This window comes from Mesoplodon mirus (assembly GCF_964341445.2).
Source record: "Mesoplodon mirus genome assembly, chromosome: 20".
NCBI classification, from domain to species: Eukaryota; Metazoa; Chordata; class Mammalia; order Artiodactyla; family Ziphiidae; genus Mesoplodon; species Mesoplodon mirus.
The window spans coordinates 24,040,780-24,530,280 of NC_138996.1; the positions used below are offsets into that span (position 1 = coordinate 24,040,780).

General features: G+C 40.5%; 5 protein-coding genes and 2 long non-coding RNA genes across 28 annotated transcripts; 3 read left to right on the forward strand and 4 right to left on the reverse strand.

Moving 5' to 3' along the window:
* Positions 1-3,906: 3,906 nt before the first annotated feature.
* Positions 3,907-51,449, forward strand: PDGFRL (platelet derived growth factor receptor like). The gene is made up of 6 exons (XM_082608679.1): positions 3,907-4,462; positions 13,469-13,766; positions 39,242-39,393; positions 43,616-43,909; positions 49,173-49,312; positions 50,798-51,449. Exons 1-6 carry the CDS (start codon positions 4,408-4,410, stop codon positions 50,984-50,986), a joined length of 1,128 nt encoding a protein of 375 aa, XP_082464805.1. The 5' UTR covers positions 3,907-4,407; the 3' UTR covers positions 50,987-51,449.
* A 2,445-nt stretch (positions 51,450-53,894) lies between these two features.
* MTUS1 (microtubule associated scaffold protein 1) lies at positions 53,895-157,588 on the reverse strand. Its single transcript, XM_082608644.1, is given in 15 exon segments — positions 53,895-54,276; positions 54,278-54,481; positions 55,025-55,122; positions 57,709-57,825; positions 60,769-60,864; positions 61,019-61,092; positions 62,579-62,684; positions 64,101-64,315; positions 81,265-81,331; positions 90,334-90,548; positions 115,267-115,305; positions 117,621-117,755; positions 126,560-126,721; positions 149,688-149,880; positions 154,899-157,588. Coding segments are annotated over 15 exon segments (3,870 nt in total). The 5' UTR covers positions 156,996-157,588; the 3' UTR covers positions 53,895-54,224.
* On the forward strand, positions 54,489-57,702 carry LOC309795842. Its single transcript, XR_014292376.1, has 3 exons — positions 54,489-54,703; positions 55,190-55,327; positions 55,623-57,702. It is a non-coding gene; the product is annotated as an uncharacterized lncRNA (long non-coding RNA).
* LOC309795971 (uncharacterized protein) lies at positions 157,073-280,551 on the reverse strand (the record flags this gene model as incomplete). Its single annotated transcript, XM_082608796.1, has 3 exons — positions 157,073-157,150; positions 279,019-279,804; positions 280,533-280,551. 3 exons carry the CDS (start codon positions 280,549-280,551, stop codon positions 157,110-157,112), a joined length of 846 nt encoding a protein of 281 aa, XP_082464922.1. The 3' UTR covers positions 157,073-157,109.
* A 16,193-nt stretch (positions 280,552-296,744) lies between these two features.
* FGL1 (fibrinogen like 1) lies at positions 296,745-357,602 on the reverse strand. The gene is made up of 9 exons (XM_082608661.1): positions 357,506-357,602; positions 346,532-346,611; positions 344,189-344,369; positions 332,122-332,281; positions 331,782-331,879; positions 328,362-328,450; positions 328,005-328,192; positions 321,075-324,261; positions 296,745-296,869 (listed from the first exon to the last, which is right to left on the reverse strand). Exons 2-8 carry the CDS (start codon positions 346,592-346,594, stop codon positions 324,102-324,104), a joined length of 939 nt encoding a protein of 312 aa, XP_082464787.1. The 5' UTR covers positions 346,595-346,611; positions 357,506-357,602; the 3' UTR covers positions 296,745-296,869; positions 321,075-324,101.
* A 24,204-nt stretch (positions 357,603-381,806) lies between these two features.
* LOC309795862 lies at positions 381,807-383,245 on the reverse strand. 2 transcript variants are annotated; one of them, XR_014292380.1, is made up of 2 exons: positions 382,846-383,245; positions 381,807-382,153 (listed from the first exon to the last, which is right to left on the reverse strand). It is a non-coding gene; the product is annotated as an uncharacterized lncRNA (long non-coding RNA). The 2 variants fall into 2 exon arrangements; XR_014292381.1 differs by having other exon boundaries at positions 382,667-383,245.
* A 580-nt stretch (positions 383,246-383,825) lies between these two features.
* PCM1 (pericentriolar material 1) lies at positions 383,826-474,346 on the forward strand. Of its 21 annotated transcripts, none has more exons than XM_082608525.1 (41): positions 383,826-384,153; positions 395,844-395,961; positions 397,988-398,233; positions 399,615-399,884; positions 400,544-400,714; positions 400,900-401,016; positions 407,490-407,667; positions 407,831-407,920; positions 411,309-411,418; positions 413,635-413,851; positions 416,781-416,982; positions 417,922-418,095; positions 418,666-418,823; positions 418,940-419,175; positions 423,174-423,328; positions 423,473-423,602; positions 424,916-425,056; positions 425,591-425,781; positions 427,131-427,334; positions 429,153-429,372; positions 429,462-429,607; positions 430,137-430,324; positions 433,116-433,287; positions 435,351-435,709; positions 443,117-443,281; positions 445,566-445,622; positions 447,812-447,984; positions 448,336-448,467; positions 452,029-452,149; positions 453,646-453,804; positions 454,516-454,655; positions 459,549-459,683; positions 462,045-462,242; positions 463,830-463,889; positions 464,146-464,281; positions 464,586-464,746; positions 467,286-467,361; positions 467,900-468,156; positions 470,434-470,526; positions 470,618-470,732; positions 472,333-474,346. In XM_082608525.1, exons 2-41 carry the CDS (start codon positions 395,866-395,868, stop codon positions 472,356-472,358), a joined length of 6,375 nt encoding a protein of 2,124 aa, XP_082464651.1. In that variant the 5' UTR covers positions 383,826-384,153; positions 395,844-395,865; the 3' UTR covers positions 472,359-474,346. The 21 variants fall into 21 exon arrangements, with proteins under 21 accessions (XP_082464651.1, XP_082464662.1, XP_082464669.1 ...); XM_082608536.1 differs by having other exon boundaries at positions 418,943-419,175; XM_082608543.1 differs by having other exon boundaries at positions 399,714-399,884.
* Positions 474,347-489,501: the final 15,155 nt, after the last annotated feature.

Here is a 489,501-nt window from a genome sequence, read left to right on the forward strand (position 1 = left end):
TCTGCTGTACAGCAAAGTGGTTCAGTTATATATATATGTACATCCTTTTTTATATTCTTTTCTATTATGGTGTATCCCAGGATACTGAATATAGTTCCCTGTGTTATACAGTAGTTTATCCATCCTATATGTAATAGTTTGCACCTGCTAATCCCAAACTCCCGCTCCATCCCTCTCCCACCCCCCTCCCCCTTGGCAACCACAAGTCTGTTCTCTATGTCCGTGAGGGACTTCAACATTTAAATCTGGGGGGAAGTGGGGGGACACAACTCAGACCATAACACAGACCTAGGATAAGTTTAAACATGCAAATTTAGCTAAAATATATGTGACAGAAGTTTGGGAAAATACAATTCCAAAATTATTTTCTATATACCAGTTAACCAATTTGAAAATGTAATGGGGGAAAATTTCATTCATAATAGCAAAACAAATACATAAGCAAGTAAAAATAAGAACAAAGTTTAACAATTAACAAGTAAAACTTACATGGAAAAAATATATGTGTTTATAACTATATAAGTGCTTAACTATGTAACTACACACACACGTCTATACACATACACACACACACATAGGTAGCCCAAATTTAGCTAAAGTGTATTTGACACAAAATACACTTAAGAATGCAGGCTTGGGATTACAGAATTTCAAAATTGTTGTCCTAATACCAGCATTCACCAATTATAGAATATAATGGGGACATAAAAATAGACTTGAACAAATGGAAATATATATAACTTTATGACACATTCTGGGATAGGAAGACTTAATATTGTAAATATGACCATTCTTCCCCCAAATATAAATTAGATGCAATCATAATCAAAACACAAAGTTTTTATGGAGGTTAACAAAGTGATTTCAGACTTCATCTGGAAGAGAAAATGTACAAGCATAATTAACATAAGATCAATGAGGGGGGCACCCCTTGCCCAAACAAATAACAAAACATACTATAAATCGGTATCAGTTAATGCAGTGTGGTGTTTCTATAGGTATAGATAAAAAGATCAATAGAATAAAATAGAACTGAAACAGACCCATGTACATGTGTAATTTAATACACACTAAAAGTCAATTCAGAAAGATGGGAAAAGAACCAATCATTTAACAAATGATAATGTGACACTGATCATCTAATTGGAAACATAAGCATAAAATTAGATTTGTAATTTGTGATACCCAAACCAAAAAATGATAGATGGATTTAAAGACTAAACAGACCAACAAAACTATAAAAGTTTTAGATGAAAATATAAAACACGTAATTTGCTGATTTGTGGCAGAGAAGGTCCATCTAAGGGGATATAAAACCCAGATGCCATGAAAAAGATTACTGAAAAGTGTAATTGCTAAACATTTGTTGTATTTCTTAAAGAAAGGCACCATTAGCAAAACTAAAACACAAGCAAAGGATTAGAAGAAAATGTCTGCAGTATGTATAACACCCAAGAGCTTATTATCCAGAACATATTAAGATTCTACTATAGTAAGGTAATAAGAAAAATAAGTCAATTTTCAAATACAAATGGCTGATAAAAACATAAGATGCCCAACCTCAACAGTAATAAAAGGAATAGGAATTGAAATAGCATAATGAGATCCCCCCTCCCAGGTTGTAAAAATTGAATAGATTAGTCACGTCCAGGACTGGTGGGCGGGAAGAAATGCGTAGGCTCATGGGCTCCCAAAGAAAGTAGAATTGGCTATAAATAGGAACAGCTTTGTTGAATTGGCAGCATTAATCAAAATTGCTAAATATCATGGCCTTTGGCTGAATAATTTCATTTTTATCTATGTATATGTGTTATAGAAATACTCATGGGCATAAAGCTATTTGGATAAGGACAGTTATTGCAGCATTTTTTTGTAAAGGAGTTTTTTAAAACAACCAAACTATCTATAAACAGGAGCATAATTTAAACTATGGTGCATCATTACCATGAAATACTTTATAGCTAGAAGCGTGGGGGACATGAAAGGGTATGTTTATTATTTTTATCATTTCCTGTCCTATATGTTCTGTGGTGGTTTAAACTATTTTTAATGGATTAATTACTTTTGAAAAAAAAGTTCTTTTTGAAATAAAAGAAAACACAGGTGGAGTAGCTAAGTGCAACCCTCATTAATGTCAACTCTCTTCATATGTGGTGCATTTTGGTCTCTCTCTCTCTAGTAAACAACCAGCAGAGGCTTGTGGGAAAGAGCTGCTGAAGGATTCTGGGCTCTCCTTGTGTCCGAGGCTCCCAAGGATTCGAAATGTTCACGCCAGCCTGCATTCAGCTTTTAAGGATTCATTACAATTTTAGCTGTTTTCTTTGCACGGCTACTTCTACGGCAGCCACCTACTCCTCCCGACTCCTTCAAAGGGTGGAACAGAGTGTGTGTTCCCCCTCTCCGTGGAATGGGTTGCAATTCCGTCCATCTGGTTGTTTTGCCATCTTAGCTCTCTGTTATCAAGCCTATCAGGTAAGTCACAAAGTACTTGCCTCCAGTCTTGGGAGTTTCTGAGGAGTGACTTTATGGTCAGGAGGGCCCTGTTGGAAAGCTTTCACTTCTAGTGATTTCAACAGCTCATTTTAACCGGTAGAGTGAGGGTTCGACCCAGAGACAGGGGTGTCAGACAAAACCTGGATTAAGACTTCGTACCAGTTTGCCTTTGGGCCGCCTCATCCATAAAATGGGGCCGAAACTAACCACACAGCCTCCCTTGTTGTTGATACAAGGAACAAGAAATGCATGTTGAGGGTTTTATGCTCTGTGTGGAACACGGTAAGTTCCTAATTAATGAGTATTACTTTCCAGAAACTGGTGGTAGAATGCAAAATTTAATAAAACGGATTTTTTGCCCTTGAACTCAGGAGAGGCAGGAGAAAGAAGCACAACCAGATTCACCGCTAAGTCCTGCATTTTGTTGCAGCTGCTACCATGAAGTATTTGTACTAGGGAAGCACTTAGCCCAGCCTAGAGCAGGTGAGGTCTGAGCTGAGCCTTGTAGGATGAGCTCGGCCAGGGGTTGGGGGTGGCGAGAGGGCAGGCAGGTGGTGGAAGGAGGAAGGGGACTCGGCGGCAGAGGGGGCAGCGGGAGCCGTGGAGCCCCGCGGGCGCTGGGCCGAGGGCGCTGGGAGCGTGCTGTTGGCGTGACGGGCAGGACCGGGGAGCAGGCGGCGGAGCTGTAGGTGCCTCCACCCCCCAGCCCCGGGGCCCGAGAACTCTGTAGCAGGAGCCTTGCTGGAGAGCCTTTGAAGGGTTTTTAGTCGGGTTAGAGTTTTTTGGGAGTCGCATTTGAAGATCAGTCTAACAGCTGGAGAAAGAATGGATTGAGGTGCAAGAAGGGGGGGCAGGGAGACCCACCAGGAGGCTGTGGCCCCTTGCTGATGACGGACGGTAACATCGTGAGCCGGGGCGGGGAGGGAGGGAGGATGGCAAAGTGCGGCGGCCTTGACGCAGAGCCGGCAGGGAGAGCCCGCAGCACGTGGGGGCGTGTGGAGTGAGGGACAGGAGGTGGAGACGGAACCCCAGGCCCCAGCACAAAAGGGAACGCCAAGGTGTCAATTTATCGGCGTCCGGAGGGGCCCCTGAGGCTCTTGTTTGGATCTGTTTTCTGGCACAGTCCCTCCTGAACGCTTAAATTGAGTCGTATGTAGGGCAATGGGACTTCGGAATAAAAGAGGAAGGAGACATGTCTCCAAAACCTCCGCCAGGCACCGGGGAAGGAGCTGGCCTGCCGTGGGCCCCTCTGAAGGCAGAGCAGCGTCCCCACTGAAGCCCCAGGGCTCTCACGTCTCAGCTGCAAAACAGACGCCGTGTCCAGCTGGTACAGGGCTCGGTGCAGAGCCGGGACAACCGAGGGCAGTGGTCTTGTTAGTGAGAGCCAGTGAGAGACCTGCTGGGAATGCAGAGAAATACTTAGGGGGCGCTTTTTACAGAGCATTATGGCTGCACTTGAGCTGGTGGGGAGAGCGCTGGTGACATTTTGGACAGCTACGGTTAAATGTGACCCGCTCAGTACCTGCAGGATTGCGCGGGGCCTGCTTGAAGTTGGTAAATTTCGTGAAACGCCGAGCGTTGGGGGAACTCGATGAGTGGCTGCTGTAATTGACATTTCACCCTCAGCCCTCGCCTTCGGCGCCGGGAAAAAGCGCAGAGCTTCACGGCTCCGCCAGGGGGCAGGAGAGGTTACATTACACAGAGAATTTAAAAAAAAAAAAAAAAAGAAAGAAAATCCCCAAACTTTCCCCCCAGATCTGTTCCTCTTCATGAAACCGAATCCTCCAGCTGCGGCGTCCCAGGCGCCCGCCCCTCGCCCGCCGCCTCCCCTGGCGCCCCTGCCCTCGCCCTGCGCTTTCCGCGCGCCTCGGACCTGCCGTCCCCCGCACCTCTGCCCCACCCCTCGCCCTGAAGATGAAGGTCTGGCTGCTGCTGGGTCTTCTGCTGGCGCATGAAGCGCTGGAGGACGGTGAGTTACTCTGCGTGGGGGGCTACCCGGCTTGTGCCCTGACTTGATCCCGGACTGCCCCCCTCCCCACCCCACCAGCCCTCGTCGTCCTCCAGGTCTTCTTCTAACTTTAGACCTTCCGAGGCCCAGCCCTGGAGCCTCTCCCTACTCCGTGCACCTGCCCCCCCCCCTCAGGAGGGTCTCCTTATCTCCCTCTCTCCACCTCCCCTCGGAGCCCCTGGGACGGTGGCAGCTGCTCTGACCCTTAGGATCCCCACCAGAAGCGCTCCTGCGCTCCTGGAAAGCTCTCGGCAGCCGGCAAATGGAACAACCCCAGGCAGCCCCTGGTCCAGCCCCCAGTGTCAACGTGTCTGTCTGGGAGCGGCGGATCGTTTCCACCTCCGCGCGGCGTTCGCCCCGGGTCTCTGCTCGTGAGGGCGGGTGCCACCTAAACTGAGCTTTTTGCAAAATTCGAAGAGTCCTCCTCCCCCACCTGCAGTCCTAGATTCCTTTCATAAACCAGCGTGGGCTTGAATCCTGCGAGATGTGCCTAAGTCTTAGACCAGATATTTCTGGGTATCAGACCTCCAAACGACTCAAAAACCCACAGCTGTTACACTTCTTATCTTATTGGAGGAGAGAAGATGAAGGACATGGTTTTATGTGAACCATATGGGGGCCCTTGTGCCGCTGAACTTTTTTGAATGTGTGCCTGTCCTGGGCCCACCCTGTTGTGTAGACTCACAACCACAGGGCCAGACTTTATTGTGTGTGTGTGTGTTTCTACGTCTACTATCTATATTTCTGTTGGCATTTAATTGGTTGGCTCCATTATTTTTCGATTGGTGTTATTCATGCAGTATATTTTGTATCTGTTACATCCTGGTATCCTGAAATCTCCCTTGGAATTCTGCTCTGCAGTCACTATTTTTGCTGGTTTTGGTTGAAAAGCAGCTTTTGCTGTTATGCAACCTCCCGCTGGGGCCAGCTCACCCTGGCTCACATCTTTTATCCACTACTCAGTCCTGACCAGTTCCTTTCTTTCCCATGAAACTAGAAGCATTGGCCAGAAAAAGACCACATTCTGGTTTGCAAAGTCCAAAATGGTTGTGGGACTTGAAGGTGAATGTGAGGCTCCTTAAGCCTAGAGCCTTGCTGGATAAAGTGTAGGCAGTGCTTATCCTGGGGAGGGGTGGGGAGGAACAGGTCCTCTTTGCCTAGAGAGCAGTTGGCGTGAGTTCACGGTGTAAAATACAATATTAAATTGCTCCTGGCAGGTCCTCGTATGTGATCGCTGAAGTGATAGAAATGTAGTATTTGGTATCACTTTTTGAATAGAGCAAGAGACGGTCAGACAAAATAATTTCAAGTGGCCCATTCTCTTGGTTACACAGTTCACCCAAGATGCCTGCCGCAGGGGCTCAGGAGGCAGCCTCAGCCTCTGCCTCCTGAATCTCTCCCAGCTAATGTGTGCCCAGACCATGATTACAAACAGCTGCCTGAATCAATTAGCATCTGTTTGTCAAATGTAATTTATACAAACAGTATAGATTTATGAGACAGAGAAAGTTGAACACAGACTGAATATTTTATAAGAAATAACTGATAAATTTTAGATGTGATAATAGCACTATGGCTTTATTTTTAAAAGTAAAATATAGAGTATAAACTATTTGTGAATAAAATATTGAACACATAATTAGAAAAGTAAATCTTCAGTAAAGTATATAAGTTTTTCTAAACCTATTAAGAATGTTTTCTCGGGTTTGAGTTATCACGTGGCTGGCTGGGACCAGGAACTGAGAGTGACTTAGTTGGGGTGCCCTTCCAGTGCCAGCCCCTGATAACAAGTCAGAATATGGTGCATTCCTGGTCATCCCGAAGCACAAACACCAGACACAGGCCCATGACTCAACTTCTCCCACTGCCTTTCACTCTTTCTGCTCACTCCTAGGAGAGGCTTTCTAATAGTAAAAGAATTCCCTGTAAGCATATGCTGGGTGTACATCTGCTCTAACCCAGCAAAGTTTGCCTGGCTTCATTCTAAAATGCTTTAAATTTTTAGAAGTAATGTTATTTCTTCTCATGAAGAGTGGGAGTTGGAAGGGCATGCCACTCTTGTGGCATGAAAGTGAGGCATGAAAACAGTTAATAAAAGGCCCAAGATGCCACTTAGAGCCAGACGTGGCTCACGGCACCTGATTTTCAGCATTTTTATGGAATACATGCCACTGTGTTTGTTGATACGGTGCTGCTATTTTTACATAAAAGAGTACAACATCACAGGTCCTTACCAGCTTTTGTTATCTACATATTTTTACCCAGTGTTGGGAGCAAATGACGAAGTATAAATATTGATTTGTTACTGCTGTTTTGTCAATCTCACGCCAGACCCTTGATCAATACTAATTTGATCTTCAGTCTAACGTGGGCTTATTTTCGGTCCTGTGAAGGTTCCCTTTCTGGGGAAACTAAAGAGATTCATTATGATGGGAGGGCAAAACAGCCTGATCTCTAAGAAGGTAAGGGGAGTGACACTGAAACTGAGTCCTAACCAGGACTCGGTATCATTATTGTGACTCAATTTATTCCTTGGAAAAAGGATAAAAATTAGTTCAGAAAACCTTATAATGAAAAAATTGTAAAAACTCTCATTGTTCACAAGTGCAAATAATGTTTTGAAGCATTTAGGATCTTGGTCTGTGTGTTTGACATACAAAATCATCTCTGATTCTTAGAGCTGAAAAAGAGAAAAGTTTAGGGGCAACAGAGAGACCGGGCAGTGTGCCAGCCAGAGCAGTGAGAGAAGTTCTGAGGATTGATGGCTGCCCCCGTACAAGGTTGTAAAGCCCTGCCCTTGCGGTGCTCGTAGTCTAATGGAGAGGGCAGGTAACAAACAAGTAAAGATAACATTTCAGGAACTGATAAGCGGTGTGAAAAATCAATAATCAGGATGTATTAGTTTCCTAGACCTGCTGTAACCAAGCACAAACTAAGATACTACAGGTTCTTAGTTCTCACACAGTTCTGGCGGATAGAAGTCAAATCAAGGTGTCAGCAGGGCCATGCTGCTGCTGAGACCCTGGGCCGAATCCTTCCTTGCCTCTTTCTAGCTTTGGCTGGCGGCCGGCGATTCTCAGTGTTCCTTGGTTTACAGCTGTATCTCCTCAATCTCTGCCTCTGTTGTCACTTGGCCATCTTCTCCCTCTGTGTGTGTCTTCATCTGGCATTTTCCTCTGTGTGTGGGTCTCTGTATAAGGACACCAGCTTATTGGATTAGAGCCCATCCTAATGACCTCATCTTATTTTAAAATTTTTATTGGAGTATAGTGTTTCTACTGCACAGCAGAGTGAATCAGCTATACATGGACATATATCCCCCCTTTTTTGGATTTTCTTCCCATTTACGTCACCACAGAACATTGAGTAGAGTTCCCTGTGCTATACAGTAGGTTCTCGTTAGTTATCTATTTTATACATAGTATCAATAGTGTATATATGTCAATCCCAATCTCCCAATTCATCCCACCCCCCTTTCCCCCTTGGTATCCATACCTAATGACCTCATCTGAACTTGATTATGTCTACAAAGATCCTATTTCCAGATAGGTTACATTCACCAGTTGCAGGGGTTAGGACTTCAATGTATCTTTTTGGAGACACAGCTGAACCTATAAGATAGGATAAGAGCATGGAGAGGGCTGCCGAGGGCAGTGTGCGTGGGGTTTGGATAAGAGGGTCAGAGGCCAGCTGAGAGGGAGGAAGCAGGTGCTGCTTGTCTGAAAGAAGAGCCACGAAGCCAAGGGCATGAGCCTCAAGGTGTCCTGGTGGTCACTGTGGCTGAAGGAGCGTGAGAACTGAGACGGGAGTTGGCAATGCCCTGTCGGGTGTGGGAAGACTTAGGCTTTATTCTAAATTAGATGAAAGTCACTGGAGGGTCTGCAGCGGAGAAGTGCCCATGGTCTAACTTATATTTTCAAAGGTAGGCGTGCTTAGGTAGAAGCCAGGAGCCTGCATAGGGGGCTCTTTCCATAGTCTAGGGGAGGATTGTGGTTGCAGTGGGTGTAGGGGGTAGAGCCTGGGTTCGGGGTCTATTTTGAGGGCGAAGCCAAGAGGGTTTGCTGCTGGATTGGATGTGGCTTTGGAAAGAAAGAAGAGAATCCTGTGCGACTCAGAGGTTTATGTTCTGAGCAACTGGGTGAATAGAGTTGCCATTTGCCGATAAAGGGACACCGGGGAAGGAGCTGATTTGAAAGGGCATCTAGAGTTCAGTGTGGACACGTCCAGTTTGAGATGCCCACTAGCCTTCCAAGTGGCAGTGCTGAGTAAGCGACAGAATATTCAGATCTGGATTAGAGGCAAAGTGAGGACAGGAACAAGGCAGCTCTCAGCATATAAATGCTGTTAGTGCCAAGGGGACTGGTGAGGCCACTTAGAGACTGAGGAGTTGCAAGGATTCAGCCCTTTGGACTCAGGCAGGAAAGGAAGATGAGGAAGGCTGCCAAACGGACCTAGAGCCAAGACAGTGCCATGTCCTGGAAGCCAAGCGAATAAAGTGTTTCAAGAGAGAGTGGTCATTTTGCAGTATATATAAATATGGGATCGTTATGTTGTTCACCTGAAACTAATATGTTAGTTGAGCTATATGGGATCGTTATGTTGTTCACCTGAAACTAATATGTTAGTTGAGCTGTCAATTACATCTCAAAAAAAAAAGTGTGATGAGCTGTGTTCTGATGGATGCTTAAAAAAAAAAAAAAGTATCAATCTAAGGTCTTTATCCTGAAATAGAAGTATCTAATCTTAGAAGTTGCTCTCATAAGAAAATGATACTTTAAGCAATGATATTGAGGGTATTTTGGAGTGGGGTTCCAGCGGGGGTAGGGAAAAGAGGCTCTCATCCTGCTACGTTTTTACCTCCCTACTGTCTGCTTTCTCAACTTCTCATATTTGTTCTTGGAAAAGTATATGTGTTCCTATGGGGTGTTTCATGAGGAATGGAAAAACGAGAGTGGGGTGTCCCAGTCTATACAACTGCTTAGGGGAAGCCCTGAGCTACCCAGCACATTTATAGTGCGGATATTTAGATGCTGCTCTCAGGTCAGATCTTTCCGCTTAACTGCCCATGGAGAGAAAAAAGCGAACAGCTTCAGGTCTTTGATGTGAATGCCTGTGTTTCCAGGGAATCCTCATCTAAGCAGCTGTCAGTGATTCTTCTAATGAATTTATTTTCTCCTCCCACACAGTCTGATAGAATTAGAGAGGTTAATAGTCAGGTCAGCTTTATTGAATAAGCTTTGATTGCAATCAATCCTCAGCTGATGCTGAAGAATTACAGCCCTTTGCCCTAGGTACTTCTGGTTGTGAAGCATTTACCCATTCATTTTGGAGATGTTTTTTGACCCGCATCTCTTCACTTGGGGATTGTAATGTATGCCTTGGAAAAGCATCTCCAGCCCTTCCAGGAAGGTTGTGCCCTCGTCCCAGGCATCAAGTTCTGTTTGACTTGGAACTCCTTGTCAAAGCCTGTGACCTACCAAACAAAGAAACCACTTAGATAATGGTGCTGTGCCTGAGATTCATGCAGATAAAGTGAAAATGCTGATCTTGAGTGAATTGAAAGCAACAAGACGAACCAGAAGAGACTATAGATCTGGTTTTTCACTGCCGCCTTAGTAACCTTGGGTGAGCTACTTGGCATCTGTGGTCTCAATTTTTCACCTGTAAATTAGGAAAAATAATGAGCTGCTTTACCTCCATCACAAGTTTATCATGGAGATCACCCTGAGACATTACGAGACAACCACAAAACAAGCAGCACCTCGCTCACGCTTACTTACTGTGGGTCAGACACTGGTCTCAGCGTTTTAAACATATTAACTCGTTTAATCCCCACAGCAATCCATGAGATAGTCATTATTACCATATAATTCTCAATCTACAGATGAGGAAAGTAAGAGGGAGGGTAACTTCCCAAGGTCACACAGTAAGTCAACAATGACTTCAGGACCTAAAGTCTGTAATGACATTTAATGGTGTGTGAATTTTGTCATTTATTTCTCTAAAATATACTGTGCCATAATCTCAAAAATGCAATGGTAATGGACTTTCACTTTTGTATATCTACATTGTAAATTCTTATACTTTTTTAGGCCTTTGGAAAATAACTAATTTACTTAGTTAGCCTGAAGAGTCATTCTTTGAAAAAGATAGACATGGGATTTGGGAGTCGCTCAGTCCTAGGACTTGTCCGTGGGACCACTGGTCCGGCTCTTTGGACTGTGTGTCGTCACTGTCAAACCATGGACCAGTTCCACGGTCAAGCAGCTGGACTGACTGATGGGCCTATTTGGTCAAAAGGTCAAATGATTTTTCAGGGATGAGAACACCTGTTTGAAGGCATAATATCCATAACTAGTTAATCGAATATTGCTGGGTAGCATCAGCACACGGGATCTGAGAGCTTAGAATCAGGGAAACTGCATGGGCTGCCTAAATTCCCTAGGATTTACAGACAGTTGTTGTCATTTCCAATAGCTTGAATTCCTGTTCATGAGGAAGAAAAAACACCAAATTTAGACATCAATCCAGAGGTCCATGACTCTCACAGGCATAGTTTGACCGAAATGCTTGCAGGGCACAGATGACTCAGACAGCATCATGGTAGGCTTTTAATTTCTGCCTTAAGAAAAAGACAGTGACTTTTACCTATTGTAACAGTGAGGCTTATGCTTCACAATTGGTGTTGCTGGATTAGAATATTTCTGTGGGTCTAATATGTTCCCAACGATTGCAGTGCTTTTCCTTCTGGGAGGTTGCAGAAATGTGTGCATGGGCACCCCGCCCACCCCCATCTGTCATTAGGACCCTGGGCATAAATAAACCAAATGTGCAGGGTCTGGGGAAGTCTTGACAAACGGCAGGTATTGGGACTCGCCTTGGAGACTAGGGCTCAAGGGCACAGTCCTGCTCCCTGGAAGGACTGAGAAAGCTCAGCAGGGCCCATGACCCAGAGGAACCAGAGTAGAGGAAGGATGGGAGATAAGAAGAGACTCAGACCCAGGGAAAGGAGAGGTCACAGATGGACCTGGAGTCATGGAAAGGCTCGCGGGGCTCAGGCGCGACGCAGCCACACCCAAAGGAAGGCCGCGTGCCAAGGACTTGCTGTTGATACTGAGCTCACAGTGGGGTTGGTTCCAGAGTCTGGGCAGGGCTGAACCAAGAGTGGAGGCCAAATGGCTCCTGTTTCAAAGGGCAACACTCAAAAGAAGCCAAGTTCATCATTACACAGTTGAGTCCACGTCAGCTGAGTTTTGGGTACAAATCATCAGACGGTGGCTCCATGAAACGCTCACCAACTGCACACACACCATGTGAACAGCCCAGATCAAGACAGAGCGGTCCTGGCAGCCCCTCTCCTGTCCCCTCCTGGTCATCCCCAGCCCTCGTAGGAAAACCACTGCCTGCCTCCTCACCTCAGAGAGTCAGACCTGAAGTTTCTAAAAAATCAAGTTTCTAACATTTATAAACCAGGAAACCTGCATTTCTGCCATCCTGTGAGAAATCAGATCCTGTAACCCTGGACACTCTCCCTCCAGGCAGCTGTCCCTTTGGGAGGGCGTGGCCTCTCCAGGCCCACCTGGCTCACCTCAATTTGTCACCAGTCTGGTCTGCTGGTGTGAGAGCTTGCAACACTTGCCTTTTTCTGTCTCTTGATCCCAATTTCAGTGTCTCTGTACTCTTGACCACCCGAGCCCTTTATACACCAAGGTAACATTAGATAAATAAATACGAACATCAAAGAGGGAAAAATTTTTTCTCCTGATTTATCACATTTCCCCATTTTATACAAATGCCCTGTAATTCCCTCAACTGGTCAAGATTTGTGTAGTTATCTATTCAAAATATCTACAGGCTGTTGATCCTCGTGTAGTGAAATGGGGGTGAGGAGACCTGAGTTTTACTTTCACATCCTGTCACTAGCCAGCTTTGTGCAGTCTAACTTTTAAGGCCTCCTTTATTATTTTCTAAAATGTATAACATGAGGACCTTAAATGATCTCTCAGGATCTTGTAAGTTTGGACGTTTTATAATTCTGTGGGCTTATAGCAAGGTCACTTTGGAGCTGATGCAGACAGTGGAGCAAGTGAATTGCCAAGTCTCCTCCTCTTTGCTGGGTGGACACAGCATACGGCCATGCGGGCTGGGTGGACAGCTGAGATTTCTGGAAGCCAGAGGTATTCCAAGGGCAGGGCAGCATTGTCTGTAGAGAAGGGAAAAACAGCAGTAAGAAAATGGACTTAAAGGTCATCAGTTCTTACCACCATTTGCCAGCAATTCTCAACGATGTTGGTGATAAAATACTCCTCCCCCCAATGTATTTTGTTGGCTAAATTCTAAACCTTTGCTAAAGTTACCACTGAGTTTTAATAATGTGTATGTATGCTTTAAATGAACACAGGGTTAGTACTTATTTCTTACTAAGCCATGGATGTTGTCCACCCTGACACACACAGGCGCCACAGTACGTACTCATTTGGGAGAAAGTTTGTGATGGTTTGAAATCTTCTGAGTGTGCTTGCAGGGTAGTCTGTCTCCACTCCCTGGAGACTACATATTCCTGGGTTTAAACAATTGGTTCAAAATAAACAACGACAGCACTGAGATGGCAAGGACCAGAAACAGACCTTGAGAGGCTTCAGGTCCACCATTCTGGGTACCACCTTAGAGCTGGTGAGACTGAGTGTGAACCACAAGAAAAAGTTGTTTTGTTTGGGAAGTGTGAATGTCAGTTCATACGTGCAATATTTTGCTGAGTTTGAACAAAATCTTGGAAGCTGAAATTGATTCCCTTTCAGTTACTAATTGGTTTAAAGCTAAAGAATGAACCAAGAAAATAATGATTATTCCTGAAAGTAACTTTGACATAGGAGGAGAGGGATATGAAAAACGATCTGTTTCAGGGGTTGAAGACTCTGGGTATGTTAACCACCAAAGTCTGTTGTTCTCTCCTCATGTTTGTACCAGTTACTGGTCAACATCCTCCCAAGAACAAGCATCCAAAGGAGCCCGGAGAGAACAGAATCAAGCCTACCAACAAAAAGGTGAAACCCAAAATTCCTAAAATAAAGGACAGAGACTCCGCTGATTCAACACCAAAGACAAAGTCTATAATGATGCAAATGATAAATAAAGGTCGCTTTCAGAAACCCGCTGCAACCCTGAGTCTGATGGCAGGGCAAACTCTAGAGCTTCGATGTAAAGGGAATAAAATCAGATGGAGCTATCCTGCCTACCTTGACACCTTTAAGGACACCCGCCTCAGGTAAGCCTTTTCTTTTACTTGTATTGGGTCAAGGATTTGGTTTCATACCCTTGCTTAATATCACATTGTGTCTGACATCTACCATTTTACTTTAGCAGATTATAAAAATGGAAGCTCATTGAGCAAAAGCCATTGGTTTTATTGCTTCACCCAGTTAAAAAAAATTATTGCAAATCCTACCAACATTGTTTAAACAGTGAACTGTTAAAGGGAGCTGTATGACAGATAATTAAAACTGTGATGTATAGAGGTAGAGATTTAAGAATTCATACTGTAAAAAATAATGGACTCAATGCTTTGTCATTTTTTAAGTAATTGTAATGAAAACTGACTAATGGGAGATTCCTATGAGCAACTTGACCAGAGGTGAATTGCTTTTGACCTTTTCAACTTCTTCTGATTTATTTTTACTTTTCCAAGTATATGGCTTTTATATTCAGAGGCATCCGTTGGTAAGGACGCTAAAGATTTCTCATGTTTGAATGAGTACCTTCAGGAAAAGTGGTTAAGATGATGATTATGAAAACTGTGCAAGGCAAGAATGCAGAGCATGTTTTAGAGGGTGCCAGAAAGGGCCTATGGCGTTAGGGGGTGTTTTCCTGCGTATCTTTGGGGAAGCCCCCTAAACTCCCTCCCTCCCTCAGTTTCGTCTGGCAAAGAATGAAGGGGATTGGTCTATGTGCTTCCTAAGTTTCTTTCTAGACCTTTCTTCATATGAAAGGTCAGGATATTCTTCATATGATTCAGGATAGAGAAACAGAGGAGATCGTCTGTTTGGGATGATTGGAATGGGGAGAAGAAAGAATGTGGATCTCAGGCATCCATCCCAAATGCTGCATGTTCAAAAGAGGTTCATATTTCCACACTCCACCTCCTTGGATCTTCATCTCCCTCAAGGACACCACCATCCACTCAGCTGCTCAGCCTGAAAACCGGGGAGCATCCTTGCCTTCTTCCTCTCTCCTTCACTCCCCACATCCAATCAGTCACCAAGTTCAGTCACTTCAATTTCCCTTCCTTCCTTCCATTTTTATTGAAGTAGAGTTGATGTTCAATGTTGTGCCAGTCTCTGCTGTACAGCAAATTGACTCAGTTATACACATAGAGACATTCTTTTTAAAAATTCTTTTCCATTATGGTTTATCCCAAGAGATTGGATATAGTTTCCCGTGCTCTACAGTAGGACCTTGTTGTTTATCCATTCTAAACGTAATAGTTTGCGCCTACCAACCCCAAACTCCCAGTCCATCCCTCTCTCTCCCCCCTCCCTGTTGGCAACCCTAAGTCTGATCTCTATGTCTGTGAGTCTGTTTGTTTTGTAGGTAGGTTCATTTGTGCCATAGTTTAGATTCCACATATAAGTAATATCATATGGTATTTGTCTTTCTCTTTCTGACTTTTCACTTAGTATGATGATCTCTAGTTGCATCCATGTTGCTGCAAATGGCATTATTTCATTTTTTTATGGCTGAGTAGTATTCCATTGTATGTATGTACCACATCTTCTTTATCCAGTCATCTGTCGATGAGCATTGAGGTTGTTTCCATGTTTTGACTATTGTGAATAGTGCTGCTACCAACATAGGGGTGCGTGTATCTTTTTGAATTGTAGTTTTGTCCAGGTGCATGCCCTGGAGTGGGATTGCTGGATCATATGGTAATTCTATTTTTAGTTTTCTGGGGAACCTCCATAGTGGCTGTATCAATTTACATTCCCACCAACAGTGTAGGAGGGTTCCCTTTTCTCCACGCATCCTCCAACGTTTGTTATCTGTAGACTTTTTAATTAATGCCGTTCTGACCGGTGTGAGGTGATACCCCATTGTAGTTTTTTTTTTAAACATCTTTATTGGAGTATAATTGCTTTACAATGGTGTTGTTAGTTTCTGCTTTATAACAAAGTGAATCAGCTGTACATATACACATATCCCCATATCTCCTCCCTATCCCACCCCTCTAGGTGGTCACAAAGCACTGAGCTGATCTCCCTGTGCTATGTGTCTGCTTCCCACTAGCTATCTATTTTACATTTGGTAGTATATATAAGTTCATGCCCATTGTAGTTTTGATTTGCATTTCCCTGACAATTGGTGATGTTGAGCATCTTTTCATGTGCCTACTGGCCATCTGTATGTCTTCTTTGGAGAAATGTCTACTGTCTTCTGCCCATTTTTCAATTGGGTTGTTTGGTTTTTTTGCTGTTGAGTTGTGTGACCTGCTTGTATATTCTGGAGATTAAGCCCTTGTCAGTCACATAATTTGCAAAGATTTTCTCCCATTCCATAGGTTGGCTTTTCTTTTTTTTTTTTTTTATGATTTCCTTTGCTGTGCAAAAGCTTATAAGTTTGATTAGGTCCCATTTGTTTATTTTTCTTTTTATTTCTGTTACCTTGGGAGTCTGACCTAAGAGAACATTTGTACAATTTATATCAGAGAATGTTTTGCCTATGCTCTCTTCTAGGAGTTTTATGGTGTCATCTTATGTTTAAGTGTTTATGCCATTTTGAGTTTATTTTTCTGAATGGTGTGAAGGTGTGTTCTAACTTAATTGATATACATGCAGCTGTCCAACTTTCCCAGCACCACTTGCTGAAGAGACTATCTTTTTCCCATTTTATACTCTTGCCTCCTTTGCTGAAGATTAACTAACCATATGTGTGTGGGTTTTTTTCTGGGCTGTCTGTTCTTTTCCATTGATCTCTATGTCTGTTTTTGTACCAATACTACACTGTTTTGATTACTGTAGCTTTGTAGTATTGTCTGAAGTCTGGGAGACTTATGCCTCCTGCTTTGTTTTTTCCCTTAGGATTGTTTTGTCAATTCTGGATCTCTTATGGTTCCATATAAATGTTTGGATTATTCTAGTTCTGTGAAAAATGCATGGATAATTTGATGGGGATCACATTAAATCTGTAGATTGCTTTGGGTAGTATTGCTATTTTAACAATATCAATTCTTCCAATCCAAGAGAATGGGATATCTTTCCATTTCTTTGAATCCTCTTTAATTTCCTTTATTAATGTCTTATAGTTCTCAGTGTATAAGTCTTTCTCCTCCTTGGTCAGGTTTATTCCTAGGTATTTTATTTTTTTGTGTGTGTGATTTTAAAAGGTATTGTTTTTTTTACATTCCCTTTCTGATATTTCATAGTTAGTGTAAAGAAATGCAACCAGGGGCTTCCCTGGTGGTGCAGTGGTTGAGAGTCTGCCTGCCATTGCAGGGGACACGGGTTCAAGCCCTGGTCTGGGAAGATCCCACATGCCGCGGAGCAACTAGGCCCGTGAGCCACAACTACTGAGCCTGCGCGTCTGGAGCCTGTGCTCCACAACAAGAGAGGCCGCGATAGTGAGAGGCCTGTGCACCGCGATGAAGAGTGGTCCCCGCTTGCCACAACTAGGGGAAGCCCTCGCACAGAAACGAAGACCCAGCACAGCAAAAATAAATTAAAAAAAAAAAAAAAGAAATGCAACCAGTTTCCGAATGTTAATCTTGTATCCTGATACTTTGCTGAATTCATTTATTAGGTCTAGCAGTTTTTGTGTGGAGTCCTTAGGGTTTTCTGTGTATAGTATCATGTCATCTGCATATGGTGACAGTTTTACCTCTTCCCTTGCAAGTTGGATAGCTTTTATTTCTTTTTCTTGTCTGATTGCTGTGTTGAATAGAAGTGGTGAGAGTGGACATCCTTGTCTTGTTCCAGATTTTAGCAGGAAGGCTTGCAGCTTTTCACTATTGAGTATTATATTGGCTGTGGGTTTGTCATAAAGGGCTTTTATTATGTTGAGGTATCTTCCCTCTATATCCACTTTGGTGAGAGATTTTTTTTTTTTATTAAGAATAGATGTTGGGGCTTCCCTGGTGGCGCAGTGGTTGAGAGTCCACCTGCCGATGTAGGGGACACGGGTTCGTGCCCCGGTCCGGGAAGATCCCACATGCCGCGGAGTGGCTCGGCCCATGAGCCATGGCTGCTGAGCCTGCGCGTCCGGAGCCTGTGCTCCACAACGGGAGAAGCCACAACAGTGAGAGGCCCATGTACCGCAAAAAAAAAAAAAAAAAAAAAAAAGAATAGATGTTGAATTTTGTCAAATGGTTTTTCTTCATCTATTGAGACAATCATGTGGTTTTTGACTTTTCTTTTGTTAATATGGTGTATTACATCGATTGTGTATGTTGAACCATCCTTGTGAACTTGGGATGAACCCCACTTGGTTGTGATGTATGATCTTTTCTATGTGTTGTTGGATTTGATTTGCTAATATTTTGTTGAGAATTTTTGCATCTATATTCATCAAAGATATGGACCTGTAATTTTCTTTTTTGGTGGTATCTTTATCTGGTTTTGGTATCAGGGTGATGATGGCTTCATAAAATGTCTTTGGGAGTGTTCCATCCTCTTCAGTCTTTTGGAAGAGTTTGAGAAGAATTGGGATAAGTTATTTGTATTTTTTTTTGTATTTTTTGTAGAATTCACCTGTGAAGCCATCTAGTCCTGGACTTTTGTATGTAGGGAGTTTTTTTTTTATTATTATTACACATTCCAGTTCACTTACAGTGATTGCTTTGTTCAAATTATCTATTTCTTCTTGATTAAATTTTGGTGGGCTGTATATTTCTAGGAAGTTGTCTATTTCTTCTAGGTTGTCAAATTTGTTGGCATATAATTGTTCGTAGTATTCTCTTAAGGTTTTTTGTATTTCTGCAGTATCAGTTGAGATTTCTCCTTTTTCATTTCTGATTTTGTTTATTTGGGTTCTCTCTTTTTTCTTCTTGGTGAGCCTGGCCAGAGGTTTGTCAATTTTGTTTATTATCCTTTCAAAAAACCAGCTCTTGTTTTTGATTTTTTTCTATTGTTTTTTTAATCTCTATTTTATTTCCTCCCTACTCTTTATTATTTCTTTCCTTCTGCTGACTTTAGGTTTTGTTTGTTCTTTTTCTAACTCTTTTAAGTGGTAGGTTAGGTTGTTTATTTGAGATTTTTCTTGTTTTTTGAAGGCCTGTATCACTGTGAACTTCCCTCTAAGAACTGCTTTTACTGCATCCATAGATTTTTTTTAAGATTTATTTTATTATTTATTTAATTTATTTTTGGCTGTGCTGGGTCTTAGTTGTGGCACGTGAGAGCTTTCACTGAGGTTTGAGGGCTCTTTCGTTGCAGCATGTGGGCTTCTCTCTAGTTGTGGCATGCAGGTTTTTCTCTTCTCTAGTTGTGGCCAGCAGGCTCCAGGGCATGTGGGCTCTGTAGTTGTGGCATGCAGGTTCCAGAGTGCATGGGCTCTGTAGTTTGCAGCATGTGGGCTCTCTAGTTGAGGCACATGAGCTCAGTAGTTGTGGCACGTGGGATCTTAGTTCCCTGACCAGGGATCGAACCTGCGTCCCCTACACTGTAAGGCGGATTCTTTATCACTGGACCACCAGGGAAGTCCCATGTCTCAAGGTATTTTTTAATTTCCTTTTTGATTTCCTTGTTGACCCATTGGTTTTTTAGTAGCATGTTGTTTAGCCTCCAGGTAATCGTTTTTTTCTCATTTATTTTCCTGTTGTTGATTTCTAGTTTCATGCCATTGTGGTCAGAGAAGATACTTGAAATACTTCAACTTTCTTAAGAGCCATAAACCTGTCCTTTTTCCATCACTGGTGTTGTTATGCCAGTCCCAGGCACGTTACCCCTCATCACCACCAGTACTGCAGTAACCACACCCAGGCTTGCCCTCCTTCATCCTCCTCAATGAAGCTAGAGTGACGCTTTAAAAAATGCAGGTCTGATTGTGTCAATCCCCTGCTTAACACTCAGTGGGTCTCCATTGGTAAGGAAGTTCAACATCCTCACGCGACTCTTTGAGACTCTCCCTGATCACCCCTGGTGTCTAGATTAGTGTGTCTGCTTTCATTGGCCTGGGTTCCTGTGACATGGTCAAATGCACCAAGCTCTTGGAGGCTTTAAACTTGCTGCTTTCATGGTCTAGACCATTCTGGGCCCGTCTTCACCTGGCTGACTTCAGCCTCAGGGTCACTTTCTCTGGGAAGCTCGTGTCAGGCCTCCCTAGATTTGCATCCTCATGGCCCCTGGTGCATCCTTTTTTGAGCACTCTACATACTTGTAACTCCTTTTTTTTTTTTTTTAATCTATTTTTCACCAGGACTTAGCTGAATGCTTCACATTTAGCTTTATCTACTGAATAACTGAATAACAATCTTCCCCTTCTTGCTCACACATACCTTGGAGGATAAATAATATATGCGTATAAAAAATATCTCTTTGTCTATCTAAACTCTTGTATTAAGTCCTCTTTCACGTTTTATTCTGAAGATACCCTTCTGGCTTCATGTGATGTGACAGTGTATAGTTTTTTTCTGAAGGGTTATTGGGTTGGTTAAGGAGTGGAAGGTGAGAGAATATGATAGTTTTTCCCATTTTCATCTCCATATTTGACGTGTGTACGTGTATACATGTGTGTAGCTATTGCTTGGAACAAATCTGGCAAGATTTACTACTGTTATCCTTTTACATGACTTAATTTACCAAAGTTAAATTTACACACTTTTTTTAAAAATGAGAATTGAGCTGATTTAAATTATTCTGAAGTTAGTCTTTGACTTACACAAACTATCCTAAACCTAGATGATTTAGCCCTTGAATATTTCATATTTTCTAGGAGTATTTTCAAAGTTATATTAGCCAAAATCTGTTTGAAAATATCTGAAGGACTCGAAGTAAATATGAATCTGAATCGAAGAGAAATATCCTGGAGGTAAAAAAAACAGTTTTGACTTAGCATTAAATAGAATTCATTTCAAAGCACAGTTAGGGCTTTATAAGAAAGTAAAGACAGATGTGGGCCCAAGGACTTTATGGAAAAATGTGAAAAAACATCTAGTCATAACTCTATATCAAACAACAACCACAAAAATCACAATTTCTTTGACACCAGAGATTCGACTAATTGGTTCTTGACATCTTTCCCGGAACGTGGTGCCTTTGGATAGAGAGGTATTCATCCTGTGTTTTCTTTTCCCATGGAATGAGTTCTTTCCAGTGTGCTGATGGGGTTGTGAAAGCCTGGTCCTGTTAACCAATCTGGGTAGCTTTCTGGAACTAAGTTCGTATGCTACCACGTTTGTCCACATGTAATCTTCTGACCAGAAGAGGGAGCATGTTATGGAACAGAGAGGTTAGGCTGAGGCACAGCTAGGTTGGAATCCTAACCTGCAAAGTAGGTCTTTGATGAATAATTACCCTCAAACCCAGTTTCCTTGTCTGGACTATGGAAATGGTATCATCTTTGGTAAATGCTGTCTGGCCAATGGTAAATGTTCAATAGATTGAACTTAATTGTTACTAGGCAATGCATATTTCTCAAGTACAATAATCCAAGTGACCTTTGGCGACAGTTCATTCTGACCAGGACTCACATAAATCAGGGAATTGTGGACAGCCAACATGGCTTCTGATATAGAGGATCCAAGAAGGTTTGCACCTCCCTTTCCCACTTGCATTTAATTGAGCAAAATTCTTTGAAATCTGGGCCTGTGTTCCTCTTCTCCCACGAAAGCATAAGCCCGTTGAGGTAAATTCCACATCTGATGGGTTCATCAGATTCCTAGCACCTAGAACAGTGCTGGACGTACACCAGAAATCAGGTGTTTGGTTTCCCCAGGGGCTTAGTGAGCATGACAGAGGTCAGTTTCCAGTCATGCTGGAACATTAAGATTGTTACACTTAGTGCCGATGTGTGTGTCCTGTATGTGTGCACTGTCCTGGGTAGGTAACGACAAAGCATGAATATATTTTATATTGAGGATGCCAGGCCACTGGGATCCAGCCCGGCTACCTCAGGGCATTTGTTGAATGTTGAATTCAGGAGTCATTAGTCAGTTTCCTCCCTCTACCTTCTCCGTTTTTATCCACCCTGCCCCCTCTGTCTTTGCTTCTCTCTTTATCCTAGAATCCAGAACCTGTCATGTCTACTAAACTCTGAGTGCGTCCTAAGTAAGTTATTTTGCCCTCTGTTTTTCCTTCACTCCCACTTGGAAACTTCCAACCCCAGACAAACCTGTTCACCTCCCTTCCCTTGTCGGCACGTGGACCCTGAGCACAGCTGGAGGAAACTGCACAGCTGGCCCGACGGGCACCGTGAGTTTGTGGTCACCTCGTACATGCCTGGCGAAGCTGAATCTGTTTCTCTAGTGAGCTCGTGTTTTCTCTCTTCCTAAACCTCTGATCTTCTCCATCTCTCACTTCCAGCTAGTGCAGTTCTCATGCAATTCACTGAGAAATTGGAGCCCTAGAATTGCCTTAATGTCCTCACCACATTTCCTCCTTCCCTGCACTTACAGTTATAGTGGGGGAAGGCTCTCTCTTGACGAAGGCCAAAGCTGCATCTGTGCCCTGGATCTCATCCTTATAAGCCTTCCAGGAGCCTGAAGACCTCCGTCATTGCCTCCTTGTTCTGAGTCTTCAACCCCGCTTCTCGAAGAGTTCCTTTCCCTAAGTCTCCAGATGGAGAAGGCCCGCCTTGGCCCTCACGTACCCTCTGGCCGCCCACCTCTCTCTTCTTACCTTCCCAGCCAAACCTGCTGGAGGGGCCTCTCTCTACACAACTGTCTCTACTTTCTTCTGCTGTTCACTCTTCAACCACTCCACCAGACTCCTGCGGAGGACTCCACGTGCATTTTATCACCAAGGTCAAGGTCGCTCAATCCAGAGTTCTCCTTTCAACCCCCCTGTGGCTGGCCCACCAGGTCCAACCAGCAGAAGAGAACGCCCTCCTCTTGGCCTCCTCAATGCCATATTCTGCCCATTTTCTTTCACGTCATGGGCCCCTCCTTGGGGTTTCCTTCACCGGCTCTGCATGCTCTATTCTTCCAGACATTCGAGGTTGGTGCTGTGCCTCTTCTCACCACGTGCTGCCGGATCCCCGCATTTATCATAGATTAGATTACATGTTTTCTTCTGAGCTCTGGGTCCCCAACTGCCTGCTCACCTGCCTGGATGTTTCCTGAGCCTTTCTTGAAACATAACCACCTATAACTGAGCTCCTGATCTTTCTCCACACCTGGTCATCTTCCTGTGTCCTTCAGTTCCGTGAACAGCATGAATTCCATCCGGTTGCCCTTGACCAGAGGCCTAGGAGTCACCTTGGACTCTTCCCTTTTACTTCCACATCCGACCAATTTCTGTGCCCTAATGATGCTACTGTTTCATTATTTCCGGAATCTCCCCACTTTTTCCCACCACAGCAGCATCACCCCCAAGTCTCTCACTTACAGCAAGAATCACCCAACTTGCCTTTGTGTACCCAGTCTTGAACTTGACCTCAGTCTTACACATAGCAGTCAGATCTTTCACAGAAGCACATCTGGCCACGTTGCTTTCCTACTCCAAGCCCTTCAGGAGAGCGATTCTGTTGCTCTTAGAATAAAGATGAAACTCCTAACACGGCCCGCAAGCCGGTGCATAAGCTGACCCCTGCTTTTCCCTCTGCTTCCTTCCCCTTTCACTTCACACTCTCGTTGTCCACACTCCAGGCTCCATGGACTTTTTCTGATCCCCAGTTGTGCAAACTCCTTCCTCCCTGGGTCCTTGGCCCATTTGGGTCCTTCTGCCTCTAATGCACACACTGGATTAGCTGCTCACCAGCCTTCAGATCCAGGCCTGTCACTTCCTCAGGGAGCCTTCCTTGCTCTCAGCCCCTGCCACTAGGCCCCAGTTACACATCCTCACTGGAGCCCTTATCACCGGTGGTGGAGTTACCATTTCCCTGACCATTTGATTTACGTTTGTGTCCCTTGCGAGGCTGTAAACTTGGCAAAGGCCGTGTCTGTTTTTTTGCTGGTGCTTCCCTAGCAGCCAGTTCAGGGCCTGGCACCCTGTAACTCCTCCTCGAGTATTTCAGTGAGAGAATGGTGTGCGGACCCTGAGCGTAGAGGGGGTGTCAAGTCAGGCCCCTGTGATCGCGAGACCTGCGACTCTGGGAACAAGCTCCGAACTTAAGAGCCGAAAGGGACCTTAGCGGTTATCATGCTTAAGCCTCTCTTAGTAACAAATGAGGAAACGGACAAAGATGATAGACGGCTGGTCCAGAGCAACAAAGTGGTGGGTGGCAGTGTGAGTCTGAACCCCGGCCTCTCGGTTCCCGACGTTGAACTGCTGCCCTGCTCAAGTGCGCCAAGGCACGTCTGGTGGTGGTAGGCACGTAGACCGAAGGACCCTCTTGGTTTAATGAAGTAGTAGCTTCAGAGAAGATAGATTTGTCGTCTACTTTTCTTTTTCTTCCTCCCTCCCTCTCTTCCTTTTTTAGCTCTTTGGATACTAGACTAACACGTCTGATGTACAAAGTTAAGCTTCAAAACAGAAATGAAAAGGATACACTTTTTCAGAGTGGTGCATGGATTTCTTGCTGGGATAGCTTCAAATGGAAAGTGATTGAAATTTCACATTGATTTAGGATACCTTTTTGGATATCAGAATGTTAAAACATTACACTGGGCTATTTAGAAAGGAGAACTCTGTCAGAGAACCATAAACCACGCCTCATCCTAAGAGGTGGACTTTGATCACCCCAGAGGATGGATGTGTGTTCCTCTGGGTCTCCTATTCTGCAATGATTCCTTAGGATTGGCAAACCCAGGTCACTGGAAGGTCCACTAGATGGCAGCTTTGAGCTGCGCTACAATTGTCTTCCTTTCACCAGTAAAAGAAACATCTCAAATGTGGACAGCTTGGTTAACATAATTGCCCACTTCGTGCTTTCACACAAGTTCTTTTATCCTTTTAGGCAACTCCGCAGTCACAGTTTCAAGTTATATCTTAAACAATAAAGAATTCAATTTTCCAACAAACAACTATAAAGAGGGGTGGGCATTTGTAATTATATACCCACACCGGGATAAATGCATTGACAGCTCTAAGTCCATCTGAGTTGGAGGAACGTGCTGAAGATTCTGTATTTCCAGGTGCTGAAACTGAGTCAGATTTTAATTCCTGAGTCAGTCCATCCCCATCACATAGATCTCCACTCTCTTTTGAGGTCAGAAACAGCAAAGTTTTTTTGGGACAGTAGTTGTTACCATTTTGCTCTGTTTTCTGACTCTCTTGCCTCACCTCTTCCTGCTCTCCTGCTTTTCATCCATCCTCCCACCTCTGTCCTCACTTCATTAATTCTGTTCCTCTCCTCCAACAATTTTTTTTTTTTTGCATCTATGATGTTCAAGGTCCTGTGCTAGGTAGAAGCTGGAGATATGATAAGTGAGCAAGATAGATACAACCGCTATACCCACAGAGTTTTTACTTCTATGAGAAGACAGACTATTAAATAAGCAATTTTAATATGCAGCTGTGTGAGCACCTTGCTAGCAGAAGTACAGGATCCAGGAGGAAAAAACTCAGGCTGATAGGTGAGAGCTGAGTTAACGAGGTAACGAAAGGGCTAGGAAAGGAATATCAGAAAGTTCCAGAAGGAGGGGCCAGCACAAGGAGCTTCCTCTAGCTGAGAAAGAGTACAGCCCCTGGAGCACTGAGGGTGTGCACTGGGGAAACAGGGTAGAAGAAAGGAGGTGAGCAAGGAGAGAGGATGCTGGAAGGAGTCTGGCCAGGGAGGACCTTGTCAGCCATACCGAGGAATTTAGAGTGAAATCTAAGGGCACTTGTGAGCCGTTGACTTAAAGCCTTTATAAATGACACACTTAGAAAGTACAGAGGGCTATACTGCACAGTGTGAGGGCTACTACTCTGTCCTCACAGTCTTTAGGAAAAGACAGCATCGCTTCCCAGCCTCAGGTGGACCCAATCTCCCTCCAAACACCCTGTATCTGTTTCCCACAAACTGGGGTCTACAGACATATCCTTGGACCTAACATTTTTTCACCATATATATGTATTTTTTCATTTTTGCTTTCATTTTGTTGATAGCATTAAAAAACATTCATAGAAGAATGTTCTGGACTATATGATCAAACCTCTGGTTGAGCGATCAACACCATCCATTTCCATCTTCTCTGGAAACATTTTGCTTCTTCAGTCTCAGCAAAACACACACGCAGTTTAGAGCAGGGGAGTTCTTGGCACAACATTGAGCCAAGGGAGAAAAGAAGAAGCAACTTAGGGGCCTGGATGATGGCTGAAGTATAAATCAGTGCTGGGTAAGAACAGGAGGGCACTGGAGATTTAAGCTAGACAGTTAACCATGTCATAGCAGTGAAGACAAGCTGGCTGATGTGCTCATAAAGGAAGCCCGGGCTACTCTCTGGAAAATCAGGTCCAGGCATCGTCTTTCAGGATGTTTCTGTGGTGTCTGGTCGGATGTTAGCAGTTTTCAATCAAGAACTGGAAGTTCGGAGGAGTGGATGAAGTACAGGAGATCTCTTTGATGGCTGGTTCCTCTGAAAACAATAAATAGCTTCTAGAGAGAAGGGAGGGCATCTGGGTGTTCATTTGGCCGCAGTTGGCAATGGTTTATCCACCCACAGACAACACAAAGGGAGGGTGGGCCGAGGAAGCAGACAGTGGGCTCCGGGCCAGTCTAATCCTGCCTCCGGGAGGGGTGGTCTGGGGGCATTTCAAAAGAAAAAGAGAACGATGTTAGGAAGTGTTTGTAAACAGAAAAATCCCACTGTCAGGAAAGAATCTGCACAGACTTTGGTAAATATTGTCCTTCGTACTCTGGTGCTATACTAAGGAAGAGGTCTTTATTTTTTTCCTTCAATTTATTTTATTTTAGTTTGTTTTTTGCCTTCAATTTATTTAATTTTATTATTCTACATTTGCCAAACATAATTTGATGTTTATGTTTGGTAAACACAGACTCTACCATTTTAACCATTTTTAAGTGTACAGTTCAGTGGCAGTGTGTATATTCATATTGTTGTGCAGGTGTCTTTTTAATTCAAACTCACTTTCCTTCAAAGCTCCTTTCACTTCATTTTCTGAGCAGGACAAACAAAGACGATGAGGTTCCATGAAAATCTTGGCATCCTCCCTTTGCTTTCCTACTTACCTGGAGGTGCCCTTTGGGTCCAGTTTGCTGTGGGAGATTGAAAGTCTACCGCTTCAGCCAAACCCTGATATTTACCTTCAGATGGATGTCTAACCCCAGAAAACAGTCGGGTTCAAAATAAATGACTTATCCTGCCCTGAAGGTAGAGCCCTCTCTTCCCAGACTCAGTGGCACCAGCGCCAGGCACAGCAACGTCTCCCCAGAGATGGATTGGTGGGCGTGGCAGGATGCAAGACGTGTCCAGGTGTACTAGATGTTCCGACAGTGTTCAGGTTGCAGAAAAACACGACCTGTTCCATTCAGACATGAGTGGTGGGAAGGGGACCAATAATAGAACCAGCCTCGTAGCTGTCAGGATAGAATAAGGTCATGCAAGTAAAGCACTGGCACACGCATGAAGCCATCTCAATATAGGCGAGTTATTTTTATTCACAAGATTGTACCCAAAGGAGGTAAGTCACAAGAAAACAGCCAGGTTTTCAGGAAGTCTGGTTTTAAAAATTGTTTCAGACGTGTATTTCAATCTCATACAAACTCTAGACATCCATGATGCCATGGCGTGCGTACTCATATCCAGACGCATGGTCCTGTCATACTCCAGCTGTCCTCAGTCTACGAGTCATCAAGGTGGGGAAATGGGTTGAAGTGCATTATTCAGTTTGGGGGGGGAATGTTTTCTGATCTTATTTTAAAAGACACCAAAACATTCGATTTCTTGAGCATTCTGGTTAAGTCCAGGTTTGATTATCCCAGGTGTGCTGCACTGCATTAAAATACAGTACGATGATCATAAAGTCAAGTTAATGCATCAGACCGAAAACACTCCAGGAATACCACAAATTATATGTGATGGTAATTTTGGAGACTGTTGCAAAATGCAACGTTGTTTACAGTATACCATGAAGTGATTGCATGTATCTTACGAGTGAAACCCTGCCTTAAGAAATGTGTATAGATGTGAGTGAGGTTTAGGATTTAATGCGCAAACGTGAAAATGGAAGTTGTCGTAGCATGATAATTTTCTGCCAAGTATCTAAATAGGCAAAATGTAAATAAAACCATTTTGTGAGGTATGTCAGAGGAGGAAGCAAGCAAAGAGGAATAAAGGCTAAGATATGGGAAGTTTTATGTCCCCTGGTATACAGCTGTAGAGAATGGTACTTTATAAGGAAAAGAAAAAAAACAGCAAAACTGAGATGTCAGAGCTTGGCCTCTAGTCTCTGGGCTTGGCTGCCTTAGCAGAGACATCCACCCACAGAGGCAGGCGTGAAGTTGCTGCCCTTGGGAATCTGCCCGGTACATCCCACGTTCCCGACCTGTTTCCTCTGCCCTGGGGCCTCAGGATCATGCTGTCTCCTCTTGTTTGGTGCTTTAGTGATCAGATCCTCTGTTCAGACTGCCTTTTGTACTGGATCCTAATTTTGCCCTGAACTCTGCCTTTCAGAGCACGTGCTACGTACTGCCCGGCTCCTAACCCCACCCACTGCTTAGCGCTCAGCTTCAATCCGGTGGCCCACCTGCCGCGGAGGGGCGATCACACAGCGCAAGCTCACCCTTCCCTGTAACAACCCTGCTCTTCTTTACGAACTTGACTTAGTCACTAGGACAGGGCAGGGGTGTTGGACCCTGGGTACCAACCAAAGTTGATACAAGAGAGAACGTGATCTCATGAACTTAGTTTACAGAGGGGGCTCACAGAATGGCTCATGATGTGGCATCGGCTGGTGGGCGTCCTGGAGGAAGAGGTTGAGGACAGGAAGTATCCATATAAAAGCAGAAGGGGTGACTGCAGGGTGTGTCACAGCTTGAGATTAATAGGCGGAGTTATAGAGAGACTAATTTATACATAAAGACAGTCCACTAAGTCAGGAAGGTATATGTGAGAAGAAAACCAGAAGTGGCCCTGACCACAAGCAGCTTATGAACTCGTGGAATAAATGACATACATCCCAGACACAGTTACAGCCTGTGGTCAGGTGTGAGTGTGCAGGGACCAAGGGACTAGGTTAGACCCCCTCCAGAGGCTAGGGGCTTTCTCAAGTTTGCACAGCTTTTAGTGAAAGTAAATTAGACTTGAACTTAATTCCCAAGGCCCCTCTAGTCTCTACACCAAGGAAGCTGTCTATTTCTTACGTTTCTGATGTTTGCTCAGAAGATATGCCATCCGAGTGGCCTCAGGATGAGTGGGCGCCTTGAATACATTGTTAAGGTGGGAGATTTGGTGCATCACTCTCTGGGCTGTGAATCCACCGTGCCAGGTACGAATGGGGTCGGCGCACAGCCTCTGCATTCACTATTATAACTTGGCCACAATACACTCATTGTGGCCAAATGCCAGCCCATTAGTAACCCACAGCTTGTTTTTCCTAACAAGGGTGGTGGAGGCTTGCTCCATTGTCTCCTGTCACTCCTCTTCCTGGGCCTATTCTTCCCTGAAGGCGTGGCCATGAGCATTCAGCTCAGCAGACCTGGAAGATCTTTTTTTCATGTGACCTCCTGCCAAAAAAGTGCTGATGGGCTTATTCTACACAGTGAAATTAGAATGACCAGAAATGTAATCATGGAAGTTGTTAACATAAATAACCCCTATACACAGAATCCTATGGGGGCCAGCTTTAAAATTTGACCTCACCAAAATTACATGACAACAATGCTTTAGTTGTTATTTCTATGAGTTTCTCTACATGGAGCACGCACACCTGCTAAGTTATCTCTTGCCATCACCGCACACTTCCTCTGCGTCACTCGTTTGGTCAGGATTTCGTTAGGTGTTTGAAATAATAGACACATGCTTCCTTTCCAGTGCACAGTGGGAAGCATGGCAGATTCTTTTCCAGGACTTCTCAAGGATTCCATTCCCAGCTCTGACTACTGGCTCTGTGACCTTGGGTGAGTCACCGGATCTCTGTGAAATGAGGGATTCAACCAGATGATCTCTAAGGTCTCTTCTGGTTCCAAAATGACCCTGGAACTTGTACTTAATCTAACGTGAGTTAGATGATATGGGGGCCAAGGAGTTAAGACCCTTGGACAAGAATTCAACCCATGTGAATTCTATTCTATTCTGCACATGGTCACCTGTGACTGCTGTCTGAATCCCATGATGCCATGTAGAAGGCTGTGAGTGACACAGGCAACTGTGAGACATGTTCCTGATTCCTGCTTAAGAAGGATCATTTCACTAGAGAAATATAATAGGAAGTTGAAAAGGATACATACTAAGCAGTATGTGTGTGTGTGTGTGTGTGTATACACACACATCTAGTGATAAAGGGATCAAGTGCAGAGTGTGAGAAGAAGCTTAGATCAGTGTGTACTAGGGCAACCTCAATAGCACCTAAAATTTGTGAGCACTTATTCTGTGCCAGCATCTTTCCAGGATCTTGTACATTTATTAACTAACTTAATTCTCAGAACAACCCTAGAAGGTAAGGACGATTAATCTCCCTGCCTCAGATGAGGAAACTGAGCACAGTAAAGTTAAGTAACTTGTTCATGGTCACAGAGCCAATACGTAGTGGAAGCAGGATGGAACCAAGGAAATCTGACTCAGTGCATGCTCCTAACCACCATTTTACAAATACCACCAACCATAAAGTTCTTCCCAAGAATAGAACTTGAAAGAATAATGAGGTTTAGGTCAGATGGAAAAAGAAGAGAGCCTTTCAGAGGTAAAGAGATGGCTGGAGGGCTGGGATGGAAACGAACGGATGTGTCTGGGTGGGTGAGGAGTTGGGCTGGATGGAGAGGAGGGTCCACGATGGAGGTGTTGGGAGAGCACAGGAGCCTTGGATTCCAGGCAAAGACGGTGGCATTCGATTCTGTGCACACTGGGAGCTGCTTGTGTTGTAAAGCTGGAGGAGATAATAAAGTGGTTCTCAGGAAAGTACTCTGATGGTTTTGTAGAGCATCTGAAGCATTCTTCTAGAAGGATCGATTTATAGGCTCATAGAACGTAAGGAATGGAAGAGAGACGTAGAGTCGATGTTGACATCAAGATCTAGATAAAACTGGAAGATTCCCCACTTACAGTGTTGACAGTGTCTTGAGATTTTCAGTGACCTCTTCCTTTTTTTTTTTTTAACTGATCCATGGGGTGTCTAACATTCTAAATTAAATGAGCATGTATTACTTTGTCATAAGAGAAGGAAAACTGTAAGAAAAGCAAAACTAGTTAAACTGCCTAAAAAACTGCAGAATGGATGCTCTGCAAATGTATAATCAGGGATGGCTCAGTGGTACTTTAAAAATCTGGAGGCGAGTCTTATATTGTGTTGCCTTATAACATGTGGCTATGCACATTATTCTAGGCGGCTGGACAGGGTTTTCTGTTTGGTTAACCTCTGGTGTATCAGGCCTGGTGTGGGCTTGTGGTGTCAAAGGGATATCCATGCCTTGTTTTCTTAAGATCTGGAAATCTCTGAAGGAGGAAGAGGAACTTTTCCTTTGTAAAGAAGCCAGATGGGTTGGCAAGAGAGGCAAAAAGGAGAGGTGCTGCCAGCAGGCTGGAAGAGGTGGGGTGAGAAGAGAAAGGGAACATTCCAGTACAGCGGTCGGAGTGGGGTGGGTGTGCAGGAAAGGACCTGGAGAATGAGAGAGAGGCTGGCAGGGCTTGAGGGACATCATGAATGTGAGCTGTGGACCAGTTGAAAAATGCCTACTATAACTTCTTCTTAAATAGCACAGAGGAATCTGGCATAAGTCATTGTAATAGAAAAGACCCAAGTCACATTTCATATATATTCACATAAGCTGTTATTGGGATAGAAATACTGTAGTTATATTGCCAGGGTTTTGAGTAGGTCCTTGGATAGTATTCAAATATGCAGATAGATAGATGTATTTCAGCTTAATTTCTGATGTTGGAACTATATTCACTTTGAAGTTCCTCAGTTTACATATTTGGCTCTCTACTAGTTCCGCATACATATTTCTTTTCATCTTTTTTTTTGGTCATAAACTGTGGAGCTTTGATATATTTTACCCAGGATTTGTACTCTGTTGATGTGGCTCCATTCCCAGCATATGGTGGAGCAATTATTTTCTGACACATTCTTAAAAGGAGCCTTAGAGTAAACACAGGCCCTGTACACACACTTGAAACATGACAAGCAAATACTCACTAATCTTTATCTCCCTTGATGCTTGGCACTGTTCCCTGTATGTAGTAGAAGCTAATAAATAATTTATGATTCCGAAATGAATGTTATTTGAATAAGGAGGATATTTGATTACATCTTTTTTGTTTTTGAAGCCATCTTTATTTTTTTAACATCTTTATTGGAGTATAATTTCTTTACAATGGTGTGTTAGGTTCTGCTTTATAACAAAGTGAATCAGCTATACATATATCCCCATATCTCCTTCCTGTTGTGTTTTCCTCCCACCCTCCCTATCCCACCCCTCTAGGTGGTAACAAAGCACTGAGCTGATCTCCCTGTGCTATGCGGCTGCTTCCCACTAGCTATCTATTTTACATTTGGTAGTGTATATATGTCCATGCCACTCTCTCACTTCGTCCCAGCTTACCCTTCCTCCTCCCCGTATCCTCAAGTCCATTCTCTAGTAGGTCTGCATCTTTATTCCCATCTTGCCCCTAGGTTCTTCTGACCATTTTTTCCCTTTCTTTTTTTAGATTCCATATATATGTGTTAGCATATGGTATTTGTTTTTCTCTTTCTGACCTACTTCACTCTGTATGACAGTCTCTAGGTTTGATTACATCTTTTCACCTTCCTCCTTACCTTTCTGTTTTATGCAATGAAGTCATCACAGAGTCTCCCAAGGCAGAATATCTAGGATCATATAGTTGGGTGGCCCTAGGAAAGTTATTTAAATTGACCTTCAACTACTCCTCCTGGGACTCCAACACTGACTTGGGAAAGTTACCTAACCTCAGTTTGCTCACCTACTGACAATGGGTATAATAATAGTACCACATAGCACAGGGATATCAGATCGGTGCTTTGTGACCCCCTGGAGCGGTGGGATAGGGAGGGTGGGAGGGAGGGAGATGCAAGAGGGAAGGGATATGGGAACAGATGTATATGTATAACGGATTCACTTTGTTATAAAGCAGAAACTAACATATCATTGTGAGGCAATTATACTCCAATAAAGTTGTAAAAAATAAAATAAAAGAATAGCACCTAATTCTCAGGACTGTTCTGAGGATGAAATCAGTCCAAATGTGCAAAGGGCTTAAAACAGTACTTACCATGTGTTAAGCACTACTTAGGTTTTAATTATGAGTCATAGTTTCATCATCACCGTCCCATGGGATTGAGAAAGAGTGATGTGTACCTTGGGTGCTGTCAGTTATAACGGTAATAACTGGTTGTTTGGCTGCCCTTGTTTCCTTCAACCACTTGCTGAATGGCTAATTGTCCATTTAAATAGAAAATGGGGTATCATGAATAATACTGAGCTAATTTAATCAGATCTTCCAGGTATGAGGAGTTTTTTTGGGGGGTGTGTGTGTGACAAGATTTAACAAGATTTACAAGCTAGATAGAGGCACCTGTTTCTCAGTCAAAATTCCTTCCGTTCATTTCATTTCGGTAGGATGGAAATCCATGTCCTCTTCATTTACAAACATTCGTAACCCGAGTCTTATGACACTAGGTTAGAAGCTCTGCCACGTAGAGTTGGGAGACTTTGGATAAGGTACTTTGTAGGTTTCAGTGTCTTCATCATAAGAGGGGGAAACTAGTACCCCCATCCCAATGTGGTCGTGGGGCCCGTCACAGTAACAGCGTCTAAACTATATCGAGCTCTTACTCTGTGCCAGGCTCTGATCTAAGTCTTGAGGGAACTGGAAGAGCTGAGCCTAATGCCCTCCATGTGGTAGGTGTTACTGTTGTTACCAGGAGTCTGTAGGTGTAGCCTGACTGGAAGGCGTGAGCTCTAGATAAGGAGTCTGAAGGTCATGGTGGAGCTGGGATTTGAATCCTATCAGTGTGGCTCCAAAGTCCATGATCTTATACCTCATGTGACTGCTATGCCTGTCACCCCAGTCCTCTGGCCACCTGCCTTCCAGCCCAACTCTCTTTGTTATGAATTGAACCTGCCTTGGTCTCCTTTCAGGGATCTCCTTCCCTGGAAACACACCCTCTGTTTGGTGCATGTTGAAACTCTCTGTCTTGAAGCTTGTCCTGCTCACCCTCCTTGGAATGCCCAGGGCACTTTGCATGAAGGAACTTGAGAGCAGGGGACTCTTCAGACATCACTGTGTCCCTGCCTCTCTCCTCCGATACTCCCATTTCATTTGCACTAATTGACTATTTATGGAACCAATGAACTGATTATCTTGGAACCCAGGGCTCACCTCCCATGCTTCTCTTATAGAGTCTGGGGGAAGGACAGGAGTGTGGATGACCCCACCATTGTCACCTGGTCACTTCCCCCTGACTTTGGGAGCCATCAGTCCCCTCCTCTGTGCCATCCCATGACATGGTCCCCTCTAGAAAAGAGTAGCCTGGGCTACATACACGAAGTTTCCAGCCTCCACCGATGGGGACGGACGCTGTGTATGTAAAGGCCAGGGTAGCCCATTGGAAGACACACATACACACAACTCTAAATTTTGGACAAATACTCTTTGAAACCTGGACTTGTCCATCAGAGTTCACTGTGGGTCAGGTCTGGAAGTGCTGGTTTGCAATAAAAAGGTCTGGGGTGAGCTGATGTGCTGGGGTGTTCAGAGCTGCCTCCAATTAATGTAAATTCTGCTTAACTTTACTTTTTTGGGGGGCAGTTTGTTGCAGCACCTCTTATTTTTTTTCAGAGTGATTCTCTAGTTTTTTTTAATTTATTGAAGTATAGTTGATTTACAATGTTGTGTTAATTTCTTCTGTATAGCAAGGTGACTCAGTCGTACATATATATACATATTCTTTATCATATTCTTTTCCATTATGGTTTATTCCAGGATATTGAATCTAGTTCCCTGTGCTGTACAGTAGGACCTTGTTGTTTATCCATTCTATGTGTAATAGTTTGCATCTGCTCATCCCAAACTCCCAATCCTTCCCTCCCCTACCCACCCCCCCTTGGCAACCACAAGTCTGTCCTCTAAGTCTGTGAGTCTGTTTTTGTTGCAGCACCTTTTTTTTTCAAAGCTCCACTCAAACTTCACATCTTGCACTTCTTCCATCCCCAGGGATCTGTGAAGTAGTTACAGGAGGAGGGAGGGTCTACGGTTGAAGCATCTTGGGACCGGGCTCTGCAGGGCTCAGGGAATCCTCGTCTTCACCTCCTGGTGGAGACTCTACCCCCAGAGGCCTGAGGTCACATCCCAACCCCTTGGGTAGCCTGCTGCTTGGACTATGTGAGCCCATTCGTAGAAATGGACATTTTAAATCCAGGCATTTAAACTGTAATCCTGCTAAATAATTTCTTTCCTGTTTTACATTGTTTGCAGAGACGAGGGGGTGGAAAAATCCAGAAATGGTTTCCAGTGCATTTCCTTCCTTCCACCCCCAATGCTGCTAAAGATACAGCGTGGTGGTAGGGTTAGCCCCAAGTGCCACATTTTTACGTGTGCAGTTTCTTTCCCGGTAGGAATGGCATCTTACAATTTCTGTCACTCCTGTGCTAGTACATGCTGGGCCCACAGAAGGTGCTCAATACATTTATTGATCACTTACTGATTTTGTACCCTGGGGTCTGAGCTCTATAGGGAATGTGGCCGGATGTTATGTTCCACCTGGGAAGACTTTCACCTCCATTTTCTGTCCACCTTTTCATCTTTTATCTGCTGATACGAAGCTCCATCCTCACAACTGAAATCACTATTTTGGTGGCCAAAGACTTTCATTCTGCCAGATGAAGTGTGTGTGTCATGAATCTCTCTGAAAGGCATTAACCATCAATTTCTTGAATCTTTTTTTTTTTTTTTTTTTTTTTTTTTGGTATGCCGGCCTCTCAGTGTGGTGGCCTCTCCCGATGCGGAGCACAGGCTCCGGACGCGCAGGCTCAGCGGCCATGACTCACGGGCCCAGCCGCTCCGCGGCATGTGGGATCTTCCCGGACCGGGGCACGAACCCGCGTCCCCTGCATCGGCAGGCGGACTCTCAACCACTGCGCCACCAGGGAAGCCCTGGAATCTTTCTCCTTGATGATCCCCTTTCCTGATTCTTCTTTCATTGCTGATTCTACTTTTCCTACTCGGCCCCTGATTTGGTTCTAGATTTTGTCCCCAGCCTTCTCTTTCTTCTCCACACTTTTCCTTGTTGAGTTCATTCATTCCTCTAGCTCCTGCTCGTACCCACTGTAGACGATTCCCCCAAATACAAATCTAGAGCTGTTTTACCTCCTCTGTGCCCGGCCTGTATCTCCAATGACACCACACGACACCCACACTTACCTGACCCATGTTTTATCACAAATTCCAAATCTCCAGTAGTGAATCTATTATTCGGTCGCCCCCGTCTCCTTTCTCTTCTCAGCTGTTCCATCTCAGTCAGTTAAAATCTCATTCTTTCCATAGCATGGAAATACAGGTCAAGTGCTCATTCTTCATGTGTCTTTCTTCCACCTCTTATACCCAGTCGGTTGTAACTCTTCCCCAAGAAAGCAAGCCTTGTATTCACTTCCATTCCCCCACCCAACACCCAGCCTGGCCCCAGTGCTTGCTCTTCACCCCAGTAACGGCCTCTCCCTCTTCCTCCTCCTCCCCCCGCCTCTCCCATGCCTGTTCTCCCCACTCGTACCCTAGCTGAGTGGGCCCAGCGCTTCCCACCTCCCAAACCGAGGGCGGTCCCTGCTGCCTGGTGAGTGAAACGTGTACCCCTCTCGCTGTTCTCAACCACATGCCCTGTGACTCCAACCCCCTCCCTCCATCTCCTTCTGTAATTAATGGATTAAATCCCCCAATCAGCACTGAGTGCCTTCTACCCACCATGCACTGGGGACACGGCAGTGAAATGAGCAGAGCAGGTCCCTCCCAGCCCCCTGGGGCTGTGTTCTCGGAGCCAGCAAGCTCGCTGTCCCTCCGCGCCTGCTGTCCCTCCACCTCCACCTCGAGTCCAGCTTGTCCTGACGCCGCCTCTAGGCTGCCTGAAACCTCTTCCACCCGCAGTGGTGAATCCCTTCTCAGAATTCCTACTGCTCTTGCTCTGAGCAGCGCTTTAGTTACACTCTGATCTTTGCATGGATATTAGTTTTAGCTCCCCAGCTGGATTTGTAATATCCTTGAGGGCTACTGGTTTGTTTGTTTGTTTGTTTGTTTTTGCGGTACACGGGCCTCTCACCGTTGTGGCCTCTCCAGTTGCGGAGCACAGGCTCCCGACGCGCAGGCTCAGCGGCCATGGCTCACAAGCACAGCCGCTCCGCGGCATGTGGGATCCTCCAGGACCGGGGCACGAACCCGTGTCCCCTGCATCGGCAGGCGGACTCTCAACCACTGCGCCACCAGGGAAGCTCTGTTTGTTTGTTTTTAATAAATTTATTTATTTTTGGCTGCGTTGGGTCTTCGTTGCTGCGCGCGGGCTTTCTCTAGTTGCAGCGAGCAGGGGCTACTCTTCGTTGAAGTGCGCGGGCTTCTCATTGCGGTGGCTTCTCTTGTTGCGGAGCACAGGCTCTAGGAGCGTGGGCTTCAGTAGTTGTGGCTCGTGGGCTCAGTAGTTGTGGCTCGTGGGCTCTAGAGCGCGGGCTCAGTAGTTGTGGCGCACGGGCTTTGTTGCTCCACGGCATGTGCCATCTGCCTGAACCAGGGCTCGAACCCACGTCACCTGCACTGGCAGGCGGATTCTTAACCACAGCGCCACCAGGGAAGTCCTGGGCTACTGGTTTTTATTTGCGGTGCTAGCCATCCCCAATGCTGGGTGTGCATATTCACAATAACTACTACTAACCTGCAGTTATATGTAATTAAGATATAATTAGGAAAATACAGTGAACCAGGCATGACATGAAGTACTTTGTATGCATTTTATCATCTAATGAATGTGTATTGGGTACATACTTAATTGAGTTAAGGAAGACAGTTTTGTTCAGCTGTTCTCCAGCTGTGGGTCTCAGGGGAGTCCCTTCTGCTCTCTGACGCTCAGTTTCCTCATGTGCAAAATTGGGAACTGGATTCCTGCTTTTTAAGGTTCTTCCCAGTTCCAACACTGATGTTCAACTTCATTTCAGTCTCCTTGTTTCTAGAGAAACTTTATACTGTGCACAGATTTGTTGCTTAGGGAATATAAAACAAATAGGGCACTATTCATGCCCCCAAAGTTTTCACCATCCATTGTAATAACAGGAAGCCAGAGGTATCGGAGGGGTGAGAGGGCAGAACCAGTTACATCACTGGGAGAAAGCAGGGGGATTTCTGACTTGGTCCTAATTAGAAGCTTCCTGAAGGAGGAGAGATTTCCGTTCAGTTGAAAGGAGACAGTTGAGGGAGTGGGAGTACAGAGCATCTCCCGGCAGAACGGGTGGGCAAAGCAGCTATTCAGCAGAGACCAGAACAGGCTGTGTTGAAGACCAACCAGCGAGACATTCTGCTGTGTGCTAAATTTAAAGTGGTGACCGCGCTGATGTTACTGCGCCCTATCACAGGAGAATCTTGCCTACATCAGAAAAGTATGTGGATCCCAGAGGGGGTTTGAGATGCATCCTCAGGTTGAAACCATTTATTTTGGCATCCTCACATGCCAAGGCCACGGTCGGGGAGGGCATCCATCCCAAGGATGACACATCTGGGTTCCTAACATAATATAATACAATTAATTACTATGACAATCGGCTAATATTAGTGTTTAATAATAATAAATATTTATCTCTCCTCATTTCAAAAAGGACCTGAAGGGGTTTGCAAATATATTCACATGCAGCAAGATAAAAATACAAGAGATTAAAAAATGAGAAATTAAAAGAAGAAATAATAGTGTGAGGCCACAGGAGAAGTGCCCAAAAGCTCTAAATACTTGACCAGAGGTGGGCACATGATAGGGGCTCCGCATCTCAGCAACCAGTGCATTTTTTCCTGAAAGGGAAGTTTTTATTTTTAGTAACGTAGCACCTCAAAGATTCCAAGCTTGTATTCAGAGCCTTATTCTTATTGATCAAAGAGGTTTTGCATCCTGGATAGTGCTGTGTGCTTTCATTTCTGTTGACTGCTATTTAAATAAACCCATGAGAAACAAAAGCTGAAAGCAAGACGCCTGCCCAAGGCTTTGTGGCTGAACTTGTGTGGCTGCGTTGCAATGCACCAGTGATTTTGCTTAAGGAAACCCCAGTCCTGAGGTTGAAGAGAATGTCTTCTCCTTAGAAAACGTGACTTCCTTCTAGGAAAGGCCTTTCTCTCTGCCTACCCCATCTACCCCCCACAACACACTTTTCCCCAAATACACTCTTTTATTAGTCAGTACCATCTGAGAAAGGGCACTCTGCCTGGAGCCGCTGGGGCTTTATCTGCGAGGATGATGGAGCAGGGAGAGATGGGCGCGAGGCCCCAGCCCCACCGCCACCTGGCTTTGCTCTTGTTAACAGTGTGAAGCAGCATGAGCGCTACGGCCAGCTGACCCTGGTCAACTCCACCGCGGCCGACACGGGTGAATTCAGCTGCTGGGGGCAGCGCTGCAACGGTTACATCTGCAGGAGGGACGAGGCCAAAACGGGCTCCACCTACATCATTTTTACAGGTAAAAGGTTGGCTGCGTTAGTGGAACTCTTCAGACCTCTGGACTTAGTCCATATTAAAGGTTCCCACTGTCTGCTGATTATCAAATAAGTACAATCAGAGCGCTCACTGTTTGCCAGGCTCTGGGCTCAATGCTTTACATCAATTATTTCATGTAAGTCTCACAAGAACCCTTCAGGGTCAGTACTCATATCATTTTTTTTTTTCCAATGGGAAAGTTGAGGTTTAGAGAGATTAAGTTAAGTCCTTCAGGTCAGACTGCAAGTAAGTGGCTGAACCAGGATTTGCACCCAGAACTGTCTGGTTCCAGAGTCTGTACCGCATTGTCCAATATTGTAGCCACTAGACATGTGTGACTTTACATGTAAATGGGGATTAGTTAAAATTAAAGCTGAAAACTCAGTTGCTCGGTGGCACTTGCCATGCTTCAAGTTCTCCACTGGCACATGTGGCTGTAGCTGTCCTAATGGATGGCGGGGATAGAGGACCACCCGTCATCGCAGAAAGCTCTATTGCACAGCGTTGCTGTAGACGTTGGGTCACTGTGTTCTCAGAATCTCTGATGAGCTCCTTTCTGGAAGCTCCATAGTCATAGGATGCCTGGCTAAAGGCCTCCGCGCGTTTGTCTTTGTGAGTACTATGAGCTGAGGTTTGGGGGCAGTGTTCCCAACGGCTGCAGCCTGTGTGGCTCCAATCCTGATGCCTGAATCCAAGTGAGGTGCCTGAAAATAGGCAAATCTTCTCCCCTGTAGGGTCAGATCTGGGTTTGCCAGGTGGAACTTGCACTTGGAGCAACGGGCCCTGGAGAGTAGCTTGCCGGCCTCCTTCCTCTGCTGAGATCTCTAAATTCTAAAGTTTGGAGGAAGACGTTCTCCAACAAGGCTCAGAGGTCAGGAACAGCTTTCTGGAATCTTTCAAATGCTATGCCCTAGCGCTGCTGTTGTCCAAGGCATTTCAGGTGAAGCCGGGAGGCTCTCTTAGTGTCTGGGCAGGGGCTGCCACAGTGACTTAGGTCAGCTCAGATGACCTTAGGCTCTGGCCATTAATGAATGCTCTAGCAAAGTCTCATACATTCTCCGCTCCTACCCAGAGAGCTCCCCTCTGGCAAGCAGATACACGAGCAGCGTGCTCTGCAATCCTGGGAACACAGGCCTCTCCTGTCATGTCCACAATACCATGAGGAAGTAAGTAGAAACTAGTCAGGTATCTGTTTTAGAAATAATAATGCTGATGCTGAGACGCAACGGGGCAAGGTGATTTGTTCCACGTTCCGTGACTTCACGTGGCGGAGTAAAGAGTCAAACCCCGTTTCTCTGACCCAGGATCCAGTGTTCTTCCTGCCTTAACCCACTTTTAAGACAAGGTGATGGACAGATTGACAGGCACACACGAGCAGGCATAAATGGTGTTGTCAGAGTTGCTGACAGTTGTTCACGGGCCATCGCTTCTGAGCCTCACTCTGGAATGTGCCACCCAGAAGTGCCCCTGTGCCCTTAGCGTGATACGACACCAGGAAGCAGCAGTGGAAAAGGCAACTAATGAAGACCAGCAGAGCCTGCTGTTCTGGACAAGAACTGACACCGTATTTCAAATTGCAGAATGAAAATTCTTTGCCGCGACCGGCACTGTCATGTCTTCCCCAGATAGTGGTTTTGGGAGCTGAGGTTTTGAACTGAAGACCTCCCTCGAGCAGACCGTCTCACTAGGGTCATAGGTTCTCTGAGTTCTGGAGGTAGATCCTCTTAACTTACGGAAGCCCTTTTGTGCATCAAAGGAAGGCTGAAAGAAATCAATATTTATTTCAACCTTCAAGAAACCTGGATCAGGGACGTGACCTAAAGCGTTGTGTCGTTTTCTTATTCCTCAGCACCAGGGGTCCCGCTGGATTTTTGGGATAAGGTTTAGCGATGTGTCTTTTCAGCCATTGGGTGGGTTTGGAAAACCAAGATGGGCTGTTTTGGAGGCTATTGGCTCTGGAGTCTTTCAGAACATATGCTTCCCTACCACCCACACAGAGAAACGTCTGGCATTCATTATGTTTTTATGTTTCCTATGGTTTGATTGCAAACACTGTGAAGCTTCTTTTGACTGTGGTTAATTTGTGCAATTTTTGATTAAGCAACTGCCCCATGTTATATTTAATCTGCATCCAGGAGGCTCTCAGAGGGTTTTCCCCCCTCTGTAACTTTATATTGAAGTATAATGTATAGAAAGGGAAATACACAAATCATGACTCTACAGCTCAGTGGATGATCCTCAAGGGAACTGTACATATGTAACCACTACCCAGATCAAGGAGGAGGACATTGCCAGCAGTAGGGCTTCTTCATCGTAAAAGGCATAGGATCCAGTTTACAAATGTAGTAAAACCACATTAACAAGCACTTTACCAAATGTGGAGTTTGTTATAATTTGGATTTTAGCTTATAGCCTATTAACTAAGTTTTCTGAGTGGGGGGCATATGTGATCTATAATTTTAAATATAAACTTGAACATACTTTTTTTTGGTAGATGGAATCTACTGATGGCAAATATTTTTTTATTTTAAAGGAAATTCAGTATTATTATTTTTCAAGTTACAATAATCAAATGCATTAATAAAATATTTTATGTAGTACATGCTCACTAAATGTCAAGTGATGAATAAATGAAAATTTGACAGGTTTAATTTATAGATAATAATTTGTTGACTCATTCATATATTCTTCCTGCAGCCTTGCTTACTCCATTCACTTGGCAAATATGTATTTTTTTTCTGTTTGTTAAAGCAACTGGTGTGGTCACTTCTTTCAAAGCATGGATTATAGTACAGGAAGTAAGACCTCATTTTTGTGTTCTGAAGTTCAGATTGTTCACGTCTTCTACTGGCTTTGCTCGTTGGTTCAGATTCCTCCATAAAACCTTAAAACAAAAGTTGTTTCTGAATCTGACAACCATACATTCCTTAAATACATTTGCTAAAAAGAGATCTTTAATACTGTCTGCTCCAGATTCTCCTCTTTACAGATGGGGATGTTGAAGCACAGAGAGATGAAGTGACACATTCAAGGCCACACAGACTTATTCTGTGTGAACACAGGGGTGTTAGGTACGACGTTGATCAAGGTGCCCTCACCTAAGCCTGAAGGTCAGTTTATCATGAAGTGGCACAAGTCACCCAGACTGATGGAAAGTCTTGCAAAGATGGAGACTCCGTAAGCTGTGATTCCACGTTACAGAAGCTGGCTCTCAGAGCCAAAGAACTCTTGGCCCGTGAAGACATTTGCTATTGTGTCCAGGAATTCTGTCCCCAACCTAAAAAACAAAAAAATCATACAACTGGGGCACAAAGGCTAGTGAAGAGAGCCAAGAATAATTGTTTCGGGAATATTGTAGGAAAACATGGGAGACAATTGAATAAATGTTGAGGTGTGATTCAGTTCAAAGATTTCTCTTAGATATTAGCGTAATCTCTCACAGAATGATCCAGAAAACAAAGTATTTAATGTGCCGCACCCAATACAAAAAACAAACCCCCTCAAACCCAATCCAGAGTCCCTTGACTGTCCTGAGAAACATATGGATAAACCAGTCCTCATTTCTGTAAGATAAAAATGCCATCATCTAGAGCTTAAAGAACATGCAGCGTGATTTCAAAGGGAACAGGAGAAGTGTAAGCAAATGGCTGAAGGTCCCCAGCCCAGTGGCAGCCAAGCAGAGCCCAGAACCTGAGACCAGTGGGTTCCTCATCTGTCCCTGCTTGATTCCCTTTCCATTTGACCTTGCCAGGAACGAGTCTCTGGGCTGTGAGGACACCAGCACCCTCACTGGGCCCATCTCAGAGAGGCTCTGCTGAGCCAGGAAATTCCTCCCAACAGGCAGATACTAAGCAAGGGCTGTGGGGCCGACTTCTCTAGACACACAGCAGATTGTTCATAGGTGTTAAAGCTGCTCAACAAGGAAATCGGCCTCCTTCCCTGCTTCCTCAGTGGGACAATCCAATGGGCCTGATTTGGGCTTGAACTAACACCTATTTTGTTTCCTTTAAGAAGATGGGAAGTAACATCCTTCTTCCAGAAAAGGAAAAGCATTTTTAAAAATAGCCTTTTCAATTCATAAGGACTCCATTATCCGAGTATATTGTCAATCCACCCTCATCTTTGTGCCCTGAATATAAGAATCCCTTTAAGTGCTCTTACCTTGTTTCTCCAGAATAAATGAGGCTGTGTCTTTCCCTTTGCAGAGAAAGGAGAACTCTTTGTACCTTCTCCCAGTTACTTTGATGTCGTCTACTTGAACCCGGACAGACAGGCTGTGGTTCCTTGTCGAGTGACTGTCCTGTCGGCCAAAGTCACGCTCCACAGGGAGTTCCCGGCCAAGGAGATCCAGGCCGACGGAACAGACATCGTTTACGACATGAAGAGAGGCTTTGTGTATCTGCAACCGCACTCTGACCACCAGGGGGTGGTCTACTGCAAGGCGGAGGCCGGGGGCAAGTCTCAGATCTCTGTCAAGTACCAGCTGCTCTATGCAGAAGGTAAGCCCGCTCCCCGCCAGGGCCGAGACGGGAGTCACTTCCAGCTGGTCAGCATCAGGTTCTGCTGTTCCCAATTATGGAGGGAAATCAGGCACAGAATGCTGTTCTTAAAGGCCCCTCTGCAGCACCGCCATTTCTAGAACGTTCTACCTCCTTGCCCGTGACCCCAACACAACTCCCTCCCGACTCCCTTCTCTTCACGTCCTGGCAACATTCACTCTGGTCCTGCCTCCGTGTGATTGATCATGGGGATCCCAGATCCCCATGTCATCCTGCCGTGTTCTCCAGCCTTGAGCTTCGGGCACACGGTCAGCCAGTGAGCAGCTCTCCTACTGCAGCAGCACACGTCACCTCCCCTCCCTTGACAAGCGGTTCTCTCGGGCCTCCCTCCCCCGACTTGCAGGAGAGAAAGCACCCTCCCCAGCCCTGTGGGGGAGGAGAGGAGGGGGTCCCTCTTCCTGCACTCTGGTCCCTCACTGATGACTGTCCTCCCTCCGAGGAACTCTGACATGAGCCTGGTGAGGGGTCTGTGGTGGGGGGTGGAGGGGTCCTGCTTGGGGACCCTGTGATGGGATGAGTGGCCCCAGAGCTAGCTGCTCTCTGAGATGAGAACTTAGGCTCCTTCATGCCCCTTGTTCTCAGCCGTGAGACTTATTCACAAGGCCAGTCTCCAACATTCTGCTACCAAATAACCCTCTCAGCCCTCCATTAGCCACCCTCCGCTGCAGCCATCTCTCTCCGCCATCACAGCCAAACTCCCTGAAAGAGCCCTCCCGGTCCCCTCCCCCATGCTCCTCAGCTTTCTCCCCTAAGCTCCACCAAAGCAGCCTTGGCTAAAGGCCCTCCCAGGCCATTAAGTCCAGCAGACAAGTTTCTGTCCCCGTCCTTCTAGATTCTACTTTGCCTACATGAAACCCTCTCTCCCCTGGTCCCATTTTTTTTCCTGCTTTCCCCACAGCCTTCTCATTCTGCTTTGCCAGCTCTTTAATTTTTTAAAAAAAATTTTATTGGAGTATAGTTGATTTACAGTGTTGTATTAGCTTTAGGTGTACAGCAAGATGAATTAGTTATACATATACATATATCCACTCTTTTTAAGATTCTTTTCCCATATAGGCCATTACAGTCTTGAGTAGAGTTCCCTGTGCTATACAGTAGATCCTTATTAGTTATCTGTTTTATATATAGTAGTGTGTATATCTCAATCCCAATCTCCCAATTTATCCCTCCCCCTGCTTTCTCCCCTGGTAACCATGGGTTTGTTTTTTACATCTATGATTCTATTTCTGTTTTGTAAATAAGTTCATTTGTACCGAGTTTTTAGATTCCACATATAAGCGATATCATATGATATTTGTCTTTCTGTGTCTGACTTACTTCACTCAGTATGACAATCTCTAGTTCGATCCATGTTGCTGTAAATGGCATTACTTCATTCTTTTTAATGGCTGAGTAATATTCCATTATATATATATATGTATCACATCTCTTTATCCATTCTTCTGTCAATGGACACTTATGTTGCTTCCATGTCTTGGCTATTGTAAATAGTGCTGCAATGAACATCGGGGTGTGTGTATCTTTTTGAATTACGGTTTTCTCTGGATATGTGCCCAGAAGTGCAATTGCTGGGTCATACAGTAGGTCTATAGTTTTTTAAGGAACCTCCATACTGTTCTCCATAGTGGTTGTACCAACTTACATTCCCACCAACAGTGTAGGAGGGTTTCCATTTCTCCACACCCTCTCCAGCATTTATTGTTTGTAGATTTTTTGATGATGGCCATTCTGACTGGTGTGAGGTTGATACCTCATGGTAGTTTTGATTTGCATTTCTCTGATAATTAGTGATGTTGAGCATCTTTTTATGTGCTTTTTGGCCATCAGAATGTCTTCTTTGGAGAAATGTCTACTTAGATCTTCTGACCATTTTTTGATTGGGTTCTTTGTTTTTTGATATTGAGCTGCATGAGCTGTTTGTATATTTTGGAGATTAATCCCTTATTGGTCGATTCATTTACAAATATTTTCTCCCATTCTGTGGGTTTTTCATTTGGTTTATGGTTTCCTTTGCTGTGCAAAAGCTTTTAAGTTTCATTAGGTCCCATTTATTTATTTTTGTTTTTATTTTTATTACTCTAGGAGGTGAATCAGAAAAGATCTTGCTGTGATTTATGTGAGAGAGTGTTCTGCCTGTGCTCTCTTCTAAGAGTTATATAGTATCTGGCCTTACATTTAAGTCTTTAATCCATTTTGAGTTTATTTTTGTGTACAGTGTTAGGGAGTGGTCTAATTTTACTCTCTTACACGTAACTGTCCAGTTTTCCCAGCACCACTTATTGAAGAGACTGTCTTTTCTCCATTGTGTATTCTTGCCTCCTTTGTCATAGATTAGGTTACCATAGGTGCTTGGGTTTATCTCTGGACCTTCTATCCTGTTCCATTGATCTATATTTCTGTTTTTTGTGCCAGTACCATATTGTTTTGATTACTGTAGCTTTGTATAGTCTGAAGTCAGGGAGCCTGATTCCTCCAGCTCCATTTTTCTTTCTCAAGATTGCTTTGGCTTTTTGGGGTCTTTTGTGTTTCCATGCAAACTGTAAAATTTTTTTTGTTGTAATTCTGTGAAAAATGCCATTGGTAACTTGATAGGGATTGCACTGAATCTGTAGATTGCTTTGGGTAGTATAGTCATTTTGACAATGACATGGTATATCTCTCCATCTGTTTGTGTCATCTTTGATTTCTTTCATCAGCATCTTACAGTTTTTTTTTTTTTTTTTTTTTTTGCGGTACGTGGGCCTCTCACTGTTGTGGCCTCTCCCGTTGTGGAGCACAGGCTCCGGATGCGCAGGCTCAGCGGCCATGGCTCATGGGCCCAGCCGCTCCATGACATGTGGGATCCTCCCGGACCGGGGCACGAACCCACGTGCCCTGCATTGACAGGCAGACTCTCAACCACTGCACCACCAGGGAAGCCCCAATCTTACAGTTTTTTTGAGTACAGGTCTTTGGCCTCCTTAGGTAGGTTTATTCCTAGGTATTTTATTCTTTTTGATGTGATGGTAAATGGGATTGTTTCCTTAATTTCTCTTTCTGATCTTTCATTGTTAGTATATAGGAAAGCAAGAGATTTCTGTGTATTAAATTTTGTACCCTGGAACTTTACCAGATTCACTGATGAGCTCTAGTAGTTTTCTGGCAGCGTCTTTAGGATTTTCTGCATATAGTATCATGTCATCTGAGAACAGTGATAGTTTTACTTCTTCTTTTCCAATTTGGATTCCTTTTATTTCTTTTTCTTCTCTGATTGCCATGGCTAGCACTTCCAAAACTATGCTGAATAAATGTGGCAAGAGTGGACATCCTTCTCTTGTACCTGATCTTAGAGGAAATGCTTTCAGCTTTTCACTGTTGAGAATGATGTTAGGTGTGGGTTTGTCATATATGGCCTTTATTATGTTAAGTTCCCTCTATGCCCACTTTCTGGAGAGTTTATCATAAATGGGTGTTGAATTTTACCAAAAGCTTTTTCTGCATCTGTTGAGATGATCATATGGTTTTTACTCTTCAGTTTGTTAATGTGGTGTATCATATCACATTGATTGCTTTGCATATATTGAAGAATCCTCACATCCCTGGGATAAATCCCACTTGATCATGGTGTATGATCCTCTTAATGTGTTGTTGGGTTCTGTTTGCTAGTATTGTGTTGAGAATTTTTGCATCTATGTTCATCAGTGATATTGGCCTGTAATTTTCTTTTTTTGTGGTATCTTTGTCTGGTTTTGGTACCAGGGTGATGGTGGCCTCATAGAATGAGCTGGCTCTCCCAGGTTTTAAATGTTGGAGTTCCCCAAGGCACCTTCTTTGTCTGTCCTCATCCTCTTCCTGGATGATCTCAACCATAGCCATGCTCTGCTGCGTATCAATTCACTAATCACTCCCAGGGGATTGTATGTGGCCCAGATCTGGGAGTGCCAGCTTCATGTATCCAATTCTCTCCCTAACATCTGTGCTGAGATGCTTCACAGGCCCTTCCCTGGACTCTGGGCCTTCCTCCCAGGTCTGGTTCTCCAGCTTTCCTCCTCCCAGTGATGGCACTGCAGTTCCAGGGTGCAGGAGCCCCAAACACTTCCGGCCCTTCCCAGTTCTTTTGACTTATTCCATCAAATCTCCCAAATTCTGCTGTTTCTCTCCATCCTACTGCAAAGAGTTCAACTATCATCATCTCTTCCTTGGGCCCATATGAATACCTTTCCAACTGCTCTCTTCCGTGCCCATGCTTTCTCCATCTTCCACACTGTAGCTGATTTTAGCTCCAGTTAAAACCATTCAGTGGGTTTCTGCTTTTCCTAGAACCAAAGTCAGAATCTTCCACGTGGCCTGAAAGGTCTTCTTGCATGGCCGGCCTATGCCCTCTCCCAGGCTTCCCCCACCTCCCCTCCGGGCCTGTCTGCTGGTGCCTCCCCTTTTTCCTTCAGATTTTAGTTCAAACGTCCCTTAAGGAAGGCTTTCCTGCTTCTCAGACCATCCTGAACCTCCCCAGCACTCTGGGCTTCTTCAAGTTCTTCCCACAACTCAGGTTCTAAACCAACCACACAGTGACCTGCTGAGTGTCTGCCTCTCCCACTAGAATAGAGGCCCCGGGGCTCAGAGACCACGTCTGTCTGGTTCGGGGCCATAGCCTCCACTCCCAGCACGTTGCCTTGCTCAAGGCTGCTGTCAGACTTACTCGAGTGGACTGAGCCTAATGAAGAATTTTGTCTCTGAAATGCTGTGAAGTAGAAACATCACACGCCCTTCCTACAAATGTCTCTCCCTTTGGTAGATTCAGACTCTCTCCTCTACTTCCTGAGGCCGCACACCTGTCCACCTTCACCCATCAGTGGCTCTCCCTCCAGGCTGCCTTCTCTTCCTTCTGCTTGCTCTGCCCCCAGTCCCCTTCTTCTCCCTCTACCTTTTTATTCCCTTCACGTGAGCTGCTGGCAGACCTTCTGGGCTCTTCTCCTCATTACAAGTGTAATGCCTGGACCTGGGGACTTCTGAATGACCATCCCATCCTGGACCACCACGGTAGAGAAAGAGGAGGTGTCAGAGGAAACCAGAAGTGGTGGAGAGGGTAGGCCCGATGCTAGGTGGGGAGCTGAAGAAAGACAGGAATGTTCCATACCTGCCCAAAGAAGAGAACACGTCTGTTGGTTTGTCTCTGCCATGGCCCATGGATTTCACCTCACATCCCCTGTTCCCTGCTCACTTCCAGTTCCCAGTGGTCCTCCGTCAACAACCATCTCAGCATCTGCAAACAAAGTGAAGGGTGGGGATGACATCAGCGTCCTCTGCACGGTCCTCGGGGAGCCGGATGTGGAGGTGGAATTCAGGTGGATCTACCCAGGGCAGAAGGTAAGCATACCCCGGCCTCAGCCAGCTGCCTTACTTGTTTTGTTCCCTACCCACCCCCAACTCACTGATATGGACTATAACTTAAAGACGTATGAGAGACGTGTGCAGCTACGGTAGGGCTAAGGCTCGCTTGTTTCCTCCTAAGATGTTTCAGTATATTTACAAATGGCTTTTATGAATGGACAGGAAAAAAGTGACTGGGTTCCATTAGGCAATTCAGTCAATGTACTCTCTTCATGTTCTTTTTCTTCATGACCCTTAAGGAAGGGGACGGGGCATGAACAGGAAAGGAGGCCTCCTTCCTTCACCTGCAACCTCAACCTTCAATCTTAATTCTGGGTCGACTGGAGGCCAATCTAACCTCCTTCTGGAATCCTTCAGTATCCTCTCCTATAAAAGCTGGGCCCCAGGGCAACGAGCTCTAAGTAGACAACCACCAAGTTGGCATATAAATCCAGGCCTTCAAAGAGGCGCTGTGAGGCCGAGATCATTTTAAAATAGACTTCCCATAAAATCAACTCCAGCACATGTAGCCTCTGGGCCTGTTCTGCTCACAAAAGGAAACAGCTTTGCTACCAACATGGAGTAATCCCTGCCAGAAGAGATTTGGCCTCCTAAAATGTACTCACTCGGTAGCCAATACACTTCTGGTTTAAGGGCTGTGATTGGTGGAAAATAACTCCCCCTGGAGAATGGTACTTTTCTAGTACTAGGTACTTGTTTTTAAAAAGTGTTGTTCCATTTAGAAGACATTAATAATTTTCATTAGAGGTGGAGTTTTTTTTTTACTTTGCTAATTATTAGCAGAAAGGGTATTAATTTAGTAATACTATAAAATTACAATTATGTTAAACTAATCCAGAAAACACTACTTATCACCAAAGTTGGAAGAAGCATCTCAAAAGTGACCATCTCACTTTCTAGAAATACGAAGTTAAGTCACCTAGGGTATCACGTTATCCATCCTCGGTACAACTTCTCTCCCACTGTAGTCCTGTGGCACATTTGACTAATCTGACGTCTCCCTCTCCCTCTCCCAGTCTGAACAATTAGGGGCTCGTATTCATTTATACGGTGAGTGCTTCGGGCTTCTTTTTGACTTTAAGTTCTGTGAATAAGAACCACTGAGCGAAGGGGTGAACGTGGGGAGTGTCAACAGGAGAGCGGTGGAAAATTTTATCTGTATTCTTATGCCTCATACCAGTCCCACATTCTTGGAGTTCCAAAAGAATAAAATTTATATTAAGTAGAAACATTGATGAAAAGGGCAGAAAGAGAAAGCCAAACAGCATAATGAAATTCAAGACTGCTTGGAAAAAATGCAGCCTAAACTGACTAGACAGTGTTGAACTGCGCATACCAAATAGTCTTTTAGGAGCATGTGTTTTGCACTTTGAAAGGGATACTCAACAGCGGAGGATGAATGTGAGCTGTTTACAGCAGCTTGTGGTTTGCGCTTCAGCCCGGGTGGGTGTCGTTCAACAGGATGAAAGGCCCGTGACGATTCAAGACAGTTGGCGGCTGATCCACAGAGGACTGGGCCACACCACGAGGCTCTCCCAGAGCATCCTGATCGTTGAAGATTTTGAGATGGTTGACGCAGGTTATTACATTTGCACCGCTCAGAATCTCCGAGGACAGACCTCAGTAGCTACCACTGTGGAGCTTTCCTGACTTGGAAGATGAAGTATAAATGAATTGATGGAAAGCCCACTTGTGTACACAACCAGCTCCAGGGTTCTTTTGACCAGTGCTTTGCCAGAGGCTGATGTCAAGCGCCAAACCCCAGGCCCTGCCTTGTGAGTCAGACCCAGACTTCCAAACTAAAAGGAAGTCACCGGTCTAATTATAGAAGTGTTAATTCTAACAGAAAGCATGTATTCTGACTGCTGACCTACGTATATGGGTTTCTAGTGTTTATACTAAGCAGGCATATATGTAAACAACTTTATATAATCATTTCTATTAAACGAGCAAGTTTTTGTAAAAAACAAAAAATGGGCTAAGTGCTCGTTTTTTAAGTTGGCTTGAAGTACATCCAGAAGGATTTTTTGGGCAGCAATGTCTGAGTCAATACCAAATATTCTCTTTGATATAACCACAAAATATGAGAATCTAAAAACGGAGTAATATATAGTTCAACTATACATGAACTATTTATTGTATGATATGAAGGTATCAAAAAATATGTAAACTTTTTAACCGCTGCACTCAAAAGTACTAGTTCTAGATTAGACATTCTATAAGAACCACAGCATGTGTTTTTAAAAGTTTAACTTTTTTTTTTTTTTTTTTTTTTTTTGCTGTACGCGGGCCTCTCACTGTTGTGGCCTCTCCCGTTGCGGAGCACAGGCTCCGGACGCACAGGCTCAGTGGCCATGGCTCACGGGCCCAGCCGCTCCGCGGCATATGGGATCCTCCCAGACCGGGGCACGAACCCGTATCCCCTGCATCGGCAGGCGGACTCTCAACCACTGCGCCACCAGGGAGGCCCAAAAGTTTAACTTTTGATATAAAATAGATGCACAGATCAAGGAAGATTCAACTTCGTTTGGGTTTTTTTTTTTTTTTACCATCTTCGAAAATATTTAGACTGTAGCTGTTCCAATTTTCTTACCTTATACAGCAGAATTTATTATTAAAACCAGTAAAAATTTATTTCTCAAATACACATAGCTTTGAATTTAGAAAAGAAAAGCTCTAAGTCTAGCTCTGTGAGCCAAATTTCAGCCCATGACCAATTTTGTGGTTGCACTGGAAATTCCTGGGAAATAGGCTAAGGAGACACGATGTCAATTCCTATGCTGCTATAAACTGGGTAACACTTTGGAGGGTGAAGTATGTCAGAGGATGCAATTCTTCTATTGAATATTCCAGCATTATTTATTTGATCAAAGTAAAATACTTTCCATCACTACAAACTGAGCACAACTAGCTGTTTACACATCCGTATTTTTATGATGTGTCAACATTTTGCATCCTAAGTGATAACGTTTGGTTTGAAGATAATTTTACAGTTCTGTGTTTTGTTTCCTATCTTCTCTCCTGTTGTCTCCCATTCTCTGAAGACATTTTATATTAACTGTGTAAGGATCATTTCCCCAGACACCTAAATGGCATGGAGCACAGCAGGGAACAGCATGAGATTTACCATGTGCAGGGAATGGATGGCAAACCCAACTTTGGCTAAGGACATTGAGAACAACTTGGAAAGGTGAGCAGAGAGATTCCAGGAGGTGGCAGTGAACCTACGTTCCCATTTATCAGAAACAAACATGGAAGGTTACACACATAATCAATGGTTGGAGGTTAAAAACTTCAGACACAATCACTAGTAAAACAAAAACAAAACATGCATCATGAATATCAATCTGCTTTGTAGTGTATATGTAAATGTCAACTCAAAGGTCCACCTCTAGTAGCCTGAATCTGTTCTTACTATAGCGCTTATTTGTACAGCCATCGAAAATCAGTAATGCTGATTAGTAAATACTGACAGCACCAGCTTGATACATGCAGGGAGACAGAAAAAAGCCAGTTCTTCCTTCCACCTCCCCCGAAGTCTTAGAAGTGGGGGAGGTAATAAGTGAAGGTTTGAAAAGAAATGGAAATGCAAATTGGAGAAGAACGGTACAAGCCACATTCTTCTCTCATTAGCTGGCCATTCTGCTACCCTCCCAAGGACAGGACTCCTCAAAGGTACGTGGAAGTTTAGCATTATCTCCAGAGACTGTTTTGTTCTATTATCAAGGTGCTCCTGTTCATCCATAAGCACGGAGTCCTATCTTTCTTAGTTCTGCTAGCCAATGACTCTTTTTCATTCTTTAATCTCTCTAGGATTTCCCAAAATTTATACTATCGGATCCAGGCCTTGGTTTATTTGGAAAGTGGTTCAGCACCTTGAAGATGAGCTGGCTCTGGAAAAGCATATTCCTTGTCCCAGAGAAAAAGTAGGAAGGAGGTAGAAGGTTTGCTTTTGTGGCTCTGGATGGGGGAGAAAGGAGAGGGGGGGGAATGGGGATAGTGAGAGAGAAGCAGCCAGTTGAAATCACTGAGGATAGCTCAGATCAAGACAAAAATAAGGCAGAAAGCAATCCACTGGTACTGCCCTTTCTTTATACATTTTTTAAAGCAAAGTTAGGGGTCTACATTTTTTCATAGCCTGAGAAAATGGATTGTAGTATTTTACGTCCACATGGGTAAGCTTAAAAAATCTAGCTAGTTTCAACTGACATGGCTGAACACTGAAAGGCTGCCAACAAGTTACTCCAAAAGGATGCAAAGCATGAACAGACGTGGGCAAGTCAGAGCTCTTTCTGTCTCTCCCTCTCCCCCGACCATGGCAAAGGGCTGAGCGGGGTTGGTGGTAAAGAATTCTAGTTCTAGCAACTACTGCTCTTTCTTCTATGGCTTTTGCAGAGATGCATACATTGACTATTATTTGATTAGCACATCTCCAGACAGACTCAGCAAAGGAGGCAGCATGAGACACGTGACACTCGGTTACATCCACTTCATCCACACATCCCCAGTCAGACCAAAACGTAAATCACAAGAAGGTGTCTGTGGTGAAGAACGTTACAAAGGTTATATAAATCTTTATCTTAACAGGCCCCTGAGAGTTTTCCCCTTTATGCGTAGGTGAAAAAGGCAACGAACAAGATCTTCTCGTTCCGTAAGTGCTTTGTGCAACAGCGTCCATGTAGATCCATTTGACAGCATCGTTTAGGGAGGAGTCTCCTGGACCGAGTCGGAAGCCTTCCTCCAGAGTTCTGGTCTTGTCTGGAAGGGGCCGGTTCGGGCCATGACTTTCCAGTTCTAGGGCAGGCTGTGCAAAGGTGGCTCCAGCCCCCACCCCCCACCCTCCACCCCTCCCACCCCACCCCCCCACCCCCCCACGATTGTGGGTGGGTCAGTGCTGCAGAAACGCAGTCTGTCTCCGGCTCCGAGGAAGGTCATCTGGGTGAGATGCTGGGGCTGGGGAAGGAACCGGAGTTCCGTGGCGACTGGAAGGGGATGGCAGGTGACGTGGGGGACCTCTTGGGGCTGCACAGGTCCCCGTTGTGCAGCTTCCACAGCAGCTCCTCATTCTCCATGGAGAGGCGCTTGTTGACTTTGGACTCCTTCTCCAGAGACTCCTGCAAGACGGCCTGCTCCGTGGAAAGTTGCCTGAAAGACAAAAAAAACCCCAGAAATCCTGTGACTCTGAATTGCTTTTTTCTTTTTTTAAAGGTTGAAAAAAAATCTTACTATTTTAAATTTGAGAGCCCCAAATGATCTCTTTGGAATAAAAGGAGCTACTGTGCGTGGGTACTGGCCTGGCAGAGAAACCCGGGAAGTGTGACCTAGAGCCAAAGAAAAAGCTGCACTTTGGGGCAATTTCATAGTAGGGTGAGTGACGCTCCCACAGCCATGCTGCATGTCTTAAGACCCTCGTACGTGTGGGGCTGTTTCCTGTTTGGTCTTGTGGTGGTCTTTCTCTGAAAGGGAAGGGAAGGCTTGCCCGCTGGGGACTCCGCCTTTGGTCCAGGCCACTGTGGTAAAGACACTAAATGCTACAATTGCATGTTTCCAGACAGAAATCAGAACCTCATGAACTTCCTGCTTCTGTTGCATTTCCAGGAGGGGCGTGAGTGGAGTGTGGTGAGAAAGTAACACTCGATGTTTGAGGAAGGGAGGAGCTTGGGGAAAATAGGACAGTTTTCTTTTTACCTTGAAATTGCCATGTGCTTGTCCATCCGAGCTTTTAATTCTTCATTCTCCTGCTGGAATCGCTTCAGTTTGTCCACCAGTGCTGTGTTGTTGTCCACCTTGGTGTCAACAAGAGTACCAACATTTATACATTAAAAATTACATAAAGCCCCTTATTTCCCTAAGGTACCTTCCTGACACCAGCACACACTGGAGAGATTTAATTCGGGAAAGTTTAACAGTATGTTGACTGTCTCTACACTGACGCACTGCAAAAAGAATCTACTGCGGCAAAACAGAGCACGTGGATATTACTTTTTAAAGGTATGCCAGGTCACTTGAAAATGGACCAACCCAGGGGGTTAGTGATGTGTTCAAGTTCACATTGTTTTAGAATTCCCAAGAATTGGTGCCCTGCCTTTGGCAACCCTTGGGGGCTGTGCTTCTTTCAGTTTCAAGGTGATAAACACTGGCTGCCTAGTGGCTGTTTTCTTTATCAGAGGCACTACAGCTTCTTATGGTAAATTCTGAAAGAAAAAAAAAATCCCACATTTGATGAAAATTCAGTTCGTGGCAATGTTTATATGACTCTAATCATGGTCTCCCGGTTACTCTTCAGCATTTACCTCCGTGTGGTCACATAAAGCGATCCCCAAAGCTCTATAGAGCCTTAAAATAAACAAGTGACACTACAGAAAGCATTCCTCTTTAGTTGAACTGAAGATACGTTTGTTTGCCTATGGATTGCCCAGACTAAACTTTCAAGGAAAACAAACTGATCAGTTGAGAGACTGAAGGATAAAAGCCCAGAAGACATTGAATCAGTTAACACGATGAATTGCCAGTTACATCCCTGCTTACTTTCTAAAGGTAAGATTTTATTACTTGCTCCGAGGCGACATCACAGCTCTGTCAGAATTCATTCTAAGTCCCTGTCACTGCTGCCCGTGACTAAGCTACTCTCACTCTGGCTCTTAGTTTGCAGTCCTACTGTTCTTAACATCTTATTTTCCAGAAAAAGCTTAGGACAAGCCAACCAAGTGAAATATCCAAAAAAAAAAAAAAAAAAAAAAAAATGTGACTAGCGTGTAAGAAAAAGGGGGCATTGGAATTTCCAGGCAGTATAAAGGAATTCAAGATAAAAACATGAGGTGGGAAAATCTGGAATTAAAGACTGTGGGTAGGAATTAGCCTTAAAATATTAATCTCATCCAATTCCTCATTTTACTGGAGAGGAAACTAGCCCTGGAATTTCGCTCTTAGAGCTAATTATCAGCAGAGCTAGTTTTTACACTGAGAAAGCCTCCTTGCTTTCTAAGTGTCTTATTTTCAATAAAGGTCTGGAGCTTACAAATAAGGTAACAGTGAGTTTACCTGTCATCGTATTAACCCCTTCTTCTGCATATACACCATGCCATACTGACTAATCTCTTGGGCATGGCAAGGGACAGAAATACTTGTGGATCAACAAAGATCAAGACATATGAGTAACTTTACAGCGGAGTCTGTTCTTACTGCACATGATGATGGTTTGAAGAGTTTTGATGTATGCATGGCATATGGGGCAAGCAATTATTAACAGGATTATCTGAGTCATTGTTGATGGCCACAGTGGCAGTTATGAGACCTGATACAACACAATGACCTTTGGCAGGAACTGGTGTATATACGAGGTTGGGCCCATTGATAGACCATGAGTTCTTTCCTTCCTTTACAAAAACAAAACTTCCTCGTCATTCCAAGTGCCCATCTATCCACATGGGGGCTTAGCTCTTACCTCCCTTGATAGGCAATTGTCTCTAGAAGAAAACCAAACACCAAAAACCAAACAGACTAATGATGAGTGACTTCCATGCTCCCTACTGTCCAGGGCTGGTTTGGGTTTGAACTGAGGTATTTACTCAACACTGAGTTGCCCATAATTAGGGGGAGAAGGGACAAAGCAGTGCGAGGGGCCCGGCACAGTCCAAAGTGGTGTACAAAGTACAGCACTGGCTGAGAACACCTGTGCTGCCGCGGCAAACCCTGCAGGCTTGGCTAGACTCCTGGGTCTTAGCAGTCGTGTTCCAGGGCTGGACCAAGGCTCATGCAGCACGGGGCTTGCTGCTCACACACGCAGTCCTGGATGGACTCATCACAGGCTAACATCTGCTAACGTCAGTTCTGTCCTAGAGGCTGTGAACTAAACTTTATTCATATTTTGCATAGTGCTGGCTACTTGTACAACCAGATTAATTTTATAAAAGGGCGATTCTTTTATCACAGTCTAATTCACACGAAGCAAGATGAAGAATTTAGATAGCAAGGTTCAATTGCTCTGATGGAATTAATTTATGTACTCAACAGGTTTGAGCAAAAGAAACCCACCCAGAGGTGGTGGTATATTAAAGGACAGCTTTTACATTATTTAAAAATTCTTCTTATGCAGGTGGATATTCCCAGACCACTGAAACGGGAGACACTTGCGTGTTGTCATTTTTCTAAACACTGAATGCTACCTTTTACATGTTCCTTGAAAAAAATGTTCTAGAAGGTAGCAATGAATAAGCCTTAAGCTGACATGGAAAAGAAAATTTAACCTCTTCTACCTCTCCTATGTTTCCTATCTTTAAATAGCAATGAAGACAATTCCACAGGTCTAGTTCAGAGGCCAGTTCCTGTGCCTCAGATATTTTACCCCGTTTAAGGTTCTGAATGAAATGTACCAGTTTCTCCATTTTCATTAACTTGATGTCCTGTTGGTGCAGCTTCTCATTCTTGATCTCTAAAACAGCTTTCAGGCTTTCTAACTCTTGCTCCAGATACATAATCTGAGGGTTTTTCTGGAAAACACACAGCGGGATATGGCTGTGACTGATCATTTAACACAATCTCATGGTTCAAACTCTTAATATAAAGACATTTGATTAGATTTAGAAATTAAACAAGTAGCAAGAGACATCAACCTTCTTACGGCAGCTTCAAAGAAAGGTGAAAAGAAGGGTTAAGACATCTTTAACTTCAAAGTCTTTGGTCTTATAAAACATTTCACATTTGAAAACAAACATTTCACTCACATGTCAGTAACTTAATATGGAAAAAATATTGGTAGCACCAAATATTTTATTGGAAGTAAGATAAAAACCACAGCTTACAATACAAAACAAAACTCTGGCTAGAGAGTACACAATTCCAAGTCCTGGCCAGGTGTTTTGGGGGGAGAAAGGGCACAGTAATTCTCTGTATCCAAAGTCAGTAACTCATGAGGAATGAACGGGCAGTGTGTTTATTGGGCTCTCTGGAAAACAAGAGGAATGGCAATCACGTTCTGAGTCTTTTGGACGTTCGCTATGACGGGACTAGGTTGGCCTGGCCATACTTCTAGAGCAGGATTAACACCCCATCATTTTGTGACACCCGAACACCTACATGGCACAGAGCACGTGCACTACGAAAATTCTATGCAAGATAAACACTACGTAAGGGGAGCTCATCCTCTGAGAGCACGAGACCAGGGTGGGTTCCCCAACTCCTTGTTTTAATTATTGAAATTCAAGTGAACCTTCCAAAATGCACGACACAAGTTAAAGGCACACAATCTATTGATCTGGTGTTCAGCGAGGGAATTTCTCAGACAAGAGTCAGTGGTGTCGATCATCAAAACTAGCCTCCTGGACAGTGGTTAACGCTCTGGAGCAACCCTTAGGGAGAATCAGGGAAGGTGCCCGTGGGGATCACTTAAACCCCTCACTTCGCAGAAGGAGACAGAATTGCACAGCTCAAGCGACCTACCTGCTCAGGGCCCGAAAGTGCTGGGGTGGGGACCAACCCCCGATCCTCAACTCCAGGGCTCTTCCAGAAACTTCCTATGTTTCATATACTGTTACATTTTTCCATATGATTTTTTTAAACCATAAAGAGAGCAAATCCCATCTTGCTGATTTTTAAAGTTAGAGTGCATGCAGCCTTGCTCCCGCTGCACCTTTTTCTACTTCTCTACCCACCTGGCCCTTTCTCCCTCACTCTCATACACGCTCTTTTCCCACAACCTGGGCAGGCTTAGGTGGGGTAAGGCATGAGAGAGTCCTGCTTTCCTCAACCTGTTTCCCTTGTGAACTTTTTCAGGAGCTGCTGCAGGATCAGGAAGCTCTTTAAAAGCGTTCCCTGAACCACTCATAAGATTTACACCCTGCGTGTGACGTCTACAGATTTGTTTTGCAATCGAATTTTTCTAGGAATCTTCTAGAATAAATAGCTTTGAAATTTCATTGAATAGGACCTCATCCAATTGCATTCAAATGTCTAGAGGGTCTCTCAATGACATATCAGCAGAAGAGCTCACTGAGGAACCCAGGTACTTCGAGAGTTGCAACAGGTCTTAAATGGCACAAAAGCTCTGCTTCTGCAGCCCCAGGCAAAAAATACATGGAATGAAAAGACAGAAGCAGCAGCACCCCCCCCAAAAAAAGTTGGGGGGATGCAGAGGAGTAAGGATACAAGTTGCAAGAGAAAGTTGAGTTTACCAGAGAAATTTGTAGTTTTCAAAAGTGAGGACTGGACTTCCCTGATGGTGCACTGGTTAAGAATCCACCTTCCAATGCAGAGGACACGGGTTCAATCCCTGGTCCAGGAAGATCCCACATGCCGCGGAGCAACTAAGCCCATGAGCCACAACTACTGAGCCTGCATGCCACAACTATTGAAGCCTGTGCGCCTAGAGCCCGTGCTCCGCAACAAGAGACACTACCGCAATGAGAAGGCCGCGCACAGCAAGGAAGAGTAGCCCCCGCTCGCCACAACTAGAGAAAGCCCCGCACACAGCAACGAAGACCCAACACAGCCATCCATAAATAAACAACTTTTTAAAAAGTGAGGATTATCCATACAATGAAATATTGTTCAGCCATCAAAAGGAATGAAATGTCTGTACCTGCTACAATATGCACGAACCTTGAGAACATAAGCTGAGGGAAAGAAGCTGACGCAAAAAGCTGCATATAGCACAATTTCATGTCAATGAAATCTCTAGAACAGGTACATGGATAGAAACAGAAAGGAGACTGGTGATCCCGTAGGGTTAGGGAGTTTGGGGGGGAAATGGGGAATGACTGCTAAAGGGTGCAGGGTGTCTTTTGGGGGGTGGGTGATAAAAGCGTTCTGTAATTAGATCCTGGTGACCAAGGTATAACTTGTGAACCGCTGAATTGTATATTTTAGAAGGGTGAATATCGTGGTATGTAAATTATATCTCAATATAGCAAGTTAATTAAAAAATGAAGTCTTTACATAAAACCCTGACCCTAATTGATAGTTTTCCTGTCTTCCTATAGGTATTAGCTTAGATCACTTGCAATATATTGGATTTCAGCTGTTATGTCAGTTTTTTGTGTGTGTGCGTGTGGTACACGGGCCTCTCACTGTTATGGCCTCTCCCGTTGCGGAGCACAGGTTCCAGACTCACAGGCTCAGTGGCCATGGCTCACAGGCCCAGCCGCTCCGTGACATGTGGGATCCTCCCGGACCGGGGCACGAACCCGCGTCCCCTGCATCAGCAGGCAGACTCTCAACCACTGCGCCACCAGGGAAGCCCCTATGTCAGTTTTTAGAATTAAAAAGAAAGACACCAGTAACCAAAGCAGCCACTTTATACAGTTTAAAAATCATACTGCAAGATATGAAAAAGATTCCAAACCCATACTATTTCTCTAGCTGCTGAACACTTAACTGACTCTGACAGCTAAGCAGAAGAAAAATTCATTAGTGATGGGGGAGCATACACAACTTACTAAATTTGCTTTCTCTCTTGACACTCTTTTTTGTTCTTCTGATTTCAACTTTTCATTTAAAGTGTCATTTTCACTCTTCAAACCACTGATTTGTTTCTAAAACACAAACAGTGAAATGTGGAACATAAGTAAACAAGCAGGCACCAGAAACATTGCAAATGTGCACAGAAAGGTACCCAAACCACACAAGCCTCAAGAATGATGATGGGGAGGTGGGCAGGAGGGGTGGTGGTGATTGAGATTTACCTACCTCTAGCGATTCCTGTTTCTTGTAAAGCAAATCCTCAAGTGATTTCTTTTCCATTTCATGGCTTTTCTTGATCTCTGGAAGTGGTATTTTTTTGAGTCAATAACATCCTACGAGATCACTGTATACTACAGTCATTATAGCACCCGGATGCCACAGCAGATTATGAGGCACTGCGCCTAGGTTACTTTATATTCCTATGGCACTCGTGTACAAATTAAACTACTTGTGCTCAAATTAGCCCATGAGGTGAGTAGGGCAGATAATTCCCATGTTATGAATGAGAACATGGAGGCCCAGAGAGGCCAAAAGACCTCAGGGAACACAGAGCACGCCTGCGGGGAATGGGGACGGGGCCGGTCAAACACCGGCCTTCAGACTCCTGGTCAGGAGGCCCCGTGCTCTGTTCCAATTGCCCTTCACGAACCAAACAGAAGTCTCAAACCCATCTCCAGCAGGAAGGAAGACAAACAATGTTTACCCAACATCCACCCTGGGCCAGCCACCTTTACATGTTCTCATCTCTGGCCCCACACAACAAGTCTGTTTTTCTGATGAGAAGGCCCTTGACAAAGTTCACAGGGTCAGTTCTCACCACGTGTCCATATGTTTCTCTGTAGATGCAATGGGTTCGGTGTAACAACTTCAGCTACACGGGCACTTATCTTCTGTAAAAAAATGGCTTCTATTCTTTTCCTTTTATTTCAACCCTTCCAATCATGGTGAAATAATAAAACACATCTTTACTGTTGTGGCCTCTCCCGTTGCGGAGCACAGGCTCCGGATGCGCAGGCTCAGTGGCCATGGCTCACGGGCCCAGCCGCTCCACGGCATGTGGGATTCTTCCCGGACCGGGGCACGAACCCATGTCCCCTGCATTGGCAGGCAGATTCTCAACCACTGTGCCACCAGGGAAGCCCCTAAAACACATCCTTTTATTCAACAAATGCCATCTCCATTTCACAGCAGTGCTGGTATGCAGAAGTGCCTGGCATGGATCCTTCACCATGGTCAGGATATAAACTGACACTTTCAACTTCCCAGGATCTGAAGTGGTCAAGCACAACTATTACCAAAGGGGCCTTAAAGTTCCTTAAAAGTTCATTCTATTTCCTAAAAGGGGGACTTCCCTGGGGACTTCCCACAACTACTGGGCCCACGTGCCACAACTACTGAGCCCATGCACCTAGAGCCCGTGCTCTGCAACAAGAGAGGCCACCGCAGTGAAAAGCCTGCACACTGCAACAAAGAGTAGCCCCTGCTCGCCGCAACTAGAGAAAGCCCAGCAGCAATGAAGACCCAACAAAGCCAAAAAATAAATTAAAAAAACCCCAAAACTATATTTCCTAAAAGCCTGGCATTTAAAACAAACTATTATTTGCATCCTTAGGGGAAAGGGGATCTCCTCACAATGAACAATGCAAAAAGAAACCAAAAAACACTCCAAACGGAATACCACAGGGTATTCTCTAGAGGGGAAAGTTATGAATCATTTCCGTTTTAAAACATATCACGCTGTTCCACTAGCTCTTATTCTATTTCAATAGAAAAAAGCATTCTTGCCTGAAAGGGAGGTTTCATAGGCCTTCTTTAGCAAGTCTACTTTCTCTGAGTGGCTTGCTTCAATTTCCAACTTTGAGGTTTCATGGGCAGCACTTAAGTTGTCAAACTATAAGGAAAAAAACAAAACAACAGTTTACCAATAAAAAGTCCTAAGGTGAATAATAAGCAGCAGCATTAGGAAATCTGACACATGAGCTTGCATTCAAGTCTAAGGCCTACCAGACACATGTAAAGAACAACCCAACTGGGGTTTGCCAGTCCCTGTGCTCCAGTCCACTCTGCCTCAGGAACACAACACGCAGCTCTCCAGGGTCCATGGATGGAAAGGGCTGAGTCCACCATACGGAACGAGGATACGTCCCATGGTGACAGGACCGTATAAGCTCTACACCTGTCATGTTGGCCTCTATATTCTCGGTCCCTGGCACATGCCTGGCATATACTTGGCACTGTGTAAATATCAGCTAAATGAAAAACTGATTTTAAGTGGGAACAAGGAAATTAAAGAGAGGTTTAGGACATACCATTAAGTGAAAAATACAAGTTATTAAACAAGAGCCATTTTAAAAAAGAAGAAGAAATGCAAGCCAATGTTTTAGCAGCACCAGAATGTTTGCAAAGGGATTATTTCTAGGTAGTAGGATAAAGGGATGTTTTATTTTTTTAAAATATATCCAAAAAGAAACAAAAACGCTAATTTGAAAAGATACATGCACCCCAATGTTCATAGCATTATTTATAATTATCAACATATGGGAGCAAACTAAATGTCCATCAACAGATGAATGCATAAAGAAAATGTGATCCACTATATATATATATATATATATATATATATATATGGACCACTACTCAGCCATAAAAAAGAATGACATTTTCCATTTGCAGCAAAATGGATAGACTTGGAGAGCCATTATCCTAAGTGAAATAAGACAGAGAAAGACAAATACTGTATGATATCACTTGTACGTGGAATTTAAAAAATACAACAAACTAGTGAACAGAAAAGAAGGAGACTCACAGATATAGAGAACAAACTAGTGGTTACCAGTGTGGAGAGGGAAGGGGGAGGGGCAAGATAGGGGTGGAGGAGCAAGAGGTACAAACTATTAGGTATAAAACAAGCTACAAGGATATTGTACAACATGGGGAGCACAGCCAATATTTTATAATAACTATAAATAGAGTTATAATCTTTAAAAATTGTGAATATCACTATATCGTACACCTGTAACATATAATCTTGTACAGCTATACTTCAATTAAAAATTTTTTTCTAAAGGGTTGTTTTAAATTTTATCTTTTCTTTTTTTCTTCTGATCTTTCGCTCAACGTATGTACATTGCTTTGATCATAAAAAATTTAATTTAAAAAACTTTTCATTTATTTAAAATCTAAAGAAGTTCATCAAGGGATGTCCAACAAAGAGAAGGTCATCAAAGGAAGGCCATCATCAGACAACAGTTAGAATTCAAATTAATAGCCATGGCCAAGCACATGCTCAGGTTCTGAAAGCACAGACCTGCTCCTGTAACTGAGTTTTGTACTTCTCTGCTTCTTCGATGTAGATATTCTGAAGCTTTTCACACTCCCCGGTGTAAAATTCTTTAAGCCGATTCTCCAGCTCTGTTAGATCAGTCTGGTGCTGCTGGTTTAGCTTCTGGACAAATCCTTCATAAGCTATTTGCAACTCATTCCTGGCTTTTTCTAACTTCTCACAGGTGGTTGAAGCAGTGACTGAAAAGAGATGGAAAAAGAAAAGGGAAAATTACACTTAACCTGCTAAATGTCCTAAATTCATAACATTCACACACAGATGTGATGACTCTGGAAGCATAAACACAGCGCTCTCAGAGTACTCGATTCTCTCAGGACCAGATTTTCAAACATAATAGTATAGAAGGGAACGATAAAAGGGAATGAGAGGAAGTGGTCTCTGGCAGCAAAACGTCAACTGTCTATCATGCAGTAAGAGAAGTCCTTGAGCACAGCCAGGTTCCCAAGTGAAGTGCACCCTTTCATATGGTGACCAATCAGTGCAGGGGCTGTAACGAGAGGAGACTCTGATTGGCCGAGGCATCTCTAAGGCAGGCCAGGCACTAGAGGAGGCAGCTGAGATGTAGGAGCAGGTAAGACCAGAGAGAAGCAATAAATAGACTTTAAGCTTGTATGCAGTTGGAGCCAATTTAAACTCGTTACTTCAAACATACAGTAATAAAAACAAAATACTAGAATATATTGAACACAAATCACCAGAACATAAAAACTTTAGGAAAAATACATTGAGAAGCTACAATACAATGTAAATATACTGAAAGGTTAACATTTTTAAAAGGCAAAGTAATTTGATAAACATAAAATCAGAGCATCCTAACTCTTCACTACCACTACCAAAAACAGAAGTACTAACAATACCTTGCAGAACTTGCACATAAACACATACCCACACAGACTATAATAAATCCTGAAAGAAATGGGAGAATATATATGCAAATGAAGCAACCAACAAGGGATTAATCTCTAAAATATACAAACAGCTCATGCAGCTCAATATCAAAAGTACCCAAATAACCCAATCAAAAAATGGGCAGAAGGGGACTTCCCTGGTGGCGCAGTGGTTAAGAATCTGCCTGCCAATGCAGGGGACACGGGTTTGAGCCCTGGTCCGGGAAGATCCCACATGCCGTGGAACAACTAAGCCCGTGTGCCACAACTACTGAAGCTCGCACGCCTACAGCCCGTGCTCTACAACAAGAAAAGCCACTGCAATGAGAAGCCCATGCACTGCAACGAAGAATGCCCCCCACTTGCTAGATCTAAATAGACATTTCTCCAAAGAAGACATACAGATGGCCAGTAGGCACATGAAGATGCTCAACACCACTAATTATTAGAGAAATGCGAATCAAAACTACAATGAGGTATCACCTCACACTGGTCAGAATGGCCATCATTAAAAAGCCTACAAACAATAAATGCTGGAGAGGGTGTGGAGAAAAGGGAACCCTCCTACACTGTTGGTGGAATGTAAATTGGTACAGCCACTACTGGATAACAGTATGGAGGTGCCTTAAAAAACTAGATATAGGACTTCCCTAGTGTCGCAGTGGTTAAGAATCTGCCTGCCAATGCAGGGGACACGGGTTTGAGCCCTGGTCCGGGAAGATCCCACATGCCTTGGAGCAACTAAGCCCGTGAGCCACAACTACTGAGCCTGTGTGCTGCAACTACTGAAGCCCATGTGCCTAGAGCCCAGGCTCTGCAACAAAAGAAGCCACTGCAATGAGAAGCACGTGTAGCGCAACAAAGAGTAGCCCCCGCTCACCGCAACTAGAGAAAGCCCGTGTGCAGCAACGAAGACCCAAGGCAGCCAAAAATAAAATAAATAAATAAATAAATAAATAAATAAATAAAAACTAAATATAGAACTGCCGTATGACCCAGTAATCCCACTCCTGGGCATATACCTGGAGAAAACCACCATTCAAAAAGATACATGCACCCCAATGTTCATTGCAGCACTATTTACCATAGCCAAGACATGGAAGCAACCTAAGTGTCCATCAACAGAGGAATGGATAAAGAAGATGTGGTACATATATACAATGGAATATTACTCAGCCATAAAAAAGAATGACATAATGCCATCTGCAGCAACATGGATGGACCTAGAGATTGTCATACTGAGTGAAGTAAGACACAGAAAGATAAATATCATATGATATCGCTTATATGTGGAATGTAAAAAAAAAAAAGGGTACAAATGAACTTACAAAACAGAAGTAGAGTCACAGATGTAGAAAACAAATCTATGGTTATCGGGATGGTGGGGGAGGGATAAACTGGGAGATTGGGACTGACATATACACACTACTATATATAAAATAGGTAACTAATAAGAACCTGCTGGATAGCACAGGGGACTCTACTCAATACTCTGGAATGGCCTACATGGGAAAGGAATCTAAAAAAGAGTGGATATATGTATATATATATAACTGATTCACTTTGCTGTACACCGGAAACTAACACAACATTGTAAATCAACTATATGCCAATAAAATTTTTTTAAAAATCCTGAAAGAGCTCTATCATTTCTTGGGAAGCCTGACTTTGGACTTTTGCAGGCTTCCTGTACTGATGTTAGATATGGGGGAAAGGCGTGCTACTCTGTAAGGAGGATGCATGTTCTCAGCACCCCGGAGCGCCCATGGACTCATGCAAAATGGGTACTGGTAAGTCTGCTTATGATAAAGGAATCCTTATGTCTCTTTTGGTAAGGAATATGTACTTCTGGAGTAGTGGAAGGAAAACGATTGTTTTAGGGAGGACAAGAGGAGAGTTTAGATCAATGATTATTCTGACCTAAGGAGTGGGAAATTGGCTGGCTCCTGGGGTGAATTTCGGGCAATGATGTAACTTGTTTTCTTGGGAATATGCCACATGGCAGTAGAAATACCAGCCCATACTTGTCCCATATCAGTATGCCTTCAGAAGCAAAATAAGTCATATTGAAATAATGACAAGCATAGTGTCTGCTAAAGAGAACCCTTAAAATTCAAATAAACCCACAAATGTTTACTGAACTAACAGTAAAGGCAAAAACAAAGCAAGAACTACTATCCTGATATCGAGGGTAAAAACTGTATTCCACGATGAGCAACGGGGAGCCTGCACAGTGCACCTTGGGAACTAGAACATTCCCAAGGCAGACAAGTTGGAGAGAAGACTCAACAAGGCAGATGCGGGCCAGATTATAGAGATCATCAACAGCACCGACAACTCAGGCCTTTGGGACTCTGTTTGGGAAGTTATTTTTTTCTTTAAAAGAATTTATTAAAAGATGATGGCCATGCTGCTTGCTACAGAATGCCCTCCTCAGATCACTACTTATTTATCAAAGGAGGAAAAAGTGATTCACGAAGGCAAATGTTAGCCAAAGAAGGAAACGTATTCGCTTCCACCGCCTTTCCAAAATAATACAAATAAAATGATAGGGCCACAAGCCTCCTTGTGTGAATTCCATGTTACAGCTCTATATGAAAGAAGACAGTAGAAAACTATTTGCGAGCAGTCAATAAAGGCATCAGAATAGCTTTTCTAGTCAGAGAAATCTTGATTTCACACAGCCTTCTGACTTAATTCCCTCAGGATTTCAGATAACAGCAAAGTAAAAAACAAAACAAAAAATTCTATCTCATCTGAATGCTCATATCTGAGATAAAATGTCTAAGTGAACCAAAAACTAGAAGAGCTTCCGTGGAGAAGTTAGCAGTATGCTACACCTGCCGGATTTCAACACATCTGCTTGTAATCAAAGACTGTCAGTCTGAATGTGTAACTGTATAACTTTAAAATCAAAAAGGATAGATGGAAGTCCTCTCACACTGGCGGCCAGACAGAGTGTTTCCTCTTTTTTTTTTTTTTTTTTTTTTAAAGAAGCTTAAATAGTGTTTGATTTTCTTGGCCACTGTGCAGAGAGGTAATGGGAGGACAGGAGGGAAGGAAGGGTACAGGGAAAAAAAATGGGTCGGACGGGGCAGCGGTGGTTACTGCTGTTAGGACAACAGTCCCAAGGCAGGCCCGGCCCCAGGTGGTGACATCAGCCTGCAGCTGTGCAGGAACAGCTGGGCTGAAGTGATCCCTCACACAAATGGCTCTACTTTGAGCTAACGGGCCTGGGCTCCTGGGGAGGCACTTATCTGGCATAAAGACTCATGAAATACTTTTCTAAAGGACACACATGTCAACGCTGTATCAAGGGTTCTCAGCACCCCTGATGGCTGGACACACTCGTGGGGAGAGTCGGGGACGCCAGCCTGGGGTTTCAGTCCTGGCCTTTTCCTTGTACTTATTTCAATTTAGGAGCGATTTCTATGCCACCTGGGCTCTTACTTCTGTTCTCAGTTTTGTCTCTTCCTTGCTTATTCGCCAGAATTCCATTCACTCTCAGTCAATTAATCAAACACCCAAGACAGCCAAAATCAAACATGAATCTTTCAGAATTCGGACCAAGCAAGGAGTTTTCGCACAGTGTTAGGCGATCCTGTTTTCATGAAGTTAGCGCACGGATGCAAAATCCACAAAGTAGTCCTTTTGTCCTTGCTGTTTTAATCATTCTATTAGGCAATTTTTAAAAGCATGTCTGTGACAAAGGACACCAAAGAGACCGCTGCCTGCAGAAAAACTGATGGATTATCATTTTTGTGCCCATATTGGGAAAATGCAGAAGCCCTCTCCAGCAATCTATTAATTAAAATGAGAGACAGAGTTTTCAGAATTAAGAAGCAAAAGAAAGAAACCAACTCATTTAGAAGATCAGCCCTGGGCTTCCCTGGTGGTGCAGTGGTTGAGAGTCTGCCTGCCGATGCAGGGGACACGGGTTCGTGCCCCGGTCTGGGAAGATCCCACATGCCGCGGAGCGGCTGGGCCCGTGAGCCATGGCCGCTATGCCTGCGCGTCCGGAGCCTGTGCTCCACAACAGGAGAGGCCACAACAGTGAGAGGCCCGTGTACCGCAAAAAAAAAAAAAAAAAAAAAGATCAGCCCTAAAACATAAGGCCACGTTACAAGCTGGAAGTTGACATTTCAACCTGAGATGAACCAGGCCTTAGAAGAATTCGAGGCCAAGGACAGAACAGGAAAAACAGAGAGACGCTCCCCTGACAGTTTAAAACATGGATAACTAAGCAAGGAAAAAATATTTCACAAGTGGTGAAATGCTTGAAATTTTTCCTTTTCGATTATTTGGATGACATCTTCAGAAGGCCCAATGCCAGAATCAAATATAACCTTGAGAAGAGAAGTGGCTTCGTCCTGGGTCCTTTAGCACTTTTCCCCAGGACTGAAGTACAGCCATTACCTCATTGGTCCTGGTGGCCTTTCCTAAGAGGAAGAGGTCAGATTTTTATTATTTCCATCTCATGGAGACCGATTCCCCTTTGGTGACTGATAAATGTACTGTTTACAATGAAAAACATTACACAACCATGGCCCTAAATTGTTAGTATTCTTTTGAAATGATACACGGCTTTCTTAATTTTTATATCTGAGTAGCAGGTTTCGTCATGAGACAACTAGAAATACTTTAATTCTCGGGAACATAAATGTCTTAACAGAACAGAGCTAAACACTTAGGTTCAAATCTCAGCCACACCACTTACCTGCTATGTGATTTGAGCAAATGACTTAAGCTTTCTAAGCCTGAACTTCCTTATTTTTAAAGTGGCGTTAATACTAGTGCCTTCCCTGCAGGATTAAATAAAATATATGTGAAGCACTTGGCCGGGGCCTGACCAGAGTTAAGTATGCGACAAATGTGACTGTCATTATTGCTAGCTTTGACAAAATGACTCAAATGTGTCTGAAGAGTCCACAAAGACATGCTTGGTGGGGAGGGGTGTCCATGACACAATGTGACAGTTACAAAGATGCACTGCTCGTCTAGTATTCAAAGAAGGTAAACACACACACACACACACACGAGGATAGGGGACACATCCACCCCAAAGCTTCACTTTCTAATACTACTGTTCTTGGCATTATATGCAATAGAATTTCTCCAACTTTTAGGTAATTTTATCTAAATTGGACATAAAATATGGAAGAGAAAAAAGAATTTTATCTAAATTGGACATAATTTTATCTAAATTGGACATAAAATATGGAAGAGAAAAAAGAAGAAGAAAACTAGGGAGGTAAGGTTACTCAGAAGATCATGCAAAGTTTCACGATGCCATACAAGAGTTCATGACAGAAAGAAGAGACAAACAGGAAAGCAAGATGACTTCATTCCCCAGCTGTACACCCACACTCTCCCTAGATGCTTCCAGCAGGCCTGCTGTGAGTGCCAGCCCTTCCTTGAGCAGGGTTCCCTTCTCTGCACCATCCAGGAGGGCAATGAGGTAGATGTCCGGTCCAGCCTCTCCTGCCTCCTCTGGGTCTCTCTCAGCCTCTCTCTCCGGGCACCTCACCTGCTTTTATTTCTGGGCACCCCTCCATCCCTTTCTTTAACAGCACACACTTCTCAGGGCAGACATGCTTTTTAAAAAACAACTTATAGGGCCTCCCTGGTGGCGCAGTGGTTGGGGGTCCGCCTGCCGATGCAGGGGATACGGGTTCGTGCCCCGGTCTGGGAGGATCCCATATGCCGCGGAGCGGCTGGACCCGTGAGCCATGGCCGCTGAGCCTGCACGTCCGGAGCCTGTGCTCCGCAACGGGAGAGGCCACAACAGTGAGAGGCCCGCGTACCGCAAAAAAAAAATAAAAAAAATAAAAAATAAAAAAATAAAAAACAACTTATAATTGTGGAATAATTTTATTAGATTGATAGAAAAGGTACAAAGAGACGGTACCAAGAGCTCCCGTATACCCTTCACCTAGGTTCCCCAGATGTTACCATCTTATGTAAAGCCAGGACATTTGTCAATACGAAGGTTTTAACGTTGAAGCAATACTATGAACTCTACTACAGACTTTATTCCAATTTCCCCAGTTTTTCTACTAATGCCCCCCCCTTTTTAAGAATAAACTTTTTTAGAATATTTTTAGATTTTCATAAAACTCGTAAGGATAGAATAGTTCCCGGATACCTCTCTCCCAGTTTCCCCTAATGCTGATATCATATATTATGACAGGACATTTGTCGAAACTAAGAAATAATTTTACTGGCACACTAATATTAACTAAACTCCAAGCTTTGTCCTTTCTTTCTGTTCTAGGCTCCAGCCCAAGATAGCCACTTGCATTTACTCATCACATTTCCCTCATCTGCTCTGATCTGTGAATGTGTCTTTCCTTGCTTTTCATCATCTTGACAATTTTGAAGTCAGGCATTTTACAGAATGTCCCTCAATTTGGGTTTGTCTGATATTTTCTCTGCATACTCCTCTGACCCAGAAATTCCACTATTAAGAATATATGTGTGGGACATACTCCCACACATATAAAATGAGGGACATACGAAGCTATTCACTAGAGCATTTTTTGTAAGAACAAAACATTACAAACAACTGAATGTCCACCATGAAGAAACTGGTTAAATTAATTACGGTATATCTATATAATGGAATAGTTTCCAAAAAATAATTTTACAGCTATTTGAAAAAATATTGAGGAAGTTCTCTGTGTATTGATCTTTAAGAAATGCTAAGCAGAAAACAAGGTGCAGAACAGCATGTATAATACTCTACCACCTGTGTATAAAAGGAAGGGGAAACAAATATCTATCTTACGTTACTTCTCCCGTACCCCAACCCCAGAACCATAAATGGCGACATAACCTTCTATCATAGTAGCACGATTATTTCATAGTATTATTCTCTGAAGGGAAATCTGCTCGTGACACACTTCCAGGGCAGGTGACCATGTTGGTAACTCTCTTAAACTGGGGTCTAATCTGCTTCAAATTGGAGATAATATACCTGAACAAAGTAACCAAGAAGCCCTTTTTAAAAAGTAAAATGCTACTTTGTGGAGAGGCTGGTGCCCAGAGAACAACAGAAGGGCAGGGACCTAGACTATCAACGACAAGCAGTTCCAACTTCTGCAGATCCGTTTCCTGATACGCCAGGTAGGACTAAATACCACCTGCCCTGCTAGCCTTACGGTTGGGTGAGGATAAGGTGGAAGAGCGCTCTATTTTGTGCAGTGACTCTTCACAGACTGTCTGTGGGATGGTCATCTCCTCATAAAAGCCCCAGGTTTTGCTCCCCAAAGGTCCTGCTTTTTCACAAGACCACAAAATTTGGCAGACATGTGAGAGACACAACGGTCTCTTTCTGAATTTCGAAATTAGCTATAAATAGCTTTCAGATTGCTCTTGGGCATTATATGAATTGACAAGAACTGATTTCAAAAGCCTTCCACGAATCACAACTTACTAGGAATTTACTTTCACAAACCAACTGCAACGTCAAATCCATTCTCCGATAAATAATACCACCTTCCCTTTAAAACTCAGTTCAGACTTTACAAAGTGCTCTCGTATTTATTATTCCATGTAATAGAATACAGTCATGTCTTGAGTTAATAACATAGGTATTATCTTAAATCTCACTTTACTAGACTATAGAGGGGACGGACGTGGCAGAACCGGGTCTAGAACTCAATCCGCTCAGCCCTTCTCAGTGCAGGTTCTATAGTACAGAACACGGAACAACCTGATCCAAGAGGCTGTTTTCTCAACTTGAGATGCATTAAGAGAGAAGTTCATGCAGTCATACAATGGGCACCTCAGAATAACAGGGCTTAATTATCTTGTGCAAGCTAGAGAGACTGCAAAGTGAGGCAGGTAAGAAAATGATCTTTTTTCTCCCTACACTGATCAGTCCTGATGAAATCTTATTCACACGCGGGATGACGGTCTGGCCCAGTCACAGATCTTAGTACATAGGTGCCGGCTGGGCCTCCACGGAGCCCTGGGTTCTCCCTGCCAATAAAAGTCTGCAAAGGCTTTGCTGGTTTTCAGCTTAGTCACTGGCCAACAGCATGCTGCACAACAGATGCTCTCATAGTCACAACAGCAAACGTCCCATGGACCAATCAAAACACTTAGGCTGGAAAGTGGATCTGAGTCAAAAGCCTGGCTGAATAACCCGGCATAAATGTTCTAAGCTTCAGGCCTGAGGAAAGTAAGTTCAGACTTTAAGGAAATCACATTTCAATCAAAAGAATAAATTTAATATTAATGAACAGGTGAGTCTGACACTATTCTGTGTCCCCTCCCTGATGATTCATGTTTAGGGGGCAAGGTTCAAAAGGGCAGGTCAAAGTTACCGGTAGGCAGGGACTTCCCTGGTGGTGCAGTGGTTAAGACTCCATGCTCCCAATGTAGGGGGCCCCGGTTTGATCCATCCAGGAACTAGATCCCACACGCATGCCGCCAAGAGTTTGCATGCCACAACTAAGGAGCCGGCGAGCTGCAACTAAGGAGCCGGTGAGCCACAACTAAGGAGCCCTAGAGCTGCGGCTAAGACCTGATGCAACCAAATTAATTAATTAATTTTAAAAAGCCACCTGGAATTTAAAAAAAAAACAAAACAAACAACAAAAAAACCCAAAGTTACTGGTATGCATATGATTCGGAAGCCTATGTACAAGAATGGACTCAGTTCAGTTAGAGCTATTTGTTTTTTTTTTTTTTTTTTGCTGTATGCAGGCCTCTCACTGTTGTGGCCTCTCCCGTTGCAGAGCACAGGCTCTGGATGCGCAGGCTCAGCGGCCATGGCTCATGGGCCCAGCCACTCCGCGGCATGTGGGATCTTCCCGGACCGGGGCACGAACCCGCGTCCCCTGCATCGGCAGGCGGACTCTCTACCACTGCGCCACCAGGGAAGCCCAGAGCTATTTGGTTTTATTCTCTTACTCTGCTCACTTAAGTCTTACATACACATATTTTTTACATTAAACGAACAACATTCTGGACAGCTAGTGTGCTGTCAAAGTGTGGCCCAGGGAGCACCTGCATCAGAGTCACCTGGATGATCATTATAAGTGGACGCCTCCATCCCAAGCCACCCGAGTCAGAACCGGGAATCTGCAGTTTTAATCTGGCCTATTTTATTACATAGTGAAGTTTGAGAACCACCATTCTAGACAAATTACATTAAATCAGGAAAAACCGAACATATCAAAACTGGACAAGGACAAGTGAGGGAAAAGACCAGGACAAGGAAGAAGACTCAATAGGCTTTCAGAATAGACACACTTGGTGATATTGTGCATCTGTACAGGTGAAAGAACCTAACCTTTCACTTATAGAGACAGCCAGCCAAAGTCTAAATTTAGGACAGACAGACAAGGATAGAAAAAGAACAAGCCAAGTTTAAGACGGAATCAACTCCATCTTCAATCAACTCAGTGAGATAAAGAATTGTTTTGGCATATGGTTGGTTTTCATTACATATTAATAGATTTTTCATTAAAGCCCACTTCAAAAATCACTTCTGGAATTCTGCAACTCAAAAGTGGCTTAACTGTAAAGAGTTTTAAAATTACTCTAAATATACAACCTTGTTAAACCATAACTGTACACAAACCTAGTGAAAGAATGAACACATTCCATAAAGGTGTGAAGGGAGGTTAGTTCACAGACACAGTCAAGTGTTGATTAGACAACGTGTACACTGCTTTAGGCAGAGACAAGTCACTTTTTCCTGGTACATAATAACAAGATATTTTAACCTAATAATACTTCTTGAACTCTTGACTTGAATAAGAAGATCCCCAGAGTAGTTATCAATGCAAACTAGTGTTTATATCACATGATTTCCCCATCTTTCCAACAGTTTCACCATGGTTTCTTTTTTTGTAATTAACAGGAGTTTGGTGGTCTAGCCATCCTAGGTTTTTATCCAGGTGTTTTGCTTTTCTAGCCTATTGACCTTAAGAAAGTTACATAACTTTTAAGCCTCAATTCATTCTTCCCTCCCTCCCTCCCTCCCTTCCTATACAGTGCAAACCTATACAATGCAAACCAGTAGACTTAGAGATGAACACTGATGTCAGCAAAGAGTAGGCACTCAATAAATGTCGCTGCCATACCCATCATCTTTACATACAGAGGGCAAAATCGACTAGTCTTCTGAACCATTACTATGGGAATTCCAGGAATTTTTAGTGAATAAAGGGTTAAAATCTCATTTGTATCATGACATAGGAACAATCAGGACAAATGTATAAAAAGATGTGAGTTAGCTATTAATTCTGATGGCTAGAAAATAATTGTGAAATACAAACTACCTTTTTCTTCATTAATTTAGATGAAAAAATGTGATTCCAATGATTAAGATCAATAAAAAAATACAGTAGGAACCCTAAAAGATCATAATTATGGCTCTCCATTACACCAACATGACCATAGAAAGAATCAGCATGACACATTTATTCCATATCTCAGAGGTAAAATGTTTGCTGTGGATTATGTAAACATTAAATTGAACTGTAATTTATTTTGAGGGCTGACATTTTCAAAATGACCTAATTAACTGGGATTGTCAGGCATAATGTAAAATGTCTTCAAGAGAATTATAGCTCATCTTACTTTATTACTTATTTTTAACAGTTTATAGGAAAATATCTGTGTACAGAAACCATCAAGTATAAGCATATTATAAGGATAAAACCAACTTCCCTAGCTACCATTCTCAGCAGTAAAATCATTCATTCTCTGAAGTACTAAGCATCAGAAGTACTAACTGCCAGGCCCAAGGTACTAGCTGGTAGAGCTATAAAGATGAAGGACATACTGGCCTTGCCCTTGAAGTGCTCACAGCTCTGCACTGTGAAAAGAGGTCTATAAACAAATGCCTATAAGAGCAAGGTACTTGAAGGGTATAGTAGAAGGTGCAGTTCACTTGTCTGAAGGATTTGGGTGAAACTGAATTGAAGACAAGGTATTCTAGCTAAGACTTTAAAAATAAGTAATGAGAAGAAGAAGGAGTTTGAGAGGCAAAAATAGAAAGATAGTGGGAAGAGGAGAGAGCCTTTCAAACAGAGAGGAGGCACAAACAAGGCATGAATGAGCCTTTGCCTGCAACCTTGGGAGGGAAGAGGAAGGTGTGCAGAGAGGGGAATGAGGGTCAGACACCATGAAGCTACACCGGAAGGTTACAGACACATCACACACGGTGACTTTAGTATGCTTGGACTTCTTCCCAAAGCCAAAATGGAGTCACTTATGTTTGTTAAAGATGTCCAGTAGAGACTTATTACAAGTATAGTCCTGGTAGCACTTGGAGAAGAGAGGAGCGGGCCTGGAGGCAAGGTGACCACTGGGATATACTGCAGGTGAGAAATTACAGGACTTACATTAGTACAGAAGCAGCCAGAATGCTGAAGAGAGATGGATCTGGGCGACACTTAGAACACAGACTGGTATCATGTGGAGGATGGAGGAAGAGGGTTATGACCTTAATTGGCAGCCTGGGTGGTAAGTGAATAATAATCCAGTGCAGAAGGTGATGAACAGACTTTGAGGAATAGGTCTGAATGAGGAGACACTGCAGAGTATTCCGAAAGCAAGGGGCTGGGGAGTCAGGAAGGTCTGATTACACTGGACTGGCTCATCTACAGGCAGCTCTTCACTGGGAAAAAAGTATTTACAGCTTGGGAAGGAGGGGACTAGAGAAATAAATCTGTGAGTCGTCACCCTATGGGTTGTAGTTGAAACCATGGGAATGGGTAAGAAGAACAGCCGACGATGAAAGCCTTACGATGACATTATTTAAGGGGTAAGTGAAATTATGCTACATCCACTCAAAAGGCATTACCATGATCATTAAACACAAGCGTATGAAGACCATGAGGCAAAATGGGAAAGTGCCTGACATAAGTTTAAAAATCAGAGTATCTACAATAACATGGAAGGATCTCAAAAACATTATGTGTGAAAGAAGCCAGACACAAAGAGCATTTATCGTGTGTTTCCATTTACATGAAACTCTATTGCAGAATGGACAAAACTAACCTCGAATGATAAAAATAAGGTCAGTGTTTGCTTCTAGGGGAAGTGGGTCTACTGGAAACGTAACCCAAAGGTGTAGATTACATGAGTGTGTGTGTTTGTCAAACTGATGGAACAATTAGCATCCCGCTGCATGTAAATTATACGTTAATAATAATAATAATAATAATAATAATAATAAAAGAGTGCAAAGTGGTATACATTCATATAAACAAAGGAATATGCCAAAATATGGAGCTATGGGCTATTTACCCCTCACTCTACAATTTTCGTTAATTTTCACACATTGTTCTTAAATAAAAAGAAACTTTAGGGAATTCCCTGGCAGTCCAGTGGTTAGGACCCCATGTTTTCACTGCCAGGGGCCCAGGTTCAATTCCTGGTGGGGGAACTAAGATCCCACAAGCCATGTGGTGCAGCCAAAAAAAGAGAGAAAAGAAACTTTAAAACCTAAAATGCCCATAAATATTTATCAATTACCCATGAAAATGGAAAGCATATATATATTTTTCTCATAGGAAGCAGGAATGGATCTCTGCAATTAAGGAGTTTACTGTCTGGGGACTTCTCTGGTGGTGCAGTGGTTAAGAATCCGCCTGCCAATGTAGGGGACACGGGTTCGAGCCCTGGTCCGGGAAGATCCCACATGCCGCGGAGCAACTAAGCCCGTGTGCCACAACTACTGAGCCTGCACTCTAGAGCCTGTGAGCCACAACTACTGAGCCCATGTGTCACAGCTACTGAAGCCTGTGTGCCTAGAGCCCGTGCTCCGCAACTAGAGAAGCCACCGCAATGAGAAGCCCGCGCACCACAGCGAAGAGTAGCCCCCGCTCGTCGCAATTAGCGAAGGCCCGTGCGCAGCAACAAAGACCCCCTCCCCCCAAAAAAAAGAGTTTACTGTCTGAAGACAATAGGAAAACACAAGATATAGTATATACACAAATGCAAAATATCAAGGGCTCTCTGGAGCAAAGGGAGCCTCCTGCTTTGGTTCTGAGGAGACTGAGAGGGGGTTTTCAAAGAGTTTTTTGCAGAAGCAAATGGTATGTTGTTCCACAAAGCAGGCATGGCTCAGATGCAGATACACACAGGCTGTGCTGGAGGTAATAAGCTGGGTTAACCTGGGAGCAGAGGGCACCTGTCAGGAAACAAGTGAGACCACAGTGGGCAAGTCAGTCAGGGGAGGAGATATCGGAGGCAGTGAGGTCTGAAGATCAAAAGTGCAGACTTGGGCTTCCCTGGTGGCGCAGTGGTTGAGAGTCTGCCTGCTGATGCAGGGGACGTGGGTTCGTGCCCTGGTCCGGGAGGATCCCACATGCCGCGGAGCGGCTGGGCCCGTGAGCCATGGCCGCTGAGCCTGCGCGTCCGGAGCCTGTGCTCCGCAACAGGAGAGGCCGCAGCGGTGAGAGGCCCAAGGTCAAAGTGCAGACGTGACTTGGGCTTCAGTGCCCCCGAGCTTACGAGTTGTCCTTTATTCTTTGCAGTTCTTAGCAGTTGGGAACCTTGCCTCGATTTTCATAGAGGAGGTAAAGAAAAACTACTCAGTGGGAAAGCGACACCAATGATGCCCCATTATGTCAGAGGGGAAAGGTGGGTACTTTGATGGCATTGATGGTGGCGGCTCCCTTTTCTTGAGTTGCCTGTGATGGACCAGTCACTTCACATGCACTATCATCTTATTCAAACTCCAAAACAATCCAGCAAAACGCATATTAACTTCCTATCACCAGTGAGCAAACTGTGCGCAAAGAAGTCAGGTAACTTCTAACCAGGAGCGGATGGACAAACACCCAGACGGTGGACTCCGCACCCCAAGCGCTTCTAACGTATCAGGAAGGGATCCATCTCATCTCACCTTTCCATTTGTACGTGAAGAGCAAACATAACCTGTCCTAAGGCATTTCTAATAATATTTAGTCGAATTACTATTCCCTTCTGCAGCAGAGTCTCTGCCCTCGCAAAATAGCAAATGCAGTTACCACACAGCTGTCACCTGCATGCATCTTAACAACTACTATTTAATAGCAGTTAATACTTGGTGGTAGACGCTTTGCAACAAGTTACCTCGTGTAATCCTCGTGGCCACCCTTGAGGCAGACACTACCGCCATTTTACAAAGAATGAAGTTGGGACAGGAGGCGTGTGCTCTGTGCCCCCTGCCCGAGGTCACCCAGCGCCACAGATCTGAACCTGGAGAGTATGACCACACAGTCTAACCGCTTTGAACCACTGCCTCAGATTCTAAAACTGGGCTGTAAACTCTGCGGTGTGAACGTATTCCTATTGCAGCTCATGCACAATCAACGAAACCGGCAGCTTTGAGAACGCTCTTCCTGGACTGTTCCATCAGAAGAAGGCTTCTCTCCCTTCCCCTCATGGAACCAAAAATCTTCCCCCAAATGCTCTACGCTGTTACATGAACAATTCGATCTGATTCACCAGCAGTAATGCCACACTTCCTGAGAGTGTGGCCTTGGGTGACCGGATGATATGGACGGGCCAAACGCTGCATCCTGACACTCCCAGAGCAGCAGTAAAGCCACACCGGGGCACGGCTCCTTATCACAGATGGGAAGGTGAGAGTGCGTGCAAATGGCTACAGCTATTTCCTGTCGGGCTAAGTAACTAACGGGAGGTAATGAGTCCCTGGGTCCCATTGAGGTCACTGAATCGCGTTATCCACTGAAAGGTGGAAAGAGGATTCCCCCATTCAAACGGACTGAATGAGAACAGTGTTCCCTTGGCACGTCTGCCTCGTCTTGGGGGGAGGCTGAAACGTGAACCCCCAGGGAGGCTCCTCTCCACCTCTACCGGGTTAGAGCGAACCCTGAAACACACAAAAAAAGACCTCTCTCCTGATCTGCTAACCCTATATCCATTACATTACTTAAGGCGCAGACAAAAGCAAGTTAAGTTGGTCATCCGGGTAATCAAAAGGACACCAGTCACGTTCAGTAACCTGGCAGAGAGCCTTAAACATCCCCGGGAGCCAGGCTGTTTCTTATCTGTGGTTTCCTTGAACTGTTTTCCTAGAACTCTCAAGTCTTTGGGGTCCTGAAGTTCCATCTGTCCTACAATTACTCTTCCCAAAAAAAGTCCTTCCTGAGATCAGGAGAAAATGATGCCCAGGGCGAGGTATCAGGGTGAGTCAGGAGTCTGGCATTGCCCTGCATCGGGGGGTGAACAAAGAAGAGGAATATAGACGGAAGTCTTCACCCCACGTTCACGGCTACTTGATCTTTGCCCGGGCATGGTAGGGGACGGGGACTTAAGAGGGTTCAAGTCCAGCGAATTATACTGACAGTATTTCAACTCTGGTGTTGTCCAAAGAAAAACGAGCAGTTTCTCCTGGAACTAGACGAACATAATTTTCAACTCTGGCTGTTGCCTTTGCATTATTTATACACGTACCTACACAGGCTTTCAGCACACACAGAAAACCGCAAAGGGCAAGGAAGGCAGCCTTTCAATGAACTGCTCCAGACCTGGCTGAAGCTACAGCAGGAAGCTGACTGTCTAGGGCCATGGTGCCTACAGCGCATGGGGCTCCCGAGGAAGTCAGCTCACTCCAACACGCAGGCTGAGGTAGGAAAGGCAGCACTGTCTCTGCTGCACCAACCCAGGGCTCTTCCAGGAAAGACAAGAACTAGAAGAGAGTTCGGCCTGGGAACAGCAGCCCTGGGGGGTGAGTGCCACAGGCAGGGGAGACACCTGGCTTCCTGTGGAGCTGGGTCCTTCTCACTGCCAGTCCAGCTGGAAGCTTAGCACAGAGTGTGCCTTCCAATGCTATACCCACTACACACAGAGCACCCAAGGAAGTGCAATATATTTACTGCTACTGGAGAGGGAATTTCCTCACCGCTCTTTCATATGAAAGACGGTTCTGGAAAGAAAAAAACCTGACGGAATTATCTAACAGGAATCCACACAATTACAAAAAGCATTCCGTCCCCCTCTTCAGGAAAAGAAATGTTTTGGTCATCAGAAACTCCGCTGGGCTTAGTCAGATCAGTGCCCAGAATTCTGTGAACTTGAGGTCAAACTGCCAAGATTCAACAGCAACGTCGATGGTCAGTGTTTGCACAGATACTGGAGCGAGTGGCTAACACTGCCAGCATGCAGGTCCAGACACCACGCAGAGAGGAAAACCAACTGTGACAATTTTCCCCTCCACCCGAAAAACTTGGAAGAAGGAAAAAAAAGAAAGAAAAAAAAGCTCTTACCTAGCTCTCCCCGGAGGTTAACAAGTTCTTGAGATAGGGTTTTGTGTTGTTTCAGGGCTTCCTCCTGCTGTGGAAAACACACATCAAGTTACTCATGTTTTCAAGAGGGTCCCTTTCAGTAAAGCACACATTTGTTATCACCAGGAAAATGAGACTCAGAATTGAGAAGCCAAGATATGCATCATTTAGGCTAACAGTTTGTGTTGTTAAAAAACACAGATGTCCCTTCCTTGTTAAGGAAATTCACATTTCAAAAATCTGTATTTTCTCAGGTCCTTGTGCAATATTCATTTGAGGCACTGAATGGCCCGTTTAAAAATATTTACTTTGAGCCATGCTTCCCTGCTGATCCCAGAACCCTTCAGCTAAGGTGTACTTAAGACATAATGCATTCTCCTCCTCCAAGGGCAATAAAGGCCTAATCAGTCTACGATAAACATCTAATGTTCTAAACACATGCACTTATATGAACTTTACCCTATATCTGCAAATAGAAAAGTTTCCTTAGGAGGCCAATCCTTTACTTCTAAAAGGAAGACACACAAGTCTCTTACATAGCCACAGCGAAAAAAATAATCCTTTAAAAACAAAATGAAATTAATTTTACTCAGCTACACGTTATTTTCTAAGGATGATAATATGTTGGAGCAGCGATCATTCTGAGGAGATGTTAGAGAAATGAATCAAAGAAAACCAGGCAGCTGTTTCAGAATCAGAAAAGCAATTATCAATCTCGCCAAGGAGAACCATTTCTAAGTTACCAGCAACTCATCCGCAAGCGCACAGACACACATGCTTGTACAAACACAGCAATTAGATACAGTTTCTTACGAGGCAGTTTCCCTCCCACCAGCGTGTAAGGAAGGAAAAGACAGAATGCAAAGCTCTCTGGAAATGCCCTCCCCGGGAGGGATCGCCCCGGACAGAGCTTCCCACTGCAGCTGGGTCGCAGCGCTGCGGACGGAGATCATGAGACCGGCCTTTGCAGGCGAGAGTGGCTTGTCACTCAAAGCGTTTCCCCCTCCCGCCAGACCACCTCTGCCTTCGCCCCTGGCGTTCTTCCAGAAAAGCACTATAAACAAATACTAATTACCCTCGTTGCTGCACACGGAGAATAGAGGCACACTTTGCTGCCCGAGCAGCCCATTTTCCAGCTTCTGTCTCCAAGCCCCCCCTCCCGTCCCCGCGCAGGTGGCCACGCCACCCACCAGTCCGGTCGGTCTACACTCAAAGCTCCGCCAGGAGGAGCGCCATTGGTCTTCCGTTGGCCTCACTTCGCATCCTGCAGGTTAGCGTGTGCCTGGGACGCCTCTCTCCTCACAGGAGCTGAGGCTGCAGCTTCTGCCTTTGGCACAGGCTGCCTGCGACTGCTTAAAGCCACAGCCCTTCATTTATGAAAAACGAGAGCCAGCGCTTAGACTGATCGATCGCCACTTACTTTCAAATATCAGCTGGTACAGGGGAAAGAAAAACCGGCCGCCTCCGCGTAGATAATGGAGTTATTTTTAGACTTGTGAACCTTTTAATTCCCCTCTCTAATTAGGGGTCATTAGATGAGCATACTTGCTACTAGAAAAAGGACATTTATTCTCCAAAACCTGTGTGCTAAGTGAGTTATGGACGAGGTGAGGAACGGTGAACGTGTGTGTTGTGACGTTGTGACGTAGGAGTTCACATGACATTATAAAATGAATGATGTTTTCCAGAAAAATTCATTTGAATGCTTACGACATGGTTCCCTGGCATTTTAAGAAGTGTGACCTGCTGAATTGAGAGTTGGAGATCAGATATATGTTACGGTTTTTACCTTTTACTTTGTAATAGTCTCTCACGGAAGAGCTAGGGAAGTTAACGATACACCAGCGCTGTCCTGGACAGTTACCAGTGACTGGAATTTAAGGGACACTTTCTCAATGAGTACAGTTTGGCCCCAATGATATTCTAAATGCCTGATTTTTAAAACGTAGTATTAGGTTGTTCTGAAATCACAAATCAGTCAGTCCATTTTTTAAAAAGTGAACAAGCAATGAGTTTTCTAAAGTATCAGCAAGTTTAGTCACTCGAGTGACAGGAGACCCAGAAGACTTTTGCTAGATACACGCAAGCAGTCCTGTAACACATTCGGTGACCTTGCTTAAAATTCACTCTTTTCTTAGAGCTAAATCCTTAATAGAAGGAAAAGCTGGCAAGAAGTTAAATCACTTTTCAAATTTACGGAAATCCTTAAATATGGAAAATTGAAAAGTTAAGTTGGTGTAAAGTTTCCAGGAGTGATTCTGTGAACTTTTACAGCCTATCACAAGTATCTACAAGGCAGTCTTTTTGCTTATTAAAGGGACTTTGTGGACAAGCAATTTCAGTACAGTTGAAATCCAAGGTTGGTTGAATCCCTGATGTGGAACCTGGGATGTGGGCATGGAGGACCAACTGTACTCCGTCACTTTATATGAGGGCCTTGAGCATCCACGGATTCTGGTACCTGCTGTTGGGCTGGGGGGGCGTCCTGGAATCAGTCCCCACAGGTACCAAGGGCCGACTGTACGCATGGGGACACTGCCCCCAGCTCCACTGCACTCAGCCTTCCTCAGTGCCCAGAAGCCATCGATGTCTTCCAACCTCTGTCCATCCCAGTGGCAGCCACAGGAAAACCATGGGATCCTTTTGGACTCTTCCTTGTCTAATGGGTTGTGCCACAGTCGGTCAGTTCTCCCCTGCTAATGTGTCTTGAATCCACTGCACTTTTTCTGTTAGTGATGCCTCCACCCTAGTCCTCATCCTCGCCAACCCCATTCCTGAACTATGGAAAGCCTCCCTCCACACTATTTTGCAGAGGATTGGTAGGTTTTTATCCCATATTCTGGGTACAAACAAATGCCCTTGCTCAGCAAGAGTCTTCCATTGAGTGCATAAAACATAAACTTCCATGCACCTCAATCATCCAGCCCCTGTTTAGACTCCCTACTCCTCTTCTGTCCAAGTCATGCTTGTCATGCATGTCCCACCTCCACAAGCTGGAAGGCCTGGTCTTCTGTACCTGACCCATTCTATAAGCCTTCAGGGAATACTAACTGTCAATCATAGATACTACTCCCTTCCCCCACACACCTAGACAGGACATTTATCCTTCTGAATTGGTTGGCAATTTATTACTCAGTACCAACTTACCAAGTACCATTCCAGATGCTGGGGGAAATATGGAAAAAATTTAAGACATGGTTCCTGCTTCAAGAAGCTTGAAACCTAGGTAGAACTAAGACATCCAGGCCCAATAACTCAAGGCAGATGACCTCATCTGAGGGGAAGCAGTACAGGACAATGGAAAAACCAAGGGCTTTAAATAGGGCTTTAAAAAACCAAGGGCTTTAAATTTCACATAGGATTTAAAAATCCTATGTGAAATGCTGACCACAGTGCCCATATCCTAATAGGCACATACTCAGTGTTACTTTCTACCTGACTCTCCTGGTAGCTTGCCCTTTAAGATCTTTACCCTTTCTTTGTAGATGACAAAATGCATTTGTCACTTAGATACTGACTGCCTGTTTCTTTTTGTTTAGCTGCTCCTATATCAGTGTTTCTGTCTTAGATGATAAACTCTTTATGGTCCAGATAACAAGTTTATTTAATTTTCTTTGTATTGTAACATGCAGAGTTCCACACAATGCGAAGAAAAGAAAAAAAAAAAAAGAGGGAGGTGGGAATCTGGTTGGGAAAAATGCTTTTGTACTCATACATTAAATATATAAAGTGCTCCAAGAAAAAAATGGACTCACCATAATTTAATTAGGAGTCCCTGGGACACAGGCACTTAGTCTCCGGCTGTCATCCCATCACTGAGCCTCAATTTGCTAGCTTGGGAGAGTGTCAAAAGCACAGGGGATTTTGCAGGGAAGAGCCACGTCGCATGGCTCAGATGTATGCTCTCTCTGATCTTCTCCATCCCCACTACCACACGATGAATCGTGTCCACTTTTTTTTTGGTCTGAGACATTTTTATCCATAGACTGCTAGTGTCATTCAAAATTCATCTTTGTTCAGGTGCTACTTTAGGTTAGGTTCCACTAGCAAAAACAGAATTGGAGGCACACTGAATAACTGGTCAGAGGTTGGGTTGAGGTACCCAGAAACTCTCATGAAGAAATTGGGATCACTACCATCAACACTGTCTGGCACTTGGTTTGCCTGCACAGAACACTGTACAACCATGCAAGGATAAACCAAGAATCAGAACTAAAACTAACAACAGTGTGTCCTCTGAGAAATAGGAAGTGTGGTATTGGTTTCCAGATTCATGAGACATGCATTAGAACTTCTGCTCTGTAATGAATGATGTCTACCACTAAAGTGGTAAAGTTGTAGGGTTTTTTTATTTTTTGTTTGTTTTTTTTTGCGGTATGCGGGCCTCTCACTGTTGTGGCCTCTCCCGTCGCAGAGCACAGGCTCCGGACGCGCAGGTTCAGCGGCCATGGCTCACGGGCCCAGCCGCTCCACGGCATGTGGGATCTTCCCGGACCGGGGCACGAACCCGTGTCCCCTGCATCAGCAGGCAGACTCTCAACCACTGCGCCACCAGGGAAGCCCAAGTTGTAGTTATTAAATAGACTTGCAACAAAAGGATAAGTGACAGTTCCAGGATTCTCTATAATCAACGATTTTTACCTGTAATTTAATGCTCTGAAACGGTTTAGGAAAAATGAGCAATAACGAGATATATATGTATATATAGATCAGTATAGATCTACAATCTATATCTACATATCTATATATCAATCACTTCTATAACGGGTATGAGAGAACCAAAGGGTTAAGTAAAAATTTTGAAAAAATTGCTTAACTTTTCCTTGGTCATATCTTTCCTTTCCAACTGTTTTTTAACAGTTCCCCGTACACATTAGGCCATCAGTAAATATTTGCTGATTGATTATAAAGAGCTAGAAAAGAGCAAAGAACATTTACATAAAGACTTTATATGTTCATCTTACATCTGGGATTCCGTCCTCTTTATTGATCCATTTGTTCATTGAGATACACACTGCGTATCTATTATGTACAAGGCACTGCCATAGCACCTGGGGTGGCTTCCTAAGAAAGCACCAGAAACAGATCCAGCTCTCAGTGAGCTGTCTTAAAAAGTAAAAACAACTTCGAAATGGTTACCTACTAGGTAGAGAGTGACAGAGAAATATAAGTGCTCCTAGAATACAGAGAGAAGATAAAACATAGAGCTAGAAGGACCAGGAAAGTCTTCATAAAAGAGGGTGTTTTTGAGCTGAATTTTAAGAAATTCAACAGAATCACAGTTACATGGGCATTAGGATCCAAACTGGGTGTAAGATGAAATTCACATGCGATACAAGAAACCATGAAACTCATTAAGAGTCTGCCCTGCAGTGGACTGAAGCATCTCTCAGTGTGCCCGACCCAGTGAAATATTTTCTCTAGTGTTGGACCAAATCTTTCTCCAATTGATCACCTGATAAAATGTTTGGTTTGTGTTTAGGGGCCAAGTCGTATGGAAGGAAAGTATCTTTAAACACTAGGACCACATGCAGCGTGGAAGGGTCATGCCACATGGGGTACCAAGGGACTGAGAATACAGCTGAAGCAAGACTCCTTTGTCCACCTCACATCCACTCCTGGGCCTTTGCTCACTGACAGGCATGGAAGGCAGGACGGTCTCATCTATTTAATTTGCATTTTTAACTTGGGCGGTTTGTATAATGAATCCAAGTCAATTAAATCCAGGTAGTAATGCGATGCTAATATAAGAAAGATCTGAACACGTAGGTACTAGGGAGAAGGGTGGTAGCCCAATAATGGTATTTGAGCAAAAGATGAAAAAGTACAGGAAGTTTACAGGGGATTCTGAGTTCATAGTGTCCTAGACCTGGGTTCAAGTCCTGGTCCTCCTCTTATCAGCCATCTGATGATAAGATAGTCAAGTACTTAACAGCTCTATGCCTCAATTTTCTTATTTTGTAAACTCCAACTTGCGTTTTGGAGAGGATTTTATTAAGTAAGAATGTCTGGTACTTGGTAAATATTCAACAAATGTTAAAGCCCTCTTGCTTCTCCTTTACCTTCCTGATTATACAGCTGGAGCATACCGGCAGTGAGGGGAAGGTTAAAGGGGCAGTTGGTGCCAGATTACAGAGAGTCTTATATTCCAAGTTACACACCAGAGTCATCCAAGAGAAATATAATGTGAGCCATGTATGTAATTTTAATTTCCAAGTAGCCACATTTTTTAAAGATTAAATTAATTTGACTATATATATATATATATATATATATATATTTTTTTTTTTTTTTTTTTTTTTTTTTTTTGCGGTACGCGGGCCTCTCACTGTCGTGGCCTCTCCTGTTGCGGAGCACAGGCTCTGGATGCGCAGGCTCAGCGGTCATGGCTCACGGGCCCAGCCGCTCCACGGCATGTGGGATCTTCCCGGACCGGGGCACGAACCCATGTCCCCTGCATCGGCAGGCAGACTCTCAACCACTGCGCCACCAGGGAAACCCCAACAATATATTTTATTTAACCCAGTATGTCCAAATTATCATTTCAACATACAGTCAATAGAAAAGTTATTAATGAGATATTTCACATCCTTTTTTCATACCGTCTTCAAAATCTGTGTGTATTCTACACTTACCACATATCTCAGTTCAGCCTAGCTACACTTCAAATGCTCAATAGCTTCCTAAGGCTAGTGGCTACCATACTGGGCAAATCGGCTGTGGACAATGGAGAACCACTGAAGGTAATCAGTAGAGTGAAATGCTTTGGGATGCAGTGATTGGGATGGATTACAGAGGAGAAAAGTGCAAGCCTCAAGACTGGTTAAGAAGTTATTAACATAATCCAGGAGACAGTTATCCAGGGCTTGAACAAGGCTGGCATCAGTAGAGATAGAAAAGAGGAGATGAGGAAGGGGAGAAACACTGTGGGATGAGAACTCACCAAACTTGACTGCTTTCATGTGGGAGATAAAGGAGAGAAAAGAGTTGAACATGGGGTTGTTAGGCTAGAGATAGTAAAATAAATAATTGGTTTATCACTAAATAGACAAACTAATTGTTCCCTACATTTGACGTTATGTAGTTTCCAATTTAGCTTACTTGGTTACATAAACCAACTCTCAAAATTCCTTTCTTATATAATAAAGAAAAGCAAAAATACTGTATGCTACTGTAATTTAAAAACTAGGTAGGGACTTCCCTGGTGGCGCAGTGGTTGAGAGTCCGCCTGCCGATGCAGGGGACACGGGTTCGTGCCCCGGTCCGGGAAGATCCCACATGCCGTGGAGCGGCTAGGCCCGTGAGCCACAGCCGCTGAGCCTGCGCGTCCGGAGCCTGTGCTCCGCGACGGGAGAGGCCACAACAGTGAGAGGCCCGCATACCGCAAAAACAAAAACAAAACAAAACAAAAAACTAGGTAAATGTCTGCATCTCCCCCTCAAAAAAGTTCATTCGAACAAAGCTGTAAAATGTTCACCAAATACTGATTTAAACTGTCTGCTAGCTTAGCAGCTCGTCAAAGGCACAGACCAAGTCTCATTCACCTGCATCTCCCTTTGCCCCAGACGGCAACCACATCAGAGCAGCCTCTGTAAGAACTGAGTATAGGTTTGTTGGATTGAACTGAACTACAGAACAAGCAGATTGAACAGTATTCTTCTTGAGATGTCAGGTATCCTCATCGTTAAAACAGTGATTTAAAAATATCTAGAGAGCTCAAGCTACATTCTCAACCCAGTATTTCCCCTTAAATAATTATACTTTTTGTTGCTATGCCAGTAGCATACGTTCATGGAAACTTGGTTTTCTCAATGAATTTTAACTAATTCCTGAATGAACATCCTTGTAGAGTATCAGGGAAGAGTAAGTAAGCAAAGAAAATCTGTTTCATGTTTGTTGTACCACAAACTACTATAGGAACAGATGGAAATTCTGAAGACTCCCTAGACCACTACTGGGAGTTATCTCAGAAGTGTTCTTTGGGCTTCCCTGGTGGCGCAGTGGTTGGGAGTCCACCTGCCGATGCAGGGGACACGGGTTCGTGCCCCGGTCCGGGAGGATCCCACATGCCGCGGAGCGGCTGGGCCCGTGAGCCATGGCCGCTGAGCCTGCGCGTCCGGAGCCTGTGCTCCGCAACGGGAGAGGCCACAACAGTGAGAGGCCCGCGTACTGCAAAAAAAAAAAAAAAGTGTTCTTTGACCCATAAATATAATCAACCTCATTTTTCAAAGCATTAAGTTCAGTGTGATATGGAAAACTACATATAGTTAGATAAAAAATTAAGTGAAAAAAAAGTTAATGCTGTGAAATAAAATTCATATTTTATGGCAAGAAAACTTTAAACATAAAAAAATTTTCTCTGCCCTTTGGCCTCCTCTCTCCCTTCTACTGTGCATTGTGTATCTGCATTATACATGGACCAGACCTCCCCCATCAGGAGAAATACCTGCTCAACCATAAAGAGCAACACTCCCCCAGCACCAAGCCAACTCCTTAAAGATAACATTCCCTCTAGACTTGTAAGGGGTCACATGACCAACCACTTTGTACTTGCAGATCTGGATTGTGTAAACTGTCAATAATGTTTCGCCCTCTGTCTCAAAAAACGTATACATAACTGTGCCTTGACTTCTAAGGGGTGGAGCAATTCTCAGAGCTTTCTGAGATGCTGTTCCCAGGTTAAAATCCTCAATTTGGCTCAAATAAAATTTTGCATTTCTTTCTTAGATCGACTGATTAATTTTTTTTAATTGGCAATGCTAATATAGTCTAGAGGTATACAGAAGTTTAAGAGGCAATTACGTTTTCACTGTTTTTGGTCTAACAGACCCCAGAGGAGAAAGAGAAGTACTAAGAAACGTTTCAATCCCAGATTTCTAGAGAGTGACTCAGGTATCCAGTGAGTTGACAAAAGCATAATTGGGTGAATTATATATGATCTTACCAATCATTAACTTAAAGATATTCACAAGACAGGAGCATGAGCATTGCCCATCCCCCCGCCTGCCCCTACCTTAGTGAGAAGGCTGTTTAGAGGGTACACATCCTTACCTCAGACAGTAGGTGCTGAATCACAACTGTTAATGCTTCGAACTTGGTATTACCATGGGAAAGAAGCTCCTTGAGCTGCAGGATAAATCCACTTTGGTTTTCACATTTTGTTTTATACTGAGCCAACTCAAGTGTTTTTTCTGAGGAGAGCACATCTGGAGATGTCTGTGTCTGGATACATAAACTTCTGGGACTCTTCTGTCTGCACTTTTCAACTGCAAAAGGAATGAATATAGGTAGGAAAATATGTGACTTTAATTTTTTATAACTACCACCATCTGGCTTCACAAACAACTAGAGAAGCCACAGAAATGCACTTAAGTTATGTTTACATAAGGAAAGCATATGGATGAGAACAGGGATTAATCAAGTATCAAGATTTCTGGAACTCAGAAACACAGACGATGGCTTTAATTCTGACATAAGTTATATATGGGGCAGAGAATTAGGGGCCTGAAACAAACAGATTTACCAATCCAGAAGCATGAAAATTGCGTGCAAAATAACGTTGATTTCATAGTTTCTAGTTTTCCAGGTAAATTGGTACAGAAATCTGTCTGTGACAAAAACCCTGACTGTCCATTCTGATCACACAGGCTGAAAAACAACACACGAATGATTGGACTTTAAATGCCTTTCCCTCTTCTTATACGTTTCTTACTAACTTCCTGTCCTCTCCCTGCTGATGGCCTGGTCCTTACAAAGATTTATACTCTAAATGAATCACTTCCTAATTCCCGATAAATCACCACATATACATTGAAAATCTACTCATATTTAACACCTGATCTTTAAATTCATTGCTAAGAGTATTATACTCTTTAAAAATTTTTTAAATTTTATATTAGAGTTAATTTACAATGTTGTGTCAGTTTCAGGTGCACAGCAAAGTGATTCAGTAAGAGTATTAATACTCTTGACTACACTCTTCCGTTTTCTATCAAATACAAGCTTTGTTGTTTCTTTTCCCCCTTCAAGTGGTAATATGGCTTCAAAAAATTTTATTTTAAAGCACACGCTAGTACTCCAAATCCATTTAAGATGCCATGCTAAGTGATTTCTCACTTTCTGTCATGGTGCCCTGGGAATTACTCTATTTCACATAAAAAAACAGTTCAATTTTGGAACCATTCCAAATGTCTCAGTCACTTTAAATGTCAAACAGAATTGGAAAAACAGGAAACAAGCTGCTTAGCTTCTTAAAATAAATAGGCTGAATAACCAAAACAAATCTAAATCTAGGGGAAAAAAAGACAAGAAACTAAAAAAATAAATGTTTCCTTATTCTCAAAGTCATTCCCTGTGGTATCCACATTCTATGGTGACAAACAAACCTAAGACAATTTTATAAACAGTAATTATTTTCTCCAGTTTTTTAGACGGAAGAAAACAGCGATTTCTTGAAGGAAAACGAAACCTCAGTATTCATGTTCCAAGAAACAATGGCAAAATACACTCAGTATATTCTTTAAGTTAAAAAAACAAACAAACAAAACAGGAAAAGGGCTCTCATTTTCTATGGTAGGTTCCCATGGTTAAACAACTCAATATTTGTATTAATACTTGATAATTCTCAGTTCTAAAATGACTAAAATATTTATTGTGTTTTAAAAATACTTAAAGAGAAGGGAAAGCAGGCATTAGTTTTTGTTAGGAATCATTATTCACTGCTTAGCAATAATTGCCACTTCCAAAGCAGACAGAGACATAACCAATTTCACAGTCGTAACATTAAAGTCCTGAAAGGAGAACTTTATAGAGTCACGTACGGATGAAAAATAATCTAAATATTTTACAATTTATCCAAATATCTGAGATTAGTATTCCTCTATGTCATTTTCTAAAATTTAAAATGTTCCCAAGGACTTCCCCTGGTGGTCCAGTGGTCAAGACTCTGCGCTTCCACTGCAGAGGGCGCGGGTTCGATCTCCGATCAGGGAATTAAGATCCCACATGCCGCACAGCGCGGCCAAAAAATAAAATAAACAAATAAACAAATAAAATGTTCCCAGGGATTATATTTGTCCTATAACATATAATAATTCTACTGTTTTACTGTTTATAGTGTTTTCTCACTTCCCCTCTCTGTGGTCCTCCCAGTAACCCCCCATAAGGAAGGTGAAGTTCCGGGATGTGATGGGCCTAGCCTGGGCACAGACAGCTTCTACAGGACAGACCCCAAGTCAGAACCTAGGCTTCTGTTCCCACCCATTCTGGAAAGTAGAGATGGGTGGGGATGTAATATATTACATAATTAAAAATTAACATTTATGCAATAATCTTAACAAAATGTTACTTTAATTCATCCAAGCACATTATCTGCTAACCATTCATTTCAATAATGAATATTATTGGATATTTACAGATAAATTTTTACGGGTAAATACCTACCAATATTTACGGATAAATACCTACCTTTTATATAGTGTTTTATATGATTTTATACAAACAGAAGAGCAAAAAACATCTCTTAACTCTTTGACCATCTAGAATTTCCTGCAACATATGTAGATAAGGTTCACTTTCCTGACCGATATCGCTGCTATATGTCCTACCAATACTGACTGAAATATGTATTCATTTATTATTCATTGCTCTGAAGTTACCATTTCTTGAATCCTTAAAAACCTTTCCATTCTCTTCCTAGAATTTCTATGTTAATCAATTTTATTATTTACCACAATATCAGTTTTTAAACTGTTAGGTTATAATTATTTACAAAATCTGAGAAATTAATCTTTTGTTTTGTTTTTTGTTTTTTTGCGGTATGCGGGCCTCCCACCGCTGTGGCCTCTCCTGCCGCGGAGCACAGGCCCCAGACGCACAGGCCCAGCGGCCATGGCTCACGGGCCCAGCCGCTCCGCGGCATGGGGGATCCTCCCGGACCGGGGCACGAACCCGTGTCCCCTGCATTGGCAGGCAGACTCTCAACCACTGTGCCACCAGGGAAGCCCGAAATGAATATTTTATATTAACATTTCTGGAGAAAACATTAAGTTTCTTGCCTACTTAGTGTCTCAGATGAATTTTAGTATTAACTAGTCATGTTCTAATAAGTTATTTCTAAGGAAATATATTAAATTAAATGTAAGTTAACTCATTAAGCATTGTTTTTTACACTCACATTCAGAATACAGGTATTCTTTTTGTAACACCAAAATTTTTTTCCTTCAAATTATCTCTTATGCCAAAGTCGGGCAGCAGCTAAGTATTTATGTTTGGTTCCTTTATAAACTAAAACATTTTTACTGGATTATCCAGACTTTTTTTTTTTGCGGTACGCAGGCCTCTCACTGTTGTGGCCTCTCCCGTTGTGGAGCATAGGCTCCGGATGCGCAGGCTCAGCGGCCATGGCTCACGGGCCCAGCCGCTCCACGGCATGTGGGATCTTCCCGGACCGGGCACGAACCTGTGTCCCCTGCATTGGCAGGCGGACTCTCAACCACTGCGCCACCAGGGAAGCCCTATCCAGACTTTTTGAATTTACAAGTCTACGGAAATTATTTGCTTAGTAATATTGTTTGGCTAAACTCCTTGATTATATGTATATAATATACCTTCCTTTATCTGTTTTTCTTATTGAATGGTTAATTCCACCTCTAGCGTTATTTTAAAGATAAGTCTCTCTATCCTTTCTTGGTTTAAAGATATTAACTCTAGTGTTTCTCCATGGACATAAAGTCGATTTTAAAATAATATATTTACATAATGTTAAGAATCTGTCAATACTTTTTGAAAAAGTGTATAAAAATTGTAAAAAATAAGTGTTGAATTAGTCCTCTGAAACCATTATGACGGTTTTTATTTTACTTCAATAAATTTAGTAAAGGCTCTTCTTATGCAATTGTGGCTTCAAATTCCTGAGACAAACTTTTTTTTTTACCATCTGAAATGTAATTTGACATGTTTTTATTGTGGTATAACTGACATATAACATTATATTAGTTTCAGGTGTGCAACATGATTCACTATTTGTATATACTGCGAAATGAGCACAATAAGTCTAGTTAACATCTGTCACCATACACAGTTACAAAATTTTATTCTTGTGATGAGAACAAGATATACTCTCTTAGCTACTTTGAAATATGCAATACAGAATTACCAGCTTTAGTCACCATGCTGTACATTACATCCCCATGACTTATTTATTTTATAACTAGAAGTTTGTACCTTTTGACCCCCTCCCATTTCATGCCTTGTCCCCCAGGCCCAACCAACACTTAGTTTTTTCAAATCTGTCAGTGCAACAGTGTAAGCTACTCCCCAGTTAGCTGCTGAGAATTCAGATGGCTTAGATCCACAAGTGAGTTAGTACCTATACATTTCCTTTATTACATTTTGGTTGCTTTAGCTTTTGGTAACAAAATGGCATTTGTGCTTATAAAAGTCCTATTCTCCACATTTTGTAACTGTTAACTGTGTCAAGGCATATCTATTTTTTGAAAGTTTAGAAAATTCTCTAGGACCTAATACTATATTAGGAACGCTGCTAAGATCACTCGAGAATGAACTTAAGCAGTTTTTTGCTAAGGTACACCCTGGAAAACATCAACTGTCCAAGTGTGATTGCATTCCAATCATGCATGTCTCCTGGTTCTTAGCTGCTTTCTCATTTGTGCTTTGACTGGTTACTGTTTCACCATCATTTGCGGTTAAGTGTTAGGGTGTGAACTCCATCTAACTAGAGAAGTAGGGGAGACAAAGCTATTGCTTCAGGAAAACTCAAGCTGTCAAGAAGACTCAAGATGGTACCAACTTCTTTTTCTCTCAGGCTTTCTTAATAGCTGGAGAATTAGAATTTCAAGAGTGGGGAATCTCACACATCAATATCAGTTCCTAAGTGTCCAGCCATGGAAACCCCAAACACCACACCTAGAACTCAAACACCACTCTGCCTCAGGAAGTAATAGAAATCAGCAGAAATCATCACGTACATCGCGATGCAGTTTTCAATGCTACCCACGAAGAATCTCATTCAAACATTTAAAACAATTCTGATGATGTCTGTCTGCATAGTGTCATATACCCAAATTGATGTTTGAGAACATAAAATTTGGTGATAAGCCTTCTCTAACACACCCTCACACAAACTGTTGGACTCACAGCTGGTAAGCAAGAATTTATTCTATCATGAATCCTACACAAGAGTAAAATAACACCTATAGAAGGGGTTTCATTGCAAACTTGTTTGCAAAGAAAAGATAAAAAAAACCCCAAATGTCCATAAGTAGAGGTCTGGTTAAATAAATGTATGGTACATTTATATAGTGAAATGTCACAGCTGTAACAGAACTAGGAAGCTCTCTGTGGTAAATAAAAAACATAGTGAAGAACAATGTAGATGATGTGCCCCCATTGTGTCAAGATGATGGGAATATAAATGCATTTTTTTGCTTATAAATTCATAACAAAACTATTGTATAATACATATGAAAGTACTAACAATGTTTACCTTTTCAGAGAAGGAAATAAGAACCAGATAGATATAGGTGTTCTAATGCATTTTAAAATATTTTTTAACCACAGGGTAAATACATTACCTATTCAAAATTAAAACGTAACATTTTTTAAAGATGGTTACAATGAATTCTGAGATTCAATCTTTAACACTTAACCATCAAGCAAACATACGTCAATCCATGTTTCTTCCATGGGGAATCTGGACAGAAGTCTAAATAACACAGCTTCTGTTGAATGTGAATTCTTAAAATAGATTTAGATGTCTTCAAATTTCAACCTAAGAGCAAATAAGCAAACAGACTGCACTCTACCTAGAGCTGGAAAAGCACACTGTGACCTCAATCTTCTGCTCCACATACTGTGCTCCCTGAGGACAAAATTGTACCACATGGTAGCTGACAACCACATGGTAGCTGATGACCACATGGTAGCTGATGACCCAGTTTGAGCATCTTTCCCTTCATCCTCACTCCTGGCCCAACGGAAGAACAGAGATGATGCAAAAATCTCCAGTGATGTTCAAAGCCCTAATGCTCATACATAGAGGACCTCATAATGCCAAAAAAGCAAGTTTCCCTTAAATTCTACAAAATTCATTATTTATAGGAAATTAGCTTAATATGAACCAAACTTTTCCCTTGTGTTCCATTTATTAACATGTTACTGTTTTGATAATGCAGCTGTATTTAAAACTATTAAATATTTTGCTTATTATACCTATTAACAGCCTGTCTAATTTCAAAGAATCAACTTACTCAGAAACCTTAAAATTAAATGTTAACTTCTGCATAGATTCGGATGCGCGTTGACTGGATAATTACCACTGCCATGTCTGGTCTGACCTTCCTGAGGTTCATCCCAATGAAACTGAAACCTCCATCAGGAAAATAAAAGTCCTGAATCCAAGACATTTGTTCACTTGAAAAATAGCTGGATAACACTGTTTACTGTCTTTGTTCTTTCTACTCAGAAACCTCAATTTAATAAAATTTAAAACTCGCCTAATGAAGTTATTTATCATCCTCTTAAAGAAAATAGTTGGGGAAAGAAGAATAAGCCCATGTTTCAGGCTCAAGTCACTCAGGCATATAGATCCCCACCTCAAGGCTAAACACAATTTTTGTGGAAGAGACTTAACAATTCAGACAGGGACTAACCTATTAGCTGCTGAGGACACATCCATCCTAAGGCAAAACCAGCCACTTTAATATTCGGAAATCCGATGGCTTTCCGAATATTAAAATCAAGTAAGAGACAAGACTTACTAGGAGAGCTTGCCTTAACTTGAATGAAACACAAAACTATACGTAGCATTCAGTAACCAATGTTTGCCTAGTGTGTTATGTGCCTATTGACTTATTATTCATTCACTCGCCAAATATTTATCAAAATCTACCATGTGGCTTTGCTGTGGGGCAGGTGGACCAGGCTCGTGTCTTGGGGGTGGTGGAAGCACGTAGAAGAAGGTGGTGGGGCTTCCCTGGTGGCGCAGTGGTTGAGAGTCCGCCTGCCAATGCAGGGGACATGGGTTCGTGCCCCGGTCCAGAAGGATCCCACATGCCGTGGAGTGGCTGGGCCCGTGAGCCATGGCCACTGAGCCTGCGCATCCAGAGCCTGTGCTCCACGACGGGAGAGGCTACAACAGTGAGGGGCCCGCGTACCGCAAAAAAAAAAAAAAAAAAAAAAAGAAGGTGGTATTTTACAAGGATGCATGAAGACACCTTGTTTCTATGGTATTAATCTCTTCCTGTTCGACTCGCACATATTCACCTATCTGTGAAGGGGACAGTCATTGGCTGTTATATGCTTTCTACTACATACTGCCTTGAAAACTAATGCTTGTGGGTTAATAAAATGTAAGTAATGAGCTAATGGGCTCTACCACCAGCCTGGACAGACAACTGATTCCCGTCTTTCTGCCTTAATCTGCACCTACACACCTAAAACCCTTCCTAGGGACACATCTTTACACAAGTTCTTCCCATCCGTGTTTCCTCAGGATTTGATGGGTATTTATGGGTGTTTACCCCGGGATATTCCATGACAAGAAAGCCTTAAACGTGAACTACCAGGAAATATGTGTTCTGATAAGTGGGAGTATCCAGTTATGAAACGATCACCCACATGACCACTGTACACTCAGTAAACGTCTGTTGGATGTGCTTCTAACACATTGGTTCTTGTTCTTAAGGAACTTTTTTCATGCAGCAGAGACAGAAACTTGCCATCACCAATGGCCATATGATGTGATAATTAGGTAACAGAATTATGTACACAGTGGGGTGAGAGTACAGGTGGAGAAACACCTAGATCTGGGGCTGTCAAGAAAGGGTTCTAGGGCTTCCCTGGTGGCGCAGTGGTTGAGAGTCCGCCTGCCGATGCAGGGGACACGGGTTCGTGCCCCGGTCCAGGAAGATCCCACGTGCCGCGGAGCGGCTGGGCCCGTGAGCCATGGCCGCTGAGCCTGCGCGTCCGGAGCCTGTGCTCCGCAACGGGAGAGGCCACAACAGTGAGAGGCCCGCGTACCACAAAATAAATAAATAAATTTAAAAAATATAAATAAATAAATAAATACATAAAAAAGAAAGGGTTCTAGAGACAGAGTTTGGATGGACATTTGCGTGTTTGGCAGACAGATAAACAGAAGAGGCCAGAAAACACCAAGGCATAGAGGTATGGGAGGCCCTGGAGGTCCTGGTATTCAGTGCTGACAGCAAAGCTCTCCTGAAATTAAAGTAAGATGACGTGGCTGGAAGCATAAACAGAGGCAAGACATGTGTGCTGTACAAGGTTTTCTCTCTCTCGTAGGAGACACAGAATGGTGCCAAGCAGGGGTCTGGAGACACAGTGAAAGAAGATCTGAGCTGGTGAGGAGAGTGGTCAGGAGGGAGGCCCAGGGAGGGGAACTGGTGGTCAGGGCAGTGAGAGCAGGCAGGAAATGATGAATGTGTTTATGAGGCAGAACAGGAAGACTTCTGGACCAGTTGGATCAAGAGGAATCCAGGATAAGTCACAGTTTCCAGCTTAGAGACAGCACACAGAGGAGGAGATGCGCACGTGGGAATTCAGAGAGGGCAGAGGGAGGGGGCGTGGGGCGTGGGACCCGGTGCGGAAGTGCACCGACATTCTCTAACACTCTGCGCCTTATTCTCCAAAGAGGCTCTATTCCAGCCTCACCTGCTCCATCACGCTTTCCAGACTGAATCGTCTGCAGGGACATTTTCCTGGGGAGCAAATCAGCTCTTTATTTCCCATTGTCCTGAATGCAGCCCCCAGCACAAGCCTATTAACACACTTTCCCAGCTTGATCAATTGAACTACGCACCCACAGAAATCTAGACAATCTTACCAAGATCTTTTTCTGAATTATTATTCAGTGTTGTATGAAAGGAGAAAGCACTCCCCCTGACAAGGATGGAAGAGGCCCTCAGGCCTGACAACAGGCACACAGTTAAGGCACTGAGAACTACTTCACGGCATCCAACCATCATTTTAAACAAACAAACGAACATGTTCGTGTTATCAATTATTAGCTTAAATTTATATAAACCTTTCCAGGGTTCCTTTCATTATGTGTTTGCTCTAGAAAAGTTAATAGTCATAATTAGGAGCCACATATAATATTTTTCTTTTTCTGGGTAGGTATGGCACTTGCTGACTATGGAACATTTCAAGCTCAGCAAAGCACAGTGTTTAGACTGTTAACATTACCCAAGCTAATTCTTTTGGCTGGGGAGGGGTGCTGTAGGACACCTATTAAAATTTTACAGTATTGTATTTTTGGAAGTGCTGCAATGATTTGTATTATATATAAAGTGGTTTTACTGTCTTAATTTCAAAAGCAGATTACAGAAGAGAAGGCATATTCATATTAAATACACCTATTTCAGGATAACTATTGCTTAGACAATTTTTCCTGCAAAACAATCCAAAATTGACCATAGACATTTTCCATGTGGCTGGCAGGGAATAAAGCAGATCTCTCATGTTCTTAAAATGGACTACTAACTGTAAAGAAAAGTTAATAGAAATTCATTACATTCAGAAATACTTTTAAGAAGGTATCACATCCGCCAATTTGTTGGCTTTCTAAATAATCTAAAAGTCCACCTTAATGTGCTAAAAGTTTATGGATTTGTGGGACTTCCCTAGTGGCACAATGGTTAAGAATCCGCCTGCCAATGCAGGGGACATGGGTTTGAGCCCTAGTCCAGGAAGATGCCACATGCTGCGGTCCACAACTAAGCCCGTGCGCCACAACTACTGAGCCTGCGCTCTAGAGACCAAGAGCCACAACTACTGAGTCCATGCACCCCAACTACTGAAGCCCTCACGCCTAGAGCCCATGCTCCGCAACAAGAGAAGCCACCACAATGAGAAGCCCGCGTACTGCAACGAAGAGTAGCCCCTGCTCACCACAACTAGAGAAAGCCCACGTGCAGCAATGAAGACCCAATGCAGCCAAAGATAAATAAATTAATTAAAAGAAAAAGATTAGAGTAAAAAAGATAGTTTATGGATTTGTTTCAGGACTAAAAGAGCATACTATAAAAATTTGCAAGTAATGCAATTTCATGCCTGTATCATTAAAAATTCTGCAGATGTCAAATGAGAATATTTTTACTTTAATCATCTAACAAGCAAAACTTTCATTATTTTAGTAGAGAAAAAATCTGAATTTTTATTTCAACTTAAAATAGGAAAAAGTAGCTTTTGTTATACTTGTTCACACTGTATATGAACAAATTGGGTAGGCCTTTTCTCAGAGCACAAGGAAAGGGATAAAATCTATACCCACCGGGGTTTCCCTGGTGGCGCAGTGGTTAAGAATCCGTCTGCCAATGCAGGAGACACAGATTCGAGCCCTGGTCCGGGAAGATCCCACATGCTTCAGAGCAAATAAGCCCGTGTGCCACAACTACCGAGCCTGCACTCTCTAGCCCACGAGCCACAACTACTGAGCCCACGAGCCACAACTACTGAAGCCCGCGCGCCTAGAGCTCATGCTCCGCAACAAGAGAAGCCACCGCAATGAGAAGCCCGCGTACTGCAATGAAGAGTAGCCTCCTCTCGCCACAACTAGAGAAAGCCCACGCGCAGCAACAAAGACCCAATGCAGCCAAAAATTAAAAAAAAAAAAAAAAAAAATATATATATATATTCCCACCCAGTTCACTGATGTGACTGAGGTGCTGTTTCACAAGACAGCAGCCCTGGAACTGGCTTTTTCCCCTTTGTTATTAAGCAAGTTACCTAAAATATTAAATGCTGGCCTTCATGTGGACTTTCATATTTTTGTTTTTGTCTTAACGATCATTTTGAATTAACCAATTTAATAGGTACCTAAAAAGATGCCTGGCATCACAAAGCCAAGAAGTGGTTTTGATTTCAGTGATGATGACATACACCAAGACGTCCCTTTTAATTTACCACATGGAAGAACACAGTGCCAAGAATAACATTCTGTCACCACTAGGAACCAACTCCAAAACAAAAACAAAAAGTCTACAAGGCCCTTCTTGCAGTATCTACTTCAAGCACATGTACCATTTTAGAATTTTAAAAACTATTTCTTCTGGACTTTTCCACCATGAGCTAGCCAGCTCAGGGGATGTCACCATTGTGCCAGCGAGGCCAGGCCCTGTGGGTCAGTGCTCCACAGCCACAGGTGGTGCCCCTAACCATCACAGCCGTGTGCAATCACATGCTCTTTGTCAAGCAGGGCCCCCAGCAAAGCAGCATGGCTGAAATAAGGCATGTGAAGACAAAAGACCTGGGGGAGGGGGGAGTCCCCAAAATGCACCAAAGCGGGTCAAAAATGTCCTTATTGCAAATTTAAGACAATAGACTATCCTTAATAGACAGTAGAAACAAAAATTAGAAAAGCTGGGCTTCCCTGGTGGCACAGTGGTTGAGAGGGACACGGGTTCGTGCCCCGGTCTGGGAAGATCCCACATGCCGCAGAGCGGCTGGGCCCGTGAGCCATGGCCGCTGAGCCTGCGTGTCTGGAGCCTGTGCTCCGCAGCGGGAGAGGCCACAACAGTGAGAGGCCTGCGTACCGCAAAAATAAAAAAAATTAGAATAGCCAATTAAAACATTCAACATTAGGAATTTCCATAACACAAACAATAAATAAAAAAAGAATGCCATTCTCAAAACATTAACCAGTTAAGGAAAAGCAATTTGAATGAGAGATGCCTAAAACTCAGGCCACCAGGGAACAATAGGTAAAAGCCTAGTCTCTCACCCCAAAGAAGGCTCTATTAGTCTTAATTTCCCCCAGAGCTATATAATTGATGCCTTTTATAAAGGACCCTCATGTACTAAAATAATCCAAAGTATTACTGTATCACCTAAGCCAAAAACAGAAAAGTGATGTTCAATTTTATACACATTTAAAACCACACCTGTTGTCTTTTTACCTAAGATAACAGTAATATGCATATACTATTAATAAAATACTATTTTTAGCTCTAGAACATGCTTTAGAGCTAATAAAAAGTATCGTAATCTATATTATTTCATGTATAGGGTGATTCTCTACTATCCAAAGCTCAGTTAACCCGAATATTTCAGTGGTTCTAATAAAATAAGCATTTACTATATATGTTTTACTCGCCTTATTCCTCCATTTTCTCCTCATGAAAAACACTGCTATACTTCCCATCCTAAATGCAACTCCAGGCTATAATGTATGGTTTATTTTCCATGTTTGTGTGAAAACAGACACTACATTAAAACACAATTTAGCACAGTAAGACTAGCTATCTGAAACTTGTGAGATTAAGATACACTTTCTCTTTCAACATCTAACTTTTAAAGACTTATCAAAAATATTATCCATTGTGAGTGAAAATTCATTTAACACATAACTGTTCTCTTAAATAGACTGCTACAACTAGGAAAGGGCACATTTTAATGTCATAGCAAAGCTGAAGCTGTAAGACTGCCATAGCTACATGAGCTCAGTATCAACATTTTTAGCATAATGCCATTCACAACAGCAGTTCTTAGTAAACGTTTATCAATGTGGCAAGAGCCCAGAGAAACTTTCAAGACTGCTTTCAAGGAAGCTAAAAAGAAGAATGTGGATTCACAGTGAGATAACAAAGGGCTGGTGGAAGGCCACATCTCTCATCTGTTGTTCTTGAATTTGGTCCTTTTGATGTCTTTTGCATTCTACAAATGAGTGAATATTTTTAAACTTTTTACCAAAAAATTCTAATATATATAGTTTTTTATGAAAGCTTTCTAAAATGCTTTCGCTGGCTTCTATATTTTGCAATGTGAGAAGCACAAGAGAAATTAAGGTTTATTTAGCATCACCTTCATGCATGACTAGGATCCCCACCATAAATGCACTGCTAATATTTATCTTTTGTTAACACATTTTAAATATATAAAAACCACATAAGGTTGAGAACATTCTTTCTCAGTATAAGCATTATTTTGTAACTAAAAATTAATTCAAGAGATCAAAATCAAATATTAACCTCTAGGTCCAAACAACAAAAATGACTTGAAAGTGTTTAATTGACACATTTACAAAATAGGTAATCATTACCAAAAAACATTCATATCATAAAAGAGAAGAAACAATGAGGTCAGTTGCAAGATTCAACTTGTTAACTGATATACTTCCCTTATTTATAAGCTGTCTGTATTAGCTTTTGAGAAATAACTGTTTTGCCTTCTCTGTGGCAGTCTCTATACTAGGGCTCTAATCCCTCTTATATCTGTATGTACTACAGCCATTGGAGAAATCAAACACTCAATTTCCCAGCTTCCCTTGAAGGTAGAAACAGCCATGTGACTGAGATTTAGCCAATGAGATGTAAGCACCACCCCTTCCCTGGGTCTTGTTTTTCCTGCCTGCAGCAGGCATTGTGAGATCATGAGGCAACAATCATGAGGAAAGCCTCTGAACATCAGAGCTGCTGCTTTCTAAGAGACAAGCTCCTCCTTGGTTAAACTATCTTAAACTGCAGCTAAAAGCAGTTCTACTTGACAGTCTGAAAAATGAATACCAAACATAAGCACGTAACTTGATGACTTTCATTCTAATTAAAGAAACTTATTTGCATTCTGCCTCACTCTTACCAAATATCTAGGCAAAATGGTTCTCTTTAGCGCAGCTTCAAGTAAATGAAAATATTTTGTTCTATTAATAATACTTCTCCTGCCTTTCCTCAAAATATATGTACATACACCCCTCTCCTTTGCTAGAGTAATTGCTTTTAATCTTACTAGCTCAGCAAAAAGAATTCTCTCTTAGTGCAGTGAATTGCCTTCACTTGAATCAATGAGAATATTAACTCAGGCTCAAAATGGCACTTTTCATAATAATTAATACAAGTATCTCATCTCCAGCTTCATAGAAAACCTGAATTCCAATAAACCTGGAGGCAAGGAATAGTTCTACGTGGAAGATTCTTTTCCCTCCACTGACTCATAACATTGAAACTAATAGGTTTCAAAATATGAGGCAGAATTCTGAACTAGACCGAACTGAAAGCTTTGGTAAGTCAGTGAGATCACTTCTGGACTTCTTAGAAGATGTAACACTCTTCTGATGCTGAGATCTTCATTCATGCCTGACATCCTGCTACGTTACCCAAAACCCTGACAAATTCACTCTCTTTCCTTGCCCTTATTTACAGAGGAAATCACATCCTGGACGGGACAACACACTTTGTCAATATACTACAGCGCACAGTGTCCTGTGCAAGGGCCGGTCAAAGGGCCTGTTCTGTCTGGCTCCATATAACCACCATCCTATTGCTGGCACCTCTCTCTCCACATTCTATGCTCGGACATACTAAAATTCTTTCATTTCCTTAAAGGAGCCAAACTCTCCCTCACCTCCAGGCTTTCACATGCTGTCTTCTCTGCCTCGAACACTTTTTGTTTCTTGGCTAGTTCCTCCTATCCCGGGGTCCCAGCTTAAATGGCGCTTCTGGAGGACCTGGATTAAAGTCAGCCTCACCTGCTGGGCGTTGCCTGTGCACCCAGTCCATGCCCTACCACGACGGCCTCGTGTTCTCTGCCTGTCTCCCTGGTAAACTGTGGGCTGCGTAGGGGAGCTCCCTGGTGGTCTTGGGTTAGGATTAGGCACTATCACTGTTGTGGCCCAGGTTCAATCCCTGGTTGGGGAACTATGACCCCACCAGCTATGTGGTATGGCCAAAATCTAAACATTGTGGGCTGTGTGAAGGCAGGAGGCCACGTGTGACTCAGTCCTGGCTACATTTTCAGCATCTAGCACTGCACCTGCCACACAGTACATGTCTAATACATATTTGTTTATGAAATGAATGACTTAATCCTGCAATGTGAAAGACAGTTTGGAAGCAAGGGAAAGACTGGTTAGTGGCAAAGACCAAAAATATAAAATCCTCCAAAAAGTCCTGAAGTATTAGATTGGGTGATATGCAACTGTCAATATTTGACCATTTTCTACCTCTAAGAAGAGCATTTTCAAATTCTTCAATCTAAAAATAAAGCCTGAACTACAGTAGGCAGAGGGTAAAAACAACAGTGATTTCAAAGGATAGAGTCTTAGATTCTTGCAACCAATTAATTGTGGATCAATGAAGAAGAACAATGATTCAAAGGGTACTGAGGTGTGAGAACAGAATAGGGGGCAAACAGTGGTGTCGTGAAGAGAAAGAAATCAGGAGTATTCACTGAGTTTGGGAAATAAGGAGAGAATTAGTTTAGATAAGAATTTTCAGTAACACATCCAGGGTTTTTTCACCTGTAGCCAGAAAATTCACAGAACTTGAGGTTGAAGAGACCTCGGAAATCATCTCATCTGATTCCTTCATTTTGTAGCCTTGTTTGGTAATGTGATTAAGGTCAATGACTTGGTTACTACTAGCAGAACCAAGGCTACAGTCCCGGGCTCTTGGTATCCAGGCCAACTCCACTGCCACTGCAGCCACCAACACCACTTCTTTTATTAAGAATACAAACACAAGCTACAGCTCACAGCCCATGTGGATAAGAAGAAATGCGATGACTTCAATATCTATTTTTTGTGTGTGTGTGTGGTACGCGGACCTCTCACTGTTGTGGCCTCTCCCATTGCGGAGCACAGGCTCCGGACGCGCAGGCCTAGCGGCCATGGCTCACGGGCCCAGCCGTTCCGTGGCATGTTGGATCCTCCCAGACCGGGGCATGAACCCGTGTCCCCTCCATCAGCAGGCGGACTCTCAACCACTGCGCCACCAGGGAAGCCCTTCAATATCTATTTTATTGGAAGATTTCTCAAACCCTCAAGTTATGTAATATGGATAAGCTCACAAAAGATTCTTACTGGGCTAAGTAGAATTATATTCTTCACATAATTTTAAAATGCTTCCCACACACACAAAACTCTTTTTTCCATCACTGCTATTCACTAGATGTAACAGAATTACAGCAAAATTCACAGCTGGAAAAACCAAAAAAAACCCCCAAAATTCTTAACAGAGGTCCCAGGTTTTAGTCCCATGCCTGCCACTGACTGTGTGCCCTTGGGCAAGTTAATTCACTTCTCTGGGCCTCCGACTTCCTGGTGTAAAATCAAGTGAACTAGAGCACCACTAAGTACACTCTAGCTCTAAAAATTACAACTGCAATCAAATGAATGCTTCAAAATATTTTAATGTAAATTTAAAAAATAAAGAGTACCCAAAATATCACTATTAGTTAGTCAAACTCTGGTAATAAAAGCCTTGTGCCTTTTGCTTCAGTTGCTTTGGAAAGCTATCTGCTCCACAAAAAATGGTACAAACAACCTAAAATGTTCACTGATGGAAGACTGGTTAAATAAACCATGGCCCATCCAACAATGGGATGTTACAAGACTACTAAAAAGAATGTGGTAGATAAGTGTGTTAACCTGAAAATCGAAGATATATTAATGTCTAAAAGTAAGCTATAGAAGAGTATATATGGTAAGCTTCCATTTCTGTAAAACAAAAAGGCATATTAAAAAACCTGCATAGGCTTATATATGACTAGAAAATTACTGGAAGAATAAACAAGCACCCATGAGAGTGGAAGGGTGCAGGGCCTGGGTAAGACAGAGGCTCACTTCAAATTATACAACCTTCTGTACTGTTTGATTCTCTTTTTAATTTGGAGTATGGATTGATTTTTTTTTTCTTAAGTTAAAATTAAAAGCCATGACAAAATGCTGGATAACTTTGTATGAATATTTTAAAGTGCTGTGGGTCAAGAACCACCAGAGGCTTCTCCATTATTCCACTTAAACAAAACTTACGTGTCTTGCAAGATTTTTTAAATTCTTATTAATGGAAAACAAATATATGAATATAAAATCTAACTGAATGTGTTACGGGTTTTGATTAAAACATAGAAATATAATTTTTAAAGTCAAAAAAGTTAAAAGCCATTTGGAGTTATTTTAGATTACACAAATTATTGCAAATATAGGGCACCCTTTTATTTTTATTTTTCACCTTTTTATTCTTTAAGGTTGAAAAAGCGACAGTGGCATTTAGGCTGGGAGAGACAGAGACACTTTTTCCCTCCTGACTTACCCCATTTACCTTCAGCTGTCAGCTCAAATCGAGAGGGAAAGGCTGGCAGACTCCAGTGACAGGTCAAGGGGAGTTATGAAACATGAGGAAGAGTCATCCCACAGAGCAGGGAGATACCCCTGGGCAAACTAAAAGCAGTCAGCTGAAAAAAATCACTGGGGACAGAGATGGAAAACAAGACCCAGAAGGGCTGGCATTCACAGGAAACAATAAATCATCTATTTACATACTCATGATTCTAGCACAGATACCACGAACCAGCCCGAATTCAAGATAATAGCACTCCAGTTTTTATAGCGTAAAATCAACTTAATTTACCACAGTTGCAATTATATCTAAACAAGAGGTCGCCACAGTAGGCAAATGAATCCTCTAAAAGTGGACACACAGGTTTACATGTGCCTAAAATATACCTTACATTTAGTTCCATCGCAGGCACAGAAAATAAAAAGCAGATACAAGCATTAAAGATCAGAGGCAGTCTTTTGTGACTGCAAACGTTTCCACCATGAAGCTTGGAAAACTTAATTTGTGGTTCATTTCCTACCTCTCCACAGCCATTACGATGTTTTATTTCAGAAATGTTTAGAACGTGGAAATCTTTTAGCATACCAAACCAGCCTAGTCCAATCTCAGTGAGGAACTACGTAACGAAAACCTACAGAAACCTTCTCATTTCATCCTCTTCTTTAAAGGAAAGAGAACTGTTTGTCTTAATTTACCTGTGTCCTATTTCCAAAATCATGTGAAGTAAAATGTAATTGAACAGGTGTTGATTTTTCCAGATTCGGCTGGTGTCAGAGCAAAGAGCTAGGAGCACCCAGGCAACAGTTCTGCTTTCAACAAACACACCAAGCACACATCAGCTTGCAGACAGTAAAAGTACCCTACACATGTGTTGAAACATAAGAGAAAACCGCTTATTTTTACAAATTACGCCTCGTTCTCTCATTAGAGCTTTCTTTCGCTAGTTATCTATCCCCTTAGAAAATTTCTGATAAACACCTGCAAGTTAATCAAGATGCCCCCCGTGTAACGGTAAAGAGAGATCTGCGCAAGACCAACCTGTGTGGAAAATGACAGTGCTTTTCCTAAACCCTGAAGGGAGGCGAAGATTTCGAAGCAATCCTTTGGCAGTGAGTTGAACGTGAATGGTGGACAAGGAGAACTTGGGAGATAACAACATGTCTTCAGAGCAGGTGGAAAGATTTCACAGAAGACCCAGCTCCGTGGATTCTCACATACTGTCTTTTTAAACTCAGCACGCTTCTTCGAGGCCAAGAAATACAGCGAGAGAAAACATGCCTACATGCCAGACGTCACTCCACCGTACGTGCACAAAAGAAAAACCCCAGAGCTATCCAAGTGCTCCTGGCTTCCGTTTCTGCTCCCAGATGTTGCCCAAACAACGCTCTGCCTCTGAATAAAATCTCCTCCTGGCAGACCCAGCAGTCAGCAGCCTCTGAATGACATCACACCAAACATGCTTATGGGGTTGTTATGGTTTTCATCAGAGATGGTGAAGGGGAGGAGGAAGTGGGTGGTCTTAGGCGCTTTATATAACAACCAATAATGTCACAGGTTCTGTAATGAGTTGGAGGAGCCTTAAGGGGAAGTAACTACTTCGAGGAGTGCCTAATATTTATTTAGTAATTATAAAAAATTAAGACTTCATTAAAGTAATCTGTTCTGATTTTTTAAGTTGTAATTATATTCATGCCCAGTAGCACTAGGCATTTTTTTCAGATATTTTACATGTAAACCTATATATAAACCTGATACCCCGGACAAAAAAATTTTTAATGGCTTCAAGCAATAAATGTTCTCAATTACAATTTTAAATAAAATTCCTACTACAACACCTGGAACTAACATAGTGTTGTAGGTCAATTATACTTCAAAAAATGTTTTTACTATAATATACTAATGACGGATTGATAAAAGGTTAAAATTCAACTCTAACACTCATATTCTGAGGATTTCACTAATAGCCAGCAATAAAGGGTTAATGCAATTTCTCTACCAGATGTAACATAATAGTTCCAGAGGAATAAAAATTAGTGAGTATTCTAAGGACTCCACTTATTGCTTGACTAATTGCATTTATAGAAAATCAGGTGACCTCTCAAGATAGTAATGTTTTGAGACTAGGAACATCAGGAAGGTGTGATTATTGTTTATCAGTAAGAACTGAGATCTGGTAAATGTTTGAGTAGAGTCCTTTGTTAAAGCACATTAAAATACGGTGGCAAAAAAACCAAAAGAGGTTGAAAAGATAAAGGCATGGACATAAGAAAACTGCACCTGCAAAATGCTCACTTAAGTAAAGCTAATATTATTAAACCAGGAAGAGTCCAACTCTTTTAATTTTAAAAAGCACAAGAAAACAATGTGTGAAAAGTGATCGATGTGTGTTTCCAAGATTTCCAAGACTCAGTAACAGAAATGAATGTAGTTAACTGTTAACCATAAATGACTATTAAATGCTATGAGAATGTGCAGGAAGCAGTTACTCTCCAAGAAATTCTGTAGAGCATTTAGGGTGTGAAGAGGGAAGGAGACAGGCAGGAGAGGAAATTTTGAGTAATTCCTTCTCCCTTTTCACTCGCCCCACAGCCTGCCACTTCAGAGGTTGTCGAGAGACCAACCCAACAACCTGCCAGGGGTTAGCTGTGGGAAAATTACAGCCTGTTCCTGCACAGACAAGGCGTCTTGTAAACACTGCACCCACGGCCAGGCAAGCACAAATAATCAAGGAACTAAAGTCTAGAAAAGCTACATTTAGGTGCCTTTTCACTCTATCACAATTGGTTATTATTAAACCGCAACCTTTTTTCTGGATTCCGCAAATTAATTTGCCATAAAGCACCTCTCCTCCCCGCCCGCACCAAGAAAAGAAAAAAAGCTTGTAAAAACTAAGATAAACACAACGCTGTAAAACAACTATACCCCCATAAAAAGTTTTTAAAAAACTAAGATAAAAATCAGCATTAAAGGGCTTCCCTGGTGGCGCAGTGGTTGAGAGTCCGCCTGCCGATGCAGGGGACACGGGTTCGTGCCCTGGTCCGGGAAGATCCCACATGCCACGGAGCGGCTGGGCCCGTGAGCCATGGCCGCTGAGCCTGTGCGTCCGGAGCCTGTGCTCCGCAACGGGAGAGACCACAACAGTGAGAGGCCCGCGCACCGCCAAAAAAACCCCAAAATCAGCATTAAAATTATAAACAGAAGACTGAACACTGATATTATTAAAGATAGGACAACACCCCCTATAGGATGTTTTCTGTTTTGTTAAGTTTTTTTGTTTGTTTAGTTTTGTTACTTAAGTAACAGTAAACTCTAACGTATCCTGGTTAAAGGGGAAATCCTTTAGCCTAACTACCCAAAAGAAGAAATTAGCAACATGCCACCAACTCTTCATACTCATTAGAAAGTTTACTTGAACTACCCTAAGCTACACCACACAGAGTTAACAGTAATGTGCTAACGATCTTTGTAAACAGCACAGCAAGGCTCCCTGCTTCTCCCTGTGAGTGACCCTGCGTGGTCCTGTGTGGCTGTGGCCTGCAGTGTCTCCCATCCTCTGGGGAACTCTTCCTTCAAAGGCAAAAAACAAAGAAAAAACCCCAAAAAAACAGCACAGCAAGGAACTACAAGAATAAAGAGAAGCAGTGCCAGGAAAAGTCAAAAGTCAGAGGAGTAGTTCTTGTTTGTACAGCAAAGTGCACGCACACACACACACACACACACGGAAAAAGATGTTTGAGATGAAAGACTAAGAACAGCTCAAGCTGGGTTTCCATTCTTTCCCAAACACAGTCTGCCCCCTGGTGGCAGTTGAGCACAAGTGCACCAAAGCAAAAGGGGCCTTGACAGCTAACTCATACAATATACTACATACCAAGCACACTCCTAAACGCTTTATATGTATGCACTCTTTTAAATAATCGAATAAGCAATTATTGTATAGTTCCAATTACTTTTATAATATATATACTTCAGGGGCTTGGGGAGGCACAGATTTTAAAACTGGCTCAAAACGTTTCCTTGATTACTTATTTGATCAGCCGTTACCACTTGTGCGCACACTGTAGTTTCTTTAGTTATACTAAATATAGAAGTACCCAAATTTAAGAAAGTGTCATCTTTGTTATTATACAAAGTCTTAATTTGAATTAAGAGAACATAAGGATCACCAAGGACAGTAAGGAAAAATTTAAGGAACTTTTGGTACCTAAGATAGAAAAATGTAATTACAGTTATTAAAAATTAGGAATAAGATGAATTTTTATGAAGTACAGCAAAGCCTGTGTTAGGATGTCAAGTGGGAAAACAAAGCCATGATTTAAATTTGTATGTGTATTAGGATGTCAACTTTAAACAAAAAGAATAACAAATACTGGAGCAAGTATACCAAAATATCAGCAATACTGTGGGAGTTGGGGTAGGCATGATATTTAATTCCCTTGCTTTATGTTTCTGTATTTTCCCAATTTTTTTAAAACAGAGATCACAGAGTCATAAAAAAAAAGTTTTTAAAAAGTTTAAGTGACAGAATACCTTTCTTTTTTTTCTTTTTTTTTTTTTTTTGCGGTATGCGGGCCTCTCACTGTTGTGGCCTCTCCCGTTGCGGAGCACAGGCTCCGGATGCGCAGGCCCAGCGGCCATGGCTCACGGGCCCAGCCGCTCCGCGGCATATGGGATCCTCCCAGACCGGGGCACGAACCCGTATCCCCTGCATCGGCAGGCGGACTCTCAACCACTGCGCCACCAGGGAGGCCCCAGAATACCTTTCTTAAAAGCACATGATATGGACTGAGTTTCTATTAATGACACAAACAAAAACAATGAATAAATAATTGTATAAGGTCTTTGGTAAGGCTTAAAAAACTAAAGGTATCTTATGGATGATATAAGTGTTTAGCAGGTCAATGTGCTATATCACGGTAGGTTCCAACAAGAATCACAGATCCCATTGCAGTCTGTGTAGGAATATGTGCATTTCATTAGTGACTGGACTTTAGAAAACAGTGATGTTATGATTCTAGCATATGCTGTGCAGGGTTGCTTAGATGCTAGGAAATACATCCAACTAGGACAGATTTATTTGTTGTTGTTAATGATCATCAAGAATCTGGAGATTAATACTTAAACCAGGGATTCAAGCATCTCTATCCAACCAATCTTCCCCAGAACTCCAACATGAAGTATCAGTCTTAACGTTTACCTCCTTCCTCTGCCTAACACAACACTAACTGCCACATTTTCTTCATTTTTATGCATCATAATTTTTAAGTTCAAATCTCTATTCCAATGGTAGAAACTTCAACTCAAGAGTCCAATTTTTCCGGGCTTCCCTGGTGGCGCAGTGGTTGAGAGTCCGCCTGCCGATGCAGGGGACACGGGTTCGTGCCCCGGTCCCGGAAGATCCCACATTCTGCGGAGCGGCTGGGCCCGTGAGCCATGGCCGCTGAGCCTGTGCGTCCGGAGCCTGTGCTCCGCAACGGGAGAGGCCACGACAGTGAGAGGCCCGCGTACCGCAAAAAAAAAAAAAAAAAAAAAAGAGTCCAATTTTTCCATAATGTCCTCTTCCTTAGTAGGGAAAAGAATGTCTAAGATATATTGTGAATAACTGTCCAAAAATTCCCATAAAACAATTAGAAAAAATTTCAACCTCCACCCACCCTTAAGATTATAAGTTTTTCAAGATCAGTGGCACTGCCTTTTATTTCTTTGGTCTCCCAAAATAAGAGCAGTAATGTTTTATCCATGTACAATGTTTGTTTTTAAAAACTAAGAAAAAAACATGTTCAATGTATAATTTTTTGAAAAATAAAAGTTAAATCAGGGGTTTCCTTGGTGGCACAGTGGTTAAGAATCCGCCTGCCAGTGCAGGGGACACAGGTTCGATCCCTGGCCTGGAAGATCCCACATGTCGCAGAGCAACTAAGCCCGTGCGCCACAACTATTGAGCCTGTACTCTAGAGCCCGCAAGCCACAACTACCGAGCCCGTGTGCCACAACTACTGAAACCCACATGCCTAGAGCCCGTGCTCTGCTACAAGAGAAGCCACCGCAATGAGAAGCCTGTGTAGCACAACAAAGAGTAGCCCCCGCTCGCCGCAACTAGAGAAAGCCCATACACAGCAACGAGGACCCAACACAGCCAAAAATAAAAACAAATTAAAAAATTATTTTTAAAAAAGTTAAATTACCTGTACATCACCGTGCTCTGTAACCAGTTTTCTTAAACTTAAAAATTTCACATTTATCTTTCCATGGCATTAAATAATCCTCTATGTTGTTATTTTAATGGCTTCAAAAATATCCTTAAAATGTCAGTGAACATAAACAACACCTGTTGTTTAAGCCATTCATACTGTTTCCAATTTTCCCCCTTCTAAACATTTCTGAAAAGCAATAAATAAGTCAATCAACTATTTTCCTAGAATCAATTCTGATAAGTGGAATTCCAGGGTAGAAGCCTTTTGCTCTATGTCACCAACGTGCCTCTGTCCAGAAAGGCTGTAGTAATTTATTCCCCTTCAGTAGCACGTATGAGGCACCTGGTCCCCACGCATTCACCAATAGTGGGTATTACTCTTAAAAATAGACAAGAACTGACAGCACATTATTTTAAGTGACGTTCGTAAACTTTTTTCATGTTTCTTAGTCCCTCATATTTCTTTTCTTGTGTCTGATTTTTTCTTTTCCCACCTTTTAATGAAGTGTAGTTGATTTGCAATGTTATGTTAGTTTCAAGTGTACAAAACATGATTTCATATTTTATAAACTCCATTTTAAATTATTATAAAATATTGGCTATACTCCCTGTGCTGTACGTTAATTACATCCTTGTATCTTATTTTATACCTAAGAGTTTGTACCTCTTACTGACTCCCCTTCTACGATATTGTCCCTCTTCCCTGTCCTCTCCCCACTGGTAACCACTAGTTTGTTATCTGTGAGTCTGTTTCTGTTTTGTTATATTCATTCATTCTACCTTTTAGATTCCACAGTATTTGTCTTGTTTTGATTCGATACAAGCATAACCTCATTTTACTGCACTTCATAGATATTGTATTTTTACAAACTGAAGGTTGTGGCAACCTTGCGTTGAGCAAGACTATTGGCACCATTTTTCCAACAGCATTTGGTCACTTCATGCGTCTCTGTCACATTTTGGTAATTCTTGCAGTATTTCAAACGTTTTCATTATTATTATATTTGTTATGGTGATTGGTGATCTTTGATGTTACTACTGTAATTAATTTTGTTTTGTATTTTTAAATTAAGGTATGTACCTTTTTTAGACATAATGCTACTATTGCACAGTTAATAGACTACACTATAGTGTAAACATAACTTTTTTTTTTTTTTTTTTGCGGTACGCGGGCCTCTCACTGTTGTGGCCTCTCCCGTTGCGGAGCACAGGCTCCGGACGCACAGGCTCAGCGGCCATGGCTCACGGGCCCAGCCGCTCCACGGCATGTGGGATCTTCCCGGACCGGGGCACGAACCCGTGTCCCCTGCATCGGCAGGCAGACTCTCAACCACTGCACCACCAGGGAAGCCCAAAATAGCCTATTTCTTGTAACAACAAAAAAAAGTACATTCTCTACATCTCCACATTTTAAATATTAAATATGCTCCACATTTGAAAAAAAATCATTATTTAAAAAACAAATTATCTGTGATTAATAAAATGTCCTTCTGCATCAGATGGCTTGGCAATTGTGCTCACCAAGTTTTAACCCCATGCTGATCAAGGTCATAAGCAGTTATGTTTATGCCACAAACCTGAAATTATATTTATAAGCATACTAGTGAAAAAATCACTGCAAATACACTTGAATACTTGTAATGATAATATAACTTTACAAAAAGATTCTTTTTCTCCATCCATATTTAAGGTGTCACTTACCCACATTGAAAGCTGTATATAGACCTTTTCTTGAAGGACCTAAAATAGAAATATTTATGTTTTATAGAAAATATCATACAAAAATAAACCATTTAAAAACTAAGTTTTTTTTTTCCAAAAACAATCCATTAACACCGAAATTTTAGGTTCCAGATGGGAAATTCCACTGAGATCTAATCAACTTTATCGAGTTTATACTTAGAATATCTAAGGATAAAATATTCCAAATAACATCAAAATACTAGTTTAAGGGTGATATTATTCATTGTCAAAATTAAACATGCTAGGACAAACTACAGTATTTTTTCAGTTCAAGAACTGCTGAAATTCAAATTTTAACAGTACTAAATTTATACATGTATTACACACTTTATGCTATTCCACTGCTGATAGAGCAAAAAGGCCCAGACTACAAAACACAGCTACTAGGGTGTGATTTCTAAAATTGCCAAGTATTAAATCCAGTTCTCTTGCTATTCAGCTATGAAGGAAAACATACTTAAGCTTTTCCTCCAAACTGATACAATATAAAATACAACCCGGGGAATTCTTTCACAATATATATGTGTATTAAATCAAATATAATTTTAATTGTCAATTATACATCAATACAGCTGAAAAATAAATTCAACCAGGAGTGGTAACAGGTACAGAGCTACAAAGGTAAGTCACTAGAAGACTATGAACACATCTTCCTGATGTGACAGTCATTTCTAGGGCAAGTCACCTGCAGATTATTTAGTTAGAACAGCTGCCACATTCTGTGGAATTTTACAGAGATGACTATCTCTTAAAATATGTGGCTGTTATAAATGGACAGCATTGATTCCCAGTCAAGTAAAACCTCTGTGATACAAAAGCTTACAAATTCAATGGCAAGATATTTTAGAATACTGAGGTTCTCTGTTGTGCAAACGTATCAGAGAAATCATGCCGTTCTAACTCTCTGAAAGTTATCTTAGAATTAAAGTTCGACATTTCTTTCCAGTTACAGGTGTATGTGTAGATTACAGGGCTTTATCATCATCAATAAAAACCATAGATTCATATACTGATGTCATCCCACCGAGGGGTAATTTGATGCATCAGAAATTTGTTTAAAACCCTGGAAGATGAGAACCTGCTGGTACCCAGAAGAACCTTTTTGCCAATATCTATGCCTATTCTCTCTTGAATTCAGTAGAAAAGAAAGTGTTGATAAACATTCACTAGGTAATTAACCTCAAGTTACCACGTGATCCTTTACATACATATGTAGCACACACACACATGTTGAGAAGGACACAGAGCAACAGACACACACTGCTTTGAGAGACTAACACATTTCTGGAAAGTTATTCAGTAATATGATAACAATTTCACAAAGATTCACACAGTTTAACCCAGTGGTTCCTCTTTTAGGAATACCCCTTGGAAGTAACTAGAACCTGAAGCAATGAACAGTATTCACATTCAGAGATGTTCATCTCAGCATCACGTGCCATAGTGAAAAGACAGAAATTGTCCAGGAACCAGGGAATTGGAAAACAGGAGACTATTTCATAGCCATTTAAAATGAAGACACTCTCATGATATACTATTAAATTAATAAAAAGCAAGACACAAGAGAATGTACATAGTATGCCCTGAGTTTTCTTGAAACAAAAACAAAGCTATTATATATGCAGAGGGAAAGAAAAGGAGGAAAGGCAACAGTATTCATGGTTGACGGGATGAAGGAGGATGCTGTACGTTTCTGTGCTTTTTAAACCCTCTAATATAAATATGCATCACATATTACAGCTCAAGCTTCTCATTCACAATTATTCTTTCAGTTAAGCAATCTTTCAATTCACTAAGCAACAACTGCTAATGTGCTTCAGCTCCACTGTGATAAAGCTGCATGAAAACATTCCATATGAAGTATATACCACATATGTTGTAAACTTGAAAGTTAACCTTCATAGCTGTAGCAGTCACGAAGTGAGCGATACAGAGAAGAAAACATAAAGAACACGGGGGTGGGGTGCGGGGGGACGTGGTTGGACCAAAAGTGTGAAGTAAACCATGCATTTCTATCTCATTATTCTAGATCACCACCTTCGCATAATTTAACTCTAGAAGTTTCATTTATTTTCACCTTATACCTTTGCTCTATCTGCTGATTTATATGTATCAAGTTTTAGCTATAGAACCTACAGACTCTCAGAACAAGAATAGCTCCATCAGTGTAAAAATGTATTATGTCTTTATTCACCAGACTTTTTGTAAATAAATATTCAATATACCATGAACCTAAATGCCAAAATTTAACCTCCTATAAGCCAAGGACTTAAAAAGCCTTGCCTTCCTCTTCTCCACAGTGAGGTCCATACCTTTTGGAGGAGTTTTTAGTAAGTGCGCGTGAGCTTGGGGTACCGAATGCTTCAAATATAAGGATCCTGAGGAACCATTTTGAAATGCTGGTTTTGGAGGTTTTTCCTCATATTTGATGGCAACCTTATTACCAGCTGGAATAAAACAGAAAAGTACATTTTATTTTACAGATAAACACAGTATGAGTCTTCCATGACCTATCTTTCCTCTTTAAATCAACAAGTGCTCACTAAGCACCTACCACGTGCCAGTCGTTACTGTATGTTGGGAATACAAAGATGGATCATAGGTAGTTCCTGTCCTCAGGGATGCAGGGTGAACGGTAACCAGGGTGACCTTACATCTTGGCACAGCCCAAGTTTATGCCTCTTTTCCAGGGCAGCTGTCATCCCAGATAAAAGTTGGGAGATATTTTGGTATCCTTGGGGGTCCTGGAACCAATCCCCTGTGGATACCAAGGGACGACTATAATGTACAAGCTCCTTGGTAGCTGCAAAGATGAGATCTGGTTCTGATCCTTCTCTGCCACTGCAAGAAGCTGCAACTCCAACATCTGCCCTAGAACAAAGGCACCTAAGCCTTAAAGCTAAAATATAAAAGGGAATTCCACCTAAATAATAAAAAGCATCTTTTATATTACACGTAAACCTTTCCTCTCTCACTCACACAGGAATCAGCTCTGGGGTGCGGGGGGGAAAGGTTTCCAGGCACTAAAAGAATTGAAGAAAGGACTTCTGGAGAAAGTTTGAGGCACTAGCTAATTGTGCTTAGGTTGTGGTATATCTGAGTCCACGACAGTTAACTAGGCAAAGGGGGCTCCCACAGAAGCAGACCTATATTATTTCCTGGGAAAAGGTCAGAGTGAAGGTGAGCAAATACTATATTTTAGGTATAATATGTCAACGGGTCCTGGAAAGGGCATCTGCTATTTTGCTAGTCTCTGATTTTGCTTCTCTTTCTTCACTGGGACTCTAAAGACAATCCTAGCATATCAAAAGACAGTGACACTTTGAAATAAAGAACACAGCTTTAAAAAAATAGTGATAATTTGTAACTTGTTGATTTTCTACCAGAAAGACAATTTGAAACCACGGAGAAACATTTAGACAAAGCCTCCAGTAGATGTCTTGCTTTTGTTTCTTCTTTTGTCCAATAATGACTGAAGCCCTAGGCATCAAAAAACTCAATATCTTTCAGTTGCATAAGACAAGTATGTAGACTATATAAACCTATATATGTTTATATAGGTTCTTTGTAAACTGTGAGTTTCCTCTTCACATTTATGGCTTCTCATTGGATTAAAAAAAAATAACCCAATTCTTCTACTGTATCCTTAAGATTTGTATGGGACAGGGGAAAGGCAGAGGGAAAAGAAAGAGCAGGGCCTGTGTCCTGCGCTCTGAATTCAAAATGAGAATGCATTTTCACATTATATTTTTGCTAAAGGTGTATCGGGTCCATAACAAGGTCCTATGAAATAGGACTGGTACAGTTGAGAGGATTCCATATTAGGAATTTAACCAGCATCACCATCACTTATTGTACTGATTTCGGCTGAGGGTATCTACATTTTAAAATCTCCTAAGGGTCAAAAACCTTAAAGGAAAGGCTTGAAAAGACAAAAATAGTACCCGCGTGTAAAGATAACAACATACAAAGCTGTTTCAAATTTTATTAAGTGGTAACAAAAAAGGAGGGTGAGAAGAGCAGCGGCAGTGATCTAATTAAAGATTTAAAAAATCGGTATTTCCTTATCATTCTCAACTTCTCCTTTTAGTTCTCCATAATTGAGGAATCTTTGAAAAAGTACAGTGTCCAGAAGCTTAGCTCCTACAAGGAATTTTAACAGCACTGCTTGGCTCTTCCTAAGAGATTACCATGTTATACACAACACTCAAGAGTGTAAACACAGCACTTTGCCCTTTTCTCTCCATAACTCAGGAGGAAAAAATCCTAACAAAAATACTTTGGAAGTTTTATGGTTCTCTATTCCCAGAAAAGGTAACCTTTTTATCTATCTCCCCTTGCTAACCACACAAACCACTAGTATGTTTATGTCACCATATACTTACTGGGCCAGAGGGAAATCTGGAGGTTCATTCATTCACTACCTGGTTTCCAGGCTTAATTTCCCCTCCACCAACCCAGATTGGATTTTTTAATATTTTTTTTCTAAATAATCTTCAACACCCAATTCTAACCATCCAATTCCATTCTAATAATCAACACTTATAATCACAAATTTCTTTATTACCAACCTCGATCCCTTTCTTCACCTCACATTTCTAGAAAGGGGTGAGCTGTCAACATTATTTACAAATATTTATAAATCTGAAGACAGCTAGAAATTTTTCTCTAGGCTAAACTGTCCCAACTCCTACAACAGTGCTTACAGATGTCACATTTAAACCTTGTAAAGACATGCTGTCATTCTCCCCTGACCTACGTCAAGTCCCCCTACAGGGAGCCACCTCTTCGTTCTTCCTGTGCACAGATAACACTTCCAATGTTAGGCCAAATCAACACAGAGCCTTCCCTCCTCCTGACAAGTTTCTGTCGACTTCCCATCCTTCTTTCCAATTCCCTCTTTCCCCAGAACCTGGAAACTTGGTTTCTCCCAAGTTGACAGGGAGCTAATGTAAATGATAAATACTTAAGATACTACTACTATAAAATTCAACATGACTTTTCAAAGGATGGATGGGAAATGATTTCAGAGTCTTAAAGAAAGGGAACCAAAATGTCATAGAGCAGGTTTTTTAGATTTTCATGTAAAATGGTAGTGGGTTTCGATCAACATTTCAACTTATGCTAAATCAAAATCCAAGAAAGGAAGTAAATGATGTTATTAGTCTCAACCATGTATTATAACCATCTGGGAACTTCACTGGTGGTGCAGAGGTTAAGAATCTGCCTGCCAAGGCAGGGGACACAGGTTCAAGCCCTGGTCTGGGAAGATCCCACATGCTGCGGAGCAGCTAAGCCCGTGCGCCACAACTACTGAGCCTGCGCTCTAGGGCCCGCAAGTCACAACTACTGAGCCCGTGTGCCTAGAGCCTGGGCTCCACAACAAGAGAAGCCACTGCAATGAGAAGCCCGCACACCGCAACAAAGAGTAGCCCCTGCTCGCCGCAACTAGAGAAAAGTCCGTGCGCAGCAACTAAGACACAACGTAGCCAAATAACAATCTTGATTTGAGTCTTACTTTTTTTAACATATTTTAAAAATTATACTCAGCAGCAAATAAGTCACCTACATAGATTTTGAAAAACTGAACTGAGTTTAATTTACAGACCTATTATGAATCTGTATGATCCTAAATCCTTGCTTTTCATTTCTAAGCTTTAAACACAAAGACCTTCAGTTTCCAAAGGACTCCGTGAAAGGATTTCTCGCTAAGGCAAAAGCCACATTTCTCACGAGGCACAGTATTCCTGTCTTGTTGGCTCTGTCACACTCAGAACAGAGGTGCTGTCCTGGACACAAATTGTCTCGCTGCCACCCTTCTAGCACCAATTTGTTACACGTGAGGGTCAAAATCCGTATTTCAAGGATAAAATGAGTTTGACCCAGGGTACAAACACACACACACATTTACATTTATATGTGACATATGTATACATATATATACACACATATGCACACACACACTCTCTCTCTGATCATCTACTATACACATTCCCCCCTTCATTTCTTCCCCACTTTACTAATTGTGGAGACACAGTGTGCTGAGCAGCACACAGTTTTATGACCAACACTTCCACATCCTTCGGTTTTCTAAAGGCTCTCCTCTAGGCTGACCCCAACTTGAAGGATGTACTTTACTACGAGGCGTGATGCCCTTAAAGTATTTCTCCTGCCCTCTATTTCAGTTCCTAATGGGGCAGCCGGTTGGGTATCCTGACGATATCTAAATGTTCTCTCTTCTAGAATTATTATATGCAAATGATAAACTGTGGCACAAGCTCCAATATAATAAGAGAAGCACATTAGTTTCAAGGAATGGAATGGAATGGAACCTATAATATGTGAGTTCTGGTCCTGACTGGGCCACTGCCTAGCTGTGCTGAATCACTTCACCTCTCTAGGTATGAGAGGGTTTGAACACCAAGTGTGGAAACAGACAATGCATACGGTGTCACGGGGTCCCCACTCACTGATTATGGTGCTCGGTTCCACTGAGGCCAAACACACACTCGGAATTCTCCTAAACCCAGTGGTTCAGGAGGTACAACCACTCCATGATGGCTGGTGTGTACAATCAAAATGTGAAATCCCACAAGTGGTTGCCCGTGTCTCAGCCAATTCTAACATACAGTTTTTTTGTTTTTTGTTTGTTTTTTTTTGTTTTTTTCTGAGGTACGCGGGCCTCTCACTGTTGTGGCCTCTCCCGTTGTGGAGCACAGGCTCCGGACACGCAGACTCAGCGGCCATGGCTCACGGGCCCAGCCGCTCCGCGGCATGTGGGATCTTCCTGGACCGGGGCACGAACCCGCGTCCCCTGCATCGGCAGGCGGACTCTCAACCACTGCGCCACCAGGGAAGCCCCTAACATACAGTTTTAAAACTGCCCCCATGCTGACCACACCCTTGGTCCTAGCTGCCTCGATTAAGCCAGAATAATAGGTGCTCTGGAATCCTTCTTTTTCATTTCCCCGTGGTCAAAATGTGGTTCAAGTGAAATGATAGATGACTGAGTCTACAGAGAAAATGAAGAGAGATGCTCAGAGCAGCCCAAGCAGGAGAAAAGATTTTCCTGTTAGAGAAAGGTTTCTCATTGTTCCAGACTTTTATTTGCAAACTAACATTTCACACTACACTCTAGCACTTAGTTAGCACTGGTTTTTGTTTTGTTTAACAAATTTGTATATACACACACAGAGCCAACATTCTGCTCATTTCCTGAACTTTCCGTGAATCAGCTTAACACTCCCCACTGTGCCAGATCATCTGCCACCTGGCTTAAAATCAAATCACTACTTAAGTCTAAGCTTTCAAATTCCAAAAGCAAAATTACCCAACCTTGTAATAATAAGAGTGTCTCAAATATATCCTAGAAAAACATTAAAAGAATGAAAACGAAATTAATATCAGTCTGCATAATAGTATTTTCTCATTAAATAGTCCATTCAGACGTGCGTAAGTAATGAGCATGTTTTGCAACATGGGGTCAGAGTATGTACCGCCTGTCTTTCACCCCTTCCTCACCCCCCGCAGGCCTCACTAGTCAAGCACCCATTTTTGCTCTAAACCTGGAAGCAGCCAGAAAACCTTTCAACACTGTTCTCCAGGTGATTCTCACCAACGGACCAGTGTTGACAGGCGACACAATACCTACTTGCCATCCTGCAATGAGGATAGGACTGAAGGTGAATAAGACTAATCCTTCTATCACCTGGATCCCTTTGACTCACAACACCCTCCTTCCAAACCGTTAGCCACCAACTTAAAATGAAGGTGGTCAGAAACCTCTGCTGCTGCAAGGATTTTGAAGATGATCTAAGCCTCCCTGCCTGTTCATCAGGTGAGAACACTGAGGCTAAGAGAGTGTAAGATTGTCCAACTTCAGTGACTCAGTAAGACTGACTAGCACTGAGTCCGAGTTGAACACCCTTTTCTATTGTATCACGCGGCTGATGCCAGGGCTGGCCGTGAAGGTGAGGGAAGAGAAAGCTCCGTTTCTTCAGTTAACCTCCGCCTGTTCTATCTCTCAGACAGTGCAAGGAGCTCTGGTGTGCATCCTTTTGTCTCCCCTCACCCGCTGTCTCTCAAAAATAAATGTGCTTAGGTTTTTGTGGCCAAACTGGTAGAAGTAGGAAGCGCTTGGACTTCATATTCGCTAATACGGCAAAATTACCAGCTCTCCTGAGACCTGCATCTACACTCACACAAAGGTCCTCAAACCTTCAACTCTTTTCAAGACATACACATACACACACACACACACACACAAAACATTTTTATCCAATGATCTTAAAAACTGGAACTTAGCTATCTGAGTCTGGAAGAGCTTACAACAATTAACCTCTAAAAATGAGCATATCTGATATAGAAACGACTGTGCAATGTTTCAGGTTAATATTAAAAAAAATCAATACTGTAACCTTAAACTTTTCTATGCTGAAAAGAACACACACAAAGAACCTGCTGAAACCCCCAAATAAGAAAGATTTATTGTCTCATATTGATTCAGTCACTTTAAAACTTGGCCATGTTACTTCTACAGCATCCCTAAGCACGGAGGACCAGATGCTAATTTTACAACAGCACTCTGCAGCCTCAAAAGCGACTGCGCCCACGGCAACGCATCACAAAGAAAGAAATGGACAAAGCAAGAAAGCACGCTGTGAAATCGTTCAAAGGCTTAACCCAGTATGAATTTAAAACACTGGTCAAAAGATTAAGTTATTTCCCAACATGACCCATCATTATCAGAAATAGGAAAACTGCAGCTCAAAATGACTTTTTTCATGTTGTAAGGTAATCTTTAAAAAGTGCACATTTTAAATATGTTTAGTTATAATATGAGTAAAATAAAATGTGATGTTTTCATTTTAATTCTGGGAAAGCATTCTTCTATCCTCGTACGACGATTAGGTGCACACACAAAAACAACCAGTTATTTCATCAAAAATGAGACCATTAACTAGTCTTATAAAATAATTTCATGTGCAACGAACTTCGACAACGCTGCTGAATTATATTTAGTCCGAGTCTCAAAACACATAAAATACACAATAAACTGGTAGACAGAATCATTCACAACTTAAATATAAACATGCCCAAGAAATACAATTAACAAATTACAAGTTATAAAGATAGCAATCAAGAGATGCTAAATCAATTTATTGAATAAAATTTAAACATGCTTACAAAGAAAGAATCAAACCAGAAATCGTCGACCTACTTCTTTTCCCAGTAAACGTGGCTAACAAAGGAACTATACAAAGGCTGTAGGATCCCAGAACCAGCAGTGTCAATAAGGTAGCATCATAGTGCCTCTCTGAGCCAGTCGGTGGGGTGAGTGTAGAATTGATAAATATTTTCGAAGAAGTATCCGTTTCTGTACAACTGCGAAATCCTCCTGGTATAGTCATTTAAAAGGATCAAAGCAAGCTTAGGCAGGAAAAACTGCAGCCATGTTCACTCTCCTATCCCTCATGCTTGCTCTTAGTGAATTAGAATGGAGAAGGAAAAAAATCTGTAAGCTCCAAGGCACTACTCGGAACAGATTAAACCAGCTAGCAAATCCAACTAAGAAAGAGACATGGATTTGAATGCTTCATCTGCAACAGAGACACACAGCCCCTAGACAGGCTCTGTGGGTCCACGGGAAGCCCCTTTGTTAAAAGACAAAAAGGAATGGACAAAAGCATTTGACACCCTCCTTAGGAGTGTCAGACACGGTCCTGAATGGGGCCACCGCAACATGGCCGTCGGCAGGGACGCTGGGCAGTGGCTCCACGGGACGTGCCCCCTGCCAGGGCCACGAGCGCCAGCGCTACACAACCCTCCAGCCCCCGAGAGCACCTTGGTGCTTCCCTCTTGGCAGAATGTTTTCAAAACTTCCCATTACAAACAGGGAACACTGCAAGTGAAATGACCTTAAAAGAATACACATGTGAATTACCTTTTCAAATCATCAGGAATCAATGGATACATGCAAACCCTTCTGATCTTATGCCACAACTTCAAAATTCAAATCATAAGCAGATAACAGTCCCGTTTAATTTCAAGTAACAAATTTCAGTGCTCCTAAAGGTCCAGTATACAACTACTGACTCTCATAGGAGACCAGCTCCTGCTAAGTGCCCCCTCGGAAACATGCCCATTAATTTGGTCATTAATTCAGTGCCTTACCCTCCACAAACACATTCTCAATTCTGTCACATACTGGCTGAGTGCCCTTGGACCAGCGACAACCTCTCTGGGCCTCAATGACCTTGCATATAGAATGAGGGTAACAGAAGTTATTTGAGAGGAAGCGAAAGAAAGAATGTATGGTAACCCTACACGGTGCTCCACATCCAGAAGTTTCATAACCATGACTCCACTTTGTCCCTGTCCCCTCACCGGAAAGAAGACACCGATCCTCCCCTTCAAGCAGAGAGAACTCCCCTCCTCCCACCACTCCCTTATATCTTGTTTTATCTGATATTCTAGTTATCCACGTAAATATCTTCTTTCTCAACTACCCTTGAGGGACCATTTCTTTGATATCTCATATCCTTCACAGCATCCACAGTGGTGCCTGTACACAGCAGGCACTCCAAAATTGTTCAAATTAGTTAACCCATAAATTTTGTGAAAGAAATTAAAAGGGAAATGAGCAAATAAACACTAAGGCCAAATACATCTTTTGAACAAAAGGGATAACTCAATTCACTCATTTTATACACAGCAAACTGAATTCACACGAACTGAAAACCCCCAAAATATACTCCGTTTAAATTACTTACAACTAGGCTTGAAGTTATAATATACTACTCTTAATACACTGAATCTAGCATCCAAAGTTTGATTAGAAAAAACACACCTACAAAATATAGCCGCTTACAAAATAAATGAAACTGAAGTTATCTTTTTTTCTGATTTCCAGTTGGATTCCAATAGCCCCTAGATTGCTTCCTTTCCTTAAACAAGCCAAAAAACCCCACCATCTTCAAATTATACACTTTAGAATCCTTCATGCAAAAAAATACCAGGTGCCTTCAACAGATAAATATTTCTGTGTTTCATAGCACATTCATCAAAAAAGAATGTCGTTGAAAGAATTTGTTTTTCCTGCTAATCTTTTAGAGCAATGCCAAGGGAGAAGCAAGATGCGTATTTTCCCCTAAATCACAGAACCAAAAACTCTGATAACTTGTAGCGCATAAGATTTCTCTAACAACTACAGTTTCAACAAGCCCCAAAGTCTGACATAAGACTGACTTACAGTTATTGTTGTAAGTGCTCAGATCAGTGTGGGTGCTGGCAACAGAGGAGGTGCTTCCTGTCCTCCGCAGCGCAGAGCTTTTCAGAGGTGCTTTGGATTTAGGAAGTGGTCTACACAAATTCACCCAAGACGGCTGTGCAGTTTTCAAGGATGCAGGTTTTCCTTGGGGGTTAAAAAAAAAAAAAAAAAGTTTCCACTGCTATTCATTCCAAAAGCTTTAAGCTTGTAAACCTGAACTCCTATATGAACAAGTGAGTCAAAACGTAAAATGAATATTCAGAATCCTGCAGGAGGGGTTCCCGTAATCCTGAAGTAATTAACTCACGTCTTCTGTGACACAGAGACCAGAAGAGCCATTTGAGACAGAAGCTTTTAGCAAAGTTGAAATCAAGGAATAAACAAACTGACATGACTTCCCCCCATAGCATTGATTAGAAAGGAAACACATTAGTGCATTCACACACTAAGCTACCATATAAAACATAGGTGAAAATTAAAAAACAACCAAAACAGGAAGGAAGAAAAAGTCAATTTGAGAAAAACAATTTTAAAATGCCTGATGCCTAACAGCAGGGGGTGCTATATTATTAGCATCTTTTTCATCTTACCTTTTCACCTTTACTCTTTATTTGCCAAACTTAAATGGTCCTCACTCAAACTCCTAACTCTTGCTTGCAGCAAAAGTGTTTCCACTTATCAGCAAAATATGTATGGACGCGTCCCCTTCCCTGGCATCTTTGAAGCCGCACCATTCTGATGCTCACGCCTGAACGTGGGCATTTCGCAAGTCCATGCCTTTGCTCCAACTTTCTTCATATCCATCTCTCCAGGAGAGTCTATTTTATCTACTTTACTCTAACCATTGTCTTATATGGATGAATCCCAAATTCTCACCTGCAGCTCTGTCTTCCTGCATCCCAATGCCACTCACATTTTCCATTTCTTGTTGAACATTTCCAACTCGGACAATTAGACAACCTCCTACCTACTTATGCTAACCATAATTAAATTTTCCTTTTTCCCAGCCCCAAAACATTGGAGTCATCTTTCTTCCCCCATCAGAGTCTCATTTAATCTAACGTTAAGTTTCTCAATGCTACCTGCATCGTATAACTGAAGAATACCAAGAGTTGAAAAGGACCTTACCTGCAAATGACAGTGTCACATATTACTAATGGCACCCTAAGGGAGTAAATTAGGTTTTCCAAAAAGTAATGCTCACTGCTTTGTCCCAGTTATTTCACTTATAAAAATCTCATCTTAATAGAGAAAAAGAGCTGAAGTGCCTTAGGCCTGGCATCTCAAGCTCTCCTCTCTGCAGCCTCACCCTGTACTGAATCTTGTACTTCAGTGTGAGCCCTGCTCCAATCACCCGTTTTCTCTTTTTCTCCCTGACACCAGGATGTGTTATTCCAATTCACAAGGCACATCCTTTTTCTTTTCTTTTTTAAAAAAAAATTTATTTATTTAATTGATTTATTTTTGGCTGCGTTGGGTCTTGGTTGCTGTGTGCAGGCTTTCTCTAGTTGCGGTGAGGGAGGGCTACGCTTCGTTGCGGTGCGCGGGCTTCTCATTGCAGTGGCATCTCTTGTTGCAGAGCATGGGCTCTAGGCTCCCGGGCTCAGTAGTTGTGGCACGTGGGCTCAGTCGTTGTGGCTCACGGGCTCTAGAACACAGGCTCAGTCGTTGTGGTGCACGGGCTTAGTTGCTCCGTGGCATGTGGGATCTTCCCGGACCAGGGCTGGCACCCTCATCCCCTGCATTGGCAGGCGGATTCCTAACCACTGCGTCACCAGGGAAGCCCACATCATTTCTTTTCAAAGAGGTGTTCCTCCCCTCAATTCAAATGCTACAAATCCTTATTCACTCTCTTACACGTGGACTGAATAACTGTATTAGACCCCAAAGTTCTTTCCTTCCATCCTTTCCAGCTCCATCGTGTTGATCTCCTGAATGTGAAAACTAAGGTCATGACCCAGTCTATAATCTGTGATTCCCCATTATCTGCAGGATGACATTATTTTTAAGCCTCTTAATTAATATTTAATTTTAAAGACATAAAAGGCACTCCTAGGGTTGGTTGATTCCTACCCAATTCTTCCCCCTTATGCTTCGCCATGCCCCTACCTCTCTGTGCGTGTACACACACACACACACACACACACACACACACACACACCTTCTTTTTATTTTTCCAGGATGTTTCACTCTATTCTTCTGCTCTGCCCAACCCTGTGAATGCAATGGCCTTCTTTCCCTCCTGTCCTCAAACTCTGCCCAGTGAATACAAAGTGAGTTGATGATTGTCTTTTAAATCCTTGCTGGTCACCCCAGGTTTACTGAATCACAGTCTCCCTTTTAACAAGATCCCCTGGTAATTTAAATACACATTAAGTCTGAGAATTACAGTTGAGAATCCCAACCTCTTTGTAAAGCCTTTCCTTCCAGGACATTCCCTGCTGAGTGCCATGGACCACACCTTCTTTTATGCTCAGACCCATACTTCCTTCTGTCACAATACGCCTCTCAGACTAGTCTCTACAGCCTCTGAGAACAGGAAAAGAACCTGATTCAATTCCGTTCCTGAGGACCTAGCAAAGTGTCTAGCCTGGTGTAAGATTTAATGTTTGCTGAATGAATTAGTTTTTCTTTTGAGGCCAAAAGTAGGATGGGGGAAATAAGGAGAGGTTGGAAAAGGGTATAGACTGTCAGCTCTCAGATGCATAAGGTCTGAGGATAATGTAAGACATGGTAACTAGAGGTGATACACAGCGTTATCACTGTATTGAAATTTGCTATAAGAGTAGAACTTAAATGTTCTTACATACACGTGATAAATATGTGAGGTGATAATGTGTTTATTAACTAGATGGTGTATATCCTTTCACAATGTATATGTAAATAAATCAAATTATCTTACAATTGTCAATTATACCTCAATGAAACCAAAAAATATACACAGAATTATAATAACAATAATAGAGCTATTTAAAAAATTTTAAAGGCCAAGAGTGAAGGACAAATTCTGATAATGTTTTGTCTCATCATCTACACTGAAGCATTCAACACTTAACCAATTTTTACAAGCTTATTTGTCCTTTGTTAATAGACTCTTCTCTATCAATTAAAGGGAGCCATTTTTCTTTACATTCCTTATAATAATTAGCAAATAACCAATAAATAACCAATATTCAAGTAACCATTTGATTTTTTAATTTATATTTGGCCACTGGTTTTACCTGCTCTTGGAGGGATAAACAGAGTTTTAGAATTTAAATTTACCAAATTGCTGCTCCTTTGGCAAAAACATTCTGATGAGTCGTCATCATTGGAAACGATGAGCAAGGCTGGGCAAGGGACGGATGAAAATTTCTGTGTCAGAGCCACAAGGCAGCCAAGGCTCAGTACGTTTGGAAACTTAACTTGTTTTCAGAAAGGGATATCTCACAGCTTTGTTTCTGAAAGCATCGTAGGTTTACAGACATTTCTCAGTGTGCCTAGAATTCCTACACACCTGTACCCTCTCTGATTCCAGCACACAGCCTGGCACCGGAAGCAAGCTTACCCCAAGCCCAATTATCATTCCCCTGAACTGGCCCCTCCCATTTTCACAAGTCTCACTGTCACCCCCATCCAGCCCCACCCCTTCCATCTAATGGCAATTTGTGTCCCAGCCAAATCCTCCCTGTTCTACCGTCCCTCTTGACGAGCGGTCACTGAGGGCACAGAATGATGCCTACTTCACCAAAGGATTAGTCCTGTGAAATGGAGAAGAATCCTAACAGGGTATTACTATTACCATCCCCCGTTTACAGATGAGCAACCTACTTAAGTGGTTAAACGGCTTATTTAGGTCGCACACCTATAACCAGTGACAGGAGGGCCTAGAATGCAGGCAACTTGCCACCTGCCCACTGTTCCCTCTGTTGTGCCGTGGACAGACATACCAGGCTTGGGGGCCAGCCTGAACCCCTCTTGCTAGGAAGGTGCTCCTGTAGTGAATGCTAAAACTGTGGGACCACAACAAAGGTACTTAGCTGCTTCACCAACGGTCCTAATGTTTAACTTCGTAGCAGAGTTGACCTAAAGTACCTGTGACTGGACTTTATATAAAGAAGCAGTAAAACATACACATCATAGGCAGTATTAAAAGTAAGACATTGCAACCCTGGGCTGAGCATCTCTGAGAAACCTAAACACAAAATTCTTCAACAGTGAAATCAATACAGGACTGCTCTTACAAGTTCTGAAGAGATGACATTTACCAGTTTACTTCACACCATGTAACTTATCCCAGATGTGAATCATAACCGTTTAAGATCTACCTGCAGAGACAGTATGGACCATAGTGGTTTATTTTAAGCTCATGCTGTTAGCATCACCCTACCTATAGACAACACATTTGTTCTGATTCTATAATTATAACCATCTTTTGTCCAGGGAAAAATCGGGCAAGAATAACATCTTCACTTTGCCTTATATAGTAACACAGAGATTCTACTGGATTTGAAGCATAGCTTCACGCAACAATTTACTCGGAAAACCACCTTGGAAAATCCGATTAAATGCACTGTTATTCAACAACAAAAAATCATTAAGGAACACCTTATAAAACTGAAAATCCATAAGAAAGATTCAGTGAAAAAAAAGGACAATGTTAATATTACCCTATCTCTTTAAGTTTATACTTATCTATATACTGAAAAATTCCAGAAGGATATAGCAAATTTTGTATGGGCCCCTTATAGGATAGAGCACAGTGGGACATGGGGGAAAAGAAGAGGAAAGGGACAGAAAGGGGGAATTTTCCCTTCTTACTTTATATACTTACATATCACTCCATGTGAATTTTTTTTAACGATAAGCCTATTTTTATAATAAAAACTAAAAAAATATTATTAGTCAATGTGGTCAAACATTTAATCCGATAAAAGATACTCAAGACAAAACAGATTAAAAAACTAAAAGCAGATAAATTGGATCAATAATTAAAGTAAGTAGATTCTAATATTCTTATTCCTCTGCATCTGTAAACATTAGGTATTCTTTAATTATTTTAATTTTACTAAGAAAGAGAAAAAAGAAGTCAATGCCTTCAATTGATACTTTTATATGGCCATGATGAAAAGTCACTTGACTGCTGGAAAATTCTTCATGATACCATCATGGTATGTTTCCTTGGACTGGAAATTAAAGCCAAAGAATGAACTCCTGAACGGCACCTCCTTTGTTCTGACACTTACATTAAATGACGCATTCTCCAGGAGGAAGCTCCCAGAGCCTTCCTAGGAAAGGAGTGTAAGAACTTTAGACCCTAACTGTTGGGGGAGGGGTGTGGTGGGAGGATGGAGAGGGAGGGGCACTGAAGCTTCCTGAGCACCTGTATCAGAACTTGATCATGTAGCAGCAGTATGAACAGCTGACCAAAGGGAAGAGTTTAAAATCAGGGGAACAGGACTTCCCTGGTGGTGCAGTGGTTAAAAATCCACCTGCCAATGCAGGGGACATGGGTTCAGTCCCTGGTCTGGGAAGATCCCATGTGCCGCAGAGCAACTAAGCCCATGAGCCACAACTACTGAGCCTGAGCTCCAGAGTCTGTGAGCCTCAACCACTAAGCCCACGTGCCACAACTACTACAAGCCCGCAAACCTAGAGCCCATGCTCTGCAACAAGAGAACACACAGCAATGAGAAGCCCGCGCACCACAATGAAGAGGAGCCCCGGGGCTTCCCTGGTGGTGCAGTGGTTGAGAATCTGCCTGCTAAAGGGGCACAGGTTCGAGCCCTGGTCTGGGAAGATCCCACATGCCACGGAGCAACTAGGCCCGTGAGCCACAACTACTGAGCCTGCGCGTCTGGAGCCTTTGCTCCGCAACAAGAGAGGCCGCGATAGTGAGAGGCCCACGCACCGCGATGAAGAGTGGCCCCCCGCTTGCCACAACTAGAGAAAGCCCTCACACAGAAACGAAGACCCAACACAGCAAAAATTAATTAATTAATAAACTCCTACCCCCAACATCTTAAAAAAAAAAAAAAAAAAGAGTAGCTCCGCTCGCCACAACTAAAGAAGGCCCACACGCAGCAATGAGGACCCAACGCAGCCAAAGATACATAAATAAAATAAATAAACTTATTAAAAACAAAATCAGGGGAACACTTAGGAGGCTACTGCACCTGTGGCGATGGGGCTTTTAACTAGACAATGAAAAGGAGGTTACTGAGGTCAGTCTGAATAAATAAGCTACATATTAATATATGCAATTTAAAATATAAATTATTATATAAAATGTAACAAATATTCTTAAGAAGGCAAGTGCCATTAACTACTAGAGCCAGGAAGAGAAAATGCCAAATAAACAACATAGATAGTTAAAATACAAAAAATAAGAATATGTTTAAAGCTATTGGGTTGGCCAAAAGGTTTCATTCAGTTTTTTCCATAAGATGGCTCTAGTATCACTTAGTTGTCTTTAACTTCATTCAAGACTATTTCGTTAGATTGTATGTGACAACTGTCATATCAGCATGCATTTAAAAAAAATCAAAATTGGTAAATTTTTGTGTAGCCATTTTAATACTGAAGATGGAAGAAAAAAAGCAACATTTTCAGCATATTATGCTTTATTATTTCAACAAAAGTAAAAATGCAACCAAAACGCAAAAAAAAAAGATTTGTGCAGTGTATGGAGAAGGCGCTGTGACTGACTGAATGTGTCAAAAGTGGTTTGCAAAGTTTCGTGCTAGAGATTTCTCGCTGGACAATGCTCCACGGTCAGGTAGGCCAGTTGAAGTTGATAGTGATCAAATCAAGACATTCATTGAGAACAATCAACGTTATAACACACGGGAGATTGCCAACATACTCAAAATATCCAAATCAAGTGCTGAAAATCATTTGCACCAGCTTGGTTATATTAACTGCTTTGATGTTTGGGTTCCACATAAGTAAGCGAAAAATACCTTCTTGACCATATTTCCGCAGGTGAGTCTCTACTTAAACGTAACAAAAATGTTCCGTTTTTAAAACAAATTGTGGGGCCTCCCTGGTGGCACAGTGGTTAAGAATCCACCTGCCAATGCAGGGGACACGGGTTCAATCCCTGGTCTGGGAAGATCCCACATGCTGCGGAGCAACTAAGCCCGTGAGCCACAACTACTGAGCCCGTGAGCCACAACTACTGAAACCCGTGCGCCTAGAGCCCAGGCTCCGCAACAAGAGAAGCCACCGCGATGAGAAGCCCGCGCACCGCAACGAAGAGTAGCCCCCGCTCGCTGCAACTAGAGAAAGCCGGCGCACAGCAACGAAGACCCAACACAGCCAAAAATAAATAAATAAATTTTAAAAATAAATTAATTTATTTATTTTAAAAGTAAATAAAACAAATTGTGACAAGTGATGAAAAGTGGATACTGTGCAATAATGTGGAATGGAAGAGATCGTGGAGCAAGTGAAATAAACTACCACCAACCACACCAAAGGCCGGTCTTCATCCAAAGAAGGTGATATTGTGTATACGGTGGGATTGGAAGGGAGTCCTCTATTATGAGCTCCTTCTGAAAACCAAATGATTAATTCCAACAAGTACGGCTCCCAGTTAGACCAACTGAAAGCAGCACTCGATGAAAAGCATCCCGAATTAGTCAACAGGAAATGCATAATCTTCCATGAGGATAATGCAAGACTGCATGTTTCTTTTATGACCAGGCAAAAACTGTTACAACTTGGAAAGTTCCGATTCATTTGCTGTATTCATCAGACATTGCATCTTCGGATTTCCATCTATTTAGGTCTTTACAAAATTCTTTTAATGGAAAAATTTTCAATTCCCTGGAAGACCATGAAAGGCACCTAGGACAGTTCTTTGCTCAAAAAGATAAAAAGTTTGGAGAAGATGGAATTATGAAGTTGCCTGAAAAATGGCAGAAGGTAGTGGAACAAAAGGGTTAATACATCGTTCAATAAAGTTCTTGGTGAAAACGAAAAATGTGTCTTTTATTTTTACTTAAAAACCGAAAAGGCACTTTTTGGCTAACCCAATATAACTCTTTAAATACAGCTATATAGAGGAAGTGACCTTTGGAGTAAGTATCTATGGTAACTACGAATTATTATTATGAAACGAAAGTAAAGCTACCCAAAGGGATAAAAAAAATCAACAATAAGTTATGGGAGAAATAAATCACACACATGTGAAACTGTGGCTGCAGATTCACTCTCAACATGGAAGGACCAAATTCTCTCGTTAACGCTAATGTAGATGTTTAAAATTTTTGCTTCAATGGTAGAGTACTGTTGTCTAAAAATTATTTAAACAGACCTGATAAGCTGCTTACAAAATAAGTACTGTGCAACAATCGACAGCTTTCTGATGGACCAGGAAAAAAAAGGAAAAAGATCCTTTGCTTTAGCAACAAAAAGTAGTTGCACACACAGACATGCACACACACTACTTCTATGAAAAATGTATCAAATAGTGCTAGTATGATGATAAATTACAAAAGTGGGGGCATAAAAGATTGAATAAGTGGGACATACATGTTTATTCTTCCCTGAATTAACATATTAATTGATTACTATTCTTATCTAAATCATATGTGATTATTTTTAAAGGGGAAATTGGGAGAGTTTTTTAAAAAAACAATTTAAACTAGTCTAGAATAAGTAAGAAGAGTCAAAAAATTTTAGTACATAAAAATGAGGATTATAACTCAACACCAAGAGCAACAACAAAAAATGATTTAAAAATGGGCAAAGGGGCTTCCCTGGCAGTCTAGTGGTTAAGACTTCGCCTTCCAATGCAGGGGGTGTGGGTTCGATCCCTGGTCAGGGAGCTAAGATCCCACATGCCTCAGGGCCAAAAAGCCAAAACATAAAACAGAAGCAATATTGTAACAAATTCAATAAAGACTTAAAAAAAAAAATGGGCACAGGACCTGAATAGAACTTTCTCCAAAGAAGATATACAATGGCCAAGAAGCAAATGGACAATTGCTCAACATCATTAGTCATTAGGGAAATGCAAATCAAAATCACATTAAGATACCACTTCACATCTATTAGGATGGCTATTATAAAAACAAGACAGAAAATAATTAAGTGCCAGCAAGAACGTGAAGAAATTAGAACACTGTGCATTGGTGCGAGAATAGTAAAATGGTGTAGCTGCTGTGGACAATGGTATGTTGGGCTCCTCAAAAAATTAAAAATAGAACTACCTTATGATCCAGCAATTCAACTTCTGGGTATTCAGCCAAAAAAACTGAAAGCAGGATCTTCAAGAGATACCTGAATACCAGGTTCACAGCAACATTATTCATAATAGCCAAAGGGTGGAAGCAATCGAAGTGCCCATCAGTAGATGCCTGGATAAACAAAACGTGGCATATACATACCATGAAATATTTATTCAGCCTTTAAAAAAGAAGGAAATTCTGACACAGGCTACAACATAGATGGACCTAAAGACATTATGCTAAGTGAAATAAGCCGGTCACAAAAGGACAAATATTGTATGATTCCTCTTATATAGGTTACCTACAGTGGTCAATTTCATAGAAGCAGAAGAATAGAATGGTGGTTGCCAGGACTTGAGGGAAGGGGGCAGTAAGGAGTCAGTGTTCAGTGGACAGTTTCAGGTGGAGAAGATGAAAAGTTCTGGATACGGGATGCTGGTATGGGCTGTACAACAATGGGAATGGACTTCTTACCACTGAACTGTACGCTTAAGTTGTGAAAAGAGTATATTTTATGTAATAAATATTTTACTACATTTTTTTAAAGTTTAAGAAGTTAGAAGGAGTTTGTGCTACTAGTTATAGTATATTATAAAATAGTAAAACAGTCTATTAATGGTAAAAAATTATACTGACAGATTAATAAACTGGTACATCAATCTCAGAAATACAAAAATTCAGAATAAGATAGTGGAGATATTTCAAATCAGTGAAGACATTTATTTGTGATAAGATATTTGGATTTCTAAAAAATTAAAACGTGAGAAGCAGCACGGTGTAGCGGTTAAAAGTCAACAATCCACAGCCAGACTGCCTAGGTTTAAACCCAGCCCTGCCAACACACAGGCTGGGGGCAGCCTTCTTTTTTTTTTTTTTAAAGGATTCTATTTATTCTTTTTTTTTTTTTTAAACATCTTTATTGGAGTATAATTGCTTTACAATGGTGTGTTAGTTTCTGCTTTATAACAAAGTGAATCAGCTATATATATATATACATATATCCCCATATCCCCTCCCTCTTGCATCTCCCTCCCTCCCACCCTCCCTATCCCTAGGTGGTCACAAAGCACTGAGCTGATCTCCCTGTGCTATGTGGCTGCTTCCCACTAGCTATCTATTGTACATTTGGTAGTGTATATATGTCCATGCCACTCTCTCACTTCATCTCAGCTTACCCTTCCCCCTCCCCACGTCCTCAAGTCCATTCTCTAGTAGGTCTGTGTCTTTATTCCTGTCTTGCCCCTAGGTTCTTCATGCCCATTTTTTTTTTGTCCTCGTATGTAAGAATGGGGGTGATTATAGTGGTACTTACATCATAGGTGCATGTGAGAGTTAAATGAGGGTATTTTTAAATGCTTAGAACAGCACCTGGCACATAGTAAGTGACATATAAATATTAGCTACTTGGGGGCTTCCCTGGTGGTGCAGTGGTTGAGAGTCCGCCTGCCGATGCAGGGGACATGGGTTCGTGCCCCGGTCCGGGAAGATCCCACATGCCGCAGAGCGGCTGGGCCCGTGAGCCATGGCCGCTGAGCCTGCGCATCCGGAGCCTGTGCTCCGCAATAGGAGAGGCCACAGCAGTGAGAGGCCCGCGTACCGAAAAAAAAAAAAAAAAAAAAAAAAAAAAATTAGCTACTAGTTCTCATCATACACCAAGAAGATATTAAAATTGGATTAAAAAGGAAACTAAAAGCATACAAATTAAGCATATTAAATACAGATCAATCTTCTCTTTTAGTAGAGGTTTTGTGAAGCATAAAAATATAGGAAAACTTAAAAGATGTATATGACTATAAAAATGGAAAAAATTTTAAATCACTGTATACAAAATAAAAAGTCATACAGTAAAACACAGGACAAAGGACAACAGATATCAAATCAATAATGAAGAATCATATACCCCAACAGTATAAGTAAGCAAAAGCTCTAAACAAGAATAAATTAAAACGGTCAATACAATTTCTTTTCAATTTAACCTTATCGTGGCTCACATCTTTCCTGGCTCCCCAACTGTCACTTCTAACCCCCATTTCCTTTGCTCACATCCTATAGAAGGGTTTAAAAAGCCAAATACTTGTGGTCCTAACCTTTCTTCAGATTAGGAGTGTGATCCGGTTTGTGCCAATAAGACTTAAAGATAAGGGTGCCAGAGGGTAAGGTGCTGGGTAAGACTTGCCCTCCCTGATAAAGGTAGGCAAGCATGTCAGGAGAAAGGTCCTTTGCTCCCAGCCTCTGCACACAGCAGCAGGGGGACTTAGCACTTGGAACTCTTGGTGACCATACTTTAACTGAAAAGTCACAGACAAAAGCAGGACGAGTGCTGAGGCAGGACGAGTGGAAGGACAGAAAGATGACATTGAACCACCAACCCAGGAACTGCCCACCTCTAGCTTCCTGTTAAGTAAACGCACAGCCTTCTGGTTTAAAACAATCTGTGTTGTACACATGCTCCTGTCCACAGCATTTGGTGCAGTTGACTCCTCCTCTCTCCTTAAAAGGCTTTCTTTACTTGGCCTCCAGGACACCACTCTCCACTGACTTCCCTCCTACCTTCCTGGCTGCTCCTTCTTGGTCTCCTTTGTGATTCCTCCTCCACTCTCTAGCCCTTCAAAGCTGAAGAGGACCCCAGAGGTACTTCAGAGACTCCATGCAATTCCCCAAAGGTGCCCTTGACCTGTTCTCTTTCTATACTTCTTCTCTGGGCAATCTCATCCAGTCTAGTGGCTTTACATACCAGCTAACTATTGCTGAATCCCCACCTGATCTCCCTCGAGCAGACTTCTCCTGGGCGCTCTAGACTTGTAAATCCGACTTTCTACTCTATACCTTCATGTACGTACCCATTATTTTTCTCAACGTGATGTCGGTACAACTGAGATCCCAATACCCACCTCCCAACATCCGTGTCTCCATCATCCTTCCCCATCTCAGTTCACGGCAGCAGCATCCTGCCACGGCTCACACCAAAATGTTGAGGGTTATCTCTGATTCCTCTCTTTTACTCTCAATCCTCATGCCAACAGCAAATCCTGCTGTCTTCATTTTCAACACGTATATCTAAACCTGGCCCCCTCTCATCGCCCCACCCAACCCTTCCACAACCCTATGGAGCCACAGCCTCCTGCCATGATGAGAGCCATGCTTCCTCATGGATGTTTCTGCTGAGCCTCTCACTCCCACTCAGCATATTCTCTACACAGCTGTAACACTGCTTCTGTTAAAATTAAAGTCACTGTGGTTAAGAGCCAAAGTCCTTATGATTTTCAAGGCTATACGTAATCTGGCTCTCCACCACCTGTCACACCTCGTCTCCTATTTCACTTTTCCTTACTTCATTCCTTGCTACTCCTAAGAGCTGTCAGTCAAGCTCCACCTCAGGGTCTTTCCACTTGCTCCTCCCTCTGACTGGTGTGATTTTCTTCCAGATGTTCACACAGCTGGCTCCCCGCAGGCCTTTACTCAAAAGCTACCTCTCGGGGCTTCCCTGGTGGCACAGTGGTTGGGAGCCCGCCTGCCGATGCAGGGGACATGGGTTCGTGCCCTGGTCCGGGAGGATCCCACATGCCGCGGAGCAGCTGGGCCTGTGAGCCATGGCTGCTGAGCCTGCGCGTCAGAGCCTGTGCTCCACAACGGGAGGGGCCGCAACAGTGAGAGGCCTGCGTACCGCAAAATATATATATATATATATATAAAGAAATAAGAACTCTTAGGAATTAAAAAATACGATAGCAGGAATTAAAAAAAAAAAAGCTACCTCTCTCTCTCTTTCCCATGCCCATACACCCCAACATGTCACATCCCCCATTCTGCGTTAGTATTTTTTCTCTCTTTAGTACTGTACACTGTCAAACATCCTTTGTACTTTATTTACTTATGAATAGCCTGTCTCTCCCAGCAGAATGTAACTTCACAGAGGGCACGTTTTGATCTTGCGTTCACTTCTGTACCTCAGCACGGTGACCCTTATATCTACATTTATCCAACAAATATTTGAGTGCCAAGCATATTCCAATTAAAATAAGATACCATTTTGCACTTTCCTAAACAGTGAATATTTGGCAAGGGTGTTAGAAATGTCAACACGGGGAATATAGCCAATATTTTATAAAAACTATAAATGGAGTATAACCTTTAAAAATGGTGAATCATTATATTATATACCTGTAACTTATATAATATTGTACAGCAACTATACTTCAATAAAAAAAAGAAATTAAAAAAGTACACGTTGGCTAGGGTGTTGGGAAACATGCTTATATATTCGGAGTGGGAGCACAGACTTGCACGCTATTTTTGAAGAGCAACTTGGCAACGTGTATCAAAAGTCTTAAAAATGCTCACACCCTCTGATTCCACCTAAAGGAATGTATCTCAGTAACTTACCTGACCAGAGTAAGTACTGATATACAAAGTTCTTCAGTGTAGAGTTAACATACTGAAAAACACTGGAAACAACCTAATGTTCAAACAAGTCTGAAGAAATAAATCACAGCACATTGAGATGATGACTACAGTCCTTTTAAACCATATTTTTAAAGAATGTTTAAAAATTTAAGAATCCAGGAAAATAGGCACCACACCTTTTAAAATGAAAAAGAAAATTCAATCAACTAAGGAAGTGCCTATTGACTGTTAGGCATGGGGTTTTTAAAACAGTAGGAACTCTGTCCCCATTAGAAATACATAAGCATAGGGCTTCCCTGGTGGCACAGTTGTTGAGAGTCCGCCTGCCAATGCAGGGGACATGGGTTCGTGCCCCGGTCCAGGAAGATCCCACATGCCGTGGAGCGGCTGGGCCCGTGAGCCTTGGCCGCTGAGCCTGCACGTCCGGAGAGGCCACAACAGTGAGAGGCCTGCGTACCGCACAAAAAAAAAAAAAAAAGAAAAAAGAAATACGTAAGCATATGTGCATGAGAATATGTAAAAAGAAAAGGCACTGAATAGCTATAAATTGTGAAGTTAGAGACTACTGGGCATTGATGAGATTAAGGATGTTCTCTCCCCCCCCACTTCCCACTTCTAAAGTGCTATACTTTTTTTTTTGTTTTTCTTTTCGCGGTACGCGGGCATCTCACTGCTGCGGCCTCTCCCGTTGTGGAGCACAGGCTCCGGACGCGCAGGCTCAGCGGCCATGGCTCACGGGCCCAGCCGCTCCGCGGCATGTGGGATCTTCCTGGACCGGGGCACGAACCTGTGTCCCCTGCATTGGCAGGAGGACTCTCAACCACTGCGCCACCAGGGAAGCCCAGTGTTATACTTTTTAAATAGCCTGCTGGGAAGGGGACATTGGAAACCTGATGTGACATTCAAATTAACTGGTTAAATTCAAGGTAAGAGCGGGGCTGAGTAAGGTTCACCTTGCTTGGGACAATGCCTCCCACATCCCTTTCTTGACACGGACAGACCGGGCTCTGTCAGAGCCTCTTCTCTTTGCTGACTGCCTGCACACCCATGCATCACGTCCTAATTGCCCACCTGCCCTCCTCCGTATGTCCATACATTCTGTACTGACTGTCCTCAATCTTTATATTCCATACTCTGAACCCCAACTGTGCCTTCATTTCTACTTCCTAGTGTACCAGCCAAGTCCTGAAAAACACCTCAATCCATATGTATTCTTCTTATTTTTAGTTCTGGGGTTTCAGTGTCAAAAATTGAACAGCAGAGAGCATCAATACTCAACCAAGACTGGCCCTTCTGTAATATAAAGGTATACCTCTATTATATTACAGAATTACCTATATTATTATCCCAAGGAAGAATTTCAACAAAATTTGATATTTGTAATCGTACCCTCTTCTGAAATCCTACAGCTCTTTTTTTATAGTACTATAAGGACAGATGTAATGAGGGAGGAACTTGCCTTTGCCCATCTTGGCTGGTACCTTGAGGCCACGAATCATGTCTTACTTATCCCACGATTCCTCAGGCTCTGGAGTGTGGCTTGCACAGTTTACACTTTCAGTCTGCTAAGGGAACAAATTACCTTCCAAAATGCAGAATTTCAGTAGTATATATTCACATTTATATATTGCAAAATGTGTCTTTAGTCACATTCGTGAGTTAGCTAAGGCAATATTATATCAGCAGGGTACAAGAAACTGTACTCTGCATAACCATCACCATTTGCTTAGATTTGAGAGTAAACTCAAAAGATAAAGTCACAGCAGTACAGGTGAGTCATAAGAGAAACACAGCAAGTCTCTCTTAAGAGGGCAGTAATTTGGCAGAGAAAGAAGAACATCCCACAAAACAAGGTTCTCATGATGACTCGAATTACACAGAAGCACAGTGTTCATGGTGATACTGTCAGTACCTGTTTCTGCAAGTATGTTCACAAGGTGTCTGCTGCTTCAGGTAGAGATTAAACAAAAATAACGTCCTGAGTCACGGGCCTGGGAACATGTGTCCCGCAACTAAGGGTGTAGTAAGTCAAAGGCTTAGACAGGTTGCATCCTTTCCCAGGTACCACGAAGATGAGCAAGGTTCTTCACATGTTCATCGGCAAATGTACTGACCTGGTCGTGAGTGAGCTCACCTGGCACTCACCCTGAAAACTCCTAATATGAACCGAGGTGGGCACCTGGGGAGCCTCCTGTCTCATTAGAAGCCAAGGTTCATGAGCAGAGCTACTTTGAACAACGAGGTCATTGAGACTCAAAACTGAATCCTGTCTTCAGTTTATTTCCCTTTCTAAGGCTACAAAAATAAATCAATAAAATCTGCACAAACTCCCCTGAAAGAAATCACCTAACCCCATAAAAATGAGCCAGAAAATCTGAAAGAGGAAGCTGTCCATTCTCCACAGGTGCTAGTCTGAACCTGCACTCTTACCTCCCACTATTTAATCTCCAGATGGGTTTGTATCCACATCCTCTGCACCCCCGTCTCTATTTCAAAGACTACCTTGCCTGTGCCCTGGACACACCTGGATGCTCCCATCGCCTGGCTGTCCCTCATCCCCGTCCTTGATCTCTTTACCAGCTCTTTTCCCACAGGCTTCCTCACCCTCCACATGTTTTTACAGTCTTAAGCCTCAAACATGCACACACGCCTTTGAGGTGCTTTCTCAAGTCTTTAGTCTCTTCAAGTTCAACATGCCCCAAACTAACCCATCATTCTCTTTCTGACAATTTCTTCTTGCTGCTCTAGTCCCTGTTTCACCCCATGGCCACCCAGACAAGAAAGCTGAGGAGACACTTGGGACTGTTCACCACCACTGAAGCTGACCGGAGCCCTGTCCTCCAAAACATTTTTAATATTTTCACTCTGATTTCTTTTTTACTGTTTTAAAAATATTTATTTATTTATTTGGGTGCGTCGGGTCTTAGTTGCAGCAGGCGGGCTCCATAGTTGCGGCTCACCAGCTCTTTAGTCGTGGCATGCTAACTCTTAGTGGCGGCATGCATGTGGGATCTAGTTCCCAGACCAGGGATCGAACCTGGGCCCCCTGAACTGGGAGCGCAGAGTCTTAACCACTGTGCCACCAGGGAAGTCCCTCACTCTGCTTTCTATTACCAAATGCTGGTGTAACTCTTACAAGTTTGTGCCTAAACTATTAGAACTAATCTGCCGCGACCTTCCTTGGGGTTCACCCATCACTTACCCCAAGACACAGCCTACTCAAGGCATGTTGACCCTGCCTTCCACCATGTTCCCCAAACACTCCAGGTCTTTCATAAGGCTACATTTGCACCCCAGGGAAAGCCAGCAACCTTCCATGCCTGGCAAACCCCTATGGGCACATTCCAAGGCCAGTTCAATGTCACCACCCTTCTCCAGCCTTCCCTTGGGCTGAGTTACTGGTGTTCCCTTTACTGTGGACACATAGTACTTCATACAAGTTTCCATTCAAATCAAGCCAGACAACATTTTACACCTGTTGTGTAAGAGGTACACTGTGCTGAGAGCTGGAAAATATAAAAATAACTAAGACCTGGGCTCTGTCCTTATGGATATCTTCCAGATATGGAAGGAAATAATTATAGCACAGTGTAATAAATGCAAAGTATCACAGAGAACAGGACAGTTCAGCTGGGGTTTGAAGAATGAAGAGGTTGCCCTCAAATGGTTTTCTGAAACCACCCGCCTTCCACCTCACCCTCCAACTAGCGCGTGCGTTAAAATGACCTATAAATCACGTTTATGTTCTCAGGATCTAGTAAGCTGCCCAGCACACAGCAGGCGCTCAAAGCGCTTCTTGAATGGACAAATAAGACAGACTGCTCCGCTTATGAGTCATTCCATATCTGGAACAGTCTTCTCAGAATTACTTGCCAAGTGAGCAGAATTGTGTGGAATGCCTGCAAAATGATCAAGAATTCACAGTGACAATGTAAGTGAGGAAGAAGAGAGAAGATGCTTGTCTTCCAGGTGCCTCTAAGACCCTCCCTGGTTGGCCTCATGCCCAGTCCCTGGCCGCCCCGCACTTGCTCTTCCCTCCACCTGATAGTCAAATACCGCCCTCCTTCACCTCCTCCATGTGTTTGCTCAAATATCACCCTGTTTAAAGATCTAACTCCCTTCCCTGCTTTGTTTTTCTCCTTAGCACTTACCTTACACACTAAACATTTTGTCCTCGTGTTTGATTTTCCGACCAGAATTTAAGCTCCACAAGGGCAAGAATTTGTCTCTTTTGTGCACCTCTTCATGTCCAGCACTTAGAACAGTTCCCAGCACAAGCAGGCACTCAACAGATCCTTGTTAAGTGATGAAGTGAGTGTGTCAGAACTACCGCGTGTACGCAACGGACAGAGGTCAGAAGCATAGAGCCTGGGACCAGGCTGTCGGGTCTGTTCCCTGTCTCCACCAATTATTAACTTTGTAACTTTGGGCAAGTTGCTTAAACTTTCAAAACCTCAAAATCCTCATCTGTAGAATGGGAATAATCACAGTACGTATACTTCATGAGTTGTGAGAATTATACACTCAGAAAGCTTAGAACAGCTTTCATTAGCATTCAAAACACCTTACTAGTATTACTTTTCTTATGGCAAGAAACATTGAGATACATTCTTTAAAACATGGTTTAGGGGCCTCCCTGGTGGCGCAGTGGTTGAGAGTCCGCCTGCCGATGCAGGGGATACGGGTTCGTGCCCCGGTCCGGGAAGATCCCACATGCCGCGGAGCGGCTGGGCCCGTGAGCCATGGCCGCTGGGCCTGCGCGTCCGGAGCCTGTGCTCCGCAACGGGAGAGGCCACAACAGTGAGAGGCCCGCATACCGCAAAAAGAAAAAAAAAAAAAAAAAAAAACATGGTTTAACTACATACAAATACAGAAACATCTATAAGCAACACACTAAAGTTGGCTTTTAGAAATAGTTATTAGATGATCATTTCTGGGTTTTAATAATTAACTTCTGCAAGCGTGAATACATTCTCATAATTTCGCTTGCTATCTCTCAAACTCTTGCCTAGAAAGGCCAAAATGATACAAAAGTAAATTGAAATGATTTTAAAGTCAATCTAACACTAAAGGAACAAGAAATCAGTTTACAAAAACAGCTGAGCAGGAAAGAAGAGAAACCTATAAGGGTAGGCAAGTCATTACAGCTTTGGGATGCTTATTTTACTAACCCACAATAAAATGAATTAACACGAAGGTTTACCCTTTTGAAATGGTCTTCAGTTTTCTTCTAGAGAAACATCTCTTTCATGAGGCCTTTCTTCAGGCTCTGCTATGATCAGATGGGCCCCTGAACATTCTTTTCCTCCCAATCCTAAAGCGCTTAAGGGCCTTTTCCACACCCCTTACAGATCCCTTTGTGCTGCTCTTTGGTTGCTGCAGGAACATGCATTCACCCTCCCCAGGCAGTTTAAAGGAGCCCCAGGGCGGGGGTGGGGTGGGGTGGGGTGGGGTGTATATTTTGTTCTATTTCCGTAATCCTACCTGGCTCAGGCTGGTCACTGGTAGGTCAATTCCATGTGTGTATGAAGGAACACACATATTTATAATCTAAAACCTGGTAAGAACTGGTATTACCTCTGAAAGAGGGTGGGAGGCGCTCTCTGAAGGTGCCTGACTGGATCTCAAAGTATTTCCTAAGCAGTTATTTATTCAGCAGCATTAATCTGCAATGACCATGTAAAATCATTTACATCGTGGTAAACTGATATCTAATGTTAAGTCAAGAGCTCAGGAGACGCAAGAGGGAGGGGATATGGGGACATATGTATATGTATAACTGATTCACTTTGTTATAAAGCAGAAACTAACACACCATTGTTAAGCAATTATACTCCAATAAAGATGTATTAAAAAAAAAAAAGAGCTCGACAAGAGAAATGCCACAGTTTCTGAAGTATCCAGCTGAGCATAAGAATTTGAATTTTTCCAAAACTCACGGTCAGACTGAAAGTGTTTCTTTAGACTAATAACGTGAAGGTTACGAGCATGGACTCCAGAGGCCTGTTACCTGGTCTGAATGTACTACCTCTGCCACTTCCCAGCTGCATAACCTTGACAAATTATTTAACCTCACTGTGATGGCTTCCTCTTCTACAAAATGCAGATAAGCCTCACAGAACTCTTATGAGGATTAAATGAATTTATAGGTGAAATGGTAAAAACAAAGCCTGGTAAGCATTTAATAAGTGTGAGCTTCTGTCACTGGCATTATAATTATTATTAGAAATAGTTTTCCTTGCTTATCTCATCTTATTTAATTAAGTGGTTGAAACACATACATATTCCAAAGAAACAAAGTTAGTTTAGATCTGGTTTGTTATAATCACTTACAATCTGGTTTCAGATAAACTTCCACATTTTTTGGGGGGGGGGGTACGAGGGCCTCTCACTGTTGTGGCCTCTCCCATTGTGGAGCACAGGCTCCGGACGCGCAGGCTCAGTGGCCATGGCTCACGGGCCCAGCCGCTCCGCGGCATGTGGGATCCTCCCGGACCGGGGCACAAACCCGTGTCCCCTGCATTGGCAGACGGACTCTCAACCACTGCGCCACCAGGGAAGCCCCAAACTTCCAGATTTTTTAAGTTACTTTTTTATTTCCAGTTTTAATGAGATGATTGACATACATCACTGTGTGAGTTTAAGGTGTACAGCATAATGATTTGACTTAACGTGTATTGTGAAGTGGATTACCGCAGTAAGTTTAGTTAACATCCATCACCTCATTTAGATGCAGTTAGAAAACTTTTTTCCCCCTCATAATGAGATTTGCTCTTAGGACCTACTCTCTTAACAACTTTTCTATATATTACACAGCAGAGGTAACTACAGTCGTTATGTTGTACACTAGAACTGCCAGACTTTGACAAGTGAAATGGAAAAGTGCCCTTGGGTTTAATTACAATTCTTTCTCATATTCATTTCAAAGCTTCAAGAAAATGGCAATGTCAACTCCAGGTCTGGTTTTCTACTTAGTTCTCTGAAAGGATTTATTGAAAACCCCAAGTTGGCTGGAACATTTCTGCTGGTTACCTTTCAGGAGACGAACTCTGTGTGAGCACAGAGGATATCCATTTGGTTTCAATTTTCTAAGACACAGACACTTCATCGTACAGTAAATGGCCATATGCGCTCAATGATCCAAACGCGCATTGTTTTTGCTTCTTGATTTTCTGTTCTACTTTTAACTCTGTGACGCTTAAGTTTCCTGTTCTCCACGACAAAACACCTCTCAATCTATTGTGAGCGTCCAAACAAGTTAGCTGCTATTAATATTTTAGAAACATAACACAGCATAATCAAGTTAGGCTTCCAACCATTAAAATAAAAACCTCAAATACAAATCTACAAAATTTCTGGTTACACTGATTTTTTTCCCCATTTATACATGGAAAATCACCAGGTAAGCGATAATTTAGTTTTTAACTTGGGTTGAAAACTCTGAATGCATAGCTTAGTTATTAAGCTTATTGACACAGGTTAATAAAAGCTCAATAAATTTCCTGTCTTTTCATTAAGATGAAGCAGACCCAGTTTTCCCTCTTTAAGGCATGGCATTATGTAGCATACAGTAAAGGGACTTCAAAACTGTGTCACTCCTTGGTGGCATCATCTACATAAAAGAATCCCATCATTTATAATACATCCTGGGTACTGGCCTAATTTCTTAAAAGTGTGCGCTTCAGGTTTTCTGGGATTCGAGCACCATGTGGTCCAGAGACTCACACTAGCAGCAGCCACTGCTCAGAAAATTAGGTGAGCTCCAAACTGCCCCTAGAAAGATAAGGACTGCAAAAGCTGATGGAGCCTGACATTCTCCAACCCTCCTACTTCACAGAAGCTCAGGGAGCGGAAACGACTAGCTCATGCAGCTCCCTGGGGCCATGGCAGTGCTAGAACGCAGCGCTTCTAACAACAGGCCAGGATGCCAGCGGCCAGGGCCCTCTGGGCCGCCAAGCCACGGGTGCTGCTGACACCCGAGTAGGAAGGGGCTCCCTGTCACCTGGAAAATCCATAAGCCTTGTATGGCAGCGACAGCAAGAACCAAAGCTTTGATCTCACTTATGCCCCAACTCCCCAAACTGTGGCAACATCCAAAATAAGGATTGTTGCTTCTCCCGATGTCTTTAGTGCCTCTTCTGTTTTCCTCCCAAAGGATGAACACTCTGAGCTGACAAATTCCTCCTTCCCACTCAGTTCCTCTGGGGATGGAAATGGAAATGCGTACAAACCCCTCTTCCGCCAGCCATACCTCTTCCTGGGTTTGCTCCCCAGGACCCTCAAGACCTTGGTGCACAAGGCCTGATTTATTTAGGCCTGAACCTAAGTAAATCACCCTTAAAACACGTCTGCATGTTATAAGCTTCTCACACGACAGCTTCATAACAGGATTGGACAATAAAACCTAAAAATACTAAGGTGTAGACAGGTAAAGAGATCCCCTGAGGATTTAGTTGGTTTTGTTAGTTTCTGCAAAATGTTCTCACATGTGTGAACACATAAGTCTTGAGGCACTTTTTTTTTTTCCCCAGACCATTCAACAGCAGTCACTATTTTTATAAGGGAACTTACTTCTAAATCTATCTGACATGCCTTTCATTTGCTCAATGTTGTACCTGCTCACATGAGGGGTATTCCCTGCAGAGTGTTCTTGGTCAACTGGAGCGGCCAGCAGGCTTTCTGTCTTAGTCCCTATGAAAAGGGCTGCCTTTCCCATTTCCTGTTCTTATTTTAACACAGAGAAATGCAAACCTTTGCCAATTTAGGAAGACACTTAACAGCTACTTTGGAAGCTCTCAAATTTTATAAATGGAACATGACTTTACTACTTCTACCACACAAACCAACATAAATCAAAGTCCGTATTAGAAACGTTTAACTTCTTAGTCACCCTCACATCCCTGAAGATTTTATAATACATCTTTCCGTAAAATTCAAGAAAAACACTAGTCTCTTCATACGTGATGAGGGCACATTATGAAACTAGTATACCACACCAGTGTTATTAAGCAGTTAACCAATTGTAAAACATTTAAAAGTGAAATGACAGACATTACATGACATTTCTAAAAATCTTATATGTTCTGGTATAATGTTACAAGTCATAATTCTAGTTATTACTTTAAAATGTATATCTCAGAACTAAAAGAAAGAAAAAGGTGAGATGACTCGTATATAACCAGCGCCCAATTGTGTGTGTGTGTGTGTGTGTGTGTGTATGCATGCTTCTGAATAGCTTTTACGTTGCTTTATGCACATCTCTCTCTCCCCAACTCGCCTTTACGTTACTCAAGGAGCACGGCTGTGTCTTAGACTTCTTTTTAGTCTTCCCTGTGCAAGATGCTGGTCCACAAAAGGCTACATGCTTTAGTGACACAATGCATTAGAGCTCTATAACCAAAACCTGTCTCTCTGCTGCCTGATAGGACTAATTTTACATTCAAATAATTCATAAGCTGCTATAAAACACAACTGAATGATTTTATGCTTACCAGAACTGGACACACGCCTTATCCTCTGGGGAGATATGGCTTGATCAGAGTTGAGATTTCTACTGTCACTCCGCCTCAAACAGGAAACAGAAGGTCCCATTTTGGCTTTCGGACCAGGTGTTTTCCTCAAAACGGAGCAGTTGGGCTTGGCTAGACTCCTACATGAGATGGTTGCAGTTTTTGAGGCATGACCCTGTGGAAAAAATCATGAAGGTTTCAGTCCAGATCATACCTTCCCCATACCACCTCCTGGTGGGGTTAGGTATGCAGAAAAACACAATTTCTGTCTAAGCAGATATGCCAGATGGACATTTAGTTTTCATTTTTACTATAAAGACATTTAAACTCTTCATAGTTTACTCTTTGATTCGTCATGATCTGCCTTTTGTCCCCATCAGGGAAACTGTTCCCAAGGTGACTGATGCCACAAGTTAAATTCAAGCTACAGCTTTCAGTCCTTTTCCTAGAGGCCCTCTACATGGTCTGCGACGCCGATGACTCCATCGTCTTTCTCTGGTTTCTCCCATAGAGCTCTCTGCTGGTTTCCCTTCTATCTGTCTGGTTATTCCATTTCTGGGTCCTGCTCTTCCATACCTTCAAAGGCTGGTCATCACAAGGGTCCTCACCATAAGCTTTCTCACCATATACTCTCCCCACGTGATCCTGTCCGCTCTTCCCACTGCCACCTAAACACCGCTGTATCCCAAGTCCTCACGCCCAAGCCAACACTCTCTCCCGAGTTCCCCATGTATTCAGTTTCTTTCTTCCTCTGCTTCACTTAGCATCCGTCAGGCACCTCGACCTAACAACGTTGACAATAATATTATTGTTTTTATATTATTGTTATATTATAATAATATAATTATAAATATTTTATTATTATTATATATTATTTTTACTGATCAACCTACAGACCTTACAGAATGAAAAATAAGTTTGAAATGTACGTATCAATTCATTTAATCCTAATAACCCTACAAGGTTGATACTTTCATCATACTGCATTTCACAGCAGAAGAACAGGAAGCAGTTTCTAAAAATCAGATTAATTTTACCCGTTCATCTCAAAACTTAGCTCTTCCCATATTCACCACCATGTGCCCAGGCACCCCACTTACACAATGAAAGCTATTTCTAGGGGCTTCCTTTCTTACCTCCTAAGCCCCTCTGGATGTCATTCTCACCCTTCTCCCTCAGCCTTAGTACAGGCTGCGTCATTTCTGGGACGCCTGGAACCATATCCAATTCACCTCCCGGTCCCCTGCTAAGGAGATCTCTCTCAAGTCCAAACTGGGCTAGGAGGCTTCCCTCCGCCTCCCAGATAAAGTCGACTCTTCCAAATAAGGCCTTTTGGATGCGGCCGCCCTGCCACCCTCTTCAGCTTGGTCCTTACTGTTCATGGTTCTGCACCCCCAGCTCCCATGATACTCACTACCCTGCGTCCCCTAAATGAGAATGTTTCTTCATCTTCGTACATGTTATTCCTTCCACCCAAAACACCCTTCCATTCATCCTTGATCTTTAAGCTTCAGCTAGTGACTAACATGCTCTCACCCCTAGAAGCCTTCCTTTCCTTGACAACTCTCCCCATCGCCACCACCCTACTCTGCCGTGAGCAGGACAGGGAGTCTCTACACACTCCCAACTGAGGACCTAACAGTCCCTTTTTGTTTACCTTCTAATACTACCCACTGTACTAGGCACTAGGTTTGGCCAGGGGCTGTGTCTTTCCTTCTCTAAATCCCAGCCATCACCGTCATATAGAGCACAAAGTAGGCACCCAATAAAGACTCTCATTCTACATGTAGGAAATGAGAGCCTGAGATTTGCTCAAAGAACAAAGTTCAACACCATAAGCTATCATTTGTATTCTCCCATTAAAGAAAAATTGAGCCTCACAGAGACTAAGTAACTTGCCTGGGGGCATTTTGCCAATGAATGGATGGAGCTACAATGTGAAACCACATCAAACTCCAAAATCGATGCTCTTAACCTATACGTTGACTATTCCCCACCAGGACCATTCTTTCTTTGCTTAATAAGTCATAAGTGCAGGACTTCCCTGGTGGCACAGTGGTTAAGAATCCGCCTGCCAATGCAGGGGACACGGGTTTGAGCCCTGGTCCGGGAAGATCCCACGTGCCGCGGAGAGACTAAGCCCGTGCACCACAACTACTGAGCCTGTTCTCTAGAGCCCACAAGCCACAACTACTGAGCCCACATGCCACAACTACTGAGGACCGTGTGCCTAGAGCCCGTGCTCTACAACAAGAGAAGCCACCACAAGGAGAAGCCCGTGCACCGCAACGAAGAGTAGCCCCGGCTCTCTGCAACTAGAGAAAAGCCCACGTGCAGCAACGAAGACCCAATGTAGCCATAAATAAATAAATAAATATATTAAAAAGTCATAAGTGGATAATTTCCCTTAGAGATATGTAAAGCCCCATGTTGATGACATACACTAGGTGGATTAAAAACTAAATTAAATAGGGCAATATCCTAAGGGAACACTGGAAAGCAACATAAAATTGGCCAAAAAAAGCAGGCAATGGACACAAAGATCTTCTCCCTCTACCATAAAACTGGCTAAGGTAATTCCCCAGAAAAACCTTTAAAAAAGTAAACCAAACTTTTAACCAACTTACAAAGTGAATCTTTAACAAATTAGATTTGTTCTGCCTTTAAGAACCGACATTCCATAGAATTTTGAAAGCCTGCAGTGTGTGGAACAGAAAGGGCCAGGATTCAAGTCAGGGGACCTGAGTTTGAATCTCAGTTTTACAACTTACCAGCTATGTGTGTGTGTTAAGTAACCACTTATGAAGCTTTAAACTGTAGCTAACAAATTTCCTGTTGTTACTGGCAAGAGTAAATGACAGTGTATAAAGCACCTGAACATTTCTGAGAAAATTAAATGACATAATATACATAAAGCACCTGAGCAAAGGGTTTGGCCCAGAGCAGTCATCAAAAAAAATATCAATTTCTTTCCATTTAGATAATTCACCATCCCTTTTATCTAACATACTAACACCAATATATAACCTCTATAATGGGGAGCTATACTCAACCTGCATCAAATTAAAGTCAAATTCCTTTTCCAACAGAAGCTTTCTGAAGTTTCAGGTAAACCCCGACCAAACAGCTGGAAGGTTGCAGGCAACCTAAGGATTCAGTGAACTCAAGGCCTAATTTGTCTCAAGACCAACAGAGCACATTGAAAATGCACATTTATCCAGCACTGTCTCATCACAGAACCGGGGCAGATTCAGAGCCTTTGGGTGCTGCTGAAATGACAAAGAAACATAGGGGTTTGCCTACAACACGATGCAAAGGCTCACTCATTCAACTCTCTACAATAAATACAATGCCTGTGGCCAGGGACGGTTTGCTGGGCCCCTTCCCCATGATACACGGAAATGTGTTAAGAGGTGAATAGCGATATTAGAGGGAATTGCACATGAAACATTATCATGGGGAAAAATGAGTTTTTAATACTCATCAACAAGTAAAAGTGTCAGTATTGAAAATATGGAAATCCTAACTGCAAGGTTCCTAAGGTGAAAAGTGCTTCTTCTCCAGTACTGGGATCCACTTCAATGGGATGATTCTATCACCTTACTTCAGCATCACACCATAAGCCTGAAAGACAGGCTTTCATTCCGCACATGGGAAATAGAAAGCTAAGCCTTACTCCCAATGCATATATCAGAAAAACTTTTAATTTCAAAATTACACAACCAATTTATATGCAAGGCAAATGTTATTTAAAGAAACTTTATGCTAGGTTTTCTGGCAGTTGGAGATCAGTGCACAATAAAAAGTCTCCCATAAATCAAGGAGGAATAAATGTATTATTTTCATGTATATGTATCTATAAACACCAAACTAAGAATGTTGCTTAGAATTACCAGAGGTTGTCATTTAATTTAACAACGTATCTAATTAAAAACTGTATAAAATGAGTTTCCTAAGTCTGACTTCAAAAGGACTTAAAAATAAAAATCTGAGTTTTGAAATAACGGACAGTCTCAGTAGCTTAGACATCACTGCGGTGGGCCATTCTTCCTAAAAGGAAGATTTACTATAAACGCCAAAGCAACTCTAAACTGAACTAGCTCAAGAATAACTTCCTAAAAGGACCTAACAATTCCCTATGCACCCTCAAAACACTTAAAACAGCCCTTTAACACTTCACCGAACTACACGTGTCACTCCTCTCAGACATGAGACCTCCACACAGATGACTCCCGTCTGCCTTCCTACCCTGGCACCGACCTCCACTCCTGGCCCAGAGGACAGACGCCCAGGAAAAGCCTATGTGGGGCTAGAGATGCATGCAAGTCCCCACTGCCAAAACAGCACTGAGAATGAACACACAAAGCCCAGAGCAGCCTCCCAAATGCTTCCAGCACTCAGAAAGCTAGTTTCTTCATGCTAGAGTCAAAACTATATCCATGCTGAAAAAAAAAAATCTTTGAACTGCATGTGAATTCTTGTTTAAATGGAACCCCCAAACATCTGCCAGGTACTGTATGAAACATACTACCTTTTCACTATACATGAATAAAATGGGTTTTATTTTAGTACCAGGAATCAATACATTAGGACTGCAAGAGACCTCAGACATCTAGCCCAATCCTTTCACCTCTGCGTCTCAAAAGGTTACTTGCCCAGAGTCACCTTAGCTAATCAGAGGCAGAATTCAGAATCCTCCTGTTCACAGGACAGGGCTCCACCACCTGGGGCAGCTTCCTCAACAGGAGACCAGGAATTATTTTTACGTTGATACTGTTTACCAGCACTGCCTAGCCATTTCTCAAATGTGGCCCAATACATTTGTAAGTTCATAAACAAAACGTTTATTTTTTCATAGATATAAAATATAATCAGATACTTAACTTCAAATAACTAATTACGCTAAAATATTAAAGTAACCTGTTCTTTCAGCTTACTATTAAAAGGAATGTTGATACTCAATACAAAATACTGGACTTGAGGTGTTTTTTTCCTCAATATGCAGGTAACCAATTAACATTCTAAAATGTACTGACAGACAAGACAAAGAATTACTGAGTAACACAGCAATACCTGAAAGCAAATCTGCACACCTAGTTCAGCAATATTATTGACTATTAGTGGATAAGCAATTGCTAATACATCTCTCCGTTTCCACCACCATTTCCTGAAGCAGGCAAAAATTTCACTTACCAAAAACAGAGAACCATAGTCAAAGGTCTCATTCATAATTTCCTTTTTTAGCTCTTGTTTTGCCGTCGGTGTCCCATTTTCTTTTTCACCTTTTTTTTCAGGGCTAATCCTATCGATGTTGGAAGTATAGGACATTTGCAAACATTCTGTGCTTTCCATTTTAACAGGGAGTTCACCTTTGATCTCCTGAAAAACTGCAGCCACGGACGCAGTTTCACATGCTGAATTGGAAGAACTTGCTTTGTCAACATCTTCCTGATTCGATTTCATGGCAGATGTTGTTCTTAGAACTTTGTGTGAAGCATTTTTAGAATGAGTTGTAACATGCACAGCCTGGCTCGTAATGAGTTTATTAAATTGCTGCTTATGTGTCTTGTTATTTAGGATTTCTGCTTTTGTGTCTGCATTTAAGTCAGATGTTGGTGTTTTTCTCAAAGCTGTCGACGGTCTTGAGGAAGACACTGATGAGGGTGATGAGGCCCCAGTTAACTGAGGTCGGGGTGCAGCCTTTGATAGAGCAGGGTCCTTGGACTGTAGCACTGGTCTGGATACAACTTTTGCTTTGACATTCTTGAAGTTTGGTCTCGGGTAACTTATAATTTCAGTTTTTCTAACTTTGCTGCCTAGGGGGCTATTCGTTTTGGTGGTTGATTTTCCTAGATTAGGTTTAGACATGTTCATCGGTGCCCCCTTCAAATTTGGTAAACGTCTAAGCTCTCGATTACTCTTCTGCACTTTACTCCATTTCTCCGTCCCTTCAATAGGTGAGATAGAAAAGGTTGCGTTGGTGGGTTCTAGGACTGGCGTGGACATGCAAACTATGTTATTTGTACTAATGACCATATCATCTGCATCCCAAGTCAGTTCAAATGATGAAGCCACCTTTTGTCCTGGCGGGCTATTCGGTATCAATTCTATGGTATGATTTCGGGTTCCCAAATCCTTTTCATTAGAGGCAACTGGTGTGTCTTTAGCCACAGTGACTTGATGTTCTGCGTCCAGCACTTGGGTTTTGCTTTTATCAAAAGCTGGCACCAGTAAAGGGCATTCATCATCTATAAGACAATTGGACACTGTTTCTCTTACATTCTGGCCCATTTCCTTTTGCTCATAAGAGCTCTGTGAATGTCTCTCACTATTTGGTTCATCTTTAGATGAACAAAAGAACTCTTGTAATACAGACCCACTGGGAACATCCATGCCATCAGAAACTGGTGTTAGAGCTTGTATCTCCTTTTCTCCACCTAGTCTTTGCTGTGCCCCATCTGGGTACTCACTGGTGACCTTTCCCGAAGAACAGTGACAGTGATTTTCAGTATCTGGAAGAACCAAATCAGTTTGCATCACCATGTCAGAAAATGCTGTGTAAGTTGTGTCTTGGGCCTGTGACACTGTAGCTTGAGGGTTTTCAAAGCTGTCTCTATCATAACTCATTTCTCTCACATATATCTTATCAGAATGGGAAGATGGAGGAATGCAACAGGATGAAGATGTATTTCTACTTCTCATGCTGGTTGGCTGCAGGCTTGCAGTGGTAGGCAAAGACTGACTCTTTCCGGTGGTGTCATGTGTTATGAAGGTACAGTTAATAGTATCCACTTTCATGTCAAATGTCTGGTTTAGCGCCAAGGCAGTAGGGTTTTCTGTACAGTTCAAATCATCATCGTTAGGATTCCACACAAAAGGCAGAGATGTCTCAACGCTCTGGTCCTGAAATGATTCTAGGGAATGACAACTGTGATGCAAATCTTTGGGTTCCTCTGTATTTACAACATGTGCAAGAGACAGACATGTGGAATCCTTGTGCATATCTAACATCTCCTTACTAAAAAAATCACTTGAAGACTTTTGGTGTTCAAGTACTTCAACACACTGAGGGTTTAAAGAAATAGTTTCTCCAAAGACCACAGCAGAGTTGGTTTCATAATCAACCACCATGTCATCTGGGTTGGCAGAATTCCAACTCACATTATTGGTTGAAGAGTTTTGGGTACACGGTGATTTTTGGTTGTATACATATGTGTTTCCATTTTTATCACCGATAAATAAGGACTGCAGTTCATCTTCTGTCTTGTCATCTGAATTATCATCATTCATCCTGAAATATTAACTTTAAACCTCTGACATTTTATTTCTTCTTTAAAACCTTTTAAATGAGAGGGAAGGAAAATGTGTCCATCTCCTAAGTTTTTCAGCACAGCTGAAAGTTTCTTAGTCTAAGATGTCTTGAACTTGAAATGATTTGTTGTTCCCTGGAAGAAATAAAATGTTTCACTCAAGTAAATATTAGAAAATTAACAAGTCATCACTTGATTAATTTCAATTGCTTTCTTTTTACATTTAAAGAACCTACAACTGGTGGTGGGAAGAGAGCCTGAAGGGGTTAGTGCACCACGGCTAGCCCGGAGGGAGTCCCGGAAAAAGACTGGAGCTGCCGAAGAGGCAAGAGACTTTTTCTTCCCTCTTTGTTTCCTGGTGCACAAGGAGAGGGAATTAAGAGCGCTGCTTAAAGGAGCTCCAGAGACGGGCGCGAGCCGCGGCTAAAGGCGCGGACCCCGGAGACGGGCATGGGATGCTGGGGCTGCTGCTGCCGCCGCCACGAGGCCTGTGTGCGAGCGCAAGTCACTGTCCATGCCCCCCTTCCGGGGAGCCTGTGCAGCCCGCCACTGCCGGGGTCCCGGGATCCAGGGATGGCTTCCCCGGGAAATCGCACGGAGCGCCTCGGGCTGGTGCAACATCACGCCGGCCGCTGCCGCCGCAAGCTCGGCCCGCACTCCGTGCCCCTCCCTCCCCCACGGCCTGAGTGAGCCAGAGCCCCTGAATCAGCGGCTCCTTTAACCCCGTCCTGTCTGAGCGAAGAACAGACGCCCTCCGGCGACCCACATGCAGAGGCGGGGCCAAAAACAAAGCTGAGATCCAGGAGCTGTGAGAACAAAGAAGAGAAAGGGAAATCTCTCTGTGCAGCCTCAGAAGCAGCGGATTAAAGCTCCACAATCAACTTGATGTACCCTGCATCTGTGGAATACATGAATAGACAACGAATCATCCCAAATTGAGGAGCCAGGAGTCAGTGCTGTGCCTCTGAGGTGGGAGAGCCAACTTCAGGACACCGGTCCACAAGAAACCTCCCAGCTCCACATAATATCAAACGGTGAAAATCTTCCAGAGATCTCCATCTCAACACCAGCACCCAGCTTCACTCAACGACCAGCAAGCTACAGTGCTGGACACCCTATGCCAAACAACTAGCAAGACTGGAACACAACGCCACCCATTAGCAGAGAGGCTGCCTAAAATCATAAAAAGGCCACAGGCACCCCAAAACACACCACCAGACGTGGACCTGTCCACCAGAAAGACAAGATCGAGCCTCAACCACCAGAACACAGGCACTAGTCCCCCCCACCAGGAAGCCTACACAACCTACTGAAACACCCTCAGCCACTGGGGACAGACACCAAAAACAACGGGAACTACGGATCTGCAGCCTGCAAAAAGGAGACCCCAAACACAGTAAGATAAGCAAAATGAGAAGACAGAAAAACACACAGCAGGTGAAGGAGCAAGATAAAAACCTACCAGACCTAACAAATGAAGAGGTAATAGGCAGTCTACCTGAAAAAGAATTCAGAATAATGATAGTAAAGATGATCCAAGATTCTATTTCCAAGATCCAAAATCTTGGAAATAGAATAGACAAAATGCAAGAAACAGTTAACAAGGACCTAGAAGAACTACAGATGAATCAAGCATCGATTATAAACACAACAAATGAAATGAAAAATACTCTAGATGGGATCAATAGCAGAATAACTGAGGCAGAAGAACGGATAAGTGAGGTGGAAGATAAAATAGTGGAAATAACTGCTGCAGAGCAGAATAAAGAAAAAAGAATGAAAAGAACAGAGGACAGTCTCAGAGACCTCTGAGACAACATTAAACACACCAACATTCGAATTATAGGGGTTCCAGAAGAAGAAGAGAAAAAGAAAGGGACTGAGAAAATATTTGAAGAGATTATAGTTGAAAACTTCCCTAATATGGGAAAGGAAATAGTTAATCAAGTCCAGGAGGCACAGAGAGTCCCATACAGAATAAATCCAAGGAGAAATACACCAAGACACATATTAATCAAACTGTCAAAAATTAAACTCAAAGAAATCATATTAAAAGCAGCAAGAGAAAAACAACAAATAACACACAAGGGAATCCCCATCAGGTTAACAGCTGATCTCTCATCAGAAACTCTACAAGCTAGAAGGGAGTGACAGGACATATTTAAAGTGATGAAGGAGAAAAACCTGCAACCAAGATTACTCTACCCAGCAAGGATCTCATTCAGATTTGATGGAGAAATTAAAACATTTACAGACAAGCAAAAGCTGAGAGAGTTCAGCACCACCAAACCAGCTTTACAACAAATGCTAAAGGAACTTCTCTAGGCAAGAAACACAACAGAAGGAAAAGACCTACAATAATGAACCCAAAACAATTAAGGAAATGGGAATAGGAACATACATATCAATAATTACCTTAAATGTAAATGGACTAAATGCTCCCACCAAAAGACACAGATTGGCTGAATGGATACAAAAACAAGACCCATATATATGCTGTCTACAAGAGACCCAATTCAGACCTAGAGACACATACAGATTGAAAGTAAGGGGATGGAAAAAGATATTCCATGCAAATGGAAATCAAAAGAAAGCTGGAGTAGCAATTCTTACATCAGACAAAATAGACTTTAAAATAAAGACTATTAGAAGAGACAAAGAAGGACACTACATAATGATCAAGGGATCGATCCAAGAAGAAGATATAACAATTGTAAATATTTATGCACCCAACATAGGAGCATCTCAATACATAAGGCAAATACTAACAGCCATAAAAGGGGAAATCGAGAGTAACACTCTCATAGTAGGGGACTTTAACACCCCACGTTCACCAATGGACAGATCACCCAAAATGAAAATAAATAAGGAAACACAAGCTTTAAATGATACATTAAACAAGATAGACTTAATTGATATTTATAGGACATTCCATCCAAAAACAACAGAATACACATTTTTCTCAAGTGCTCATGGAACATTCTCCAGGATACATCATATCTTGGGTCACAAATCAAGCCTTGGTAAATTTAAGAAAATTGAAATTGTATCAAGTATCTTTTCCGACCACAATGCTATGAGACTAGACATCAATTAAAGGAAAAGATCTGTAAAAAATACAAACACATGGAGGCTAAACAATACACTGCTCAATAATGAAGTGATCACTGAAGAAATCAAAGAGGAAATCAAAAAATACCTAGAAACAAATGACAATGGAGACACGACGACCCAAAACCTATGGGACGCAGCAAAAGCAGTTCTAAGGGGGAAGCTTATAGCAATACAATCCCACCTTAAGAAACAGGAAACATCTCAAGTAAACAACCTGACCCTGCACCTAAAGCAATTAGAGAAAGAAGAACAAAAAACCCCCAAAGCTAGCAGAAGGAAAGAAATCATAAAGAACAGATCAGAAATAAATGAAAAAGAAATGAAGGAAACGATAGCAAAGATCAATAAAACTAAAAGCTGGTTCTTTGAGAAGATAAACAAAATTGATAAACCATTAGCGAGACTCATCAAGAAAAAAAGGGAGAAGACTCAAATCAATAGAATTAGAAATGAAAAAGGAGAAGTAACAACTGACACTGCAGAAATACAAAAGATCATGAGAGATTACTATAAGCAACTCTATGCCAATAAAATGGACAACCTGGAAGAAATGGACAAATTCTTAGAAATGCACAACCTGCCAAGACTGACTCAGGAAGAAATAGAAAATATGAATAGACCAATCACAAGCACTGAAATTGAAACTGTGATTAAAAATCTTCCATCAAACAAAAGCCCAGGACCAGATGGCTTCACAGGTGAATTCTATCAAACATTTAGAGAAGAGCTAACACCTATCCTTCTCAAACTCTTACAAAATATAGCAGAGGGAGGAACACTCCCAAACTCATTCTACGAGGCCACCATCACCTTGATACCAAAACCAGACAAGGATGTCACAAAGAAAGAAAACTACAGGCCAATATCACTGATGAATATAGATGCAAAAATCCTCAACAAAATACTAGCAAACAGAATCCAACAGCACATTAAAAGGATCATACACCATGATCAAGTGGGGTTTATTCCAGGAATGCAAGGATTCTTCAATATATGCAAATCAATCAATGTGATACACCATATTAACAAGTTGAAGGAGAAAAACCACATGATCATCTCAATAGATGCAGAGAAAGCTTTCGACAAAATTCAACACCCATTTATGATAAAAACCCTGCAGAAAGTAGGCATAGAGGGAACTTTCCTCAACATAATAAAGGCCATATATGACAAACCCACAGCCAACATCGTCCTCAATGGTGAAAAACTGAAACCATTTCCACTAAGATCAGGAACAAGACAAGGCTGCCCACTCTCACCACTCTTATTCAACTTAGTTTTGGAAGTTTTAGCCACAGCAATCAGAGAAGAAAAGGAAATAAAAGGAATCCAAATCGGAAAAGAAGAAGTAAAGCTGTCACTGTTTGCAGATGACATGATACTATACATAGAGAATCCTAAAGATGCTACCAGAAAACTACTAGAGCTAATCAATGAATTCGGTAAAGTAGCAGGATACAAAATTAATGCACAGAAATCTCTTGCATTCCTGTACACTAATGATGAAAAATCTGAAAGTGAAATCAAGAAAACACTCCCATTTACCACTGCAACAAAAAGAATAAAATATCTAGGAATAAACGTACCTAAGGAGACAAAAGACCTGTATGCAGAAAATTATAAGACACTGATGAAAGAAATTAAAGATGATACAAATAGATGGAGAGATATACCATGTTCCTGGATTGGGAGAATCAATATTGTGAAAATGACTCTACTACCCAAAGCAATCTACAGATTCAATGCAATCCCTATCAAACTACCACTGGCATTTTTCACAGAACTAGAACAAAATATTGCACAATTTGTTTGGAAAAACAAAAGACCCTGAATAGCGAAAGCAATCTTGAGAACGAAAAACAGAGCTGGAGGAATCAGGCTCCCTGACTTCAGACTATACTACAAAGCTACAGTAATCAAGACACTGTGGTACTGGCACAAAAACAGAAAGATAGATCGATGGAACAGGATAGAAAGCCCAGAGATAAACCCACGCACATATGGTCAAATTATCTTTGATAAAGGAGGCAGGAATGTACAGTGGAGAAAGGTCAGCCTCTTCAATAAGTGGTGCTGGGAAAACTGGACAGGGACATGTTAAAGTATGAGATTAGATCATTCCCTAACACCATACACAAAAATAAGCTCAAAATGGATTAAAGACCTAAATGTAAGGCCAGAAACTATCAAACTCTTAGAGGAAAACATAGGCAGAACACTCTATGACATAAATCACAGCAAGATCCTTTTGGACGCACCTCCTAGAGAAATGGAAATAAAAACAAAGATAAACAAATGGGACCTAATGAAACCTCAAAGCTTTTGCACAGCAAAGGAAACCATAAACAAGACCAAAAGACAACCCTCAGAATGGAAGAAAATATTTGCAAATGAAGCAACTGACAAAGGATTAATCTCCAAAATTTATAAGCAGCTCATGCAGCTCAATAGCAAAAAAAACAAACAACCCAATCCAAAAATGGGCAGAAGACTTAAATAGGCATTTCTCCGAAGAAGATATACAGACTGCCAACAAACACATGAAAGAATGCTCAACATCATTAATCATCAGAGAAATGCAAATCAAAACTACAATGAGATATCATCTCACACCAGTCAGAATGGCCATCATCAAAAAATCTAGAAACAATAAATGCTGGAGAGGTTGTGGAGAAAAGGGAACCCTCTTGCACTGCTGGTGGGAATGTGAATTGGTACAGCTGCTATGGAGAACAGTATGGAGGTTCCTTAAAAAACTAAAAATAGAACTACCATACGACCCAGCAATCCCACTACTAGGCATATACCCTGAGAAAACCATAATTCAAAAAGAGACATGTACCAAAATGTTCATTGCAGCTCTATTCACAATAGCCCGGAGATGGAAACAACCTAAGTGTCCATCGTCGGATGAATGGATAAAGAAGACGTGGCACATATATACAATGGAATATTACTCAGCCATAAAAAGAAACGAAACTGAGCTATTTGTAATGAGGTGGATAGACCTAGAGTCTGTCATACAGAGTGAAGTAAGTCAGAAAGAGAAAGACAAATACCGTATGCTAACACATATATATTGAATTTAAGAAAAAAAAAATGTCATGAAGAACCTAGGGGTAAAACAGGAATAAGGACACAGACCTACTTGAGAATGGACTTGAGGATATGGGGAGGGGGAGGGGTAGGCTGTGACAAAGCAAGAGAGTGGCATGGACATATATACAGTACCAAACGAAAGGTAGATAGATAGTGGTAAGGAGCCGCATAGCACAGGGAGATCAGCTCGGTGCTTGGTGACCACCTGGAGGGGTGGGATAGGGAGGATGGGAGGGAGGGAGACGCAAGAGGGAAGGGATGTGGGAACAGATGTATATGTATGACTGATTCACTTTGTTATAAAGCAGAAACTAATAAAAAATAAAAAATAATAAAGGGGCGCGGCATGGCGTCGGGTGCAGGGCACGGCGCAGGGCACCCGGCGGGCAGCGTCAACGCCCGGCGGGATGACAGGTGAAGGCACCACGCGCTCCCGCCCAGGCCCAGACATGCCGGTCCTTGTGAGGCAGAAACTTGAGAGGGAGCTGTCCTCTCCCTGAAGCCTCGCGGTGGAACAGCTGTCTGACCCGTTCAAAGGGAAGGATGAAATCTCTGTGCAGGCACGCCACGTGAATGGAAGAGGCCTGTCACTGTGAGTCTGGCTTTTAGTCACCTGGTGTCTTCCTCAGGGTGACACGACCCGGAGACGATGAACTTCAGTGGCTGAGATAGATTATCAGCCTGCAGGATTGCTAGGAAACACCAGAAGTATCAGTGAAGAATATGTGAAATGGCTCAAGGGCTACTGGGAAGCATTTTTCTATGGCTTGACGGTAAAACTCCTAGAACCAGTTCCTGTCTCTGCAACGAGGTGCTCCTTTAGAATCAATGATAACACGCAGAACCTACAGATTCATGCAGGGCAGATCCTGAAGTGCTTAAAAAAGAAGAAACCCGAAGATGCTTTTTGTGTTGTGGGAATAACAATGATCGATCTTTACCCAAGAGACTCCTGGAATTTTGTCTTTGGACAGGCCTCTTTGACACATGGTATTCCTTTTTGACATTGTTGGTAGACACTTCCTCTACTTGAGACTATCTGAAGATTTTGAAAGCGGGAATAATTCCAACCAATTACAATTTTGATACTTAAGACTGTATAGTATTTCTGCTGCGGCATCCTGCCATAAAGGGAAGGATGCTGTTGATAGACCCCTTTGATCTGGGTTTCTCCACAGGTTGGCCGTTCAGTGCCTGTGTGACCTTGAAGCTAATAATACCTATTTCACAGTGTCATTTTGAGATAATTTACATAAGACTGCTGATCCGTAAAAAGTGTGTTCATATGCCTGGCACATATATAGGCATTCAGCACAACAGGTGGTAAGTGTAGATAATTCAGTGGCAAGGTGAATTAAATAAGGATATTTGAATTGTTATTAAGGTAAGCGAAAATCTTGCTAATTGTTTTTCAGCTCTTTTAGTAGTCTTGCACAGATGAGGTAGCTGTAGACTTATTTACAAGTGTGCTTCATACCCAGTGTCTCAGGACACTTTGTTATCTTATTTATGGTCAATTTCAGTCTTTGACTTGAAGTAAAATAAACGGACTCATTGTGGAAAAAAAAAAAACAGTAGAGGCTTCCACATCAGTAGGTATTTTCTACATCTTCCTATTACATGCAATGTCTAACACAATAATTTGAACTTAACACAGCTAGACTTGCTATCCCATATGCTAATTATGAAATAAAAGAATTTGTTTCAAGTCACATTTCTCTGAAGCCATAAACAACTTTAATTTTACTCCTTATTTATGTCAATATATGGAATACCAGTTGTTTAATACAATTATAACTTACAGCTTTAAATCACAGAATCATGTCAGTCATCTTGAAGTTTTTCAGAACTCACTAATCACTACCATAGTTCAGCTCTCGAGGCTTTAAAACCCAAAATACTACCTAATCTTCAATGTACTGTAAAACAAAAAGACACATGCACAATACCTAAACTACAAATTTTATTCTGAAGTCAAAAACAAAGCAGTGGAACAAAAAGTCACCTGCATGGGGCTTCCCTGGTGGCGCAGTGGTTGGGAGTCCGCCTGCCGATGCAGGGGACACGGGTTCGTGCCCCGATCCCGGAGGATCCCACGTGCCGCGGAGCGGCTGGGCCCGCGAGCCATGGCCGCGGAGCCTGTGTCCGGAGCCTGTGCTCCGCAACGGGAGAGGCCACAGCAGTGAGAGGCCCGCGTACAGCAAAAAAAAAAAAAAAAAAGTCACCTGCATGTGTTACTAGTATATCCATAAAGCTCTACCTACTGTTAAAACCATTCAAGGTGGCTAATAATTTTACCCCTAAGCCTCATCATATTACTTTTTTTCACAATCCAGGGTTCAAGTCCTAAATTAGCTCCTGCAACCTACCTTTTGACAAACTCAGCTTCCTCAAGCACTGAGCTTAGTAAAGTACATCGTACACCTAGGAACAAAGTACTGGTACAAGCAAACCTAGCCACTGGTTTCCTAAGAGCATAATGATGTCCAGCGAAGCCATTTAAGTAGGGGGAAATCTAGAGTTGGTTTAATGAATTTATAAATGAAGGCTATGGACGTTCCACAACACAGCTGAACTGTAAATAATTTACAAAGCAAGTACAAATCAACTGGCTGCTCCTGAAAAAATGCAGATTGAGTCAGTAGGTCATGGGTGGGGCCTGAGGTTCTGCATTTCTGTCCAGCTCCCTGGTGATGCTGAAGCTTTTGGTCCATGGACCAACCCTGGAGTAGCAAGGATGTAGCAGAGAGCTCTGAGAAAACACTGCCCACCTAGCCAACCACATCCACACAATAACTGTACTCGCAGAGCTAGTTACCCTCACATCCAACTTTATAATATGTTCTCTAACTGGAAACAGACGTCCCTTACTTTGGAACCCTTAATGTATGCTTTTGCACCTTCCTCTCAGAGAGCTAATACTCCCTCTATGGAAAATAACTGAACATTTTTTATAGTCATGGAAAATGTGGCTTCTAAATCCTACTTGAGTTCATTCCTTCCGTGTGGAGGGAGTGCAGTGACTAACATTCCTGCCCTCTTCGGTCCTTTTCCTCACTCCATCCACAAGCAAGAAAGTGACTTAAATGGATTCTGTCAATTCAGGAAGAACTAGCTGGGCAAGGACTAGGATAAGGTGAGGGTACCCTTTGCCTTGGGCACTAAAGGTAAGACAGTCTCAGTAACAGTCCTCCTGGAGCCTGAGGCAAGGGAAACGTCAGCAATACTGACCCTGTCTCTCTTTTAAATTTTTGAGATTTTATTCATCATGGATTTTTTTTACATGAATTCTGATCTTTAAAAATAGTGACCGAGATCAACAACATTGAACGCACTAAGGTTTTGCTGGCCTCACTCTCTTCACCCTAGTCCCAGACCCGCTGCCCACAGAGAACACAAGCTCTCTTCTGTTCCCCACCCCTACCAGGAACAGGCCCTGTCCCTACAGTGGAAAGGGGACAGGGAGGGTGGGAGAGGCCTGCCCTGTTATCTGCACCATAGTGACCCGTGGGGAAGTGTCTCTCAAACGCAGTTCTGTTCCTCAAACTCACTTGCATCTGTAACCGATCTATAATGACAGATGAAATTCTATAATTATAGTCTGTCATTATAATTCATCTATCATCATCTATCCACCTGACTCTGTTTCTTATTTCTCAAATGGTTCATAACCAGAGAGGGGAGGAAGGCAAGAATAATACCCAAGAATCAACAGCCAATCCTGACCACGTGTTGGCCACACTCTGGAACAAAGTCCAGGAGGCCAGGCTCCTGAGAGCCAGACATTTACCTTCAGTTGCTGAATGGGGGTGGGGGGGGAAACCACAGAATCCCCCAGGAAGAGCTACCGTTGCCGTGGCAACCCAAGGACGCTCCTGGGGCTTTGGACTGCGGCTCTGCGCCAACCAGTGCAGGAGAACGTGCCTACTGTAACTGCCAGCTCTGCCACTGGGAAGAGCAGTCCCTGAAACAAGGTAGTCTTTTCTGGGCCCTCTCAAAGCTCTAACTATGTTACCCTAGGCAACAAACCATGAGAAACAAACAAGGGGTAAAGTGTGCAGGAACAAAACACACGTGGGGTAACTGGGGCTTCTCCCGTGGCCAAGGTGGACGTGCTCAGGTTCAAGGCATCGGCCAGAGGTTCTATCGCACTCTCAGCCTGTATCCCGTAACCCAGCTCACGTTTTCAGCTGGGATGTTGGTTTTAAAATAACACAGACTGGGCGAGAGGCTTTAAGCCTAAGACCATACATTCTTTTGAGCTGAGTGAGAAACTCCAGCTCACAGCAGCACTGTCCAGTCTCCATGAAGGGGACTGCCCAGGTCTGCAACCTGAGGAAAACAAGGCCTGGGACGCACATCTGAAACAAAGCCGCTTGAGTCTCGGCACCAGGGAAGGCTGTTAGCAGGCCGCCTCCCTGTGCAAGGCGCACAGCCGTACCTGAAACCACCCCTGGCAGGCGTGCGCAGAAAGCAGAGGCTTCCGAGGGCACAGCGAGGCAGCGGCGGGCCGACCAGCAGCTCGGGTGAGGCTCAACGACAACCGCAGGGCAGAGAGTCGCGACCGGCCCCTCCGGACACTGGTGGTCTACGGAAGTCAGGTAGGGCTTTAGAATGGCAAAGCAGAAGGTTCCTGTGTGTTCCTGTGTTCTTAGAATGTTTCCAGCTTTCAACTGTTAACAGCAGATCTGGTAGGTAATGCGAGACAAATTAGCCCGAATTCCACTCTCTATTCAAAGACTGGGGAGGGGTGGAAAGTGGATGCGGTGAGCTGGAATCCACGAGGCTTGTCCACAGTCTCGAGTCACACCACCACCCCCAACACAAAGTGTTTCCAGTTAGCACTGGATTGGATAATTAAATACCAGGGGTAAGTCTTCCCTAAGACTCAGCCTTCTTAGATTTCAGTAAATCCAGAGAAAGGGGCCGTACAAATAGCTCTACGGCACAAACGTGAAAATGACTGCTTGTAAGAGAGGGAAAGGTGTGTCCTAGACGCGGCCTCCTGCTGCAGCACGATGACCTTCGGAAACACCAAAAACTGTTTTAGAAACTACTGCTCAGATATAACATGCCCTGCATTACTATTTCAGGGTTAGGGGATTGGGCTGTTTTCAAAACGTGGTAGTTTGGGAAGAGTGGGGAAAAGAGGGAACAAGATAGTTCTGGGCCCACCGGTGTGCTCTTCACACACTGGCTGCTGAATCAGCACAATTTTGCATCATGACACCTCTTCCTGTGAAGCGGCCCAGACTGTGGCCGCCGAGAGAACATGAACTCCGCCAAGGTTTCAAGATCACTCTAGCCTGACAGGACCAGACTAAGACACCAGTAAGGATGCTTATGGAAATTTAATTCTGGCCTTTTCACTCGAAGTCTGCAGAAAAGTCAGCTCCAGAAGGGCAGGACTTTTTCCCCCCTCTGGTCTGCTTTATTTCCCAACATATCCCCAACACTTGGAAGAGTACACAGAGTGGTTTTTTTAATAAACAGCTGTTGAATCAATGAATGTATGAAAGGGCCAAGAGAATTTGATTTTGGACTTTAACTTCTTTAACATATTTGGATCTTAACTTGCAAGGTTAGGCAGTCCTACAATTTTCCCCTGGGAACATGACAGTGGTAGAGGTTTATGTTCATATTTAGGCATCACTATGTTATTGGCAACTTAACTTTGTCATTGGATCTCATTGTACTTTGTGGGACAACATGGCTGTATATCATCTGAGATCACAGTGAGGAAAGTAAAATTAAGCCCTGGGCACAGAGTGGCCAGAGTTGCTATAATTAACTCACCTGTCAGAGCCTTCAAACTGTCACCTGCCCAGAGGTGCTAGAAAAGTACCCAAAGGGACAGTGCTTTCACTGGGGGGCAGCCCCTTGAAGGTATGAGCGAGGCACTGGTTAACCACGGGCTAAATTCTAAGTTCAATGTGTTAAGAGAACCAGAAGCAGGGATGCCGGGGGTGAAGCTGCTTGCCGTCCCTGATGTCTCCTTTCATGCAGGAGCTCCATTACTCTATCCTTCTTGGCTTCAATCTGACCCTTTACTTTCATCCTGCCCCGAGGACCATATCTGTCTAGGGAAATGGGGAAGAGCAGACAGGGCAGGCTTGGCTGACCTCTGCCCACTGTCTTCTGAGAGTGCATCGGCCTGCGGGGAGCATACGACCCCACACTTTAGGAGCAGCCCGGCCATGACTAGGAGAACTGAACTCTGGGGCGGGCTGTTAGGAGCCCTCTTTGTCTCTCACCCTGGAAAGCGGCCTCCCAGGAGCCTTTAACAGGGATGATTTGATAGCTCAAAGGCCAGTTATCCTACTGTCATACTTCTCCATTGGTCCAAAACCCAGATCAAGAACAGGGGTGTTACTTATTGGACACTTCAGGGAATATTACATCGTTTTATTTTTCTTTAATTCCTAGCTTAAATCTGACTTCTAGAAGTCCACTTTTTACAACTGTGGTAAAATATGCGTAAGATTTATCATTCTTAAATGTACAGTTATATGACACTAAGTAGACTCACAGAACTGTGCAAACATCACCACCATCCCTCTCCAGAATTTTTTCATCTTTCCCAACCGAAACTCTGCATCCATTAAACACTAACTCCCCGTTCTCCTCTCCCACCCCTGGCAACCACGGTTCTACTCTCTGTCTCTATGAATTTGGCTACTCTAGGGACCTCATATAAGAGGAATCATACAGTATTTGTCTGTTTGTGTCTGCCTTATTTCACTTAGCACAATGTCTTCAGGATTCATCCCTGTTACAGCATGTGTCAAAATTCCCTTCCTTTTTAAGGCTGAATAATATTCCATTGTACTTATAGGCCACATTTTATTTATCCAGGCATCCACTGATGGACACTTGGGTGGCTTCCACCCTTTGGCTACTGTGGACAATGTTGCTATGAACATGTGTACAGATATCTCTTCTTTGAGACCCTGCTTGCAGTTCTATTGGGTATATACCAAGTGGAATTGCTGCATCATACGGTAACCCTATGTTTCATTTTTTTGAGGAATTAGAAAATCATTTTCCACAACATCTGTACCATTTCACATGCTCATCAGCAATGCACAGACTTCCGATTTACATCTTCAATGCTTGTTACTTGTATTCTTTTTTTAAAAATATATAATAGCCAACCTATTGGGTGTGAAGTGATATAGTGGCTTTGAAGTGCACTGCATTTGCCTCATGACTCGTAATTTTGAGCATCTTTTCACATGCATATTGGTCATTTGTATATCTTCCTTAGAGAAATGTCTATTCAAGTCCTTTGTCCATGTTTTAATTGGTATTTTTGATATTGCTGTTGTTGAGTTAGTCCATTTTTTAAAAATCATATGATTTAGGAGAATATTTTCTACTTCTCTGGGAAGCATGACTGACTTAGTATGCTGGAGCAGGTACATTTTTAAACTCCTGTTACAGGATGAACCGTGTGTCTCAAAAAGATATGCTGAAGTCCTCACGCCCAGTACTTATGAATGGGCTTTATTCGGAAATAGGGTGTTCACAAATGTAATCAAGTAAAGGTTAAAGTCATTAAGGTGGGCCTTAATTCAACATGACTAGTGTCCTTATAAGAGAAGGAACAGGCAGAGAAAGAGAAATGCCATGTAAAGACACAGGGAGACCCAGGGAGACCCAGGGAGAAGACAGCCATGTGAGTGGCCATGTGAAAAAAGAGGCAGAGACTGAAGTCATGCTGAATGAACAAGCAGGGCTACCCAAAGCTAGGAAGAGGCAAGGAAGCATCCTCCCACCAAAGCTTCAGAGCAAGCATGGCCCTGCGGACACCTTGAATTCGGATTTCTAGCATTCAGAACCATGAGAATAAATGTCTGTTTTTTTAAGCCAACCAGTTTGTGTCGCTTTGCTACAGACTAGTACAACTCCCTTCTAGAAAATCAGTGCAGCGTTCAAGTCCTCTTACAGATTGGTTGTTTGCAGTTCAGAACACAGTTTCCATTATTAAGAAAACACACACATAAACAATGATTCGGTACCCAGGCAGCCTATCGATGACATTGTAACCCATAATGGAGCATGAGTGTTGCCCAATAGTTCTGCTGTTTGCCCCAGAATTATGGGAAATGCAGCCAGCATTGCACACGGCGCCCTAAATATGAGCAACACATATCCTTTGCCATAGCCACAGGATACAGGTATAGAGAAGAACTATACCTTCTCTCTTCTCTTTAACGGGCAGTGGAGACACCCATCCAAAGAAAGTGATTTCGTGCTCTCTGTTGCCCAGATGGTGTCAGGGTCTCTATCCTTGCTGTCCTCCCCCATGCCTGCAACCCAGGTGAACAGCCAGTGACAAGAAAGGTTAGATTCCCTCCAGATATTTCTCTCCCTACTTGTAAAGGCAGCAAAAGTTTAAACAGTCCTTCATTTCAAGGATGAGTAGTAGTGAAGAAAAAAAAATTATTTGACGTAAAGATCTTGGTTTTAATCCAAAAGTATCCTTACCTTGAGGTGAAGCCTACCCAGGTAGCAGCTAACAGTTCAAATGCTTAGCACTATTAGAAACAATGGAAAGAGGAAATTCCCTGGCGGTCCACTGGTTAGGACTCTGCGATTCCACTGCAGGGGGCACGGGTTCAATCCCTGGTCGGGGACTGAGATCCCGTAAGCAGTGCAGGATGGCCAAACAAAAAAAAAAAGTGGAAAGAGATTTACCTTTTTATTATAAATATGATGGTAGCTTGAAAACTTAAACACTACAGGGGTAAAGACCATGGAGCATAAGGACCTGCTCTATACCCCCCAGGACGGGGCCAGTTTTGCTACAAATATAAACAACCCAGAGTGTCAGTCAATGGTTTAACACAAATGTCCAGGGTGTTGGAAGGGAGCTCTGCTCATATCCACTGTCAGCCAGGGATCGAGGCTTCATCTCAGGAAAAACTTCCACAACCACCAGACACTGGGAAAGGACCACTGCAAAGTGGCCACTCACTCTTAAAGCTCCTGCCTTCCCTTCCACTCACATTTCACCAAAGCAGACCACAGGACAACCCTCAACCTCAGGACAGCTGGGAAGTACCACCTTACCATTTGCCCAGGAGTGGGACAAATGGAAACACTTGTGCAAAGCATTAAGGTAGGACCTTCATTAACATCAGCCATGAGTTCCTCTACCCAAATTATTCCATTTCAGCCAAGATGAGTGATTCACAGCTCTCGGGGAAGACAAAGGAAGAAAAGATGAGAAGTGAGGGAGGGAGGGCCTCTGTCTGTCACCAATATCTGATGGTTCTCAAAACATAAAGTGGTTTTAATAACCAGCAACTGGCAGAGATGGGCTGCTCATGAAACCCATTTCCTTTTTCTTTCTGGCACACAGACGGTATTGCCCTACCTCTCTTGCAGGGAAATGCCATGTATTCTAGTCAACAGAATGTGAGCAGACACTATATGGACCACTTCTAAGCCTGGATCCTGTGGGATCCTTCATGTCCTCTTCCATACATGGCTTGTGCAGATGAACAAAGGAAGCCACATGCTGAAATGTGTTAAAGATGGTGGGACCACAGGATGGAAGAAGCCTGCATCCCTAAATCACTGCTGGGAGGATTACTGTCCACCCAATCAAATACCCATTCTGGACTTCAAGTGGGCAAGAATTAAATTAGAATTATATTTGAACCTGACTGTTTTTAAGGTTTTATTTGGGGGAGAGGGGGTGGGTAGCAAATTACATTCTTAAATAATACTGTAACTGCTTGGAAAGAAGGGAGTAATCATGAAGAACTGTTATCATTTGAGTCATCTTTTGTCAAAACAAGAAAATGTTATAATCAGCACTTGCCGAATATGAAAAAACCGTATGATCCACAAATTGTTGGGGACACAAATAGGGTAGCTGATTCCATTTGCCCTGTCTTCTCACCCATTGATAATGTTCAGACATCCAAGCTAATAGCATCTAACGATAGCCAGGAAAAAAGGTAATTACTGGGCTTCCCTGGTGGCACAGTGGTAGAGAGTCCCCCTGCCGATGCAGGGGACATGGGTTCGTGCCCCAGTCTGGGAGGATCCCACATGCCATGGAGCGGCTGGGCCCGTGAGCTATGGCCGCTGAGCCTGTGCGTCTGAAGCCTGTGCTCTGCAACGCGAAAGGCCACAGCAGTGACAGGCCCGCGCACCGCAAAAAAAAAAAAAAAAAAAAAAGTAATTTCTGTGTACTTGCATTTGATGGAAGAAAATTATACCCATCAAAAAATAGTTTACATATGTTCCCATATCCCCTCCCTTTTGCGTCTCCCTCCATATATGTATATGTATAACTGATTAAATTTGTTATAAAGCAAAAAATAAAAAAAAAATAAAAAAAATAAAAAAATTGGTTTACAGGGCTTCCCTGGTGGCGCAGTGGTTGAGAATCTGCCTGCTAATGCAGGGGACATGGGTTCGAGCCCTGGTCTGGGAAGATGCCACATGCCGTGGAGTCATTAGGCCCATGAGCCACAGCTACTGAGCCTGCGCGTCTGGAGCCTGTGCTCCACAACAAGAGAGGCCGCGATAGTGAGAGGACCGCGCACCGCGATGAAGCGTGGCCCCCGCTTGTCACAACTAGAGAAAGCTCTTGCACAGAAATGAAGACTCAACACAGCCATAAATAAATAAATAAATAAATAAATAAATAAAAGCCAAGCATTTGAGGCCCTTTAAAAAATAATAATAATAAGGCAAAAAAAAGGAATAAAAGATATACAGATTGGGAAGGAAGATATAAAACTTTGTTTTTCAGATAGCATGACTATTTGGAGAAAATCAGAAAGAACCAACAATAACAACAACAAAAAACAAAACAAACAAACAAAAATAGTTTACACTAATGCACGTCCCTGTTGTTTTCTTCCTTAAATCCTACTGCGTTTGCTTCTTCCAAGAAGCCTTCAGGGTTAATCTAGTACAAGGGTTGGCAAACTACTTTTGTCAAGGGCCAAATAGTGTGTTGGGCATTACAGTCCATACACTCTCTGGTGCATTTATTCAACTCAGTTGCTGTAGAACAAAAGAAGCCACAGACAATATATAAGTGAATAAGCGTGGCCACATCCCAAAAAAAAAACCTCACAAAAACAGGGAGAGGTCAGGTTTGGCCTTCAAGCTGCATTGTGCTGACCCTGAACGAGTCCATTCTCAAATGCTCAGCACTAGCTGTCATTTGCCATATACCCTCATTTTAAAAATCTATTTCTTTTGATTTCATTTTTATTTCTTGACTCAGCAAGGTTACCTATTACAAGGACAGTATAGTCTGAACTCTCTGGGTACAATCAGTTAATATTTATCTTGATAAAAACATTCACAAAATCAGGCACCACAGGGCTCCTAAATTACCTAATGACTAACATAAGAAAACATCACCAAAAACTGCCTCCTGGTTTTCACAAATCTTATCAATTTTGAAATAAATTATCACATGATAAAGTTATCCTAGAGTATAAATTAAGAGATCTTCGTGCTAGCATTAGTTTACCTTTGTGAAAAAAATTAAAAATCTAATTAATTGTGACTTTAGAGACATTTTAAGACTAGTTGACACTGGGTGCCCATTTAGTGAATTTTTGACAAGTTCAAGTTTGACATAGCTGTCAAAGACAATAAATCTGAAAGCACATTCTATTAGCCAAAACAAATCCTATCAGTATCAATGCAATTTTAAGGACAAGATCAGAAATCTGGGAATTAAATGTCCACAGAGTACCACCACCGTCCTTGATTAGACTCTGAAGAAATGGGAAAATGTATCAATCCCACCCATCCCAAAGACCACATACTGGTCGCACCCCTTCCCTGGGTCTCTCCCTGCTGCTCCAGCCTTTCCTGGGCTCCTGTGTCTATAACTACTAGTTACAGTAGGTGCTTTCCCACGATTCACCCTGCCCTTCTCCCCTGCCCGCAGAACCCTCAGTTTGTACTGATGTCCACCTTGTCCCATATAACTTAGGAAAAGATGCCATCCCAGCTCAGGGGCAAATTCTGACAGGTCTAAGCCAGTCATAGAGGCCCTGATTTTCCACGGAATCTAAGAACATCAATAGGTGACCTGGGTCCTTAGGATTTATTGTGTTTGCATGCTAACTAGGCTAGATTTACCGTGGAGATCATTTTGAAATGTACAAGAAAACTGAATCACTATGTTGTGTAACAGGAACGAACATAGTCATAGAAGAAAATGAGAGCAACAAAAATTCACTATTATGTGACACTTTAATCACAAACCTCAATATCTGAAGGCAGAAACGACTTACTAGAGCACAGAGAGGTCAAACAAGGTTTCAGAGAACATACTGCAGGGTGCAGGACAGGACAGGCTGCAGAAGCCCAGAGTGACCCAGGAATTAGACAAACAACAGAAGGGGGGGGCTCGTAATTCTCTATAAGGATCCACTAAACACCTCCTTCCCCCAGGTACCTACCTGTACCCTATACATTTAGACAACTATCCCGACTCTGCAAACAGCCATATAATCTTAGAAGAAACTGGTGACACACTCCAAATTTAGAGCTAGCAGACCCAGAATCGGCTGCGGGTGAGGCATGCGGGTGCAAACAGTGAAATTCTTCCAACTGAGCAGTGGGACTACCAGCCCACTTCCCGTGCTCAGCTTCATGGAAGCTTATAATCACCAGGCTTAGAGGCCCCATGCAAACGACGATAGGCTCTTTCTTTGCAGAATCATAGTCCAGAGACAAGACCTACAGAAACTGACACTAGAGGTCTCACATTATCATGCCACCCACTGGGGGGTAAACCCTACCCCCAACACAGAGTTTCCTTAGATTTTTAGATGCTCAACCTTAAAAAGGAAGCCAAGCATCAACCCAACATTTCAGGACATTCTCTGATGTGAAAGAAAAACAAGGGCTTCCCTGGTGGCGCAGTGGTTGAGAGTCCGCCTGCCGATGCAGGGGACACGGGTTCGTGCCCCGGTCCGGGAGGATCCCACATGCTGCGGAACGGCTGGGCCCGTGAGCCATGGCCACTGAGCCTGTGCATCCAGAGCCTGTGCTCCGCAACGGGAGAGGCCACAACAGTGAGAGGCCCGCGTACCGCAAAAAAAAAAAAAAAAAAAATTCTCACAGGAAATTGAGGCAATGCAGGCAAGAGAAGAAAAGTTAGAAAATCAGTAATTAATAGCTTGAAATATAAACCATACTCATGCAAAAAATGTGATATTTAAAAAAATATAAGCAGGATATAAGAATGCTCAGAAATTAATGTGAAAGCCATAATTAAAATTTTTAGAAGAAAAAGTTCAAGAAACTAGCTCAGAAATTTAAGCAAAAGACACACGCACAAAAGTTAAAAAGGATTTTTTTAAAAAAATTAAGGATTCATCCAGGCGATTCAGTATTCAACTTATTGTGTTATCAGAAAGGGAAAAGAAAAAATTTTGTAATAAAATATAATCAAAGAAATAATACAAGTTCTGCTGACAGACTAAAGCCTCGAGACTCAAGAGGTACATTGTTTGTTCTACACAGTAAATGAACAAGATTTGACCACTGTAGGTCACTGGCGGTTTAGGAAAGCTAGACTATAGTGACGAATAGCAGCCAATATGAACTGACTTTCTAATCTTGGTATTTACTGTCAACCAGGTATCATGGTTCTGTTCTGAAGAAATACAATATCCATGAGGAAACAGATGACATTCTGTAAGCTAGAAATTTGTAAATTAAGAGTAGATCTCATTTTTCTATTTTGCAATCTTTTCTCTGTATTCAAACGTACTTCAGTGACCTAAATACAATGAGGAGAATAGGAACGATGGAAGAACTGAGAGGATCAGTATCTTTGCTAACAGTGCTCTGGACTTCCAGCCATGCATCCTGAAACCAGCTTTTACCAGGAGCAAGAAGAAAGGCTGCAGTGTTTATGTCAACAGCACGCAGGCACACGCATACAAGAGATTCTGATCCCAAAGTAAGTGCTATAGGAGTTGTATGCTGGTAGAAAATTTAAATTAGTCTCTTTTTCCCCACCATAGCTCTTTAGGTAATAAAGAAATCGCTGAAGTAACAGATTTTGGCTAGCACCTTAATAAAAGTTTTTATGAAACACATATTATATTTTTAATCCTCGGGTATAAAACAGGTTAGAGCTAAATGTTTAAATCAGGAAGTCCATTTGTTCATTTTTTAGAGTTACCTGGGGGGCGTGTAATTTCACAAAGCATGAAATATGCTACACCTTTATGTTTCCATAAGGCCAATACTCATTTATGAGATCCTGGTATAAGCAGATAGGAGCACTGCAAACAGAAGCATTTAACATAAATCATAGAAGTTATTTGCCTGGATAAAGAGAGTCATTAAATTCAATTGACGGTGCTTTACTTCCTGAGCTCCCTCTTTCAAAGTATACAAAATATGATTTTAAAAAAAACTGAAAAAAAGTAAAGAAAATGGTTCATATGTCAAAGCACCTCAAGTTATTTTTTAAATAAATGTATAATTGGATAATTTACACCACCAGTTCCATGTCCTTCTATGTTTAGGTTGTTTCTAGATTTATTTATTATTAAATATTATTTATTTATAATTAAATATTATTTATTTATAAACAGCACTGCACTAAATATCTTTGCAATCTTTGACTACCTCTGACTGTTGCCTTTGGAAAAACTTCCCGGAAATAAAAGCATTACTGAGTCAAATGATGATTTTTGAAGGCTCTTAAAATAGTTTGTCAAATCATTAATAGAATAAAAAGGCAGGATTATTAACAATGTATATATTAATAAACGTACATAACCTGAGTTTTCTTTTAAAGCTTGTGCATTTTGTTCAGCGTTGTCTCCCAAGAAATTTCCCAAGCTACTGTAATACAAAAACATTTCTAAGAACTGGGAAATTCCACTAAAGTTAGGGTTAAATGTTTTATATTTATAAGTCAGTAGATTGGGACTTCCCTGGTGGTCCAGTTAAGAATCTGCCTTCCAATGCAGGGGATGCAGGTTCGACCCCTGGTCCGGGAACTAAGATCCCACATGCCACGGGGCAAACTAAGCCCGCTCACCACAACTAAAGAGCCTGTGTGCTGCAACTAAGACCCGATGCAGCCAAATAAATAAAAATAAATATTAAAAAAATTTTTTTAATAATTCAGTAGATTACAAAGAGTAATAGGAAAGTAAAGAAACCATCAGCCTTCACATGACTGCTTAGCACACTTGGGTTTATAATTTTTTTTAATTCACACATCCAAGAAAAAAAAAATCCCAAACTCAGTGAGCAAAGCTATCAACAACGACAACAAAATACCACAGGGAGTTCCCTAGAAGTCCAGTGGTTAGGACTTGGCGCTTTCACTGCCGGGCCCCAGGGTTCAATCCCTGGTCCAGGTCCTCAGATCCTGCTGGCCACGCAGCTCGGCCAAAAAAAAAAAAAAAAAACCCACCAAAAAAATGTATTCTGAAGAAATACTTACGGAGAATTTTGGTATGAAATAAATTTACTGAAGTCTTTTCTACTTTTGTAGATAAGAGTAAAGAATTAGCGGTACAGAGATTTGGATACCAAACAAATTCTGAAGTTAAGCTTATCAGTTCCAGGATTAGTTGGAAGATCAACCTCAACATTCACTAAGGAAAAAAGACAGCTTCAAGTCTCCATCTCATCACTACAGACAAAGCCATGGACAGGAAAGGGATGACCAGGCTTCCCTCAGGAATTTTGTCAAAAAAATTAAAACTTAGCCTTGTTGTCTTATGGCCAATCTCACTCCTTTCCTGACATAAGAACTAAATTTCTACCACGTGCTGGACTCATATTCTTTGACTTAATCTCACCTGACCCATGACACGAGGTCTTTATATTTCTACGATGACAATGTAATTTGTAAAGCCTTCAAAGTTACTATCTTGGGAACGTTTTTTACGAAAGCAAAATCAAAGATGTTTAAAAAAGAGGAAAGGTTGGACTAAATCATTCTCACCCAAAGGGTTAATTTCTCAAGTTGTCGTTCAGTAGCATTATCTATCAGAACAAAGTAGAATGATTAAATTTCCTTTTTAAGAGAGCCAATTGGGAAAATCAAGAGATCTTTTTCAGAGAACAATTTGTACGAGAGAGAACCATTTCCCTACTTATTAAGATGTGGGAATATGAGAGGGTAGATCTTCTTGAACAAAAGGATTAGCAGAATATGTATTTCTATAATGACCTGTACGGTTAAACGTGGATAGATATGTACGAAAAGAAATGGTCAAGGAAAAGCAGCACTAGAGCAAGATTGGAGCTATTTCAACACCCTCGGGGCAAAAGAAGGTTAGTTTCTAAATCGTAGCTTAAGAAGAATGATTGTTCTTCTTAAGTAAAAATCCATTCTCCTATAATTGAGCACATGAACATTGCCATTAATACGGAAAGACATTTTAGAGATCCAATTCAAATGTCCTCATTTTACAAATAAGGAAACCACTTCTAAGAAATGAACTCCATGGCTGGACCAAATTAGTCGCTAACGGCAGCTTACTGTTAGATTATACAATAGTTACGTGCCTTATTTGTCAACTGAACTATAAACCCAGTAGAGGGTGCGCAAAGGGGCGGGGCACGGCGTCGGGCGCAGGGCACGGCGCAGGGCACCCGGCGGGATGACGGGTGAAGGCACCACGCGCTCCCGCCCAGGCCCAGACATGCCGGTCCTTGTGAGGCAGAAACTTGAGAGGGAGCCGTCCTCTCCCTGAAGCCTCGCGGTGGAACAGCTGTCTGACCCGTTCAAAGGGAAGGATGAAATCTCTGTGCAGGCACGCCATGTGAATGGAAGAGGCCTGTCACTGTGAGTCTGGCTCTTAGTCACCTGGTGTCTTCCTCAGGGTGACACGACCCGGAGACGATGAACTTCAGTGGCTGAGATAGATTATCAGCCTGCAGGATTGCTAGGAAACACCAGAAGTATCAGTGAAGAATATGTGAAATGGCTCAAGGGCTACTGGGAAGCATTTTTCTATGGCTTGACGGTAAAACTCCTAGAACCAGTTCCTGTCTCTGCAACGAGGTGCTCCTTTAGAATCAATGATAACACGCAGAACCTATAGATTCATGCAGGGCAGATCCTGAAGTGCTTAAAAAAGAAGAAACCCGAAGATGCTTTTTGTGTTGTGGGAATAACAATGATCGATCTTTACCCAAGAGACTCCTGGAATTTTGTCTTTGGACAGGCCTCTTTGACACATGGTATTCCTTTTTGACATTGTTGGTAGACACTTCCTCAACTTGAGACTATCTGAAGATTTTGAAAGCGGGAAACATTCCAACCAATTACAATTTTGATACTTAAGACTGTATAGTATTTCTGCTGCGGCATCCTGCCATAAAGGGAAGGATGCTGTTGATAGACCCCTTTGATCTGGGTTTCTCCACAGGTTGGCCGTTCAGTGCCTGTGTGACCTTGAAGCTAATAATACCTATTTCACAGTGTCATTTTGAGATAATTTACATAAGAGTGCTGATCCGTAAAAAGTGTGTTCATATGCCTGGCACATATATAGGCATTCAGCACAACAGGTGGTAAGTGTAGATAATTCAGTGGCAAGGTGAATTAAATAAGGATATTTGAATTGTCGTTAAGGTAAGCGAAAATCTTGCTAATTGTTTTTCAGCTCTTTTAGTAGTCTTGCACAGATGAGGTAGCTGTAGACTGATTTACAAGTGTGCTTCATACCCAGTGTCTCAGGACACTTTGTTATCTTATTTATGGTCAATTTCAGTCTTTGACTTGAAGTAAAATAAACGGACTCATTGTGGAAAAAAAAAAAACAGTAGAGGCTTCCACATCAGTAGGTATTTTCTACATCTTCCTATTACATGCAATGTCTAACACAATAATTTGAACTTAACACAGCTAGACTTGCTATCCCATATGCTAATTATGAAATAAAAGAATTTGTTTCAAGTCACATTTCTCTGAAGCCATAAACAACTTTAATTTTACTCCTTATTTATGTCAATATATGGCATACCAGTTGTTTAATACAATTATAACTTACAGCTTTAAATCACAGAATCATGTCAGTCGTCTTGAAGTTTTTCAGAACTCACTAATCACTACCATAGTTCAGCTCTCGAGGCTTTAAAACCCAAAATACTACCTAATCTTCAATGGACTGTAAAACAAAAAGACACATGCACAATACCTAAACTACAAATTTTATTCTGAAGTCAAAAACAAAGCAGTGGAACAAAAAGTCACCTGCATGGGGCTTCCCTGGTGGCGCAGTGGTTGGGAGTCCGCCTGCCGATGCAGGGGACACGGGTTCGTGCCCCGATCCCGGAGGATCCCACGTGCCGCGGAGCGGCTGGGCCCGCGAGCCATGGCCGCGGAGCCTGTGTCTGGAGCCTGTGCTCCGCAACGGGAGAGGCCACAGCAGTGAGAGGCCCGCGAACAGCAAAAAAAAAAAAAAAAAAAAAGTCACCTGCATGTGTTACTAGTATATCCATAAAGCTCTACCTACTGTTAAAACCATTCAAGGTGGCTAATAATTTTACCCCTAAGCCTCATCATATTACTTTTTTTCACAATCCAGGGTTCAAGTCCTAAATTAGCTCCTGCAACCTACCTTTTGACAAACTCAGCTTCCTCAAGCACTGAGCTTAGTAAAGTACATCGTACACCTAGGAACAAAGTACTGGTACAAGCAAACCTAGCCACTGGTTTCCTAAGAGCATAATGATGTCCAGCGAAGCCATTTAAGTAGGGGGAAATCTAGAGTTGGTTTAATGAATTTATAAATGAAGGCTATGGACGTTCCACAACACAGTTGAACTGTAAATAATTTACAAAGCAAGTACAAATCAACTGGCTGCTCCTGAAAAAATGCAGATTGAGTCAGTAGGTCATGGGTGGGGCCTGAGGTTCTGCATTTCTGTCCAGCTCCCTGGTGATGCTGAAGCTTTTGGTCCATGGACCAACCCTGGAGTAGCAAGGATGTAGCAGAGAGCTCTGAGAAAACACTGCCCACCTAGCCAACCACATCCACACAATAACTGTACTCGCAGAGCTAGTTACCCTCACATCCAACTTTATAATATGTTCTCTAACTGGAAACAGACGTCCCTTACTTTGGAACCCTTAATGTATGCTTTTGCACCTTCCTCTCAGAGAGCTAATACTCCCTCTATGGAAAATAACTGAACATTTTTTATAGTCATGGAAAATGTGGCTTCTAAATCCTACTTGAGTTCATTCCTTCCGTGTGGAGGGAGTGCAGTGACTAACATTCCTGCCCTCTTCGGTCCTTTTCCTCACTCCATCCACAAGCAAGAAAGTGACTTAAATGGATTCTGTCAATTCAGGAAGAACTAGCTGGGCAAGGACTAGGATAAGGTGAGGGTACCCTTTGCCTTGGGCACTAAAGGTAAGACAGTCTCAGTAACAGTCCTCCTGGAGCCTGAGGCAAGGGAAACGTCAGCAATACTGACCCTGTCTCTCTTTTAAATTTTTGAGATTTTATTCATCATGGATTTTTTTTACATGAATTCTGATCTTTAAAAATAGTGACCGAGATCAACAACATTGAACGCACTAAGGTTTTGCTGGCCTCACTCTCTTCACCCTAGTCCCAGACCCGCTGCCCACAGAGAACACAAGCTCTCTTCTGTTCCCCACCCCTACCAGGAACAGGCCCTGTCCCTACAGTGGAAAGGGGACAGGGAGGGTGGGAGAGGCCTGCCCTGTTATCTGCACCATAGTGACCCGTGGGGAAGTGTCTCTCAAACGCAGTTCTGTTCCTCAAACTCACTTGCATCTGTAACCGATCTATAATGACAGATGAAATTCTATAATTATAGTCTGTCATTATAATTCATCTATCATCATCTATCCACCTGACTCTGTTTCTTATTTCTCAAATGGTTCATAACCAGAGAGGGGAGGAAGGCAAGAATAATACCCAAGAATCAACAGCCAATCCTGACCACGTGTTGGCCACACTCTGGAACAAAGTCCAGGAGGCCAGGCTCCTGAGAGCCAGACATTTACCTTCAGTTGCTGAATGGGGGTGGGGGGGGAAACCACAGAATCCCCCAGGAAGAGCTACCGTTGCCGTGGCAACCCAAGGACGCTCCTGGGGCTTTGGACTGCGGCTCTGCGCCAACCAGTGCAGGAGAACGTGCCTACTGTAACTGCCAGCTCTGCCACTGGGAAGAGCAGTCCCTGAAACAAGGTAGTCTTTTCTGGGCCCTCTCAAAGCTCTAACTATGTTACCCTAGGCAACAAACCATGAGAAACAAACAAGGGGTAAAGTGTGCAGGAACAAAACACACGTGGGGTAACTGGGGCTTCTCCCGTGGCCAAGGTGGACGTGCTCAGGTTCAAGGCATCGGCCAGAGGTTCTATCGCACTCTCAGCCTGTATCCCGTAACCCAGCTCACGTTTTCAGCTGGGATGTTGGTTTTAAAATAACACAGACTGGGCGAGAGGCTTTAAGCCTAAGACCATACATTCTTTTGAGCTGAGTGAGAAACTCCAGCTCACAGCAGCACTGTCCAGTCTCCATGAAGGGGACTGCCCAGGTCTGCAACCTGAGGAAAACAAGGCCTGGGACGCACATCTGAAACAAAGCCGCTTGAGTCTCGGCACCAGGGAAGGCTGTTAGCAGGCCGCCTCCCTGTGCAAGGCGCACAGCCGTACCTGAAACCACCCCTGGCAGGCGTGCGCAGAAAGCAGAGGCTTCCGAGGGCACAGCGAGGCAGCGGCGGGCCGACCAGCAGCTCGGGTGAGGCTCAACGACAACCGCAGGGCAGAGAGTCGCGACCGGCCCCTCCGGACACTGGTGGTCTACGGAAGTCAGGTAGGGCTTTAGAATGGCAAAGCAGAAGGTTCCTGTGTGTTCCTGTGTTCTTAGAATGTTTCCAGCTTTCAACTGTTAACGGCAGATCTGGTAGGTAATGCGAGACAAATTAGCCCGAATTCCACTCTCTATTCAAAGACTGGGGAGGGGTGGAAAGTGGATGCGGTGAGCTGGAATCCACGAGGCTTGTCCACAGTCTCGAGTCACACCACCACCCCCAACACAAAGTGTTTCCAGTTAGCACTGGATTGGATAATTAAATACCAGGGGTAAGTCTTCCCTAAGACTCAGCCTTCTTAGATTTCAGTAAATCCAGAGAAAGGGGCCGTACAAATAGCTCTACGGCACAAACGTGAAAATGACTGCTTGTAAGAGAGGGAAAGGTGTGTCCTAGACGCGGCCTCCTGCTGCAGCACGATGACCTTCGGAAACACCAAAAACTGTTTTAGAAACTACTGCTCAGATATAACATGCCCTGCATTACTATTTCAGGGTTAGGGGATTGGGCTGTTTTCAAAACGTGGTAGTTTGGGAAGAGTGGGGAAAAAAGGGAACAAGATAGTTCTGGGCCCACCGGTGTGCTCTTCACACACTGGCTGCTGAATCAGCACAATTTTGCATCATGACACCTCTTCCTGTGAAGCGGCCCAGACTGTGGCCGCCGAGAGAACATGAACTCCGCCAAGGTTTCAAGATCACTCTAGCCTGACAGGACCAGACTAAGACACCAGTAAGGATGCTTATGGAAATTTAATTCTGGCCTTTTCACTCGAAGTCTGCAGAAAAGTCAGCTCCAGAAGGGCAGGACTTTTTCCCCCCTCTGGTCTGCTTTATTTCCCAACATATCCCCAACACTTGGAAGAGTACACAGAGTGGTTTTTTTAATAAACAGTTGTTGAATCAATGAATGTATGAAAGGGCCAAGAGAATTTGATTTTGGACTTTAACTTCTTTAACATATTTGGATCTTAACTTGCAAGGTTAGGCAGTCCTACAATTTTCCCCTGGGAACATGACAGTGGTAGAGGTTTATGTTCATATTTAGGCATCACTATGTTATTGGCAACTTAACTTTGTCATTGGATCTCATTGTACTTTGTGGGACAACATGGCTGTATATCATCTAAGATCACAATGAGGAAAGTAAAATTAAGCCCTGGGCACAGAGTGGCCAGAGTTGCTATAATTAACTCACCTGTCAGAGCCTTCAAACTGTCACCTGCCCAGAGGTGCTAGAAAAGTACCCAAAGGGACAGTGCTTTCACTGGGGGGCAGCCCCTTGAAGGTATGAGCGAGGCACTGGTTAACCACGGGCTAACTTCTAAGTTCAATGTGTTAAGAGAACCAGAAGCAGGGATGCCGGGGGTGAAGCTGCTTGCCGTCCCTGATGTCTCCTTTCATGCGGGAGCTCCATTAGTCTATCCTTCTTGGCTTCAATCTGACCCTTTACTTTCATCCTGCCCCGAGGACCATATCTGTCTAGGGAAATGGGGAAGAGCAGACAGGGCAGGCTTGGCTGACCTCTGCCCACTGTCTTCTGAGAGTGCATCGGCCTGCGGGGAGCATACGACCCCACACTTTAGGAGCAACCCGGGATGACTAGGATAACCGAATTCTGGGGCGGGCTGTTAGGAGCCCTCTTTGTCTCTCACCCTGGAAAGCGGCCTCCCAGGAGCCTTTAACGGGGATGATTTGATAGCTCAAAGGCCAGTTATCTTACTGTCATACTTCTCCATTGGTCCAAAACCCAGATCAAGAACAGGGGTGTTACTTATTGGACACTTCAGTGAATATTACATCGTTTTATTTTTCTTTAATGCCTAGCTTAAATCTGACTTCTAGAAGTCCACTTTTTACAACTGTGGTAAAATATGCGTAACATTTATCATTCTTAATTGTACAGTTATATGACATTAAGTAGACTCACAGAACTGTGCAAACATCACCACCATCCCTCTCCAGAATTTTTTCATCTTTCCCAACCGAAACTCTGCATCCATTAAACACTAACTCCCCGTTCTCCTCTCCCACCCCTGGCAACCACGGTTCTACTCTCTGTCTCTATGAATTTGGCTACTCTAGGGACCTCATATAAGAGGAATCATACAGTATTTGTCTGTTTGTGTCTGCCTTATTTCACTTAGCACAATGTCTTCAGGATTCATCCCTGTTACAGCATGTGTCAAAATTCCCTTCCTTTTTAAGGCTGAATAATATTCCATTGTACTTATAGGCCACATTTTATTTATCCAGGCATCCACTGATGGACACTTGGGTGGCTTCCACCCTTTGGCTACTGTGGACAATGTTGCTATGAACATGTGTACAGATATCTCTTCTTTGAGACCCTGCTTGCAGTTCTATTGGGTATATACCAAGTGGAATTGCTGCATCATACGGTCACCCTATGTTTCATTTTTTTGAGGAATTAGAAAATCATTTTCCACAACATCTGTACCATTTCACATGCTCATCAGCAATGCACAGACTTCCGATTTACATCTTCAATGCTTGTTACTTGTATTCTTTTTTTTAAAATATATAATAGCCATCCTATTGGGTGTGAAGTGATATAGTGGCTTTGAAGTGCACTGCATTTGCCTCATGACTCGTAATTTTGAGCACCTTTTCACATGCATATTGGTCATTTGTATATCTTCCTTAGAGAAATGTCTATTCAAGTCCTTTGTCCATGTTTTAATTGGTATTTTTGATATTGCTGTTGTTGAGTTAGTCCATTTTTTAAAAATCATATGATTTAGGAGAATATTTTCTACTTCTCTGGGAAGCATGACTGACTTAGTATGCTGGAGCAGGTACATTTTTAAACTCCTGTTACAGGATGAACCGTGTGTCTCAAAAAGATATGTTGAAGTCCTCACGCCCAGTACTTATGAATGGGCTTTATTCGGAAATAGGGTGTTCACAAATGTAATCAAGTAAAGGTTAAAGTCATTAAGGTGGGCCTTAATTCAACATGACTAGTGTCCTTATAAGAGAAGGAACAGGCAGAGAAAGAGAAATGCCATGTAAAGACACAGGGAGACCCAGGGAGACCCAGGGAGAAGACAGCCATGTGAGTGGCCATGTGAAAAAAGAGGCAGAGACTGAAGTCATGCTGAATGAACAAGCAGGGCTACCCAAAGCTAGGAAGAGGCAAGGAAGCATCCTCCCACCAAAGCTTCAGAGCAAGCATGGCCCTGCGGACACCTTGAATTCGGATTTCTAGCATTCAGAACCATGAGAATAAATGTCTGTTTTTTTAAGCCAACCAGTTTGTGTCGCTTTGCTACAGACTAGTACAACTCCCTTCTAGAAAATCAGTGCAGCGTTCAAGTCCTCTTACAGATTGGTTGTTTGCAGTTCAGAACACAGTTTCCATTATTAAGAAAACACACACATAAACAATGATTCGGTACCCAGGCAGCCTATCGATGACATTGTAACCCATAATGGAGCATGAGTGTTGCCCAATAGTTCTGCTGTTTGCCCCAGAATTATGGGAAATGCAGCCAGCATTGCACACGGCGCCCTAAATATGAGCAACACATATCCTTTGCCATAGCCACAGGATACAGGTATAGAGAAGAACTATACCTTCTCTCTTCTCTTTAACGGGCAGTGGAGACACCCATCCAAAGAAAGTGATTTCGTGCTCTCTGTTGCCCAGATGGTGTCAGGGTCTCTATCCTTGCTGTCCTCCCCCATGCCTGCAACCCAGGTGAACAGCCAGTGACAAGAAAGGTTAGATTCCCTCCAGATATTTCTCTCCCTACTTGTAAAGGCAGCAAAAGTTTAAACAGTCCTTCATTTCAAGGATGAGTAGTAGTGAAGAAAAAAAATTATTTGACGTAAAGATCTTGGTTTTAATCCAAAAGTATCCTTACCTTGAGGTGAAGCCTACCCAGGTAGCAGCTAACAGTTCAAATGCTTAGCACTATTAGAAACAATGGAAAGAGGAAATTCCCTGGCGGTCCACTGGTTAGGACTCTGCGATTCCACTGCAGGGGGCACGGGTTCAATCCCTGGTCGGGGACTGAGATCCCGTAAGCAGTGCAGGATGGCCAAACAAAAAAAAAAAGTGGAAAGAGATTTACCTTTTTTTTTTTTTTTTTTCTTTTTGTGGTATGCGGGCCTCTCACTGTTGTGGCCTCTCCCGTTGCGGAGCACAGGCTCCGGACGCGCAGGCCCAGCGGCCATGGCTCACGGGCCCAGCCGCTCCGCGGCATATGGGATCCTCCCAGACCGGGGCACGAACCCGCATCCCCTGCATCGGCAGGCGGACTCTCAACCACTGCGCCACCAGGGAGGCCCGAGATTTACCTTTTTATTATAAATATGATGGTAGCTTGAAAACTTAAACACTACAGGGGTAAAGACCATGGAGCATAAGGACCTGCTCTATACCCCCCAGGACGGGGCCAGTTTTGCTACAAATATAAACAACCCAGAGTGTCAGTCAATGGTTTAACACAAATGTCCAGGGTGTTGGAAGGGAGCTCTGCTCATATCCACTGTCAGCCAGGGATCGAGGCTTCATCTCAGGAAAAACTTCCACAACCACCAGACACTGGGAAAGGACCACTGCAAAGTGGCCACTCACTCTTAAAGCTCCTGCCTTCCCTTCCACTCACATTTCACCAAAGCAGACCACAGGACAACCCTCAACCTCAGGACAGCTGGGAAGTACCACCTTACCATTTGCCCAGGAGTGGGACAAATGGAAACACTTGTGCAAAGCATTAAGGTAGGACCTTCATTAACATCAGCCATGAGTTCCTCTACCCAAATTATTCCATTTCAGCCAAGATGAGTGATTCACAGCTCTCGGGGAAGACAAAGGAAGAAAAGATGAGAAGTGAGGGAGGGAGGGCCTCTGTCTGTCACCAATATCTGATGGTTCTCAAAACATAAAGTGGTTTTAATAACCAGCAACTGGCAGAGATGGGCTGCTCATGAAACCCATTTCCTTTTTCTTTCTGGCACACAGACGGTATTGCCCTACCTCTCTTGCAGGGAAATGCCATGTATTCTAGTCAACAGAATGTGAGCAGACACTATATGGACCACTTCTAAGCCTGGATCCTGTGGGATCCTTCATGTCCTCTTCCATACATGGCTTGTGCAGATGAACAAAGGAAGCCACATGCTGAAATGTGTTAAAGATGGTGGGACCACAGGATGGAAGAAGCCTGCATCCCTAAATCACTGCTGGGAGGATTACTGTCCACCCAATCAAATACCCATTCTGGACTTCAAGTGGGCAAGAATTAAATTAGAATTATATTTGAACCTGACTGTTTTTAAGGTTTTATTTGGGGGAGAGGGGGTGGGTAGCAAATTACATTCTTAAATAATACTGTAGCTGCTTGGAAAGAAGGGAGTAATCATGAAGAACTGTTATCATTTGAGTCATCTTTTGTCAAAACAAGAAAATGTTATAATCAGCACTTGCCGAATATGAAAAAACCGTATGATCCACAAATTGTTGGGGACACAAATAGGGTAGCTGATTCCATTTGCCCTGTCTTCTCACCCATTGATAATGTTCAGACATCCAAGCTAATAGCATCTAACGATAGCCAGGAAAAAAGGTAATTACTGGGCTTCCCTGGTGGCACAGTGGTAGAGAGTCCCCCTGCCGATGCAGGGGACATGGGTTCGTGCCCCAGTCTGGGAGGATCCCACATGCCATGGAGCGGCTGGGCCCGTGAGCTATGGCCGCTGAGCCTGTGCGTCTGAAGCCTGTGCTCTGCAACGCGAAAGGCCACAGCAGTGACAGGCCCGCGCACCGCAAAAAAAAAAAAAAAAAAAAAAGTAATTTCTGTGTACTTGCATTTGATGGAAGAAAATTATACCCATCAAAAAATAGTTTACATATGTTCCCATATCCCCTCCCTTTTGCGTCTCCCTCCATATATGTATATGTATAACTGATTAAATTTGTTATAAAGCAAAAAATAAAAAAAAAATAAAAAAAATAAAAAAATTGGTTTACAGGGCTTCCCTGGTGGCGCAGTGGTTGAGAATCTGCCTGCTAATGCAGGGGACATGGGTTCGAGCCCTGGTCTGGGAAGATGCCACATGCCGTGGAGTCATTAGGCCCATGAGCCACAGCTACTGAGCCTGCGCGTCTGGAGCCTGTGCTCCACAACAAGAGAGGCCGCGATAGTGAGAGGACCGCGCACCGCGATGAAGCGTGGCCCCCGCTTGTCACAACTAGAGAAAGCTCTTGCACAGAAATGAAGACTCAACACAGCCATAAATAAATAAATAAATAAATAAATAAATAAAAGCCAAGCATTTGAGGCCCTTTAAAAAATAATAATAATAAGGCAAAAAAAAGGAATAAAAGATATACAGATTGGGAAGGAAGATATAAAACTTTGTTTTTCAGATAGCATGACTATTTGGAGAAAATCAGAAAGAACCAACAATAACAACAACAAAAAACAAAACAAACAAACAAAAATAGTTTACACTAATGCACGTCCCTGTTGTTTTCTTCCTTAAATCCTACTGCGTTTGCTTCTTCCAAGAAGCCTTCAGGGTTAATCTAGTACAAGGGTTGGCAAACTACTTTTGTCAAGGGCCAAATAGTGTGTTGGGCATTACAGTCCATACACTCTCTGGTGCATTTATTCAACTCAGTTGCTGTAGAACAAAAGAAGCCACAGACAATATATAAGTGAATAAGCGTGGCCACATCCCAAAAAAAAAACCTCACAAAAACAGGGAGAGGTCAGGTTTGGCCTTCAAGCTGCATTGTGCTGACCCTGAACGAGTCCATTCTCAAATGCTCAGCACTAGCTGTCATTTGCCATATACCCTCATTTTAAAAATCTATTTCTTTTGATTTCATTTTTATTTCTTGACTCAGCAAGGTTACCTATTACAAGGACAGTATAGTCTGAACTCTCTGGGTACAATCAGTTAATATTTATCTTGATAAAAACATTCACAAAATCAGGCACCACAGGGCTCCTAAATTACCTAATGACTAACATAAGAAAACATCACCAAAAACTGCCTCCTGGTTTTCACAAATCTTATCAATTTTGAAATAAATTATCACATGATAAAGTTATCCTAGAGTATAAATTAAGAGATCTTCGTGCTAGCATTAGTTTACCTTTGTGAAAAAAATTAAAAATCTAATTAATTGTGACTTTAGAGACATTTTAAGACTAGTTGACACTGGGTGCCCATTTAGTGAATTTTTGACAAGTTCAAGTTTGACATAGCTGTCAAAGACAATAAATCTGAAAGCACATTCTATTAGCCAAAACAAATCCTATCAGTATCAATGCAATTTTAAGGACAAGATCAGAAATCTGGGAATTAAATGTCCACAGAGTACCACCACCGTCCTTGATTAGACTCTGAAGAAATGGGAAAATGTATCAATCCCACCCATCCCAAAGACCACATACTGGTCGCACCCCTTCCCTGGGTCTCTCCCTGCTGCTCCAGCCTTTCCTGGGCTCCTGTGTCTATAACTACTAGTTACAGTAGGTGCTTTCCCACGATTCACCCTGCCCTTCTCCCCTGCCCGCAGAACCCTCAGTTTGTACTGATGTCCACCTTGTCCCATATAACTTAGGAAAAGATGCCATCCCAGCTCAGGGGCAAATTCTGACAGGTCTAAGCCAGTCATAGAGGCCCTGATTTTCCACGGAATCTAAGAACATCAATAGGTGACCTGGGTCCTTAGGATTTATTGTGTTTGCATGCTAACTAGGCTAGATTTACCGTGGAGATCATTTTGAAATGTACAAGAAAACTGAATCACTATGTTGTGTAACAGGAACGAACATAGTCATAGAAGAAAATGAGAGCAACAAAAATTCACTATTATGTGACACTTTAATCACAAACCTCAATATCTGAAGGCAGAAACGACTTACTAGAGCACAGAGAGGTCAAACAAGGTTTCAGAGAACATACTGCAGGGTGCAGGACAGGACAGGCTGCAGAAGCCCAGAGTGACCCAGGAATTAGACAAACAACAGAAGGGGGGGGCTCGTAATTCTCTATAAGGATCCACTAAACACCTCCTTCCCCCAGGTACCTACCTGTACCCTATACATTTAGACAACTATCCCGACTCTGCAAACAGCCATATAATCTTAGAAGAAACTGGTGACACACTCCAAATTTAGAGCTAGCAGACCCAGAATCGGCTGCGGGTGAGGCATGCGGGTGCAAACAGTGAAATTCTTCCAACTGAGCAGTGGGACTACCAGCCCACTTCCCGTGCTCAGCTTCATGGAAGCTTATAATCACCAGGCTTAGAGGCCCCATGCAAACGACGATAGGCTCTTTCTTTGCAGAATCATAGTCCAGAGACAAGACCTACAGAAACTGACACTAGAGGTCTCACATTATCATGCCACCCACTGGGGGGTAAACCCTACCCCCAACACAGAGTTTCCTTAGATTTTTAGATGCTCAACCTTAAAAAGGAAGCCAAGCATCAACCCAACATTTCAGGACATTCTCTGATGTGAAAGAAAAACAAGGGCTTCCCTGGTGGCGCAGTGGTTGAGAGTCCGCCTGCCGATGCAGGGGACACGGGTTCGTGCCCCGGTCCGGGAGGATCCCACATGCTGCGGAACGGCTGGGCCCGTGAGCCATGGCCACTGAGCCTGTGCATCCAGAGCCTGTGCTCCGCAACGGGAGAGGCCACAACAGTGAGAGGCCCGCGTACCGCAAAAAAAAAAAAAAAAAAAATTCTCACAGGAAATTGAGGCAATGCAGGCAAGAGAAGAAAAGTTAGAAAATCAGTAATTAATAGCTTGAAATATAAACCATACTCATGCAAAAAATGTGATATTTAAAAAAATATAAGCAGGATATAAGAATGCTCAGAAATTAATGTGAAAGCCATAATTAAAATTTTTAGAAGAAAAAGTTCAAGAAACTAGCTCAGAAATTTAAGCAAAAGACACACGCACAAAAGTTAAAAAGGATTTTTTAAAAAAAATTAAGGATTCATCCAGGCGATTCAGTATTCAACTTATTGTGTTATCAGAAAGGGAAAAGAAAAAATTTTGTAATAAAATATAATCAAAGAAATAATACAAGTTCTGCTGACAGACTAAAGCCTCGAGACTCAAGAGGTACATTGTTTGTTCTACACAGTAAATGAACAAGATTTGACCACTGTAGGTCACTGGCGGTTTAGGAAAGCTAGACTATAGTGACGAATAGCAGCCAATATGAACTGACTTTCTAATCTTGGTATTTACTGTCAACCAGGTATCATGGTTCTGTTCTGAAGAAATACAATATCCATGAGGAAACAGATGACATTCTGTAAGCTAGAAATTTGTAAATTAAGAGTAGATCTCATTTTTCTATTTTGCAATCTTTTCTCTGTATTCAAACGTACTTCAGTGACCTAAATACAATGAGGAGAATAGGAACGATGGAAGAACTGAGAGGATCAGTATCTTTGCTAACAGTGCTCTGGACTTCCAGCCATGCATCCTGAAACCAGCTTTTACCAGGAGCAAGAAGAAAGGCTGCAGTGTTTATGTCAACAGCACGCAGGCACACGCATACAAGAGATTCTGATCCCAAAGTAAGTGCTATAGGAGTTGTATGCTGGTAGAAAATTTAAATTAGTCTCTTTTTCCCCACCATAGCTCTTTAGGTAATAAAGAAATCGCTGAAGTAACAGATTTTGGCTAGCACCTTAATAAAAGTTTTTATGAAACACATATTATATTTTTAATCCTCGGGTATAAAACAGGTTAGAGCTAAATGTTTAAATCAGGAAGTCCATTTGTTCATTTTTTAGAGTTACCTGGGGGGCGTGTAATTTCACAAAGCATGAAATATGCTACACCTTTATGTTTCCATAAGGCCAATACTCATTTATGAGATCCTGGTATAAGCAGATAGGAGCACTGCAAACAGAAGCATTTAACATAAATCATAGAAGTTATTTGCCTGGATAAAGAGAGTCATTAAATTCAATTGACGGTGCTTTACTTCCTGAGCTCCCTCTTTCAAAGTATACAAAATATGATTTTAAAAAAAACTGAAAAAAAGTAAAGAAAATGGTTCATATGTCAAAGCACCTCAAGTTATTTTTTAAATAAATGTATAATTGGATAATTTACACCACCAGTTCCATGTCCTTCTATGTTTAGGTTGTTTCTAGATTTATTTATTATTAAATATTATTTATTTATAATTAAATATTATTTATTTATAAACAGCACTGCACTAAATATCTTTGCAATCTTTGACTACCTCTGACTGTTGCCTTTGGAAAAACTTCCCGGAAATAAAAGCATTACTGAGTCAAATGATGATTTTTGAAGGCTCTTAAAATAGTTTGTCAAATCATTAATAGAATAAAAAGGCAGGATTATTAACAATGTATATATTAATAAACGTACATAACCTGAGTTTTCTTTTAAAGCTTGTGCATTTTGTTCAGCGTTGTCTCCCAAGAAATTTCCCAAGCTACTGTAATACAAAAACATTTCTAAGAACTGGGAAATTCCACTAAAGTTAGGGTTAAATGTTTTATATTTATAAGTCAGTAGATTGGGACTTCCCTGGTGGTCCAGTTAAGAATCTGCCTTCCAATGCAGGGGATGCAGGTTCGACCCCTGGTCCGGGAACTAAGATCCCACATGCCACGGGGCAAACTAAGCCCGCTCACCACAACTAAAGAGCCTGTGTGCTGCAACTAAGACCCGATGCAGCCAAATAAATAAAAATAAATATTAAAAAAATTTTTTTAATAATTCAGTAGATTACAAAGAGTAATAGGAAAGTAAAGAAACCATCAGCCTTCACATGACTGCTTAGCACACTTGGGTTTATAATTTTTTTTAATTCACACATCCAAGAAAAAAAAAATCCCAAACTCAGTGAGCAAAGCTATCAACAACGACAACAAAATACCACAGGGAGTTCCCTAGAAGTCCAGTGGTTAGGACTTGGCGCTTTCACTGCCGGGCCCCAGGGTTCAATCCCTGGTCCAGGTCCTCAGATCCTGCTGGCCACGCAGCTCGGCCAAAAAAAAAAAAAAAAAACCCACCAAAAAAATGTATTCTGAAGAAATACTTACGGAGAATTTTGGTATGAAATAAATTTACTGAAGTCTTTTCTACTTTTGTAGATAAGAGTAAAGAATTAGCGGTACAGAGATTTGGATACCAAACAAATTCTGAAGTTAAGCTTATCAGTTCCAGGATTAGTTGGAAGATCAACCTCAACATTCACTAAGGAAAAAAGACAGCTTCAAGTCTCCATCTCATCACTACAGACAAAGCCATGGACAGGAAAGGGATGACCAGGCTTCCCTCAGGAATTTTGTCAAAAAAATTAAAACTTAGCCTTGTTGTCTTATGGCCAATCTCACTCCTTTCCTGACATAAGAACTAAATTTCTACCACGTGCTGGACTCATATTCTTTGACTTAATCTCACCTGACCCATGACACGAGGTCTTTATATTTCTACGATGACAATGTAATTTGTAAAGCCTTCAAAGTTACTATCTTGGGAACGTTTTTTACGAAAGCAAAATCAAAGATGTTTAAAAAAGAGGAAAGGTTGGACTAAATCATTCTCACCCAAAGGGTTAATTTCTCAAGTTGTCGTTCAGTAGCATTATCTATCAGAACAAAGTAGAATGATTAAATTTCCTTTTTAAGAGAGCCAATTGGGAAAATCAAGAGATCTTTTTCAGAGAACAATTTGTACGAGAGAGAACCATTTCCCTACTTATTAAGATGTGGGAATATGAGAGGGTAGATCTTCTTGAACAAAAGGATTAGCAGAATATGTATTTCTATAATGACCTGTACGGTTAAACGTGGATAGATATGTACGAAAAGAAATGGTCAAGGAAAAGCAGCACTAGAGCAAGATTGGAGCTATTTCAACACCCTCGGGGCAAAAGAAGGTTAGTTTCTAAATCGTAGCTTAAGAAGAATGATTGTTCTTCTTAAGTAAAAATCCATTCTCCTATAATTGAGCACATGAACATTGCCATTAATACGGAAAGACATTTTAGAGATCCAATTCAAATGTCCTCATTTTACAAATAAGGAAACCACTTCTAAGAAATGAACTCCATGGCTGGACCAAATTAGTCGCTAACGGCAGCTTACTGTTAGATTATACAATAGTTACGTGCCTTATTTGTCAACTGAACTATAAACCCAGTAGAGGGTGCGCAAAGGGGCGGGGCACGGCGTCGGGCGCAGGGCACGGCGCAGGGCACCCGGCGGGATGACGGGTGAAGGCACCACGCGCTCCCGCCCAGGCCCAGACATGCCGGTCCTTGTGAGGCAGAAACTTGAGAGGGAGCCGTCCTCTCCCTGAAGCCTCGCGGTGGAACAGCTGTCTGACCCGTTCAAAGGGAAGGATGAAATCTCTGTGCAGGCACGCCATGTGAATGGAAGAGGCCTGTCACTGTGAGTCTGGCTCTTAGTCACCTGGTGTCTTCCTCAGGGTGACACGACCCGGAGACGATGAACTTCAGTGGCTGAGATAGATTATCAGCCTGCAGGATTGCTAGGAAACACCAGAAGTATCAGTGAAGAATATGTGAAATGGCTCAAGGGCTACTGGGAAGCATTTTTCTATGGCTTGACGGTAAAACTCCTAGAACCAGTTCCTGTCTCTGCAACGAGGTGCTCCTTTAGAATCAATGATAACACGCAGAACCTATAGATTCATGCAGGGCAGATCCTGAAGTGCTTAAAAAAGAAGAAACCCGAAGATGCTTTTTGTGTTGTGGGAATAACAATGATCGATCTTTACCCAAGAGACTCCTGGAATTTTGTCTTTGGACAGGCCTCTTTGACACATGGTATTCCTTTTTGACATTGTTGGTAGACACTTCCTCAACTTGAGACTATCTGAAGATTTTGAAAGCGGGAAACATTCCAACCAATTACAATTTTGATACTTAAGACTGTATAGTATTTCTGCTGCGGCATCCTGCCATAAAGGGAAGGATGCTGTTGATAGACCCCTTTGATCTGGGTTTCTCCACAGGTTGGCCGTTCAGTGCCTGTGTGACCTTGAAGCTAATAATACCTATTTCACAGTGTCATTTTGAGATAATTTACATAAGAGTGCTGATCCGTAAAAAGTGTGTTCATATGCCTGGCACATATATAGGCATTCAGCACAACAGGTGGTAAGTGTAGATAATTCAGTGGCAAGGTGAATTAAATAAGGATATTTGAATTGTCGTTAAGGTAAGCGAAAATCTTGCTAATTGTTTTTCAGCTCTTTTAGTAGTCTTGCACAGATGAGGTAGCTGTAGACTGATTTACAAGTGTGCTTCATACCCAGTGTCTCAGGACACTTTGTTATCTTATTTATGGTCAATTTCAGTCTTTGACTTGAAGTAAAATAAACGGACTCATTGTGGAAAAAAAAAAAACAGTAGAGGCTTCCACATCAGTAGGTATTTTCTACATCTTCCTATTACATGCAATGTCTAACACAATAATTTGAACTTAACACAGCTAGACTTGCTATCCCATATGCTAATTATGAAATAAAAGAATTTGTTTCAAGTCACATTTCTCTGAAGCCGTAAACAACTTTAATTTTACTCCTTATTTATGTCAATATATGGCATACCAGTTGTTTAATACAATTATAACTTACAGCTTTAAATCACAGAATCATGTCAGTCGTCTTGAAGTTTTTCAGAACTCACTAATCACTACCATAGTTCAGCTCTCGAGGCTTTAAAACCCAAAATACTACCTAATCTTCAATGGACTGTAAAACAAAAAGACACATGCACAATACCTAAACTACAAATTTTATTCTGAAGTCAAAAACAAAGCAGTGGAACAAAAAGTCACCTGCATGGGGCTTCCCTGGTGGCGCAGTGGTTGGGAGTCCGCCTGCCGATGCAGGGGACACGGGTTCGTGCCCCGATCCCGGAGGATCCCACGTGCCGCGGAGCGGCTGGGCCCGCGAGCCATGGCCGCGGAGCCTGTGTCTGGAGCCTGTGCTCCGCAACGGGAGAGGCCACAGCAGTGAGAGGCCCGCGAACAGCAAAAAAAAAAAAAAAAAAAAAGTCACCTGCATGTGTTACTAGTATATCCATAAAGCTCTACCTACTGTTAAAACCATTCAAGGTGGCTAATAATTTTACCCCTAAGCCTCATCATATTACTTTTTTTCACAATCCAGGGTTCAAGTCCTAAATTAGCTCCTGCAACCTACCTTTTGACAAACTCAGCTTCCTCAAGCACTGAGCTTAGTAAAGTACATCGTACACCTAGGAACAAAGTACTGGTACAAGCAAACCTAGCCACTGGTTTCCTAAGAGCATAATGATGTCCAGCGAAGCCATTTAAGTAGGGGGAAATCTAGAGTTGGTTTAATGAATTTATAAATGAAGGCTATGGACGTTCCACAACACAGTTGAACTGTAAATAATTTACAAAGCAAGTACAAATCAACTGGCTGCTCCTGAAAAAATGCAGATTGAGTCAGTAGGTCATGGGTGGGGCCTGAGGTTCTGCATTTCTGTCCAGCTCCCTGGTGATGCTGAAGCTTTTGGTCCATGGACCAACCCTGGAGTAGCAAGGATGTAGCAGAGAGCTCTGAGAAAACACTGCCCACCTAGCCAACCACATCCACACAATAACTGTACTCGCAGAGCTAGTTACCCTCACATCCAACTTTATAATATGTTCTCTAACTGGAAACAGACGTCCCTTACTTTGGAACCCTTAATGTATGCTTTTGCACCTTCCTCTCAGAGAGCTAATACTCCCTCTATGGAAAATAACTGAACATTTTTTATAGTCATGGAAAATGTGGCTTCTAAATCCTACTTGAGTTCATTCCTTCCGTGTGGAGGGAGTGCAGTGACTAACATTCCTGCCCTCTTCGGTCCTTTTCCTCACTCCATCCACAAGCAAGAAAGTGACTTAAATGGATTCTGTCAATTCAGGAAGAACTAGCTGGGCAAGGACTAGGATAAGGTGAGGGTACCCTTTGCCTTGGGCACTAAAGGTAAGACAGTCTCAGTAACAGTCCTCCTGGAGCCTGAGGCAAGGGAAACGTCAGCAATACTGACCCTGTCTCTCTTTTAAATTTTTGAGATTTTATTCATCATGGATTTTTTTTACATGAATTCTGATCTTTAAAAATAGTGACCGAGATCAACAACATTGAACGCACTAAGGTTTTGCTGGCCTCACTCTCTTCACCCTAGTCCCAGACCCGCTGCCCACAGAGAACACAAGCTCTCTTCTGTTCCCCACCCCTACCAGGAACAGGCCCTGTCCCTACAGTGGAAAGGGGACAGGAAGGGTGGGAGAGGCCTGCCCTGTTATCTGCACCATAGTGACCCGTGGGGAAGTGTCTCTCAAACGCAGTTCTGTTCCTCAAACTCACTTGCATCTGTAACCGATCTATAATGACAGATGAAATTCTATAATTATAGTCTGTCATTATAATTCATCTATCATCATCTATCCACCTGACTCTGTTTCTTATTTCTCAAATGGTTCATAACCAGAGAGGGGAGGAAGGCAAGAATAATACCCAAGAATCAACAGCCAATCCTGACCACGTGTTGGCCACACTCTGGAACAAAGTCCAGGAGGCCAGGCTCCTGAGAGCCAGACATTTACCTTCAGTTGCTGAATGGGGGTGGGGGGGGAAACCACAGAATCCCCCAGGAAGAGCTACCGTTGCCGTGGCAACCCAAGGACGCTCCTGGGGCTTTGGACTGCGGCTCTGCGCCAACCAGTGCAGGAGAACGTGCCTACTGTAACTGCCAGCTCTGCCACTGGGAAGAGCAGTCCCTGAAACAAGGTAGTCTTTTCTGGGCCCTCTCAAAGCTCTAACTATGTTACCCTAGGCAACAAACCATGAGAAACAAACAAGGGGTAAAGTGTGCAGGAACAAAACACACGTGGGGTAACTGGGGCTTCTCCCGTGGCCAAGGTGGACGTGCTCAGGTTCAAGGCATCGGCCAGAGGTTCTATCGCACTCTCAGCCTGTATCCCGTAACCCAGCTCACGTTTTCAGCTGGGATGTTGGTTTTAAAATAACACAGACTGGGCGAGAGGCTTTAAGCCTAAGACCATACATTCTTTTGAGCTGAGTGAGAAACTCCAGCTCACAGCAGCACTGTCCAGTCTCCATGAAGGGGACTGCCCAGGTCTGCAACCTGAGGAAAACAAGGCCTGGGACGCACATCTGAAACAAAGCCGCTTGAGTCTCGGCACCAGGGAAGGCTGTTAGCAGGCCGCCTCCCTGTGCAAGGCGCACAGCCGTACCTGAAACCACCCCTGGCAGGCGTGCGCAGAAAGCAGAGGCTTCCGAGGGCACAGCGAGGCAGCGGCGGGCCGACCAGCAGCTCGGGTGAGGCTCAACGACAACCGCAGGGCAGAGAGTCGCGACCGGCCCCTCCGGACACTGGTGGTCTACGGAAGTCAGGTAGGGCTTTAGAATGGCAAAGCAGAAGGTTCCTGTGTGTTCCTGTGTTCTTAGAATGTTTCCAGCTTTCAACTGTTAACGGCAGATCTGGTAGGTAATGCGAGACAAATTAGCCCGAATTCCACTCTCTATTCAAAGACTGGGGAGGGGTGGAAAGTGGATGCGGTGAGCTGGAATCCACGAGGCTTGTCCACAGTCTCGAGTCACACCACCACCCCCAACACAAAGTGTTTCCAGTTAGCACTGGATTGGATAATTAAATACCAGGGGTAAGTCTTCCCTAAGACTCAGCCTTCTTAGATTTCAGTAAATCCAGAGAAAGGGGCCGTACAAATAGCTCTACGGCACAAACGTGAAAATGACTGCTTGTAAGAGAGGGAAAGGTGTGTCCTAGACGCGGCCTCCTGCTGCAGCACGATGACCTTCGGAAACACCAAAAACTGTTTTAGAAACTGCTGCTCAGATATAACATGCCCTGCATTACTATTTCAGGGTTAGGGGATTGGGCTGTTTTCAAAACGTGGTAGTTTGGGAAGAGTGGGGAAAAAAGGGAACAAGATAGTTCTGGGCCCACCGGTGTGCTCTTCACACACTGGCTGCTGAATCAGCACAATTTTGCATCATGACACCTCTTCCTGTGAAGCGGCCCAGACTGTGGCCGCCGAGAGAACATGAACTCCGCCAAGGTTTCAAGATCACTCTAGCCTGACAGGACCAGACTAAGACACCAGTAAGGATGCTTATGGAAATTTAATTCTGGCCTTTTCACTCGAAGTCTGCAGAAAAGTCAGCTCCAGAAGGGCAGGACTTTTTCCCCCCTCTGGTCTGCTTTATTTCCCAACATATCCCCAACACTTGGAAGAGTACACAGAGTGGTTTTTTTAATAAACAGTTGTTGAATCAATGAATGTATGAAAGGGCCAAGAGAATTTGATTTTGGACTTTAACTTCTTTAACATATTTGGATCTTAACTTGCAAGGTTAGGCAGTCCTACAATTTTCCCCTGGGAACATGACAGTGGTAGAGGTTTATGTTCATATTTAGGCATCACTATGTTATTGGCAACTTAACTTTGTCATTGGATCTCATTGTACTTTGTGGGACAACATGGCTGTATATCATCTAAGATCACAATGAGGAAAGTAAAATTAAGCCCTGGGCACAGAGTGGCCAGAGTTGCTATAATTAACTCACCTGTCAGAGCCTTCAAACTGTCACCTGCCCAGAGGTGCTAGAAAAGTACCCAAAGGGACAGTGCTTTCACTGGGGGGCAGCCCCTTGAAGGTATGAGCGAGGCACTGGTTAACCACGGGCTAACTTCTAAGTTCAATGTGTTAAGAGAACCAGAAGCAGGGATGCCGGGGGTGAAGCTGCTTGCCGTCCCTGATGTCTCCTTTCATGCGGGAGCTCCATTAGTCTATCCTTCTTGGCTTCAATCTGACCCTTTACTTTCATCCTGCCCCGAGGACCATATCTGTCTAGGGAAATGGGGAAGAGCAGACAGGGCAGGCTTGGCTGACCTCTGCCCACTGTCTTCTGAGAGTGCATCGGCCTGCGGGGAGCATACGACCCCACACTTTAGGAGCAACCCGGGATGACTAGGATAACCGAATTCTGGGGCGGGCTGTTAGGAGCCCTCTTTGTCTCTCACCCTGGAAAGCGGCCTCCCAGGAGCCTTTAACGGGGATGATTTGATAGCTCAAAGGCCAGTTATCTTACTGTCATACTTCTCCATTGGTCCAAAACCCAGATCAAGAACAGGGGTGTTACTTATTGGACACTTCAGTGAATATTACATCGTTTTATTTTTCTTTAATGCCTAGCTTAAATCTGACTTCTAGAAGTCCACTTTTTACAACTGTGGTAAAATATGCGTAACATTTATCATTCTTAATTGTACAGTTATATGACATTAAGTAGACTCACAGAACTGTGCAAACATCACCACCATCCCTCTCCAGAATTTTTTCATCTTTCCCAACCGAAACTCTGCATCCATTAAACACTAACTCCCCGTTCTCCTCTCCCACCCCTGGCAACCACGGTTCTACTCTCTGTCTCTATGAATTTGGCTACTCTAGGGACCTCATATAAGAGGAATCATACAGTATTTGTCTGTTTGTGTCTGCCTTATTTCACTTAGCACAATGTCTTCAGGATTCATCCCTGTTACAGCATGTGTCAAAATTCCCTTCCTTTTTAAGGCTGAATAATATTCCATTGTACTTATAGGCCACATTTTATTTATCCAGGCATCCACTGATGGACACTTGGGTGGCTTCCACCCTTTGGCTACTGTGGACAATGTTGCTATGAACATGTGTACAGATATCTCTTCTTTGAGACCCTGCTTGCAGTTCTATTGGGTATATACCAAGTGGAATTGCTGCATCATACGGTCACCCTATGTTTCATTTTTTTGAGGAATTAGAAAATCATTTTCCACAACATCTGTACCATTTCACATGCTCATCAGCAATGCACAGACTTCCGATTTACATCTTCAATGCTTGTTACTTGTATTCTTTTTTTTAAAATATATAATAGCCATCCTATTGGGTGTGAAGTGATATAGTGGCTTTGAAGTGCACTGCATTTGCCTCATGACTCGTAATTTTGAGCACCTTTTCACATGCATATTGGTCATTTGTATATCTTCCTTAGAGAAATGTCTATTCAAGTCCTTTGTCCATGTTTTAATTGGTATTTTTGATATTGCTGTTGTTGAGTTAGTCCATTTTTTAAAAATCATATGATTTAGGAGAATATTTTCTACTTCTCTGGGAAGCATGACTGACTTAGTATGCTGGAGCAGGTACATTTTTAAACTCCTGTTACAGGATGAACCGTGTGTCTCAAAAAGATATGTTGAAGTCCTCACGCCCAGTACTTATGAATGGGCTTTATTCGGAAATAGGGTGTTCACAAATGTAATCAAGTAAAGGTTAAAGTCATTAAGGTGGGCCTTAATTCAACATGACTAGTGTCCTTATAAGAGAAGGAACAGGCAGAGAAAGAGAAATGCCATGTAAAGACACAGGGAGACCCAGGGAGACCCAGGGAGAAGACAGCCATGTGAGTGGCCATGTGAAAAAAGAGGCAGAGACTGAAGTCATGCTGAATGAACAAGCAGGGCTACCCAAAGCTAGGAAGAGGCAAGGAAGCATCCTCCCACCAAAGCTTCAGAGCAAGCATGGCCCTGCGGACACCTTGAATTCGGATTTCTAGCATTCAGAACCATGAGAATAAATGTCTGTTTTTTTAAGCCAACCAGTTTGTGTCGCTTTGCTACAGACTAGTACAACTCCCTTCTAGAAAATCAGTGCAGCGTTCAAGTCCTCTTACAGATTGGTTGTTTGCAGTTCAGAACACAGTTTCCATTATTAAGAAAACACACACATAAACAATGATTCGGTACCCAGGCAGCCTATCGATGACATTGTAACCCATAATGGAGCATGAGTGTTGCCCAATAGTTCTGCTGTTTGCCCCAGAATTATGGGAAATGCAGCCAGCATTGCACACGGCGCCCTAAATATGAGCAACACATATCCTTTGCCATAGCCACAGGATACAGGTATAGAGAAGAACTATACCTTCTCTCTTCTCTTTAACGGGCAGTGGAGACACCCATCCAAAGAAAGTGATTTCGTGCTCTCTGTTGCCCAGATGGTGTCAGGGTCTCTATCCTTGCTGTCCTCCCCCATGCCTGCAACCCAGGTGAACAGCCAGTGACAAGAAAGGTTAGATTCCCTCCAGATATTTCTCTCCCTACTTGTAAAGGCAGCAAAAGTTTAAACAGTCCTTCATTTCAAGGATGAGTAGTAGTGAAGAAAAAAAATTATTTGACGTAAAGATCTTGGTTTTAATCCAAAAGTATCCTTACCTTGAGGTGAAGCCTACCCAGGTAGCAGCTAACAGTTCAAATGCTTAGCACTATTAGAAACAATGGAAAGAGGAAATTCCCTGGCGGTCCACTGGTTAGGACTCTGCGATTCCACTGCAGGGGGCACGGGTTCAATCCCTGGTCGGGGACTGAGATCCCGTAAGCAGTGCAGGATGGCCAAACAAAAAAAAAAAGTGGAAAGAGATTTACCTTTTTATTATAAATATGATGGTAGCTTGAAAACTTAAACACTACAGGGGTAAAGACCATGGAGCATAAGGACCTGCTCTATACCCCCCAGGACGGGGCCAGTTTTGCTACAAATATAAACAACCCAGAGTGTCAGTCAATGGTTTAACACAAATGTCCAGGGTGTTGGAAGGGAGCTCTGCTCATATCCACTGTCAGCCAGGGATCGAGGCTTCATCTCAGGAAAAACTTCCACAACCACCAGACACTGGGAAAGGACCACTGCAAAGTGGCCACTCACTCTTAAAGCTCCTGCCTTCCCTTCCACTCACATTTCACCAAAGCAGACCACAGGACAACCCTCAACCTCAGGACAGCTGGGAAGTACCACCTTACCATTTGCCCAGGAGTGGGACAAATGGAAACACTTGTGCAAAGCATTAAGGTAGGACCTTCATTAACATCAGCCATGAGTTCCTCTACCCAAATTATTCCATTTCAGCCAAGATGAGTGATTCACAGCTCTCGGGGAAGACAAAGGAAGAAAAGATGAGAAGTGAGGGAGGGAGGGCCTCTGTCTGTCACCAATATCTGATGGTTCTCAAAACATAAAGTGGTTTTAATAACCAGCAACTGGCAGAGATGGGCTGCTCATGAAACCCATTTCCTTTTTCTTTCTGGCACACAGACGGTATTGCCCTACCTCTCTTGCAGGGAAATGCCATGTATTCTAGTCAACAGAATGTGAGCAGACACTATATGGACCACTTCTAAGCCTGGATCCTGTGGGATCCTTCATGTCCTCTTCCATACATGGCTTGTGCAGATGAACAAAGGAAGCCACATGCTGAAATGTGTTAAAGATGGTGGGACCACAGGATGGAAGAAGCCTGCATCCCTAAATCACTGCTGGGAGGATTACTGTCCACCCAATCAAATACCCATTCTGGACTTCAAGTGGGCAAGAATTAAATTAGAATTATATTTGAACCTGACTGTTTTTAAGGTTTTATTTGGGGGAGAGGGGGTGGGTAGCAAATTACATTCTTAAATAATACTGTAACTGCTTGGAAAGAAGGGAGTAATCATGAAGAACTGTTATCATTTGAGTCATCTTTTGTCAAAACAAGAAAATGTTATAATCAGCACTTGCCGAATATGAAAAAACCGTATGATCCACAAATTGTTGGGGACACAAATAGGGTAGCTGATTCCATTTGCCCTGTCTTCTCACCCATTGATAATGTTCAGACATCCAAGCTAATAGCATCTAACGATAGCCAGGAAAAAAGGTAATTACTGGGCTTCCCTGGTGGCACAGTGGTAGAGAGTCCCCCTGCCGATGCAGGGGACATGGGTTCGTGCCCCAGTCTGGGAGGATCCCACATGCCATGGAGCGGCTGGGCCCGTGAGCTATGGCCGCTGAGCCTGTGCGTCTGAAGCCTGTGCTCTGCAACGCGAAAGGCCACAGCAGTGACAGGCCCGCGCACCGCAAAAAAAAAAAAAAAAAAAAAAGTAATTTCTGTGTACTTGCATTTGATGGAAGAAAATTATACCCATCAAAAAATAGTTTACATATGTTCCCATATCCCCTCCCTTTTGCGTCTCCCTCCATATATGTATATGTATAACTGATTAAATTTGTTATAAAGCAAAAAATAAAAAAAATAAAAAAATTGGTTTACAGGGCTTCCCTGGTGGCGCAGTGGTTGAGAATCTGCCTGCTAATGCAGGGGACATGGGTTCGAGCCCTGGTCTGGGAAGATGCCACATGCCGTGGAGTCATTAGGCCCATGAGCCACAGCTACTGAGCCTGCGCGTCTGGAGCCTGTGCTCCACAACAAGAGAGGCCGCGATAGTGAGAGGACCGCGCACCGCGATGAAGCGTGGCCCCCGCTTGTCACAACTAGAGAAAGCTCTTGCACAGAAATGAAGACTCAACACAGCCAAAAATAAATAAATAAATAAATAAATAAATAAATAAATAAATAAATAAATAAATAAAAGCCAAGCATTTGAGGCCCTTTAAAAAATAATAATAATAAGGCAAAAAAAAAGGAATAAAAGATATACAGATTGGGAAGGAAGATATAAAACTTTGTTTTTCAGATAGCATGACTATTTGGAGAAAATCAGAAAGAACCAACAATAACAACAACAAAAAACAAAACAAACAAACAAAAATAGTTTACACTAATGCACGTCCCTGTTGTTTTCTTCCTTAAATCCTACTGCGTTTGCTTCTTCCAAGAAGCCTTCAGGGTTAATCTAGTACAAGGGTTGGCAAACTACTTTTGTCAAGGGCCAAATAGTGTGTTGGGCATTACAGTCCATACACTCTCTGGTGCATTTATTCAACTCAGTTGCTGTAGAACAAAAGAAGCCACAGACAATATATAAGTGAATAAGCGTGGCCACATCCCAAAAAAAAAACCTCACAAAAACAGGGAGAGGTCAGGTTTGGCCTTCAAGCTGCATTGTGCTGACCCTGAACGAGTCCATTCTCAAATGCTCAGCACTAGCTGTCATTTGCCATATACCCTCATTTTAAAAATCTATTTCTTTTGATTTCATTTTTATTTCTTGACTCAGCAAGGTTACCTATTACAAGGACAGTATAGTCTGAACTCTCTGGGTACAATCAGTTAATATTTATCTTGATAAAAACATTCACAAAATCAGGCACCACAGGGCTCCTAAATTACCTAATGACTAACATAAGAAAACATCACCAAAAACTGCCTCCTGGTTTTCACAAATCTTATCAATTTTGAAATAAATTATCACATGATAAAGTTATCCTAGAGTATAAATTAAGAGATCTTCGTGCTAGCATTAGTTTACCTTTGTGAAAAAAATTAAAAATCTAATTAATTGTGACTTTAGAGACATTTTAAGACTAGTTGACACTGGGTGCCCATTTAGTGAATTTTTGACAAGTTCAAGTTTGACATAGCTGTCAAAGACAATAAATCTGAAAGCACATTCTATTAGCCAAAACAAATCCTATCAGTATCAATGCAATTTTAAGGACAAGATCAGAAATCTGGGAATTAAATGTCCACAGAGTACCACCACCGTCCTTGATTAGACTCTGAAGAAATGGGAAAATGTATCAATCCCACCCATCCCAAAGACCACATACTGGTCGCACCCCTTCCCTGGGTCTCTCCCTGCTGCTCCAGCCTTTCCTGGGCTCCTGTGTCTATAACTACTAGTTACAGTAGGTGCTTTCCCACGATTCACCCTGCCCTTCTCCCCTGCCCGCAGAACCCTCAGTTTGTACTGATGTCCACCTTGTCCCATATAACTTAGGAAAAGATGCCATCCCAGCTCAGGGGCAAATTCTGACAGGTCTAAGCCAGTCATAGAGGCCCTGATTTTCCACGGAATCTAAGAACATCAATAGGTGACCTGGGTCCTTAGGATTTATTGTGTTTGCATGCTAACTAGGCTAGATTTACCGTGGAGATCATTTTGAAATGTACAAGAAAACTGAATCACTATGTTGTGTAACAGGAACGAACATAGTCATAGAAGAAAATGAGAGCAACAAAAATTCACTATTATGTGACACTTTAATCACAAACCTCAATATCTGAAGGCAGAAACGACTTACTAGAGCACAGAGAGGTCAAACAAGGTTTCAGAGAACATACTGCAGGGTGCAGGACAGGACAGGCTGCAGAAGCCCAGAGTGACCCAGGAATTAGACAAACAACAGAAGGGGGGGGCTCGTAATTCTCTATAAGGATCCACTAAACACCTCCTTCCCCCAGGTACCTACCTGTACCCTATACATTTAGACAACTATCCCGACTCTGCAAACAGCCATATAATCTTAGAAGAAACTGGTGACACACTCCAAATTTAGAGCTAGCAGACCCAGAATCGGCTGCGGGTGAGGCATGCGGGTGCAAACAGTGAAATTCTTCCAACTGAGCAGTGGGACTACCAGCCCACTTCCCGTGCTCAGCTTCATGGAAGCTTATAATCACCAGGCTTAGAGGCCCCATGCAAACGACGATAGGCTCTTTCTTTGCAGAATCATAGTCCAGAGACAAGACCTACAGAAACTGACACTAGAGGTCTCACATTATCATGCCACCCACTGGGGGGTAAACCCTACCCCCAACACAGAGTTTCCTTAGATTTTTAGATGCTCAACCTTAAAAAGGAAGCCAAGCATCAACCCAACATTTCAGGACATTCTCTGATGTGAAAGAAAAACAAGGGCTTCCCTGGTGGCGCAGTGGTTGAGAGTCCGCCTGCCGATGCAGGGGACACGGGTTCGTGCCCCGGTCCGGGAGGATCCCACATGCTGCGGAACGGCTGGGCCCGTGAGCCATGGCCACTGAGCCTGTGCATCCAGAGCCTGTGCTCCGCAACGGGAGAGGCCACAACAGTGAGAGGCCCGCGTACCGCAAAAAAAAAAAAAAAAAAAATTCTCACAGGAAATTGAGGCAATGCAGGCAAGAGAAGAAAAGTTAGAAAATCAGTAATTAATAGCTTGAAATATAAACCATACTCATGCAAAAAATGTGATATTTAAAAAAATATAAGCAGGATATAAGAATGCTCAGAAATTAATGTGAAAGCCATAATTAAAATTTTTAGAAGAAAAAGTTCAAGAAACTAGCTCAGAAATTTAAGCAAAAGACACACGCACAAAAGTTAAAAAGGATTTTTTTAAAAAAATTAAGGATTCATCCAGGCGATTCAGTATTCAACTTATTGTGTTATCAGAAAGGGAAAAGAAAAAATTTTGTAATAAAATATAATCAAAGAAATAATACAAGTTCTGCTGACAGACTAAAGCCTCGAGACTCAAGAGGTACATTGTTTGTTCTACACAGTAAATGAACAAGATTTGACCACTGTAGGTCACTGGCGGTTTAGGAAAGCTAGACTATAGTGACGAATAGCAGCCAATATGAACTGACTTTCTAATCTTGGTATTTACTGTCAACCAGGTATCATGGTTCTGTTCTGAAGAAATACAATATCCATGAGGAAACAGATGACATTCTGTAAGCTAGAAATTTGTAAATTAAGAGTAGATCTCATTTTTCTATTTTGCAATCTTTTCTCTGTATTCAAACGTACTTCAGTGACCTAAATACAATGAGGAGAATAGGAACGATGGAAGAACTGAGAGGATCAGTATCTTTGCTAACAGTGCTCTGGACTTCCAGCCATGCATCCTGAAACCAGCTTTTACCAGGAGCAAGAAGAAAGGCTGCAGTGTTTATGTCAACAGCACGCAGGCACACGCATACAAGAGATTCTGATCCCAAAGTAAGTGCTATAGGAGTTGTATGCTGGTAGAAAATTTAAATTAGTCTCTTTTTCCCCACCATAGCTCTTTAGGTAATAAAGAAATCGCTGAAGTAACAGATTTTGGCTAGCACCTTAATAAAAGTTTTTATGAAACACATATTATATTTTTAATCCTCGGGTATAAAACAGGTTAGAGCTAAATGTTTAAATCAGGAAGTCCATTTGTTCATTTTTTAGAGTTACCTGGGGGGCGTGTAATTTCACAAAGCATGAAATATGCTACACCTTTATGTTTCCATAAGGCCAATACTCATTTATGAGATCCTGGTATAAGCAGATAGGAGCACTGCAAACAGAAGCATTTAACATAAATCATAGAAGTTATTTGCCTGGATAAAGAGAGTCATTAAATTCAATTGACGGTGCTTTACTTCCTGAGCTCCCTCTTTCAAAGTATACAAAATATGATTTTAAAAAAAACTGAAAAAAAGTAAAGAAAATGGTTCATATGTCAAAGCACCTCAAGTTATTTTTTAAATAAATGTATAATTGGATAATTTACACCACCAGTTCCATGTCCTTCTATGTTTAGGTTGTTTCTAGATTTATTTATTATTAAATATTATTTATTTATAATTAAATATTATTTATTTATAAACAGCACTGCACTAAATATCTTTGCAATCTTTGACTACCTCTGACTGTTGCCTTTGGAAAAACTTCCTGGAAATAAAAGCATTACTGAGTCAAATGATGATTTTTGAAGGCTCTTAAAATAGTTTGTCAAATCATTAATAGAATAAAAAGGCAGGATTATTAACAATGTATATATTAATAAACGTACATAACCTGAGTTTTCTTTTAAAGCTTGTGCATTTTGTTCAGCGTTGTCTCCCAAGAAATTTCCCAAGCTACTGTAATACAAAAACATTTCTAAGAACTGGGAAATTCCACTAAAGTTAGGGTTAAATGTTTTATATTTATAAGTCAGTAGATTGGGACTTCCCTGGTGGTCCAGTTAAGAATCTGCCTTCCAATGCAGGGGATGCAGGTTCGACCCCTGGTCCGGGAACTAAGATCCCACATGCCACGGGGCAAACTAAGCCCGCTCACCACAACTAAAGAGCCTGTGTGCTGCAACTAAGACCCGATGCAGCCAAATAAATAAAAATAAATATTAAAAAAATTTTTTTAATAATTCAGTAGATTACAAAGAGTAATAGGAAAGTAAAGAAACCATCAGCCTTCACATGACTGCTTAGCACACTTGGGTTTATAATTTTTTTTAATTCACACATCCAAGAAAAAAAAAATCCCAAACTCAGTGAGCAAAGCTATCAACAACGACAACAAAATACCACAGGGAGTTCCCTAGAAGTCCAGTGGTTAGGACTTGGCGCTTTCACTGCCGGGCCCCAGGGTTCAATCCCTGGTCCAGGTCCTCAGATCCTGCTGGCCACGCAGCTCGGCCAAAAAAAAAAAAAAAAAACCCACCAAAAAAATGTATTCTGAAGAAATACTTACGGAGAATTTTGGTATGAAATAAATTTACTGAAGTCTTTTCTACTTTTGTAGATAAGAGTAAAGAATTAGCGGTACAGAGATTTGGATACCAAACAAATTCTGAAGTTAAGCTTATCAGTTCCAGGATTAGTTGGAAGATCAACCTCAACATTCACTAAGGAAAAAAGACAGCTTCAAGTCTCCATCTCATCACTACAGACAAAGCCATGGACAGGAAAGGGATGACCAGGCTTCCCTCAGGAATTTTGTCAAAAAAATTAAAACTTAGCCTTGTTGTCTTATGGCCAATCTCACTCCTTTCCTGACATAAGAACTAAATTTCTACCACGTGCTGGACTCATATTCTTTGACTTAATCTCACCTGACCCATGACACGAGGTCTTTATATTTCTACGATGACAATGTAATTTGTAAAGCCTTCAAAGTTACTATCTTGGGAACGTTTTTTACGAAAGCAAAATCAAAGATGTTTAAAAAAGAGGAAAGGTTGGACTAAATCATTCTCACCCAAAGGGTTAATTTCTCAAGTTGTCGTTCAGTAGCATTATCTATCAGAACAAAGTAGAATGATTAAATTTCCTTTTTAAGAGAGCCAATTGGGAAAATCAAGAGATCTTTTTCAGAGAACAATTTGTACGAGAGAGAACCATTTCCCTACTTATTAAGATGTGGGAATATGAGAGGGTAGATCTTCTTGAACAAAAGGATTAGCAGAATATGTATTTCTATAATGACCTGTAAGGTTAAACGTGGATAGATATGTACGAAAAGAAATGGTCAAGGAAAAGCAGCACTAGAGCAAGATTGGAGCTATTTCAACACCCTCGGGGCAAAAGAAGGTTAGTTTCTAAATCGTAGCTTAAGAAGAATGATTGTTCTTCTTAAGTAAAAATCCATTCTCCTATAATTGAACACATGAACATTGCCATTAATACGGAAAGACATTTTAGAGATCCAATTCAAATGTCCTCATTTTACAAATAAGGAAACCACTTCTAAGAAATGAACTCCATGGCTGGACCAAATTAGTCGCTAACGGCAGCTTACTGTTAGATTATACAATAGTTACGTGCCTTATTTGTCAACTGAACTATAAACCCAGTAGAGGGTGCGCAAAGGGGCGGGGCACGGCGTCGGGCGCAGGGCACGGCGCAGGGCACCCGGCGGGCGGCGTCAACGCCCGGCGGGATGACGGGTGAAGGCACCACGCGCTCCCGCCCAGGCCCAGACATGCCGGTCCTTGTGAGGCAGAAACTTGAGAGGGAGCCGTCCTCTCCCTGAAGCCTCGCGGTGGAACAGCTGTCTGACCCGTTCAAAGGGAAGGATGAAATCTCTGTGCAGGCACGCCATGTGAATGGAAGAGGCCTGTCACTGTGAGTCTGGCTCTTAGTCACCTGGTGTCTTCCTCAGGGTGACACGACCCGGAGACGATGAACTTCAGTGGCTGAGATAGATTATCAGCCTGCAGGATTGCTAGGAAACACCAGAAGTATCAGTGAAGAATATGTGAAATGGCTCAAGGGCTACTGGGAAGCATTTTTCTATGGCTTGACGGTAAAACTCCTAGAACCAGTTCCTGTCTCTGCAACGAGGTGCTCCTTTAGAATCAATGATAACACGCAGAACCTATAGATTCATGCAGGGCAGATCCTGAAGTGCTTAAAAAAGAAGAAACCCGAAGATGCTTTTTGTGTTGTGGGAATAACAATGATCGATCTTTACCCAAGAGACTCCTGGAATTTTGTCTTTGGACAGGCCTCTTTGACACATGGTATTCCTTTTTGACATTGTTGGTAGACACTTCCTCAACTTGAGACTATCTGAAGATTTTGAAAGCGGGAAACATTCCAACCAATTACAATTTTGATACTTAAGACTGTATAGTATTTCTGCTGCGGCATCCTGCCATAAAGGGAAGGATGCTGTTGATAGACCCCTTTGATCTGGGTTTCTCCACAGGTTGGCCGTTCAGTGCCTGTGTGACCTTGAAGCTAATAATACCTATTTCACAGTGTCATTTTGAGATAATTTACATAAGAGTGCTGATCCGTAAAAAGTGTGTTCATATGCCTGGCACATATATAGGCATTCAGCACAACAGGTGGTAAGTGTAGATAATTCAGTGGCAAGGTGAATTAAATAAGGATATTTGAATTGTCGTTAAGGTAAGCGAAAATCTTGCTAATTGTTTTTCAGCTCTTTTAGTAGTCTTGCACAGATGAGGTAGCTGTAGACTGATTTACAAGTGTGCTTCATACCCAGTGTCTCAGGACACTTTGTTATCTTATTTATGGTCAATTTCAGTCTTTGACTTGAAGTAAAATAAACGGACTCATTGTGGAAAAAAAAAAAAACAGTAGAGGCTTCCACATCAGTAGGTATTTTCTACATCTTCCTATTACATGCAATGTCTAACACAATAATTTGAACTTAACACAGCTAGACTTGCTATCCCATATGCTAATTATGAAATAAAAGAATTTGTTTCAAGTCACATTTCTCTGAAGCCATAAACAACTTTAATTTTACTCCTTATTTATGTCAATATATGGAATACCAGTTGTTTAATACAATTATAACTTACAGCTTTAAATCACAGAATCATGTCAGTCGTCTTGAAGTTTTTCAGAACTCACTAATCACTACCATAGTTCAGCTCTCGAGGCTTTAAAACCCAAAATACTACCTAATCTTCAATGGACTGTAAAACAAAAAGACACATGCACAATACCTAAACTACAAATTTTATTCTGAAGTCAAAAACAAAGCAGTGGAACAAAAAGTCACCTGCATGGGGCTTCCCTGGTGGCGCAGTGGTTGGGAGTCCGCCTGCCGATGCAGGGGACACGGGTTCGTGCCCCGATCCCGGAGGATCCCACGTGCCGCGGAGCGGCTGGGCCCGCGAGCCATGGCCGCGGAGCCTGTGTCTGGAGCCTGTGCTCCGCAACGGGAGAGGCCACAGCAGTGAGAGGCCCGCGTACAGCAAAAAAAAAAAAAAAAAAAAAGTCACCTGCATGTGTTACTAGTATATCCATAAAGCTCTACCTACTGTTAAAACCATTCAAGGTGGCTAATAATTTTACCCCTAAGCCTCATCATATTACTTTTTTTCACAATCCAGGGTTCAAGTCCTAAATTAGCTCCTGCAACCTACCTTTTGACAAACTCAGCTTCCTCAAGCACTGAGCTTAGTAAAGTACATCGTACACCTAGGAACAAAGTACTGGTACAAGCAAACCTAGCCACTGGTTTCCTAAGAGCATAATGATGTCCAGCGAAGCCATTTAAGTAGGGGGAAATCTAGAGTTGGTTTAATGAATTTATAAATGAAGGCTATGGACGTTCCACAACACAGTTGAATTGTAAATAATTTACAAAGCAAGTACAAATCAACTGGCTGCTCCTGAAAAAATGCAGATTGAGTCAGTAGGTCATGGGTGGGGCCTGAGGTTCTGCATTTCTGTCCAGCTCCCTGGTGATGCTGAAGCTTTTGGTCCATGGACCATCCCTGGAGTAGCAAGGATGTAGCAGAGAGCTCTGAGAAAACACTGCCCACCTAGCCAACCACATCCACACAATAACTGTACTCGCAGAGCTAGTTACCCTCACATCCAACTTTATAATATGTTCTCTAACTGGAAACAGACGTCCCTTACTTTGGAACCCTTAATGTATGCTTTTGCACCTTCCTCTCAGAGAGCTAATACTCCCTCTATGGAAAATAACTGAACATTTTTTATAGTCATGGAAAATGTGGCTTCTAAATCCTACTTGAGTTCATTCCTTCCGTGTGGAGGGAGTGCAGTGACTAACATTCCTGCCCTCTTCGGTCCTTTTCCTCACTCCATCCACAAGCAAGAAAGTGACTTAAATGGATTCTGTCAATTCAGGAAGAACTAGCTGGGCAAGGACTAGGATAAGGTGAGGGTACCCTTTGCCTTGGGCACTAAAGGTAAGACAGTCTCAGTAACAGTCCTCCTGGAGCCTGAGGCAAGGGAAACGTCAGCAATACTGACCCTGTCTCTCTTTTAAATTTTTGAGATTTTATTCATCATGGATTTTTTTTACATGAATTCTGATCTTTAAAAATAGTGACCGAGATCAACAACATTGAACGCACTAAGGTTTTGCTGGCCTCACTCTCTTCACCCTAGTCCCAGACCCGCTGCCCACAGAGAACACAAGCTCTCTTCTGTTCCCCACCCCTACCAGGAACAGGCCCTGTCCCTACAGTGGAAAGGGGACAGGGAGGGTGGGAGAGGCCTGCCCTGTTATCTGCACCATAGTGACCCGTGGGGAAGTGTCTCTCAAACGCAGTTCTGTTCCTCAAACTCACTTGCATCTGTAACCGATCTATAATGACAGATGAAATTCTATAATTATAGTCTGTCATTATAATTCATCTATCATCATCTATCCACCTGACTCTGTTTCTTATTTCTCAAATGGTTCATAACCAGAGAGGGGAGGAAGGCAAGAATAATACCCAAGAATCAACAGCCAATCCTGACCACGTGTTGGCCACACTCTGGAACAAAGTCCAGGAGGCCAGGCTCCTGAGAGCCAGACATTTACCTTCAGTTGCTGAATGGGGGTGGGGGGGGAAACCACAGAATCCCCCAGGAAGAGCTACCGTTGCCGTGGCAACCCAAGGACGCTCCTGGGGCTTTGGACTGCGGCTCTGCGCCAACCAGTGCAGGAGAACGTGCCTACTGTAACTGCCAGCTCTGCCACTGGGAAGAGCAGTCCCTGAAACAAGGTAGTCTTTTCTGGGCCCTCTCAAAGCTCTAACTATGTTACCCTAGGCAACAAACCATGAGAAACAAACAAGGGGTAAAGTGTGCAGGAACAAAACACACGTGGGGTAACTGGGGCTTCTCCCGTGGCCAAGGTGGACGTGCTCAGGTTCAAGGCATCGGCCAGAGGTTCTATCGCACTCTCAGCCTGTATCCCGTAACCCAGCTCACGTTTTCAGCTGGGATGTTGGTTTTAAAATAACACAGACTGGGCGAGAGGCTTTAAGCCTAAGACCATACATTCTTTTGAGCTGAGTGAGAAACTCCAGCTCACAGCAGCACTGTCCAGTCTCCATGAAGGGGACTGCCCAGGTCTGCAACCTGAGGAAAACAAGGCCTGGGACGCACATCTGAAACAAAGCCGCTTGAGTCTCGGCACCAGGGAAGGCTGTTAGCAGGCCGCCTCCCTGTGCAAGGCGCACAGCCGTACCTGAAACCACCCCTGGCAGGCGTGCGCAGAAAGCAGAGGCTTCCGAGGGCACAGCGAGGCAGCGGCGGGCCGACCAGCAGCTCGGGTGAGGCTCAACGACAACCGCAGGGCAGAGAGTCGCGACCGGCCCCTCCGGACACTGGTGGTCTACGGAAGTCAGGTAGGGCTTTAGAATGGCAAAGCAGAAGGTTCCTGTGTGTTCCTGTGTTCTTAGAATGTTTCCAGCTTTCAACTGTTAACGGCAGATCTGGTAGGTAATGCGAGACAAATTAGCCCGAATTCCACTCTCTATTCAAAGACTGGGGAGGGGTGGAAAGTGGATGCGGTGAGCTGGAATCCACGAGGCTTGTCCACAGTCTCGAGTCACACCACCACCCCCAACACAAAGTGTTTCCAGTTAGCACTGGATTGGATAATTAAATACCAGGGGTAAGTCTTCCCTAAGACTCAGCCTTCTTAGATTTCAGTAAATCCAGAGAAAGGGGCCGTACAAATAGCTCTACGGCACAAACGTGAAAATGACTGCTTGTAAGAGAGGGAAAGGTGTGTCCTAGACGCGGCCTCCTGCTGCAGCACGATGACCTTCGGAAACACCAAAAACTGTTTTAGAAACTGCTGCTCAGATATAACATGCCCTGCATTACTATTTCAGGGTTAGGGGATTGGGCTGTTTTCAAAACGTGGTAGTTTGGGAAGAGTGGGGAAAAAAGGGAACAAGATAGTTCTGGGCCCACCGGTGTGCTCTTCACACACTGGCTGCTGAATCAGCACAATTTTGCATCATGACACCTCTTCCTGTGAAGCGGCCCAGACTGTGGCCGCCGAGAGAACATGAACTCCGCCAAGGTTTCAAGATCACTCTAGCCTGACAGGACCAGACTAAGACACCAGTAAGGATGCTTATGGAAATTTAATTCTGGCCTTTTCACTCGAAGTCTGCAGAAAAGTCAGCTCCAGAAGGGCAGGACTTTTTCCCCCCTCTGGTCTGCTTTATTTCCCAACATATCCCCAACACTTGGAAGAGTACACAGAGTGGTTTTTTTAATAAACAGTTGTTGAATCAATGAATGTATGAAAGGGCCAAGAGAATTTGATTTTGGACTTTAACTTCTTTAACATATTTGGATCTTAACTTGCAAGGTTAGGCAGTCCTACAATTTTCCCCTGGGAACATGACAGTGGTAGAGGTTTATGTTCATATTTAGGCATCACTATGTTATTGGCAACTTAACTTTGTCATTGGATCTCATTGTACTTTGTGGGACAACATGGCTGTATATCATCTAAGATCACAATGAGGAAAGTAAAATTAAGCCCTGGGCACAGAGTGGCCAGAGTTGCTATAATTAACTCACCTGTCAGAGCCTTCAAACTGTCACCTGCCCAGAGGTGCTAGAAAAGTACCCAAAGGGACAGTGCTTTCACTGGGGGGCAGCCCCTTGAAGGTATGAGCGAGGCACTGGTTAACCACGGGCTAACTTCTAAGTTCAATGTGTTAAGAGAACCAGAAGCAGGGATGCCGGGGGTGAAGCTGCTTGCCGTCCCTGATGTCTCCTTTCATGCGGGAGCTCCATTAGTCTATCCTTCTTGGCTTCAATCTGACCCTTTACTTTCATCCTGCCCCGAGGACCATATCTGTCTAGGGAAATGGGGAAGAGCAGACAGGGCAGGCTTGGCTGACCTCTGCCCACTGTCTTCTGAGAGTGCATCGGCCTGCGGGGAGCATACGACCCCACACTTTAGGAGCAACCCGGGATGACTAGGATAACCGAATTCTGGGGCGGGCTGTTAGGAGCCCTCTTTGTCTCTCACCCTGGAAAGCGGCCTCCCAGGAGCCTTTAACGGGGATGATTTGATAGCTCAAAGGCCAGTTATCTTACTGTCATACTTCTCCATTGGTCCAAAACCCAGATCAAGAACAGGGGTGTTACTTATTGGACACTTCAGTGAATATTACATCGTTTTATTTTTCTTTAATGCCTAGCTTAAATCTGACTTCTAGAAGTCCACTTTTTACAACTGTGGTAAAATATGCGTAACATTTATCATTCTTAATTGTACAGTTATATGACATTAAGTAGACTCACAGAACTGTGCAAACATCACCACCATCCCTCTCCAGAATTTTTTCATCTTTCCCAACCGAAACTCTGCATCCATTAAACACTAACTCCCCGTTCTCCTCTCCCACCCCTGGCAACCACGGTTCTACTCTCTGTCTCTATGAATTTGGCTACTCTAGGGACCTCATATAAGAGGAATCATACAGTATTTGTCTGTTTGTGTCTGCCTTATTTCACTTAGCACAATGTCTTCAGGATTCATCCCTGTTACAGCATGTGTCAAAATTCCCTTCCTTTTTAAGGCTGAATAATATTCCATTGTACTTATAGGCCACATTTTATTTATCCAGGCATCCACTGATGGACACTTGGGTGGCTTCCACCCTTTGGCTACTGTGGACAATGTTGCTATGAACATGTGTACAGATATCTCTTCTTTGAGACCCTGCTTGCAGTTCTATTGGGTATATACCAAGTGGAATTGCTGCATCATACGGTCACCCTATGTTTCATTTTTTTGAGGAATTAGAAAATCATTTTCCACAACATCTGTACCATTTCACATGCTCATCAGCAATGCACAGACTTCCGATTTACATCTTCAATGCTTGTTACTTGTATTCTTTTTTTTAAAATATATAATAGCCATCCTATTGGGTGTGAAGTGATATAGTGGCTTTGAAGTGCACTGCATTTGCCTCATGACTCGTAATTTTGAGCACCTTTTCACATGCATATTGGTCATTTGTATATCTTCCTTAGAGAAATGTCTATTCAAGTCCTTTGTCCATGTTTTAATTGGTATTTTTGATATTGCTGTTGTTGAGTTAGTCCATTTTTTAAAAATCATATGATTTAGGAGAATATTTTCTACTTCTCTGGGAAGCATGACTGACTTAGTATGCTGGAGCAGGTACATTTTTAAACTCCTGTTACAGGATGAACCGTGTGTCTCAAAAAGATATGTTGAAGTCCTCACGCCCAGTACTTATGAATGGGCTTTATTCGGAAATAGGGTGTTCACAAATGTAATCAAGTAAAGGTTAAAGTCATTAAGGTGGGCCTTAATTCAACATGACTAGTGTCCTTATAAGAGAAGGAACAGGCAGAGAAAGAGAAATGCCATGTAAAGACACAGGGAGACCCAGGGAGACCCAGGGAGAAGACAGCCATGTGAGTGGCCATGTGAAAAAAGAGGCAGAGACTGAAGTCATGCTGAATGAACAAGCAGGGCTACCCAAAGCTAGGAAGAGGCAAGGAAGCATCCTCCCACCAAAGCTTCAGAGCAAGCATGGCCCTGCGGACACCTTGAATTCGGATTTCTAGCATTCAGAACCATGAGAATAAATGTCTGTTTTTTTAAGCCAACCAGTTTGTGTCGCTTTGCTACAGACTAGTACAACTCCCTTCTAGAAAATCAGTGCAGCGTTCAAGTCCTCTTACAGATTGGTTGTTTGCAGTTCAGAACACAGTTTCCATTATTAAGAAAACACACACATAAACAATGATTCGGTACCCAGGCAGCCTATCGATGACATTGTAACCCATAATGGAGCATGAGTGTTGCCCAATAGTTCTGCTGTTTGCCCCAGAATTATGGGAAATGCAGCCAGCATTGCACACGGGGCCCTAAATATGAGCAACACATATCCTTTGCCATAGCCACAGGATACAGGTATAGAGAAGAACTATACCTTCTCTCTTCTCTTTAACGGGCAGTGGAGACACTAAGGACTCTTCACCCATCCAAAGAAAGTGATTTCGTGCTCTCTGTTGCCCAGATGGTGTCAGGGTCTCTATCCTTGCTGTCCTCCCCCATGCCTGCACCCCAGGTGAACAGCCAGTGACAAGAAAGATTAGATTCCCTCCAGATATTTCTCTCCCTACTTGTAAAGGCAGCAAAAGTTTAAACAGTCCTTCATTTCAAGGATGAGTAGTAGTGAAGAAAAAAAATTATTTGAGGTAAAGATCTTGGTTTTAATCCAAAAGTATCTTTACCTTGAGGTGAAGCCTACCCAGGTAGCAGCTAACAGTTCAAATGCTTAGCACTATTAGAAACAATGGAAAGAGGAAATTCCCTGGCAGTCAAGTGGTTAGGACTCTGCGATTCCACTGCAGGGGACACGGGTTCAATCCCTGGTCGGGGACTGAGATCCCGTAAGCAGTGCAGGATGGCCAAACCAAAAAAAAAAAGTGGAAAGAGATTTACCTTTTTATTATAAATATGATGGTAGCTTGAAAACTTAAACACTACAGGGGTAAAGACCATGGAGCATAAGGACCTGCTCTATACCCCCCAGGACGGGGCCGGTTTTGCTAAAAAATAAACAACCAGTGTGTCAGTCAATGGTTTAACACAAATGTCCAGGGTGTTGGAAGGGAGCTCTGCTCATATCCACTGTCAGCCAGGGATCGAGGCTTCATCTCAGGAAAAACTTCCACAATCACCAGACACTGGGAAAGGACCACCGCAAAGTGGCCACTCACTCTTAAAGCTCCTGCCTTCCCTTCCACTCACATTTCACCAAAGCAGACCACAGGACAACCCTCAACCTCAGGACAGCTGGGAAGTACCACCTTACCATTTGCCCAGGAGTGGGACAAATGGAAACACTTGTGCAAAGCATTAAGGTAGGACCTTCATTAACATCAGCCATGAGTTCCTCTACCCAAATTATTCCATTTCAGCCAAGATGAGTGATTCACAGCTCTCGGGGAAGACAAAGGAAGAAAAGATGAGAAGTGAGGGAGGGAGGGCCTCTGTCTCTCACCAATATCTGATGGTTCTCAAAACATAAAGTGGTTTTAATAACCAGCAACTGGCAGAGATGGGCTGCTCATGAAACCCATTTCCTTTTTCTTTCTGGCACACAGTCAGACGGTATTGCCCTACCTCTCTTGCAGGGAAATGCCATGTATTCTAGTCAACAGAATGTGAGCAGACACTATATGGACCACTTCTAAGCCTGGATCCTGTGGGATCCTTCATGTCCTCTTCCATACATGGCTTGTGCAGATGAACAAAGGAAGCCACATGCTGAAATGTGTTAAAGATGGTGGGACCACAGGATGGAAGAAGCCTGCATCCCTAAATCACTGCTGGGAGGATTACTGTCCACCCAATCAAATACCCATTCTGGACTTCAAGTGGGCAAGAATTAAATTAGAATTATATTTGAACCTGACTGTTTTTAAGGTTTTATTTGGGGGAGAGGGGGTGGGTAGCAAATTACATTCTTAAATAATACTGTAGCTGCTTGGAAAGAAGGGAGTAATCATGAAGAACTGTTATCATTTGAGTCATCTTTTGTCAAAACAAGAAAATGTTATAATCAGCACTTGCCGAATATGAAAAAACCGTATGATCCACAAATTGTTGGGGACACAAATAGGGTAGCTGATTCCATTTGCCCTGTCTTCTCACCCATTGATAATGTTCAGACATCCAAGCTAATAGCATCTAACGATAGCCAGGAAAAAAGGTAATTACTGGGCTTCCCTGGTGGCACAGTGGTAGAGAGTCCCCCTGCCGATGCAGGGGACATGGGTTCGTGCCCCAGTCTGGGAGGATCCCACATGCCATGGAGCGGCTGGGCCCGTGAGCTATGGCCGCTGAGCCTGTGCGTCTGAAGCCTGTGCTCTGCAACGGGAAAGGCCACAGCAGTGACAGGCCCGCGCACCGCAAAAAAAAAAAAAAAAAAAAAGTAATTTCTGTGTACTTGCATTTGATGGAAGAAAATTATACCCATCAAAAAATAGTTTACATATGTTCCCATATCCCCTCCCTTTTGCGTCTCCCTCCATATATGTATATGTATAACTGATTAAATTTGTTATAAAAAAAAAATAAAAAAAAATAAAAAAAATAAAAAAATTGGTTTACAGGGCTTCCCTGGTGGCGCAGTGGTTGAGAATCTGCCTGCTAATGCAGGGGACATGGGTTCGAGCCCTGGTCTGGGAAGATGCCACATGCCGTGGAATCATTAGGCCCATGAGCCACAGCTACTGAGCCTGCGCGTCTGGAGCCTGTGCTCCACAACAAGAGAGGCCGCGATAGTGAGAGGACCGCGCACCGCGATGAAGCGTGGCCCCCGCTTGCCACAACTAGAGAAAGCCCTTGCACAGAAATGAAGACTCAACACAGCCAAAAATAAATAAATAAATAAATAAATAAATAAATAAAAGCCAAGCATTTGAAGCCATTTAAAAAATAATAATAATAAGGCAAAAAAAAGGAATAAAAGATATACAGATTGGGAAGGAAGATATAAAACTTTGTTTTTCAGATAGCATGACTATTTGGAGAAAATCAGAAAGAACCAACAATAACAACAAAAAACAAAACAAACAAACAAAAATACTTTACACTAATGCACGTCCCTGTTGTTTTCTTCCTTAAATCCTACTGCGTTTGCTTCTTCCAAGAAGTCTTCAGGGTTAATCTAGTACAAGGGTTGGCAAACTACTTTTGTCAAGGGCCAAATAGTGTGTTGGGCATTACAGTCCATACACTCTCTGGTGCATTTATTCAACTCAGTTGCTGTAGAACAAAAGAAGCCACAGACAATATATAAGTGAATAAGCGTGGCCACATCCCCCAAAAAAACCTCACAAAAACAGGGAGAGGTCAGATTTGGCCTTCAAGCTGCATTGTGCTGACCCTGAACGAGTCCATTCTCAAATGCTCAGCACTAGCTGTCATTTGCCATATACCCTCATTTTAAAAATCTATTTCTTTTGATTTCATTTTTATTTCTTGACTCAGCAAGGTTACCTATTACAAGGACAGTATAGTCTGAACTCTCTGGGTACAATCAGTTAATATTTATCTTGATAAAAACATTCACAAAATCAGGCACCACAGGGCTCCTAAATTACCTAATGACTAACATAAGAAAACATCACCAAAAACTGCCTCCTGGTTTTCACAAATCTTATCAATTTTGAAATAAATTATCACATGATAAAGTTATCCTAGAGTATAAATTAAGAGATCTTCATGCTAGCATTAGTTTACCTTTGTGAAAAAAATTAAAAATCTAATTAATTGTGACTTCAGAGACATTTTAAGACTAGTTGACACTGGGTGCCCATTTAGTGAATTTTTGACAAGTTCAAGTTTGACATAGCTGTCAAAGACAATAAATCTGAAAGCACATTCTATTAGCCAAAACAAATCCTATCAGTATCAATGCAATTTTAAGGACAAGATCAGAAATCTGGGAATTAAATGTCCACAGAGTACCACCACCGTCCTTGATTAGACTCTGAAGAAATGGGAAAATGTATCAATCCCACCCATCCCAAAGACCACATACTGGTCGCACCCCTTCCCTGGGTCTCTCCCTGCTGCTCCAGCCTTTCCTGGGCTCCTGTGTCTATAACTACTAGTTACAGTAGGTGCTTTCCCACGATTCACCCTGCCCTTCTCCCCTGCCCGCAGAACCCTCAGTTTGTACTGATGTCCACCTTGTCCCATATAACTTAGGAAAAGATGCCATCCCAGCTCAGGGGCAAATTCTGACAGGTCTAAGCCAGTCACAGAGGCCCTGATTTTCCACGGAATCTAAGAACATCAATAGGTGACCTGGGTCCTTAGGATTTATTGTGTTTGCATGCTAACTAGGCTAGATTTACCGTGGAGATCATTTTGAAATGTACAAGAAAACTGAATCACTATGTTGTGTAACAGGAACGAACATAGTCATAGAAGAAAATGAGAGCAACAAAAATTCACTATTATGTGACACTTTAATCACAAACCTCAATATCTGAAGGCAGAAACGACTTACTAGAGCACAGAGAGGTCAAACAAGGTTTCAGAGAACATACTGCAGGGTGCAGGACAGGCTGCAGAAGCCCAGAGTGACCCAGGAATTAGACAAACAACAGAATGGCGGGGGGGCTCATAATTCTCTATAAGGATCCACTAAACACCTCCTTCCCCCAGGTACCTACCTGTACCCTATACATTTAGACAACTATCCCGACTCTGCAAACAGCCATATAATCTTAGAAGAAACTGGTGACACACTCCAAATTTAGAGCTAGCAGACCCAGAATCGGCTGCGGGTGAGGCATGCGGGTGCAAACAGTGAAATTCTTCCAACTGAGCGGTGGGACTACCAGCCCACTTCCCGTGCTCAGCTGCATGGAAGCTTATAATCACCAGGCTTAGAGGCCCCATGCAAACGATGATAGGATCTTTCTTTGCAGAATCATAGTCCAGAGACAAGACGTACAGAAACTGACACTAGAGGTCTCACATTATCATGCCACCCACTGGGGGGTAAACCCTACCCCCAACACAGAGTTTCCTTAGATTTTTAGATGCTCAACCTTAAAAAGGAAGCCAAGCATCAACCCAACATTTGAGGACATTCTCTGATGTGAAAGAAAAACAAGGGCTTCCCTGGTGGCGCAGTGGTTGAGAGTCCGCCTGCCGATGCAGGGGACACGGGTTCGTGCCCCGGTCCGGGAGGATCCCACATGCTGCGGAACGGCTGGGCCCGTGAGCCATGGCCACTGAGCCTGTGCATCCAGAGCCTGTGCTCCGCAACGGGAGAGGCCACAACAGTGAGAGGCCCGCGTAGCGCAAAAAAAAAAAAAAAAAAAAATTCTCAGAGGAAATTGAGGCAATGCAGGCAAGAGAAGAAAAGTTAGAAAATCAGTAATTAATAGCTTGAAATATAAATCATACTCATGCAAAAAATGTGATATTTAAAAAAATATAAGCAGGATATAAGAATGCTCAGAAATTAATGTGAAAGCCATAATTAAAATTTTTAGAAGAAAAAGTTCAAGAAACTAGCTCAGAAATTTAAGCAAAAGACACACGCACAAAAGTGAAAAAGGATTTTTTTTTAAAAATTAAGGATTCATCCAGGCGATTCAGTATTCAACTTATTGTGTTATCAGAAAGGGAAAGGAAAAAATTTTGTAATAAAATATAATCAAAGAAATACAAGTTCTGCTGACAGACTAAAGCCTCGAGACTGAAGAGGTACATTGTTTGTTCTACACAGTAAATGAACAAGATTTGACCACTGTAGGTCACTGGAGGTTTAGGAAAGCTAGACTATAGTGACGAATAGCAGCCAATATGAACTGACTTTCTAATCTTGGTATTTACTGTCAACCAGGTATCATGGTTCTGTTCTGAAGAAATACAATATCCATGAGGAAACAAATGACATTCTGTAAGCTAGAAATTTGTAAATTAAGAGTAGATCTCATTTTTCTATTTTGCAATCTTTTCTCTGTATTCAAACGTACTTCAGTGACCTAAATACAATGAGGAGAATAGGAACGATGGAAGAACTGAGAGGATCAGTATCTTTGCTAACAGTGCTCTGGACTTCCAGCCATGCATCCTGAAACCAGCTTTTACCAGGAGCAAGAAGAAAGGCTGCAGGGTTTATGTCAACAGCACGCAGGCACACGCATACAAGAGATTCTGATCCCAAAGTAAGTGCTATAGGAGTTGTATGCTGGTAGAAAATTTAAATTAGTCTCTTTTTCCCCACCATAGCTCTTTAGGTAATAAAGAAATCGCTGAAATAACAGATTTTGGCTAGCACCTTAATAAAAGTTTTTATGAAACACATATTATATTTTTAATCCTCGGGTATAAAACAGGTTAGAGCTAAATGTTTAAATCAGGAAGTCCATTTGTTCATTTTTTAGAGTTACCTGGGGGGCGTATAATTTCACAAAGCATGAAATATGCTACACCTTTATGTTTCCATAAGGCCAATACTCATTTATGAGATCCTGGTATAAGCAGATAGGAGCACTGCAAACAGAAGCATTTAACATAAATCATAGAAGTTATTTGCCTGGATAAAGAGAGTCATTAAATTCAATTGACGGTGCTTTACTTCCTGAGCTCCCTCTTTCAAAGTATACAAAATATGATTTTAAAAAAACTGAAAAAAAATAAAGAAAATGGTTCATATGTCAAAGCACCTCAAGTTATTTTTTAAATAAATGTATAATTGGATAATTTACACCACCAGTTCCATGTCCTTCTATGTTTAGGTTGTTTCTAGATTTATTTATTATTAAATATTATTTATTTATAATTAAATATTATTTATTTATAAACAGCACTGCACTAAATATCTTTGCAATCTTTGACTACCTCTGACTGTTGCCTTTGGAAAAACTTCCCGGAAATAAAAGCATTACTGAGTCAAATGATGATTTTTGAAGGCTCTTAAAATAGTTTGTCAAATCATTAATAGAATAAAAAGGCAGGATTATTAACAATGTATATATTAATAAACGTACATAACCTGAGTTTTCTTTTAAAGCTTGTGCATTTTGTTCAGCGTTGTCTCCCAAGAAATTTCCCAAGCTACTGTAATACAAAAACATTTCTAAGAACTGGGAAATTCCACTAAAGTTAGGGTTAAATGTTTTATATTTATAAGTCAGTAGATTGGGACTTCCCTGGTGGTCCAGTTAAGAATCTGCCTTCCAATGCAGGGGATGCAGGTTCGACCCCTGGTCCGGGAACTAAGATCCCACATGCCACGGGGCAAACTAAGCCCGCTCACCACAACTAAAGAGCCTGTGTGCTGCAACTAAGACCCGATGCAGCCAAATAAATAAAAATAAATATTTAAAAAATTTTTTTAATAATTCAGTAGATTACAAAGAGTAATAGGAAAGTAAAGAAACCATCAGCCTTCACATGACTGCTTAGCACACTTGGGTTTATAATTTTTTTTAATTCACACATCCAAGAAAAAAAAAATCCCAAACTCAGTGAGCAAAGCTATCAACAACGACAACAAAATACCACAGGGAGTTCCCTAGAAGTCCAGTGGTTAGGACTTGGCGCTTTCACTGCCGGGCCCCAGGGTTCAATCCCTGGTCCAGGTCCTCAGATCCTGCTGGCCACGCAGCTCGGCCAAAAAAAAAAAAAAAACCCCACCAAAAAAATGTATTCTGAAGAAATACTTAAGGAGAATTTTGGTATGAAATAAATTTACTGAAGTCTTTTCTACTTTTGTAGATAAGAGTAAAGAATTAGCGGTACAGAGATTTGGATACCAAACAAATTCTGAAGTTAAGCTTATCAGTTCCAGGATTAGTTGGAAGATCAACCTCAACATTCACTAAGGAAAAAAGACAGCTTCAAGTCTCCATCTCATCACTACAGACAAAGCCATGGACAGGAAAGGGATGACCAGGCTTCCCTCAGGAATTCTGTCAAAAAAATTAAAACTTAGCCTTGTTGTCTTATGGCCAATCTCACTCCTTTCCTGATATAAGAACTAAATTTCTACCACGTGCTGGACTCATATTCTTTGACTTAATCTCACCTGACCCATGACACGAGGTCTTTATATTTCTACGATGACAATGTAATTTGTAAAGCCTTCAAAGTTACTATCTTGGGAACGTTTTTTACGAAAGCAAAATCAAAGATGTTTAAAAAAGAGGAAAGGTTGGACTAAATCATTCTCACCCAAAGGGTTAATTTCTCAAGTTGTCGTTCAGTAGCATTATCTATCAGAACAAAGTAGAATGATTAAATTTCCTTTTTAAGAGAGCCAATTGGGAAAATCAAGAGATCTTTTTCAGAGAACAATTTGTACGAGAGAGAACCATTTCCCTACTTATTAAGATGTGGGAATATGAGAGGGTAGATCTTCTTGAACAAAAGGATTAGCAGAATATGTATTTCTATAATGACCTGTAAGGTTAAACGTGGATAGATATGTACGAAAAGAAATGGTCAAGGAAAAGCAGCACTAGAGCAAGATTGGAGCTATTTCAACACCCTCGGGGCAAAAGAAGGTTAGTTTCTAAATCGTAGCTTAAGAAGAATGATTGTTCTTCTTAAGTAAAAATCCATTCTCCTATAATTGAACACATGAACATTGCCATTAATACGGAAAGACATTTTAGAGATCCAATTCAAATGTCCTCATTTTACAAATAAGGAAACCACTTCTAAGAAATGAACTCCATGGCTGGACCAAATTAGTCGCTAACGGCAGCTTACTGTTAGATTATACAATAGTTACGTGCCTTATTTGTCAACTGAACTATAAACCCAGTAGAGGGTGCGCAAAGGGGCGGGGCACGGCGTCGGGCGCAGGGCACGGCGCAGGGCACCCGGCGGGCGGCGTCAACGCCCGGCGGGATGACGGGTGAAGGCACCACGCGCTCCCGCCCAGGCCCAGACATGCCGGTCCTTGTGAGGCAGAAACTTGAGAGGGAGCCGTCCTCTCCCTGAAGCCTCGCGGTGGAACAGCTGTCTGACCCGTTCAAAGGGAAGGATGAAATCTCTGTGCAGGCACGCCACGTGAATGGAAGAGGCCTGTCACTGTGAGTCTGGCTCTTAGTCACCTGGTGTCTTCCTCAGGGTGACACGACCCGGAGACGATGAACTTCAGTGGCTGAGATAGATTATCAGCCTGCAGGATTGCTAGGAAACACCAGAAGTATCAGTGAAGAATATGTGAAATGGCTCAAGGGCTACTGGGAAGCATTTTTCTATGGCTTGACGGTAAAACTCCTAGAACCAGTTCCTGTCTCTGCAACGAGGTGCTCCTTTAGAATCAATGATAACACGCAGAACCTACAGATTCATGCAGGGCAGATCCTGAAGTGCTTAAAAAAGAAGAAACCCGAAGATGCTTTTTGTGTTGTGGGAATAACAATGATCGATCTTTACCCAAGAGACTCCTGGAATTTTGTCTTTGGACAGGCCTCTTTGACACATGGTATTCCTTTTTGACATTGTTGGTAGACACTTCCTCTACTTGAGACTATCTGAAGATTTTGAAAGCGGGAATAATTCCAACCAATTACAATTTTGATACTTAAGACTGTATAGTATTTCTGCTGCGGCATCCTGCCATAAAGGGAAGGATGCTGTTGATAGACCCCTTTGATCTGGGTTTCTCCACAGGTTGGCCGTTCAGTGCCTGTGTGACCTTGAAGCTAATAATACCTATTTCACAGTGTCATTTTGAGATAATTTACATAAGAGTGCTGATCCGTAAAAAGTGTGTTCATATGCCTGGCACATATATAGGCATTCAGCACAACAGGTGGTAAGTGTAGATAATTCAGTGGCAAGGTGAATTAAATAAGGATATTTGAATTGTCGTTAAGGTAAGCGAAAATCTTGCTAATTGTTTTTCAGCTCTTTTAGTAGTCTTGCACAGATGAGGTAGCTGTAGACTGACTTACAAGTGTGCTTCATACCCAGTGTCTCAGGACACTTTGTTATCTTATTTATGGTCAATTTCAGTCTTTGACTTGAAGTAAAATAAACGGACTCATTGTGGAAAAAAAAAAAACAGTAGAGGCTTCCACATCAGTAGGTATTTTCTACATCTTCCTATTACATGCAATGTCTAACACAATAATTTGAACTTAACACAGCTAGACTTGCTATCCCATATGCTAATTATGAAATAAAAGAATTTGTTTCAAGTCACATTTCTCTGAAGCCATAAACAACTTTAATTTTACTCCTTATTTATGTCAATATATGGAATACCAGTTGTTTAATACAATTATAACTTACAGCTTTAAATCACAGAATCATGTCAGTCGTCTTGAAGTTTTTCAGAACTCACTAATCACTACCATAGTTCAGCTCTCGAGGCTTTAAAACCCAAAATACTACCTAATCTTCAATGGACTGTAAAACAAAAAGACACATGCACAATACCTAAACTACAAATTTTATTCTGAAGTCAAAAACAAAGCAGTGGAACAAAAAGTCACCTGCATGGGGCTTCCCTGGTGGCGCAGTGGTTGGGAGTCCGCCTGCCGATGCAGGGGACACGGGTTCGTGCCCCGATCCCGGAGGATCCCACGTGCCGCGGAGCGGCTGGGCCCGCGAGCCATGGCCGCGGAGCCTGTGTCCGGAGCCTGTGCTCCGCAACGGGAGAGGCCACAGCAGTGAGAGGCCCGCGTACAGCAAAAAAAAAAAAAAAAAAAGTCACCTGCATGTGTTACTAGTATATCCATAAAGCTCTACCTACTGTTAAAACCATTCAAGGTGGCTAATAATTTTACCCCTAAGCCTCATCATATTACTTTTTTTCACAATCCAGGGTTCAAGTCCTAAATTAGCTCCTGCAACCTACCTTTTGACAAACTCAGCTTCCTCAAGCACTGAGCTTAGTAAAGTACATCGTACACCTAGGAACAAAGTACTGGTACAAGCAAACCTAGCCACTGGTTTCCTAAGAGCATAATGATGTCCAGCGAAGCCATTTAAGTAGGGGGAAATCTAGAGTTGGTTTAATGAATTTATAAATGAAGGCTATGGACGTTCCACAACACAGCTGAACTGTAAATAATTTACAAAGCAAGTACAAATCAACTGGCTGCTCCTGAAAAAATGCAGATTGAGTCAGTAGGTCATGGGTGGGGCCTGAGGTTCTGCATTTCTGTCCAGCTCCCTGGTGATGCTGAAGCTTTTGGTCCATGGACCATCCCTGGAGTAGCAAGGATGTAGCAGAGAGCTCTGAGAAAACACTGCCCACCTAGCCAACCACATCCACACAATAACTGTACTCGCAGAGCTAGTTACCCTCACATCCAACTTTATAATATGTTCTCTAACTGGAAACAGACGTCCCTTACTTTGGAACCCTTAATGTATGCTTTTGCACCTTCCTCTCAGAGAGCTAATACTCCCTCTATGGAAAATAACTGAACATTTTTTATAGTCATGGAAAATGTGCCTTCTAAATCCTACTTGAGTTCATTCCTTCCGTGTGGAGGGAGTGCAGTGACTAACATTCCTGCCCTCTTCGGTCCTTTTCCTCACTCCATCCACAAGCAAGAAAGTGACTTAAATGGATTCTGTCAATTCAGGAAGAACTAGCTGGGCAAGGACTAGGATAAGGTGAGGGTACCCTTTGCCTTGGGCACTAAAGGTAAGACAGTCTCAGTAACAGTCCTCCTGGAGCCTGAGGCAAGGGAAACGTCAGCAATACTGACCCTGTCTCTCTTTTAAATTTTTGAGATTTTATTCATCATGGATTTTTTTTACATGAATTCTGATCTTTAAAAATAGTGACCGAGATCAACAACATTGAACGCACTAAGGTTTTGCTGGCCTCACTCTCTTCACCCTAGTCCCAGACCCGCTGCCCACAGAGAACACAAGCTCTCTTCTGTTCCCCACCCCTACCAGGAACAGGCCCTGTCCCTACAGTGGAAAGGGGACAGGGAGGGTGGGAGAGGCCTGCCCTGTTATCTGCACCATAGTGACCCGTGGGGAAGTGTCTCTCAAACGCAGTTCTGTTCCTCAAACTCACTTGCATCTGTAACCGATCTATAATGACAGATGAAATTCTATAATTATAGTCTGTCATTATAATTCATCTATCATCATCTATCCACCTGACTCTGTTTCTTATTTCTCAAATGGTTCATAACCAGAGAGGGGAGGAAGGCAAGAATAATACCCAAGAATCAACAGCCAATCCTGACCACGTGTTGGCCACACTCTGGAACAAAGTCCAGGAGGCCAGGCTCCTGAGAGCCAGACATTTACCTTCAGTTGCTGAATGGGGGTGGGGGGGGGGAACCACAGAATCCCCCAGGAAGAGCTACCGTTGCCGTGGCAACCCAAGGACGCTCCTGGGGCTTTGGACTGCGGCTCTGCGCCAACCAGTGCAGGAGAACGTGCCTACTGTAACTGCCAGCTCTGCCACTGGGAAGAGCAGTCCCTGAAACAAGGTAGTCTTTTCTGGGCCCTCTCAAAGCTCTAACTATGTTACCCTAGGCAACAAACCATGAGAAACAAACAAGGGGTAAAGTGTGCAGGAACAAAACACACGTGGGGTAACTGGGGCTTCTCCCGTGGCCAAGGTGGACGTGCTCAGGTTCAAGGCATCGGCCAGAGGTTCTATCGCACTCTCAGCCTGTATCCCGTAACCCAGCTCACTTTTTCAGCTGGGATGTCGGTTTTAAAATAACACAGACTGGGCGAGAGGCTTTAAGCCTAAGACCATACATTCTTTTGAGCTGAGTGAGAAACTCCAGCTCACAGCAGCACTGTCCAGTCTCCATGAAGGGGACTGCCCAGGTCTGCAACCTGAGGAAAACAAGGCCTGGGACGCACATCTGAAACAAAGCCGCTTGAGTCTCGGCACCAGGGAAGGCTGTTAGCAGGCCGCCTCCCTGTGCAAGGCGCACAGCCGTACCTGAAACCACCCCTGGCAGGCGTGCGCAGAAAGCAGAGGCTTCCGAGGGCACAGCGAGGCAGCGGCGGGCCGACCAGCAGCTTGGGTGAGGCTCAACGACAACCGCAGGGCAGAGAGTCGCGACCGGCCCCTCCGGACACTGGTGGTCTACGGAAGTCAGGTAGGGCTTTAGAATGGCAAAGCAGAAGGTTCCTGTGTGTTCCTGTGTTCTTAGAATGTTTCCAGCTTTCAACTGTTAACGGCAGATCTGGTAGGTAATGCGAGACAAATTAGCCCGAATTCCACTCTCTATTCAAAGACTGGGGAGGGGTGGAAAGTGGATGCGGTGAGCTGGAATCCACGAGGCTTGTCCACAGTCTCGAGTCACACCACCACCCCCAACACAAAGTGTTTCCAGTTAGCACTGGATTGGATAATTAAATACCAGGGGTAAGTCTTCCCTAAGACTCAGCCTTCTTAGATTTCAGTAAATCCAGAGAAAGGGGCCGTACAAATAGCTCTACGGCACAAACGTGAAAATGACTGCTTGTAAGAGAGGGAAAGGTGTGTCCTAGACGCGGCCTCCTGCTGCAGCACGATGACCTTCGGAAACACCAAAAACTGTTTTAGAAACTACTGCTCAGATATAACATGCCCTGCATTACTATTTCAGGGTTAGGGGATTGGGCTGTTTTCAAAACGTGGTAGTTTGGGAAGAGTGGGGAAAAGAGGGAACAAGATAGTTCTGGGCCCACCGGTGTGCTCTTCACACACTGGCTGCTGAATCAGCACAATTTTGCATCATGACACTTCTTCCTGTGAAGCGGCCCAGACTGTGGCCGCCGAGAGAACATGAACTCCGCCAAGGTTTCAAGATCACTCTAGCCTGACAGGACCAGACTAAGACACCAGTAAGGATGCTTATGGAAATTTAATTCTGGCCTTTTCACTCGAAGTCTGCAGAAAAGTCAGCTCCAGAAGGGCAGGACTTTTTCCCCCCTCTGGTCTGCTTTATTTCCCAACATATCCCCAACACTTGGAAGAGTACACAGAGTGGTTTTTTTAATAAACAGCGGTTGAATTTATGAATGTATGAAAGGGCCAAGAGAATTTGATTTTGGACTTTAACTTCTTTAACATATTTGGATCTTAACTTGCAAGGTTAGGCAGTCCTACAATTTTCCCCTGGGAACATGACAGTGGTAGAGGTTTATGTTCATATTTAGGCATCACTATGTTATTGGCAACTTAACTTTGTCATTGGATCTCATTGTACTTTGTGGGACAACATGGCTGTATATCATCTGAGATCACAGTGAGGAAAGTAAAATTAAGCCCTGGGCACAGAGTGGCCGGAGTTGATATAATTAACTCACCTGTCAGAGCCTTCAAACTGTCACCTGCCCAGAGGTGCTAGAAAAGTACCCAAAGGGACAGTGCTTTCACTGGGGGGCAGCCCCTTGAAGGTATGAGCGAGGCACTGGTTAACCACGGGCTAACTTCTAAGTTCAATGTGTTAAGAGAACCAGAAGCAGGGATGCCGGGGGTGAAGCTGCTTGCCGTCCCTGATGTCTCCTTTCATGCGGGAGCTCCATTACTCTATCCTTCTTGGCTTCAATCTGACCCTTTACTTTCATCCTGCCCCGAGGACCATATCTGTCTAGGGAAATGGGGAAGAGCAGACAGGGCAGGCTTGGCTGACCTCTGCCCACTGTCTTCTGAGAGTGCATCGGCCTGCGGGGAGCACACGACCCCACACTTTAGGAGCAACCCGGGATGACTAGGATAACCGAATTCTGGGGGGGGCTGTTAGGAGCCCTCTTTGTCTCTCACCCTGGAAAGCGGCCTCCCAGGAGCCTTTAACGGGGATGATTTGATAGCTCAAAGGCCAGTTATCCTACTGTCATACTTCTCCATTGGTCCAAAACCCAGATCAAGAACAGGGGTGTTACTTATTGGACACTTCAGGGAATATTACATCGTTTTATTTTTCTTTAATTCCTAGCTTAAATCTGACTTCTAGAAGTCCACTTTTTACAACTGTGGTAAAATATGCGTAAGGTTTATCATTCTTAAATGTACAGTTATATGACACTAAGTAGACTCACAGAACTGTGCAAACATCACCACCATCCCTCTCCAGAATTTTTTCTTCTTTCCCAACCGAAACTCTGCATCCATTAAACACTAACTCCCCGTTCTCCTCTCCCACCCCTGGCAACCACGGTTCTACTCTCTGTCTCTATGAATTTGGCTACTCTAGGGACCTCATATAAGAGGAATCATACAGTATTTGTCTGTTTGTGTCTGCCTTATTTCACTTAGCACAATGTCTTCAGGATTCATCCCTGTTACAGCATGTGTCAAAATTCCCTTCCTTTTTAAGGCTGAATAATATTCCATTGTACTTATAGGCCACATTTTATTTATCCAGGCATCCACTGATGGACACTTGGGTGGCTTCCACCCTTTGGCTACTGTGGACAATGTTGCTATGAACATGTGTACAGATATCTCTTCTTTGAGACCCTGCTTGCAGTTCTATTGGGTATATACGAAGTGGAATTGCTGCATCATACGGTCACCCTATGTTTCATTTTTTTGAGGAATTAGAAAATCATTTTCCACAACATCTGTACCATTTCACATGCTCATCAGCAATGCACAGACTTCCGATTTACATCTTCAATGCTTGTTACTTGTATTCTTTTTTTAAAAATATATAATAGCCATCCTATTGGGTGTGAAGTGATATAGTGGCTTTGAAGTGCACTGCATTTGCCTCATGACTCGTAATTTTGAGCACCTTTTCACATGCATATTGGTCATTTGTATATCTTCCTTAGAGAAATGTCTATTCAAGTCCTTTGTCCATGTTTTAATTGGTATTTTTGATATTGCTGTTGATGAGTTAGTCCACTTTTTAAAAATCATATGATTTAGGAGAATATTTTCTACTTCTCTGGGAAGCATGACTGACTTAGTATGCTGGAGCAGGTACATTTTTAAACTCCTGTTACAGGATGAACCGTGTGTCTCAAAAAGATATGTTGAAGTCCTCACGCCCAGTACTTATGAATGGGCTTTATTCGGAAATAGGGTCTTCACAAATGTAATCAAGTAAAGGTTAAAGTCATTAAGGTGGGCCTTAATTCAACATGACTAGTGTCCTTATAAGAGAAGGAACAGGCAGAGAAAGAGAAATGCCATGTAAAGACACAGGGAGACCCAGGGAGACCCAGGGAGAAGACAGCCATGTGAGTGGCCATGTGAAAAAAGAGGCAGAGACTGAAGTCATGCTGAATGAACAAGCAGGGCTACCCAGAGCTAGGAAGAGGCAAGGAAGCATCCTCCCACCAAAGCTTCAGAGCAAGCACGGCCCTGCGGACACCTTGAATTCGGATTTCTAGCATTCAGAACCATGAGAATAAATGTCTGTTTTATTAAGCCAACCAGTTTGTGTCGCTTTGCTACAGACTAGTACAACTCCCTTCTAGAAAATCAGTGCAGTGTTCAAGTCCTCTTACAGATTGGTTGTTTGCAGTTCAGAACACAGTTTCCATTATTAAGAAAACACACACATAAACAATGATTCGGTACCCAGGCAGCCTATCGATGACATTGTAACCCAAAATGGAGCATGAGTGTTGCCCAATAGTTCTGCTGTTTGCCCCAGAATTATGGGAAATGCAGCCAGCATTGCACACGGCGCCCTAAATATGAGCAACACATATCCTTTGCCATAGCCACAGGATACAGGTATAGAGAAGAACTATACCTTCTCTCTTCTCTTTAACGGGCAGTGGAGACACCCATCCAAAGAAAGTGATTTCGTGCTCTCTGTTGCCCAGATGGTGTCAGGGTCTCTATCCTTGCTGTCCTCCCCCATGCCTGCAACCCAGGTGAACAGCCAGTGACAAGAAAGGTTAGATTCCCTCCAGATATTTCTCTCCCTACTTGTAAAGGCAGCAAAAGTTTAAACAGTCCTTCATTTCAAGGATGAGTAGTAGTGAAGAAAAAAAAATTATTTGAGGTAAAGACCTTAGTTTTAATCCAAAAGTATCTTTACCTTGAGGTGAAGCCTATCCAGGTAGCAGCTAACAGTTCAAATGCTTAGCACTATTAGAAACAATGGAAAGAGGAAATTCCCTGGCGGTCCACTGGTTAGGACTCTGCAATTCCACTGCAGGGGGCACGGGTTCAATCCCTGGTCGGGGGCTAAGATCCCGGAAGCAGTGCAGGATGGCCAAAAAAAAAAAAAAAAGTGGAAAGAGATTTACCTTTTTATTATAAATATGATGGTAGCTTGAAAACTTAAACACTACAGGGGTAAAGACCATGGAGCATAAGGACGTGCTCTATACCCGTCAGGACGGGGCCAGTTTTGCTACAAAAATAAACAACCCAGAGTGTCAGTCAATGGTTTAACACAAATGTCCAGGGTGTTGGAAGGGAGCTCTGCTCATATCCACCGTCAGCCAGGGATCGAGGCTTCATCTCAGGAAAAACTTCCACAACCACCAGACACTGGGAAAGGACCACCGCAAAGTGGCCACTCACTCTTAAAGCTCCTGCTTTCCCTTCCACTCACATTTCACCAAAGCAGACCACAGGACAACCCTCAACCTCAGGACAGCTGGGAAGTACCACCTTACCATTTGCCCAGGAGTGGGACAAATGGAAACACTTGTGCAAAGCATTAAGGTAGGACCTTCATTAACATCAGCCATGAGTTCCTCTACCCAAATTATTCCATTTCAGCCAAGATGAGTGATTCACAGCTCTCGGGGAAGACAAAGGAAGAAAAGATGAGAAGTGAGGGAGGGAGGGCCTCTGTCTGTCACCAATATCTGATGGTTCTCAAAACATAAAGTGGTTTTAATAACCAGCAACTGGCAGAGATGGGCTGCTCATGAAACCCATTTCCTTTTTCTTTCTGGCACACAGTCAGACGGTATTGCCCTACCTCTCTTGCAGGGAAATGCCATGTATTCTAGTCAACAGAATGTGAGCAGACACTATATGGACCACTTCTAAGCCTGGATCCTGTGGGATCCTTCATGTCCTCTTCCATACATGGCTTGTGCAGATGAACAAAGGAAGCCACATGCTGAAATGTGTTAAAGATGGTGGGACCACAGGATGGAAGAAGCCTGCATCCCTAAATCACTGCTGGGAGGATTACTGTCCACCCAATCAAATGCCCATTCTGGACTTCAAGTGGGTAAGAATTAAATTAGAATTATATTTGAACCTGACTGTTTTTAAGGTTTTATTTGGGGGAGAGGGGGTGGGTAGCAAATTACATTCTTAAATAATACTGTAACTGCTTGGAAAGAAGGGAGTAATCATGAAGAACTGTTATCATTTTAGTCATCTTTTGTCAAAACAAGAAAATGTTATAATCAGCACTTGCCGAATATGAAAAAACCGTATGATCCACAAATTGTTGGGGACACAAATAGGGTAGCTGATTCCATTTGCCCTGTCTTCTCACCCATTGATAATGTTCAGACATCCAAGCTAATAGCATCTAACGATAGCCAGGAAAAAAGGTAATTACTGGGCTTCCCTGGTGGCACAGTGGTAGAGAGTCCCCCTGCCAATGCAGGGGACATGGGTTCGTGCCCCAGTCTGGGAGGATCCCACATGCCATGGAGCGGCTGGGCCCGTGAGCTATGGCCGCTGAGCCTGTGCGTCTGAAGCCTGTGCTCTGCAACGGGAAAGGCCACAGCAGTGACAGGCCCGCGCACCGCAAAAAAAAAAAAAAAAAAAAAGGTAATTTCTGTGTACTTGCATTTGATGGAAGAAAATTATACCCATCAAAAAATAGTTTACATATGTTCCCATATCCCCTCCCTTTTGCGTCTCCCTCCATATATGTATATGTATAACTGATTAAATTTGTTATAAAGCAAAAAATAAAAAAAAATAAAATAAATAAAAAAATTGGTTTACAGGGCTTCCCTGGTGGCGCAGTGGTTGAGAATCTGCCTGCTAATGCAGGGGACATGGGTTCGAGCCCTGGTCTGGGAAGATGCCACATGCCGTGGAGTCATTAGGCCCATGAGCCACAGCTACTGAGCCTGCGCGTCTGGAGCCTGTGCTCCACAACAAGATAGGCCGTGACAGTGAGAGGACCGCGCAGCGCGATGAAGCGTGGCCCCCGCTTGCCACAAGTAGAGAAAGCCCTTGCACAGAAATGAAGACTCAACACAGCCAAAAATAAATAAATAAATAAATAAATAAATAAATAAAAGCCAAGCATTTGAAGCCCTTTAAAAAATAATAATAATAAGGCAAAAAAAAGGAATAAAAGATATACAGATTGGGAAGGAAGATATAAAACTTTGTTTTTCAGATAGCATGACTATTTGGAGAAAATCAGAAAGAACCAACAATAACAACAAAAAACAAAACAAACAAACAAAAATACTTTACACTAATGCACGTCCCTGTTGTTTTCTTCCTTAAATCCTACTGCGTTTGCTTCTTCCAAGAAGTCTTCAGGGTTAATCTAGTACAAGGGTTGGCAAACTACTTTTGTCAAGGGCCAAATAGTGTGTTGGGCATTACAGTCCATACACTCTCTGGTGCATTTATTCAACTCAGTTGCTGTAGAACAAAAGAAGCCACAGACAATATATAAGTGAATAAGCGTGGCCACATCCCAAAAAAAAACCTCACAAAAACAGGGAGAGGTCAGATTTGGCCTTCAAGCTGCATTGTGCTGACCCTGAACGAGTCCATTCTCAAATGCTCAGCACTAGCTGTCATTTGCCATATACCCTCATTTTAAAAATCTATTTCTTTTGATTTCATTTTTATTTCTTGACTCAGCAAGGTTACCTATTACAAGGACAGTATAGTCTGAACTCTCTGGGTACAATCAGTTAATATTTATCTTGATAAAAACATTCACAAAATCAGGTACCACAGGGCTCCTAAATTACCTAATGAGAAACATAAGAAAATATCACAAAAAAGTGCCTCCTGCTTTTCACAAATCTTATAATTTTCATATAAATTATCCATGATAAAGTTATCCTAGCGTATAAATTAAGAGGTCTTCATGCTAGCATTGGTTTACCTTTGTGAAAAAAATTAAAAATCTAATTAATTGTGACTTTAGAGACATTTTAAGACTAGTTGACACTGGGTGCCCATTTAGTGAATTTTTGACAAGTTCAAGTTTGACATAGCTGCAAAGATAATAAATCTGAAAGCACATTCTATTAGCCAAAACAAGTCCTATCAGTATCAATGCATTTTTAAAGACAAGATCAGAAATCTGGGAATTAAATGTCCACAGAGTACCACCACCGTCCTTGATTAGACTCTGAAGAAATGGGAAAATGTATCAATCCCACCCATCCCAAAGGCCACATACTAGTCGCATCCCTTCCCTGGGTCTCTCCCTGCTGCTCCAGCCTTTCCTGGGCTCCTGTGTCTATAACTACTAGTTACAGTAGGTGCTTACCCACGATTCACCCTGCCCTTCTCCCCTGCCCGCAGAACCCTCAGTTTGTACTGATGTCCACCTTGCCCCATATAACTTAGGAAAAGATGCCATCCCAGCTCAGGGGCAAATTCTGACAGGTCTAAGCCAGTCATAGAGGCCCTGATTTTCCGGAATCTAAGAACATCAATAGGTGACCCGGGTCCTTAGGATTTATTGTGTTTGCATAGTAACTAGACTTACCGTGGTGATCATTTTGAAATGTACAGGAAAACTGAATCACTATGTTGTGTAACAGGAACTAACATAGTCATAGAAGAAAATGAGAACAACAATAAAAATTTACTATTATGTGACACTAATCACAAACCTCAATATCTGAAGGCAGAAACGACTTACTAGAGCACAGAGAGGTCAAACAAGGTTTCAGAGAACATACCGCAGGATGCAGGACAGGACAGGCTGCAGAAGCCCAGAGTGACCCAGGAATTAGACAAACAACAGAATGGCGGGGGGGCTCGTAATTCTTTATAAGGATCCACTAAACATCTCCTTTCCCCAGGTACCTACCTGTACCCTATACATTTAGACAACTATCCCGACTCTGCAAACAGCCATATAATCTTAGAAGAAACTGGTGACACACTCCAAATTTAGAGCTAGCAGACCCAGAATCGGCTGCGGGTGAGGCATGCGGGTGCAAACAGTGAAATTCTTCCAATTGAGCGGTGGGACTACCAGCCCACTTCCCGTGCTCAGCTCCATGGAAGCTTATAATCACCAGGCTTAGAGGCCCCATGCAAACTATGATAGGATCTTTCTTTGCAGAAACCAAGTCCAGAGACAAGACCTACAAGACCTACAAAGACCAGAGACAAGAGGTCTCACATTATCATGCCACCCACTGGGGGGTAAGCCCTACCCCCAACACAGAGTTTCCTTAGATTTTTAGATGCTCAACCTTAAAAAGGAAGCCAAGCATCAACCCAATATTTGAGGACATTCTCTAATATAAAAGAAAAACAAATAAGAAAAAAAATTATCAGAGGAAATTGAGGCAATGCAGGCAAGAAAAGTTAGAAAATCAGTAATTAATAGCTTGAAATATATATCATACTCATGCAAAAAATGGGATACTTAAAAAAATATAAGCAGGATATAAGAATGCTCAGAAATTAATGTTAAAGCCATAATTAAAATTTTTAGAAGAAAAAGTTCAAAAAACTACCTCAAAATTTAAGCAAAAGACACACACACAACAGTGAAAAAGGATTTTTTTTAAAATTAAGGATTCATCCAGGCGATTCAGTATTCAACTCATAGCATTATCAGAAAGGGAAAAGAAAAAATTTTGTAATAAAATATAATCAAAGAAATAATACAAGTTCTGCTGACAGACTAAAGCCTCGAGACTCAAGAGGTACATTGTTTGTTCTACACAGTAAATGAACAAGATTTGACCACTGTAGGTCACTGATGGTTTAGGAAAGCTAGATTATAGCGACGAATAGCAGCCGATATACAACTGTTACACACAAAGACCTGTTCTCAGCGATTTACATGGCTTCTCGTACAATCCACAAACTAGCATTCAGAGGCATAAAGCACTATTATCCTCATTTCACACACGAAGAAACTGAGGCACAGAGAGTTAAAAAACTTGCTGTGCTCATGTAGTTAGAAGGTAGCAGCGCTAAGCAGTCCGGTGTCGTGCTCACCTTTTCACTCCTACGCTAAAAAAAGGACTTACAAAAGACCAAGTATCAGAATGACAGACTTTACTATATTAATACTGGGAGCTAGAAGACAAGTGAAGCGGTATCTTCAAACTTCTGAGAGAAATTTTCAAACTGGAATTCCAATCCTGCCAAACCGTGAATCAAACATGAGTGGGGGTAAAGGGGTCCTTAGGCACGGAAAGCGCCACACTTACCTCTCCTACATGCTTTCTTGGGAATCTATGAACACTGCCAATGTGAGGAAAGAAACCAAGGAGGATTATTATCTAGGAAACAGAGAATCCAGTAGGAGAAAAGAGAAAGGAATCCCCAGAAATGCCTGGGTGACGGCTGTGTCCGACACCTGGATGGCAGCACGAAGTTAGAAGTCCAACAGGGATGTCTCCAGGAAAACACACGGAGCTCATCAACATTGGGAAGTTTTAACCAACTGAAAAACTGAACTGAGAGCAATCTGAGAGTGCTTTTGAAGGATGTGAGCTGTTTCTGCCAGATATTAAAAAAAACAAAAGTAAACAGAAAAAAATAGTTGTACAAGGAAGAAACATCATCATAACACACCACTCGGATCACAGAGATATTATTCAGTCATTCTTTGATTTAAAAGATGGAAGTAAATAAAAGAAATAGTAAAGAGGGAAGCAACGTGATTGCCTCTGAGAACAGAGTGGGCTGTTCTTTCATATAATCCTTTTAGCATCACTTATCTTCTTAAACTCTGAACATATGATAAAAATTAAGGAATTATGTAAAAGGATTACTTTGAACCTTTTCTATTTATCTTGTTTTCTCCTTCCATTAAGAAGCCTCTTATCAAATGAGGCTGTTGTCTTAGTTCCTTTTAAAACCCTCAACAGCTTAGCTCTTCTGAGGCTGAGCCTTGGGAGAAGCCAGTAAGACTACAGACAGGCTTCACAAAGAAACACAAACTTGAGCTGCAAGGGGCCTTTTCCTGAACCTAAAACTAGTGACTTATTCAGCTGCTGCTCTATCCTGGTAGCGACCCTGCTCACTTTAAGCCAGTATTCATGCTTCAACATTTTCCTGCTAACACCAGCCACTGTGAAGGATACCTATGGACCATCCAGGTCAAATGTCAAATTCTGCTCTAATTACATGTCAAAGCTAAGAGGCTGTCTTGTAAAATACATGCTTGTATCAGAAACATTAAAATGTGAAAACGTGTGTCTTACAAATGATGAAATACTGTAATTTATTAAAGCAAAGCTCAACACTTCAAAGTCACTGACTCTCAGGGTTAGAAGAGACCTCAAAAGAGATCTATGGAATCTTAACACTAATCCGACAATCGTAGCAGACTGTAATCAACCAAATCCCTGCCCCTCCAGAGAAAGTACCATGGTTCTTGGCAGTTCCTACCTCCCCTGTCTAAACACTCCCTGTCCAGAGCCATAAAGTATATGATAGTATCTGGGATTCAAACTCTAGCCACAGGAGACAGAAAACCTCAGATAAGTGGCAAAAGACAAGTTTATTTCTGTCTCGTGCAAATGTCTGGGTTGTTCAGGGTTAAGGGACCCAGCTGTCAGGGACCTGGGCTCCACCTTTCTCGTTCCTTTGCTGTGCACGACCTCAACCCAAAATGGCATTATCTGTGTTTCCTTGAACAGGGCAGAAGGGTCAAGAGGCAACAAAGATGGAAGCTACCTCCATATAACATAACGCACCACACTGATGCCTGATCACACAGCCACACCTGCCTACAAGGCAGGCTGGGACATGGACACCAATACGGGCTACCCACACCTGACTAAAAATCCTACAAACATAGAAGAGGGGAGAAGTAGAGAGTCAGGGACAAAGAGCCATCTCTGCCACACTTAACCACAGACCCAATGCCCTACTCCACAGAGCACTGAATAGGTTTGTACTTAGACCTCCATGTTTTCTAGAATCCAGGAGGCCTTAAACTCAGGTCCTTTCGGAAAGTACGTTGCTAGACTCAGGGGAGAAGATCTTGGAGAGAGACGGTCCCTTCACCGTTATGACATAGATGTGATGGTTCTGACAACTATGGAGGTGGGCTTGTAGACCTTAAGGAAAGTTTGTGGATCACTTTGAAGTATTCTGATATAACTGAAAATTTTAGTTTCTTTTCATAAAGATGGTCTATCAAGCGAACTTTCGGTCTGGTTTTGCTTTTCAATGAATCAAACCCCTTGAATGGTCCACTTCTTAATTGTGATTCATGGCAGTCGTACTTTTGGATCTTGGACTGAAATCTGTATTCAATCAAAAGTTGTAGACTACTAAAATCACACAATGAATAAAATTAGGGATACTACTTGAAATATGCATTTCCTGTCTACCATGTGCTGGGCACAGTTAGGTTCCAGGGCTGCTATAGACTGGATTAGGGGAGCCTGTGTAGGATATGAGACATAACAATGAGGTAAATGCCTTCCTAGAGAAAAGATCAATATACAACAGAAGTAATGAACAGACCACAGTTGAGAGAGAGATGCGTTTGCCTAGCAAAGTCAGGAGAAAATATCAAGTAGAAATGGAAAGATAGGCAATGCAGCCAGAAGGAATCCCACTGGCTCTAAAGTGTGAAGGGATTGGAATGACTAGAAAGAGTAAGAAGCTGAAAGTCACCGAGGACGGGGTAAAGGGCAGCCTCCGGGTATGCTCAGGGTTTGGATTCTATTCTGGGAACAGTGCAAGTCTGCCAAAGCTGTTAAGAGGATACTAACATACTGGTTTGGCTGGAGTGTGGAAGATGTCCCAGTGAGGAAAGACAGACAGCAGGAAATTATCAGGATGGATCTGAACTAACACAGCGGTGTCAAGATGGAAAGGAGACAAAAACTCAGATGAAGCTTTAAAAGTTCATCTCTCTGTTTTCTGCACCGAACAACAGAGAGCTTGGCGCACAATACGTGCCCAACACGTGACTCTAGAAATAAACGTTATTTTAAAAGGCTACTTCATTTATATTAATATTTTAAGGTGGAAGCTACAGCAAACAGTATAAAGCTGCACAAATAATCACATACAGTGTAGCTATGAAAAAAGATCTAAGCTTCTAGTATAAAGTATAAGAGTTTTATAATATTCTTTCTCTTTTCTCTTTAAATAAACTAATATATGAGTTTAGGATGCTTATTCTGGGTGCAATAAGTGCTAAAAGGCTTTTTAACCATTCCAAGCAACAAATAAAGGAGAGATTCAAAGAATGAATAAAAGATCTAAGTTAAAATGAATAATATTAAGCATAGAGCCATACTGTTTAATCACCCAAGGAAAAGTAATTCACTTCTTTCTTTAAAAACACCCCAACTTTAGAGTTTTTAAGTGAAAATACTACTCAACAATAAATGCTATCAGAGAAGCTTTGTTCATGCCATGAGAAAACAATTAAAACGATCTCAACAAAAATATATCACCTCTATTCCCCACCCATGCCCAAAACCACATGAGGTTTGTATTTAAGACCCTGTATTTCACTGATTAGAATATGTTTACAGGAATAATCTAGTATTCCCAAGTGTCCTAAAAGAAGACCCCTCAAATAACCCGTTACAAGACTATCAGCAGGTAACAGCAGTGGTGGACAGATGGCATCCCAAAGTACACAAAACTGACGTAAAACACACCAGAAAAATAAAAGAAGCATCATAAGGAAAAAACCATTTTTACACTAATAAAGACTAAACAATTAACTGATATTCTGTTTGAGCCTCGTGGTTAAATAATTTTAAACCTATGGTCACATCTAAATGAGAATTGACATTTGAAAACTGACTTATTCTATACTTATTATTATAACAGTACAGTCAGCCCTCCATATCTGTGGGTTCTAAATCCATGGAGTCAATCAACAGCAGATAAAAAATATTGGAAAAAATTCCAGAAAGTTCCAAAAAAGCAAAACTTGAATGTGCTGCACACCAGCAACTTTTTATATAGCATTAATATTCTATTTACAACTATTTACATAGCATTTACATTGTATTAGGTATTATACATAATCTAGAGGTGATGTGAAGTATATGGGAGCATGTGCATAGGTTATACACAAATACTACACCATTTTACATAAGGGACTTGAGCATCCATGGATTTTGATATCTGCAGGGTCCTGAAACCAATCCCCCATGGATATGGAGGGACCATGGCATAGTTAGTCTTTAGAAAAAAATCACACTTGCAATTAAAAGCCTTTCAGGGGGGCAGAGAGAGTGAAGCCCTGGCTGATTAGAATAAGGACACCACCACTGAGGAAGAAGTTGCTAGAAGATGCGACACAAAGCCCGTTAACAACCTCCTGAACTGCAAGAATTCGGATCCCTGGACTTTATTCCAAAAATATACCTTTATTCCAAGACCTTCTGGCTTAAGAATTTCCTAAAGCCTCAAAAACAGCATGTGGAAGACCCCACACGCTCACAAACTCTTAAAACCTCATTCCTGAAAGCTTAGTAATTCCACTAAGTAAAATGTTTTCCTTTTACAAATAACTATGTTTCAGGACATCCTATATATATACATATATATATATATATTCTTTAAACATATCATAAAACAGCATAAATAACGAAGTTGTGTTCCCACAATTCTCCTATCTTGTCACTAAGAAAGTGTGAAAGTCAAATTGCCAGGTTAAACATGCTCAGAGCATTTTAAATCATAAATATTCCAGTAGTTCTAGCTTTCTTCCACCCCTTTCTTCCTCCCTCCCACCCTTCTTTGTTTACACACACATGGGCTCAGAGCTATAACCAGAATCACAATGCAAAGTTGACTAAATAACCAAGGAGCTAGGCACTTCAGATGATAATGTTTATATATGGAATCATTTCCTACCATATTCTATGCTATTGTAGGTGTAGAAAAACCATAAAATGACCCATGTGTGATAATATAGAAAATTCACAATATATAAAATTATATACATTATATAAAAAACTGACTAGGCAACACGTGAAATTTTTACTTAACTTAAAAGCAAAACACGGTACCACATTGATCTCTTTTCCTCTCTAAAAAGTGGTCAGAGTATATTCACATTTGTTCATAATAATCTTTTCATTTTCACACATTCTAGAATTTATCCTGAAGTAGGAGTACTTTAATACAATAAATATCACAAATATAAGGAGATGAAAACGTGTATACGACTTAAAAAGCAGCTTTTTTTAAAAGTACCACTTCTAAAACATAATTAACTCTAGCATTTTTGCTTAATACCCCAAATCAACTATGTCAAGGTAACTTACCTACATTTCTCAGAAATCAAAATCAACAGCTATCAATATAAGCAAGTGATGTCTTATTCAAGTTATTTGTCAAAAACAAACAAACAAACAAAAACATACTTGGTTGTGCCTTAGGGACTGTCTTCTTCATACAGCAATGCAGAGACTACAACCAGACTAAAAGAAATCCAAACACCAGACCGTACAATGAATCCTCTCAAGAGACCATGGTTATTCAAAGACCAGCTCGGCCTTGCAGCAATAATACGGCTAAGTGTAATGACTTTATTTTTTTCCAAAGTAAAGAATTTCCCTTGGACTCTCTGCCAACAAAATATCGAGGATCTTTCTAAGTCTTACAGATGGAAAACTTGTGTGTTTCTTAGTTATACTGTACATCACTTACAGTAAGACTAAAAACAAAACAAAACTGAAATGTTCTGTAAAGTAAGCAACTTCCTGGTCTATCCAGACCATCTCTGAAAACAGGAGTTACTTTCACTTGTCAGATTAAATCAGCATTCACCGTTGCTGGGTGACTGCTTCTGGATTAAAGAAACCAGAATATTCCAGTGACTTGGATAAAAAATTTTGAAGGAAAGATGGTAGGTAAGCATCTATACCACAATAGGAAAACTAAGATTTAAGGTATAATCTTTAGTAACCTATCTACAATTTTACTTCTCATTTCCTATACTAATAAATTGTTAGGCATTTCATATCCTTTAAACTTAAAGTGAATATTCAGAAATTCTCAACTTAGTAACATTTGTGTAAGAGAAAGTTCTAGAAAGATAAGTACCATACCATTAAATAGTTCATTACCATCCCCTTAGGTGGGGCAGGGGGTGTAAAAGAGATCTCCACATTATACATTTGTGTTATACATTTCTTTTATTATTTAAATATTTATAATTACTTTTGGAATCTTATTTAAATACCAAAATATTCAATATTAAAGACATATTTATGCTCCAATGGAATAAAACACATTCTTTACAGACTGTATATTTTAAAATTAATTAATTTATTTATTTTTAGCTGCGTTGGGTCTTCGTTGCTGTGCGTGGTCTTTCTCTAGTTGTGGCGAGCGGGCTTCTCCATTGTGGTGGCTTCTCTTGTTGCGGACCATGGGCTCTAGGCTCATGGGCTTCAGTAGTTGTGGCACGTGGGCTCAGTAGTGTGGCCTGAGGGCTCTAGAGCACAGACTCAGTAGTTGTGGCACACGGGCTTAGCTGTTCCCTGGCATGTGGGATCTTCCCAGACCAGGGATTAAACCCGTCCCCTGCATTGGCAGGTGGATTCTTAACCTCTACGTCGCCAGGGAAGCCCCAGACTACTTCTTTGATCAAGATTTTTTTCATAGAAACTTAAATTAAAAGATTTGGAGGTCACTTATTCAGAATCCTGGGAGAGCATATCTGCTCTTTTCAACATGAATAACCAGTGTCATTAAAGCTGTTATAGATCTTCCTTGACTTATGATGGAGTTACGTCCTAATAGACCCATCATAAGTTGAAAAGAGCGTAAGTTGAAAATTCACTTAATACACCCAACCTACCAAACATCATAGTTTACCTTGCCTACCTTAAACTGCTCAGAACACCTCCGTTAGCCTACAGTTGAGCAAAATCATCTAACACAAAACCTAGCTTATAATAAAGTGATATCTCACGTAAATGATCGAATACTGTACTGAAAGTGAAAAACAGAATGGTTGTCTGGACACAGAAAGGCTGTGAGTGTACCGGTTGTTTACCCTTGTGATCACGTGGCTGATGGGAGGTGGGGCTGCCACTGCCCTGCATCATGAGAGAGCAGCGCATCCTGAGGAAAAGTTCAAACTTCAAAATACGGTTTCAGGCTTCCCTGGTGGTGCAGTGGTTGAGAGTCCGCCTGCCGATGCAGGGGACACGGGTTCGTGCCCCGGTCCGGGAAGATCCCACATGCTGCGGAGCGGCTGGGCCCGTGAGCCATGGCCACTGAGCCTGCGCGTCTGGAGCCTGTGCTCCGCAGCGGGAGAGGCCACAACTGTGAGAGGCCCGCGTACCGCAAAAAAAAAAAAAACACCGTTTCTACTGAAAGCATAACACTTTATTGCACCATCAAGTCGAACCACTGTAAGTCAAGGAACATCTGCACTTTACAAAACAGTCAATGTAGTCCCTAAATAAATGTCTTTCAAATTCCAACAACAGACCGTCCAATTCAGACAACTGAAACACTTTCCAAGAAGTCTGTAGCAGGCCGTCTACACATGAAGTCAAACACTACAACGGATGAACTTCTCTTGAAATAAAACACTACTCTTATTAACAAAGATAATTTTACTATTCTCCTGTAAACAGGGCCCATTCACGGAAGAGGGGCTGACTAACACTAATGATTGGCTCAAGTATCCGAGTTCACTGAATCCAATCTACTTATTCTATATGTAAGAAGACTGTGGTCTAGAGAGAATAAGTTATGGCTTCTAGCGGTGTCTCTATTGCGTGACTTTAGGAGTCACCATTCACACCATATTCTGTGAAAAAGAAACCCTAGGGGTACCAGTTACATTAAAGATGATGGTAATGGAGCCACAAGAATCATGCAAGGAGGCAGCCCTGACGACTTCCAAGTTCATACAACTATTTAGAGACAAAATCAAGATTAGATACTCTTGGGACTTCCCTGGTGGCGCAATGGTGAAGACTCTGCCCTCCCAATGCAGGGGGCTGGGTTCGATCACTGGTCAGGGAACTAGATCCCACATGCCTGCTGCAACTAAGAGTTCGCATGCCACAACTAAGGAGCTGGTGAGCCGCAACTAAGGAGCCCTCCCGCTGCAACTAAGACCTGGTGCAACCAAATAAATAAGTAAATATTTAAAAAAACGATTAGATACTCTTATCTCTAGACCCTTTGGCTCACCACCATACTGCCTCATAAAAGTATGGGCAGCGGGGTGGCGAGGCAGGAGGAAAATTTAATGGTGTATTTAGGATAAAACCCTATCCTAAATTTTAATCCTCTTTAACACTATGCATTTAACCACCTTAGGGGAAATAGCATGAGTACCACAAACTAATCCTGCATTAAGAACATCAAACACACTTCAAAGAAAAAAAAAGCCTGCAGAAACTAGACACCAGCCTAAAGAATAAAACAATTTTTAAAAAATATTAAAGATGGTCTACACCAGTGTAACGTATTAAATAAATAGTCTGTGTCCTAAAGCTACAGGTAAAAGAGTAAATATTTCACTTCATTATCCAAACCTGAATCCCTATCATTCTGTCTCCCAGTGACTACAAAGAGGAGATGAATAGAGAGTCTTAATTACGACTGTCATGCACATCTGCTAAAACAAAATTATCTGGTCCTGCTCCCTAGTACAAGAGGCCAGCTTCATCTGTACTGATGTCATACCAAGGAAGTACTTTCGGCTACAACCACTGATGCCAATTAAGATAAGAAAACCAGTACATTTAGTACTGTTCTCAAAACAGATTAAATTTTTTTACAAAGAGAAACAGGCCAAAAACTAAACACCGTACATTCAACCTGTTTTGTAATCCAGTGTCACTCAATGATAAAGATCTAGGCCCTAAGTAAAAACATTTCAGATCATTATTTACCGAATAACCAGAGTAGTTCTTCCAATTTCTGAAACTACACAACTACCTGTGATGCAGCACAAAGAAACAGAGGGATAAGAGGTATGGAGAAATGAAATGGACACAGGTCTATGAAAAAGTAGTGGCTTAGGAACTTGTGAAGATTATATAAAAGATTATTTAATCCATATAAGAGAATCAATCAAAAAGAGATTAAACCTCCCAAGATATGTTCCTAAGAAAGAGAAAACTACCTACTAGAAACTAAATCATCCTGTCAGTTTCCAAGCATGTGCAACAAACATGCAACATAATTTTCCCTCCTTTCCCCTACTTGATTTGAAAATTTTACTTAGGCTGAGAACTAGTTCTTTTTACTTTCTCAGACACCAGTAAGGCTCTAAGAGGAATAAAGGTATACAGTTATAGGGGAACAAAATTTGCCACCCCAAAATATCTCTTCGGCATGCAGATTGTTTCAAGCTGAAAACAATCAAAGCCCTTTTAAGACTCAGGAAGAGACTTTGACCTTCCCCCCCCACCGACTGTCTAAAGAATGTAGATAGAGGACCTGTTCCAGGAAGGGAGCATCACCATAGATAACCTAGTATGAACCACAGGGAGGAACATAGGAAAGTCTGCTTGTAAAATTCCTCTCTGTGTCCCACTGTCTCTACAGGCCCAGCAAACATTTATTTACCAGACATTCACTTTTCCATCTTCATGTCAATTGCCTTCCTCCCCTTTGAGGTCCCAAACCATTACTCCCAACATCCTTTTTGTCTTTAGCTGAAGATGGTGTTTAAGGTGAGGATTTCAGCTATTTTGGTGAGTTACTCAGTTTTCCTGGGTCCCTCCCATTCATACATGTTATTAAACTTCTGTGTGCTTTTCTCCTGTTAATCTGTCTCATGTCAATTTAATTCTTAGAACAGCCAGAAGAATGTAGAAGCGTAGAAGAAAATTTATTCCTTCTTGCAAATTATACAGAAAGACTAGAAATCAGATCCCAAGGGAAAAAATAATGAATCAAACATCACTGGAAATTAATGTCTCTGAGTCAAACTTTTAAAACATTTTCTGATGCCTCAGACCACTAAACTCAACTGTGGCAGTGGGGAAGAGACTGCAAGAGCCATGCCAGCACACGGTCAGTAGAGACAGAGATGCTCTGGAGTTGCTGGAAGCCATTCAGAAAGTCCAGGGTGGCCTCTGTGCACAAAGGAGACTTAGGATAAGATGCTGCACTTTGATGTAGTATCAAAACCCAGCAGGTGAGACTTCCCTGGTGGCACAGTGGTTAAGAATCCACCTGCCAATACAGGGGACATGGGTTTGAGCCCTGGTCTGGGAATATCCCACATGCCGTGGAGCAACTAAGCCCGTGCACCACAACTACTGAGCCTGCGCTCTAGAGCCTGCGAGTAGCAACTACTGAGCCCACGTGCTGCACCTACTGAAGCCTACATGTCTAGAGCCCGTGCTCAGCAACAAGAGAAGCCACCTCAATGAGAAGCCCATGTACCACAACGAAGAGTAGCCCCCGCTCACCGCAACTACAGAAAGCCCACACACAGCAACGAGGACCCAACGCAGCCAAAAATAAATAAATTAATTAATTAAGGAGCAGAAAATTTAATTCAAAGTGTAATGCCACGTGAGCAAAGGACTTGGAAGAGGCATATCTCCAAAGAAGATATGCAAATGACTAATGAAAAGATGCTTAACATTATTAGTCTTTGGGGAAACACAAATCAAAACCATGAGATATCACATCGTACCCACTGGCATGGCCATAATCAAAATGTTGGCAAGGATGTGAAGAAATTAGAACCCCCTTGCACTGCTTGGGGGTATGTAAAATGCTGCAACGGTTGTGGAAAACAGTTTGATGGTTCTTCAAAAAGTTAAACACAGAATTATCTTGCGTTCCACCCCTAGGCATATACTCAGAAGGACCAAAAGCAGAGACTTGAACAGAGATTTGTACACCCTTATTCACATCAGTATTATTCATAGTAACCAAAAGGTGGAAGCAACCCAAGGATCCATCAATAGATAAATAGATAAACTAAATGTGGTAGATAAATACAATGGAATATTATCAGGCTGTAAAAAGAAATGAAATTTTAATAGTGCTACAAACAGACGGACCTTGAAAACATGCTATATGAAAAAAACAGACAGAAAAGGACAAATATGTATGATTCCTCTTACATGAGGTACGTAGAGTAGGCAAATTCATAGAGACAGAAGGTAGAGAGAGGTTACCAGGGGCTGGTGAAAAAATTGAATGGGAAATTAGTCCTTAATGACTTCCAAGTTTCTGTTTGGGATAATGAATTCTGAAACTAGAGTGTGGTGGTGGTTACACAATATTGTGAATGTACTTTGTGCCAACGAATTGTATACTTAAGAACGGTTAAAATGGTAAATTGTTATGTATATTTTACCACAATAATTTAAAAAAAAAAAAAAAGACAAGACCACAAACTAGAAGAACTAGAACTAACGGCTTAATTTCACTGCTATCTCAACTTTCCCAACCTACAGAACAGGAGAAAAATACTATACCACGTATCTTAGAGCATTGGGCTGTCTCATGAACATCTGAGATCTCAAATGTTCAATCCACAATGGAAAGGGTCTACACTACAGCACCATACGGACCACTGTGGCACCACACAGCTACCAGATAGCAGCTCTTATGAGCTAGACAGTCACATAGAAAGAATCCATTTGTACATATGAACAGACACCCGTAAGTGTGCAAGTTTTGTTGTTAAAATCTTCATTTAGGGCTTCCCTGGTGGCGCAGTGGTTGAGAGTCCGCCTGCCGATGCAGGGGACACGGGTTCGTGTCCCGGTCCGGGAAGATCCCACATGCCGCGGAGCGGCTGGGCCCGTGAGCCATGGCCGCTGAGCCTGTGCGTCCGGAGCCTGTGCTCCGCAACAGGAGAGGCCACAACAGTGAGAGGTCCGCGTGTCGCAAAAACAAAAACAAAAATCTTCATTTAAATTCTCACTCTATCAACATAAGAGTCATAAAAGAGATAACATGATTTCAGAGAAGAGTAAAATTATGATAGCAATTAGGGCACGTTTGCTGACAAAGATCTTTAGACGAGGTTACTTGAGATTAGCAGGCAGTCGGATGAGCACCTGGACCCATGGCCAGTACACGGGGCTGGTCGCTGGAGAGCCTGGGTGGGGACCCCAGGAGAAGCAGCATGGCCAGCCTAGGGGGCTCTAGCCAGGGCCTCAAGCTCAAAGTGAGCACAAGACACACAGCCCAACACCGATCACACAGCTTAGGAACAGGCTTCTAGGCAGGCATTTCGGAGTCCAATCAAGGTGCTTAGCTTCTTACTGAGCCTCCAAACCATTCAGCATCACTGTTTTTTGTGGGTGTTTTTGTTTTGGTTTGGTTTTGCCAGCCCCATGAAGCTTGTGGGATCTTAGTTCCCCTACCAGGGATGGAACCCGGGCCCATGGCAGTGAAAGCGTGGATTCTTAACCACTGGGCCACCAGGGAATACCCAGCACCACTGTTGATATCATTTCTAGACCGAGGCTGACACCACTACCGTTACGTGAACACTCCCATTCAAGGCCCACTTCATAAGAAACTCCTTCTCTAGGGTTAAACAAATCTCAACTTGATTTCACGGTTCAGAGAATAAGCGCTTCCGATAAATTACTCGTATTTTACAAATGTCTCAGGCACAATGCTTACATAAAGTAAGCATTCAATAAAGGTTGACTGTAAATCAGATTTTGTTAGCTATCCATTACACATCTCTCACAGGTAATGGATCAAAACTAAGAAGTGGTAAACAACTATTTTTAATATCTAAACACAAATACAAAACAATAGATACATAAAATAACCCCCAACTAATCCCCTCGTCTTTTAAGACCTAATTGTTGTTGCTCTTTTGGAAAGCAACTTCAACAGTCATCAAAATGACTTGTATGTAATCTTATGTGAAATGGAAAATTTTGAGGGTGGGCTCAGGTCACAACAATCCCCTTTCTCTGCCAACAGCCCCTTTACTCCTGAGGTGGCTCCATTAGATGAACTAGCCCTGGTGTAGACACCTACATCAAACGAGGTCAGATTCTCTCTTCCGAACAAGCACTTGGATTTGAAAGAGACAGTCAGGCAGAGTGTGTCCATGGAATTCCCTAGAACTGAAAATCCTATCAAAATCCAAGCCCTGCAGAGGTAACCCCCTTCTTCCACGCGCCCAGAAGTGGAGGCAGCAAGTGTCTCCAGAAAGAGGCAGCTACCAATGTCCCAAGAGAAGCAGAAGTGAAAACAATGAGGCGAAATGACTGACCTGACTTCGTTCCTAACAACCTCCTTGACACTTGGGTTCTGAGCAATTTTCCATACCCTTATAACACCTATCTGGTTTTTGCCCCAGTTTGCTTGGATTGATTTCTATCACTACTAAATTAAGAGTCTTAAGTAAACTGTGGCCAAGAATTTGTCACAGGAGAGACTTGAGGCTTTTTGGCATATTTTCTACAACTGTCTTAGAAAACAATCTAAATGTGACCAACAAGGGACTGATTAGAAGATTACAGTAGAGTAACAATGAAATAAAACCATATAAAACTATGCATACAAAACAACTAGGAAAAATGTTTGTGTTTTATGATTATAATCATGAAAAATATATAGTAGAAGAACATGAGAAAATGAATACATTAGATGTGAAAGGGGATACAGGGCTATGGGCTGTTGATGCTGGTTTAATATTCTGTCTGTGTTATTAATTAAAACCAGGAAGAAAAATCTAATAATTTCTCAAAACTAGAAGTAAACACAAATGTCCATCACTAGTGGATGAATAAAAATTTTGCAGTACATCCAGTGTAATGAAATAGCACTCAGCAATAAAAAGGTAAACCACTGATTCAAACAATAGAAAGGGGACTTCCCTGGTGGCACAGTGGTTAAGAATCCGCCTGCTAATGCAGGGGACATGGGTTCGAACCCTGGTCCGGGAAGATCCCACATGCCATGGAGCAACTAAGCCCATGCACCACAACTACTGAGCATGCGCTCCAGAGCCTGCGAGCCACAACACAACTACTGAAGCAACAAGAGAAGCCACTGCAATGAGAAGCCCATGCACCGCAATGAAGAGTAGCCCCCTCTCGCCGCAACTAGAGAAAGCCCGAGCGCAGCAACGAAGACCCAACGCAGCCAAAAATAATCAATTAATTTAAAAAATAACAAATAATAGAAAGGTATCTCAAACACATATGCTAAATGGAAAGATGCCAGACCCAAAAGGTATATAAATCCATTTATATACCACCTGGAAGGCAAAACCATGAGGACAGGACTGAGGTCAGTGTTTGCCTGAGAGTAAGGGGAAAGCACTGAAAGGGGTATAAGGAAACTTTGGGGGATAATGGAAATTTCTATTTTTTTTAAATTGTGGTTGGTGGTTATACAACTCTATGTTTATCCCAATTCAATAGACTACATACTAAAAAAGGCAAAGTATGCTGTATATAAATTATACCTCCGTAAGTCTAACTTTAAAATAAAGAAGACGCTGAGCTTGGAAACCAAAGCTATGGAGGCACCTCTAAGAGATCTGTTTTCTAGACGACATTCACTCGTCCAATTTGTCGGGTGCCTGCTGTACACCAAACATGCTGCTAGGTGCTACTACAGGGTGAACAAAATAGACAAAAAAATAAATAACACAACTGTTCAAACAGAAATTGTAGTTAATGAAGAAAGGCAGGGCCTTCTGGTTGCTATTACAGGAGTGGGGTGGGCGGAGGGTGTCTCTGAGCAAGTCACATGTGCAGCTGAGACCTGAAAAGTTTTATAAGTACCAGGCAAGGAGGCGAGGAAGAGAAAGGTTTTACATGCAGTGTTTTATCAGCAGTCAACAGCAACTCAACTGTTTAAATATATCAAGTGTGGTTATATTTTAATGTGATGCGGAATGGGGCCTCTGAAGTAAGAGCCCAGACAAACCAAGGTCTTAAAACAGCACTAGGGGCAGTGGCCAGATATAAAGAAGTGTTTTTGGACCTTAGGGGCCCTCAAAGAGCATTACGGTTCCTCCATCCACTGTCAATATTTCAAAAATGATTAACAGAATGTATACATGTCTCTGAAATGAGGTTGCCTAAGGGTAACTAAATCTCACATTCTGGTGCTTTAAAGAAATCTGTTGTGCTTGTTTTTACCTTTGGCTGAATTCTACCATGGTTTCCTCAAGCTTATCAAAGATTCTAAATGACGGTTACACACACACACACTTACCAAAAAGTGAACACACACACTTACCAAAAAGTGAACAAAAGTGTTCTCTGGTAAACAAAATTCTTCACCCACTCTACAGGGTTCAAGTCCAAGACACCTTCTTCACATGGCTTCAAAGGCACGACTCTATCTTTATCCTCTGAAACTCACAGGCTGCTTCTTGGCAAGTGCCTCTGCTGGATTTTTCTCTGACCAACCTTCCAATGTTGGGAGTAAGGCGGGGCTCAGCCGCTTAACCTCTTCTCTTCCTAGCGCGTGGTTTTATTACAAGTACATTCTGTGGGAATAACAACTCCCACGAGCATATCTCTAGCCCTGATCTTTCCCTAAAGCTCCAGGTTTTAATGCCTAACTGTCCAGTCAACACCTACATTTGCTTGTCTAATAGGTATCTCACACTTCCTGCATCTAAAAGAGAACTCTGGGCTTCTAGACACCCCCAGTTTCCTTCTTGCCCCAGTGTTCCTTGTTCTCCCTGAAAGCAAATACCTCTACCACTAGGGACCCAAGGTGATCATGCCGAAAACCCAGTTGTCAGCCTTCATTCCTCTCTTTCCCTCTTACCCCAACAGCCACTCCTAAATAGGGGCTACCTTCAAAATACTTCCCAAACACAGCCATGTCGCACCTTCACCATGACCCCAGGTCCAAGCCACTACTGTCTCTCTCCTAAAGAACTAACTGAGCAAATCATTAGCCTCTTGTCTCCTTACAATATATTCTCCACACAGCGACCAGAATGATCCTTCTGAATTTGTGAGCTCATGCAAATCCCCTCCCAAAGCCCTCTATGGTCTCTCATCACACTTATGAGAAAAAACAGACCCACTGATCTAGAACACCAATTAGCAACAGATTAGCCTTTGTGCTAAAGGTGACAAGAAATATCTTCAAAGGCAAGGGAGTCCTCGCTGTGGCCCCCAAATCAGATGATATTACTTATACTTAATAGTCAACTCTAAGATACAGTGGAAGAATCCTTGAAAATAAACGACCATCCATTCCTAAATCAATAGGTATGTGTTCAAACAAAATACTTTCCAACACTCAGACCTCCACAATTACCTGAAGGCTGGGAGGGAAAAGGGTGTTCTTGGCCTTCTGACCACTGATTAAGTTCTAAAGTGATCTGGTTTCACCTTAAATAACAAAAAAAAAAGTCTCTAAAATAAATATGAAGTTTTGAATATGTTATACCCAAACAAAAACAGCTACCTTTCTGAAAAGATTCTTTTGTGTCTCACTTTGAGACTGAAGTTTCTTCAAGCCCACGTGACTTCAACAAAAAACGTGCACCATATGTATCCAAAAGAGTTATGAGTAAGTGTGCTAAATAATCCTTCCAGAAAATTCAATTTAAAATGTATAGGTCTTTGTTTAAATGACCTGTTGTCTGCAAGTTTTCAAACAATGCTTCGCTTTGTGCTCCCAGGCAGTATAGGAAACAAGGCACGTTACTGTTTCCATTCCTCAAACATACTGTGACTAACGTTAAATACAAACTATTTTCTTGCAAATTAGAAACATCTAGAAATACATCTCACCAAGCCCAGCCTCATAAAAAGAATAACCTCCAATATTTACTTTTATTTTTTCTGGGGTTTTAAAAAAGTCAATCACTAAAACGGTTACCTCCCCGGACACAAGCCAGGAAGAGAACACTCCTCTCCCCTACACTTTTCACACTTGTCTTCAGACACACAGTCTCCCCACTTGACTGCCTCCTTTCCGGGTCATCTTCTGGCAGCAGGAAGGCAGCAGTGGCTCTGTGCCATCAGGCCCTCCTCCTAAACTGTGACTATTTTTAGGCCAGCAGCCCCTCTCTGATTCGGAACTTGGCCCTAGATCATCATGTCCTTAGAGAGAAACTCTTCAGAAGCCAGGCAAGTCTCAGTAGGATTAGCTACACTACTCTGCTAACACAGCAAGAATCTCTTAAGGGCTGCAAAGGCGAATGTCCTCCAAGGATAGCAGGGTAATGACCTTTATAGTGCAACCCCCCACACACACACACACTGCCCTCAGTTGGCCTGACCAAGGCTATGCTCCCATTCCAAACATGCAACCTGTAGTGCCCATGATTTCATCAGGGTTAAAAAAAAAAAAAAGGCTGAAAGATTTCCTACTCTTGTGAGAATGTTAACCCATGTGCCAGGAAATTTTAAACAACTCAGTGATGAGGTTTTTTTCCCTGAAGTATCATGTCCAGCAGCAACCTTGAGATTTCAGATTTGTATAACAGCCTTGGGAAGAGGTAGGTATTGATAAAAATATTCAAAGAAAATTTTAGTCACCTTTCAAAAAAAGAATAGCATACCAAGACAGCATAGTAAGTTAAATATCCCCTTGTGCTATTTATAAAAATAACCATATACTATAACTTCTGTAATTGGAACAGGCCTACCAGAAACACTAAATATATCTGGTGTTAAAAGTCTGCACCATCTATTGCTACACCTCTATAAAAGACAGCTATGGTAACATGATGTCAAGTTAAATGTTTGGTTTTTCCATCTCACTGCTAAAATGAAGCATAAGAACCTCAAATTAGGTTGGAATGTTTTAACAACTGAAATTTCATGGGAGAACATACAAAAAAAATAGGGAAAAATACATTTATGTATTTCACCTTGTACCTCTCCTTCAACGACGTCACGCCATAACAAAATTTATCTCTTTCATTCATCCCCAACTTGGATGTTATAAAGAATTGTACATGTTTTCTGAACCCACAAGTTTACAGTGTCAAATACTTGCTCCCCAGACTTCTACTGACAACATTAAATGGAGACCTCATGAAAACGTTAAGAACAACACACAGGCTCTAGTATTTGAGAAAAAGACAGGTAGGCGTGACCCAGAGCTGCAGATCCAAGGAATAAAGAAGTTTCACTCACTGGTCCTGGCTGTAGCATTTAGCATCTTAGGGCTTCCCTGGTGGCGCAGTGGTTGAGAGTCCGCCTGCCGATGCAGGGGACACGGGTTTGTGCCCCGGTCCGGGAAGATCCCACATGCCGCAGAGCAGCTCGGCCCGTGAGCCATGGCCGCTGAGCCTGTGCGTCTGGAGCCTGTGCTCCGCAACGGGAGAGGCCACAACAGTGAGAGGCCCGCGTACCGCAAAAAAAAAAAAAAGCATCTTATTGGGGTCTCCAGCCCTGAAGGTGAGTATCCCTCTGTCAGGTATCCTCCCCTCCATGTACCCCGAGTTCCAGGACAGCTAAATATGGAAATGTGCCAGGAGAACAAAGGAATACAACATGGACCTCAGGAAGTGAGAAACCCAGCCACGCCTCCTCCTTTACCCCATAAGCAGGACAAAAGGTCATTGCTCCAAAACTGGCTACTTTTTGCGTTTCTCAAATAGGGGTGCAGGAAGAATGAGCCTATGGGATCTTAGACTCTATCCTCCAGAGACTTGGAGGAATGGACAGTGAAATTAAAAAAGAAAAAGACTTCTAATATGCAGATTGTTGTGCTATAGAAGAATTTGGAAATTCACAAGCTGGGCTCTGTTTAGCTTTGTATTTCTAAAGTGAACGTGTTTAATGCCAAGTTTTTGGCTCCGTGAAAATGGTCCAAATCTGGCTCCCAATCGAATGACAGCCTGACTGTGACAGCCTTTAAAACCATTGGTACATGAAAGTCAATTGAGACAGAAACCTCTAAATAATTACCCTCAGCAATAAATTCTCAGCAGAAATAATTCAATAATAAGACTCCAGCCTCAATGCCAACCTGCAGCCCAGCTGTGGTCAACAAATTCCAAACTGACTGAGGCCAGGACCACTGCTTCCCTTTACACAGACCTGTGGCCCTGATGGCAAAGACAGGCCGGCTTGGAGTTTACAAGCAGAGATGGATGCAATGAAGATTTGTTCTTAGAAACAGGAAAGGACTGCTTCACAAAATAATTTGTGAAATTCAATAGCCCAGTTTTATTTTTTTAAGTGAAGAATTCCAGTATCCACTCATGCCTTTCTCCGCATGGCTGTAACCCCTGTACAAAATATTTTAATCAGAATATATAAAATAACACCATTCTTTTGGGATACTAACTTCCTAGCTTAGCTGTTATAAGCAAGAGGGCAGTGTGGTTTAACTTAATCCATATTTACAGCTGAGAATAACTCTGTTCCCCACCAACATACAAATGTAAGATGTTTTAGTTAGCCATCTAAACCTTACCAATTTCTTTAGAATTATTCTCCTAATTCTAGACACTTTCAAGGCATGAAATAATCCTTATGTGATTTTTATTATATTCAAAGCTTCCAATTAGCTACAAAAAACAAAAACAAAAAACCCCATACAAGAGCACTAGAACAGTCCCAAGGAGCTAAGTGAGGGTCAGTTACTTCACACACCACCCAGCCTGTTTCCCCATCCCTGCTATAAAGTGCCCTTTTACTAAAAGAGCTGTCATTCATTCAACAGAATTCATTACTCACCTACCACGTGCCAGCAGCTGTGCTAGGGACACAATGGTGAAGACAGTCCCTGTTTTCAAAGAGCCTGTAGTTCAGTTAAGGCAAGAAAGTAAAATAATTACGAAAACTGCAAAAGTAGAAGTGACAGGGACTTCCCTAGTGGCGCGACGGCTAAGACTCGCGCTCCCAATGCAGGGGGCTCAGGTTCGATCCCTGGTCAGAGAACTAGATCCCACATGCATGCCGCAACTAAGAGTTGCATACCACAACTAAGGAGCCCATGTGCCGCAACTAAGGAGCCCTCAAGCCACAATTAAAACCCGGCGCAACCAAAAAAATAAATTAATTAAATAAATATTAAAAAAAAAAAAGTAGAAGTGACACAGCCTAAGGGAACCCAGAGGATGGACCCCACTGCTGTGGATCTGGAGGGCATGATTAAGCATAGCTCCCTGGAGAAGATGAAGCTTGGGCTGAAGATGAGCAACAGGCCAATGAGTGCTTCTCAGCCTTTCGGATTTTATGGACAAGTAAAATTTCCCCTCCAAAAATCTAGAGAGACAACCTGGGGAAGCCAGCTTTTAATTTTGTCACTAAAGATACTTCAGACAAAATAACTTTTTACTATTACCAACACATTATAAAAAGACATTTTAACAAAGAAATGAAGGGAGTACATAATTGCAGAGTAAAGAACATTCTTTCGGTTTAGATGATATAAATTAGCTTGATGAAAATCTTAGTACATTGCATTTCTTTTCCACTTCAGTATATCATGGTAGACATTTTGTCACCAAGCACACCTGGTTCGTAAAATCTCACAAGGAACCTCTGAGTCAGGCGAAAAGGACAGTGAGGAAGAGGAGGGTGGGCAGAGTAGGAAGGATGCCGGCTGGGCTACAGGGAGCTATTCCCCACTCTCCAGGAAGATCGAAGAGGAGGACCAGAAAGATCCACACAAAAGGAAGTGCTGAGACGGCCAGTGGATCAGAAAGGCTTTGGACACCTCACGGAAGGGTCAGCATATGCTCCACCCCTCCACTGGAAGCCAAAACAGAGACCAAGAAGCCAGCACACAAAAAAGCCCCATGGGATACACATGGACAGAGGCATCTAAAGACCAACCATGATGAGCTGTCTCTGCAGAGGCCAAGAGCTTGAAAGGAAGCACCTGGACCAGACAACCCTCACCCGTTGCTGTGATGTTATGATGCTCTAACGCTCCTCCAGGACTAAGAACCATCCCAGGAGTGGGTGTACTGGGGAGGGAGGAAAACAATCCTTTAGAGAACAGCCTTGAAGAGGATGTCTGAACTGACCAAATTTAAATCCTGAAGTTAAGGGCTATGTTTAATCACTGGCATTTAAACACATGATGGGAATGGCTCATCTTCAGCAATATGGAAGCACGCACCAGAGAATGTGTTCAGGCCAGAACACATCCCGCAGTTCTTCGGATTACTTAGGGATTCACCCACGTCAAACCAACGCGTACCATTTTGTACCAAGGGTATACTTTTCAGAAAGAAAATCAAAATAGAATTCTCTTTAAAGACTCTTTCCAAATAAAATGACAAGTATTGTGGAGTGAGGCTGACCTAATAGCTGAAAAACTGTCTGAGGTTTTTTAATGTCAGAAAGACGTGAGACAGAAAATGCTGTGTAAACACAGTATTCATGGCACCGAGAAACTGACAAGTGGGAACTGCCTCTCCCTGACACACTGTCAAGTCCTACTTGTCCGCCCACAGTCAGCCAGTGTGTGAGGCCAGCGTGGGGGAGCAGGCAGCTACCTCTTCCGCGGATAAGGACAAGGACAGGAGCGTGTAGCACTTGGAAGTCCTCCAAGTGTTCTCACAGCCACCCTCTCAGCTGACAGCCCAGTGGGACACACAGGTCCCGTGACAGTCACCTCCTTCCCATCCCTCCGCCCCTCTGGATGTTAAACCTGATGTTGCCAGACATTCAGTACCTTGCCCAAGAAACAGAGTTAATAAATAGCAATGGCTATTAAACTCGGTTCAAATGTGTACTCTTGATCTCTTTCCGAACTCGCCTTTTCACAGAAATAGAATCAACTAACATTTGGTAGCTCTATACAGCTACAGACCCACAGCTGCCTAGACACGGAGGGCAGGCATTACTCATGGACAGTTCCCACATTTACTTGGTAACTGGGTTACCCACCTTGATCAAGCCAAAAATAATCTTGGCCTCATTTCCCTCATCTGTAAAAACTAATATAACAGTAACATTCCATCCCATAGGATTAAGAGTTACATGAAGTTTTTGGAAACTTTCTAAGTCACACACAATTGTTAGCTGCTGTTATAATGGCAACAACCTTGGAAAGCAAGCGTTATTATAATCCTCACTTTACGGATGACCAAAGCTTAGCAACTTGTTCGCATGGTTGAAAGCACTTTCTGGGAGTGATGGACATGTTCTATACCTCGATTACTGTGTTGGTTCCACAGGTGCATATTTGTCAAAACTCATCATTGTGCGCTTAAGCTAAGCATATTTCAGGTTACTTAATTTTACTTCAATTAAAAAAATTTTTTTTCACAGATCACATGGCTAATAAACAGCACTATATATTCCAGAACACATCCATTAATTCAGGTTGGAACATAAAGATGTTTTTCCTGGTTCTTGTTCTACAATCCACTTTCCAACTAATCCTTCCTACTCAACTGAAAACCTGAATGCTGACTACGTCCACTACCATCTTTGTCTGATCTCATGGACATCAAACCTGCTCTACTTATGCAGCTACATGTAAAAAACAAAAAAATGGAATTAGAACATTCTTTAACACCATACACAAAAATAAACTCAAAATGGATTAAAGACCTAAATGTAAGACCGGATACTATAAAACTCTTAGAGGAAAACATAGGCAGAACACTCTCTGACATAAATTGCAGCAAGACCTTTTTTGATCCACTCCCTAGAGAAATGGAAATAAAAACAAAAATAAGCAAATGGGGCCTAATTAAACTCAAAAGCTTTTGCACAGCAAAGGAAACCATAAACAAAATGAAAAGACCAGCCACAGATTGGAAGAAAATATTTGCAAACAATGAGATTGACAAGGGATTAGTCTCCAAAATTTATAAACATCTCATGCAGCTCAATATCAAAAAAGCAAACAACCCAATCAAAAAATGGGCAGAAGACCTAAAAAGACATTTCTCCAAAGAAGACATACAGATGGCCAAGAGGCACGTGAGAAGATATTCAACATCACTAATTATTAGAGAAATGCAAATCAAAACTATAATGAGATATTACCTCACACCAGTCAGAATGGCTGTCATCAAAAAATCTACGAATGCCAGAGAGGGTGTGGAGAAAAGGGAACCCTCCTACACTGTTGGTGGGAATGTAAACTGATCCAGCCACTATGGGGAACAGTATGGAGGTTCCTTAAAAATCTAAAAATAGAGCTACCATATGATCCAGCAATCCCACTCTTGGCATATGTCCAGAGAAAGAGAAAAACATGGTTTGAAAGGATACATGCACCCCAATGTTCACTGCAGCACTGTTTACAATAGCCAAGACATGGAAGCAACCTAGTCTGTTGACAGATGAATGGATAAAGAAGATATGGTATACAATGGAATACTACTCAGCCATTAAAAAGAATGAAATAATATCATTTGCAGCAACATGGATGGACCTGGAGATCATCATACTAAGTGAAGTAAGTCGGACAGAGAAAGACAAATATCATATGATATCACTCATATGCAGAATCTAAAAAAAAAAAGATACAAATGACTTTACAAAACAGAAACAGATTCAGACTTAGAGAATGAACTTATGGTTACCAGGGGGGAATGGTGGAGGGAGGGATAGATTGGGAGTTTGGGATTGACATGTACTCACTGCTATATTTAAAATAAAATGCCTTTCCGTGAGGGTGCGGGGAGAGATGTTTTTCCTGGTTCTTGTTCTATAATCTACATTCCAACTAACCCTTCCTACCCAACTGAAACCTTGAAGGCTGACTACACCCACTACCATCTTTGATCTTATGGACATCAAACCTGCTCTACTTATGGAGATTTTTACATTTTACTGTAACATATTCACCTTGACCCTCCTAGAGGAGTAAGTCTCTGGCCATGACCCTATAGGGCACTATAGCTTCAGACCTAAACAGTCACCTTGAAAAGCAGGTCAGCAGGACCATGTACCAGGTGCTTATAACCAAACCAACAGACCCCCAAGAATCTAAAATATTCTCTCTCAGTCTAAGTCAGCATTTCTTCAACATTTTTTGGGTCAATTAAATATAAAGCACTCTTCTAAGTATTCCTGATAAGGGAGGTGAACAAAATTAAATTCTTACTTCTGTGGATCTTACATCACGGTGTAGATAATTTTCAGAATCCCATCAAAAAGTAAGCCTTTTCATGAAAATCAGTAAAAAGAATGAGTTAAAACAATACGTCAAAGTTTCAGGATAGTACTGAGCCAACACAAAAGGGACTGTCTCTGTGAAAGTAAAATAACTAAAACCTAACCACCATTTACACATGGTGCCTATCAAAGGCCACTGTCAAGCTTTGTACAACTGGGCTAAAGAAATGATTTGATACAAAAACTGTGCATCCTTTTCATTTCTGAATTATGTACAGCTACTTAAAGAAATTACCCAAAAAATAGCCCAGGCTGTTAGAGGGACATAAGGATAGACCAGGTGTGCAGGGTAGAGTTCAAAGCTAAAGTAAAATCTTTTCCTGAAAGTGTTAAATGATCATGAACAGGGACATGTTTAGACTCTTTCAGACACTTGCCATATCCCTTCAAAGTCCACTTGGCAAAAAGGAAATAATTTTCCATTTGAATTCACTCCAAGACCAATTGAAAAATGTCACTGTGTGTGTACGTGTCATTATGTGTGGGTGCAGTTACACAAGTCAACACCTCACATTTTATCTCGCAACCTTCGTTAAACATCGACTTCCTGTAGCCTTTACTTGAGAATGATTATCTGTGTTGGGCTTTCCACTGGCAAATATGAGCGCCTAAACAGAAGGTCAATGTATGTGCACATGTAACTCACAGGGGCAGCCCAAGGAAGAGTCAACTTCCCTGAAGGGGCCTCCTTTCCAAGTCCTCACAGCAGACATTCCTTAGAAGTCACTTTGGTAATAAGAACTGTTGGCTAGAAACCATGGTTGATACCCAAGGCGTAACTGTGGTTTTATGGGACATTCTCTTCCCAGTTCTGGTTAACAACAGGCCTCACTTCCTAGTTAAATTTCTACCTGGGATTAATTCCATCTGCCCAAGAATTACCTGCCTCTATGTAGCTTAAAATAAGGAAATAGGATTTAAAACTTCCACAAGAAAAAAAAATGTTTCAGAAAAACAAATATTAGTCGCTATTCAACATGCATGACTCTGCATTACTATCTGTAAAATGGGTATACTTTACAATGTATTGTATAATCAAATGATTCAGATGATCGTTCAAAGGAATCTAATCAGGTTCTTTTTGAAAAAGCGGTCTGAAAACTATAAATTCTTATAGAAATGTAATATACTGTTGTAATGATCTGTAACTGTCAATTTTCCATTTCTGCTACTAATCATAACGGCTTACAAGATTTAATGTTCTGTTTTATGTTCTGGGGCTAGAAAATGGAAAAACAACAAACCATAATTCTAAGCTATGTCATCTGAAATTTTACATTTCCAAACTACCACATGCCTTTGATCCCACTGCAGCAGCAATGTGAAGAAAATCCTAGCAACAGTGATTTATTACTTCTTATGGCATTAGAAGGAGTCAAGTAACAGTATCATATTTGGAGTGGGGAATGGACCAGGAGGGAAGATCTGGGTCCTAGTCCTGGTTCCATAACTTACTCATCATAATACAAAACATTTATCCAAAGAGTTCTGTTCCTCAATTTCCTTATGTATAAAACAGAGCTCTCACAACCTGCCCTGTTTACCTCATAGGGTTGATGTGATAACTGAATGAAAACATCCTTAATGTCGTACTTAAAGTTACTTTCCAAAAACATATGGTGTTGTTTTATTTCACTTTGTCCAAAAGATGAAAATTCAGCATTACCTCAATAATTATATATATTAATGGTAACATTTTAAAACCAAAACTCTTAAACATGAATGTTGTTGGACTAAGTTACAGGTTAAAAATTAGAACAGAAGATGGCAGTCCTTTAAAATCCACAAGAGCTTTACTGGTTCAAAGTGATGATTCAATTCTGAGTGCTTTTAGAATGTGCTGACAGCAAACTGGCAACATAATTTACAGACTTTAGCAAAGATGAAAGTATCTACTTTAATTTAAAAAAATACAGCTCAAATATTAAAAAAAAAAAAACCCAGCAACTCCACTAAACACAAACTTCCAAGAAAACCAAGAGGTAACAAAGGTGGAGTTGAAGAATAAATAATGAATAATCTCAACTGGTACTGGTATAAACCAATTCTTGTTAAGGAAGAGGGAAAGTTATCAGGCTCCTGTTCCTGGAATTTAATTCCCTACAGAGAGCACCAGAGGATCCAAGCAACACCCCCAAAATTGAGTGGAGAAAATTAATGAAACTTCCTATCCATGAATTAGAAGAGGTTTAAAGTAAGAAATAAAGGGAAATTATTAGCATTTGTACCTTTCATATATTGGGCACTGCGGTAGAATAACTCCAGGAGACAGGTATTATCTCCACTGTCCTGAGGAGGCAGCTGGGTGCAAAGGCATTGAATTAACTTATCCAAAGCCTCGAAGCTAACACTGAAGAGCTCAGACACGAACTCTATTTGGTCTAACTTCAAAGTCTGTGCGCTCTCTAGTACATTCTTGTGCCAAATGTTCTGGATACCAGTAACATTTTTTCCAGTTCTATAACACAGTCTGCCCCCAAGGTTTCATAATGGACATCAGGGTGAGCAAAATCTACCTCAAGGTTGAAATACCTCTATTTGTTTTATTATTCCAATTTTAATAAAAACAAGAGCAAGCAGAGACAAAAAAACAATAACCAGCCCTGGAGGCTTCCACATATACCATATAAGTAGAAAACAATTTTTATTTGATTATGTACCTATACGGTTATAAATTTTAAATATTCAGCGTAACAAGATGTAACCAACATTTTCTAACATAATAGTCACAACTAAGAGAAAAAATAGTCACATCTGCAATATAAAATCATTTAAAGTTTTTTTTATAAAAAGAGAAATGCAGGATTTTTCCTATCTCCATTCCCTTTTCATTGACTGGACCCATTCTTCTTATACTGGCATTCAAATGAATTAGTAAATCACTCTGCATAGTTGTCATTTAATATTTCCATAAAGCCACATCAGAAATTTTTAAGCGTTAAACACAAAATTCAATACCTGAGAGCACTACATCAAATTCAATAACCAGCGATTCTAGTGAATCATCAAAAAGTTCTACAGAAACGAAAAACTACTCTGAAACAAATCTTATTAAAGGTATTAAGAGAAACAATCCCAGACTGAAAATTCATCTAAATCCCTCTTTAAAATGTAAATACATATTTCCCCAGACAAGAAACAGCCCAAGTCTCTATTCACGAGAAACTGTCAACATGTGACTGTCTGCCTAAATGCAGAATGGAATTAAATGATCACAAGTGGAATTAATTCTGTACAAGTATTTGCACATGGGTATGCCAGATGTTCTGAGAATGGCACTTCATAATAAAACAGAATTATAACTCCAAAGGAATAGGAGCCTCATGCCTTCCAGCTCTATGGGACCCTAACTCCTAACGGTACAGTCTTCCAGAGGGACATGAAGTGACAGGCTGAGCTGCTTGCTGAGTGTATCACAGTGGATGGAGGGGAGAGGCACCAGGAGAGGACAAGGAGGAAAGTCGAGAAAAGCAGTGAGGAAATTAATATCTCAGGCTTAAAAGACCTCTAGTAGCTGTGACTAACTGAAGAAAGAATTCCAAACTTCCATGCCATCAGAGCTCAGAGCTCTAGATGATTTATTCCAGGCTACATCTGGTACAAATAATTATTCAAAGTACAATCTTACCCAGCATCATAAGGTTTAGACCCTATCCTCAAGAAGCTCATAAGAAGTAATAAAAAGATGTGGGAAAAAGTCACTAAAAAGCTTCTCCAGAGAAAGTAAGTGAAACCACAGACTGTAGTGCTAAGTATCTTTTGGTGAGAAGGAAAAGAATAGGAGTGATTAAGGATCAGAAGTCTTTAGATAACCAAAAATGTCAAAAAAACTTTATGTCTACCAAAATTTGGTCAATGTAGTAAGCAGAATTTCCAATGTATGACACAATGGTAACGACTCAAGAGAATATGTCTAGTAACCTGGACACACTAACTGTCCAAAACTGCCCTTTTCCCAATGGCGGAGGCTTCTCTGGCTGACTCCTCTGAGAACTGGAGCAGTTTTCCTTTTTTTTCCCCCGTATCTACCCTGCACAGTCTTTGGCCCGTAGAAAGTGCTCAAATCGTGGTTTGAGGCGGATGAAAATCAAACTTAAGATTCCAACAGCAAGGATTGTTACTCATGCCTTTCATTCATCACTTAACATAAAAACATAATCCTAACTGTACACTATAAGTGGCCTGGTTCTACATATAGGGTCTAGATTGAAGACCCAACAAAACAAGCGCATTTTTCTTGGTAAATAAAAAAATTTACCCTTTGTAACCCATTTCTCCCATCTTTCTTACTCTCTCACCACCAAGACATCTGAAATCCTCATTTGAATGATAGGCTGTTAGGTTAGTAGAAGTGTGCAAACATGGTTCAACTCTATAATCTGCCCAGGAATAAGATGACTATAGTGTAGCAGTTTACTGTTCAAGAAAAAAGACTTATTATAGCACAGGGAGGTTTAACTGGTAGCTCTTCTGGTAAATACAACTCAATCAACTTGACACAGACGTTGGGAAAAGGGGGTGAGTCCACGTGTGGATGTCATACCTTAGACTGCTTATATCTATACTGGCTTCTATTTTTGTTCCATGAAGCTAGCCAAGGGAACTATGTTTTTAAAAGATGCAGTTTCAACTTGATATCATTAATTGTTACTAACCATCAAGACAATCTACAAGATAATATAAAAGGGAATTTCTCATGTGTCACTGAACACTGCTGAACACATTATATGACCTGCTTATCTGAAATAAGATAAAGAAATATTGACTTTTCCTTCAGAATTGTGCTGTACGTAAATAATGCCCAAGTTAAATATTACCAAGTTTCCAATGCAGAAAAAGCATAGAAGATGAGTTAGCAACCAACAGTCAAATGTGAACATTGCCATAAACCTTAGTTAAGCGATATGTTTATTCACACAAGAATATATTTTTTCACCTCTCCTTCCTACTCTTTTGATAAGTGTGACTCTCTCCCTGAGGGGTTCCTTCCTCGGTGCCAACTAGGACACAAAATGTCCTGAAATGTTTTGGTTAACTGCAGAAGATCAGGGTAATTATGAATGATTCGCCCTCAAACTAAACACTGATTTTCTTTTCTTTGCATTGAACTTAAATATAAATTGACAAGGCACGAATTAAAAGAACGATAAGGTAATTTAATGGCTTTAAAACCCTCTCTCCATGGCACCTTACCTAGAAGACCGATTCGTTCCCAGCTGTTTTCTTCCTAGTCTCGGCGCTTCCTTTTGCTGTGTGCACACAGTAGGGGGCTGGCCAGGCCTGCCCTTCAGCTCAGCACAGCTCTTACTGAAACTGAAATCAGTACAGTTTCAAACGAAATGACAATACCTGGAAGAAATTTCCTCGCGACCACTCTGCCTTTTCCAGCTAGCTTGAGAAACTTATGACCCACTCTTCATCTTCCTTCACTGCTCAAGAAGAATCTATTCAACCCTACTAAAGAAGTAAACGTTTCCTTAAAAGAAACTTTAACTGCCTTTAAAACTATCTATAGTTTTACAACTTCAAAATGAAATAAAATTTTAGGTTAGACTACAGGTAGGATGTGTGGTTTTTCTTTTACTCATGTAAGTCATGTGTACACAAAAACATTTATTAATTTAGATCTGGGCCTACTGGCAAGACCTAAATACAGTTTATCTTTAAGTAAATACATTTTTACTTCTCTTCAGTATGGGACTTAAACACAAGGCTAAGGAAAACCTACTAGCTTTAATGAACAAACAAGGTTGTTTGGGAATCAGATTTGTATGCAAATATGTACTTCTAAAATGCTTGAGGGGCCTCCCTGGTGGCGCAGTGGTTGAGAGTCCGCCTGCCGATGCAGGGGATACGGGTTCGTGCCCCGGTCTGGGAGGATCCCATATGCCGCGGAGCGGCTGGGCCCGTGAGCCATGGCCGCTGGGCCTGCGCATCCGGAGCCTGTGCTCCGCAACGGGGGAGGCCACAGCAGTGAGAGGCCCGCATACCGCAAAAAAAAAAAAAAAAAAAAATAAAATGCTTGAAAGCTATTTACCTAAGTGAAATATCGCTAGGTTCAACCTTGTTTACACTCTAAATTTGTGGAGCGAACTATTTTTTCCTTGATTGTGTAAAAGTCAGACATCAGGGCAATCACAAATGGCAAGTTTACTTACGGTATATGAAAATGAAGTTTTATTGTATCTATCTACACAGTAAAGATTAGTCCCCAAATCTGTCATCCCCAAAATGGAAACGTCTTTTTCATCTGGAGCCAAGTGAACAAGAAAAAGTCATGCATTAATATCATGAATAACCACCCACATAGAAGAGTAATAACTGCTGATTTCAAAGAATGCTGAAGTCATTTTAAAAAGGAAACATCCCTAGCAGTCCAGTGGTTAGGTCTCCCACTTCCACTGCAGGGGACACGGATTTGATCCCTGGTCGGGGAACTAAGATCTCGAATGCTGCATGATGTGGCCAAAAAAAAAAAAAAACACGAAACTACCATTAGGGCTATCTTTTATAAAACTTGTTTAGAAGTAAATTGTTAGAAGTTGGCAAACTCAGTTCCTAGTTACATTGGACTGTCCCAAGCCAAGTCTGGAGAACCCTGATCAAAGCAGGCTTTTCTGAACCACATTTCAGGCTGGCTAATGTCATACCAAACCATTTAATCCTTCTTTTCCTGCAGGGCAGGATCACTCATTCTTGGTCACTCTTTATCTCCTGTGGTGGCCACAAGCCACTGCTGCCCAAGTACCTGCCAGCTAAGTGGTGATGGTCACTTCCTCCTAGGTTCACCTACCTCCAGAGAGTCTGGGCCCATTTCTAAGTACCTCCAAACACACACCACATACCAACCTCATCCTCACAGCTCATATTTGGGCCTATGGCTTATTGTTAGGCTCGAAAAGATGGGGAGTGAAAGGCAGGAACTCAGGCTCCTACGGAGAGAGCACTCTTAGTGAGGTCTTTAAACATCCTCAGGGTATATTTAAGCTTCCATCGTATGGAAAGATAACCCAAGTTTGAGAAATCTGGAAGGCTTTTTTTTTTTCCCCCTTCAAACCAATAGTTTATGAGTAGTGTTAAAAATTAATTTGGAAAACATTTTAAATTACATATACATCTTATCAGACATCAAGAAAAGACTCATACTGGTTCCTTAAAAAACTAAAAATAGAATTACCATATGACCCAGCAATCCCACTACTGGGCATATACCCTGAGAAAAGCATAATTCAAAAAGACACATGCACCCCAATGTTCATTGCAGCACTCTTTACAATAGCCAGGTCATGGAAGCAACCTAAATGCCCATCGACACATGAATGGATAAAGAAGATGTGGTACATATATACAACAGAATACTACTCAACCATAAAAAGGCACGAAATTGGGTCATTTGTAGAGACATGGATGGATCTAGAGACGGATCTAGAGACTATCATACAGAGTGAAGTAAGCCAGAAAGAGGAAAACAAATATCGTATATTAACGCATATATGTGGAACCTAGAAAAATGGTAAAGATGAACTGGTTTGCAGGGCAGAAATAGAGACACAGATGTAGAGAATAAACGTATGGACACCAAGAGGGGAAAGTGGGGGGGTGGGATGAATTGAGAGATTGGGATTGACGTGTATACAGTAATATGTATAAAATGGATAACTAATAAGAACCTGCTGTATAAAAAAATAAATAAAATAAAATTTAAAAATTAAAAAAAAAAAAAGAAAAGAACTACCATACAGGGCTTCCCTGGTGGCACAGTGGTTAAGAAACTGCCTGCCAACACAGGGGACACGGGTTCAAGCCCTGGTCCGGGAGGATTCCACATGCTGCGGAGCAACTAAGCCCGTGCGGCACAACTACTGAGCCTGTGCTCTAGAGCCCGCAAGCCACAACTACTGAGGCCCATGCGCCTGGAGACCGTGCTCTGTGACAAGAGAAGCCACTGCAACAAGAAGCCCGTGCACTGAAAACAAGAGTGGCCCCCGCTCACCGCAACTAGAGAAAGCCTGTGCGCGGCAACAAAGACCCAACGCAGCCAAAAATAAATAAATAAAATAAACAAGTTTATTAAAAAAAAAGAACCACCATATGACCCAGCAGTCCCACTACTGGGCATACACCCTGAGAAAACCATCATTCAAAAAGAGTCATGTACCACAATGCTCACTGCAGCTCTATTTACAATAGCCAGGACATGGAAGCAACCTAAGTGTCCATCAACAGATGAATGGATAAAGAAGATGTGGCACATATATACAATGGAATATTACTCAGCCATAAAAAGAAACAAAATTGAGTTATTTGTAGTGAGGTGGATGGACCTAGAGTCTGTCATACAGAGTGAAGTAAGTCAGAAAGAGAAAAACAAATACTGTATGTTAATACATATATACGGAATCTAAGAAAAAAAAGGGTCTGAAGAACCTAGGGGCAGGACGGGAATAAAGACGCAGATATAGAGAATGGACCTGAGGACACAGGGAGGGGGAAGGGTAAGCTGGGACGAAGAGAGTGGCATGGACATATATACACTACCAAACGTAAAATAGGTAGTGGGAAGCAGCCGCATAGCACAGGGAGATCAGCTCAGTGCTTTGTGACCACTTAGAGGGGTGGGATAGGGAGAGTGGAGGGAGACGCAAGAGGGAGGGGATATGGGGATATAGGTATAGGTATAGCTGATTCACTTTGTTATACAGCAGAAACTAACACACCATTGTAAAGCAATTATACTGCAATAAAGATGTTTTAAAAAAATAGAGATGAGGATGGGTAAGAAAAAGAAAACGAAAGGTGTAGGAGTAACTCTGGTTACTTAAGAATATAGTTATCCTGTGTATAAATACAGATAGTGAGTCTTTTGGTATCACTGGTTTGAATCAGCTGAAGACTGTTTTCTTCTTTTTCTTGAATGTCTATGTTGTGGTTGTTCAAAGGGGGGGGACATGTGGAATAAATAGTCATAATTCACAAGAAAAGAAAAGAAAAGAAAAAAGACTCATATCAACAATTCAGTATGGGGCTTCCCTGCTGGAGCAGTGGTTACTGCTAGAAAAATGGTACAGATGAACCGGTTTGCAGGGCAGAAGTTGAGACACAGATGTAGAGAACAAACGTATGGATACCAACGGGGGGAAAGCCGTGGTGGGGTGGGGATGGTGGTGTGCTGAATTGGGCAATTGGGATTGACATGTATACACTGATGTGCATAAAATTGATGACTAATAAGAACCTGCAGTATAAAAAAAACAAACAACTAATACTAAACTTTCTTTGGGTTATTTGTATGGAAATATGTTAATATAAATGCTTCAGACATTACATGAAATTTCTAAAAATCTTATATGTTCTGGTATAATGTTATAAGTCATAATTCTAGTTATTACTTTAAAATGTATATCTCAGAAATAACTAAATTTCCTTGTCAACTGCATTATTATGAACTTTCATCAAAACTTTAACCCTGGTCATTTTTAAGTCTTTTGTCATCTACAGACAGTTCTGGGTGTACTCTGATGCTTTTGCAAAAATGCTCCTATAAAAGGGTTTCATCTTCAAGGAATTCATGGAAAAGACTCTGACAAGTACAGGTTTCTGGTAACTAACTATACTGCTGAACTGAATAAACATTTTCAGAACTCTAACAGCAAACTGATGAATTCATAAAAGTGCTAACAAAAGATCAAGATGAAAAAAAATTAATTACATGGGACTGAGTGAACTGATGAGGATGATTATAAGTTTTGTGACTTTCTGTTTGAATAAAAAAAAAATCCCACAAGGACTCAGAGGCAAAAAATATACAAATCAATTTTCACTGCAAAGTAAAGGAGCTGTTACAGTGGAGGATTACTGGACTGAATTATGACATAGTAAGAGTGTGTTTCGTGTTTGGTAATTGCAATCATTGCTGCTTTTGTTGTGGTCATCCATTTACAATGCTTGGTGTCAGTTTACTTATCTCTTGTAAAAATAAAATACAGTGTGTGTGTGGCGGGGGGGAGAATCCGCCTGCCAATGCAGGGGACACGGGTTTGAGCCCTGGTCCAGGAAGATCCCACATGCCACGGAGCAACTAAGCCCGTGTGCCACAACTACTGAGCCTGCGCTCTAGAGCCTGTGAGCCACAACTACTGAGCTCGCGTGCTGCAACTACTGAAGCTGGTGCGCCTAGAGCCCATGCTGCCCCAAGAGAAGCCCCCGCAATGAGAAGCCCACATACCTCAACAAAGAGCAGCCCCGGCTAGCCGCAACTAGAGAAAGCCTGCACACAGCAACGAAGACCCAACGCAGCCAAAAAATAAAAAATAAAATAAATTTTTTAAAAAGTGTTAACATTTTTAAAAAAACAATTCACTATGAAACTACAATAATAAATAAAAAAAGAAGAATTGTGACAAGATAATACTATAAATGAACTACTGAAGATAAATGGATTGTGAGCCCAGTTTACATAATCACAGAACAGATCTGAAAGCTCATTCCCTGGGATTTAAAACTTTCTTCTCAGATTTCAAAGAATGCTGTTCCTAATGTTACATATCACGCACAACTATCTCTCATCAACAGAGCAATCTGTTTTGCAACAGTCTCTACTCCAAGACATGGAGATTCTCCTAATGGATTTGAAAAAAAATCTGATTCAGAATTCTGGAGAATTCTCGTAAAAGTTATCTTGTGCCACTGTCATACATCATTCTTGGGCTATGATTCAGAAGAGTTAAAATTTTTGTTTGAGAAAGTCAACAGATTTGGCTACATTAAAGTACAGAACTTCTATAAGTCAAAACTACTATAAACATGTGCTAAGTGTTTGTCTTTGTAAGACAAAGACAAAATTGGGGGGGGGAATATCTGCACGACGAAAAGCTAAAGTTTACTATCAAAGGCTCTTATGAATTACTAGAAAAATACTAGTATCTCCAGGAGAAAAACTGGGCACTACATTCAATTAAAAGGGAATAAAAATGGAAAATAACTAGAGATTTTTTATATTCAACATCATTTGGGATCAAAGAAATGAAATTTAAATATTGAAATAGCACTGTTCACCTATAAGGCTGGCAATGATTATTTTTCCTTTGCAGGATGAGTCTCCATATTAACAAAAATACAGTAACACAAGTACTCTCATAGAGTGGGAATTGGTGGGAACAAACTTTGGTAAAACATTTTTTTTTTTAGAAAGCAGTGGTCACTCTGTATCGATAGATCTTTGAGCCATCAACTGTATACCACAGGACTCCATCCTAAGGAAATATAGGCGATATATAAAGTTTTATAAAGGATATTTGTTGCATCAGTATATATTTAATAATAGTAATTGGAAATAAATGAAAAGTTCCGCTATAAGGAAATGGTTAAATAAATTGTTACATCTATACAGTGTAGTATTATGTAGCCACTAATATTATGTAGAACTGTAATGACATGGGAAGTTTCTCATGATATGTTAAGCAGAAAAGAAAACAATCATGCAACAGTATTAACTACAGTTATAGTTTTATATAAACTATATATTGTAATAAGTAAATCTGCTATAGGTTAGCAAGTATAAAGAAAATACTGTGGGACTTCCCTGGTGGCGCAGTGGTTAAGAATCCACCTGCCAATGTAGGGCACACCAGTTCGAGCCCTGGTCCAGGAAGATCCCACATGCCGCGGGGCAACTAAGCCTGTGCGCCACAACTACTGAGCCTGTGCTCTAGAGCCTAACTTTCCTTAGGGAATTTTGTACTTGAGGGGAGAAAAAAAAAATCAATAAAAGCACTTTATACATTGTAAAGCACTATACAAACAGGACATCATTGGTTCAATTTAAATTGCCCATCATTTCCTGCCCTAATTATCCCTGAAAAATAGGTTTGCCTACAGAATTGCAATTCCAACTATGCAATTCCTTTCAGGGTTAACCACACACTGTTATCTGAGTGCATCTAAACTCCCTAAGGAGGTCATAGGTTCCCAGGAAGGAGCTACTCTCATTTTTTTAAATTTCCCTGCCTCCTAGATGGTCTGCCTCTTTCCCTCCACGCTCACCCTCCAGCCCAAGGGCTCAAGGTTTAACGTGAAGATGGTTGAATTCCTATCACCTGGCAAAACACAAATGCTTTCATCTCCCCTGTTTCGCCTAAGACTTTATTCAAACAAAGAAAACAAAATACACTGGATTTCTTAGTACACTGACTATTTGAAACAAATAGTAGTTAATGAGGCATGTGAAACTTTTGCAGGCTAAATGAAGAATTAATCTCTCCATTCTTACTCCAAAATAAATTAATCCAAGTCAGAATCAATAAATAACTTAGTAGAAAAGAGTTTATGTCTGAAAAAAAAAGGACAAAGAGATTTATTTAAGGTAGGTAAACACCTAAGTCCACTAATTACTGTAGTCAATCAGGTGACCTTAGTTAAGAGTGCATTTTTCTAAAGAGCTAGAAAAGCACATGTGAACCGCAGTAAGTAGTAAGACACAGGCGAGAGGACCTTGGGAATTACAGCAACCTCATTAATGCCATCTTTTCAGCTCTGATTGCTTATGCTGAGGATGGGCCCAAGCGAACCGCCCAGCAGGAAGGCTGAGTACCAGGCCCAGGGGGGTCCGGACGAGCCCAGGCGGGCCAAGTGTCTGGTGGGCGGCTTCCGGCTGCGGGCTTGTCAGTCTGCGTAACTAACTCTAAAGTAAACGCCTTCGGTCGCTTTCAAGGTGACAGCTACGTGATCCGCATCCGTCCCTTCCGCACGAGCTGCGCTGCCCGCCCCCCACCCCCCACCCCGTGAGACCAGCCCTCCGCAGCCTCCCATCTTTCCCCCAACTTTGGCACCCAAGGTCCCAGAATACCCGCCCCCTCCCTCGGAGCCAGTCCGGTACCCTGTGACGGTCGCGTTCAGAGGGTTCACTCTCCACCCTCGCCCGAGATACCCACTGCGCACCGGCTGGGAAGCGGCAATCGACGCAACTCCGCACTTACCCGCAGCGCCTCGAGCCAACCCCGAGCCCCCGGGGAGCCGGGAGACCAGCACTCCGAGCCCGGACGCCCTTTGGACCCTCGGCGGAGTCGCGCCAGGCCCACCCGGGAGGCCCGGGTGCCACCAGTGCCCAGCGGGCAGCGCCTGCACCTGGGGACCCACGGCTTGTCGCCAACTCCCGCCCCCGCCCCCGCCCCCGCCCGCCGCTGCAACTACCAGGCGGGAACCCGGAGTCCGGGGCGCCCCAGCCTCCCCGCCTCTCCGGCCGCCGGGGGTGGAGCCAAGGGCTGGGAGCTCGGGAAACTTGTAAATAGCAAAACTCGGCCCCCTTTGCCCTCCTCGCCCGCCGCCGCCCCTTCCAGGCGGCCCCAGCCTGCGCCTCGCAGCTGGAGACAAAGGCCAGGCGGCAGCCAAGGGCGCTGCGCCCCAAGAAACTTGAAAGACGCGTGGCTCTGTACCTCGAGACACCGGCCCTGAAGGCTCCCGCCGCGCTCCGCTCCGCTCGGCTGGGCTCCGCTCCGCAGGTAGGCGGGCCTGGCCCGCCGCCAGCTCCCTCCCTTCTCTCGCGCTCTCGGGTCCCAATCCCGGAGCCGCGCGCGCTCCCGGGCTAAGTGCCGGCCCGCCCCACGCCGGCGGCGTCTGTTCCTGGCCGCGATGCACCTGTTGCCACGCGCGACGCGGCGCCCCGGGCTGCTGCCTACGCACCTGGTAGAAGCGCAGGTCGGAGACCACACAGGCCCGAGACCTCACAGGTCCGAAACCACGCAGGTCCCCGCGGGCGACCGGGGCTCAGCCGTGCCCGGAGCTGGGGCCCCAAACGTGGCCTGCTGCCGAGTGGATCTTGCCTCCTACTCCCCCTCTTGCCACCTGTGTTTTCCGTGCCAGGTTCCTGGCTTCCCGCTAGCCGTGGGGCAGGGCCGCGAGGGAGGGACGGGGTGGGGATAGGGAGTGGGAAGGTGGCAGAATTTTCTGGGCGGAGATTTGCAAGGAACCAGCAGTGATTGTGTCTTCAGAGTGTCCGACTCCCGCTCTGTATTATCTTCGTGCTTCTAAGAGGTTTACCAGCAAACACCTATTAAAGGTTAAATACATGAGCTCCAGCTGTTAGATCTTCGAATAAAAAGTGCAAAGGAGACTAGAACACCAGGGGCAGAAACGAGGCCCGACACACTTTTCTCTAAACACAAATTACGTCCTTTTTGCTAAACGGAACAAATTTCAACCATAGCTGTCTATTAGGCCCATAAAACATTTTCATCTATCGGCATATTTTTAATACAAAGCTTTTCCAAAGGGGCTAGTCCACCAACGAGGGATGTAACATTATTGAACCATTAAATGTCGGGCAACTTGAGTCGAAATTTTTTTTTAAACGTTTAATTACCTGGTTTGGATTTGCCAAAAGATTTTTAAGAGAAGTAAGTTTTTTTCTGAGAATTAAGCTGAGGATACTGTAATTGACAAAGTTTTCTATACTATCAATATCAGATCAACTAACAGATGTATTGCCATTTACTGTTATAAAGCCTTTTCATGTGCACAGTGTTCCATTAGTTCTTCAGCAAGATCCAGTGGTATATAGGTCAGATTATTACCTCCATTTGTCAAGTGAGGAAATGGAGGCTCAGAAAGGTGAAGCGATTTGCTCAAGGTCACACAGCTAGTGAGGGGCAATCACAAACCCAGCTAACCTAACTCCTAATCTTTTTATTCTATTACATGATGACAGTCCTTTGTGATTATTTTTAAAGAGGTACAGCATTAAACACCGTTGAATGGTTCTCTCTTATGCAAAAGCACCAAAAAACAAAGCAAAATAAAACAAAGCACTAACATTGTTTCTGCAAGTCACCAGGCAAATATGCTAATTAGCAACACCTCCTCCCTAAGCAGAATACTCCAGTGTTAAACATACCATTTAATCTTTATAACCCTCATGTGAGCCAGGTGACTTGGTCCAACCCCCCACAGTTCTATTGTGTGGCTTAATTATATCTATAAATATAGAACCTGTTTTACTTCATTTTTCCATGGTATAGATTGAAGGGAAAAAACAAAACAAAACAAAACCTTCTCCTAAGTATTTAGAATCAGCTTTTGGGGCCATTGGGGAATCTGAAACTTAGCTTCTAATTGCATCCACATAAAAACAGAAGTTACCTTCTAGGGACATCATCTGGGACTCTGTCAAGGCAAATATGCTTGAAATGGCGCCTGCTGACTTTATTTTCCATCTTGGTTCTGGGCATGTTGCCATGTTCTTGATCTCTGAACTCTAATGTTGACCTGCTACAGACTCCAGGAACAATACTAAGGGAGATAATAACCCCACATAACTTTGTGGTCCTTTGTCCTAAAAAAAAAAAAAAAAAAAAAAAAAAAAGTTAGCATTTTTTTTCTCCATTAGAAAACTGCAAATTAAAACTATACTGAGAAACCATTTTTTCACTGCTCAGATTGACAAAGATTAGAAAGTTTAATAACCACTGTGTGTTGGCAGAAGTGTGGAGAAACAAGCAGTCACAATGCAGATTATGAATGTAAATTAGAATGATCTCCATCAAGGGCAACTCACAATACCTCACAAAATCAAAGGCACATATCCTTTGAGCCAGGAAGTCTACCTATAAGAATTTATCTTACAACACACATGAGAAATGGCAGGTGTATATAATCTTGTCCATTTCAGCATTTTTAATATCAAAAGATTTTTTAAAGTACATTCATTAATAAAAGACTGGTAAATTATGATATAGCCAGAAAATGACATCCTATGAAGGCTTAAAAAAAAAGAATGAGAAAGCTCTTTGAACTTTCATGAAATGATCTCCAAGATACATTATGTGCACAAATTTTTAAATGCAAAACAATTATGTAATAGTATGTTATTTTCTATTAAAAAGGGGAAACTGTATACAGTTGTTTGTTTGTAGAAGCATAATATGTCTCTGAAAAGATAGACCAGAAACTGATAAGATTGGTTGCTTCTTGGGAAGGGAGCTAGACAACTGGAAGGCAGGGTTTGAAGATAAACTGAACTAGATATAATTTTGTATTTTTTGAATTTTGAACCATGTAAATAATAGTACCCATTCTAAAACTTAAAATTTTTCACCACCTCAAGTTTTGCCATCAGGAATGGCTCATATTCCCTCCCTACTAATTTCACTTATAGATAAAATAATTGATCAAATTTCTCATGCATTAATGGGGGAAAAAAGCAAAATGCTCAATAGATGCTTTCAAACTATTCTCTAGTTTATCTAAAAAGGAAAACTTTAGTACATAAAATTCTAACATGCTGTGATTATGGTGAAAATGATGAGTTAGGAAATACCTTAGAATTTTATTAACGTTGATGTCTCCCTGGGGTAGAGCTTCCAGCTAATTTTCCCAAAGTTACATTCAATCAGAAATGGAAAAAGGATTCCAGCCTTAATTCCCAAGAGGGAAACTCTAGTACCATTGATTTGAGTAGGGAGGAAGTAATTCCATGGGAATTCCATGGAGTCATTTATTTTATTCCCAAACTTGATCTCTTTTTAAAAATTTGGTATTAATAAATTAATACCAAATTTTTATATATATTTATAAGTAAATATAAATTATTTACTTATACCACCACTTCATTGAACAAGGGATTTGAACAACTCACAAAGACAGGCACAGTAAAATTTTTAAATAAATATTTATAAGTATAAAATAGAATCCAAGGAAAAGCACACAAGTAAGAGTAAATGTGCCACTGAGTAACAAATTAAACCAGTGAGCTTCTTGGTAGCCAAGTATCCCAGCCAGTTATATAATCACCATTTTTCAAAAGGGACTGATTGTTCCTCAGTGGAAGCAAAGCTTTTCCTAGCACTGAATTCAAAGAAAAAATTTTCTCACTCATGTTTCCAATCAAGACTACTGAATGGAAAACAACAATATATTGTTGATAATACTGTAAGGAACTTTATATGGTTATTTTTTATAGTGATTTTGAATAAAACCCAAAGTATAATAAAACTCAACTTAAAGGTATTTACCCAATCAGGGACTAGGCCAATGTCAATCAAACCTTATAACAGCCTAGTGCGATCAAGGATTGACTGTAAATAGATGTGCATGGATAGCAGTTCCTTCATATATGCTTCAGAAAATCAAATACGCTTACGGTCAAATTCTAACATCTCCACACATCCCTCACCTCAGAGATAGACATAGTTGCTTTATACAACATTCCAGAAATTTTCTAGTTGGCTACTTGATAAAGAATTAATAGAAGTGATAGAGACCTAGAATGCTGGAATTCTGTGATACTGTAGATGACTTTCTTCCTATTTTTGTTAAGAGAAATATGTACATTACAAATTGCCACATGACTTTTGTTACTTGTATCCCAAGATGATGACACATGCATGGTGTCAAATATGGTACAAATATGTACGCTGACCAGCTGTAGCGGTGACTGCACAACAAGAAAACAGCATCAAAGCAGTGAATGGTCTTGATTTATTTACAAATAATTCTTGGGTTCCTAATTATCCATTTTTCTTCTTAATGGACTTGGAGATTCAAGTGGACTCTTCTCTCAATGTTCCAGAAGGGTGACTCTCAGAGTAGGGTTGTTCTTGGGTAGAAGTCTGCAGATTAATAAGTTAAGTATCTCAAGAAAGGAAAGAGTTTCTTGTTAAGTCCAGAGCAGTAGCAATAATAAGGAAATATAGCTTTCTCTTATCAAAATGACGTGAGAACATCCGAGAAATTTTCCATCCTGCCATAACATGGAAGGCATCTTCAACGGTCCTTTTATTCCATTTATAGACTCTGTAGAAGGAATCATTCTTATAGCATGATGCTCAAATTATTTTAGTTCACACACAAACAAGTTCTTCTGTAATTCTGCTTCTGACCACGTCATGTTAGGAAGAAATTAAAAAATATATAGCACCATCAGTTTGTTATGAAACCACTTTGAAAATGTTTACTTTGACTGCTTAAAATGTCATGACTAAAGAAACTACTGTTCTTCATAACCCGCTCTTGACAGTCATAACTGTGTCACACTTGGACTTGGTTAGCCTTTGCTCTGATCTGACAGTCTTCCCTTAAAAAGTGGATGTATTTTCAATTTCAAAGTATTTACTGCTTCATGACAAATATAATAACAAGTGTGTAGCTCTGAAGTCTCATATCTTTGAGTCTATCACAGTCTACTTGGACCTTTTGAATTTACTTTTAATTTATGCTTCTGGCCTTATGCTCTTGGCCAAATGCAAACCCTTAGAGAGCTGGGGGCAGCCTTCCAACTCACCTCTGTTTCCCTTGGGCCTTTCTAATTGATCAGTGATCATCTAAAAAGAGTGCAAAGGGTACAAACCGTGGAGCTCAACGGGTTCAATGTTGCTTCATTGTGACCGATACCCTGTGTCCAGGCCTCATCTACTGATTGATTTTTGGTTCAATTCTTTTGCACCTTTTGCTCTTGATTCAGAGTTCCTGATCCATACCTGACACTGAGATCTCCCTCCTTGCAAATGATATGCAGTCAAGTGGGCCTAGTGCTCTAAGTTCTAACAAATGTTTGAAAATCATAATGATGTAGGAAGAGCCCTATACTAAATGAACAACAGACATTAGCCCTCATGCTGTTACATAAGCATTCCTCAAAATATAATCACCTTTCTAAACATAGGCTGGCAATTCAGGAAACAGCCACTGGAAATATTTTTTTTTTTTTTTTTTTTTTTTGTTTTTGTTTTTGTTTTTGTTTTTGCGGTATGCGGGCCTCTCACTGTTGTGGCCTCCCCCGTTGCGGAGCACAGGCTCCGGATGCGCAGGCCCAGCGGCCATGGCTCACGGGCCCAGCCGCTCCGCGGCATATGGGATCCTCCCAGACCGGGGCACGAACCCGTATCCCCTGCATCGGCAGGCGGACTCTCAACCACTGCGCCACCAGGGAGGCCCCTGGAAATATTATCATAATTATTTTATGCATACAGTGAGTAGCACTAGCATTATGTGGGCCTAAGTCACATTGCCCTGTGCCAACACTGTCAAGTCAGCACCTGGTTAGTTACCAGAAAGGAAGACAATCTTAACTTTGGGTTTCTAGAACATTGAGAAGTCAGGTTGATAATCCAGGGTGGTAATATAACACCACCAAAGATTTATCTATTTTGGATAAGTATACTTCGGATCTCTTTTTGAGTACCTACAAAATTACGGTTAATTTCCCCTAATTTACAATCCAATTATCATATATATATGTATATATATATATATATATATATATATACATATATATATATGTATACACACATATATATATGTGTGTTTGTTATTTGTTGTTTAACCCAGGGAAAAAAATTTTTATTGTCTGCAAATCTTAAATAGGAGAATAAATCTACTACAAACAACAAAAATTCCGTTGGGACTTCCATGGCTGTTCAGTGATTAAGACTGTGCTTCCACTGCAGGGAACACTGGTTCAATCCCTGGTCAGGGAACTGAGCTCCCACACACCATGCAGCATGGACAAAAAATAAAAATACCACTATCCCTCCAAAACCAAGGACAAAACTGAACTTAGTTTTGACACCTAGATATGTTTTAATTGATTTGACCTGTTGAGATCTGTGTCTCTTCTATAAAATTAGTTGGGAGGACAAAATATAGGATATTATTATTCGTGTACTTATGATTTTTGTGTGAGCTCATGTTTGGAATTGCTGATATCACTCATTTCCCTTCCCACTGGCCTGTGAACTTGAGGCTAAGGAAAGACTTACCTTCCCCAACACCATTCCTTGTTTAAATGATGTTTATTTTATACTGAGTATGCATGCCTAACATTTATTTATTTATAAATTATATATAGCATTAGAGTACTGATATATACACAATAAGCTACACACAAAAATAGAAAAGGATAAGATTTAAAAATAGACAAGATAGATCCCAGTCTGAAAAGATGTCCTTACATATACAATAAAGAAATCAAAATGTTTTCTTTCAAAAAAAAATAGACAGATAGCTAGATAAAACTTCTCATGTTTTCTTTCCATACCCCACCAAATACCCTCTGGTGCCAAGAAACAATCCCATTCCGTTTAATGGTCTTTAGTGTGGAGGAATTTTCCATTGCTGACAAGTTAAAAGGCAAAACTAAGTGCCACTTTTAGTGTAAATACCCAGGGTTGCCTCTTTTAACAGTTTGGCATTCTAGGTAAACTCCAACAGGTTTCCATTAAATTGAATGTACCTGGAAGAAACCCTTTAAATATGAATTTAACTAGTTCAAAGCTTGTATCCAGAAAGATACGGGTGAATTTGTTTAACCTTCTCCAATGTATTTTTTCCAACAAAAGCAATTTAATTCTCAGCAAACACTGACTGGGTGTCTTACAAATTTAACTCAATTCTTCGATAGCATCAGATCCCACAGTTTAAGGGTTCAGTCTCACAAGACTTCCCCACTTCAGATGCCAGACTCAAGTCCAGGTTGTTATCTGTGCTTCTGACCAACTGCCTATAAACTGGAGATTCCCATGACTCCCTCCTTGGGTTTGATTAATTTGCTAGAGAGGTTCCCAGAACTTAGAAAAACACTGACTTACATTTATCAGTTTATTATAAAGGATATTGTAAGGAACAGGAAGAATAGCCAGATGAAAAGGTACATAGAGTGCGGTCCAGAAGGATCCAGAGCACAGGAATTTCTGCCCCCTTGGAAGCGGGATGCACCACCCTCCCAGAACCTGGATGCATTCACCAACCTTATGAATGACAGAAGGTATTTCTATCTGAGAAATTCCAAGAATTTTAAGGAGCTTTGTGCCAGGATCCAGATCAAAGACCTAATACAATTCTTATTACACCACAGTCTAATTGTAAAATATAACAGACACAGAAAACCACATGAAACAAATTCATAACAATACATTTTATAAAATACACATAATTTAAACCCGACCTCGGTCGAGAAATAAATGGAGGGGGACGGGGAGTGGGAATTGGATGAAGGTAATTAAAAGGTACAAATTTCCAGTTATAAGATAAATAAATACTAGGGATGTAATGTCCAACATGATAAATATAATTAACACTGCTGTACATTATATATGAATATTAAGAGAGTGAATCCTGAGTTCTCAACACAAGGAAAAATAATTTTTTTCTTTTATTTTGTATCTAAATGAGAAGGTGGATGTTCACTAACTTATTGTGATAATCATTTCATAATATATGTAAGTCAAGTCATTATGTGTAAATACATCTTCAACTTACACAGTGCTGTATGTAATTATATCTCAATAAAACTGGAAGGAAAAAAATATTAGGTTTTAGATTGTTGCCAAAAAAAAAAATGGAAAGAAATAGAATATTGCCAAGCATCCAACCTAATCATGACCCCTCCTTCAGCCCTAATGGTAAACACATTTTGATTTTTACGATAATCACTTCCTTGCATTTCTTTGTAGTTTTATCATCTATTTTTCTATTCCGAAACAATAAAGTTTAGTTTTGCTTGTTCTTTTAAATACTTATTTTAATCTGCATGTTCTCTCTCTCTCTCTCCCTCCCGCTCCCCCATTCTCTTTGCAATATATTTGCTGAAGAAATGGGATCATTTGACTTGTACAATTCCCCACTGTCTGGATTTTGCTGATGCACCCCTGTTCCTTTGTTCTATCTCCAGGTTGTTGGGCCTACAGGCTTCATCAGGTTCAGGTTTGATCATGGTTGAGGGAAGAATACCTCATTGATGGTACTGTGTTCTTTCACCAGGAGGCATAAAATGACTGGTTGACTCACTTTTTGTGATGTTAGCAGCCATGGATGCTCAAAGCCTTCATCCATTAATTCATTAGAGGTTGCAAAAACAAATGATATTCTAATTCAATCGTTCCAGCCTCACATATTGGCTGGAATATTTCTACAAAAAGAAACATAATTCTCCACTAATATTTCATTATCCAGTGAAATAGGTCATATAGGAAAAATGGGGGAAAATACTCAGTTCTTTCCCTATATTTACCACCTTTAATAAAACAACGAGTTATTTCCCTGGAATCCTACAAAGGTAACCATATAGGTCTCTGGTTTTGTTTTCATTATAAACTCTTATGTTTCAGTCCATTACAGTTATTATAAAATTTTCTCATCTTTGGCCTTTGCGAGCATCTTAAAGTTAGCTGAGACCTTGTCACATGATATTAGAAACCTTTGAGAACTTCCTTGCTATGTGATAAGACAATAATTTCCAGGATTATCTTGTATATTTCCGAGCCCACACTTGGAATTAGTCATTTCTCTAAGAAGCTGGTCTCTCTTAGTGGTAAGGGGTATTCCTAGATCATAATCTGGGTGCTGAGGAAGTTCATTGATGCTGGGTTAATCACTATTTCTAGGACAGAGCTAGGCAATATTCTATACATATAGCTGTTATCTATTGTCTCTATCTATACCTAGACCAAATATAAATTTTCCACACTGAGAATCCTGATTTACAAGGACAAAGGAGATGATAGAACTAGAATGTTACATAATTATTTATTTACTTAATCACACAGTATACACACAGCACACAATGGCCCCAGAACAAAATATCATTAACACCAACTCCAATAAGATTACTGCAAACAGCTAAAATTTCTTTCTCAAATTTTGAATTTTATTTTATTTACTTTTTTATACAGTAGGTTATTATTAGTCATCAATTTTATACACATCAGTGTCTACATGTCAATCCCAATCGCCCAATTCATCACACCACCATCCCCACCCCCACGTGGCTTTCCCTCCTTGGTGTCCATACGTTTGTTCTCTACATCTGTGTCTCAACTTCTGCCCTGCAAACCGGTTCATCTGTACCATTTTTCTAGGTTCCACATACATGTGTTAATATACGAAATTTGTTTTTCTCTTTCTGACTTACTTCACTCTGTATGACAGTCTCTAGATCCATTCACATCTCAGCAAATAACGCAGTTTCGTTCATTTTTATGGCTGAGTAATATTCCATTGTATATATGTGCCACATCTTCTTTATCCATTCATCTGTCAGTGGGCATTTAGGTTGCTTCCATGACCTGGCTATTGTAAATAGTGCTGCAATGAACATTGGGGTGCATGTGTCTTTTTGAATTATGGTTTTCTCTGGGTATATGCCCAGTAGTGGGATTGCTGGACCATATGGTAATTCTACTTTTAGTTTTTTAAGGAACCTCCATACTGTTCTCCATAGTGGCTGTATCAATTTACATTCCCACCAACAGTGCAAGAAGGTTCCCTTTTCTCCACACCCACTCCAGCGTTTGTTGTTTGTAGATTTTCTGATGATGCCCATTCTAACTGGTGTGAGGTAATACCTCGCTGTAGTTTTGACTTGCATTTCTCTAATAATTAGTGATGTTGAGCAGCTTTTCATGTGCTTCTTGGCCATCTGTCTGTCTTCTTTGGAAAAATGTCTATTTAGGTCTTCTGTCCATTTTTGGATTGGGTTGTTTTTTTCTTTAATATTGAGCTGCATGAGCTGTTTATATATTTTGGAGATTAATCCTTTGTCAGTTGATTCATTTGCAAATATTTTCTCCCATTCTGAGGGTTGTCTTTTCGTCTTGTTTATGGTTTCCTTTGCTGTGCAAAAGCTTTTAAGTTTCATTAGGTCCATTTCTTTATTTTTGTTTTTATTTCCATTACTCTAGGAGGTGGATCAAAAAAGATCTTGTTGTGATTTATGTCAAAGAGTGTTCTTCCTATGTTTTCCTCTAAGAGTTTTATAGTGTCTGGTCTTACATTTAGCTCTCTAATCCATTTTGAGTTTATTTTTGTGTTTGGTGTTACGGAGTGTTCTAATTTCATTCTTTTACATGTAGCTGTCCAGTTTTCCCAGCACCACTTATTGAAGAGACTGTCATTTCTCCATTGTATATCCTTGCCTCCTTTGTCATAGATTAGTTGACCATATGTGCATGGGTTTATCTCTGGGCTTTCTATCTTGTTCCATTGATCTATATTTCTGTTTTTGTGCCAGTACTATATTGTCTTGATTACTGTAGCTTTGTAGTATAGTCTGAAGTCAGGGAGTCTAATTCCTCCAGCTCCGTTTTTTTCCCTCAAAACTGCTTTGGCTATTCGGGGTCTTTTGTGTCTCCATTCAAATTTTAAGATTTTTTGTTCTAGTTCCATAAAAAATGCCATTGGTAATTTGATACGGATTGCATTGAATCTGTAGATTGCTTTGGGTAGTTTGGTCATTTTCACAATATTGATTCTTCCAATCCAAGAACATGGTATATCTCTCCATCTGTTGGTATTATCTTTAATTTCTTTCATCAGTGTCTTATAGTTTTCTGCATACAGGTCTTTTGTCTCCCAAGGTAGGTTTATTCCTAGGTATTTTATTCTCTTTGTTGCAATGGCAAATGGGAGTATTTCCTTAATCTCTCTTTCACATTTTTCATCATTAGTGTATAGGAATGCAAGAGATTTCTGTGCATTGATTTTGTATCCTGCAACTTTACCAAATTCATTGATTAGCTCTAGTAGTTTTCTGGTGGCATTGTTAGGATTCTCTATGTATAGTATCATGTCATCTGCAAACAGTGACAGTTTTACTAATTCTTTTCCAATTTGTATTCCTTTTATTTCTTTTTCTTCTCTGATTGCCATGGCTAGGACTTCCAAAACTATGTTGAATAATAGTGGTGAGAGTGGATATCCTTGTCTCATTCCTGATCTTAGAGGAAATGCTTTCAGTTTTTCACCATTGAGAATGATGTTTGCTGTGGTTTGTCGTATACGGCCTCTATATGTTGAGGTAAGTTCCCTCTCTGCCCACTTTCTGGAGAGTTTTTATCATAAATTGGTGTTGAATTTTGTCAAGAGCTTTTTCTGCATCTATTGAGATGATCATATGGTTTTTATTCCTCAATTTGTTAATATGGTGTATCACATTGATTGATTTGCATGTATTGAAGAATCCTTGCATCCCTGGGGTAAATCCCACTTGATCATGGTGTATGGTCCTTTTAATGTGTTGTTGGATTCTGTTTGCTAGTATTTTGTTGAGGATTTTTGCATCTATATTCATCAGTGATATTGGTCTGTAATTTTCTTTTTTTATAGTATCTTTGACTGGTTTTGGTATCAGGGTGATGGTGGCCTCATACAATGAGTTTGGGAGTGTTCCTTCCTCTGCAATTTTTTGGAAGAGTTTGAGAAGGATGGGTGTTAGCTCTTCTCTAAATGTTTGATAGAATTCACCTGTGAAGCCATCTGGTCCTGGACTTTTGTTTCTTGGAAGATTTTTAATCACAGTTTCAATTTCATTACTTGTGATTGGTCTGTTCATATTTTCTATTTCTTCCCAGTTCAGTCTTGGAAGGTTATGCCTTTCTAAGAATTTGTCCATTTCTTCCAGGTTGTCCATTTTACTGGCATAGAGTTGCTTGTAGTAGTCTCTTAGGATGCTCTGTATTTCTGCGGTGTCCATTGTAACTTCTCCTTTTTCATTTCTAATTTTATTGATTTGAGTCCTCTCCCTCTTTTTCTTGATGAGTCTGGCTAATGGTTTATCAATTTTGTTTATCTTCTCAAAGAACCAGCTTTTAGTTTTATTGATCTTTGCTATTGTTTTCTTTGTTTCTATTTCATTTATTTCTGCTCTGATCTTTATGATTTCTTTCCTTCTGCTAACTTTGGGTTTTGTTTGTTCTTCTTTCTCTAGTTCCTTTAGGTGTAAGGTTAGATTGTTTGAGATTTTTCTTGTTTCTTGAGGTAGGCTTATATAGCTATAAACTTCCCTCTTAGAACTGTTTTTGCTGCATCCCATAGGTTTTGGATCGTCGTGTTTTCATTGTCATTTGTCTCTAGGTATTTTTAAATTTCCTCTTTGATTTCTTCAGTGATCTCTTGGTTATTTAGTAACGTATTGTTTAGCCTCCATGTGTTTGTGTTTTTTACATTTTTTCCCTGTAATTCATTTCTAATCTCATAGCATTGTGGTCAGAAAAAATGCTTGATATGATTTCAATTTTCTTAAATTTACTGAGGCTTGATTTGTGACCCAAGATGTGATCTATCCTGGAGAATGTTCTGTGCGCACTTGAGAAGAAAGTGTAATCTGCTGTTTCTGGATGGAATGTCCTATAAATATCAATTAAATCTATCTGGTCTGTTGTGTCATTTAAAGCTTCTGTTTCCTTATTTATTTTCATTTTGGATGATCTGCTCATTGGTGTAAGTGAGGAGTTAAAGTCCCCCACTATTATTGTGTTACTGTCAATTTCCTCTTTTATAGCTGTTAGCAGTTGCCTTATGTATTGAGGTGCTCCTATGTTGGGTGCATATATATTTATAATTGTTATATCTTCTTCTTGGATTGATCCCTTGATCATTATGTAGTGTCCTTCCTTGTCTCTTGTAACATTCTTTATTTTAAAGTCTATTTTATCTGATATGAGTATTGATACTCCAGCTTTCTTTTGATTTCCATTTGCGTGGAATATCTTTTTCCATCCCCTCACTTTCAGTCTGTATGTGTCCCCACGTCTGAAGTGGGTCTCTTGTAGACAGCATATAGATGGGTCTTGTTTTTGTACCCATTCAGCAAGCCTGTGTCTTTTGTCACGTTTAAGGCAATTATCGATATGTATGTTCCTATGACCATTTTCTTAATTGTTTTGTGTTTGTTTTTGTAGGTCCTTTTCTTCTCTTGTGTTTCCCACTTAGAGAAGTTCCTTTAGCATTTGTTGTAGAGCTGGTTTGGTGGTGCTGAATTCTCTTAGCTTTTGCTTGTCTGTGAAGCTTTTGATTTCCCCATCGAATCTGAATGAGATCCTTGCCGGGTAGAGTAATCTTGGTTGTACGTTCTTCCCTTTCATCACTTTAAGTATATCATGCCAATCCCTTCTGGCTTGTAGAGTTTCTGCTGAGAAATCAGCTGTTAACCTTATGGGAGTTCCCTTCTATGTTATTTGGTGTTTTTCCCTAGCTGCTTTCAATAATTTTTCTTTGTCTTTAATTTTGGCCAATTTGATTACTATGTGTCTCGGTGTGTTTCTCCTTGGGTTTATCCTGTATGGGACTCACTGCGCTTCTTGGACTTGGGTGGCTATTTCCTTTCCCATGTTAGGGAAGTTTTCGACTATAATCTCTTCAAATATTTTCTCTGGCCCTTTCTCTGTCTCTTCTCCTTCTGGGACCCCTATAATGTGAATGCTGTTGTGTTTAATGTTGTCCCAGAAGTCTCTTAGGCTGTCTTCATTTCTTTTCATTCTTTTTTCTTTATTCTGTTCCGCAGCAGTGAATTCCACCGTTCTGTCTTCCAGGTCACTTATCCATTCTTCTGCCTCAGTTATTCTGCTATTGATTCCTTCTAGTGTAGTTTTCATTTCAGTTATTGTCTTGTTCATCTCTGTTTGTTTGTTCTTTAATTCTTCTAGATCTTTGTTAAACATTTCCTGCATCTTCTCGATCTTTGCCTCCATTCTTTTTCCAGGGTCCTGGATCATCTTCACTATCATTATTCTGAATTCTTTTTCTGAAAAGTTGCCTATCTCCACTTCATTTAGTTGTTTTTCTGGGGTTTTATGTTGTTCCTTCATCTGGTACATAGTCCTCTGCCTTTTCATCTTGTGTATCTTTCTGTAAATGTTGTTTTTGTTCCACAGGCTGCAGGATTGTATTTCTTCTTGCTTCTGCTGTCCGCCCTCTGGTGGATAAGGCTATCTAAGAGGCTTGTGTAAGTTTCCTGATGGGAGGGACTGGTGGTGGGTAGAGCTGACTGTTGCTCTGGTGGGCAGAGCTCAGTAAAACTTTAATCCACTTGACTGCTGATGGGTGGGGCTGGGTTCCCTCCCTGTTGGTTCTTTGGCCTGAGGCAACCCAACACTGCAGCCTACCTGGGCTCTTGGGTGGGACCAATGACAGACTCCGGGAGGGCTCACGCCAAGGAGCACCCCCCAGAACCTCCGCCGCCAGTGTCCTTGTCCCCACGGTGAGCCACAGCCACACCCTGCCTCCGCAGGAGACCCTCCAACACTAGCAGGTAGGTCTGGTTCAGTCTCCCCTGGGGTCACTGCTCCTTCCCCTGGGTCCCCATGCACACACTACTTTGTGTGTGCTCTCCAAGAGTGGAGTCTCTGTTTGCCCCAGTCCTGTTGAAGTCCTGCAATCAAATCCCACTAGCCTTCAAAGTCTGATTCTCTAGGAATTCCTCCTCCCGTTGCCGGACCCCCAGGTTGGGAAGCCTGATATGGGGCTCAGAACCTTCACTCCAGCGGGTGGACTTCTGTGGTATAAGTGTTCTCCAGTCTGTGAGTCACCTACCCAGCAGTTATGGGGTTTGATTTTACTGTGATTGCACCCCTCCTACCATCTCATTGTGGCTTCTCCTTTGTCTTTGGATGTGGGGTATGCTTTCTGGTGAACTCCAGTGCCCTCCTGTCGACGATTGTCCAGCAGCTAGCCGTGACTCTGGCATTCTCACAAGAGGGAGTGAGAGCACGTCCTTCTACTCCACCATCTTGGTTCCTTCTAAAATTTTTTTTGTATTTGTTATCCCCACTATCTTTTCATGTTTAATAGCTATATTTTATCTACATTGTCAAGTGTATTGCCATTGCAGATTGTAGCCTCACACATCCTTATTTAGTCTTATTTGTGCTAGCGTAAGTACAAATACACATATACATACAAATATATGCATATGTGTATGTGTGTATTTAATGCTTAGCCCAGTCCATGTGCCAATGTCTCTTGTCATTATGGTTGTCTGAAGCTGGTTCTCAAATAGATTCCTTAGGAAGTCCTCCTGGGAACAACATTCCCTGAGTTTTGCACCATAGTGATAACATTTTGTATACAGCTGTTATGCTTAAGAGCCCTTGATTCACATATGATTATTTTGAATATCTTAAGTATGTTATACCATTTGGTTCTGTCTAAATTACTGCTGTCAAAAAGTTTGATGACAAATCTGATTTTTTTTCTTTATAAGTGGACTTTTTGCCTGGATGCCCAAAAGAATATTGTTCTTTTTTTTCTTTTCTTCTTTGCCATGCCACGCAGCATGTGGGATCCTAGTTCACCAACCAGGGATTGAACCCGTGCCCCTTGCATTGGAAGCGTGGAGTCTTAACCACTGGACTTCCAGGGAAGTCCATAAGAATACTGTTCTTTAAAATCTAGTAATTTTACTATAATATGTATTGATTTTGCCAGTTCTGGGTCAATTTTTACAGGTATATAGTCTAACTTTTCAATATTTAGTTTCAAATATATATATTTTTAAATTTAAGAAAGTGTCCTTGATCATGTTTTCTTGTAGTTATTCTGTCCCTTGCTTTGGTTTTCTTCTTTAGGGACTCCCATTAAACATTTGTTATAGCTTCTTTGCCCATTTCTAAATTTGTGTCTTTCAAATTCTTTCAGTATCTTTCCTTCAATTCTTTTTTTTCTTGTAATGTTTTTCTCTTTCATCTTCTATTTTTCTTAATTCACATCTCTTGTGTTTACTAATTCTTTTTTAATTAATTTATTTATTTGGCTGCATTAGTTCTTAGTTGTGGCACGCAGGATCTTTCATTGTGGCACACGGGCTCTTCATTGCAGCATGTGGGTTTCTCTAGTTGTGGTGCACAGGCTTCTCTCTAGTTGCAGCACGTGAGCTCTAGAGCGTGTAGGCTCAGTAGTTGTGGCACGCAGGCTTAGTTTCCCTGTAGAATGTGGGATCTTAGTTCCCCAACCAAGGATCGAACTCACATCCCCTACATTGGAAGGCGGATTCTTAACCACTGGACCACCAGGGAAGTCCCGTTTGTGTTTACTAATTCTTCAGTTACTTTTAGCTTAGTCTTCATTTCTGAATTGATTTTGTTTCCATTTCTAACTTTTTCCTGAGTTTTATCACCTCATTTCTGAGGTTTTCTAGTTCTCATTTTTGTTATTGTCCCATATCTTGTACAATGTCTTTTTATTATTCTTTAATTTAAAAACTATTTAAAATTTTTTATATTCTTCCACTTTTATTGGGCTATAATTGACATACAGCACTGTATAAGTTTAAGGTGGACAGCATAAAGACTTAAGTTACATACATCATGAAATGATTACCACAATAAGTTTAGTGAACATGCATAATCTTATACAGATACAAAATTAAAGAAATTGAAAAAACATCTATTTTTCCTTGTGATGAGAACTCTTAGGTGTTACTCTCTTAACAACTGTCTTATATAACATACAGCAGTGTTAATTATATTTATCATGTTGCACGTACATGTATTTATTAAATAAGATAAATGTATTTTTCTTGTAAGCAGAATTTTATAACTTTTGACCCCCTTCATCTAATTCCCACTCTCACTAACCCCCGCCTCTGGTAACCACAAATCTGATCTTTTTCTTCTGTGAGTTTATGTGTTTGTTTGTTTTTGAAGTATCTTGTATGATTTCTTTAATGTTTTTAGCTCATACTGAAAAAGTAGGTAATGGTTTTATCTTTTTGGTAGGTAGGCATTTTTGTTATTGTCTGTAGGGATGTTATTCAGTTTCATATTTTCTTTTTTCTTACAGTGATTTTATATGGAATTTAACCTTGATACTTTTTTTTCTCATTTTATGTTTTCCTGAACTTTTAGAAGGAAGCAAGGATTTGAGATAGCTTTTCCAATTTCATAGTTCTATTACTCTCTTTTTTGTTGTTTTGTGTAATGTTTAAAAATACAGCATCTTACCTTCTGAGATCTTTTAGCTGTTCTCCTTCCTCACTTATTGGACTCTCTCTTTTCTTTGTCTCTATTGTCCCTGTTATACTCAGCATTATTTTCCCAGAAGTTTCTCTTCTGTGCTGTGCTTGTCCTGGAGTGGAAATTTGTCTGATTATTTTTGAACATTCATTGAGCCCCTCCAGACACTTTGTACAACCCTGCCATCAGCGTGGGCAAAATTTCTTCCAGTTTTAGCTATGATTCTCAAAATGAACCAGCAAGCTTTCTAGTAAGCATTTTTTGGCTGTTTTGAGACTCTCAGATCTATGAATGCCTCACTGTTTCCCTCTGCTTTTACTGTACAGCTGCAGATACCACCCAGTTCCTGTGGCTGTACCTTTCCTCAAATACTCATATCTTGGGGTTCATGCAAATACCTTATCACCTATAACAAACCTGTTATAGGTGCTATCCATGGGTTTTGATTTTGCTATCCATGGTCTGCTGTTTTTATGGGGAGATTGATGACCCTCCATCTTGCAGATACAATGACTATCAAATAGAAGCTCTTGGTCACCACAAACCCTGTATGGTGGACACTTCTTGACAGCACAGAGAATGAAATATTCAGACAGGTTGGCAGAAGACCCTGTGGATGCTAAAAGCGATCCATAGAGAAATCAAAGGGAAAGAGTAGAAGGCAACTAGCTTTTACTTGAAGTCTACTATGTGCCAGGCATTTTGCTAATAGTTTCCACATCTGTTGTTTCCATTTGCTTTAATCTAATCATCACCACGATCTTCTGAATTAGAATTTAAACCCAGGTCTTCATAAGCCCCATGTTCATTTCAGTTGTAATTATGAGAAATGTAATCTCTGTGAAGGAATAGGAATTGATTAAAATGCGACAGTAGAGATAGCTACTTCAGCATGAGAGAACCTTGGAGGATCCTCTTGTTTTAGTCAAAACTGTGTTGTTTGGCTCGAATCTTGAAGTAAGTTTATGAAAATCTTTTAAATGCAAATGATGACATAACTGAAATTAAAAAGCATAGGAAAAATATGTTTACTAAGATGTAAAAGGAGTGGATTTAATAACAGAGATGCTACTATCAAAACAGGCAATTCAGAAAATATAGGAGTGTTGGCACAGCACTGTAAACCAACTATACTTCAATAAAAAATTTAAAAAGAAAATATAGAAACATACACTTGAGAAGTTACTGGTTAAACAGCAGTAAAATGGTAGCTTTATAGGTAGCATGGATTCAAGAATTTCTTGGTTAAAATTCTGAGTCATTAAGGTTAATTATGATTATAAAAATAATACCAAACCTTGATTGTGTGCCATACACTGTTATAGGCATTTTATAGTTTACATATGTTATTTAATTACTCACAGCAACCCTATTAAGTAGGTATTATTTTACCCATTTTATAAATGAAAAATTGAAACCCAGTTTGGTTAGAAATACGCCCAGTGTCACACAGCTAATAAATAATAGGATTAGGATGGAAACCCAGGTCAATCTGACCTCCAAGCACCAAAAAACTGTACTTTATAACTCTTTATAATTCTCCATTAAATTTACTTTTGTGCTCCAACCCCAGATCTATAGCTCAAAAATAATACACAATTTAAAACTAAAGGTAAGTTTTGAATGAAAGAATCAGGAATAATTTTATAATCTGTTGTTAAAGATATCTTAGTGAGGAAACACTAGAGTCAGGTCACACCTTAGTCAATTCACTTAAAAAACAGAAACATAATGAGGTAATTCTGCTACCACATCACTAAATAGATAGTGTAAACAAATATACATTTGCATATTGCATGGCTGCATGCTTAAAATTTCAATGGAGTCAAATAAAAATTAGTTATTATACACAACTAGAAAACAGAATTCATCATATCAACAAATGCATTAGATACCTGGAAGTAATTTAATTGAAACATGTTTTTTTATGCTTAAATCCTAATGGGAAAAAAATTAAAAACATAACTAAAGAATTGGGCCATGTGTTTTTTCAGAGAGACTAAATAAAGACATCAATAATTTTATTTTAATATATAGATTTATTGCAGTAAAAGTGAAATTCCTGAGAGAACTAGTAGTGAAAAATAAATGAATGACAGTATCAACATTTTCACAGGTAATAAGGGGGGATTCAGCCCAGCAGATTTGGAAAACTGAACTCACTGCCACAGTGATCAAAATCATATGGTATTAAGTTAATGTAGTTTGAAATATGAACCTGACCTATAACAGAGACAAAACAAATATTGGGCAAGGGATAACCTCTTAATACATTGTCTTTCAAATAGTTGGCTAACAAGTTGGAAAGAATCAACTTAGATAAACGCATGAGACCCAAACACTACAATAAATTCCAGCTGTATCAAAGAGTAAAAGAATTTTTTAAAAACTGAAGAGTAGCTTATTTAGCCCAGATGTGGAGAGAACATGTACTTCTAATCACTGGAAAAATGAAGGTTGTTACCAGGAACAAAATAGGTTAATTAAATATGCTTTTAAAACTTTTAATTTCATGTAACAAAATATAAAATTAAAGTATTATAAGAGAAAATTTCTAATATAGAATAGATATGTTATAAACATAATCTGATTATAGATTTCTCCCAAAAATATATGAGGAAATAAATGATTATGTAAGTCAATAACTACTTTCCACTTGATAAATGGTCAAAAAGTATACAGTCAAGAAAACGTAGACTAAATCATGTTTTTTAAAAAAAATCACAGTTGTATTAAAAGTGAAAAAGAAAAGGCAAATCCAGCCAACTTCATGTCTCCCTCACAGACATATTAAACTGGAAGAAATTTAAAAATTGTAAAACCCTATCTTGACTAGTCTCTGGGGAGAGGCAGAAGGTATACTTTATACATTAATGGTAGAAATGCATGGTAAAATGGTTAGATCTTTCTGGAGGATAATCTGTAACATGCTATTTGACCCATTATGCATTCTTTCTCTTCGAGAGAGGAAAACTAACTTACATTGAAATTGTCAGAGCGGCATGACCTACAATAGCATTACCTAAAATAGGGAAAATTAGCATCAGTTCAAATGCCCCAAAATATTTAAATAAGTAAGTAAACCGCGATATACTGTCATATGCAAATTAAAATGACAAGTGGAGGATGTAATAGTAAATACATTTACATGAAATAAAGTAAAATAAAACAACTTGAACCCATGATTATATTACAAAATTATATAGAAATGTATGAATATAATTGATCTAGATCAGAAAAGGACTTTGACTGATATAAATGGCACAAGACGGTTCATTAGACTTCTTTTTTTTTTTAAAGAAAATGCAATTATAATAATGATGTGTAACATTTGTAGAATACTTGCTATGTGCTAGGCATTGTTCTAAGTATTTTCCCATGTAATAATTTTATTTGATCTTTGCAACAACCCTAGGTGCTTGGTACTGTTTTTAAGTTACATTTTATGGATGAAGAATTTGAGACACAGAGTAGTCAAATAATTTACTCTAGGTTATACAGTTTGCTTAGTTGTTCCAAAATGACAGTGTCTTAAGAAGAGTTTAGATGACTTCTATTAGCTGATTGCTTTAACTTGCCCCCAAATTTTGGGCCTTCCATCTCTTGTCAATAACCCCATTCATTAAGAACTGAAGGGCTTCTCTGGTGGCACAGTGGTTGAGAGTCCGCCTGCCGATGCAGGGGACATGGGTTCGTGCCCCGGTCCGGGAAGATCCCACATGCCGCAGAGCGGCTAGGCCCATGTGCTATGGCCGCTAAGCCTGCGCGTCTGGAGCCTATGCTCCACAACGGGAGAGGCCACAACAGTGAGAGGCCTGCATACCGCAAAAAAAAAAAAAAAAAAAAAAAAAAAAAGAACTGAAGATCTCAAGACTATCCCAGTAAGTCGAAACAATGAATTTTTGAATATAGAACTGGAAAGGAGAAAATAGAACCATATCCAAAAAGAGTTTATTTAGGGAGGTAAAAATAAAAATTATATAGTAAACATATTCTGGGATTCAAAAGAGAGACTTTTCTTTTTTTTTTTTTCTTTTTGCGGTATGCGGGCCTCTCACTGTTGTGGCCTCTCCCGTTGCGGAGCACAGGCTCCGGACGCGCAGGCCCAGCGGCCATGGCTCACGGGCCCAGCCGCTCCGCGGCATATGGGATCCTCCCAGACCGGGGCACGAACCCGCATCCCCTGCATCGGCAGGCGGACTCTCAACCACTGCGCCACCAGGGAGGCCCAAGAGAGACTTTTCTATAACCACCTCCCCACCACACACACACACACACACACACACACACACACACACACACACAGTCATCTCCCTCTTCATTCTCTGACTCAATAACTTGCACAGACACACCCAATGGACCCCAACAATTCTAAGGCTTTGAGAAAATCAAGTGGCTCCCTCTCAGGAAAAGTTTAGTACCTCCAGCAGAAAAAGCCTCATGGAATAAAAGGACTGCCCATTTCATCTCTCTGGAAATGGACTAACAAATCCATTGCTTTAAAAGGGGGACATTTTCCCAATTAGTTTGATTTCAAACCTTCTTGTAGGTTGACTCTTCCCAGGTAAGCCTGACCTGTGAGACATCTTTGTTGCTGCTGGATGGAATTATTCCTTATCTTTGAGAGACCAAGGTGAACTGGAAACTAAGAGATCTTTGGAATGGCTTTTTAAAAACATAGTAGACTGTTGATATGCCTTCTGTCTTATCAGGTAAAAATGCTAAGCCAAGGAAAAGAAATAGGTAAATTCAATCTTAAGTTCATGGACCCATTGTAGATAATTAGAAGGATGAATTATCTGTATGCATGTGGTAAAGCTCTGTGGACCATGAAAGTAGGATTTATAACAGACTCATGACTAGTATTTCAGGACAACAGCCATAAAGCAAAGACTTAAAAGTTTCATCATTAGACTAATTGTAATTCACTTGATCCTCCAGTGTAACAATATCCTTCTATGCAAGCCATTATTCCTTCCATTCAGCATATTGGTTTGTCTATCATTAAATATTCATTTTCTACAGCACTTTTTGGAAGGCTAACAAAGCAGTCACTTTACTGTTTTGTATTGATTCCTGCCTGGGTTGTCCTTAGGAAAAGCTTTCAGTAGGTTCAATAGTTTTGAAAGATATTTAGGCTTACTCTGTGATTGGCAAATATATTTCTTTCTTCTTACTTCAAAAATGGAATCTGAGAACTTAGATCTTTATTTTTTCATCTTGTCTATACTCTCATTATTAATGATACTGAACTGTAAATGAACTCTGTCTACTTACGAAAATATTAAAATAGGAAACAGGACCAATTTGCATGCTTCCAGACATGATTTCAATTGTTTTAAAAGGAAGTTATGCAAACAGTGAAGAATGGAGCCTTCAGAGAGCCCTGAAGTTAAAGGCTTCAGGTATATTTTTTACTTCTTTGGGGAAGAACTAAATAGTTTTATTTAATTGAGAAGGCCCTTTATCAAGATCTACTTAAAACTGGTTTAAACCTGAGCTTGTGATTTATAGAATCCTTCCAAGCAGCCTCAGTGCCTTTTTACAGGATACTTATCACATATTTATCCAGGTTCTTATGAGACCCCTCTTTGGTTTGAGTGTACAATGTCTTATCTTCTATAAAGTGGATTTAAATAAAATAGTTTTATTTTATGTTCATTATATATTTGATGTGGTAAATATTTAAGACGGGCCAATTATAATGGAAAAAAATACATGGATACATATAATAGTTATTTTCTTTTTTTTCCCCAGCTTTATTGAGATATAATTGATATAATGTTTGTAACTTTAAGGTGTGTCATTTGCTTTTTATTATAGCTAATCCAAAGATATTTACTAAATGGATGTTATGTTCTCTTTGTGCTTTAGCATGTGCTGATACTCTAAAATATCCACTGTACAAAGTATAAAACAAAGTATAAAATGTAGTTTCTGACCTAAAATATAAAATTATAGTAATCAAGATGTATAATACTGGCAACAGAATAGACACGTAGATCAATGGAACAGACTAAAGAGCAGAAATAGGCCAACACCTATGTGTTTATTTCATTTTGGGCAAAGATGCCAACTCACAGAAATAGAAGAAACAATCCTAAAATTTCTATGGAACCACAAAAGACCTGGAAAAACAAAAGCAATCCTAAGATAAAACAGCAAAGCTGGAGTTATCACACTTCTAGATTTCAAACAAAGGTAACAAAGGTACCAAAGCAATTCAATGAGGAAACAAAAGTCTTTAATAAATTATGCTGGAAAACTGGATATTCATGTGGAAACAAAAGAAATGTGACCTCTACCTCATTAATTCAAGATAAATCATAGACCTAAATGTAAAGGCTAAAACTCTAGAGAGTCTAAAGGAAAAATATCAGTATATTGTCAAAACCTGGGAAAAAGGCAAAGATTTCTTAGATAGAACGGAGAGAGAGAAACAACCATAGAAGAAAAAAAATTGATAAACTTCCTCAAAATTAAAAAACTTCTCATCAAAAATCACTTAAGAAAGTGAATAGGAAATCACAGACTGGAAAATGGACTTGTACCCAGAATGAAAAAATAACTGCTATAACCCAATAATAAAAGATACCAATCCAAGAAGAAAAGGTGATAAAAAACTTTGAGACACATGGCAAAAGAAGCTTTATGAACATCCAATAAGCATACAATAAACAACTCAGTATTATTAGTCAACAGGGAAATGCAAATTAAAACTACAATGAGGGAATTCCCTGGAAGTCCAGTGATTAGGACTCAGTGCTCTCACTGCTGTGGGCCCAGTTCAATCCCTGGTCAGGGAACTAAGATCCTGCAAGCCGTGCAGCAAAAAAAAAAAAAAAAAAAAAAAAAACCATGATGAGATACTACTCCATACCCAACTAGAATGGCTAAAATGAAAAATACTGAAAATACCAAATATTGGCCAAGATGTGGAAGAAATGAAACTCCCATACATTGCGGCAATTTCTTATAAAGTTAAACATACATCTACCTTATGACTCAGAAATTCTACTCCTAAATATTTACCAAAGAGGGAAGAAAATATACATCTACAAAAAGGCATGAGAATATTCACAGGCATCAAAAACTGAAAATAACCCCAATGCTCATTAACAGATGAATGGAAAAGCAAATTGTGCTATATTCAAACAGTGGGAAATTATCCAGAAGGAAAGAACTACTGATACTTCCCATACCAGGGATGAATCTCAGACATTATGCTGAGTGAAAGAAAGAAGGTAGACGCCAAGTATGAGTCCACACTGATATATATGAAAGAAAAAAAAGACTGGGTTTGTCTGAGGTTTCTTTCTAGTTCAGTTCTGCATGCTTGTGAGACACATGGCACAAAGTACATCAAAAAGTACATCTCAGGGCATCAAATCAGGAGTACTTTGATGTCAGTTTATGTCAGTGTTGGTGATGATCATTTTGAACACCTGCTTAGGGTTATGTATAGGAGGTTTCTCCACAGTCAAGTTATTTTTTTTTTGCCTCTTAAATGAATAAGAAAGTTGTGGGGAGAAACTTGGAGACTCTGTAAGTATCCTTTTCTCACCTCACTTTCATTCACAGCATGATGATTTTCTAATTCCACCATTCCCTCAATATTTATTAGTTGGCACAGTAGAAAGCATTTCCTTTTTCTCTTTCTTCAGTCTGAGGGATATTCTACACAATAATTAATCTGCACTCTTCAGAAGTGTCAAAGACTGGGAAGATAAAGAAAGGCTGAGGAACTTCACAGGAAAGAAGTCTAAAAAGATATGACACCTAAATGCAATGAGTGTTACTGGATTGGATCCTTGACTGGGAGAAAAAAATAGCGATAATAAGATATTTGGGGGACAATTGTCAACATTTGAATATGGATTTGGGGGTTAGATAATTTTATAAAAGTTTAATTGTTTTTTGAAATTAATACTGTGGTTATGCAAGAAAATATCCGTATTCTTAGGAAATATACATGAGTATTTGGGGTAAAGAGAAAAAAATGTCTCCAACTCTTTCAAATTTTTCAGAAATCTAGTGTGTGTGTGTGTGTGTGTGTGTGTGTGTGTGTGTGTAGAGAGAGAGAGCATGTGTGTAAATGGTGCAAAGTGTAACTGGTGAATGTGGGTAAAGGATTACAGAAGTTTCTTGTATTATTCTTGCCACTATTCTATAAGTTTGGAATTAGATCAAAATAAAACATTATGCAAAAAGTGGTCATCTAAATTTATGTAACCCTTGGGCCCAGGTATCTTGGTCTTAGAGCTGGAACATAGGCAAGACTTCACAAAAGCTATAACTAAGATTTAAAAGGCAGGGACTTGTAACTTGAAAGAGAGGAAGACTAATTACTGTACTGCAGGCCTCAAAAGGGAAATTTGTAACATAGATTACTAAGGTTTTATAAATGTATATACTCACTTTAATACCTATAATCTTTATTCAGCATTTTTATTCACCATATCAATCTCCTCTTTATGTTAGCAGAAGAACATACAGCTTTGAATTATTTGAAATGCAAACTTTCTTCTTTGATTTCATCATTCTATTGATTGTATTAGTTTTCTGGTGCTGCTATAACAAATTATCACAAACTGAAGGGCTTAAAACAACACAAATTTATTCTCTAACAGTCTGAAGGGCAGAAGTGCAAAATAAGTCTTAAGGAGCTAAAGTCAATGTGTCAGCGGGGCTGGTTCCATCTGGAGGCTCCAGGAGAGATTCCTTTCCATGCCTGCATTCCTCGTGTCCTTGCCCCATCACTCTAATCTCAGTGGCATGGACTTCCCTTCTACTGAAGTTCAATGTTCCTCTGCCTCCTTCTTGTAAGGACTCTTGCAGTTGCATTTAGGGCCTATTGGGATAATTCAAGGTAATTTCCTCATCCCCAAATCCTTACCTCAATCACATCTGCAAAGTTTCTTCCTATATAAGGTAAATTCATATGTTCTGAGGATTACAACATGGACATCTTGGGGGGCCATTATTAAACCTAAAACATTGATTAACTATTCCATCTCTGTCCACCACAAGACTAAATGAAATACTTGGAATTTTAATAATTTAGGAATTTAATTTGGGAATATTTATATAATTTAGGAATAATTTGGAATTATAATAATTTAGGCCTATGCTTTTACTCTTAATGTGAAATACTTTATTTCTTATAAATTAGAATCTTTAAGAAAATTGTCAAAGCTAAATTTATAATGATCACTTTTATAATATTAATCTTATTTTTTCCATTAATTCAGTTCTCTCTACACTTAAGATTATAAAGAGTAGTTTATCATGAAAAATAATAAACATGAACCCATTTTAGAAGATAGCATATCTTATTCTAATATGTTCTTCTAGACTCACCAAGATGGTGGCTGGTTTATACGGGTTACACATATTGAATATTAACTTAACAACTCTCTCCTCTCCTCACCCCCACTTGCATACAAACTTTATAAGGCCAGTGGCCTTATGTGTTTTGCTCATTGTTTTAGCCCTGGTGTTTGCACAATTAGTAGCAAATGCTGAATCAATATTGACTGAATTAATGTGTGATTTCAGGCAATTTGCTAAGCCTCTCCAGGCCTTAACTGGCATTGCAATTTATGCTTCTCAACTTTTTCAATAGATAGCACCAAGTGCAGAAGAGAAAAAAAAAAAATTACCCCTAGAAGTTTGGGGTAGCCTGAAGCATCCAATTATAATTCTGATATATCTCTGAAGATTCTTTGAAGTTTTGAAACAAAGCAGGACCCTGAGGGGCCCTCCCAGGTACAAAAGCCCTTCCATGTCCCCCACTTCTTGTTTGTAGAAAGAGGCTTTAGTTTCCTAGGCCTTCCCTGAGTTCCAAAGAACAGACTCAAACAGTTATTAATTAGGGAAGTGAGGAAATGCAGAAACGAAGGAAAAGTAGTTAAGCAAGAAAAGTAATGTTAGCTTAAACAATAGTCAGCAGGTAAAACAGAGTTCTAGTCCCTCCTCAAGGGATAATACATAACAATATGACACTTATCTTTGACTTATTCTGCAGAAACTAAGACCACACCCCCTCCAGGTGGCGAATGGTGACTACATGCTGACAACAAGCACGTAGACCCCAGACTGGTTAGAACCAAAAGGTTGATGATTAAGATTCCTGAAACACCACCTTGTTGCCTCACCAGAAACCAATCAGAAGAAAGTCCATGAGCTGCAACCCGTCACTCCAAATGTTGCCTTTTAAAAACCCTCCCATAAAAGCCATTGCCAGGACTTCCCTGGCAGTCCAGTGGTTGAGATTCCACACTTCCACTGCAGGGTGCACAGGTCTGATCCCTGGTTGGGGAACTAGGACCCTGCATGCTGTGTGGTGTGGCCAAAAAACATATATCATATATATATAAATATATATTAAAAAATATATATTTATATATATTTATATATTTATATCTATATGCCATGAAGGAGTTTGGGTTTTCTGAGCATGAGCAGCCCATTCTCCTTGCTTGGTGGCCTGCAAATAAGTGCTGTACTTTCCTTTGCCACAATCTGGTGTTGGTAGATTGCCTTTGTTGTGCAGCAGGCAAGCAAACCCAAGTTTGGTTTGATAGTTTCATGTTTCATCCTTTTTTTTTTTTTTGGCCGCACGGCCTGTGGGATCAGGGATCGAACCCATGCCCCCTGTATTGGAAACATGGAGTCTTAACCACTGGATCACCAGGGAAGTCCCTCATGTTTCATCTTAAAAACTTGTTTCATGTTTCATCTTAAAAACTTTTTTCATGTTTCACTTAAAACATGTTTAAATTTTACAATCTACACCATTATATATCAGCACTTATCTAAAACTAAAGTAATTTTTATCTCAACTCTTCTAATGAAGATGAATGGCACTGTACCTATTACCTGCTGGGCTGTACAAACCTCAAACCTTTTGAGAAACACAAGTACCCATTTAAAAAAAAAAAAAATATATATATATATATATATATATATTTATTTATTTATTTATTTTTGCAGTATGCAGGCCTCTCACTGCTGTGGCCTCTCCTGTTGGGGAGCACAGGCTCCGGATGCGCAGGCTCAGCGGCCATGTCTCACGGCCCAGCCGCTCCACGGCATGTGGGATCTTCCCAGACCAGGGCACGAACCTGTGTCCCCTGCATCGGCAGGTGGACTCTCAACCACTGCGCCACCAGGGAAGCCCCCTATCTATTTATTTTTATTTAGTTGCGTCAGGTCTTAGTTGTGGAAGCCGGGCTCCTTAGTTGCAGCATGTGGGCTCTTTTAGTGGTGGCAGGCAGCAGGTGGACTCCTTAGTTGTGGTTCAGGGGCTCCTTAGTTGTGGCAGGCAGGCTCCTTAGTTGAGGCATGCATTTGGGCTCTAGTTCCTTGACCAAGGGTCAAACCTGGGCCCTGGGCTTCCCTGGTGGCACAGTGGTTGAGAGTCCACCTGCCGATGCAGGGGACACGGGTTCATGCCCCAGTCCGGGAAGATCCCACATGCCGCGGAGCGGCTGGCCCATGAGCTGTGGCAGCTGAATTTGCGCTTCCGGAGCCTGTGCTCCGCAATAGGAGACACCACAACAGTGAGAGGCCCACGTACCGAAAACAAACAAACAAACAAAAAAAACCTGGGCCCTTGGCATTGCGAGTGCAGAATCTTAACCACTGTGCCACCAGGGAAGTTCCAAGAGACACAAGCACTGATTAAGTGATCTATAAGGCTCCCTTTTTGCTCAAAGTTTTATGATTCTCTAATTGTAACTCATCAAACAACTAATATTTACTGAGTTCCTTTCCTGTTCAAGTCACAGGGAGACAATACAAGAAACAGATAAACCATCTGCTTTTAAGGAGGTTAGGCTGTCATAACAAGTCATACACATGTAAAAAGATAACATTAGGAGGTAATAAAGAGTGAGTGCCAAGTGAGTGGAGAAGCTTGTTAGTACAGAATAGTTCAGAAGAAGGATTAAGCCCTCTAAGCCTCAATTTCCTCATTTGTAACACGCGGTAATGATGTTCACACCTTTTATCTCAGATGGTGGTTGTAAAGTTCAAGAAGATAAAATATGCCCACTTACAAATAAGAAATAGCATCATTAAGATATCAGGGCAGGGGACTTCCCTAGTGGCGCAGTGGTTAAGAATCTGCCTGCCAATGCAGGGGACACAGGTTTGAGCCCTGGTACGGGAAGATCTCCCATGCCACGGAGCAACGAAGTCCGTGCGTCACAACTACTGAGCCTGCACTCTAGAGCCTGTGAGCCACAACTACCTAGGCTGCACGCCACAGCTACTGAAGCCCACACGCCTAGAGCCCATGCTCCGCAACAAGAGAAGACACTGCAATGAGAAGCCTGTGCACCGCAACAAAGAGTAGCCCCCTGCTCGCCGCACCTAGATAAAGCCCGCATGCAGCAACGAAGACACAGTGCAGCCAAAAAAAAAAAAAAAGAAGATAAATAAATAAATAAATTTATTTTTAAAAAAAGAGTTCAGGGCATCTCAGTGGCATGGTGAAACCTTGATATATGGGTTGCAAACAAGTCAAAAGGCTAGCATGGGTAATGGCCTTCATGAGGTCATGGAAGGAGAAATACACCACAAAGATACAGGCAACTAAAAACAACATAATCTATTGAGCTGAAAGCTCAGTTAAGGGAGATATCTCTGAAAAAAAGCAGAATATTGCAGGCCATGAATTCTAAGTTAGGGAATTTAGAATCACTCCTGTAAAACTTTATTTTAAAAAGATAAGCCCCTTAGTATAATTTGGTTCATATTTTGAGACAGCTGGGAATGTTTTGGCACAGACCAAAGGGCTATTTTAAATGTTTCAACTCCTTTAAAGAATATTAAAAGGAGAATTGAAGAAACCAGATAATTGTTTGCAGAGATCAAGTGTCAGGATTGCAATATTGCTAAAAGAATAAAGAAGGAGAATATGGCTGTGTCTTTCAGCCGAAAGTGAGCTGACATCACGCCAAGTGTGGCAGAACAGAATAGAAGTAAATTCAAAAAGGAGTTTCAATATAACTCCTGATGGGAGGCTAAAAGCAAGTGGCCTCCAGGACAATTTGGAATACATTTCAGCATTATTGAATGAATAACACATGGTTCAAATCTTAATCTGAAAACCCAATCAGCTACAGGTGATGAAACCTTAACACTTGTAGAAGGCTGAGCTTTGGGGGCATGATGTAAGTGAAACAGTACCTGGTGATGATGATAAGTCTATTTGGTCAATTAAATGGGGTATTTGAAAATCAAGTAAAAAGAAAAAACTTTGTTAGTACACAGCATTAGAATTTTTTAAATGGAAGCATTTAAATGCAAAACAAATCCCTACTTTAAGAAATTTCTATAAAGCATACCTTCTTTTGCAAAACTTGGAAGAGGCCACAAAACTTAATGTTGGAGTCATATCCATTGAGTACATTTGAACAGTGAGTAGGGTGTGCCACATTTTGTATAGAAAAAAAGTGAAAAAAGAATACACCTATTTGCTGGTATATGTATAAAATAACCCTGGAAGGATACGAAACAAACTGTTAATCTTGCTTTGCCTCCAGGACACAGGAGTAAAGGGGAGAAATTTCTTTGTATGCCGTTTTGCGTTAAAAAAATTTTTTTTTGCTATCTAATTTTTTTTTTTTAATTTCCTTTTGGCTGTGTTGGGTCTTTGCTGTGCGCAGGCCTTCTCTAGTTGCAGCGAGCGGGGGTGCTGCTCTTTGTTGCGGTGCGCAGGCTTCTCATTGTGATGGCTTCTCTTGTTGCTGAGCCCGGGCTCAAGGCACGTGGGCTTTAGCAGTTGCAGCACATGGATTCAGCAGCTGCGGCACGCGGGCCCTAGAACGCAGGCTCAGTAGTTGTAGCACACAGGCTTAGTTGCTCCGCGGCATGTGGGATCCTCCCAGATCAGGGATCGAACCTGTGTCCCCTGCATTGGCAGGTGGATTCCCAGCCACAGCCCCACCAGGGAAGTCTCTGTGTTTTAAAGATTTGATTCATGTTCATTATGTAGCCCAATAAGCAGACAGACAAACAAACAAATTGAATGACTGCAAATAAAATGGTTATCTTTGACATGGTTTCTGGAGATTTGATGTTCAACATATTAATAAATAAATCAACTTACATCATATAGTCAGACAGGTAAGACAGTAACCCTTCTGCAGCATATTTTCCCCAAACTTTAGCATGCATTGGAATACCTTTGCTAAATATGGAATTGATGGTAATATTACACTTTACCCATGGCATTGTATGCAGTGCCTCAGTGGAACATTTGGGAGAGAATATTGAATAACTAACATGCAATGAATATGCCTTCTGTTGAGTAATGGTTGCCTCTGATTGCTTTGAATTTGTGAGTCAGAATCCGGAGGAGGAGGGAGTGGAAACATTCTCTCCCTTTTCTCCCACACGGCGCCCCTTACTGACCACAAATTCTTGGCTTTGACTCTTATTAGGGGTTTTCTGTCAGATTTTATGGTTTTCCACATTCTAAAATACAAGTTGTATAAATAAATGACACATGCTTCAGGCCCACAGATGCCTTTAGATGTTTTTGAGATTCCCTGTGGGCTAGTTCTCCACCTTCCTTCATAATGTAACACAGATTGGGCGTTTGGACTTGAATTAGCAGGCAACAACTGGATCTTTACTCTGGACTTTCATTTGCCCATTGCTGCAGTGGCTCTGGGTGGGGTTTGATTAGGATACAGCCCACAGGATTTCAGTTAACAAACTCTTAAAAATTGCATGAAAGGTCCCATCTACCAAAGTCAAAATTTTGTGATGTCTCTATGAGTACTGACAGTACATTGGTGTATCATGTGCTTCATTCTGTGAAGTTAACCTGTAACATATCAAAGGCAACTGGTTAAGATAAGACTCAGTCAGCTCCTACCCTCAGGTTCAAGGATACATCCTGCCAGGTAGGCAGAAGCCAGAAGCTGAAGTTTCTGCATAACAGCGTGGATTAAGGCATAATAAAGAATATTTGTAACCTCTTCCCCCACTCAACTCTATCAAATTAGGGGGAGAGAAATTTCTAGGATCCAGAGAAAGAACTGAGCATTAGGTAATCTTGGCCTATAGCATCGGGTGCAGATGAATGCTTCCATGGTGGAACATCATTTTGAAATTGTAAATATTCTTCCACTGCTCGCCTCCATCAACCAGGTGAAAGACAGTATTTTCTAATTGCTCTGAGCCTAATTGCTCCTTCATCCTGCCCGAGTTTGAGCTTTGATACAGAAACAACGATTGAAAAGACATGCTTTCTTCCCTTTGTCCCTGTAGATGGTTGCAAAGGGGATCCTTTCCAGCTTTTATCATTGGGGGGTTAGGTCAGATCCACAGGCGCAAATGCCGTGTGGCTAAAAGACATTCAAAAGTCAGTTTGTTAAAATGATTTCTAACGAGGAGAATTAAAAATGTATTAAGAAAATATTTCCATTTTTCCTAATTTTATTTATTTGTTTGTTTGTTTGTTTATTTATGGCTGTGTTGCATCTTTGTTGCTGCGTGTGGGCTTTCTCTAGTTGTGGTGAGCAGGGGCTACTCTTCATTGCAGTGTGCCGGCTTCTCATTGCGGTGGCTTCTTTTCCTGCAGAGCATGGGCTCTAGGTATGTGGCCTTCAGTAGTTGTGGCTCACGGGCTCTAGAGCTCAGGCTCAATAGTTGTGGCGCATGGGTTTATGTGGCATCATCCCGGACCACGGCTCAAACCCGTGTTCCCTGCATTGGCAGGTGGATTCCCAACCACTGCGCCACCAGGGAAGTCGCCATTTTTCCTAATTTTAAATTAAAAATTCATGTATAATGGTTACTTAACCTTTTTTAAAAAGTAGAATTTAGAGAATTGAACTTGTTAGTTCATTTTTCTTTAGTTTTCTTTACACACGGACTTCTTTCCTCTATGACTCATTTCTTTCTCCTGAGCTTAGACACATAGGTGTTAGGTGTTAAGAGTGTGAATTCTAGAGCTGGGGCGCTTGGGTTCAAATCCCAGCTCAATGCCTGCTAGCTGTGTGATCTTAGGCATTATTACTCAACCTCTTTGTGTCTATGTCTCTTCATTCATCAAAAGGGAATAATTTTTATAAAGCCTAGCTCAGAAGGCTGTTGAGAGGATTGATAAGCAGAGATGAAGCACCAAGAACAGCAACTGGCACTTGCTTAAACACCACGTTAAGTGTCAGCTTTACTCCCGTTCTTGCTGAGGGATTTTCATGGACCTTTTGCCTGATGATTTGCGTCTTCCTGATGCTTCTTCTCTCCTAGTCTTAACTCTAGCCTTCACTCTACATTAACACGGTGACTTCATTTGTTTGTTTATTTCTTGGTGTAGATTTCCCCCAGTGGTTTTGAATCATAAGATTCCCCGGGTGGTAGAGAATGACCTTTATTATTAACTACCAAGAGCTTGGTATAAATGTAAAGACTGTCACTTGCTAAGTGATTCATTTATTACCCACTACTGTCATGCACTGGTCATAAGACAATGGAAAGGCACAGATTAAAAGAACACTCATCTACTTTAATTGTTATGTTTTGGAAATAATGTCTAACATTACAACCACAACTCCAAATCATAAAACTTAAGATTTGGGAGAGACCAAAAAGATCACTCAGTTTACTACCCAGCTGATGCTTGTGTGCATTCGCAATATTCTCCACAAAAATTCCAGCTTCAATTAAATCCTGTGATGATAATCTTATCAACTCAAGAGGCAGCTTATATTATCTTTTAGGTAGCTTTGAATCTTGGGAGATCCTTCCTAACTTTAGTCAAAATTAGCATACTTGCATTTATTTATTTTACTCTTGAGTTCTTAGGGAATAAATATAATACATATTTCCATAAAAATATTTCAGATATTTGCTGACTGTTCACATGTTTCTCCTGGGGTTCTCTCTGGGTATTCCCTGTTGAGCTAAATATTACTAATTTTGTTCATTGTAGACAGTCTTTTCTGCTGAACTTATAGTTTCTTAATATCCTTTTAACATTGGTCCCAAATTGAACCCAATATTCCGTATATACCTGGGTAAGTCCAAAGTAGTTATTACCTATATTCACTATTCTACATTCTAGATGTTATACTTCTACTAATGGATCCCAAGATCATATTAGCTTAATTTTGGTAGCTACATCACTCTTGTGAATAATATTGTATTAATTCTGTCCAACTGACTGTCCCAATACAGATCTAATTAGCAACTCATTCTTTGGAGATTCCATAGCATTTTCTATAGGCTTCTATTATAAGACACAGTGCAAAGGTATTCTAATTATTTTATTGTGTTTTGATATTAATTTCTTCTAATTATTTTATTGTGTTCTTGCATTTGACTATGAACTCCACATAGGTGAATTTTTCAACATTTTGTTGTAGTGACTAATAACTTATCTGTTACTTAAAACATGTTTATTGAATAAATGTTGCATAATCCCTTTGGAGTGCTTTTTAAAGGTAACTGTAGTTAACAAAGATCATTGTACCATAAAGTCACATGAAAATTTTGATAGAAGAGGTCCACAGAGATTAATAAACCCATCTCCTTTCCTAGAGGCCTGCAGACCAAACCATCTAGATGAAGAGTTATATAACCTAAATCTAATGAACACCAGGAAAAGGGATTATTAAACCTAATAGCTTAGCCAAGTGTATGCCCTATCTATGCCTCCAACTGTACAATCATTGGAAACATCATGTAAGATATGAACGGGTTACCATGCAGTCAGCACCCACCATGACAAAGTAATCAGCTTTAGAAGACTGAAGCCATGAGCAAACCTGTTCCAAGGAAACCTGATGCTGGAAAATTCCAGTGAATTCTGCTGCCTTGGCAGTTACATGACATCCAACGGCCTGGACCAAGAGAACTTATTTAGAGAACAGCATGCCTTTCAGGAGATCGCAATGACTCTGACCTTAAACTAAACATAGGAGCCTGGAAGATTAGGGTTCTATTTCTGCTGTTTGGGTTTTTTTTTTTTTTTTTTTTTTTTGCGGTACGTGGGCCTCTCACTGCCGTGGCCTCTCCCGTTGCGGAGCACAGGTTCCGGACGCGCAGGCTCAGCGGCCATGGCTCACAGGCCTAGCCGCTCCGCAGCATGTGGGATCTTCCCGGACTGGGGCACGAACCCATGTCCCCTGCATCGGCAGGCGGACTCTCAACCACTGCGCCATCAGGGAAGCCCTGTTTGGGTTTTAATATGTCCTTCGTATCCTTCCTTATTTGGTCTTTGGTCAATACACATTCTTTGGTAACAGCTGCTATACTGAACACAGAGGAACAGCTACCCCAAGACTGTAAATTCTATTGGATTTTGCAAACTTGATATACAATTTCCAGATTAGCATTGATAGTAATGCTTCCAAGTGATAATTAATAGAAAATGATGAAACAAGTTCTCCCGACAGTGAGGCCCTGCATGCACTGAGGCAATGGGGAACGCTAAAAAAGTAGGTGTCCATGTCTTTGAGGTGATTCAGGGTGCATCCAGTCACAGCTCCCTTCCTTTCTGTCCAGAAATTCCCATCATAAAAGTTACACCCCAAATAAATAAAGCTGTTGTTTGATTACTGAAGGGCCTTTCCATTACCTGAGAAGAAGGGAAGATATTCTAGCCCTTCTTTATTAGCATCTTAGGAGGTATTGGTGAAGCAACACCTGAGAAGATGTAAGTGATAACATACGTGAGGGACAGTCAGTTCCCAGGGACTGAGTCCGTCCCCAGGCCCATGCACAGAGCCTCTCTGAAGACCCTGAGCAGCCTAAGGCAGAGAACGCGGCGCAGCAGCGGTGAGATGTGAAGGCCTCAGCCAACCGACGTCTAGGGAGTTCGCTGGGCTGCTTCCTTAGGGAGGAAGGACTAAAGACAGGAGAGGAGAAAGCCTGGATTCACCTAGGATTTGATCTGCAAAGAAAACTGTCTCTGGTGGCATCCTTTGCCACCGTCACTTTGCAGGGTAAGCAAGCTGCACCCTGGGAAGCCCGCCTGGGAAGCCGCAGGAGCAGACCTGCAACACTGCCTGTGAGCACTTAGGCAGGGAGTCACTCTGTTAGATCCCACTCTGTGTAGGCAGGGAGGCGAGGCTTACGTTGCGGGCGATTCTGCATTCAGTGTTCACGGTGCCTTACCGACAGAACCCAGAGCACAGCCACCCGGTGAAGGGCCTCAGGTCTGGTACACCATTCCCGCCAAGTTCATAAACACCAGAGCTAGGAAAAGCTAACAAGAGCGTCTCCATACCCCACCACTGTTTCAATTAACCGCTTCACAAAATTCCCTCCTATGTTTTCTTTCTGTTACTTTAGGAAATTTAAACAAAATATTTTTCAGGTAAAGTATTTATTGCAAAATATTTAAGTTTTTATACTTTAAAGCATTCTCTGGCCCAGAAAGCATTCTGTCCTGAGGACGTGTCACATCTTAGAATGGAAGGCTCTGTTTTGGTGGGGTTTATTTATGGATATAGGGGGGAAAAAAAAAGGGGTAACTGAAACTGGTCAAATAGACTACCCCACATTAAAAAAAAAATTTTTTTTTTTGGTTCTGGGCTTATGTCCAGAATGGAAAAGTTTTAGTCTCTAAATAGACTCTTTCAGGAAGTTTTGGATGATGGTGAAGGATGGTATAAAGAGAAGTGTGACACCCTGTGTCCTTGATGAATATTTTCTTATGCAAAAACTACAGTGACCATTGGGCTCCAGGGATCAGTCTTTCATTAAATTATGAAATGAGGAAAGAGACAGCTGTCACTCATGCGCCTTGGCTGGTAGTCTGGTCCAGGCTTGCTGACTGAAGGAATGAGTGTGGAGCGCTCACCAGCTGTCTAAGCATCCTGGCTGGGGGCATCCGATCCTCCAGGGGTCCCTGAAGGATTTGGGGAGTACACCTGATAGCCCTCTGCATGCTGTAATCATCACTGAGGTGCTGCTTTCTTGCAGACTATAGATCTGAACTTTTCACATAAACTTTTATCACATTGGGGTTCAACATGGAAGACTGTCCTTGAACTAAAACTAAGATGTCAAACAGCTCAGCTTCTCTGAATGAGAAGAGTGTTGAGGAGTGACACCAAGGATCTTTAAACTTTGGGGTGAATCAGGTTTATGCACCTTGTTAAAAAGTGAGTGGCCCAGGCTGACAGCTTGATATTAAAAATAGCCTTGAAAGTACAACACATGGTTCTTCCAAACTCCCAGTTCCTCTGAGTTACACATCCTACTACATGCTGACTCATACACAAACAAGATGCACATGTTCTTTGAACCTAGGCTTCCAAGATCCCTATTTAGAAAAATTTCTTAATCATATTCACCAAATTACTTACATATTCTGAGAGTTTTCAGAACCATTCTTTTTCTGGTGCTACTGGTCTCTGAGGCAACATGGAACTCCATTTAGGATTTCATTTTAATTGGACATTATTTTGCATAATCTTTTTTTTTTAAGTGTGTGATTTCCTGCCTCTTCAACATGAGTGAATACATGAGGATATAAGACTCTTTCAAACCACAACTATTAGAATACGACAAAAGTTGCAAGGGAATGATGATTTTCCACCCATGAGCTACTTAGTGTTGTTTCAGATTTAACTTTCTCATAACTAGGGAAACGTAAGTTATTTTTAATCTTTTAAAAAAAAACTGATGATGAAAAAGCTGGTATCTCTAGAAGACCTTCTTTGAAGAGTATGGGATTTCTAAGAATCTCAATTAGTTAGTTGGTCACCAGAAAAGAACAGAGAAGCCTTTATAACTAGCTGATTTTTCTGAGGTTTCATTTTACATTTCAAGAGCTCTGTGTTCCAATATCACTCAACTGAAAAGAGATAGAGTAGGTATAATTAAAGGACAAGAGTGAAAGAGACGAAACAGCTGGCATGTGTTAGCCACCTTTAAGAGCTCCCAAACTACCTGTTATTCCGAAGAATTATGACGTGCACAATAATTCCTAAGGGTTTAATCATTCCTTCTGGGAGAGAAGCCACAGCAGAAACGAGAGAGTGAGCTAGTATCCAACAAATGGGTATCTGTTTAGCACCCTGAAGAAAAAAAAATCAAATTACTCTTAAATCTAAACTGCGTAAGGTCGTCTTCCAATGAACTAAAAAACCTAGGACTTCCAAAATATACTCCTGGCCTCATTCCAATTGCTATATGACCTTGGAGAAACCTCTTTTGAAGTTTTCTGTGTCTGTAAAACCTGGGTAATAGTACTATCTGTCCCAGATGGTTGGAATTGTATGAATTAATTAGTTCAAGCTGGAAAGGTCTTTGGTAATGCTAAGTGCTGAATATTGTTATGTTAGAGGTGCAGGCGGAGGCAATGTTACATAGCACATCTATAATTAGAAAGGCCTAGAAACTGCAAACGGTGCCCATGCCCCGGGAGTGGAGACAATACCCTGTGTCAAGTCGGCTTGTTATGAGAGAACGCCTAATTCACTCTTTTATCCTCTTGCAAAGGTTGCAGCTTGTCATGAACTTGCCCACCATAGAGTATGGTTTTTACTGGGTATATAGGCTTTTGAAGGCACTGTTCTAAGTGAAGTGCTGATATTCATTGGAACACAGGGTACAGTTTTGGGATTACAATGCTTGTTAATTCATTTGAGTCGAGGGAGTAACAAAGTCCTTCCCCAGAAATACCCGTCCTCTGCACAAATGCAGAAAATTTCTTCATCTGAAAAAATGAAGAGGTCTAAACCTTCTTTTAGAGATGATAAGCATTCTTTTTTTCCAAACAAACAAAAAAACCCCATAACATATAGCAGTGTTATGTGGAACCCAAATACATAAAATAGATAAAAACAGCTGTGTTGAATGAAAAAAAAAGGAAAACTTCCTGTTCCCTACAGGGACCCTGAGGCACGTTATCAAAATTAAAGCCTCCCCCGAGCCCATTTTAGACACCGTTGGACCAGATGGTCTGTAAACCAGGTTTCATTCTTTAATTTTTTAGTTTTTATTTTATTTTTTGACCACACTGCATGGCATGCAGGATCTTGGTTCCCTGACCAGGGATTGAACCCACGCCCCCTGCAGTGGAAGCACGGAATCTTAACCACTGGACCGCCAGGGAAGTCCCTAATTTTTTAGTATTTTAAATTCCAGTAATATGAAGAACCTGGATTGCGGGGCTTGTACAGCTTGTCCAGAGAAAATACAGCTTATCCAGAGTCATAATTCATTTTATCTGCTACTTTGTCTGGAAAACCTTCTCTGACCATCTCTCTTCTCACACCTTCAACTCTTGGTGAAGGTCACACAGCACTCCAATTCACCATTATCACATTCCTTTTTTATCTTCCTCATCTTCAATAGCACCACCACTGTCATCGTAGTAAATATTTATGGAGCACTTAGTATGTGCCAAGCACAGCATATCTCATTTAATCCTCACAGCACTACTCTAGGGTAACTATATTATTATTCATATTTTAGAGATGAGAACACTCAGCACAGAGATGTAAAGTAATTTGTCAGAGAAAAAAAGGCAAAGATAAAATTTAAACCTCAGTTAGACTGCAACCTTCTTGGGCAATAGCTAAACATTAAACCATCTTGTTTATCGCTTGGAGCAGATTAACTGCCTATATGTTGACTTGTCTTTCTCCCCAACTAATTTCGTGTTGACCAAACAATAGATTATAGGCTGTAAGGAAGGATCTTGATTTTATGATTTGCATCCTTTCTGAAACTGTAGATCTTGGGCAAATTTGTGAAGTTGGTACTTTCAGGGACACCTCCCCACCCGCCTTTTGTTAAAAATACCATTTGTCTTTTGGTGGAAACCTCTTCTGCAATGATGTCAGGTATTTAGCATTCTTGCATTTCCTTTATACTTCCGTTTTATTAAAAAAAAGGTGGGGGGGCTTCCCTGGTGGCGCAGTGGTTGGGAGTCCGCCTGCCGATGCAGGGGACAGGGGTTTGTGTCCCGGTCCAGGAAGATCCCACATGCCGCGGAGCGGCTGGGCCCATGAGCCATGGCCGCTGGGCCTGCGTGTCTGGAGCCTGTGCTCCGCAACGGGAGAGGCCACAACAGTGAGAGGTCCACGTACCGCAAAAAAAAAAGGTGGGGGGGCAGGGGCTCAAGTTTCTTTGCCATAATGTAATCACCTGATAATAAATTAAAAGCATATTTGCATTTTAAAAAGTGGTAAAATCGAATAAACCACTCTCTAATGGTAAAATTTTAGAGGAATTTGTTTATACTGGGGTCTTCCTCATGTTTTGACTTCGGGTAAACCAGTCCAATTTCCCTCTCACGTCTAAACTCAAATGACCTATCTATTCTAACTGCTTTTATTTCCTGCCCTCTGGCTATTCTCCCCACTATGTCCATTGAAATAGGCTTAAGGACACAAATAACATCATCACTAAATCCAAAGGTTTTTCATTAGAACTCTTTCTCTTCCACCTTTTTATGGCATTAAAATTCTTTTTCATTCCTTCTGCGTTGAAAAACTATTACACTGAGATTTATGTAACACTATACTTGTTTAGCTCCCCTCACACTTCTCTATAAAATCATTTTTTCCTCCTTTAAAAGCTTTTCTTCTTTTGATCTCCTAATCGCATGAGGTCTTCATGCTACTACTTGAGCAAATAATACCCATATAAAATTGCCACTGGTCCCCCATTATTTATACCTTCCCAAAGTATGATCTGTGGAACACTGTTCCCAGAAGACTGCATTAAAAAAAAAAAGTTCAGTTACCTATGAAACAGACCCACAGACATAGAGAACAGACTTGTGGTTGCCAAGGGGGAGGGTGGGATGGGGGAGGGAAGGATTGGGAGTTGGGGATGAGCAGAGGCAAACAATTACACATAGAATGGATAAACAACAAGGTCCTACTGTACAGCACAGGGAACTAGATTCAATATCCTGGAATAAACCATAATGGAAAAGAATATGAAAAAGAATATATATGCATGACTGAATCACTTTGCTGTGCAGCAGAAATTAACACAACATTGTAAATCAACTATACTTCAATAAAATAAATTTAAAAAAATTCAGGAACCATGACAAACACTTTTCTTGCCTGTACATTCTAGCAACTATAAAATTAAATATTCTCTTTCACGATCTTACTTCCAGATAGAATAACTACATGACAGAATTCTGGCCAATAAGGCATAAAGTGAAGTCTATTGACCCTTCGCCCTTCGTCCTGCTTTCAAATGGACTCAAAGTAGAAACTGCAGTAGAAAACGTGTGATTTTGAAGGAGGGCAAAGTGAGTTGCAGAGATATCAGCTTCCACACGGCAGAGCGCTGAACCAAGGCCAGCAACCTCTTACCTCCTGAGTTCTTGTTATATAAGATGAACAAATCCCCATTTGTCTGGACTTCCATAATAAGTGATGTACATCTTGCAGCTGAACACACTCCTAACCGGATCTAAAAGTGCAAAAGTGGTTCACCCTTTATCTGCAGAGAACACATTCAAAGATCCTCAGTGGATGCCTAAAACCGTGGACAGTACTGAATGCTATATATACTTTTTTTCCTATATATACATACCAATGATAAAGTTTAATTTATAAATCAGGCATAGTAAGAGATTAATAATAATAAAATAATAATACACTGTAATAAAAGTTATGAGTGTGGTCTCTTTCTCTCTCTCCCACAATATTTTATTGTACAAACTTAATGCCTTTTCCATCTTAACTAAGCACTTTCCATGCTCTGTGGCTGTAATTTTTGCAGTTTGAGGTGCAACAGCAAAACCAGCACAAATTTCTTTTTTATCACAGTTTCACAGAAAGGAGATTCGGTCTTACCGTAGATCTTAGCAATCCCAGCATATGATTTCTTTTCTTTCCTCATTGAGAATTTTCACTTTTTCACTTAAATGAAGCACTTTACAGCTCCTCTCTGGCACATCCGAATCGATAGCATCACTACTTTTGCGCTTGGGGGCCACTATGAAGTAAAGCAAGGTCCCTTGAACATAAGCATTGCGTTACCCAGACAGTTGATCAGGTACTGAAGCGGCTACTAAGTAACAGGTGGGAAACTCCAGACAAAGGGAAGATTTACGTCCGCGTGGGATGGAGCAGATGCAGGCAAGATTTCATCACGCTGCTCAGAAGTTGCATAATTTAAAACGTAAATAGTTTATTTCTGAAATTTTCTATTCGAAATTTTCAGACCATGGTTGACCGTGGGTAACTGAAACCTTGGAAAGGGAAACTGCAGGTAAGCGGGGGTGGGGGTGGGGGGGGACTACTCTATGTTCCTTTTGGAACTTCACAATGCATGTAAGCATATTAAAGGACCTGAGAAAGACTCAAGAGAAGAAATCTGTTGAATTTTGTGTCTTCTCCTAGACTCATTTGATCAAGGAGCCCTTTCCTCCTGTATTAACTATTACTATTCCACAGAACTACCGCTGCCTACACTCATTTTTCCAAGTGGGATCCCTAGACCAGATTCCTAAATCTGCATCACCTGAAAACTTGTTAAACAACTAGAACCTGAGGCCCCACCCCAGAACCACTTTAACTAGATGCCCAGGTGATTGGTATGACATTAAAGTTTGAGAAGCCTGCTTTGGGAAGCACTGTTCAGAGGATAAAGTATCAGTACAACTAACCTTAACATCTTTTTTGTTTGTTTGTTTTGTTTTGTTTTGGCGGCCTGGGAGGCATGTGGGATCTTAGTTTCCCGACCAGGGCTCGAACCCACGGCCCCTGCAGTGGAAGCGTGGAGTCTTAGCCACTGGACCACTAGGGAAGTCCCAACCTTAACATCTTTATGTGACCCATTATTTCAAGACATCTGTTATTATTGCCCCTTAATGCCAACTTCACTAATAATTACGGCTAGTTCTTATTGACTGCTTACTTTGTGCAAGGCATTATTCTAAGTACTTTACTTGTGTAATCCTCAACCCAACCCTATGAGGCAGGTACTATTATAATCTTCATCTTACAGATGAGATTACTGAAGTTCAGAGAAGTTAAGTAGCCTACCCAAGGTCACACAGCTATTAGGTGGCAGAATCCTTGGTTTAAGGATGTAAGGATCACTAAATCATATTGCCTCTCTAGCCTTTTTTTGTTTCCATGCACTTTCTTGCTTTGTGTACTTTACATAAGGATTTCTCTCTGCCTGCAATGATTTCCCACATAACACCTAGTTAAAAGATATCAGTTCAGGGCTTCCCTGGTGGCACAGTGGTTGAGAGTCCGCCTGCTGATGCAGGGGACACGGGTTCGTGCCCCGGTCTGGGAAGATCCCACATGCCGCGGAGCAGCTGGGCCCGTGAGCCATGGCCGCTGAGCCTGCGCGTCGGGAGCCTGTGCTCTGCAACGGGAGAGGCCACAACAGTGAGAGGCCCGTGTACCACAAAAAAAAAAAAAAAAAAAAGATATCAGCTCAAAAAGTTAGTTCTTCTGGGAAACTTCTCTGACCCCCCTTCCCCAAGCCAGGTCAGGTTCCCTGCTATACATCCCCCAGGCACATATTTTTTCTTCATACTTATCAGCTTTTAGAATTATTTATATTTTTGTGATTGTATGGTTAGTGTATGTTTTTATCCAAAAAATGAGCTTCACGTGAGTTTGAAGTGCGTCTTCTGTGTCTGACACATCCCAGAAGTTGCAGTGTGAGTGCAAAACATTTGATTCAGCATGTGAAGACTTGGATTTGAGTCCTTGTTCCCCTACTTATTAGCTTTGTAACTTTGAGCAATAACAGCCTCTCAGATCCTCAAATTCTCAGCTCTTTTAAATGGGAATAATAATACCTCACAGGATTGGTATAAGAATTAAAATGAGGCTTCTGAAAGAAGTGTGTAATCTACATAAACATCCTAAAAATACGAGAAAGTGTTTTATAGTGATTAAGATCCTGGGTTGTATTTAAAGTTCTAGCTTTGCAGTCAGAGACCTGAGTTCATTCTCAATTCATAATATTTATTATCCACGCAGTTGATTTGGCAATCCATTATTTGCTGGATTTTTTTCATGTATTTTTAAAACTGCATTCATATGTAATTTATTATAAATTTATGCTGTGTTATCTCCCAAGTCATGTATATACTCTATGCTTTTTATTTTTTGTTCAGCAATAATCTCTTCTCTTATTGTAGTCCTTTGCACATAGGAATTCAATTAAATAGTAACATAATCTACATTTATTTGGTGAATATCACATATTTGCTGTACTGAAAGTACATTAAGTAATAAAGGCAAGTAAGAATGGAAAGTAGTGCACATAACAATTGCCATCATTATACATGTGAAGGTTCAGATTTGCTATTTTTCAAATCACTTAAACCAAGATGAACTGCAGAAATGAAAGCCCAGCAGGGACAATTAAACAATATTTGGAATAAAATCATTTGGCCTAATTTTCATAACCACAGATTTCAAGGAATACCACCATCCGTGCCAGGTGTGCCAGACTATCCCATTGTCTGTTTTAGCCCTGTAGGGGCCCGTGTGATATAAACCATTCAGGTTTGCAGAGTGACACCTAGTGGGAGGAAACATAAACACAAAACAATCAGACTAGAAAAATACCCTTTGAAACCATTTTATTTTGCTAGCAAATGATTAAAAACATTGTAATTATGAATTCTGCCTTTTTTTTTTTTTTTTTTTGCCACGCCGAGCGGCTTGTGGGATCTTAGTTCCCCATCCAGGGATTGAACCCACGCCCTTGGCAGTGAGAGTGTGGAGTCCTAACCACTGGACCACCAGGGAACTCCCTCTGCCATTTTTAGATAAGGGAGTATTTAGATAAGCCAAGTGATTCTACAACATGAGTTTTTTAAACTGGTGGATTTTAGTACCATAACAACTCTCAGGATAAAACCTAGGCCACTTATAGAGTACTGATAAAGAAGGAGCTCTGTTCTTAATAGAAAAGGAAGGAAGGAAGGAAGGAAGGAAGGAAGGGAGGGAGGGAGGGAGAAAACAAGCAAGCAAAAACATGACCTTGTAAGCCTGAGCCTTAGCAAGAGCAGTATGGGTTAACAAAGCAAGGCGTGCCCGCTGCTCTATTTGCCAGCTCCCCTGTATACTTTACACTTACAGTGTTCATCCATCTGCTGCCAAGACTTAGCTTTCGAAATTCAAATTCCCTTCCTCCCTCTTAAAAAGCACCAGTATATCAATTATTTTAAGCTCAAGGATAAGAAAACAAAACCTAAACCACCATTTAAAAATTTCCCAGCCATCAGACAATAATCATTTGTCTTAGATGCTGAGTTAACTTTTTACATTTATTGCCCCAACCTAGATAAGTTGGTTAGGTTATCACAAATTTTTAAATGTCCCCCTTCCTCCTTTGGAATCGGTAAATTTTGTTCCTGATATGGATAAACTGAGGATAGGTGATAATTTTCTGTGTACTGTTATGCAATTAGTTACTGTATATTTATTGATATAACCAATGAAAAGATATCAGACATTAGGACATAAGGAGAACATTCACAAGGGATAGTTCTTAAAGTCTTTGGAAAGCACCTAAATTACTGAATCAAAGAAAGCATATAATTTACCCATAAACGCTGAGTGGCTGGCTTGAATCCCTTACCCGCCTTGTAATTCTCTCCTGCTGACCGTTCTGACAGTCCTCCTAACTTAAACTGATGTAACTAATCAAAACCATGTATGCTAAATCTGCAAGTGTTAAGAGCCTACTGTGTTTTAAAAACTGCATTGGAAAGTAACGTCAAAAGACAAAATACTCTAAATTGAGCCTCCAGAACATATATTTGGCATATTTCTGTCTTCCTAGAGACATCTACTACATGTACTTTTTAATTTGGTCTGTGATTTGAATGCTATTAGGAAACTGGCTCTGGTCAACACAGGAAACCTTAGGAATTCTAAGACCAATTTTCCAGCATCTTCCAGGTTCTAGAACAGCCTGGACTTGAAGTTAGATTGGGGCTTCCTTGGTGAAGAAGTAGCTGTGAGCACACACATGAGATGCTACACCAGAAAAGCAGAGAAAACGTCAACATTCAGTGATTAGTTTGCTATGCAGAGAAGGAATGCCTTGTAAGTGGAATATACTTATGAAGTGCCAAGATTTCATGTAAATTGGAAGAACTATGGGACAGGAAAAAAAAAGAGTAAGGAGGAAGAGGATGATGGAGTTAAACCACAGAAGTAGCAGGTATGGGAGAAGTAGCACTGAGCTCCTGGAACAATTGACTTTTTCTCCAGCTTTTCTGTTTTTCCAGCCTTATCATCTCCTTTGACTCCAAGGATAATGCAGGCTCCTTGGGTGGCTCCAGCTACTGAATTGCCTTTCTTTGTCTTTCCTGAACCCCTATCTTTAAAGTCAAGTAAATCGTTTATTAGCCCCTGTTAATCTGTGTGCCAGCTGTCGTTCAACTGGGTAGGTACTTATAGTTTTGATCTCCTGCTAACATTAACAATGTGGTTGTTATTTCCGTGTTGGAATTCTGTTCCAAATCAAACATTAAGGGATGCTTACAACTTTGTGAATTATAGATGTTTTACATAATGCTGATAATTCTTACATAAGGCTAACTTAGAATAATGGGAAGAAAAAGGAGGATGAAGAGAAGCTGATAAAGACGGTTTTAAGAGAACAAGAAAGCTGCTAGGGAAAAAGATTAACACCACCTTCAACCTGTTAAACAGGAAAGATCACTTCGTTTCTCTGTCTCCTCTCACTGCTGTGTGTGTTCCACTTCCCTTACAAAATGACCAAAAATTAAATGGACTCAAACTTTGAAAAAAGCAAAATCCAGATAAAATAGTGTTTTTACAACTATTTAGATTCAGCTTGACACTCCACACTATATATAACAAGCTGTACCTCCCTAGAATCTACAACTCTAAAATCAGCACATCACAGTAACACGTGATGTTCATGATGACTATTCTCATGATTGTAGGGAAAATAGACATATGTCTGGTATACCTCCACTTAATAAAATAGAGGATGCTTAATGTTTTAAAAGTGTTTACATAATCAAAAAAATGTTAACATTTGGATTATGGAATTTAAATGATTATTCCTCAATTACATGGAAAACACGGCACGCCAGAAATACTCACTCACTAAAGATTCTGTAATGCAAAGTTATTTTGAGGGGGCCCCTGTCTTCTAAATAGAAAAGATGTTCAAAGCTCATGTACTGCCTAAGAGTCTGAGCACATCTGCTTTGCAGACATAGCAGGCTTATCAGGTTATTTTTAAGGAAGACTGTTTGAATTTTTCCATTCCTGCCTTAACTTTGTGATTACAACAAAGGGTACTGTCTGGATATCATCGTGGGTGGAGAACAGTTACAGGAATAAGGCATATCTAGCTTAGAGAAGAGAAAACATTGAGGAATACAATAAATATCTTCTTATCCGGCACCCAAAGATATTATGTTGAAAAAGAATACAATTACTCTGTAGCTACTGAGAAAAAAAACTGGCAAAGTAATAAGAAGGAAGATTTCAGGCAAACAAAAGGAAAATGAAGAAAAACTGATTTAGTACAATCAAAAATGGAATAAGTTTGCTGATAAAGTAACACTGAAGTATTCAATGAGAAGGTGGAATTAGGTTTCAGGAATGTTGTAGAGGAAATTTATGCATTGGAAGGAGCTTGGATTCAATGATTTAATAAAAGTCACAGTAAATGAAAAGTAGTATTACACAGAAAAAATTACAATAACATGGCCATTTGGTATAATACGAGAAGGTGGAGAGCTACTTGGTTATTAGAACGTCGAAAATGTTCTCTATTTCTTTGTGTCAATTTGTGACCCACTCCTTATGATAACTCACCCATGATTCAGTTTGCAAAGAATCTTTGTAAAAGCAGTAATTTGATTTATTTCTATGATATATCTTTCAAGCTTTACTAATGTACACAATGAACAAATCCTTAAAGCTACTTCATCACTTAAGAATTCTTATAGGGCTTCCCTGGTGGCACAGTGGTTGAGAGTCTGCCTGCTGATGCTAGGGGACATGGGTTCGTGCCCCGGTCTGGGAAGATCCCACATGCCACAGAGCGGCTGGGCCCGTGAGCCATGGCCGCTGAGCCTGCATGTCCGGAGCCTGTGCTCCGCAACGGGAGAGGCCCGCGTACCGCAAAAAAAAAGAATTCTTATAAAGGTGTTTATTTAATAATACCAGTATCACAAAGAAGACCAACATTACCTCATATATTATAATTAATGCCCACCAGTGAGCAATCATCAATGCCACTACAATTATGTTTATAAAATGTCAAACCTGTTAAACCACCAGCCAGACTGATCTTCTTTGGCACAGTTCCCTTCGTAGTTGTCGTTATCTCTGTCCCATGTGCTGAATTTCATTCTTTGGTGACTGGCCCACCATTGCACTTCAGGATGAAAATTCGCTGCAAGGGAGTCTCCAGCTGTTCCAGAATATTCCCCAATATGCAAATCATAGGAATTCTAAAGGAAAAGAGGTGACTTCCATGATCAGTTGTTACTATTTTAACAGGCTTATTTAATAAATAAATGATTAGGTTCTATTGCATGTTTTTGTTTCCCCTGACTTCAGGTTTATATTGTATGTTTTACATGTTAATTCATGATGTTAGTTATTTGAAAATGTTAGTACCTTTTCATCTCCAACTTTGAAATTTCTATATTGTGCATAACGGCTATTTTTTTCAAAATCTGCAAGGTTGATTTTTAATGTGTAGTCTCCTGAAAAAAAAAAAGAAATCGTAGTTGTTTTTTTTTTAATTTGTGACATGACACTGATTTACTGAGGCTTAAAAATAATTTGCGGCTCTATTTTACTTAGACTATTTCCTTCTGCCATGAGTCAGTTTTCAAAGAATAAGCAGTGACTCCATTGTATTTATAACGTGAATGTTTTAATGTGTATTTTACTTGAAAAAAATTAGGGACGCAAAATTAAAGGTAGAACATTTCTACTGCATCTATCACAGGTAAAAGCCAGTGTAATTCACTTGGCAAAGAACAACAGAAAGCAAGTCATTTTTTAGTAAGTAGATTAAGAAATCTAACCATGAAAGAAGTTTTAAGACGTTTAAACATTTATCCTCTTTTTTCTTACTTTTGGTAAGAATGTTGATCTTAAATATAAATAATGACTGAAATAGTTGATATCATCAAGTAATCATCTTTTCTTCATTGTCCCATCATCTGCAAATAACAAAGACTATTCTTTTTTCAGAAACAAAACTATTGTCAGAAACATAAAAAGTTATAAATCAAACTAACTGTTAGATAATAACTATATTCAATCCTCCTACTTTGATAAATAAACTTTCACAGTGACCTGTAAGATCAGGTTTGAATTTAGTCTTGGCTGCCTCCCAGTTCCGGGCCAGAACATGGAGACACGTCATGCAGGCCTGGTCTGTGGTCTACTTCCCTTCTCTTCCACCTCTGTCTCCATCACACACAGCAAGGGGCTTTGCCCACACGCATGGGCGTTCCAGGCTGCACACCCACACTCTTTTTACACCAAAATGAAAGCTCTTTCTTTACCTCCCCTCAGACTTAGGGGTGCACACACCAGCTGTATAATTGTCCCACAGTGGGGACAGATGAAGAAGAGGCATGAGCAGGTCCTGGAGACAAGTTCAAGGCTTCTTGGGCAGGGAATGCTGGATCCCCATCACTGGAGCGAGTCTAGGAGGCACTCTGGCCCCACAAATTCCTTGTTCCATGGAGCTCTCTAAAGTGGGGTTTCAAGGAAGAGGCCACTTTCATCTGATCAAAACGTACTAAATGTTATGCGAGCTAAGACTGCAAAGGGGACAAGAGCAGTAACACAGGCTAAGTCAAGACTCCTAAAAAAAAAGTGCTTTGTATTATAGAAGAGATTCAGACTTTTAGGTAACCATCTAAATATCTCTTTGGTCAATGAGTAAATAAAAGTTCAATTACAGACCATTTCTAAATTAACTTTTTTTTTTTTTTTTTTTTGCTGTACGCGGGCCTCTCACTGCTGTGGCCTCTCCCGTTGCGGAGCACAGGCTCCAGACACGCAGCCCCAGCGGCCATGGCTCACGGGCCCAGCCGCTCCACGGCATGTGGGATCTTCCCAGACCGGGGCACGAACCCATGTCTCCTGCATCGGCAGGCGGACTCTCAACCACTGCGCCACCAGGGAAGCCCTAAATTAACTTTTTATTGCAAACACTTCAGCCAAAATTTGTATAATGGGGATAAAGCTATTTTCAGAGGCAACTCCTTAGCCTTAAAGGCTCTCATAATTAAGAAATGCAAGGTCAAAGGCACTGTTTTTCCTTGGGATGATGTGATATGCAGTTGTGATGCCTGGAACTGATCAATACATTTTTGCTACCATGAGAGTAGCCAGCCTGAAACACCAATCAAAACCTGAAGGGGAAGCAGATGTGTTGGCAAAGCGCATCTGGGCAAATAAACACTTAATAATAATTTGAAAAATAATAACTTTGAAATTTGTATGTTTAGAAGGAGCCAAAGGTTACTTCTTGGGGTTTTCATAGTTTCAACAAGAAATCAGATGCATATTAATGTGTGAAAGAAACAGAAGCTGGGATGATAAATGTTATATATCTATCATAAAACACTTGAAAGTAGGATAATAAATACATTGAAATTTAGAGAGCACTGATCACAAGAAGAATATACAAAGAAAGCATTAGACATCTAGGATTATCCATCCTCTCTGAGTTACTATTCTGATGTCTCAAAGATCTCTATAATTATAATCATACTATTATGAATATAGAAACACCAATCACTTTCCTTAACTTATTTGAAAAAAATAAACCCTTGCCCTTACATTTAGTGCATTGCCAGTGTGATTTAGCATGTTTTCTTGAGCAATACAGTTGCCTTTTATGAAACATTAGGAATCAGATTGGAGTGGAACTGACTACAATCTGAGATAGCAACTAAGGTAAGGAAGGTAAAGGATTGGAGCAAAAGAACATGGGAAAGAGAAGCTTGGAAAACGTATTATTAAACTCGTGATATTTTAGACAAATATTGAACTCTAGTTAAAGATATCCATGCAAAAGCTATATAGGGGGAATTTTACAGATGTACACAATTTACTTTGAAATATGTCCAAAAAAATGGATTGATGGATGGATAGATATGGGATTAAAACGTTAATGTAAAATCTAGGTGGTAGGTTGAAACTTTTTCCAGTTTTGCTGTGTCTTGGAAATTTTTCAAAATAAAATTTGGAAATGGAATGGGAACAAAAATATTCAGTATATTGTGGTATTTGATTCCAAAAAACTGCCATAATTCCTCAATTCTTCACCCTTCCCTTTGCAATGAGACTTTGTAACTCCTCCCATTAAGTCTATTTCCTTTCCCCTTACACCTGAGTTGGTCCTGTGACTTGCTGTCACCAATAGAAGGCAGTGAAAGTGACTGTGTGCCACTTCTGAGTCTGGGTCTCAAGAAAGTTATGTGCTTCCACTGTCTCTCTTGGAACTCTGCCTCTGCTTCAAGAGCAAGTCCAGACTAGCCAGCTGGAAGATGAGAGACCAAATGGAGTGAACTGAAGCATTCTATCCAAGGCTAGCCTAGAACAGCCAGCCTCCAGCTGACCAGGAAGTTAATCACCAACCCATGAGCAAGCTGAGCCAAGATTAGCAGAGCCCAGCCCTGATCAGCAAAGCCACCCAGCCAACCTGTAGATCTGTGAGAAATAAGAAGCAGTTGTTGTTTTAAGCCACTAAATTTATGTCTTGTTTCACAGTCTTATTGTGCCAGCAGATAACTGATACAATTTGAGGCGCTCAAGGCATTTAAAAAGAATGATTATAACATTAGCTTTCCTTCCAAGAAACAGAACAAAAATATATGAGAAATCTCCCTCCCATAACCCAGGTGCAAGCAGCCACATTTTACAAAGGGAATTATTGCCCAAAAGCGATCATTGCCATCTGCAAATCATAGCAGTTACTGAATTAGTTCTATTGCCTATGATTTAGTGAAAAACATTTGTGTTCTTTTTATTGTATTTCAGATGAAGTTGATATTAGGCAAACCTTACCTTGTGTAGTCAATAAGTGAAGATTTCTATTACCCAGCCAATATTCGCCATTTTTTTGGACAAAATTTCCAAAGCCATTTTCATAGTCATTCCAGTCTCTAAAAAATTAAAGTGAAAGCTGACTTTAGCAAAATCCAAATGGACCTTTGCAGTACCCAAGGTGTGCACCTCCACCCCTACCCCCAATATTTTCTTGATTAGCTAATGTATTTTATTATTATTAAGAGAGAATGAAATTCTGTCTAATTAATACACTTCAGGATATAATAAAAAAGGCTTAACTTATTGTAAACCTCACATTTCCTACTCCACATAAATCCTTATGTCATAATTAACACACCTGTTAAAGTTCTCACTGCCATCAGATCGTCTCTGAATTACAGTCCATCCTCCTCCATCGGACATGTCACAATAAACAGAGAATTCTGCTGGGCTCTGGAGAGGTTTGATTTGGTAAAATCCACTCTGCTTATACCCATCATTGAAAATCTCTGAACAATCTGTTTGGAAAACAAGGTAATGTAGTATTGGTTATCTGTCTTTTTTTTTTAAAGGGAGCCTCTGAATGAGATTACTCAATACTAATGGAGACAGATAAACACATGATGTAGATAAGCAGCTGTTTAAAACTGAACCTTGGGCCTCCCTGGTGGCGCAGTGGTTGAGAGTCCGCCTGCCGATGCAGGGGATACGGGTTCGTGCCCCGGTCTGGGAGGATCCCATATGCCGCGGAGCGGCTGGGCCCGTGAGCCATGGCCGCTGAGCCTGTGCGTCCGGAGCCTGTGCTCCGCAACGGGAGAGGCCACAAAAAAAAAAAAACTGAACCTTGTACCTCTTCCAGTGGCTATTAGGAAATTCTTATTTCTTTTCCTAGTATTTAATTAGGAAAAGAATTTAATAAATTCTTTTCCTAATTAAAAGTATAAATTAAAAGTACTTAATTTATCTGCCTTCTTGATATGATCATGGAAAAAATAAAACAGTGAAATATGTATCTAGTTTTTCATTTCTGATTCTTGTAGGAAACAAAAGTATATGTTTCAGTTAAGCACAGTATATTTAAGTGAAACTTATAGCTTTGTCAGACAGAACAGAGGAAATTTTCTCTCCTGTGACACTAAAATGAAAGTAGAAATATAACACCAAACAAATAATTTAATATAGATTATCTTGACTTAGAGCATTATAAATCATTCTGAACATCTGGAAGTGAACTCAAAATAGTAATCTTCTGGTTAGATTCTTATAACCTCCCAGTCTCACCAGATTTTTTACTAACCCACTGAAATTTATAACAGTCCATGCATTCTTAGATGTTTTTGCTGAAAACTGCAAGATTCTACTTTTGTCCCCACAGTCCCCTTTGCTATGGTATTTCTTTGACCCCTGATGCAAACATAGCTACCAGTTTGTCACCAAAAGGTAATATCTGTTTCTTAAACCACTTGAGCGTGGGATAAATTAACATCTATTGGGTCTTATCTAGGCTGATCTGTACTGACTTCGAGAATATGGCAAGTATGGACTCACTGTTGTTTAGACGCCCAGGAAGCTATGTTTTAGGGTAGTTAAATCCGTGGCCACTGTAAAGAGATAGTTTCAAGGATACCCAGTCACAGACTTTTGAATAAAAATACTATAATTTAACGTCACAAACTTTCAAATTTTACCCGTATCATTTTATTTCCTTCCTGTTGTATAAAAAACATTTTCTACAATTCTGTAACTATGTATGGCAATGGATGTTCACTAGACTTACCGTGGTGATTATTTCACAATACTTACAAATATCAAATCCTTATGTCATACACCAGAAACTAATATAATGTTTTATGTTCAATTGTACCCAATAAAAAATTTCTCTTCCTGATTGGATAATTCCATTTTTTAGCATATTTTAAGTTCTTTCTTCACTTTCATTGTTTTGATGCCAAATTGTCTACAACAATTTTGTTACAAATAAAATATACTCCACATTAAATAGATTGAATAGCCAATAGGAATCAGAAGAGAAATGAAAATAAAGAACCTTCATCACTTTCTAAAAACCCTTATCAGGTTGAGACCAATCATATACTACTGCTTTGGTGAAATGTTCATTTTTCTAATGATTTAGGCTTTATTCATATATTTATTTTTGAGATTCAGAAGCCCAAGTGTTCTTTATACATGCTGGATTATTTTTAAAAAATCCTGTTTTGGCAATTAAACAAGCAGAAAAAAATGGGAAAATGATTATCTAAAATTAGTTCAATGTTATTCAAAAGCTTACATCTGTGATCAAGTATATCACACAACATTTTTCATTAAAGTAAGCAGATTTTAACGTTGTTAGGAAAGGAGCTCTTTGCTTACATTTAATTACCTACCAAAGAGCTGAATAGTAAAGACTCACAAGTTCCAGACTATTTTCCAAGCAAATATGAAAATGATTAGCTATAACATTTGCCTCTGGAAAACTCTGTGACTATGGAGTTTTCAGCCAACATTTTCTATTTGTTTTTATTTTATGCCAACTCTGAGTTTAAGTTTTTAAAATTTTTTTCTTCTTCCCAGAGGAAAATGCCAAACACAACTTAAGATCCAGAGGAAGGATTTCAACTGAAAAAACAAAAACAAAACCTCAACAAATAAATAAACATCAAAAAAAGTGCCAGCAGCTCAACTGCTTATAGCAAATAAGTTAAGGAGCCTGCCTGGGGGAAATGTGACTTACACTGTGATAGAAAGTTCAAGCAATGTAGTGTTTAAAATATTAGCTAAATATTTAAAACTATGATTTGCAAAATGTTTCGACCTACTCAACGCCCCCAAGAATAGGCAGGAGAAGGGCAGGAGGAGGGCTAAAGAGCTCTGTGTTCATGGGAGTTTAAAAAAAAAGAATTTTTGGATACTTACATAATGCTAGAGTGAGGCCAAGGATACCTGCCCTCTGTTTGATAAACACTGTGTTAAACTGGGTGAGGTGAACACTTTCTCCGATCATGCAGAAAGCAAGCCATTTTGGAAGGCTGAATGTTGAAGCTTCAAAAAGTGACATGACAGCCTGCCAAATGAGCTTTTTCCTCTTGTCCCAGAATGGTGGCTGAGCCCAAAGCTGAGAATCAAAGGCACTAAGTACCCCACATACTAAACTCAAAGAAAGGCCAGCATGAACTCAGCCCCCACGCCACAGAGCATGCTGGGGAATGCCAGAACTGGCCCGACCACTGCCATCCTTACCCCCAGGCAACATAAGATAAAACTTAAGAGGAGAGAGAGGAAGTTCCAATATTCTTGTAGGGGAGGGCTGGTGGGCTCTTTCCTCTGAAAACAAGGGAGAGAAGATATAATAATGTAGATAGATAGCTGACATTCATTGAGCTGACGTTCATTGTAATCATGTTACATGTATTAACTCATTTGCTCTTTTTAAAAATATTTTTATTTATTTATTTTTGGCTGTGTTGGGTCTTCGTTGCTGCACATGAGCTTTCTCTAGTTACGGCAAGTGGGGGCTACTTTGTTGTGGTGCACGGGCTTCTTTTTGCGGTGGCTTCTCTTGTTGCAGAGCATAGGCTCTAGGTACGCGGGCTCAGTAGTTGTGGCTCATGGGCTCTAGAGCACAGGCTCAGTAGTTGTGGCGCATGGGCTTAGTTGCTCCGTGGCATGTGGGATCTTCCCAGACCAGGGCTCAAACCAGTGTCCCCTGCGTTGGCAGGCAGATTCTTAACCACTGCACCGCCAGGGAAGTCCAACTCATTTGATCTTTACAACAAAGAGATAGGTATTCTTATCACTTCCATGTTACAGATGAGGAATATGAGGCACATAGAGGTCAAGTAACTTGCTCAAAGGCCATGGCTAGCAAGGGCAACTGGACTTTGGAACCAGGCTTGGGCTCTCTACATTAACCACTACACATACTGCCTTGAGAGACTGTCTCATAAAGACTGGGGGCTCCTGCAGAAGCGGGCATGGTTAAACTAGTGGTCTTGGCTGAACAGATGTGATACCAAAGCCTGTTATGATTGTCACCAATTGGTATGAATTTGGTACTACAATCTTTTAATGTAGGCACATAATTCAATCACACCCAAAAGTTTAAAAAAATACATTTAATTATATGTTGTATAAAAATGGTGGTGGTGTGATGAATTGGGAGACTGGGATCGACATGTATACACTGATGTGTATAAAATGGATGACTAATAAGAACCTGCTGTATAAAAAAATAAATAAAATAAAATTCAAAAAAAAAAAAAAAAAGAGATACTGAGATAGGAGGTAGATGGGGCCCTGGGCTGGACAGCTGGAGTTTGTCCAGCGGAGTAAATTGGAGCTTTGTTTTCCCTGACACTCCAAAGACAAAGTTAGGGCAGGAGCTGAGCTCCGCTAGAGTAAAGAGATAAGATGACTGCATCTATTACCTCCCCAACTGCATATGTGCAGAAAAGCTCCTCAGGGGTCAAAAAGGGAGGGGCACGACCCCATAATAAATGTTGTCAAATCTCCCACAGGCCTCTGCACTGAAATCCATCTTGGCAAAAAGATGTGCATGCATGTTGGAGAGATTTCTAGGGCAGGTCAGGTGTGAAAAAAGAAAAGATAACTGGCCAAAGGTAAACAACGACCTGGAAGAACTGCCCTATATACATGATTTGACCCCCTCTTTACTGCGTTCCTCATTAGGGAGGACACCCACACCCTTCCTCTCTGGGTGTGTATTTCTTCCTTGCTTCTGTCTTAACTAAATAAACTTTCTCTGTGTGCTCTCCCACATGTTATGCTGTGTCTCTAATAATAAACTTTGTACCTGTTTTTGCAAAAAAAAAAAAAAAATCATGTGATTTGTGCATGGTTTTCAAAAATTGCTAGGTTGTATGTAATTAGGCATTTTCTATTATGAGATGAATTAGAATTCAGAAAATAATTGATTTAGTAATAATACAGTAACTTGTAAATAAGAACAAAGAAATTTATTTCTATAGATCATATACATGAATATTTAATTTTTTAATTTAAGGAGACCAAAAACATACACTTTGGTGTGAGCAAATTTTTATGTATTTTATATAATATTATATATTATATAAATATATTATATATTTTCTTAGAATTTATGTCTTATTATATATTTTATTTATTGAGTGTTTGCCCTTGGTAGGCGCTCTAGTACTATTTCCCTATATGCTGAAAAATAAAATACAATTGAACTGGATTTATATTTCATAGCTTATTCCTCCTTGTCCTTCATGCTTGCATCATCATAAACACATCATCATAAAAACAGATCTACTGACTTCTGGAACTTTTTTAGCTGTTATACCCAGAAACAGTCATCTAGAATGTCTATTATCTATCTTATTACACATGCTATAGTTTTATAACACACACACACACACACACACACACACACACACACTATAATAGTTTGTCTAGACCCTGTCCATGTGACTCTTCTACCCAACTCCTACTTATACAGTCAGTTCTGCGCTGTCCTTGGTATTTCAATCTCCTAGTAACTGAGTTCTTGCCTTACTCCTTGTTTCCTAAGTTTCCTAAGTTCCTAAGTTCTGCTCCCAGCACTCTCAACACAGGGGTGAGAGTTTTAGTGCTTAAGCCTCACTCTTCCCAGGACTGGTTGCACAGTCCCTGTAACAAACACCCAACTGCCTGCCTCCTGCCATTATCTGACACTTGAATCTGTGTTGACAACCCACTCAGATTGTTTAAATAGACACCCTGGATCTTGAGCTTGGTTTGGTATTTGGAATAATGGTACCTTTTTTTTTTTTTTTTTTTTCAGCCGCACCATGCAGCTTGTGGGATCATAGTTCCCTGCCCAGGGATTGGGCCAGGCCATGGCAGTGAAAGTGTCAAGTCCTAACTACTGGACCACCAGGGAATTCCCTGGTACTTCTTCTCTTACATTGATCAGTTCCTTGCCCTTGAGATCAGTTTTGTTCCTACTTTTGGAATCACATATCCTTTGCGGACCAACCTGTTATCTTCCTCTGAGTTGTTATTCAAATAAATATCTTGTTTTACTCCATGAGTACATTTGAAGCATCTGCCCTCTTTTTTTTCCATCTGATTTGTTCCACCAATTAAGTTTTTTAAATATATATTGAACATTCACAATATGCCAATCATCACATTAGATGCTAAAGATACCAGTACCTAGACAGTTTAGCAGGAGATAGACAATTAAACATTCAGTGACAATACTCCATGATAAGTGCTGAGATAGAAAAGTAGGGACTTCCCTGGTGGTCCAGTGGTAAAGAATCCGCCTTCCAACGCAGGGGACGTAGGTTCCATCCCTGGTCAGGGAACTAAGATCCCACGTGCCGCGGGGCAACTAAGCCCGCGTGCCACAGCTATTGAGCTCGCATGCCTAACTAGAGAGCCCGCGTGCCACAAACTACAGAGCTCATGAGCCCTGAAGCCTGCGTGCCACAACTACAGAGAAGCCTGCACACCACAATGAAGAGCCCGCACGCCACAACGAAAGATCCTGCATGCCTCAATGAAGATTCCGCATGCCACAACTGAGACCCGATGCAGCCAAAAATAAATAAATAATAAATAAATCTTTAGGAAAAAAAAAAGAAAGAAAAGTAAAAGGTGCTTTTGGAGTACATGGAAGTGGTGCCTAATTCAGTCTTGAGGGTCAGGGAGTTTCCTGAAGGGCTAAACTGGGGTCCGAAGGATGAATAATAGGAGTCAGCCCAGGGGACAGGATTGAGTAGGGAAGATGTTGCAGACAGAGATAATGGCTAATGTAAAGTTCCCAGGGCTCAAGAGAGCAGGGTGCTGTTGAGAAACTGAAGTCAGTTACTGTATCTGGACTATAACATGCAAAAGAGAAGCATGAAAACAGTTAAGGTCAGAATTCTAGCTACACCGTATACACTTCTGATCCCATACCTGTGCAGCCTCCACAAAGCCAGTACGCTCATAAGAGCAGTGATCTCTCTGCCAGGCAATCCCCTCCAACACCAAAGATGCTTTTAACTCCTTATCTTTCTACTTTGAGCCCCTGTGGTCTACAGGCAGCATCATCCCTGGAATCAAAGACTCCTTCGCGCTTACCACCTCTTCTCTCTCCTGTTCCTGTACCACTCCCACTCTTCTCTTTTCCCTAGCTTTGACTATGCACTTGGCGGTTTTGATGGCTGCTTTCTCTGACCTCCCTGCCCCAGCCCTGACCCCTCTTCTGACCTGGGGGGCTACAGGAGAGAGAACAACAGGGGCTGAGGGTGAGAGCAGCAAATTCAAGGTCATGCTGGAAGTTATGTCAAATGTAAATGGCAAAGACTTTATATCCATTCTCCCCAAGGAAACTGGGGTAGGCAAGAAATAGATACGGTAGATACAGATAAATCTTTTCATTTTTGTCAGGATCCCTTGTAGTTCTGTATCTAGTTTATTGTGGAACAATTTATCTTTGAAACATAACAAAAAGAATGATAGCTATATTTATGAGTACTTACTGTGTGCCAGGCACAGTTCTCATTGTTTTATATGTATTTATTCATTTAATTCTCAAAATTATCTAAATCAGATACTGTGATTATCCCCATTTTACAACTGAGAAAACTGAGGCATAGAGAAGTTAAACAGATTGCCTGAAGACCATGGTTAGTAGTGCTACAATCCATTCTCCAAACAATAGGCAAGACTTAACCTTGCTTTAAAATAGACTGTTAAATGTGTTTGGGTGACTAAAGGCAGGGACATCCACAGAGGGCAGATCCAGGCCATTATAATAGAGCCCAGAGTCAGTGTGTAATCTACTTTGTCTCTATAACAGCCTCTGCTATTGCTCTAGGAAAATTCACTGGCAACAGCGATCCTTCCAGTGTTTCTTCTTTAGAGTCGGTTATGTCAGAACATGCCAGTTTCATGGGTTGCCTGTCTGGTTTTACACTTAGCAGGGGAAGCACACATGTTATTCCTACTTCGCCACTGGCTAGGTGCCCGTGGATCCAGATTGAACTGGGCTTCTTAGAAGAATTAAGCCAATGCTTGATAGCCCCGTCATAATATGGCCACTAGCTGACCACAGACTTGGGCAGTGGATGGGGCCAGTTGGCTGCTACTTCTGGTGGATGCAGCTTTTGACCAGGCACTATAATGGAATGATTTTAGGTCTCAGGCAGATCTGTTGTGTTAGACTTGAAAGAGGTCCAGTACCCATGTCTTTTCAATGTTTAGAATTAGTAAATGTAATGTCTCTTTAAATCTACGAGCATATCTCAGAATGGCAACCTCATTTCTCCCCATCCCGTGCTTGGTAGAAGGAGATGAGAAACTTTGAGGATGGCAGGTCTGATTTACTACTTTGTGGCAGGGAGCAGATGCCTAAGCCATGCACACCCCAGACCCTGTCCAGGAAGGCACCCTCCACTGCCCTATTGGCTGCAGTGTTCTTCCAGCATCCTCTGTTGATCCTCAAGTGCCCCTGTGGGAGGAAAACACTGGATTACTTACATCTTTCATTGAGCAACATCTCCTGGAAAGTACATTATCTTGATGATGGTAGACAATCTTTTGAAGACGGCACATTTTTTTTTTTTTTTTTTTTGCGGTACGTGGGCCTCTCACTGTCGTGGCCTCTCCCGTTGCGGAGCACAGGCTCCGGATGCGCAGGCTCAGCGGCCATGGCCCACGGGCCCAGCCGCTCCATGGCATGTGGGATCCTCGCGGACCGGGGCATGAACCCGTGTCCCCTGCATCGGCAGGCAGACTCCCAACTACTGCACCACCAGGGAAGCCCGAAGATGGCACATTTTATTCCTTGAAAGGGCTTCCTCATTTGTACCAGTCACTGACAATCTGTTCATCAAAAAGATCATCTCCCATCAGGCATTTAAAGATACATGATCTTGACTGACATGGAACATGTCTCCTGGATTTAGGAAGCGATGTTAAAATCTGCCTGTCCACTCCCTCCTTGATCAAATGGGATGGATAGCCTAGGAAGCTACCTCACAATAACCCCTGCCAACTCATCTACCTGTCTCACCACTGAGGAATTTACCCCAAACATGCTTCAGTCCTCCACCAGGAACACTCCATTCCAGAGCAGTCATGGCTCTCAGCCCCTTACATCTCTGACCTCACCGACATTCCACTGGTCAATCAGGTTCTGAACAAACTACAGACCTCTCAGCTAAGATAACCTCTAGTGAATCAATGACAGAGTGGTCACCGGTTGGCCCACAGCCCTGACAAGCTCTGATGAAAGGACACCTCTAGTAACTTTTCTTTATAAAAGTACTACCTTCCCGAGCCAGAAGCTGATATCTAAGGCAATGTAAGGTATGTTAGCTTGCTAGGGTTGCCAGAACAAAATACCACAAATTGGGTAGCTTAAATAATAGAAATTTATTTTCTCACAGTTATGGGGCTTGGAAGTCCAAGATTAAGGTGTCAGCAGGTTTGGTTTTCTCTGAACCCTCTGTTCTTGGCTGACTTCTTGCTGTGTCCTCACATGGTCTTCCCTCTGTGCACACACATCCCTGGTGTCTCTCTGTGTGTCCAAACTTCCTCTTCTTATAAGGATACCAGTCAGATTGAATTAAGGCCCATCCTTAATGGCCTCCTTTTGACTTAAGCACCTCTTTAAGGGCCCTACCGCCAAGTACAGTCACATTCATATGTACTGAGGGTTAGGGCCTCAACATACGTTTTTTTTTTTTTTTTTTTTTTATGGTACACGGGCCTCTCACTGCTGTGGCCTCTCCTGTTGCTGAGCACAGGCTCCAGACGCGCAGGCCCAGCGGCCATGGCTCACGGGCCTAGCCGCTCCATGGCATGTGGGATCTTCACGGACCGGGGCACTAACCCATATCCCCTGCATCGGCAGGCGGACCCCCAACCACTGCACCACCAGGGAAGCCCTCAACATACGTATTTTGGGGGAACATGATTCAGCCCATAAGACAGAGTGATCAATCAAATGGCTTTTTGACTATTCTGATTACCCACTTCTCTGTGAATCAATCCTGTCATCCACAATGATTGACCAAATTAACCCAGTGAGATCTTACTCTCTAATCTGTGTCTTATTGACATTTTCTGCAGTCTCAGGATAGGTACCTGAAGCCTCCTTGCTGGATACCTAAACATATTACAACCAGGTCCCAAACACCCAATAAAAAGAGTACCAAACTGGGAACTTCCCTGGCGGTCCAGTGGTTAGGACTATGGGCTTCCACTGCAGGGGGCACAGGTTCAATCCCTGGTTGGGGAACTGAGATCCCACATGCTGCACAGTGTGGCAGAAAAAAAAAAAAAAAGAGTACCAAACTGGTACAGGACCCCACCTCCTACCTGAAAAGAAATAAAGCCTCTGCTTTGTGACCTCAGGGAATCTTGGATTTTTTCAGCCTGTAGGAAGAAATTTGGTAAGAAGCCTGATCTGGTCATCCACACCCAACAGGGAAAGCACTCCTTTTCAACCTTGTAGGGATTATCGTTTAATTGGCCTGAATTGGAGCTCAGGCACTGTTTATAATTTCCCATGGGTCACTTGCATTTCTGCACATTTTGCACACAGCGCTTGTGTTCTGGACTGTTTTTTTCAAGGATGTTTCTATAGTGAACAGCTTTGGCCAGATAGAGATAGTGGCTGCCCCAGAGCAGATGGCGGGTTTGTTTGCTTCCTCTGGGATACAAAGGCTGGGCAGATTTGCTTGTAACCTATGATAAAAGATTGAGGTTTCCTAAGCTCAGGGTTCCTCAGCTGTGACCTAGCCCACTGCCTGCACATCCTCCACCTGGATTATTCCACACTGCTTCCTTGGTATTTGCAGGCTGGACACATTGGTGCAAACATGAAGCTCATGTCTCTGACCCTGGAGTCTCTTGTCTTCTGCCAGCATCCCTGAAACTGTGACAGGCCATCAGCATTTTAAAAGGTCACCAAGTGATTCTCACGAGAATCACTGTCTTCCAGAAATCACTACTGATTCTGCTTCCTGTTTGATTGCTTTCCTGAGTCTTCTTTCAGTGTCTTGCTTAATCTTCCCAGCAATTCTCCACTTAGGTTCCAGTTCCCGGTTCTCTGCCCCTGTGATGGCTTCAGACCGTCCCTTGTTTCTCAGGCCTGTTTTGACCCAAGCGGTCCTTGGTTCCCCTTTGTTCTGTGCTTCAGAGCCACACGCCGTTCTCGCTCCGTATCCAGCCCCACTCTGCAGGACAGTGGCTCTGGTCACCTTCTGTCCCCTAAAGTGGGGAAGGCAGCTGGACTCCAAGGATCAAGGGCAAAAGATCAAGTTGCTGAACAACAGAGTCAGGAACTCAGGGCAAAGAGTCTGAGCAAAGAGAGATTAGGATCTCAGTAAAGAGAGAAAAAAGGAGCATTTTATTGAAGCATACGTTCTAAGATTCTCACGACCCACATCTAACACTGATGAGTATATTTAGAAACACAAAATAAAGATGTTTTTATTCTCATCAGCTTGGCATCTCATTAGCCTCTACAAGTTCTCAATTATAGTCAGGTATATTTCCCAATTTATAATTGCTTATCTTGCTCTTCCTATTTCTATATACTACCGTGCTTTCATTCATAAATATGAGGCTCTAGCATGTTCCAAGGACTCTGATGGGAAACAAGGAGGAAAGAGTGCATTAAACATCATCCCAGGCCTTATAAAGTATCCAGTTAATTGACAAAGATAGGCTCATAAACAGAGGAATTATAATATATCATGGCAGTACAGTAGACATAGAAGAACAAAGCATTCTAGATGTCATTCTCATCTGTGACAACTATTATTTGTTTATTTTTAAAGTTGCCTGGAGGAAATCAGCTGAATAGTTTTCTGTAGGGAATAGGATATGTGTAGGGATAAGTACAATATGTTAGCAGTTTAAGATCATTTAGTTTTTTGGGGGAAACCTGGCCTAATCAAAGGGAAAATGACCAAAACATAAATAATAGGAAAATTATTTATTTTCCTAATTAACTCTGATTCTTTTTCCTGACCTGCCCTTTTATTCTATTACCTTACTTACTATCCTAAGGCATATCAGGGTTTCAGAAGGGAAAATTGTATAAATGAAATGAAGCAAGATACAGTACACAAATAAAAAACTGTAAAATTTCACAAATATAATCTGCCATTTGCACACTGATATTTAAACAATCTATTGTCAGGATCTCTAATTAAACTATTGAACTCCTCAGATAATTGGCATATGCTATTAAATGTCCCTTGCAGAGATAATAGAGAGAAAGGGGTAAAATATAGTAGAAGACCTTTAAATTTGGTATAATGCTTCATGTTGCTTGTTACTGGAATAGGAAACGCTCTTTAGCAAAACCTGAAGTGATCAAGTTACCAGCACCACCATTGCACATGGGTGTATGATGTAAGTTATTGAAACACGTAAGAAACATAGATTCTGACCTGCGTATTGCCTCTTGCCTCCAAGGTCAATGACGCTATTCTCCTCTCCTTTATCAAGGAACTGGACTTCCTTCTCATGTAAAAGCTGCTCGATCTTGACCCGCTGCTGCTTGACCCGGGTCTCAAGCAGGTGCACCTGGGCTCTGAGCCGTGCCTGCTCCTTCAGGCAGTTCTCAAGAGCCTGCAGAGGAATGCACATCTCGTTCTTAAGAAGAATAAACGCTCTGAACAAGCTGGATAAATTAACGATTCAAATTTGTCCCCAACTCCCGTTTCAGAATAACATTCTAACCAGAAAGTGGTTTGCAAGTTCTAACACTGTTTGTTATTTGGAGAATAAGAAATTATGGCTTACGGTAAAGTGCTTGAACTAAAAAATGATATGAAATAATCGGAATGACTACACCAAGAGCAGTAGAGTGGTTGTCTCATTTGATCCTTGTAACGATTCCACGAGGTAGGAAGGGACTCATCCTTGAGGAAACTTGCAATTTCTCAAGGAAACAGGAAATTCTCAGCGGGCAAGAGGAGTCAGGATTCACATCCAGTTCAAGGATCCTACTCTCAAACTCTACATATCACCACCTGAGTGCTTTCTTAACAGGAAAGTGCTTTACAGCATCATTACATGTGACTAGTGTGTCAGTCTCTAACATAAACAAGGCTTTTGAATGACCTTTTTGTATTAATACATTTTAAACATATATTGAATGCTCATAACCTGATGACACATGGTCATCTTTCTAAGGGATGCTACTTTAGACCCTCAGATCCCTGAGTATCTTCCCCATTTACCTGTTTCTGGAAATTCTACTGGAGTCACTTTACCTTTTGGCTTACTTATTGTTTTTCCCTTAATTACTTCAAAACAGGGTGGAGAAGCCTGAGTCTGTCAGTTAACTTATTTACTTTCTCTAAAAAGGCAAATGACCCAAGAATATTGCATGTGAAAGAGTTTATCAGCTTCCTTCTACAGTGGCATCTGACTGAGTGGATTTCTCCAGAGATAAAGCCAATGTGGTGAGTTGGGAAGGGAAGTTGCAGAGGTGTGCCTCCTGGGAAGAGCTACTGAGACCAAGAAGCTGCAGTAAAGACCCTTAAGTACTCAACGCTGGGAGAGTTACTAGGGGATAGTGAAGAGAAAGGACAAAAGACAAAGTTTTGCCTTTTTCCTGTTTTTACTTTGACAACTCTATTTGCAGCTCATGTCATGATCTCCTGTGATAAGCATAAATGTTTGCTGAGAAATTATGAATTTTAACATGTAAGTGCCTTACACTTTTACTTTTATATACATGATTTCCTAAAATAGGCGTTTGAATACAGTCAGACCTATTTCCCAATTTATAATTGCATAACTTCCTGTTTCTATCTGTATGTGCTACCTTGTATTCATTCCATAAATATGAGGGCATACTGTGTTCTGGGCACTTTGCTAGGCTGTCTGAACAGCATGCTCAGATATTCTGTTTGGGGCAAAAGAAAGAGGAAAATACATTGTCTTCCTAAGAAGGACTATGACGTAAACATAGAAATTCGGCCTCTAAACTGAAGGTCATATAGCAAGAGAATGGAGAAACGATAGCAGAGGACTCCTCCCTCCCGTCTCCAGGCCCAAGTCACTGAAGCTCTCCCAGCTGTTTCTCTAGGACTATTTCTTATCTTCGGACCCTCTCTTCAACTCTCTTTGATTTATCCTCTCTGATTGAGTTATTTGCTTAGCCCCCTGAGTTAGATCTGTCTAAAAAATGAACAGCAAAGACATTTTATGGCATCTGGAATCCTGTGTTGCTTTCTAATAGTGGGAAATTGGTTGTGATATTGTTAAATATAGTGGACTATACAATTTAAAAATAACTAAAGGATTAGAGGGCAAGGATGTTCAATTTTTATGTGACTACATATACAGTGTTAGTAAGCTTATTTAAAACTTAGGCTTTTTCTTTCTCCCAGAACTTTGAGTAACTGATGGTTTTTCCCTTTTTACTCATGAGTGGAGAGAGGCACAAGTTCACTGCAATTACTTTCAAATAATGTTTAGTTTACACTGACAGTGTTCAATACTGGAAAGCTCAAGGTCAATTTCAAAGGACGGTTTTAAATTCTTAATATTATGTAACCACCCAAATAACCCCAGTAAATAAAAAAGATTTTACTTAGTATGAATACTGATTTTTACTTTAATGATTTTTTTAAGCACTTAATAAGTGCCTATTATGTGGCAGGTGCTTTTTCATTTTCCCCTAGTTTTTCAGTGACAAGTTACTATAGACTTTCTGCACAATAAAAGAAAATTCAGATCTAAGTGGGTATTTAAAACAATAGTTTTTGTAATGAGCTTACCCAGCTTTCCCTGCCCATTACCAGAACAGTGGTGAGAAGGATGAAACTGATCATCTTCGCCATTTTTCCCACTGAAAGAACTGCAAGAACAAAAAGAATTTCATAAACTTAATTTATTGTGAATTTTTCATGAGACCAATGCTGGCTTGACTCAGTGTGATCCAGGAGGTCAGACACAGTTCCAGGCCGTGTCTAATCTGAGAGTCGCCATGGAAATTCTCCTGGACTTTGCCAGGCTTCTCCCCACAGAAGGATGCTCACTGTTACCTTGTATAGAACTGAACCAGTTCCACAGCAAAAACAGAGGAACTCTGGCTCTTGGGAGTATGGAAAAGGCACAGGCTTTTTAAGCACAAAGACAGCTCCTAGTTGTGTGACCTTAGGCAACTTACTATAAAATGCTCCTGATCTGTAAAATAGACATCGTAATTCTCACCTTACAGGACCGTGGTCATTTTGATGTAATATTTTCAAACACCCTAGCATATGATAAGTGCTAAATGAATAGTCACTCATTTTGTATATGGAAGGCTTTTTATTCTGACAAAAAGGAAGAAAGAAAAAGAGTTACAACAAATAGAAGGTGATATGCATTGTTTTTCTCAGTGTCTTAATGTATAGATAGCTACCAAGATAATATAAAACTTTAAGCTCTCTTTAAAGTTGTAGAGGAAAATTAACTTTACCACTTCTTGAGATTATTTTTAAAATCAGTCTTGAAGTCATGACTCTTGATGAAAAATTTTGTTCATTCTCAAAATAACTTCTGTATGCTGCCAGTGGTGAATTTTCATAAATTTTAGAAGCTAAGGAGACTAGAAGGGCAGAAATACCTGCATAATCTTCAAACAAATTTATACCTATGGTTTTTGCTAAAAAAAGAACCAGAATCAACTGAATTATTTATTTGTCAGCTTATTTTTATTCTTATAAAATCTATGACCACTAGGTCCTTTTCATGTATCTCTTCCTCAATTTTTACATAATTTAAAAATTGGTTCCTAAACTTTGCTGTCCATTGGGATCACTTGGGGAGCTTTAAAAATATTTCCACGCCCAGAAATTGAATCAAATGTCTAAAGGTGGCAGTCAGGGCTTAGAATTTTTAAAAGACTCCCAGTTGATTCCAATGTACAGCAAAGTTTGAAAAGCAAGGATTTAGGGATTTAATAGAAAAAAATTTTTTTCAGTCTATGCTAACAAAATAGGTAGTTCTCAGTCCTTCTGGGGCCAAAAAAAACAAAAAGTTACAGAATGAGAGGGGCACTACTTAAATTCAGGGACAAATAGCATGCATGGGCATCTTGGGGAGCAATGCAAGATATAATGTGAATTTCTTAAATATGTGAAATTTGTGTAGTACAGAGAGTAGTAAAGAGTCTCCTAGATAAAACCATATAATTTTACTTCACACAGCTTTACTTCTGGCTGATGTATTTTTTTATTACATACCTAGCACTGTCCTAGGCTATGCATTTTATAAGCATTTTATTTAATCCTCAAATAACTCTACAAGGCAACTACTATTATCCTCATCACATAAATGGATAGATCAGAGAGCTTAAGTCACTGAAGACCCAGCAATTGGGCTGAGGGCTTTCCACCTTGAAGGCCGGTGACCCCCAAATTGTATTCTGCATGGCCTTCCTTTCTATATACATACACACCTGTTATATATATATAGGGACACAGGCTGCACAGAGGTATAGAGGCCCTGCTACTTGGCTTTCTCCAGTGAACACCACTCTCACTCCTAAACATGGCTGTGACTTATTTGTTCCTAAGTCATGTGCTTCTGCAAAGGAACATTAGGTCAACCTGGCAGGAGAGGACAGGTCTCCTGCCTGGTTGACAGGAGAGGAGACAGCTGCACTAAACAGAAGCAGTCCTAGAGAATCGTGGCATCACCAAGCATCTATTGATTATCGGCTATCTGCTCAGCACTGTGCCACATGCTGTGGGAAAATAAAACATAGCTGCCACATCAAGGCAATGTTTTGGGGAAGAAATGAAGATAAATATTAAAAGGGAAATTAAAGACAACATAAATTTAATTACATATTGTTTCATGTATTATATTTCAATTTAATCTACATTAAACCATATGTAATTAAATATAAAAACTAAATTTTTTCCAGGTGACCTCTCAAGACAAAATTAATTACTTCCTCCACTGTGATCTCATACTATGTTTACAGACCAATATAGCATTCATTCACTCAGTAAACACTTCGCATGCCTGCTATGTTGCAGGCACTGTGCCAGGTGATGGAATTATCGCTTGACTTGTTTTTACATGTCTCTCTCCAACTGCTTCCTTTTGTCCATGCTATTTTGTTTAGAATAGGATTCTTGAAGGCAAAGGCCACACCTTGCTATAACTGTTGTATCCCTAGCGTCTAACTTATTACGGCGACCCTAATAAAAGTTTAGTTATTGACTCTGAAGAAAAATTTCCCCGAGAGGGAAAATCTTTCTCAGAGGGAAAAATATGAGTTCCTTGCCATAAAGCTAGTCTGTTTGCAGTGACATACTTCCTCTCCTATGCTTATCCTTGTCAAGGGGAAAACAATAGGTTAAGTATATTTTTGAAAATAAGTGTTAAGAAGGAGTTAGGGACTTTGGGTTGGATTGAACACATACATTTTTTCCTTTCTCACAAAACCCCACTAGAAAGGAGTAAAGAAAAATGGAAAAGACATGGATTGACAAGATGGAAGAGAAAGGGAGAGGAGAAAACACCTGGCATGCAATGTCAACCTGATGACAAAAAGCACATGGGGGAATTGGCAGAGCTGCTAAAACTGAATAGCAAGCAGTAGCAGCAGGGAGTACCACAAGAAGCAAGCTAGGTTGCATTGCAGTATCCCAGATGGTGCTGGCTTGGAGGTCATCACTAGCTTGGAAGGCAGGGTGGAGGTGATGGGCTGATGCTCAGCTTCTCACCTAAACCCTGAACAGCCAGGTGAATAATGTTTTTCCCACTCCATCAGAAAATGAAAGTCTTCTTCTTTTTTTAAAAATATTTTTAAAAATTAATTAATTAATTTTTGGCTGCATTGGGTCTTCATTACTGCACGTGGGCTTTCTGTAGTTGCGGGGAGCGGGGGCTACTCTTCGTTGGGGTGCGCGGGCTTCTCATTGCAGTGGCTTCTCTTGTTGCAGAGCACAGGTTCTAGGTATGTGGGCTTCAGTAGTTGTGGAGCATGGGCTCAGTAGTTGTGGCTCGCGGGCTCTAGAGCGCACGTTCAGTAGTTGTGGCACGCGGGCTTAGTTGCTCCACGGCATGTGGAATCTTCCCGGACCAAGGCTCGAACCCATGCCCCCTGCATTAGCAGGTGGACTCTTAACCACTGTGCCACCAGGGAAGCCCTGAAAGACTTATTTCTATTAAGGTTGAACCAAAGAGACTCCAGGTAGCATGACCACAGGTACAATGGAGGTCAAAAGAGAGACAACACTGTTCTATAAGTTTGAGCTCTCCCCAGGTTACTTGCATCCTGGCAGCTAGATAGCCACGCAGGCAGCTCTAAACTCCTCCCATTACTTTCCAGGCCAGGATTGTGTGATTCCTCTCTGGAGGAATGAATAGTGTCACAGAAAAGATCTTCAGAAGTTGACACTGGGAGATTCCCCAACAAAAGAGCTATGTTCTTACCTGATCATTCTCCAAAGAAGCCCACCAGTTGGCAAGCTTCTTTTATGCACACAGGAAAGGTATAGGCACAATATTTTGCTTATTTCTTTTCTGTCTGAAGGGAGGCTTATTTTAAATTATATTCTGTGTCCATATTTACTTAACAGTCTAAAGAGCTTTATACTTAAAGCTCTAAAGAGCTTTAAGTATATATGACATATATACTTAAAGACCAAACTTTCTATATGACAACACTGGGCAGAAATCCATATAATAACAATTAATTTACCATGAAAATATATAATTTACTTGTTATCATTTAACCCTTTTATCCAACATTGTAGCATATACCCAGAGAAAACCATAATTCAAAAAGACACATGCACCCCAATATTCATTGCAGCACTATTTACAATAGCCAGGTCATGGAAGAAACCTAAATGCCCATTGACAGACGAATGGATAAAGAAGGTGTGATATGTATATATAATGGAATATTACTCAGCCATAAAAATGAACAAAATTGGGTCATTTGTAGAGACATGGATGGACCTAGAGACTGTCTTACAGAGTGAAGTAAGTCAGAAAGAGAAAAACAAATATCGTATATTAACGCATCTATGTGGAATCTAGAAAAATGGTACACATGAACTGGCTTGTAGGGCCAAAATAAAGACACAAATGTGGAGAACAAACGTATGGACACCAAGGGCGGGAAAGTGGGGCGGGGGGTGGTGATGGTGTGATGAATTGGGAGATTGGGATTGACATGTATACACTAATATGTATGTGATAGATAACTAATAAAAAAATTAAATTAAAAATATCCAACATTGTAAACAAAATAACCAAAATACACGGAAGGAAGTGAAGTGCTGAGTAGATTACACAGCTAAATGGACAAAGAAATTAGATAAAACACAAGAAGACATACAATTGTTCATTACAGAAAAGTTCCAAAGAGCATTTATAGACCCATTTTTTTCACTAAGTCATCCTTTTATACATGCATATGATAAAGTTTGTAGCAACAGTTTAGGAAAACGGATATTTTACTCTATTAGCCTAGTAGCTAGTTTTCTTTAAATTCAAGCATGTATTGTGTACCTGCTTTATGCCAGGTGCTATGTATACTAGATGCTTATACATATAGCTTATTTTAAATATATTTAATTATATTAAAAGTATTAACTTATATTAACATGTAGAGAAAATTAAGTTAATTATGGCATTTAAAATGTTTTCCAATGTAAAATAGAGACCCCCCCACCCCTGCTCTGTGGGCTTTTAGAGGGGATAGAAGTGGCATGACAAGAAAAATACAAGCAAACAGAAGTATGAACAAATTGAGAAGGAAGATGAATAATAGGCTTGCTATCAGTATCTTCTAATTGATAAAATAATCTTGGAATTCTATTAAAAACTCATCTAGGTAGCTTTTTTTTTTTACATGAAAGATAAAGTCAGAGCCCATTTGCAATGCAGTAGTCTCCTAAGCTTTGCATTTGCTTATGTTGAGGTCATACCTACAAAATTAGCAAAATTTCAGGTTGAAATAAAAACCCTAATCCAAGACATCTGATGTTATAAACAAACACATTTTCATCCTGATCCTGGGGGTAGTTTCATGTTTCTTTTGTCTGGGAGTTCTTGGAAGGATCTGCCATTATCATCGGTCCATCTGTCAAGACTCTATTTGTAAAGAAAGAGCTTGCAGAAGAATAAATTCTCACTACATTTATGACAATTTAGGTATATATGGAATGAAGACATTTCCACCTTTCCTGTTAGGCATAGCAGTCAAACACTGCTATAGTAAGACTTATTTTCTTTAGATTTAGCTATACCAGTGGTCTAACCTTGTTCATTTAGACATAATTATATGCCATTAAGGCCTAATAAAATACAACAAATCTCTGAAAACTGTGCCTCCTTTCCTCCATCAGAATGAAAGATAGAAAAAAAATATAAGGAAAAACAAAAAAGAGAATCCAATTACTTTCAATGTCTGTATTCCATAAATCCCATTGGAAAAAATATGTATATTTTTGTCAATGTTGTCGATGTATCTACTGTTGTCTGTACTAAATGTCAATGATTTTGAGTAGTATTTCACTGTAAACTTATCACTGATCTTTTTCCTAAGAAGAGCTGAGATGGTGACTAGTGCTCTCTAAAGATCATAAATAACAAAAAGCTATTTGTCTTGTTTATGAATTATATGTAGTACTTTTCTACTTGAATCATAAATATCTTTAATGTTTTCTGCTATATTGACCAGCTTCTGAATTATCTATCCTTTTTCAAAATAGAAAAGGCAAGTACCCTTTGACTTTAATACTATCGCTAATTCTCTTAGTTAACATGTTTTTCAATACCATGTAAAATTGTGATTTAAAAAGGCTACTTTTAAAAAGAAAAATGAACAAACCTCCATACTGTGAAAACGCAGATATAACAGAAAGCAGGGACTTGAACAGATAGTTGTACACTAATGTTTACAGCAGCATTATTCGCAATAGCCAAAAGGTAGAAACAACCCAAATGTGTATCGACAGATGACTAGATGAACAGAATGACATATATAAGCACAATGAAATATTAACTTGAAACTAACACAATATTGTAAATCAACTACACTTCAGAAAAACAGAAAAAAAACCCAACAACAAAAAAAGTGTTAGCTTCCAGAGAAGGGGGATGGAGTAGAAGGAATGAGCCCAGGGACAGCTGATTTTCATCATAAGCCACTGTATTATTTGACTTTCTTTAACTATGTACACTTTGATACACATTTTTAAATATCAAATTTTAAAACTCCATGTTTTAATTTACATATGTAAAGGATTTTCAGACAGTGATTCCCTGACATGATTTTAAGTGTTTTTTGTTTTGTTTTGTTTTTCCCAGTACGTGGGCCTCTCACCGCTGTGGCCTCTCCCGTTGCGGAGCACAGGCTCCAGACGCGCAGGCCCAGCGGCCATGGCTCACGGGCCCAGCCGCTCTGCGGCACGTGGGATCCTCCCGGACCGGGGCACGAACCCGTGTCCCCTGCATCGGCAGGCAGACTCTCAACCACTGTGCCACCAGGGAAGCCCCGATTTTAAGTGTTTTTAACTGTCATTATCTAAATTTATTTTAAAATAACAACATATTACCACAAACTGTGTGGCTTAAAATAACAGAAGTTTATTGTCTCACATTCTGGAGGATAGAAATATGAAGTCAAGTCAGCATGCCTATGCACCCTTCAAGAAGCTCTAAGGAAGAATCAATCCTTCCCTGCCTCTTCTGGCTTCTGCTGGTTGCCAGCAATCTTTGGCATTCCTTGGCCTGTGTCAACATAACTCTACTCTCTGCCTCCATCTTCCCATGGCTGTCTTCCCTTTGTATGTCTCTGTGTCCAAATTTCTCTCTTAATACAAGGACCCCAGTCATTGGATTAAGGTTCCAATATGACCTACTGTAATTTGATTACATCTCCAAAGACCCTATTTCCAAATAAGGTTACGCTCACAAGTAACGGGATTTAGAATTGAACATATCACTTTAGAAGACACAATTTAACCCAGTACAGGTACCCAACAAAATATTTGTTGAATGGATGAGAAGAACAATTGTGAACCTAAGTTACAATTTTAGAACTTCCCAGTATCTGTTATTGCAATTTTATAGTTGTTTACTAGAGACCGAATTCAGTTTGTCTGCTGAATTTATTAGATGTCCCTGTCAGATTCCCTCCATCATCTTCCCACTCCCAGTAACAACTAGAAACACTTAACAAACTATGCCTTTGATAAAGTTTTTATTGATTTGAAAATATGACATTGCAGTGTGTGATAGCTTAAAAAGAGTTACTTTTAAAAGAGATATTTGGATTTATAAAATCCCCCAAGGGAAAAAAAAACACTGAAAACTTAATACCTAAAATATTTAAAATTTGGCTCTTAATGGGCTAAAGCCATTATCATATCTATCTCATAATAAATTATCAGTTTGACTCATTTTTCAGTTGGTAATAAATACATTTCTTGAGCAAAATTACAACAGGTATGCTCCTATTTAAAAGAAAATCTCATTTGTATCCTTAAGGTCATTTATGATTTAATTTTAAAATTTACCATGAAGTTCAAGTAGCAAAAGTAAAACAAAACAAAACAAAAAAACCCTCCACATAACGGAGGTTTCTTAACATGTAATCAACTACACAGTCATAAACATATAAAGTTTTTTAATGTTACAGAAAGTAAGAAGCAAGATAATTGTTTTATTATAAGCAAGCAAAAGAAAAGACAGAAAATAGTTGTTTTTTTTAAAACACATAAAAGAGATTTTTGAAGTAGAAAGTATTATCCCATGAGGTTAGAACACACAATCAAAATATAATTAAAGGAAGTGAGATCATCCAGTTGAACAATGCCAACATTTGAGGAAGCAAGGCTCAGAGAGGGCATATCATCTGCCTAAAGAAATAAAATAGACCCTCCTAGAGTAATGAAAATAAAAACAAAATTAAATAAATGGGACCTAATTAAACTTAAAAGCTTTTGCTTTTAAGCAAAGGAAACCATAAACAAGACGAAAAGACAACCCTCAGAATGGGAGAAAATATTTGCAAATGAAGCAACTGACACTTATCTGTGGAATCTAAAAAAAATGATAAAATGAACTTATTTACAAAACAGAAACAGACCCACAGACATAGAAAACAAATTTACGGTTACCAAAGGGGAGAGGGGTGGGGAAAAATTAGGAGCTTGGGATTAACATATACACACTACTATATATAAAATAGATAAACAAAAAGGACCTACTGTATAGGTAGGTCCTTGTTTTATATATATCTATATATATAACTGAATCACTTTGCTATACACTTGCAACTAACACAACATTGCAAATTATACTTCAATAAAAAATTATGTTCTTATATCTATATCTGAATCTGGCTCTTGCATAAGTGAAAGTGTGTGTTAAAAGTGCTCTGGGAGGGCTTCCCTGGTGGAGCAGTGGTTAAGAATCTGCCTGCCAATGCAGGGGACATGGGTTCGAGTCCTGGTCCGGGAAGATCCCACATGCTGTGGAGCAACAAAGCCCATGTGCCACAACTACTGAGCCTGCAATCTAGAGCCCGCGAGCCACAACTACTGAGCCCACCTGCCACAACTACTGAAGCCCGCATGCCTAGAGCCTGTGCTCCGCAACAAGAGAAGCCACCGCAAAGAGAAGCCCATGCACCGCAATGAAAAGTAGCCCCTGCTCCCCACAACTAGAGAAAGCCTGCATGCAGCAATGAAGATCCAACGCAGCCAAAAAAACAAAAACAAAAAAAGTGCTCTGAGAGATGCTGGGAAATTATATTATATACAGATTGCAGTGCATTATATTTGGTAGAAAATAAAGGGGCAGGAACTTCCCTGGTGGTGCAATGGTTAAGAATCCTCCTGCCAATGCAGCGGACACAGGTTCGAGCCCTGGTCCTGGAAGATCCCACATGCCGCGGAGCAACTAAGCCCGCGTGCCACAACTACTGAGCCCGCATGCCACAACTACTGAAGGCCGTGTGCTTAGAGCCCATGCTCTGCAACGAGAGAAGCCACCGCAATGAGAAGCCTGTACACCACAATGAAGAATAGCCCCCATTCACCACAAAGAGAGAAAAGCCCGCATGCAGCAACGAAGACCCAATGCAGCCAAAAATAAATAAATAGATAAATAAATATATTTTTTAAAAATAAAGAAAGAAAATAAAGGGGCAGTGAAAAGCTTTGGCAGGTTTCTCTTGCCATCAAATTTCCAATTCATTGCCGTTAAAATAATCAAATCTGATCTTTCCCAGAGAAAGGAGGCAGCCCCTAGTCTGGCAGATCCTTAAACAATAAGGCATTTCAAAATGTTATTATATATATTTAAAAGTCATTATATTAACTTGATCATCTTTAAAATAAAATAATTCCTGAGAACATCTTAAGTCTTTTAAAATTCCCCAGTGCCTCCATTAGTAATTCCAGCCATCTTCTATAATACTGAAGAAATGTTTAGGTGTAAGAAACTTGCTTTGAAATTCTGATCTCCATCATTCATCATAGTAAACCATCATTAGTCTGCAAACCTGGATTGTGGTGAAGTTATATCAGATTACTTCACTCCTCACTATACAACTAGTTGTATTTATTTTACAATGTTTTTGCTTTGGGCTATCTCAAAATTTTAATTATTATAAAATTAAAACAGTTTTCAAATGGCTATTCTTTGATGTACTGTATCATTTGATATAAATTGTTCTAAGTGTAAGTCCATTTTTTTCCCAATAAAATCTTTGAGTTTAATTGATTATAGTAAATTAAATTTAGACACAAACATTTTTTATTTTATTTTTTTATTTTTTTGCATTACGCGGGCCTCTCACTGTTGTGGCCTCTCCCGTTGCGGAGCACAGGCTCTGGACGCGCAGGCTCAGTGGCCATGGCTCACGGGCCCAGCCGCTCCGCGGCATGTGGGATCTTCCCAGACCGGGGCACGAACCCGTGTCCCCTGCATCGGCAGGCGGACTCTCAACCACCGCGCCACCAGGGAAGCCCTAGACACAAACATTTTAAGTTTGGGACTAAAAAGTTCTACAGCTGACATGTAACTTTTAAAAACACAATTACCAAACACAAGTACATTACTAGCATGTAATGGTAATTCAAAAATGGTATGTTTTAAGTGAGCTATTATGAAAGGATACAGATAAAAGAAATTAAAAAGAAGAAAAAGTTACTGAAGGAAGCATATTTAATAAGTTAGCATTCACAAATGGTAATGTGTAAGACATATTAATGTGTCTCATATTAATGGTAGACAGTTAAAATCACCCATAAACAGACTTAGAGACTCCTTTTGGGTTATTTTCTTCTAATTTTTTTCCCTTTTTCTGGTAATGGAATATAACAGTATCTTTGTTACTTATCTCAAGAATTTATACTCAATGAAAGCTTTAAAAAGCCAAATAAGTTTGATTCCCAAAAGAAAGAAATAAAGAAGAACATTTCTGAGGTTTTTACTTCTGAAGAGGAAATTATAACATCATCCATTTTATTTTCCATTTTGTATGTTAAAACTGCAAATCTTTTTATTCACATCAAATTCTCATCCAGTTCATTCAAAATGTACCCGGAATGGAAAGGAGAAGTAATTCTAAATCTCTTTTCCAAGTGGCAGAAGCAGCCGTCTCTCTAATCAACCCGACCTTTCTCAAGGGCCAACAGTTGTTTCTCGAGTTATGCTTAATATCATACCTAGGAAATCAAGTAGCATTACTACAATTATGTCAAAAGTGCAGAGAGGTTAAATACCTTGCCTTAGGTCACAAAGGAGTCAGAGACACGGCTTAGGCGAGGTCCAGCCACTCTGTCTCCCAGGCTCCTCTAACTGCATTCAGACTTTGTAATTGCTTCTCTGTTATTTGATTAGAAATAGGGACAGTGTTGATTCTGGCTTTAGTCCAGAAACAAATAGATGAGGAAATCAGTTTAACTGGAAGGAAAACTAAAAGAGGGAATTCAAGGACGAATCCCAGTACTCTGATATTTTCCTTTTTTTCTATTTGCATGAATTTTTACTAAAAATCCAATAATATATCTTTATAAAAACATATCTCTGATTTTTTAACCTCTTACTATTGTGCTCATCTGGAGAATTTTTGTATTTTGACTAACTTCAGTAATGGTCACTTGGAGATTAAGTAAAACCAAAGTTTGGTTGAAGCTTTGCTTTCTGGTACTAACGATAATAAAATTTTACCTATAAAGATACAGATTAAAATTTCATTTCAACTACAATATGGAGAGAAGCCAAATTTTTCTTAGTTATAAAAATGTGCCAAGTTAATAACTGTCAAGATGAAACAGTCAGTTTCTTTGATCTTTAAGAAAAGCAAAAATATTCCCTGAGGTGCAAAATTGTGAAATTTATCTGTAAGCATCAATTATCCTCTGATCGAGCTGTTCCTTTTGTTTTAAACTGTAGAAGATTTTCTAATGTGTAAGATGTTAGCTCCATTAATCATATTGCACAATAGTTTCAGACTGGAAACCCAGGTTCATCCCTTCTTTTTTCATTCTGATGTAACTCACGCTGTTGTTTGCTGTTTGTTCTGTGATCCCTATTTATTAACTCAGATTCCAGTAAAAAGTTGTTTTTCTCTCTGTTCTTTGTTGTTTTCTGGACTAAAGTATTGCGGGTGTTTGGCCTTCCCATTAAGCATTTTCTCATCATTCACTCAGAAATTTTCAAGTTTATTAAGGAAAAGGTAATCCTGATGATTTACTGGAAAGAAAAAGTCAACTAGGTTGAAGTGATTTACACACATGGGATACGTGGAAATTACACATTTACAATAATGAATTCAAGCTGCTGCTGTTAAATTTCAAAAGCAAAGGAATGGGATTATTTGGCTGATTTGATCATTACCTCTGGTAAAATGCAGTATTTTGAAATACAGACCTATTTTTTTCCTCCTTGTATCCTTTTTGCCTCCTTCCCATTCAAGCATTTAGTAAACCCTGAGCTCACTTCCTCAGCGGAGGGACCTATAACTGTATGTCCCAGTAACAGCAGCTATCACACGTGGCACCCTTATGTACCAGACGTGGTAAATATACTAACTCATTCAGCGCCAACAGCCCCATCAGTGGGTACTGTTACTATCCCCATTGCACAAATGAGGAAACCAAGACACAGAGGTTTAAGTAACTTGCCCAAGGTCAAGTTACAGTGAGCAAGAGGTAGAGCTAGGATTCAAAGGCAGTCTGGCTCAGAATCTGTGCTCTTTACCGTTAAAGATGATCAATGCTATCTGTCAAGGATTCGAGCAGCACCATGGCCTCAGGAGAAACCTGGGAAAAGCTAATCAGACGATAAGGACAGAATCCAGGGTCAATGCTCTGTGAAGGCGTTGCCAGAACCTGAACTTTCTGGGAGGAATGTTAGTACTGTAGTTCATGGATGCATTGTCAGAGCATCAGGAAAGGTCAGATTGGTGACCCTGCACAAATGTACCAAAGCTATGAAATGAGAATGAGACCTCAGCCCACTGGCTGACAGAAGTATGAGAAAACAACGAGACAAGAGGAGCAGGTGGGATCCAGTGTTTGAGGAGATGGACCAGAAACAGAACAGTTGGGATGCATACTGTAAGGCATGGCTGCTTTTTTTTTTTTCTTTTTTAAAAATTGAAGTATGGTTGCTGTACAATTTATATGTTATAGGTGTACAATATAGTGATTCACAATTTTTAAAGGTTATACACCAGTTACAATTATAAAATATGTGCCATAGTCCCCATGTTGTACAGTATATCCTTATAGCTTATTTTATACCTAATAGTTTGTACCTCTTACTCTCCTACCCAATATTGCCCCACCCTCTTCCCTCTCCCCACTGGTAACCACTAGTTTGTTCTCTACATCTGTGAGTCTGCTTCTTTTTTGTTATATCACTAGTTTGTTGCATTTTTTAGATTCTACGTATAAGTGATATCATACAGTATTTGTCTTTCTCTGTGTGATTTATTACACTTAGCATACAGGGCTCAGCTTCTCAAAGGGGCTTCACTGAGCAGAACAGTGAGCTCATTAGGCTTAGAGCTTAAATTAGCTTGTCTAGAAGTTGGATTTTACACATTTACCCTAAGTGATTATTTTCTGGAGAATGGACTCATACTTAACAGTTTCTCAAGGGATATATAAAACAGAAAAGTGAACTTATTAATTTAGGAAAAGAGAATTGCTTAGTAAGATAACCTGTTTAGGAATTTGCATAGAGGACTTCCTCAAGGTGGACAAAATTGCCGCAGAGCAAATCAAGCAAAAGGAATTTTGATGAACAAAGAACATGAATAAAGAGCATTGAACTTAGAGGCTTTTTTTTTTTTTTTAAGTAAAGTAATTAGATAAACTTTTCTTCTCTGACCCGAGAATATTTCCATTGGATAACAGGTACAGTTGCATCAAGATCAGGTCACTCTGGCTCCCAGACAAGATTAGATGAGCACCGACAAATTTTTTCCTTCTCCTTTTGGAAGACCATATTCAGAGAAGCTTCTCAATTAATACACCAGTTATAACACAGGTGTCATCCAAACCCTCTGGACTCTATACTGTGTCTGCCCCTTACCTGATACCTGACCCAGTCCCAAGAGGAAGGTTGAATTCCAGGTCTCCCCAACTCCAGTCCGCTCCTGCCTGCAGCAGTGAACATGGCTGTTCTCAGCCCCATCATGAACTAGACAACTGATCGTATATCCTTTAGTGTATTCTACCAGCAAACATTTTTGATGGTTATATTTTCCAAACTTGACTCCCAATGAAGGGGGAGACACCTTTTATGGGACTTATAAAATCCTGTGCTCTGAATACTGTGATCACATTTTAAACTTAAAAATGTGACTTTTATCAAAATATTTAGGATGGGACATATTTTAAATATCAAGGAAAGAGGTTAATAAGACTAGTCTTCATTTCAGGCAACTAACAGAGCTTCCTCAGGTGGAGGTTATGAAACTCCTAAATATATAAACTTCCTATAATGTTGGTTTAGATATCATCTCATATGGAGTCCTGAAAGGATATAAAACATTCTCATGTAGCATAATTTCTCATAAGAGAAATTACTATGGAAAAGCATTTTAAAATTAGTAAGACTAAACCAATTTCACTAGTGAGTCACCCTACCTATTCCTATTGTCTATGTAACTAGTAAAAGTTTAAATTAATAGATGCTCAATAAATGGGTCCTGAATTAATTAATCCATGTCATGTCAATATGAATGGTATGTATGGTCAAAGGAATAAAAGCGTTTTACTGAAGACTGAGAAAACTGCATTAATTTCCAAGCTCTGTCATGGCTCATTATATGCTCTTGAGCAAGTCATTGCTCCTCTCTGAAACTCAGTCTTCTCCTCTGTGAAAAAAGCTATTGGATCTAATGGTCCCTACGATCCACTCCCACTTTTAAATTCTCCTTTTTTTGCTTATTTATTATTATCTACAAGAAACCTTCCTAGAACATATTATGAAAGAGGAATAAAGTTTTATATCAAAGTTAGTTCATGGATAACTAGGCAACGCTGGTAAGTATGTGTAACGGATGAGTGAACTAGGTTGGAACTGAGACTTGGGTAGAGAGTCCTGTGGAATTAGGGATTCCTTTCATAGTTCTTCTGGGGCTCAAAACAGATAATCACAAAGCTGCTGTAATTATCCAGTTAGAAAACCTATATTATTACTTAAAAAATCTAGGTGCTTTGCTCTGTTCCTGGCCAACTCCTAGAGTTCTGGGACCATGGTGGTCTTGAAATGCTGCTGTTACTACCAGGCAGATTTCAAAATGTAAGTGGTGATTGTAGGAAAAGGCCACTTTCTCCTTCCCTAACCTAATGTAGACTTGGACACAAGCCCCTTCCCTGAAACCCCAACAAAAGCATTTGATAGGCTGTGATGTCTGCAAAACTTCTGAAACTTTGGGGATAATGGAAAGAAATTACAATGCAGAGAAGGAAAATGTAAACAGGAATATTAGCTATGACTATTCTCTTCTCCATAGAGGTCCCCCATGGGCCATCTCTCCCCTTATCAATGGACCCAAACTATTGACATGTTGAAGGAATTACATAACTCTCCATGCAGAGAATGTCCTTGGTCATATCCTACCCTTAATTCCTCTCTTGCTTTATAAGAAGGGAAAAAACTTCTATATCCCCAGCCAATAAAGTACTAACCACTACTGATTCTTTACCTACAATTAAGACAATTTATAGATTATGCAGAAAAATTTTGCTTTTTTACCTATAAAGTTTCCATTTCAGAATATAATCTGTGCTATATTTTGCATAATAAAAGCACATTAAAGTATCACCCACCAAGAAAAAGAAAAGTTTTCTCCAAAGATAAATAATGGTTCTGCTCCTAGCTAAACAAAAAAATTGTCACCAAAATCTTCTTGTTAAATATGGTGGATTGACCACACATTTTAAAATGTGCTTCCTCCTCAAATTCCTTTAAAATGACAGCAAAGAAATAAAAAGGCATAAACCTACAATGTCAAAGCAAAGAGGAATGATATGTGAAGAGATAAGAGATTACAACAACTTATTGGAAGAGATTTTAGAGGAACCACAAAATTCAAGAGAGACTGTCAAGGCTGAAAATAAGGGGATTTGTAAAATAATATAAAAAGTGTAGTTGGACCCTATAGCCTCCTCCCCAGCCCATGTAACTCCTACCCTCTTTATTCATATACTACCTACCACTTGCCCATTTTTTATTCCTAAAAGAATTTGATCTGGAACTTATTTTCATTTGGGGATAGCAGGAATATTGAAAGGTAGGAGCCTCAAACAGAGAAGTTAAAATAAAGCATGTATAGAAAAAGTACAACCAGGCACCTCTTTCAAACAAGATTGCTGTCAGGCAGGCTTGTATTTCCTGGCAGGAGACAGGGTTCTTCTCGGGAGAAATGGAATGGCCCCACAGGAAAAAAAATTAAGGATACTAAAATATAATGCTTCCTCCACAGACATGCCAGGTCACCACCTAACCATATATTGAATCTCACCAGTCCACAAACTCTACCCACGAACATTAAGCTGGCTTTCCGTTAGCTTTGTTGGTGCCTCACATAGAGATAACCAAGGATCACCAGACATTTGAAGAATGTCTCCAATATGAAAAACAGAGATAAAACCAAGGGAAGAAAAAAATAAAAATGGAACTCAAGGAATACAGAATACTGGGGGCCAGGCAGTGTTCTAGATGCTGGGGAAACTGTAATGAACAAAACAGACAAAAGTCTCTGCCCTCATAGAGCTTACATTCTAGCAGAAAGGTGGAAGTAAACATTAAACGAAATAAATAAATAGATTTGTTAGAAAGTGATGTCTGCCATGTACTGTGAAGAAAAATAAGTCAGTTCAGAGGCTTAGTGAGTGGGTGGGGGAAAGAGAGGCAAATTTAGATAGACTGGGCCAGGGAAGGCTTTATTGAGACGACATTTGAGCAAAGACTTGAAGGAGATAAGAAAGTAAATCATGGGGATATCTGGGGACAGAGGGGGGAAGGAAGCAGTCCAGGCAGAGAGACTAGCTAGCGCAAAGGCTATGAGGCCGAAGTGTGTCTGAATGTCTGAGGAATAGCTAGGAAGCAAGCAGTCGATGTGTTCAGAGAGATAACAGAGATCAGATTATAGACAGACTACTAGTCTGTTGAAAGGAATGTGACTTTTACTTTGAGTGATGGGCAAGCCACTGAGGTATTTTTGAATCAAGAAATAATATGACGTGACCTACATTTAAAAGAAAAGACATATTTGGGGGGCACAAGAGTGGAGGTAGAGAGACCGGTAGGAGACTAGAGGAATACTCCAGGCAAGAAATGATGGCAGGTCAGAACAGGATGCTAATAGTGGAGGTGAAGAGGAATGGATATAATTTCAAAGTAGAAGAATGATTTCCTGACAGATTGAATGTGAGCTGTGAGAGAAAAAAAGAAGTCAAAGATGACTTCAAAGTTTTTGGTCTTAGCAACCTGAAAGATGGACATGTCAATAAGCGGAGGTGGGGAAGAATGAAAGAATAACAATTTGGAGCAAGGAGGAGAGATCAAGAACTCTATTTTGGAAACGGTAAGTTTGAGATGGCTGTTAAACATGCAAGGAAAATGTCAAGAAGGCAGTTGGATTACAGAGTCTACAGTTAGGGGAAAATATATATTTTGAAGTCAGTACCATAAAGAATGGTATTTAAAGTTATAAGAAGGAGGGCTTCCCTGGTGGCGCAGTGGTTGAGAGTCCGCCTGCCGATGCAGGGGACACGGGTTCGAGCCCCGGTCCGGGAAGATCCCACATGCCGCGGAGCGGCTGGGCCCGTGAGCCATGGCTGCCCGTGAGCCTGTGCGTGCAGAGCCTGTGCTCCGCAACGGGAGAGGCCACAACAGTGAGAGGCCGGCGTACCGCAAAAAAAAAATAAATAAATAAATAAATAAATAACTAAATAAATAAAGTTATAAGAAGAATGAGGACAGCAAGGATGTAGTACAGACTCAGAAGGGAAGAGGTAAAAATACCGAGCCCTGGGGTAATCCAAGGTTAAGAAGCTGGGGAGATGAGGCACACAGAGCAAAGAACAGTAGAAAGGACTTGTCAGTGGGGTAGGAGGAAAACCAGAAATGAGCAACTCCTAGGAACCCGGTGAGAAGATGCTTCAAGGAAAAGGGAGTCGTTCATGTGTCTAGCAGATAAAGTAACAGGAGGACTGAGAACTGATCCTTGGATGAAGAAACATGAAGGTCCTTGGAGACTGTGACAAGGTCAGTTTCAGTGGCATGGTGGGGTGAAAGCCTGGTCAGAGTGAGTTTAAGAGAGAATGGGAGGGGATAAATTGGACATAGCTAAAAAGAAGTACAACTGCTCTAATGGGAAGTAATGAAAAGGTTTTGTTTTATTTTTTATGATGGGAGATGTCTGCAGAAGAAAACTCCTTCCAAACTATTTTTAGTATAATCAGAAAAGAAACAATAATGGAATGCTGTTATTTTTATTTAAAAAGGAACAATTAACACAAAGCAGAAAAAGCTCAAAGAAATTAAATGAAACAGTCAAAATTAAACAAACTTCACTGAGCGGATTAGAATATATATTCAAGGAAACCTCCCAGAAAGTAGAATAAAAATACAAGGGTAGTAAAATAGGAGAGAAAAGATAAGAAAATTAGAGGTATAATTTTAGGAAGTCAAGCATGTACCTAACAGAACTTTCAGAGAGGAGATAGAACAAAATGGAGAGTGAATTATCAAAGAAACAATAGAAAAATAATTCCCAGAACCGAAGGAGTTGAAGTTGAGTTTATTTAGCGTCCAGCACAACGACTTTTTAAAACAAGACAAAAAACACCCACCTCTTGGGCAAATCATGATAAAAATTTGAATAACAGTGTTAGTGAAAAGCTGCAAAAAGCTTTCAGAAGTGAAATCACGTAAAAAGTACTGAGACTCAGAATGGCATCATGCTTCTCCACAGAAAGAATGCCTTAAAAATTCTGAGGGAATTTATATTTTCCAAATCAGGACTCTACACTGCCAAGCTAGCAATCAAGTGTGAAGTGTGAATAAAGCCATTTCAGATGTGCAAGAACTAAAAAAACAAAAACAAAAACAGCAAACAAACAAAAAACTGCCTTAACATAGCCTTTCTGAGAAAGAGTCTGACAATATGATCTAGAAAAATAAGGGCGAATGAAGATCGATACATCAGAAGACAAGGAAAAGGAACCAAGGAAAAGGGTTCATTTCCCAGAAATCCCTTGCCCTTGCCAGAGTCGGGATTCTTGAGGGAGATCTGGAGGGCAGAAACGAAGCGGCAGCCTTTGTAGCTCTCACATGCTGTTGCCCATCTGTTGGCTCATCTCACTGGCATAAGATCTCTGCCAGGCCTGCAGCTGCCCCGCCTCTCCTGGATATTCCTTCAGCACATGACAATGGGTTCAGCTTCTACAGGACAGCCACAACAGCCAGGTCAGAGGCAACAAGAACTGACAGAGCTTGCAGTCCGTCCTCACGGGCTCCAGCTCCTGCTTCCCTTACAGCCATCTACCCTTTTCACTCACCTACCCTCCATCCTTCGAACTCCTCCGGCATCTTATGTTAAGAAAAGGGCCTTTGAGAGACCCACAATAGCCTAAGGTCATTTCTTATATATCCTAGAGGCTCTGCTTCTCTGATTGAACTCTGTTATATACAGGATCCCAAACAGGAAAACCGAATGCCAGAGAAGGAATTTTTCAAATGCACTGTTGTTTCCTGGAGGACTCACTGGCCCTCTTGGCCAGCTACATAAAGCACGTAAAAAGTAATCTTAATAGACATTGGACAGACCTCCCAAAATGTATAGCTTCAGGTCCCACAAAACCTGTATCCTCCCCTGCTTACCAGTTAAGATAAAATGAAGTGCTTATTTAGTACTCTTCTTTTCAGAGGTTTCTTGCCTATCTGAAATTTTTTCCCTCTGGTATCTAACCAACTCTAAATTAGTTGCCTAACAGGGCAAAGTGCAAAAGATGTTTTGTTATTCAATATATTTTCCCTGTAAAGAATAAAAGGAGCTCTGGGCAAGGAATGTTTGTTTTTCTTTCGATGTGTATGCAAGGACTTCAGAATTGCATATATTTTATGCTTCTGAAGAATAACATCTTTCTTATTAAAGAAGAATCTCCCCATAAGATCACGTCATTAAAAAAAAAACAATTGCAACCAAATAAATGTTAACTTCTAATAGAAAACAGATTTTTTTACACTAAATACATGAAGAAGAAATTCAGCTATATTGTGTAAAAATATGTGGAGAAAAAAGAAAACAAGAGCTCATGTTAAGTAAAACCACATTTTAAAATATGCCTTTAGACCCAAGGAAGATGGGCAGTAACACAAGCGTCTGCTTTCACTCTACCCCCCAGTATGACTTCTCTGCTTTCTTTGATAAATTTGCTACACATCTTTTTCATTCAGGTACCTAAATCCAATTTCTATGTGAGCTTTTTTCCTCCAGTTTTTAGATTCTTAAAATATTATCTCCTCTTAAAACATCATCCAACTAATTGGAAAACACATGATGATTCATACTTTTATGACCACAACTAAAAGTAGAATTCCCAGAGTTGTTAGTTATCCTGACAAAATTTCTGGACACTAGCAGAACATTTAAAAACATATTATTGATGGAAGTTTATTTGTACATTTGAATTTAAATTTGTCCTTGGGACTTCCCTGGTGGCGCAGTGGTTAAGACTCTGCCTGCCAGTGCAGGAGACACGGGTTCAATCCCTGGTCCGGGAAGATCCCACATGCCGTGGAGCAACTAAGCCCATGTGCCACAACTACTGAGCCCACGTGCTGCAACTACTGAAGCCCACGCACTTAGAGCCCATGCTCTGCAACAAGAGAAGCCACAGCAATAAGAAGCCCACGCACCGCAACGAAGTGTAGCCCCTGCTGGCTGCAACTAGAGAAAGCCTGCACACAGCAACAAAGACCCAATGCAGCCAAAAATCAATCAATCAATAAATAAAATTAAAAAAAATTGTCCTTATTTTTCATTCAGCTTTTAATATTTTTTATTTCTTAGAAAAAAATAAGACATCCTAAATATAATGCTCTAAGATAGTTCATTTAATTTTTTTGGCCGCACAGCTTGCGGGACCTTATTTCCCAGACCGGGGATCGAACCCGTGCCACCTGCAGTCGAAGCAAGTCCTAACCACTGGACCCCCAGGAAATTTTGAGATATAGTTTCTTACTTTCACTTCAAAATAACCACATAATGCTGAGAAAAAAAGTTTTACTGTGCACAATTACACACACATTCTGATTCATTGTTTGGTTAGCCCGCATAAGTTTCATTACAATGAATTTATTTTTCTGCATGTGCATTTGAGACCAGAAGCTGGCGTATTAAACTTTTAAAATTTACATTTAAAAATTTTACATTTGCATGTGGATGACTTTACCAATAACTAGGATTACCTCAAGAACAAAGGACAGATGTCCACACATGTGCATGACCAAGAGTACACACCAAAGTAATTCCCTTCTCTAACATTGAAGTGTTTTCCCGTTTCCTCCTTAGAAATATTGAGGGAAAATTCTAGAACTTTTATATTAGACTTTTTGCCCCTATCTCTAGCAATCAAAGATGATGAAATATTAAAGCCTAATCTCAGAGTAATCCACTTTTTGTTTTTGCTTATAAGCTAAAGAAATAAATTTATCCAGTCATCTTGAGCAAAAATAAATAAATAAAATAAACAAATGAATTGATTACAGGGATACTAAGGTAAGTAACAGAATCAATAACAGACTGCCACAAAAAAGCTGAGGAAGACAGAACATGCACTGCTCCAAAATGCTCAGCAAGAGTTCTTGGATCTGTTCCGTAGTGTGCACCCTTAAAGCGATTTAATTTCAGTGCAAGTTTAGCCCCTGTGTCTTTCCATACAAATTCCACAGCCCTGGGAGAGAGAATCCAATTAGCCTAGTCACTTATATATCAGCGTACACCTAGACATACAGCACCCACACATCGGGGCTATACGCCTGCTCTCTTGCCCACAGATGATAGATTCAGGGTAGAGATTCTTACCGAACATGACTACTGGGGGAACTTCTGTAAATAAAGAAGGGTCCCAGTACGTACCATTTTCCTACTAGCCAATCAGGAAACTTAAAGAATGAAGACAGGGGGATCCATCCAGTTTACTAGAATATCTTCTGGTTCAATAAAGATGCCTGGCAAGCCTAATATCTCATCTTCTGTGATGACTATTTTCACCAATGACTCAACCACATTACATATGCTCTTTTGTTATTGCTGCCATATACATACATATATATATATATATATATAAACATATATATACATGGTTGATATGTGTGTATATATGTATATATATATATGTATATATATGGATGTGTGTGTGTGTATTCCAGTCCTCTTTCCCTTTATTTATCTATTCCAATATTCCAATAATCCCTCTGTACCCTCTGTGAATGAAATAAGCCTTCCCTGGCCACCTGCCCTTCCCCTAAGCCCATCCACCTAGGCTAGATGTTTTCCTATGTGTTTACTCTCTTATATCACACATCACTATATTGTGTACTGGAGTTTCTCTTGTCATTAAAGAGAGATCAGGGACTTCTTTCTTGCTTCTATATCCATAGCACCTAGCATATACGTACCATACAATAGAGGCTGAAAAATATTTATTGTTCATGGAACAATAAAATTCCTTATCTGTGATAGCATATAATAAAAGATTCAAACTTGGTAACTTACATCAAATTGGCATCTTACATGAAGTATTACTTACTATCAGGCCTAATACACAGAAGTCATGCAATAAATTCTAGTTTCCTATTGTCTTGAAACAAGATTAGGACTGTTGAATTTGATCTATAGAGAGTGTGGCAGCAATAATACACACACAAATAATTAATGGTTTCATATACACTGCTAATTTAGGAAAGGAAAAAAGTGCTTTTTAATAATCTAGAATTATTTGTGAGATGGGGAAGAGGTGAATCTGGAGACAATACCTTGCTCCTAAAATCATTTTCCAACATTGCCAAACTCACTCACTCTGGTAGCAGAATGAGAATTTTACATCGCAATAAAGAAAAGTAACAGAAACTTCTGCTTTAATAACGTAAGTGCTTGTAGCAGAACAAAACTGCTACCAAGAAAAACTTGAAAAGTTAGGTAAAATGAAAAAGACTATCTTGTATGAAAGCATCAGGGAGTTACTAAGGCATCCAGGACTGGAGGGGCCAGATTGTAGAGAAGAAAGCTGCCCACAGTCATAATATGATAAATGTAAACTATTCTTCCTTCTTTTTTTTTTTTTAAAGCATAAACTATTGATCAAAGCAAAAAATACACACAGGTACACACAGGAAAAATACACAAATCATTAGCATATAGTTCAATGAATTTTCTCAAACTACTTTTTCTGTAGTGTGGACGTTCTGGTGATTGATTTTTTCTGTTTTTGTACACCTGAAAATATTTTTGCCTTAGTTTCTGCATATAACCTTCTGGTTACTCCACTGTTCTCTCACGTGCATCATTTCCAGCAAGAAATCTGCTAGCATCCTTGTTCCTCCGTAGGTGACACTTTTTTTCTCTTGCTGATTTTAAAGGAACTAAGTCTGTCCATCCAGATTATATTCTCCAGGAAGCTAAAAAGTTTTGTTCTCGGGATGTTTATGAGGGAGTGGCCTGTGATCCACCCCTGTGGAAGGGAGCAGGTTTGGGCAAAGGGAGAACCTATGCAGAGTTTTGAGCTAATATGGCCCATCAGAGGTATCCTGCTTTGGCCAAAATAGCTGGACCTTACTCCCAGCTTGAGGGGACGTTACATGTGGGCTGCCCAGGGAGGGGAGAGACCCTGGCCAGAGGTAGCTCTCTATAACTGAGGGAACTCCTAAAGGGGCTGATGGCACACTACGCAACAGGGCAACAAATTCTCCCTTGAAGGGCTGATCTGGAGGTGGTGCATCACCATTTCCTTACATCTGTGGATACAATCACAGGCATTATTCATTCACTTGGCGGAGGAGAGCAGAGTCTAGATACCCCAGAGAGTGTCTATTGTTGTACCTTTTTTGTGACACAGAAAGACTGTTAGATGCCTTTAAAAAAAACTGTGATAAACTATACATAGCACAAGATTGACCATTTTAACCATTTTAAGTGTATAATTCAGTGGCATTAAGTACAGTCACATTGTGGTGCAACCATCACCACCAACCATCTCCAGAATTTTTCATCTTCCCAAACTGAAATGCTACACACGTTAAACAATAACTCCTGTTATTTTCTTCCCCCAAACGATGGCAACCACACTCTAATCTCTGTCTCTATGCATTTGACTACACTAGGTACCTCAAATAAAAAGAATCATTCACTATATGTCCTTTTGTGTCTGGCTTATTTTACTTAGCACAATGTCTTCAAGATTCATCCATGCTGGGCTTCGCTGGTGGTGCAGTGGTTGAGAATCTGCCTGCTAATGCAGGGGACACGGGTTCGAACCCTGGTCTGGGAAGATCCCACATGCCACAGAGCAACTGGGCCCGTGAGCCACAACTACTGAGCCTGTGTGTCTGGAGCCTGTGCTCCGCAACAAGAGAGGCCGCGATGGTGAGAGGCCTGCGCACCGCGATGAAGAGTGGCCCCCACTTGCCACAACTGGAGAAAGCCCTTGCACAGAGGCAAAGACCCAATACAGCAAAAATAAATAAATAAATTAATAAACTCCTACCCCCAACATCTAAAAAAAAAAAAAAAAAGTGTTTGGTATATAGTAACCTCAGGAAATAGTAATTAAAAAAAAAAAAAAAGATTCATCCATGCTGTAGCATGTGTTAGAATTTCCTTCCTTTTTAAGAATGAATAATATTGCATTGTATGTATACAATGCATTTTGTTTATTCATCTGTTGATGGATATTTGGCTTGTTTCCACCTCTTGGCTATTGTGAATAATGCTATTATGAACACTGGTATACAATATGTCACATTCCTTTTAATCGCTCTCCATGACTACTAAAGGATAAAAGAAAACAAGAGGCCAAAATATGAGCTATGAATTTCAATTGGTGAGATTCAGAGGCAGATTTTGAGTATGTGATCATGCAAACTACATGAGGATTAAAAGCAGGTTTGCAAAACAGGTAAGTGTCTTTAAAAGGATTGTTCAGCTTTCAACAGTAAAAAAGGCCACACACACACACACAAAATCTGAACAATCTCATGTTCTCTCCACCCCAGCCAAACTGGATATATGCCATTTCCCAAATACAAGTTGTGCTTTCTGGTTCTGTGTCTTTGCCCATGCTGTTCATTAAGTCTGCAGAAATCTTTTCTCAAAGGATCTGTGATAGCCAACTCTGACCTGTAGTTCAGAACAGAGAAAATGCCAATAATTATTTTCCTAGTCTGAGGCAATTCCATTTAGCATCTTTTCATTCCACTGCTAACACCTATTTAGATTTATTCCCATTTTTTCAGTTTGTCCTTTAAATATTACATTATACAAATTATAGCCAAAGAACCTTATGCATTCTAGATCATAAGATCCTTATGGTTATTCACTTATCAATGACCAGGTCTGTGTCATCCATAGTCAACAGGCAGCCCTAGACAACAGCCCTGTCTGGTTAACTGATGAGATTTGCAGTTGACATGTTATTCTTTTGCCTCCCAGCTTCTATTCCTCCTCTCGAATAGCATCTCTATTTCTGTCTGGGGCTTCTCCGTAACTTTTGGGGAAAACAATTCTGCACTTCCACCGCAGGAGCCAAAGGACAGTGGGCTGCAGGAATTAGATACTTTCTCCAGCATCTGCACATTTAAGGAGAGACACAAGGAGGTCACGCACCCTAGAAGAGCAGAGGCAGCCGCATGCTGGCCGGATGGTCCAGGCTATGACACACGTGCTCTGCCCCTTGCTGTCTGCTTCTTGGCTTCCCAGAGCTCTCTCAATGCCTGTTCAGCCTGAAGCCTGATGGCCCCAGACAGCGTTTGATTCTGTGAACCCCACATTCTCCAGTAAATTTCAATAAATTCACCTTTGCCCCAATTAGTGTCAGAAACCAACCAGGAACTCTGATACATTACTATCCTCTTGCCCCTACTCACCTCTCAAATTCCTGTCCTGCTCTGGCCTTTATCTATTTTTTTAATGCATATGTATATATATATATATGTATGTATATGTATATATATAAATAATACATATATATGATGACATTTGTAGATGAAAATGTAGATGTAACTTTAGACACAGATGAACAGTATCTATCTATCTATCTATCATCTCAAAACATGAAAGATCAGATTCAGAAACAATGGAAGTGAAGGATAATAACACAAGTTGGCAGTTAGCTTTTATTGCTTTTACACATCTCTCTTTAGAAGATCCTTATCCTAGGCTACTCATCGGAAGATACAGTACTACTGGCATGGACAAAGAAAAAGAAGCAAAAAGCACAACTTGTATTTGGGCAATGCCATGTACCTAGTTTGCAAAAAGGTTAATAAAAGTGACAAGGTATGATTTGGCTGGAAAAACCCAAGACTTGGAATTAGAAAGCCTGGGATAATGTTCTAACTCAAAATCTATTTAAATTGGGGTCCCCCAAAGCAAAGCCTGAGACAAAGATTTGGATGCAAGTAGTTTACTTGGGGGGGTGATTCCAGGAATCATAAGTGAGGGAGTAGTGAGATGGAACAGGGAGGAAAGCCAATAAAGGGTGCCTAGTGAGCGAGTTACAGCCCTAGGCAAATGGGGCACAAACCTGCTGGACCAGGGCTTCCCTGGTGGTGCAGTGGTTAAGAACCTGCCTGCCGATGCAGGGACACGGGTTTGAGTCCTGGTCTGGGAAGATCCCACATGCCACGGAGCAACTAAGCCCGTGTGCCACAACTACTGAGCCTGCGCCCCAGAGTCCACGAGCCACAATTACTGAGCCCACGTGCTACAACTACTGAAGCCCATGTGCCTAGAGCCCGTGCTCCGCAACAAGAGAAGCCACCGCAATGAGAAGCCCGCGCACCACAACGAAGAATAGCCTCCGCTCACTGCAACTAGAGAAAGCCCATGCACAGCAACAAAGACCCAACGCAGCCAAAAACAGATAAGTAAAATAAATACATTTATTAAAAAAAAAAAAAACCTGATGGACCCTCAGAGAGACCCACATCAGAATTTCCCCTCATGTGGCAAGAAACCTGGGGTATATACCTAGTAACTCCAGCCCCTCATTGCTTGAGGGTTGCTTCTGTAGGTACTGGCTCCTCTTGTTTTAGTCTATTCCTTCTACCTATGCTCTGAATCCCAGCCCCTCCTTTCTTCTCCAGAACTGTACTCTTTTAATTATCTTTCCCCTTCTTACTTTTAACATCACCCTCTCTACCCAGAGTCTTGTTCCCCTTTCATCCTAGAGACAAGCTCAATTCTTTTAAACTCTAGAAAATTAAAATCTCCTTCGTTCCTGCCTCTAGCTACCCTCTAATTGTTCTCTCTCCCTTCCAGCCACGCTTTGTAAAAAGGGCAATCAACACTCACTGACTCCACGGTCTCACTTCCTATTAACCCCTCAAGCAAAGCCAGTGACTTCTGATCCCTTCACTTCGCTGCAGCTGCTCACAATTAGGTCACAAGTCTCCACAGAGCAGTTTCTTACTGATTTCTCAGAATGCTCCTTCTTCTTCAAAACTTATTCTTCAGTGGGCTTTCCTAAAACACCTCCCTCTTAGCTCTCTGGGTGTCCTTCAAGTGTTTCATCTTTTCTTAATAGAGTATATTCTTCCTCTGCTAGTCCACTGAATGTTAGTGTGTACCAACTCCCAAATATCTAATGCCAGCTTTCACTTCTCTCTGTAACTCTGTGTTTGGCCAACAGTCAACTCATTATAGTCTCTTCCTCTTCCTTTCCCCTGGAGGAAAAGGCTTGCCTTTGGGAGAACACAATGAGTTGGTAAAACCCCTATTTATTCACTCATTCAGTTCAAAATCTGGGCATTATCAGACATCGTTCCTCTCCCTCATCCTTCATGTCATTAGTCGGTAAGTCCTATTGAATCTACTTCCTAAATACCAAACTTTCTTCATCAGCCCCACTGTCACAATCTCACTGCCACTGCAATCTTAATTTGTGTCCTCAACACCTTAGCATAATCTATTGGTACCTCCTCTTTGATCAATCTACTTCCAGTTTCCTTCCCATGGTGAATATCTCCTACACAGTTAAAAAAAAAAGTTATCTGTATAAAAACAAATGTGATCACATCACTCCTCTGTCTAATAAGGCTCAAGTGGCCCTCCATCATCAACAAGATAAAATCCAATTTCTTTCCTGCAGTGATCTAACCTTGGTGTCAGTATCCACTGGTAGTCAAGTAGTCCCCACGGTTAAAGCCACTGTGACTCAGCCAAAGTGGTGTACTGTGAATGCTTTGAAACCTCTGCTAAAATGTGATGCAGGAATGGATCCTGAAAACTTGGAGGCCTAAGTCAGCATCAGCACAGAGCCTCCTTTGTAAGCATAATAAATGTAAACATTTATATATCACTTACTGTGAGCCAGTACTCTCTGAACATTTTCTGTGTATTAATTCATTTAATCCTCATAACAGCCCTTTGAGATATGCATTCTTATTTTTACTCCCATTTTGTCAGTGAGGCAACAGACATAAAAAGAGCAAGTAACTTACTGAAGGTCACATATGCCAGGGTTGGACTTGAAATAGTCTGGTCTCAGAAGCATGTTCTCATCCACTTGCTGTAGTGCTTTACTAGCTTTACACGAAGGTAGTGGGGTTGCCCAGCCTTAGAACATCATTACAGCCTGTGCAGGGATCTATGCTAATCAGAGGCAAAAAGCATGAGTCAGTGACAGCTCAGGGCAACCTAAACCTGGAGCATAACGTTATAAGGAGAATCCTTGTCTCCACGTCTTCCCAGTGCCCCACACTCCATGAAAAGCTTCTAAGAGAAGTGGAATCATTGCTGCAGAGGACAATGATGGCCTCAGATCATATGGGAATGCTTTCAAAAGTGATAAGATGAGGGCAGTGGGACAAAGAACAAAAAGTGGGACCCATCTTGAAAATTAGGCAGTCTACCCTTCTCTCTCCACTATGTGTTTGGACTAAAGACTGGCTCCTGGGCTTCCCTGGTGGCGCAGTGGTTGGGAGTCGGCCTGCCGATGCAGGGGACACGGGTTCGTGCCCCGGTCTGGGAAGATCCCACATGCCGCGGAGCTGCTGGGCCCGTGAGCCATGGCCGCTGAACCTGCGCGTCCGGAGCCTGTGCTCCGCGGCGGGAGAGGCCACAACAGTGAGAGGCCCGCGTACAGCAAAAAAAAAAAAAAAAAAAAAAGACTGGCTCCTAAGAACTGAGTTAAACATCCCCCATTCCATTCTTGAATATTAAGGGAGGGGATGTCAGGGAAATGGAGGGAAATGTTTCTTGTTACAATATCTGCTAATCAGGATAGTTAAGAGTCATATGCAATTAATTTTAGCATTCAGAGAAGACATAACTTTCTTAGAACTTCATGCTGAGGAAATGGGTCACACTAACTCATGTAGCAGAGGAAGAACCTTGTTTATTTTAATAGTAGGTCTAGCTGGGACAGGCTAGAAGCAAGACCAAGGGAAAAACACTGTTCTGGTAACAAATAATTCATGAGGAATTTGGAGTTTCCATGGATAACCCAAGAGGAAGAGGGTGAAAAGGCAGGAGTGAGTGAGATAAGAATGGGCAGCAGAATGTGAAGAATCCATCAAGACGACAGAAAGTTGGCAAGAGGCAGCCAGTGAGAAATTCCAGGCTATGGCCAAAGATCTTTAAACAACAGGGGTGTCGAATATTCACTTTTAAGATGTTTGCTGCAGCACGAAGTCCTCTTTCTCCTCACCCCCTTGCACTGTTAACGCCAAATCTTCAGTGAAAAGCTACCACAGAGAGGTGCCTTGTGTCCATGGTATTTTGAGAAAATAAAGGGTAAGAGGCCATGTTCTGCCTTGGGAATGATGTGGGATGAAGAAAAAGAACAGCCCAAAGAGGCCAGACTTGAGAGAAATCAAGCAATCAGCAAAAGCAAAAAATAACAGAAAAACATTAGCTCCAAGGATCCTAGAAGATGTCGGCAAATGAGATCAGATTTCCTGCTGTCCTCGCGACGGAGATGTGGGTATCCCAACAACTTCGGGGGCTTGGGAACATTCAAGCTGACATTTGAACTATGTAAGTAAAGTGGGTATATTTCTTAAGCCACAAACTTACACGTGAAAGATAAATGTGACTCTTGTTTTTCGAATTGGATTTCGAGACTATAGTCTCTGGGCTTGAAGAAACCTAATCTCTCTTGCACTGACTGCCGGGGCTTGTGGCAGGCGAGGTCTGCGCTATGCCACGAGAACCCTCTATTCCTGCCGCAGATACTGGCCCCTCTTAGTTCTCAGTCAGCAGTCCACACAGGCTGCTGCTAAACTTTCCTCCTCTTCCTTTTCAGAGACGCAAGCGAAAGCATCAAATTCTTTTGATTTCCCATCAAGTCTTCCTCTTTTCACAAATTGTAAGGGGTGGAAACTGCTCTGATTTTAATCTTTTTTTCTCATGTCTGAAATTTTTATCTTTTGTTTCTGGTATGACTGCCTGGGACCATCCTTCATGGAGGCAATGCATGCCTATAACTAGTCTGAATGTGGGAAAAGAAAATACATCAGAAAATGGAACACGCTAATACCTACAAATATTGTTCAGTTGCATTTGCTTGATATTCTGCCTTTCTTAATTAGTTCAAAAGATTCCTTGTATAATGACCATCCTGCAAAGTAGTAAAACTGCACTTTTTTCTGTTGTTAATTTCTCCTTTGATCCATCGTTAATTATCTAAAAACTTTAAATGTTCAGTACTCTCTGTCAGGGGTCAGCACACTATGGCCCCTGGGTTAACCTGGGCCCACTGCCTATTTTAATATCTTCAAATGGTTGAAAAAAATTAGAAGAGGATTAATATTTTGTGACGTGAAAATTATATAAAATTTAAATTTCAGCGTCCAAAAATAATGTTATATTGGAACACAGCCATGCTCATTCATTACCTGTTGTCTGGCTGCTGGCACTCTACAATCATTGAGCAGTAGGACCGTATGGCCCACAGTACCTAAAATATTTAATATCTGGCCTTTTACAGGAAAAGTTTATCAACCCCTGCTCTATACCATTCTGCTGCACCTACTGTCAGGGTTTTATTTTTTTCCTTCTCTAGATTAGATTGTCTATCCATTCAATATCCCCCAGTTTTTAACTCTGGAAATTTAGTCCTCTTTTGGTAAAGAAAGAACATTCTAACCTCTTTTACCTGGTTAATTTGAGTTCACACATGTTTTGCCAGTTCTCCCTGACCTTAGAATCTTTCTTATGGAAGGAGAAATGCAGTGTGGGAAGCCTTTTTATGGTAAAAGGGCAAAAATCATAGCATATACAGTTGTACCTCACTATATAATGCAGTGGATTTAATACCGCTCAATGTAACGCCAATCATGTTGGATATTCCTTCATTAGCCCACCCTTATTTTCATGCATATACCAAATCTAGACCTGCAGATCTCCTTATTTATGTGAGAAAAGACCCTTTTCTGACCCAGAGTTCATCTTTTGTAGTTACTCCAGTTCACTCCTTTAGAACCATGGCAATTGTTATTTCATATCATTTTAGTTTCAATAACAGGGTTTTGAAAGTAAAAGCTGAAAATTACTTTTCATACCTTTCTAATATTTTTCATATGAATTACGGAACAAAATCTCTATCAGTCTATATTTCTGTAATTTTGGAACCCTCCCATCTAATTACCTGATTTCTCCAATTATTAACAACCTACATCTAGTTATATTTAAGACTCTCTATTGTAGGGGTGGTGGGAAGCTAGGAAACAAGATACAGATTATTTTCTTTCCAGTGTTTTATTGTTACTCAGGACACCTTTTTTTTTTTTTTTGTGCTGTACGCGGGCCTCTCACTGTTGCGGCCTCTCCCGTTGCGGAGCACAGGCTCCGGACGCGCAGGCCCAGCGGCCATGGCTCACAGGCCCAGCCGCTCCGCGGCATATGGGATCTTCCCGGACCGGGGCACGAACCCGCGTCCCCTGCCTTGGGAGGCGGACTCTCAACCACTGCGCCACCAGGGAAGCCCCAGGACACCTCTTTTAAAACCCGTCAACTTGATTGTTTTCCTGGGAAGCAAGCATCGCACATAGGACTGCACTACTGCAGCTCTGATCAGGTTTACAATGAATAGAGAAGGTGGGGTAAAAACACACAGACCCCCAAGAATATACACAAGGAAAATATGGGAAGAAGTGTATAGTAATTACAACTCTAGAGTTGGAAAGCCGTGTAAAGACTGATGACCTGCACACAGAAATAGAGACACAGAGGTAGAGAACAAGCCTATGGACACCAAGGGGGGAAAGTGGTGGTGGTGGAGGGGTGGTGGTGGGGTGAACTGGGAGATTGGGATTGACATGTACACACTAATATGTATAAAATGGATAACTAATAGGAACCTGCTGTATAAAAAAATAAATAAAATTCAAAAATTAAAAAAAAATAATTGATGACCTGCAAATATGCATGGAATTGTCAGAATCACAAGGGTTACATTTATCGAAAGAGTGATTTGTGAATGAAAAGGACCATAAATTGGTTATGAAGGAAAGAGCAGTTCAGACTGGTGTAAACATTAATATTGTATGCTGAGAGCAGCAATTAGGTATTTTGGAATCTAGTAATAAAGAGTCTGAACTAGGCAGTAATGAGAGATGTCGTAGTAATTAGATATGGGGGAAACGGAAGAAGGTAAGAAGAGCCTTCAAACATTACTTATGCATGAGGATTTGATAGAACTAGTTGATATAATTACCTAGTAATTAATTGATTTAATTATTTATATGTTCAGGTTTTTGAGCAAAAGAGGTACATAAGAAAAATCATAATTAACACGGTTTTCTCAATGCAAAGACTAGACAGTGTTTCTCAACTGGGAGTGATTCTGCCCTTAAGCCACACGGCCCACCGCACCCTGACTCCGGGGTTATTGGGAAATGTCAGGGGACAGTTTTTTTTTTTTTTTTTTTTTTTTGCGGTACACGGGCCTCTCACTGTTCCGGCCTCTCCTGTTGCGGAGCACAGGCTCTGGACGCGCAGGCTCAGCGGCCATGGCTCACGGGCCCAGCCGCTCCGCGGCATGTGGGATCTTCCCGGACCCGTGTCCCCTGCATTGGCAGGCGGACTCTCAACCACTGTGCCACCAGGGAAGCCCAGGAGACAGTTTTGATTGTCATCACCGGGGAGGCAGCGGGCTACAGGCTGCAAGAGGCCAGGGCTCCTGCAGCACACAGCACAGCCCCCATTACAAAGAATCATCCAGCCCCACAGGTCAACCACGTCAAGACTGACAAACTCTGGGCCAAATTAAGGCAGAGCAGTGAAGTGCTCAAATTTAACCGAAAGGTATAAGAACTAGGCCAGAGGTCTCCAACTTCCCTGGGTGACATGATCAATCCCTTTGTTCATCAAGTTACCCACAAGCTAAGATAAAGCGTAAAGATAAAATCAGTTATATTCAGTTGTAGGATCATTCAAAAACTAATTTTACATTCTGCTCTTAACAGACTGTTTCTACCCATCAACATGGATGAATCTCAGAAACATAATGAGGAATCAAAAAGCACATCAAGCAAGAATATAATCAGTATGATACCATTTATATGAAGTACAAAAACAAGCAAAACTAAAAAAATATACTACTTAGGGATATATACATATAGTTACACAAGGAAAATGAAGGAATTATAACACTGATATCATTCAAGATAGTATTTATGACTGCAAAGAAGGGAAATGAGTTTGGTGGAAAGCAGAAGGGTCCTTAAATATACAGATTATATTCTATGTTTTAGGTTAGGAAGTGGATTCTTGAGTGTTTCTTTTCTTATTGTACTTTATAATTTACGCAAATATCATACATTTTCTTGAGTGTTTCAAAAATCACATAATAAAAACAATCTTAAATTCAGTTATAGTATAGTGGTCACTGACGGTTTTATCTTTAAGTTCTATCACCACCTACAGGTTAAAGCTAGGTACTGCAGAAAACCGTCTTCAAAGACCAAATTAATGAACATCAAAATAAATGAACTCTACAAGGCATCTGGGATATAAAGAAGCATAAAATGCAGGGTTTCTGCTCTAGCCATGATTAAAATCTATCTGTGGATAAAGAACGTACAGAACTCATTAAAGAGGTAAATAAGATATCACAAAATGTTAAATTTTAAGTGCCCTCTGGTCAATGTCATACTAAATATCAAATAACAGAAACAAATATTTTACACAGCAATGACAGATGATTTAATTTACCATCAGATTCCAACTCCTCCACTTGATTCATTCTGCTACCACCTTAGGCCAGGCCTTAATTACTTCATGCCAGTTACCACCTGTTCTTTGTCTTTCCCTTCTCTGCTCTCCCAGTCTGTTCTAAACATTGCCACTAGATTAAGTCTTAAAACAACTACTTCCTTATATCATTGCCTCTTCCAAACCCTCAACTAGTTTCACACTATCTGTTGAACAAAGCCCAAACATTTCAGATCAACATTTAAGATTTTTTACAGTTTGGCCCCAACCTGTTCATGGATCTCACTTTCTTCTCCTGCTTCCCCATCTCCACATGAATCCTCTACTTGACCCAGTCTGTTTTCTGCATTATTCATTGCTTATTCTGGATGTATTCTCTGGGTTACAGGTGTGCTCCTTTCCTTTGAACATCATTCTTCCATTTCGGCCTCCTCACCCACCTTCAACACATGTGTTTAAGTTTTACTTAAATGTGGAAAACTGAGATGTAGTTTCAACCTATATCTCTTAAAGGCTACTTACGTTCCCCATTTACATTTCCACCAGACTGTTGCCCCTAATTTCATCCTACATAGAAATCCTGGAGCTATCATCATCTTTGAGGCAATATAATACAATATACTTAATATAATGTACTCTTTCTCTGCATTCCTAAAGCACTTACTGTCTGTATCATTTATTTGCCATACTCACACACTACTGATGCTAAACTGGTTCATTTGCATAGTTTGTTTTCCTAAATTAGGTGTGAAGGTTTTAGAAATCCAGGATAATTTCATCATTTGGGGGGTCCTCTGTCCCCTGCTAGGATCAATAATGCCCATATTTAGTTTGAGGACCCCATTTTAACGTAAAAATTTCTCAGACTTCTCTCACCACCTAACAGACCAATAACAGCACTGGCATTTTTTAGGGTTCACAAATTAAAAGAACATAATGACCATACGATTTCAGTAGTGCTTTTGAATCCATCTGAATTGTTTCAATGACAATAGCTAATACATATTTAAAAATAATAATATATACGTATAAAACAAAATGGTGATGATGGCGATGATTATGGCTTACCATGTGCCAGTATTTTTTCCCGTGCATTTTCTTTTTTTTTTTTCCTGCGGTACGCGGGCCTCTCACTGTTGTGGCCTCTCCCGTTGCGGAGCACAGGCTCCGGACACGCAGGCTCAGCGGCCATGGCTCACGGGCCCAGCCGCTCCACAGCATGTGGGATCTTCCCGGACCGGGGCACGAACCCGTGTCCCCTGCACTGGCAGGCGGACTCTCAACCACTGCGCCACCAAGGAAGCCCGCCCATGCATTTTCTTAATCAAAAAATTCCTTCGAGGAGTCAGTAGACCTCAGTTTACACCTGGGCTCTCCCACTTGGAGGTGTCAGAACTTTGGCAATTTATTTAACTTCTCATTAGTAAAATGGAACTGATGCCGAACCAGTATCTTCAGGATAGTTCTGAGAATTAAGAAAACCACAAGAGTTGAAATGCTTAATCCTGTGCCTAATACAAAATAAACACTACTAAAAAAAAAAAATCTTTCTAAGGTAGGCAATATTATTAGCTCCTCCCCCTCATTTCATAGGTGGGGCAACTGAGGCTCAGAAAGGTCAAGTAACTTGCCTAAGATCTTAGAGCTAGTGTGCGGTGGAATTACAATGAGGCAGGCCTAGGGCACACTGGACTACAGTAAACACCTAATCCATTAGCTGCTCGGTGCTGGGAGTTCCCACAGCACTTTGTTTTCTTCTAAAACAGAGTTTATTTACATCACACCCTATTTCTTCATCATTCATTAAAATATGAGCTCTTAATGGGCAAGGACTATGTTTTTGTTACCTAAGTAATCAGCACTGTTAGACGCACAGAAAAGTACTTAAAAAATGCGGGACAAAGTGTCAAAGATCATTGCACTGAAGCTGAACCTGGATTCAGTTGCAAATTACAGTAGCACGAAGGGCTTGATTTACCTAAATTACGTATTGAGATGCAGTTCTATGAATTGGTTTTGTGAACAAATTCCATTGGTAACTGAGAACAATTTGCTGTTGGCACTCAGATACCCATTCTTCATTCCTCCTACCCTTATTTTGCTTAAAACAAAGTTATCCCACAATTACAAACTGTCGAAAAATAAAGAAAAACTGACCAGTGCTTAAAACTTTCAGGTAGCCACACTGAAGGCCTTAATTGTCACCGCGTTCTGGGGGTTTGTTTTAAGAGAGAACCTGTTGATATACTAACTTTTAACAGGGCTGCTGCTGAGAAAAGAGAGTAAAGAAAAAGGGACTTCAGAGACTATAGTTTTAGAGAACATTTTTCGATATTAAATTTTTTTTTTTTTTTTTTTTTTTTTTCTTTTTGCGGTATGCGGGCCTCTCACTGTTGTGGCCTCTCCCGTTGCGGAGCACAGGCTCCGGACGCGCAGGCCCAGCGGCCATGGCTCACGGGCCCAGCCGCTCCGCGGCATATGGGATCCTCCCAGACCGGGGCACGAACCCGTATCCCCTGCATCGGCAGGCGGACTCTCAACCACTGCGCCACCAGGGAGGCCCGTCGATATTAAATTTTGATTAAAATCATCTGATTCTTCTAAGGAAACTAGGGCGTTAATCCAAGGTGGAGTTAATTACTAACACTGATGATTCTCCCACTGACCAGCTGTACGACGTCTGGCCAATTAACTCGCGTGGGTTTATCTCCTCAGGTGTAAAGTTAAGCCGAGATTGTAAAGGTCCTTTTGCTTCCACCCCTTCGTGACCGGGATGTGGGTAGAAAGCGACCCCAGTCTGCGGCCTTTTCTCCTCCTTCCGGCACTCTCCGGAGCTGGCACCACCCCCCAACCAACGGAAAACCAGAACGCGCCTCCACTCTTCTTCTAGCTGCCCAAGAGGGCTCCATCCGCTTCCGCACAGGCCTCGACCTCCTCGTTGGAGGAGCCGGAAGCGCACAGCATGCTGGGATTTGTAGTCATTTCCCTCGTGGCGAACGTGCGGGCGCGTATAACCCGAGCGCCAGTTGGCATTCTGGGATATGTAGTTCCTGGTGGTTCGTTTGTGTAATCAGCAGCCGGCTCCGGAGCCAGAGGTGACAGCGCAGACTCCCGCCGGTCACATGACTCCAGTCTAGAGCGCCGTTCGCACTGCGGCTCCCGCCCAGGCGAATTTCGCCCCCGCGCGGCCGTTGCCGAGGAGACGGCGCATGTCTCCCGGCGCGTTGCCCCCTCTGCAGTCCCCCCGCCCCTCCTCTCCCACCACAATGAGAGCCTAAGATGGCGGTGGCTGCGACGGTTGGAGCCGAGTAGCTGATGTAGAAAAGGCGGCCATTGGGCCCTCAGCAGCCAGGAAACTTGGGGACTCTCCCTGCTGCGGTCTCTAAGGGAGGCCCGCCGCCGGCGGCGGTTCGTGGGGGCTGGCCGTTACTCCGCCCTTGGCGGGAGCGGCTGCTTCGTTTACAGGTAATGCCTGAGCGTCCCCAACCCTTGGCAACCGAGGGCAGCGCGGCGTAGGGGCGGGAGAGCAACGGCCCTGGGACACTTGACTCCGTAGGGCCTGGTCTCGGGCCCACGCCTCTGTCTGGGCTCCTGGGTTTTTTTTGCTGCTTGCTTCCCGTCCCCTGGGCAGGCATTCCGCCCCCTCCCCCGGACCGACCGACGCTATCTCGGGGTGAGCCTCAAGGGACGCATCTTGGCGGCCGCAGAACCCCCCTTCTTGCCTCCCCGCCCCTCTCTCTTTTTGGTCCTGGGGAGCAGGCCGCCCTGCGACTCGGGAGCTCCAGGAATGTCCCTTGCGAGTGGAGGAAGCGGAGGGGGGTTACGGTTTGGTTGCCAGGGGCAGGGGGTCTAGTTTTCCATAGTAAGGGGCTTTAGTGGCCGTAGTCTTCGTCACTGCGCCTCTCCCACCCTACCCCCAAATTCTCTTCTGGTGGGGCTCTCGAGGTCCAGAATTTGGGGTGGAGAAGGGCCGGTGAGGAGCGACGCGACTTCGGGGTTGGGCTGTGGGTATCGGGACTACAGCTGTCTCGGAAGGGCCGCGGGAGGCGTTCCTGGCTTTGGGGTTTCTACTTGCGAGGGGAACGTTCATTTCAGAGCTCTTCCCTCGCCTCTGCCGTTGCGCCCTTTCGCCATCCCTTACTGCTGGTCCAGTTTGGATGGGCCCAGGGTGGGGAAAAACTAAATGCCAAATGGGATTCGGGGAACATCGCTTGCTTTGCAGAAACGGGGGTTTGGGGATTACGTAGTAGGCCCCGCTAGGGAGGCGGGTCGCCCAAACTTTTCATCCCGCGGCTCACTCCTCAAGAGCTCGCCCTATCTGAAAGAAGAAAAAAGTTTTTTTGACCGATTGGAGATCTGTGTCGTGGGCTCTACGGGTGACGGATCGTGTCTCGGCGCCGGAAGAAGCGGGCTTTCTGGGCGCCCCTTTCACCCCCGCCCCATCGCTGCTTTCCAGGCTCCGCCTTCTAGTATTCTCTGGTTACTGGAGTGGGTGTTGTCAAGCTTCGGTGCACCTGCTCCTTTCTTTCCCTATCACCTTCCCAGTTACAGCCACTGGAAACCATTATAATTCTGAGTTTTGGGGCTGAAAGTAAACCTTGTGTTTATGTAGTTACAGGGCTATTTTTTCATGAAGTAGCCAGCTTTTAAATAAAGAAACTTTTTCCTCATCAACGGGTCTGCAAAGTTCTGGAAGTTTTGAGTGACAGGAAGTTAATGACTTGATCAATCTGAAGAGTAAACTTGGGCAGGGATTTTTTACATGATGATTACATTATATTCCAAAATAGGTATTAAGGTATCACACTGTTGTTTGGTAGGGTCTTACAAGCTTGGAGGATTTAAACCTGTGTACCACATTGTTTTCCTAAAAGATGAAAGTAAGATGATTTAAAAATAGTGATAAATTGGATTTTTCCTTTTCTGTTGATTTTTCTGAACATACTTTACGTTATAAATATAGTCAGTATTTGTTATGCTGTACTTCAATAGTGTAATTTACTGAAGTGATTTTTTTTTTAAATCATAAGCAGACAACAGTTTTGAAGTGTGAAACAGGAAATGAACCGTTTCTGAGCTGCAAAAACTAGTTTCTAAACAGGTAATTTGACATCATTATATATGTTATTGGCCTTTGTATTATAGTTGAAGAAGACCTTATGATGCAGACTGAATTATAAAATACCAGTGCATGTAGTAAACAAACGATCTAGGTTTACTGCCCTGTTTGCCCTGCTTTTGGCATGCCACTTTGGTCTGCCTTCATACTTTTGTTTGAAAAGAGGCATGTCATTCCTAATTATTAAATACTAGAATAGTTTATGCAATACCTTTTTAAATGTCTTTGTCTTCGCAGAATTTCTTCTTCAGCCCATTTCAGTTTGAATGTGTCCTGTAACAACTATTTGGATAGCCTCTTGTTCTGAATTCATTTAATCTTAAGTCATCTTGTACAACTTTTCTATTAATTAGCTGTTTTATTTTTTATTCACAAACTTCTCTACTTTTTGAGCTTATTATATATACTATTGATGGAAGTTGTTTTGGTTTGTTGTTTTTTTTTTAGCTGTCTAAAATTACCTTAAGCATTAGTTTGTATGCACAGTGCATTGTCAAATGCTGGTTATGTAAAGATATTCTCTGACCAGCAGAAAAAAGTCAATGTAAGTTCATTGAGGGAAAGTTAAGTAATTGTTTGCCAAGGACCATTCAGAAATTAAATGACCAAAGGATGAGGATTAGAAGAAATTTTTGTTAGAAGCATTTCAACAATAATTACTCTTTTTAAAAAAAATCTCAGAAAATTTAATTCTATTGTTAAAATTTTAAGACAGACAATTTTCAAAATATGTTTACTATATCCTTGCTTTCTAGGAAAGCAGACAAATCTTCAGCTCCCTTATGAAATAGACTATCATGAGAAAATATAGATTGGCCATTGATTTATATCTTAATTATAATTCTTGGTATTTTTTTCTTTTAATTGAAAGAGTATAACAGAATAAAACAAGAAAAGTGGAACTCAGGAAAAGTCAAATGTGAGTTTGTGGATTAGAGTTCTTAACACTGGAGTGTGAAATAGGCATTTGGTAAAATAAAAGCAGTTATAAAATCAGTCATAAAATAATTTTCCTTTTAACACATTAGAGAAGATGGATAAAATAGAATAAAAATATAGGGCTCTTGAGTTAAACTCATTTTAAAAGACCTTCGTTTTCTCAGTAGGAGATTTGGCCATTTGTTTGTAAAGGAGGCAAGTGTATGTGAGATTTGGAAAAAATAGAAAGTGTTTGGAATAATCACACTACGGAATTTATTAAGAAGCCAGAAGGGGGTACATAGCAGTACACTCATCTTACAAATTTAATTCAGTGCCTACAATGTGCGACTTAATGGCTATAAAGTACTAGAGGTGTGGCAGTGAGCAAAACAGATAAAGTTCCTTACCTCAGTGAGTAAACCTACATTTTGCAAGTGTGAGTGTGTAGTATGGTATAATACACCTTAATAGTGGACACAGTCATTGGCATTTTATAACTATTTGACTGACCTTACCTTTGAGTTTGAGAGTAGAAGCAAAGAGATTAGGTAATGAGGTTTATCCAGAATTGAGTTCATAAAATGGGCAAATAGCTGAGTAGGCCGAGGATGCTAACAAGTCATTTTTGGAATGGCTTACTTGGGTTTGTATTTGGGGTTGAATAAGGAAGTGAGGGTTTAATGGATTCCTGGAAAGAGAAATGATCAAGGGGCTGGAAGTATTCAGGAGGGCCATGAGCAAGTGAGAGAAGTAGAATGCAAGGTCTTAGGTTCACAAGGAGGGATTTCAGAAGTTCAGGATCTTGAACAAATTATCTCTTCAGAGTAGAAATAGTATTGGAATAGAGGAGATGGATGTTGGAACTGAGGTCAGAGTTTAGAAAAATGGTTACAAATGTTCAGGTTATGAAAGCAGAGAATGAAGTGGAGAGTGAAACCATGAGCCTGTTGTTACCAGGAAAAGTGTAAGACTGTCTTGGGATGGACAGTAGGAAATGGTACCCAAGATAGGGAGAGTGGTATTTTTGGTGGTTAATTTGTTCGAAAGAGGAAGGTTAAGCATTGTTAAATAAGAATGGTCTGCAATTGGTATCCTTTCCCCCATGAATCTAAAAGACTAGGAAGAGTAGCATCTTCTTTTAGAAAGGATTTCTAAGGGAATAGTGCTTTTAGAGTGACTTGGGATTTTATTAAGAAGTAGGAGGAATATTTGGGAACAGATAGAGGATGTATAGGGAGTTTGTGTGGAATGGTCCAGTGGAAAGGGATCATAGGAAGAGCTGTTACCAGTAATGAGTATGGAATGGAGTGGCAGTGAAGATTGGGATTGGTTATAGCAGGGCATCTAGATGTACCCAGGGAGTTATATGTAATCAGTGACAAGGAAGTGACAGATTTGAATATAAATTGTAGAGAGGGAGAGGTTTTAGCAAGCAGAATTTAATTGACCTCAGGGCTCTCATTTGCTTTTGTAGAGAGCAAGGATATATTAAATTTTCTTGGTGTGGAAATGCTCTGCAGAGTAACTGTACCATACGATAGACACAGTGCAATACTTGGTACATAGGTCTAATCAAATTTTTGTTAATTCAAATTGAGTGTTATATATTGCAGTCTATTGTTGCAGTCTATTCATTCTCCTCCCCCCAATACCTTAAGAGTTTTTATATTTTTTTAATTTAAAGAGGATAACTATAGAGCGATATCTTAAGTTCTAGAAAATTATTGAAATTTTTAGGAAGTGTCAAATTGAAAGAACCAAGGAAAAGATCTGTATGGTTTTTAGGTACAGAGAAGAAATTGAGAAATTCCTCAAATGAAACTAAACAATCACATAATGCCAGAAACTTATGCATTTTCTTCTCAGTTTCCATTAAAAGTGCTTAGTATGCTTGTGCACTGTATTAAGACTTTCAAAACAGTATACTGGGTATTTCCTTTATATAATTAGTAAGAAAAATATTCCAAATAATGCAACCTTTAGAAAACTTGTGCAGATAACATAAAGTACCAGCTTTGGTTATTTTGTGACTCTAAGTAAATATTTAGAAAAAAACCTGTAGTTTCTACATTATTTTATTTGGATGAGTATTTCTAAAACCTTGATTTACAGCTGTCAGATGAGAAGTAAAGTATTTCCAAAGACAGTTATGAGTAATTTAATACCATTTGAGAAATAGTATCTGAAGTTTAAAGATTTTAGGAAAAATAATCTTTTTTCTTTTCTTGATTAATTTCTTCTTTGTATTTTTATTTCAAAGGTAACTTTAGTTAACCATTGGTATTTTCATGGTAATTAATACTGTGATATTCTACTTAGATATATATAATACTTCTCTATAGTAAGAATCCTACAACAGGATTTTCTTCAGAAGGATCAGTCACTGAAAGTAGCTTATAAATTGCCATGGTATTTTTGTTTGTTTGTTTGTTTGTTTGTTTGAGATACGCGGGCCTCTCACTGTTGTGGCCTCTCCCATTGTGGAGCACAGGCTCCGGACACGCAGGCTCAGCGGCCATGGCTCACGGGCCCAGCCGCTCCACGGCATGTGGGATCTTCCCGAACCGGGGCATGAACCCGCGTCCCCTGCATCGGCAGGCGGACCCTCAACCACTGCGCCACCAGGGAAGCCCTGCCATGGTATTTTTGCATTTCATATCCTTATAAGATAGGGGAACCAAATAAGGCTGTCAAAAATAGCAAAATGAAACCTATAAATAATAGTTTCAACTTAGTTTAGTAGGTCGTAGGATGTGTAGAAGTGCTTGTTTGAAGTAGAAGAATTTTACTCTTATCCCCATTCAGCTTCACATACTATCATCCATCACTTGTACTAGTTATCTTCCAATGGCTTCAACTTTTCCATCTCATTGTCTTTCTATTAAACCTGCCTGGCAAAATCCCAACCTTGGATGGATTCAATGGAGTGTTTATACCAAGGCTGATGAGCACTTCTGGGGGAAAAAAATTCACACTGCAGATTAGTGATACATTAGTGATGTCAGGGAATGTTACCGCTCTCATCTGAGTCCTTAGTGCTGCCCACGGTCACTCTTCCCCGGTCTCTCAGACACTGTCATGTTACCCTTGCACATTTAATGAGCAATCGTTTTTACTTCACCTCACTTAACAAACTCTCTCAGCTTCCTACCACCAAATCTGCTAACCAGCCTGTATCCAATTGTATCCTTACTTTCTTTTCTTTTGTTTCAGTGAAAGAGGTGTTCCTTTGCCTATCTGAAGCTAATCATTTTTCTTACACCCTGGATCCCAGCTGCTCCTGGTTTTTCAGAGACCACACAATTTATCTCCTTTGTCATTTGCATCTTCATTATCTCCCTCTGTGAGCTCTATCCCGACAAATTTTAAACGTGCTCAAGATACCTTCCTTTTAAGGAAACTTTATTCTTGACCATCTCCACCTGCTTTCCTTCACAGGCTGATTCCTTGAAAAAAATCACCTCATCACTTCCTTTATTTTTTCCCTTTCCCATCAATAAATGCATTTGTTATGGAATTGATTCTTACCAAGGTTGTCAGTAACCCCCTTGTTGCTAAATCCAAGTGTACACTTCTCACTGCTTTCCTTATATGACAGAGTAACATCTGGCATTCTTATCATACCCTCCTTCTGTATATACTTCTCCCCCTTTCTAGCACATTCTTCTGGTTTTCCTCCTGTCTTTCTGTACCTTCTTAGTGTTCTTTTCCTTTCTCTCTTAAATATCAGTGTCTTTCAAGGTTCAGTCTTCTTCTCTTACTCTTCATCTTCTCCCTGAGCCTTCTTTTCCACTTTAAGTTCTTTTATGAGTTGATGATTTGCAAATCTCTCTAGCCTAGATTTCACTTCTGAGAGGTCAGTATTTGCCCACTAGACATTTAATTTGGTGGACAGTAAGCATCTCAAATATTTCTAAAACTGAACTCATCTTCTCTCAACAGAAACTTGTTTCTTTTCAAATTACTTTGAATGTATCATCCTGTACCCGTTGTTCAAGCTAGAAATCTGGGAGTCATCCTTTAACTCCTTCCTCCCTGCCTCATCTCCCACATCATTACAATCACCAAGTTCTATTGATCCTGCCATAAAAATTTTTCTTGCATTGGTCCTCTTCTCTACATACCTAGTTTTTTGATTATTGGAAGTCTTTCTATACAAGTAATAGTTTATAATCATCATAAAATAATAAAAAAAACTATATAAATAATTATATTAATGTGTTTACGGAATAAAATTTAGAAGGTAGAGAGAGACCTGTAGTTTTAATGGTGACTTTGAGGTGGTTAGAGAGGTTGACATAAAAAAGAAATGACTTGCCTTTGTTTTCTCCCTTTTGTACGGCGAGATAGCTACTCCCGTAGAGAAATCAGCTGAATGTTAATACACTGAGAATTGACTCACATGCAATTATTTCTTTAGCTTCATACTGATAATTTTACTTCTATAGGAGTATGCCTTTTGAACCATGTTTTAGAAACTTATGTTAATAGTGTTCAAAGTCATTAGTGTATAAATAGATCCTTAGAAAAAGCTCTTCATTTTAGGGGGAATTCATCATAATAAAAAATGAGTATAAAACATCTCTGAATATAGTCTTAATAATTTATCTTAAAGTAAACTTACGGGCTTCCCTGGTGGCGCAGTGGTTGAGAATCAGCCTGCTAATGCAGGGGACACGGGTTCGAGCCCTGGTCTGGGAAGATCCCATATGCCGCGGAGCAACTAGGCTCGTGAGCCACAACTGCTGAGCCTGCACGTCTGGAGCCTGTGCTCCGCAACAAGAGAGGCCGCGATAGTGAGAGGCCTGTGCACCGCAATGAAGAGTGGCCTCCGCTTGCCACAGCTAGAGAGGGCCCTCACACAGAAACGAAGACCCAACACAGCAAAAATAAATAAATTAATTAATAAACTCCTACCCCCAACATCAAAAAAAAAAAAAAGTAAACTTACCTTATTACTCAACTGATAGAAAATGTAACATACTCTATTAAAAAAAGAAGAAAACGGAATTTCCCTGGTGGTCCAGTGCGTAAGACTCCGCATTCTCAATGCAGGGGGCCTGGGTTTGATCCCTGGTCAGGGAACTAGATCCCACATGCCACAGCTAAGAGCCCACATGCTGCAACTAAGACCCGGCACAGCCAAAATAAATAATAAAATAAATAAGTATTAAAAAAAAAAAGAAAAAATGTAACATACTCTTTTACCAAAAAAATTGGTAAGAGTTTTTCTTAAGTATTTTAATAATTTTCTGTTCTAATTTCCATTTTAAGATAACTTGCTTTTAGTAATGTTAAGTATCATTATCACCTGTACTGCTTATGTATTTTTTTGAGCTCCTGTTCTTTAACATTACAGATTATATTAGTACATCTAGAAAAAGGTACTTGTAAAATGTTTCATTTAAATGAGTCATTTCAGTTCACTGGGCATACCTCTTTATGAGTATCAGTTATTTTGCAAAGTTCTTAAATATATTTCTAGTATAAAAAATGATGTAAACTATTGCTGAAAATATATAAGACAGAAAAGAGCAAAAATCACATTCTACCCCTGCAACCAAAAAGTGCTTTCATGCAAGCATTTTTTAATATAGTAAAGATACTAACTATATACTTCCTGTTTCTTTCAGATTTTTTTTCTCAATTTGTCATTTACTATTTATTCTCAGTGTACCTGGGATTCACTTGTATATGAATCAAATCGGTTGAACATAGTCCTTTTATTTCTGCATTCCAAATAAGTAAAATCTCTATTTTTAAAGTCTGTTCTTTTTTCTTGTCTGTTATTTGATTCTTTCATCTTATTTTTCTATTTTTAATCTACTAGATAGTATATTGGTGTTATGATATAAGGCAGTCTTTTTCAATTGGGAGGGAATTAAGCTCTAATGCTCTAAGGCATCTGTTTTTTTTTTTTACTGTGAATTAATTCCCCTTCTGTGTGTCTGGAATGGTACTGGGTATGTACCATCCTTGGGAGAACTGAGAAAATAGTCGCTCAAATCATTTTTCTGTTTGTGTTTAAGATGAAGCATCCTAGTTTAGGAAGCCTGTTAAAGCTCTAAATAAACTTTTTTCAACATGGTTGGCAAATTGTCCCAACCACTGAATAATCCAGTACCACACAATTGTTGTGAAGATTAAATGATAAATGCATATAAAATATTTAGCATGGTGCTTGGCATATAGTGAACAAAATAGATGTTAGCTATAATTAATTTTTGTCATTAAATTTTTTGAATTGGGTGTATTTGAGGATTTTCTTCTTGGGCGGTACTAATATAGCTATATAGATACTTAACGTGGTTGAGTATCTTGGGACTAGTTTTCTACTCTCTTGACCTCTCTTGCAACTCTTGCTTTATTTTTCAGATAATTTTTTTTCCAACTACTTGTTTATTCTTCCAGATGGTTTTTAGAATCATTCTGTCAAATTCCAAGAAGAATTCCAGTGGGATTTTTCTTGGTATTTAATTGAGTTTATACATTTAGAAAAAATGGTATTATGTTTATAATATTTAGCCTTTACATTAGGGGACATAGTTTTTCTGCTTATTCACATTTTCTGTTATGTTGTTTCATGGAGTTTAATAGTGCTTCTTATATATGTTTAACTGAATCACTCTGCTGTACAGCAGAAATTAGCACAACATTGTAAATCAGCTGTACTTCAATTAAAAAATAATTATTCTTTACATAGGGCAAAATTATATTATTCCTAGATAATTTTATTTTTTTTGCCACTGTTATAAGTGATATCATTTCCACCCAGTATATTTCTAACTGGTTATTTGTGATATTTTAAAGTTCTCTAGGTTTTTAAAATGAATGTTCTTTAAGAATACCACCTTTTCTCTTTTCAGTATTAATATTTGTTTCATATTTTTCTATTTTGTAGAAACAATTTCAAAACAATGCTAAATAACTAATGTGTGTTTTGGTCTTTTATTTAAAAATTGTTTTTAAAGTTTTTTTTTTGATGTGGACCATTTTTAAAGTCTTTATTGAATTTGTTACAGTGTTGCTTCTGTTTTATGTTTTGGTCCTCTGGCCAAGAGGCATGTGGGACTGTAGCTCCCTGACCAGGGATCCAGCCTGCACCCCACCCCACCCCCCTGCCTTTGAAGGCGAAATCCTAGCCACTGGACCGCCAGGAAAGCCCCATTTTGGTCTTTTAATAGGAATATTCTTCATATCTTATTTTAAGATCATTGGCTATTGGTTTAAAATATACTTCTTTCCAACTCTTTAGAAAATTTTTAAAGTAACTTATGCTCATTGAGTATAAGCTTTAAAAATTATGAATCTCTGTGTTTTACACCTGAAAATTATATGATATTGTATGTCAACTATACCTCAATAAAATTTTTTTTTAAAGTAATACATGCTATTGAAATAAACAGCATAAAAATACACATACCTGTAAGGAAGTACCAATATATTTGTACTTTTTAAGGTTTTTTTCAAATTAAGTGTTGAATTTTATCACTTTTTATTTTGAGATGATAATATTTAACCTGTTTAATGTAACGTATTATTCTAATATATATCCTAGCATTCAAATCCCCATGGGATAAATCCTGCTTTGTCATGGATGGTTAAAATCCTTTTAATATTATACTCTAGTGAGTGGGAGAAGTCAGGATCTTAGAATCAAAGCAACTTGGATTTATATTCTTTTATGACATTTTTAGCTGAATGACCTTGACAAAATTATCTGACTTCTTTGCATGTTAATGTTAGTAAACTGAAAAACCTATTATAATCCTGATGTCTAATGGCTTACCCTGCCCCTTGAGTTACAGATAAAGTTTATCTCACTGTCTCTTCTTTCACTCAGTCCCCCTCCAACCCGAGCAGTTCCACACCCAGTGGAAATACAAAGTCCTCCACAAGATCATGTAGAAATCTTATTTTCTCATGATCATCTATGCTTCTGAACCTTTGCTTGTACTATTGCTTCTCCCATTTCTCAGCTCTTTGACCCAGGTGTGAAATTTAGTACCTTCCTTGATTTTCACAAAATCCCCACTTTTTTTTAGTGGGGAGAATTTGTGACTTTAGTAGACTATATCAAGATCTAGGGAAAACTATGAGGTAGCAGTAATACAATTTAAAATAGGGCAGTAGGGGGACTTCCATGGTGGCACAGTGGTTAAGAATCCGCCTACCAATGCAGGGTACACAGGTTTGATCCCTGATCTGGGGAGATCCTACATGCCGTGGGGCAGCTAAGCCCATGCGCCACAGCTGTTGAGCTTGCGCTCTAGAGTCCGCGAGCCACAACTAGTGAAGCCTGTGTGCCACAACTACTGAAGCCTGCGTGCCAGAACTACTGAAGCCTGCGCTCATAGAGCCCGTGCTCCGCAATGAGAGATGCCACCACAGTGAGAAGCCCGTGCACCTCAACGAAGAGTAGCCCCCTGCTTGCCGCAACTAGAGAAAGCCCACAGGCAGCAACGAAGACCCAACGCAGCCCAAAATAAATAAATAAATAAATAAATAAATAAATTTAAAATAGGGCAGGAGACATCGCTATGTTTAAATGTTTTTAGCCACTGTATTCTTGGTTTTTATCGGCCATTTCACCTACCTGGTCCTGTTTCTCTCTTGCTGCTTTCTTTTCATCTTGCTTACCATTACCTTTCCATTCAGACCAAACCTTTCTTCATGTTCCATGCAGAGCCATTCTACCTTCTTTGAATCTTTGACACAAAACAAATGCCCAGGTCTTTGGGGGTATTAGTTTCTTTTCAAAGAGCAGTTTTGGTTCTAGCTGTTAATAACTTTTTCCTACCTGATTACCTGTTAGGATTGTGTTGAATAAATTAAATTGAATAACCTTAAAGCATGCAAGCCAGCTGACACAGTGGATATTCTGAGATTTTTCCTTCCCCTCCCCATCACTTTGGCTACTTAATGCATGCTAATCGTACTATGCCTATGGCAGCTAAATCAGTTTGTCTGTGACGATGTGTAGTTGACAGTGCCTCTTTTATTTCATAAAATCAACTTTTCTGATAGTCTTTTATATTGCTAAGCTTCATAGAATTATTTAAATTTACAATTTGTTTTTATGTGTTAGGAAAGTTAGTTTTCACTTGTTTTGCAGAACATTAATTATAAAAGCCAGTATGGCCACAGGAGGGGGTCCTTTTGAAGAAGGCATGAACGATCAGGATTTACCAAACTGGAGCAATGAGGCTGTTGATGACCGACTCAACAACATGGTAGGATATCTTACTATTGATGGTGTGTCGTTGGCTGCTAATGTTAGAATGCAACTTTCCCCTGACTTAGCGAAGTCATATTCACTGAAACTCTTTGAAAACACATTTTTTCTTGCTGTCCAAGATATTAAATGACCCTGGGCTATTTGTTATATTACTTGAAGACATTTTTGTTTGTAGGTAACATATCAACTTGAGTTAGCTTAAGCCAAAAAGGAGATTTATTACAAGGATATCAAGATGTTTTATGGAAAACAACTTAAAGGAATATAGCTGGGTTTTAGGAAGGGTCTAGAAAAAGCAACCAGAAAGTTGTCAAGAATTACTTTTTCATTACGCTCTTTGCTTCTGTGTGCCTCTGTTTAACACAACTTGCTTCACAGACCAGTTTTCTCTCCTCTCTGGTCCACGTGCTATACTATGGCTGCCCCTTCATTCTAAAGTTTTCAGCTATGGCTGCAATTATATACTGACTAGTTATCTCTTAGTTCCAATTTGAAATTTTAACATATGATTATCCCAATTTGGATTAGATATGCATCTCTTTTCCAGTCATCTATGGCCAGGATTGGGTGGGGTAAGTAGAACAAGAGGTTGGCAGCAACACCCACACATGGTTTGGGGTGGAGGGACAGTTTGTAGAGAAAGGAGTTTTATTATAAAAGAGAAAACTATCCCAAAAGATTTTACTAAAGTAAAACTAAAAGACTCTTCCAATATGGATAAAGTGGGAATTTATAGCATTTTTGTTGAATGCGAATTTACAGCGTTTTTGTTGAATGCGTTATGTGAGTATAGCTAAGTAAATAAAAATGTTTTCTAGTTAAAATATTAAGCATTTTTTGTCATTTCATATCAGACCTTATCATGTAGTACATTGTTGCCTATAGAAAATAATAATAGTTATATTTATTGCTTACTATATGCTAGGCACTGTGCTAGCTGTTTTATGTATGTTTTTTTTCTTTAAAAAATTTTTTTTATTGAAGTATAATTGCTTTACAATGTTGTATTAGTTTCTGTTGTACAGTGAAGTGAATCAGCTATATGTATACCTGTATCCCCTCCCTCTTGGACCTCCCTCCTCTGCCCCCATCCCACCCATCTAGGTCGTCACAGAGCACCGAGTTGAGCTCCCTGTGCTATACAGCAGGTTCCCACTAGCTATCTGTTTTACACATGGTAGTGTATTTATGTCAAACCTAATCTCCCAGTTTGTCCCACCCTCCCCTTATGTATGTTATGTTATTTTATTTTATTTATTTATTTTTTTGCGGTACGCGGGCCTCTCACTGCTGTGGCCTCTCCTGTTGCGGAGCACAGGCTCCAGACGTGCAGGCTCAGCGGCCATGGCTCAAGGGTCCAGCCGCTCCGCGGCATGTGGGATCTTTCCCGGACTGGGGCACAAACCCGTGTCCCCTGCCTCGGCAGGCGGACTCTCAACTACTGCGCCACCAAGGAAGCCCTATGTATGTTATTTTTAATCATGTTTTAAAGGTGACACTATTTTAGAGATTAGGAAACTGAGATCTTGGGAAGTTCAGTAAATTGCCTAGGGTCGCACAGTGGGGCGTTTCTTCCTATAACAGTAATTGCTTTAGAACACAGGTTGATTCCAGATCTGTCTACCTATATATACTGACTTTAAAGGAGGCCAGTAAAGGTATATATAATTTATTTCACTATTCAGTTTATAAATAGTAAGGAACCATTTTTAAAAATGCCTTTGAAAATATTCAGACTGACGCTAGGTTTGGAGTTTGGGTATTTGTATTTGTTAATGACCTATGATAGGAAAGTAATTATTTTCTGAATAATTATAATTTCAACACAGTTTGAAATTTAGGCTAGGTGTAGTGGAGGGAAAATGGGTTAGTACAAGTAAATAATTGTCTCTAAGACTATGTATTTATGTGAAAGATGTTTGGCATTTAAAATTTTAAGACCAAAAATTTTTAAGCATACCAAAATATTTTCCTGATTTGATAGAGGCCAGATTAACCTTTGCCTGTAATTTTTTTTAAAGGATTGGGGTGGCCAACAGAAGAAGGCAAATAGATCATCAGAAAAGAATAAGAAAAAGTTTGGTGTAGAAAGTGATAAAAGGGTAACTAATGATATTTCTCCGGAGTCATCGCCAGGAGTTGGAAGGCGAAGAACGAAGACTCCACATACGTTTCCGCATAGTAGATACATGACGCAGATGTCTGTTCCTGAGCAGGCAGAATTAGAGAAACTTAAACAGCGGATAAACTTCAGTGATTTAGATCAGGTTTGTAAATTATTTTAAAAATCAAGTTATGACTGGAAAATATTTGCAGTAGACTAAATAGTTTGTCTTAATAAAATTGAGCTGTTTATTTCCTTTTTCTTAGTTTCTGTGCATATGGAAAGAATGTTAATCCGTTGTGATGGTACTGTGTTCTTTGGAGGGCAATGAAGTCCTTATTTCTAAACTTGCTGAGGACAAGTCTCTTGGGACTTTATTATTATACTATATGACTAACTTAAATGATTTCATTTTGAAACTAAATTATGCATGCTAGTAACTGAGTAAGACTGCTGTTAAGCAGAAGGGAATATCCAGTTTAGAATATTTGTCATTGGTTAAGTGTGGGATGTGCTGGGTTATCTCAAGTTTAGAATAAATAAGTTGTTTGTATTTATAATCACTGAAATCAAGTTTAGAACTAAAAGCAAGTAGAAATGATAATGAACTCTTAACATTTTACTGTCACATCTGTACTTCATAGAGATAAGTTTTCCAAATATGCATAAAGGTAGATTCAAGTCTGGTATGATGGTGATGATCATATATCATTTAGTCATCTATGTGTTAATTATTGAACATTTACTGTATGCCGGGCACTGAGTTGAGTACTTTATCAGACAATGCTTCACACTGACACATCTTTTTTTTTAAATTAATTAATTTATTTTTGGCTGCATTGGGTCTTCCTTGCTGCGTGTGGTCTTTCTCTGGTTGTGACGAGCGGGAGCTACTCTTCCTTGTGGTGCACAGGCTTCTCATTGCGGTGGCTTCTCTTGTTGAGGAGCACGGGCTCTAGGCTCGCGAGTTTCAGTAGTTTTGGCACGCAGGCTCAGTAGTTATGGCTCGCGGGCTCTAGAGCGCAGGCTCAGAAGTTGTGGCCCATGGGCTTAGTTGCTCTGCGGCATGTGGGATCTTCCTGGCCCAGGGTTCCCAGGGATCAAACCCGTGTCCCCTGCATTGGCAGGTGGATTCTTAACCACTGCGCCACTAAGGAAGTCCTACATTGACACATCTTGATGTTCATATTAATTAATTAACATTGATTCATTGGGTCCAAAGCCTATGTTATATTCTGTGATCAAGTATGACTAGCAATATGAGTCATAAATATGAATCATAATCCTACTACTTCATTTAGACTAGTCTTGCTCCTATTCATCATTTGAATTGTCTCTGACAGAATGAGGCCTAGGATGTGATCATTGAATTTTGATATTTTACTAAAAGAATTTTGTAGGTCTGAAGCTGTTTTGAATCTTACAGCAAATCTGTTTATATGCACCTTGTGAATCAATATCTGATGGTAAATCTAAGAACATTGGATTTTTTTTAATTTTGAAAGATTAATGTTTGTGGGATTTGGTTTCTTTTTCATATATAGAGAAGCATTGGAAGTGATTCTCAAGGTAGAGCAACAGCTGCTAACAACAAACGTCAGCTTAGTGAAAACCGAAAGCCCTTCAACTTTTTGCCTATGCAGATTAATACTAACAAGAGCAAAGATGCCGCTGTAAATCCTCAGAAGAGAGAAATGATTGGATCAGCACAATGTAAAGAGTTGTTTGCTTCTGCTTTAAGTAATGACCTTTTGCAAAACTGTCAAGTCTCTGAAGAAGATGGGAGAGGAGAGCCTGCAATGGAGAGCAGCCAGGTGATAAAACTTCTTTCTTTTGCTCTTTGCTTTCATAAACCTCAAAGTAGATTCATTAAGATTTGAAAAAAATATTGGGTTATGCACATAGGAATTTTAGTTAGGTAGAATTAAAGTACTTCTCTGACCTTCCTCATTAATCTATCAGATTTACTCAAAATGGTGTAAATTTCTTTTTACCAAAATGATTGTAGAAATGGCATAGTAAGGTAAATTAGGACTTCTGTTCATCTGCCAAATGCTGTATTGCTAATTTTTAGTGAAGAGCAATTGGGAGCAATGTGATGAATAGATTGCTGTAGAAATTTTTTAAATGGTTGTATAATTTTTTTGAAAAAAATATTTTCCAAAAGTATCTTTTAAAATTTATTTATAAAGAAATATATAAACAGTAGAAAAATTTATATAAATAATAGTTTGATATGCAGTTTTATAAAATGAAGTTCCCAAGTAATGAAACTAAAACACATTTTGAAATTTTTAAGTTAACAGTAATTGGAATTGTTAGTATTGCCTGTTTTGTTTTGATTAAATTCTAAATTTGATTCAGATCTTTTGTGTGTATGAATTCACACAATAAACCTAGAAGTATCTTTGCTTATTTGAAATTAAAATCTATAATTTTAATTCCCCCCCCACCCCAAATATTTCCCTTGCAGATTGTAAGCAGGCTTGTTCAGATTCGTGACTATATTACTAAAGCTAGTTCCATGCGGGAAGATCTTGTAGAGAAAAATGAAAGATCTGCTAATGTTGAGCGCCTTACTCATCTAATAGATCACCTTAAAGAACAAGAAAAGTCATATATGAAATTTCTCCAAAAAATTCTTGTAAGTTTTGGACCCTTTAAATAATGTATTGAGTTATTTTTGTAGTATATCAGTGTACATGTACTGATGACATTCTGATGCCACCCCAGAGGAGTTAATATATTTTCAAAAAATCGTGCCATCCATTATAACATTTTATTGCCCTTTTTAATAGTTGTATGATTTATACCGCTAAAATATTTCAGGCTAGAGAAAATGAGGAGGAGGATGTTCGGACTATAGATTCAGCTGTGGGATCTGGTTCTGTAGCTGAGAGCACATCGCTAAACATAGATGTGCAGTCTGAGGCTTCAGATACCACGGTAAGCGGCTTTTTAGTAATTAAAGTGCTGGAAATGAAGATATAAAGTTTTCCCCCGTTTTTCACGATGATATTTTTGTAGGCATTCCTTAATGAAAACTTTATCTCAGGGAAGAAACCCTCAGATTGTTAATGCTGTATATATTCTTTTTGAACATGGAAGTTTAAAAGTTTTATTTATTAGCATTAAAAATAGTTTTAATGGTTGATTAAATCTAATAATATCTGATCTTCAATTTGCAGAAACCTGGTTTTTCTAGTTTGTTTCATTAAGCACAGCTTTACTCATTTTAAGAAGCATTGGGAAAGTTAAAATTCATTGTGGATATAAGAGCTATAAGTACAGTGTCATTGCTTAGCATGTTGTCTGTTGGAAAAGTCTCCAAGTTCATTTGCCATTGAGGAACCATTTTAAGGCTGTTAGGATTCTCATTTCTCAGGCTAGCTTAGAACGGAAGCAAAACCAGACGACTGATAAATTGAGATGAAAATGGGACAGGGTAGCATTTACTTTGGGATTTATTCCAGTGAGAAAAATACTATAAATTCTGACTCTGCAAAATGGAATGTATCAGAATACTGTCTTTTGGAAAAATAATCAGAAATTTACAGAACTTTGAGGAAAGATTTATAAAATAAACTTAGTTCATAGAAGTTAGTATGAAACTAGTATACTTTTAAGCATTTTAATTTTAACAGATGAACCTACAACCATGCATTAGTAAACTTGAAAGCCTGTTATCAGTAATGCCTTTCTTGTGAAAGGATGGCCACGTGTATCTTTTGTTTCTGAGGTATGTTCCAAAGTACCATTCGGCATTAGGAATTTGAGGGTTTGTTTCCTTTTAATATTGACCTGCATAGTTTCCTATCTGCCACCTTTCTCTTCCTTGCCCTTCCTGATTTGAAGAGGAAATTTGAATTTTTTTTCTCTCCATTATTTTCACCAGGAGATGCTCAGAGGGCTTGATCCAAATGGTTGTTGAAGAATGGATTCTACTGTGGGGAAATTGTTTTTCTGTTTACAGTGGGGCTGGGAATAATTTCTTTCTCAAATTTCATTCCAGCAGAAGTGGAAGGGTTGGGGCATGTCGGTAAAGGAATTCTGTTAGAGAGGAGTAGGAAATGATGTAGATGATTATTATAATTTATATGCTAGTGTATATTGTGTTCCCATGATGAGAGTTTCTTTCATAACATCAAATCAGGAAATTTTGAAAGTTAATTAATAACATAGCAGAATAAATGTTAAAATATGCTTCAGCAATTGTTGTATAGCTTATTGCCTAGGATATGATATTCACTTAATTATAATAAGCCCAGAGTCTAGTCTATAGGAATTTAAAAGTCTAATTTAAAGTTTTATTGCCACTTGGGGGAGGGTGGATTGATTTTCTAAAAGATGGACTTGTAATTTTTTATATTTATTTACAAGACTGGCTTATATGTTAAACAGGAGTTTGTGTTAAGAAATTAATATGCTACACTATTTAATAAAGGAGGCATCTTTTAGTCTGAGAATTCGGCCATGCATTGAGGACACACTAGGGAATTCAGCTTCACAAGAACAGGTTTCAGACATTGACGTTACAACAAGTCCAAAAGGGAAAGGTGACAGACCTCCTCAGAATGACAGGGAACTGAGGCCTAATAGGAAATATAGCCGAAAACGTGGATTTCCCTCAAAGGTATACTTCACAATATTAACTTGGGAAGTCTCTAAATGAGCACCTCTTTTGTTCATATTTCCTCTCCTTTATTTGCTTTTTTGTTGTTGCTATTAACTTTTAAATATGTACATTAACATGGTTAATTGTACTGTAATTTGCATTAGTAAAATGCTGTCCCTTAGTGTTTTTTCCTTTCCTGCTTTCTTATTCTCCTCTCCATGGATTATGTGTGGCAGCTGTTTTTAATTTGTATTAACAAAGGACTTGAAACTTAATCCATTTTCCTTTTTTTGCTGTTGAGAACTCAAAATATAACATTCTTAACCCTTGACCATTAGTTGCCTTTTTGTTTCTGATACTGTATTCATGGATTAAGATGGTATTTTTAAGTTGTGTCTTATTTCCTGTGGTCATTCATTAAAGAAAGAAAAAATAGAGCAAGCTATTAGCTTTCCTGTTTTTTTAAGAAGGAAATATTGGGTTGGCCAAAAAATTTGTTTGGGTTTTTTGCTAACATCCTATGGAAAAACCCAAATGAACTTTTTGGCTAACCCAATATTTTTAGTGTTTTTTGGTTTATATTTTTCTTCCCATTGGAAATCCCTTCTTCCATTCTTTTTTTCTTTTTTTAATTATCCAGTTGACTTGTTTCCTGATGTTTTTGCTACTTTTTTCTCCAATGTTTGCTGTAAATGTTCTTTCTTTTAATTTTCCATGATTTGCATAAAGACACACAGGAAAGGTTTAAAGACAACTATTTGTGTAGTTCCACTTAAAACAGTTTGAAAAAAAAATAGCATTTGTAAAAGTGCTCATACCCATTTGACAGGAGTAAAGTACTATTTTAATAATTGAGTATAGATAAGACCAATTTCATATGTTTTATTACTAGCTTATTACCTAGGATTAGGCTTTCCTTTCTGTTATGTACATATTTTATATTTTTGTGGCGTTTAAAAATGACAAAGCTTAACCTCTAGATATTACGGTGTCTCCCCGCTCTCCCACAAGAGTTTGAAGATATAATTTGAAATCAGCTATAGTGATCTTACTATAAAATGTTAAGCAAAAGGTGTCCCAGTTCAACAGAATAGTAAAGTAGCTGATTATTTTTAAAACTACTAGCATTGGAGAAGAGAAAGTGAATGGGGGAAAACAGATCCTTTGGAACTTAATGTTCCTTTCTTAAGTCTTCTGAATAGTGACAAACAGAACTTGACTTGACAGTTACTACAGCATAGCATCTTCCAGTTTTACTTTTTTCCCCTAAGGCGTTACGTTTGCTTTTAAAAACCACTTTTCTGTTTTTAAGTTTCTTTGAATAATGTCCTTATAAATATTATTTTCTCTTGAACTTCTTTCTGGCGTTTATTTTAATTTGATTCTTTTTAATCTTTTGATTCTTAGGGCCATCCTAGGGTAGTTCTGTCAGTACTCTGTTCATAAAATGATTTCATTTTCTTAGAAAAAACCCTAATTCCCACTGACTGACTTTATTCTTTCTCTGCTATGCAGAATCTGTCGTTCTCCCCACCTACCTTCATTACCTCCTTAACATCCTTTCAAAATGTAGTATTCTGTTAGAAGACTAGGGAAAAAAGTTGGTGTCTTAACTGAGGTTCAGAGCTTAAAGCAACCTTTTAGTTGCAGCTTGATAGGAGATAATTGATATTCTTGAGTTGCCTACAAGGGCAGAGTCCATTTTATGAAATATTTTATAGACACGATGACATTGCATAATTTTTAAAAAGAGCCTTCCCTGAATACCCATGCCCTCATTGTTTTCCCATACTCATCCTTCCCCCACACTTAATCTCAGCTCTTAGAACATTCATAAGCTTTTAAAAATACCATCTAACCATTTTTTGCTATCTTTTTTATCATTTCTAGTTATTTCATGTGGGCTAGATTTGTCTCCCAAACTAGACTATGCTTCTTCAGAGATAGTTTTAAATATAGCAGACATAGTCTACGGATGTAATTTTGGGGCAAATAGTATGATGTGAAAATACACTAACCTAGAACTTAGGAATCTGACTTCCCCTCACTGTGATATTTGATAAATCACAGCTTTATCTTCTCTGGGCTTATAGTTTCTCACCTTTCAGATGACAAAACTTAGAATACATATTAACTGAAGTACTTTTCAGCCATAAAAATATATTTGAATCCATGAAGAATGATTGGAAGAACATCAGTTGCGTAGAGGAAAGGAAGACGTAGGGTTTTCTGAAATCTGTTACCTGTATGCAACTCGAGATTTCATGCTTAAGTTATTATTATTATTATTTTTAATTTGTAAACTAAGAATGTACTTACTGAAAGTGACTCAAAACGTTTAAATGAAAATATGTGTTTGAAGGATGGGTATAGTCCTGGCCTCCTTTTTTGGATTTCTATTCCATGCACCATCTTCTTGCCATGTTTTTATCCCCAGGTATTTTTATTACCATTTTCTCATCTTCCCTTTCTTTATATTTGATTGTAGTTCCACCTACCTCCCTCAGTTCATCTTTTCTAAGTATTAGTCTGAAATGTTATTTATGTGGATGCAAAAGTTATTAAGCAGTAATAAACTCCACTAATTTCAAAAATTGTTGGGAATTCATCTTTGGATTAGTGAAAAATCTGAAGTTCATAATTCTTTATAATTAGAGTATCAAAGTTTTGCAAATAAATGTGACTAACAAGGATTAAAGTTCTTTTTAAAAGTTTGCATTTTAAAGGGTAAGAAACCATAATATTAAATTGTTTAGTAAGTTCTTTAAAATTAGATAGCTTTAAGGTTAGCTTGAGGTCTAAACTATATTTGAGAGATGGGAGGATTATGAGTTGGATGGAGATAATGCATTCTTGATGGTTTTCTTTTTTCCTAGATGACTTTTTGCCTTATTTGTGTAATGTTCCTTTTCTTAGTCATTTACCACTGATGCTTTGTTGGAGTATTTGATTGATGTCAACCTGGAGAGATTTCTCCGAGTCGTTCCACTGAAATCTGTACCTGATTGGGTCTGGTTTTATATTTTACCAGTGACTTTGATGAAATTAATTTGGATCAGATCTGAGATGGCTACCTATCTCAGATTGATAGTTATCTCTCACCCTTCAAATTATTTTTTCAAGATGTAAATAGTCTTGAAATGAGCAAGAACTAAGAAGATGAATTTTCATAGGAATGAATGTAATGTTAACTAGGTAACCCCACTTGTATAGGATGGGAGAGAACTGAGTAAATTGCACTTGATTTGAAAATGGCTTTAGTTTATTGGAAAGTCTCCAGTAAATACTAGCTTAACCAAGGTGCATTATTTCTCTTCCATGTTCATAAAGTCTAGTTGGCCAGTCCTGGATAGAGCACTGACCTGGCTTCTCTGATACCTACATCAAACATTCTGACTGTAGTCTTCTTCCTATTTGAGCTTCCTTTCTTTGAGTTCTTAATTCTGAGCCATGTAATTATTTTTATTGCTTGCCAAGTTATCACAGTTACTCATTCTTACTTACAATACTAATGAGTGCTACTTGGGGAGGTAAAGAGAAGAGGTTTTTGCAAAGTACTGTTAAGGAATGTTACCCAGAAGGGAATTTCTCTGGAGCCATCTGTGTTTTCCATAATTTTTCTTGGAATCAAATGTACATAGGGAAAACAGATCAGTGCATTTTTACTCTGAAAAGAAATCACTGAGGTTTATTTTCCTTGTTAACTTTGGTCAGAGCCAGGGGAGATCATTCATTTAAAGTCTCCATATCCCCAACAAAAATTTGGTAGCAATGCAAATTTAAAATTGACTATTTCTAAGTTAATAGAAATATTTTATGTAAATATTAGCTAAAATCATTAAACTTTTAAGATACAAAATTTTTTAAAAGGCAAATCAGTGATGAAAAATACCATTATGGTATACAGTTCATGCATAATTTGTCTTATTTATTGTTTCCAGGTTGTATTTAACTTTCTCTCTTTGATTAGTTGACTTTATTTTTTCTGGTTGGGTTACACTTGAATAGTTTTAAGATTAACATTTAAAAATTTATAATTCTTTATAAGTGGCACCTATTTAATCTGTTCCTCTTTTAAGCAAAATGTTATCTTTTGGGGGGAATTTCAAAGTAATTTATGTCCTCAGACTCAGCATTAAATGAGCATCTTTTGAAAGAAAAAACAGTAATGATATCTTTGATGCAAAAGACAATATTTTTTCTTTACTGTATGATAATATAAAGTGATGCAAGTAAATTAAAGCCTTTCACATCAAATAATCAAATAAAAAGTATATTTTTAAAATTTCTGTCCGTAGTTAGAAAATAGTTGGTTGGTTTTTGTTTTGTTGGTTTTTAAACATCACTTCTAGGAATGGGGCAGAAGGTTTTTTAGTCTGGTCTTTCTCTGGGGCTACTTTTAGGGCATTAGCCTGGGATGATCTGCTCTTCCTTTTCTGTAAGGCCTGGATCCCTCATTCGCGCACGCGCGCGCGCGCGCGCGCGCGTGTGTGTGTGTGTGTGTGTGTGTGTGTGTCGGCCTTCCTGTCTTCCTTTTTGTATGCCTTTTCCTTTATGTTCTTTTTGTTAATCTCTTCTTCATGCTAAGCATATGGTCTTTTACCTTGAAATTACCTAACTACCTAATTCTTAACATGACAGGCTGTCTCTGTGTCATCATTTTCTTCTTCTTTTTCTTTCAAGTCTGTATCTAAGGTTGTATATTTAATACTAATTTATTATCTACGTATGTACCTTGCCGTTGGTAGTTGAAATAGGAACATGGACTTTAAAAGATACAAGTGTTGTTGGTCTTATTTTTCAGGCCAGAGATCCTCAGCAGGAGCCTATGGAAGAGATAGAAAATTTGAAGAAACAACATGATTTATTAAAAAGGATGTTACAGCAGCAGGAGCAGCTGAGAGCTCTGCAGGGACGACAAGCTGCTCTTCTTGCTCTGCAGCATAAGGCAGAGCAAGCTATTGCTGTGATGGATGATTCTGGTATGCCACCATCTTAGAATGTTTTTATAAGTAAGGTTCAATAAATAATGATATGATTGCAAGGTGGATGCTGGTTATTATATAATTAGATCTTGATTGTTGTCTAGTTTAGAAACCTACGTGTGAGGCTTACCCTGTCCTGTGCTTTTCTCTGGTTATGCAGAAAAGGTTGCAGGGACAACTCCTGGCCATCATACTGTACCGTGCAGACAGCCAGCTCGCTCTCCTTTTCATCAGAGAGCACCCTTAAGAGGTAAAAGGGACAGGATGTAGTTCTGTTTTTGTACCTCAAATTTATAGGGCTCTTGTTGCTATATTTATGCCTTTTGTACTTTATTTAACTAGGGTTGCTGTGCTTTGCTTGCCTGCCAAGGAAGGGTTAAAACCTTAAGTGAGGCAGTGAATAAATGTAAGCTTCTTTGGCTTCTGACATGAGTAGTGAGGTATCCAATTGTATGCACTAGTTCCTTTGAACTAAATTTATATGCTATCCAGTCTCCCTGAGACTCAGAAATGTTCTTTTCTTTCTCCTTTCCCTCATAGCCATGTATCACTTAGATGGAAATTGTATTGAATTTATTTATTTTTTTATTTTTAAAAAAATTTCAGCTTTATTGCAGTATAATTGACAAATAAAATTATAAGATATTTAAAGTATACATCTTAGTGATTTAAGTTTTGTATTTTTGGATCTTGTTTAAGAAACCTTTCCCCATCCTATGTATTGAATTCTTTTTCTTTTTTTTTTAAATTTTATTTATTTATTTACTTATTTATTTATTTTTGACTGTGTTGGGTCTTCGTTTCTGTGCGAGGGCTTTCTCTAGTTGCAGCGAGCGGGAGCCACTCTTCATTGCAGTGCGCGGGCCTCTCACTGTTGTGGCTTCTCTTGTGGAGCACAGGCTCCAGACACACAGGCTCCAGATGCACAGGCTCAGTAGTTGTGGCTCATGGGCCTAGTTGTCCCGCGGCATGTGGGATCTTCCCATACCAGGGCTCGAACCTGTGTGCGCTGCATTGGCAGGCAGATTCTCAACCACTGTGCCACCAGGGAAGCCCCTGAATTCTTTAGTATTGAGTCTAACTTTATATTTTGTCTTGTTATTGTCAAACCTACATGTTTAATTTCTCATTAAGTTGAAAACAAATTGTTACTTATTAAAACTTAAAACCAAGTTATATTTTCTAGTAGTCTGTCATTACAGTCTAATAATAATTTATCTCCTGTGGGCTCTCCATTTTAGGTCCTTACTGTGGTTACCCTGTTGTTACTCAATTTATCGTGTTGTCCACACCTAGCCCACTGGCTCAGACTTCTGATCACTGTTATATGTAATTTAATTTTGCATTTTCATAAGGAACTTTATGACTTGCAAGTAACTTACTCTTTTGTAATAATTATATATTTGTATAGAATATATATGGTATAGTATATAATAATTATGCAAATTTTCAACCCATTTTTCCCTTGCAAAATTCAAAAGTATCATTAGCTGTTAGATTTAGGAAAAAACAAAATATTTTAACAACGACAAATACAGTTTGGTTAATGACCAACTTTTAAAATATTTTTCAAGATTGGAGTATCAGATTTCAGAGATTTTCTTGTGATAGTTATGTTATTTCAAATAGTTATATTTACGTCATCTCATTTGATCACCACAAAACTGTAGGTTAGTCGCCAGGGCTTTTTTTATAATTCTCACTTTAGAGAGAAGGAACTCTAACACAGAGCTCATGACTTGCCTAGGCTTATATGGAATTTTAGTAGAATCAGATTTCTTGAGTTCCAGATCAGGGGTCTTCTATTTCTGAATATAAACCTTTATTTTTAAGTAAGCAGATAATCTTTCTTTCTTTCTTTTCTTTTTAATGTACTATTATGAGACAAGTACCAGGAGGAGAATAAACAGGAGTTTAAATTTGAATTTATTTTATGTACTATTTCAAAAAAAATTTTAGGTTAATGATTGAAAACAGACTTTCTCTTGCATTTATGAGATTTTGCAGGAGAATACTGATGAAAAAACAAACTTACAGTATTTAATCTTTAGGTTTATAAGAGAGGCAACATAATTGTCATGGGAAGGAGTTCCTTTTACCATTTAACTAGCAAGTTCTGTGTTATCTAGACTGTAATTGCTTTTTTTCCCCCAAGTACTTTGGACTGGATACGTGGGAGTCTACCCCGCCCTGTAATTCTAAGTTCTTATTGAAAAAGCTAATATTTTCCTTCAAAACAAAACAATTTATAGTCATTGTCTCTTTTAGAGCTGGAAAGATAAGCATGGGGTGGTTGAGTAATAGAGAGTAACTATTATGAAAATTGTCATCAGAATACTGCCTTAGGAAGATAAAAACTGTGGTCTTTTAGTATGACTTGTATCACAAGCAACTCCTTCAATAAATTATCTGTTCTACAGTAGGGGTCGGCAAACTATAGCCAGCTGGATTTGGCCCACTGCCTGAAATAAGATTTTATGGAACACAGCCATGTCCATTTGTTTATGTATTGTATATAGTTGCTTTTGCCCTACAGTGGCAGAGTTGGGTAGTTGAGACAAGAACTGTATCTCCACAGAGCCTAACATGTTTACTATCTGAATCTTTAAAAAAAAAGTTTGCTAGCCCCTGTACTAGAACATTGATTCTGATGGGGAGATGGGGATTGAGACTGGTCAGAATTAGCTGTGCTTTTTCAGACTAACCACTTTGCCCGCCACGCCTCCAACCCAATCTGGTAGACCTTCCCGCACCCCGACTCTGTTGAGTCACTATTCTTTTTTTTTTTTTTTAGTAGATTTATTTTATTCATTTATTTTTGGCTGCAGTGGGTCTTCGCTGCTGCACGTGGGCTTTCTCTAGTTTTGGCGAGCAGGGGCTACTCTTCCTTGCAGTGTGCAGGCTTCTCACTGTAGTGGCTTCTCTTGCTGCTGAGCACGGGCTCTAGGTGCACGGGCTTCAGTAGTTATAGCACGCAGGCTCAGTAGTTGTGGCTCACGGGCTTAGCTGCTCCCCAGCATGTGGGATCTTCCTGGGCCAGGGCTCGAACCCGTGTCCCCTGCATTGGCAGGCAGATTCTTTACCACTGCGCCACCAGGGAAGCCCTGAGTCACTATTCTTAATTGGGATGTAACAGTATCCCTCCTTGAATGTTGGGACAGAAAAAGATGAACCACTATATTAGAGTTTTGTGAGTGTCCCTTTATTTTCAGGTTCGATGGAAACTTATAAAATGATTGGTTGGCAGATAAATCTGAGGGTTAACTAGTTTCAAATTACACTGAGATTTTTTTTTTTTTTTCTTTTTGCGGTATGCGGGCCTCTCACTGTTGTGGCCCCTCCCGTTGCGGAGCACAGGCTCCGGATGCGCAGGCCCAGCGGCCATGGCTCACGGGCCCAGCCGCTCCGCGGCATATGGGATCCTCCCAGACCGGGGCACGAACCCGCATCCCCTGCATCGGCAGGCGGACTCTCAACCACTGCGCCACCAGGGAGGCCCTACACTGAGATTTTTTAAATTTCTTTTTTCCCCCCAAATTTCTTTTTAGCTTCTCAGAAATTAAAGTGTTGTTTTTTATTTATTTGCTTTAATGAATTATATTATATGCTTGAATGAAAGTTGTTAACTTCCTTTCCAGTTGTAACAGAAACTACAGGTAGCCTTTCTGGAGTCAGTATCACATCTGAACTAAATGAAGAATTGAATGATTTAATTCAGCGTTTTCATAATCAGCTTCGTGATTCTCAGGTAACTTCATTTTTTTTGGTATACTGGATTTAAAATCACATTAACTAAAGCGGTGCTTCTCAAACTTTACTGAGCATACATATCACCTGGCATAATTGTTAAAACATGTAGATTTCTGGTCAGTGGAATCCCCCCACCTCCAAAATTATGATTCATACATTTGGGGTGGGCTTCCCACCATGGGATTCCAGTGCTGGATGTCTCGGGACTATGCTTTGGGAAACACTAATTTAGAGGAAATATCTACTTTGAATGAAGTGATTAGTGAAACTTCCCCTTTGTATGCTCCTAGATGTCGCATTCTTATTTCACCTTAAAGATTGTTAATAGTCACAACTGTTAAGCTTAAGTTAGTGTGAATCTATGCTTTTGCAGTGTTTTACTAACAATTTTAAGGAAGTTCTTAAGTTTAATTTCAGAGTTAATAAGTTATAATTTGATGACCTTTGTAAATAATGATATAAATGCAAAATTTCAGTCTGTTGAGTGAGAAAGGGTGAATTAATACCTCTCCACTGGAAATGGGTATAATTGACAATGCATTATCTTCTCTCTGCTGACCCAAGTTTAAATAAAAGAAGATGATCTAACTACTTTGGAGAGTTATTTAGCAATATCTAGTACATTTTTTCTAGTGACCCTGTTCAAAAGGAGATGTGTACAAGAATGTTCATGGCAGCATTGTATTAATAGCAAAGCAGAAACAATCTAAATGTCCATGAACAGGAAAATGGATTAGTAAGTTATGATATATACATAGAGTGAAATCCTATAACCGGCTACAGTAAATGAACCAGAGCTAATGAATGAAAATGCAAGTTTAAGAAGGATACCACTTAGCTTATGTTTTAAAATGTGTAGAGTGTATATTTTTTATGGATACCTTCATAGGTATTACAAAATAAAAATATGTTTGAGAATGGTAGGTGTCTAATTCCAGATTGTGGTTATCTCTTGAGAGAGTAATGGGGTCAGGATTTCTACATATAAAGCTTTAGCTATTATCTGTAATGTTATATTTCTCTTAAAGAATTGATGCAAATGTGGCAAAATACTAAAATTTGACTAAGCTTAGTGCTGGTTGCTCATTATATGATTCCGTAATCCTTAGTGGATTTTTTAAATGTTTCATAATTTTTTTTTTAGTAGCAAAGAAGTGGTAGGAGAAACTGATAGGTTAAGAAGTTGAAGTTTATGATTATGGTTCTAAAAAGATGGCAAGAGAGAGAATGAGATTTTTGAAGGTTTATTCTATATAAAATGTGGCATTTCTAGCACTTAATTTAGATCCAGTTAATAACATCCAGTGAATCCCCACTGTGTAGTTATGTGTGTCTATAAAACAGTATATGTATAGTTTTATGGATATGGTGGCACATTAGGAAACAGTATGTATATAATTTGGGAATAGGAAAGGCATATATACTTACTGACCAGCACAACCTACACAAATGTTTATCTGTTTTTATAAAGAATATTTATGTATTTTTGGGACTTCCCTGGTAATGCAGTGGTTAAGAATCCACCTGCCAACGCAAGGGACACGAGTTTGATCCCTGGTCCAGGAAGATCCCACAAGCTGCGGAGCAACTAAGCCTGTGGGCATTACTACTGAGCCTGCACTCTAGAGCCCACATACCACAGCTGTTGAAGCCCGCGTGCCCTGGAGCCTGTGCTCTGCAGAAAGAGAAGCCACCGCAATGAGAAGCCCGCGCACCACAGCTAAGAGGAGCCCCCTGCTTGCCACAACTAGAGAAAGCCTGCGTGCAGCAATGAAGACCCAATGCAGCCAAAAGAAACAATGAGAGAGAATATTTATGCTTTTTTTATATATGATCCAATTTTTTTAAAATTTAATTAAATTAATTAACTTATTTTATTTATTTTTGGCTGTGTTGGCTCTTCGTTTCTGTGCGAGGGCTTTCTCTAGTTGCGGCGAGCGGGGGCCACTCTTCATCGCGGTGTGCAGGCCTCTCTGTCGCGGCCTCTCTTGTTGCGGAGCACAAGCTCCAGATGCGCAGGCTCAGTAGTTGTGGCTCACGGGCCTAGTTGCTCCGTGGCATGTGGGATCTTCCCAGACCAGGGCTCGAACCCGTGTCCCCTGCATTGGCAGGCAGATTTCAAGCACTGCGCCACCTGGGAAGCCCTGTTTATACATTTTTAAAATGAGACTGCAAGCTTTAATCGCCTAATCTTTCTTTTTTTTTTTTTAAAAGCCTCCAGCTGTTCCAGACAATAGAAGACAAGCAGAAAGTCTTTCATTAACTAGAGAGGTTTCTCAGAGCAGAAATCCATCAGTTTCAGAGCATTTACCTGATGAGAAAGTCCAGCTTTTTAGCAAAATGAGAGTGTTACAAGAAAAGAAACAAAAAATGGACAAGCTGCTTGGAGAACTTCATACACTTCGAGATGAGCATTTGAACAATTCATCATGTAAGTAAATCTAAGTAGTATTAGGTAGAGGACACGTAAGTATATATGCCAACATGTAATAATTCCTTAGTAAATATTTGGTGAATGAATAAACACATAGTTACTCAAGAAAATTAAAATTTTTGTGGGGAAATAGGACTTGTATGTGAAAAGTTTTTAAGTAACAAGGCAATGTATGGTAAAGCCAAATAGATGGTAGATCTGTAAAATTCAGAAAAGGAAAAGAATGAATTTGGGCTTGAAAAATTGGTAGGATTTTATTTTATTTTTTTTAAATTAATTTACTTATTTTATTATTATTTTTGGCTGTGTTGGGTCTTCACCGCTGCACGCGGGCTCTCCCCAGTTGCGGTGAGCAGGGGCCACCCTCCGTTGCAGTGCTTGGACCTCTCACAGCGCGGCCTCTCCCGTTGCGGAGCATGGGCTCCAGGCACGCGGGCTTCAGCAGTTGTGGCGTGCGGGCTCTAGAGCACAGGCTCAGCAGTTGTGGCGCATGGGCCCAGTTGCTCCGCGACATGTGGGATCTTCTTGGACCAGGGCTCGAACCTGTGTCCCCTGCATTGGCAGTCAGACTCCCAACCACTGTGCCACCAGGGAAGCCTGGTAGGATTTTAAATAAGGGAAAAGTATAAGAGAAGGTAACTGTTAGATACTTTGACATAATAATACTGCACTTTTTAGCATATCCAAAATTTTTCCTTAAGGAAAAGCTAAACCAAATTAGTACTTTGATTTTAAAACTATGAAACAGGTTTAGAAAGTATTTATAGAATAAAAACCTGAGGTATGAAAAACTTATTTAGTGCAGAAAGTCCCAAACACTTCATTTTTAAAAATACATAAATAGTCATCTCAGGTACTAGGAAAGGCATATAGTCATCCTAGGTATACTAGTTAAATAGTTATGCTACCATCCCTCGGTATCCATGGGGGATTGGTTCCAGCACCCTCACCCACACCCCTACGGATACCAAAATCTGAGGCTGCTTAAGTCCCTTATCTAAAATGGCATAGTATTTGCATGTAACATAAGCATATCCTCCAGTATACTTTAAATCATCTCTGGGTTACTTACAATACTTAATACATGTAAATGCTATATAAATAGTTACCAGCATGCTGCAGATTCAAGTTTTGCTTTTTGGAACTTTATGGAATTTTTTTTTTCCTGAATATTTTCTATCTGCTTTTGGTTAAATCCGCAGATGCAGAACTCTTGGATATGGAGGGCCGATTGTACTAGTTATATAGGAAAGCCAATAGTCATCTTAGTTATACTGTAGGAACTGTCTTTTCTGCTCTACAGATGTTTTACTTGCCTTTGTCTAATTCAGATCCAGTTACTAGTCCTCACTTGGCCACATACCTTCCCAAGCCTGGTCCCTGCCTCTTACTCAAACAGTTGGTAGTGGGAGCTGTAGCACTGGATATTGGAATCAGTAGGGTCAACCCTAACTGGTCATTATTCTTTAGCATTCCAGATGCTGTCTTATTAAAGAACAGACAAGGGATAGAAACATCGTCTCTGGATCCCTGTACTTCACCCTAGTTGTCTGCCACCTTCAAAGAACTGTACTATTTCTGCCCTGAGACATACTCCTTCCTTTTCCCTGACTTCTGCTACTCCTCTGCCTCCTCTAGAGTATAAGCTAATCCCAGAGCCCATCCTTCCTAAACAGATGAATACAACCAAGAAAAACTTAGTTGTACTCAAAGCCTTGTGGTCAGTTTTATACACATAATTAAGGTAGCACTCTGTCTACTGATGACTAAAAAATCATATATTTCTCTGGGAAACAGTGAAAGCAGAGCAAAAGGTAGAACAGTCAAGGAATAGAGAGAAAAGACTACTGGAAACCAGCTGTAGCAGTGGATAACGTGAGCAACAAATGACGATTATCACTGTGAGGAAGAGATAAATGATGATAGTTTTAAAGTGGTAGTGGACTTGCCTGTGGTGCGGTGGTTAAGAATCTGCCTGCCAGTACAGGGGACACGGTCTAGGAAGATCCCACATGCCATGGAGCAACTAAGCCCATGCACCACAACTACTGAGCCTGCACTCTAGAGCCTGCGAGCCACAACTACTGAAGCCCGCCTGCCTAGAGCGTGTGCTCCACAGCAAGAGAAGCCACCACAATGAGAAGCCCGTGCACCTCAACAAAGAGTAACCCCCCGCTCACCGCAACTAGAGAAAGCCCACACGCAGCCAGAAATAAATAAATAAAAAGAAAAAAAATAAATAAACTGGTAGGGGAGAGAGAGAAGCACAAAGATTCTTAGTCTTCATTTATTACCCTTGAAAGCATAAGGTATCTTTGTCTGATCTGTGTGGACAGAAAAGTAATTAAAATGTAGTTCAAGAGCTGTCTTAGAGGATTAATCATCATCTAATTAGAAAATTTTATTGCTGAGTAGTATTCATGGTATCATGTACCACAGTCACTTTAACAATTTTGCTTTATCTTTTGGAACAAGAAAAGTTCCATCTTGGAGACCAGATAGAATCCCTCTGGACTGGAACATTCTCAAGGACCTAATCAGCTAGGGTTGCCCTGTAAAGATTTGTAGATGGTGTGCTTGCACATCATATGCAGTGGCTCTTTTTAACTTAACCTGGAACCAAGTTTATCAGAGGAGTATTCTTGTTACTTTCTCAAGGTAGAATATCGTAGTTCTTGTTGGTTTCCATCTTGTCTTTCCTTATTCTTTCCTTTCTGTTTTAACTCTGTTTGGTTGAAGGACATGTTAATAAACAAGTGGCCTGGTTATATCCTTAAGTTTCACATTTTAAAGCTGCAGGATTTAAGATGTTAATGACTTTTACTTCTTATTTTTCTGTGTCTGAGCCAACTATGAATGTGTTGTTTGATGCTGTATTTGTTTATTTATGGTAACTGGTCTTTTTTTTTTTTTTTTTTTTTGGTAGTTGTGCCTTCTTCAGCCTCCCCACAAAGGAGTGTGGATCAGAGAAGTACAACCGCAGCTCCCTCTGCTCCTGTAGGCTTAACACCAGTTGTCAATGGAGAATCCAATAGCCTCACATCATCTGTTCCTTATCCTGCTGCTTCTCTAGTTTCTCAGAATCAGAGTGAAAATGAAGGCCACCTAAATCCAACTGAAAAACTCCAGTAAAACATTTCTACAAACATTGTTTACATAGATTAGAATTGAATAATGGGGATAAATCTTGGGGGTTTTTTCTTTGTTGAAAATTCTGGAAAAACTGAGTTAATTTGATATGATAAACATTCTTAAGTGGTATGGTGGTGGAATAAGTGTGTATGTTGTATGTGCATCTTTGAGTTGTCCTAGAGAAATGTGACATTGTAGTAACATGTAATTTCTATGAGCTAATATGTTCCTGGTTTCCAAATAAAGGGACTACAGTTAAAAGATTTCTGTATTCAAATGGTTTAGAGCCCAGGCTCTAGAGTTAGACAGCCCTGAAATTTTATCTCACAAGGTTGTGTGACTGTGGACAAATAGCACCCTCACTAAGCCTCTTTTTCTTCACCTGGCATAATATATTTGTTCATAAAGGTGTTTTAAGGATTAGAAAACATTGGCATAATTCCTGGGACTCAGTAAAAATTCAACAACCTAATTATTCTTTTTGGTAAACATGTTATATAGTATGGTAACTGGTAGATCTCTATATGTTGTAGACAAATTGGGAACCTTTTGTAAATGCTCAGTAATGCCTGCATACCTGATTTGCCTAAGAGGTACTATTTTAATGGAATATTTAGTACTTCACATTTTTGATACTTATTAAGAAACATAGGAATATTTTTGACATTGAGATTTAAGCTGTTAACATCTATATCTGCTTAAAATGAACACTTGGAAGAGGGTTTTTTATGCTTTTGTCCGTAACACAACATAAGTAAATAAGGTGATGAGATTTTTGAATAACCTGTACTTGAAATTACATTCATTATAGTCACATCCCCTGGATATTTGACTGGGTTTAAATTTTGTTTGTGCTGGCTGCTACTGTATGAAAATAGTGTATGCTTTAGTTTGCTAAAATGGGTGTTAATATAAATGTTTTCGTTGTTTATCAGGAAGTTAAATGAAGTTCGAAAGAGGTTGAACGAGCTAAGAGAATTAGTTCATTATTATGAGCAAACATCAGATATGATGACAGATGCTGTAAATGAAAACACAAAAGAAGAAGAAACTGAAGAGTCAGAATATGATTCCGAGCATGAAAATTCTGAACCTGTTACTAACATTCGGTAAGAACTTTTTTTTAAGTTGTTTTTCTAACATATTCACCCTAACAGTACATTTAATATGAAACAAAAGAAACCTCAATAGAGTGCCTACCGTTTGCCTTTTATTTAAGCTTTTCTCCTGTAAGTCTGCTGTTTTGGTCAGTGTACTCTTACTTGTTCTATAAAGAAAAACAAATAAGGAAGTATTGAATACAGTAGTTTAGTAAATTTGCTGTTTGTTAGATCAAGTAAAAGAATCATAAGAAGTACGTAACTTCATTTTCCTACCTCTTTATTTTTAGGTGTAATTTTGATTTTTTTTGGTTGTAATTTTTATTTTTCTAGGTTGTAATTTTGATTTTTTTAGGTTGTAATTTTGATTTTTTTAGATGTTTTTCTTCTTAAATTTGTGAATAGGAGAAGTTAGTGAAAAGCAAGAGCTGTTTATTTAGAGGATGAATTTAAATGGGGAAATAGCCCGTGATGTTCATGGTCTGGAATTATTTTATCAGCAGTTCTAAAACTTTGATTTTCTTATTATTATATATATTTTTTACCTTAAATAACTTCAGGTTGTTTTCTTTCTTTTAGAAATCCACAAGTAGCTGCCACCTGGAACGAAGTAAATAGTAATTCTAATGCACAGTGTGTTTCTAATAATAGAGATGGGAGATCAGTTAATTCTAATTGTGAAATTAACAACAGATCTGCTGCCAACATAAGGGCTCTAAACATGCCTCCTTCTTTAGGTATGATTGACTCTATTCACAGATAATTTTACCATATTATTCTTGGGAAGTGGAATTCCTTTCTTTAGTACTCTTAAGTTTATTAAATTATTGATTTCACTGGTACGTGTTTTCAGCAGATTGTCGATATAATAGAGAACGGGAACAGGGGATTCACGTTGTACAAGGTGAAGATGAGGAGGAGGAGGAAGAAGCAGAAGATGAGGCAGTCAGTGGAGCTTCATTATCTAGTCATAGGAGCAGTCTGGTTGATGAGACTCCTGAAGATGCTGAATTTGAACAGAAGATCAATAGACTTATGGCTGCAAAACAGAAACTTAGACAGTTACAAGATCTTGTTGCATTGGTGCAGGTAAATACTGCTTGTATTTAAAAAAAAAGTGTCAAATGGACAGTCTTATAAGGTAAAATATATGTGCTTGATAATTATGTTGGTATAACTATACTAGTACACATTTATTGAGTTCTAACTATATATCAGGTTTAAATGCTTAGCACTTTACATGCCATATTATCAGAGATCAGCAAACTTTTTCTAAGGGTGACTTAGTAAATACTTTAGGCTTTGTGGGCTATACAGTTTCTGTCACAACTACTCAGTGCAAAAGCAGCGATAGTATGCAAACAGATGAGCATGGCTGTGTACCAGTATAACTATTACAAAAACAGGTTTGTTTGTTTTTTTTGCTGGAGACCCCAGTTCTATATCACGTAGAACTTGGTAACATCTCAGTGAGGCAGATACACAGATTAAAGGTGTTAACTGACCAGAGTTATACCATTGTCAGAGCCAGAGTTGAGACTGACATTCTGGCTGAGATCTTAACTCACTTGATGTAGAAGAAAAACCATATTGTCTTATTCAGTAAGGCCAAACAAGTAAAGTTGGAACTATTAGTTGTAAATTTTAAAAAGCTATTTGAATGTATGAACGTGAAATTATGTAACTATTAACACTTCTGTATTGACTGATGTGGTCCAAAGGCTTTTTGCAGTTTATTAGACTAGGTATAAAACTTTCTAAGAATGATTGAACTTCTTAAAATCATTCCTTTTCATCTGTTTTTTTTATATATATATATATATATATATATATGTTCTTTTCTCAGTAACATAATCACTATAAAAATATCTTTAAGAGAGACTTCCTAAAGTATTGAAATTTATATGATTTTTGGAAGCCAAAAAACTTCTGGTAAAATTAATGAGTGATTTGTTTTCATTTAGGTTTGCTTAGCTTGTGTTAGGTTGAAAAAAATGAAGTATAGAACATTAAAATTTTAACCACACTAATGTATAGAATAGCAATTTTTTTGTGAATAAAAAAATTCAGTTGTTATTCACAACTTCTTTTGGAATGCTACTTATTTTGAATTACTAAAGTGAAAGATGAATGTGCTCCCATTTTTAAATAAAGGGAAACACTACTAGTAAACTCCCTCTGAGCCTTCATTCATAATCCCATTCTCCTTCACAGATGCTACTTTGCATATGTTTTTTATATATATATGTATATATATATAGTAAATACAGTTCTTTTTTAGCTGCAACATAGTTTTCTGTAGTATCAGTGGACCTTAGTTTAGTTAATCTAACATCCTATTGATGTTTACTTTTGTTGTTTCCAATTTTTCACTATTTAGAAACAACACTCCAATGAACATTCTTTCACAAGCTTTGTGGTGCATTTGTGTTTTTCAAGAGCAGATGTGAAGAAGTGGAATTGCTTTGCCAGAGTTTATGCACATTTTAATTTTAATGGACACTGCTTAATTGCTCTCCAGAATGACTATATTAATTGATATCTAAGCAGTGGTGGATGAATCCATTTCCTTATACCTTTGATTACATTTTATTTTATAAAATGATACCATATAGCTTTTTTAACCATTACTGGAATTGGCTTTTGGCTTTTTCTAAGGTTTTCCTGTTGTAAGAAGGTGTGTTGAAGGGAAGAAGGAGCATAAACACATGTATACAGACAAACACATACAGGTTTATATACACATGTATATATTTTTGCTTATATATTCAAAGTATAACTGTAGACAGATACATAAACTGATATCACTGGTTACCTGTGGAGAATAGAATTGGGGAAAGGGATGGACAGGAGATTTTTCTAAACATCTTCTTTACTTTTTGAACTTTGATCCTATGACAGTAGTTCCATTTGAAAACATGAAGAGCTTCTAGAGCAAAGAATAATATAGGTCGTGCTATCTTGAACATCATTGTACTTGTTAATTACTTCCTCATTTTTTCTTTATGACTCCTCTCCTCAGATGTATTGCCCAGAGTGGGAATAATAGATCAGAAATGATGAATAACTTGGTGGCTTATAGATGAATCAGCTTAATTTCAGGCTTATGTTGAATGCAGCTCTTTTGCTTTAGTGAGTGTTCTAAGACCTGAAATAACATGTATGAAAAATGAGAAAACTGCAACACAGAGGGATTAAGGGTCCTCATTCTGAGAGCTATTAAAAAAAAATGATCCAAACTCCCCAAGTTTTTATATGTTTAAGATTGATACATTTTACTTATTTTATTAAGGGTAGTCTTCTTTTGCTTGTGCCCTTACTTGTATCCTTTCCCAAGAGACTCAGGAGAAGGTTTAAACAGTTATATAGTTATCATGATTGTAAAAAAATTATTATTACTCTTCTTGATAGATTACCTTAGACAATTTATATGGCCCTTATATGGTTCCTTAGTCTGTGATGCAGCCTGTGTTGAAACAATAATTCTTTAGTCAGTTACTTTTAGCTTCGGAGTTTATATCATTTCAGTTGGTCAGACACTCTCATGTGACAATCTGAAACTTTATGTAGTTTTTTTTTTCATACTTTGGTTTTTCCACTTTTTTATTGTGGGAAAATGCCTCATGATCCAGCTTCTCTGTTTTTGAGTCCCAACTCGGTTTCTTTTTAATCTTACCATTTTAGTAATAAATCAGATTAGCTTTTAGATTGATGAGAAGACCAGAATAACACCATGTCTGTAAGCTTAAAATCGATTAGACAGTTTTACAATCAAAGTTAGCTTTAACTCTCTATTTCCAAAGGTTAAAGTTTCAGTTGATTTCTGCAGGGAAAGCATGAGTAAATATAAAGTATACAATATTAAAATTTTTTTTTTTTTTTGTGGTACGCGGGCCTCTCACTGTTGTGGCCTCTCCCGTTGCGGAGCACAGGCTCCGGACGCACAGACTCAGCGGCCATGGCTCACGGGCCTAGCTGCTCAGCAGCATGTGGGATCTTCCCGGACCGAGGCACAAACCCGTGTCCCCTGCATCGGCAGGCAGACTCTCAACCACTGCACCACCAGGGAAGCCCAATATTAAATGTTTTTAAGAAAATGTCATAGGTTACCTCCAATCCTCCATTTTTTTTAATAAGATTTTAAAAAAATAAATTTATATATTTTTGGCTACGTCGGGTCTTTGTTGCTGCATGTGGGCTTTTTCTAGTTGTGGTGAGCGGGGGCTACTCTTCATTGCAGTGCGTGGGCTTCTCATTGTGGTGGCTTCTCTTGTTGCAGAGCCCAGACTTTAGGTGCACGGGCTTCAGTAGTTGTGGCATGCGGGCTCAGTAGTTGTGGCTCACGGGCTCTAGAGCGCAGGCTCAGTAGTTGTGGTGCATAGGCTTAGTTGCTCCGCAGCGTGTCGGATCTTCCCGGACCAGGGATTGAACCTATGTCCCCTGCATTGGCAGGCAGATTCTTAACCAATGCGCCGCCAGCCCAGTCCTCCATTTTAATAAGCACATTGATTTCAACAGAAGATACGTATATACTGTTAGGAAGATATGAACTTTTGTTGTTTTTCCAGTAGTTACAGATTTGAGGTGGTACATTCTCATTCATTTTTGTATTGTGAGCCATTGGTACTTGTTTGGCAAACTAAAGACCAAAGTGAGGAAATGGAAAGCTTTTTAAGTGAACAAGTGATAATAGACATTGGTTGTTAAATTGTTAATGTAAAAGTCACATCTGAAGAAAAAGTGTCTAATATCAAGAGTTCCCAGCTCCAATGATATATTTTGTATCTTTTTCATATTCTCTAGAAAGCTCTTCTTTGATTTTAGAATCTGGCCAAGGAAAGAAAAGGCAAACTAGTGCTTGCCATTGCTGGGTAATTGGCAACTCAAATTATTAATGTACTGTTTTTAGTTTTAGTACTTTATTTCCTGCCATTGGTAGAGGGTGAATTTCATTGCTCAAAATCATATGCTTTCCCTACTGCTTTAAATTTTATGTTAATTTTACAACCTAGTTGTATTTACTAAGGTATGAATTGGATAATGTCTTTAGATATCAAGATTGTTTTAATATAATGATGCTGTTTTAGGATGATGATACAGCAGATCAAGGAGTTATCTCTGCCAGTACCTCAAATTTGGATGATTTCTACCCAGCAGAAGAAGACACCAAACAAAATGCAAATAACGCTAGAGGAAATACCAATAAAACACAGAAAGATGCTGGAGTAAATGAAAAGGCAAGGTATGTTAAGCTTCTGGCTTTCAGGTCATAAAAGTTTAGTGCCTGTTAGAGAGAAGGTACTCTGCTAGGTACTGTATTACATCGTGCTTAATGCTATCATCAGATTTACTGGAGTCCACAAATATAATGTCAATTTAATTATAGAGAGAAATTTTATGAGGCTAAACTACAGCAGCAACAGAGAGAGCTCAAACAATTGCAGGAAGAAAGAAAGAAACTGATTGAGATTCAAGAGAAAATTCAAGCATTGCAAAAGGCATGTCCTGACCTACAGGTAATTAGGAAATTTCTTTCTTTCTGTTTGTCTGAAGAAAGATATTTAAAATCTTAGTGTCAACTGAAAGTACTCTTTGTCTTTTTTAGTGCTAATTTGATAGATTTATATCTTAATTTTATGATTAATGAAATGGATGGACAAATGAAATGTGTTAAGGATGTACATTTATACTGTGAAAGGTAGCACATAGGAATTGACCCTAATTATTCCCATTCTTTCACTTGTTGGGCTGGCTGGCTGTAGATTCAGAACATGAGTGTTTATAACTATGTATTATATTAAAATATTCTGGCTTGAACTTGGAGTTAAGGGACTAGCATTTCCTTTTTTTTTTTTTTTTTAATTTATTTATTTGGGGCTGTGTTGGGTCTTCATTTCTGTGCGAGGGCTTTCTCTAGTTGTGGCAAGCGGGGGCCACTCTTCATCGCAGTGCACGGGCCTCTCACTATCATGACCTCTCTTGTCGCGGAGCACAGGCTCCAGACGCGCAGGCTCAGTAGTTGTGGCTCACGGGCTTAGTTGCTCCGCGGCATGTGGGATCCTCCCAGAGCAGGGCTCGAACCCGTGTCCCCTGCATTGGCAGGCAGATTCTCAACCACTGCGCCACCAGGGAAGCCCTAGCATTTCCATTTTTTACTGGCCGAAAATTACATAATAAAGCTGTTAAGCCATCATGAGTTTTTTAGGGAAATTAAAATATTATTTTTGTAGTTTGAATATTAAATGTATATATGCTTATTAAATAGTACCCTATGGATGGGTTTTTGAGTTGAACAGAGAATGTGCAGTCTTTGACCACGTCAGGTAATTAGGAGGAAGGTTAATATGGGAAGGGAATATCAATTCTTTTCTGAGTTTTTTCCTACACTTTATTGGTTAGCTTTATTCTTCAGTCAGGTTTTGTTTTCAAAGAAAGGGAAACATATCAAGTGATATTTCTAATATAACTTTATTTTTTAGACACTTACCTTTTCTACTTTATCTAATCCTTTTTTTCTCGTTCCCAATCTAAATAATGTGCAGAGGAATATATGTCGGAGTTGGGTTGAGTATGTGAAATTTTCCACAGTAACATTTTATCCCTCATGTCTCTTGTTTCGGAGGGTTGGTTACTACTGTTCAACTTTAGCCTGTGTTTTCATCTTTGTTTGCTTATGTCAGATTTTCTTTAGATCATGATGGCAATTGAAGTCTGGTGGTAATAAATTAAATATGATACTAGAGCCCTAGAGAAGCAGTGAAATAATTGCTTTTACGAAATTAACATATAATTGCTTTAATTCCTCATAATAGTTTTAATTCTTTTTTAGCTGTCAGCCACTAGTGTGGGTCATTGTCCCACAAAAAAGTATATGCCAGCTGTTACTTCAACCCCAACTGTTAATGAAAATGAAGCCAGTACAAGCAAATCTGCTTTTGAACATGATGATTCTTCAGTGGTAGATAATGAGGTATTGTATGTTGTACCTTGTTGCTGGGTCTTAAGGAAGAAAACTGAATATCTGTGAAACATGTTTTTAAATGTAGCCTATTATGTGTCTTTTAGTTGTGGGAAGAAATAATTTTTTCCAAAAAGTAATTAAGTTGGTATATTTTCAAAATAGCCTTGCCCTTTATTAGCAAATACTTGGCAGAATTATATGTAAGGGTTAGTTATAGTAAATAGTAATCATTTCAGTTAGAAAAACCTGTCCTTTGGCATTTTATTTATATGGGATTTATAGAAAACATTGTAACTTTCTTTTCTTTTAATAGTTGATAGAGTATACTTGGGTGCTACCTGCTTTCATAAAGAATTACTGATTGCCTAATTTTTTCTTATTACTAAAATATCATTTTGACCTTCTTGGGTGTCTCAGTGTAAAAAGGATAGAGTGAGAATAGAAATATTTGTTGGTATTGACAATAGTATTAGGCTGTTTTTCTTTAAGGCTAAAACAAGTCCAGATATTTACACCAACTTGACTTAATTTTTAAAATAACAGTTGTGGTCAGAAATGCGAAGACACGAAATGTTAAGGGAAGAGCTGCGACAGAGAAGAAAGCAGCTTGAAGCTTTGATGGCTGAACATCAGAGGAGGCAAGGTCTGGCTGAAACTACATCTCCAGTGGCTGTTTCACTGAGAAGTGATGGGTCTGAGAACCTGTGTACACCTCAACAGAGTAGAACAGAAAAGTAAGAGAGCTGCTTAAACCTTTTCTTAAAATATCACCTACTTACAGCCTGTAGGATAGGCAGCCTCATTTCCCCTCTGCATCATAGCACAAATCTGCTGTTGCAGTGAGACTTGTGTTTTAAGCATCACCTTTGTGACTCAGTTTGACTAAATCCAGCTACTTTCTGTCCTAACTTCTCATAGCATCACCTTTCTCTCTTTTTAAAAAATTTCTAAGACACTTGCTCAAACGGTGATACAGATTTTCTTGAGTATATAAGCCTTATTTTCTTAGTTAAGTTTCAAGTTTATAAAAAGAAAATGCTTGATACTTTGTAGTGCTTTTCTGTCAGGCCAGAAATAAGTGCTTTTTTTTTAACTTAAATTGAGTATCTGCTATTTGTAAATTTCCTAGGAATTTGAAAACATTTTATTGTATAAAACATTCAGTTTTTAGGATTTATGTTTGAAATTTCCATATTTAGAATATTTCTAAAAGAATTGGTTATAAGATCAGTTAATTATCTTTATAGTAGTATTCAGATCTAAACTTTTGAAATCCAAATTTGTTATGACCTAATCTTTTGGTATCAGATGGCATTTCTGCAACATTGCACTAAACCTTACTCTCTTTCGTACTCATAAAAGAACTATTCCTGTTCTTGGAGTGCCAATATGAATTTTATTGATCAAACTATATCTTCAGTATTTTATTGTGTTCTGTGTACCACACATCTATACTTTAAAAAAGTTCTTTATATTGTTTTGTTAAACATCTCGGTTTGAGAACCATGGGTCTAGACTTGTGCTTTCCAGTACGGCAGCCACTAGATGTAGGTGGCTATTTAAAGTTAAATAAAATTAAAACTTCATTTTCTTTGTCACACCAGCCACATTTTAGGTGCTCATTAGTCATGTGTACTTAATGGCTACTCTATTGGACAGCACAGATATGGATTATTACTACTATTGCAGAAAGTTCTACTGGATAACTCTGATCTAGAAAACTGTGACTCAAGGAAAAGTTGAAAGTTGAGAGGGGTTTAATTTAGGAATAAGTTCCAGGGGATATGATTACTAGTTTAATTTATATGAAGAATTGTTTTCTGGAAGGTAGTGTAAACAGGTTATAACAGCAGTTGGAGAGTACCACCCATCTCATAGTTACTATGACTAAATGAAATTTTATATACACACACATATGCATATACATATATATATACATATATACATACACTTTTTTTGATGCAGTGATATATATATATATATTTTTTTTCTTTTTTTGGTACAGTGTCTGGTACATAATAGGCGGTAAAGTATTTAGCTCATCTCCAGAATGATCTCATGTGTTTTGTCTCTTAATCTCTAGAACAATGGCAACTTGGGGAGGTTCTACCCAGTGTGCACTAGATGAAGAAGGAGATGAAGATGGTTACCTTTCTGAAGCAGTTGTTCGGACAGATGAAGACGAGGAGGAGGAGGAGCAAGACGCCGGCTCCCATGATAGCTTTTCCGTGTGTCCTCCTAGCAGCGCAAATCATAACTCCTATAATGTAAAGGAAACTAAAAATAGGTTAGTTTCACTGTTTTAATTTTTTGCTTGATTTGAAGAGTCTCAGGTCTTTCTGACTCCAAGCAGTTCTTCAGTTCTCTGAACCAACTGTGTGTGTCCTACAATGTAATTTAATTCCACCACTAACTACTTGGAGTCAGGGCAGAGCCCACAGGTTAAGAGGCTCAGTCCCACAAGAGTGCCTCACTTTATTTTTTATTTTTTTGCGGTATGCGGGCCTGTCACCGCTGTGGCCTCTCCTGTTGCGGAGCACAGGCTCCAGATGCGCAGGCTCAGTGGCCATGGCTCACAGGCCTAGCCGCTCCACGGCATGTGGGAGCCTCCCGGACCGCACGCAGGAACCCGTGTCCCCTGCGTCGGCAGGCGGACTCTCAACCACTGCGCCACCAGGGAAGCCCAAGTGCCTCACTTTAGGTGCCGCTTTAAAGTCTCAAGTCTTCAGGGCACCCACACTTCTGTCTGACTTGGCTACATATTTGGTGTTTCCCACAGCCCCTCTTCAGGTTCCATAATTTGCTAAAACAACTCATAGAAATCTGGAAAATACTTCTGTTTACTGACTTCTTATGAAAGATAGTACTCAAGAACAACTAAGTGAAAGAGATGGGATGGGTTGGGGAGGGGCACAGAGCTTTTATACCCTCTCTGGGCACACCAGCCTCCCAGCACTTCACTGTGTTCATGACCCAGAAGCTGTCCTAACCACCTTGTTGAGGAGTTGTTACGGAGGTTTCTTTACATAGACAGAATTGACTAAATCACTGGCCATTGACGATGAAGCTCAATCTCCCTCCATGAAAGTTGGGGGATGGGGCTAAAAGTTCCAACCCCCAACACCTGGTTGGTTTTTCGGGTGACTAGCCCTCATCATGAAGATAACTAGGGCCTGACAAGAAGGAGCTCATTATGAATAACAAAAGACAGTCATCACTCAGGAGATGGCCAAGAGTTTTAGGAGCTCTGTGCTGGGAACCTGGGACAAAGACTAAATATGATATTTATTGTATCACAAGAGTAGTGTCGTCGAGATAGATTCCAGCTAGATAAGATCAAGATTGATAAGCTTTGATCTTCACTCTTGTTTTGGGGAATTAAGCAAAAATAAAAATCATAGATAGTGAAAAAGATCTAACAACAAAAATATTTACTACGTTTTTATTTATAACTGAAAAATGTTTCATGTATAAAAGATGGTTAAGTAATTCCACTTGATGGAATGTTATGTGGCTAAGCTTAAAGCATGAAGAGTGGAAAAATGCTTGTGGTGTAATAACTATAACTATTTTCATTTTTTTTTAATGGCAGACTTTCCCTATTTTTAATATTTATTTGGTTGCACTGGGTCTTAATTGCGGCAGGTAGACTCCTTAGTTGCAGCTCGCCAGCTCCTTAGTTGCGGCACGTGGGCCCCTTAGTTGTGGCACACGGGCCCCTTAGTTGTGGCATGCGAACTCTTAGTTGCCACATGCATGTGGGATCTAGTTCCCTGACCAGGGATCGAACCAGGCCCCCTGCATTGGGAGCGTGGAGTCTTAACCACTGTGCCACCAGGGAAGTCCCATAACTGTTTTCATTTTGAAGAATACAGAATTATATAGACACTTCTTGGTAAAACATAAATGAAAAAAGATTGGAAAGGAATGAAAAATGATATTGTACAAGACTAGAAATCCAGAATTTTTCTCATTCTATTTTCCATACATTTTAAGTCCTGTGAAGAGAATACAGGTGTATGGACCAGGGTATCATGGTTTATTGCCAGATTTTAAAAAACAAATAATTACATAAGATGACCTAATGCTTTAAATCTTGTGTTAGGTGGAAGAACAATCGCCCTTTTTCAGCAGATGGAAATTATCGTCCTTTAGCCAGGACAAGACAACAGAATATCAGCATGCAGCGTCAGGAAAACCTTCGCTGGGTGTCAGAACTCTCTTATGTAGAAGAGAAAGAACAGTGGCAAGAACAAATCAATCAGCTAAAGAAACAACTTGATTTCAGTGTCAGTATTTGTCAGACTTTGATGCAAGACCAGCAGGTAAAGTAGAATTTTTTTATCTTGTTTTTGAAGCAGTACACGTTTTTCTCATGTCATCGGCAACTATTCTGAAAGTTTTCTTTCCACAGACTCTGTCTTGTCTGCTACAAACTCTTCTCACGGGCCCTTACAGTGTTATGCCCAGCAATGTTGCATCTCCTCAAGTACACCTTATAATGCACCAGTTGAACCAGTGCTATACCCAGCTAACATGGCAACAGAATAATGTACAAAGGTAATCTGTTTCTTAGAAGTAGTGAGAGTGTATAGTAAGTGCCAAAACTGAGCAAGAGTTTTACAGTTACCTTCTGGGAGAAAAGAGCGTGAACCAAATATCATTTTCGAATATTCTGACACCTGAGAATTTTATAAGCAGAGATATTGCTCAATGTTCCTTTTTAATACCGTGGACCTGACTTTTAAAAAAAATTTTATAGTACTCAACTTTACACTTACCTTAGGTAGGTTGTATAGTGTGTAAATTATACCTCAGTAAAGCTGTAAACAGCAATATAAACAATGAGTTTGTTGTAATTATGCCTACTATCTGTTAGAAGTGCTAATAAGCACAGTTCTTACTGCAAAGGCTAAGTTACTGAACTAAGCATGCAGGACAAGCAGATAATTGTTGTAGTAAACATCAGAGCAGTCAGTTTGTTCCACATACTGTTGAATCATGTCTTACATATATTCTTTCTGGATGTACTTTACGTAGATGGTAATATAACTGATCTTTAAATTACTGACTCCTTAAATTTTTACAGGTTGAAGCAAATGCTAAATGAACTTATGCGCCAACAGAATCATCCGGAAAAACCTGGAAGCAAGGAAGGAGTCAGTAGTGCATCACACCCTCCTACTCCCAGTTTATTTTGTCCTTTCAGCTTTCCAGCACAGCCTGTAAATCTGTTCAACCTACCGGGGTTTACTAATTTTTCATCATTTGCACCAGGTAAGTGGCTGAAAACTTAAATGAAAATAAATAAATGCAGAGTGTTTAAGAATAACATTTGTCTATTGCATGGATTTTTATCAGTCCCTTTTGGAGTGGTAGGAAATGTTTGCAAAGAAAGTTATAAACTCTTTTCTACATTGATTCTTTATAGTGAATGCTTAAACTGAATGTGGTTGCTAATGAAATTAAGTAAATTATGAATGATTGCTTAGTCTTTTACCTTTGAATTACTCAACAACTATTTATCAAGGAGAAAGGGGATTAACCTGTCTACTGGCTGGTGTACATCAGGCACTGTGTAAAGTATTAGGAGAGGAGAGGTGAATAAGGCAATGCTCTTGTAGAGGAGCTTTGTGCCTTAGTAGGGAGATATACCACTAGAGTAAAGGTGTTTGGTTTAGGCTTATATTTACTTTTACTTAGTTTAGGCTTTTATTCAGACTTTTTCTGTACCTGTCATGTGCCAGGCACTATATAAATGACTGGGATTCAAAGATGTTAAGCCTGATGCTTTAAGGAATTTAGAGTCTAGTGAAGAAGCTAAGAATGTTAATAAATGCTTAGTGCTTTGCCATGGGTGCTGTAGCAGTGGTGCAGATGAGGTGAATGGCCTACTGTTCCTTGGGGCAAGAGATTATCAGCAAATCTTTTTTTCTAAAGAAAGTGATATTAAAGCTAAAGAATGAATACAATTTTTTTCCAGAGAGATTAGAAGGGAAAGGACTTTCTGATTAATGGAACCACTTAGAGTTACAAAGCAATGGAACAGTATATTACTTAGGGAATTTAGAGGTCATGAAGTGTGGCTGGTGTTTAGGGCCATGACAGGGGAAGTAGTAGTTGATGTGGCTGCAGAGCACTGGAGGCCTTTGTGCTGCGCAAAGAAGCTTAGACTTTCCTCTGCTTACTAGAGGGGCCGTTGGAGGATTTTGAGCAGAGGAATAGCATGAGATTTATGTTTTAAAAAGATTACACTAGCGATAGTGTTGATTGAGATTGGAGGGAAGGCGCTGAGGGTATAGATGGTGACTGGAAGGCGGTGACTGGAAGGCTATTGCAGTAACAGCAGGGAAGGAATGGCAGCTTGACCTAAGGCATCGGCGGTAGCGGTAAAGAAAAAGGAGTAATTTTAAAGACATTCTGGAGGTAGGATGATCAGTTACGTGAGGCGAGTCATGAAGGGAGAGGAGTTGAAGGTGTTTGCCAGAGAATACAGGAAGAGGAAAAGGGTTGGGAGGGCTTTGTGAACATGAATATGCACAGATACAGTGTATTTTCTTAACAGGATTATAAAAGCAATGGCGGTCAACAATTTAACAAGGTTTTTAGTTCTTAGGTGTGGATTAATATTGGCAGCAGACTTTTTTTTTTTTTTTTTTTTTTTTTTTTGCTGTACGCGGGCCTCTCACTGTTGTGGCCTCTCCCGTTGCGGAGCACAGGCTCCGGACGCACAGGCTCAGCGGCCATGGCTCACGGGCCCAGCCGCTCCACGGCATGTGGGATCTTCCCAGACTGGGGCACGAACCCGTATCCCCTGCATCGCCAGGCGGACTCTCAACCACTGCGCCACCAGGGAGGCCCTTGGCAGCAGACTTTTTAAAAAATCTATTTCTTTCTTTCTTTCTTTCTTTCTTCCTTCCTTCCGTCCTTCCTTCCTTCCTTCCTTCCTTCCTCCCTCCCTCCCTCCCTCCCTCCCTCCCTCCCTTCCTTCCTTCCTTCCTTCCTTCCTTTTTCTTTCTTTCTTTCTTTCTTGCCTGTATTGGGTCTTCGTTGCGGCTTGCAGGCTTTCTCTAGTTGCGGCGAGCGGGGGCTACTCTTTCTTGAGTGCGCAGGCTTCTCATTATGGTGGCTTCTCTTGTGGCGGAGCACAGGCTCTAGGCGCGCAGGCTTCAGTAGTTTTGGCACGTGGGCTCAGTCGTTGTGGCTCACGGGCTCTAGAGCGCAGGCTCAGTAGTTGCAGCGCATGGGCTTAGTTGCTCTGCGGCATGTGGGATCTTCTCAGACCAGGGCTCGAACCTGTGTCCCCTGCATTGGCAGGCGGATTCTTAACCACTGCGCCTCCAGGGAAGTCCCAGCAGACGTTTTTTGAGTAGGCATTTAAGTAACAAATAATGTAAGAAATGGCACATGCAGTTCCTTTTTGTCATAATATGCCTTATACCCATGCCAGCCCTGTACGAAGACTTCATTCTTCACAGTGAATCTAGTTCAGTTTTGTGAAACCCTCCCTGATCCCCTTCTCCCACAAGTTGTAAGTAGCCGTTTGTAAATACCTGTGATACAGCACTGTATATTAAGTATGTGATTATATTTTACTTCCCACGTAGAGTGTAAAGAACCTAAGCTTTGGAGCTGTGCAGACCCGAGATCTAACCTGCTCCTTCATTTACTAGGCATTTGATCTCTAAACCTATTTTCTCAGTAGTAAAATGAATATAATACCTATTTCACAGTGTTGTTTTGAGCATTAAATGAAGTAACATGTAACGTGCCTACAGTGGAGTCTTGTACCCAGTAATACTCTGATAAATATCAAGCATTATTTTTGCTAACTTTTAGCTCTTAAGGGGTTGGGGATCAGTATTTATCTTTGAATCACCAATGCTGAAAACATAGCAGACTGAGTTGTAAAACAGTGATTGAATAAATGAGTGTTACTTTATTTTAATCACAAATTTTTCTTTTGGTGGATTTGAATGGCATATTTAATTAAAACTATTTTTAAATTTCATTTTAAGGCTAAAGGTGCTTCTTTATTGTTGTCTTACCCATTGTTTTTATTTATTAGGTATGAATTTCAGCCCTTTATTTCCTTGTAATTTTGGAGATTTTTCTCAAAATATTTCTACACCCACTGAACAGCAGCAACCATTAGCCCAGAATCCTTCAGGGAAAACAGAATACATGGCTTTTCCAAAACCTTTTGAAAGTAGTTCTTCTGTTGGAGCAGAAAAACAAAGGTACTTGATTGTAAACATAATCCATTATTTGCTTAAACATCACTTTGTGATTACGTCTAATTATCTGTAATTTGAGAATGTAATTGGGGAGGATGTTTGTGATTGTCTGACTTGATAGTGTTGGGAATACGAAGTTTTGACATCTTACCAGATGTCACTCAGGCGTATACCTGCTGCTAACCCTGGTACAAGAGCGGTTCAGAGTTTTGATCAGCGTGTCCTGTGAGGTTCATTTTGGAAGGATATGACCTAACCCATAGAGTGTCTTTGGCCTTGATTTGATATCTGTCTTTAAGGTTATACCAGTTCACTGTTAATTGATGTAGAAATAGAAACTAATATTAACTGCTGGAGGATAGTTGTTACAAAGTGATGGTTCCTTTGTTTGATTCGTAGCATGTCTCAGCCTCTTAATTTAGCATTTTGACAGTTTAATTGTTAAATCATGAACATTTTGGTTTTGTTTTTTACTTAATTAACCAAAAATTCTTAGAATTCAACTTCGTGTTAACCTCCAGGAATACTGTGGTAGACCTCCCTGACCTTGCCTGACTCCTTTTCTTATCTGCACTAACCTTTTTTTCCTACTAAATCTTGTGTTACTCTGTGAAAGTATTCTATTGTCAGAGCCTAAACCAGTGTTTAGTGCTCAATTGACATTGAGAAATGGTGGTTGAATGAATCTCCATCACAAGCAATAAACATTTATTCAAAGCTTTAGTGAATGGTCTTCCTATTCACTTCCTATTGGAAGGTCCCTACTTCATTATTATCTATAGTTTATATGTAATTGGTAGTAAAAAAAAAAAAAGATGCATCTGGGTATTATTATTTTAGATGTTAGACCTACTTCAGATTAGACCTCATCTCTTTCCAAAATTTCAGCTATTATAGGTTCCCTGAATTAAATGGCTGGAGATAACAAAGAGGTCAGATAAAACATTGTAGTTGTTAGCTCGGGTCAGAAAACTGTTCCTATAAAGGACTACGTAGTAAATATTGCAGGCCATAGTGTCTGTCATAACCATTTATCTCTGCCATTTTTGCACAGAAGCATTTATAAACAATATGTAAACAGATAAGTTGCTGTGTTCCAAGAACACTTGATTTATGGACAGTGAAATTTGAATTTTATGTAATTTTCATGTCTCATAAACTATATTTCTCCTTTTAATTTTTTTTTCAACGATTTAAGAATATAAAGATCATTCATAGCTCTCAGGCCATACAATAAAACAGGCAGCAAGCTGAATTTGGCATATAAACTGTAGGTTTGCTAATCTTTGTCTTGAATTAATCCCTATAGACCAATGTCTCCCAAAGTATATTCTTAGGAACTCTGTTGTCCATGTCAAGTTCTGTAATAAAAAGTTTCAGACGTGTTCACTATGTTCCCTTCGAAGACATTTATAAAACACATTGGCATATTGAAAGTTCTGAGAAGTACTGCAGACCTGTTTAACTTTGTTTTGCGTATTTTTTCCCAGATTTAGGTAACCAGTGAATACCTATTAACATATTAAGGGATGCCAATGTTTAGCAGATAAAATTTGGAAAATGACACTAAGCTAACAGGGCTAAATAAGACTTAATGTGCAGAGAAATAAATTACTAGTTACATGGCCAATTGTTTTCACCAGATTCTGGTTATATTTGAACTGCTTTAGGTGACACAGATCCATGTATGTTTCCAGACTTTTTACTGGGGTTCTTTTTCAGTTGTTTCTTTAAGGTTTTTGTTTTTTCCTCGTGTGTCCCATCCTCCCTTGATCTTACCCTCCCACTCTTTCCGTCATGAATGCTGGATCTTTGGTTTGGAAGTCTCAGTAGTGAAAATGGTTTAGTGAGAAAGGTCTAAGATTAAAGTTTAAAGTAATGTAGTACCTTAGCCTGTGTAATATTTTCATTTTTAATGTGTATTTTGTGGGAATATTTTTATAGCCTGTTGACAGTTTTTATTTACCTGAATCTACTAGTAGACTATAAATTAAGTATATCTGGAGTTTTCAGTAGATATAGAAATATATCATTATAATATATAAAAACTTATTTTCATTGGTAAGGAATCAAAAACAGCCCGAAGAGGAGGTGGAGAACAGTAGGACACCATGGTTATATGACCAAGAAGGTGAAGTAGAAAAACCATTTCTCAAGACTGGATGTGCAGTGTCTGTAGAGAAAACAACAAATAGTAATCGCAAAAGTCAATTAGATACCAGTAGGAGAAGACGCCAATTTGATGAAGAGTCGTTAGAAAGCTTTAGCAGTATGCCTGACCCAGTAGATCCAACAACAGTAACTAAAACATTCAAGTCAAGAAAAGCATCTGCACAGGCCAGCCTGGCATCTAAAGATAAAACTCCCAAATCAAAGAGTAAGAAGAGGCATTCTACTCAGCTGAAAAGCAGAGTTAAAAATATTGGTAAGTACTGAAATTTGTTGACTTGATCAGCATAAGTGATGGTACCCTTACTCTCACATGTTGGCGTGTATCATTTCGGTGTGGCTGATGAGGAGGCACTGTTGTAGACCCACCTGAACGAAGTCATTTTTAGTTACCTTTGAGAACTTTTTAAATGAAATTGATCAAATAGGGTTTAATGGTGTAGCTATTTTAAAACATGGCATTTATTCTTTTTTGTGCTTCTTAAAACTTCTTACTATGTATGTGGCTCCTATGAGCTCGGAACTTTTACTGTTCTCTCATTTAATATTACGTGCAAGACCTCGTTGGTGACTTCTGGCTAGATCCATGATGGATTCATTTAAAGAAATGCGGGCCTCTGACTACATTGCAGTCTTTGGCTATCATGTAGATGAAGTCACTTTCAGAACAAGTTTGCTCTTAGTCCTTCAGGAACTGAACCTTAGTGAATAGGAGAAAGCATGAATCCATATTTATTGAACCTTGTCATTGAGTATAATATCAAAGTTCTCTTTATAGTGTTCACTGCATGCCACTTTTTTAAAAAATAGATTTTTTATGATTTTTGAAGAACTTAGTGAAGTCTAACACTGGTTAAAAATTGATTTACTACCTAAAATCTGGAATATTATAGTTAAAGGATGCTCCTTCCAGTTTGCAAGGGACACTTTTTGGCTGTGGCCTTGAAAGGTTGTTCTGCGTTCAAGGAGATAGTATTTGCTGCTTCAGACCAAAATATTCTAGGCTTATAATCAGAAAATTGTGAAAACTCACTGCACCCACTAACTTCCTCTCTTGGAAGCTCACAGTACATTATAAGTGTAGTAAAGGTCCTGGGACACTCTGCAGTTAAAAATCCACTTGTAAGCTTTGGCAGCATTCATCTCAGCCATCTTTGGATAATGGAACCCTTGAAAAATCTGATGACAACTATGGATGTGAAAAAGAATACGTGTGCATTTTTTTCATTTCAGTACCTCATGCTTCCTAAAGTCCCGGGCTGCTACTCCTACTCCCATGTGAAGAATCTGATTTCATGGTTAAACAAGCAAACGTGAACAGGGCTAACATTTTTCTCAGCATAAACATTATCATCCTTGAAATCATTTTTCAGTTATGTAGGTCTGGGAGGAGCTGATTACTTAGTAGATGAGTGATCTGAAACCATTCAAATGAATGCAAATACAACTACGATGCCTTCTCCGTGGTCACTCTTGGTGCCACTAGAGAAGATTTAAGTAGATAGTGACCATTTTGAGAGAGGCCCTCAGGGTAACTCTGAACTTCTTATTAACGTAGTTGCTACAACAAAATGCTTTTTGTCATATGAGTAAATGGAAAGAAACTAACCTTTGTTATCCCAGCATTCTCTCATTCAGCTGGTTATTTTGAGTGTGCTAGGGCAGTGCGTCTTGAACTTGATAATGTTTCATACAAATCTCCTTGGGAATCTTGCTTAAAGTCAGAGTCTGATTCCGTCAGTCTGAGGAGGGACCTGATAGTCTTCATTTCTAACAAGTTCTCCCATGCGTTGTTGATCAGCATTGACAGTGTAGTCAGTCTGTGGACTACAGTTTGAGTAGCAGGGTCTTAGAGGGCACTCAGCCAGCATATGGCCATGTCTGCCTGAGCCTCGAAATCCTGGTGTATTTGTATTTTTGAAACCCCTTTATTCTGAAGAATTATGGTTCCAGATATACAATTCAGCTTTTCTTTTACTTCAAGGCAAAGATTGACATTGTGATCTATCTGCTCTCTTTTCTCATACTTAAGTATAAAGATACTTGCCAAGGATGCACATTCACATTTGTTCAGTAGGGCTTTAAGACCATCTGTTAGTGGGAGCTCCACTTTAAGGTGCACACACAAAGGTAAAAGACCTGATAGCAGAACCGAACTAATATATGCAGAGTCAAAATAATTTGTAGCAAAATCACATGAGCTAAGTCGTTGCTATGCAGAATGTGAACCATGGACAAGCAGCATCCACATCATCTGGGAGCGTATTAGAAATGCAGACTCTTGGGCCCCACCTTATACCAACTGAATCAGTACGCATTGTCTTTCAGTTTGCATATTAGCAAGATTCCCGATGTTTTCATACGAATTATGCACGTTAAAGTCTGAGAAGTGCTGAGCTAGACCACTAACTTATGTTGCGTTTGTTCTCTTTGTGGGATAGGAATAGCCGTGATTTCTTAGAAGAAAGAATGTTTACTCTGTCTTAAAGGAAGTAGGAATGGAGGTCGATGGAGGGAAGATTGGAAAGCATTCCAAATTGTAGTAACAGTAGGAAGAGTAATACAGAGTCAGGGTGAAGCAAGAGGGGAAGATGAGAGAACTGGGGAAGGAAGTAGGATATGACAGATAGGCCAGCACAGTGGGACTTAAGCTGCTGTCTTAAAAGATATAGTACAGCCAGTTATACTGTTCCAAATTTGAGCTGTTTCTTTGTTTTTTGCACATGTTGACAGTCCTTCAGAAGTAGCATGCTAGATCTTCATTTAAGTTTGTTTTACATGATGGTAATATACCAATGCTGGTAATCTTTAGAAGGTCTTTATATGTAAAGATACATATTATTGCATGCAAAGTAAGATTTTACAAATTATGTGCTAATTATCTTTTAAGCTTCAGTTCACATTCAGACTTTATGAGTTGAGCATGACTTCTTGCCTTGCTGGGTGCTTGAGTTATCAGACATATAACTTGGTTAACAGGCCCATAATTTGGCTACACTCTGCCAGACCCATTTCCTCTTTTGATGGTATTAGAGAGGAGCAGAAGCATATAGTCTAGATGGTCTTCATTCTTGTCTTGGGAAATTGGATGAGACTGTTAGTATACTGACTTCTGGGTTCCACCCAGCCCTGAATCTTTTCGTTTCTTTCTTCCCCCACTCTTCTTGCTCACTAATGAAGATTGAGATAAAACGGATGTCTAGCATTAGGCAAGATAAGCCCCGACAGATGTGGCCCATTTTAGATTCAGAGTTTATTATTTAATGAAGTCAGAGAAAGGAAGGGTAGCCAAAGGTGCCAGCTCCCTGTGTCCCTTATTCCACTCACCACAAGGGCGACGCTGAAACAGAAGGGGCCAGATGATAGTTGCATCATGAGTGGTGGGGCACCCTGTAGCCTAGGAGCCAATGCTGTGCTGTAGCTAAGCCACAGTAGAGAATGGAGATGTACCCTCAGGGGGTGAGGCGAACCGGTCTCATGTTTTCATCAGAGCCCAGGAGGAGATGAGAAGTTCTCTCATGATAGCCTTTCAGGGGAAAGAGAGGAAAATCATAAGGCCTTCCGCCAAGACTTAGATTCAGCGACGGTTCAGTCCTTCCCGATGTGGCCTGTGTAGGTACATGGAAGGTCTCCAGAGTGCTGTGGCTGAGCTGTTTGCCTGTAATGGAGACACAACTAGAAATACTGTTTCCTTCTAGCTCTGTCAGCCACTCGTGCTGAGAAAAACAGGAGATAACCCCTTATAATAATGACCAACGTATGTCGTTGTTGCTGTTGTTATATCAGCTGGCCTGGCCAGTGCTACTCTGAAGTATTACTGACTTTCATTAAATCTTCTACTTTCCCTGGAGGATTACTATTAAAGTGCCCCAAAGAGAAACTAATCAACAGTAGTACCTTAACTTTGGAAATTTAGCCCTTGATATTTTAAAATTGGGACTCATATAAAACCATGGGTTTTTTTTTTCCCCTCTTTTTATAGCATCTTAAAAATTATAGCATGCTTCTCTTCACAGTCTTAGCTCTTTTGGAGGGTGACTGATTTTTTTTTTTCCCCTCACTACTGGGACTCCCTAAAGAGAATTTTATGTATGCTACATAATATATATTTTAATTTTGATTAGAATCCATTCAGCACTTTTCACATGATTCAGTAACAGCAGTTAGAAGCTTAATTTCATTTATATAAATGTTCTTGTTAGAATAACATACTTTATTTTCTTCAGAGCTATGTTTGTTGTTAATTAAATAAGCAATAGTACTACCATTTATATCATTTTACATATTACTCTTGGCAATCATACCTTTTATTGCTTTTTTATGTAATAGTCCAAAGTAACCAACAGGGCTCTTTTTCTGGTAAGTTTCATGCAGAATGAATGAGAGTGGCTTGAGAGTCTGAGAGACCAACAAAGAAATCAGGAACCTGTACATGAGATGCTGAAGTCCTAACTTGAATGATGGCCTTAGAGAAAGAAAGGGAAGTTGAATCCAGATAGGATATCACAGAGAATAATTTGACAGTATATTGGGAACTAATTTGTTATTAACAGAGCAGCCATTGTGATCTAGAGAGATAAGCAGCAAGGCTTTAGGTTCTGCTGGCTCTTTCAGAGAGTGAGCAAAAATCAGAGCCCTGTGGTTCTTAAAGAAAGCTTGGTTGGAGGAGATCCATGCAACCCCTCCTTCCACAGGGAGGGCGCTTCCCTCCCTTCCAAGAGTAGCAGTCTTTTGCCACTTCAAAGTACTAATGGGAAAGGGTGTCACTGAAAAAAGAGGCGGCATCCTCTACCCTGAACACGGTAAAGCATTTACCTTTGCAGCTGAGGAGCCTGAGGGATTGAGAGGCTTCTTTCTTCATTGTCTTGATGGGGGGCTGACAGCTTGCCAGCCAGACCATTGCTTCACCACGGGCATGAGGCTCCCAAGCACTGCCAGCATGCTGCCATTAAAGCTGCCCAGCAGTCGGGTCCAGCCTGAAGGGTAGATAAGAGTCGGGGCTAACCCAGTGAGCATAACAGTGCACATAAAAGGGACCAGCAGCCAGAGAGAAGTCATAGAAGCAGACCACTAGAACAGGTAAAATCTAGTAAAAACAGAATTATCGAAGGAAATACTCACTTGAGCAAAATGATAAGAATACTTAAGCAGAATGAATTATTTTTAAAACAGATTGAATTATAACAAATTCTTTAGAACTAGAAAAAATGATTTTCACATTTAATGTTTAGATTATTTGAAAAAGAGGACAAATGCTATTAAGTTCCAAATTACTGGCCTAGAAAATTAAAGGAAAGAACTATGTCATTACACAGAGCAAAAAGTACTAAGAGATAAAATAAAGAGGGAAATGATTAGAGGCTTAAGGACAAATCTTGGAGATCTGATATACAAGGAGTTCTAAAGGAGAAAAAAAAAAGATGGAGAGGCAGTAATTCAACAAATAATAAAGGGGAATCTTTAATGAAGAAAGACTCGAGACCGCAGATCAAAATAGTTGACTGTTGCCCAGCCAGGAGGAAGGGAGAGAAAGTACACATCCCTTCTCCCTTGTGTCTAGACTGATACAGTTCCTGGATTCCGAGGAAAAAGTAAAAATCCTCTAAGCTTCCAGGTTGGAAGAACAAGTTACATATAATGAAAAAAACAAACTGACATCAGGCAGTCTTACTTAAAACCTAAAAAAGTAGAAGTGAAATGACATCCATTCGTGGACAAAAAGGGACTACAACTCAAGAATCCTACTGTCCGACAAGAGACTCTTTACCCGTCAAGCTGAAAGAAGATACTGGTGTATCCTATCTGAAGAAAACTATAGAGACAACATATGAATCAGATAGAGACCTTTATATAAGGGAAGGTGAAAAGGAGAGGTAACAGTTCAGTAAAGAAAGCAGTAGTTTAACCTCAGCTATTAATGTAAATTCAAAAGTAAAATACTAGCAAATTTAACCTGCCAGTATATGAAAAGAATATTAGACTTGTCAACAGGGTTTATTACAGAAATGTAATTGTGATTTATTATCAGGAAATCTGTCAACATAATTGATTATATCAACCACATTACAGGACAGAAGTCATGTAATCATAGTGGTAGGTTAGATAAAATTTTAAGTCATTCCTAAGGAAAATGCACCTAGAAAGGGAGGCAGTTATTTAAATATAATAAAGGCTGTTAGCTGATGCCACTTACAAGCACTATTGTAAATGAAAATATTCCAGGGATATCTCTATCAAAATTAGGAATTAACAGGGATTCCCTCTCTACCACCATCATTATTTAGCATTGGTTGGAAAGTATTATGACAAGATTAAATGATTGGAATAAATATTTGAAAAGGAGGGAAACAAATTTTGTATATTTTCTAAGCTAGCCTGAGAGACACTGGAAAATAGCTACCTAAGTTAGCTAAGTTAGTAAAGTAATTATGAAATAAGATTATGAAATAAGTGTGTAAATATTTTTCTCTATCATAGTAATACCCAGTAGAAATGGAAGTGTCAGGAAGTATTCTTTTCATAGTAGTATCCAAAGCTACTGGGACAAAAAATCCTTAGGAATCAATTTAACAAGAAATGTACGAGATCTATAAAATTTTTTTTTTTGAAGAACATGAAACAAGATTAAGCAAATATAAAAGCATAACTATGTTCTTAAGTTAGAATGTATAAAATTGCAACTAAAGATTCCACACGCTGCAACAACAATCCCCCCGTGCTGCAGCTAAGACCTGGCATAGCCAAATAAATATATAAATAAATATTTAAAAATAAATAAATTCTCCTCAAATTAATAAATACTTTTAATGTGTTTCTATTTTGAATCCTCATGGATTGTTTTTGAAATTGGCAGAAAAAGATCTCAAAACTTCTTTGGAAGGACCAGTGTCCAAAAATAGCTAAGAAAAGAAGCTAGATAGGACTTGTCTTACCAGGTGTTTAAACATAGTGTATAACTTCTGTGGCATTGGAATAAGTTAAACAGATGGAATGCCCAGAAATAAAACCCAATAAATGTGGAGATTTAATATATTGACCAAGGTTGCATTTTAATTTAGTGGGAAAAGGGTAGGTGTAACCAACTATACATGTGGAACAAAATAAAAAGTTGAATTCCTACCTTGTGCTAGATGCTGAGAAGTAACTGAAAAAAAGATTAATACCAAAACTCAGAAGAGTTAATAGAATATATGTATAACCTATGGGTAGGGAAGGCTTCATACCAAGTCATATTAAACAAAAGGTATACAAAAGCAGACATCTGATTATTTAATGCCCCTTATTCTTCTGTCTATCATGGACATATATAGATTAGATGTGATTCTTTCTTGTATTTCGTAATACTGAAAAATTGTTAGCTTGGAGTCTAGTAGAGAATTTGGGTTATATAAGGTCTACCGTGTAGTTTGAGTTGGGATGTATTCATTGAGATGAATATCGAAGGACAATGAAGTGTTAGAATTTATTACTGTTATCCTATGCCTCCAAAGGTTATCGCAAAGATTTTTCCGAAACATACTATTTACTATTTTGATTTCTAGTTATACCAGGCCTTCACAGCATTCTAAAGTGAGTGACCTGTACTGTTTCACTATGGAAATCAATTTCCCTTTCAGTTTGAGTTAGTTGCAACTGATAACAGTTGTCACTTTTTTTACTCAAGGGTATGAAAGTGCCAGTATGTCTAGCACATGTGAATCTTGCAAAAGTAGGAACAGACATTCAGCCCAGACTGAAGAGCCTGTTCAAGCAAAAGTATTCAGCAGAAAGAATCATGAGCAGCTGGAAAAAGTACTAAGATATAGTAGGTCTACAGAAATATCTTCAGGTATGTTCTTTTTTGGTTTGTTTTAATTTAAGGACTTCTTCACCTTAGATTTGAAAAGCTATATTAAAACAAGCTTAAAATTCATCTATCACACTTCTCTATCATGTGAAAGGTTTTATAGTAGAGTTTACAGTGCACAGTTCTTGATACCAAGAAGTGTAAACTGGAAATATATTTTATTGTTATTGTGATACTATCTTTTGATGCATTTTGATAAAATTCTGAATGAACAAGTATAGTTGACATTAATTTGGTACTCCTAATTTGAAATTCTGAAAGTATTATCTGAATAAGAGTTGGATATAAAATCACATCGTTCCCCTGCTTAAAATCTTTGGCCTTCACCGTTCCTGCGGGAGAAAGTCCAGATGCCTCAATGTAACATATCTGACCAGCAGAGATTTGATTCCTTCCTGCTTCTCCAGACTCATTTCTCACACCCTATGCCTTGAACTTGACTCTTTCAGTGGCACTGAACTGAAGTTTTCCCATGGCCACCTCAGCAGTTGTCTTACCTCAGCAGTTGTCTTTTCTGCCTCAAGTCCTTTTTGCTCTTTGTAAGCCTTTTTCTCTGCTGGCTCTTAAATAAAATCTTAATTCTGCAACTCTGGAATTGTGTCCAAATCCAAGCTGGGAGAGGTTACCCTTTCTCCCTTTTGTTTTTCTGTCATAGCCTGTGTAAACCTCTTTTGTTGCCTGTATCACATTATGTAGTATTTACTTGTTTAAGTGTCTGTATCACCTTTTTGAGTTCTTTGGCAGTAGATAATATTTTTTCATATTTGTATCTTAAATGTTAGCATGGAACCTGACACATGGTAGGCACTCAGTGAGTGTTTATTGAATGAATGGAGTCATAAGTATTTGCCGCCATTTTAGTTTAAGTACGTACTGGCACGTCCCTGATTTATAAAGAATAAGTACATCTCAAAGAAGTATGGAGAGGGAGGCAGTAAATACAGACTCTAAATTTTCAGTTGTCAGTAGACCCTTGGTGAACATGATAATAGTAGCTACCATTTGTAGTGTGCTTTACTGTTTACAAACTAGACAAATTACTCATCTCATTTGAGCCTCATAATCCTTTGAATTCATCTTATTTTCATTTTGCAGATGAGGAAACATGATCAGAGGGGGTGCCTGTTTTTCCCCAGTGCTCATAAAGGACCAGTAATATAAACTGGAACAGTTTTTTGGGAAAAAAAGTCATGCCCTTAACCCAGTACTTGTAGGCATCCATCCTAAGGAAACAAAAGTGAAAAGAAGAAATTGGGATTTAGGTGTTCACTGAACATTATGATTCCAACTATTTTAAACAAAAATCTGGATTAAAAAAATGCTGGAAGAAAATGCGTCAACATGTTAATAGTGGTTTTATTATCTTTAAACTCCTCTGTATTTTCTGAAATTTATGATGAGTATTTATTACTTCTGTAATCAGAAAAGAAACATCACATTTATTCATATTTTGAAATGACCTCCTCAAGGTCCTATTGCTAGCAAATGGTAGAGCTGAAGTTTCAATCCTGGTCTCCTGTTAAGTCCAAGATCCTTTTGTCAAACAGATCAATTCTATTGTTCCGACCCTAGCATTTTACCAAAGTTTTGTAGTTTCCATCTCCTTTCACTATCTTTATCAAATACCGATGTCTTCAAACAGTAAACAGTTGGGTGGAGGTTGGAGAAAGGCACTAAATTGATAGGCTTAATAACTTAGATGTCAGTTACCTAAATAATTGATAGTTGGTCATAGTACTTCAGATCTTATTACTGTCACTTAGAAACATATAACCATAAATTTTGGTGAACTAAAAAACTGTTTGAATAATATAAATATTCCTCTTTTCTAAAAAAACTTATAGTTTTAACCATTACCCTGAAATTCTTTATAGCACGTAAGAGTAGTTTTTGTTATATGATCATTAGATTGTCGCATATACGGCTGCTAGTATTGAACTATATACAGTCCTCTTCTCCCTCGGGGGTTGTGGGGGGCTCCCTTTGATGTGTATGCTTCTAAGAGTGAATGGTAGAAGTTTATTATGATAGTCATCATCAGTCACATCAACACAAGTTCATAGCAGATGTTTTGATACTTTCCCTGAAGAGAGATTATTTTTAAACAGAGCATAAACCATACCTTGTGATAACATTTCAGTTCAGGCAAACGATTTTAAAGAAATTTGCTTATTTCTTTTTTTCCTTCATTTATTCATGTTATAGACCCTGTCTTTACTATTCATACACATTTTATGTTCATCCTTATGTCTGCCCTTTCCTACAGCACATGCTAGGAGAATACTACAGCAGTCTAACAGAAATGCATGCAGTGAAGCGCCAGGTAACAATCTGCTTAGTTTTGGTGTCCACTTTTTGTTAATTCTTCCATTGGTCCTAAAAATCCTTAGTTTTATTGTTCTAATTATTTTTTTAGATTTAGTTTAGTGTGTACGTGTTATTTGGCTGGTAAAAGAGAAAGAATTCATACTTACTAAATTCTGAAGGTTTTCATTTATAATTCTTTACTTGGTTGGTAAAATTGGTGTATAGTGTATGTAACATAACCAACACATTCATGTAGGTAATAGAAAACGTTTTTATAATTTAATGTTTTATTTGAAGTTATTTATCTTGTATTCTTTAAATGCTTACGGGCATTAATATTTTTTGGAAACAAAAATATAGTTACTTTTATTCTTAGCTCTGATTTACAGTGTTAAGTATCGTGTATGACTTCTGTTGTAGTTCTTATTTTTCCTTACCAGTCAACATGTATAAAAAAATAAACCGTTGAACAAAAACAGCTATGACATGCAAAGACCATGATAAATAAAGATCATGGAAAATTGCAGAATGCTATTTTTGTCCTTAAGCTATGAATTTTTTTTAGACATGGTTCTGTATGATTTAGAATTGTAAATATTCTTTAATGCCTCCTGTGCTATACATGAGTAAAAAAGAAAAGCTGGGGGAACCTCTAGGGGAATTTAAAGAAAACAAAAAAAACAAGGACCTAGCATGGAGGAAGCTAAATGTATCGGTGGTATTTCCTAAAGAAAAGAACTCTGAAAGTAGGATAAAAACAAGATGGAGTCAGAGAAATCTGGCTGAGACCAAGGATTTTTCTAGCCTAACCTAATGCATTTTAGTCCAGGAGGAGAAACTGGCAAAAACTTTCCACTTTTCTGTTGTATGTGGGAGGGATGAAGCATATGTTTGGCAATATAGTGTATAAATCGGGAAAGTTTGTGTGATATCCCATCTTCTTACCTGGATTTTTCCTATAAATAGAGATTTCCTACAGAGATAGTTCTGGTTCCTGCTCATAATAAATATTTTTATAGTAACATAGCACATTTGAACATTTAAAAACTACTAAGAGAGTTTTAGTATATCATTTCATTTTATACTCATAAATGTCTGAGGCAAGATAGGGAAGTTGCATATTTATTACCCTTATTATTTTATACTTGCGGAAATTGAGGCCTGAGGATGTTAATTTGCCTAGTAAATTAATGGAAAGTTTTTTCATTAAACCACATGTGCTTTGCATTTTAAAAATTTCTCTTGCAAAAAGTGAATTTTTAAAATCTTAATGATCTTTGCATGTTTATTTGAAAGCACAATATATTAAAACACTCAACATTTCAAATTCCCTTTCTTGAAAACTTATCACTGATTTTTGTAGAACTTGAATATTTAGCTGCTTGTGGTTCTACTATTACTCTAGAAGGTTTACAGAATTTGATAGCTAGAAGAACACTGGGACATTTTTTTTTTCTTAGAGAACTCAAAATGGGAACAGTTCCTGATTTGTGCTCTTAAAAGTAAAGGTATGAGTGTATACCTTTAAGGGTGATAATTCTTTGCTATAAACAAATATATGTAGCAGAATTGTTGTTAAATAATAGAGTGATGCCTAGATTCTGTGAAACTGAAAACTTCATTAGCCTCACTGCTTGCTCCAACTTAAAATGAGTATGTCAGTAAGACACTGTAGTAAAATTGACCTGTTTTGTTATAGTTACAAATTCAGTTTTTCATCAATACAGCATGATTGTGGAGATTTGAGAATCAGTAGACCTAACTAGATAAACCTTAAAATAGTATGTTTCCTTGGCAGCATTTAGTTTGTTCTCAACATTAACAAAATAAACGAATTTCCTTTTTTGTAAAAAAATTCATATTAGCCAAAAAAGAAAATTGTTTGCAATTTGCTTATTTCATTCAAGTGCTGAAAGATTTCCACTGATTATTCCTATAAAATGTGTAAAATTTTCCATTGAGAAATAACTTTGCTCTAAGTAATGCTAAGTAATGTTATTTCTCTAGTAAATATTTAGTGTATACCTTGATATTTTTAAGATTATTTTTTTCTTGGTAATTTTAAGATTTTTATTCTACTTTAAAAGCTCTGAAATAGAATTGTGTTTTAAGTAATTTAAAGGTCAGAGTAATGTTGCAAGTTAAAAGAAATAGTCAGTAATGTATTTCATCAATATTAACTTCCTGATCTTTTATATCTTCCAGAAACCGGGAGTGATTTTTCCATGTTTGAAGCTTTGCGGGATACCATTTATTCTGAAGTAGCTACGTTGATTTCTCAAAATGAATCTCGTCCACATTTTCTTATTGAACTCTTCCATGAACTTCAGCTACTGAATACAGACTATTTGAGACAGAGGGCTTTATATGCATTGCAGGTATCTAGTACCTAACATTTTTTCCCCTACGCTTTCTGGTATTGCCATTTTTCACCATTCTCTCTGGTTACTTTCTTAGTAGCCATACTGAAGTATGTCCTTGTTCCATAAGTATTTTGATCTGTTTTTTTATGTATTTCCATGCCATTTTAATAATCTTATATAGCTTAAGTAGATTTAGATAAAGTCTTTTTCTCAGCAATTTTTTAGTGTTTTATCCTAAATGTTATGTCTTCCTCAAAGTTAACCTTTGAGGTCAGGAGTATTGCATTTGTTCTGGTATCTGCTTCTACTTTTAATTTTGTGGTTAAACACAAATGTTTTTCATAGCTATCTTATTTCCTTATTTAGGACATAGTATCCAGACATATTTCTGAGAACCATGAAAAAGAAGGGGAAAACGTAAAGTCAGTGAATTCTGGTACTTGGATACCATCAAACTCAGAACTTACTCCCAGTGAAAGCCTTGCTACTACTGATGATGTAAGCTGATAATGATTAATGAAATGTAGACATAATTTCAGTATGCAGCTAACAAAAGTTAAGTAGGTTATTCATAAATTGTGAGTATACCTAATATATTTGGTTTTTAGCTTTTTTAAAAAGCTGAGTGTAATGTATTGCTTTATTTTGAGATGAGGTATAAAATTCAGTCACAATATGACAGCAGTCAAACACCAACGATTAATGATAGGTTATAAGGTCTAAAATAACCGTATTTATATCTCTTTTGTCCAACATAGGAGTTAAGTCATAATAGACTCTCAGTAAAAATTGTTGTCTTCGTTCAAGACATTGAGTAAACCAGACAGCAGTTAGATCAAAGAACCCTTGAGTAAATACAAGATAAATTGAGTTAGTCTTTGAGTTAGAAGAGAAGCCTAGACTAAAGAAAGCCTGGAAGAAAATGGAATTTAATATATTAAAACTGATGAAGAAATTTTTGAGTAAAGTAAAAAGGGCCTGGAAATGGAAAAGAGTGGTGAGGAAAATGTATATTTTCAATAAACTATGTCCTCCAAATAACACCTACCTCACACATAGTGGATTGGATGACTGTATGGCAAACTACAAGGATACTGAGGAGATGAACTAGGCATTTGAAATCACCTATTTAAAGGTTCAGACCCTGATTCTGTTGTAAAAGATTATATGTGGTCCTGGGATAACAAGTACATTCTTTTTTATACCAACTTCAGCACCTGGATATTCATGGATAAGAGTGCCATAATTGATTAGCAAATACCTGCTATAGGTATAGAGTTGGAAGCATATTACTGTGTTTCTGCCCATTGTTAATATGATAACATACTTTTTTTTCTGAAAAGATAGTGTTTTCTCAAAAGATCATCTTCTCTTCTTCATGTACAGTAATTTCCTTACAATTATTGAGGACTTTTTCTCAATTTTTGCTCTTTTATTTTACTCATATTTAAAATAGTACTTCCCCAAGTCATCTTTTCTGCTTAAAACTTTTCTTCACTAGGCTCCAACTCCTATACTACTATGAACATAAACCTGTGTGCAAAAACTACATGGTTTTGATTGACTTTATAATAGCAAATACAAATTAATGTAACTAATTGCTACTTGGGATTGATTGTTATTTTAACTAATTGAAAATTGTGTTCTCTTTTTTTGTGGGAAATGAAAAGTGGTCCAGATGTATACATAAAAAATAGGAGATACTAGGTTACATTTAAGTTGATTAGGTATTGAAATAACTTACTGAGGGAGCATGAAGAGTGTCTGTTCTTAGAAATCTTTTTTAGTAATTTTATAGCCTTAACTCCAGTGCCTTTCTTTTTATCCAAATTTCAGATAGGCGGCATTACTTCCAATTATTTTAAAGGATTTGAGTCCGTTGGTTTGCATCATCAACAGTAGATTTTGAAAATTGAGCTACAATTTATGATAAAGTTAACCTGACAAGGTTTTAAAGTTAAAATTTAAAGATACAGTAATACTTTATAAGTAGGTGTCTTAGCAGATCTAGAGCAGTGCTATCCAGTAGAACTTTCTACAGTGATGGAAATGTCTTATATCTTTATTGTCTAATACAGTACCCATTAGCCACATGTGGCTATTGAGCACTTGAAATGTGACTAATGGAATTGAGGAACTAAATTTTAAATTTTATTTAAATAGCTGCATGGCTAGTGGTTACCATACTGGATGGATATAGAGTCTCATTCTCCATGTTTCTAGGCCAAGGTCCTTTGAGTTCCATTTATGGAGCTTTTACACATACCTTTCAGAGCATGTAAAAGTCTTCATGCCATGAAAGAGAATTAAAGTAGACATCTGGGGATTACAGTCAAGGAGGTTGAGGAATTGAGACTTAGGAAGAGGAAGAAACAATTTGCATCTTCTACTCCTGGGTGCTATAAAATGGCAAAGGCACTTCTACCTTCAAGTCTTACTTAAAGGAGTAGCAAAATGGTTCCATTTCTTAAAACATGTTCCCTAATGCCTGCATTTCCTTTAATCAAGGACAACCTTTCATTTCATAATTTAAGAGAAAACTTTTAAAAGATCAGTAACTAGCAAAGAACACAATTGTGAAATGAGTTACAGTCAAAATATAATTGAGGCTCTCTCCTAATCACACTATACACAAAAATTAATTTGAAACTACTTACAGTCCTGGAAAAGTTAAAACTATAAAACTTCTAAAAGAAAACAAAATCGTCATGATTTTGACATAAGCAGAGATTTCGTAGGACACAGCACTAAATATAAAAAGAAAAAAATTTATAAATCAGCCTTCATAAAAATAAAATCTTTCTGCTTTTCAAAAGATACCATTAGGAGAAGACAACCTCAGTACATATATCTGGCAAATGACTGTGTAAAAGACAAATCCTGACTATATAAGGAACTTTTACAACTCAATTGTAAGAAATCAACTCAAAAAAAATGGGCAAGAGATTTGAACATGTGTTTCACAAAAGAAGATATATAAATGACCAGTGTGCAAATCAGAACTACATGAGGTACTACCTCACATCCACTAGAAAGGCTGAAATTTAAAAGATTGACAGTAAGAAATATTGGTGTGAATTTGGAGCAGTTGGAACTCATACTGCTTGTAGGATTGTAAAAATTGTACAGCCGCTTTGGAAAGCAGTTTGGCAGTTTCTTATAAAGTTAAACATAAACTTGGCGTGTGACCCAGCAATTTCTCTTCTAGGTACTCATCCAAGAGAAATGAAAACATGTCCACAAATACTTGTACACTAATGTTCATAGGATCTTTAGTCATGATAGCCTCAAACTGGAACATCAGCAGATAAATGGATAAACAAATGGTGGTATATCCATACAATGGAATACTATTTCAGCCATTAAAAAATAATGAACTTCTGAAACACACAACAACATGGATTAATTTCAGAAACATACTGAGTGAAAGAAGCCAGACACCGAAGAGTATATAATGAGTGGTTCCATTTTATATAAAGCTCTAGAACCAGCACAACTAATCTGTGGTAATAGAAATCATATGAGTGAGGTGTAGAGGAGACAAAGGAACTCTCTGGGCTGGTGGAAATGGTCTTTATATTCAGGAAAGATGGTTGCATTGGTGCATATAGTTTTCAAAACTCATCAAAGTGTACACTTAATGGGTGCATTGTTGTATGTAAATTATATTTCAATAAAGTTAATTTTAAAAAATACGAATGACGCTGTCATGCTTTTCTTCTGAGACAACCAGATATCATAGTAAGGTACTAGGCATTGTTAGAGTTTGAAGATAGAGTTTCTCTGATGGTGTAGAAATAATGTGACCTTTTCCAAGTTAGAATTTAATTAGTAGCTGGCCCCGTGTATTTTCATCTCCATAATGACAAAGTGTTCTGCAAGGTTAATATTTTAATCTTATCTGTGACTCTGTATTCAACTTTTTATAACTTTCATTATATCACAGTTTTAAGTGTTTTATGCGAATACTTAGTTTCTATGTTAAATTTTTAATATTAATCATAAAATTTTAAAAGAAATATTAGTGACTTTTATTTGTTTTTTTAAACTATAACTTAGGAAACTTTTGAGAAGAACCTTGAGAGAGAAACACATAAAATAAGTGAGCAAAATGATGCTGATAATGCTAGTGTCATGTCCGTATCTTCAAATTTTGAGCCTTTTGCAACAGATGATCTGGGTAAGCAAAATTTTTATAATCTTAGAACACGACTTTAATATAGTCTTTGAATGGCATTGATAAGGAAACAAAAGTCTAGAAAGGCAAGATGTGGTGGAAAGAATGTGGACTTAAAAGTCTATCCATCCATCAGTCTAAATTCAAGAATTGTTAACTTTTGACTTTGGGCAAATCATCTAACCTTTCTGACTCTGCATATACTAAGGAAATGGGGTCCTGTTTACCTTGCTATGTTCTTGTGAAAAATACACAGAACTCTTTAGCATGCCTAATAGAAGTTCAGAGAATGTTAATTTCCTTTCCCTTAAAGGTCATCCTTTAAGATCTTCCAGTTAATTAGTAGGAAAAATTCAGAGGTAGCAATGCCTCATCCAATCACGTCTTCAATAAAAATGTTAACTTCATAATTTGTGTAAGAACTGAAATTTCTTAGCATATATAATTTATAGTGGGAAACCCAGGTAACTCTGAGGCATGGCACATTGCATTTTTTTACATCAGTAGTAAAACAAAAGCTAAGAGGGTTGCATAGGTCAGAGAGAAAAAAACCCAAGTCCTAAATTTGGAAAGGAAATTAGAGAAAAGAAAGATGCCCAGGTGCCTGATTCATTTTCCAGACTGTAGCACATCAAACTATACCCAAGTATTCAATCATTCAGACTTCCGGGGCACTTAGTTGATAGAATAATCTAATGTTTTGTAATTCTAGTGTTTGTTTATATGATGAGAACAAGATGTGGATGATTTCAAGGGGCTTTTCCACTACAAAGAAAAGGGCCAAGCCCTGCTTTATCGTTAGGTACCTACCTTTTAGTAAGCAGTAAGTTTTCCTTTTGCCTTACCCTAATTACGAGGACTCTAGGCCCTAGCTCCCTCTGATTAAATACCTGTCAAGTCTGTACTGAGCTCATCTCATAGAGAAAAATCACTCTAGCCAACCCTCTCTCCCTTAATTGTCCCCACTTTCTGAGTTGCCAAGAGATTTTGAATCCTACCTGTTTAGTTTCATTAGCTGATTGTTTATTCACAATCCGTCACCACTAGCTTTGTCTGAAGTGGACAAAGAAGAATTGGGAAATCTCATTCTTAGGTCTTTTCCCTACCTTAATTACTTGTATTAGGTTGGATTATTTACATCAGAATTTGTATGACATTTTGGAATTAGTGTTTGTTGTACTGTTCATGTGAAGTAATGTATGGACTTAAGAGTTTGAGAGACCTGGGTTCCAATTCTTGATTCTGTATTTAACTGGCTGTGAAACCTTGGGCAGTCACTTAAGTTCTGTGAAAGTGAGGGTACTATCATCTACTTTATAGGGTTATTTTAAGGATTAAGTAAATGTGATAATGTATGCCAAGTACCCAAATAGTACAGTATCTGGAACTTGTTAAGCTAGTTTTTCTTCCCTATGTTCAGGCATTATTAATAAATTTTATGGAATACATGAAAAAGTTTGCTTTTATATCCTCTAGAAATATCTCTGTTCCATATGCAGGTAACACTGTGATTCACTTAGATCAAGCATTAGCCAGAATGAGAGAATATGAGCGTATGAAAACTGAGGCTGAAAGTAACACAGATGTCAGATGCACCTGCAGGATTATTGAGGATGAGGATGGTGCTGCTGCCCCGACTACGGTTGATAGTTTAGAAGGTGTGTTCTTGAATTGATTAAAAGTAAGACTCATTGCTCCATATATAAAAAATTAAGAGCCCCACATGATGTGGAATGGGGATTTTTTTTTTTTTTTTTGCGGTACGTGGGCCTCTCACTGTTGTGGCCTCTCCCATTGCGGAGCACAGGCTCCGGACGCGCAGGCTCAGTGGCCATGGCTCACGGGCCCAGCCGCTCCGCGGCATGTGGGATCCTCCCGGACCAGGGCACGAACCTGCGTCACCTGCATCGTCAGGCGGACTCTCAACCACTGCGCCACCAGGGAAGCCCTAATGGGGATTTTTTTGGACCACTTTTCTTTTAATTATCAGGGGTACTAGAACTACATGGCTGTTCCATTGTGTTATTTTAGCATAAAATCATCAGAGTTTAATATTCTTTAGAATTTTGTGGGGCTTCCCTGGTGGCACAGTGGTTGAGAGTCCGCCTGCCGATGCAGGGGACGTGGGTTCGTGCCCTGGTCCGGGAGGATCCCACATGCCGCGGAGCGGCTGGACCTGTGAGGCTGGGCCCGTGAGCCATGGTCGCTGAGCCTGCGCGTCCGGAGCCTGTGCTCCGCAACGGGAGAGGCCACAACAGTGAGAGGCCCGCATATCGCAAAAAAAAAAAAAAAAAAAAGAATTTTGTGTAAGTGTATACATATAACATCATAGACTTTATTTTGCTAATACAGCATTTTCTTTTTTAAAGCGGAAACTCCTATTATTGAAAATCATAGTTCACAGCAACCTGTAAGTGAAGTTTCTACTGTCCCATGTCCTAGAATTGATACACAGCAACTGGACCGGCAAATTAAAGCAATTATGAAAGAAGTCATTCCCTTTTTGAAGGTAAGCAGTTATTTCTTAAAAATAAATAAACTGTTCTGTATTTATTTTTAAAATTCATACCAAAGACTCCATTGTAATAAATTAAGAAAATAGGTAAACAAAAGAGAAAACTAAAAATCACCCATAATTTTGTCACTCAGAGATAGCTCCTGTCAATATTTTGTCAACCTTTTTGTAATATTTTGTCCATATATTGGTGCATTCTGCTTTTTTCAGATATTAATAATATAAACATCTTTCTGAATTGCTGTTTTCTACAGCGTATTTTTTAATGGTTACACACTGTTGATTCATTATTCATTCAAAAATATTTGTAAGATGCCTACTTTGTCCACAAAACCTGGCATATAGTAGTGAAGAAGTCAAGATCTTGGCTAACATGGAGCTTACATGCTAAGATGAGAATATGGATTAAAAAAACAAGTAAATATAAAACATATAAGTAGATATATATCAGGTAGTCATACATGCCATGCAGAGAATTAAAATATGGCGATGTGATGGTGTCTGTTTTTGATTGGATGATCAGGGAAGGCTTTTTAAAGAGGGGATATCTAAGCAGGGTTGTGCATAAGGAGCCAGCTTAAGGCAAGATCATGCCAGACGGAGGAAGGCCTTAAAGTAGGAGCTGGCTTGGCATGTTAAGGAACTGGATGAAGGACCATGTGGCTGTAGGAAATTTGTGTGAGATGATGTTGGAGAAGGGGTTTACAGAGAACATCATAGGCTACATAGAACATCATAGGTATGATTAGGAGTTTGGATTTTGTTCGAAGTTCAAAGGGGAACTCCTAGAAGGTTTTAAGTAAGAGAGAAACAAAGTCTGGTTTGTTTATGGAGAATTAAATATAGGGGTCAGAAGAACAATGAGACAGGTGAGAAATGATAATGGCTTAGACAAGGGTGTGGTACTAAAGATGGGGAGAAGTAGACAGTTGGGATATATTTTGGAAATCCGGTCCTACTAACAGTAGGTAGGGGTACCTAAAGCCCAGCACTAGATAAGAGAAGGTGGCCTAGAACTGGGGCCCGGGATCAGGTGATCAAACATGTAAAAATGCAAAAGAGGAAGAGCCAGAGTTGACTAAGTAGGACTGCCAGCAGTGAGCTGTGTTGATTGCTGCTGTGAGGGCTGAGTATTCATAGAACAGAATTCCCTGTTGTTTTGTCAGTTCCTGTTGTTAAACATTTATGTTTATTCTGGTTTCTTTTTCACTATTATGAACAATACTTAAATGATATAGCTAAATTTAAATACACATCCCATTTTTATTTCCTCAGAAATAATTCTTAGACATAGAATTTCGAGCTTTAAGGGTATGAATATTTTTAAGGCTTTGGGGCCTAATGTACATTGTCCCTCAGAAAGGTTAACAATTTATATTCCTAGTAACAGTGAGAATAGTAAGCAGTACCATTAATTTTGTTTAATGACAGTGAAAAGGGGAGAGAAAGAAGCGTGCAAGCCAGGGCTTCTTTCTGAGATGGCCCCTTTTACATTCTCATTTAAAATGGAAATTTAAAAAATTAGAAATGAAAAGACGGTCTTTTCATTCAGATGTGGGAAACTACAAAATATGTTGTCATTGGGCTCGTTTCTTACAAGCTGCTTGTACTTGCCAGTGTGTAAGATGTTGACAACAGAAGGTTGTTTCCATACACTTTTATTTCTTCCCTCGGTGGAAGTAATGGCTTTCTTTAGAATATTTTAAGAGAAGAGAGATCCTTGAAAAGGCAAGTAGAGAAACTGCTTTCCCTGAGGGGATGGGAAAGCCAAGAGGATAGAGAGGATCCATCTGTCTGTGCCCAAATTATTCCGTGTGAAAAGTGGAAAACTTAGCCTTTCCCTGGGCACCCACAGCAGCTCCAAATGGTTCTTCCTGTCTCTGCTTTCCCTCTTCTAATCTTCCAACTCTTCTGCCAGCGATGCTAGCATTTTTAAGGCTTTGGCACTTGCTGACCCTTCTACCTGGAATGCTCTTCCTTCACATACCTGCATGGCTTTTTCCTTTGAACCCTCAAGGCTTTAATCAAATGTTACTTATTGGGTGAGCAGATCTCCCCTACTCCTTATCTGCTTTTCTGTGTCTTCATAGTGCTTGCCACCTTATAACCTATTTAATATTTGCTTATTTGTTTTGTCTTTCTCTCTTGTTACATGTAAGCTCCATGAAGTAATGGAAGATTTACATCAGAGATGTTAAACTGCTGTGGTCACTGTCTTACCAGTCCAAGTATAGTACATGCAGGTAGTAAGTACTCAGTAAATACTTAGTGAATTAGTAAGTGAATGGATCCACCAAACCTTGACTGTGGTTTTCAAACTGATCAAGTGTAGTTTGAAATATAGTTTGAAAACAGTTGGCCTATAGAATCCAGATCAGATTCAGCATTGCTCATAAAACTTCTGTAGCCTGGTCCCAGCCTCATAACTGTTCCTTCCCGCATACCTTGTATCCTACTTGACATTGTTCAAAAAGGCACCTTGCCCAGGTTACTTCCTTTGCCTCCAATGCCCTTCACCCTTCCTCTGGCAGTCACACCCTTGAGGACCCAGCTGAAGTATGTTAGCATGTACTTTCAGGCAGGATTTCTCCTTCTCGTAGCTGCTTCTGGGATACTTGGTACCTATTCTTATTTCAGCACTTATGACAAAGTATCACAATTTTTTGCCTGTATCTCCCCACTAGAATAATGTCTTTCTCGATTTCTTAGTATTTTCACTCAAGAAGGACTTGAGAGACTAGATGAAGGGAATCTGAGGAGATAAGACAAATACATCAGTTTCATCCGTTATTCCTGTGCATTTATTAAAATATGTATTCACCCCCTCACATATTTATATTCCTATAAATTATAAGAATATGTATATATTCTTATAGATGGATAGGTAGATATTCATTTAAGATTTTGAAACCATTCCCTAAAGTAAATTGACAAACTATTCAGGTTATTGCTTGCTTCTATCTTAGGCATAGATAACAAAGCATTACCTTTTTTCTTTTAGGTTTTTGTTTTATTGTAATTCAATAAACACTTTTAAACATGGCTTTTTGGTTAAATTAGGTATATTGGTAGTGATATTTATTTGATATGTACAGTTATTTTCTAAGTGTTAAAAAATATAAATGATTTAGCTTTATGTGTAGGGAATGCGACCATCTCAGGAAATTTTATTGCATTTACAATTTTGTGTCTGATTAAGTTATATCCTTTCATAAGGATCCCCTACTAAATTTAGCATTTCAGACAATTTCTGAGGCCAACAAAATGGGTAGGACTAATGGTCTGATTTTAACTATTTTATGATGTCTCATTTCACTTCAAATCTTGACTTTTTGGGTAAGATTATAGAACTTCTTTGTTAGTGTCAGCCTTACACCCAGTCACCTAAGCTAGACTTCCTAACTTTCTCTTACCCTCTATCACCTGTGAGTCAAAAATTGATTTTTTTAAAAATTGATTTTGCCCCCAAGAGCAGTTAGTTTTACTTCCTTCTCTCCAATAGCATAACCTTAATTCATATCTTTGAAGTTGAGAGATTTCACCACTGCATGTGGTTTAGTTTCCCAGCTTCATCTCTCACTGCTCTCCATCTAGATAAATACTCATTTCAAACTACTCAACATTTCCTGTACCTGCCATTTCTTTTTCATATGTCAGCCCTTTGTGCAACTAGTCATCATTGAAAATACAAAATGCTGTCACTCTTTCCTGCCTGACTGACCTTTCTTCAGAGCTCTGATATGCTACCACAGCTCCTTAGGGCACCTAGTGTATGCTTCTTTTATGATCCTTATTTGTTCAGCAAGTAATGAGTATCTCCTGTGAGCTAGCAACTGTGCTAGGTGATGAGTAAGGAACAGTCCCTGCAGTTTAAAAGTATCACCTCCTGGATAGCGTGTAGCTTGTAGTGATTGATGTACTCATGATCCGGCTCCCCCACTGGTACTTGATTCCTTGAAGACAGGGACTGTTGTCTTTTTTTTAATTGCCTGCCTTGACACATGAAGTTTTTAAAAAATGGGCTTCAATCCTTAGATTTAAGGGATCTTAGACATCGTCTAGTTTGGCCACCTTTGGCCACACGTTTAATGGAAGGGAAAAACCCCCCACAAACTTAACCTGAGTCAAGGTTAGAGGACCTGCCCAAATGAGTTTAGTGGCAGAAAGAGGATCAGAACCTTGAGGCTACTTGATAAGGATGTTTTGTGGACTCACCTCAGAAAGTTAACTCTGGTTTGGATTATTATGTAGCTTGCACATGCTTCTAAAGGAAGATTAAGGTGATGAAGAGAGTTGCCCAAAGGGGCTTGTTAAGAAAGGACAGTAGTTCTCAACTGGGTGTGATTTTGACCCTAATAACATTGTATGATGTCTGGGTATGTTTTTTAGTTGTCAGAACTTGGGAGAGTGGAGGGTGCCATTAGCTTCTAGTGGGTAGAGGCCAGAGGGCTGCTAAATATCCTACAATGCACAGGATGTCAGCAGTGCCAAGGCTTAGAAAAGTTAGAAGATAACACAGAGGAAGTTGGGTGGAAGGTGAAGTGTGGTTGTGAGAGTGGTTGAAATGAACTGAACTGCAAATAGGAATACAGGCAATATGGAAACCATGGCATGAGTAGTTCCTTAAAGTACAGAAAGGAAGTGATGGAAAATGTTGAATCAGCCAGTTTCTTTTACTGGCTATTATCTGCTATAGTGAATCAAAATTTGCAAACCTTTTAATGTGCGTAGGGGGGAGTTTGGCTATTCTTATGAACGAAGTTTCCAAGTGTGCATCTAAAAGCTGAAGAGCTTATGCAAAAAAAATACAATGTCATATTATTATGTGTGGATTAATATTTTTTAAGTAAGATAAGTTATATCCTAACCAACTAGGACTTTTCTCAGGAGCACATGGATGAAGTATGCTCTTCTCAACTTCTAACCTCAGTAAGACGCATGGTTTTGACTCTTACCCAGCAAAACGATGAGAGCAAAGAGTTTGTGAAGTTCTTTCATAAGCAACTTGGAAGTATATTACAGGTAAGAGTTTGTACTTGTATGACTTCAATAAGTACCATGCGGTTAGGATTTTTTTTTCCCACCATTTTCTGGCATTACACAGTTTATTCAAGTAGATATTCATTCTAGCGTCCATTTGGGATGACATTTTAATACTTCTTAGATTATTGCTTACTTAGTTAAAAAAAGTTGGATTAGGGCCTGTGTCTTCATTTAACTTTATTATCTCTAAGGCCTGTCCCAACTCTAATAAAATTTTGTTTTGATTTTTCTCCTACCCAGTAAGAGCATTTCAAGTTTGAATTGTTTAAAAAGTATTCCATGGTATTTTCTAAAATAATTTTTTTTACCAATCTGGGAAATTGTAGAAGCCGGAAGCTAGCTTTTGATTGTAGAGACTTCTTAGGCTGTACGGTAACTTTAAATTATGTGACGGTTAGTGGTTTGTAACTGGGGGCAGTTTTGCCTCCCAGGAGACATTTAGCAGTGTCCTCAGGCCAACAGGCAGGGAGGGGCTGGTAGTAGCACCTTGTGGAATGTTAACAGTGCCAAGGATGAGAACCCCTATGTTAATGAGTAGGGATACCATAATTACTGCATATAATAAACATCTTGACAGTTAAATTCACCGGTATGTTTTCCCATTGAGATAGTTCAGTGATGTGTATTATTGCTCCAAACTAGAAAATAGGTTTTTCTTCTCATCTGTATTACAGAATTTTCCTGTAAAATTTTTCCTTGCTTCCTATTCTGTGTTTAATTTAAATTGGTTTTAGAGATAGTATTTTCACTTTGTCCATCAAATTTTTAAAAACCCTAGGTTGATGTGCTTTTCCATCACTATAATTTTTCATTTTGTTTTTAATAAGACTGAAGTATAAATTTCAGGAAATCTATAGTAATCTATATAAATCTATATAATCTATATAAATCTATAGTAATAGATCCTAAAGTGTTCTGGCTCTATCTAATCTAGTTGTACTAACACATAAGGAATATAAGACATCTGTGGTGTTATGCATTGTTTAAAAATGTTTAGGATAATTTTTAGATAAATGTATTTTTTTTTTTTTTTTTTTTTTTTGCGGTACGCGGGCCTCTGACTGCTGTGGCCTCTCCCGTTGTGGAGCACAGGCTCCGGACGCGCAGGCCCAGCGGCCATGGCTCACGGGCCCAGCTGCTCCGCGGCATGTGGGATCCTCCCAGACCGGGGCACGAACCCGTGTCCCCTGCATCGGCAGGCGGACTCTCAACCACTGCACCACCAGGGAAGCCCTAGATAAATGTATTTTTATAAATTTAACTAGGTAACTTATTCCTACAGAAAGAAAGAACTCCATTTTAGAGTCAGATTGAAAGAGAAACTGTTGATACTTTAAATGTTTTTGTTAATCAGGATCCATGCAGCCCTTCCTCAGTTTGTCTACTGTTAGAATTGTGGGAAGATTCCATATATTAATTTGCACATAAGGTTTTTTTTCCTAAGTCTAAGAAAATCCGACTGCTTTTCTTCTTATTCCTAATTTTTTTTGCAAGGAGACCTACATGAAGAATAAAAGTTAGTTTACATTAAATCTTGCCCAGAGTTGAAAATTCTCCTTGAGCTAGAGATTAAATTACTGTCTTCTACTTTTTCTCTTACAAAACCTATTCAGTGCATTTTTTTTCATGAAGGACCCAGGGTTTGTACTTCTCTCCATCACTGTGCTAGATAAGGTAGTTTTTTGGAAGGGAGGGGGCACTGAGCATTATAGTTGTTTGCCTGTTTTCTAAATAGCATAGTCCATATTTTTAGGAAGAAAGAAAAATAAAAGCGGTTTTGTAAAAACTGTGTAGAATATGGCCGACTTGTTCATTTGATGATGCTATATTTCAGCTTAAATAGAACTAAAGTTTACTTTTAGACTGATTTTGAAGAGAAAATTTAAATTAGAATGATTGGCTGCCTTACATAAAGGGGAAAACTTGAAAAGTATTCTAATGGTATTTTCTTCTCTCATGGCACTTCAGCTTTTCACTGTGGTTTATATGTATATCCTCTGGTACTGTGTGGGACCTCTTTTGAGAATAGGAATCCCTTATCTTACATATTTGTGGCTGGCAGTTATATTACATAGGGACTAAAGCTATGGAACCATGTGTTCTTTTGTATACTCTGTAAGCAGGACCAACAAGATTCCCACTTAGTCATATTTTTAGTAATATTAATATATCTTTTCTTAGCCTGTCTTAGCCATTAGTTTTAAGTTTTTCAATACTAAAAATAATGTTGTTTTTTCATTGGTGAGTATTATAATTTAAACTTGTTAATTGTTTGTATTGCTTTACCGACAGTTGAAGTTTACTGTAATCTTTAAAGCTATTTGGTTTATCTTTGAACAGGATTCACTGGCAAAATTTGCTGGCAGAAAACTGAAAGATTGTGGAGAAGATCTTCTTGTAGAGATATCTGAAGTGTTATTTAATGAATTGGCTTTCTTTAAACTCATGCAAGATTTGGATAATAATAGTATAACTGTTAAACAGAGATGCAAAAGGAAAATAGAAGCAGCTGGAGTGATACAGTCTTATGCGAAGGAGGTAAATTACATGCATTTTGACTTTAGGAGTAGTTATAATTAGCATATAAATATAGTTCTTGATCATTATGAGTAACTAAAATCATACTTGACCTCAGCAAAAGTAGGTTTTTTAGTAATATGAGTTAATCAGGAATGCAGGCAGGAATGGGTGGCAGGAATTGTCAGATAGCCACTTCACGTTATTGCCACTTACGCAGGTTTCCAGAAGAGAGAGGAGGACGGGGATCCGGCCCTTGGCCAGCTGCCTGCAGCAGTTATTACCAGTCCCAGTAGATGCCCCAGGAGTATTTATCACCCCAGCCAACACTTATGCTTGCTATTAGTTAGGACTTTGGTTGTATATCCCTGTAGCTACTTATACCCTGTTAAATTAGTCTTGATCACATATGAAATTGGGTGGTTTTTTCCCCTCAACTTAAGGCATACCAGGAGGCTTTTTCCCTAGACAAGCACCCTTTTCTTGACTCTAATCATGAGAGGGAAAGCAGGTCAAGACCCAAAACAGAAACAGATAACCCTTCCTCCTGAAATCTAAAGTAGATAAAGTCAAGCCATCTTTTTCACGCTTTTCATAATGTTTTTATTGTAGACATAAATAAGTTTCACATCATTTCAGTCGTTGCTTAGAGCTTGAAAAAAATAAAAGAGGATGATACTATAAAAAAATGATAGGAAGGGTTGCTTTAGATGGCGGAATGACGAGGCTCCTTCAGGGGATGAAAAGTGAGGTAAGACACGGACGAGAGGAGTTTATAATGAAGATGAAAGGGAAGAGCATTCCAGGCAGAGAGAACTGTTAAGTGTAAAGAAAGACTCTTAAGGCAGGATTGAGTGTTTTGGAGAACAGAGAGAAGGCCAGGGAGGCAGGAACACTTTAAATGAGACGAGCATATGGGAGATGAGGTACACAGAGGTAGGTAGGACCAAGTTATGGAACCTTAGAAACTGTGGTAGGGACCTTTTATTTTATTTTGTTGTAAGCATGATGGAAACTCATGGGAAAGTTTGGAATAGAGGAGTGACATAATCTCAGTTTAAGATTTGTCTGGATATGATACTGATTAGGAATTGTAGAAGAGTAGAGATGGAAGCAGAGAGACCAGTTGTAAGGCTGTTGCAGTAGTCCAGGTAAGAAATTATGTGTCTTGTCTTTGAGTGTGTAACAACAGATACCTTTGGATGATTGAGTCAATAACGCATTCTCATAGTTTCAGTTTGGATAACAAAAGTAAAGTACAGGATGGTTCCTAGTTTTCTGGCTTGTGCATTTGGGTGGATGAAGGGCCATTTACTGAGATTGGGAAGACTGAAGGAAGATGGGGTTTTGGAAGGAAAGGAACCAAAATTTTTGTTTTGGATTTAGTAAGTTCGTGATACTTCTTACTCATCCAAGGAGATGTCCGGTAGACAGTGTTGCTTTTTGTTTTGTTCGTTTAAAAGATTTAAATGAAAGAGTTGAATTTACATTTCTAAGAAAACACTCAACTCTTTGGATGATGGTGCAGCATTTGTTAAGGTTTACTGAGTACTTAAGTGTAATGATGAATGGTTACCCCTGAATTCTGCTTAATTGATTTGCTTATAGGCCAAAAGGATTCTTGAAGATCATGGCTCACCTGCTGGAGAAATTGATGATGAAGACAAAGTATGTGCTAATAATGCTTTTGAAACAAAAGATTAAATAATTCAAGTAGCTTTTACCTTAATGTTTGAGAGCAAAGTATATCATAAAATATCCTTTCTTCTGACAAACTTTTTATTTTCTTTTAAAAACAACTAAATTTAAAATGATTCTTTATATTTTTTATTAGATAATAACTATTATTTTTATGATAGACTTACTATATACCTTTTAAAAATGTACTTTAAGGAATTAATTACTCAAATTTATTTGTGGCTAGGACAAGGATGAGACTGAAACAGTTAAACAGACTCAAACATCTGAGGTTTATGATGGTGACGGTCCCAAAAATGTGAGCTCTGATGTCTCTGATCAAGAGGAAGATGAGGAAAGTGAAGAATGTCCAGTGTCTATTAGTAAGTCGGAAGGCTCTAGACTAGGTTTATACATTAGCTCTTTATAGATTGCTTATTGAAACAGTTTGGTGGAGTGGAATGATTATAGAATTAGGTGTCAGACAACTCTGAATTTGAATTTCCGTGTGACCCTGACTAAATTACCTGCCCTTTCTACACCACAGTTTTCTAGTACTTACTCTTTTGAAGATTTCAGATACTGTATGTAAAGCACTTGAGCAATGCAGGAATGCAATAAATGGTAGATATTATTAAGATTTAAGTGCTGAAATTTTACTAAAAGTTGTGTTATTAATCAACTTAGATTTGTCCAAAGCTGAAACTCAGGCTTTGACTAATTATGGAAGTGGAGAAGATGAGAATGAAGATGAAGAAATAGAAGAATTTGAAGAGGGACCTGTAGATGTCCAGACTTCACTGCAGGCTAACACTGAAACTACAGAAGAAAATGAACACGACGATCAGGTATTCCAGTGCAGGCTAACACACCCTCCACCAGTTTTACTGTAACTACTAAAAAGCTGATTCTTTTTACAGATGTTAAAATTTACAACTTCCCCATTCTCATTTTCATGAATACAAACTACTTTAATATTCTTATTGAAATCCTAAACACTATTATTATTTTTGTATTTAGCAATGTTTACATTTAAAGCACTTCAAAAAAAATGTTTTTTTTGATAATAAGTCCTAAAAAACTATGTGATTACTTCAGAAGATCTGGATTTTTAAGTTTTATTTTTTCTAGTTATATGTAACAAAATAAAATCATTCCCTTTCCTACCTTCACCTCATCCTGCCCCAGAGGCAAAATTTTGTATGATTTCTTCTGCTGTTTACTTCCTTACATCTGAACAATACATGTGTGTATTTATTCATTTATGTATTAGGCATTACCTACTGACTTCTATTATAGCAGGTGAAGATTTTTAGGTCACTTATGGCTCCTCATTTAATTATATTAATCCTGTCTACCTCATTTAATTATACCTTTTGGTTAAATCTGTATTTAACCAAATATTTAGATTTAACCAAACTATGTAAATATTACTGACTGTTGAGCTAAGCAAATATTATTTATTGCTAAGTCTTATACATTTTTTCACCTGAATTTAATAATTGTCTCAATTTTTAAATTTACTCTTTTCTTTCATCACAAGCCCAAGTCTTTGCTATGCCCATCAATAGTTTTATAAACCTCTCAGTAGAATTTTCTACATGAACCAATTAGTCAGTTTTGTCCTTCCTGGAGCATTCTCCTTTCCTGCTCTATTCTGGGTTTGGCTCTTCTTTAGACCTTTAAATAGCTACCAGCCTGGGAATCCTCTTTGTTGCTCTTTATTAGATCTCAGTTTCTGGAATCAAATCTTGCCTTTCTCTTCCTTGGTTTATTTTCTCATTTTGGTGGAGCACATCTTCCAGTAGCTCTCTAAGAAAGAGTGCAAAGAATATTTTGAGACTTCATATTGTCTAAGACAAGTTAATGCTTCAGTGCTGAAAATCATTTTCCCTCAGGTCTTTGAAGGCACTGTTTCCTAGTCTTCTAGTTTTCAGTGTTGCCAATGCCTTTCTTTATTCTGATTCTTTGTATATATCTTTTTTTCTTCCTAGCTCTAGAAGCTTTCCCTCCATCCCCCCACAGAGTTCTGAAACTTTACAGTGATATACATCGTTGCAGGTCTTTTTTCATTCACTACACTAGGTACTCAGTTGTCTTTTCAATATAGCATGTTCTTCAGGTTTGGTCAATTTTCTTTTATTTCCTTTATTTCTTCCTTACCATTTTCTCTTCTTTTCTTCTGGAATAAATGTTATCAAACGTTATTAGCTCTCATGGGTTGATCTAATTTTCTCCTCTCTTCTATTGTCTCATTGCTCTTTCTCTTTTACTTTCTGGGAGATTTCTTTGACCTTAATACCTATATGAAATTATTTTTATTTCAACTGTTAAAATTTTAATTTCTAAGTACTTTTTTTCCTGATTGTTACTTTTTTATAGCACCCTATTATTTCATTGAAGCAATATTTTCTCTTACCCACCTAGAGGCTTTCTTTAAATATCCACTGTACCTTTGGTGCTTATATTAAAGAATAATAATACATCAAAAAGCCAGTTGGGGTTCTTTTGGGCTTCACCATAGGGTAGCTGAGTGTATAGCTTTTTGACAGAAAATCGCAAATGTTAATTCCTATTGGTCTTTTCTCTGGGGTGGTTTAGTTTCTCCAAAGTAGGGAGGGTCCTCCAGTCTCCTTCCGCCTCCTTGGCTGTTGGTGTTCTGCAGTTAGGTGTAGGATTAGGGCTGAGGGTCCCACCTCTATACAGACTTGCACTAGATCTTTCTGTTTCAGTGTGACACTTTATCTTGTCTTCACTTGTGCTTTCTGCAGCCTACCCCTTCCCTGGTGGCCCCTGGTCTGAGGCTCACTAGTTCATTTTCTCCAAAACATAATCTCCCATTTTCTGGTGAGCCTGGGGGAGGGAATCTAAATGTCCACATATTTCTTAAACAGCTTCAAACAACCACCGGCACCATCCCCTTGTCACCAGCTCCCACCCCACTACTGTACTCCTTCCTTCCTAGAAACTGGTGCACCCAGCTATGAGGTGAGTCTTCAGTTTTCTGTCCTCCTGCAGAAGGCACTTAGCTCTGTTCATCTTTCTCTCCTCCTTGTCATTTCCTCTTCCTTTCACTTAACATCTGCATATAAACAGGTGTCTTTTAGTTTCATTTAAGATAGAGTCTGGTCTGAAAAAAACAATGAAAACTAGTGGAGTCCATAACATTTCAGTTCCTTGTGTTCCTGTGAGGCTAAGAAGAGGAGCCCTTGTACTGAGCTGCCTTGGAACCGCAGCCACCGCCTCCTCCCTGAAACACTTTTAGGAGGTATTTTAAAATTCCCCTGTCTGAGGTCTCAGGCTGGACATACCACACTTACCAAGCATCTCCTGTATAGTGACCATATATTTAGGCCCTACTATTAAGACATCACTTTTTCCTTCCAGGTTCCACAGCATGATTTTGAAAAATCAGCGGAAAGCAAAAATGTCCCATCAGAGCAAGAACCCACTACTAGTAAAGGTAAGAAATCTAAATAAGTTTCAATGCTAAGATTATCTGAAGTGCCCTTTATGTGCTTAAAAACAAAAAAATCTAAATTCTTAGCTAATGGAAGTTCAAAGGTGTTTTGGACCTGATGTATGTCTTTGTTTTCTCCATAAATCCTTTGTAGAAAACACGAGGGCTTTGTTTCTGCAAACAGCTGTTAAAGAATAGTTGACAAATATTTAAACACAGAAAAAAATTTTGTAAGGAAGGTATCTTTAGATACCAATGTGGGGGATTTTTAAAAAATACCCATTCCTGGGCCTTACTCCTGAAAATCCTATTTCATTAGAAATCAGGTGCATTTCAGGAATCTAATATTTAAAGCATCCCCAGATGAATCTGGTCAAATACATTTGGGAACCATTGATAAGGATAATTTCTAGTTGCCTTTTCTTTTGGGTCTTAAATGTCTTGATTACTCTCATTTATACAGTTCAGTCTTTATTTGGTATAATAGTAAATTTAATGACAGTTGTATGACACTAATGTTAAGACTTTCTTTTGATGACAGATGACCAAGATAGCACTCCTGTGAAGCCCTGTTACCTCAATATCTTGGAAAATGAGCAACCTTTAAACAGCACTGTCCAAAAGGACGCTGTTACTACCATCGATTCATCTAATCAGCCTAACGCTTTGCCTTTACCTTTAACTGAAATTGAAACCTTGGTGCCTAGAGTCAAAGAAGTTAAATCTGCCCAGGAAACTCCTGAAAGCTCTTTGGCTGGAAGTCCTGATACTGAATCTCCAGTGTTAGTGAATGACTATGTATGTATCATTTACATTTCATTTCTGTGCATATTTCTTCATTTTCAGGTTAACATTTCTAGTATATAAACACAACTCTGCTTTGTGTTTAGGTTTAGAAACTGTCAGAACATTTTTATTTCTTACTCACACTTTAAACTTGAACAGAAGAGTGATAGTGAATTAAGATGACCATCTCAAAACCTAAAATTCCACTTTTCATAGTTTTGAGAAGCAAAGAGATGAGTTTTATATGGAAACCTTGAGGGAGTTCAAGTTCAGATCTAAAGGGGTAGTGATATGTGAATCACTTCTTACGCCATCCACGCTTGACTACTCAACAGTTTGGAACACTTCATAATCTTTGATAACCCTGAAAGTTTACATTTGGGATGGGAAATAAAGCAGTTTGACAGCACTGGAGTCCCTAGCTCTGTATAGGGAATGACAGAAAAGTAAGCTAGCAAATCTGCATTTATGATGTAAGTAGCTGAGTTTAGTTTTACTCTGGACGTTTGTTTCAATTTAATTTTATAGCAAATAGGTTTTTTTGTGGATCCTTGGGCTGTATATGTTATATATACTTTACTTTCTCATCAGTAAAAATGAAGGGATTTGTAATAATGTACCTTTAGGTCTAAAGAATGTGTTTCACATATTTTTTAATTAACATCAGTTTTCTGCCCAAAGATATACTTATGATTTCACAGCTTTTCAGCAAGGGGGCTTATAATACTTCAAAACATTCATAGAAAGAGTAACCCTCTTAACTGTTTTATTTGCTTCACTACCTGTAAAACTTTGCATTTAAAACTGTGAAAGTTACTAGATTTGTTCTTGTTATCATTTGATGGGTGCATAGAATTACTGTAGGAGGCATTCAATCAAAATTAACTTGAAATTAGATCTTAGAGGGTCTTGAATTTGAATTTTAGGCAGGGAACACTACGGAAGGTCTTTGCACAAGAAAGTGAAATGGTCAAAGTCACGGTTTTTGAAGATGAATCCGATGACTATATAAAAAGTGTTGGGCCTCCCTGGTGGCACAGTGGTTGGGAGTCTGCCTGCCGATGCAGGGGATACGGGTTCGTGCCCCGGTCCGGGGGGATCCCATATGCCGCGGAGTGGCTGGGCCCGTGGGCCATGGCCGCTGGGCCTGCGCGTCCGGAGCCTGTGCTCTGCAGCGGGAGAGGCCACAGTGGTGAGAGGCCTGTGTACCTCAAAAAAAAAAAAAAGAAGTGTGGTCAAGGAAGCTGTGTTAGGAGCCTCCGTTATCATATAAATATAAAATGAGCTGAACAGAGAGACATGGGTGAGAAATGTTTCAAGAAAAAGAAAAACCTAAGGTTTCTACTGGGTAATTGGTAGAATGATGATACTATTAAAAATCAAAGAACTAGGAGAATAAAAGATTTCAGTTTTCAGGAAAACAGTGTGAGGTGTTTTTTAGTAACTTTTGTGAGTTACTAAGTTCATACCTCATCTTTCTATTTGAACCTCTGGAGTTGATACTGAAAGTCTGTAGGTGCTTCGCTGGTGGCACAGTGGTTAAGAATCCGCCTGCCCATGCAGGGTACACGGGTTCGAGCCCTGGTCTGGGAAGATCCCACAGGCTGCGGAGCAACTAAGCCCATGCGCCACAACTACTGAGCCTGTGCTCTAGAACCCGCGAGCCACAACTACTGAGCCCATGCACCTAGAGCCTGTGCTCTGCAACAAGAGAAGCCACCGCAATGAGAAGCCTGCACACCGCAACGAAGAGTAGCCCCCACTCGCCACAACTAGAGAAAGCCCGCGTGCAGCAACAAAGACCCAACACAGCCAGAAGGAGAGAGAGAGAGGGAGAGGGAGAGGAAGAGGAAGAGGGAGAGAAAGAAAGAAAAAAGGAAGGAAGGAAGGAAGGAAGACTGTAAATGTTTACTTATATTCTTCTGGATACAGTTCTGATGGATTCTATAAACATATCAAGTAATAAGAGTAGTTGTTCTAATTATTTTAGCCCTCAGTATTACCATTACTATTTTTTCCTCTAACCTGTGTGAACTGGCTCTTTGTTTTATAAAATGGGGACAGAAAAGCTTGACTGTGTGCCCACAGTTGCAAGTGTGTAGCGCTTCCCGTGAACTCTAGATTTCTGTTCTATTCACTGAGCTGCATATAGAAGAAAAGCAAAAATGATAGAATTACTGACATATATACACATGTAAGAGTCCACTTTATCCCTTGGCATGGATGACTGGTTTAGATCCAGAGATAGAGTGGATTGCCGTCATTAAATATAATTTGTTAATCTTATAGGAAGCAGAATCTGGTAACATAAGTCAAAAATCTGATGAAGAAGACTTTGTGAAAGTTGAAGATTTACCACTTAAACTGACAATATACTCAGAGGTATTTTGCTCTCTTTAATTAAAGTTGTCTTTATATAACAAATATTGTTAAGGTGAAAAATGATTTTGTATTTTTAATTTTCATTCTAAAGGCAGATCTAAGGAAGAAAATGGTAGAAGAAGAACAGAAAAACCATTTATCTGGTGAAATATGTGAAATGCAGACTGAAGAATTAGCTGGGAATTCTCAGACACTAAAAGAACCTGGTAAGAGTTATCATTTTTAACCATATCATATTGAAAAGCTACTGAATCTTGATACCATCATTTTGTTTTGTTTTTTAAATGTGCTACTAGTACCTGGAATATCTAAGATAAACATTAGAAAGGAAGCGTACGTAGTTCTATAAAAATTTGTTCAGCTGCCCAATTTATAAAATAGTATTATCAGATAATTTTTTTCTGTTTTTAGTTTTAACAAAGTAATATATGCACATGGCTTAAGAAAGGAAGGTATAAAGCAGTTAGTGATGATTGGCAAGAGCCCGTTTCTTTTAATTATTGGTTTTCAGTTCTTTTGGAGGAGACCCTCTAGATCTCTAAATACTATTCTTATAATTTTTCTTAATTTTAAAAATTAGATAATACTTCCTGTCTCCCAAATGAAAAGTATTTAGACCTACCTCTTCTTCTTTCGGTGTTTATATTATTTTTGGTTTTCCTGTTACCTTTGTTCTTATAAATATATACATTTTCTAGTTCCATCACCTTTGGTCATCACCCAACTACTTGCTCCTCCCCTTTTCCTTCTGCCTTCTCTGTTCAGTTTTACTCATATATATATATATATTTTTTTTTGCGGTACACGGGCCTCTCACTGTTGTGGCCTCTCCCGTTGTGGAGCACAGGCTCCAGACGCGCAGGCTCAGCGGCCATGGCTCACGGGCCCAGCCGCTCCACGGCATGCGGGATCTTCCCGGACCGGGGCACGAACCCGTGTCCCCTGCATCGGCAGGCGGACTCTCAACCACTGCGCCACCAGGGAAGCCCATTTACTCATATTCTTACGTTATTAACATTATTAAAGTAAACACACTTACATTCTGTTTTTGTAACTATAATAATTGAATTTTCTATAATTTCCTAAAGATGATTCTCTCTATATATGGTTTGTTTCAGAGCCAAGTGATAGTCCCAGATTTCCTTCTTTATAGGTCTAACAGCACAACCCAAGGGCCACTCAGAGGAGCACACTGCTTGCATTAAGGTCAAAGATTTTCTTTTTGTTCATCAATTCATCAGTTGATTAAACTCATATAAGATTTTTTGTTTTTTTTAAGAAATAGGGTGAAGAGAAGTGCAAACCAAATGTCAAACCTTCAGTTAATTTCCCAGTCTTCAGCCCATTTCTGCCTGTTAGGACTCAGTTGGTACCCTCTGCACTGTGGCCTGTCCTAGTGTGCCTAGGCTGCAGCTTCCTCCCCTCTTCACTGTGCCTCCATCTCCTTTGAGCATCCTGGGAACTTGTTGTGGTTCCCCATCCTCTGTTCTCTCACACCCACTCTTCTTCTGTTGGTCTGGGTTTATTCATTTTTATACTTCTTTTCTTTTTTTTTTCTAGTGGGGTTTTCTTTTTGAGAGAGAGGAAGTATCTGCTTAGTCTGCCATCTTAAAACGGAAACCCTTACCTATGCCTTTTAAACTCTTGCTGTGTGTTATCAGGGAATTATGTAGCAAACTAAGTTTCTTTTGTAATAACTTTATATTAGAAGTGAAAGTTTTAATGGAAGAGAGCAGTATTAAACTAAATTCTATAAGGTCTTAACTTAGTAATTTATAAGGCATTAACTATGATTCTGTTTTTCAGAAACAGTGGGAGCCCAAAGTACATGAGATGTCTTCAGAGGCTCATCTAACTCTCTCTTTACATAGTCAATGCATATATGAAAATGGCACTAAATAAACATCTCTTTTGATCTGTAAAAAATGTAAATTCGTTTGACGCTGCATTTTTGGTAGGTGTGCTAATTTCTGCCCATGGCAGTTTAAAACATCAGAAACTGAATTCTGGACAGATTCAAGCCTTGATACACTGTGGGGTTTTTTTCTTTTTCTTTCTGTCATTCTTTTTGGTCTTGATTTTTTTCCCCATTGTGATGTTTGGTAACATTAAATTTAAAATGTAGTTTTAAATAAAGTTTGGACTTAACCTGTAAACTATCCTTTTTGGAAAATATGTTGAATTCTATACAGCAAGTCACTGTTGTATATAACTAGGCTATTCAAAGAGCAATGGTCAAGAGTTAGAGAAATATACTATTTATTGTGAAGCCCAGCCTTTAGGCCAGGCTTCCAAGTAATGCCAGTGTTGCTGCTGTTGGGTCTGATGTCCTTTTAGATCCTTGCATGTCTTATTCCTGTGCAAGAATAGGGCAGGTTATAAAGGTGTCCAGGTTATTGTAGAATATATATTAATATTCTATTCAAACTGGATAATAAGTTTAGAACACTTGTCCTTAGCATCTAGAACTTACATAATTATCTATTAGATAAATATTTTCTAGAATTTCAATTCATATCTGTTGCCTCAGTCTAAAAGTAAAAAAAAAAACAAACATTTTCTATAATTAGAGAGTATTTCTGCACAGCCAAGTAAAGTAACATTGTGATTAATTTTAAAAGGAAAACCAAGATCTTTAAAGTAGAGATTAATAGAACTAAATTTATGTACCAGCACGTTCAAGTTCTGTATGCCTTCGGACAACCTTGCCTTTTGAGATGATAGTTTAGCCAAAGCATAGCAGTTGCTTCTGTATGCAGTGAGAGAGAAGCAGGTTCGCAGATGAAGTTTTGAGTAACGAAAATCTACATGACCTCTTTGTCACTAAGTAAATCAGCTTTTAAAAGCTGGTGTAGCTTTAGATCCCAAACTTGCCACATACCCAGTTAACAATTAAGTCATCTTTACAGATTCTTTCTTGAATAAAATAGGAAGAATTGTTCCAAATAGTCTTTTAAATTTGCCAACAACTAACTGAAGTACCCCATAAGAAAAGAATTTGGTTGGTATTCCTTTGAAATTCTTGCCTGATACCTCAGTGTAAAAGTATAATGTCCAGTCAGGGAGTATTAAATGAGGATTTCCCTCTGAGGGCATTGACTGTATTGCTCCATAACTTAAATTATGTGAGACATATATCTCCAACTTTCTGAATTAGTAAAACTTATTCAGAAAACTATCATCCCAGAAACAGGAATTCTTATTCACTTGGCTTGACTTCAGGGAAATTGAAACATAAGTTACATTATATGTATACTTAAGTTCTGTATTTGTTTTCTAGACTGTACAGAAACTTCATTTTGATACTCAAGCCAAGCTTTACATCGGACGACTGTCTCTCTCTCTCTGCATGCATTTTAAAGATCGATACAGTGGAAGCGTTGTACTTATACCTTAGTTATTACTGTAGTATCTGTGAACCTTATCAAACTTACTTATGCTTATCAAACTTTATGCTTATTTGACTTATGTTATAGCTGTTGTAATATGGTCTGTTGTTTTCTATTATAGTAGATAATTTAGTTTTAAAATACCTAGGACTTGAGAGCAGATAACTTGTTTAATATGTTTTTCCCTGGTAACTGTTGCTAAAGGGTTAGGCATTGAATATTACTGTTTGTCTTCATTTTTAAGTTAAAAATTTGGTTAGAGATAAAAGAGGAAGAAAAGGTCAAAATGAGTGAGAGAGAAACCTCGCAGGTTGAAATAATGCCTAAAAGAGTGAGCTCGCCAGACTGTGCAGCAGGTACTCTTTGTATTTTGTAACGTTCACTTTGGGTAAGTGCTTTTTCACTGTTAATAAATGTATATCCTGCATACAGCCCTGAATTGCATTTTCATTTAAATTGACATACTCATTTATGCTTTAGAATTTATTCCAGAATTGTGGCTTGACTATTTGAAATGTGTAAAAAAAAAAAAACCCTCAATACAAACTACTATATATAAAATAGAAAAATAACAAGGTCCTACTGTATAGCACAGGGAACTATATTCAGTATCCTGTAATAAACCATAATGGAAAAGAATATGAAAAAGAATATATATGTATATGTATAACTAAATCACTTTGCTATACACCAGAAACTAAAACAACATTGTAAATCAATTATACTTCAATTTTTAAAAAAATCAAGACATGAAAAATAATGACATATCAACCAACCAGAGAGAAGATTTAAACTTGAGACATTTTTCTTACAGTGTGGCCATGCTCTTCTATTTTTTAGTTACATCTGTCTTATATACTACATACAGAACATTCTCATATTTATTCAAAATTAGATTGGCATGTTTCTTGCTCAACTTTCTTTAATATAAAAAACTCATTCTTTATCTTTCAAAGAAATAATTTCACTTGTTTCAGTATACACGTATAATTGCTCAGTCGCCTTGCTTGGAAGAGCCAGCATTTCTTGTTCTTTCTGCACAATTCTAATTGTTACTTTAATGTTCACTGTCTTTACATGTCTAGTGTTTTCCTCATATTAAGTAGTGTCTCTGGCTGACCCACTTTCCATTAAGGCACAAGGAACAGAGGAAAATTCTATGCCTACAAATGACTGTGATTCATATATAAACAGAGTTTTAATTATCTTATCAGTTCGTTTCATCTGCCCAGACTCAGAAATATCCACAACAGAATATCCTTTAGGCCAGCAATTTATAGAAAGCTATTGATTTGGTTATTTTGAAAACTAATCACAGCATAATGTTTCTGTATAACAGAGTTCTGTTCTCTCACATACTTAATATATTTCTTGCATTATGACTTTTCCTACATGTAATTAGTTATCCCCCATATATAGGTCTAGCAAATCACATGTGATTAATTTAAAATAAATAATATAGTTGTAAATATTAAGATTAATCAGAAATATTAATTAGAATTAATTAGAAATGTTAATTAGAAATCTTCACCTTTAATGAACTGTATCCCCCAGAGTTATAGTTGGCTTTTTAAGGCCATTCTGTTAATCAAATGACATCATGAAAAGGCTTTGCAAAATATCAAGTGCTATACCAGTTCACGGTCGTAGCACTCAGCATTGGTGTTAACCTCGCTTTCAGTGAGACTGTGTCCATATACATTTAGCGTCTCTTCAGTTTCCATTGCTCCGTCTCCTGTTGCCTCACAGTTGATACTCAGTATCTTCCTAGAAGGGGCACAGGCATGGGTTACTCTTATCAAATGAAGTAGTGTTCATGGAAATGCTTTGATGACAGGTGCTATATATAAATGTAAGGTATCTGGTGTATATTCATGTTGGAGAAAAGAAAGGTCCAGGAAAAGAAGGGCTAAGATTCTCCTCAAACTTACACAACTCAGTAGTGAGGTTTTTTGCTTACTTTTCAGTGTTCTGACAGAGTTTTAAAACCAGAACCCATAATTGCTTCCATGTGTTCTTTGCCTAACAAACATTTTTTTGTGACATGTCCTGGCTGTATACTCTTTTTGTAGTTCTTCCCTCTTTAGGTAAAGAGGCAAAGTCTAAAGAGCTTTCCATACTGGATTTTAGATGTGCAGTTTTCCCACAGTGTCACTTTCACCATTCTAGTTATCCTCCTTCTATTTAGTTTTATTTACTCTTTTTTCCATTTCCTCACTCTCTTAGTATCCCCAAATCCCCCCAAAATGTTTAAGACACAGGTAGAGTTGTGGAGTTTGTGCTACAAAATTAGTATTTCCAATAGCTTTTTGGACTTTGTGTTTGTTCTTTACTGAAGTGTATTTGGTTTACAGTATTATATCAGTTTCAAGTGTACAACATAGTGATTCAATATTTTTATACAGTATACTCCATTTAAGGTTATTATAAAATATTGGCTATATTCCCTGTGCTGTACAATATATCCTTGTAGCTTATTTATTTCATACATAGTAGTTTGTACCTCTTTATTCCCTACCCCTGACATTCCCCTCCCCCTTTCCCTGTCCCCACTGGTAACCATTAGGTTGTTCCGTATAGCTATGAGTCTGTTTCTGTTTTGTTATATTCATTTGTCTGTTTTATATTTTAGATTCCATGTATAAGTGATAACATTCAGTATTTGTCTTTGTCTGACTTATTTCACTAGGCGTAAGTGAACCCAGGTTCGTCCACGTTGTTGCAGATGGCAAAATTTCATTCTTTTTTTTATGGCTGAGTGTAATATTCCATCTTGTGTGTGTGGGTGTATATGTATATATATACCACATTTTCTTTATCCATTCATCTATTGATGAACACTTAGGGTGTCTCTGTATCTTGGCACTTGTAAATAATGCTGCAGTGAACATTGATGTGCATGCATCTTTTTGAATTAGTGTTTTTGTTTTCTTTGGATATGTACCCAGAAGTGGAAATGCTAGTTCATATGTAGTTCCATTTTTAGTTTTTTGAGGAATTTCCATACTATTTTGCATAGTGGCTGCAGCAGTTATTCCCACCAACAGTGCACAAGGCTTCCCTTCTCTCCACACACTCAACAGCACTTATTATTTGTTGTCTTTTTGACAATAGCCGTTCTGACAGGTGTGAGGTGATGTCTCATTGTGGTTTAGATTTGCATTTATTTCCCTGATGATTAACGATGTTGAGCATCTTTTCATGTGCCTGTTGGCCATCTGTATGTCTTCTTTGGAAAAATGTCTATTAAGGTCCTCTGCCCATTTTTTAATCGGGTTGTTTGTTTGTTTTTTACGTTGAGTTGTATGAGTTCTTTGTATGTTTTGGATATTAACCCCTTATCAGATAAATCATTTGCAAGTATCTTCTCCCATTCAGTAGGCGGCCTTTTCGCTCTGTTGATAGTTTCCTTCGCTGTGCAAAAACTTTTTAGTTTGATGTACTTCCATTTGTTTATTTTTGCTTTTGTTTCCCTTGCTTGAGGATATGTATCCCCCCCAAAAAAATCTTTTTGGAGACTGATGTTAAAGGGTGTACAGCCTGTGTTTTCTTCTAGTTTTATGGTTTGTGGTCTTATAAACCATTTTCAGTTTATTTTTGTATATGGCATGAAAAAATGTTCTAATTTCATTCTTTTATGTGTACCTGTCCAGTGTTCCCAGCACCACTTATTGAAGAGACTGTCTTTTCCCCATTATATATGCTTGCCTCCTTTGTCATAGATTAATTGATCATAAGTGTGTGGGTTTATTTCTGGACTCTCTGTTCTGTTCCATTGATCTATGTGTCTGTTTTTGTGCCAGTACCCAATGCTTTTGGTTACTGTAGCTTTGTAGTATAGTCTGAAGTCAGAGAGTGTGATACCTCCAGCTCTGTTCTTTTTTCTTAAGATTGCTTTGGCTATTTTAAATAGCTTTTTGGATTATAATTTTCAAGTTTATTTGGATTATGTCACATATGATTGCCTTTTTCTCCTCCCTTCTTTCTTTATATTCCACCACCACCAATTGTCAAGTTTAGGTTATACAGGTGTTTAATAGACTAATTTCTATAATGCTTTTTTGTTATCCATCATTGAATTCTATTATATTTGAGTATAATTTCTGATAGCTAGAAAAACAAGGTATATTTCAAGATGTAAATATTTTCTAACCAAAGAGATCTATAAATATTCCATTTCTTGTTTCGTGTGATTTTGAAACTTATTCTCTGATAGTGTCAGTGGTTAGTCTTAGATTTTCATGTAGAAAATCTCTGTACCTTCCAAGGGATTGTCAGGACTTAAAAGCTCAGCTTCATGTAACATTGTATAGTTCAACTTTTTTCTTCTACCAGTATTTGCAGTCATTTTAATACATTGGAGTCCTATGTTCTTTAGCTTAAAATTCTTTCACAGACAATATTTGGACAAGTATTATAAAGCAATAAAGAGAGAGTATTACTATGACTTTTGGAAACATATGATGCACAAAAACATACTGATGTTTTTAGCCCACTCTACTCCTCATTTTTCTGTCTGCAAAATGAATTACACTGGATGCAAGGATGCTCTTAGTATTTACATTTTATCAAATGGTAACTGTTTACATCTTTCAAAGGAAGATTTTTTTTAATAAATTTATTATTTATTTTTTGGGCTGCGTTGGGTCTTCTTTGCTGTGCATGGGCTTTCTCTAGTTGCGGCGAGCAGGGGCTACTCTTCGTTGCGGTGCACTTGCTTCTCGTTGCGGTGGCTTCTCGTTGCGGAGCACAGGCTTTAGGTGCGTGGGCTTCAGTAGTTGTGGCACGCGGCCTCAGTAGTTGTGGCTCGCGGGCTCTAGAGGACAGGCTTAGTAGTTGTGGCCCACGGGCTTATTTTGCTCCGCGGCATGTGGGATCTTCCTGGACCAGGGCTTGAACCCGTTTCCCCTGCATTGGCAGGCGGATTCTTAACCACTGCACCACCAGAGAAGTTCCTCAAAGGAAGATTTATGAAAAGAAATAAAAATGGAAATTAATAAGCAATTGTACAAATAATTATCAGTGTTTATTAAAATCACAGTGAACAAGACAGTGTTGAAAACATATAGTTTATTTTATAAGAAAATTGGGATTAAATTACAAGGATCCATGTGACCCCAACTTTTGTCAGTCATCTCATGATTTGTGAGGCTCTGGCCCCTTGCCTTGGCATGGTGGCACAGCCTGAAAAAAATGTATACTTTCTTGTTATTACTTAATAGAGATCTTCCTGGGCATGTTCCCTGAAACAAACTCCACAGGATGGGAGAAAAGTGCTACTACAGAGTAACAATGTTTCTTCCTACTCCCTCTAGGCTTTGTAAAACCAAAGTCAGATGTTATATAGCCCCATCCCCAACCTTAAATGTAAACAACCAAATGATGTTTTAAATTAAAGCCTTCCATCTTTGACATTCTAGAATTTCTGTATGGTGAGATTTATGAAATTCATATGGAAGTACAAAGAAGTTCTTATAATAAATGTAGGCATTCCCTAAGACTTAATCGTTAGATCTCTCAATTATACTTTGTAAAACCTTGGTGATCTCATCTAATCTCATAACTTGAAATATCATTTATAACCTGCCTGCTTCCAAGTTAATATGTCAGTACAACCTCCCTCCCCTCTCATACTCTTAAGTTCTTTTGAATGTCTAGTAGGTTTTCTGAACTTGATGTGTCCAAAACTGAGTTCTTGATTGTTCCAAATCTAATTTTTCTGCAGTTTTCCCCTCTAATAAATGGCACTTCCATCCTTCTACTTTCTCAAGACAGAAACCCTGAAATTATCTGTAGCTCTTCTCCCACATCCAAATAGTCACCTCTACCTTTAAAATGTAACTAGAATCTAATAATTCTCACTACCTCTTCTACTACCCTCTTTATTCAAGCCACCCTTATCTCTTGACTGGATTATTATGGTAGTTTCTTAATGCCCCTCTCTCTTCCTTCCTTGGCTTTCTATAACTGAATCTCATCACAGTAGCCAGAGTGATTCTGTTCAGATGTCAGTAGCTTTCTATTTCACTCCAGTTAAGAGCAAAACAGTCTTTACAAGACTCTACGGGACCGGTTCTCTACCTCTACCTCATTTCTTATTTTCCCCATTATTCACTCAGCTTCAGTCACACTGACTTTTTGCTGTTTCTCGAACATGCTGGGGACCCTCCCACTGCTGGACCTTTGCATTTGCTGTTCCCTCAACCTAGAATGCTTTTCCCAGATATCTTTATGGCACACATTTAGTGAGATCTATGTGTATCCAACTTAAAATTACAACCTCCACGAATCATTCTTATTCTCTTGCCACGTTTTATTTCTTTGCCTATTACTTATCAACACTGTATTACTAACTTGTCTTATTGTCTGTTTCCTCTTTACCCCCTAATTGAAGGGTAAGCTCTATAAGGGCAGGAATTTTTCTCTGCTTTGTCCACTGCAATATAACTAACCTTTAGAGCAATTCTTGGCATATAGAAGGTGTTCACTGTCCATGAGTAAATGATTAAATTCTTTTAGTACTCCAAAGAGAGGTTTAAGTTCTTACATTTTACTAAGTAGTATTGGCTATCTCATTTAATTATGACAGATTCTCTCCACTTCAACAGTTTTGAAAAGAACAGTGTAATACTCCTATAATAGTGTATTTCAGACGGAAGAGTTCCAGCTGAGGAAAATGCAAATATATACCTAGCTATTCTTTTTCAAATCTGCTAATAGGTAAGTCATATGCATTGATTGATATGATCAAAATGAATATGGAATTATTTAAAATGCAGTGAATTCAGTGATGTGATGTGACAGCAGATTTTAAACTAATCATTGGAAAGCTTTCAGAAAGACCAGGTTTTTACTCAAAAGTATCTACTAAAGGTTTCTGAGGATTCTCCCCCCGCCCCCCATTTTTCTAAATGGTCCATGAAAATTGGTACCGTAGTTTGGCAATATGCACCGAAGTTTTTCATGAATGTATATCCTTTGACAGAGCAATTCAATTTCTAAAAATGTATCCTAAAGATAAACAACTTACTAAGTTGTAAGAATTCTTTTTATATTCTGGATACTAGTCCTTTGTCTTATGTATTTATTATAAATATTTCCTCCCAGTCTGTGGTTTGCATTTTCATTTTTCTCTTTCAAAGAAGCTGTTAATTATGTCTTTTTTTTTAATGCTTGGTACTTTGTGTCCTAAGAAATAATTTGTCTGTGCCTAAGTCATTGAGGTTTTTTCCCTATTTTCTTCTAGACGTTTTATAGTTTTAGCTTTTACACGTAGGTATATCCTCCATTTTGAGTAATTTTTTTGTATGATGTGAGGTAAGGATCAGATTTATTTTCCTCCCATATGGAGATCCAGCCTGCGTCCTTTGTTGAAAAGACTATCCTTCTCTGTTAAATTACCTTGTCACCTTCATGGAAATCAGTTGGCCATGTGCATGTGGATCTGTGTGTGGGATCTCTTTCCCGCTCATTTATATGTCTAGTCTTACGTCCATGTCGTTACTGTCGCTTTATCGAAAGTCTTGAAAATAGGCAACATGAGACCTCTAAGTTTGTTCTTCTTTCTCAAGAACTTTTGACTATTCTATGTCCATAATCTTGCATTTGCAATTTTAGAACTGTCTTCTTAGTTTTCACAAAAAAGCTGCTGGGATTTTTATTGGAATTACATTAAATAAATAGATCAATTTGAGGAAATAAAAATGTAAACAGTATTGAGTTTTCCAGTGCATGAACCCTGTATAGCTTTCCATTCATTTAGGTTCTCTTTTGGCTCTATACAGAAATTTGGTTTGATAGTATTTGTGTTTGTCAACTTTGCAGCGTAACTACCTGTCTACAACATTTACTACTTGTGTAATAACTCGGCTCACCTATTCTTTGCAGGACTTTGGCTATCCACAGTATTCTGGCATTGCTGATTTCATTGTCACCGATTTGTAAAGAGGGAAGTGGCTAGGTTGATTCTTTGAAATAAACTGTTGTTCTAGAAAAGAGGTTAATTGTTAAATCACCACCACTGTTTACTGCCTGGTGGCTAAATTAACCTCCCCGTGGGATACAAAAACAACTTAATGTTAACTCTTCTTCAGAGCAAGTGGATTCCACTCTACCTACCTCTCCAAATAGAAAGCCAAACATCCCTAGTGTTCAGTAAATATTGTTACTGAGGATCCAAGATGTGGGAAGAACAAAGGATAGGGCCAACCTTATCAATAGTTTCTAACCTCAAAGGAAAATGGAACCTTGCTTGCACTGGCATCTTCCTGTTTACTGCAGAGAGTGGCTGAGTAGGGCAAAGAAGGAAGAGCAGTGTGAGTGTGGGCCTCTCTTGTCTGTGAGGAATATGCTGATCAAATAGGAGGTCAGAGAACAGGTACAGTGTAATCACAATTTTAAACCACAAACATCATGTTATGTTTTTTCAGCAAAAACAAGGCCGTTTTCTATTTGCTATTTTGCAGAGAGTTAATTTCTTCATTTTTTTTGGTGGGGGGGGTGGGTGCAGTGGGGAGTATACTTATATACATCTTGCACCAACCCTTGTGACATTGTGTGCATTGACAGCAAGGTTTAAATGAGACGTCAGTGATTGGTCAAGCCCTTTGAAGGCCATCTCTGCCAAGTAAGAATATTGTTTGTATGAAAAACACCATGAATTCAGCAAAGCATCAGACCCATCAAGGAAAATTATACCAAGACGTTTGGGTAGAGGGGATTAATTTGAAGTCTTTGTGATCTATACAATTACTGGAGGTGTTTAGTATTACAATAGATGCCAATACCTCTGACTGTTGTTTTTCACTGAAATGTTTTAAAACCCACATCTGTCACCGTAAAACGTCCTGTCAAATTTATTTCTCTATCCTTATCATTACCCTTCCCTAGAAGTTTAAATACAATTGAAAGGATAAAGAAGAGAAAGCATATGTGTGGGTACTGTTCAGTACACTCTGCATCCTTCACTGTTCTGAGAACTTTTTTTTTAAATTGATGTGTAGTTGATTTACAATATTGTGTTAGTTTCAGGTGTACAGCAAAGTGATTCAGTTATATATATATATTTTTCAGATTATTTTTCATTATAGGTCATTACAAGATACTGAACATAGTTCTCTGTGCTATACAGTAAATCCTTGTTGCTCATTTATTTTATATATAGTAGTCTGTTAATCCCATACTCATTTATCCCTCCCCCATCTTCCCCTTTGGTAACCATAGTTTGTTTTCTATGTCTGTGAGTCTGTTTCTGCTTTGTATATAGATTCATTTGTATTATTTTTTTAGATTCTACATATAAGTGATAAAATATGTCTTTCTCTGACTTACTTCACTTATTATGATATTCTCTAGTCCATCCATGTTGCAGCAAATGGCAATATTTCATTTTTATGGCTGAGTAACGTTCCATAGTGTGTGTGTGTACATCTTCTTAAACCAGTCATCTATTGATGAGCATTCGGGTTGTTTCCATGTCTTGGCTATTGTAAATAGTGCTGCTATGAACATTGGGTTGCATGTAGCTTTCAAATGAGAGTTTTCCTCTTTTCTGGATTTAAGCCCAGGAGTGGGACTGCTGGGTCATATGGTAGCTCTATTTTTAGTTTTTTAAGGAACCTCCATACTGTTCCCCATAGTGGCTGCACCAATTTACATTCCCACCAACAGTCCAGGAGGGTTCCCTTTATCTCCACACCCTCTCCAGAATTTATTATTTGTAGGCTTTTTGATAATGGTCATTCTGACCAGTGTGAGATGTTACCTCATTGTAGCTTTGACTTGCATTTCTCTAATAATTAGCGATGTTTGCATCTTTTCATGTGCCCCGGTTGGCCATCTATATGTCTTCGGAGAAATGTGTATTTAGGTTCTTCTACCCATTTATTTTATTTTTTGGATACTGAGTTGTATGAGCTGTTTGTGTATTTTGGAAATTAAGCCCTTGTTGGTCACATCATTTGCAAGTATTTTCTGCCAGTCCATAGGTTGTCTTTTCGTTTCATGGTTTCCTTTGCTGTGCAAAAGCTTTTATGTTTGATTAGGTCCCATTTGTTTATTTTTGGTTTTACTTTTTTTGCCTTGGGAGATGGATCTGAGAAAATATTGCTACTGTTTATGTCTGGGAGTGTTTTGCCTATGTTCTCTTCTAGGAGTTTTATGGAGTAATGTCTTATATTTAGGTCTTGAGTTTATTTCTATATATTGTGTGAGGGACTGTTCTAATTTCACTGTCCAGCTTTCCCAACACTAGGTGCCGAAGAGACCGTCTTTTCTCCATTGTATGTTCTTGCCTCTTTTGTTGAAGATTAATTGGCTGTAGGTGTGGGGGTTTATTTTTGAGCCTTTTTTTTTTTAACCCAGTGCTGGCTCTTCCTGAGGAGAGCTAATAGGCTTTTTTAAGAGCACAAAAATGCATGTAACAGTCTCTACAGAGACAAGAGAATTGTGTCCTCTTCTAGAAAGCACCAAAGTTTGGCTTCAGGCTCTAGGATCACTAACTCTAGCAGCCCTTGCCTGAAGCAGTGATAAATAAATCCTCTTTGGTGTTAACCTCCTCCTCCTGTGCACAGTAGTCACTAGAGGGGGAGTGTGTGTCAGGGAGTGGAAGCTGAGGAAGGAAATGGGAGGGAGGATTCTTTGTTTAATGTCTTTAATGTCTACAAAGACAGAGACCTTGCCTTTTCTTTTTTGCCCAACATGGTATCCCCAATACCTAACAGACCACCATGTTGTTGAATGTGCTCCCAGGTATATTTTTAACAACCTTATCTGAGTGATTATTGTGAACTCTATACAGTTTGCTAAGTTTTTACATAGGTATACACCCGTGATACCCTTACCACAGTCAAGATAATAAACGTATCTATCATCCCCCAGAGTTTCCTGAGGCCTCTTGGGAATCCTTCCCTCTCACCTCTGCCCTACTTCACCTCATCTCCAGGTAACCACTGATTTGCTGTCACTATTGATTAGCTTGCATTTTCTAGAAATTTATATAAATGCAGCCGTACAGCATATGTCTTTGGCTTTCTTTACTCAGCATATTGAGATTCATGTTGTAGCATGTATCCATAGTTCATTCCTTTGAATTGCTGAATAATGTTACATTGTATGGACATAGTGAGACTGCTAGCTGGTGTTTTGGTGGGGCTCCGAGGAGCTCCGGTTCTTTATGTCTCAGTGCAGAAAGAATTCAGCAAGAGGCAAAGTGATACACAAGAAGTAACTTACTAGAGTAGGACACTTTTGAGGCTTACAGGCAGGTGGGCAAGAGGGTGCCACGCTCTGAGAACTTAGTGGGCTATGGTTTTATAATCAAAGGAAAAGTGGGGAGAGAGAAGACCCCCTTCTTCCTCACTCTCGAGTAGACGTCAGCCTTCCATCATCAGCTCCTCCTCCACGTCGGGGGGAGTCTTCCTGTCCCTACATGATCAAGCCGAGCAAAAAGATAGTAACATGTACTTAAATATGGCAAATCATCTTAGGTTTTAGTATAATGTCACCTTTTCCTCATATTTTGTTTTTAGTGTGCGCAGAAGAGCATGTGCTAGGCATCATTTAACTTACTGAGCTCACTGGGCAGGATGTGGGTCTCTTGCCACCATTGTTTTATTGTTTTGGGGCATGTCTCATGCTTCTATTGCATGGTTTTCTCGCTAAGCAACCCTGCTTTCTTGAGTGATCATTAACTTACAGGGGTCTCCCATACTTTTTTCTTTACTTACAGACCCTAGTGGGATTAACTCTTTAATTGCCTAATTTGTCCCTTTACTCTGTCCCTATCAATAACACCATTGTTTATCCATTAATCTGTTGATGCATACTGGATTGTTTCTGGTTTGCATTTCCCAGTGTGGCTGTACCATTTTGCATGACTCCTCCATTACACACTGAGGCTTCCACTACACTTGCTCCACATCCCAGCCAACACTTGGTATTATCAGTCTTTGTAATTTTCAGACATTCTAATACATGTGTAGTGGTATCTCATTATGGTTTGACTTGCGTATCCCTAATAACTAATGATCTTGAACATCTCATGTACACATTTGCCATCCATATGTTGTCTTTGAAGTGTCTTCAAATATTTTGCCTATTTTTAAAATTGGGTTGTTGGATTTCTTATTTTTGAGTTGTAAGAGTTGTTTATATATTCTAAAGTCCTTTATTAGATCAGTGATCTGCAAATCTTTCCTGAGCCTTTTTATTCTTTTTTCAGTGCCTATTAAAGATGTTCTCAATTTTGATGGAAGCTGATTTACTATTTTCTCTTATGCATCATGCATGTAGTAGCATATCTAAGAAATTTTTCCATAATCCAAGGTCACATAGATTTTTCTTGTTTTCTCCTAGAGGTTTTATAGCGTTAGACTTTTACAGTTAGGTCACTGATTATCATTTTGAATTAATTTTTGTATACAGAGATATGGATCAATGTTCCTTTATTTTCTGATTAGTATCCAATTGTTCCAGTTCCATTTGTTAAAAATACTATCCCTTTTCTACTGAATTGTATGTGCACCTACTGAATGAATGTTCACTCAGTTCATTTCCTTTTCGAGCTGCAGGAAGGATATAGAAAAGGGAGCCAAACCTGTTTGTACTTAGGATACAATGTAATCATGATAAAAGCAGTACCTTGAAAGCCTTCCAAGCAGAGCACCACTTAAGTATTGCCTTTATGAATAAGGCCAAGGATCACTCCAGCCTGGTTCTATCTATCTATCTCTGAGCAGTCACTGTGGAAGGACAGAATAGAATCTTTTTCCTATTCCAGTGCTGGATACATTGTTGTCCCCAAAGGCTTCTGGAATTCAGTGACTCAGTAGCCAGAAGGGTTGAATGTTAGGTAAGCTGGTGTTTCCAGAATGACTTGATTTATGAAATGGTAATTGTAGAGCCCTGGATACACCACTCAGTGTTGAACTTGTTGACTTCAATGTGAAGTGCTTCAGTTACAAGCTGTTGATTCTGTCTAGGTGGAAAATACTGTCTTGGAACACAGGGCCAAGAGTCACAATTCCTTGGTTTCTTCCCACCCTTTCAGATCAGATTTTCCAGGTGAGGGTCCTCCATCGGGTTTTCCTTCTCCTTTTCTCAGTTGCCCTGACACAGGCACCTGTTATCAGTACTCATAGTGGACCCTTTGCCAAATTGGAGTTGCAGCCCACCTGACCCCATCTCCCCAGGAATGTCTTTACAGGATGCCCCAGGGATTCTTTGAAAATGAATCTGGCAATGGAAATAGAGTAACTGTACTCACTCTTACAAATGTGTTCACCGATGTCATTTGACAACAATTACTGTCTTGAGTGTCTTGGGAAAAGGCATTCTCCCCACTGTTGGTGGAAGTGTATAAAGATTCAAACATTCTGGCAGGTGCTTCGGTAGTAGCATAAAAAATAAGTGTGCACCTAAACACATCTTTATTACCTGCTCTGTAAACTTTCACATACTCGAAATACGTTCACTGTAGCATTACTTACAATTGCAAAACCATGAAGACAAACTAAATGTCCACAAAATGTATTTTAGAATCCTACAAAGCATTTTAAAAGTATGATGAAAATTGACAGTGACATGGAAAGAGATTCATACTGCTAAATGAAAAACAAAAATAAGCATAGGACATAGCACAGAGTATGTGTGAGGGGTTACCTCCCAGGAGAGGAGTGGAATTAGAGAGAGTGAAATAAAGAGACTTTTGTTTCTTTTCATTAAAAAAAATTTTTTAACCAAAAGGAATAAATTACTATATTGTTTGTATATTTAAAAAAATATTAAAATAACCTAGCCCACTGGCTTCTGTACAGAACCCATCAAGTAGCTTAGAGGTGTAACTGATAAAAAGTAGGTCTGACACAAATTTAATGTGGTATTCTCTGCACACAGACAAAATCCTTTATTTTACTATACCTAGGTTACATAACTTTATTAATAAAATTTTAAAATTACTGTTAAGTAAACCTTGTGGCAGTATCTAAAGCAGAACATAAAAAAACATTCCTTCTAAATCAATTTTGTCATCAATGTCACTTGATAAAAAAAATTGCACCTTCTTGTTTTTCTATGCTAAATTCTGTAAAACATTAACTCTGTAAAATACTGCTGCTCAGTGCTAAAAGTTTTAAATTTGTTTTAATTTGAAGGGCAAAAAAGTTGCTCTGTAGGAAAACTAATGGAATTGTCAAAAATAAAATTATAAAAAATTATTCAGTAAAAGTTACACTTCTGTTTTCTAACTAACTTGGCAAAGCTGCAACTGGTTATTTAAAAATTTATTTCAAAGTATTTTACACAAAATGATACACCAAAGGATAATCGCTTTGGTTAAAATCTGTTTTTAGTGCTGAATTTGTCACTGTTTTAAGTAGCTCAGTTGAAAAAAGAAAAAAGTTAAAAGCACTTGTACTCAACTCTTGAAATCTAGGATCTAGGTGGGTAGCCTATCATCAATTCTATGATTTTTAAAAAAGAAAAAAAAAATAGGAGCTATAATCTCTTCTCCTAAACAAGAACTTAACGATTAAAAAAAAAATCTATCATATTAGCTCTTGGCATATTGAGAGCTTAAGGAGATGACAGAAAAATATTTTCAATATCAGATTATTTTGGCCATGGCAGATTTTCAACGTGAAAATGATTTGAAAAATATAAATTTTTACCTGGCTTCTAAGACAACGGTATTGTTCAGTATATACTGATTTGTTATAGATTCCCTTATTCCATCTAGCAACTGTAAATTAACAGGAAAAAATACATAATACTGAAAATCTATTTTCTACAGTCAAGACGATAACCTTAATTCTCTACTGATAATGACAGGGCAAGCCAATCATTAGGTGTTAGGTACACAAGGAAATACTTATTTTCCGTAACTAAGATGGAAAGTCTTACTTATTCCATTTGGCGATAATGGTTCATTGTACCTGAGTATGTGAAGAACAGAAACTGTTATTAACATCAAGTTTTTTCTCCTTGGTCGTTGCTCCTGGGGGTAATGAGATTTCACTCACCCACACACACCTGGGCATGCATGGTCTTGCAAGTTGACGTGTTAGAATACCCATCTCTTATCATAATATTTTGAAATAACGCTCTCACCCCAGTCTCATATCTGTATGTGGGAGTTGAAATTGTTTGTTTAGCCCAGTGGGCTACTGTAGAGCATGACAAATTGATTGTTTTCCTGAGACTGAAATAGGGTTGGCATTGAACTCAGGTGCTACATGTTTTCAAAATTAAATAAATTTACTGTCAGTGTGTAAGATATACATAGGTATTATACAGATGTTATCTGTGTATAAAAATAACGTCCACTTCCAACTGACAGGCTATCTGGAGGCATCTGAGCTAGCTGCCCATGACTGCTTTAACAGTGCACATGCTTTCTGCAAATCAGTGTGTCGTCATTTTGAAATACTTATTAAGAAAACTTTTGATTAGATTCACCCATGCAGGTCTGTGAATAAAGAAAACTACAACGGTTCTGACATCTCCAACAGCACCTGGAGGTCGGCTGCTACCTAACTGCCTCCTAACCTGAGATGCAGTTTAAATCTGGATTCATAAAGCTAGAAGAAAA

Excerpts from the sequence above, each read along its gene's own strand:
- PDGFRL (XM_082608679.1), top strand. The coding sequence starts at position 4,408 with ATGAAGGTCTGGCTGCTGCTGGGTCTTCTGCTGGCGCATGAAGCGCTG. Across the intron at positions 39,394-43,615 it reads CACCTACATCATTTTTACAG|AGAAAGGAGAACTCTTTGTA; the intron begins GTAAAAGGTTGG and ends TTCCCTTTGCAG. Across the intron at positions 49,313-50,797 it reads GGATCTACCCAGGGCAGAAG|GATGAAAGGCCCGTGACGAT; the intron begins GTAAGCATACCC and ends GTCGTTCAACAG.
- PCM1 (XM_082608525.1), top strand. The coding sequence starts at position 395,866 with ATGGCCACAGGAGGGGGTCCTTTTGAAGAAGGCATGAACGATCAGGAT. Across the intron at positions 430,325-433,115 it reads TTTTTCATCATTTGCACCAG|GTATGAATTTCAGCCCTTTA; the intron begins GTAAGTGGCTGA and ends TTTATTTATTAG. Across the intron at positions 452,150-453,645 it reads TTTTGCAACAGATGATCTGG|GTAACACTGTGATTCACTTA; the intron begins GTAAGCAAAATT and ends TTCCATATGCAG.
- FGL1 (XM_082608661.1), bottom strand. The coding sequence starts at position 346,594 with ATGGCGAAGATGATCAGTTTCATCCTTCTCACCACTGTTCTGGTAATG. Across the intron at positions 332,282-344,188 it reads AGGCAAGAGGCAATACGCAG|ATTGTTCAGAGATTTTCAAT; the intron begins GTCAGAATCTAT and ends TTTTCCAAACAG. Across the intron at positions 328,451-331,781 it reads TCACTTATTGACTACACAAG|GAGACTACACATTAAAAATC; the intron begins GTAAGGTTTGCC and ends TTTTTTTTTCAG.